General features: G+C 39.6%; 3 protein-coding genes and 1 pseudogene across 3 annotated transcripts; 2 read left to right on the plus strand and 2 right to left on the minus strand.

Moving 5' to 3' along the window:
- Window positions 1-21,530: 21,530 nt before the first annotated feature.
- LOC149148894 (tropinone reductase homolog At5g06060-like) lies at window positions 21,531-264,481 on the minus strand. The gene is made up of 5 exons (XM_089441771.1): window positions 264,089-264,481; window positions 142,080-142,287; window positions 26,089-26,305; window positions 25,815-25,921; window positions 21,531-22,153 (listed from the first exon to the last, which is right to left on the minus strand). Exons 1-5 carry the CDS (start codon window positions 264,172-264,174, stop codon window positions 21,974-21,976), a joined length of 798 nt encoding a protein of 265 aa, XP_089297897.1. The 5' UTR covers window positions 264,175-264,481; the 3' UTR covers window positions 21,531-21,973.
- Window positions 146,111-147,071, plus strand: LOC149148895 (uncharacterized). Its single transcript, XM_089445957.1, has 2 exons — window positions 146,111-146,775; window positions 146,892-147,071. The coding sequence occupies exon 1, from the start codon at window positions 146,163-146,165 to the stop codon at window positions 146,535-146,537; it is 375 nt and encodes a 124-aa protein (XP_089302083.1). The 5' UTR covers window positions 146,111-146,162; the 3' UTR covers window positions 146,538-146,775; window positions 146,892-147,071.
- LOC149148896 (putative GPI-anchored protein At1g61900 pseudogene) lies at window positions 236,030-237,199 on the plus strand (annotated as a pseudogene).
- Window positions 264,482-393,154: 128,673 nt separating the features above from the next.
- Window positions 393,155-393,751, minus strand: LOC149148897 (uncharacterized). Its single transcript, XM_089442306.1, has one exon. The coding sequence runs from the start codon at window positions 393,749-393,751 to the stop codon at window positions 393,155-393,157; it is 597 nt and encodes a 198-aa protein (XP_089298432.1).
- Window positions 393,752-544,185: the final 150,434 nt, after the last annotated feature.

Below are 544,185 nucleotides of genomic sequence, written 5' to 3' on the forward strand. Positions count from 1 at the left end.
TTCACCCCACCTCCCCCCACCCCTCTTCATATGATTGTGAATCCAACAAGATCTTTAGAATTTCCTCTCCAATGTGCATCGTGTGGTTGTGGAATTGTCCATATTTTTCTTATATTGTATTCAAGCTTCTTGATCCATTTCCTCAGTGCTTCCTTTTTTTATTCTAACTTTATAAGTATCCCTTAAGTTCTTGATTGATCAATACTTTATATGGTATTTCAATCACTTATTTATGATCTTTCTGATATTTACTTATATGGTACTTAATGTTTTCTTGATAATATTGATTTTTCTCCTCACTTTCTTATCTCTCACTTGCATGGGCCTCTACATTTGATGGTTCTCCTTTCTTGTTTACATTATTCAAAGCTCCATGTTTTTATTTTTTTTTCTATTTTGATTTCTCATTTTTATTTACTCCCTCACTATTTTCTTTAACTTCGTGAAAACCCTTCTAATCTAATTTTCTCATTGATCTTTTTTGTGGGGTAGCAACCACCCCTAGAGATAAAACCATGCTCATGGTAGGTTAAGCATCAAAATGAAAAGTGTTGATAATCAATATTTTGTATTTATTGTTAATTTTGATATTCCATGCTTGTTTCTTTAGATTTAGTGTGCAATTTTCACTTTGATATTCCATGATTATAAATTCAAGTGAAGGGTTCAATATGTTCAATATGTTCAATAATATACAAATCCTAGGATAAGGTTCATCGCTTTCAATGGTAATCTCCAAAGACTTTATAAATATTCCTAGGATATTACCTATTTCCTCAACAATTTGTTGGTTTTCGATTTCAAAAGGAAAAGATTTAAGCTAAATAAAAATTAAAGCTTTTGAGAAATCTTATTTGTCCAAGTCATTTTTTGTTAATGTCTAGTAGCATATGTTAAGTCCTACAAATTCAAAAAATATGGTTCTCCTTTAACGATATTATATTCTCAAATTTGAACAAGATCACAATAAATAGGCCATTAACATAGAGTTTGATATCCATGGAGCCCTTAACTTATCATTTTTCAATGATCACCATCAAGGGATTTTCTACGAGGGTCAACATCCTAAGAATCAATGCATGACCATGAATTCCCTTCATATACTATACTTTGACCCAACCCTGGATATATAATCCTCAATATTGGGTTCCTTTCATTGTTCTCTAGACGTCACATTAGGTGTTTCCTTCTTGTATATGGCACATTCTCTAATGTCGCACTCATGGCTCCTATTGAGGGAAAGAAGCCTACCAACACTTACTAGTATGTTGGTTATGTGGGGTATAGTCCCTACCACCTCACCTTCCCATCTGGAGGCCAGGATGCCTTAAAAACACAAACTCAAAGGAAATCCTAGTCATCACTAGAAAATGCCCCAAACCACTCTCCCACCCCACTCAAATTCTATACCAACATTTATTCTACATAATAAGTATTAGTTATAACAAAACTTTAGCATGCAACTTTCATTAGAAATTTGAATTTGATTATAAATGAAAATTTATTATAATAACAAAAAGTTTTCTTATGAAAAGAATGAATTTTAATACGATGTATATTTGTTATTGAATTTAGAAACCTCTTTCTTTCATTGTTTTCTCTATTATTATGTCCAATTGTGTCATTCAAATAAAAATATGTGAAAAATCAATTAACACAAACTTGAACCATTTATGTAGCCTAATGAGTTATGAGACAAATGCTCAATGCATAAACAACGAGCTTCAACTATAGGAAAGTCCATTTAAAACATATAAGAATCATGAGTTGTTCTCTCCACAATTAATGTGGGACACCCTATTATGTAACCCACTCAACTATGGGATTATCATTTGTTTGGCTCTATCATGTGGGACACCCTATGATGTAACCCACTCACCTCCTCTTTAAGATGGAGGCTACTCAATATCACCTCCTTTTGCACTAATATGAAAATAAACTTTTCATCCCCATCTCATTTGCTTTCTATATCCTTCGCTACTTCCACTAGAAGACTCTTACACACACTACAATTGCTTGTAGTTATTGAGATTCAACTCTTGATGCAACTTCCATCATTTTATTTTAATGTGACCATCAATGTTGCAATGGTCATAATGGTCGTTTAGGTTCTTACACACATGTATTAGTACCACCATTATTATTTCCCCCTTTCCCTTTCCTCTTCTCGCCCTTATTGGAAGCTTCGTGTTAGTCTCATTGCTTCAAATGGCTTGGTTAGCCCCTTTTCTTATTATATTCATTGTTCTTGGCTTACACATAAGCATCATCAATGGACTTGGGTGTGAATAACATCACCTTCCTTACATGACAATGAAAGAAACCCAGTAACTTGATGACCATGTTGGGGTTCTCTAGATTTATCTCTAACTAAATGGCTAGCTTTTAATTTTCTATGTGTACTCTTCTATACTCAATTCTTGTTGTTGCCAATATTTTCGTTGAATCTTAATTCCTCTTCGTACTCAATAAAGTAAAAAAGGGACTTAAGGAGGTGTTTGAATACCCCCCAACTTAGTCACTAGTGGGCTTTCCCCAAATATATGCATGAACTTCTAACTTCAATCCAACAATTTTTCTTTCTCTGATATGCAAAATTATGGACACTAATATAGAATTCAAATTGTTGTTACCAATTATTCAACTTAATTTTGTCTATCTCGCCTTCATAGGGCTTGATATCGACTTTCAATTTCTTTTGGATAACTATGAGGAAGATAGTTTATTGGAGATCTCATTTTCAAGCTTCATTTTTTCCTTCTCTACCCTCAACTTCTCATGATATTCTATTTTCTCATGAGATTCTAGCAACTTTCAAGAGAGGTCAATATTTTTCTCAAAATAAACCATAAGCGAGGTCGTGCTCTTGGAAATGTTGTCTACTTGATACTCCAACATTGTAAACCTCAACTCCCCTTCATCAATGGATCCCTCCCTGCACTCCCCCATTTCAAAGGCTTTTTGTTGCTTCCTAAACCTTCTTATGTCAATCTCGAGATCAACGCGTTGCAATGCTTCCTTAAATTTGGTCTTTCAAAGTTAGGTGAACATATATTGTTATCAAACTATACAAATTCCAAAATGAAAAAGCTTTCATATTAATATGATTAATAAATCAGCTTAAATATTCCAATAGTTGGCTCACCAAAACAAATATAAAACTAACAACAACGACAATAAGCTAATATCCAACTACACAAACTATCTTTTTGTATTATCAACATTTTCGTAAAAATAAAAATAGACCACTTAGATTCTTTCACTATTGCGACAAAAACACATAACTACAATACCAAACACAATAGAAACAATATTTCCCTAGGAAAACCAATGTGGGAAAACCCAACATAAATGAAGGATTGTGTCTTTCCTTTTATATAATGAAATTATAAGACTAATCACAAAGTGGTCAAAGCTCATTTCCGTATGAGACACTATGGCCTACCTGTAATGTTCTTGACTAGGAAATACAGTGAATATCAAACACATGCACTAGCAAACAACAATAAAATTTTGAAAACACAATCCACAATTCAGTAAACACAGTAACTAGTACCAAAATATGATCCATGGCATTAATATGAGAGATAAGAGTACATCAATGATAGGAAATGGAACATGGGCTTGCTACTACATGTTACGACCAAACCAAGGTGTCCAAACATGAAATCCAAATGTCGAAAAAATGCCCAGAAGGAACTGCGCACTGCCTGGAAAATCTGCTACTGTTTGCTGGAAAAAACCTTGTATTTTGGCCCCCAAAAATGCTCAAAAAATTCTACCAAATTAACTGAAGCCTTCCCACATAAAACCCACAAAAACCTAAAAAGGGTTCGGGTTGAATCCACAAGTCACTAATGACCCCAAATCTGCGTGTTGCTCCTCCCAGTCTACTAGTGAAGCTACAAAAATCAAACCACTGCAAAATGCCCAATTTCCCCTCAAAGAAAATCCCTCCAAATTCCTGCAAAACTTTCCTCTCAATCTCAAAGTGAGTTTCAACTCCAACGATCCCCTCAGTGCCTTGTCTCAGCAAGTGTGCAAAATTATGTCAGTAAACCCCAGCGTGGGCCCTAGAATAAACAGTTTTAGCACTCTAATTTGTAGCACTTTTGGCCCTGAAAATATCCAAAAGGAAACGTGTCCTCCTCAAGGGAAAATCTCGGCAATTTCTCTAGTCCAAACTCCACAATTTTCCGCCCCTCCTGAGCTCCACGAATTTTATTTTGTGTCCTCTGAGAACTATCACTAGCTAAAGAAAACTAGTGAATTGGCTCCTCAGATGCCCGAAAATCAGCTCTCAAATTCGCTTCTAGGGTGACACTCGAAGTTCACCGAAGAAGAGATGGAATTCTCACTGGTTGACTTGGCTAAGAAGCTCAAGCAAACTCTCTATTTCTAAAGTTGAAATGCCAAAGGATGCAAAAATGAGGCTCTCCTCTCCATTTTATACATGTTGTTTTCCTCTGTCCTTGTGGGCTCCACCAATTCGACCTCCCCTCTTCACCATTTTCCCTTTAGTTCGATTTTCCTAAGCGGGGTCGATTTCCCCTTTTTAGTGGCCTCCACAACCCATTACCACTTTTATTTATCGTTTCTCCTAAGTTTAGCCTCCTTTTCTCTCCAAAATTTAAGTGGTGCCTCCATGACCCACTTTTCCTAAGTTTTACATGCCAAATATTTATTAATCGCTAAAATTACAAAATTGAGTATTCTACTTAGCAAAATTATTTATTGGGGACAATGATAGTCCTCCCCACCCAAATTTTGCGTGTCCTTAAGAAACTGCAATGTTGGATGCTCTAGAACTTGTTCACCCTCCTCCTCTGGTAGATCCTTCCATTTAACAAGAAACTCTTTGATGGTCATGTTTCTGAGTTTCTTCTCTCTCTCCTCTAAGATAGCCTCCAAAACCAAAATCGAGTGTCCCTCATCATCCAGGGGTGGCACTTCTGCGACAATTTTCACCTGTTTTCCCAAGGCCTTCTTCAAGCAAGACACATGGAACACGTTATGTACTTTTCTACTTGGTGGAAGCTCCAACTCGTAAGCTACCTCTCCAACTCTCCTGATTACTCTGTACGGTCCATAAAAATGTGGCTTGAGTTTCTCAACCCCTTTCTGTTTCAATGTAGATTGTATGTATGGTTGGAGAAGCAGGAAAACCAAATCTCCAACCTTAAAATGCCTCCCAATCCAGTGCCTATCTACATACATTTTGTGTTGGTTTTGTATTGTCTGCAAGTTATCTTTGAGGGCCCTCAAGATTTCCTAGCTCTCCGGTATCCAATCATCGGCCCTAGGGGCTTGGTTGTCTCCAAAAATCATGTCAACAAAGCATAAAGCATCATAACCATAATAGCACGTAAAGGTGACATACCAATGGACATATGGTGAGTGGTTTGGTAGCAGTAGTCCCCAAGGTGTAGACACTTCACCCATGCACGATGTTGCGCGGTCACATAATTCAGCAAATACCCCTCTAGCCACTTATTCACGATCTATGTTTTCCCATCTGATTGGGGGTGGTAGCTAGTGCTGGGGGTGACCTAAATACCCACTAATCTAAATAAATCCTGCCAAAATCCCCCCATAAACCCGTTGTCTTGATCACTGATGATGGTCTTGGGGAGACCATGCAACTTGAAAACCTCCTTGAAGAAGAGCTTAGCTACCTATGAGGCTAAGGACCTGGATGGAATAGCGAAGAAATGAGCAAACTTGGTCAGTTTATCCACCACCACATAGATGCAATCATGCCTCTATATAGTCCGAAGTTTAGTCATGAAATCCATGGAGACACTCTCCCACTTCCTCTCTAGAATTGGAAGAGGTTGTAGTAGGCCAACCGGATGTGTCTACTCTCCCTTATTTTTTTGGCAAACATCACACTCCCGAACATGCCTCAAGACATCCTCCTTGAGGCCTATCTAAGAGAAGCTTTCTCTTATGATCTGATATGCCTTGAAGAATCCCTAATGCCTAGCTAATGGTGAATCATGAGCCGCATGTAGGATCTTCTTCCACAATTATGATCCGGGTACCAAATAGATCCTATCTTTGTAATAAATCACCTCATCCATCACTCTATACATGTCATCCCTTGCGGTACCATACAAGATCTCACATGCATGTCGATCCTTGGAGTACTCCACCAATAACCTTCCAATCTTGAGTGATGCCCATCAATGAGAGTGTCGTGGGCCTCCTCGACAAGGCATCATCCACTATATTTTTCTTGCCCTTGACATACTCTATCTCAAAATCGTAAGCCGGGATCTTACTGATGTATTTATGTTGCCTCTACTAAAGTTGCTTTTGCTCCAAAAAAATCGAAGTTTGTTGTAATCATTCTTCACCTTAAACCTATTACCCAACAAGTATTGTTGGAATTTGGCCAACGTATGCATTATGGATAGCATCTCCTTATCATAAATGGAATACAACCTCTCATGATGTTGTAATTTCCGAATCTTAAATTGAATCAGGTGAACTCCCTACATCATAATTGCCCCATTGCCCTCTCTAGATGCATCGCACTCCAACACAAATGTTTGTGAAAATTTAAGTAAGACCAAAACTGGCTAGCTGCTCATCACCCTTTTGAGTTGCTCAAAAGCCTCTTATGCCAAGTTTGTCCACTCAAATGCTCCCTTCTTCATCGGGAATGTTAGGGTGATGCCAACAGTGAGAATCCCTTCACAAACCGCCTATAGTAAGTACATATACCCAAGAAGCCTCTCAACTCTATCACATTCCTAGGTGTAGGTTAATCTAGGATGGCCCAGATCTTCTCCTAGTGGACTCTGACTCCATCCTCCCCAATCACATGTCCTAGATACAACATCTTTGTCAATCCAAACTCGCACTTGGACATCTTGGCATAGAACTGTTTCTCCTCCAAGATGCGCAAGACCTCCTCCAAGTGTTGCAAATGATCCTCCCATTCCTATTGTATATCAGGATATCATCTAAGAATACTAACACAAATATGCGCAACTGCTTACGGAATACATGGTTCATGTAGGACTGAAAGGTAGCTAGTACATTGGTTAAACCAAAGGGCATCACCAAGAACTCAAAGTGCCCATAATGGCAATGGAATGCAATCTTCGGGATGTCTTGCTCTCTCACTTGAATCTAATGGTATCACGAATGCAAATCTATCTTAGAGAAATATTTAGCTCCTCTAAGTTCTTCCATCAGCTCATCAATGTGTGGGATTGGTACTTATTCTTTAGTGTCTTCTTGTTTAGGGCCCTATAGTCAATACACACAAAGTGTCCCATCCTTCTTCACCAATACAACTGAAGAAGCAAAGGGACTAGAATTGGGCCGGATGTGTCCCAAGGCCAGCAACTCCTATATGGCTATGTCGATCTCATCTCGGTATGCCTTGGGATGCCTGTAGGGAGTGTAATGACTACATGCACACCCTCCTCCAACTCTATGGTATGCTCAAAGCCTTAATCTGGTGGATGGTATAGAGGAATGTCCACAAACACTGCCTGATGTTTTTCTTATAATGCGAATATATCTAGGTTTGGTTGTTGTTACTGCTTCCTTGCCTCTTAAATACGCAACTCGATTGCCCACGTTGTGTCTTCATGTCTCAAATTGGCCTCTAACCTACGAGTTGACACAATCTGTGGCAGGTACTACTAGCTTCCCATCTAACCCCATGAACTTCATCTCAAATTTCTTCTAATCAATAGTAACACGAACCAAAGAATATAGCCACTAGACACCCATCACCACATTGGTATTCGGCACATCAACCACAAAAAAATGATCAGTCACAGAATAGTTCCCCATAGTTAAGGTCAGACTGGGAACATATCTTGTGCAATGCATAGCCCTGTCTCCTCGTACCAGCACCGGAAATCCCTCAAAAGTCTCTGTGTGTATGCCTCTCCACTCCACTATATGAGAGTCGATAAAATTATGGGTAGCCCCACTGTCCACTAGCACTGAAACACGATGTCCCTGCACTCTGCCCCTAATCCGTAGTGTTAGATACTTTAGAATTCCCCGAAGCAAAGCAATAACCCCTCTAGTAGGCAACAGCAGGCCTCCTCCCTGAGGTGGAGGTGGTGGTGGTGGTGATGGTCCACCTTCCATGGACTGGGGTCCTTCATCTCCTACGTCAACCTCCTGCTCAATCTCATCCTCAGGCTCACTATCTGAGTACACCTTAATGTAATGGGCCTTGCCATCGGTGCATTTGTGCCTCGATGCCCATTACTCATGGCACGTGAAACACAACTTCCTCCTCCAAAGATCCCTCCTAGTCTCATCATCAATTTCTCCACACCCAATCTCCATGTGTCTTTCTAGTATCCCTGCTCCCTTGGGGAGGAGTGGGCCTAGCGGGTATAGGAGCCCTGGTCTTCGGCATTGTGACAATCATATCTCTGGTCCTATAGATGGCATCCATCAATGTCGTGGTCTTATAAGCCCTCACCCATCAACATAGGGGATCAACTATCCCCTCTATGAATAGCATAATCAACTGTACCTATGAAATGTTTGTAACCATCATGGCCAGCATCTGAAACTCTAATATATATGCCTCTGCATTATTAGTTTGTCTCAGATGTGCTAACTCTCTGAAGTGTAGCTTTGGGTCTTTCCTATCAAACCTCTTGATCAGCCACCTGGTAAACTCCATGTAAGAGGTAATGTGGATATGCCCAAATGTGATTACGCCATTGTACAACCATTCTTGCGCATCCCCCTCTAAATGTAATGTGGAAAACCAGATAGCATTTGTCTCACGCATGGGGTTCAAATGGAAATAAGTGTCCATATTTTGAACCCATGCCCTAGCTAAACTCTTGGCTTGCCCATCATAAATGGGAAGGATGAACTTCCCTACCACCTTTTGCACCTCCTACCTCGACTATCCTCCTCTATAAGATGTTTCAACGCCAGTCTTGCACCTCTCCTTAAGGTGTATAAACTCCCAAAAGGATATGACTTTCTGAATCCTTGGGTCTAGCCCCTCATACTCTGTTAGGCCCTTATACTACTAGTGTAACCCCTTATTGTTATTAGTACAACCCCCTTATTATATTGTTGTACCCATGTAGTCCCCATATTGTTAATATTGTGCCCCATAGAAGCCCACTATTGTTATTATTGTGCCCTTACATTATTATTGTTATGTCGGCTCTGATTATATTATGACTCCTTAGACTCCTATATATAGAAAGGAGGTCTTGTCATTTGTATCATCCAAGAATTGTTCATTTATGTAATGAAAAAGAGGTTTCCCCCTCGAAGAGGCTGAATTCTAAGGCATTGATCTATCTTTTCTATCTTTTTGTGAGCTGGTTTCATAACATTTGGTATCAGAGCTTTGGATTCTAGGGTTTCGCTGCTCCAAATACGTCATCATGGCATTTTCGCTATAACTTTTTTTCTGCGATGTTTCAGAGGTGAAAGAGAAAACCCATTTGAAACGAAATCGTGTTGAACCTCGGGTCCAAATTTTAGAGCTTTTCGCACTATATTTGCGGAGATATTATATAAGGAAGTTGGCCTTTTTTTAGACTCTTGAATTACATTCCAAACAGGTGACCCTGGAAAAATCGTCATAACTTTTGTTTCGAGCATCAGATTGAAATTTCGTAAGAAGTTATAAAAAGAGGACGGACTGTAGTTTCTTGTGTATATTTTTCAAATACTAAGGTGAAAACAGTGACACGTGGCACTTCATACAAGTTCACTTTTCTGAAAAGGTCTATAATCAGGTCACCGTGGGAGATTTGCCATAACTCTTCCTTGGAGAATCCAATTTGGATCAAACTGGTGGCATTGGAAAGAGGACACAGAGGGCTACTGCAGGTCGCAATTTCAAAACTGGAAGAATCGAAATTACAGAGTTATAGTCGTTTCAAGATCAAGCTCCTAAAACCAAGAAAAGGCGATATGAGAAAGTTTGACGGAAAGGATCCAGTAAATTGGATACTTCAGATGGAGCAATATTTTGATCTACATGGTGTACCACTGTTACAAAAAGTATGTATTGCATCTTCATATTTAGAACTGGATCAATTTTTATGGTATAAAGGGCTTTGTTCTCGTAAGCAACTTGTTACGTGGTCAATTTTCACAGAGGAAATGATAGCACATTATGAGGATACAAAGAGCAACACTACAACAATTGGAAAGAGTAAAAGAGCTTTGTTACATAGTGGAAAGTAAAATTATGGCAACAAGGAAGTCTACCCCTCACAACTATAATAATGGAAGTGTTGTTTCTCCTAGCCTTCCACAACCTATAAGGGTTACACCACAACAATTGGAAGAGAAAAGAGAAAAAGGGCTTTGTTACAATTGTGATAGCAAATGCACTAAAGGTCATAAGTGTGCTGAGAAGAAATTATTTTACATAGATTATGAAGAGGAGGAAGAAAAGGATCAAGAAACATCAAAAGAAGAGTATATACACCAAGAACCAACCCCAAAGAAAGAAGAAATGAATTCGACCATATCTTGTAAAGCATTGGCAAGAATTACCACTCCTCAAACTCTCAAGATAGAAGGACATATCAAAAAGAAAAAGGTTCAAGAAGTGAAAGATCACATCGAGAAAGAAGAAATGAATCCAACCATATCTTGTAATGCATTGGCCGAAATTACCACTCCTCAAATTCTCAAGATAGAAGGACATATCAAGAAGAAAAATGTTCAAGAAGTGAAAGATCACATCGAGCATCAAGAAATGAATCCAACCATATCTTGTAAAGCATTGGAAGAAATTACCACTCCTCAAACTCTCAAGATAGAAGGACATATCAAGAAGAAAAAGGTTCAAGCAGTGAAAGATCACATCGAGCATCAACAACAAGTTCTCCAACTTTTAAAGGATAACGCCACCTTGGTGCAAAATCGAATGAAACAACAGGTAGATCAACATTGTGGTGAAAAATGTTTCGATGTAGGTGATTGGGTATTTTTACTGCTACATCTCAAGCAAGCTATTTATGAGAAGGAAATGTTGGAAATACTACATGCACTTAAGAAATGGCAACCTTACCGAATGGGAAGACACTTCAAGGTAAAAATGGATCATGATAGTCTTAAATACTTTTTAGAACAAATATTATCTATAGAAGAATAGAAAAAATGGGTCACAAATATATTGGGTTATGAGTTTGACATCATCTATAGAAAAGGGAAGCAAAATTTTGTTGCAGATGCACTCTCAAGAAAGGATGAGGATGTGGAAGCATTGTTTTGTGCTATTTCTATTATCCAAGAAGATTGGATAAACGAAGCAATGGATGAATGGAAGAAGGAAGAAGAAGTGTGGCCACTCATTCAAAAGTTGCAGAAGATCCCAATTCAAACAATATTGCTAGAACTTGAAGAGGAAGGAAAAATCATATTGGAACCTAGAGCAGTCACAGAAACAAGAACCCGACAGCTACGAAATCAATCAATTTCAGAGTATCTCATCAAGTGGAAGAACTTACCTGCTGAAGATTCCACATGGGAGGACAAGAATATTCTATAGAAGAATCAAGAACTACTCAAGCGTTAAGGACAACACTTTTTGAAGGAGAGGGGCATGTTAGGCCCCTATACTACTAGTGTAACCCCTTATTGTTATTAGTATAACCCCCTTATTATATTGTTGTACCCATGTAGTCCCCATATTGTTACTATTGTGCCCCATAGAAGCCCACTATTGTTATTATTGTGCCCTTACATTATTATTGTTATGTCGGCTCTGATTATATTATGACTCCTTAGACTCCTATATATAGAAAGGAGGTCTTGTCATTTGTATCATCCAAGAATTGTTCATTTATGTAATGAAAAGGAGGTTTCCCCCTCGAAGAGGCTGAATTCTAAGGCATTGATCTATCTTTTCTATCTTTTTGTGAGCTGGTTTCATAACATACTCATCAATCCTCGTCTCCACAGAGTGCACCAAATCTGCAACAAGATTTTGTTCCCTCTCTCTTTGGCTCATCCATGGACCGTGGCATAGTAGGACGGCTAGTCTGGCCATTCACGTGAGTAAGCAGTTGTTGAAATGCATGCTCATGTGTGTGGTGGCTTCCACCTCGTGCTTTGGAACCCCCATCTCGATTGTTGTCATGCCCCTGTTGGTTATGCACTTGTAGGCCCATCATTTGTTGCATCATATTCATCATCAATTGGTCATGCCTCAACATTTGTCAGTTTATCCTCAACAAGCCATCCATAACTTGATTCTGACCCCCTTTCCTTGGCTACTCATTTCCCTCCTAGCCCTCCATGTGTTCTTTGGTGTTGTCAAGCTCTGTATCAGAGAAATGATCAGGTTCCTCATCTACCACGTCCTCTTCCTCTACCCCTACCTCTACCTCTTCGGAAGACTACGCCTTGATATCTAGGTGGCATCACCTACTATTTTTCTCCCACGTTAGCCGAGAACATGCTCTGATACCACTGTAATGTTCCTAACTACAAAATACAATGAATATCAAACACATGCACTAGCAAACAACAATAAAATTATGAAAACAGAACCCACGATTTAGTAAATAGAGTAATTGGTACCAAAAATATGAGCCATGGCATTAATCTGAGAGATAAGAGTACATCAATGATAGGAAATGGAACCTGGGCTTGCTACTGCAAGTTATGACCAAACCCAAGTGTCAAATCATGAAATCCAAATGCCAAAAGGATACCCAGAAGGAACTGCGCACTTCCTGGAAAATTTGTTATTGTTAGCTGGAAACAACATTGTATTTTGGCCCCCAAAAATGCTCAGAAAAATCTACCAAATTAACTAGAGCCTCTCCACATAAAACCCAAAAAAAACTAGAGAGGGTTGGGGCTAAATCCACAAGTCACTATTGACCCCAAATCTGTGTGTTGCTCCTCCCAATCTGCCAGTGAACCTAAAGAAATTGAACCACTGCAAAATGCCCAATTTTCCCTCAAGGAAACTCCCTCTAAATTCCTGCAACATTCTCCTCTTAAACTCCAAGTGAGTTTCAGCTCCAATGATCCTATAAACACCTCTTCTCAGCAAGTGCGCAAAATTATGTCAGTAAACCCCAGCGTAGACCCTAGAATAAACAATTTTGACCCTCTAATTTGTAGCACCTTCGGCCCTGAAATATCCAAAAGGAAACTCATCCTCTTCAAGGAAAAATCTATACAATTTCTCCATTCCAAACTCCACAATTTGTCTGCCCTCCTAAGCTCCACGAATTTTCTTTTGCGTCATCCTGGAACTCGCACTAGTTGAAGAAAACCTGTGAATTGGCTCCTCAAATACCCAGAAATCAGCTCTCAAATTCTCTTCTAGGGTGACACTCGAAGTTCACAAAAGAGGAGAAGGAATTCCCACTTAGAAATTCCTTGTGATAAGCAGCAATGGTTGACTTGGCTAAGCATCTCAAGCAAACTCTCTATTTCTTTAAATGTTGAAATGCCAAAGGATGCAAAAATGAGGTTGTCCTCTCCCTTTTATAATTGTTTTTATCCTCTCTCCTTGTGGGCTCCACCAAATCGACCTCACATCTTCATCATTTTCCCTTTAGTTCAATTTTCCCAAGGGGGTCCAATTTCCCCTTTTTACTGGCCCCCACAAACCATTACCACTTTAATTTATCTTTTCTCCTATGTTTAGCCTCCTTTTCTCTCCAAAATTTAAGTGGTGCCTCCATGACCCACTTTTCCTAAGTTTTACATGCCAAAATATTTATTAATAGCAAAAATTACAAAATTGAGAATTCTACTTAGAAAAATTACTTATTGGGGACATGACACTACCATAGGCATGTAAGCATTTATTTTCCCCTTGCTTTATTACTCTCTCTTCCAAACTCGTTGCCCATACTGTGAAACATTAATGGTAGCTTAAAAAAAAAATTCCCTCCTCTAATTAGGAATTTGATATTGAGAATCAAGATCAGGGGTGAAGGCCTCAAAACCCCTAGGAATCTCCATGATGCTTGTATAGGTCTCTAATGGATTCTCATATGTTACTACACATGGATGAATTATGACTAACTAACATGGTTGCAATTTGTACCAAGGAATAATTGAACAATTACCTTATTGGAAGCATAACTTTGGCATATCAACTTTGGCCGACAAAAACAAACCATCGTTGGAAAGTTATCAACCCATAGAATATAGTGAGAACTTTCAAGGCACATGTCGTCAAGGTCTAAGATTCGAAAATTCCACTTCTTTAACCAAAACAAGAGGATTTGTAGTTCTTGTTTGTCACTAAGGATTTTAGGATCTTACCCAACCTGACCCTTTTAGGTCTCAAATCCTATATTCCCCATTCTAAAGCAACAATGAATTCATATGGTAACCATATAGATCCATTTCAGGGCAACAAATGTAGCGTTTTGCAGTTATTGGTCTTTACCCATATGTAGCCTAGGAATGCCTTGAATACACCCCTTTGGTCGTCTTTGATGATGCCACCATAGCTAACATGCTTGGGATGATGCCTTGTGAGACTAAGCTTACAACAAGTTTAGTACTATAATGTTTTCAATAGGTTGAAGACAATATGTGGCTAGTAAGATTTCCATTAACAACATTCACTAACCCTTTTTTTAAATAGAAAAAATTCAAACCATTCAATTAATGTTATATAAATAGTAAAAGACATTATTTTCAATAAAATTAAAAAATGTGGATTATTTGACAAAATTATATGATATACATTCATTAGTTACCCAGCTAGAAGAAATACCAATAGTAAAGCAAGCATGGGTATAGAGCATAACAATTTGTTAATTGAAATATATATAATACCATGATTAATTTTTGTTTCATGCTAGATGAAAGTTCTTTCGAAAATCGTTGAATCATGGGACAAGTAACATGAATTATTAGTGAAGACGGCTTGGATTATTAGAAGAAAATGTTAATACGTCTAAAAATATAAGTTGCACAGGTACCGCTCCGAGCCCTTGGAGAGAAAGTACCCCACATTCAAGCGCTCCTGGGAGCTTGGGAGTTGGTACGAAATGCTCCAAAAAAATCGGGAGTTTCTACAGGAACTTTGGATCTTTGCAGTCTAGAATGAAGAGTTTCTGGTACTAGTTTTGCTTGGGAATGTTGCCCGGGAACTTGTGGGAGCTCCCATCCATCGAGGAGTGTCTATATGCTCCTCGATGGATGGGAGCTCCCACATGTTCCAGAGCCACGAGTACCTACTGTCAGGAAAAAAACGTGTGAATCTTTGGTGGGAAAATTCTTTGCCTTCCCTTTCCTATATAATCAATGTCCTGCTCGACTGAGTCAAGCGAGCTATTTCTGAGTTTCTTTGTGTGTTGTGGACGTTGCACTTAGGGACGTTGTCGTTATCGTGGGTGAGCCACTAGGCATTGAGGGACGTTGTCGCTATCGTGGGTGAGCATTGAGAAGAGAGGGACATTATTCAAGGCTCAAGCATTGACGATGTGGTGTGTTGTGTGTATTGACGCATTGACACTGTGTTGTTCAAGGCTCTCGCTCACACGTTGTTGTTTAGGACCGTGTGTTCAAAGGTAAATATTATAAAATCCGTGTGTTCAAACTTCAAAATTTTTGATGTTGACCCATCTTACATTTATGATTTTAGGTGTTTATGCTTCAAAGTGTTCTTTGGATACATTAGTTGGTGTGTGCACTTCTCTTTTCTGGAGCCAGCTACCTTTTCACTTGTTATAATGCGTCTGTCGATTTTTTAGTAAGAATGGTTGAGAGTGTTTTGAGTACTCAGTAGATGCTTCTTGTACTTTATATCCTCATTATTTCACTCAACTAGCTTCCTACCTTATTGTTTTCACTGTAAATAGTATTAAATGTTTTCATTAATATTTTAATGACTTGCAGTTAAATGAAATATGTGCTTTACTTTCATGAAAATTACTAGACTCAAAGTTCAATAAGGATTAATCATTGATATGGGGGCTTAACAAGCTTCTCAACTCAATGACTTTCATTCTCTTTATGCAATAGTATACATAGATAAGGAATTTTCTTTTTCTTAAGGATTTGTGAATTTAGTTCAGACTTCCTTGTAGCTCAATGTCACCTAATTGTATTTTTCATTTGTTAAATCATTGAGTTTGTTCTTCACAACTTCTCTAGCTCATCAATAGTCACATGAAGTCCTCAATGTGTCAGTAACTTCACAGCGTTTTCACACTTTAAAATGAAACATTAAAATTAAAGGTTAAACCATTCGTCTTTATCACAATTCTTATATATGACATTGGGATTAAAATTGAACTTTAAAAAGCCTCAACTCTCAATGAATAATTAAAATTGAATTAAAACAAACATCAATGAAATCTCTTGTTTTGTGGCTAAATAAAATCACAATGTGTTTGAATGACTTCAATTAATTGTTAAATTACTTGGAAGATTTTTTCAAGGAGCAATGTGAAAATTTATTTTTCCTTTTAGTTTGATGACTTTCATAATTTGTGAAGTCAAAATTGTCCCTTTTCTGTGAGATTTTTAATATACATTTTTATATGAATGGAATTTTGAATTGCTCCTATATGAACTAATATGAGCACTTACATATTTTATATGAATGGAATATTGATTAACAATAACATTAATTTAAGATTAATTGACCATAAAATATTGCTGAAAAGTTACTATAAAATTACAATTGAATTCAATCATACACAATAGGAGTGCATCACAAATACAATAATGTGACAAGAAATTGGGGTTTTGGTAACTTTTCTCAACCGTGGTCACTTTGCTAAATGTAGATGTCCTCTCTATCAGTGAATCCCATGCATCTAGGAAACTAGAAAACTCTTGTTGGTTCATCTTATTTCACCAAGAATAAAAGTGGTTGTTAAAAAATGAGGCAATTACATCTTTCAAAACAATTATGATATATTCTTTTGTGCCCCTCCGGGACCTTAGGATGCCAACAACGCCAGCTGCTTCAGACTTTGCGTATTTAACAGTCGCTTGCCTCCATGTTGGGGAATGAGCAATGGTGGAGGTGGTGCTGGTGCTGGTAGTGGTTCTGGTGGTGGTGATTGGCCTTGGAAAGGGCAGTGGCCATGGTGTTCAACGCCAGAGACAGAGCCAGATACTTCCCCCTTTATTTGGAACAGGCCCTGGACACAGATTGAGAAGATCGATACATAGATTGACCAGATACCACCTCTATCAAGATCTTGCAATATACGGGAGGAGGAGAGGGAGAGGAGAGGGAGAGGATGCGCAAGCAGTGGAGAGACAAGCGTGTGGGTCAGACTTAGTCCCTAATAATGTCTGTAGAGAAAGCGACTGGGCTGGGCGGGAACAGAGGTGAAGAAGCGCAATTCCCCAAAAAAGCTCGCACCGGAGATAGCTGTCACTCCACCTATTTCCAAATAGAAGGATAACAACGGTTAGGAGGCAAAACAAGTGAGGAAAACTTTTACCAATCACCCATCCGCCTTGTGAAAAGTGCTCTTGCTCTGTCTCTCGTTCGTCTTCTTCCTTGCTCCCAGTTGAAGGAGCACCAATTGAACGAGCATCATTTCCAAGAGCATTTCCAGAGTCATCAGTTGAAGAAGCAGAATTGAAGGAGCAGAATTCCAAGCATCACCGTTTAAGCACCAGCACCAGTTTTCTCAATATACAAAGCAGTCAATTCAGTTGGTTAAGCATAACCAGTTGATCCAGGACCAGCAGCTCTACTTTGGTTGGTGAATCCGGAATTTGCTCGAAGAGGCCGCCTGGATGGAACAAAATGGGTATGGGATTTCTCCCCCTCCAGGGAGGCTTGCGATACTTGGAAGTCGGTCTGAACTGATGACTCCCTCTCCTCTCCCTCTCCTCTCCCTTATGGTCGAGTACCTAAAGGTCCTCTCCTTAACAGTCGAGCCTGCTTGCAAGTAGCAGTGAGTTGCAGAGTGTTGCTTTATGGCATCACAGATAACTTAATAAAAGAGATATACAGATAAAATATGACTCATTTAGGTTGACTACTAACTTTTTTTTGTTCTTTATGATGAGTGGATGTCCCTTAACATTTCAAATCTTGACATGGTTTATCCAGAAATACTCAACAATATGTATAACTGTAGAAATCTTCATAATAAAATAGAAAAATTAATAACTAGTTAGAATATTCAATCTTACACTTCAAATATTTGAAATTTATTGATCTTAGTTTTATGAATTGCATAGGGAAAGCATAATTCAATGTACATTGCTTTTAAATTATAATTATATCAACTCGTTAAAGTTTCTTAGTTTTCCAATTGAAATTTAATGATGTTTTATGTTAAGGGCCAAGACGCATAATCTCGCTACACTGATCATTGACTAGTTTATTAGTTTATGAGAATATGCACATTAAATATTAGTATTCTAAGTTTTATTTTTTTGTCATTTATGTACATTGTATAATCTATTTATTTGTTCCACTTCTAATGATTTTTTTGTATTTTAATTTCAGTATTGATACCATGGATAGAAGGCTGGGCAATGAATGTGGTAACATTAACAACAGGATGAGACCCCCACTACCTCCACAAATTCAACAACAAAATGCAAAGGCAACAATAAGTACTCACAAGCAATCAAGCAACATTTGCAAGCAGCCCTTAATGAAGTTCATAAAAAAAATAACACGACACAATGCAAAAAACAATGGTGGATGTGAAGAATGGCAATGCACTTTGTGTGACCATCTTTTTAAAGGTAGTTATACAATAGTATGACATAATCTTTTGGGAATACCTGGGTTAGGAGTGAAGGGTTGCATATGTAACTTTGAACAAAGAATGAAAATGACTAAGCTTCACATGAAAACAAATGAAAATAATGAATGTGATAGTAGCATTGTATTTTCTAATAACAAGAGAAGCAGACATGAAAATTCATCCCAATGTATGAATGAACAAAGTCACATTCAAATTGAAACTAATCAAAAGAGTTTTAGCACTAAGAGGACTAGTGTAAGTGAATCCATTCAAAAGATGTACAATGTCTTGCAAATGGATGAAGCAGATGATGCTGTAGCAGATTTTTTTATGGCTAATGGAATTTCATTTAATGTCAGTCATTCACCATATTATAAAGAAATGATGAGAAAAATCATAGCTGCAAGGAAAGGCTATGCACCCCCAAAATACAACAAAATGAGGACTTCATTATTAAATAAAGGGATGACAAAAATGCATGGACTTATGAAGGACCTCAAACAATCTTGGGTTCATTCAAGTTGTTCAATTGTCATGGATGGTTGGACAGATATTCAACAAAGACCATAAGGGTCTTATTTTTTTAAAGAAATTGATTGTAGTGGAAAAGCCAAGGATGCTACTTTCATGTTTGAAATGTTGAAATATGCGATTGATGAGGCTGGTCCTTCAAATGCGGTACATGTCATCACAGATGCAACACTTGTTTGTATAGCAGTGGGATTGATGATCCAAAGTTGATATATGCATATCTTTTGGACTCCTTGTTGTGCACATGCCCTTAACAATCTCTTAAAAGACATTGGTAAAATATAGTGGATTGCAAATATCATTTCAAATGTGAGGGAGGCACAAATATTCATCTGCAACCACCATGCTTCCTTGGAAAATTATAGGATGTATTCAAAGAAACATTTTTAAAACTTGTAGAAACAAGATATGCCACATACTTTATTTTGCTTGAGCACATGGTTGAGGTCTATGCATCTTTACAAGCCATTATTGTTTCTTTAGAGTGGAATGCATGAACCGAATCTAAGTCACCTCAAGCAAAGAAGATAAGAGAAATGCTTCTTAATGAGGATTGGTGGGATGATTGTAGATATGTTGTCTCTTTTACAACTCCAATTGTGGAGTTGATCAGGTATGTTGATTCAGATTCTCCTTCTCTTGGAGAAATATATGAATGTATTAATACCATGGCGAGCAAGGTAAAGCACATCATTCGCCAAAGAAACCCTTATTTGGATCTTTTCCATGAAATCCATAAGCTGATAGAGAAAAGATGGCTTAAACTCAATACCTCCCTTCACATGGTTGCATATGCCCTTACTCCAAAGTGGTATATGAAAAGCCCAAATAGAATTCTTCGTTTTGATGATGAAGAGGTAAAACAAGGGTTTCTTGATCTTATAGCTAAGATGTATATTGTTGATGAAGCAAGTGTGATACTGGAGAAATTTATTCATTTTGGTACATTAAGCCATCTTGCGTTCGGCCAAGATGCAAAGAGGGACATCAAGCATTATGCTCAGAAGAAACCCCTTGGATGGTGGAAAATGTATGGGGGCCAAGTTCCAAAGCTCCGAAATCTTGCTTCAGGTTTGTTATCTCAGGTTGCTAGTTCCTCAGCTGCTGAAAGGAATTGGTCCACTTATAGTTTCATACACTCTATTAAGAGGAATAGACTTACCTCTAAGAGAGCAGAGAAACTTGTTTATGTGCATAGTAGTCTTCGGCTTTGTTCAAGGAAGCTACCTGAATATTTAGAAGGACCTGTTGCACGATGGGATGTGAACATTGAAGATGCTGCCCAAATTGACGATGATGATGACAATCCTTTACCAAATGTAGGATTGGTTGGCATACCTTTAGATGACATTGTTGCATCTGATGATGATGATGATGACATTGATCCAGTACCCAGTGAGGCTCAAGCTTATATGGATCTCCTTGATGCTGAAGATCATACTATATGATCATAAGCTTTGTATTTTTGTTGCTATATTTTGACTATTGGGCATTTTGAATTATGGACTACTTCAGGCTTTTGCCTTTTTAAAGTTTTTCTAATATGAACATCAATATGATTTGGGTGGCTTTTAGTTTTGGTTTTAACTTTTTATGGTTGTATCTTAAATGATGAATCATTTAAATTTTCAATTTGGTATGTACATTTAATCTTTACACTATTTAAAATAATAATAATTATATTATATTAAATTTTAATTTTTAATATATTATATTATTGTCACTCCCAACTTAATGTTTCCTTTAGATTTGGGCAAAGCTTCTAGCCGTACCAAATACTTGTTCCTAGTACCGGAAACTCATGCAACATAGCTGAAAATATAAGGAAAGTGGAAATTGTAATCAGTAATGAAAGCAATTATGTTATATAATCTTCAAAACAAAGACAAGTTTGCAGAAATGTTAAATACGCAGATTACTTGATATTTGTTTAATGATTAATCCATACATGTTGACTATATGCTGCAAATAAACAACACGTTGTATCATTCACAGAAAATTGTGATCGGATCAGGGTGCAGGAGGGGCAAGCATCAATTGGAAATTGAGAATGGGGAGAGGGGATAGCAACGGTTGGGAATTAAGCAATAGGTAAATAAATGGGAAGTTATTATCCATACAAGAAAGCCAGATTTTTCCAGCACTACAAAGAGCTCATAAAAATGTGGCTATATTATACGCAAAGAAACTAGCGGTTTACAATTAAAAGAAAATGAAATAGTCATACTACCGAAAACACATAGCATCTAAATAAACATAATTACAATAACTCTTAAACGGATAGAGGGTATGTAGACCGAACTCTGAGTGTCTTGTGAGGATATATCAGTGACAATATATAACACTTCAAATGTAAAAGGAAACATATAGTAACATCAATATTCAGATGGTACAACAGCCGGAAGTAACTGACTGCATGAGAAATTCAGCCACCAAGCATGCCATGATTCAGACCATGAAGGGTTTAAAACATCATGCAAAGTTTACCTTGCAATTTGTTTCTCAAACAAAGCATAAACCAATGCATGACCGGGAACTCTATGGAGATGCAACTATTACGTCTCTAATGTAATCAAATCAGGTTATCATAAATGGTCAGAGGGTATACAAATTAATTAAACATTTATTACAAAGTTTAGATGAAAAAGAGTGTTAATACTTAATGAAATATCAACATAGGGATACTTTAAGATCACATCAAACCTTACCTTGGTATTTTAGAGAAACACAACACTTAGCCTTACTTTCTGATCTCATATATAGAAACCGTTTACTGTCATTCCTCCATCAACAGAAATAACCTGACCAGTAATATATGAAGCTGCAGGTAGGCAAAGAAAAGCTACGAGGGATGAAACTTCATGAGGCTCAGCAAGACGCTTTAAAGGAGTACGATCAAGTATCTTTTCTACAAACTCTTTGTCTTCCAAGAGCTGCAAGAATATAAAATTATCACCACAAACAAGAAACAAATACACTAGAATTACACTGAAATTTGTTAAATATAAATATTTTGAAAATACACAAAAGGAAGATTTCTTGCAATGATATTGGGTCATCATCAATGGGACCAAAATAAAGAAATAAAGGATCAACTAAAGAATTAAAACTATGATTCAAGTACACTTTGTATTTAAATTGAAGCCACCATTGATAATTGTTGAGCTAATAATAGTTTAAATGACATGTTGGCTAATCTTACCTCACTGACATGGCCCTTCATGGTGCGCATTGTGGTCTCAAGGAGTTATGTTTATACACTCTTAGTGTCCAGCCTATAGTCACATGGGTGTTAGTAGGGGCTCTAATGGTCCCACACATAGTACTAAGGTTTATGCCTAAAGCTACTGTAATTTCTATATGTTATAGGTGTAAAACTCATTTTTATTATCAAGACACTTGGTCGTACTTGATATTATTGATCTGATGAACCATAGTAGGTGGTTCAAAACACGTCGACCTCAAAATCCCAATGTGATTTATCCAGAAGACACTTGTTTACAATCATGAATCACAGAAGCCTACATTCAGATATTATTCATCAACTTTAGGGTATTTGAGCAACCACTTACAAATCTTGTGTCATGGGTTTCTGTTTTATTATGTGATCTTGTGCTTTCAGTTTAATTATGAGTTCCACAATGGAAGCCATAAATGTAACAACCTTACGCTAAACCACAACATTTGTGGCCCTATGCACCCAATGTTTAGTGAAGCTCCAAAGGTGCCATTGCTACTTGTGAAGTTGGAGATTCTTGCAAGCACAAATTAGACACCCTTCCCCTTTGGATTTCCTACTATTTTTTTCATGTTACTTGTTGATTCCATAGATATTTTATCCATCTGCATGATTTGTTTCTAAGCATCAACCCTTTGCTCATATGGCATGATCACTATCACAAGGTGATCTATTCGACATATTCTCTAACATGATTTTGTGGGGTGACTCTTCCTTTCGATTAGCTAGGGAAACCTCTTCCATTTGCCCACCCTCTTACTTCTACATGCATTGCCATAGGTTGTATTCTTGGGCATGATAATGACACTAAAGAGGAAGCCTTCCCATAAATTCGTACCTCACCTTCATCTCTCTATGTATTTGCATATGCGAGGAAATATGTTTTAATTTTTATTATTGGCAATAGAAATAAGGTTCAAAATACTTTTGTCACCTCTATATTACAAGCATCTCCTATAGGAGACTTGGTCAAAGGTTTCGAGTGGCACAGTGAAGATCAAGGTTCAATCTTTCCCACCTAAACTTTGGGAAATAAAAGAGGAGAAAAAATTGGAGGGAAAGAGACAATGTCAAAATGTTTCCTTTAAGAAAAGTTTTTTTTCTTTAAAAAGACAAACAATTTATAAAAAGTTTTTCTTTATTTGAAAAGTCAACAATTTACAAAGAGTTTTTCTTTTGTTAAAAGGTCAACAATTTAAAATGTTAGGAGTCATTTGAAAAAGTGAAAGTTTAAAAGATCAAAGTCCTTAATAATGGTCATAGGCCCTCTTTGACGGGTGAATTTATTTCTCCCAAGGACTTTTTTGAAGGGCAATAGATTTTTTCTCAAGTTCCGTCACACTTCTTACACCCTACCCAGAGACTCATGACATGAACCCACCATATTAACAGTTCTAGAGTACCTACATATACATTTTTTGGTTTGTTTCAAAAATGACTAATCTTGATGAGAATTAAGAATCGTTCTAGAAATGTTGTGAGAAGATAATTTCCTTGCACCCTACTAATGGCAAATTTTGTAATGAAGCTGTTTCCTTGCAAGATGTTAATGATAAAATTCATAATGAAGGTTATTTCTACATAATAATAATGCTTCATCGCAGGCATCTACTTTAGGAGTAGATTGTTTCACTATAACAAACTAATGTTTGCTTCATGATGAGGTAAATTCATTGTAGGACTATATTTCCTAGCATTGTGAAAGAGGTCGTCTCAATGGAATGAAATTGTCAAACTCTTTGACAAGCATCACACCTCGAAGCATGATTATGATCCCTTCTTTCCTTGATTAGGTGGAAAGGACAAATCCATTCAGAATTTGCACGCTTTTAATCAAAGCCTTGTAAGCTAAGTGAATTAAGAGATTAATGGATTGCAATTGCAACTTACATTATTCTTTTGAAAGAAATTCTAATATTGGTGTTGATCCAAGTATAATATACACTAAAAAAGTTGATAGTTGGGCACTTCTTATTAATGAGATGGAAGAAACTTTTGGATCTCGCTTGTCAATAGTAAATACCTATGGATGAATTTGGAGAGAAAACAATTATTACTGTATAGAATTTTAGAATATGATATTTAGTGCTTCTCACAAATACTTGTCTTCTTTGATGTACTTCCTTCTATATTGTGTTAGCTTTCAAGGTTACTCCAAAAGTATTTATAACATACTTAGGGGTGCTTCATGTGATATGGAGTGATGGTGTAAAGGTGTATGGATGACCCTTGGTTGTTTCATTATGGACAAACATATGAGGTGGCTTGCTCATTGATTACAAGACTTGTAGATGCTTATGTGTCATTCTTCCTTAAAGTGTTGGAGGCCTTGATAGCATCATCACATTCATCATGACGTGTACATGGAGTGTGTGACTTGCTTGGAGGACAACTTGCCTTGGAGGAGCGTTGAGCATGCAAAAGGAGGGTGTTAAATTCTACAAGGCATGGGCAGACTTGGTTGTTTACATGGAGGCTGGTGCTTGACTTGAGGAGGCTTGGGTCGAGGAAGTGACCATGTAGGTGTGGTGGACCCAGAGGAGCACATTGTGTAGGAATGTTAGAGCTTTGGAGGTTTCTGGAGGTGGAGCATTGTACCTTCTTGCTCATTCATACCTTGGAGCCATTATGGGTGCCCCTTGTTAAGAATGATTCTCACATATTGTACTCCATTATTCATCAACACCATCAACGTGGTCCAATGCTTAATGTGCGATGGATGTCTTCCAATGATGAGAACTGTTGGATCCAAATATTCCATAGTGTGTGGTCAGTGTGGCTGCCCTACAAGCTATGATTGTTTGCTTGGCTAGTGATTTATCAGCACCCTCCTTCCAAGGCCTACCTAGCCAAGAGTGGCCTCTCAGATTGGCTTTGCCCTTCTGATCTCCAAGTGGAAACAGTAAAGCATTTATTTTAGGATTGTTATTTGGCCAAGTCAAGTTGGGGGCATGTTCAGACAGATTTAACAACTATTCTTTAGAGACTTGGGTGACTACAGATCTATGGTCCATTCTTCCCTTAGTGGTATTTGGCTGCTTGAGAATTTCTTCCTTGTTTGTTCTCTAGATGCTTCAGTGCAAAAAAGTGTTTGAGAATGAGGTTAGCTCTTTGTCTGCCTTTGCTTTTTGTGGAGGGAAGAGGTGGTATGCAGCTACTAGCAAAAGGGTTTTTGTTGATCAAGGGCAATAAGCTGTTAGACTCTAGTGCCTATTTAGATTTTATTGTTGTTTTTGTTGCTTTAAGAAAGAGGATGTAAATATACTCTTCTTTTTGTTTTCTCTTCATGTAAACATAAGTATTTTCATGACCAAAAAAAAGCACATCTCTTGTGAGTGTACATGAGAGAAAGAAACCTTTTCCACGAGTGATGTCTTGGTATACCATGGTGCCACACAGTTAACACGTATATTGTCAGTTGCCCACTCACATGAAAGATTCTTTGTGAGTTGGTTCATTGCTCCTGTATTTCATTTAACACACGAGTCAACCAGACCATCCAAGTGAAAATAACATTCTTGAAGATTCAGATTCACATTTTCTTAAGACTGTGTCATAAGTTTCAAGTTGAGACCTGAGAACTAAAATAGTATGTATAAATTCTAGGAGAGAAAAATTGGAGGCATTTACCTTTGCTGGCTGCATATATGGTACCAGAGGAAATAGATACAACACCAGCAACAGATGAAATGAAAACAATGCTTCCCTTTTCTGATGCTTTTAGTAGAGGATGTGACAGCTGACATAGATGATAAGCTGATTCAAAGTTGGTAGACATAAGAAATGAGAAATCCTCAGCTGTATAACCCACAGTGGGCTTCCTCATATTTGTACCGACATTATTAATCTGCAGTCAAAATCATAACATAGCAATTAAAGATAGGTAAAAATGAATGTTGTAACTTCCTCATTGGAAAATGTCTCAATGGAAAACAATGCAAATATACAATGTATGAATTTATTTATTTAGGATATTAACTGCTTGTTGATTTCCTTGCACATGAACAACACTATATCTACCTCAGAATACTAAAATGCATGTGCCCAATCTCTAAAATATAAGCAACACTTAGTCCAGATTTAAATAACTAATATTATTCTCAAAATATCTGATTTTCAATTGAACAACAATTCTACTTCAATTTGTCCATTTGCATAGCAATAAGACACCTATATCCTCTAACAATGAAGTTCAAAGATAATTCACAAAATTTTCATTTGACTTTAACCTATTGCACTCAAAATATCTGCTCTAAAATATAAGCAACACTTAGTCGAGATTTGATATAACTAATATTGCTCTCAAAATATCAGCTTTTCAATTGAATAATAAATTCAACTTCAATTTGTCCATTTTCATAGTAATAGGACACCTCTATCCTCTGAGAGTGAAGGTCAGAGATTATTCACAAAAATTTCATTTGATTTTTCCCTATATTATCACTAAAGTGTATCATCATACAGAGCTATATCTAGGCAGTATATTTGCCACTATAACAACTGAGCATAGAATCAATCTCTAATCAAGACATCTTGCCCATGAATAAGTCAAACACTCATAAAACATTTGGAAAGGCACCAACATATTCACGAAAGAATGTGTATTGTCAAATGGATGTGCGAACCCCTAACACCATGGACAAGCCATGGCTCATTGCTGCATTTAGGCCATTGGATGTTAGCAAATTCCCTGATACTCCGCATCCCTTACCTGAGAAGTATTGTGAATGTTTTCCTAAATTCAATGGTACTAATGCTATCACTGCAGAAAAACACATGCATGAGTTTTACAGGGCAGTGAGTGCAAAATTAATCATGGAAGAGCATGTAGTAATGATGCTCTTTCCTTGACTTTAGAAGGGAGTGATAGGAACTGGTGTCTTAGTTTACCCCAAGGTAGTATCACTGATTGGAATGCCTTTCACCATGCCTTCAACAAGAGGTGGGCATGTTACCCACCGCCTGTGGGTGACACCCATAGGAAAAATGTTTCTCCTAGATTGTCTTCAGCCAGCAGCCAGCAGCCCCTAGATGGCTCGATGTGCCACCATCTCCACCACCTGAGCCAGCCATTATGCACCCTCGCCCATCTGTCATGATCGTATATTTGAAGGTGGGCCTTCCAACCCTGAAGGTATCACTTTCATTATGTAGTTGGGTATTTTTGCTTACTTATTATGGACACTTTTGGGCAGGGATTAATGGGAGGATTCGGCAGAAAGAATGGGCTTGGTCTATACTCGTGTCCCCTTGTCCAACTTGGTGGTTAACCTTATGTCCTAGTCCCGTGGGATCTCATCTATTGGCTACTAGCTTTTGGAGTGGCACTACATGGGAAACCCCAATTTTGGTTGCATGGTCCCGCTTCTCGACACCACATACATCACTCCTCCCCACTCCTTATAACCCCTTTTCACATATTTCCCATCCGGGTCCACATTTGTCCATTGAGTCCACAAGGAGTTAGCCTCCCCCTCCCATTGTTCACACTTTGGGTCATGTGGGCCAAATGCGACAACAATTAGAGCGGGGGTTGTCACGTTCATCCCCGCATTCTCCGTTCTAGTTGTCTCCCTACAACAAGCTATGGGGGGTAGTCCCTATGAAATGTGAAGATGGGGAGACTCGTTGGCAACCAACAAGTCCGAGAGACACAACTGAATGGCCTAGCAACTTGGTTAATTTAGCAAGTTTAATGATTAGATTAGATTATCTTGAAAGACCAGTGCCTCAATGGAGTCACATACTTGTTTTACATTAATTATATACCAAGCCACTGAATGAACATTCGCTGCCTTAGGATGCTTCACTGTCTTAAATGAGATGCAACACCTAAAATCTAAGTGAAATGCAGAATCTTGATCGGTTTTAAGTTAGATGCCTAACTAGATGAATCGTTTCCCTTAGTTGTTTTGAAACTAGCCTCTAGAGTAGGTTGTGAGAGAGAAACATAGGTGAAGATAGCTGAGGCTATATTAACAATACCTCCTTTGAAGTTCTAACCATCCAATGCCTCAGGCGCTACAGAGACTGTGGCTTTGACGACTACAAGGTCACCGTGTTAACCCCTAAAGAGGGTCTAGACTTTGCAACCAAGATGAAAAAGGTTGTCCTAAGAATCTTTCAACCAAGCTTATGCTTAGAGGTAAATTAATTAAGTGCAAGGCTAATCCTAGAATGCAAATGCAGGATGAGAGATTACTTTTAGTAGGATGTTAAATGTCTTAAGCAATTAGAGACAAATTACAATGATATTAGAACCATGAAGTACTTAAATCAATATATAATGGCAATCTTCACTAAAAAAGGGGATGCTCAATGAAACAAGATAGAAGGCGCCAAAATGTGTTAAGATCAATATAACTACTCATGAAACAACCATAAACACAATGCTTCAACAATGCTAGAATGCCAATTAGATAGTGACCAATAACAATAGAGTGTTAGTGTGTTAATTAGATACAAGAAGGGAGAGAGACTAAACAAAACTAGTGATTCCTCTTATCGCGATTATGATTATCAATCGACTTGATTAGCAAGAGTGTAAACTTTAGATATGAAGCTCACTTGCAAGTACACAATATTAGCATGATTATTATCACAATAGATCCACAAGGAAAACCAGTAACAGTATAGCCACTTATCCAATTATCAAATTCTCTAGCAATGAGACAAGCAAAGATATTCCTTAGAAACAATGTCACAATGAGAGAAAAGAGTACTAATCCACAATGAGATTTCTTACAGCAATTAGCCAATTTTATTACCAATCCAATTTAACCTTTAGATCAATTAGATTTGTTAATTATATTCTTGAAACAATAAAGAGCACTTAAATGCAAAATGTTGAAGCAAAAAATGACAAGTCACAAGACATTAATGAACCCTTGATCAAACATTAAGCCCAAAATCACTTTAACGATTAACACTTTGTTGGCATTATGGCTAATATGTTGTCCTTGATGGCAACCTGCTTGATAAAAATGTCGACATTGTGATAATATGACGATTATGGAACTCATGCAGATTGGTATAGATGCTATAAAGGATATGGACAGAGAAATGAGAATTCAGTTACAGATGGATGTTTGTTGGCATTATAGCTAATGTGTTGCCCTTGATGGAAACTTGCTTGATAAAGATGTCAACATTGTGATTATATGATGGTTATCGAACTCATGCAGATTGGTATAGACGCTACGGAGGATATAGACAGAGAAATGGAAATAAAGTTATAGATGGATGACAAAAGTGAATATTGAGAAAGTATACGCAATTCCTATGAAGAAGGGTCGCGTTTGTGAGTAAAAGTCACGTAAAAAATCCAAACTATAGAAATCTGGATACCAGGGATCATTACCATGGTATTGGCCTATAGTAATTAGAGTGGCAACGTTCATTTGATCCTGTCAACAAATACTAATGACATTGCCAAAGGATTTACCAAAGGTATTAGCTAAGGCAAAAACTTTGTAAGGAGATGGAGATAAGGTGTTAAGTGTGCAAGTGAATGGGTTATTTATATGTGATATGATCTGAAACAGGTGTGCACCAGGGAGCAAAGAGAAGACTCAGAACTGAAAGATCTAAAGACATGTTGAAATATATGATTGTTTGAATTGCTTGTTGCAAATGTTTAAGTAGCTAAAAATGCAAGATCTATGGTTATAGTGATGATATGATCTGAATGTGATCTATGATTTGACAGTAAGGTATGCGCAGTATGTGTTGTGTATGTCGCGAAGGTATGCTTCAGTAGTTCAAGATCTGTACACTAGTTTGCTTTTGTGTAGTCGTGTACATATGCAAATCTATCTCTGTTGAGTCGTGTATATATTCTGGGATTTTTTTTCAGTATGTTGAGATTTGTACGTAGGTGTTGCACATTATAAGAGCGTATATACGCAGTGTTGAAAAATCTAGGGCAAACATAATTAAGGTGATTCTTCTTTACTATGATAACAATTTGTGAAGTATTTACACAATTTATCTTAGCTTGATGTTTCCTTCATTATTAGTGTGTAGGTTAGATTCATCAAACTGCTATCAAAAACAAAAGAGACAAGAACACAAATATTTGGCTTTCTGCCAGGGCCAAAACCTCTCCCTCTTGGAGAGGAAAACCTGCACAAAAATTCTTCTTATAGAGATTCCAACTGACAAATACCAAGACCATGATCCTTAACACATTCTGCCTCTCCAAGACCAAGACATCAATCCACTTCTTTGTCACTGATGAGATCATCCTTATTGTTGTTGCTATACTTACTACTGTTGTAACTTCACTGAGATCATTATCGATGTACCATCATTGTGGTCACCATTGTTGTAACAAGATCATAAGGAGATTCCTAAGAGTTATATCGAGACCAAAATCGTGATCCTATAACTATTATGATTTTGTCAATAACATATTACTAAGATCCTTTTCTTTTCACGAGTATATCAAGACTATGAGTATACCAAGTATACTACTGAGATATGCGTCATCATAAACTTCGCTTATCTGGAATGTCAACAAGAAGGGTGAATTGATATTGTTACAACTGTGATTATGAGTATGCCGAGTAGGATAACAAATGTATACTAATATGAGGTCATCGTGACCCTTTTCATTGAACTTGTAGGATTTTTGGACCATCGAGATTGTAACCCTTATCACAACTTGTAACCCTTGTCACTGCTCCACATTACGCTGAGACTGTAACAGAATACCACTTGGATTATCTCCATCATCAGAGTACCGAGATTGTTAGAGACATATGTGATTCCTATACAGTGATATCCTTTGAGACTTATGCTCGTTGTGATCACGCTGAGATTGTTAGAGCTCCTGTAGTGTTCTGGAGATCTCTTCATCACTGTGCTTCCTTTCGTTGATATGTATACCACCAAGGAGAAGGGAACTATTGTCTTTTCCTTATTGTGATTATCTCCGCACTTGATGAGAACTTTTGAGATTTGTACCCAACCAAGATCTCCCTCTTACACCTCATACCCATCCGCAATTCAGAGAAACATGCGAGTTTTATGCTTCCTTATTTGTGGAGACCTGCACCCATCTTCACACGAAATTTCAGAGAGAGATTCGAAAGTATGATCTGAGTATTGTTGACACCTTGACGGGTATTTATAATAATGTGTGCTCTTATTTGAGCCGATGTGAATCCATGAACCGACGTGACCTTTTGCTCAAGCTGACGTGACTTTAAATTATGCATTTAATTTATTTTGGAGCCGACATTAAGATCTCTTCATTGATTTTTCTTGCAGATTTCTTGGAGGATTACGCTTGGTCTTTGGAGGGCTGCTACACATCTTGTAGGCTAGAATACATTGTACATAGGCTCTTAAAGAGCTCTTCAATACATGACATGACTCTTTGATAATTAAATAAAAGCCTAAAGACATAAAGAAGAAGTCTTTGACCTAATTACACTTCTTGCTCATGAAACCCATGAGGCAAGATTTACAATAATAATTTATTACATCACTTACAAAGATCATGTCATTATGAAGACCGAACCTAGTTACATTTTCTTCAACACTCCCTCTTAACTAGGGAGGTATTCATGGTGGTACTTGGTCATTCTCAATCTGAAGAATTTCTCATAAGAAGAATCGGATTTGCAATCCATATGTTATAAAATCATTTCAACCAACATTGTTTCCATTTAGCAAGGCCTTGACTAACAGCTCCATCTCTCAATTAGATTAGAGCACAATGTTAGTGAGACCAATGACTGATAGACACACATCATCATTGTCTCTCTTAGGGTCATACCCACCCGGGTGTTCTCCGAGTATGCCCTACTAGGACAATTCTCATCTTGGGTTCCCAACCCTCAAGAATATCGTTCCTCTTGCCCACTCTTGTCTTTGATGCCCTACCACATCCTCAAAGACTGTCGAATGCTAGATGATTACACAATCCTCCATTCTTTCTTCCAAACTGAAGACAAATGTCGTGTCTAACTCTCCCTCTCAACCAAGGGCGAGTTCCAAGTTTCTCTTTACTCAAAAACTTGCTCGAGTTCCTTTTACTTATAGGAACCTCTCAGAGCTCCCTCTTACCCAAGGACTCTATCATCAGTGCTTTATAGGGTCTTCTAGTTGACTGACGATCCAAGACTTCGATGTCATCAATTTCTTCACGTGTAGGGTTTAGCCATCCATCACTTTCCTTCGTCATGTCATTCCTTCTTTCCCAGAAAGTATCCTCCTTGGCTTTACCTCTAGGGCTTCCTTCGTAAGGCCATCTATCTTCACCTTTTCTTCAACAGTTATTTATAAGGTACATAGTTGCGACATTCTTCACAACTCTCCTTACCTTGGCCCTGCACACATACCCAGAATTTTCCAAGAGGTCAGACACCAAAAAACAAATCACATATTACCTTTTGGTGATGGCCTTTTTCCAGTGACATCTTCTTGTAGGTATCAACATCCTGCATACATGTTGACTTATCTCCCAACGATATCTATTGTCAAGGGTCTTCATCTTTTCAGACTTCCATCAGAGTCTTCACATCATTCTGGGAGATTTCCTGGTCAAGTCTTCCTGATCCTCTGGATGTTGATTACCTTCATCATGGTTGCATGTTTCACGATCTCTTTCATCCTCATGTCTTTCATTCCCAAGAGCTCTCAGAGTTCTTCAATTGTAGTCAACTACCTCATACTTCATATGAGGACATATTATGTTGATTTCATCTAGTTTGACTTATGTCTTTCTGCATCCTTTCAGAGGAGGAGATCCTTTCCCTTTTGATCATGCTCGATCCATTTTACCTGCAACCATATATCATGACATTACAATATCAAATAAAAATACAAGCATACATACCTCATTTTCCCTTTAGACTACTTTCAGCAGCTTTCTTGATTAAATGGATCTTCAATCCCTTGATCTGCTTCATCATGTCATTAGTCCTCATCTCATGATTTCCATAAGTTGGAAATCCTGATGAAGCATTTTCTGCCTTCCCGGACTAGAAGATCCTCCGCTGAGATTTCTATCTTTAGGATCTAGTATATCCTCATCTGGCAAATGTTCCCTTTGACCTGGATGACTTCTTCCTTACCTTTGATATTCAATGAGATTCTCAAGAGCTATGTTCTTCTTGATTCTCATACAATCTCTTGTTTCCATGATGCCACGATGCATCTTCTTACCATGATCATATCTGCAAAGACTTCTGATAGGATCCTTTTGAGAGGGACACCATCTCACTCATAATGGAGATCTACTATTCCCTCTTTCCCTGATCCCTTTCTTCAGCTTCTTCCACCCTTCCGGTGATATGAGCTCTTCTTCCATAGTACTATTATGTCTTGTCAACTTTCCTTTACTTATCTGCACTTATTTGAGTCCTATCAACTTGTCTTTCTCTATCTGACATAGAGACCACAAACTGTTGATCAAGGTAACCTCCTTGTCCATGGACATTTGTTACCTTACTTAATCTTAATATCAATGATGATTATTCTTTCATCACCTTTCCCAGACCTCGTAATTGAGATCTCATGAAGAGTGCCTCTTCTATCACTTCATGTATTTCTTTTCTGTCTCCTTTCTTGCTTCATAGAGATGAGAAAAACTTTTGAGAGTTCCTTCTCATAAATTCAGAGGAGACTTGTTCACTGACTTCTCTTCTTCATAAGGATTCTGTCAATCCTTCGTGTTCTCTGCAAGGACTTTTAGATAACCCATCTATCCTAAAGATCTCCTTGCAACCATGAAGTCAATGAACCAAACTTGATTATAGAATGAAAAGATACTTACTTGATATGTGAAGATGAGATCTTCACCCTGACTATGATGGTTGTTGATGAGGCAGTTTTGATGCTTCCACCGGATGAGGTCCTTGATAGAAAGATTGCCTTTCTTTTCTTTGAGCTATCTTGATATGCAGGTTGTTGACATAGTTATATTTTTGGAACCTTGTAGTCTGCAACATTTTATGATTTGAGATGACAGATCTTGAATGAGTCATTGACTGAAACTGTGAGAGTCATCAGAACTGTTGCCACAGATCAGTGATCTGAATGCTTCATCTTGTTGATCTCCAAAACCTTTGCTGATGATAATTGTTGATGTAGACTGCTTCTTGGACTTCGATCCTTTTCGAGATGAAGTATTCTTGGTGGCTTGTGTAGGTACAAGATCTTGTTGTTGTAACTTATCTTTTTGATTGCATAGACAGCAACCCTTGTTATTGAATACTGATGTTTGAAGATTGATCCTTTGATCTAGGGTTTGATTCTGCCATGTAGATCTTTCAGCTGCTTTGATGTCTTGTAGGAACTTGATTCTTGAATGTCTCTTTTTCTGCCCTTACTTTGACTAATGAAACCAACGCTCTGATAACATGTTGAAAAATCTAGGGCAAACATAATTAAGGTGATTCTTCTTTACAATGATAACAATTTGTGAGGTATTTACACAATTTATCTTAGCTTGATGTTTCCTTCATTATTAGTGTGTGTAGATTAGATTCATCAAACTGCTATCAAAAACAAAAGAGACAAGAACACAAATATTTGGCTTTCTGCCAGGGCCAAAACCTCTCCCTCTTGGAGAGGAAAACCCGCACAAAAATTCTTCTTATAGAGATTCCAACTGATGAATACCAAGACCATGACCCTTGACACATTCTGCCTCTCCAAGACCAAGACAACAATCCACTTCTCTGTCAATGCTGAGATCATCCTTATTGTTGCTGCTATACTTACTACTGCTGCAACCTCAATGAGATCATCCTTGCTGCTCCTTCACTGAGATCATTATCGATGTACCATCATTGTGGTCACCATTGTTGTAACAAGATCATAATGAGATTCCTGAGAGTTATATCGAGATCAAAATCATGATCCTATAACTATTATGATTTTGTCTATAACGTATTACTGAGATCCTTTTCTTTTCACAAGTATATCAAGACTGTGATTATACCAAGTATACTACTGAGATATGCGTCATCATAAACTTCGCTTATCTGGAATGTCAACAAGAAGGGTGAACTGATATTGTTACAACTGTGATTATGAGTATGCCAAGTAGGATAACAAATATATACTACTGTGAGGTCATCATGACCCTTTTCATTGAACCCGTAGGATTTTTGGACCATCGAGATTGTAACCCTTATCACAGCTTGTAACCCTTGTCATTGCTTCGCATTACACTGAGACTGTAACAGAATACCACTTGGATTACCTTCATCATCAGAATATCGAGATTGCTAGAGACAGATGCGATTCCTATACAATGATATCCTTTGAGACTTCTGCTTGTTGTGATCACGCCAAAATTGTTAGAGCTCCTGTAGTGTTCCGGAGATCTCTTCATCACTGTGCTTCCTTTCGTTTAGATGTATACCACTGAGGAGGAGGGAACTATTGTCTTTTCCTTACTGTGATTATCTCTACACTTGATGAGAACTTTTGAGATCTATACCGAACCGAGATCTCCCTCCTACACCTCATACCCATCCGCAGTTCAGAGAAACATGCGAGTTTTGTGCTTCCTTATTTGCGGAGACCTGCACCCATCTTCACATGAAATTTCAAAGAGAGATCCAAAACTGTGATCTGTGTTTTGTTGACACCTTGACGGGGTATTTATAATAATGTGTGCTCTTATTTGAGCCGACATGAATCTATGAACCGACAAGACCTTTTGCTCAAGCCGACGTAACTTTAAATTATGCATTTAATTTATTTTGGAGCCGACATTAAGATCTCTTCATTGATTTCGCTTGCAGATTTCTTGGAGGATTACGCTTGGTCTTTGGAGGGCTGCTACACATCTTGTAGGCTAGAATACATTGTACATAGGCTCTTAAAGAGCTCTTCAATACATGACATGACTCTTTGATAATTAAATAAAAAACTAAAGACATCAAGAAGAAGTCTTTGACCTAATTACACTTCTTGCTCATGAAACCCATGAGGCAAGATTTACAATAATAATTGATTACATCACTTACAAAAATCACGTCATTATGAAGACCGAACCTAGTTACATTTTCTTCAACACGCAGGTCTGCTAAATAACAATCGCATAAATATTCTGAGATATATCTAGTCAAGGTTTGCAGTGCTGACTGTTGATGAGTTATGTTATATTTGTTGTTGTTTGTCAATGATGTCTTGATTTGGATGATTTATATCTGCTATGGTTTGGTTGTGCATTGATCTGATCTAGTTATAGTGATTGATTCAGTATTCAGTGGGATGATGTTACAGTGATTCAGTTGGTTTAGTGATTGTATTTCAGATTCAGTATTCAGCATAATGTTGGGTATGGGTCCAGTGTGAAAATATGATGAAAGGTGGCCTACAAGTTGTTTGATGGTTGACAGGTGGATCCAGTATGAAAAATTATGAAACATGGTCCACGAAGGATGCTGAGGATTGGAGCCCTTTAGTGAGGGAGTCGAAGCTTCCTTCCAGTGGTAGATGGTAAATTTGTTCAGGAGGTAGGTGCTCCCTTCCGGTAGGAGCTGGTAAATGAGATTAGGGGGTTGTAGCTCCCTTCATGTGAGTGCTAGAGAACGAGTGGAGGTTGTAGCCAACTATAGGTGGATGCTTGCGTGTTGGTAAGAGTCTGTGTCAGTACAAGATGTATTGAAGTTTTCTTTATAATAAAAGAAGAAGATAGAGACGACGGTAGTGGCGGTTTGCTCCCACATTGGGTTTCCACCTAAAATCCTGGTGTTCTATGTGTGTTGCTTATGTGCTGTGATTTATCTGTTATTTACTGCATATTGGATGGTCAATGAATCAATAACGCAATGGTTAAGTTAACTCACTGATGAAAGAAATGACAAATTAAGTGAACTGGATATACGTTGTTTGCATTCACTGAAGTCGCGTACACACACGGGTTGCATGAAGAACAGTAGCGTACAGAATTCTGAATATGTAATTGAAAGTTTAAAGTGAATTAAAAATACTCATTCACCCCCGCACCCCCCTCAATATCTTTCCCAAACATGCTTATGAATTAGATGAGTTCCTTAGTTATTTTTAGAGCCTTTAAATACTGCAACCTTGTGTTCAGAGGTCTGCAAATTTATATCAGGCCTTGCAATTATTATCTCAACACTTAGAAAACAATGCAAGATGTCAAGAATGAGCTAGAAAATTGAAACAAGAGACCTTCCAATGACTGCCAATTAGTTTTATAGGTTATAGATCAGACATTTAATATTCAGTTCAGACCTTTAAATAGAATATATCAGACCTATATCAACTCATAAAATCAGCGAATCAGTCTCTCAAAAAATCCAACAAGGTGGCAAATAACCAATGCCAAATAGTCCAATGATTTGTTGATGAAGTTAAGTGATTGTTAATTTGATCTTTGGTCACTTTTAATGTTTTTTATTTAGAGTTATATGACTGAATAGATGGTTGTAGCAAAACAAAGAAGTAGGCAAGGGATAGAGAAGCAAACCAAGAGGCCTAAGGGCCTAGTTGAAGGCTAGAAGGCTTGGAGTTGACTTCCACTTCCTGCAACCACAATGTTAGTAACAAAATCACTGCAAACACAAGATGTTAGAGATTAAACTCACAGATCTGCAATCACAAGTAAATGTCAAATTTTGATGCCAAAACCCCACAACCAAGCCAAAAATGCCCAACGATGGAAGGGAAAATGGCCTCTAAGCCCTGTTGCAGCTAAATGGTAAAGGCCCTTAGGTCCTACGGCCAAGCCCCAAAAGGGCTGCCTCTAAGGGAGAAAGCTCTTAGAGGGTTGCGGCAAGGAGAAACAGTGGGGGAAAGGGTTCAAGGAGGCCCTCTAAGGGCACGACCAGCACTAAAAGGGCTACGGCCTATGATTAGGGCCCTAAAAGGGCTACGGCTCACCCAAAGGAGTTGTTAGGGCTCATGGCTAGCCCTAAAAGGCTAGCAGCTAAGCTGAAAAGGGAAAGGAGGATGGCAACGCTAAAGGGGTGGATGGATAGGCCTTGGAGACCTCAAACAAATTCCGGCAACCTGCAATCACAAAATTTCCCCAAAAATTTGCTCAAAAAATCACTTCAAAATGTTGGACGGCTTCCCTTCTTCAATTGGACGTTGAGTTGTTGTGAGCTGGGGAGGCTAGACCTTACCCTCAAGTGCCTAGATCAGCCTTCCTTGCTTGGATGAATATCCTAAAAATATTTTGCTACTTCAAGCCCTTGAGCTATCACCTGCACAAATGAATAAAAGAATTCCAAACCCCAAATATATATACAAAATAAATAAAACCCCCAAACACCCAAACGCTGCAAAATAACAAGGGTTAGAAAAAATAAAAATATTTACAAATATACAATATTTACAAAATAAAAATTGCAAGCTCTCATAAGCATAATTATTCTGTTTAACCCAAGATCAAATAATGGTTTTGAATTTTTTTATTTTTTTTTGTTAATCTTGGCAAGACCACCTTTCTCTATTTATAAAACACAACTTTACACCACATATATGAGATAGGTGGCCTCAACTTGCCTAGTGGGAAACCACGTCTATTGGCCACCTATCCTCGTTATAAGCCATCCAAAAACAATATAGTATCATTCGATCTAACCAAGCTATATACGTATCAGTATCATGATAAGAGTCTATGTGTCTATCTATCATAAGCATGCAACAGTAAAAGTAAATGCTACCCGCAAGAAACAAAAAACATCCAAGAAATTGACTAATCCTGTTGTTCTTCTAAGGCAGACTCCACCGGAGCCGAGTCTTTGGCTGAGTCGCCAGGCATATCAACAAGCTCAATAATGCAAGGGATGTGCCTTTGGATTCAGTCAAGGCGAATGTCCTACTTACACAGCTGAAATTGGATTGTCTGCAAGTCTTTTTTGTAATTGGGCATGTCCTGGAGGGTCATAGCCATCCCCACTGACATTTGCTCCATTGCCTTCCCCATAAGGCTCTTCATGAGCCAGTATAGATAGAGCGTCTATTTAAACTGGGTGAGTCTACCCCTGGTATTCTTGGGATTCGGGATTACAGCCCGCCAATTCTCCATCTCCTCTTCGAACTCATCCTCCTGTTTTATCTTCTCCTCCCATTCGTCCAAAATCTTACGGATGCCTGCAGGCACCCGTTCCTTCCCTGTATGATGTCGTCGCTTCGCTAATGAGGCGTTCTACAGGCTTCCTCCCACACCTAGGTTCCGAAGTGCTCGGGTTTGCGGCTCGAGTAGACTCCCTCCCCCTTCTGCTGCGTCCTCTTCCACGTGCAGGTTGGGCCATCTCTTCTTTGTTTTGTGCCTATTCACACACAAAATGAATTAGCTCTTGGGACGTGGTCTCATGCCTCTCTGGATTGATGCAGGTTCCTCTCCCCTCATGCTTCCCATCGCAATTGCCCCTGCCCAGGTACCCCTCTGCCCCAAGATGCATTGCCTCTCCTCTGCCTAGAGTAACTGCGCCACTCTTCTGCCACTCACTTTGCTTTCTTGCCTGCGTTGCGATAGCCTCACCACCCCCATGGTTTTGCCAATGCTCTCGCCTACTCACAGGGGTGGTGTCACGGTGCCAGACCCAGTTTAAGCTCACGGCTCTCACAGCCAGCCCATCAAGCCTGGATACCGCCACTCCCAATCGCATTGCCTTCCCTCACCCCTCAGCCCAGTGCTGCTGCCTCACACCTCTGCCCAAAAGAGTTGCCTCACTTCTTTGCTCCTCCCGTGGCCATCGCACATGCTTAGCCTCAGTCTCCCCACCCTCATTGGTATACCAACTATCTTGCTCGCTCACAAGAGGGTTCTCTAGATCCCAGCCCCGGTTTTCTCTCATGGCTCTCGCCTCCAGCCCAAACGCGATCACCATCCCCCCCAGCTTACGCTGGTCTCCCCGGCCATCCCCCCAATTTCCCTCCCCTATCATCTCCCGCACCCCCCACATAGTTACCATAGTAATGGGCTTGAAAGGCCAGGATACATACCTGGAAATGCTTCGCTGAGACCGTTGTTGGTAGCTTCGCAGACTTGCGCCCTCGCTCCTCCGTCCTCCCGTAATCTCAACTATACTCCTCTCTCTTTCCTGAATTCTTTCATAATCCCATTCAACCTTGCTCTGTCGCATCACCCGTCCTGCCTTAGTCGCCTCACCTCCTTCTCCGTCCTAGCCATGACTGCGACTTCTCCCATCTCTTTTGTCAGGTAGCATGCGGGAGGTCACCGCACCCATCGCCATGAGCGTGTGGGGGGCAGTGGGTGGTTCCCTTTCCTTAAACGTCAAAACTACCATGTCTGACCAGTGTCCTCTCCTGCCTCGAGTATGCACCTCGATCGGGGGTATTGTTGTTTGGATTCTCAGTTTCCTGGTCGTTTTGGGAATCTTGCCGAAGGATGTCCTCCAGGGATTTAAGTCTATCATCCCTGGGCTGAATTGGCCATAATTTTTCCATTGGGCCATGTTGTTGATTGCAGCCCCAGTTGGCCAAGAAATCTGTTGCTTTGTTCCCTTCCCTTCTTACATGTCTAATTATTAGATAATTGAACTTGTGTATGAGCTCCCCTATCTCCTGGATAAGGCGAGTTGTCCTCCAACTTTGGCTCAGTTTGTCCCATGACGTGCCATTGTTAAGTTTCCTCACGGTGTTTATGACCAAGCTGGAGTCTCCTTCCACCTCCACATTTTTGTATCCCATTCTTACAGCTATTTGAAGCCCCTGTCCAGCTGCTGCGAATTCTGCTTCATTGTTACTTGTGATTCCACATGAGTCTGCATATATGAGCCGCGTGTTTGCTTGGTTATCTCTGAATATGCCACCTAATCCTGCTACTCCCGGGTTCCCTTTTGAGGCCCCGTCAAAATTCATCTTGATGAATCCTTCTCCTGGTAAAGTGAAATGCATCGGGGAATCGATATTCATCCTTCTTGCTTTCCAGGCATTAGGGGCTATCATTTCCATGGTTAAGTTAAGACGGCGAAGTATTCTTGCTTCATGAGGAGGAACTTGCCAATCTTCTGGACTCCATTGTTCTGCTAGAATCGTTTCCCTGATGTTTTTTACTAATCCTTCCCACACCTGATCTTGTGTTGAGGTTTTGTTTTTTAAAATTCTGCAATTTCGTTCTTTCTAGATGGCCCGGAGGTTTCCCAGGGCCAGTCCCCACACTTGATTCAGGACAGGGCTTGAGAAGATGTTGTTGCGCCATATCAGGATTGTTTATTTTATGATTTGATAGTTCCTATCCATCCTTCTGAAGACTCCGAAGACTCCTTGTATTTGGCCCCACTTCTGGTTCGCAAACGAACATGAGTTCATCATGTGCTCAATGTCCTCTCTGTCTTGTCGGCACATCCAGCAAAAGGACGGGCCTTACATTTCTTTCTTCTGTAACTGTTCCCATGTAAGGATTCTCCCTTTACAGACTAGCGAGATGAAATGTGCTACCTTAGGCCACCATCCTCCCTTCCAGATTTTTTTCCAGAGCAATGCTTGGCCATCTTGTTCTTGTTCTACTTTTAGCTCGTAAGCTTCTTTGATGGTGAAGGTTCCTTTTGTTGAGTGTCCCCATCTCAGGATATTCGAGCCCGTTCTAATCATTATTTGTCTTGTTCTCATTTCTTCGTCGAACTCTGTCCCTTGCTCTGTCTCTATACCCTGACCCCATTCTTCTATCTTTTTCCATTTTCTCCAGTTTCCTGTCCCTTGCCCTTCAGTCCAGAATTGTTCTACATATTGAATGTTTCTGTCATTGGTGAATCAATAAATATCTCGTAGGTCTTGCCTGTCTATCAGTCTTTCTCTTTGCTGCCATGAATCCTGCCAGAATCTAGTTGTTCTGCCATTTCGAATTTCCCAGAAAGCATGTTGGGCAATGAGATCACAGTTTTGTCTTGCTAAGTTCCATATGGCTGAGCCCTTGGGTGGATCTCTGTACCGAAGGATTTCCTCCGTTCTCTCCGGCATATTATACTTTCTTGTCCAAATTTGTTTCCATAGATCCCCTCCTCCCCCTAGCCATCTCCACCAAAGTTTTGCTCCCATTACTTGATTTAAGGTATAGGGGTCTCGTAGGCCGAGCCCTCCTTCCATCTTTTTCTTTGTCAATCCCTGCCAGGACATAAGAGCCCATTTTTTCTTTTGTTGTGCCCCTCCCCATAGAAATTTTTTAAAGATATCCACCATTTTGGTACAGGCCCCCTTGGGGGCAGCCATACCTGACAGCTGGTAGATAGGGATTGACTGCAGTACTGCTTTTAGGAGGACTGTTCTGCCTACTAGATTTAGGGATCGGAAGGCCCAATTTCCCAACCTTACCTGAATCTTTTGGATAGTTTGTTGCTATCCTACCAATTTTAGGAGGTTTTCTGATAGGGGCATTCCCAGGTACTTCATGGGGAGGTTACCTGTGTTGAGTCCCATAATCCTGGCCAAATAGGATTTTACGTTCCCTTGGGTATTCAAGAAGAAAGTACAAGATTTTTCGTTGTTGATTTGGGTTCTAGATGCTTGCATAAAGGTGTTCAGGATTTCTTTCATTCTTCGGGCTTCTCTGAGATAAACTTGGCAGAAGAGCATGATATCATCCACGAATTGTTGGTGTGTTATTGCAAGGTCATTCCCCCAGATCCTTAAGCCTTTGATTCTGGACTCCTGAGCTTCCTTCTTGATGTATCTGCCCAATCCCTCAGCAGCAATAATAAACAGGAAAGGAGACAAGGGATCCCCTTGTCTCAAACCCCGAGTGGGGTTGAATGTTCTGATAGGGGTCTCGTTTAGAAGGATAGAAAAACAAGGGTGGAGCTTATCCAGTTAATCCATCTAGGATTAAAACAATGTTCCACCAAGGTTCCGGGACGAGGGGGCAAGGGAGCGAGGGGGCGCGGGAGCGGCCTATGCAAAAGCTCCCTACCATTTTTTAGGAAACGTGGGGGAGCGTCAGGGTCTTAAAAATTTATAAATATAAAATATAATTTATTAATTGAGTCCACTATGAAAATTTGCCAATTTGGTTTGAATTGAAAAGTTGCAAAGCATAGCGTAGGCCTGTTCATGGTGAGATATGCATTAAACTGTTCATGGTTGTTCATGGTGAGATATGCATTAAACTGTTCATGGTTGTTCATGGTGAGATATGCATTAAACTGTTCATGGTTGTTCATGGTGAGATATGTATTAGACGCTATTCATGAGGCTGTTCATGGTGAGATATATATTAGACGTTATTCATATATTAAACGATGTTCATGAGGCTGTTCATGGTGTGATATGTATACAAACGATGTTCATATATTAGACGCTATTCACATGTCAAATGTTGTTCATGTCATATGAATATGGAACCACGTTAATGCAATATGGAGTCCATACATGGCATATACGCTGGAAATATATACATTGAATATATATGCTAGGCATTCATATAATACACGACGCAGTCATACACAGTCATGAGGATATCCACGCTGCTGATGAGGATGAGCCATGCAATAGATCCATTGACATGATACAGCCACAGGCATAGATGGCAGCCACGCAGATCCGTTGTCATATAGCCGCAGTAAGGAAAGAAATTTAAAACACAGTCATGAAGGGAAATTACATGCAGATCAGGGAAACTTCTACGCAGTCTAAGAGACATGTAACTTACAACCAAAAGAAGAACTGTTCACGCTAAAAAATGACAGGTGTGGCAGCCACAGTCAAAGTTATAAACTCAGGTACAAGGTCCCACATTAATGGCACGTAGCTGTAGATGACAACGTGGTAAATCCAAGGCTGTCTATAACAGTCTTGACATCTGATCTCGGTGGTTCTTCTGTAGCAATTTAAGCATGTTGGACAGCATAATATAATAGTGATTAGAAGATGAAAATCTCGGACGAAGGGACTGTGTTATACACAGCAGTCCTGAGATATCTCGGTAAAATCTCAGTGCCAATACAAACATCTCGTACAACAAGGAAATGCCCCCTCAGGGAAGGGAAACACCCCCCTGGCACGTCCCCCTGAGTTTCCTCATTTTTGGGAGCGTGGGGAAACGTCCCCTTCTAGTCCCCAAGTCCCCGGAGCGCGGGGGAGCAAGGAAACTAGACCCCTAGGGGGGGGGGCGAGTCCCCGTGGAACACTGGATTAAAACCATAGGCCCTCAGGATGCTCCTTAGGTACTCCCAGCTCAACCGATCATAAGCCTTTGAGAGATCCAACTTCACTAACATGCATGCGGCCTTCTTAACCTTAAGGGAATGGACCACTTCATGGGAGGTGACCAGTTCGTCTAGGATTTGCCTCCCTTCAACAAAGCCTGTTTGTTCTGGGGAGATAATGTTAGGGGGAAGAGGCTTTAGTCGTTTGACGATCAAAGTGGCTATAATTTTATAAATGACATTGCACAAGGCAATGGGTCTGAATCCCTGCGGGTTTTCCGAATTTGAGGTTTTAGGAATGAGAGTAATAAAAGTGGAGTTAAGTCCAAGGCATACCTTTTGATTTCATCTTGATTCCTCCATAACCTCCAAGATGTCTTTTCCCATTAATGGCCAAGTGGCTTGGAAAAATTCAACTATGAACCCGTCCGGGCCTGGGGCCTTATTCTTTTTCATTCCTTTAACAATTTCTTCCACTTCCTCGAGCATTGTTGCTCTCATCAAGGCTAGATTCTGCTCTTGAGTGACCTTTTGGGAATGTGCTGGGAGATTCTTTGTGTTGCTTCTGTTCTATCTTCTTGAGGTTTTGTTAGGAAATCTCTGAAGTCGTTTACGAGGATTCCCTCCATCTCCTCATGTTGCGTACTACGATTCCCCTCATCATCTTTGACTGAGAATATTTTGTTGCTCTGAGGATGTTGGATCATGGCCTTGTGGAAGAACTGGGTGTTCCTCTCCCCTTCTCTTAACCAATTCACTCTCGACTTCTGTTTCCACAGAATCTCCTCTTGCTTGCGCCTTTCCTCCAACTGGCTGATGATTCGTCCCTCTTCTGCTATTGTCTCATCCAATCTCCCTTCCCATATTATTTTTTGTTGCACTTCCATCATCTTTTGATTTAATTGTTGTTGATCCTTCATAATGTGTCCAAAGTCTTCTTTGTTCCATTTCCTTATTTTCTTTTATTTCTTTGAGTTTTAGTTGGAACGTATGCATACAGTTCCTCCCCTGTTGTTCGCTCTGCGTCCACCATAGCTCGATTTTTTTGATGAGGCCAGGGTCTCTGAGCCAAAAGGCTTCAAACCTGAAGGGACAGTTTTTCGGGCTAGCTTTCAGGTCCACTTCCAGCTGGATCAGCCAGTGGTCTAAGCCCATTCCAAGAAGAATCGATGCTTCGACAAATATATCTCTGCTCATTACTTGTTCCGAGATCAGGAATCTATCTAATCTGGATGCAATTTGGTTATTCCCTCCTCTTCTATTGTTCCAGGTGTGCACCCCGTTTATAGTTTGGATGTCGACTAGTCTTTGCTCTGCTATAGTGTCCCCAAAGAGTTCCATATCCATGTCCGTTCTCCTCATGCCACCTCTTTTTTCTGCCAGTGAGGTGATCATGTTAAAATCCCCTCCCACCACCCATAAGTCCTCCGGGTACAGGCTTCTTATTTTTACTAGGTTTTGTAGAAAAGCCCTCCTTTCTCCTGGTATATGGGGACCGTATACTCCTGTGAGTAACACCCAGTCGTTGGATCCAATGACCCTAAATCTCCCAGAGAGGATTCGTGGAATGCTAACCCAGTCTTCGAACCATATTTCTCATGGGTTCCAAATAATGGCCAATCCTCCCGCCCTACCATTTGCGTCCTGTCCAATGACTTGGTACTAGGGTTTATGGTTTTCCATAATCTCTTTTAGCTTTTTTTCGCTAATTTTCGTTTCCCGTAGGATCATAATACTAGGTCGATCCTTTTTCTATCTTTCTTTGAGGTATCTCTGTTTGCCTCTGCTATTGAGGCCTCTTATATTCTAGGTTGTAATAATCATTTCAACAATTTTGGGGGTTGTTGGAATACCTCTGATAATGGCACCACTCTCCCCAAGTTTACTAATAGTTCCCCCACCATCTATATGGACTCATTCATAGGTCTTCTTCCCCTTTTCTTTCCCCCCTTTCCCAGTCCTCCTGGATCTTGCCCTTGTCCGCCTTGGGATCCTAAGTGTTTTGGTTGGACTATTATAGCTGATCCCTATTTTATCTTGTATTGCTGAAAGGTTTCTTTATAGAGTTGCTTTTGGTCCTCTGGGATGAAGTGTTCGTCCAAGTGTCTCCATTCCTGTAGCAGTCGTTTCATCACTTGCTCCTCCATACTAAAGTCTTCTTTCTAGGAGTCAATTTCCATTGGATTTTGCTCCACCATTTGCATGTTATTCGACTCTCTTTCTTTTTCATTTACTTCTTGTCTCTTTGCTTTACTGCCCTCATTTTCTTTTTACTGAGTTTTTGCCGTCTCCTTAGTGGCTTCCCCGCTCATCTCCCCCATCTCATTCGTTTGAAGGGTAGAAAATCTATTGAGGTTTCCTTGCTCTACCTCGTTTTGGTGGGGCTTTTGTATCCCTGTTCATTTCTGATTTCTTCTCCTTCTGTGCAGTTCGTGGGAAAGCCGTCTCCATCCTCTTTTCCCGTAACCTCTCCTGTCTTCTTTCCTTGTGTCTGGTTGTCTGGGTTGTTTAGAGGGCAAGCTCGGTACAAGTGCCCGTATTCATGACATCTCCTACATCTAAAGGGGATATGCTCGTAATCCAGGGTTTGCTGCCATACCTCATCATGATATTCATGTTCTATGCAATCTGGTAACGGCTCCGTGATATTCATGTAAACACAAATTCTTGCATAGGAAGTATACCTACCTTTTCTCGTCGTGTTTGCCACTTTGACAAATGTGTCAGTCGAGTTTCCTATTCCTTCTAATATTTCTAGGTCCCAAAAGTCCATTGGGAGGTTGGGAGGCCGAAGAGTCGAACCCAGAAGGGTGCTGCCAGCATCTTCTCCTGATCCGAGTTATAGCACTCCTCCCAGTGTCGCATGAACAGCCCTACATTGTTGAAGAAATATGGTCCATCTTCAAAGATCCTCTCCTTGTCTTATAGGTTAGAAAAAATAACCGAGAAGAACCCTTTCGCTCTCGATATGCCCCTTTGGCTGCCATCGTTGTTGAATCCATTTTATTAGTTACTTCTCAGTTGGCCATGCCCCTATAAACTTGCTAATTAGGGCGTGGTCCTTCATATATCCTTTGTACTCCTCCAGCTTGTTATAAGGTATTACAAATCTGGGTTTTTAGGATACTCTGGGCAAGCATTTTCCTCCTAGCCCAGCGTGCCATTTCGCTCCCAGTACAAGTAGACCCTTGCCACGATTCCTGTTTCCACCGGCTAATCCCTGTAGGCTCGTCTCACCTGCAACGACACTTCGGTAGGAGAGGATCTCTCCCCCCCTGCCATCCCACTCATTCCTCTGTCAGTCTGTTCCTTTGTCGTTTGCCTCTTCCCTTTTGCTGTCTGTGGAGGTACAGAACTGTTAGGCGATACTCGCGAGCCCGAGCCCCAACTGTTCCTGCTTTCAGTGTTTGCTGGTCTGTCAGGTGCTGCCCGTGAGTGCAAACCCTAGCTGCTCTCCATCCTCATGCTCTCCGCCTATTCCCAAATTTAATATTATATTCACTTTTGAAAATATTTTTAAATAAATACAATGGATGAATAATTTCGAAAGATAGATTGGCCAATACCCTTCTAAAAAATTAATTACCACAACGAAATCTTAGAGCCCAAACAAAGTCGGCTCTTCCCCATAGTCTATGAACTTGGAGCCCAAGGGTTAGCGTACCTGTAAATCTCTATAATTTTCCGAAGATAAAATTGTTAGATCATATCGTGAATCAGATCACCTAAGATAGCTTGTACCAATAGAATGTTTTTATCACTGACAAATGAAATAACAATTTGTAAAAAACACGTAGCTAACACATACCATAGATCAATAGAAGAAGAACACTATGAACTAAACCCCTAAGTCTTTCTATTATGATAAAGAATGTTCCCAGCAGAGCAACAACTCAATATCAGTGTTACAAAAAAATTTTCATCCAGAGATCATCATTACAATAGAAGTTGAATGGCTTATTTATATAGAGAAACCCCTCCAAGTGGAAAATAACAGCTAGTTGGCTTGATCCTCGTCAAAATAATCTTGAACATTGAAAATGACTTTATCATCTTTTAATCTCCACCGTCAATTTTTTATTTTGAGGAAAAATTCGAATTCTTCTTAAAAACCACTTTTAATTAATCCAAAAATTAATATTTTGGATTCATTTCCTAAAAAAATTGACTGACTTAACCACCAAGGTCTAAGGGCTCAAATTTTCTTAAAATATCCATTTTTCCCTTGGTGGAGGACCTCCAAAAATTGAATTCTTTTTGACCCACGAATTTTTTATTATTTTCCACTTGGAGAAAAAAATATTCTCTATAAATATTTTTCGACTCAAAATTAATTAATTTTTTGGCTTAGGATTTTTATTTAATTTAGCCAGAAAAATGAATTATTTGACTCTAGAGGGGATTAATAATTTTTTCCACCCTCAAATATTTTAGCCATGGTATCTGACTGCGAAGGACCATGCACTAAAATATTTTTACATGAAAAAATTACAAATTCAACCCTTAGAAGGGGAAATACACATTTAGACTAGTCCTTCAATAGTTTACCCTATTTTGCGACATAATATGATCTAGTATGAAACCAAGTGTGCTTGTAATAAAATAATTTAGCCATGGTGTCTGACTGCGAGGGACCATGCACTAGAATTATTCACAAACACACTTTTACAATAAACTCTATATAACACTAAGACTCACATAAGACCTTGTCAACGAATTGCACCCTACCTTTGGGGTTTAAGCTGGAAGAAAAACTTTTCCGATTGGGCGTGTTTACAAACACACATAATTCGAGGAGGTTAAAAAACTTCCTAGGATGAAATACTTTGCCAGAATCAAAAGTTTACCTAGGTGTTGTTACATAACTAAATGGTCATACTAGAACCATTTGCAATAAAACTTGCAGAAATTGGGTTTACAATAATATAATCATGTTGGTTGATGACTTTGATCTTTGAAAATTTCTCTTTACTTCCTCGTTCATTGCTTTCTCGAAATGTTGACCAGATTGTGGATAATAGGTCGGGATTGGAACTATGCCCCGTAGGTTGATGCAGCTAAAAAAAAAGTAAAAAGCAGTGTTGAAAATATCGATATCAGCAAAATATCAGCAAGGGTCCAAAAAACATCGTATTGGCAATATTGGTGAAAATATCGGCAAACATAAAAGATACATAATATATTTAGATTTTTAAACATATAAAGCAATAACAATATGAAATAAACACATTGGCACATAAATATGAAGAAAGCACTAATATATATGATGTAAAATAAAAATGATACATCAAAGGCGATAGCAAATCTTGTTGATTCCTGATAATTGTCCAATCAAGCACTCAAATGTGGAGAACCAATACAAAATAACATCACATAAATAAAAGTATCTCATCATCATGAGTTATATGTAGCAAAACAAATAAAACTAGCAGTTGTCTATCTGAAATCAAGGCCCTCTCCCCCTTTTACGGGAAAACATGATGGGTTGTTTGCCAGGCCTGCTGCTAGTAGTAGAAGGCCCTGCCCATGCACCTAATGTCAAATAATGAGTGTTGGGTATGGAGTTGTGCTCTCTTATATCTATAGCAGATGGTGCTGACGTTGATGCTCCCACAGTCTCCTCCTCCTCCTTCTCCTCCTCCTCGTGCTGCTCCTCCCTCGAGTCCTCCTCCTCTTATTGCCCCTGTTCTAATGGATCCTCTGGCTCTAACCATGAAGGTGACTCCTCCAAGATGAGCACCTCAGACTCCACCCTCCACTGAGACAATACATCAATATTGTCTAAGGAAATGGCATCTGGATCCATTAGTGCTTCTATTTGCTTCACTCTAAGTCAGATATTGTAATGCACATACACTAAATCATTGAGGCGTGAGAACTCCAACCTGTAAGAGTATCAAAAAAACTAATGAATCTTGACTCTTGACTCTTGACACTTGAGGGTCATAGATTAAAAAGTAAAAATTACAATAAAGGTAATTGCTCAACTAAGTGTTGAAGCTCAAAGTTATACCTATTGCGTTTTTTTGAGTGTATTTTCTCAAATACACTCCAATTGTGCTCGCACCCTGAAGAGCTACATGTTTGACTCGGGATTTTTATGGCCAATTTCTGCAAATTTGGTGCCCTTGCACCATAGCTTCGCCACCAAATATCTACAACAAAATAAAGAAATAAAAAAAGTCAAAAACTTAAAACATAATTAAACTTTCAAATAAAAGTTACATAATTGAATTTTAAAGATCTAGATTAAAATAAGTAAATTGAAAATTGAAAATTCTAATGAGTGATGACTTGTCACTTATGTTGCATGTAGAGCGTCCTTTTCCTGATAGCATTATCAAAGCCAAATAAGCCAACACAATCCCGATAAAACTGTATCTCACGATTGATTTTGCTACAAAGCTCAGGATCAAGTACCATCCTCTGAATACAGGAATGGAACCCTTCCATCACCTCACCACCAAAATCAAAGGCACATTTATATGAAAATGCGGAGTTAAGGAAGAGTGTTGTTGCATGAATGAGTTGATGAAGCATCCCTACCCACTGACTATCAATCACATCCCATAACATCATATGTCTATCAAGCCCAGCAGAACCCATGTCTGCATAATAAGAATGAATGGCCTCCTTGGCCCTATCCATGGCCTCATACAAATAAGCCATTGTAGGCTTGTCCCCATCTACCAATCTCAAAACCTTTACTGTAGGTTCACTAACTAAGCACACTTCTTCTACTCCCTGCCAAAATGTGTCAGTGTACACCATTTTTGCAATGGGTCTTCTGTCCTATCCCATGTTATATCTACAATCACGCCAGTCATCGAAAACAAACATTTGCTTCAACTCAAACTGGCATCGAAGCAAAGACTAAAGAGTAATAAAGTTGGTGGCAAAACGTGTGATTGCAAGACATCGCAACTCCTTGTTTCTAGTGTATCTCCTCATGAGGCTAAGAACAAAAGCATGGTTATATATAAACTTGGGGACGCTCCTAGCCATATCAATCACCTCCTTGATGAAGGAGAGTTTCCCCATATCCTCAAGCAACAAATCAATACAATGTGTTGCACATGGAGTCCAGAACAATGTGCGATGCCTCTCCATAAGCATCATGCTGGCAGACACATAATTAGTTGCATTATCTATTATGACTTGCACCACATTTTGCACACCAATCTCCCAGATGAACCCATCTAACAACTCGCATATCATTGTTGCATCTTTTATAAGTGCTAATGTATCCACTGATTTAAAAAACACGGTACCTTTAGAACAATGTACCAAGAAATTTAGAAGGGTCCCACTCTTCCTATCTGTCCAACCATCAGACGTCACTATGCATCCAAACACTTCCCATGTTTGTTTCAACTCCGCCAATCTAGAGTTGATGTCCTGCTTTTTTTCTTGAAGGATTGGCCCTCACAACTCCTCATATGTAGCACTTTTGTACCCTGGACCCACAACAGCAATAGCATCACACATTGGCTGCCAAAATGGATTGGTTTTAGTGATGTTGAGAGGTAAGTCACTCCAGAAAAGACACCTCCGAATAACTTTATCTACTTCTTGCTTCTCCCTTTTTTTAACAATTGATTTTATGGAAGGTTGTGCTCCATGTCCTGTTCATGGAACAAAAATTGATGACCTCCCACTCCTAGTAACATTAGCACTGGCAATAGCAAGTGACGCTGTGGAGCCCCTCCCACTACCCTCAGCGTCAAAATCAGAATAAGATATCTCGAAAGATCTACCTGCACGTTCAACCTTGTCTCTTTCTAGCTCTTCTTTCTATCTTTTTCATCAATTGCTTCAAGAGCTTTTTGAATAAATTCCGCAATAGAAACCATACAAAGCCCAACATCATGTCTAGGGAGTCTAGCCAGATGGTATTTCAATCGCATAACCCCTCCTGTCATCCTGGTCCCACACAATTTGCATGATATATATGCCTGATTTGTCCCACCATCAGGCTCCCCATACTCCCAAAATGGGTCCAAGGCTTTTGGCATATTTGTAGTGAATTAATTCAAACGTAGGGCATGTACTATACTTAGGGGGGATAATATGGGGTACAAAGGGAGGTACCCAAGGGAATAAGGTAATGTAAGGATGATAAATACATGGGCCATAATTAATAAATAAAGTGGTTAACCCACATTATGTATGGGACCACAAGTAGTTAGGGAATAAAGTGATAAGCCCATTGTATTGGACGTATGGGAATTGGAGACCCATGGTAATTACCCATGGTATTGTATGTATGAAGCCTATATAAAGGCTAGAGACTATCCATAGAGGGATGTAAAATATTGTTTTGTATTGACAAGCATATGGCTTGTGGAGCGATCTCCTTCCTTAAGGAGTAGTTGTATGGTGTTACCCTACCTCAAGGGTTTTGATATTAATAAAGATCTGAAGTTTTATCATCTTTTGTCTTATTTATTGGGCATATTTTGCATTTTTATATTTTTGTAGTCCAGATCTACTACAGGGCACTAAAAAAACAAAAAATTGGCATTAAACAACCATACACAAAAAATAATAAGTAATAACCACCTCATTTTAAAAAATAAATTTTTACTACATCATTTGCAATGTGAATTCAATGAAAATGGCAATAAGAGGGTGCATAAGAAAGTTAAAAAAAGAAATGAAGCTTGTTGTTCAAATATGGAGAAAATCCTTGAATTGGCTCATGGGCATGAAAATCATAGCAAATGGAAATAAAAAAAAAGAAGCAAAATGTTGGTAGGCAAAGAGGCAAGCAAGCATAACCCTAAATCTATGATAAAAATCATTAACATAGAGGTTTTTAAGAACATACCTGTTAATGAAAGTAATGATGTTTGTCTCACTATTCTTGTTAAAATTGGCAACTAGGGCCGAACTCCATGTGGGTCATCTTATTTATGGCAACTGATATTTTTCTTGGATCCCTCTCATCGAAAGGTGTAGGATTGATCTAAAGATCATCCCATTCCAATAAGTACTCATGGAGTTATGAATTTATTTGTGTTATAGGACAATTCGTCAAGGTTGGCCAGCAACCAAATAACCCCCACATGTGCTCAACGTTTTAATATAAAAGGAGGTGACTTGATAGTCATTTCTACACACACTTCACTCTTGATTTCTCTCCACTTGTTTTGGGTTTTAGTGGAAGAGAAATCTAAGAAAGGAAGCCCTAAACGCAGAAAGTAAGGAGCCCTAGTATGAGACCTAAGAGCCGGTCAAGAAGGAGGGCTACACGCTGCCCTATACGCTGGTCTCTACAAGCCCTAGACGCAATCAAGGAGGGCAACACGTTGCCCTATACATTGGTCTCTACAAGCCCTAGTCGCAGTCAAGGAGGGTTACTATGATGCCCTAACCGCAGGTCCATGACGCCCTAGCCGCAGGCCACTTCAAGTGACCAAATTGATGGATGGAGGGCCAAGGATCTAGGGCCGAGAGGGTAGGCTACTATGCCAAGTAAAGGGGAAACTAAACGCTGGAATTTGAATGGTTGTTTGGGCACGTTGAGGAGGCTGAAAGCTACAGCAAGCTAGGCCGCAGCCCATAGCAAGTTGTTGGAGTTATTCCATGGTTGCGTTGAAAGGATAATGTGGCATGGGAGGAGCCTCTTCAAGGCTAGTCGCTAGAGGGCTAGCCTTGCTGTGTGTTGGGTGTAGTCACAGCAGCAACAATGGGACAATAGCACAATGGGACAGCAGCAACAATGGGACAACAGCACAATGGGACAGCAGCAACAATGGGAAAGCAGCATGATGGGACAGCGGCAATGTGCACTAACAAACAGGGTTGGAGTAGCATGCCAAAGTGTGAAGACTGTTGATGATAAAGGCTGCCCAGAATACATGGAATAGTATGATAGCAGTATGGCAAACATGGAATAGCAATGTCACTAACAGTGAGACAGCAGTGCTAGTAGTATGACAGCATGGTAAATAAGACAGCAAGGCTATGATGCTTGTTGGATTGCTGTAGGTTACAATGGGACAGCAGCAATGGTGCAGCAAGCACATGATGGCACAACGGGACAATAGCAACAATAAAGTGCAGCAAATGCAATCATGGTGGAGCATGGTAGATGGGACAGCATGGACATGGTGCTTGTTGGATCATGGTACTTGGGACAGCAAGCTATGACATGGTACAGCAATGCTACAATGGGACAGCAGCAAGCACGGTGCTGCAAACACAATGGAGCAGCATGATAAGCAAGGTGCAGCAAGCACATGGCAACAAGCATGGTGCAGCTACCACATGGGACAGCGGTATGGCAACATGGTGTAGCAATGGTACATGATGCACTACAGTGATGGGTACAGTCATGATTGGCAAAGCATAATGAGATGCAGCATGGTGCAGCACAGTGAGGTGCAGCATGGTGCAGCACAGTGAGGTGCAGCATGATGATGAGGAGCGGCACAATGATAGGTGTCGCAAGGTGATGGAGTCACCTGGGAGAATCAGTTGAAGCAACATGTCTTCAACTGAGTTTAGCTACCTCATGTATCATCTTCTTAGAGATCATCTATGCTCTTATTTAGATAAGTCAAAGTGTTGACTTCTGTTGTCTTCGACTGAGTTCAGCTACCTCATGTATCATCTTCTTAGAGATCATCTATGCTCTTATTTAGATAAGTCAAAGTGTTGACTTCTGTTGTATATGTACTATCTCTCTCTCTCTCTCTGTTGAATTATTGAAAAAACATATAGGAAGAATTGATCAAGGGTTTCCCCACATTGGGGCTTGTCCCTAGCTAAGGCCACATCTTGTGTCCTCGTCTTGGCTTGTCTTCTGCGATTTATGTTTATGTTCTATCTGCAATTTACTATAATGTTGATGTGATTGCTAATCTGGAAAAGATATCGAGCTAACTGTGAAAATTGAAATAAATTGCTCTAAGAATAGAACATACCTAAAATTAACATGGTATCAGAGGTGAGGTGAAGACAAAGCCCAAGCAAGAGTGAAAGAGCAATCACTGAAGAAAGTTGGGAAAGGACAAAAGGCTCAATGGGTTCTTCATCCCTCTTCAAATTCACCAAGGGTGAAGTCGAAGCAGAGAATATTATCCGAGTGGTGCAGCGGAAGCATCTGATGGCCTACCTAAAGATCACTCCAATGGGAAGTCTGGATCTAAGGGTGGAAGGAAAGATAGATGCCTTGTTTGTAATAAGTTCGGCCATTATGTTGAGGAGTGTCCGAATGGTAGGGACACATCACTTGATGATGAGAACAATCATTCCAGGGACATCTTCAATGATCGGAGGAATGACAAGTACTACAAGTCATCAAGGAAACGGCCAACTCTTCAAAGAAAGCAAGGAACTCCAGGTATGAAGAATCAAATGTTGTCTTTGGTAAGATAAAGCAACATTATCTTATATTGGCCCTCTCCTCCAAACTCTTTGGGAATCTGGCTTATTGATTGTAGTGCTTCAAGACACTTCATCGGATAGAAGGGTGCTCTCTCTAATTTGGTAGAGATGGAAACAATCGTGGGATTATACTTGGAGTCAATGCCACCTATCCCGGAAAGCATCTAGGGAATATTATCCCTCAATGTGATGAGGGTAATGTAAAAATTCTATCACTGCAGCAACTAATTTATTTTTCCTACTTATTCCACAATAAGTTATTTATGAAATTACTTCAATAAACATTATAATAAATATTGCTGCATATAGCACATCGTTATACATAAATTAACATATGCATGAGCATTAACACATTGACACAGATATTTTGGACAACGGTCCCCGGAAAAAACCAATGTGGGAAAACCGGTGCAACAAGGGAGGATTTTATTATTCAACAATTCTTCACTACAACAGGGTGCCAAACTGGTTTAACCACAGAGAGAAATAATTCTCCAGCACTTCTCCCAATCCTAGCATCAACTCGGCTGACCTCTACGTGGCTCTCAAACCCTCTGCGTCAGCCCCTACTTGACTGCATCAGCCCTGGGCCTCTCTATGTCACCCACGCAGGCCTAGCTAATGACTGTGCAGTCTTATGTTGCCTCTGCATCTGCCTGAAAAGCCCTGCATCTGCCTCTCCTGCCTTACCGCTAATCTCCAGTGGCTAATCCCGCCTCTCTGCTCCGTACTTGCTACCTCTTGACTGTTCACCAGACCACTAGTTCAATTTCTCAACTAACCCCACTCCAGAAATTGAACTGACTGGTCTCCCTCAGTGTATTCTCCAAGTGACCCTCAAGCCTCCTATTATACTTTTCTCGTTGACAAATCAATGGCCGAGATTAAGTCCCTAATCAACGGCTAAGATAAGATCTGGCTTGATCCATGACTTTTGGACCATTCTAACACAGTTTTATATTAATTCACATTAATATTTTATTTTCCCTAAGTTAAAATATTAATTATTTTAATATCTCCCAAACTGTTTAGAATCTGCCCAAACACTTTCTAGGTATTGGAGATCTCATGTGCCTTAGCCTCTCCACCAATTTTCGTGGCTAGAGCACATCCGATCCGATGTTACCCCAAATCAACAGGTAACTCAATTCATTTAAAAGAATCTCTTTATGTACCTGATCGCAAGAAGAACTTAGAAGTCAAAGGTTTCAGGGTGGCATTCATCGATGGAAAGGCATGTGTTTGAAAATGGAATTTTCAAAGATGCTTTTAGGTTCAGGGTTGGCAATTTGTATCAAGTTGCACGATGGTCCATTGGGGACCATGTCAGTTGACACATCTCAACTATAGCACCAGATGTCTACTTATGGGGCCCTACCCGATGTGAGTCAGATGGTGACAGGGATGCCTGAATTCAAGAAGAGCATGAAGGTACATGTCTGAGATGTATCGAAGGAAAATCTTACAAGGGGACCATTCCCCTCATGTAGCAGGTCCACTTGTTTGGAACAACCCGAGGGGTTTGAGATTCATGATCGGGAATCTCATGTATATAGGAAGAAGAAAGCCCTCTATGGTTGAGGCAAAACACCCTGGGCTTAGTATGAGAGGGTTGATAGTTGTCTGACGAAGCTTAGATTCACTAGGAGTGAAGCCGATCCAAACCATTGCTTGAAGTTCGTGGATGATAGACATCTCATACCAGCACCTTCTGAGGATGACCTCTTTTTGACAATTGCAGACCCTCTCATTTGCAAAATTAAGAGGGAGTTGGATTCTGGATTTGGAAAGGTAAACCACAAGCCTGTGACTACCTCGATGGAGCTTAACTTTCAGAAGTTATGTGGTAGTGATGCCGGACCAAATGTGGGAAATGCCTCTGAGTTTCATAAACTCATTCGCAATGATGTTCTTGGTGAACTTCCGTCTGGATGTATGTTTTGCAGTTAGCATGTTGGGCTCATATTTGGTTGAGCCTCACTAGATTGGTGCCAAGAATCTTCTGAGATATCTTCGGGGCACAATCTCTCATGGATTGAGATACACTGCCGGAAATGTGAAGCTGCATGATTATTCGAACGTTGACTGGACAGGCAGTGTGGAGGATCGCAAGAAGCACTTCTGAGTGCTGGTTCTTTTTGGGTTCTACTTCAATATCCTGGATGAGTAGGAAGCAGAAGTCAATAGCTATAAGCACCGCTAAGACCGAATACATAGCTACGAGTATGATCTCGTGTGAAGCTGCCTGGTTGTGGAAGCTCTTCAGTGAGCTGTTTGTACACATGATGGATACCACCGTGATCTTCTGTGTCAACTAGGGGGGGGATTTGATTGTTGAGGAATCCCGTATTCTATGATTGCTCCAGCATATAAACATCAGATACTACCTTATCTGGGATATGGTACATCGATGAGCAAGAAGGCTCCATTGCATTGAGACTGATGTACAGGTCGTAGACATTCTGTCAAAGCCCCGGGGAAAAGTCAAATTTGTGATTTTCCCAAACGACTTGGATTCGTTGAGAGACCCTCTTATGAGAGTCTTGTATGATGAATGCATTGAGCTTTGGGAGCTCCGGGGGGCTTGGGGTACTTCTTGGAGCAACAAGCGACCATAGGGCGACTCACCCTCCCCTAATGGTGTGTTGTGTACAAGGTGAATGGTTCAACCTTCCCCTGTGATACCTCGTGGCGACTTATGGACATGATGAGTGCTTATCCTATCAAGGCATCCTACCCATGCAGTCTGGGACTCATAAGAAGTACCTCTCATATAGCCAATGAGTAGGGAAATGGGGTTAGGGACCATAGTAGTACTATCGATGGACGCATCGTTGTATCTACCATACTCCCTATGCTAGGATGACCTCCATTGATCTGGGATCAATGAAACTGATGCGGGATCAGTATCAGTGGTTTGAGACACTCTCTTTTGATATTGATCTGGGATCAATTGGAACTAAATTTAGATCAGTAAGAGTGATATGACTCACTCTCTTGGAACTGATCTGGGATCAGTGAGAGTGGTATGACACTCTCTTCATATAGAACTAACTTCGGGTCAGTAGAGAATGGTATGAGACATTCTCGATCAATTCTTCTTCTTCATGGTTCAGCAGAGCAGTGCGGGGCACTGATCGCAGAGATAGTACAGTCTGGCAGATGGATCAACGAATGGAGTTCTCCCTAGTTGAGAGGGAGTGTTAAAATTGGCAACTAGGGCCAAACTCCATGTGGGTCATCTTATTTATGGCTGCTGATATTTTTCTTGGATCCCTCTCATGGAGAGGTGTAGGACTGATCTAAAAATCATCCGATTCCGATAAGTACTCATGGAGTTATGAATTTATTTGTGTTATAAGACAATTCGTCAAGGTTGGCCAGCAACCAAATAACCCCCACATGTGCTCAACGTTTTAATATAAAAGGAGGTGACTTGATAGTCATTTCTACACACACTTCACTCTTTATTTCTCTCCACTTGTTCTGGGTTTTAGTGGAAGAGAAATCTAAGATAGGAAGCCCTAAACGCAGAAAGTAAGGAGCCCTAGTATGAGACCTAAGACGCAGTCAAGAAGGAGGGCTACAAGCCTACACGCTGCCCTATACGCTGGTCTCTACAAGCCCTAGACACAATCAAGAAGGAGGGCTACATGCTGCCCTACACGCTGGTCTCTACAAGCCCTAGCCGCAGTCAAGGAGGGTTACTATGATTCCCTAACCGCAGGTCCATGATGCCCTAGCTGCAGGCCACTTCAAGTGACCAAATTGATGGATGGAGGGCCAAGGATCTAGGGTCGAGAGGATACGCTACTAGGCCGAGTAGAGGGAAGTTAAACGCTGGAATTTGAGTGGTTGTTTGGACACGTTGAGGAAGTTGAAAGCTACAAAAAGCTAGGCCTTGGGCCATAGCAACCTGTTGGAGTTATTCCATGGCGACATTAAAAGGATAGCGTGGCATAGGAGGAGCCTCTTCAAGGCTGGACACTAACGGGCTAGTCTTGCTGTGTGTTCGGTGCAGTCACAGCAACAACAATGGGACAGCAGCACAATGGGACAACAGCAATGTGCACTAACAAACAGGGTTGGAGCAACATGCCAAAGTGTGAAGATTGTTGATGATAAAGGTTGCCCAGAATACATGGAATAGTATGACAGCAGTATGGCAAACATGGAATAGCAATGTCACTAACAATGGGACAGCAGTGCTAGTATTATGACAGCATGGTAAATAGGACAGCAAGGCTATGATGCTTGTTGGATTGTTGTAGTTTACAATGGGACAGCAACAATGGTGCAGCAAGCACATGATGGCACAACGGGACAGCAACAACAGTAAGGTGCAGTAAATGCAATCATGGTGGAGCATGGTAGATGGGACAGCATGGACATGGTGCTTGTTTGGGCATGGTACTTGGGACAGCAAGCTATGACATGGTACAAGAATGCTACAATGGGACAGCAACAAGCACGGCGCTGCAAACACAATGGAGCAGCATGATAAGCAAGGTGCAGCAAGCACATGGTGACAAGCATGGTGCAGCTACCACATGGGACAACAGTATGGAAAAATGGTGCAAAAATGGTACATGATGCAGTACAGTGATGGGTACAGTCATGATTGGTAAAGCATGATGAGATGCAGCATAGTAATGGTGGGTGCAGCATGGTGCAGCACAGTGAGGTGCAGCATGATGATGAGGAGCAACACAATGATAGGTGTCGCAAGGTGATGGAGTCACCTAGGAGAATCGGTTGAAGTAGCATATCTTCAACTGAGTTCAACTACCTTACGTATCATCTTCTTAGAGATGATCTATGCTCTTATTTAGATAAGTCAAAGAGTTGACTTCTATTGTATATGTACTATCTCTCTCTCTCTCTGCTGAAGTATTGAAGCAACATATAAGAAGAATTGATCAAGGGTTTCCCCACATTGGGGTTTGTCCCTGGCTCGCGCCACATCTTGTGTCCTCTTGTCTTGGCTTGTCTTCTGTGATTTATGTTTATGTTCTATCTGCAATTACTATAATGCTGATGTGATTTCTAATCTGGAAAATATATTGAGCTAACTGTGAAAATCGAAATAAATTGTTCTAAGCATAGAACATAATACCTAAAATTAACAGTTCGTCAATCTTTGATCCACAAAAAATTCTTAGTTGGTGGTGATAATGGTTGTTTGATCCTCAATCCCTCCTTAACAACTACCACAAAGCTCTTCCCCTTCCTTCTCCAAGACTCAGAAACCGAAATGAGCAAATTCCCTTTTCTAGCTGCAGCCCAGCCTGCCTAGCGATTTTTCCTATCATCACGCGATATTTTGCCCAGATATCGACGACATTTCGGAAATATCGCGATATTTTGCCGAGATATCGACGACATTTTGGAAATATTGCGATATTTTCGGGAGAGGAAATATGGCGATATTTTCGCGGCGATATTTCGGCTCACCGAAAATATCACAATATTTCCAAAAATCTTCGATATCTCGGCGATATTATCAACACTGTTGAAAAGCATAATTTGGCCACTCTCAATAGGAAATGTACCATAAAATGTAAAAGATGGTCGGGACATACAAATTTGGCACGTCGGCAAAAGCCAACAGGAACTCCACCCCTATCATCATGGCCATCACCCTAGTTCCTAAGGCCCCTCATATTGGCCCCCCGCATCATTAAGGAACCCATGATTGTCCCAACCCTCAGTGGGCGATGAACTGCCCAACCTTAAGGGGTAATCACTGCCATATCTTACACACCATGCCCTCACTCCCTAAAGCCCCAAGCAACTATAAAAGAAAAATCAGTAAAAGGCAAAAGGCATATGAAAAAGGGTGGAAGAACAAAGGCTGAAGTAACTCATGTACCACAATTGCTCCCTCCTACATCTATACACCCAAGTGTGGGCCTCCCTCATCATAGCTACCCTTGTACCATGGCATGTAGCTTGCAGCCTTCCCCTGACGCCCCACTTCGTTCCATCATTATATCACATGAGACCTGCCATATGACGAATGTACCATGGACCTGTCACTCCCTAAGAGGTTGAAACCACTTAATGTGAAAAATTCTAAACTGAAATTCTATTATTGCAACAACTGATTTATTTCACCTACTTATTATTCTCAATAAGTTATTTACGAAATTCCTTCAGCAAATATTAATATAAATTCTACTACAGTGATCACACAATTACCCAGAGAAAAAAATACATGCACAAGAATCAATCACATCAACACAGTTGTTTTTGGACAACTGTCCCCGGAAAAACCCAATGCGGGATAACCGATGCAGCAGATGAGGGCTTTATTAATCTTCAGCAGCAATTACTTTTACAAGGAATGATTTTACAGAGAATCTGAAAGAAAACACCTGAGACTTTCCCTCTGAGATAATTTGACACTTTGGAGACCCTGCTCCCACTTCTGCATTACCCCTGCGTCACTCTGATTGACCCAGCGTGGCTCTGAGTGGCTCTGCGTCCCTCTGTGTCTCTCCTCTAGACTGCGTCTCTCTTTTTGTGTTGTCTTCCACTGCCCCTGCATCACCTCCTCCTCGACGACTACATGCTGCTGAAACCCTCCTCGACGACCACGCTACAACTCCCTCGGAAAATCAATCTCCTCTTCCTTGAGAATTGAATTTCCTTGAAATACTAAGTATCTGTCGGTGTGTCTTCAAATGACCCTCAAGTCTTCTCTTATACTTTTCCTGTTGATGAGCCAACGGCCAAGATTAAGTCCCTAATCAACAGCTAAGATTAAAACAGACTTGATCCTTGTCTCTTAGAAGCTTCTCATCCTTATCTTTATTAATACCCATTAATATTTTTATTTTCCTAAGTTTAGACTTAGGAACCCATTAAAAATATTAATTATTTTAATAACTCCTCATCCGGATGGAATTTCCCAAAACGACTTCTGGATATTGGAGATCTCATGTGCCTTAGCCTCTCCCTCCAATTTTCAAGGCTAGAGCACATCCGATGCTACCAAAAATCAACACTTAATAGGGTCCTTGATTAACCTCCTTCTTGAACTTGGGGACACATGTACACTCTAAAGCCCATTATGGAAGGGCATGCCACTATGAAATGCCCAATTGGTTCCATGACTTGCAAGCTCATTTACTCAATTACGCTCATTTGCTCAATTACACTAATGATTTGTTGTACTGGAAGGTAAGGAGATGCATTGGATATCATGCGGGATTGCAGGTGGGTTTTCATCTTGGGGTTTGGTCTCCCTATATGGGGTCCAAGCCCTCCAAAGTGTCATATTGGCATTTATAGGGTGTGCGTTGAGAGCCATGGGCCTCCACTATAGCAGAGAGAAGATAGCCATGCCATGGGATCCTTTAGCACCATTCATTGCTCACTCGTGTCCTATTTATTTAATGATGATGATGCACCTAGACCACCTTGCCCAACTGGCTATACTCTTGCACCACAAACCTGGCAGTTAATCCAGGGCCCAAATGGGGTTGTGTCTCACCATGGGAGACAAAGGGAGGGCTTGCATCATTGTTCCAGCCCTTACAAATGGGATACATGCTTGTTCGATTTAGTTGGAGACCCATAAGGATGATTTTGTGTCACCCATAACCACTTCGGAGCACTACAGGTCATTTGCTTGGAGATCAAGGGGCTATCCCCTTCATCACTATTTTTGGAGCCCTTCCAACGGCCCTCATGGCTATTGTATTATCATTTCGAACCCCTTGAGAATATTATTTTTCATATTATGGAGCTATTTGGTGGGCTTGTCACCAAAACGTTGTTATTTGTACATTATTTTATTATTAGGGGCATCATTAGACCTAACTAGGCAATTCGAATCCCTTAAAGGATCATATAAATTGACGACAGGTTCATTTCATTCCTCATCATCACTTGGATTTGGAACTTATCTCTAAAAGGGAACTCAGATCTGCAATTTGGATGAATTTGGAGCTTGTAAATGAATTTTGCTGTATGGATTAACTTCGCACTTCTTCTTGGAGCTTCTTTTTGCATGTGGGATGGATAAATATACTCTCTCTTTGCTTTGTAAGTGATTTATGATGTTTATTTTTACTATAATAAATGTATAATTCATGCAATTTTCTCTTGTTGTAATTGGATATGCCAAATTAATGCGAAGTGCTTGGAGCATTAAAAATTGTTGAGATTTTTGCATGTGTTACTCATTTGGCAAAAGATAGAATGAATGTTCCTAGGGGAACAATTGTATGATTAAGTCCTTTAAACTCCATCTTAACATTGTGTTGGAGTACAAAATTCATGAGGGTTTTTCGTTTGTCATCTTCTATTTGATAGCAAGGTCCCTTAAGGTCTCCTTGAAACATCGAAGTTGCTTTACTCAAGATCATTTGACTCCATTTCTCCCAAAAGGCTAGGCACTGGTCCACAATCCACTGTTGATCACCCCAAAACTCCCCTTTTTTTACTTTTCCTTTGCATTCTACCTTAACCATAGTGGATCTCCTAGGGCATCAAGCGAATTGCTTTGTATCCATCCAATTTTGGAGAGAGTTGGCATCCATCTGCGTAGGTGTGTCCTCCAAAGGACCTCCAAGTTTGAGGTCATTCCCACGGTTGGATTGGGAGATACACCAAACCCTAGGTTAAGATAGATTTTAAGGGTCTCATTATTAGAAAAACTCAAAGGAAGTTCATCATTCCCGAGGCCCTTCTCATTCTCCTTGTTTGGCCTTGCATGACCATTGAAAGGAAGATAAAAATTTTAAAACCTACATCAAACTTGGACCTTCCCAAGGTTCCTTTGTGGTCCCATATTGTTGTCACTCTTTATCCCATAAGGCCACTTGGAAACCTTGATTCCAAAAGGAATCTTAGGCCTAGGGAATCCCTCATTAATGAATACCCCTAATCCCTAGGTCTGAGCCTTTCTTAGAGAGCCCTTCTTCTTGCTTCTAAAGCAAACAAGCCCTATTATTTGATTCTCTCTTGTGAATGGGCCCTAGAAATCACTACCTACCTTATCATTGATTCATCATTCCTAGTAATTTTCTTTTACCGGGACTCCTCCCATCAGTGAAAGTCTATAAAGAGCAGGGGCCATCGACTAAGGTGGCAGTGGGTCCTTGTCTCATGGTTGCGACTTGGTCTAATAGTTGCCCCTTTGGAACCCCTCGTTGATTTGGGGTAGCATCAATGTGCTCTAGGCCTCAAATTTTGCAAGGAGGCTTGGGCACATGTATTCCAAAGAACCCAAAAAGCGTTTTGGGAAATTCCACCCAGAAACAATTTTATTAAAATAATTAATATTTTTAATGGGTCCCTAAGTCTAAACTTAGAAAATTAAAAATATTAATGGGTATTAATCTAATTGTGGGTGTAACTATTGAAAATAATACTGAGAGGGGAGGGTGAATCAGTAATATCTACACTTTTTCATTTTCATACTTAGATTCATATACGCTACTTCAGTTCATGATATCCGCGTATATACGCGACTGTGTTAAATGCAACTAGCGTACATACAGTAATCTTATGATTCAGTTAGTTTATCTTCAGTGAATGCATCAGAACATTATTAACAGTAAACAGGAGCAGTATAACATCACACATAAGCCACACACATGAACACCATGATATAAGGTGGAAACCCAATGTGGGTGAAAACCACCTGCTGCAATTTGTTTCTATCTTCCTTTAATAAGAAACTTCTTTTACAATGTACTGGTGCAGTCCTTTACCAGCACGCAGCTGCAACCTGCAGAGGGCTACAACCCTCTCTCGTTTTCCAGCTTCTTCTGGAAGGGAGCTACAACCCCCTTAGCTCTTGCACTAGCCAAGATACTAGTACGTAGGTGCTGACCTACAGAAGGCTACAACCTTCTTTTCTTCCAGGGACCACGTTTCATACATTTTCACACTGGATCCATAAGTACAAAACAATCACTGTTGCAACACAATCATCAACTTATACTTGCATCATAAATCTCTAAATCACCCAATACTGAATCACTGAAACCCTGTCATCAAAAACACAGAACACAAACCAGAGCCCAGAACTCTGCAATAACCACTAGACTCAACAGCAACCTGAAACACCAAATCTCATAATGCATACGCTACTTGACTATATCAAAACCGCGTGTATACGCGCTTCCACCAGAGACAACCCGCGTATAGATCTAAAGATAATTACTTATACCTTCGCTGTCATATCCAACCCGAGCCAAGCATCACAAACCCATAACCAGCAATACTAGATCTTCCCACTTCGTCAGACATCCATTCCTTACACCCCTTTGCCTAATGATCTTCTCCTTATATAGGTTAGGCTTCTCTCAATACCATGGTCCAAAACCATGTAGAAATAATACCATGGACCCAATACTTGGGATCAACACTTCTGACGAGATACCATGGTCCACAACCATAGGTTCAAATACCGAGGGCTAAATACCACGGACCAAAACATAAATTCTCCCACATGTACACGCTTTTCCTTGCGTGAAAGTGGGTGTATACGCATACGCGTCTTCGGAACGTCTAACCCGCGTGTATACGCGGCTCTGTCACAATGAACCTGCGTATATCTCTCTCTTGACCTGTTGTACTAAGATCTGTCCTCTGATTAAGTTGCCATTACCTGTATCAACCTCTGAGTGAGTTGCCATCAAAGACAACATTTGTATCATAATGCCAACAATCTCCCCCTTTGGACTTGATGGCAACCACTACACCAAGTCACTCTCCCCCTTTGACATCAAGGGCAAAGGGCAGACCAAGAAGTTCTTTCCCTCTGCTGTTCATACTCCCCCTGAGTACTTGTTGAAATCTCTGATTGGGCTCCCCTTTGTATATGCCAAGTTGTATCAATCCATCCATGCTCCCCCTGAGCAAATGCAAGTTCTAAGACCAGCAATCCATTCAAGACCATGATAGTCATTAGCCACCTATCATACATCATATATGATCTGCACCATAAGCATCAGCATCCAAACCTGCAATACCATTCCTTTGATCAAACAGCAAGATGTATCATTAAACTTCATCAACAACTTCTAACCATAATGCCAACAATGCATTATTTGAAGTATATGCTCCCCCTGAGCCTGTGCCAACCATTACATATCATGACCGAACCATTTCCTGAGTCTGTTCTGCTGCCTTTTCTTCTGATCTCCATATACGTGACTATGCAGCCTGTAACTCGCGTATATACGCGACTTATCTTCATTATATCAGCGTATGCAAGATGGAATACTGAATTTCTTCACTTTCAGTTTCCCCTGTGTCTGTTATGTCAGCTAACTGAGTTATGTCACACCTTTCTGTCTCTAATTCTGTCTTCTTCAATTCCTAGAACTGTGATGATGTATGGTCCTCTTGTTTTGAATTTTGAAATTTGCTCCTGCATTCCCTTGCTTTATGTCCAAGTTTGTTGCATGTATAACATCTTACATATTTCATGTTCCTTCTATTGCAATCAATTGCTTTGTGTCCAAACGCATTGCAGGCAAAACAATATCCTCTGAAATACCTGGAATGTGATGATCTTTTGTGATGGTCTTGAACCATTCTACTTCTACATCTGGCTGCAACATGTCCAAGATTATGACATACATAACATTCAACATTATTCAGTGGAGGAAATAATCGTCTATCACTTCCATAGTTAGGAGCAAAGGATTTTCTTTGAGGAATTTCTTTCCTTGGCTGTTCCTTGAGCATTTTAGATTTCTCATTAGAGTTTCTTGCCTCACCTTGTGAGCTAGATTCACCTTCAACAGATTCATAAAAGCCAAGACCAGTTTTGATAATAGGGGATCTTTGACTACCAAGAATGTCATCCAAAATCTTAGTACTATCTTGAAATCGCAACAATTTATCCTTTTCTTCTAATTTACCTTTTAAGATATTTACCTCAACCTGATGTTGTTCTTCCTTTTCCAGATACTGTTTCCTTAGGACTTCTTCAACTTTTCTTCCTTCTTCCACTTGCTGCTTTAATTTGATCACTTCATGTTCAAGAGCTTCTCTGTTCTGCTTCTTTGATTTTTCAAGATCTTCTTTTAGAGAGAGGATCTTTGATTCAAGTCCCTGAATTGTTATGCTCTGATCTTTCACTATATCCTGCAATTTCTCCCTTACCCTGGTTACTGACTCCAATTGTTCGTTTAATTTGGTAACTTCTTCAGTTTCTGCATTCTTCTTTTCATATGCCATGAGACTTCTAATGTCTTCACTACCATTGAATGAGTCATTACTTTTAACATGGGTATAATAGCTTCTATTACCTTCTTCAGATATCTTTCCTTTGTTATGAGGGCATCTAGTAGCGTAGTGACCAACTCTACCACATGAAAAGCATTTGAAAGGTAGCTTACCTTCGAATCGTCCAGTTCCCCGTTCAAGATTCTTGACAAAATTTACCTCATCTTCTTCTCCTGACATGTATCCTGATGCTTCAAATGCGGCTTCTGATGGTCCTTCTTTTCTCATCTCAAAAGCAGTTAAGATTCCGTGAAGCTATGACATGGTGATTTTCTGCAGATTCTCCTTTTCTTCTATGGCAGACACTTTGGAATCAAATTTAGCAGACAGGGATCTCAAAACCTTTTCAACTAAGACAACTTCTTTAAATTCTTCACCCAAATTCCTCATACAATTTACAATCTCATCTATACGCAGGAAGTAATTAGCTATGCTTTCATTACTATGCATCTTAAGATTTTCATATCGGATTCTGAGAGTTTGAAGCTTTGCTCTTTTTACCTGTTCATCTCCTTCGTAGCTTAGAATAATTTTGTCCCATATTTCCTTAGCTGATTTGAAATGCATGACCTTCATAAATTCTGATTGTGTCAAACTTCCCAATAAGACAGTAACAGCTTTGGCATTGAGCTCATATTGCTTTTTCTCTGTTGTATCTGTAGGAATTGTTGATGGGTAATTGTATCCTCCTTCCACGATTCCCAAAACTTCTGCTCCAAGCGATTGTAGATATGTCGTGGTTCTTATCTTCCAGTGGGTAAAGTTGTTCTCGTCAAAGATTGGCGGCCTGATGTGTGCCTCTCTTTCTGGATTAGCCACTCTGATGGATCGTTCCTTCAAGCGATCAAGCTTCTTCTAAAGGACCTGCTCTGATACCAATTGTTGGAAATAATACTGAGAGGGGGGGTTGAATCAGTATTATCAACTCAAACACTTTTTCATTTTCATACTCAAATTCATATACGCTACTTCAGTTCATGATATCCGCGTATATACGCGACTGTGTTAAATGCAACTAGCGTACATACAGTAATCTTATGATTCAGTTAGTTTATCTTCAGTGAATGCATCAGAACATTATTAACTGTAAACATGAGTAGTATAACATCACACATAAGCCACACACATGAACACCATGATATAAGGTGGAAACCCAATGTGGGTGAAAACCACCTTCTGCAATTTGTTTCTATCTTCCTTTAATAAGAAACTTCTTTTACAATGTACTGGTGCAGTCCTTTACCAGCACGCAGGCTGCAACCTGCAGAGGGCTACAACCCTCTCTCGTTTTCCAGCTTCTTCTGGAAGGGAGCTACAACCCCCTTAGCTCTTGCACTAGCCAAGATACTAGTATGTAGGTGCTGACCTACAGAAGGCTACAACCTTCTTTTCTTCCAGGGACCACGTTTCATACATTTTCACACTAGATCCATAAGTACAAAACAATCACTGCTGCAATACAATCATCAACTTATACTTGCATCATAAATCTCTAAATCACCCAATACTGAATCACTGAAACCCTGTCATCAAAAACACAGAACACAAACCAGAGCCCAGAACTCTGCAATAACCACTAGACTCAACAGCAACCTGAAACACCAAATCTCATAATGCATACGCTACTTGACTATATCAAAACCGCGTGTATACGCGCTTTCACCAGAGACAACCCGCGTACAGATCTAAAGATAATTACTTATACCTTCGCTGTCATATCCAACCCGAGCCAAGCATCACAAACCCATAACCAGCAATACTAGATCTTCCCACTTCGTCAGACATCCATTCCTTACACCCCTTTGCCTAATGATCTTCTCCTTATATAGGTTAGGCTTCTCTCAATACCATGGTCCAAAACCATGTAGAAACAATACCATGGACCCAATACTTGGGATCAACACTTCTGACGAGATACCATGGTCCACAACCATAGGTTCAAATACCGAGGGCTAAATACCACGGACCAAAACATAAGTTCTCCCACATGTATGCGCTTTTCCTTGCATGAAAGTGGGTGTATACGCATACGCATCTTCGGAACGTCTAACCCGCGTGTATACGCGGCTCTGTCACAATGAACCTGCGTATATCTCTCTCTTGACCTGCTGTACTAAGATCTGTCCTCTGATTAAGTTGCCATTACCTGTATCAACCTCTGAGTGAGTTGCCATCAAGGACAACATTTGTATCATAATGCCAACAGTAACTTCTAGAAGAAGACGAGGATCAAGCTAAAATGATCTTAGCCATTGATGAGCTTTTAATCTGGGTCGTTGAATGTCAACGAGAAGATTATTTAAGGAAGCTCGAGGGTCATTTGGAAAAAACAATGAGAGATCAAGAGATCGAATTTCTGAAGTGAGAAGTTCTTAGGAGGAAATTCTGATCGAGTAGATTTCTTGGAGTGAGGGGCAGTGAGTATCCGGAAGAAGGAAGCTTTCCTGGGCCAAAGAGTACGAGGCAGAGAGAGGGCAGAACGATGTCCAGAGAGAAGCAGATGTTGGCCCACACAGAGCTGACGCAGCGGCAGCGCAGACCTTAGAGGGAAATCAAATTCCTGCTAAGGAAATCGAGTTTCAGTAGCCAGGAGTCGGGTTGTGAGACAAGGAGGCAGAGATTCGGATTTTCCAGCCAGTAGAGGGTCCAGAGAAGGAGCAACGTGATACCCAGCAAGGGTAACGCAGGTACTGCGTGGGAGTGACGCAGTTATGTGCAGAGGCTACGCAGAGGTTTCAGTTTAGCGTGATCAGACTTAGATTCTCCCAGACAAGGTGAGAGCACTTCACCATTCATTTTGTCCAGTTTCTCTCTGTTTCGGATTACTAGTTGAGCATGCAAGAATTGTACTCAGATTTACTACTGCATAATAATAAAACCCTCAGATCTGCTGCACCGGTTTTCCCGCATTGGGATTTTCCGGGGACATTTGTCCAAAAACAACAGTGTCATTTGTGTTGTATTTTCTTTCTTGCTCAGTTTCTTGTTTCCACATAATATTTAACTAAGTGAAGGCTGCAATGTATATGTTTCAATATTTGCCGTAGGAAACTGCAAATAATTTGGTTGATTAATTTAACAAATAGAAGAAACATTATCAGTTAGTGCAATAGGGATTCCGATGGAGGTATTTTCACATGGTATCAGAGTTGCAGGTTAAGCAAGAAGAGCAGTGCCAGAGAACCCAACGTTGAGCAAAAGAGGGAGATCGAAAAGCTGCAGGAGGCAGCAATTCGAAACCCTAGAGGATTTGTGTAGGTCTAGCCAGAGAGCTGAAATTTCGAGGCAGTCTCTCGCCGAGTGAGTCAACGAAGAGGAATCCCAGTTCGAATTTTTGTCGGGGCAGAGGGAGCAGCGTTGAAGCCTCAACGTGAGGAGAAGTTGGTGGGACGCAGATTTTTCTGCGCGCAGTTAGCTAGGCAGAAAATCGTCAGAAGAGAGGAGAAGCACGATTGAGGGAATTTCTTCGTCAGAGAATTCCTAGCCAAGGAATTCGAATTCTCTATAAATGAGCAGCAACAAGGGGCAGCAGTTTTACTAGCTCCACAAGGAGTGCATAGGCTAGCCCAGCAGCAACACAAAGGAGAGAGGAGATTTTCGACATTTGTGGCAGAAATGGCAACTAGTGGCTTGAGGGATTAGGACAGGTTGGACGAAGCATCCAACTATGTCATCTGGAAGGCTAGAATGTCATTCCTTCTAGATGAGCATGCCCCCAAGACATATGTTGACAGCGTGGTGGTTGTGCCTGCAAAACCAGATCCGTTGAAGAAGTAATGAACAGAAATGGCAAAGGCCAAGAGGATGATACTAGATGGAGTAAAGGATCACATGGTTTGTCACGTCGCTAACAGAGGGACTACTAAGGAAATGTGGAATGCCTTGGCTACGTTATATCAAGGATCTTTCAAGCAGTGGCAGATGTACTTGGAGTAGAAGCTGAGATCTGCTCAGATGCAGAAGGGGAAGCGTGTGGATCCATTCCTCACGAAGCTCAAGGAGACCCGTGATGAATTGTCTGATGCAAAGCATACACCTCAAGATTCAAAGTTGGTTAGACTGGCCCTCAATTATGTCTCAGATGAGTGGCAAGTCTTTGTCCAACGTATCCTAGGCAGAGCAACATTGTTGAATTGGGATGAGATATGGGTAGCACTGAAACAAGAGGAGTTGAGGAGAGACATAGACAAGGTTAAACTTGACGGAAGCAACCGTAGTGGGTTGAAGCCCAAGGAGGAGGAGGATAATGCAACCCTTGCATCGAAGGGATAGCAAGAGCAGCATAGACGTAAGAAGGACATCTCGAAGATCAAGTGTTTAAGGTGTGGTGAGATGAGTCACTACGCTACACAGTGTCCTCTCAGGAAGAAAGACAAGGATGAGAAACACGATCCAAATGTTGCGCCCGCGAAGATCGAGGAAGAGTAGTTTGCCATGACAGCCGAGATACCTCTAGGAGGGAAGTAGGTTGATTTGGAGTTGTAGTTCGAAAGAGTTACAGATGGGCAGGATCCTTGAGGAGTCCACCTCTAGGATCATTTCCTTGCTACGGGAGCCCAGATCAAAAGTAGTAGGATCAACTAGTGTCGGATAGTGCCGAGGAGTGTCGAGGAGACAGTTGCAGTGGCTAGGAGCGCCAAAGACTGAGCAGCATAGCACAGAGTTGGCAGTAGTGCAGATGACACAGAGCAAAGGTCAGCAGCAATGCAATAGATTCAGAGGGTCAATGCAGAGACTAGCAGCAGTCAGACTTCAACATTCACGTGGTATCATACTGAACACAGTTAGTTCAGTAATTTGGATGTTTTTCCGTTGTTGATAGAGTAGCAACAACAGTTTGCAGTGCAGTGCCAGTTGGTAGTGGCAGCGCTAGCAGCAACACAGATGTAGCACTTAATAGGGAGTTGTAGTACGGATGCAATGTTGACAGTGGCAGTGTCAGCAGCAGTGCAGTAGTTGGTGGACAACATGTCAAACATCAACAACACAGAGGAATCAAGCTAAAATGATCTTAGCAATTGATTAGCTTTTAATCTGGGCGTTCAAAGTCAACGAGAAGATTATTTAAGGAAGCTTGAGGGTCATTTGGAAAACACACCGAGAGATTAAGAGATCGAATTTCTGAAGTGAGAAGTTCTCAGAAGAGAAATTTTGATCAAGTAGATTTCTTGGAGTGAGGGGCAGTGAGTATCCGGAAGAAGGAAGTTTTCCTGCGCTGGAGAGTACGAGGCAGAGAGAGGGCAGAACGACGTCCAGAGAGAGGCAGACGCTGGCCCACGCAGAGCTGATGCAGTGCAGGCCTTAGAGGGAAGTCGAATTCCTGCTGCGAAAATCGAGTTTCAGTAGCCGGGAGCCGGGGTGTGAGATTGAGAGGCAGAGATTCGGATTTTCCAACCAACAGAGGGTCCAGAGAAGGAGCAATGTGATACCCAGCAGGGGTGATGTAGGAACTGCGTGGGAGTGACGCAGTTCTGCACAGAGGGTATGCACAGGCTCCAATTCAGCATGATCAGACTTAGATTCTCCCAGTGACAGGGTGAGAGCACTTCACCATTTGTTTTGTCCAGTTTCTCTTTGTATCGGATTGCTAATTGAGCATCCAAGAATTGTACTCAGATTTACTACTACGTAGTAATAAAACCCTCAGATCTGCTGCACTGTTTTCCCACATTGGGTTTTTTCGGGGACATTTGTCCAAAAACAACGGTGTCATTTGTCTTGTATTTTATTTCTTGCTCGGTATCTTGTTTCCGCATAATATTTAGTTAAGTAAAGGCTGCAGTGTATATGTTTCGATATTTGTCGTAGGAAACAAGAAATAATTTGGTTGATTAATTTAACAAATAGAAGAAACAGTAGAAGTTGCTGCAGTAGGGATTCCAGTGGAGGAATTTTCACAACCTTCATAGGACCCTTGCTAGATTAAGCAGTAACATGGCCACAGCCAAGGAAGGAGTCATCCCTCTTGAGAAATTCTTTGAAGCAAAGAAAACTGAGAATGAAATTGATAAGGAATTTACTTAGAGATTTGAAAATCTACTCAAGGAGATGCCTAATCGATATATGCCAACCAATGACACCAATCCTGATATATATGCGTGATCTTTCCACGGGCATTTGACGTATGCCCTTAGAGACAAAATGCCTCAATCCTTGGTTGAAGCCAAAGTCTTAGCCGCCAAAGTTGAGCAAAACTTGAATGTTGCAAGGATTGATTTGTTCACCTATCCTAGGGCTCGAATTAAACCTAAAGCTAAGCCTAGCACCAAAGGATATCTTGCTGAAATTTCCCTCCTAAACCATAATTTAATAAAGAGAGACCTCTCAAGAAGGAGGTTCCTGAAGGAGACCGTGCTACCCAACAGAATGCTCCAAATACTCTTGCCCCAACCAATTTGGTGGGACATGAAGAGTCTCCTTGGTGTCGGCTTGTGATGAATATCATTCCCATGAAGATTGCCCATATAATCAACTAGAGGAGGAAGCCCCTGAGCACCTCAATGTCATCAATGTTATGCTCTTGACCTGCGAGAAGATCCCAGAATACCAAATATGCGAAGAAATATACCCAGAACACAAAACAATGAGAAATAACAGCATGTATTTTATTATTCAGAAAGGAAAGCAATGTTCACTTGCCTCTTCGAGGGGGCAACCTCCAATAGAGTTGGGCTCGATTACAAAATAAGACACAACGCTCCTCAAGCGGAGTCTCTATCCTTTATATAGGATTCATACATGCAATACCATGGGTTAGTACCATGGTTCTTATTAATACCATCTATCTAATACCATGGCCCATTTGCAACTAACTGTGGTCCCTTCTTTAAATGCGGGTCAACCACTTACAATTATTAATATGGGCTTTATTGACTCTTTAACTAACTATAACTATGACTCGACCCTATTACAGAAATAAGGGGGTTAGGGTTGGATCCTAACAATCAATGATGGTGCTCCATTCAATACCCTGCTTGGTGACTCTTATTTTTATCTAGAGCCTGATCAAGTCCATACTGATGATACTAATGATCAAGCTAAGCCAATCAAAGTTGTAGAAAATAGTGGAAGGTTTAAGAGTATGCCATATTCTAGAAGAAATGTTGACCAAGGTCAAGCAAGTTCAAGCTCTAGTACTACCTCACAAAAGAAGGATAAATCTCAAGTACAGTCTGAAAATAGGCCTAAGCCAAAACCTCAAGATTCTAATGATGACTTGAATGTTGATATGACAAATGTTTTGCCTAAAGTAAATGTATAGGTTCCTCTTTTGGAGATAGCAAAGCTTGGGCCTCAAAGGAGGCAAATTAGGAAGGCTTTAACCTTTGAAGAAGAGCCAGAGGATCCTCCAATCATTTTGCAAAACACGTATATTGATAAGAAGAATGGAGAACATGAACCATTTATGTTGTCCTTAGTGATCAACAATCTCATTTAACATAATTACATGCTTGATTCTGTCCCCTCACCAAATGTAATGTGTTTGAGAGTCATACATCAATTAAAGATGGATATCACTAGGTCTTACAAAAATATATGTGGGTTTGATTCAAAATCTATAACTATATATGGCCTTATCAAATATGTCAAGGTGTCTCTGGCAACTAATAAAGATATATCTTTGTTGATGGATATTTTATTTATTGATATGCCAGATGCCTGGGGTATATTATTATCAAGAAAATGGTGTTCCGAAATTGGAAGGCAATTCCAAATGGACTTGTCATATGCAACCATACCGACCTTTGATGGAACACCATTTGTCATATATAGGGAACCACAGATGCCCGATCATGTAGAAGATATGGAACCGTTCCCTTTCCCCAAGCTCATTGAAAAGGTCAAGAATCAAAAGGGTACGAGTCAAGATCATCCCAAAGGGCCCCCATCATTGAGTAAGCCTTCCCAATGTTAGATAATGTAACTAGGTTCGGTCTACATAATTGAGACAATTTGTATTTCTTGTAAAAGAAAAAGAAAAAGAATATTTTGAAAAGAAAATAAATTATTATTTTTATTAAAGCATGCATTTCATGCTTCTAGGATTTTTCAAGTCAAAAGAAAATTGTCATGAGTCAAAGTCCCATTTGGACCTCCTAAAAGGAAAAGGGAAAAAAATGTCAAAAAGAGTAAAATTATCCCCAAGGCTAGGTTGGCCCTCTAGATGATCAAGTCGTCTTGCCTAAAGAACGCTTCTTTTTGGACACATGAACTACTATATGTTGATTTGGGGTAGCATCGGATGTGCTCTAGCTACGAAAATTGGTGGAGAAGCTAAGGCGCATGAGATCTCCAATACCCAGAAATGGTTTGGGCAGATTCTAAACAATTTGGGAGATATTAAAATAATTAATATTTTTAATGGAATCCCTAAGTCTAAACTTAGGGAAAATAAAATATTAATGTGTATTAATATAAAACTGTGTTAGAAGGGTCCAAAAGTCAAGGATCAAGCCAGAGTTAATCTTAGCCGTGATTAGGGACTTAATCTCGGCCATTGATTTGTCAACGAGAAAAGTATATAAGGAGGCTTGAGGGTCACTTGGAGAATACACCAGAGTGATCAGTGATTCTATTCTCTAGAGCGGGGTTTCCTAAGAGAGATAGAATCAGTGATCAACAGCAAGGGGCAGTGAATAGAGAAGTAGAAAGGCAAAGAGAAAGTACAGGGAGGATCAACGCAGAAGCCAGGAGAGAGGGACGCAGAGCCAACTAGGGCCCACGCAGAGGCAGCCAGGCGCTGCGCAGTGCCTCAGAGAACCATTATGGGTGACGCAGAGGCTCTAGAGGCTAATGCAGTGCCTCCAGAGGTTGACGCAGGGGTTATCGGGCTGACGCAGTCCCTAGAGGCAAACGTTACGATTTTCGTGGGGAAGATTGGAGCTGGGAGCTATCGGAGTGTTCATCCGAGGTTTCAGCCAGAATATCTACTTTCGAGTAGAGAGGTACTACTGGCGAGATTATTCTCTGTTGTGTGAGCCAGTTTTGGCACCCAGATTGCATTCAAAAACTGCATAATAATAAAACCCTCAAATAGTTGCACTGGTTTTCCCACATTGGGTTTTTTCGGGGACATTGGTCCAAAAACAACGGTGTCACATGTGTGCTTGTTTTGTTTCCTTCAATTGATGATCTGTAATGTGTTGAGAATGTACTTGTATTTATTCCAATATTTACATGGTAAATAACTTGTTAATTAACAGAACAAGTAGGTAGGAATAAATCAGTAAAGTACATGAATGGTTTCTAACAGTTAGACTTAGAAATTCCAACATGGTATTGGAGCGTGGTTGCAGATCACAAGAGAACTGAGGACATCATCCGAGCAAAGCAACAGCGGCAGAAAACAGTTGTCCTGAGTGACAAAAGTTGTTCCTAGCAGATTAGCAGCAAGGAATGGGTGACGTAGTGCCTGCGTCATCAAGATTGAGCTAGGAAGAGACCAGCGCAGAGACTGAGGAGGGCAGAAAAAGCTCACGCAAAGCCACGCAGAGACTAAGAGGGTTGACGCAGTTGGCTAGGGGAGCATTTCAGCCAGTACCTGATTGCGCAGAGCCTAGGAGCTCTAACCTTCAGTTTGTTGGGGTTTAGGAGGTTGTGGGTAAGTTGCAGAGTGGAGTTGGTGGGGTACTGTAGTCAGAACAGTACCTAACAGGGCAAGGCCAAGGAGGAGGGAGTTGCTACCGAGGATTTCTAGCCGAGAAATCCGGATCAGTGGTGCAGCTGCACTAACGATCGGAGTGGGGGCATCTTGACATTGGCAGAAGGGTTTCCAGGAGGGAAATCGAGGCTCAGAGGGAGTCATACCAAGAACTTCCAAGAGGGAAGTAGAGGAGCAGCGAGATGGCAGTGAACGGGGTAAGAGACCAGGACAGGCTGGACGGAGCCTCAAACTTCGTAGTCTGGAAGGCCAGAATCTTATCCGTTCTAGATAGGAATCGTGTCAAGCACTTCGCCTTGAGAACGATAGCGATCCCAGTTGACCCAGCTGATAACGACAAGTACGAGGAGGCAATGGCAAGGGTCAAGAGCATCATCCTTGACGGGGTCAAGGACCATGTAGTACCACATATTGCCGAAAAGGACACGGCAAATGAGATGTGGGAGGCCCTAAAGAAGGATGTTACTAGAAAATCAGTTGTGGTTATACCAAATGCAGAAGGGAGAAAAGATTGACACCTTCCTCGGACGATTCAAGGAGATCCAAGATTAGCTGACTTCCATAGGGGCCACGCTGGATCAAGAATTGATGGTGAGAACAGCCCTGAACGCAGTCTTTGAAAACTAGGAGGTGTTTGTCCAGAGCATACTAGGCAGGGCGACCCTTCCAGATTGGGAGGAAATGTGGGCGGCTCTTCGTCAAGAAGAGATCAGAACGCTGAGCAAGACGGGAAGCAGCGGCAAGGAGATCAAAATCAAGGAGGAGGAGGTGGATGCTGCCCTAGCATCTGAGGGAAAGCAGGAGAAACGGAAGAAGGACCTCTCCAAGGTCAAATGCTTCTACTGTGGGAACTGGGTCATTATGCAACGCAGTGTCCAAGGAAGAAGAGCAAGGGAGAGACCTCCGAGACCAAGACTGCACCAGCAAGGGCAGAGAAGGAAGTGGAGACAAATGATGACTGTGCCATGAGTGCACACACACCACTTGAGCGGAAGTGGGGAGACATCGAGTTGTAGTTAGACGGACTACAGGCGATGAGGAGCAGGATCCTTGAGGTACCCAGCATCTTGGATTAGAACTTGCTACGGAAGCCTCGAAGAGTAGCAGTACTGGCGGATGTCAGTAAAGACAGATGCGGATGGAGCGACAGAGAGAGCTACAGTGTAGGATTCCCAAGACAGCATGAGGCAGTAGTGCGAGAAGCACGGGAGTGTTGCACCAGTGCAAGATGGCACAGAGAGGTGTGCAACGGTGCGAGATGTATGGAATAGTTGTAGCAGCGCAAAGGTCAAAGAGGAAGCACTTGTTAGTGACAGAGGGAGCTTCAGCATCGGGAGTGTTTCTAGCTTGACGGAGATGTCAGAGTTGGGAGATCAATTACTTACTTCTCAGTAACTGAGTTGCAGTGCAGCAGTTAGCAGTGGCAATGCTATGGGCAGCGCGATGCAACATGATGAGAGGGGCTCTAGTGCAAATGCAGCAATGGCAGTGGTAGGGCCATGGGCAGCAACACGGATGTAGAGGGAGTTGTCCGTACAGATGCAGCAGTGGCAGTGGCAGGGCCATGGGTAGCAGTACAGGATGCAGTAGTGCAGAGGATGTTGGGTAGCAGGCCTAGCATCGGCACAGGGACCGATGCCGGATGATTAGGGTGATACTCAGTGAGGAGTATTACTAGAGCACAATCCTCGCTAAGAGGGAGTGTTGATTTGGGGTAACATCGAATGTGCTCTAGCCGCGAAAATTGGTGGAGAGGCTAAGGCACATGAGATCTCCAATACCCAGAAATGGTTTGGGCAGATTCTAAACAGTTTGGAGATATTAAAATAATTAATATTTTTAATGGAGTCCCTAAGTCTAAACTTAGGGAAAATAAAATATTAATGTGTATTAATATAAAACTGTGTTAGAAGGGTCCAAAATTCATGGCTCAAGCCAGAGTTAATCTTAGCCGTTGATTAGGGACTTAATCTCGGTCGTTGATTTGTCAACGAGAAAAGTATATAAGGAGGCTTGAGGGTCACTTGGAGAATACACCAGAGTGATCAGTCATTCTATTCTCTAGAGCGAGGTTTGCTAAGAGAGATAGAATCAGTGATCAGCAACGAGGGGCAGTGAATACAGAAGCAGAAAGGGAAAGAGACAATACCGGGAGGATCAGCGTAGAAGCCGAGAGAGAGGGACACAAAGCCAGCTAGAGGCCATGCAGAGCCAACTAGGGCCCACGCAGAGGCAGCCAGGAGCTGCGCAGTGCCTTAGAGAGCCAGCGTGGGTGACGCAGAGGCTCTAGAGGCTGACGCAGTGCCGGTTGACGCAGGGGTTATTGGGCTGACGCAGTCCCTAGAGGCAGACATTGGGGTTTTCGTTGGATAGATTGGAGTTGGGCGCTGTCGGAGTGTTTATTTGAGGTTTCATCCAAAATATCTGCTTCTGAGTAGAGAGGTACTATTGCCGCGATTATTCTTTGTTGGGTGAGCCGGTTTTGGCACCCAGATTGTATTCAGAAACTGCATAATAATAAAACCCTCAAATAGCTGCACTGGTTTTCTCGCAATGGGTTTTTCCAGGGACATTGGTCCAAAAACAACGGTGTCACTTGTGTGCTTGTTTTGTTTCCTTCAGTTGATGATCTGTAATGTGTTGAGCATGTACTTGTATTTATTTCCAGTATTTACATGGTAAATAACTTGTTAATTAACAAAACAAGTAGGTAGGAATAAATCAGTGAAGTACAGGAAGGTTTTCTAACAGTTAGACTTAGAAATTCCAACACTATATATTGGCAGCGTACTCCATTTTGGCACAAGATTTTCTGCGGTTCTATGAAAAAGAATATGCAAAGTTGGAGAGAGAAAAAGGCAAGTTTTCTATGAAAGAGAAGTGAGCTCCTCCTATGGCATAATGCAAGTTTCTTAAAGTTTGATGAAGAAATGAAGAACTTGTTTTTTGAGCTTCTCTTGTGGACAGAATTATGGCATCTAATGAACAGAATGAAGGGCTGACCTAGTGCTTGTGGGACATTGGTTTTTGGTCTTTTGTTGAGAAATCAATGCATGTAAGTTTTAGGGTTTTATTCCTCTTTCTTAATAATTACTTGTGACTTATGTTGGCTTCTTTTACTTCTTTATTATGTTGTCTTTGATCAAGCAATTACCAAATTAAATGTATATGAAGATCACAAGCACAAGAGACACAAGATGTAGGCACTCAGCAAGGGCAAAACCCCTGTCTAGGGGAAAACCCAGTGAAACTCTTCCACTAGTAGATTCAAATCAAGATGAGACAATTCAAGACCCTTTAGACCTAGACAAAGACTTCCTCCAATCACCATGTCATCCCTTCCTTCATGTAGATGATCAGCTTCCTCAAATGCAACTTCAATCTAGAATTTCGACCCCCAACTTCAGAGTTTCGGCCCCCAACTTCAATCCAGAAACCCTAGCAACTTCGCTCGTGTGAGAGAGATGCTCAAAATCTTCGATTTTTCTTCTTTCTTGGATGACGTCTTCTTCTCTTGCACTTCGCTCTCTTTTTCATCCTCTTTCTCTTTATAGATCGAACTTGTGTGAGTGTGCTTCCAAGTGAGTCAAGCTACCTCTATTTATACTGCTTCCATAAGGTCGAATTGCCTCCAATTGGGCCGACTTCTCCTGGATAGGGCTGACTTGGTGAGGAGGGACAAAATGATTATTTTGGCTCTAAAATAAATTTCTTTACATGACACAAAAGCCCAAGAACGGTCTAATAAATATGACAATGACTCTATTGACTCTTGACAAAACCTAGAAACCTTCAATGGAGGCAATGACCTAGAAAATAAATGAAAGAGCATGAAACCCATGCTTCAAAAATATTTTTCATTTACAATAAATTTTTATTTTGACAAATACAATTATGAAGACCAACACTAGTTACATTCTTCAACACTTGGGTCTTGAATATCTCACTTTGATATGATTCTATAAGAAGAGAATGTTTTCTGGGTTTTCCCCTTAGAAGGGGTTCTGCCCTGGCTTGGAGCCTATATCATTTGTCCTTTTGCTTCTATGATCTTCATGATGTATGGTATTGATAATTGTTTCATGAATAAGATTAGTAAACAATAATAAAAGAAGCTAACAAAGATCACAAGCAATTATCAAGTTCAAGAGAAATCACCCTAATACTAAGCCTCTAGATTTCTCAACATGGTATCAGAGCTAAGGTTTGATTACAGAGGCTTGAATATCACTTCCTGTTAGCATACCTGAAGAAATTTCAAAATCAGTCACCATGTGGTACTCTATATATCACATTGGACTAGCATTGTGGAATCTATGTATCTATGGATTACTCTCTAAAAGGCTTGCATACCTGCTAATAATCGCTATGGCATGATTTCGCACTTGTTCCTGTGGTATTTCGCACCATATTTTTGTGGACTCGCACACTGTTGCTCGCGCCTCTGTATGCTTGTCTTATTGTGGAATATATTTGCTCTGTGGATGATCTCGCACTCTGGAAAGTTCGCTCTTTGGATGCTCACTCTATGAAAGATTTGCATTGCTCTATAAAATTTCACTTTGTGGTTAATCTCACATACTCAATGGACTATGGCTCTATGGCATTCAACAACTTTGGACCGCATATGTTCAATCACTGTGGCTCGTTCTATCTGACTCTTTGTATCATGCTTGCTACCTTTTGGAGTTGAGCTTTGTATATATATATATATATGACTGGTTTTTCTCATTGTGGCTACGTATCTGTGGATCTCACACTATCTTGTGGTGACTATGGTAGCTCGACATCCATGAATATGACTATAAGACATGGAGGCTCCAATCCACAGCTCTGTAGAAACTCTAGTTCATCCTTATGAAGACTCATGTGAAGGCCCTTAACTATATACAGCGTGAAGGCTCATTCTTTTATTACAGTGGCTCATGGATCAACTCACTCACTTATGGTCATTTATATGACTTTTATGTGGTTCTTTCTTGGAAACTGGAGGATACACTATGAATCTCGCTCCTATACAAAACTCGTGACTTGTGGCTCGCTCTATGGAAACTCCTATACTATGTGATTTGCATACATTGTGGTTCTATTACTGTAACAGTGCTCAACTTTTGTTTTATGGTATGACCATATCTTGATCGATCTTGTTAAGACTTGAATTAATATACAATACGTCCCAAGAGCTCGCTCATGGTGATTCGATAGTTCAAAAACTTGTTTGAATGGCTCGCACTGAATACATGGATCAACCACAACAGTAACTCTCATCTTTGTCATATGGCTTGTATACCTTGTACATTGGCTACAACTTGCCCTTCAATACAGTAACCTTAATCTTGTTGAAGTAATGGACATGCTCTAATTAAGATATCACATGGCTCACATACTTTACATGTTCAATGGCTCGTGGATCACATGTCTATAGTGACTTAGAGGCTTGACAGTAGTCCTAATGTATATTTGATAATAAGACTACAGTATTCAAACATGACGTACTACTAAGGATTTTATAATTTATGATATCTTGCTTTGGTATTAGATGAAGCTTGATACACTTGATATCAAAGGAGTGAAGCATATGCCAGAGGCATTGAAATATGATCAGTATACACATAATGATTTGAAGCATATAAGTAATCTCATACAACAAAGAATTTATACAGTGCACACGATCTATGGAAACAATGACCGAAATTTTGTTAAATAATGGTTTGACGTGGTATAGTGCGCACTCTAGATTTAAGCTTGAAGGAAAACGATTCATCCCAGACCTCGACAACAATGGATGAGGTAAAGGCAATAAGAGGTGTCCCTGATCTATGATCATTTGCAGTCTATGATAAGGAGTGATAATGATGCATAATCTTTAAAAATGAGGTATGTCAATAATATAGTTAGGGTTTTACAGTTAGCAGTATGATTGGAGGGTTTTGCAAATTTTTTTGACAATGAAATTGCTAGGTTTTGAAGATGACATTTTGCATACCTTAAGAATCTAGGGTTTATGTAATTTACAAAAGCTATTTAGTCTTGAAGACTCTTGGTATCTAAGGTTTCTGAACAGTAAATTGAATTTGGCCTAGAAACAAAACAAAAAAAACCTAACCCTAACTATATGTTCCCTCTAAGGAAACCCTAGTTCTTGGGAAATGTCATCTATGATTTTTAGGGCTAAAAACCCTAATTTGTAAGAATAATCTAGGGTATGTGTTGAAACCCTAGCAAGAATTTAGTTAAGGTAAAACCTAGGGCTTGAAAGTCAAAACCCTAGGGTTGGATGTTTCTGTTGAAAGTAAGAAAACCCTAATAAGGGTTAGGTCAAAATATATCTAGGATTCATAACCAAAGCCCTAGAAGTACACTTTTGAGTAAAAATGGAAACCCTAGATTGACAGATTTGACATCATGCTCTTCTCTTTCTATATTTTGCTTGGTTGCACTTGTTGGTGAGAATTGCAAGCACATAATGAAGGTTGTAAAATTGTGCAAGCAAGATGAGAAGAATGGAAGAACAAAGCAAAGCAATGCACATGCTTGATGATGACTTTTGATAATGATAAGCATGATGGAAAGAGGGAACTATAAGAACCCTAATGGACATGTTGAAGCTTCTAGCTAATGAGTTTGGGAACACATTAATGACTCAAAAGATGAAGCAGAACCTTGTTACAATATGAAGATATAATGGGCAAAGGAATGATGACTTCAGAGGGAGCAAGTAGCAGAATTTACGTAACACTCTAACTACAAGATATTATATTTGGCAACTTTGATATTGATGATATGCTCCCTGGTTGAACACACTGCAAAAGCATGCGAAGAAGCCGAAAGGAGAGCTTGCTTGATGATGTTGTAACAACAGTTGCCTGATTTGATTTGAAAGCACATCGAAGCAGAACTCTTGATGATTTGGAAAAGCTTGAAATTAGAATTGACAGTTGGAGAGCTAATACGACCTATTGATGAATATGAAGCAAAACTATGTTATATAAGGGAGTTGGTTTGTGCTAGCAGCTGTGAGAAAGCTATGGCTCCTTCAATATGTTAGATGAATCAATTGACGACAATGTTGGATGAAGATTGTTGAGATCTAGCAAGCTCGAAGCTTGATACGATGTAATGTTGTTAGGAGCCAAGAAAACCCTGTCAAGGAATGTAAAAGAATGTTTGACATTCAGGAAGATCGAAGGTCAGAGAATTTTTCCTAGGTTTTCCCCTTGGAAGGGGTTTTGCCCTAGCTTGGAGCCTATATATTGTGTCCTTTTTCTTCTATGATCTTCATGATGTATGGTATTGATAATTGTTTGATGAATCAAATTAAACAGTACTAAAAGAACCTAACAAAGATCATAAGCAATTATCAAGTTCAAGAGAAATCACCCTAATACTAAGCCTCCAGATTTCTCAACACCCAATCCTAGGATGTCTATCATATCCAAACCTCTAACAAGAGGTAGACGACTACCAAGAAGCAATAGGTCCAAAAACCAAAAAGAGAATACCAAGTAGGTGATCTCGTTTTGATTGATAAGGACCCCATTCCTATTAGGATCCATGGCAAAGTAGGTGTTGGTTACTTTTATATCGTTAGGCTTCATGTTGAACTCTTACCTTCACTAGTAAGGGGGATTTGCCTTATTTTGTTTGATGGAAACTAATTTAATTATGCATAGTAGTTAGTTGCATTGCATATTGTGTGAGCATTCTAACATCCTACATTTCCATATTGTTATGTTTCATCTGCATCAAGAAAAAATTTATTTTCTTTATGGATTTTTATCATCATATAAAACGAGGGTGATAACCTACACCCAATGCACATGCACCCATACAAGTTGACTTGGATGTGCAAGTTACAAGTTTGCGAGCCAAGGGATTATTGGAGTTTTGATGAACTCCCCATTCAAGCATATGGATCATGTGCTCTACGACGAGCTCATGTCCCCGAGTTGGAGCCAAATGTTACCCTCTAAAATGGGTAACCCCATAGGAGAAAACTTTTCTCCCACATTGGATAGCTAGCCAGCAACCCTTGATAGCCATTATTTGACAATGATATGCCATGTTCCTTTGCCATTTGCATTAGCGATGTGCCTCTCACAATCTAGCATTAACACTTGCATGAAAGTGGGTTGCTATTCAAAAGGTACTTTGATCATTTTGCAATCAAGTGTTTATACTTGTTTGTTTTGGGAATTTAGTATGGATAAAGGGGTGATTTAGAAGATTGACTAATCTCGACTTTAAATTTGTTCTCTCACCTTACAAGGGGGTTAATCTTTAGCCCTAGTCTAGTGGTACCTCCCTTGAGTCCTTAGTGTTATAGGAGGGCCACTACCTGGAAAACCCAGATTGAGATAGTGTGTTCATTATCCCTTATGCCATACTTGACACCTTCCATGTCACATTACAAACCCCATAACTCACTTTTGTTCTTTGGGACTAACATGTCAATGGTTCTTTGGGATTTGGCACCCACATGTTTGCACTCCTTGAGTAGGGCCAGAAAACTATTGCCTTGGAGGTTGATGTAGCTAAAAGAATGAAAAAGCATATCATGGCCACAACGAAAGAAAATAAATCAAAATGCAAAAGATGGTCGAGACATAAGTTAGCACATGGGAAAAAGCCTAGCATGAGCACTACCCTCCTCATTTGGCCATCATCTGGTCCCTAAGCACACCATGCTCAATTATATCAAAAGGAACCCTTGCATGTCCCAACCCTAATGAGTGGTGAACTGTCTCATCTAAAGGGGTAATAAAAAATGCTACACCATAAAGAGCAAGCTCTAACCCTTCAGCGATATGCGGTAATACAAAACATTATCAAGAAGAAGTAAAGACACAAAAGAAGGGTGGAAAAAGCAGGCCAAGCAAGGTAGCTCATGCCTCCACAAGTGCTCCCTTGTTTACATTCATACACTCAGGATATGGACTCCCCATCAGCTGGTCCCCTTAACCATGACACTTGGCCATGAAGCTTTTTCCCCTCCATTACCACTTATCTACACTAACACCTATTGATTGAGGGGTTGACCTTGGAATTATCACTTCCTCTTGAGGGTTGGAAGCACCTAATAGGGTTGACCATTAGCCAACTCTATCAAGGTAGGGAACACCTTTATGGGACACGGTCTAGTTAGATATCAAGAGGTAATCCTTGTTTGAAGTACTAATATGCCCTTAACATTCAAGTTTGATCCAATTAAATGCATATATGATCTTAGTCTCTGATGCATGGTTGCTTTCACTTGAGTTCATGTTGTTTTTGTCAGGTGGTCCACAGCAGCCCAGGTTGTGAGGGCACCCACTCCACATGTACCCAGGCCTTTTCAAAGAGATATATGGCTTAGCAGTGTTGATTTGGGGTAGAATAGGATGTGCTCTAGCCACGAAAATTGGTGGAGAGGCTAAAGCACATGAGATCTCTAAGACCCAGAAATAGTTTGGGCAGAATCTAACCAGTTTGGAAGATATTAAAATAATTAATATTTTTAATGGAGTCCCTAAGTCTAAACTTGGGGAAAATAAAATATTAATGTGAATTAATATAAAACTGAGTTAGAATGTTCCAAAAGTCATGGATCAAGCTAGATATAATCTTAGTCGTTGATTAGGGACTTAATCTCAGCCGTTCATGGACCAACTAGAAAAGTATAAGAAGAGGCTTGAGGGTCAGTTGGAGAACACGCTGAGGGAGACCAGTTAGTTCGATTTCTGGAGCGGGGTTAGCTGAGAAATTCAAACTAGTGGTCTGGAGAGCAGTAGGAGGCAGCAAGTACGGAGCAGAGAGTCAGGATCAGCAACAGAAGACTAGCGCAGAGGCAAGAGAGGCAGACGCAGGGCCTTTCAAGCAGACGCTGAGGCAGCAAGAAACTGCGCAGTCACTAGAGGGCCTCCGTAGGTGACGCATAGAGGCCCAGGGCCGACGCAGACAAGCAAGGGCTAACACAGAGTGTCTGGGAGCTACGCAGAGGTCAGCCAAGCTGACGCTGGGACTGGGAGAAGTGCTAGAGAATTTCTCTCTGTTGGGTAAGCCAGTTTGGCATCCGCTTGTACTGAAGAATTGCTGAATAATAAAATCCTCCCTTGTTGCACCGGTTTTCCCACATTGGGTTTTTCCGGGGATTGTTGTCCAAAATATCTGTGTCGATGTGTTGATTCTTGTGCATGTGTTTGTTTCTGTATTATGGTGTGATATTTGCAGTAGAATTTATTTTAATGTTTATTGAAGGAATTTCATCAATAACTTGTTGAAAATAAGTAGGCAAAGTAAATCAAATGTTGCAGTGATAGAATTTTCACAAGCAAATGCAGCGTTGAGAGAGTTGAGCCTCTTGATAGCATGAGCAGATGTTACATGTCCTAGAGCACCCTCAAGACCCAGGACATTGATCTACTTTGACTAGCATAGAGGATTCCTCATGATGACACCATTTGACCTAACATACCCCCAAGATGGCCTTGACACAACTTGATGGGCGAGACTTGATTCAGAGCCTAGATGAGGATGGTCTCCCATTGAGAGACTTGGGAGGGCTTGTTGCACTTGGAGAATCCCTAATGCTATAAAGAAGAGACCTCATTTTGACAATTGGAAACCCACGAAGACCACATGATGGCACCCCAGTTGGACTTGGGACCCTAGAAGAGGATTTGAGGTGGATTTGAGGGCATTTCCTCAAATTTTGGATGATCGAAGTCCTATAACATTTTTTACACCTCATCACACCTAAGCATGGCATTTGGAGCCCTAAAAAGGCGTGATGTCAACATTAGTTGAGGCTATGGCTCACACATGTAGGCATTTATTGCTTATTTTGTCACTTAGCTAGTGGGTTGGCTTGTAACCCAAGGTTTTCTAATGTCAACCTTGATTTAGGAGCTTCATTAATCATAAATTGTTAGAGGTAGACCTCACATAAATACAGGTCACCCCATTTGTATTCTCATCATCACTTGAGGATCAATTCGGCCTCCTTGAGGGATTTTGGCTTAGTTAAAATAGACCTGTTTCTTGTGGAGATGCGATCTTTTGTGGAGTATTTGCTTATGGAGACATTCTCTTGCTTTGGAGACATCATTTTGGAATAATAAAGGATTGGTTCATGCAGTTTCTTGTAAGTATTATATGTGTTTTGAAAATCTTTATGGCTATTGCATGGAATGGATATTGTTAGGGTTTCTATGTGCTAGTTTTTATTGAATATTTTTCTATGAAATCCTGGCAATACTATTGTATGCACTACCCTTTAATATTTTGGGTGACAATCCCTTGAGGTGATCAATCACGTTAGGTTCTCCTCAATGACTTTATTCCCTCATAAAATGATAGTTAGGGTATGAAAACTAGGTTTTTTCATCATCCCTTACATATTAGGATTTGATTTTTCATAAGTAGATCTCCCTCTAGACTCCATCACCCAAGATCAAGCACTGACTTTTCCACATAGGGGACAACACCATAAATTTTCCCAAAAACATAAATTTCTCTCTGTATTTTCGGCTCTTTAAGGCAAGTCGCTAGGCTAGAGTTAGGGCCAAAACTCAACTAGGGTTGGTGTGCCAACTTCTGGAGGGATTTTATATGTGGTTGATAACTTATTACATCAAAATAAGTAGGATTCTCCAAGCAAGGCGTTAAAAGGAGCACTAACACTAACAATGTTAAGATGCTCTAGGGCTTCCTCCTCTTCCACTTGATTGTAAGGACACTCCTTTTAGGTATTGTTGTCGCTCATATTATACAGGCACGGTGCGACAACGACTCAGGGCGAGGACTGTCACTTTGATCCCCGCCCTCTTTGTTCTAGTTGTCTCCCAACAGCAGGCTATGGGGGGGTAGTCCCTATTGAATATGAAAATGCAAGACTTGTTGGCAATCAACAAGTCCGGGAGACACAACTGAATGGCCTAACCGATTGGTTGATTTAGAAAGTTTGATTATTATGTGAGACCGGTGCCGTATGGAATCAATTACTTGCTTTATGTCAATTATATACATAATGACCGAATGAATAGTTGCTCTTTGGAAATGCTTGACTATCCTAAATGAGATGCAAGCTCTACTAACTAGGCGAAATACAAAATCTTCGTTTATTTTAGTTAAATGCCTACTCTAAATGCATCCTTCGTCTTAAATATTTTGAAGTTGGTCTCTACAGTAGGCTGTGAGAGAGAAGCCAAGGGGAAGCAAGCTAGGGCCTAGTTAATGATACATCCCCTTAAGTTCCAACCACCCATTGCCTCCGGCGCTACAGAGACTATGGCTCTAACGACTGCAAGGTCATCGTGTTAACCACTAAAGAGTTTCTAGACTCCTCAAGCTAGATGAGAAAGGTGGTCCTATTCTCTATTGACCAAGCTTATGCTTGGAAGTGAATTAATTAGTGCAAGATACTAATCCTAGTATGCAAGTGCAAGAGATGATGAGTGCTCTTAAGGTGAGATCATTTAATCACTTAAGTATTCAATTACAATGATCTTTCAATTATGAAATACTTAAACAACAAACAACCTCAACCACAAGAGAAAGTGTTCAATACTCAATGGTGCCAGAAAATGCGACAAGTAATATCAAGAGACAATTGCGTAAAAGACAAGATCAATGCTACTTTGACACGATTAGCAACTTCAACATTATAGTCAATGAATAACCAATATGCCAATTAGATACACAATCAAATCTTCTTATCACACTTATGATTAAACTTGATTATGAGATCCACAAGAGATATTCATTTCACCAATGAACAATGTATCTACTTATCCAACAATAACAATAGCAATGAGAGCACAATGTTACTTGGAGCAATTAGCCACACTTGTTAAACACTTGTCAACTTGATTAGAGCACTTATGTGTGAGGATTAGATGCCAATGACTAGAATTGAGCCTAAATCACATCAACCATTACTGATTATGAATTATGAAAGCTTATTAGCCAATTTTAGAGACTTATAAGTGTTTTATCACTGCTGCAACCTTGTTTTCAGAGGTCTGCAATTTTCTATCAGCAGTCGAGACAATGTTCAATACCCAAAATAAGCTAGAAAATCCATGCATTCAACTTTCCAATGGTTATCAATGATTATTAGACTACTCAGCTACAGATCAGATTTGTTATGCTCAAATCAGACCTCAGAATGATATATATCAGACTTAGAATAATTCAGAAAATCAGTGATTCAATCATCAATAAACCCACAAGATGCAAAATTCTTAATGCCACAATAGCTCCAATGATTAGCTAATTAGATTGAGTGATTATGGTGTGATTTTCAGTCAATTTAATGATTTAATTTGAGTTAAATGGCTGCATTAAATGGCTAAAACAAGAGGGAAGGAGGTTAACCCTTAGGCCTAATGGCCTACTTTGGTGACTAGTTGCCCTCCAAATGGCTTGAGACTTGGGCCAATGACCTGCAACACAAATTGTCAGCTGAAAAGAAATATATCAGCCCTCTTGTGTCCGCAACTATGGCACCAATGGCTGGCTGAGGCCTTGCTTGGCAACTTTGGCCCTTGAAACCCTATCCCAAGAGGCTAGTTAAGCTGCAAAACCAAGTGTTAGTCAAATGACCTCAAAATTCTTGATGCAAATGACCACAAATCAATGCCAAATAATTTTCAAAGATGCCCCAAATCTGCAATCACAAAAATTAGCTAATGAATAGCTGCAAAACCCCACCACCTGGCTGAAATGACTGCAAAAATCCCAAAAAAGGAAGGAAAAGCCTCAAAGAGACTAGCGGCTAGGGCTACAAGGCCTCTAAGACTTGTGGCTAGGGCAGGAAAGGCCTCTTTAGGACCTGTGGCCAAGGCTTAAAAGCCCTAGAAAGGCAGCCACAAGCCTAAATAGGCTTGCGGCTAAGGGGAAAAGCCCCTAAGGGGCTGCAGCCTAGCCCTAAAGGGTTTCTACTATGGGTTTGAGGCCTCTAAAGGGCTGGACGACTCCTTAAAAGGGAGGTCAGCCCCTACTAAAGGCTACGGCTAGGGTAAATGAGGGGGCCAAGGCCTCCAAGAAGCTAGACGACTCCCTTGGAGGGAGGTCAAGGCTTCTAGGAGGGTCAAAAGGGTGACGGCTAGGACTTAGAAGGTTCGACGGCTATGCTAGGGCCCTCCAAAAAATTCCCAAAACCTACAAACTTTTTTTTTCTCCACGAAACTGCTGCAAAAAAAATGTTAAATGATGAGCTTCCAAATTCAATAGAGACTAGATCTTACCCTCAAGGGCCTAGATCTAGCTCAAAACCCCAACAAAAGTCTTATTGATCACCTTAAAGCTCACCTGCACAAATGAATCAAAGAACTCCCAAAACCGCAATATATACAAAATTTGAAAACCCAAAAATAAAACCCCAAGAGCTGCAAAACAAAATATATTAGATATAATTTACAAAGTTTTATTTTACATTATTTACAGAATATTTACAAATATACAATGTTTTGCAAATTAATTTTTTTTGGAGAAATATTTTGAATAATAACAGTGGATAAATGTATTTTCCGAAAAAATAGAATATTGTCCACAAACCCTTCTACAAAATTAAAATACCATATAGAAATCCTAAAGCCCAAACACAGTCAGCTCTTCCCCACAGTCTGTGAACTTGGAGCCCAAGGGCTAGCATACCTACAAATCTCTATAATTTTTCTCAAGTAGAGTCGTTAGATCATATAATGAATAAAATCACCTAAGATAAAATAAAATTTTACCAATAGAATGCTCTTACCATCGACAAATGAAATAACAATTCATTAAAATTATTAGCACAATATAGGAAAGCACATACCACAAATCAAAGGAAGATGAACACTATGAACTGAACCCCAAAGTCTTTCTATTATGATACAAAAATGTTCCTAGCAAAGCAATGGCTCAATACCAACTTTACAAAATTTACATTATCCAAAGATATTACATAGAAGCAAAATGGCTTCTATTTATAGAGAAATCTCTCCAAGAGGAAAATAACTGCTAGTTGGCTTGATCCCTATCAAAATAATCTCGATTGTTGAATTTAGCTTGATGAACTTCTAATCTTCACTGTTGAATTTTTTATTTTGTGGAAAAATTCGAAATTTTCTTAAAACCCACTTTTAATTAATCCAAAAATTAATATTTTGGAATAATTTCCTCAAAATTTTGACTTTGACTTAACCACCATGTTCCAAAGGCTTAATTTTTCTTAAAATATCCATTTTTTTCCTTGGTGGGGGACCTCCAAAATTTGACTTTTCTTTGATCCATGAATTTTCCACTTGGAGAGAAATTAATTTCTCTATAATTATTTTATACTCAAAATTAATTGAGTTTTGGCTTAGGATTTAATTTTATTTTTGCCAGAAAAATCAATTACTTACACTAGAGGGGCTTAATATTTTTTTCACCCTCATAGTTAAATAATAGTTATTTTAACGATGAGGGTTTCTTGGAGCTCTGCAACCCTAATGGTCACGCAGCCATGAGGTAGGCGACGCGGAAAACCTCGAAAACTGTTATGTAAAAATTAGTTAGGGTTATGTAAAATTAGATTAGCTGTAGTTATTTAGGCAAAAGGGCATGACCAAAGATCATGCCCTTTCACCAAGAGGCACCTAAGGTTGTATATAACCGGGCCTCTCTCTAAAAATGTAATCATTCAATTCAGTATTCATTTATTAATAAGATATATATATATATATATAGATATATATATATATATAGATATATATATTTCTGTTTACCATTGAAGCTTGTTACTTCATCTGGTATCAGAGCCACGTTCATCACCCTCCAACTCTACCGCTAGTCGATACTCAACGTAGTCCCCACATAATCATCTCTCCCTTCTCCCCATAACAGTCCATTCATCTCCGCACTGTTCATCACGGTTCTGTCTCCATTCACCCCCACGTTCTATGCTGCCACTGTGCAGTGGCCTCACCATGCTATCACATTTTACGTTATTCCTTGACCGACCGTCTCCTTCGTTGAGGTATTCGTCCCACAACCCACGCATACCTCCGTACACCCTGACTCCACCTCCCTGTCCACGCACTTTCCGCCATACAAATCCGTCATCTTCTTTTGCGTGGGCTCTGCGAATATGCTGAAACCCTCAGAAGTACGTCGTTTCACACTGAACCATCGGTCACTCCCGTCGTTTGTATCTGCAGTGACCTGGTGGTATCCGTGGTCTCTTTTCCTTTACGGTGGCTACGGTGATATCCGGTCGAACGGTCAACCAGCACGTGACCATTCCAGGTGGACGTGACTGTTCATTAGTGTAATTAAATAAATTATTACACACGCCTACGGATATAACATTACATATATTTAATTAAAATTAAATAGAATTAAAACTATACAAATAAAAAAATTACATATATGTAAGTAACATTAATTAATTAAAATAATATTTTTTTAATTAATTAAAAATTAAAAATTAAAAAAAATAATAATTTTAAGCTGGCAGATAAATATACACCCCCACAAACTCGCTCAATGTCAACAATGTCAATGGCCGATTTCAATAAAAGATTGATTGAAGTGGAGAATAAGGTTACTAGCCACACCGATGAGGTCAATAAAAAATTAGCTAATTTCCAAAACAAGTTTAATGAGCAGGCTGACGATATCAAGAGGCTTCAGGATACGACAAATCGAATAGAAATACAGATGGAGCATCACCATGTCCAATCAGATGTGAATCAAAAAGAGACCTTAACATTGCTGAACCTCGTGTGTAAAATGATGAATATTATACCCACACAACTACTACAAGAAGATGAAGAAAATCAAGAGCACAACGCATCAGACTCAACAAAATCAACAGACTCTCAAGAAAACGCTGAATCCCCAAAAAAATCAGCAACGCCCCACCAAGAAAATAGTAAAGCGACTTTTTCAAATAAGCAACTCTGGGATACATTTACCAATCAACATCCTTTTTTCGCTCAACCATTAGCAACATATCAAAAAAGGGCAAAAGTCGAGATGCCTAAATTCGATGGAAACAAAAAATACAGTGTTGCATGGATAAATAAAGCAGAAGAATACTTCGAGATTTATGACATCAACGATGATGACGAAAGGCTTAGGCACGCATCCATGAAAATGCGTGCCTAAGAAGACGACAATCGCCATCAGTTGGAGGAAAATTAAAGATGCATTCTTTAAAAGATTCCAAGGTGTAAGGGAAGAAGCGTTTTTTCATCACTCATCAAATTACGACAAAAAGGAAGTGTGGATGAGTATACTCAAGAATGGGAAACCTTAGTGACACGAGTACCTGGGTTATCAGAGTCTCGTCTAGTCTAATCCTACATCTCCGGACTTAAAACTCATTTACAAGTAGAACTTGACCTTCATGACATTAAGTCAGTAGCAGTAGAAAGACGAAAAGCAAAAACAGCTGAAAAGAAATTTGAACAAATATTTTGGTCAAAATCGGAAAAAGCATATTCAAGACGAAGAGTACCCCAGTCTGTAGACTCAAACAATACAAGATATGTTCCACCACATCGTCGTGAAGATGAAAAATCTAATGTGGAAATACAAAGGATAAAAGAAGACAACTACAAACGTTGTGGTGAGAAGTGGGATCCCAAACATAGGTGTGCTAAAGGAAAAGAACCAAAGAACCTATATAATTGTGAAGCAACTAATGATTCAAGCAGTGAAGATTCTAACATAGAAGAAACAGAAGATGCCCCAAAATTCTCACCAGAATTAGATGACGGAAGTATTCCGCAAGTGTCGCTATCAGCTATGACAGGTATATCACAACCTCAGACCTTAAAGTTAAAAGGACACATAAAGAAGAACAACGTAGTGGTTCTTATCGACTCTGGTAGCACCCACAATTTTTTAGATGGAACTGTGGCAAAGAGACTCAATATTTTTTCATTTCCCTTACCAAACATGAAGGTGATGGTAGCTGACGGTAAGAAGATTGAAAAAGTAGGGAAATGCCATAAGGTCAAATTGCAGATTCAAGACTTTAATTTAGAGTCTCCATTCTTCACGGTACCATTAGGAGGAGTAGATGTAGTCTTAGGTATCCAATGGCTACGAACTTTAGGTACTTATGTCGCCAACCATCAAGTACAATTCATAAAATTCAAATGATGAGGTCAGAAGTACAAATTACACGGATTCCAAGCACCAGAGAATCAAATTGTATCATCATCTCAAATGATGAAGATGATTCGAAAAGGAGCACCCGCTTATGTAGTACAATGTCACCAATTAGAAATGTTATCTGCAAATATGATCAGTGAAGAATCACCAGACATAGAAGATCTAATTCAGAAGCATGAAAAAGTATTTCAAAACCTACCTATGAAGATGCCTCCTAATAGGGAAATTGAGCATACAATAGAAGTCAAAGCACGGTCAGACCACGTCAACATCAAGCCATACCGATATCCACATCACCAAAAAACGGAAATTGAGAGATTAATCCAAGACCTTTTAAAGTGTGGGAGCATCTCGAAAAGTAAAAGTCCTTACGCTACTCCAGTGGTATTGGTAAGGAAGAAGGATGGTTCATTCAGACTATGCATTGATTATAGAGAATTGAACAAAATAACAATCAAAAACAAGTTCCCAATTCCCTTTATCGACGAAATGTTGGATGAGCTACATGGCGCAAAGTACTTCTCAAAATTGGACTTAAGGTCAAGCTACTATCAAATCAGAATCAGATTGGAAGACATACCAAAAACAGCATTCCGAACACACGAAGGTCACTATGAATTTAAAGTAATGCCATTTGGGTTAACCAATGCACCAGCAACGTTTCAAGCAACTATGAACGAATTATTTCATCCACATCTTAGGAAGTTTGTATTAGTATTCTTTGACGATATTTTAATTTACAGTAAAACTTGGAAAGAGCACTTACAACATCTGGATAAAGTTCTTACACTATTAAAAGAGCATCGGTTTTATGCAAAAAAATCCAAATGCACCTTCGGAAAGGAAGAAGTAGAATACCTCAGACACATTATATCCCATGAAGGCGTGAAGGTGGATCCTAATAAAATCAAAGCTATAAAAGAATGGACCAAACCTATCAATATATCCAAGCTAAGAGGGTTCTTAGGTTTGACTGAATATTACCGAAGGTTTATTAAAAACTATGCACATATAACTGCACCTCTAACAAATCTTTTAAAGAAGAATTCGTTTCTATGGGATGAGGAAGCAGGAAGGTGTTTTGAAAAATTAAAGGAAATTATGTCTAATGCTCCCGTATTAGCAACACCAGATTTTTCTAAACCATTTATCATTGAGTGTGATGCTTCCGGATTCGGTATAGGTGCAGTATTAATGCAACAAGGGCATCCAATAGCTTTTGAAAGTAGGAAACTCAACAAAAGAGAATGCCTCAAATCCACATACAACAAAGAGATGCTCGCTATTATGCACGCACTAGCTAAGTGGAGGCAATATCTTTTGGGAAGTAAGTTTTCCATTCGAACAGACCATAACAGTCTCCAGCACCTCCTTCAACAAAAAACACTTTCCGAAGAACAACAAAAATGGATTGAAAAATTTGCCAGCTTTGATTTGGAAATACTACATAAAAGAGGAAAAGACAATGTAGTAGCAGATGCCTTATCCAGGAAAGACGAAGAATCAACACTACTTGCAATCTCGGTTGTTGTTCCTGAATGGCTTAACGAAATTCGAAGTGAATATGCCAAGGATCCAGAAATGACGGCAATAATCAATAACCTTCCCAACAACCCAAAATTTGAGTGGAAGAATGATATTCTATGGTACAAGGGAAGAATCTATCTAAATGCAACTTCCAAGTTTAAATTTAAGATACTCAAGGAGTCACATGACTCACCATCAGCTGGACATGTAGGATTATTTAAGACTTACTACAATGCACGTCAATCCTTCTTTTGGAAAGGAATGAGTCGTGATATTCAGAAGTATGTAGCAGAGTGTGACACATGTCAAAGGAATAAAAGTGAAAATATTATGACACCGGGATTACTTCACCCTTTAAACATTCCAAATCAGAAATGGGAAGAAATTTCGATGGACTTTATCGAAGGATTACCAATATCTGAAGGCAAGGACAAGATTTTCGTAGTAGTCGACAGACTCACCAAATATGCTCACTTTATGGCAATAAAGAAATCATACTCAGCGAAAGAAATCGCTGAAATATTTTGCAAAAACATATATAAGTTACACGGTTTTCCGAAAGTCATTGTGAGTGATAGAGATGCCAAATTCAAAGGTAATTTCTGGAAGGAGTTGTTCAACCACATAGGAACCTACCTAAATATGAGTTCCGCTTATCATCCTCAAACAGAGGGACAAATAGAGGTTGTCAATAAATATTTGGAGGCCTACCTACGTTGCTACGCTACAGAAAAACAAAATAAGTGGGCTCAATGGTTACATCTCGCTGAGTGGTGGTATAATTCTACTTATCATACGTCAGCAAAAATGACGCCATTCCAAGCTTTGTATGGATATGAACCCCCAAAATGGAAGGATCTAGCTATTGTCCAGACAAATCTACCTGCTGTTAAAAATCAACTAGAAGAAACCCAAAAAATCGTCCAAATACTGAAAGAAAACTTGAATAATGCAAGGAATCGTATGAAGCAACAAGCAGACCGAAACAGAACCGAAAGAGAGTTTGAAGTCGAAGAATGGGTGTTTGTCAAGCTCCAACCATACAAACAACTGTGCTTAAAACATAAAGGAAAAAACAAATTGGCACCCAAGTATCTTATCAAATCAACAAAAAGATCAGTCAAGTTGCGTATGGTTTAAGCCTTTCAGAAAAAAGTCGTGTTCACAATGTCTTCCATGTCTCCCGCCTTAAAAGGGCACTAGGCAACAATCAATCAACGCAAACAACGCTTCCATCCCTGGATGATGAGGGAAGAGTCATTCTAGAATCAAAAGGTATTTTGTCTACTAGAGAAAGAAAGCTTCGACATCGTACTATCAAGGAATATCTAATCAAGTGGAAGGACTGACCCAAAGAAAAAGCTTCTTGGGAGAATGAATCATTTTGTCAACAACATCCATCGTTACGTATGCTTTGAGGACAAAGCATTCTTTCGAGAGGAAGGCAATGTTATGTAAAAATTAGTTAGAGTTATGTAAAATTAGATTAGCTGTAGTTATTTAGGCAAAAGGGCATGACCAAAGATCATGCCCTTTCACCAAGAGGCACCTAAGGTTGTATATAACCAGGGCTTTCTCTAAAAATGTAATCATTCAATTCAGTATTCATTTATTAATAAGATATATATATATATATATATATATATATATACCATTGAAGCTTGTTAGCGGCACTGAAACCAAGACAGCACAGAAATGACAGAGAAAATCAGGAGGGGGGAGATCCCCTCCTATAGAGATGCAGCGGCAAGAGAGAGAACAAGCAACAGCAAACTGGAGGAGGAGATAAGGACACCAGGACCTGTCCTCGGAGCAAGATGGCAGGCAGGAAGCAAAAGGAAATGCTTACCATGTGCAACAGAAAAACCGAGATTTGTTATTCCCATGAACAAACTCGAGCGTTATAGAAGTTATATGAAGGACCACGCACTAATATGCAAGTTCATCAGTGTCTGGCCGTCAGAAAAAGACCTAATAAGATGGATACAGCAGAAATGGCAACCCCGAGGCCACATAGAGTTGAAGCTAGGCGCACGAGGCTTCTTTACGGTAATCTTCTCAAACCTGCAAGATAAAGAAAGAGTGTTTGAAAATGGTCCATATTTTCATAATAATGCAGGTTTATTCATGAGGTACTGGGAGGAATGTTATAACCCTGATGCAGAAAAATTCCTAGCAACCCTAGTGTGGGTAAGACTGTTTGGATTACCAATGGATTTTTGGGACCTAGAGATTGTGGAGGGAATAGGAAATACCATAGGTAGCTTTGTCAAAATAGCTGAATCAACAAAGAAAGGAATATATACCTCTTATACAAGAATCTGCGTCTATATGAACATAGTGAACCCTATCCCAGGGGCAGTAGAGATAGAATACCACGAGGAGGTGTGGCAGTAGGCACTAGACTACGAACACATCCCGTTCAGATGCAGAAAATGCCATGAATATGGGCACCTCTACAAGGAATGCCCCCTTAATGTAGAAGAGGAAGAACGGAAGAGCAAGCAATAGAGGAAAGGTCAAGAAGATAATGATGGGTTTCAAGAGATAAAAAACAGGAAAAATCCTACAAAGGAAACCCCTAAGGATGGAAGAAAAGAACAACTAGCCAAAACAAATAAGGCAAATAGGTTTGAAATCCTACAGGTAGAAGAAGAAGATTCAGAGATCCGAGTAATGGATTATTAGGAGGAAAAAGAACAGGAAGGCAAACCAAGTCAAGACACAAATAGCACTAAACAAAAACCCAAAGAGAAACAGGGGAAAAGGTAGGAAAAGAAAAGGAGGATAACTGGGAAAATGAAGTAATGGAAATAGATACAAGCAAAGGGGAAGATCCAATGATAGAAGAAGAAATTCTGAGGAAACTTCTGGACAAATGGAGACACTTGGACGAAAGGTTTATCCCAGAAGAGGATAAAAAATTATACAAGGAAACATTCCAAAAATATAAAGAAAAACAAGATCAAGGAAACACAGGAATGAATGAGAAACCGCGTATACAACCTGAAAATAACCAAGAACAACAAAGTAAAGTGAAAGGAGGGAAAAAAAGAGGTAGAAAAAATCTTCAGGAGTCAATACAAGTCATGGGCAAAATGCTAGTTAATACAGGAAGAGTTGTACCGCTCTCAGCGGTCTTCCACCAAACAACCCCACCCACCCAATGATAATTACATCCTGGAACATTCGGGGTCTTAATAGCAAAGGTAAGCAGAGATACCTAGCAGAAAGGATTAAAAGAGAAAAACCCCAAATTATGTTGCTACAAGAAACAAAAATAACAGGGGGGGAAATGGAGGAGATTCTAAAAAAAATCAAACCTACATATGAATCTATGACAATTGATGCAAAAGGAAGTGCGGGGGGAATTGCAATCCTGTGGAACTCAGCAGAAGTCACTGTAGACTACTGGATAGGAATGAAAATGATCCTTTCAGGGAGATTCAGACTGATAGGCCACAAAGATTGGTTCTTAGTTTCGGCAGTTTATGGACCCCATATATCAGTGGAAAGAGGGAACTTCCTCACCCAACTGCAACAGTTAGAAAACATGCACACAGAAAAATTATGGCTGATAGCAGGCAATTTTAATATGATCACATCAAAAGAGGAAAAGAAGGGGGGACTGCAATGGGAGGAACCAGACATGGCAAGATTTAGAGAAACACAGTCAACTGTAAAAATGATTGATATACACACCATTAATGGAAAATATACTTGGAATAACCGAAGAGGAGGAAGCAGGTAGATAGCTTCCAGGTTGGATAGGTTTCTAGCAACAGAACACTTTATTGGGAAAGACATATTCTATGAAGCGACAATCCTTCCATGCCAAGGATCAGACCACTGGCCCATAAAACTAGAAATCGCCATGAACAATCAAAATCAGAACAGACCTTTCAGGTTTGAAGCTTTTTAGTTATGAGAATCAACCTTCATAGAAAAAATGGAGCAATGGTGGCAGAACAGTGAGACTGAAATAAAAGGAAGGAATATGATGTACACACTCCAATTAAGACTAAAGGAGCTAAAAGGCAAAATAAATAAATGGAATAAAGAAGAATTTGGCAATATCCAAAAAGACCAAGAAAAGCTGCAGACAAATATGAAAAGGATATAACAGAAAATAATAGAAGAGGGGAGAACAGAGGAACTAGCTCAAGAAGAAGGAGGGGTTTTAAATAGGCTGAGGAAAAAAGAAAACAAGAGGAAATTTTATGGAAACAAAAGTCAAGAGTACAATCGCTGAAAGAGGGGAAAAGAAATACAAAATTCTTCCACAGAGCCATGCAGCAGCATAGGCAGCAGAATAGAATATTTTCTCTAAGAGATAACCAAGGCAACAGGTTAACTCAGAGAGAGGAAATGGAGAGACTACTGATACAGCACTTCAAAGGCATCTTGACTGAGACGCAAAGCAATAGAGAAGAGGAGATAGTAAAAATAAGTCAATATATACCCAAAAGGGTGAATCGAGAGCAAAACATGGCACTCCTAAGAGTAATCATTGAAAAAGAGGTAGAGGAGACAGTGAAGACAATGGCTAAGAACAAAGCCCCAAGACCGAATGGATATATAGCAGAATTCTTCCAAGCAACCTGGAGTTTTATGAAGCAAGGCATAGTAAACGCTGTGGAAGAATCAAGGTGCACGAAAAGAATGCACCCAGCATGGAACGCAACCTTCCTAGCATTGATTCCGAAGCTAGAAAAAGCAGATGAACCTCAAGGTTTTAGACCTATAGCTTTATGTAATGTAATTTACAAAATCTTAGCCACCATAATGGTGAACAGATTAAAATCTATCCTTCCAGAATTGATCTCCTAGGAACAAACAGGGTTGGTGAAAGGGAGACAGATAGTGGATGGAATCATAGTTGCACAAGAGGCAATTCATTCACTGAAGAATTCGCGACACAAAGGTATGATGATCAAACTTGACTTAGCTAAAGCTTATGACAAGCTAAGCTGGGAATACCTCCAGAGAATCCTAAAAGCTTATGGGTTCGATGATAGATGGATAGAATGGATAATGTCTATGATCACCACTCCAAGTATGTCCATAATGCTAAATGGAACCCCTACAGAAACTTTTAAACCGTCCCGAGGGCTTAGACAGGGGGACCCTCTTTCACCTTTCCTGTTCATAATAGCAGCTGATGGTCTGGGTAGATTAATAAAAGCAAGAGTGAACAGTGGAAAGCTAAAAGGCCTTAGATTGTGGGGAGAAGAACTAGCCATTACACATCAACAATTCGTAGATGATGTAATGATGTATGGCCAAGCCAATCTTAAGGAAGCGAAGAAATTACTGGAAATCCTTGAAGATTTTACAAAAGCATCAGGTATAGAGATAAATAAAGATAAAACAGAAATCTTCTTTTTCAATACCCCAATGATTTCACAATCATTCCTAGCCAGAACAATGGGGTTCCGAATAGGGAAGTTCCCTACCAAATATCTGGGTGTACAGCTGAGCGACAAGCAAAATAGAACAGCTAACTGGGGAGGCCTGATAGGGAGAATTCAAAAAAGAATGGACAACTGGACGTTCAGAACACTGAACATACCGAGTCGCCTCATTCTCCTTAAGTCGGTCCTCCAATCAATGCCAATATACCAAATGGCCAGTCAAGCTATTCCAAAAACTATATGCCAAAAAATGGTGGAAATTTTCAAAAAAATTCTATGGCAAGGAACAAACAAAACTAAAAAGTGGGCGCTGCTCTCATGGAAATGGCTGAGCAAATCTTTAACAAAAGGAGGATTAGGGTTGCGTGATCCATATATATTAAACCAAGTAATGGGTGCAAAACTATGGTGGAGGTGGATTCAAGGAGGAGAAGATCTATGGAAAACATTATGGGAAAAGAAATATGAGATGGCAAGGTCCCCTGAAGGAAAATTACGAAGCCAATCAAAAAAGAAAGGCTCAGCAATTTGGAACTTAGCAAGGTCAAATAAGGACCTGATAAGAGAACATAGTTTCTGGGAAATTAAGGAGGGTGACAAAGCAAACTTCTAGAAGGAGGCATAGCAACAGAGAGAAACCCTCAACCAACAACCTCAACTCCACGATATTCAACAGTTCACCACCCAAATGGAGGAAGACGCAGCCCGAAACCACTGGCTGCCTGAAAGGGATGGTTATTGGAGAAAATGGAAAACGAAAAACAACTGGCAAAAAGCACCAGAAACAGAACAATGGGTAAATTACAAAAAGGAGATGGAGACAAGGAAAATTGCAGTCAAAGAAGGAACGGACATTATAAGGTGGGGAAAACGCATCAAAGGAATGTTTACGACAACAAAAGGATATTACATAAAGGTCGGTAGTACCAGCAACCCAGACATCAAAAAATGGGATAGAATCTGGAAAATGAAAACCTGGCCAAAGGTTGCGTTATTTACCTGGATACTGTCCCATGGGCGAGCCTTAACCTGGGACCAGTTGAGAAGGAAGGGGACGCACGGACCATCGCGCTGTGTCCTTTGCCAGGAACAAGAAGAAACAATGGAGCACTTGACAAACTCCTGTAGCATCAGCAATACCCTGTGGCAAAACCACCAACAGCTCTTCGAGATTAGCGACAGAGATACAAGCAGCATAACTACAACTGTAGAGAAATGGAGGAGTAAACCGTACCGTAATATAATCTTGAACCGAGCCTGGAATCTATCCATAGGGTTCTTCCTGTGGAACATATGGAAGGCAAGAAACCGGTTGATATTCAAGGAAGAAGAAAAAGCTAAGAAGGAAATATGGAGCCATAAGAGAAACCATCATCCTCGAGAAGTGGAATGACGAAGACTAGAAGACAAACCCAACGGAGACACGTATTCTGAATCGCTTGCAAATCAAAATAAGCACCATAGGCATGGCTAGAAAAGAACATAAGGCAGGTAAAGCTGGGGAAGAAGACCACTACAGGAACCCGCCACAGGGATTCACAAAACTAAACTTCAACGGAGCGGCAAAAGGGAATCCAGGGGAGGCAGGCATAGGAGAGATATTCAGAGATGATGGAGCTAGAACCCGCTAGGTTTATGCGATGGACTGTGGAAAGGCATCAAATAATGAGGCAGAATTCACTGAGCTGAACAGGGGGATAGAAATAGCCATCAGAGAAGGGTATCAAAAACTCCAAATAGAAGGAGATTCGATGCTCGTGATAGAAACACTCAAACAACTACAGCAAGGAGTACCAGCAGAGAAGCTGAGTCAAAGCTGGCGGACGGCATGGATAATAACAAAAATAAGCCACCAATTGAGGAAGATAGCCTACATCATACCGTCCCATGTAAAACACAAAGGAAATGCTCCTGCAAATTACCTTGCGAATTGAGGATGTCGGAAAGGAGAGCAACAATTGGATGCAAGTGCGGAAGAGCTCCACCAAAAAGAGGATATGGAGCAATTGTTACAAATGATAGAACAAGACAGGATCCAAAGTGAGCATCTAGAGAACTCGCCCGGACATGACAGGAGCGAAGAGGGAAAAGGACAGTCGCAAGAGGAACAATACAGGACAGAGGTGGAGCAGGATAGGATAAGATTGGATTTTGGTAGGATGACGGAGGGGGGCAGAGGAAGGACAATACCCGAGAGTACGGAAGCAGAGATGGAAAGGAATGGAAGAGGAGAGGGCAGGATAGCAAATCCGAGGACAGGCAGCGAATTAATACCAAGTAGCAGGACAGAGTCAGCGAACCGACGGCAAGAGCAGCCGGGAGAGGAAAGAAGTTAATGAAGGACGGTGGACAAGACAGGAGGGTAGCATCCCAAAGCAGGAGGAAAGGGAGGTGTGCCAAGGCGAAAACAGAACAGCTAGCGGTAAAGACCAGAGGAGGGAATGAAAAAGGAATAAAGTCTAAGGAAAAGGGGAAAGAGGTATTATGCATGCAAACGAAAAAGAAGAAAGGTAGCGAGAACAGAAGAGTTGTTAAAATTGGCAACTAGGGCCAAACTCCATGTGGGTCAGCTTATTTATGGCAGCTGATATTTTTATTGGATCCCTATCGTCGAGAGGTGTAGGATTGATCTAATCATCCGATTCCGATAAGTATCTATGGAGATATGAATTTATTTTGATTATGGAATTATTATCAAGCTGACCAGCAACTTATGTAGGCGCAAGCCCAAACGTCATGTCTATTCAATCTATACGTTTTTGGTATAAATAGAAGAGGATTTGATGTCATTTGCAACATGTATTCTTGAGGTGATCTCCTCTCCACGTCTTGGGTTTTTGGAGAAGGAGAGAACAAAAGAATACACTGACCTAGCAAGAGCCCTAGCTGCAAAATGATGCCCTAATCCCACGCAGGTCAAGAAGACATCTATCCGCTGGCAAATGATAAATCTCTATATGTTGTTCAAGGAAACCAGATACGTTGTTCATCTCTATAAGCTATTCAGGAACTCTGATACATGGGAAATCCTATACACTATACGTTGTTCATGATTATATATATATATATATATATATACGCTGGTAATGATACACACAGATGCCGAGCAATATATGTATGCACAGGAGTGGAAGCCTAATACGCTGGACGAAGACATCCATGCAGTGTCATGAAGACAATATACGCTCAGGCATGGAAACCCTATACGCAGAGCAGGCAATGAAGAAATCCATGATAGATCCGTTGTCATAACACGCAGATCATTCAACGTGATGCCTGGAATAGCCGCAGTCATAAATATCATTCAACGTGATGCCTGGAACAGCCGCAGTCATAAAGTCATTCAACGTGATGTCCTAATTTGGATCCGTTGTCATATGGAATCATTACACACAGTTCATGGACAATCAACGTGATGCCTGGAACAGCCGCAGTCTTAAAGTCATAACACGCAGTTAATAAAGGGTCCATACGCAGTCATGAAGATACCCTTACATGCAGTTCATATATATACGTTGTTCATGTTATATATTTACACGATGTTCATATGTCATATATATACGCTATTCATGTTATGCACAGAGATATTCATACGCAGTCATAACTGCAGTCAAGGCATGAGCCGTTGTAAATTCCTGTAGCCGCAATCATGCACTCACGATGACAAGGATCATGAGCAATGATGGTTACAATCTCAACATAATGAGAATGATAAGGTTGATTAGTCTCAGATCATGATGGGCATGGGCAAAAAAATGATGATAAGAGCAGATGACAGCAGCTTAGTCATAGGGCTGCATGATGATGGAAGATGCAGCATAAAAGGCAACAAGATGATGAATAAGATCATGGACATGGGACGCATGATGATAATCATGATTAGTGCAGCATGGTGCAGTATGTAGTGGTGCAACAAAAGAACCAGATGCAGCATGATGATAGGTGAAGGAGTCACCTTGGAGAATGAGTTGAAGTAGAATGTCTTCAACTGATCTCATCATTATATGAAATGATCTATGCTAGATCTAGATAAGTCAAAGTGTTGACTTCTATTGTAAATGTACTCTCTCTCTCTCACTCTTTCTCTGTTGAACTTTGAAGAACATAAAAGAAGAATTGATCAAGGGTTTCCACACATTGTGGGGTTTGTCCCTGGCTAGCGCCACATCTTGTGTCCTCTTGTCTTGGCTTGTCTTCTACGATTTATATTTATGTTCTATCTACAGTTTATCTTAACGCTAATGTGATTGCTAACTGTAAAAATTTAAATAAATTGCTCTAGCATAGAACATACCTAAAATCAACATGGTATCGGAGCTAAGGTGAAGACAATGCCCAAGCAAGAGTGAAAGAAGCAATCACCGAAGACAGTTGGGACAGGTAGAAGGATCAATGGGTTCCACATCTCTCTTCTAAGTTCACCTAGGGTGAAATCGAAGTAGAGCATTTTATTAGAATGGCGTAGCGGAAGTTTCTGATGGTCCACCTGAAGATCACTTCATTGGAAAGTTCGGATCTAAGGGTGGAAGGAAAGGCAGATGCCTTGGTTGCAATAAGTTCGGCCATCATGCAAAGGAGTGTCCGAAGGACTAGGACACATCTCTTGATGAAGATAATAATCATTCCAGGGACATCTTCAATGATCAGAGGAATGATAAGTAATGCAGCTCATCAAGGAAATGGTCGACTCTTCAAAGAAAGCAAGGAACCCCAAAATCTCTTTTAAGTCCCTGATCGCAAGAATAACCTGGTGTCCATCTTGGAAATGGAAGTCAAAGGCTTCAGGGTGGCACTCATCGATGGAAAGGTATGTGTTTGAAAATATATTTTTCAAAGATGTTTTTGAGTTCAGGGTTGTATCAAGTCCACTGGGGACCATGTCCATTGACTCAGCACCAGAGGTCTGTGAGTCAGATGGTGACCGGGATGCCTGAATTCAAAAAGAGCATGAAAGTACATGTCTGAGATGTACCGAAGGAAAATCTTACAAAGGGACCATTTCTCTCATGTAGCAGGTCCACAGGTTTGGAACAACCCGTGGAGTTTGAGATTCATGAACGAGAATCTCATGTATACAGGTGGAAGAAAGCCCTCTATGGCTTGAAGCAAAACACCCGGGCGTAGTATGAGAGGATTGATAGCCCAAGGTTGTGGATGACAGACCTCTCATACCGGCACCTTATGCGGACGAACTATTTCTGACAAGCGCAAACCCTCTCATTTGCAGAAGTAAGAGGGAGTTGGATTTCGGACATATGTTTTGCAGTTAGCATGGTGAGCTCATATTTGGTTGAGCCTCACTAGATTGGTGCCAAGAATCTTCTGAGATATCTTCAGGGCACAATCTCTCATGGATTGAGATACACTGCTAGAAATATGAAAACTGCATGATTATTCGAATGCTGACTGGGCAGGCAATGTGAAGAATCACTAGAGCACTTTTCAATGTTGGTTCTCTTTGAATTCTGCTTCGATATCATGGATGAGCAGGAAGCAGAAGTCGGTAGTTATAAGTACCGCCAAGACCAGATACATGACTACGAGTATGACCTCATATGAAGTTGCCTAGTTGTGGAAACTCTTCAGTGAGTACACATGATGAATACCACTGTGATTCTCTGTGACAACCAGAGGTGGGATTAGATTATTGAGGAATCCCATATTCAATGATTGATAGACATCAGATACTGCCTTATTTGGGATATGGTAAGTCGATGAGCAAGGAGGCTCCATCGCACTGAGATGATGTACAGGGCGCTACACTTTGTCAGAGCCCCGAGGAAAGATCAAATTTGTGATTTTCCCGAACGACTTGGAGTCGTCGAGAGACCCTTGTAAAAGGGTCCTGCATGTTGCATACATTGAGCTCTGGGAGCTCTGGGAGCTTGTGGTTCTTACTGGAGCAACATACGACCACACGGTGACTCACCTTCCGCTGGTGGTGTGCACTGGGACAAGATGATTCGCTCTCTTGTGAGACAAGATGATTCGCTCTCTTATGCAACAGGATGATTCGCTCTCCTGTGGACAGGATGATTCGCTCTCCTGTGAACAAGATGATTCGCTCTCTTGTGGAACAAGATAATTCATTCTCTTGTGGGACAAAATGATTCGCTCTCCTATGTCGCAGAATGATTGGTTCTCCTGTGAGGTCTGGATGATGTGTTCTCCATGACGATTATGTAGCAAGATGATTAGCTCTCTTGTGAGGCCTGGATGATGTGTTCTCCATGGCGATTATGTAGCAGGATGATTAGTTCTCTTGTGAGGACAGGATTGATTAAGTTCTCCTGTCGAGGCATCCTACCCATGCAGTCTGGGACTCATGGGAAGTACCTCTCATCTAATCAATCAGTAGGGAAATTAGGATAGGGACCATAGTAGTACTAATGGACGCATCGTTGTATCTACTGTACTCCCTATGCTAAGATGACCTTCATTGATCTGGGATCAACGATACTGGTCTGGGACCAGTGGTAGGAGTTCTACCTACTATGACGCTGACTTCGGGTCGGTTGAGACTGCTCTGGGACCAGTGGTACATAATCTATGACTGACTTAGGGTCAGTGGAGGACTGGTCTAAGACCAGTGGTAGGAGTTGTACCTACTATGACGCTGACTTCGGGTTGATTAAGACTGGTCTGGGACCAATGGTACATACTCTGAGATTCACTGAGGGTCAGTGGAGGACTGGTCTAGGACTAGTGAGAGTGGTACATACTATGACACTGACTTCGGGTCGGTTGAGACTGATCTAGGACCAGTGGTACACTCTCTGAGACTAATGATACTGGTCTGGGACCAGTAGAAGGAGTGGTACCCACTATGACGCGGACTTTGGGTCGGTTGAGACTGGTCTGGTACCAGTGGTACACACTCTGAGACTGACTTCGGGTCAGTGGAGAATGGCATGAGACATTCTCGATCAATTCTTCTTCTTCTTGGTTGAGCAGAGCAGAGCCAGCAAAGTTGAGCAGAGCAAAGCCAGCAAAGCTGAGCAGAGCCAGCAGAGCTGAGCAGAGCTAGCAGAACTAAGCAGAGCTGAGCTAGAGCTGAGCAGAGCAGTGCAGGGCACTGATGGCAGAGACAGTACAGTCAGAGATATGGATCAGCAAATGGAGTTCTCCCTAGTTGAGAGGGAGTGTTAAAATTGGCAACTAGGGCCAAACTCCATGTGGGTCATCTTATTTATGGTAGCTGATATTTTTATTGGATACCTCTCGTCAAGAAGTGTAGGATTGATCTAAAGATCATCCAATTCCGATAAGTATTTATGGAGATATGAATTTATTTTGATTATAGAATTATTATCAAGCCGACCAACAACTTATGTAGGCTCAAGAAGCCCAAACATCATGTCTATTCAATCTATACGTTTTTGGTATAAATAGAAGAGGATTTGATGTCATTTGCAACATGTATTCTTGAGGTGATCTCCTCTCCACGTATTGGGTTTTTGGAGAAGGAGAGAACAAAAGAATACGCTGGCCTAACAAGAGCCCTAGCTGCAAAATGATGCCCTAATCCAACGTAGGTCAAGAAGACATCTATCCGCTGGCAAATGATGAATCTCTATATGTTGTTCAAGGAAACCAGATACGTTGTTCATCTCTATAAGCTGTTCAGGAAATCTGATACATGGGAAACCCTATACACTATACGTTGTTCATGATTATATATATATATATATATATATATATATATATATATATATACGCTGGTAATGACACACACAGATGCCCAGCAATATATGTATGCACAGGAGTGGAAGCCTAATACACTAGATGAAGACATCCACGCAGTGTCATGAAGACAATATACGCTCAGGCATGGAAACCCTATACACTGAGCAGGCAATGAAGAAATCCACGATGGATCCGTTGTCATAACACGCAGATCATTCAACGTGATGCCTGGAACAGCGACAGTCATAAATATCATTCAATGTGATTCCTGGAACAGCCACAATCATAAAGTCATTCAACGTGATGTCCTAATTTGGATCCGTTGTCATATGGAATCATTACACGCAGTTCATGGGCAGTCAACGTGATGCCTGGAACAGCCGCAGTCATAAAGTCATAACACACAATTAATAAAGGGTCCATACGCAGTCATGAAGATACCCTTACACACAGTTCATATATATACATTGTTCATGTTATATATTTACACACTGTTCATATGTCATATATATACGCTATTCATGTTATGCACAGAGATATTCATACGCAGTCATAACTGCAGTCAAGGTATGGAGCCGTTGTAAATTCTTGTAGCCGCAGTCATGCACTCACAATGACAAGGATCATGAGCAATGATGGTTACAGTCTCAACATAATGAGAATGATAAGGATGATCAGTCTCAGATCATGATGGGCATGGGCAGCGAAATGATGATAAGAGCAGATGAGAGCAGCTTAGTCATAGGGCTGCATGATGATGGAAGATGCAGCATAAAAGGCAACGAGATGACAGAGTTGACAGCAGTGCAAATGGCACAGTGCAGAGTCAGCAACAGCATAGAGGCTTCAGTGTCAACGCAGAGGCTAGCAGCGGTCAGAACTTGGACGACGGATGCATCATACTAACCACAGTTGGTTCAGTGTTTTGGATTCTTTTCCATTGCAGTTGTTGCAGTTGCAACAATAGCAGTTGGAAAGGGTTGCAGCGTTGCCAACAACAGCACAGATCCAACAATCAGAGTTGCGCAGTGGTTGGTGGGCAGCAATAGCCAGACATCAGCAGCGCTCCTCGCTAAGAGGAAGTGTTGATTTCTATAGCATCGGATGTGCTCTAGCCTTGAGATTTTGCAGAGAGGCTAAGACACATGCATTCTCCAATACCCAAAAATTGTTTGAGAAAATTCCACCTATAGATGATTTAATTAAAATAATTAACTTTTTTAAATGGTTCCCTAAGTCTAAACTTACGAAATATGGTTAATTAAAGCGTATTAATTAAATCTGATGTGAAACTTCTAGAAGAAGACGAGGATCAACTCCCAGTTAGTCTTAGCCTTTGATTATGTTTTAATCTTGGTTGTTTATGCTCCAATGAGAGATTATAAGAAGGAGCTTGATGGGTGGTGAGCTCTAGTATTGCAGCAATGATGTTGCAACTCCTAGAACTCCCTACTTTACTTTTATCAACCCAGTAGTTCGTAACAAACTTGGAAGCGACGGTGCTATATGCACAAGTACTAGCTCTTACTGTAGGCTGTCACTTGATGAGCTAGCACAAGTTCACTAGGAGCTCAAGCCAACTTCTATGAGTTCTTAGAAGAAGCTTTTAACTGTGATGGACAAAAGCTAACTCAAAAGAGGCTAGTCTACTTGCAAAAAGAAGACGAACGCTGAAAGGAAACGCAAACCCTAGTTTTACCAACTAACCCTACTTGTGCAAGAAAAGAGATGTAAACTACTGAACTGGATGTCATTGACTCTTGAAAAGGTAAAATGCATGTGTTTAAGCTACTTCTGAAGGAAAATATGGAAAAATCATCTTTCTGTATTTTTCGAGCAATTTTAAGCAGAATTATTATGCATGTGTTTTAGCTATTTGTGACTGTGCAGAGGTTTATTGGCAAAAGGAAATGGAGTGGGCATTTGCAGGAAGTTGGGAAGGTGTGGAGAGGACCTAAGGAGTCCCTAGCACCCTTTTGGAGATTTCCACCGTGATTGGACTTCGAAAAATCGCTCGCATGAACTTCTACAAGAGGCTGCAAGGGATCTACGGGAAATTCTACATGAAGTTCTACAGGAACAGGCCGAAAGTGATTTTTAGAGCGTTGAAGGTGAAAAACCAGTGGGAAAGTGGAAATGAAGGATGGATAAGGATGTTAAAGGGTCTAGGACCTGGTAAATGAAGCTCAGGAGTAATGAAGATGGTTGGATTTGTTCAAAGGTGAAGGAAGCAATGTTGTACAAAAATGTAGAAATTAAGGCAAGTTGGGAAAGTATGGCGAATGAGTGAAGGAAATCTTGAGAGAGAGACTAGAGCAGGTTGTATGATGGAGGAAGGATAGGCTGGAATGTATTACAGGTGTTCTGTACACTTCTTTCCAAAACTGACCCAAGCAAAGACTAAGAAAACAGAGATTTATCTATTTTTGACCTAATCTGACCTAGAAACCAAAAAAACAATGAACAGAACTTTATGGACAGGAAGTCATGCAAAAAAGCTATGGAAACTGAGGAAGAACAGATCTAAGCATGAAAACACAACTGATATCAACTTTTCCAACTCAAACTCTAACACTAGCAATTGCATTGGAAGGCAAAAACAGTGTTTTTGTGGCAGCAAGTGTGCCTTGGTCTCAATTCATAGTCCCAAGGAGGGGAAAGGAAATCGAGGCCTGCTTGGTAGCCTTTTTGTGGATCTTTTCTGTTATCAAACTATCAAATCAACCTGAAGCAAGAACAACTATCTTAATCATCAAAAACAAACTAAGCAACCAAGCAAGATTTAACCTAAATAGCAGAAATTATTATATGAATGTAGTAAAAACACATAAAAGTACACAAAGGAGGTATTGGGCACTTGGGTTGGGCCCAACCCCAAGAGCTACAGCCCCCTAGGAAAGATCAGAACTGATTCAAAGCTGGATTCATCTTCATTGATCAAAAAAATAATAGTTACATCACAAAAACTGTCTGCAAAAAGAAGCTCGAAAATGAGCTGATTACAAGACTGCACTAAAGTGCGAAAATATACTATCAAATGGCTAAACTACTAAGGCTTGAAGCCTTCCTATTTATGCAAATGATGACTCCCAACAGTGCTCCTAAACTTTAGGAGCTTGGCTGCCCAAAACTACAGATCACAGCCACTTCACTAGACCTGCTCGGTTGCCCCTTGAAATCATCTTTGGTGGGCTGTTGAACTCGGAGCTGTTGGTGGAGAACTCGAGGAAGGGGTCATTTAATGCAGGAGACACCCCTCCTATAAATCCTCAGCCTTGTTTTTTCAAATTTGGCTGCCAATCTACTCATAAATGCCTAGTCTTGGTCCAAAAATGTCCAAAAATCTGCAATAAACACGTATTAGACTTTGTGGTAAATTGACTATTCCCATTCACTCAATTAACGTAAATATATTCAAAAGCATGCATAAAACTATGGAGAATGGTGGATTAAATGAGAATAATAGGCAAAATAAGCCCATATAGTTACCCATTTCCGAAGCTCATCATCACCCCCTTGCTGAATGTGTTGCTCATCCTCTAAGCAACTAATCCAGTTCATCATCTTTGATTGCTTTGACTACCTCTCTGACATCCCAAGCTTCTGAGGTGATGTCCTCTTCTCTGTCATGAAAACCTTCCTTTCTGTCCACTTCCTCCCATTGCTTTTGTTCCTCTTCTTCCTTGACCCCTTCTAATAGCCCTAGCAGTAGTGGAGGGCTGAACTTAAGGCCAATCCAGTTGGCTTTCAAGTTCTACATTGATTGTTTGTATAGGGGTACTCTTCTCATAGCCTCCCTCATTCTGGTTGGGGAGTGATACTCTCTTATTTTCAGACTATGGGACAATGTATTCCATCTTCTTGTGCAAGCATGAAGGCAGTTATCACCAAACAGTCTTTCCATATCTTCAAAGTGAGCAATGGCCTGTGCTTGCCTTTCAACATAGTCAGGTGCAATGTGAGGGTTGTCTACAAGGTGCCGATGGGCATATATGAGACTTGAGGGATCTTCTGGTTCTGCCCTTATCATGAGTGGCTCACTTAGCTCCCTGGTCATAATCTTCTGAATCTCTACTGCCCTCTTTTCCTCATGGCTTAACCAAGAAGCCATGGCCATGAGTTGTAGGTCTCCTAATGCAGTGTTTGGGTCCCATATATTCATGTTAGGAAGTGCCAAGTTGTGTAAATAGAATTCTGCTAACTTGGCCTTATCTTCAGCTGAGCTACTGTCACACAAATGCATAAACTGATTGTAATTCTGGAATGGGATGGTGCCCCTTTGGGCCAATGTTTTAATTTGAAATTGCAGCCATTGGTCTTTAAGATATAATGCATAGGATTTAGCAGGTTGCCTACATTGCAAGGCTTCTATTGCCCAGCTGGCCATGCAGGCCATTTGGGCTTCTTTTTCTTGTAACTGTTGTTTTAAAACCTACACTTCTTCTGCTACCTGAGACTCCTTTTCTTGCAACAGTTTCGTTAGCATCTCAACATCAGCTTGTGGCTCTCCCTCTTTCTACTGTTTCTCGGTTGTTTCCTTGTCTGTTGGAGGACCTTCTTGCTGCTGCTGCCCTCCCAAAATGGACAGCCTATCTCCCTTATGAACTTCCTGTAGCTGTAACTGCTTTTTCAGCAGTTCATTCTCTTCCTGTAGCTGGGCTCTTTTACTGCTTTCTATGTGCCTTACCATGGCCAACTCCCCTCTTAATTCTCTTAGCTTGTCCTCCATGTGGCCTATGTCCTCAACTCCTTTAGATTTAGCGATTTGCATCCATGTGTGGGTTCTAACCCTCTCTTTTTCCAATTCGAAGAATAAAGGTACAGCAAATTTCTGTGGGATGATTTTCCCACCCTCTAGCAAATTGTAATAAGAGCCTAAATTAGGCTGAGGGGTTGGTTCAGGTATTTCTTTGGCCTTGCTCTCCCCCTGTGACTGTTTGGCTGCCTTCTCCTCCAATTTCTCAGTTTCTTTTAACTTGGCTAGAGTTTCCTGTAGAGATGTTTCAGCTTCCTGTAGAACTGCCTTTGAGTCCATCAACTTAATTCTCTCTTTCCATGTGGAGGTTTTTGGGCTTCCTCTTTCATAGGTGATAGATATCTTGGAAGGAGACTCTTCCTTCTTTTTAGTGGGTGTGTCCTCAATGACAATTGGTTCCTTTGATGGTGGCTGGGGTTTGCCCACTTTGATCCTTGTGCTTTTTCTGGCTTTAAAATACATGGAGGTTTGCCTTTTTCTTTTTCCTTTTTGTTTTGTAGGTGTGCTTAATGCAACAAGCACAGCTGCTGCTTCCCTTGCCAACATTTCAGGGGATGTTTCTTTCTGTTGTTCTTTTCCTTCACTTCCTGTAGCCTTGTCTATGTCCATTGTTTCTACTTGTGTCACTGATATCTCAGGGTGTGTCTTTTCTTTTTCTTGCTGGGTCCCTGCCTTGGCTGTGGCAGTCTTCTTTTGGGCTTTCTTGGCCTTTTTCTTCCCAACCTTTGTCCTTTTTCCCTTCTCTATTTTTGATGTTGTCTCCTTTTCTGCCTTAGGCTCAACAGTCTTGTCAAATTCCTCTTTTCCCCCTGTTTTTCCTCTGTTTTGCCCTTTGCTTGAATGTCTTGTGCTCCCTCATCATTGTTCTTCTCCATTTCTTCAGTTTGCTCCTCCTCATCACTGCTGGATGGGCTAATGTCCTCAGTCAAAGTTCTAATGTCATCATCCCTGGACATATTTCTGAAGATTTCCCAAGCTATGGGGATAGTATAGATGTGTAAAGCATCTTCCACCAACAGTTTGATGAGCCCATGGTGGGCCAACTGATCTGGGACCCCTGCATTTAGCTTTGTACCACATTCAATTAAAGACTAAAGGAGGAAATATGGGATGCATAGTTTTCTAGCTGGAGGCAAGTCCATCCCATACCTCAATTCATGTAACAACCTGAAATGATAACCATAAATGATACTAAACCTCCCTTCACATGTGATATACTTCATTATTTGGTAACTGACTTCACTCCAGAGAGGAGGCAAGCTTGTCCTTCTGACCCCGTTTTTATCTTCTACAGGATGCTCCTCAGGCAAAAAAAATGTCTTCTTAGCAACTTGTCCCAATGATTTCTCCTCTTTGCTCCAAGGGAGCCCCAGTGGGAGACCGGTAATTCTACTGATGAAATCAAGTGTAAGTTCTAAGGTCAAACCCCTAAAACTAACTGTGGCATGTGTCTTCGAATGTGGTCTTAGGAACATCAAAAATTCTTCAGTCACCTCCTCATCATATCCCTGGATTTTGTCAAAGAAGGAGATCCAGTTTGCCCTGGTGAAGAGGGCCACCACCTCAAGGTGCTCATGTAATTTGCTAGAGTTTAAAGGTTCTTTTCTCATGAATCCTCCTGGCATGGTGTTGAGTGCTTCTTCTTCTTTTGTGTGTGTTTTAACCAAAGAAAAAATATGCTCAGCTGAGAAAAACAGTCAACACTGAAACAGAGGATAGCTAAATTCTGTCTTTTTTCTAAGATCAAAGAAGGAATTTCCCGTGTGCTTCTCCTTATAAAATCAAGTTGCAATAATTCCCTTGTTTTTAAACTGCTGTTATCCTGAATTTGGCTTTCTGTTTTTGAAAAGAAATTTTTTTTTACAGAACAGAGGATAAGGACACAGGTTCTTTTTTAGCAAGTAGATAGATATGCAAATTTGTTTTTTTCACACACACAAGTTGGCCTCTACTATTGCATGCATCTTCCTTACAGTAGAATTTGAAAAAGGATGAGGAGATTTCGGATGCAAAGAAGAAAACAAAAACTGTGTAGACTCAGGGAAATATGCAGGCAAACTTTCACTCTCTTTTTTCAATATGCAGGCAGACTCACTCTCTTTTTTCTCTAATCTAATGTCGTGTTTAATTCACCACCTTACTCAAACAAGTCATATGCAAAGAGGTTTTCTCGAGCCTACCTCGTTTTGAGCTTGAATTTCGACGAAAATCTCGGGTTTTCTTTCTACAGAGCTGTTCTCTGCCTTTCCTGTAGAACCCTTCCTATAGAAATCTCCCGGCCCCTATAGAATGAAACTGTGCTCTTGTAGAGCCTGATAGGCGAGAGGTTTTAAAAAACTGGTAGAGGACGACTGGTTAGCTGCTCTGGAAGTGGTAGGTGCGTACTGCAGTCGAGGACGTCGTGAATGACAAATGAACAAAGGGTGGGGAAGGCTTCAACTGAGCTGTCTTTTAACCGCTTGCATGATCCGTGGTGAGAAGATGAGGTGGCCAGATGGGTACGTTATCCCCATCCGGACCGTTGGTCCTACATCACGGTCATAATGTTTCTGCATGCCGTCTGACCGCCATCACCTCCCTTACTCCTGTTTCCGCCGCCACCACTATCAGTCCTGAATGTTTTCTCCTGAATGGACATACCACACATGCTGGCTGCGTATATGATCGGCAGTTTTGAATTTGACAGGGCTCGTTTGAATTCCACGAGAATGTGTAACTGAACGAGGGTGGCCAGTTAACTGGCCACCGATTCCATTCAATCGTAACCATTCCCATAGTCATGCAGCCTTGAAATATGATTCATGCAACCAACGAATAGGTTTAGGCACTTACCTGCTCAGTCGCGGCCGTGTTATGCATATTTCGAATTTTGGAACCCATTTCTTCACTGTTGTCGCTGTTTGCACTCTGCATGCTCAGCCTCAGGGTTTCGTCGATGATCTCACATTCAAACAGAGCTCCTTGCATGTTTCATACGCCCTACTTTGCTGACCCTGTCTCTGGAGTATGTTTTTCAAACGGATCAACTGCTACAGGAATCCTGTAGGATTTCCTGTAGCTGCTTCTCTTTCCGAAATTCAAGCTAATATCTGAGTAGGGCTACAACTGTTGAAGAAGGTCTCGACTGACAAGGAATCATAGATGGAAGGTATCAGGTTGGGGTGAGTGAAGAGGTTGCTGCTTTATTTGTCATTAAAAAAAATTTGTTTACAGCATGAAGGAAACAGAATTTCTGTGTGTGATTGTGCAGGGGCATAAAAACGAGTGCAATGAAGGTGTACAGAGATGGAAAGGCGATATAGGGTGATGGATGGTGGCAGGGAGGTTCACAGGCCTCATAGACAGATTTCCAACCCTCGGGTCCTCCTCTGAAATTGATTTTGACTTTTCTGTAGTTTCTACAGGATCCTCCTGTAGAAGATACAAAGTTTCCTGTAGGATGTGAAATTTCAGACCAAACGAGACCAAATCTTGGGAAAGGATAACGGTGATGGAGGAATGGACTGTGAGGGATGCCTGCAACCTGGTCATGTCCTTTGTTTTTTTCTTGTGCGATCCTCCTACCACCTGCAATGACCTTCTTGCAACCTGCAATTTATTCAAAAGAAATTAGGTTTATTTCTTCTTTTTTCTTTTTTTTCTTTTTTTCTTTTTTAGTCTAAGACAGCTGGGGCGCCTCCAGGAGGTTTTCACCTTCACTGTCTGCCCTGGGCACTTCCAAGAGGTTTTCACCCAGGGATCTTTTATTCCTTTTTTTCTTTTTTTCTGTGTTTTTTTTCTGTTTTTTTCCTTTTTTCTTTTTCTCTTTTTTTTTTTTTTTGCTCATGGTGTAGGCGGAGTGGAGACAAGTACCTGCTCCACTACCAATACTGATTTACCAAGAGTCTCAATGAACTCCTGCTTGGAAAGGGGCTTCCTGTAGATCTTCAATCTATGCCCATTAACGAGCATGGGGATGGCTTCTTCATCAATGGTCTGAATAAGGACTGAACCATTTTCATTGCATGTTTCCACTGTATATGGTCTCAGCCATCTTCTCCTCAGCTTGCCTTTGAAATCCTTGTATCTTGAATCATACAGCAGCGCCCAATCTCCTGGCTGAAATTGCTTTTCTTTGAGGTGTCAGTCATGCCATATCTTTCTTTGAAGTTGGACTACCTCTGAGTGGAGAAGGGCCTGCATTCTCTGTTCATCTAATCCATTCAGCTGAAGCAATCTTTCCTGTTGTGCATGGCTGAGATCTAGGTCCAGCTGAGCTGCCATCCTCAATGTGTTATATTCAAATTCTATGGACAGCAAAGCCTTCTTCCCGTAGACCAGCTCATAGGGTGTGAAACCTGTTGTAGTTTTCCAAGTAGTGTTATAGGCCCAGGTGGCCTCAACCAAGCGATCTGCCCAATCTTTTCTGCTGTTGCTCACTACCTTAGTCAAAATCCCTTCCAAAGCTCTGTTAGTAACTTCCACCTGTCCATTTGCTTGTGGATGATAAGGGGTGGAAGTTCTATGCTTAATCTTGTGATGAGTGAGCAGGTCTTCAATCAGGTTAGAGGTAAACTGACTTCCTTGATCCGTGACTAATTCTCTTGGGTAGCCAAACTTGTAAAAGATATTCTCTCTCAAAAACTCAGCTACTTTTTCTTCTGTTGCTGTTTTGATTGCCTTTGTTTCCGCCCACTTTGACAGGTAATCCATGCACACAATGATGTAGGACTTTTGTTTTGAAGGAGGGTTGATAGGACCGACAAAGTCCATGCCCCACTTCTCAAATGGCTCGAAAGTCACTTGAGGCTGCAAGGGCATCTCATCCTTTGGAGTAAGTTTCCCCATCCTTTGACATCTGTCACATTGGCTGATGTATCCCCTGACATCTTGATGAAGAGTGGGCCAATAGTACCCTGCCTGCAGAATTTTGAAGGCGGTTCTCTTTGCTGCAAAGTGGCCCCCACATGGCTCATCATAACAGATTAGGAGGATGTCAAAAACTTCCTCCTTCCGGACACATCGCCTCAAAATCTGATCTGGGCCAAGTTTAAAAAAATTGCCCCCAATCCAAGTGAATGGGGCACTTTTCCTCACGATCTTGCTCATCATAACAGATTAGGAGGATGTCAAAAACTTCCTCCTTCCGGACACATCGCCTCAAAATCTGATCTGGGCCAAGTTTAAAAAAATTGCCCCCAATCCAAGTGAATGGGGCACTTTTCCTCACGATCTTGCTCCTCTTTTGAGGACAGGTATGGCGGAAACTGTGCTGAAACCAAATAATTGGCTATATCAGCAAACCATGGAGAGAGTACTGAAATAGCAAATAGGTGTTCATCTCGCATTCGATCATCCACCATCCCTTCTTCACCTGCAGGTAGATCTAGTCTAGACAGAAAATCAGCAACAACATTTTCCTTACCTGGCTTATCAACAATGGTCAAATCAAATTGCTGCAATAAAAGTAACCATCTAATGATACGAGTGTTTACATCAGGTTTATTCATCAAATACCTAATTGCAGCATGATCAGTATGCACGAATGTTTGATAACCAGTGATGTAGTGTCTGAACTTGTTTAGGGAATGGACTACAGCCAGAAGCTCTTTTTCGGTTACAGTGTAGTTTAACTCTGCCTTGGACAGGTTTTTACTGACAAAATATATGGCATACGATAGCTTCTCTTCAACTTGTCCTAAGGCTGCTCCTATAGCTTAGTTCGAGGCATCTGTGTGAATGTGGAAAGGTAGGGCCCAGTGTGGACCTCTCAAGATTGGGGCAGTTATCAGCTTACCTTTCAAAGCATCCAGAGCCTTGACAGTTGTCAGTCCATATGAACTCAGCATCTTTTCCCAAAAGACCAAACAATGGAGAGGCTAGCTTACTGAAATCTTTAATGAATCTTTATAATATCCTGCTAAGCTTAGAAAACTCTGAACATCTCTCACCTTTTGAAGAGGCGGGACCCTTTGGATGATAGCAATCTTGTTGGGATCCACCTATAAACCTTGCTGAGAAATTGTATGACCTAGCACGGTCCCTTCAGTCATTAGGAATTCACATTTATCAGGACTGAGGGACAGGTTCATTTCAATACACTTGGCTAAAACTTTCCTCAAGTTAGTCAGAGCTTCTTGGAAGTTAGAACCATAAGGGGTAAAGTCATCCATATAGATTTCCACTGAATCATGAACCAGCTCAGCGAATATACTCAGTACTGCTCTCTGGAAAGTGGCAGGAGCATTGCACAACCCAAAGGGAAGGACCCGGTAGGCAAAGGTACCCCATGGACAAGTGAAAGTGGTCTTATCTTGGTCTTCTGGGCTGATTTGGATCTGATTGTACCCGCTAAACCCATCTAGGAAGGAAAAGAACTTCTTCCCTGCCAGGCCATCCAACACTTGATCTATGAAAGGCAAAGGGAAATGGTCCTTCTTGGTGGCTTTGTTAAGTTCACGGTAATCTACACAAATTCTCCACTTCCCGTTTTTCTTGGGCACAAGCACCAAAGGAGAAACCCATTCACTGTCAGAGATGGGGTAGATGAATCCTGCATCCAGCAATTTTTGCAGTTCTTCTTTGACAATGTCCTTAAGGGCTAGATTCATCCTCCTTTGAGGCTGCCTGACTAGTTTACAATCCTCTTTAATGTAAATGTGATGAGTACAGACTGAAGGGTGGACTCCTTTCATCTCCTTATAGCTCCAAGCAAAAGCATCCAAATGGTTGTTCAATAAGCTACACAGCTCTTTCTCTTGAGAGGTGGATAGGGATGAGTTGATCTTCAAGGTTCTTTCAAGGCCAAATTCCACATTCTTAACTCAGAGAGAGGTCGGATCAGCCACACAGAAATCAACTAAAGCATTGGCTTGGGTTTCTTCCACCAACTCTTCTAATGGCAACACAATGGGGGGTGGATTTTGAATCAAATTCTCAATAAGATCATCCTCGATTTGAGGACCTCCCCTAGTGGCTTCCACTATGCACAATGGTGTGGAGTAGACTTCATCCTCATCTTCCTCCTCCAACCAGAGAGGTAAGTCATGTTCTAGCAGAGGTTGGGTAGGAGTATATAGGACTAGCTATTTGAACATATGCCCATTCTTGATGGTCATGCTCCCAGCTTGACAACTGATGTAAACATCTGCAGTAGCTAACCAAGGCCTCCCCAAGATGAGGGGATACCCAGTGAGTTTTGCCTTTGGCTGAAGAACCAAGAAGTCAGCAGGGTACTCCCAGGAATTAATGGAGACCATGACATCTTCCACAATCCCCTCAGAAGTCACAGTGGAGCGGTCTGCCAGTTGCAGTACTGTTGAGGTCTTTCTTAGGGGACTCTGAAGGTTGAGTTTGAGCATAGTGTCCCTGGTCATTACGTTAATGGCAGCCCCTAGATCAATCAAGGTGTGGGGGATTATGGTGCCATTGATGTGGACATCGACTACAAGACTCCCAAGGTCTAGATATTTTGGACAGATTACCTGTCCCAACATCAGGTTAGACAGTTGTCCTGTGACATTGATAGTTGGGGCATCTCTCTTGCGTCTGCCTGAGTGCCTGAAACACTTCTCTTTGATCAACTTGTTGTAGATTGGTACATCTTTTATGGCCTAGAGAAGTGGTATTTTCACACATCACTGTTTAAGTTCTCCCAGAAGTTCAATTTCTTTTGAGGTTGGTTGCGTGGTTCCAGTTAGTCTCTCAGGAAAGGGTGGAATGGCTTTGGGTTCAATTTCTTGTTTCTCTTCCTCATCCTCCTTAGGAGGAGGTTGGATATCTAGGAGGACCTTCCCAGATCGTAGGTTGATCTCCTGAATCTCCACAGCATAGGTAGCGCATGTTGTTTCTCCAGTATATACCTGTTGAGCCTGTCTGTTCTTGGGGTTCGAGTTCGGTTGAGCAGGTATCTAGGGTTGTCTTGGAGGAGCAGGAGGTAATGGTTGTGGTCGAGCAGGTGGTGGAGGCAAAAGAGTGGGAGGAGAGTTGTATTGGGGCCTCCACCCCTGATGAGGTGCATTCCACTGAGGTTGTGGCTGAGCATGTGGATGAAACGAGTGAGCAGCTGGTTGAGTATGGTATTGAAGAGGATACGACCAAGGAGGGGGTGTGGACCAGGAATGATGAGCAGGGGGACCCCAAAAAGGCATGGAAGTGGCTTGATTGGGGTTGTAATAAGTCTGGGATGACCCCTGCATTCCCTGTTGGTAAGGTCTGGGCCCATGTGGCCTCCTTTGGTTCATGAAGTAGAGTGGTTCAGTGGTTCCTTTAGCCCCTCGGTACATAGCTTTAAATCCGAGCAAGGAGGGGCACTGATTTGTAGGATGGTCTTCTTCACAAACAAAACACACTTCTACAGAGTGCAATGGACATTCGTTCCTAGGATGCTTTCTGGTGCACCTGGGACAAAAGATGGCCAAAGCCCTTTCGGCTTCCTCTTGCTTCTTTTGGATTCGCAAGGTATCCATTTGCATGGCAATAGTTTGTCTCATCTCGCTTTTGAAATCTTCCATCTGATTTGCAAACTTGTTTTTACTGGCTAAGAGTTGACTTCCCCTACCTCTCTTTCTGGCTGCCCTAGAATGGTTTCTAAACACAGTCTCTATGTCATCATAAGGTAGCTGGTAGATGTCTCCCCCAGCCAGCAAATGGAGGGTATCTAGAAGGTCTTTAGGGACTCCTTCGAGCAGAACCAACTTCAGAGTTTCAGGGTCGAGTGTGCACCTGGCCCTTTTATAACTGAGTTGAAACCTCTCTTCATAGTCTTCTAAAGATTCATCACTTCCCATGGTCATTCGAAAGATTTCCTCTTGTATCCTTTGACCTACAGTAGTCCCGGTATTTGTTGTTAAAGGCTTGCTGCATCTGAGCCCAAGTTGTGATACTGTTTCTAGGTAGCCCCATGAACCAGCGTAGTGCTGCATCCTTGAGGGTAGAGGGAAAGAGTTTCAACTTTTGCTCGTCTTCTGCATAGTCATAAATTCGACAAAGGACAGCAAACTCAAACAAGAAGGTATCAGGGTCTTCAGTAGTCAATCCATGGAAGTGAGGTAAGGCTGAGGGACTTATGTTTTTCATTTTTGTGTCCCCATTGGTCTCTCAGATGGGAAAGGCACCTTCTATTCTCTCCCCATTTCTGTTATAGGATCTTCGTATATCTCTGGAGGTTCACCTATAGGTTCTTCTAGATCACTGCCACCAAAGAAGAGAGAAGGGTGACTCAGTGATGTGGTGGGGGTGTTGGGTAGGAATTTTCCTGAATTGTCTCTGTTCCTACGAGGCATGAAAGGAAATCTCTTTTTTGGGTGATTTTTGTTTCTTTTCTCTGCTTGTACCTGCAAAAACTGAAATAGATTGAACTACAACTAACTAAAATCTATCTTGCTGAAATGAAAATGCAGAATTGAAATGAAAGCAGGAAATGACTAATCTATTTTTGCTTAAATGAAACTACAGAATTGAAATGAAAGCAGGAAATACTAATCTATGCTTGCTGAAATGAAATTGCGGAATTGAAATGAAAGCAGGAAATGCTAATCTACGCTTGCTGAAATGAAATTGCGGAATTGAAATAAAAGCAGGAAATGCTAATCTACGCTTGCTGAAATGAAATTGCGAAATTGAAATTGCAGAATTGAAATGAAACAACTACTCTACTCTTGCTGAAATAAACTACTTTAGCAGAAGGTTGTAGTAGAAAATAGAAAAAAAGCAGTGATCACGCTTCCCCAGCAACGGCACCAAAAAGATGGTGAGCTCCAATATTGCAGCAATGATGCTGCAACTCCTGGGACTCCCTACTTTACTTTTATCAACCTGGTAGATCGTAACAAACTTGGAAGCGACGGTGCTATATGCACACGTACTAGCTCTTACTGCAGGCTGTCACTTGATCAGCTAGCACAAGTTCACTAGGAGCTCAAGCCAACTTCTATGAGTTCTTATAAGAAGCTTTTAACAGTGATGGACGAAAGCTAACTCAAAAGAGGCTAGTCTACTTGCAGAAAGAAGATGAAAGCTGAAAAGAAACGTAAACCCTAGCAAACCCTAGTTTTACCGACTAACCCTACTTGTGCAGGAAAAAAGATGTAAACTACTGAACTGGATACCATTGACTCTTGAAAAGGTAAAATGCATATGTTTAAGCTACTTCTAAAGAAAAATATGGAAAATTCATCTTTTTGTATTTTTTGAGCAATTTTATGCAGAATTATTATGCATGTGTTTTAGCTATTTGTGACTGTGCAGAAGTTTATTGGCGAAAGGAAATGGAGTCGGCGTTTGCAGGAGGTTGGGAAGGTGTGGAGAGGACCTAAGGAGTCCCTAGCACCCTTCTGGAGATTTCTATCGCAATCGGACTTCGAAAAATCGCTCGCAAGAACTTCTACAGGAGGCTGCAGAGGATCTACAGGAAATTCTACAGGAAGTTCTACAGGAACGGGCCGAAAGTGGTTTTTAGAGGGTTGAAGGTGAAAAACCGGTGGGAAAGTGGAAATGAAGGATGGATAAGGATGTTAAGGGGTCTATGGCCTGGTAAATGAAGCTCAGGAGTAATGAAGATGGTTGGATTTGTTCAAAGGTGAAGGAAGCAATGTTGCACAAAAATGTAGAAATTAGGGCAAGTTGGAAAAGTATGGCGAATGAGTGAAGGAAATCTTGAGAGAAAGACTAGAGTAGGTTGTATGATGGAGGAAGGATACGCTGGAATGTTTTACAGGTGTTCTGCACACTTCTTTCCAAAACTGACCCAAGCAAAGACTAAGAAAACAGAGATTTATCTATTTTTGACCTAATCTGACCTAGAAACCAAAAAAAAAATGAACAGATCTTTATGGACAAGAAGTCATGCAAAAAAGCTATGGAAACTGAGGAAGAACAGATCTAAGCATGAAAACACAACTGATATCAACTTTTCCAACTCAAACTCTAACACTAGCAATTGCATTGGAAGGCAAAAACAGTGTTTTTGTGGCAGCAAGTGTGCCTTGGTCTCAATTCATGGTCCTAAGGAGGGAGAAAGGAGATCGAGGCCTGCTTGGTAGCCTTTTTGTGGATCTTTTCTGTTATCAAACTATCAAATCAACCTGAAGCAAGAACAACTATCTTAATCATCAAAAACAACCTAAGTAACAAAGCAAGATTTAACCTAAATAGCAGAAATTATTCTATGAATGCAGTAAAAACACATAAAAGTACACAAAGGAGGTACTGAACACTTGGGTTGGGCCCAACCCCAAGAGCTACAGCCCCCTAGGAAAGATCAGAACTGGTTCAAAGCTGGATTCATCTTCATTGATCAAAAAAATAATAGTTACATCACAAAAACTATCTGCAAAAAGAAGCTCGAAAATGAGCTGATTACAAGACTGCACTAAAGTGCGAAAATATACTATCAAATGGCTAAACTACTAAGGCTTGAAGCCTTCCTATTTATGCAAGTGAGGACTCCCAACAGTCCTCCTAAACTTTAGGAGCTTGGCTGCCCAAAACTACAGATAACAGCCACTTCACTAGACCTGCGCGACTGCCCTTTGAAATCATCTTTGGTGGGCTGTTGAACTCCGAGCTGTTGGTGGAGAACTCGAGGAAGGGGTCATTTAGTGCAAGAGACACCCCTCCTATAAATCCTCAGCCTTGTTTCTTCGAATTTGGCTGCTAATCTGCTCATAAATGCCTGGTCTTAGTCCAAAAACGTCCAAAAATCTGCAATAAACACGTATTAGACTTTGTGGTAAAGTGTATTCCCATTCACTCAATTAACATAAATATATTCAAAAGCATGCATAAAACTATGGAGAATGGTGGATTAAATGAGAATAATAGGCAAAATGAGCCCATATAGTTACCCATTTCCGGGGCTCATCAATGGGCACTTGGAGAACATATCGAATGAGAGAGATCAAGAGATTGAATTTCTCAAGAGTAGCAACATTGAGTTGCCTAGTAAGATCAAGTGATCTTCTTGCAATGAGGTGCAGGGATATTAGTCCAGAGGAGAGTTTTCCAGATTCGAAGAGTACGAGGCAGAGGAGGCATAGAGAGATTCAGAGAGGTAGCGCAGTGCCATGCAGAGGCAGCACAAAGCTTCAGAGGGAGTTCGAAATTCAGCTGGGAGATTCGAGATCTAGTGTCAGAAGTCGGGGTGTGAGATCACAGAGCCAGAGGGTCGAATTTCCAGACAGCAGGAGATCAAAGGAGGAGGTGACGCAAAACCCAAAGATTGTGATGTAGATCTGCGTAGGATGATGCAAACGTTGCGCAGAGGCAGCGTGGGGCTAACCTTCCATAGCCTGATCAGTGTTGGATCTCTAGAAATAGTGTGAGATTTTTCTCACTAACTCTTTGCCAGTTTATTCTCTGTATCAGATTGCCAGTTTGGGCATCTAACGATTTGTACTCAGAAACTACTGCATAATAATAAAACCCTCAGCTGCTGCACTAGTTTTCCCAAGTTGGGTTTTTTCGGGGACATTGTCCAAAAACAACTGTGTAAATGTGTGTGTTTATTTCTCTCCAGTGCAGTATTTATTTTGTGTAGGCTGCAGTGTATGTATTTTGATATTTGCTGTAGAAAAATTCAAGTAATTTGTTTAAAGAAATTTAACAAATAGGAGAAATATCATCAGTTTGTTGTAGTAGGAATCGGGTCACTGATTTTTCACATGGAGGAGGTAGCTGCCACAAAGGAGACAAAAGTAGAGAGGAGGAGGAGGCGCAGGAATAGGAGGTGGAGGAGGAGGAGCAGGAACAGGAGGTGGAGCAGGAGCAGGAGGAGAAGACACCATCTAGCATGGGCAGCAGCAAAGGACAAAGTCGATCTCCTATTTTTGCTTCTAGAGGACACCAAAGTCCATTTCTAGCCCCAAGGGCAAGGCCTTCTTCCTCTAGAGGAAAATCCATTCCCTATTCCCATAAAAGGGGCAGAGGATGTTGGAAATACTGAGAGGGGGGGTGAATCAGTATTCCTTAGCAATTAGCACTTTTAAATATTTTCAGAGCATTAGTTAATCTTCAATTATTATTAATGTTTATGCAGTAATAACAATAAATAAAATAACACAGTAGACACAAAATTTTAGGTGGAAAACCCCCTCCGGGTCAAAAACCACCGAACGTTTTTCTAATAAATTCTTTAATCTTCAGCCCCAACTGAAATGAAAGCAACAACTTCCTAGAATTCTAGAAAAGCATTCTTCTCCAGCTCCCACTAGAAGGATGCCCCAACGCCCTGGTTTCTTCAGTAGTCAACTGAATGGATGCCCCAACATCTTAGACCAACCTACCACCCTGAAGTGTTCACAGGCTCCAACCTGTAGGTGACTTCATGCACTAGCCTAGCACCTCCCTGCCACCCTATAATGACTGAAATGAGACAAGAGTGTGGATTCCCGTACCAGGGACAACGATCCACGATACAATATGATTTACAATGATTTTGACCGAACACCCAATCACACTATGACCTGCAACCCAACCATGACATCATCCCAACAGAGACTCCTATACCTCCCAATAATGCCTTTTCAACTCTAGGCAAATTGACTCTTTTACAATAATGACTCTTCCAATGACAACACTTGGCCTTAACACTTCTTCACAATATACGGATGGCTATCATGTCTTCAAAGGATGTCCTGCTGCAATGCTTCCTTTGATTTGATACTTCTGCTCTTGAATTCTTGCTTGAAGTTGTGTACTTGAATCTTATTCTACCTGCATGCAAAATTTGCCCAGTGAAACTAATCCCAAAACAAAACAAAATACACTGCAACTTACCTTTGCCTGCAAAACACATGTAAGTGCATAATAATGAATAAATACAAATTAAAATTACAATGTGTACCTGAAGTGTGCTTGTCACTTTTGTTGTTGACTTGTTGCAGCAGTAGACAAAGACTTCCACTCTTGATATAGGCCTGGACTCTATGCAAGACTATATCCAAAACTGACCTAAAGATATATACAATAAAAACTAATGACAGACCCTAGACTTGTGATGGACCAAGTTCCAAGTACAACAAGAGAGACCATTCTATCAACTATGACATCTTGTGTCCTCTTGTCTTGGCTTGTTTTCTGCGATTTATGTTTATGTTCTCTCTGCATTTTACTATTTTGTTAAATGTGATTGCTAATCTGGAATTGATATTGAGCTAATATGGAAAATTGAAGTAAATTTGCTCTAAACATAGAACATACCTAAACTTAAAATGGTATCAGAGCTGAGGTGAAGACAAAACCAAAGCAAGAGTGAAAGAGCAATCACCGAAGACAGTTGGAAAGGACAAAAAGGCTCAATGGGTTCCTCATCCCTCTTCAAATTCACTAAGGGTGAAGTCGAATCAAAGAAGATTATCAAAGTGGCGCAGCGGAAGCATCCGATGGCCTACCTAAAGATCACTTCAATGGGAAGTCCGAATCTAAGGGTGGAAGGAAAGGCAAATGCCTTGCTTGCAATAAGATTGACCATTATGCGAGGGAGTGTCTGAATAGAAGGGACACATCACTTGATGATGATAACAATCATTCCAGGGACATCTTCAATGAGCGGAGGAATGACAGGTAATGCAGGACATCAAGGAAATGGCCGACTCTTCAAAGAAAGCAAGGAACTCCAGGTATGAAGAATCAAATGTTGTTTCTGATAAGTTCAAGGAGTACTATCTTATATTGGCCCTCTCCACTACTTCTCCTCCAGACTCTTTGGGAATCTTGCTTATTGATTATAGTGCTTCAAAGCACTTCATCAGGTAGAAGGAAGCTCTCTCTAATTTGTTAGAGATGGAAACAATCGTGGGAATTATACTTCGAGTCAATGCCACCTATCTCGGAAAGGGTGTAGGGAATGTTACCCCTCAATTGAATGAGGGTAACACAATTCATTGACAAGAAGTTCTTTATGTTCCTGATCTCAAGAAGAACCTGGTGTCCATTTCAGCAATGAAAGTCAAAGATTTCAAGGTGGCATTCATCGATGGAAAGGTACGTGTTTGAAAATGGAAATTTCAAAGATGCTTTTATTCTTGGGTTCAGGGTTGGCGATTTGTATCAAGTTGCAGGAAGTCCATTGGGGACCATGTCAGTTGACACATCTCATCTATAGCATCAGAGGTCTACTTATTATGAGGCCCTATCCAATGTGAGTCAGATGGTGATAGGGTACATGTCTGAGATGTACCGAAAGAAAATCTCACAAGAGGGCCATTCCCCTCATGTAGCAAGTCCACAGATTTGGAACAACCCGAGGGGTTTAAGATTCATGATCGAGAATCTCATGTATGCAGGTGGAAGAAAGCCCTCTATGGCTTGAAGCAAGCACTTCGAGCTTAGTATGATAGGATTGACAACTATCTGATGAAGCTGAGATTCACTAGAAGTGATGCCAATCCAAACCATTGCTTGAAGGTTGTGGATGATAGACCTCTCATACTAGCACCTTATGAGGACGACCTCTTTCTGACAGGTGCAGACCCTCTCATTTGCAAAAGTAAGAGGGAGTTGGATTCTGGATTTGGAATGGTAAACTGCAAGCCCATGACTACCTCGATGGAGCTTAACTTTCAGAAGTTATGCGGTAGTGATGTCGGACCTGATTTGGGAAATGCCTCTGAGTTTCATAAACTCATTCTAGCATTGATGTTCTTGGTGAACTCCCGTCCGGATATATGTTTTGCAGTTAGCATGTTGAGCTCATATATGGTTGAGCCTCACTAGATTGGTGCCAAGAATCTTCTGAGATATCTTTGGGGCACAATCTCTCACGGATTGAGATACACTGCCGAAAATGTGAAGCTGCATGATTATTTGAATGCTGACTAGGCAGGCAGTGTGGAGGATCACAAGAGCACTTTTGGGTGCTGGTTCTCTTTGAGTTCTGCTACTATATCCTAGATGAGCATGAAGCAAAAGTCGGTTGCTTTGAGCACCGTTGAGACCGAATACATAGCTACGAGTATGTCCTCGTGTGAAACTGCCTGGTTGAGAAAGCTCTTCAGTTGGATGTTTGGACACATGCTGGATACCACCGTGATCTTCTGTGACAACCGGAGGGGGATTCAATTGTTGAGGAATCCCATATTCTATGATCGCTCCAAGCATATAGGCATCATGTACCACTTTATCTGGGATATGGTACATCAAGGAGCAAGAAGGCTCCATCACATTGGGACTGATGTGCAGGTCACCGACATTTTGTCGAAGCCCCTGGGAAAGGTCAAATTTGTGACTTTCTGAGAACGACTAGGAGTCATGGAGAGACTCTCTCCTAAGGGTCCTGTATGATATGGACATTGAGCTTTGGGAGCTCCGGGGGCTTGGGCGTACATCTTGGAGCGATGAGCAACCATAGGGTGAGTGGTTTAGCCTTCCCCTAGTGGTTTGTTGTGTAGGCAGGATGAGTGGTTCATCCTTCTCCTGTTGAGACACAGTCATAGGGTGAGTGGTTCAACCTTCCCCTAGTGATTTGTTGTGTACAGGGTGAGTGGTTTAACCTTCCCCTGGGATACCCTTGGCGACATGTCGGCAGGATGAGTGGTTCATCCTTCTCCTGCCAAGACATCCTACCCATGCAGTCTGGGACTCATGGGAAGTACCTCTCATCTGGCCAATGAGCAGGTAAATGAGGATAAGGACCATAGTAGTATCGATGGACGCATCATGTTACTACCGTACTCCCTATGCTAGGATGATATTGATCTGGGATCAATTGGAATTGACTTCGGATCAGTAAGATGCTAAGTCACCTGACACGGGGATTCGGGACACGTAGGATTCGGGATTCGTGGTGTCGGATTCGGGACACGCTGACCCCCGGAACAGGACACGTTAGGACACGTTATATATTATTTTATTAAAAATATATATATATATAATATATATTTAAAAATATATATATATATATATATATTAAAAATTAGATATTAGCATATTTCTTACACAAATTTTAATTAATGATACAAATTTATTGATTTCAAACATAGATCTTGATTCTTCATCTATAGCTATTACTATTAGCATGCATAGTACATACAAAATTCAAATAAATGTCAGTGGTACTAGTCACATAAACATAAATGATAAACACACTGACAACTGTAGTTTTCTCATTAAGTCATCAAATCAAAATCTATTACATAGGTAGTGTTGGTGCAATGCCAATGGCAAATAGAAATAGAAAATATAAAACAACTATAGGTATACAAGCCTCAAGGCATCAATCAGCATCACTGTCCCCATCATCATGGTCCCCACTGCTCTCCTCTGCATCCTCCTCCTCCCCTGTATCCATAGTCGCCTCTACATCTGCTGGTATGGAGGTTGACCCCTCTAAGTCATCAAATCTAACAGGCTCAAGTACTGGATCACTGAGATCCATGTTGGCCAATGCCAACTCAACAGTGGTGTCCAGACCCATATCATCAGGAAAGACATCCCACATCTTTGTCTTTCCCCTCAACCACTCTTCCCTCTGCCTGTAAATAAGACGAAGGTTGGTGTGCACATACACCATTGTCTCTGCCCTGGACTGCTCAAGCCTGCTCTTCTTCACAGTATGCAAATTCCCATATGTGCTCCAATTCCTCTCGCAACAAGAGGATGAAGTCACCTGAGAGAGGAGCCTCATGGCTAACTGCTGAAGAGGAGGGCTTGTTGCCCCATGATTTGCCCACCAAGAATAGGGCTTCTTCAGCCCCCTGTCTCTAATCACATCATAACCTCCAAATCGACCAGTGCCAGTGGAAAACTCTGCAAAGGCATCCTCCACCTCAGCAAGCAATGCACTATCCTGATAAATCCGCCTCAATGCCTCTTTCCTCCCCTGTGAGATTTCACTATCCATGTGAGGAGGGAATATGCGGGAAGGTCCACCATTCAGCCACTCATGGCTGTAGTATTTGGGGTTCAATGAGTGAGCCAAACAATGTAAAGGTGTACAATTCTTGTCCCATCTGCGGACAAGAATATCATGTATGGTATCGCAGAAGGCCTCTGGTGATGTCTCATACTGGGGGCACTCACTCTGTAGAATAATGCTCCTCACAGACTCAATCATGGAATCCCATCCCTCATAAACCTCTCCTAGGATGGGTTTGTCTGTATCTGCAACTCGAAGCAAAGAGATGATAGGTTCCATGATCCGAATAATTAGATCTACCCTCTCCCACCAAGCATCATCTAGTACCGTGTCCTTCACTCTTTTAGAGGCTGCCTGATCTGTCTTTCTCCAAAAAGACCAAAACTCATAAATAACCATGGACCCAAGAGCAGTCTTGACCTCCCTCAACCTCTTCAACATCATGAATGAAGATGCAAACCGTGTGTCAGCAATCTTCAACAATGATAGATTGCTGTACTCCTTGTAGATAGTGAGGGCATTTGTATGATTTTGCACAAAGTTACGGATATGTCTTGCATCCTCAATAATGCTTCCAATCCAAAGCACATCAGAAGCAATGGATTTCAGTGCTAAGTTCAATGAATGGACAATGCAAGGTGTCCAAAACACTTGTGGATATTTAGCTTCCACAATCATGCCAGCCGCCTTGCAAACAAGTGCATTATCTGTAATGATTTGCACACAAGATTCAACACCTACCTCTTCAACAACTCTAATAAATAACTCACCCATAAATTGTGCATCCTTGTATTCGCCAAGTGTATCCACTGCTTTCAGGAAAACTGGACCATTCAAGGAAGACACCATGAAGTTGATGATTAGGTGTCGTGCTGTATCTGTCCATCCATCAGAAACAATGCTAACCCCAGATGTTGGCCATGATGCCATAATAGGCTCAAGCATTTTTTTCACCTCTTTTTTTGCCTTTGTCAACAATGTGGTTCTCAGCTTCTCTGACCCAGGAGGCACATACCCTGCTGGAGCCCCTTGAGTTAGAGCTCGGCACATCTCAACAAATAAAGGTGAACGTGCAACATTAAATGATATGAAGTTTTGATAGAAGAAGAAGGCAATGGTGAGATCAAGCTCTTCCCGTCTCTCTTTTTGGAAAATCCTGTCCATTGGACCAAGTGATCTTCTTTTTAATGCTTGTCCCCCAGTAGAAGTAGAACTCTCAAATGGAAATTTGGTGGTGGCTTTCCTCAAAAATGGAAGGGGGTCTTCATTCTTGCCCTTGGGTGCTTTTGATTTTGAAGCCAGTGCCACATGTTCCATACCAACATTGGCCTCCTTTTCCAATTCTTTTCTCTTTTGTGAAGTAATAGTTTTACAAGATCCAATCCCACAACCAGGTATAGCCAACAAATGTGATTTCACATGGTAATATGTGCTTTTGAAAGAAATGTTACAAAAGTTGCATTTCCATTGCACATTGCCTCCTCCTTTTCCCTTGTTGTTTGGCCCATCCTCTCTTGTGACATATTTCCACAATGGATATTTATCATTGTCTTTAAGTCCTCTTCCCTCAACATTACTTGCAGCAGACTCTGATGATATTGGGGGAGGAAGGGCATCTCTACCCATGACATTCTTGCCCTTCCTTGCTGCCTTTGATTGAGCCATGTTACCTCAACCTGTAAAAAAAAATGAACAAACTGTTGTAAAAATTTAAAAATGCAAAAGAAATGAACAAGAATCAACACTAATTTGAATTGTAATTTGTTACCATTACCAATTTATTGCATAGATGATGTGCAACTGAGGAAAGAGCACCTACAGGCTACAGCAGTGTGTTTATAAGTTATTTTAATAGATTTTATAATTTTCAAGTAGGTGAACTTATGGCTTGTACAAACATCTGTCATTCAATAAAATTGCAATCTCATTGGAATTTTGTAGTTGGTGCTGTTCCTTCTAGCTAGCAGGCTGCTCAGCATTTTTATTTTTGTGCAATGTGCAATTATCAGTATCACTATAATGATACAGGCCCCAAGTAAACTCATAAACTTGCGATTTTGCTTCTCTAAGTAAACTCAGAGATGACCACGGCACTAATATATATATCACTTATTAAGTTATTAAGTTATTTATTACACACACACATGTATATATACCGAGAGTCCGAGACCTGTTGTAACTTGTGATATCAGTGATACACTGACAGTGATATACATATTAAATTATTAATATAGCAAGGAGGTAGATCCATATACTGTGACAGTGTGAGATAAGCTCTATACACAGACAATGCTGAGATTGATATCACGGAAATAATGACTATGTCAAGAATCAATTTAACCCAGAATTCATATTAATACAGAAGTTATTATTAATGAGTGATAGCAAGTACGACAGATGTTTTTAGTAAAATTCTGGAGAATTAAATAGAGAGGGTTCTAAAGCTACATTACTGACAAGAGCCAACTATTTTTGCCATGCCAAAGCGTTTACGGTTTAGCATTTGTGAGGGGTTTGAGATATTTTTTTAACAGTAATGAGAATCTCTATTTCAGATTTCTCTATACTTGGCATAAGTTTCCTTTCACTTCTGGTACTCGGTCTCATAACGATGCCTGTGCTAAACAAGTTGTGGTATGCTTTTACTTCCACATATTCAATGACAATAACCTTTTGCTTCTCGGATGGACTTCATATGCTTTACGCTGGAGGAACTTCATATTTGGATTAACCGATTAAGATGAATCCCTTTATAAAACTTGGACTTTGGATTGTTAATTTGTTATCATAACCTTAGATCATAACCGGCACCGCTGATACAAAGAAATGCGTTATCTGGTGGACCGTGGACTACTTACCTCAGAACTTGAAGTTAAAACTGGTGGACTGTGGACATTGGGTGGACTGTGGACGTTGGGCGGTCCTCTCCTCGCTGCAACAGAGCAATCCTTTGCCAACTGACTTGCAGAATGAGCCGTCAACTAAGCAGACACGCCCCCTTTAACCTATCAGCAGTTCTGAGCCCTGGAAACGAATCCGCAAACCAGGACACGTCATAAAAATCGCGACACGCTTGGAAATTCATGACACGTTACCAGACACGACGTGTCATAAAAGGACATGACGTGTCATGAAATCTGGACACGAATCCGCAGAGAATCGTGTCGGATTCGAGCGATTCGCGATTCGTCAAGGGTTTTGGACGAATCCGGTATCATAGGTAAGATGATATAACTCTCTCTTTTGGAACTGATTTCGGATCAGTGAGAGTGGTATGATACACTCTCTTTATTTGGAACTGATTTTGGATCAGTAAGAGTGGTATGACACACTCTCTTCGTTGGGACTAACTTCGGGTCAATAAGAGTGGTATGAGACACTCTCTGTTATATGGGACTGACTTCAGGTCAATAGAGGATGGTATGATACATTCTCGATCACTTCTTCTTCTTCTTCTTCTTCTTCTTCTTCTTCTTAGTTCAGCAGAACAGAGCAGAGCAGTGCAGGGCACTGATGGCAGAGATAGTACAATTCTGGCAGATGGATTAGTTGAGAGGGAGTGTTAAAATTGGCAACTAGGGCCAAACTCCATGTGGGTCATCTTATTTATGGCAGCTGATATTTTTGTTGGATTCCTCTCGTCAAGAGGTGTAGGATTGATCTAAAGATCATCCGATTCCGACATGTATTCATAGAGATATGAATTTATTTGTGTTATGGGACAATTTGTCAAGGTTGGCCAGCAACCAAATTGCCCCCACTTGTGCTCAACGTTTTACTATAAAAAGAGGTGGCTTGCAAGTCATTTAGTCACTCATCTCATGTGATCTCTTCCTCTCCACTCGTTTGGGTTTTGGTGGAAGGAAGAAGATCCTAAGAGAATGCATTGTTCTAAGAAGCCCTAGATCTAGATGTTGTCATGAGAAAGAAGGCTCTACGCTGCCTAAACATGAAGAAGCTTAACGTTGTCCTAAAGAAGTTCTACGCTGCCCTAATGTGGAGAAGCCTAACACTATCATGGAGAAGCTCTACGCTGCCTAAACATGAAGAAGCTTAACGTTGTCCTAAAGAGACCTACGTTGCCCTAAATTACAGTCCATGAAGCTAGCCTTAACGCTGGTATGGAGAAGCCCTAACCACTTCTAAATGATTGCATAATACATTGTATATGCAGCAAGAAGAGGCACTTAACATAGTCATGATGGAGGCTTCCATTCACTGTCAAAGGGAGCCTCTATACGCAGCTAAAGGAAGATCCATAAAAGCCCTAACCGCAGTCCTCAAAGGGAGATCTAATCCGCAGTAAAGGGAGATCCTTTCACGCTATATTAGGAAACACACAACAGCTAGAGGAGGCTCCTAACCGCAGCACTTAGGGTGCACTAGGACGCTATCAATAAGTGTTTTATATGCAGCTAACGGAGGCTCCAAACAACAACATTTTTGTTTGGGTATGTTATGTTGGGCAGAAGTATCCAATAGGGCTGCTGCGTAAACTCTGATTGGGTCACTGTGTGAGATATTTAAGGACCCATATCATTAGCATTATGTATGGAGTTGTTGTGTGTAATACTGTTGAGATCTCAGACTATTAGAGGGTTGTATGGTGTTGTTCCAATTGATGATGAACAGTGATGATGGGTGCAGCATGGTGCAGCACATTGATGATGCACAGTGATGATGGGTGCAGCATGGTGCAGCACATTGATGATGAACAGTGATGATGGGTGCAACATGGTGTAGCACATTGATGATGAACAGTGATGATGGGTGCAGCATGGTGCAACACATTGATGATGCACAATGATGATGGGTGCAGCATGGTGAAACACATTGATGATGCACAATGATGATGGGAGCAGCATGGTGCAGCACAGTGATAGGTACAACATGGTGATGGAATCACCTGAGTTCAGATCTGCTACCTCATGTGTCATCTTCTTAGAGAAGATCTCTGCTCTTATTTTGTCAAGTCAAAATGTTGACTTCTGATGTATATGTACTATCTCTCTCTGCTGAACTATTGAAGAACATAAGAAGAATTGATAAAGGGGTTCCCCACATTGGGGTTTGTCCCTCGCTAGCGCCACATTTTATCTCCTCTTGTCTTGGCTTGTTTTCTGCGATTTATGTTTATGTTCTATTTGCATTTTACTATCTTGCTAAATGTGATTGCTAATCTGGAATTGATATTGAGCTAATATGGAAAATTGAAGTAAATTTGCTCTAAGCATAGAACATACCTAAACTTAACATCAACTTAATGGATGCCCCAACATCCTAGACCAACCTACCACCCTGAAGTGTTCACAGGCTCCAACATGTAGGCGACTTCATGCACTAGCCTCGCACCTCCCTGCCACCTTATAATGACTGAAAGGAGACAAGAGTGTGGATTCTCGTACCAGGGACAGCGATCCACGATACAATATGATTTACAATGATTTTGACCGAACACCCAATCACACTATGACCTGCAACCCAACCATGACATCATCCCAACAGAGACTCCTATACCTCCCAATAATACCTTTTCAACTCTAGGTAGATTGACTCTTTTACAATAATGACTCTTCCAATGATGACTCTTGGCCTTGATACTTCTTCACAATATACGGATGGATGTCATGTCTTCAAAGGATGTCCCACTGCAATGCTTCCTTTGATTTGATATTTCTGCTCTTGAATTCTTGCTTGAAGTTGTGCTTGAATCTTATTCTACCTGCATGCAAAATTTGCCCAGCGAAACCAATCCCAAAAGAAAACAAAATACCCTTCAACTTACCTCTGTCTACAAAACACATGTAAGTGCATAATAATGAATAAATACAAATTAAAATTACAATGCGTACCTGAAGTGTGCTTGTCACTTTTGTTGTTGACTTCTTGCAGCAGTAGACAAAGACTCCCACTCTTGATATAGGCCTGGACACTATGTGAGACTATATCCAAAACTGACCTAATGTGAATACAATAAAAACTAATGACAGACCCAAGACTTGTGATGGACCAAGTTCTAAGTACAACAACAGAGACCATTCTATCAACTATGATAATACAAGTAACATGAACTTACAACATCATATAGATTTAGCAAACTTGGTGTAGCATCAAGAATATGTAGCATCAAATGTGTAGTATCAAGAATAGGACATCCAAAATGTGGTATCAAAACTAACTGTGACATATAGAGACATAGAGATATAACCGAGACCCTGTATGTACTTACGTTGTCCTGCAAAAACATATGTCAGAGATGATACTCATATTTCAAATGTAAACACTAATCATACATACCTTGCTGTAGGAGACTTACCCTTGACTGCTGATGTGCAGTCCTTACTGCAATGATCCTTGAATGCATGCTTTTTCTTGCCTTCTAGGAGCTCGATATTGAATCTGTTGTATCTATGTAATTTCGGATCTCCAAGGTCTGAAATTTCGTCTTGTGGTAGCCCTCTGAGTCCTCTTTCCAACCCCATAGGTCTAATCAAGATTGGATTCTTCAAGAAAGAATTATGCTCAATCTCCCACGATGACCTGATTATAGACTGATTCAGTAGAGCGAACTTGTACGAAGTGCCACGTGTCACTGTTGCAACCTTCGGCCCTAAAAATGCTACTCAACAAACTACAATTCGTCCTCTTTCTGTGACTATTTATGAAATTTGAATCCAATGCTCAAAGAGAAAGTTATGACGATTTTCCCAACGTCACATGTTTGACATGGAATTTGGGAGCCTGCAAAAACCCTAACTTCCTCAAATCATATCTACGAAAATATAGCGAACCAAGATCTAAAATTTGGTCACGAGGTTCATCAAGATTTCAGCTCAAATGGGTTTTAATTTCAGCTTCTGAAGCTTTGCAAAAAAAAAAGTTATAGTGAAAATGCCACGATGACCTGTTTGAAGCCACAAAATCCCTACTAAAGGAGGATATGAGGGTCATTATTTATATGAATGTCTTGAGTTGAGAGAGTCCTCAACAAGTGAACGTTGGAGGGATTTTAGGAGCAAAAAATTTTTATTGATTATTGACTATTCAATGACGACAACCAATTATGAGTGCCATGCCACAACCCCATAGGGTTTTAGCCCACTAACTGGGGTTACTAACTTCAAACATGAATATCTCTCAAACCGTGAAGAATTACTTGGCATGCCATATATCAACAGAAAAATCTTGATGAGTAGAATCCATCTAGAAGATCCTTGACTCGAAATAGAGTAAGTTGTCAAGTCAAAATGCCCATGCAAGATCGGGGTAGCCCCTGGTGCTGCTTGGGTTGACATCAATGACAACCACTGATCAATAGAGGAACTCAGTGACTCACTAGTTTATGACATTTAGATGACTCATCATGATGAAATACATTTATTATATTTTTTTTTGATATTTTGACTCTTGAGGTTGAGTCAGGACTCAAGATTAAGGACTTGATTCATTGTTGATATGTGATGTAGCACTAGACTTCTTATACATCTTATATATTAGTTTTCTTTTCATATTTATGTGGCAATGCTGTTGTGGAACTTTAGATGCTAAAAAATGGGAAAAAAAAATGAATATTTTTGCACTTTCTTAATTTTGCCAAATTTTTGCAAACTTTTTCGATTTTTCCCCGACTTTTACGATTTTTTCAATTTTAGGACCCTTGCCAATTTATTCCATAGTCCAATTTTGCAACACTGCTTCTAACATGCATTAAGCACGTCAAACTCAAAAAGTGAAGCTGATTTCCCCTTTTCATTTGTTTGGCTGGACTATAGTGTGTACAGGGGTTTTGGATTAACGTGACAAGTCCTTGGGGTGACACCACTTTATTCTAGAATGACTATAATGGTAAGGTAATAGAGACAAGCATCATAATTAGAACTAGACATATCAATCAGGACTTAAGAGTATAATAAAGTCTTAATAATAAAGTGATGTAATAATGATTTATTTAATGTAGTAGTTAATATATTATAGACTTCTTATACATCTCATATATTAGTTTTCTTTTCATATTTATGTGGCAATGCTGTTGTGGAACTTTAGATGCTAAAAAAATGGGAAAAAAATGAATATTTTTGCACTTTCTTAATTTTGCCAAGTTTTTGCAAACTTTTCGATTTTCCCCCGACTTTTACGATTTTTTCAATTTCAGGACCCTTGCCGATTTATTCCAAAGTCCAACTTTTGCAACACTGCTTCTAACACATGCATTAAGCATGTCAAGCTCAAAAAGTGAAGCTGATTTCCCCTTTTCATTTGTTTGGCTGGACTATAGTGCGTACAGGGGTTTTGGATTAAAGTGTCAAGTCCTTGGGGTGACACCACTTTATTCTAGAATGACTATAATGGTAAGGTAATAGAGACAAGCATCATAATTAGAACTAGACATATCAATCAGGACTTGGGAGTATAATAAAGTCTTAATAATAAAGTGATGTAATAATGATTTATTTAATGTAGTAGTTAATATATTAGTTAAATGATTAGGTATTTTGGAGTTATTCAACATACTCCTCTTCTGCACTATGTAACGAGACATTCCATCACCAAATAATAAACGTACAAACCACTCTTTCTCAATCCTATGTGTATTGCTGTCCACGTTTGTGAGTAAAACTGTCATTCATGGTTTTCTTTATGTATGTCAGTTTTGTTTGTTAATTAGAGTGATGTTGTAGATGTTTCATTGCTTGCATTGCAAACAGGATGCAAACCACCAAATACCAATTAGCCTGAGCAAAACCAAAAAGATCGCAAGTAATCTTGGAGTTAATAGCTAGAAAGAAAGAAGTAAGAAAAGCATGGAACTTGGAGATAGAACTTCTTAAAGCGAACTGTGAACAACTATTCACATACATACCAACATATTGAGTTTCCCATTGCAAAACGAAGAACATTTTTCAATCAGCTCCTCTCGTGCTGAACGAGATGATAAATCACAGACTGTACCATCAACCTGCAGCCTGGATTCCTTCCACTGAGTCAAACATTCATTAAGATCCTTCTCTGTACGTGCACATGTATAAACAGCAGCTCCTAAACTAGTTAATTCCTCCACAACAGCACGTCTGCATGAACAGCCATACATGGTACCATTAATTAAATCCAATTTAAAACCTAATAATTGACTAGGGAGATACAAGAATTGATACGAACTCTCATGGCCAAAAAAAAACAAGGGAGCAAACAATCAGTTGTGATCCATGCAAAAACATAACTATTTTTCTCAGTGCCAATTCACAGAACAGAAATATAGGGAACACACTTGATCAAAATTAAATGGGTGTAGGTTCTTCAATACAGAAGACAAGTTCTTTCTAAAATTACCTACTTCAAATATGATTAATTTCATAATGCTCACACTCAAGAAAGGCATTACCATTATGCTAGGTTATTGAAATTGTTTACCTACTTAATATGGCAAAGCATACGAATACATTAATCAGTGACATATGATACCTTGAGGGCAATAAACCAATGCATTAATCAATGAACTTTGACACATATCTGGCCTGCCATCGATTAAAAATGTGCAACATGTGTGTTTCCAAGACTTTGATAGAAGCCAATTTGTAGAGTAGGGGTTTTCGCATTTGCTCATCTTATCATATTTTTTGGAGGTTTAATCAGACGATTCAAACTCACCCATCCTCAGGGAAATTGCAGAAAGACAGAGTACAACGCTGCTGAAGATAAAGGAAACAAGACTATATAGGAGAGAACAGGAATTAGAAAAAATGATAAATAAAAATAAAAAGAAAAAGAAAAAAGTAAATAATAAGAATAATGGAAAGAAAAGGAAAATACAAAACAAAAAGAAAATAAGAGGAGAAAAGGAATAAGAAGAAACCAATTACCATCTGAACAAACAAGGAGATATTTAAGAGAATAAATGAAATATGAAGGAAAATCAAATATAAGATGAAATGAAACTTATAATTTAGGGTAAACATGTTGATTTCTGGTAGCATTGGATGTGCTCCAAGTTTCAAATTTTGCAGGGAGGCTTGGGCACAGGTATTCCAAAGAACTCAGAAAGCGTTTTAGGAAATTTCACCCATAAACAGTTTTATTAAAACAATTAATTATTTTTAAAGGGACCCTAAGTCTAAACTTATGAAAATAAAATAATTAACGGATATTGATATAAACTGTGGTTGTAACTTCTAGAAGAAGATATTTAAGAGAATAAACGAAATAAGAGGAGAAAAGGAATAAGAAGAAACCAATTACCATCTCAACAAACAAGGAGATATTTAAGAGAATAAACGAAATATGGAGGAAAATCAAATATAAGATGAAATGAAACTTATAATTTAGGGTAAACATGTTGATTTCTGGTAGCATCGGATGTGCTTTCAGTTTCAAATTTTGCAGGGAGGCTTGGGCTCATGTATTCCAAAGAACTCAGAAAGCGTTTTGGGAAATTTCACCCATAAACAGTTTTATTAAAACAATTAATTATTTTTAAAGGGATCCTAAGTCTAAACTTATGAAAATAAAATAATTAACGGGTATTAATATAAACTGTGGGTGTAACTTCTAGAAGAAGATATTTAAGAGAATGAACGAAATAAGAGGAGAAAAGGAATAAGAAAAAACCAATTACCATCTGAACAAACAAGGAGAAATTTAAGAGAATAAACGAAATATGAAGGAAAATCAAATATAAGATGAAATGAAACTTATAATTTAGGGTAAACATGTTGATTTATGGTAGCATCGGATGTGCTCTAAGTTTCAAATTTTGTAAGGAGACTTGGGCACTTGTATTCCAAAGAACTCAGAAACCGTTTTGGGAAATTTCACCCATAAACAGTTTTATTAAAACAATTAATTATTTTTAAAGGGACCCTAAGTCTAAACTTATGAAAATAAAATAATTAACGGGTATTAATCAGTGTTGTTAAAATCCCGATAAAATCGCGATTTTTTCAAAAAATCGCGATTTTTTCAAAAAATCGCGATTTTAACCATAACCCGATCAAATCGCGATTTTTATCCATAAAAATCGCCAATTTTTTTTATACCCGATTTTTTCGAAAAAATCGGGATTTTTTGTGAAAAAATCCCTACTGGCGCGGGCAGCGGGCTTTTATATGCAAAAATCGATTTTTTTTTTTATTCATTTGGCTGTCCGCGCGGAGGAGGAGGAGAAGAGGTGAGGGAGAGCAGCTGAAGGGTTTCCGTCGGATTTGGGAGCGAATCCAAGCGTTTTTAGGAGGAATCCAAGCCAAGATCACCAATTTGTCCGTAAAAAAGGTATGTAGATTAATTTTTTTTTGTTTTGCTTCTATAAAAACTTTGTTTTTCATTGTTTTTAAAGAATTTTTTGAAATTTTTCATTGATTTGGGATGGGTTATTTGTTATGACTATGAGAACCAATTTTTTATTTTTATTTTCTCATTTTTTTTAAACATTGTTTATTTTTTTTGAATTTTCATTGTTTTTTGGCATTTGCCATTGGCATTTGGTTGGGTAACTTGGGTTTGGAAATTGGGATTTTGGAAATAATTAACTTGTAATTTTGTAAATGCTAAATTGTAATTTGTATTATGTAATCCTAAATTCCTATTTCCTAATCCTTATTTTTCCATAGGTTTGCAAATTCAAAATTCAAAAACAAACATGCCAAGGAAATTGGATCCTTTCTGGGAATATGGTGAACCTAAAACTCCGAATGATAGACAAAACTTGTATTGCAAGTTGTGTGGAAAGGAGATATTCGGGGGGGTGTACAGGTTGAAGTTCCACCTTGCACAAATCCCTGGACGTAATGTGGAGCCCTGTAAAAATACAAATGCTGAAATTATCCGGAAAGCCATGAAATCATTGGGAGAATTAGAGCACACTAAAGAGGCCAAAGAAGAACTTTTGAGGCAACTAAAAAGGTCAGCTGAAGGAAGTGGGCCAAGTGGCACTGGTTCTACTGCAGCGTCAGTCAATCCGGTAGCTGCATCATCATTTTTTGTTCCTCGAACCACACCTGGTGCACAACCAACTATCGGTTCAATGCTAAAAAGAAATGAAAAACAACAAGCTGACAAGTTGATGACAAAATTTCTCCTCTGGAGTGATATTCCTTTCAGCATTGTAAGGAATAATCCATTTTTCCAACCTACTGTTGATGCTATTGCCAGTGTTGGCCCGGGGTACAAAATCCCTTCTCTTCATGATTTCAGAGGCCGGCTTCTTCAAGATGAAAAGCGTGACTGCACCCAAAGATTGGAGGATTTTAGGGCATCATGGGCACAAACAGGATGCACTGTTATGTCAGATGGTTGGACTGACCAAAAGGGGAGAACCCTTATAAACTTCTTGGTTAGTTGTCCCAAGGGGACTATGTTTATCAAATCTGTTGATGCAACTGATCAAATCAAAGATGCAAGAACTTTATGTGATTTGCTGGATGTGTTTATTTTGGAGGTGGGTGCAGAAAATGTTGTCCAAGTCATAACGGACAATGCTGCAAATTATGTTGCTGCTGGTAGAATGCTTATGGACAGGCATCCTACTTTATTTTGGACACCTTGCGCTGCCCATTGTATTGATTTGATATTAGAGGACATAGGGAAAATTCCCTTTGTCAAAGAGACTGTTGACTCATCAAAAAGCATCACAAAATTTATTTACAATCACACATCTGTGCTTAGCTTGATGAGACAATGCACCAACAACAAAGAGTTGGTGCGCCCCGCCATTACACGGTTTGCGACGAGTTTCATATCTCTTCAATCCCTCTTGAAATCTATGTGGGATTTGAAGAGAATGTTTCTTTCAGAGGAGTGGCGTTCTTCGCCAATGAGCCGCAAACCAGAAGGAGAGGCCGTGTGCAGACTTGTTTCATACCAAGAAGACTTCTGGGCGGGAGTGCAAGAGGTGTGCGCTGTCACTGAACCTTTGGTAAAGGTTCTTCGGTTGGTAGATGGTGAGAAGCCCGCAATGGGCTATTTGTATGAAGCCATGGACAGGGCCAAAGAAGCCATTCGGTCCTACTATGATGACAAGGGAGATGATGGGTTCCAGAGACAACTCCTTCTATGGAACGTCATTGATGAGCGATGGAACAACACACTCCATCGTCCCATTCATGCTGCTGGGCTTTTCCTGAACCCTGCATTTTCTTATGCATGTGGGTTTGATTTTGATACTGAGGTCGTGGAAGGATTATTAACCTGTGTCCAGAAGATGGTGAGATCTCCAGAACAACGTATAGAGATCTCTAGACAAATTGAGACATATAAGATGTCAGGTGGCACATTTGGCTTTGAGATGGCTGTCATTGATAGGACGATTAAAATGCCAGGTATTTTTTAGTTTGTACTTTGTAACTTTGTTTCAAATTTCATTGTCTCTTCAAATTCCATTTTTTTCTTATGTTTATTTAAAATTTTATTTGTAATTTTGTTGTAGACGCATGGTGGAAGATGTATGGTGTCAGAGTACCCCTTTTGCAAAAGCTTGCCGTACGCATCCTCAGCCAAACATGCAGCTCCTCGGGATGTGAGCGCAATTGGAGTGTATTTGAAAAAATACACAACAAGAAGCGCAATAGGTTAACACTTAAACATTTAAAATATTGCAAATTTCCAAATAAATTTTTGAATTCATTAAACAATATTTTTTTTTATAATATTAATTATTAATTATTATTTCATGAACTTTGTACAGGTTGGAGTCCCGTAGACTTAATGACATGGTCTATGTCTACTACAATCTTCGATTGTGGGTGAGGCAACTAGAGAAGACACCTGATATGGATGCCATCTCATTGGATGGGATTGACACCACTGCTGAATGGAGGGTTGAGACCGAGAGGCCTCTCATGGATCCCACTGAGGATTGGTTAGTGCAGGATGAGGGGGAGGAGGAGGGGGAGGAGGAGGAGGAGCAGGAGCAGGAGCAGGAGCAGGAGCAGGAGGAGGAGGAGTTGGAGGAGCAGGAAAAGGAGGTGACACCGCCTACCCGGGCTACCACTACCACCAGTAGAGGACGTGGTCTCCGTCTACCTACAGTAGCTGCTACTTCTACAGCTACTCCTTCAGCTTCTAGAGCACGTCAGACTCCACTGCCATTTCCACCACCACAGGCACCAGCATCTTCATCTAGGGGGAAAGAGAAAGCAGTGACATTTTCTCGCAAGAGGGGCAGAGGAAATCAATAGGATTAGAGTCTTAGACTTTCATTTTATTGTATATGACATTATGACATGATGAGATACATTATCATATTTTTTGTTGATATTTTGAGGCTGAGTTGGGACTCAGGACTTACTATTCAGGACATGATTCAATGTTATGTGTGATTTTAGCGCTAGAAATGATATTAAACATCTTATATATTAGTTTTTTTTATCATATTTATGTGTCAATGTATTTATTTTATGTTGTAGATGGTTTAGATATTAAAAAAATTGAAAAAAAATGAAAAAAAATGAATATTTTTGTGCCAAAAGATTTTTTCCCGATTTTTTCCGCTTTTTTCCCGATTTTTACGATTTTTTCCGCTTTTTTCCCCGGCGCGAATAAATCCCGATCACGATTTTAACAACATTGGTATTAATATAAACTGTGGGTATAACTTCTAGAAGAAGATGAGGATTAAGCAGAAATGATCTTAGCCGGTGATTAGCTTCTAATCTGTGCCGTTGAATGTCAACGAGAAGATTATTTAAGGAGGGTTGAGGGTCACTTGGAAGACACACACAGAGTTCAAAAGTTCGATTTTCTGACACAAAGCAACTACCGAGATAATTTTGATAGTGAGTTGTTGCAGAGAGGGGCAGAGAGAGTTTTGGCTGGAGGATCTTCTCCGGAGCCAAGAATACTCAGCAAAGAGGTAGAAAGACACACAGAGGAGGCAGCACAGAGGACAAAGAGGGTGACACAGAGCCAGGAAGGGCTCATGCAGGGCCCACATAGAGCAGTGCAGTAACTTCCAACGCATAGGTCCAAATTTGCTGAAGGAGCTGATGTTTCTGAGCCAGGAGGGCTGGAAAAGGCTCATGAAGGCAGATCGATTCTCAGTTGGGTTGACACAGTGACTTAGAGGCTGACGCAAGGGCCACACAGGTGTTATCACTCAGGTTGTTCCCCAAAAGCAGTGGAAAAGGGAATACGGCCGAGGTAACCACTAACCAGTCTTTTAGCTGCAGATTCTAGCCAATCTGCAACCAGAGAGGGCTCTCTCTTTATGATTTAGCTTTGTTTTGCTATATGTTAGGCTAGTTATGAGGCACAAGTATTTGTTTGATGTTTGGAAGGTGACATTCAATAAAACAGAGCTGCAAAGTATGAGAAGTTCAGACCATTGGGTTAATGGAGTTAGTGAGAATGAATTTCTAGGTATGGTTTCATAGGCAAAAGGAGGAACTACAGAGCAAGATAATTAAACATAGAACAATTTTCAAGCTGTAATAAGATGAAATGAAGTCAGGGAATGAAAGGCAATTAAGAATCTTTCATTATGCTAACAGAGGGAAAATGAATAAATATTACCAAGGAGCAGTTAAGAATTCCTTAATTATATTTAGAGTGTAAGAACCAGGGAGACAGGAGCAGTCAAGAATTCCTACCTATGCTAGTCTCGTAGAAAACATGAAAAATGACAGAAATTGAACACACAGTACAGCAAAGTAAATTCTAGGCTATTCTTTTTTCCTGTAATTTATAACATGATATATAGATGGTATAAAACACAGGTACAGTAAAACATGAGTTAAGAAGACTTATTGATCCATGAGGTAATACGAGAATTCTGTAACATATTCTTCTGCTATTAATTCCACAACTAGCAAGTTCATCAGCAAAGCATTCCAGCAATCTTTATTCAGAAGAGTTCTCAAAATTTACAGCGCAGGTCCAGAATGATATTCACCAACCAACCCCCAATACATCTCTAGGGGAGGTATTTATACAAAAAGAGTTACAAAATATCTCATAGGGAAAATATCAAGCAATAAATTTATCCATCTACTTCTTCAAAAGCAATAAATGACATTGAAAATAGAGCGTAATCAATGTAGGAGTAACTTCCACTGTACCGGCTGCCTTAGGTAGTCTGCTATACTTGACTTTTTGACTCAACAAATCGACTGGTAGCTGTCTCTTTAATTTGCGTCCGTGCGTTGCTGTCACGGCCCTGTCATCTGTGCCTAATTCCGCTTTAATGCGTTCTGGCGTGCCTTCCTTTTCTGTTGTTTTCATTCTCATAATGTGTGGCATGTACATTGAATTTGATTAAATGCAGGTGATCAAAAGAAAGAGAACCAAAATTAACTAGGTAAAACGTCTAACATGCCCTGCCACCATTGGTCTGTTGGTAGCTGGTGCCTTTGTAGTTTTATTAATGTTTCATCAACTTCAGTATACCTGTAGTAATTGGGCTGGACTTCAAAAACATGTGTTATTTCATGCTCAATGTAGAACAGATTTTCCAATTTGTCATATAAGCTCTGTCCAGAGGGAGGTACTATGTCTTCTGAAGTGCTTGATGACGCTGTACTCTGATTGGTAACATATGTATTTACCCTGTGAGCATATTGTTCATGTGTCAACAGCCTCTGATTGCTGGTTAATAAGCTGGGTAAACCTTTGCTCTGCAAGACTATGAACTTTTCTGTAAAGGCATTTATTTCTGTCTACATTTCTTGGCACTTTCTTTCCAGGTTTTGTACAAAATTCCTCATGGTCAGCACCTTTTTCACTGTCAAAATGGTGCATGTTCTGTCCTTGATATCCAGAGCTGCTAGTTGTTCTCTGGTATGAGTATTCAAAACATGAATTAGTCTATTGGCCTGTTCGGGCTTGTTTGCTAATAATGCTCTGGCCTTTTGAATCTCAACTTGAGTTATTTCTATCAATTCAATTTGCTCATGGATTGTTTGAATTGATCTCCATTGATCAGTGATGGACTGACCAATTTTAGTCCACAAAATTGTTTTGATTTCTGCCAAAGTTTTATGAAGAGTAAGGTTTTTCTCCAAGGATTTTACCTTATTTTCCAAGGCTTTTACCTCTCTTGTTTTTTCAGCCACAGTTATTTTTGATTTATCATAATTCACCTCTTACTTGGCTAGTTTCTCTTTGGCCTCCTTTAGCTCTGCCATTTGGAGTTCTAATTCTTTTATTTCTTTCATCAACTTTTCCATGCTCATGCAGGTATCTGGCACTGTTGTTGGTGCTGTTGTAGTTGTTGCTGAAGCCGAGGTATCTGCTGTTGATGCTGGGACAGCGGGAGGGACTGCTACTGTAGTTATAGGAGGAGCTGTTGTACTTATTGGAGCTGTTTCTAGTGGCTGGGAGGTTGACTCTCCCTGCTTTCCTTGTAGTGTTTCCTCCAATGCCTTCTCTGTTTGTGTTAATCTCTCATTCATCCTCATCAGTAAATCCATCACGTCCTCCTCTTCTTTCTGTTGTGCAACCTCTGTGGTTTGTGGGTGCATTGTAATCAGCAGCTTCAATTGCTTTTTGAGGGCTGCAATATCTTCTTCTTTCTTTTTTATTAATGCCTGAATATCTTTGGGATCCTTGGAATCATGTCCCAGCTCTATGATAATTTCCTCCAAAGATTTGATCCTATTATCCTTGGCTAATGAGGAGGCCTTTTCCAATTCCAATTGGGCAGTAGTATTATGCAATGAATTTTGCAATTTGTGAGCTAATAATGCTTTGTCTGCCAAGGTGGAATACACCATTTCTCCAGTTTGTTTGTGTAATTCAATCTGGTCCATTGGGTGGATATCTTTAGAGAGAACTTCCAGATTGGTCCTGATTTAATCAGCAGCTGACTGTGGCTGCTGCATTGTGGGCCTGAAGTGACTAAGGGTCATTTTCCCTTCTTGAATATCATAGGCTGCCATTAGCGTTTGTTGATTTGTGAGGGCCATTCTCAGTAATTGATTATAAAGTTGGAACCTTACTGGCTCATTTCTAGCCTTTATTTCAGTAAATGCTTTCTTGATATCCGAGCCTTGCTTGCTCTGTTGCCTGGTGGATGTAACCTCCACACCATGCTGCCTCTCTAGCTCTTGCTGATATGAGCTAGTTGATGTTTCCAAAATTGGAGGAGTCTGTTGTTCAGTTCTCCCTTCACCGCTTAGGTTGCCTGTTGTCTCTCCCAAGAGTTCCTCTTCAGAGTGAGGATTTAACCTTTGCCTCTTTTCCCCTTGTTGTTCTGCTGATCCACTTCTAGGTGTGTCTTCCTGCCTGTCTCTTTTCTTGGCTCTTTCCTCATTGAGAGGAGTTTGTAACACAGGGATTTCAGGTACCTTTGTTTGTGTTGAAGGACCTTGCCCTTGGCTTTGTTCCTTTGATGTATCTGGCTGGTCTGCCATTGTTTCCTGCTGCTCTGAATGCAGCACTTCTTTGCCTTTGGATGTCCCTGCAGGTGGAGTACTTTCCTGGGCAGGTTGTTGTGAAGTTGTAGCAGATGATGTGCCCGCTCCAATGTGTTGAGGCAATTTGAAAGGGACCTGTCCAAAAGAGTCCAGGTCAAGCATTTTTTCAAGCCCTTTCATTGCTTTTTCTAATTTCTCCTCTTCAGTAATCTCTTCAACTAATGTGCCTTCTACCCATTCTTGTTGATTAGCATATTGTTGAATTTCAAGGATTTTGTGGTGAACATATCCTGTAAGCTTGTTTTTGACTCTTCTAAAACTTATGAAATGTTCAGGGTCATATGGTGCCCAATGAAAACTTTGTTTCAACATAAGTTGATCCTTTATTCTTCCTAGGCTTCTTCCCTTTTATTGAAGATAAAAGGGCCCAATTGATTTCTTATCTTGAGCTGTGCCTTTTTCCTAGCACCATAGAAATGAGTCAAATCTGAACTACTAAATTGCCGGAAGTATTCCAGGGCAAAGAGTCTCATAGGGACATACTTTGGCAGCTTGTAGGGGGATAATTCACAGCCATAAATCCTGATCACTGTGTGATTTTGGTAAAAATACCAGTCACCAATACTGTAGTCCTTTGAGAGATGTAGAATTTTCTGCATTTCAGCAGAGAGCCTGGCAGGAGGAGTTGTCATCAACAAAGAAGTGGCTGGATATATGAACAGGTCAATAAACTCACAATATGTATAAGGGGAGTTGTGGACTTCATGGAATACTGAGGTCCAGAAAATTACAGACCTCCTTTCTCCTTTGAGGTTCAATCTTCTAAGAGGAATTTGGAAACTATCAGGTTGATAGTACAGCAGCAAATGATATATGTAGGATGTGTATTTGAACACTCTTTCTCTGTCCAAGTTCATGAATTGCTCATGGATTTTATTTGCTATGAAGGTGGCATAATCATACTTGACAGCAGGGGGCTGTCCTGGAGTGAATATGGACATCAATACTAAAACAGTTTCATCAATATGCTCACTGGTTTTGAAGCCCAAGATGTAAGAAATCATATCAGTAATGAGTATACCAGCCTCATTGAACCAGACTTGATTAAAAGGGGGTGGATGCCTGGGCTGGCTTTCTGGTCTCATGAATAATTGAGCTATTCTAGTAATCTCTGAACTGGGCAGTTTGGCAGCTTGGTCAAGCAAGAATTTCATAGTGAGAGGAGCCAAAGGCTGAGTTGGCTTAAAGTTCAGCATCTCATTTATGGATTGAGGAGTAATATAGAAGAGGACAGTGCCAGATGGAGCCATAACTGCTCTTTGTGTGGGTTCATAATTTGCACAGCATAAATGGATGAAATCAGGGAGCACATTCACTGAAGGGAGGTAATAGATAGGCATGTTGGATTCCCAAATTCCCAAGACATCAGTGTTGCTTCTGTAGCTATTTCTAATTTCACAAAAGGCTTGCAGGTGAGGCTTGTCACCCATCATATCCTTAATTTGGAAATCCCTGTCAGCAAGGGGTATCCATTCCAATTCCTTATGTGGTGCATTCAAGGGGGCAACATTCAAGGCCACTGGAGCCTCCATTTTCAAATTGTTTTATGAGTTTTGAACTTGTAATTAGGGCTTTTGCAGCAACAGTGTGGTAAGATGACAGTCTGTGGGCTTTTCTGCGGCAATTGCAGGCGGAAATAAGCTTAATTTCAGCTCGATGGGCGAATTTGCAGAGGGAAACACAGTTTACAGGTTTTCTTTGAAAAAATGGGTGAAACAGTGATGTTAATGCAGAGGTGTAGAGGCAGCACTGTGATTTTGAGTTGAATTTTGGTTCTGCGGGCGATTTTCACAGAAAAACTTGGAAAAAACAGGGTTTATGAGCAAATTTCGGGTAAATACCTGTTTTATGGGCGCCTGGTGCAAAATGTAGGCAGAAGATTGAGCTGAGGGGCCGAGCTGAGGAGTGAATTCCCCTAGGTGGCGGACTGTGCAGCGAAAATGGTGTTTTGGACGTCGAGAACCATGCAAAGCTCGCACAAAACGAACAAATAGAAATGGACAAAAACAACGTTAAAATGACTTTTTAACAAAATTTTGATTTTGGCAGGTTTTGGGCGCGCTTCGGTCCGGTGACGTCAGCGTGACGTCATCTTTGTCGGGTAGCGAGGGGTACGGACGGTGACTTGGCGCTAACATGGCGGACACGACAAACGAAACAGTGACGAGGTGGCAGCTGACGTGGGTGCCGACATGGGCGTTGGCGCGAGTGCTGACGTGGGTGACAACGTCAGCAGCGGGAAACGGGAGGCGATTTATGGTTTTATCGCACCGCCTCATGTACCATGGTGGTTTTGGGCCAAACAGACGCGATAAACTGTGGGGGCGACACGCGTCCCGTAGTACGGCGGGAATACCGCTTTTCATCGGGCGCTATCTTCCGGACATCGGAGGGGTTCCGATATGAATGAGAGCCGTCCGATCTGCGGGATCAGATCCGACGGTTGACGGGATGAGGAGTTAGCAGGAAGGTACGATGCGGGTCCCGCGCATATATTTTCAACGTTTTGCAATGTTTTTGCGGGGTTTGCAATATATTTAGACTTTGGGTTTGGGCGCTGGTTATTTATTTAACCGGATGTCAAATAAAACCCATAGTTTATATGCGCTCGGGGAGGGTTGTCCATTGCTTTGGATAAGCCTTGGACCCCCAAAGCATTTAACAAATAATATTAACATATGGCTTTAATAAGCCTGGGGCGGGGCATTTATAATATTTTTTGGGATTTTTTATGTATTTTACATAAGATAGGGGTGGGGAAACATTATAAAGGAGCTATACAAATAAAATTAATGTTAATATGGTTTTATGAATGTAGGACGCTAAGTTTGTGAGGTAAAAAACTTAGGTTTTTAGGGAAATGAAAGGGTTTTTAAGCATCAAAGTTGGATAACTTAGGCTTAAGAGAAGATAAATGTTTTACACAAGAAATGTGGCTTTATTCTTTAAGCAAAATCTCATTTTACTTAAATCTTTATACGAAGATGGAGGGTACTTGAGAGTATTGAGCAGATCTCAATCTCTTTAGGGGAGGTTAGTGAGTAATTGATGTGAGAGGAATGAGGGGAAGTTAGACATGCAACATCTGATTTGTCACCATATTTTGCCAAGGTAGATATGATACCTTTGAGATGAATCATCTTTAAAAGGCAATGTTATTCATGAACCTGCTTCTGCAACACCAAAATTACCTACCCATTCTGCTACACCTATCATTTTTTCTTCATCTTGTTTGGGTGCATTTCAACTAGCAAACCCTGATTCACTTCTTTTCTTTTAGCTGCCCTCCTATCTAAGTCTGCCCTTATTTCTTCCAAGGGCTCAGATTTAGCTGTTGAGACCCTTTGTTTCTCTACCTAGCTGTTGATCTGCCAAGCTTAAACTGTTGGAACAGATCTTATTCTCTAATGCTAAAACAAGAAATTTAAACATGGACTGGCCAAGATTGAGCTGTTGGGCCATCCATCAAGTGTGACAGAAGTCAGTGATTGTACATTCTGAACTTGTTTGCAAGAAATAGGATAGTAGTGGCATTTTGGCTAGCCACTTTCCTGGTCTTTCTTTGGGGTTCATTTTCTTTTTTTTCTTGACCAATTCATTCTTTTGGCCCTTTGATTTTTCTTTTAGGGCATACCCTCTTTACATTTTTTAAATTCTTGACTTTTTGAAAATATGGAATCTTTCCAGCATGGAAAAGATGATCATATTTGGCATTTCCACAGTCAATCATGAAATATGACACCTATTGGTATAGGAACCTAACAGTGGCTCCACTTGGGGATGGTTTTTCCAAGTGAAAAGCCAAGAACAGCATGTCAGATGGCCTAATTTTCAACTCTTGTTGCAATCTGAAATTTCCTTCTGCTGTAAACCAACAAATTGTATCTCTGTAACCCATATGCCTTTCTCATAAGCTGTTTTGAACAATTACAGCTCTGTATCTGGCAGTTTGTCTGGGTATTAGTCATCATTTTTATAGCTCCCAAATCTTATTCCTTAAGTCTTCCAATAGACTCAATATATCATACAAAAAGTAGCTCAATTCTTTGCTTCTCCTCAAAATTTGTTGTATCTTATTCCCTATCTTGTTGCTGTAAAAAACTGCAGAAAATAGACACTATTATGTACAAAATACAGTCCTAACACCTTAACCAAGTGGATCAAAATAATGCTTGAGCATCCGACCATTGACTGGCCCTTCCTCTGCTTCTGTACCATCCAAACTTCTCAAAAAGTAAGTGTTGTTTCCTTGTACAACCTGAATGATAAAAGGTCCTTTCCATAGGAAATCAAATTTGCCATGTTTTCCTTTGTCCTCCCTCCTGGAATCCCATTTCAGCACTTTGTCTCCTATGAAAAAATCCTCTGCCTTTGTCCTTTTGTCAAAAATCTTCTTGAGTTTGTCTTGTAGAATCTGAGTTCTCTGATACACTTCTTCTCTAGTCTGCTGTAAGTGAATTGTTTGATTGATTCTTCTCTGAATATCATTGGGTTCTGCCTGTATTTCTTGCAGCAATTTTATCACAGGGATTCCCAAGGATGAAGGGAATACAGCCTCCATGCCATAAACCAACTCATAGGGGCTTGTTCCAATAGATCTCTTTGTGGTTAACCTGTCTGCCCAAAGTGCATTAACAAGCTTTTTGTGCCAGTTTTTCTTGTTTTCTTCCAATACTTTCTTTATGATGTTGATCAAGCTCTTATTGGATGATTCAGCTAGACCATTACCTTGAGGGTAATAGGCTGTGGAATGGCCCAAGGTAATATGGTATTTATGACAAAAATTGATCATTCTTTTGGATTTAAAGGCAGCAGCATTGTCAGTTATTATCTTTTCCGGACAGCCAAATCTAGATAGGATATTGGTTTCTAAGAATTGCATGATGATTGAGTCGTTGTCTTGCCTACAAGGGATGGCTTCTATCCATTTGGTGAAGTAATCTGTGGCAGTTAAAATCCACTTATGCTGGCCAGAAGAGGAAGGGTGAATTTCTCCAATGAAATCTAAACCCCATTGTTGAAATGGTCTTTCCGTGGAAATGGGTTTTAGAGGTAAGGGTAAAAGCTTTCTCTTGCCTTCGAAGATTTGACATTTATGGCAAGAAACTACAAATTTCTTTACATCAGCAAACAGGGAGGGCCAATAAAAACCGGCTCTTAGAATTTTATCAGCTGTTGATTTCTAATATAAATGTCCACCATAGTCCCCTGCATGAAATTCCTTCAGCACTTTGTCAGTTTCATCCTGTGTTAGGCAATTCAGCAAAATACCTTCATGATTTTTCCAAAATAAAACATTGTCTATAATACAAAACTTTGAAGCTTTCATTTTCAAGAATCTCTTTTTAGTTCTGGATAACCCTGGAGGAGCTTGCAGGTTTAACAATACATAAATTATATCAGCATACCAAGGTGATTGTAAGAAGGCTTGATTGATCTGTGGAGTCGCCATCTCCTGTTCGTTATCCAGTTCATTGATGTCAAGGGCTTGAAAATTGGTTTCAGTCATCAATTTGGCTAATCCTTGTCCTTTTATCAGTTTTGTTGGCTTAATTTCAAGGTCATATTCCAAAATGTTAGCTATCCATTTGCCTCTTTTTCCTTCAATTCCTTCTTGAGTCAGAATGTCTTTGACCACGGCATTTGGGACATAAGCTATCACATGAGAGTACAAGATATAAACTCTGAAATCCTTGATGGCCTTTACAAGGGCATAAGCCTGTTTTTCCATGATTTGATATTTTAAAGGAGCATCTCTAAGTGCTTTGCTGAAGAAAGCAATGGGCTTCTCACATCCTTGGTCATCTTTTTGTAATAGGACAGCAACAATAGTATGCTCAGATGCAAAGGAAAAGATTATGAAGTCTCTATCAAACTTTGGGCTTGTGAGGACCGGTGTTTTGGTTAAGGCTATTTTGATTTCCTCAAAGGCCTGCTTAGCTTCTATTGTCCATTTGACTTTGGAATCTTTCTTCAGCATGTTATTCAACAGTCTTATTAGTTCAGCCAAGTTGGGTATGAATCTTCTTAGGAAATTGATCTTTCCTAGAAAAGCTTGCAATTCTTTGATGTTTCTTGGGTGAGGCACTTGGAGAATAGCTTGTATTCTGTCCGGGTCAATTCTTATGCCATCTTTTGAAATTATGTGACCTAGGAGTTTGCCTTCTTCTAGGCCAAACAATGATTTCTTTGGGTTCAATGATATGCCATATTTTCTGCAAATTAGGAACACTTGTCTTAAATGTTCTAAATGTTCTTGATCTGATTTGGAAAAAGCAGTGAGATCATCAAGATATATGACTAGGAAATCATGAATCTCTTTTGCAAAGGCTATGTCCATTGCTCGTTGAAATGTGGCCCCTGCATTCTTAAGTCCAAAAGGCATTTTGACATATTTGAAAGTTCCCCAAGGTGTTGTAAAGGCAGTTTTGTCTTGATCATCCAGGTGAACTAAGATCTGATTAAATCCTGAGAATCCATCTAACAGTGAGATCCTAGAAGCTCCTACTACCCTTTGTAAAATGTGATCCATCTTTGGTAAGGGGTAGTGGTCTTTGAGAGAGACTTTATTCAGATTTCTTAAGTCAACACACAATCTTATCTCTCCCGTTTTCTTCCTAGTGGGCACTAGATTTGAAATCCATTCTGAAAATCTAATAGGAGCAATTATTCCAGCTTGGTACATTCTTTTGACCTCTTTCTCAATGAGAGGAAGGAGAACTGGATTAACCCTTCTAAGTTTTTGTTTAAAAGGTTTTTATTCTCTTTTAAAGGTATTGTGTGTTGGATGACAGAAGTATCATAGGACTTGAGGTCTTCATAGCTCCATGCAAAGACATCTTGAAACTCTTTAAACAGCTCAATATATTTCAGTTTTTGGTTGGGAGGCAAGGCTTTGGACAATTTTATCATCTTAGGATTTTGTGCAGTCCCTATATTACAGTCCTCAATTTCTGCATTTAAAGGTTGCATCTTTGGCTTTCTTGGTATATCATTTGAATCAAAAATATCCTCCAAAGGAGTCAAGCCTGTGGGCAAAAAATTATCCTTCAACTCAATTACTTCAGATTCTCCCTCAGCAATTTCATCAAGGTCCATTTGTTTCAGCTCTTGTAAATTTTTGCTGGTAAAGATTGTTGGATGCAAAATGTGATTTGTTGTTTCAGCTGATATATTTTTCTCAATTTTGTCTATTTGATGTTGATCATAAATGGTGCTTGTGTCGCTTGTGTCTATGTTTGTGCTTGAGAATTCCTCTTTCAAAGTCAAAAAATTATTAATTTGTGTGTCATTTTCAAACACTTGCCAATTTTTGACGTTATCTGGAACAGCGGGTCTGTGTTTAATTTCAGCAGTGAAGTGGTGATTAGGCTCAAATGGCAGCTTGCAAGTGCTGGCAAAAGTTGCCAAACTATGTGCGTGTAAATTATGGTTTCTCGGAATTTTGGTGAGCTGAGACTCTAGAAAGCTATTGAGTATTTCCATTGCTACCCCTCTGTAAGCTCTTAGCCTAAGATCATTTGTAACAAAGTTTCCCTTTATCTGTTGGATAATCAAATCTGAGTCCCCTAGAATTGAAATCTTAGTTGCTCCTAGACTTTTAATCAGTTTGAGTCCCAGCAAAAGGGCTTCATATTCGGCCATATTGTTTGTACATCTAAAATTCAACCTATATGCATGTCCTTCACCATGGTCAGTTTGTATGTTCTGTATCCAAATGTCTGCCCTTGCTCCTAATTTATTCACTGACCCATCAAACTCTAAGTACCATAAGATTTCTTGATTACCACTAGAATGAGGAGTTTTAGAAACTGTCTTAGTGGGCAGATTTGGATTTTGTGAGTCATATGGTTTGGCTGGTTTGTTTGCTGCATCAATTATTTCAATAATTTTTTGGTCTTGAGCAGTAGATTCTTCATTTATGTCTCTTGCTTGTGCTAATTCTAGAAGTTTGTCATCAGTTTTGGGGCACATTTCAGCATTGTATAAGATAAATGAATCCATATCTGAATGCATGGAGTAAATGGGGAAGTTTTGGGGTTTTTCTTGACTGCTGACCACGTACTTCATCAATGTTTCCCGGTACAATCTCTTTGGCTGGCCAAAGATTGAAATGGTGGCATAGGACATATCTAGCTGCAAAGATCCTTGGAGTTTTGCACCCCAAGATCTGGACAAGAGTATTCCGTACTTTGGTGGGATATCAGCTACCACTACATCCATTAGAATAGTCTTGGCAGGGTATTGCACTAGAGATACACACATATCTTTGATAAGGCCTAGACACCTGACCTGGCTAGAATCAAATGAAAACAAATCTTTGTATGGCCTTGTGATATTTAGGTCCAATCTTTCCATCACAGACTTAGGCATTAGGTTATGGGAAGCTCCCGAATCAAACATTACATTATGCAGCACTTTGTCATGAATGTTTAAGCTTACATAGAATGGAGGGACTCCTCCATCTACCGTTTTATCATTTACCTCAGGCCCAAAAATTAGTTCTGGTTGGTCATCTAAAACATTGACTGCATCTCTATTCTCTGATATTTGAAGTGACCTGTTGATTTGTTCCCTATAAACCTCATGTTTAGCCAATTCGGACAGTGGAATGGCTATTTTTAATTTGCCTATTTCTGTTTCCAGGTTGAAAGGTTTTTCCACTTGAATTTTTATATTCCGGGCAGCAAGGTTTTCCCTTTCTGCTGTGTTTTCAGTGGTTTTTTCTTCATCAGGAGTGCTGGTATGAACTAAATCTACTTTGGAATTATTTTTAGGAGAGTTGTTTGCACTCTTTTTTGGAGGAAAGGAGGTGGATGGCTGATCACTTGATGGTTGCAAGTCTGATATGTCCTCAACCGTAGGTTCTTTTGGGTTGAGGTCTGTTTTAGCAGGGAGTTCTGTCAGGGCAATTTTATCCTTTGTTTTTTTAGGCTGTTTGGCATCTTTCAGCTTGTTGGGTTCAGGCACATCTACCGTTCTGCTTCTTAATTTGTATTGTTTATGGACTTCATAAACAGCTGCATCATACCCCTCTCTGAAATCAAATGATTCTCCGGATTTGGTTTGAAATTGGTTGAAATTATGAGCTTCTTGGTCATCTTGGGTTAAAAAGATTTGTTGTTCACTGTTCAAACCCATTAGGTTGATTTGGGTATCCTTTGTTGGCTCACTAGAGGTTGAAGCCTTAGCATAGTTCTCTTGAAATGGGGGTCTGATATTCTGATTAGGGCCAGCCTTCCCGGTGTTAGGATTTTGATTTTTTCTAAAGTTTGGATTTCTAGTGGTGTTACTTGGTTGACCTTCCCAAGAAGATTTCATTTCAATGGTTTCCACTCTATCACCCAGTGTATCCATTCCTTTGATGATTGCATCTAGTTTTTGCTCAAATGCTGAAGGCTCTTCTTTAAAGGGAGTCCTTCTTTCAGCCCTAGCTCGGGCTCTTTTAGAGATCAGATTGGCCTCTACACTAACAGCTATGCTCTGCATGTCTTCTAAACTTGGAGGGGCTCTTTCCCTTAGTTGATATGCCATGTCAGAATCAAATCCGTCAGGGAATTTGATTAAGGCTAAGTCAGGTGGAGGTCTAAGATTCTGAGGGATAGAATTGTACACATTGTTGAATCTGGTGCAGTAATCTTGAACACTTTCTTGTGGACCCCTTTTCAAATTTTCATATTCTGTTAGGATGTGTAATGGGTCCTTCTTCTTTTCCCATCTGTTCAAAAAGGTTTGGTATAGGGCATCCAGATCAGCAATTGTGTTTGCAGCAATTGCCCTAAACAGGTCCTTACATCACTGGTTAAGCTTTGAACAAAAATTTTCATTCTGACATCGTTATCATCAATTTCATAATTCTCAAAATAGTCCATCATTTTCTTAGTATGTTGTTGGGCTGTATAGGAGCCAGTACCATCAAAGTATGTGATTTTGCTTTGATAGTCTTGAGGCATAGCCCCTGGATTTGCAGGCAACTGTAGAGGAGCATATCGGTTTGCCATATTTACAGGTATAAATGGGACAGCTGGAAGCACAGGGATAACAGCTGAGATAAGCGGAGTGGATGGAGGAGTGGAAGAGGTACTTTGAAGTGATGATGGTAAACTAGAAGAAGCTGCAGCAACAGTAGAAAGGACTGTTGCTTTTCCAGGAGGTGATTGGGTAAGGTTTTGCTGAAGTGTATCAAGATTTAAATCAGCAGAATTTTCTAGACTTTCTTGTCTTTTAAGGGTCTTGGAGATCAAGTTAGGATTTTCAAAAATAGCTGGAGGATTGGGATCTGGATTTGATCTAGTATATCGAGTTTTCTTCTTTGGAGCCAGCTTCTAAATTTGTTTTTTATGTTTTCTGGAAATATTTGAAGAACGATGCTTTTGACAATATTTCTCTAGGGAAGTATGAATTGTAGAAGTCTTGAATTTTCCTAAAGATCTTTTGAAAATCAAAGGAAACTAATCAAATTTTGAGACAGCTGTATAAAGCCTAAAGCTATACTGAAGATTGACTGAAGCAGCTTTTATTTACTCCTGGAATTGCACAGCAAAGACAGTTTCAAAGGCTACCTAGCTAACTTCAGGCTCCATCTGTAGCTTTAGAAAATAGACAGCAGTAACAAACACAGTCATTCATTCCCCAGCGGAGTTGCCAATGATGTTATCACTCAGGTTGTTCCCCAAAAGCAGTGGAAAAGGGAATACGGCCGAGGTAACCACTAACCAGTCTTTTAGCTGCAGATTCTAGCCAATCTGCAACCAGAGAGGGCTCTCTCTTTATGATTTAGCTTTGTTTTGCTATATGTTAGGCTAGTTATGAGGCACAAGTATTTGTTTAATGTTTGGAAGGTGACATTCAGTAAAACAGAGCTGCAAAGTATGAGAAGTTCAGACCATTGGGTTAATGGAGTCAGTGAGGATAAATTTATGGGTATGGTTTCATAGGCAAAAGGAGGAACTACAGAGCAAGATAATTAAACATAGAACAATTTTCAAGCTGTAATAAGATGAGATGAAGTCAGGGAATGAAGGGCAATTAAGAATCTTTCATTATGCTAACAGAGGGAAAATGAATAAATATTACCAAGGAGCAGTTAAGAATTCCTTAATTATATTTAGAGTATAAGAACCAGGGAGACAGGAGCAGTCAAGAATTCCTGCCTATGCTAGTCTTGTAGAAAACATGAAAAATGACAAGAATTGAACACAGAGTACAGCAAAGTAAATTCTGGGCTATTCTTTTTTCCTGTAATTTAGAACATGATATATAGATGGTATAAAACACAGGTACAGTAAAACATGAGTTAAGAAGACTTATTGATCCATGAGGTAATACGAGAATTCTGTAACATATTCTTCTGCCATTAATTCCACAACCAGCAAGTTCATCAGCAAAGCATTCCAGCAATCTTTATTCAGAAGAGTTCTCAAAATTTACAGCGCAGGTCCAGAATGATATTCACCAACCAACCCCCAATACATCTCTAGGGGAGGTATTTATACAAAAAGAGTTACAAAATATCTCATAGGGAAAATATCAAGCAATAAATTTATCCATCTACTTCTTCAAAGGCAATAAATGACATTGAAAACAGAGCGTAATCAATGTAGGAGTAACTTCCGCTGTACTGGCTGCCTTAGGTGGTCTGCTATACTTGACTTTTTGACTCAACAAGTCGGCTGGTAGCTGTCTCTTTAATTTGCGTCCCTGCGTTGCTGTCACGGCCCTGTCATCTGTGCCTAATTCCGCTTTAATGCGTTCTGGCGTGCCTTCCTTTTCTGTTGTTTTCATTCTCATGATGTGTGGCACGTACATTGAATTTGATTAAATGCAGATGATCAAAAGAAAGAGAACCAAAATTACCTTGGTAAAACCTCTAACATGCCCTGCCACCATTGGTCTGTTGGCAGCTGGTGCCTTTGTAGTTTTATTAATGTTTCCTCAGCTTCAGTATATCTGTAGTAATTGGGCTGAACTTCAAAAAGATGTGTTATTTCATGCTCAATGTAGAACAGATTTTCCAATTTGTCATATAAGCTCTGTCCAGAGGGAGGTACTATGTCTTCTGAAGTGCTTGATGATGCTGTAATCTGATTGGTAACATATGTATTTACCCTATGAGCATATTGTTCATGTGTCAACAGCCTCTGATTGCTGGTTAATAAGCTAGGTAAACCTTTGCTCTGCAAGACTGTGAACTTCTCTGTAAAGGCATTTATTTCTGTCTACATTTCTTGGCACTTTCTTTCCAGGTTTTGTACAAAATTCCTCATGGTCAGCACCTTTTTCACTGTCAAAATGGTGCCTGTTCTGTCCTTGATATCCAGAGCTGCTAGTTGTTCTCTGGTATGAGTATTCAAAAAATGAATTAGTCTATTGGCCTGTTCGGGCTTGTTTGCTAATAATGCTCTGGCCTTTTGAATCTCAACTTGAGCTATTTCTATCAATTCAATTTGCTCATGGATTGTTTGAATTGATCTCCATTGATCAGTGATGGACTGGCCAATTTTAGTCCACAAAATTGTTTTGATTTCTGCCAGAGTTTTATGAAGAGTAAGGTCTTTCTCCAAGGATTTTACCTTATTTTCCAAGGCCTTTACCTCTCTTGTTTTTTCAGCCACAGTTATCTTTGATTTATCATAATTCACCTCTAACTTGGCTAGTTTCTCTTTGGCCTCCTTTAGCTCTGCCATTTGGAATTCTAATTCTTTTATTTCTTTCATCAACTTTTCCATGCTCATGCTGGTATCTGGCACTGTTGTTGGTGCTGCTGTAGTTGTTGCTAAAGCCGAGGTATCTGCTGTTGATGCTGGGACTGCGGGAGGGACTGCTGCTGTAGTTATAGGAGGAGCTGTTGTACTTATTGGAGCTGTTTCTAGTGGCTGGGAGGTTGACTCTCCCTGCTTTCCTTGTAGTGTTTCCTCCAATGCCTTCTCTGTTTGTGTTAATCTCTCATTCATCCTCATCAGTAAATCCATCACGTCCTCCTCTTCTTTCTGTTGTGCAACCTCTGTGGTTTGTGGGTGCATTGTAATCAGCAGCTTCAATTGCTTTTTGAGGGCTGCAATATCTTCTTCTTTCTTTTTTATTAATGCCTGAATATCTTTGGGATCCTTGGAATCATGTCCCAGCTCTATGATAATTTCCTCCAAAGATTTGATCCTGTTATCCTTGGCTAATGAGGAGGCCTTTTCCAATTCCAATTGGGCAGTAGTATTATGCAATGAATTTTGCAATTTGTGAGCTAATAATGCTTTGTCTGCCAAGGTGGAATACACCATTTCTCCAGTTTGTTTGTGTAATTCAATCTGGTCCATTGGGTGGATATCTTTAGAGAGAACTTCCAGATTGGTCCTGATTTAATCAGCAGCTGACTGTGGCTGCTGCATTGTGGGCCTGAAGTGACTAAGGGTCATTTTCCCTTCTTGAATATCATAGGCTGCCACCTTTGTTGATTTGTGGGGGCCATTCTCAGCAATTGATTATAAAATTGGAACCTTACTGGCTCATTTCTAGCCTTTATTTCAGTAAATGCTTTCTTGATATCCGAGCCTTGCTTGCTCTGTTGCCTGGTGGATGTAACCTCCACACCATGCTGCCTCTCTAGCTCTTGCTGATATGAGCTAGTAGATCTTTCCAAAATTGGAGGAGTCTGCTGTTCAGTTCTCCCTTCGCCGCTTAGGTTGCCTATTGTCTCTCCCAAGAGTTCCTCTTCAGAGTGAGGATTTAACCTTTGCCTCTTTTCCCCTTGTTATTCTGCTGATCCACTTCTAGGTGTGTCTTCCTGCCTATCTCTTTTCTTGGCTCGTTCCTCATTGAGGGGAGTTTGTAACACAGGGATTTCAGGTACCTTTGTTTGTGTTGAAGGACCTTTGCCCTTGGCTTTGTTCCTTTGATGTATCTGGCTGGTCTGCCATTGTTTCCTGTTGCTCTGAATGTAGTACTTCTTTGCCTTTGGATGTCCCTGCAGGTGGAGTACTTTCCTGGGCAGGTTGTTGTGAAGTTGTAGCAGATAATGTGCCCGCTCCAATGTGTTGAGGCAATTTGAAAGGGACCTGTCAAAAAGAGTCCAGGTCAAGCATTTTTTCAAGCCCTTTCATTGCTTTTTCTAATTTCTCCTCTTCAGTAATCTCTTCAACTAATGTGCCTTCTACCCATTCTTGTTGATTAGCATATTGTTGAATTTCAGGGATTTTGTGGTGAACATATCCTGTAAGCTTGTTTTTTACTCTTCTAAAACTTATGAAATGTTCAGGGTCATATGGTGCCCAATGAAAACTTTGTTTCAACATAAGTTGATCCTTTAAAATCTTATCTGCTTCTTCCCAGGCTTCTTCCCTTTTATTGAAGATAAAAGGGCCCAATTGATTTCTTATCTTGAGCTGTGCCTTTTTCCTAGCACCATAGAAATGAGTCAAATCTGAACTACTAAATTGTCGGAAGTATTCCAGGGCAAAGAGTCTCATAGGGACATACTTTGGCGGCTTGTAGGGGGATAATTCACAGCCATAAATCCTGATCACTGTGTGATTTTGGTAAAAATACCAGTCACCAATACTGTAGTCCTTTGAGAGATGTAGAATTTTCTGCATTTCAGCAGAGAGCTTGGCAGGAGGAGTTGTCATCAACAAAGAAGTGGCTGGATATATGAACAGGTCAATAAACTCACAATATGTATAAGGGGAGTTGTGGACTTCATGGAATACTGAGGTCCAGAAAATTACAGACCTCCTTTCTCCTTTGAGGTTCAATCTTCTAAGAGGAATTTGGAAACTATCAGGTTGATAGTACAGCAGCAAATGATATATGTAAGATGTGTATTTGAACACTCTTTCTCTGTCCAAGTTCATGAATTGTTCATGGATTTTATTAGCGATGAAGGTGGCATAATCATACTTGACAGCAGGGGGTTGTCCTGGAGTGAATATGGACATCAATACTAAAACAGTTTCATCAATATGCTCACTGATTTTGAAGCCCAACATGTAAGAAATCATATCAGTAATGAGTATACCAGCCTCATTGAACCATACTTGATTAAAAGGGGGTGGATGCCTGGGCTGGCTTTCTGGTCTCATGAATAATTGAGCTATTCTGGTAATCTCTGAACTGGGCAGTTTGGCAGCTTGGTCAAGCAAGAATTTCATGGTGAGAGGAGCCAGAGGCTGAGTTGGCTTAAAGTTCAGCATCTCATTTATGGATTGAGGAGTAATATAGAAGAGGACAGTGCCAAATGGAGCCATAACTGCTCTTTGTGTGGGTTCATAATTTGCACAACATAAATGGATGAAATCAGGGAGCACATTCACTGAAGGGAGGTAATAGATAGGCATGTTGGATTCCCAAATTCCCAAGACATCAGTGTTGCTTCTGTAGCTATTTCTAATTTCACAAAAGGCTTGCAGGTGAGGCTTGTCACCCATCATATCCTTAATTTGGAAATCCCTGTCAGCAAGGGGTATCCATTCCAATTCCTTATGTGGTGCATTCAAGGGGGCAACATTCAAGGCCACTGGAGCCTCCATTTTCAAATTGTTTTATGAGTTTTTGAACTTGTAATTAGGGCTTTTGCAGCAACAGTGTGGTAAGATGACAGTCTGTGGGCTTTTCTGCGGCAATTGCAGGCAGAAATAAGCTTAATTTCAACTCGATGGGTGAATTTGCAGAGGGAAACACAGTTTACAGGTTTTCTTTGAAAAAATGGGTGAAACAGTGATGTTAATGCAGAGGTGTAGAGGCAGCACTGTGATTTTGAGTCGAATTTTGGTTCTGCGGGCGATTTTCACAGAAAAACTTGGAAAAAACAGGGTTTATGAGCGAATTTCGGGTAAATACCTGTTTTATGGGCGCCTGGTGCGAAATGTAGGTAGAAGACTGAGCTGAGGGGCCGAGCTGCGGAGTGAATTCCCCTGGGTGGCGGACTGTGCAGCGAAAATGGCGTTTTGGACGTCGAGAACCATGCAAAGCTCGCACAAAACGAACAAATAGAAATGGACAAAAACAACGTTAAAACGACTTTTTAACAAAATTTTGATTTTGGCGGGTTTTTAGCGCGCTTCAGTCCGGTGACGTCAGCGTGATGTCATCTTTGTCGGGTAGCGGGGGGGTACGGACGGTGACTTGGCACTGACGTGGCGGACACGGCAGACGAAACAGTGACGAGGTGGCAGCTGATGTGGGTGCCGACATGGGCGCTGACGTGGGTGACAACGTCAGCAGCGGGAAACGGGAGGCGGTTTATGGTTTTATCGCACCGCCTCATGTACCATGGTGGTTTTGGGCCAAACAGACGCGATAAATTGTGGGGGCAACACATGTCCTGTAGTACGGCGGGAATACTGCTTTTCATCAGGCGCTATCTTCCGGACATCGGAGGGGTTCCGATATGAATGAGAACCGTCCGATCTGCGGGATCGGATCCGACGGTTGACGGGATGAGGAGTTAGCAAGGAGGTACGATGCAGGTCCCACCCATATATTTTCAACGTTTTGCAATGTTTTTGCGGGGTTTGCAATATATTTAGACTTTGGGTTTGGGCGCTGGTTATTTATTTAACCGGATGTCAAATAAAACCCATAGTTTATATGCGCTCGGGGAGGGTTGTCCATTGCTTCGGATAAGCCTTGGACCCCCAAAACATTTAACAAATAATATTAACATATGGCTTTAATAAGCCTGGGGCGGGGCATTTATAATATTTTTTGGGATTTTTTATGTCTTTTACATAAGATAGGGGCGGGGAAACATTATAAAGGAGCTATACAAATAAAATTAATGTTAATATGGTTTTATGAATGTAGGACGCTAAGTTTGTGAGGTAAAAAACTTAGGTTTTTAAGGAAATGAAAGGGTTTTTAAGCATCAAAGTTGGATAACTTAGGCTTAAGAGAAGATAAATGTTTTACACAAGAAATGTGGCTTTATTCTTTAAGCAAAATCTCTTTTTTTTTATTTTTTTTTTTTTATTTTTTTTTTAAATCTAGGATAATCGGTAACTGGTGAGAGTTATCCTGAACAGACCCAGGATCAAATCTAACTGGCTGCCACTATAAACCTAGGCTACGTGCAACCGCCTGCAAGCCGCACAATAGCAAGAAACTTATGCCTCACAAAAGCCGAGACGTCCGCTATGGGGTCGCCTACTCTTCTAGCCAAGACACAACAGGTCATATATATACTCAATGAGATTTGAACCCTCATCTCGTGGGTTTCACCCAGCGAAACTTACCGTTAAACTCCATATCACTGTATTAAGCAAAATCTCATTTTACTTAAATCTTTACATGAAGATGGAGGGTACTTGAGAGTATTGAGCACATCTCAATCTCTTTAGGGGAGGTTAATGAGTAATTGCTGTGAGAGGAATGAGGGGAAGTTAGACATGCAACATCTGATTTGTCACCATATTTTGCCAAGGTAGATATGATACCTTTGAGATGAATCATCTTTAAAAGGCAATGTTATTCATGAACCTGCTTCTGCAACACCAAAATTACCTACCCATTCTGCTACACCTATCATTTTTTCTTCATCTTGTTTGTGTGCATTTCAACTAGCAAACCCTGATTCACTTCTTTTCTTTTAGCTGCCCTCCTATCTAAGTCTGCCCTTATTTCTTCCAAGGGCTCAGATTTAGCTGTTGAGACCCTTTGCTTCTCTACCTAGCTGTTGATCTGCCAAGCTTAAACTGTTGGAACAGATCTTATTCTCTAATGCTAAAACAAGAAATTTAAACATGGACTGGCCAAGATTGAGCTGTTGGGCCATCCATCAAGTGTGACAGAAGTCAGTGATTGTACATTCTGAACTTGTTTGCAAGAAATAGGATAGTAGTGGCATTTTGACTAGCCACTTTCCTGGTCTTTCTTTGGGGTTCATTTTCTTTGTTTTCTTGACCAATTCATTCTTTTGGCCCTTTGATTTTTCTTTTAGGGCATACCCTCTTTACATTTTTTAAATTCTTGATTTTTTGAAAATATGGAATCTTTCCAGCATGGAAAGGATGATCATATTTGGCATTTCCACAGTCAATCATGAAATATGACACCTATTGGTATAGGAACCTAACAACAAGGACAGCACAGAAGTAGCCGGGGAACTCGCAATTCAGCGACTGAATTAGCCGAGATCAGCAGTGTTGAGTGAGGTAATCTCACCAATCTTTCTTGCCAAGTGATTTTCTTTGTAACTGGATTGCAGGGAGGAGGGCATCCAGAGTTGTATTCAAAATACTTCTGCATAATAATAAAAACCCTCAGATCTGCTTCACCAGTTTTCCCGCATTGAGTTTTTCCGGGGACATTTGTCGAAAAAATACTGTCACTTGTGTGTATCTTTCTCTATTAATATGTTCTTGTTTTGGGCAAATTAATTAATTAAGTAAAGGTTGCAGTTGTATTAGCTTCGATATTTGTTATAGAAGCAATAAATAATTTGTTTCAGTAATTAACAAATAAGAGAAGTTTAATCAATTGCTGCAGTAGTAGATTTGGGTGGGATTCTCGAATTTTCACATGGTATCAGAGCTAGTGAAGCATGAAGAACAGTGCCAGAGAACCCAGTGCTGAGCAGAAGAGGGAGGTCGAAATAGCTATAGGAGGCAGCAGTTCGAAACCCCAGAGGGTTTGCGCAGTCCAAGCCGAAGGGCAGAATTTCGAGGCAGTCTCTCTCTGAGTCAGTCGACAGAGAGAAGGACTTCCAAATCGAAATCTTGTTGTGGCAGAGGGAGCAGCGCTGAAGCCTCAGCGTGAGGAGGAGTTGGTGGGACTTCTGCAAGCCATTTTGCTGAGTAGAAAGACGTCTAAAGAGAAGAGAAGCACAATGAGGGAACTTTTCCTCAGTAGACTTCCCGCGGAGAAGTCTGTTCTCTTATTGGCTGAGCAGCAGCAGTAAGAAGCAGAGAGGAGCAGTTCGACTGATTTCCGTGGCAGAGATGGCAACTAGTGGCTTGAGGGATCAGGATAGATTAGACAGAGCATCCAACTATGTCATCGAGAAGGCAAGAATGTCATTCCTTCTAGATGAACATGCCCTCAAGACATATGTCGACAGGATGGTGGCTGTGCCTGCAGATGCAAATCTGCTGAAGAAGTACAAGGTAGAAATGGTGAAGGCAAAGAGAATGATCCTCGACGGAGTGAAGGATCATGTAGTCTATCACATCACTAGCAGAGGGACTGCTAAGGAGATGTGGCATGCATTGTCTAAGTTGTATCAGGGATCTTCCGAGGTGGGTTGATTTGGAGTTGTAGTTGGAAATAGCTACAGATGGGCATGACCCTTGAGGAGCCCACCTCTTGGATCAATTCCTTGCTATGGGAGCCCAAGTCAGAAGTAACAGGATGGACTAGTGTCGGATGGTGTCAAGTGTCGGAGAGACAGTTGCAGTGGCTAGGAGCAACAGAGACTGAGTAGCACAAAGAAGAGTTGGTAGAAGTGCAGATGGCACAGTGCAGTAGTTAGCAGCAACGCAGAAGATTCAGAGGGTCAGCGCAGAGACTAGCAGCAGTTAGGCTCCAACATTCACATGGTATCATACTGAACACAGTTAGTTCAGTAATTTGGGATGTTTTTTCGTTGTTGATGCAGTAGCAGCAGCAGTTTACAATGCAATGGCAGTGCCAGCAGCAACACGGATGCAGAATTTCAGAGGGAACTACAGTACGGATGCAGTGTTGTCAGTGGCAGGGTCAGCTATAGTGGGGATGTAGCATTTGCGCAGTGGTTGGTGGACAACATGCCAGACATCAGCAACACAGAGGGAGATGTTACAGAACAGAGTGATGCTTCAGCAAGTTGCATTACTAGATTACATTCCTCGCTAAGAGGCTTGGCCACATGTATTCCAAAGAACCCAGAAAGCGTTTTAGGAAATTTCACCCAGAAACAGTTTTATTAAAATAATTAATTATTTTTGAAGGGACCCTAAGTCTCAACATAGGAAAATAAAATAATTAAAGGGTATTAATATAAATTGTGGGTGTAACTTCTAGAAGAAGACAAGGATCAAGCAGAAATGATCTTAGCCATTGATTAGCTTTTAATCTGGGTCGTTGAATGTCAACGAGAAGATTATTTAAGGAGGCTTGAGGGTCACTTGAAAGACACACACAAAGTTCAGAAGTTCGATTTTCTAAAGCAGAGCAACTACCGAAATAATTTCGATAGTGAGTTGTTGCAGAGAGGGGCAGAGAGAGTTTTGGCTAGAGGATCTTCTCCGGAGCCAAGAATACTCAGCAAAGAGGCAAAAAGACACACAAAGGAGGCAGCGCAGAGGGCAGAGAGGGTGACGCAAAGCCAGGAAGGGCTCACGCAGGCCCCACGTAGAACAACGCAGCAGCTTCCAGCGCAGAGGTCCAAATTTGCTGAAGGAGCTGACGTTTTCGAGCTAGGAGGGCTGGAAAAGGCTCCTAAAGGTAGATCGATTCTCAGTTGGGCTGACGCAATGACTTAGAGGCTGACGCAGGGGCCACACAGGGACAACGCAGATGTAACCGGGGAACTCGTAGTTCAGCTACCAGATTAGCCGAGATCAGCAGTGTTGAGTGAGGTAATCTCACCAATCTTTCTTGCCAAGTGATTTTCTCTGTAATTGGATTGCAGGGAGGGCATCCAGAGTTGTATTCAAAATACTTCTGCATAATAATAAAAATCCTCAGATCCGCTGCACTCGTTTTCCCGCATTGGGTTTTTCTAGGGACATTTGTCCAAAAAATACTGTCACTTGTGTGTATCTTTCTCTATTAATATGTTCTTGTTTTGGGCAAATTAATTAATAAAGTGAAGGCTGCAATGGTATTAGCTTCAATATTTGTTGTAGGACGCAGTGAATAATTTGTTTCAGTAATTAACAAATAGGAGAAGTTTAATCAGTTGCTGTAGTAGTAGATTCGGGTGGGATTCTCGAATTTTCACAAAAAAGGTATAGAGATAAAATGAACTAGGAAGGGAAGTGAAAGGTTCAAACGGGGAAGCAATGAATGGGGTAAAAGAAATAAAGCAAGTGAAACAAATAGGAAATAAAATGCAAGAAAATAAATAAGGGAAAAAGAGAGATATATAAGAACAAAAAAACGGGGAACAAAGAGGAAGAGAAAATAAAAAAGAAATGGGATGAAAAAGTAAATGGAAAAAGTAACAGAGAGAAACAAGAAAATTTAAAAGGAAATGCAAAGAAGATGGAAATAAAGACAACTAAAAGAGTAGGTGAGGGGAGGAGGGTAACAAAAAAGGAGTGAAAAGGAGAAACAAAGAGAATGGGATGAAGCACAAAATGACATTAAAAAAAAAAGAGAAAGAGCAAGGAGGAGAGATAAAGGAGAGGAGAATCAAAGACAAGGAAAAAGAAAACAACCAAAGAGCTGCCAACATAAAGGAATAAGAAATAAAGTGGGGGGCGGGGGGTAGTTAACAGAGAGAGGACTTGATAAAGTGGGCACATATTTGGTATAAAGGTGATTGATGATAAGGTTCCAGGATTGGCTTAGTTTAAAACCATCTTCACAATTCATGTTATTGCTTTCTGCCAATGTAGTTATTCACTCTGGCTAAAATTTCCCTTTGATTAAAACAATTGGAATGTTCAGCGGTTGCAGATTTGGTGGTACAGTTCAGATTTGCAGATTTGGAATGTTCAGCGATTGCAGAATTGTAGAAGCCAATTTATTTGTCAGTCATTTGAACTTTTGAGAAGAGTGGTCTTTAAAGTATCAAAACTAAGGGGTACATATCCCTTGTGACACTCAAGGGGGGTTCCAAACACTCAGAAATTCTTAGACTAGCCATTCACTGCTCCAGGTAACTTTTGTACAACGTGCAAGTGAGCGATTTGTTATCTTTTACACTTTGTCCAACATTAGAAAATCTAGTGAAAATTGCTAATTTCCAAAACATAAAGATCTGGAAAATTTTCCATCAAACAAAGTTGCCCTAATTTCTAATGAGATCAAATGTTGACTAGGAAAAAAGTATTTCAAACATGCTGTCTTGGGTCACTTTTTCTTAATATACAATTTCCAAAACTACCAAAAAATGTCCCAGAATAAGGTATTTGACCGTGTTGCTCCTAAGGGAAACTACTTTCAAAATTGCCCTCTCATGGGAGGTGGTGTTGCTGCTTGCATGAACTCTCTTGCTCATATCCTCCAACTCAAACTTGTTCTTCCAATTCTCCTTCAAATATATGATGATTTCACTCCACATCAATCCTGAGTTCTTTCAAATGCTTCGACCATGGTATATCAACTTCTTTTTCTTATACCTCAAATGATACATGCACTTGCAAATGGTACATCATGCTTTCATGCTCATAGTCATGGTACTTTGATTTAGTTTGTTGTACTTTATATGGTGTGTTATGTTCTCATGTATGGGTTTGATAATTAGAAAGGGCATTGTAGCTTCTTATTTTTTCGTGAACGTGGTAAACACTAGGCATGAACTAATAACACTTAATAACAATATAAATTTTATTATTTTTCCTCGTTATACGATGGGGTACATAATTTTCCTTTAAATAAGTGTTGTCACATTTTGGGTCAAGCCATACCGCTCAATGTTATCAGAACCAGACTATTTGTCGAACTAGTAAAGCCAAAAAATGTGAACCGAACCAGAAATGAAAAAAAAAACGGGGAAAATTTTCGAACCAAAAAACCCATCAAACAAAAAATACATATATATACAAAATTGTAGAAAACTACATATATATTCATGTACATCCATATGAATCCAAACCATTATATACATGCAAATTTTCTCTCATATATAGCAAGGGTGCATATAACCAAAATTACACCAAGTGCAATCAATCTTTAAACCAAAAATACATCAACAATGAGGCTGTAGATAACCTCTAGAATCCAAAAAAAACATGCTACAATAAATACCTACATATCATCAAAATCATTGCTTATATTGGGATCCTCATCATCACCCTCTAAGCATTAAAATAATATACAAAAAGCTTAACATGTCAAATAAAGACTTTGTTTGAGTGATGGTACATTTTTACAAGGGTCATGACTCATGATAGAGGAGTTCAATAATCAGTGCCACTAACATTGAGGTACATACAGGGCTTGGTGTTCTTTATTAAATGTTGGTTCCATATGCTCATGCATGACAAATTCCAATGGAAACATTGAAATCCCCCCAATCCTGAAATCCTGAAAACTATTAAGTCTGTAGGATTTTGAGTAGGATCTAAAATTATACTTTCTCCATATGAAATCCAATGAGGTTAGAATCACTGAAACATCCCAAACAATTAATAGTAATCTTAAAAAATTAAGTAAAAGTGACATCCTTTTACTTCAAGAATTTAACATTACTATTAATTACATAGCATTAGTAGGACCCTATGATTGAATATTAGGCCGCCCCACTGATAAATTATTGTTTTTTAAAAAGAAATTGCATTCCAAGGGTCTTGTTGCCCCTCTGTTAGTGGGGTACATCGATTTTTTTAGTGCATCATTCACCACCATTGTAAGCCCGAGGTCACAAGTTAAAGCTCAATAAAAACCATGTGAGGCCATATATTAGGTCTCCTAGATCTTTGTCTTCTCAATTTGAGTCTATATCCATTTTGTTCTGGTCGGACCATGTCACATTCCTTGAAAGCTTCACCTAGGCAATTTTGTCCCTAATTGGATTGGAGAACCTTAGTGGATTTCTCATGAGGATTCATGGTTTTATGGGAACTTGCATTTGCAAGGGTGATCATTGGCGTATGGGCCAATCCAACCCACTTCAAAGTGCACCTATGTCATTCCATGATTAGTGTCTATAGAGTCTGTAGGTGACCTTGGCCTTGGCGTAGTGTTACTCATGATAGCTCTCACAGCATAGCAATCTCTTGTGACAACTTTCACATTTCTCGAGGTAGTTCATGATTCCCAATGCAAAATGGTCCAAGTGGTGAAAAATTCAACCCACTCTCATATTATAGAGAATGATGAAAAGATTCCATGACACGTGGAATTTTTCGATCTGAGCATCTGGTGGCTAGTTACAGCTTGGTCAAACTTGGTCAATAGTACAGGAAAATGTTGATTTTTAATGTACCTTGGACAAGTGGTTTCCCATGGGTTAGTCTCTACCTAGGGAAAAGTGTCCAAAATAATTATTTTCCTAAGTATGACTTTATAAAGTGAAAGTGACTTTATAAGTGGTAAAGTCAATGTTAAATTATAAAGTGAAAAGTGACTTTAGACATAAAGTACAATGTGGATACTTTATTTAATGGGTGAGTTAAAAAATAGAAAATGAAAATTAAATGCACATTTATTCTCATCCCTTGATCTAAATGAATCTAAGCCATTAGATCTTAAGGTTGCCCAAAATCATTTAAGGAAACAAAAGAGGGAAAAGAAAACAGAGACTACATTCATTCTTCATGAGTAGATTGGAGAAAGGAGGCTAAGAGCTAGAGAAAAGTTTTGAAGGAGAAATTTGTCGTAGCAAGTTGGAGTGATTTTTGGGCAAAGTTGGGCATGGAAATCAAGGTTTAGAAAACAACAAAAGGTAAAGTACGAACAACATTGAATGTTGTGAGCTGCATGCCGTTCGAGAGAAATTTTTGAAAAAAAAATGAAAAAAAAAGTCCGTATAGCGGTATGGAAATCCATACGGGACAGTCCGTACAGTCGTATTTGTATAGTACATATTTTCAGCTTCAAGTGGGCACAGAAATCGAGGCAAAGTGGGCACAGTTTTCAAGGAGTTTTGGGCTGAAGAGATAAGTTGTATTTTGTTGTTTTGTTTTGTCTGCAAATGTATTTTTCCTGAACTTGAAAGATAAATAAATTTGAAGAGCTCTCTAACAAGTTTTCCCCGGAGAAGATTGAAGGGGTTTTGCCTGGGTCTAAGTTGACCAAAAATCTGTGTGTATTTTTATGTGTGTTGTTGGTCTGGTTATGTCCATATTTATTTTCAGCATGTGTTGACAGTCCCATGTGTTTTAATCTGAAAATTTCATTTCCAGAATTCTATATGTTGAATGTATGTTTATGGGAAAGGGCATTTAACTGAATGGGAGTGATAAGGTGAAATTAAAATCGGGTTGGGATTGTTGGAAACTTTTTTTAGTCATCAAATTTCAACATGGTATCAAAGCTACAGGCTGAAAATTGCAGTTTGAACAGCAGACAGTAGTTTGAGACAGCAAACAATGGTTTGGACAACAAACTGAATTTTTGGACAGCGAACTGATATTTTGGGACAGCAAGGTGAAATTTCACACAGACTGAACTTTTGGGACAGCAAAGTGTGTTGGAAAGTTCTTTTATTCATTTTCTTGGTTTTGTAAATTTTGGACAGCAATCATGGCCATGTTCTTAAGGATAGAGGACAAACTGGATGGGATATCCAACTATGTCGTTTGGAAGGACAGAATTCAGACAATGTTTGAGGAGGCAGCAGTTTGGGACATAGTGCGGCAAGTGGTTGTAACTCCTACTGTTGCAGATGAATTGCTGAATTCACAAAAAATAATGCAAAGGCAAAAAGGATTTTGATGGACTGTCTGAAGGATCATGTGGTTCCTCAGGTGAGAGGAAACACATATGCATATCAGAGGTGGACAGCTCTAACCACTCTCTATTAGAGTACCGATGAGAGCAAGAAGATGGTACTCAAAGAACAATTGAAAAACATCAGGATGACAAAGGTTGAAAGTGTAGTTCATTATCTTGGGAGGATCAAACAGGTACGTGATGATTTGGCTGCTATTGGTGAGACAGTTGCACCCACAGAGTTAGTCAAGATAGTTGTAGCAGGACTTCTTAAGTCTTGGGACGTCTTTGGAGATGTTGTTACCTCTAGGGAGAATCTTCCCAATTGGGACAAATTCTGGGATGATTGTGTGCAGCATGAGATACGGAAGACTAGCAGTGGTGGGGTGAAGATAGTAGATGAGGAGGATGTAGCCTTGACAGCCAGGGGGAAGAACAAAGGGAAGGCCAAGAAAGGGGCCTCATCAGATGGGGCTAAGGGAAAGGAGAAGAAGAAGAAGAAAGATACGAATATGTCCAAAGTCAAATGTTGGGCATGTCAAAAGATGGGACACTATGCTGCTACGTGTCCTGAGAGGAAGAACAAGGGGAAGAAGGGTACTGTAGCTTCAGCAGAGGTGGAGCAATTTGCTTCACAGTTTGACCAGGACTTTGCATTTATTACTTCTACATCTAGTAGGAGTACATCATCCGATGTGTGGTACATAGACAGCGGGGCTTCCCGCCATATGACAAGTGCACAGGAGTTCTTTTCAGAGCTTGCAAAGAGGGCACTTGATATTGAGATTGTACTAGGAGATGACCGCACTGTGAGAGTTGTTGGTGTGGGGACTGTGACCTTTGAGAGGAAGTCTTTGCCTCCTTTGAAGGTCATGGATGTTTTGTATGTTCTAGGGATGAAAAAGAACTTGATTTCAGTGTCTGCCATGGAGGAGAAGGGGTTTGACGTCACTTTCTCAGGAGGGCAGGCATTGATGCTTCCCAAGGGAGCTTCCATCCCTTCGGCCAAAGTGATTGGAGTCCGCTCCGAAAAACGATACAAGTTCAGTTTTCAGTCGGCAGGAGCATTGGTGAGTAGCACATCTAGTAGCACTCGCACTAGTACCACCAGCAGTAGAGACTTGTGCGAGTTATGGCGCCGGAGGATGGCCCATATGCATCATGGAGCTTTAAGAGTACTGGGGGAGATCACTATTGGAGTTCCTTATTTCAGTGTCGAGCAATATGAGGTCTACAGAGGGTGTGCTTTGGGCATGTACACCAAGTTACCATTCCCAGTGAGCGACAGCAGATCTACAGGTATACTAGACTTGATTCATACTGATGTTAGTGGTTGTATGTCTCATGTGTCTTTGGGTGGTTATGAGTATTATGTTATATTCATTGATGACTACTCTAGGAGGACTTGGATATATTTCCTGAAGACCAAGCGTGAGGCCTTCAGTCGCTTTAAAGAGTTCAAAGCTCTTGTGGAAAAGCAGACAGGTAGGAAGATTCAGGTCTTGAGGTCAGACAATGGTGGTGAGTACACCAATGGTGGGTTTTCTAACTTCTGTGCACAGGCGGGCATTAGCAGAGAGTTCACGGTTCCTTACAACCCCCAGTAAAATGGCGTGTCTAAAAGGAAGAACAGAGCTATTTTTGGGGCTGCTAGAGCGATGATTCATGATAAGGGTTGCCTTTGTTTTTGTGGGTTGAGCCCTACAATACTGCTATTTATCTTCAGAACAAGAGTCCTCACAGAGTATTAGGGAATATGACTTTGGAGGAGGCTTTCACTGGAGAGAAGCTTCATGTGGCACATCTTTGTATCTTTGGATGTCTGAAATATTCTTATATCCCCAAGGAGCAGAGGACGAAGCTAGAACCCATGGAAGAGAAGGGTATCTTTATGGTTACAGCGAGACTTCGAAGGCCTATCGGATCTTCATTCCTTCTAAAGGGAGAGTGGTGATTAGGAGGGATGTGAAGTTCGATGAGGAGAGGGCTTATCGGAGATCACGGGAGTATGATGAGAGAGAGTCACAGACTTCTCCTTAGCAGGGAGGTCAGGTACAGGGAGCAGGACCTCAGGGTTCTAGATTGACTGGTACAGAAGGTACTTCAGTGTCAATGACATCTGGGGAACTAGTGGCAAGTTCACTAAGCACTTCTTTAGGGAGTCCACTGGTACAGAGTTCACATGGCACTTCAGCTGACACAGGCATAGGTGCCAGTACAGGTTCTTCAAGGACAAGTGCTGGTACAAGCACACCAGGGTCAGTTGGCAAACCTTCAGGTTCACCAGACTGGGGGACAGAGGATGAGGTTCCCTATGGGGAAGCTTCTTCAAGGAAGAGGAGGCCCAAGTGGCTTCAAGACACCTTGAAGGAAGCGGAGTCTATTAGTCCTCCGAAGAGGGTGAAAAGGGAGAGTGTGCCACCTAAGCGGTTTTGCAATTATGTAGCCAAGGCTACTAGCATTGTTGACTCTGAGCCTACTAGCTATGAGGAGGCTGCCAGCCAGGAGGTATGGAGAGAGGTTATGGTGGAGGAGTATGCCTCTATCATTAAGAACAATATCTGGGAAGTGGTGCCTAGGCCTGAGGGCAAGTCAGTTGTGACTTCCAGGTGGCTCTACAAGATCAAGCATGTTGTGGATGGCAGCATTGAGAAGTTCAAGGCGAGGTTTGTGGCTAGAGGGTTCTCACAGATAGAGGGAGTTGACTATGATGAGACCTTCACTCCTATAGCTCGGTACACTTCTATTCGGTCTCTTATTTCTATTGCTGCAGAAATGGGTTGGCAGATCCATCAGATGGATGTGAAGACCGCATTTCTGAACGGAGTTATAGAGGAGGTGTATGTTGAGCAACCACAGGGCTTTGAGGTACTTGGGCAGGAAACCCATGTATATCAGTTGAGGCGAGCACTCTACGAACTTAAGCAAGCTCCGAGAGCTTGGTATTTGAGGATTGATACTTACTTGCAGCAGATGGGTTTCACGAAGAGTGATGCAGATCTAAACCTATACTACATTGTTGTAGGGGATGATCCGCTCATTCTTGTGTTGTATGTTGATGACTTGTTCATTACTGGGGCAAAGAGACTGATTAGTGGTTGCAAGGAGGATCTTGCTATGGAGTTCGAGATGAAGGACATTAGGTTGATGCATTACTTTTGGGGGCTTGAGGTGTGGCAAGAGGAGGGGCATGTCTTTCTAGGGAAGGGGCAATATGTTGTGGATGTGTTGAGCAGATTTCACATGGCAGACTGTAGACCCATGTCTACACCTATGATCACCAACTGGAAGAAGCTTCATGCTTCAGATTCTAGTTTGGTTGATCCCACATTGTATAGCCAGCTTATTGGGTCCTTGATGTATTCTGGTCAACACTAGGCCAGATATATGCTTTGCAGTGAAAACACTTAGCCAATTCATGGTTGAGCCCAGGAAGGTGCACTGGGTAGCTGCAAAGCACATTCTTCGCTACGTGTAGGGCACCATTGATTATGGTCTGGACTATAGGCGAGGAGATGGAGTGAGGCTGGCAGGCTACACAGATTTAGATTGGGCAGGTTGTGCTTCTGACAGGAAAAGCACTTCAGGGCGTTGCTTCAAATTGGGTTCGGCAGTTGTGTCGTGGTTCAGTCGAAAGCAAAAGTCAGTTGATTTGAGCTCTTCTGAGGCTAAGTATATGGCTACTAGCAAGGCTAGTTGTCAGGCCATTTGGCTTCGCAAGTTGTTGTACGACCTATTTGATCAGGACTTCAGACCAACGGTTATTCACTGTGATAATCAGAGTTGCATTAAACTCACGGAGAATCCAGTGTTTCATGACAGGTCAAAACACATTGACATCAGGGACTATGTTCAGAAGGGGGCAGTAAAGCTGGAGTATATATCAACAGATGAGCACATAGCCGATGTTCTCACAAAGTCCTTGCTAAGAGGCAAGCATGTCCATTTCAGGGACAAAATGGGTGTGGTGAGAAACACTTTCTTCGATAAGAGGGAGTGTTGATTTTTAATGTACCTAGGACAAGTGGTTTCCCATGGGTTAGTCTCTACCTAGGGAAAAGTGTCCAAAATAATTATTTTCCTAAGTGTGCCTTTATAAAGTGAAAGTGACTTTATAAGTGGTAAAATCAATGTTAAATTATAAAGTGAAAAGTGACTTTAGACACAAAGTACAATGTGGGTACTTTATTTAATGGGTGAGTTAAAAAATAGATAGTGAGAATTAAATGCACATTTATTCTCATCCCTTGATCTAAATGAATCTGAGCCATTAGATCTTAGCGTTTCCCAAAAGTCATTTAGGGAAACAAAAGGGGGAAAGAAAAGAGAGACTACATTCATTCTTCATGAGCAAATTGGAGAAAGGACACTGAGAGCTGGAGAAAATTTCTGAACGAGAAATTTGTTCAGCAAGTTGAAGGAGTGATTTTTGGGCAAAGCTGGGCATGGAAATCAAGGTTTAGAAGACAACAAAAGGTACAATATGAACATCATTGAATGTTGTGAGTTGCACACCATTCAAGAGAAGTTTTTGAAAAAAAAATCCATACAGTCTGTATAGCGATACGGAAATCCGTATAGGACAGTCTGTACAGTACATATTTTCAGCTTCAAGTGGGCACGGAAATCAAGGCAAATTGGGCATGGTTTTCAAGGAGTTTTGGGCTGAAGAGATAAGTTGTATTTTGCTATTTTGTTTTGTCTGCAAATGTATTTTTCCTGAACTTGGAAGATAAATAAATTTGAAGAGCTCTCTAACAGGTTTTCCCCGGAGAAGACTAAAGGGGTTTTGCCTAGGTCTAAGTTGACCAAAAATCTGTGTATTTTTATGTGTGTTGTTGGTCTGGTTATGTCCATATTTATTTTCAACATGTGTTGACAGTCCCATGTGTTTTAATCTGAAAATTTCATTTCCAGAATTCTATATCTTGAATGTATGTTTATGGGAAAGGGCATTTAACTGAATGGGAGTGATAAGGTGAAATTAAAACCGGGTTGGGATTGTTGGAAACTTTTTTTAGTCATCAAATTTCAACGGAAAAGCTTCTAGGTGAATTTTCAAGTAGAGCATTGGGTTGTTTGTGGTATGCATGACGTCAAAAGTGGTCTACAAAATGAGAGGAACAAAATTCACGTTTCAGATTTCACAAATCCTGAAGAGAATAGAGATCATATGTGAAATTTTTAAAAGTATTGCAATTATCATTCAAATAACTTTAGAACATACAAGGGCTCCCTTCCTAAGAGAACAGCCCACTAAGGAAAATACAAATACAACAATACACCTAGAGTTATCCCAACTAACCAAACCCCTCTGCAAAGCAGTCCTTCGATCTTGTTGGTTGATCTCGATCTGTCTCCCCTGTTGTCCCTTGCACCATTCCTCGAACCTTGCACACTTGAATGGAAGTACTTCTCCACCCAATCACTGAGATCTCACTCTCACTGTATCTTATGCTTAAAATGTGTCTTCTCCCTTAGCCTAGCTTCTTTTTTCTAAGTTTGAGTTATTGACTGAATCCACAACCCTAATCTCCAAAGTGATTGATGGTTGAGATTAGATCTCAACACTTGATATCAACGGTTGAGATTCATCTAAATAATTAATGCAAATAATATTTGCATTTCACTAGATTAACTCACTTTATCTTATAAAAGCCAATTAGTTTAATAATTAAAGTAATTGCGAAGGTTAAGAGTCCATCAGGTGACCTCTACACACCTAAATACTTAAACCTGTGCAAAAGTACATGTCTGAGCAACAAACATCAACATCCTTGCAATTGACAATGGAATTCTATCATTGACCCTTGATCAATTGAATTTGTGAGTATTCGACATTAGCTCACCTATTCACACTTCTTCAACATTAGGTGTTTTGGGGTCCATTTTCATCATTGGTGGCTCCACTCGCGTCTATTAACGATATACCTCGAAGATCAATAATCAAACAGTTTCTACCATGCTCGACATCAAATCACATACTCGCATGATGTAGATTCACACCATTGAGTGTGGGATGAAGACCTTGGGCTTCGGGGCATCTCACTCATTCATGTTATCCCTTCCGAGCTTTAATGGAGTATTTAAGGCACTCTTGTTTGTGTCTAATGTCTTCCTAATGTATACTATGACATAGATCAACATTGTATTTGCTCGTGGCTATGATCTCTTTATTGATAGCATGGATCCACAACGTATACCTTTGTGGCCAAGTATTTGCATTTCATGCCATGGATCTGCAGTGTATTGTGTTGGCAGTTATGCTTTGTTATTCAAGCATGGGTATGCCTACCTCATGGATGTTTTATATGATTGGTTCATGGGTGTTGCTAGGTCCTAGTTGTTTCCTCGATCTTTGGACCCTTCCTTGTGTCACCATGAGAGTTACAGTGTTGTAATGTGTTTCGGCCATCAGTTTCTCTTTTGAACTCACACTTTAGGGGGCACATGTTACAACCTTATTTGTCACACTTGAGTTTAGTTGAGAAACCTACCTTTGTTGTTTGGCTGAAACACCGAATATCCACCTTAGGAAACCCATATTCTAGGCTTCATCACTCTTGCTACACTAGCAATGAGCGTTGCATCGCTTTTTGCTCCCTTGCAAAGAGCGATGATTGCCCTATGTCCCTCAACAAAGGGCAATGACACTGTCAAGATTCCAAATTTTCTCATTAACGAGGAGATCAATTCAAGAAGGATTGAGATGTCTCGTCTAGGAATTTGTTTTAGACTCTAAATTCATAAGGCCCTAGGGGTCTAGATTTATCCTTTCTTCTCCTCACCAAATCTATATAATGAAGCCATTCCTAAAGGAAAACAAATAGAGAGAAATGAATGTAACTAAATGTTGCTAAAATTCTCAAAATAATCTTCTTGCCATCATATGGTACCCTTACTTGTGAACATCAGCCAAGGAGGAGCCAGAGCCAAGGACCCACGAAAGGTCTTCATACATTCAAGGTACATTTATATGTTGATACTTCTTATATCAATATAGATTTCATGGTTTCCCCCTATTTCTATTGTTCAATGTATGAATATGATTGGATACGGATTAGCTTGAATGATCTGGAATAGATCTAGTGTATATCTCTGACAAATCTTTGTTAGGAGAGTAGATTGGCTTTCTCTTCTTGTCTTCTGTGCAAGATACGGGTGCTTGATGTGGAGGTGACATCTCTAGGAGTTGGAGCAAGATCTTCTACAACAACATCAAGCACGGTCATCACTAGACTTCAAACCTAAGGTATGTTATTATCATTGTTTGTTCTTTCCTTGTGTGTCAAATAATCTTAGAGGCAAGATCTAGGAGAAACTATGAACAATCTATCATTTTTAAGTGCAGATCTTGGGCAAATATGTGGAATCAATCACCTAGCAATAGGAAGAAATACCTCACGACAATGTTTCACAAGTTGGATAAGCTTCATGTTTCCAAACGACAAAAATTACAACTTATCATAAAGGTTTACATCCAAAGTTGTAGAGCATTTTGGTGTTGGGAAAATAATGACTAACCTATAAAGATATGTGTATTGGCCTTGTTACCTCTCAAACCCTTAATTTTTGAGATAAAGTCCTAAAGCTCAAGTGAGACCTTGGAGGAACTAAGAGGGATTACCAACACCACCTTACCAACCATCTTCACATTTTAGGCAGACTCTCCTCCAACACAAGGGGGATTTCCCTAGAATAGGATTGCCAGAATTTTAGGCAATTAATTACAAGGTGAAAAGAAGAGTTAATTCCAACAACACAGTTTTACATGTTAAGGAAATTGAATGGATGAATGGACCAGAGACTAGTGTCTCCTCATTGGGCAAATGGGTCACATCAACGCTTAATGGGAGATTATTTTAATGACAAGAAAATACTATTAAAGTTGAAAAGTACAAGCTACAACAATCCATCTCCTTGGTGTTCCAAATTGTGGAAAGATAACGAAGGATATTACTAGAGTAGATAAAATCCAATACTTGTTGAGATTATGACTCTCCAAAATAATATGTGTATGCATCCAAGAGTAGAGAAACATGTCTTCATAAATAATATTTCATTGATAGCATAATAGAAAAAGGAAAGGAATTACCTAAGTCATTACACAACAAGCATATGTCACAATAACTTCAACAAGCAAAGATGACATTAATTTTTAGAAGATATTCTCATTCACTAAAGCACTACATTGATCCTACAGTGACATCCAACAAGTGTTTACTTCCAAGGGGTTTAGCGGCTAGCCCCAAATCCAACATGAAAAAGAGGAAGAAAACAAATCGTTATATAGGCTTGAGCTCCACTCCTTTTACAATAAAATAGTGTTTTCCTTTTTATATCCATTTTATTCTCTAGGGAAAATATTAGAAAATAGTACAATAATGCATAATTGGGCTCTCCAAAACCAAAATGCCCATACAAAATACTAAAAAAAAGATGTTGAATAAATGTGATGCCACATGTTATCTTTCTCAATCTCTAAGCTCCTGCAAGGTGCATGCAAAGTGCCACTTGTCCTCTTCATGTGCACAGTGCTCCTTAAGAAATATAAACCATAACCACCTCAAGATAAACTCATGCAAGGTCCATGCAAAGGGCCACTTGTCCTCTTCATGTGAAAAGTGCTCCTTGAGAAATCTAAACCATAGCCACCTCAACATAATGTAATATAAATGCCAAGTCCATGAGGGAGGGCACTCTCCAAAATAAGTAAATGAATGCCAAGTGTACAAGTCTCATGATGAGGGTGTTCTCCAAAGTAACCCCTTTGACCATATAATAATACAAAATAAGCTCATGAAGAGGTGCACCCTAAGAAGGAGTGCCTCAACAACCTCTTTGTCTAAGTAAAACAATAAAATACTCCAACAGGAAGGTGCGTCCTAAGAGAATGTACTAAGGTAGTTATCTTTCTTGGATATAAGACACCCACAAATAAAATAATCTTTAAAATAGATGTGCACCCTCCAAGTAGGCCAAAAATAGAATGAATACCAAGTAAATGCATGCATAAGTAGCACATGTGTGGCCCACCAAGATCCAATGTAGTCCTCTAAGGAATCTTCCATAACAACCTCCATACAAATGCCCAATCAAAGAGATGAGGGATCTCTCCAACATTGTTAAAATAGTGCCTCTTGCAATTTAAATATCCATGCAATAATGATGAGAGAGCGCCCAGAATAGGTGCACCCAAGAAAATTGTGCACCATATCTCCTCAACAAATGTGCAAGTAGACCTCCAAGAAGTGGACGAATTAGTTACTAGTCATTTCAATTTCACAAATTGTGAACAAGCTCATTCAAAGATGCAAGTGGACCCCCTAGAAGAGCACACCACCTAATTCACTAGAAAATTGTGCTAAGGAATGAATAAATGAGTGTGAATGGAAGGATGGATGAGTGGATGATGTTAAAATTTGGCAGCTCGGGGATGAATTTCTCCTAGAAGAAATCATATCTTTCAGTTCAATTTGAACCACCTAAAATAAAATAAAATTTCTAACAATTCTAATATGACTTTCCGGAAATAGTAAGTCACGTCTCAATTTGGAAGTGACTTTCCAAAAAAGAAAGTCATGTCTAAATGATCAAGGATGATCTCGACAAATGGAATCCGCTTTAAAATCAAATCAATCATGATTATACATACAAGTCAAGAATTAATATTTTACCCTTGCTAGTATTATTATTATGATACTATTTTTATAAAATAGTCTAAAGTCATTCACCTTTAATGGATTAATAAAAAAAACGAATTCTCAATAGTTTCATGGAATAACTCAATTAAATTGAGAATCTCTTACTTGGTAAATCGAACCTCTCTTGGAATAAAACAGCAATCCCACACTTAACAGAATGTAACTCTCCCTCACTAATTCAATGTATGGCAAAAGTGTAACTCCTCATTAAATGCACTTGTAACTCCCTCACTCAATTCGATTTGTAACTCTCACCAAATATTCTCTCATGTCTAAGTGTAACTCTCTCTCCCTAATTCAAATTGTAACTCCTCAAGACAAGTGTACCTCTCTCTCTATTCTTGGGATGAGTTAAACTTCTCCTCAAGTAACTCCTCCCTCATGGAATTTGATTCTCCTATTGTTGGCTCAAGGCATGAATTCATTTTGTAACTCCTCTCCTTTCTTATCTATTTAAGCAAAAGCAAGTGAGAGTTGAGTGTAGTATGTTCATTGTGAAGAAAGAGAGCAAGAGTTGAGTGTGTGCAAGAGAAGTGTGAGAGCAAGTTAAGAGCTAAAGCAAGTGTGAAGGACAAAGATTTGATCAAGAGAAGGAGGAGATTTTCAAACAAAGAGCAAGATTACTGCAACTGCAAGTTGATCATACATTGGTGACTTTATTCATTCTCATTCTCTCTCTCTATCTATACTCTACAGAACAATTGAAGAAATCTAATGGAAGAAGAATCATTTGGGTTTTCCCCCTTGAGGGGTTTTTCCCTGGTCATTGGACCCGAATCTCAGTGTCTCATATTTGTGTTTGGTTGTCTTCATATGATCCTTAAGTTTATGTTATATCTACCATTGTTGATCTGAAAAGTTTTGAAAAGAAATCTACATTCTAAGTAATTGTAACAACATAGAACATTTAGTTTTCTGCTAAGTACTTTCAAGTCCTAGCATAGAACAATCCGTTTTCTGCAAAGTGCATTCAGCTTTCTGCAAAGTACATTCAGTTTTCTACAAAGTATATTCAGCTTTCGACAAAGTACATTCAGTGTTATGCGTAGCAATGTTTTAAAACTCCGACTCCGACTCCAACTCGGCCAAGGGTCGACTCCGACTCCAACTTCGACTCGGCCGGCTCGATTTCATTGACTCGGTCGTTGTAAAAAATACATTAAATATTTATTTTTTATAAGAACACATAATTTTAAAGATTTTCATTCATGTTTCCAAACACACAACATTAGAATATAGATAGAAGACAACATATGATCAAAGTAGGCTCATGAATATATCCATTATATCAAAATGGCACCCAGTGCACTGTCCAATACATACATGATGATGATATAGAGATCAAAACAAAAACACATAACCAAGGAGGCTATAAATGGCCTCTACAACAAAAGTCTGTGACTAGTACTACTGGCCACTGCTAGAGTTGCCAACATCATCTGGCTCAATGTTACTTGAGAGCGGGAGCGAAAGTGGGGAGCGAGAGCAAAAACGGGAGCAGGAGCGACATTTTCAGAAGCTCTTGGTTTGGGAGCGAATCCTAGAGGAGTTCGATAACCAATGTCACTAACATCAAGGTACATAGAGGGATTGGTGCTCTTGATTATATACGAGTTCCATACCCTAATACATGACAAAATTCAATGGAAACATTGCAATCCTCCAATCCTGAAATCCTGAAAAACTGATAAGTCTGCTGGATTTTGAATGAAATCTAAAATTCTACTTTCTCCATATGAAATCCAATGAGGCCGGAACCACTCTCAAACATCCTGAGTCATTTCATGGTAATGTTAAAAAATTAAATAAAAGGATGAATCTTCTTAATCTTCATTTTCATCCTTTTACTTTAAGAATTTCACATTACCATGAAATTTGAATAGCATATCAATACTAAGAGAGGGGAATGGACCCCAAATAGCATTTAACTAATTTAGAAAACACCTTGGAGTCCCCAACACTCAGCTAACAGTTAAAAAAATTTTAAAATATATGAAAAATCACATTTTTTGGGGGTTACAGGCCGCATTCATTGACTCGGCCGAGTTATTGCAGAATCGGCCAGGTTGACCGAGTCATGACTGACTCTGCCGGGTCACAAAAATTCCCAACGACTCGAATCAACTCGGCCGTTTCGGATTCGATTCGGTCGTTTTTTAAAACATTGATGCGTAGAACTTTCAAGTTTCTACAAAGAATTTTTAAGTTTCTACATAGAAATTTTCAGATTTTAACAGATGATTGAAGGGGATAATGCATGAAGTGACGTGGTTAAAAAGCTTGAGTCACATACATAACTAACCCCTTAGTCAACCTGCAAGACTTAACAACCTCCTCAATATGTGTGTTAAAGGATAAAGATGTGACATGGTCAAAAAGTAGGTTGGCACATGTGAACAAAGCTAATATTATGCCCAACAAATTTGCAAAAAAAAAACAGACATAAAGATGCATTCCCTAGTGATGAATTAAAACAAAACTTAGGGAATGAGGCCCCAAAATAATATTATAGCATATGAGCTTTAATAGGCCAAAATGTATCTCTCATCCTAAGGTTAAGGCTTAATTAATTAGCAAATGAGATATCCCGATTCCCAAATCAATGTCATGTGTTCACACAGTAAAGTGGAATATGACAAAGGAAAGGTTTGTTAAAGTTCTAAGATCTAGATAGTTCTCTGTTGTAGACAATTGCATTTTTAAAACATTTTCAAATTTTTCACGATACATTCACCCCATATCATCATAAGAAATTATATGAGAGAACGTTAACATTAACAATGCAGCGAAATAGAAAGGAACATTAGAAGAAAAGCATGCATAATAGAAACACCAAGATTTTGGTTAGAGACCAGGGAAAAACCCCTGAAGGGGAAACCCAATTAAATTTTCTTTTTATGGAGAGATCTTTCAAAGTTCAACGTGAGATATATAGTACAATAATAATGAGACACAAGTCTTTCAACATCAAATGCATTAGGCCTCCTAGGGCCAACCATGGATCATACAAGATCCTCATAAGATGGCATCATACAAGCCTATCAAGGAGGCATTAACAAGCCCTCCACAAGACCTCTGATAGGTCTCCTAATGATCAACAGATGAAACCACATGGGCTGCATCCATATCAGTGTCACAAATAGCATATATCTCTGTCTCAAGTAGCATATATGTTACTGCCTTAGGAGCACGTGTCATTGTTATGTATCACGGTCATATCACTTTCAAGTATTACTATCATAGGTATCACTACCATACATTACAATCATAGGAACAAGTATCATAGCCATACATCACGATCATAAGTATCACTACCATACAACATTGTCATAAGAACAAGTATCAGTGTCATACATCATTGTCCAATCACAGAAGATTAGGGCACATAAACCCTCATCATAGAGTTGCTCAAGCAAGCCACAATGATCTCCTAACAGACCTTATAAAGGCTGCATAAGAACAAGCCTTGAAGGCCATGTTACCCACCACTTTATGGGTGAAATCACTAGGAGAAAAAGAAAATCCGAAGATGGTCCTCAACCAGAGACTCCTTGCAGCGACTAGACAACTCAATGTGTCATTTTGTCCACCACCTGAGCCAGCATTGTGGTCCCTCGCCCATCTGTTTTGATCGCATGTTTGAAAGAGGGCCTCCCGACCCCAAAGGTATGACCTTTCATTGGTTTGGTTTTGTTTACTTATCATGGACACTTGTGGGCATGGATTGCTGGGGGGATTCGGTGGAAAGAGTGGGTTAGGTTTGTACTCTTGTCTCCTTTGCCCAATTCAGTAGTCAGTGTTGTATCCTAGTCCCATGGGATCTCCTTTACTGGCCATTAGCTTTAGGGTTGGCACTACATGAAAAATATCAGTTTTGGTTGCATGGTCCCGCTTCCTGACACCATATACATTACTCCCCTCCGCTCATTTTAACCACACTCATCACTTTTCCCATCCGGGTCCTCATAGGGTTAGCCTCCCCCTCCCCTTGTCCACACTTTGGGTCAGACCTGGAATGATACCCAGAGGTTGATGCAACTAAAAAGAAAGGAAAAAGCATAATTTGGCCACTTACAACAAGAAATGTACCACAAAATGCAAAAGATGGTCAAGACATACAAATTTAGCACGTGGGCAAAAGCCAAACATGAGCTCTACCCCTCATTCATGGCCATCACCCTAGTTCCTATGGGCCCTAGATGAGCCCCCTCCACATTAAGGAACCCATGATTGTCCCAACCCCTAGTGGGCAATGAGTTGCCCCACCTTAAAAGGGGGTATCTACTACTATATTCTACACATCATGCTCTCATCCCCTGGAACCCCGAGCAGTTATGAAGAAAAACCAATCAAAAGCAAAAGGCATATGAAGAAGGGTGGAAAAACAAAGATCATGGTAACTCATGTACCATGATTCGCTCCCTCCTACACTCATATACCCAAGTGTGGATTTCCCTTATCATAGCTATCCTTGTACCATGACATGTGGCTTGGAGCCTTCCCCTGATCCCCACTTTGTCTCATCACTATATCACATGCCACCTACCCATCGATAGTTGTACCATGGACATGTCACCCCCATTAAAGGCTCAAACCACATAATAGGGTCCTTGGTTAACCCCCCTTATTGAGCTTGGAGACACCTGTACATGCCACCATGAATTGCCCACTTGATTCCATGATTTATAAGCTTTTTTACTTGATTACTCTAATGATTTGTTGTATTGGAGGGAATGGGGACGCATTGGATCTTATGCAAGATTGCAGGTGGGTCTCCATTTTGGGGTTTGTTCTCCCTATACGGGGTCCAAGCCCTATAAAGGGCCACATTGGCACTTGTAGGGTGAGCGTTGAGAGCCATGGGCCTCCACCATAGCAGAGAGTAATTCATGGATCCCCAGCACCATTCAGAGATTTCTCATGTTCCACCTTTTGGATGAGGATGATATACTTGAACCACCATGCCCATCCAGTTCCACACTTGTACCACACACTTGGGAGAGGTTCCAGGTTCCAGATGAGGGTGTATCTCACTGCAGAAGACAAAGTGAGGGCTTATGTCATCATCCTAGCCCTTACAAATGGTTTACAGGCATTATCGATCCACTTGGAGACCCATGAGGATGTCATTGTGCCCCCACACCCACTTGGGAGCACCACATATGACTTGCTTAGAAAAAGGAGCCAACCCATTGTCTACTATGTTTGGCCCTTTTCACTCAACTTGGCACATTTAAACTCCATTAGGCCTCATCAATGGCCCAACGACTCATCGTATTCATTATTTTTCCCTCTTGAGAGGATAAAATCTTTGTATCATTGAGCTATCTTGGTGGGCTTGTCACCAAGTCATGTCATTGTTATGTATTATTTTATTATATGGGGCTAAGTTAGGCCAATTAGGAAAATTGAATCCCCTTTAGAGCTATATAAATATGAGAGAGGTTCATTCTAACCTCTCATCATCACTTGGATTGAATTAGTATCTCTCGAGAGATTTTCGCACTTTTGTTGGGGTAAACTTTTTAGAGTTTCTGGATGAACTATGATGTTTAAATTTTCGCTATTGTCTTTGGAGCTTCTTTCTAATGCAAAGTTGATGAATGGATATACTCTTTCTCTCATGTAAGTAAACTTTTAATGCTATTCTTGTTATCTTACTTGTTAAATGCATGTATATTGTTATCATTATTCTTGTATGGGTCAATGTAATGTGAAATTCTTCTGGGACCTTTGAATAAGTGATTTAATGCATGTGTTGCTCTTGAGGGATTGGGTGAATGTTCCTAGAGGCACCTCTTAGGTTGAAAGATCTCGAAGCTTCATCTCTTTGACAAATTTGAAGTATAAATCTTTAATTACCTAGTTGTTGCCCTTGAGTAGGCCAACGAAGGTTAAATAGGGCTCCTTAGCTAACGAAATTCCTTGATCTAGGTGTATCTTGACTCCATTAAGCCCCCTAAGCAAGGAACTAATCGTCGAATCCTCTTGGTGGTCAAATTTACCTCTCTTTCTTCACTTTTCCAAATTTTAGGCCTAACCCTAGAGCATCACCTAGGGCATCAAAGTAAAATCTTTTGTAGCCATCCAAACACCTTCAAAATTGGTCCACCACTGCATTAGGGTGTTCTCAAGGGGTCCTCCAAATTTCAAGTAAATCCAACAGTGGAATCCCAAGATATAGCAAGCCCTAGTCATAAGACCAATTTTTTCCCTAGGTTGATGTGGGTTAGTGTCCTGACTTGGATCATTGCATTCAAATCTCAAAAGAAAACTTGTCCTTTAAAGTTTAAACCTATTCTTTCCCCTAATTAGCTCAAATCCCTCCTTGGTTGATCAATTTGATACCCTTGACCTAGTCATGGTCCACTCGGGTCCTTTGTGGTCCCACAACTCTACAACTCAAATTCCACAAGGATTACATAGAATCCATTTCTTCACAAGGATCCTTAAGCCTAGGAAGCCCCTTGGCAAGGCATATCCTCCAACCCTAGGACTAGGTATTCTCATAACCCTTCTTAGAGAGCCAATCACCTTGCTTTCAAAGCAAGCAAGCCAATTACTTGAGCTTTTCTTGTGAATAGTCTTTAGGAATCACTCTTCATCCCATCATTGACCTATTCATCCTTGTGATCCCTCTTATATCGGGTATCCTCCCATCAATGAAAGTTCGTAAAGAGCAAGGAGCCATAGCTGAGGCGACAATGGGTTATTGCTCCATTGTTGCCCCTTGACCTAGTAGTTGCTCTATAGGATCCCTCTTAGGACCCCTGCTAGTTTGAGCGGTAACATTTTGGCGTCGTTGTTGGGGACACGAGACATGTGCCTTTTTTTCCCTTACAACATCATTGATATATTATTATTGGCAACTCCATTGGAGAACGAAGCCCTAGTTCTTCATTGAACTTTAAGGTCAATGCTTGTAGGGTGAAGCAAGCATTTCTCTAGGCATCTTTAAATTCACCCTAGTGACTCCTACATAATTTACATGTATATCTCGATAGGATGTCTTTCTTTGATGATTTTCCTGCTTTGGACATCACTAGCATCCCTGGGCACCCTAATCATGTTACAGGAAGAATGGTACGTGGGGTGCCCATGTTTGATGGTGATCCGCTCTCCGCAATTGATCATGTGGAAAGATTTATTACACATGCTTCAAAGGAGAAAGTGGTCCACCAAGATGTCCTTATACTATTGTTCATGAGCTCTCTCCATGGTCATAACTCATGGTTGCATAATCACGAACCTAGGAGCATCTCATCTATTGAGGAGTTCTTTGAAGGCTTTCTTAAACATTTCCAAGTATGCCCCACATTAAACATTCAAGAGGAAGCCTTCATTGAGCATCATCATGACCTTGGGAATCTAGATGAGGGGCAGGAAAGAGGGTCCTCCCTAGGCCCAGATGACGAAAATAGGCATGATGATAATTTTGAAAGCACATGTGATAGGGAGGATAAGTCTGTAGAGAGTGAAGTTAAGGTTGATCCTACCTTTTCCAAGGATATTATCTCTGATGATCCACCCTTTGAAGACTTTGGAGAAGGTAATCCCACAGCCCCCTCAAACATTGATATCAATAATTACTTACATATTAAAGAAGGAAAATGGGAGGTCTGTGGAAATCATTTCGACAATAACCCTATATATGACACTGATGACGATCATATCAATAGGACCCTTGTCTTTCCTCACAATTATAGCGTTGTAGTTGAGTCCCGTGTGGACCCTTTCCTCAACCCTTCTTACATTATCACTAATAATGAGGAATCCTCCGTCCCTCCTAAGTGTGATCATCATGGGCAACCTACTTGTTGTGTTTCTCCATCTCATCAATCTCCCTTTCCTACTAATTATGATCTTATGGTGGCCATAAAACATGATATAAACAATAATGACCATAATGAAATTAATATGCCTGAGGTTGCCATCCATCAAAAGTTTATGAGCCTGATTATTGACATCTCTATCTTATGGTTAAAGGAGAGGATCTTGTGGAGTAGATTGCATACCTTTGATCCCTCTTCTCCCATGATCCTCCATGCATGGGCATTCTATTTTCCCACCTCTCGCCCTGGTGACCCTCCATATGATTGTCCCTATCCTTGCTCTTGGATTCGCTACATAAGTAATCATTGGGAAAAATGTTTTTATATTGATCTAGTGATGTCCTGGTTGCATTGGCTCTATGATTACACTTAGTACTTGTACAATGTAATATGCATGTTAGGTAGGATGCATTGCATGCTAATTTTCTCATTAGAACTAACATCATATGATATTATCATGCTAGATTAGCTACATTTAGATTAAGATTGCATTTGAAAATTTATTTGAATTTTATTAGCTAGTTGATTTTTAGTGGCCTAATATAAGCATGTGCAATCATGAGACGCTACAAAAGCATGTTGCCCCGTGTGTTTCATTTGTGATATGTGCAGGTGACAAGTCTGCGGACCCAAGATATTGTTGGAGTTCTCATGACCTCCCCGTTCGAGTACATTTGTGCACTCTCCAGAGAGATCATGTCCCAATTGGAGCCAAATGTTACCCACCACTTTGTGGGTGACATCACTAGGAGAAAAATATTTCTCCAAGATGGTCTTCAGTAGGAAGCCAGCAGGTCCTTGCAACCACCAGACAGCTCGATGTGCCATTTTGTCTAACACCTGAGCCAGCCTTGTGGTCCCTCGCCCATCTGTTTTGATCGCATGTTCAAAGGTGGGCCTCCTGACACCAAAGGTGTGACTTTTCATTGGTTTAGTTGAGTAATTTTGTTTACTTATCATGGACACTTTTGGGCATGGATTGGTGGGGGGATTCAACGGAAAGAGTGGGCTAGGTTTGTACTCTTGTCTCCTCTGCCTAATTCGATAGTTAGCCATGTATCCTAGTCTCGTGGGATCTCATTTATTGGCCATTAGCTTTAGCGCTGGCACTACATGGGAAATCCTCATTTTGGTTGCGTGGTCCCGCTTCCCAACACCATATACATCACTCCCCTTCGCTCATTTTAACCCCATTCATCACTTTTCCCATCCGGGTCCACAAAGGGTTAGCCTCCCCCTTCCCTTGTCCACACTTTGGGTCAGGCTTGGAACGATACCCAGAGGTTGACGAAACTAAAAAGAAAGGAAAAAGCATAATTTGGCCACTTACAACAAGAAATGTACCACAAAATGCAAAAAATGGTTAGGACATACAAATTTAGCATGTGGGCAAAAGCCAAACATGAGCTCTATCCTTCATTCATTGCCATCACGCTAGTTCCTATGGGCCCTAGATGAGCCCCGTCCACACTAAGGAGCCCATGATTGTCCCAACCCCTGGTGGGCAGTGAGTTGCCCCACCTTAAAAGGGGTATATTCTATACATCATGCTCTCATCCCCTAGAGCCCCAAGCAGTTATGAAGAAAAATCAATCAAAGGCAAAAAGCATATGAAGAAGGGTGGAAAAACAAAGGTCGGAGTAACTCATGTACCATGATTTGCTCCCTCCTACACTCATATACCCAAGTGTGGGCTTCCCTCATCATAGCTACCCTTGTACCATGACATGTGGCTTGGAGCCTTCCCCTAATCCCCACTTTGTCTCATCACTATATCACATGCCACCTACCCATTGATGGATGTACCATGGACATGTCACTCCCATTAAAGGCTGAAACCACCTAATAGGGTCCTTGGTAAACACCCTTATTGGGCTTGGAGACACCTACACATGCCAAAGCCCACTATGGAAGGGCATGCTACCATGAATTGCCCACTTGATTCCATGATTTGTAAGCTCTTTTACTTGATTACTCTAATGATTTATTGTATTGGAGGGCAAGGGGATGCATTGGATCTTATGTAAGATTGCAGGTGGGTCTCCATTTTGGGGTTTGGTCTCCCTATACAAGGTCCAAGTCTTACAAAGGGCCACATTGGCACTTGTAGGGTGAGCGTTGAGAGCCATGGGCCTCCACCATAGCAGAGAGTACTTCATGGATCCTCAGCACCATTCAAAGATTGCTCATGTTCCACCTTTTGGATGAGAATGATGTACCTAGACCACCATGCCCAGTCGATTCCACACTTGTACCAAACACTTGGAAGAGCTTCCATGTTCCAGATGAGGATGTGTCTCATTACAAGAGACAAGGGAGGGCTTATGTCATCATCCTAGCCCTTACAGATGGTTTACAGGCATTGTCAATCCACTTGGAGACCCATGAGGATGTCAATATGCTAGCACACCCACTTGGGAGCACCACATATGAATTGCTTGGAAAAAGGAGCCAACCCATTGTCCACTATGTTTGGAGCCTTTTCACTCAACTTGGCACATTTGGACTCCATTGGGCCTCCTCAATTGCCCAACGACTCATCATATTAATTATTTTGCCCTCTTGAGAGGTTATTCTTCGTATTATTGAGCTATCTTGTTGGGTTTGTCATCAAGTCATGTCATTATTATGTTATTATTTTATTATTTGTGGCTAAGTTAGGCCAGTTAGGCAAATCGAATCCCCTTTAGAGTTGTATAAACATGAGAAAGGTTCATTCTAACCTCTCATCATCACTGGGATTGGATTAGTATCTCTTGAGATATTTTCGGACTTTTGTTGGGGTAAACTTTTTGGAGTTTCTGGATGCACTATGATGTTTGCATTTTCGTTATTGTCTTTGGAGCTTCTTTCTAATGCAAAGTTGATGAATGGATATACTCTCTCTCATGTAAGTAAACTTTTAATACTATTCTTTTTATGTTACTTGTCAAATGCATGTATATTGTTATCATTATTCTTGTATGGGTTAATGTAATTCGAAATTCTTCTGGGACCTTTGAATAAGTGATTTAATGCATGCGTTGCTCTAGGTGAATGTTCCTAGAGGCACCTCTTAGGTTGAAAGACCTCGAAACTTCATCTCTTTGGCAAATTTGAAGTATAAATCTCTAATTACCTAGTTGTTGCCCTTGAGTAGGCTAGTGAAGGTTAATTAGGGCTCCTTAGCTCACGAAATTCCTTGATCTAGGTGTATCTTGACTCCATTAAGCCCCCTGAGCAAGGCACTGATCCTCACATCCTCTTGGTGGTCAAGTTTACCTCTCTTTCTTCACTTTTCGAAATTCTAGGCCTAACCCTAGAGGATCACCTAAAGCATTGTTACCACTCAAACTAGCAGGGGTCATAGGAGGGGATCTTATAGAGCAACTACTGGGTCAAGGGGCAACAATGGAGCGATGGCCCACTGTCACCTTAGTTAAGGCTCCCTGCTCTTTACGAACTTTCACTGATGGGACGAGACCTGGTAGAAGAAGAAACACAATGATAAATAGATCAATTATTGGATAAGGAGTGATTCTTAAAGCCTATTCACAAGAGAGACTCAATTAAATAGCTTACTTGCTTGAGAAGCAAGGTGATAGACTCTCAAGGAAGGGCTAAGAGGACACTTGAGCCTAGGTTTAAAGGATATGCCTTGACAAGGGGCTTCCTAGACTTAAGGATCCTTATGGAAAAATGGATTCTATATAATCCTTGTGGAATTTGAGTTATAAAGTTGCAGGACCACAGAGAACCCAAGTGGACCCAAACTAGGTCAAGGGTATGGAGTTGATAGACCAAAGAGGGGCTTGAACTAATTACGAAAGAGAATAGGATTAAAGGACTAATTTTCTTTTGAAATTTGAACGCAATGATCCAAATGAGGACACTAACCCAAATTAGCCTAGGAAGAGAAATGATCCTTGAGCTAGGGCTTGCAATATCTCAAGATTCCAACGTCGTATTGTGCTCAAACTTGGAGGACCCCCTGAGAAGACCTCAGCACAGTTGTGGACCAATTTTCAAGGTGTTTGGATGGCTACAAAAGATTTCGCTTGATGCCCTAAGTGACCCTCTAGGGTTAGGCCTAGAATTTGGAAAAGTGAAGAAAAGAGAGGTAATTTGACCACGAAAGGGATACGAGGATCAATGTCTTATTACTTGGGCTTAATGGAGTCAAGATACACATAGATCGAGAATTTTTGTGAGCTAAGGAGCCCTAATTGATCTTTGATATCCTCTCCAAGGGTAGCAACTAGGTCAATAGGGATTTATACTTCAAATTTGTCAAAGAGATGAAGTTTCGAGGTCTTTCAACCTAAGAAGTGCCTCTAGGAACATTCACCCAATCCCTCAAAGAGAAATGCATGCATTAAATCTCTTATTCTAGGTCCCAGAAGAATTTTGCATTACATTAACCCATACAAGAATAATGATAACAATATACATGCATTTGTATAGGATCAAAAATTCGACTTACATGAGAGAGAGAGTATATCCATTCATCCACTTTGCATTAGAAAGAAGCTCCAAATACAATAGCGAAAATCCAAACATCATAGTGCATCAAGAAACTCCAAAAAGTTTATCCCAGCAAAAAGTGTGAAAATCTCTCAAGAGATACCAATCCAATCCAAGTGACGATGAGAGGTTAGAATGAGCCTCTCTTATATTTATACAACTCTAAAGGGGATTGGATTTGCCTAATTGGCCAAATTTAGCCCCAAATAATAAAATAATACATAACAATGACATGACTTGGTGACAAGCCCACCAAGATAGCTCAATAATACAAAGAATGGCCTCTCAAGAGGGAAAAATAATGAATATAATGAGTTGTTGGGCCATTGAGAAGGCCTAATGGAGTCCAAATGTGCCAAGTTGAGTGAAAAAGCTGCAAATATAGTGGAAAAGGGGTTGACCCCTTGTTTTCCAATCCAGTCACATGTGGTGCTACCAAGTGGGTGTGGGGGCACAATGACATCCTCATGGGTCTCCAGGTGGATCAATAATGCCTATAAACCATCTATAAGGGCTAGGATGATGACATAAGCCATCCCCTTGTCTCCTACAGTGAGACACATCCTCATCTGGACCCTGGAACATCTGCCAAATATGTGGTACATGTGTGGAGTCGGTGATCCAAGTGCATCATCCTCATCCAAAAGGTGGAACATGAGCAATCCTTGAATGGTGTTAGGGATCCGTGAAGTACTCTCTACTATGGTGGAGGCCCATGGCTCTCAACACTCACCCTAAAGTGCCAATGTGGCCCTCTAAAGGGTTTGGACCTCGTATAAGGAGACCAAACCCCAAAATGGAGACCCACCCGCAATCATGCATAAGATCCAATGTGCCCCCTTGCCCTCCAATACAAAAAATCATTAGAGTAATCAAGTAAAAGAGCTTACAAGTCATGGAATCAAGTGGGAAATTCATGGTGGCATGCCCTTCCATAGTGGGCTTGAGCATGTAAAGGTGTCTCCAAGCTCAATAAGGGGGTTAACCAATGACCCTATTAGGTGGTCTCAGCCTTTAAAAGAGGTGACATGTCCATGGTACATCCATCAACGAGTGGGTGGCATGTGATATAGTAATGGGACGAAGTGGGGATCAAGGGAAGGCAACAAGCCACATGTCATGGTACAAGGGTAGCTATGATGAGAGGAAGCCCACACTTTGGTATATGACTGTAGGAGAGAGCAAATCGTGGCACATGAGTTATCCCGTGTGAAATTTTATGTATTGCAATTACTGCAAAATTCTTTTAACTCAAAAATTAATTATGCACTTTATCCGCTACAGCAAATAACGAATAAAATCACAACTGCAATTTTCACCATAAAAATAATGAGGAAAATAAAATACTGAAAATGGAGAAATTCTAGCACACAATAATTTCGACACAGTTATTTTTGGACAATTTTCCCTGGAAAAACCCAACTTGGGAAAACCGATGCAGCAGATGAGGGTTTTATTATTAATGTTCAGCAGCAATTTTGAGTACAATAATCTAGATGCCCAGCTGGCAATCTAATCTGAGGAAAATACTGACAAAAATATCGTGAGAATTTTCTCTCACCCCACAGTGATTTTCTGCCTCCGAAATCTCTTCCCCAGCTTCTGCGTTGAGCTCCCTGTGTCACCTTCTGCACACAGCTTACGTTGGTCCTCTGAAGATTTCGATCTTCCTTCCCTTGCCTCTTCCGAGCACTGGAAATCTTCCTCCTGAAATGCTACAGCCCTCCTCTTCCACCTGCTACTCACCCTCTGGCTCTATCTTCTCTGTTGAGTTGCTTCTAAGTTCTAACAAAATCAAACTGCCTGCGCAACTAAGTATTTGCACTTGATGATCTCTCCATCACCACATCGACTTCCTCTTATAATCCACTATTGGAGCACCAAAGGCTAAGATTAAAACTTAATCAATGGCTAGGATCATCTCTAGATCGATCCATGTGAGTTTCTTGATGATTCACACCTTATCTCAATTAATATTGATTAATTAACCATATTCCCTAAGTTTAGGCTTAGGAAATATTTAAAAATTGGTTAAAAATCTAATTGAGAGACTTCTAGGCGGAATTTCCAAAAACGATTTCTGGGTTTTGGAGATCTCATGTATTCTAGCCTCTCCACCAAATTTTGTGGCTAGAACACATCCAATGCTACAAAAACTAACACCCCAGCCTTTGTTTTTCCACCTTTCTTCATATGCCTTTGATTGATTTCTCTTCATAACTGCTCGAGGCTCCAGCGGATACCCCCTTTTAAGATGAGGCAGTTCATTTCCCACCAGGGGTTGGGACAATCATGGGTTCCTTAATGTGGAGGGGGTTCATCTAGGGCCCATAGGAACCAGGGTGATGGCCATGAATGAGGGGTAGAGCTCATGTTTGGCTTTTTCCCACGTGCTAAATTTGCATGTCCCAACCATCTTTTGCATTTTGTGGTACATTTCCTGTTTCAAGTGGCCAAATTATGCATTTTCCTATCTTTTTAGTTGCATCAACCTCTAGACATCGTTCTAGGCCCAACCCAAAGTGTGGACAAAGGGAGGGGGACGTTAACCCTATGCGGACCCAGTGGACACATGTGGACCCGAATGGGAAAAGTGATGAATGGGGTTAAAATGAGAGGAGGGGAGTGATGTATATGGTGTCGGGAAGTAGGACCACGCAACCAAAATCGGGATTTCCCATGTAGTGCCAGCCCTAAAACTAATTTCCAGTAAAAGAGGTCCCATAGGACTAGGATACAAGGCTAACTACTGAATTGGGTAAAGAAGACAAAAGTACAAACCTAGCCCACTCTTTCCGCCAAATCCCCCCACCAATCTATGCCCAAAAGTGTCCATGATAAGTAAACAAAATTACTCAACTTAACTAATGAAAAGTCATACCTTTGAGGTCGGGAGGCCCACCTTCAAACATGCGATCAAAACAAATGGGCGAGGGACCACAAGGCTAGCTCGTGTGGCGAAAAAAATGGCGCATCAAGCTATTTGGTGGCTGCTAGGGGCTGTTGATTGTCGGCTGAGGACCATCTTGGAGAAAAAAATTCTCCTAGGGATATCACCCACAAAGTGGTGGGTAACAAGCATCAACTAAAATCTTTTGTAGCCATCCAAACACATTCAAAATTGGTCCACTACTGCGCTGGGGTGTTCTGAAGAGGTCCTCCAAATTTTAAGCAAATCTGATGGTGGAATCCCGAGATATAGCAAGCCCTAGTCATAAGACCAATTTTTGCCCTAGGTTGATGTGGGTTGGTGTCCTCACTTGGATCATTGCATTCAAATCTCAAAAGAAAACTTGTGCTTTGATCCTATTTTTTCCCCTAATTAGGTCAATTCCTTCCTTGGTTGATCAACTCCATACCCTTGACCTTAGTCAGGGTCGACTCGAGTTCTTTGTGTGAAAATTCAAGAATCACTACTGCAGCAAACTAATATTACTTCTCCTACTTGTTAATCCATGCAAGTTATTTACTGTGTTCTATTGTAAATATCTAAGTAAATACAACTACGGCCTTCACAACTTTAAATAATATGTGGAAACAAGAATCTGAGCAAGAAAGAAATAACACACACAAGTGACACTGTTGTTTTTGGACCAATGTCCCCGGAAAAACCCAATGTGGGAAAACTGGTGCAGCAGCTGAGGGTTTGTATTATTATGCAGTAGTTTCTGAATACAATCTTTGGATGCCTTACTGGCTATCCAATACAGAGAATCTGACTGACAAAGAGATGAGTGAGATATACCTCACACTATCACTGGCAATCCAATACTGATCCAACCACTGAATGGCTAGCCCCTAGCTGCCTCTGCGCAATCACTGCGCTGCTCTACGTCACAGCTTCTGGGAACTACGTCACTCCTTCAGGCTGATCGATTTGCCTTTGGAACTTCGACTTTCTGCCCTTTCGTTTTCACACCTCGGCTTTTGGCTCTGGAACTCAATTCTCCAGCAAATTTCGGATCTCCTCTCAAGCTCTGCGCTACCTCAACGTGGCCCTACGCTGCCCAACGTGGCTCTGCGCTGCCTCTTCTAGATCTCTCTCTGCCTCCTCTGCAATGTATCCTTGGATCAAGGAATCTTCCTTTGGAAACTATCCTTGCACCTCACTGCAAGAAATCACCTCGATCACTTCTTTCACAACTGCTGCGTTGCTCTCTTCAGAAATCGATCTCTTGATCTCTCACTCGATGTGTTTTCCAAATGCTCATCAAGCCTCTTCTTATAATCTTCTCATTGAATAATCAACGACCCAAATTAGATTCTAATCAATGGCTCAGATCATTTTGGCTCGATGCTTGTCTTCTTCTAGAAGTTTCACCCCTAGTTTTATTAATATCCTTTAATTATTTTAATTTCCTAAGTTTAGACTTAGCCCTCCATTAAAAATAATTAATTATTTTAATAAAACTTTCTCCAAGTGGAATTTCCCAAAATGATTCCTAGGTATTATGGAATACATGTGTCCTAGCCTCCCTGCAAATTTTGAGGCTTAGAGCACATCCGATGCCACCAGAAATCAACACTTTGGGGTCCCGCAACTCAAATTCAACAAGGATTAGATAGAATCCATCTCTTCACAAGAATCCTTAAGCCTAGGAAGCCCCTTGTCAAGGCATATCCTCCAACCCTAGGTCTAGGTATCCTCATAGCCCTTCTTAGAGAGCCAATCACCTTGCTTTCAAAGCAAGCAAGCCAATTACTTGAGCCTCTCTTGTGAATAGGCTTTAGGAATCACTCCTCGTCCCACCATTGACCTATTCATCCTTGTGATTATTTTATATTGGGTCTCCTCCCATCGATGAAATTGCGTAAAGAGCAAGGAGCCATAGTTGAGGTGACAGTGGGCTATTGCTCCATTGTTAGCCCTTAACCTAGTAGTTGCTCTATAGGATCCCCTGCCTAAGACATCTGCTAGTTTGAGCGGTAAGATGCCACATAAATAACACCCTATCTGCAAAGGGTTAGAGCCATTAGGGTCGCACCATGATATGCTACATATGCAGCCCTAAACTAGTGCACATTAGTACAGTCACTTAACAGTCCTCCTAGGGTACTATTCTTAGACTTGTACTAGCCCCACACCCTTAGCACCTTGCCTCCATAAGTCTCAACCCAAAATGCAACCCTTAAACCCTATAAAACAAACTTCATTTTCTGCCCAAACCTCAATCACACTATAGGTCTGAATCTGGTTTGTAGCAGCCCTATTTCACGGTAAACGAAGCCCTTTGACCGTCCTTCTTACCTCGTTGTCCACAGCTCTGAACTCGGCCCTAAAAGCCGCATATATTTCAAGCGACCAAGCCTTGAAACAACCCTATTACATCCCTCATCCCTACACCCAGAATAACCCTAGACTGCGACCCTGTATACCTCACAAAACAAAGGTAAATGCAGCCCAATCTCAACCCTGTAAAACCCTCGCTTGCTTGCCCCAAACACAGAAAGAACAACAATAAAATCTGTTGTCGGAACTTAGACGAATCCTCCTTGAGCTTGGCCAAGACAATGGAAAAACAATAAGAATTTTCTTCACTCCTGTAACTCCTTGAGAACTTGTCACATTAGGCTAGAATGCTCCTTGAGTAGATGTGTTTGGTGTGTGTTGTTTGTGCTTCAAAATGAGCCACAAAGTGGTCATCTAATTGGGTTAAAGAGTGCCACTAAAAGTGGAGTCGACCTGAACTTATGCCATAATAATAATATTATTTTCTACAATAATATGCAGCCGAGTTGAGTAAATTATTTTCCCATCTATTTATTTGCCACATAATTACCTGAGCCGACTTGAGGATTTGCCCAATAATAACAATAGGGTGACAAGCTGACTTGCACAGGACGATATAATAATTTCCATTTAATTTTTTTCTTGGGGAAAAGTGGTTTCCCCTTGGAGAAACTGGATTTCCCTTGGGAAAATTCATCCCGAAGCTGCCCAAATTTCAACAAGGTTATTATGAAATAAAATTTCGGGAATTCACCCTCTAGGAAAGAGAAAGTGATGAAATGTAAGTGTAATGCAGATTCTACCTAGGTAAAAAGTTGTTGGTAAACACACAAAAATAGACAAGAAATAGATAAGATTGTAATGCCAATGTATTCATATGATACACATAAATACACAAATTCACAACCCTTGGTTTCATGTTCCAAGAGGTGTACTAGACTTCTATGAATGTTGGCATTCACTTGAGGCTTTTTGCCTTCCTCTCAAGTGAATAAGCCAAATTCACATAACCCCAAAGGATTATGTTTCTAACATTCCCCCCCCTTCATTCGAAGGGGTGACTATGAGTCCAAGAAGAGAACTGAAATACAAAGGTGTATAGTAGCCAATGGTTGGATGTGTTCTTTGAATTTGATGGTTTAAAGAAGACCACAAACCAAATGAGATAGCAAAAACCGAAGTCTTATACTAGTGGTGGTTTAAGGCTAGCCACCAACCAAATCATGCTCATGGAACATGAGTTTGTCTCTAACTACAACTCTGACTCTAGCTTTGGCTTACTCTAGCTCTAGGCTCTAACTGTTGGTTCCGATTTAGGTTGTGGCTCAGGCTCACTTAATATATCTTCGAAACTAGTAGCTAACTATCAATTCCCATCCTGTCAAATACAAGGTGAGAACATGATCTATCTACAGTGGCTCAAGCTCACTTAATGTATCTTCAAAACTAGTAGCTAACTCTTAATCCCCACCCTATCAGATACAAGGTGAGAAGATGAAGATTTATCTATTGCAAGACATGTCAATATTCAAGAATGAACTCTGCGGTATGACCGATATATCTTCTTGGTTATTGAAGACCATTGCCAAGAAGCAATCCATTCAAGGTGAATTTTGTGTCTGGAACATCTGTTTGAATGATGAATATGTTTTCCACAATGCTCACAAGGGTGAAAATCAAAACACTGATCCTTCATGTGGCTGACTCTATCACAATGTTGGCATCTGATAATTTGAAGTGGATCAGGTGAAGATGAACCATCCTAAAGAAACCCAACACTATGAAACCGAATTGGTTTATAGTAATTTGGAACGTGAAACGTCACATCCTTTTCATATCCAAGACCAATTCTATGCTTGTCGTTGATGACTTCCTCCCAAGGTTTGATGATGGACTTAGGACGTGCAAGCAAAATTTCTTCATCTTCTTTTGAACGTGCTCCAAAAGTGGAACCATCAAATTGATTGTGTGCTAACTTCTCATGGGAATCAATCTCAAACAAAGAATTGTTCTAAACAAAAACCCATTCAGAATGTTGATTCCTTTGTTGTAGTTCATCTTGTTGAAGTTGTTATTTGAGCTAAAGAAACTCAATCTTGTCTTATGCAGCTTGTAAACAAATTTGAATATCGATGAGAGTGGCTTTATTGATTTTGACAATACCGTCAATAGTTGAGAGTATCACAGTATTCAATAAATCTAATAATTCATCAATTCGTGTCATTTCATCAATAAAAATGAAGGGTGTTTGCTTCAACCAATTGCAAGTGTGGGATGCACTTTTGTGTCTTTGTTACTTTGATAGTTACAGCTAGTTCCAATCCTGTGCTGAAAATTGGGGCAACTATGGGATGAATTTCCCATAGGAACCCAACTGCCCCAAAGAAGAATTTAATTGGAAGAAAAAGAAAATTTGAAATTGGGATTATTATTAATTAATGTGGCAAATCAAGCTTTCATTAAGGCATATGGAACAATAGATTTAAATTGAGCAAATTTAAATTTGTATCTTTCCCTCCAAAAAGATTACAAGTCATCCTGCTCAAAGGTGGTGACCCTTCGCTCAAGGGATCAACTATAAATAAGCATTAATCTTCCTCCATTCATATAGATCAATTCAGTGAAGGCTCTTTGTGATCTGTATAGGTTTCCTGTGGCTTGGTTCTATTAGGGTTTGAATTCTTTGTGAAAGCTTGTATTATATATCTGTTAAAATTGGCAACTAGGGCCAAACTCCATGTGGGTCATCTTATTTATGGCAGATGATATTTTTCTTGGATCCCTCTCATCGAGAGATGTAGGATTGATCTAAAGATCATCCGATTCCGATAAGTATTCATGGAGTTATGAATTTATTTGTGTTATAAGACAATTCGTCAAGGTCGGCCAGCAACCAAATAAACCCCTCATGTGCTCAACGTTTTAGTATAAAAGGAAATGACTTGAGAGTCATTTTACACACAACTTCTCTCTTGATTTCTCCCCACTTGTCTTGGGTTTTAGTGTGAAAGAAATCTAGGAGGAAGAAGCCCTAACGCTGCCCTATGGAGAAGAGCTATTGCTGCCCAATGGAGAAGCCCTAACGTTGCCCTATGGAGAAGCCCTAACGCTGCCCTATGGAGAAGCCCTAAACATTGATCTATCCTGCCCTAGCCGCAGGTCCATGATGCCCTAGCCGCAGGCCACTTCAAGTGACCGAATTGTTGGATGGAGGGCCAAGGATTTAGGGTCAAGAGGGCAGGCTACAAGGCCGAGTAGATGAGGAACTAAACACTGGAAATTAAGTGACTGTTTGGGCACGTTCAGGAGACCAAAAGCTACAGCAAGCATGGTGCTGCAAAATTGGGACAGCAGCATGGTACAGCAATGCAAATTGGGACAGCAAGCATGGTGCTGCAATAACAATTGGGACAACAGCAAGTACATAGTGCTGCAATGTTTCATGGTGAACACATAGGACAGCAAATACATAGTGCTGCAATGTTTCATGGTGGACACATAGGACAGCAAGAACATAGTGCTGCAATGTTTCATGGTGGACACATAGGACAGCAAGTACATAGTGCTGCAATGTTTCATGGTGGATACATTAGGACAGCAAGTACATTGTGCATCAGTGGCACAATGGGACAGCAAGTACATTGTGTAGCAGTAGCACAATGTAACAGCCAGTACATTGTGCAGCAGTGGCACAATGGGACAGCCATGACATTGTGTAGCAGTGGCACAACAGGACAGCCATGACATTGTGCAGCACTGGCCCAATGGGACAGCCATGACATAGTGCAGCAGTGGCACAATGGGACAGCAAGCATGTGCAGCATGGTGTTGCACGATGAGGTGCAACATGATGACCGGATGCAGCACAATGATAGGTGAAGGAGTCACCTTGGAGAATCAGTTGAAGTAGCATGTCTTCAACTGATCTCATGTATCATCTTGTTAGAGATAATCTATGCTCTTATTAGATAAGTCAAAGTGTTGACTTCTGTTGTAAATGTATTATCTCTCTCTCTCCCTCTGCTGAACTATTGAAGAACATATAGGAAATGTTACCCCTGAATTGAACGAGGGTAACCCGATTCATTTACAGAATCTATTTTATGTACCTGATCACAAGAAGAACCTGGTGTCCATTTCGACAATGGAAGTCAAAGGTTTCAAGGTGGCATTCATCGATGGAAAGGTACGTGTTTGAAAATAGAATTTTCAAAGATGCGCAATTTGTACCAAGTTGCAGGATGGTCCATTGGGGACCATGTCAGTTGACACATCTCATCTATAGAACCAGAGGTCTATTATGGGGCCCTACCCGATGTGAGTCAAATGGTAATAGGGATGCCTGAATTCAAGAAGAGCATGAAGGTACATGTCTGAGATGTACCGAAGGAAAATCTTACAAGGGGACCATTCCCCTCATGTAGCAGGTCCACAGGTTTGGAACAACATGAGGGGTTTGAGATTCATGATTGGGAATCTCATGTGTGCAGGTGGAAGAAAGCCCTCTATGGCTTGAAGCAAAACACCCCGGGCTTAGTACGAGAGGATCGATAGATGTCAGATGAAGCTGAGATTCACTAAGAGTGAAGCCGATCCAAACCATTGTTTGAAGGTTGCGGATAATAGACCTCTCATACCGGCACCTTCTGAGAATGACCTCTCTTTGATAGGTGCACACCCTCTCACTTGCAGAAATAAGAGGGAGTTGGATTCCGGATGTGGAATGGTAAACTGCAACCACGTGACCACCTCAAGGATCTTAACTTTTAGAAGTTATATGGTGATGATGCCAGACCAGATTTGGGAAATGCCTCTGAGTTTCATAAACTCATCTGCATTGATGTTCTTGGTGAACTTTCGTCCGTATATATGCTTTGCAGTTAGCATGGTGAGCTCATATTTGGTTGAGCCTCACTAGATTGGTGCCAGGAATCTTTTGAGATATCTTCAGGGCACAATCTCTCATGGATTGAGATACACTGCCGGAAATATGAAGCTGTGTGATTATTCAAATGTTGACTAGGCAGGCAGTGTGGAGGATCGCTAGAGCACTTCTCAGTGTTGGTTCTCTTTGGATTCTACTTCAATATCATGGATGAGCAAGAAGCAGAAGTCGATTGCTATAAGCATCGCAGAGACCGAATACATAGCTACGAGTATGATCTCATGTGAAGTTCACTGGTTGTAGAAGCTCATCAATGAGCTGTTTGTACACATGATGAATACCACTGTGATTCTTTGTGACAACCAGAGGGGATTTGATTATTCAGGAATCTCGTATTCGATGATTGCTCCAGCAGATGGACATCAGATACTACCTTATCTGGGATATGGTAAGTCGATGAGCGAGGAGTCTCCATCGCACTGAGACTGATGTACAAGTCGCAGACACTTTGTCAAAGCCCCGGGGAAAGATCAAATCTGTGATTTTCCCAAACAACTTGGAGTCATTGAGAGACCTTTGTAAAAGGGTCCTACATGTTGCATGCATTGAGCTCTAGGAGCTCTGGGGGGCTTGTGGTACTTACTGGAGCGACATACGACCACAGGGCGACTCACCCTCCCCTGGTGGTGCGCTATGTACAGAGTGACATCTTCAACCTTTCCCTATGATACCTTGTGGCGACTATGGAACAGGATGATTAGTTCTCCTGTGGGCCGGGATGACTAGTTCTCCCGTGGCAACTATGGAACAGGATGATTAGTTCCCTTGTGGGCCAAGATGATTAGTTCTACCGTGGCCACTGTGGGACAGGATAATTCGTTCTCCTGTGGATAGGATGATTAGTTCTCCTGTTGAGGCATCCTACCCATGCAGTCTGGGACTCATGGGAAGTACCTCTCATCTGATCAATGAGCAGGGAAATGGAGTTAGGGACCATAGTAGTACTATCGATGGACGCATCGTTGTATCTATTGTACTCCCTATGCTAGGATGACCTCCAACTGATCTGGGATCAGTATGAGTGGTTTGTGACACTCTCTTGTGATATTGATCTGGGATCAATAAGACTGACTTCAGGTCAATAAGAGTGGTATGACACACTCTCTTCATATGAAACTAACTTCGGGTTAGTAGAGAATGGTATGAGACATTCTTGATCAATTCTTCTTCTTCATGGTTCAACAGAGCAAAACTAAGCAGAGCAGAGCAGTGTCGGGCACTGATGGCAGAGATAGTACAGTCGGACATATGGATCGGCGGATGGAGTTCTCCCTAGTTGAGAGGGAGTGTTAAAATTGGCAACTAGGGCCAAACTCCATGTGGGTCATCTTATTTACGGCAGCTGATATTTTTCTTGGATCCCTCTCATCGAGAGGTTTTGGATTGATCTAAAGATCATCCGATTCCGATAAGTATTCATGGAGTTATGAATTTATTTGTGTTATAAGACAATTCGTCAAGGTCGGACAGCAACCAAATAAACCCCTCATGTGCTCAACGTTTTAGTATAAAAGGAGATGACTTGAGAGTCATTTTACACACAACTTCTCTCTTGATTTCTCTCCACTTGTCTTGGGTTTTAGTGTGAGAGAAATCTAGGAGGAAGAAGCCCTAACGCTGCCCTATGGAGAAGCCCTAACGTTGCCCTATGGAGAAGCCCTAACGCTGCCCTATGGAGAAGCCCTAATGCTGCCCTATGGAAAAGCCCTAACGCTGCCCTATGGAGAAGCCCTAAACGTTGGTCTATCCTACCCTAGCCGCATGTCCATGATGCCCTAGCTGCAAGCCACTTCAAGTGACCGAATTGTTGGATGGAGGGCCAAGGATTTAGGGCCGAGAGGGCAGGCTGCAAGGTCGAGTAGATGAGGAACTCAACACTGGAAATTAAGTGATTGTTTGGGCACGCTTAGGAGACCGAAAGCTACAGCAAGCATGGTGATGCAAAATTGGGATAGCAGCATGGTACAGCAATGCAAACTAGGACAGCAAGCATGGTGCTGCAATAACAATTGGGACAAAAGCAAGTACATAGTGCTGCAATGTTTCATGGTGGACACATAGGAAAGTACATAATGCTGCAATGTTTCATGGTGGATACATAGGACAGCAAGAACATAGTGCTGCAATGTTTCATGGTGGACACATAGGACAGCAAGTACATAGTGCTGCAATGTTTCATGGTGGATACATAGGACAGCAAGTACATTGTGCAGTAGTGGCACAATGGGACAGCCAATACATTGTGCAGCAGTGGCACAATGGGACAGCCATGACATTGTGCAACAGTGGCACAACAGGACAGCCATGACATTGTGCAGCAGTGGCACAATGGGACAGCCATGACATTGTGCAGCAGTGGCACAATGGGACAGCAGGCATGTGCAGCATGGTGTTGCGCGATGAGGTGCAGCATGATGACAGGATGCAACACAATGATAGGTGAAGGAGTCACCTTGGAGAATCAGTTGAAGCAGCATGTCTTCGACTGATCTCATGTATCATCTTATTAGAGATGATCTATGCTCTTATCTAGATAAGTCAAAGTGTTGACTTCTGTTGTAAATGTACTACCTCTCTCTCTCCCTCTATTGAACTATTGAAGAACATATAAGAAGAATTGATCAAGGGTTTCCCCACATTGGGGTTTGTCCCTGGATAGCACCACATCTTGTGTCCTCTTGTCTTGGCTTGTCTTCTGCGATTTATGTTTATGTTCTATCTGCAGTTTATTTTAATGCTGATGTGATTGCTAATCTAGAAAAGATATTGAGCTAACTGTGAAATTTGAAATAAATTGCTCTAAGCATAGAACATACCTAAAATTAACATGGTATCAGAGCTGAGTTAAAGACAGAGCCCAAGCAAGAGTGAAAGAGCAATCACCAAAGACAGTTAGGAAAGGACAAGAGGATCAATGGGTTCCTCATCCCTCTTCAAATTCACCGAGGGTGAAATCGAAGCAGAAAATATTATCAGTATGGCACAGCAGAATATGGCCTACCTAAAGATCACTTCATTGAGAAGACCAGATCTCAAGGTGGAAGGAAAGGGAGATAACTAGTTCGGCCATTATGCGAAGGAGTGTCTGAATGGCAAGGACACATCACTTGATGATGATAACAATAATTCCAGGGACATCTTCAATGGTCAGAGGAATGACAGGTAATGCAGGTCATCAAGGAAACGGCTGACTCTTCAGAGAAAGCAAGGAACCCCAAGTATGAAGAAACAAATGTTGTTTCTGATAAGATAAAGAAGCATTATCTTGTATTGGCCCTCTCCTTCAGATTCTTTGGGAAAGTAGCTTATTAATTGTAGTGCCCCAAAGCACTTCAACAGATAGAAGGGTGCTCTCACCAATTTGGTAGAGAAGGAAACAATCGTGGGATTATACTTGGAGTCGATGCCACCTATCCCGGAAAGGGTGTAGGAAATGTTACCCCTGAATTGAACGAGGGTAACCCGATTCATTTACATAATCTCTTTTATGCACCTGATCGCAAGAAGAACCTGGTGTCCATTTCGGCAATGGAAGTCAAAGGTTTCAAGGTGGCATTCATTAATGGAAAGGTACGTGTTTGAAAATAGAATTTTCAAAGATGCTTTTACTCGTCGTGGGTTCAGGATTGGCAATTTGTACCAAGTTGCGAGATGGTCCATTGGGGACCATCTCTGTTGACACATCTCATCTATGGCACCAGAGGTCTATTATGGGGCCCTACCCGATGTGAGTCAGATGGTAACAGAGATGCCTGAATTCAAGAAGAGCATGAAGGTACATGTCTGAGATGTACCGAAGGAAAATCTTACAAGGGGACCATTCCCCTCATGTAGCAGGTCCACGGGTTTGGAACAACACGAGGGGTTTGAGATTCATGATTGGGAATCTCATGTGTGTAGGTGGAAGAAAGCTCTCTATGGCTTGAAGCAAAACACCCCGAGCTTAGTATGAGAGGATTGATAGTTGTCAGATGAAACTGAGATTCACTAAGAGTGAAGCCGATCCAAACCATTGTTTGAAGGTTGTGGATAATAGACCTCTCATATCGGCACCTTCTAAGAACGACCTATCGCTGATAGGTGCAGACCCTCTCACTTGCAAAAATAAGAGGGAGTTGGATTCCGGATGTGGAATGGTAAACTGTAACCACATGACCACCTCGAGGATCTTAACTTTCAGAAGTTATATGGTGATGATGCCGGACCAGATTTGGGAAATGCCTCTGAGTTTCACAAACTCATCTACATTGATGTTCTTGGTGAACTTCCGTCTGTATATATGCTTTGCATTTAGCATGGTGAGCTCATATTTGGTTGAGCCTCACTAGATTGGTGCCAAGAATATTTTGAGATATCTTCAGGGCACAATCTCTCATGGATTGAGATACACTGCTGGAAATATGACGCTGCGTGATTATTCGAATGTTTACTGGGCAAGCAGTGTGGAGGATCGCTAGAGCACTTCTCAGTGTTGGTTCTCTTTGGATTCTACTTCGATATCATGGATGAGCAGGAAGCAGAAGTCGATTGCTATGATCTCGTGTGAAGTTGCCTGGTTGTGGAAGCTCATCAGTGAGTTGTTTGTACGCATGATGAATACCACTGTGATTCTTTGTGACAACTAGGGGGGATTCGATTATTGAGGAATCTTGTATTCGATGATTGCTCTAGCAGATGGACATCTAATACTACCTTATCTGGGATATGGTAAGTCGATGAGCGAGGAGGCTCCATCGCATTGAGACTGATGTACAAGTCGCAGACACTTTGTCAAAGCCCCGGGGAAAGATCAAATCTGTGATTTTCCCGAACAACTTGGAGTCGTTGAGAGACCTTTGTAAAAGGGTCCTGCATGTTGCATGCATTGAGCTCTAGGAGCTCTGGGGGGCTTGGGGTACTTACTGGAGCGACATACGACCACAGGGTGACTCACCCTCCCCTGGTGGTGCGCTATGTACAGGGTGACAGGTTCAACCTTTCCCTGTGATACCTCGTGGCGACTATGGAACAGGATGATTAGTTCTCCTGTGGGCCAGGATGATTAGTTCTCCTGTGGCAACTATGGAACAAGATGATTAGTTCTCCTGTGGTTCGGGATGATTAGTTCTCCCGTGGCGACTATGGGACAGGATGATTCGTTCTCCTGTGGAGAGGATGATTACTTCTCATGTTGAGGCATCCTACCCATGCAGAGAAATGGGGTTAGGGACCATAGTAGTACTATCGATGGACGCATCGTTGTATCTACTGTACTCCCTATGCTAGGATGACCTCCAATTGATCTGGGATCAGTATGAGTGGTTTGAGACACTCTCTTGTGATATTGATCTGGGATCAATAAAACTAACTTCGGGTCAGTAAGAGTGGTATGACACACTCTCTTCATATGAAACTGACTTCGGGTCAGTAGAGAATGGTATGAGACATTCTCGATCAATTCTTCTTCTTCATGGTTCAACAGAGCAAAACTGAGCAGAGTAGAGCTCAGCAAAGCAGAACTGAGCAGAGCTCAGCAGAGCAGAGCCCAACAGAGCAGTGTCGAGCACTAATGGCAGAGAAAATACAGTGGGACATATGGATCAGCAGATGGAGTTCTCCCTAGTTGAGAGGTAGTGTTAAAAATGGCAACTAGGGCCAAACTCCATGTGGGTCATCTTATTTATGGCAACTGATATTTCTCTTAGATCCCTCTCATCAAGAGGTGTAGGATTGATCTAAAGATCATCCGATTCTGATAAGTATTCATGGAGTTATGAATTTATTTGTGTTATAAGACAATTCGTGAAAGTCGGCCAGTAACCAAATAAACCCCTCATGTGCTCAACGTTTTAGTATAAAAGGAGATGACTTGAGAGTCATTTTACACGCAACTTCTCTCTTGATTTCTCTCCACTTGTCTTGGGTTTTAGTGTGAGAGAAATCTAAGAGGAAGAAGCCCTAACGTTGCCCTATGGAGAAGCCCTAACATTGCCCTATGGAGAAGAGCTAGCGCTGCCCCATGGAGAAGCCCTAACGCTGCCCTATGGAGAAGAGCTAACGCTACCCTATGGAGAAGCCCTAACCCTGCCCTATGGAGAAGAGCTAACGCTGCCCTATGGAGAAGCCCTAACCCTGCCCTATGGAGAAGAGCTAACACTACCCTATGGAGAAGCCCTAACGCTGCCCTATGGGGAAGAGCTAACGCTGCCGTATGAAGCCGCCCTAATGCTGCCCTATGGAGAAGCCCTAAACGTTGGTCTATCCTGCCGTAGCCGCAAGTCCATGATGCCCTAGCCGCAAGCCACTTCAAGCGACCGAATTGTTGGATGGAGGGCCAAGGATTTAGGGCCGAGAGGGCATGTTGCAAGGTCGAGTAGATGAGGAACTAAACACTGGAAATTAAGTGACTGTTTGGGCACGTTCAGGAGACTGAAAGCTACAGCAAGCATGGTGCTGCAAAATTGGGACAGCAGCATGGTACAACAATGCAAATTGGGACAGCAAGCATGGTGTTGCAAATTGGGACAGCGAGCATGGTGCTGCAATAACAATTGGGACAGCAGCGAGTACATAGTGCTGCAATGTTTCATGGTGGACACATAGGACAGCAAGTACATAGTGCTGCAATGTTTCATGTTGGACACATAGGACAACAAGTACATAGTGCTGCAATGTTTCATGGTGGATACATAGGACAGCAAGTACATTGTGCGACAGTGGCACAATGGGACAGCCAGGACATTGTGCAACAGTGGCACAATGGGACAGCCATGACATTGAGCAGCAGTGGTACAACGGGACAGCCATGACATTGTGCAGCAGTGGCACAATGGGACAGCCATGACATAGTGCAGCAGTGGCACAATGGGACAGCAAGCATGTGCAGTATGGTGTTGCATGATGAGGTGCAGCACGATGACGGGATGCAGCACAATGATAGGGGGGAGTCACCTTGGAGAATCAGTTGAAGCAGCATGTCTTCAACCGATCTCATGTATCATCTTGTTAGAGACGATCTATGCTCTTATCTAGATAAGTCAAAGTGTTGACTTCTGTTGTGAATGTACAATATCTCTCTCTCCCTCTGCTGAACTATTGAAGAACATATAAGAAGAATTGATCAAGGGTTTCCCCACATTGGGGTTTGTCCCTAGCTAGCACCACATCTTGTGTCCTCTTGTCTTGGCTTGTCTTCTGCGATTTATGTTTATGTTCTATTTGTAGTTTATTTTAATGCTGATGTGATTGCTAATCTGGAAAAGATATTGAGCTAACTGTGATATTTAAAATAAATTGCTCTAAGCATAGAACATACCTAAAATTAACAATATCTCTAATGGTTTGTTGACATATCCCAGTGGTTCATTTCCTATGGCTCACATCTACATTACAATGGCTTGTTTCTTATGGTACACATTGCTCTGTGGCTCTCATTCCTTGGCACAATGGCTCATGCATATCTATAGTGGCTTGCTATTATATGAAGTGGCTTGCACTTACGCTCTCTAGCTCACTCACCCTTATGTTTTGTGGCTCGCTATAATCAACAGTGGCTTGCTATAATCTATAGTGGCTCGTATACTTTGAACAGAGGCTCGATATACATGTTTTGTGTCTCATTATTATACTCTGTGGACTCGCTTTACAGTGGCATGTACATACATTGGCCCGTATATGTTATCTCTATACAGTGGATCGCTCCATACAATAGCTCGCTCTTACATACAATGGATCGCTCTTACATATCGTGGCTCAGATCTCTTTCTAGTGGCAAGGCTCGCGTATATCTTTGTGGTTTGAACATTTGTCAAAGAAGCTCGCACTCTTCCCTGTGGTTCGCATTCTAATCTTTGTAGCTTGAATCACCTATGGCAAGCATCTCTATAACTCGCATTCTTCAGTAGTGATCCCTATAGCTCGCATTCTATGTGTGTGGCTCATAATGTTTATCTCCGAGATTGCAAACTATATATATCCCTGAGGTCTCAGACTTCAAATGCCTTTGTAGATCATATTTGGAATCACCTCTGTGGATTGTATTTGACATTACCTCTATGGTTCGCATGACAGTGACTTCGTTTTTGTTTTATGGCTCATTCTCTGTAGCATTGCTTATGTTATGGACTCGAACCATTGTGACTCGGTTTCTCTGAGCTCGTTTTGTATCTATGGATTTCACTATACCTACGAGTCATACCATTGTCCCTATAACATTGTCATGGCAGCAAACTTAACAAGAAATAACCTTGATCAATATGGCTATGACCTTGATACATATGTAAATGGAAGCATCCTTCGACATAACCTTGACATGGCAGTAACCCTAATATGGTAGTAAACTCATGGTAGTGACCTATTGATATATGATAAAGATATTTGCACCTATGACAGTGATGACTGGGGCCACGATAGAAGTGCATATTACAGTAATGATGACACTTGACAGTGATGATATTGATGACACTTACTGCAGTGACAAGGATGATGCTACTTGAGACAGTGATATGATAACAGCTCTCTTGGACTTGTTTGATTATCGAAAATCAAATCGTTTAGTTCACAAACGAAGTTGTGAACTAACTTGGGTTGGCCCTAGGTGGCCTAATGTGATTGATGTATCTCATTCTTATTGTACTTTGTACTTTCGCTGAACATTTGATGAACATCTAATAGAAAAAGAATTTGGCTGGGTTTTCCCCCTTGTGGGGTTTTCCCTTGATCTTTGACCTAAATCCTGGTGTCTCTATTGTGTATGCTTTTCTTCTGTTGTTTCTTTTTGTTCTCATGCATTGGTGATGTTATTGTTCTCTTACATAATTGCTAATAATAATGATATGATGTTATGGGGTGAATGTAATGAAAATGTTGAAAGTTTGAAAATGCAATTATCTACAGCATAGAACAATCTGGCCCTAAAAATTAACTTCATGGAAACACTGAGTTAAATGAAATCTCCTTAATAAATTAATTTTAATCCTTCTATTATCACTATACTGCAAACAAATGTTCCAGTGCCAATGGAAATCCAAAATAGGTAAGCTACAAAATAGTGCAATGGTCTTGAATTGGAGCCAAGGTGCCAACTCTTTTGTAGCCTCCTATTGAAGAGTAGTGAAGGCCAAACAAGCAACCTCCTAGACTCTTATTGCTATCTAAAATCTATTTATCAAATCGAGCATGCCCTTCTAGATGTCATACACTAAGACACAAGCACGCTATATCAAGAGTCAAACTCTCTCAAGATGGGAAATTACTAGGGAGTGCCTCTGCCAACAAAACTATGAGAATATGATATGCAACCGACGGAATTCTAAAGAAAGAGTTCAGAGGCCATCTAGAAGGCATTTCCAAATTGGCATTGTCGTTGGATTCCCGCTACATTTGCTCTACCTTTAATGACAAAACCCTATGCATCTTAATCTCTGACAATCAAGCAGTAACACTCTAATTGGGGGGATTTGCAATTGGACTCACTTGCACTAACATTCATTCATACATCTTCCTGCATTGCTTAGAGTAGCAGAAGCATTGTTCAAACATATGCAAAGAGAAGCACTTGCATGTGATGGACCTCAAGCTTGCTCACAACCTGCATACATGTGGGAAAGTGGAAGTTTGGGTCATGGCTGTAATTCTCCTCAAAACTGACACAGACAAAGAACTGACCACGGGAGAAGACACTAAATGTTTAATGAGCACACACACACAGAATCTTAGCAAAGGGAAGAAAAATTGCTTATGGGGTTAACCTAGTTTTCATCCCACGATAAGAGAACAGAGGTGTTCATGATTTCATATACTTCATAGCCTCGGATTCCTATGTTGGCTTGAGTTCCTTGGTAGATTCTCTCAAAGTTACAAAGTGACGAATTGTTTCATGGAAGATTACAAGAGCTTGCACGAGAATACTAGTCATCAAACATTCCTTCAACTTAGTTTCCACTCCCAAATTGGTGCAACTACGATTCAAAGGCCCACTCAAATCGACATAAGAGGCATTAGCAATCAACACAATTGTTCAATAATTCCTCATGAAGAACCAAACTCAAATCCAATTCCCAAAATATTTTGAGAAGGAAGAGGAAGTAGACCATTCAGAATGGAGTGTAAGAGCAGAACCCAACATTGCACAAAGTTGTTGAGCTTGTGGGTTCACCTCCCACTATGGTCGCCAATTACAAATGTACAAGATCACTACAATATCCCATTAAGAAGCATCCACTAGATTCCATGCATCATCTGGATGTAGGAGATCATCGAGAATAGGTGGCATATGGTTTCCAATTGCAATTTTGCAAATTGATGAACTAGATTTTTAACACGCACACTTTACTTGATGTGATGTAGCGATCACTGGTATTATGGCTCCATCATTGATGGAGGATCAAGCAACAATATTACTGTGTGATTACTAACAATGCCAATGTAACATTTTCAATTTTTAGGCTTTCAGAGGACAAGACTAAATGTGAGAAGAAACTGCTTATTGGTACGACAAAGCCACTTTGTGTTGTGTTTTGATAAAAATTGCAACTACTAAAGGAATCCCTAAGCACTCATAGGTGCAACACTAAATAAAAAAGCAAAGAAAACCAAATGCCCCTGTTGATCAAACCACAAACCCGTGGTTGAGAAAAGGCCACACACCTGTGGCTCACAAACCAGTTCGATTTCTCAAGAAACCCTGTGCTCTAATACCAATGTTGGAACACAAACAAAAATAGACAAGAAATAGATAAGATTGTGATGCCAATATTATCCATATGATACACATAAATACACAAATTCACGACCCTTGGTTTCATAGTCCAAGAGGCCTCTTGGACTTCTATGACTGTTGGTGTTCACTTGAGGCTTTTTTTAATTTTTCCTTCCTCTCAAGTGAATAAGCCAAATTTACATAACACCAAAGGATTATGTTTCCAACAAAAGTGAAGTTGTAATGAAATAGAAATATACAAATTACCTAGGAACAATAATAGAAATGTAACATAATATAAATTTCACTAGGAAAATACAGCACCATGCTAGAGGACACTTAACTAACATATGAACTAACCATGCAACAACGAAGTGCAAGTAGTGACTAGAACAAGACCGGGTGATCTCCCAAACACTAATCCACGAAGAATGCCTCCATCAAACTGAAAAGAACATGATGAATAGCCAAAGCAACTTCCACCATAACACCGTATTCAAATCCCTTGGGGGCCTAGAACCATCACACATGAACAAACATAGCACTCCCAAGTGAACCAAGGGATGCTCCACAACCATCAAATACGCAATAAGAGAATAGTCAAAAGGCATGCAAACGTAAGATGATCACAACCATCAAATATGCAATAAGAGAGTAGTCAAAAGGCATGCAAATGTAAGATAATCCTCAAACCACCAAGCATGATCATCCCAAAAAGGAGAAATGAATCTCCTCCATTCCAAAGTACTCAAGAAAACCAATGTAAGCGCCATCCTCAAAGGTTGCCATCCTATAAATCTTTGAATCATGGGAAAACCTACCTTCTTTGTTGTAGTATTTTATTGATTTATTGATTGAGCTTGAGCAATTGAATCTTTTACAAGCAATTTGTCACACTAAGAACAACCTTGTTCTCTCATTGAACTAGCTTGGACTCACCCTGGAAATCTCGTGATCCCTACTCCTAATCCTTTGCGCACTAGCAGCCCTATTTCCTAGTGCACTAGGGCCTATTTCCTTGCGCACAAAATCTCCTATTTTGTAGCGCAAATAGCTCCTATTTCTGTGTGCACTTGGTCTCCTATTATTTAGGATGCAACTCCTAAATCCTAACGCAAGTCTGCTCACTAAACCCGTGCGTTCTTGCTCCTCAAGACTATGCACACCACAAGCAAAGAGCTCTCACACAAACTCATGCACTCAACATTGAATAATATTTGTGCCTTCGTCCTTCTTTTATAGATTTGATCCATGCTATAATAGGCAAGTTACAAATTAAAACCTAGAGTTGTGATTAGCTAGTTAACTAAGTCGGATTGGTTCTCTCTCCAATCATCACTGGAGTTATAACTTGTTCTTCCTTCAATCAAAGACTAAAGTTCCCAACTCATCCTTTCTAAACTCGAACTGCCACTCGATCTTGTAGTCAAACTGAAGAAGGGACCACGTAACTGGTCCTCCAACACTATACATGAATTCATGAATTTATTCCCGCAAACTGGAAATAAGCTCACCATCTCCATGAACTCGCTCCATGGCAAAAGAAAGACAACTCGTGGTCTTTCTGGCTAAGGCACGAGCCAAAGAAGACCTTCCACTTGCTACAATTTACAACACAATGTGGGGTAACATGCCCAAAATGAAAGAGGATGTAGATCAATATATCCAAGGATGCATACTTTGTTGCACCAGCAAGCCCAGTAATAGAAAGCAAGGTCTATAACGTCCCTTACATTTACTTGCTAGACTATGGGAAAGCATCTACAAGGGATTTCATGAGTGATTTTCCAAAATCTAGAGGAAACATGACTATTATTTGTGGTAGTTAACAAGTTTAGTATGATGTGATTTCTTATGCCTTGTAAAAAGACTATCAAGGGACAAGATGCAACAAACATGTTATTTGAAAAGGTCTAGTTCCCTTTGGGATGCCAAAGAGCATCATCTCAGTTAGAGGTACCAAATTTCTCAATGCCTTTTGGACTACGTGTGAAAATTTCTAAACAGAAATTCTATTACTGCAGCAACTGATTTATTTTACCTACTTATTTCTCAATAAGTTATTTATGAAATTCCTTCAGTAAATATTAAAATAAATTCTACTGCAGATATCACACCATTATACAGAAACAAATATATGCACAAGAATCAAACACATCAACACAGTTATTTTTGGACAATTGTCCCTAGAAAAACCCAATGTGGGAAAACCGGTGCAGCAGAGGAGGGTTTTATTAATCTTCAACAACAATCGCTTTTACAGAAAAATTTGCATAGACACTGGGAGAAAACACCTGAGACTTTTCTCCGAGACTTTTTGACACCCTGGAGGACTTCCTTTCCCTACTGCGTCAGCCCTGCGTCATTCTGCATGGCTTTGCGTTGCTCTGTCCTTCTCTGCGTCATCCACTGAGTCTCTGTGAACTGCGTCTCCCTCTGCGCTATCTCTCAGAGTCCCTGTGTCACCTCTTCTGAGCTCCCTGACTGCTGCTAATCACCCCCTCTTCCTCCACCCTGCAACTCTCCCTCTGAAATCGATTTCACCCTCTCTGAAAATCGATTTTCCTTGGGATACTGAGTATCTGCTAGTGTATCTCCAAATGACCCTCAAGTCTTCTCTTATACTTTTCCTATTGACGAATCAAAGGCCGAGATTAAGTCTCTAATCAACGGCTAAGATTAAAACAGACTTGATCCTCGTCTCTTAGAAGCTTCTCATCCTTATCTTTATTAATACCCATTAATATTTTTATTTTCCTAAGTTTAGACTTAGGAACCCATTAAAAATATTAATTATTTTAATAACTCCTCATCTGGATGGAATTTCTCAAAACGATTTCTGGGTCTTGGAGATCTTATGTGCTTTAGCCTCTCCACCAATTTTCATGGCTAAAGCACATCCGATGCTACCACAAATCAACACTACGTATTGGGAGATTTGAGGAGATCTACATCTTTCCATCCATGGATATATGGGGAAACAAAAGTAGTGAACAAATCAATGGTTTAGCTTTTCAGGAGTTACAATCATAAGCATCCAAGGACCTAGGACCTAGGGCTATATTTTAATTTATTTTCAACAGTCCTATAAGAAAGTAATCCACACTTCCGCCAATAAGTCCTCTTTTCAATCTTGCTTTTAATCCATCATCATTAATGTTGTATATGAACAGCAAAGAGTGAGGGAAGACACCACAAGACAAGCATTCAAGGCTGACAATCATTGATAAGATTAGGTAGATCCATTTGCGAGTACAAGAGACATTGAAGAAGTCACAAGGAAAGTATAAGGCCTAGCATGAGCTACACAGAGTTAGGAAGACATTCAAGGTGGGATACAATGTTCGATTGCATCTTAATAAAGAAAGGCTACACAGTCCTCATAAGAAGATCAAGAATTTACCATATATTCCTTTTGAAGCCTTGGAGAAGGTAGGTGATAATGCCTACAAACTCAATCTACCTCCATATATGCACATTTGCTTAATAATGAATGTGGAAGATCTAAAACTCTCTGAACCTTCTATGTTAGACCAAAAAAATAACATGCAAATCTTACCTAACATAGAGGAATTAGCAAAAAAAGCTCAAGCAAAGTTAGCAAAGGATGTGGAATTGCAAAAGAAAACCAAGACAACTAGATGAGGACAACATGAACACTAGAAAATTGGTTTAAAGGAAAACTTCCAAGCAAGGTTAAATGGTACTTGTTGTAGCGGCTACAACCACGCTCCAAAATTTTACCTTAGCTTCGTTTTGGAGCCTCCCTACCAACCATCCTTAGCAGCTTGTCTTGCACTGTCAAGCACACAAGCTTCAGCTAAGTTTCAATGGCCTGCCGGCCTGTGCATGTCAGTTTGCTTGTCTCCCTCCCGCAGGCTGGCATTCCGGACTTAGACTATTTGCTGGCTAAGACGCTCCCCCAATAAATTGCGCAATTCTAGAGGGGAACCAGCCTTCCCTCTAGAAATTGTGCAAATCAGCTGGGCAGCCTGTTGGGCTCTAGAATTGCGCAGAACAGTCAGGCAGTCCTCCTTCAGAAAACTGCGCAATCTGACCCAGCACTAGGCCTCAGCCCATAAATTGCGCAATTCTAGGATGCACTAACCTGCTCAGCCCAGAAATTGCGCAATGCCTCACAAACAACCAGCTCTACTTAGCCCAGGCACTACGCAAATTTTCATCCCAGACTCGCAAACCGATGCATGTGCCTTCAGGGCTGACCGGTTCCCTCTGGGACCAAGCAATATTGATTTGCAGACATGGGTTGCTTTTCCCAAAATAGCAAAAGGCAGCATGCAAAGGCATCCCTAGATCTGAGGGATCTATTTTTAGCAGTTGGAGGTTACATGCATAGATCAGTTTAGAAACCTCTCGCCAAGTGTCGTTTTTTTCCTAGATTTGTGGCATATGCGTCATAACCTCGATCTTATCAAAACTTATGAACCGAACGTTGCAGAGCTCATTCCTCAGATCGATCTTACAGCTCTGACATCCCACATGGCACCCAGGAGTCTTTGGCACTTTCAGCTTTGCTGTTTCAGGGTGAGTTGGCTTCTCATGTCTTGCGCTGCGTTTCTATCGCTTTTTGTGTTTCGCTGCATGTAAGTGTTGTCTGCTTGATTTCAACGAGCGCTTGCTATCGTTTTGATGTATGTTAGCTTGTAGAAGCACCATATCAGTTTTTGTTTGCATCTCACTGTAGTCGCAAGCACGACAATGTTTTCGCACCAACGATCACTGTTGCAGCGACCCGCTTCACACACATGCATGTTTTCTTGCTTTCTAAATCCTGCACTTACTGTTTGCATGCATGATCATTCACCTTTGTTTCACTCAGTTTCACCATGCATTCAGACTTATCATGTTTTCAATTGCTCGTCGACGAGCCTGGGCTGCCTTAACCCAGACCTTACCCTGCACGGCCAACGTTGCGCATTTCTGGAAGTGAAGGCTCTGCCTTCCCTCCAGAAATTGGGCAAGTCTAGCCCAGCACTGACCTCCAAGCTTGCATTGCACAATTCTGGGAGGCAATGCATTGCTGGCCCCAGAAACTGTGCAATGCAGTTTTGTTAATTTTAGATATGTTCTATGCTTAGAGCAATTTATTTCAATTTTCACAGTTAGCTCAATATCTTTTCCAGATTAGCAATCACATCAGCATTAAAGTAAATTGCAGATAGAACATAAACATAGATCGTAGAAGACAAGCCAAGACAAGAGGACACAAGATGTGGTGCTAGCCAGGGACAAACCCCAATGTGGGGAAACACTTGATCAATTCTTCTTATATGTTCTTCAATAGTTCAGTAGAGAGAGAGAGATAGTACATATACAACAGAAGTCAACACGTTGACTTATCTAAATAAGAGCATAGATCATCTCTAAGTAGATGATACATGAGGTAGTTGAACTCAGTTGAAGACATGTTGCTTCAACTGATTCTCCAAGGTGACTCCATCACCAATCATTGTGTTGCACCTCGTCATCACGCTCCACCTCACTGTGTTGCACCATGTTGCACCCATCATCACTATGTTGGACCTCATTACCATCCTACACACATCATACTGCTGCACCTTAAGCTACGCCTTCCTATACTGCAACATCTTGATGTACCTTATCATCTTGCTGCACTCACCAGTGCTACCTCATACTCTACCTCACTATACTGCATCATGTACCATTGTTGTCCTATGTGCCATTGCAACATCATGCTTGTCACCATGTGCTTTCTGCACCTTGCCCAATGTGCTTGCAGCACCATGTGCTTGTTGTACCTTGCTTGCCGTATTGTTGTCCCAATTGGCTATTGCTGCACCATGTCATGCAGCGTTCCCATTTGTTATTGTTGTCCCATTGTTAGCATGCCATTGTTGCTATCCCAATTGTTGTTGTTGTCCCAATTGTTAGCAGTTGTCCCATTTGTTACCGCTATCCCATTGTTAGCATGCCATTGTTGTTGTCCCATCATTGCTGTTGTCCCAATTGTTACTGTTGTCCCAATTGTTAGAAACTGTCCCATTTGTTACTGTTGTCCCAATTGTTAGCATTGTCGTGACTACATTTCTGGTTAGGGTATGTGCCACTGCCCTTAACCCAACATATAGCAAGACTAGCCCTCTAGTGCTGCAGCCAGCCTTGAAGAGGCTCCTCCCATGCCACGTTATCCTCTCAACACAGCCATGAAATAACTCCAACAGCTTGCTATGGCATGCGGCCTAGCTTGTTGTAGCTTTCAGCCTCCTCAACATGCCCAAACAGCCACTCAAATTCCAACGATTAGCTTCTCTCTACTTGGCCTAGCAGCCTGCCTTCTCGGCCCTAGATCCTTGGCCCTCCATCCATCAATTCAGTCACTTGAAGTGACCTGCGGCTAGGGCATCATGGACCTGCGGATAGGGCATCATAGTAACCCTCCTTGACTACGGTTAGGACTTGTAGAGACCAGCATATAGGGTAGCGTGTAGGCTTCCTTCTTGACTGCGTCTAGGGCCTGTAGAGACCAGCGTATAGGGCAACGTGTAGGCTTCCTTCTTGACTGCGTCTAGGGCTTGTAGAGACCACCGTATAGGGCAGCGTGTAGGCTTCCTTCTTCACTGCGTCTAGGGCTTCCTCTCTTAGATTTCTCTTCCACTAAAACCTAGAACAAGTGGAGAGAAATCAAGAGTGAAGTGTGTAGAAATGACTATCAAGTCACCTCTTTTTATACTAAAACGTTGAACACATGTGTGGGTTATTTGGTTGCTGGCCGACCTTGACGAATTGTCTTATAGAATAAATAAATTCATAACTCCATGAATACTTATCGGAATCAAAAGATCTTTAGATCAATCCTACCGGAGATCTACATCTTTCCATCCATGGATATATGGGGAAACAAAAGTAGTGAACAAATCAATGGTTTAGCTTTTCAGGAGTTACAATCATAAGCATCCAAGGACCTAGGACCTAGGGCTATATTTTAATTTATTTTCAACAATCCTATAAGAAAGTAATCCACACTTCCGCCAATAAGTCCTCTTTTCAATCTTGCTTTTAATCCATCATCATTAACATTGTATATGAACAGCAAAGAGTGAGGGAAGACACCACAAGACGAGCATTCAAGGCTGACAATCATTGATAAGATCAGGTAGATCCATTTGCGAGTACAAGAGACATTGAAGAAGTCACAAGGAATGTATAAGGCCTAGCATGAGCTACACAGAGTTAGGAAGACATTTAAGGTGGGATACAATGTTCGATTGCATCTTAATAAAGAAAGGCTACACAGTCCTCATAAGAAGATCAAGAATTTACCATATATTCCTTTTGAAGCCTTGGAGAAGGTAGGTGATAATGCCTACAAACTCAATCTACCTCCATATATGCACATTTGCTTAATAATGAATGTGGAAGATCTAAAACTCTCTGAACCTTCTAACATGCAAATCTTACCCAACATAGAGGAATTAGCAAAAAAAAGCTCAAGCAAAGTTAGCAAAGGATGTGGAATTGCAAAAGAAAACTAAGACAACTAGATGAGGGCAACATGAACACTAGAAAATTGGTTTAAAGGAAAACTTCCAGGCAAGGTTAAATGGTACTTGTTGTAGCAGCTACAACCACGCTCCAAAATTTTACCTTAGCTTCGTTTTGGAGCCTCCCTACCAACCATCCTTAGCAGCTTGTCTTGCACTGTCAAGCACACAAGCTTCAGCTGAGTTTCAATGGCCTGCCGGCTTGTGCATGTCAGTTTGCTTGTCTCCCTCCCACAAGCTGGCATTCCGAACTTAGACTATTTGCTGGCTAAGACACTCCCCCAGAAAATTGCGCAATTCTGGAGGGGAACCAGCCTTCCCTCCAGAAATTGCGCAAATCAGTTGGGTAGCCTGTTGGGCTCTAGAATTGTGCAGAACAACCAGGCAGTCCTCCTTCAAAAAACTACGCAATCTGACCCAGCACTAGGCCTCAGCCCAGAAATTGCGCAATGCCTGACAAACAACCAACTCTGCTCAGCCCAAGAACTGCGCAAATTCTCATCCCAGACTCACAAACCGATGCATGTGCCTTCAGGGTTGATCGGTTCCCTCCGGGACCACGCAAAACTGATTTGCAGACATGGGGTGCTTTTCCCAAAATAGCAAAAGGCAGCATGCAAAGGCATCCCTAGATCTGAGGGATCTATGTTTAGCAGTTGGAGGTTACATGCATAGATCGGTTTAGAAACCTCTCGCCAAGTGTCGTTTTTTCCTAGATTTGTGGCATGCGCGTCATAACCTCGATCTTATCAAAACTTATGAACCGAACGTTGCAGAGCTCATTCCTCAGATCGATCTTACAACTCTGACATCCCACATGGCACCCAGGAGTCTTTGGCACTTTCAGCTTCGTTGTTTCAGGGTGAGTCGGCTTCTCATGTCTTGCACTGCGTTTCTATCGCTTTTTGTGTTTCGCTTCGTGTAAGTGTTGTCTGCTTGATTTCAACGAGCGCTTGCTATCGTTTTGATGTATGTTAGCTTGTAGAAGCATCGTTTCAGTTTTTGTTTGCATCTCACTGTAGTCGCATGCACGACAATGTTTTCGCACCGATGATCACTGTTGCAGTGACCCGCTTCACACACATGCATGTTTTCTCGTTTTCTAAATCCTGCACTTACCGTTTGCATGCATGATCATTCACTTTTGTTCACACTCAGTTTCACCATGCATTCAAACTTATCATGTTTTCAGTCGCTCGTCGGCGAGCCTGGGCTGCCTTAACTCGGACCTTACCCTGCACGGCCAGCGTTGCGCATTTCTGGAAGTGAAGGCTCTGCCTTCCCTCCAGAAATTGGGCAAGTCTAGCCTAGCACTGACCTCCAAGCTTGCATTGCACAATTCTGGGAGGCAATGCATTGCTGGCCCCAGAAACTGCGCAATGCAGTTTTGTTAATTTTAGATATGTTCTATGCTTAGAGCAATTTATTTCAATTTTCACAGTTAGCTCAATATCTTTTCCAGATTAGCAATCACATCAGCATTAAAGTAAATCGTTGATAGAACATAAACATAGATCGCAGAAGACAAGCCAAGACAAGAGGACACGAGATGTGGCGCTAGCCAGGGACAAACCCCAATGTGGGGAAACCCTTGATCAATTCTTCTTATATGTTCTTCAATAGTTCAGTAGAGAGAGAGAGAGATAGTACATATACAACAAAAGTCAACACGTTGACTTATCTAAATAAGAGCATAGATCATCTCTAAGTAGATGATACATGAGGTAGCTGAACTCAATTCAAGACATGTTGCTTCAACTGATTCTCCAAGGTGATTCCATCACCAATCATTGTGTTGCACCTCGTCATCACGCTCCACCTCACTGTGTTGCACCATGTTGCACCCATCATCACTATGTTGGACCTCATTACCATCCTGCACACATCATACTGCTGCACCTTATGCTATGCCTTCCTATACTGCAACATCTTGATGTACCTTATCATCTTGTTGCACTCACCAGTGTTGCCTCATACTCTACCTCACTATACTGCATCATGTACCATTGCTGTCCTATGTGCCATTGCAACATCATGCTTGTCACCATGTGCTTTCTGCACCTTGCCCAATGTGCTTACAGCACCATGCTTGCCACCATGTGCTTGTTGTACCTTGCTTACCGTATTGTTGTCCCAATTGGCTATCGCTGCACCATGTCATGCAGCGTTCCCATTTGTTATTGTTGTCCCATTGTTGCTATCCCAATTGTTGTTGTTGTCCCAATTGTTAGCAGTTGTCCCATTTGTTACCGTTGTCCCATTGTTAGCATGCCATTGTTGTTGTCCCATCATTGTTACTGTTGTCCCAATTGTTAGAAACTGTCCCATTTGTTACTGTTGTCCCAATTGTTAGCATTGTTGTGACTGCATTTCTGGTTAGGGTATGTGCCACTGCCCTTAACCCAACACATAGCAAGACTAGCCCTCTAGTGCTGCAGCCAACGTTGAAGAGGCTCCTCCCATGCCACGTTATCCTCTCAACGCAACCATGAAATAACTCCAACAGCTTGCTATGGCATGCGGCCTAGCTTGTTGTAGCTTTCAGCCTCCTCAACATGCCCAAACAGCCACTCAAATTCCAACGTTTAGCTTCTCTCTACTTCGCCTAGCAGCCTGCCTTCTCGGCCCTAGATCCTTGGCCCTCCATCCATCAATTCAATCACTTGAAGTGACCTGTGGCTAGGGCATCATAGTAACCCTCCTTGACTACGGTTAGGGCTTGTAGAGACCAGCGTATAGGGTAGCGTGTAGGCTTCCTTCTTGACTGCGTCTAGGGCTTGTACAGACCAGCGTATAGGGCAACGTGTAGGCTTCCTTCTTGACTGCGCCTAGGGCTTGTAGAGACCACCGTATAGGGCAGCGTGTAGGCTTCCTTCTTGACTGCGTCTAGGGCTTCCTCTCTTAGATTTCTCTTCCACTAAAACCTAGAACAAGTGGAGAGAAATCAAGAGTGAAGTGTGTAGAAATGACTATCAAGTCACCTCTTTTTATACTAAAACGTTGAGCACATGTGTGGGTTATTTGGTTGCTGGCCGACCTTGACGAATTGTCTTATAACATAAATAAATTCATAACTCCATGAATACTTATCGGAATCAGATGATCTTTAGATCAATCCTACACCTCTCAATGAGAGGAGTCCAAGAAAAATATCAGCTCCCATAAATAAGATAACCCACATGGAGTTTGGCACTAGCTGCCAATTTTAACACTCCCTCTCAACTAGGGAGAACTCTATCCGCTCATCCATCTGTCAAACTGTACTATCTCTACCATCAGTGTCCTGCACTACTCTGCTTTGCTTTTCTCTGCACTGCTCTGCTTTGCTGAACCATGAAGAAGAAGAATTGATCGAGAATGTCTCATACCATTCTCTACTGACCCGAAGTCAGTTCCATATGAAGAGAGTGTGTCATACCACTCTTACTGATCCCAGATCATTTTCAAGAGAGTGAGTCATATCACTCTTATAGACTCTTTCTGTATATGTATGTATGAATCTTACTAAGATGTGTTGTTGGTTTAACCATCACTTTGGATTGTTGGTTCACCTTCCTTCCAGCTTGTGATGCATCTTTGCTCGCATGTTCCCTTCCAAGCTACGTGTTTCCACAGGTTTCCAAAGGGTGCACTCATTCCACCTTCCGTGTGTTAGAACCATTCATGCACCTTCCTTGGCTTGCTGCGCACGTCACACCCTTGCTACCAACAAGGACATCTTACTTACCTCTACGCGCAACCACAGTCAAGGTGATACCGTACGACCCACTGCTAGGACTCCTACACCAAACAGTCTGAGGTCTAGTTGGGACTTCTTACCGAGGAGATCCCCTGACATGTTGGCAGGTCCAGCACCGTCAACAGTACCCTAGGGAGAAGGTAGAGGAAAAGATTCCTTAACTCCTTAGTTTTTGGGGACCAAAAGCCTCCCAAAATGGGGAAGTATGATAAAAAGTGAATCAATATATAATCTGTAAATATTTTGGTAACTTTTGAGTGGAAAATTTGTAGATAAAGGCTTATAGGGCCCATTTTAGGCGCAGGTCCAGTTTTGGCAATTTGCATTATTGAGACCATTAAGGCATTAAATGGTCATTTTTGGTGCCAAAGCTTTGGGAACAAAGTTCACAGCCTCTCAATGTTGTTCTACGCAAGCTCTAAAGGCATAAAGATCACCTTAATAGGAGTTCGTATGAGGAAGTTGACTCTTGCAAGTTAACCTATGTCGTTGACCACCATGGTCCCATTGTCCCAAGTGGATGCCTCGTTAGCTCCCATTGCTCACATAAGGACCTAGTCATATGTTGACTTTTAAGAAGATCCTAGAGGGTCCAAAACCCTAGGCCTAATCGAAATTGAGACATGCAAAAAGGCTAGCCCTAACCCTAGATGGCAATCAAAACATGCAGAACACTAGGCCACTAGGAAAGGATGAGGCTATAATCTTGTTGTATTGATTTACTATTCCCTTGTTGGGCAGAATAATGGAGCGGGATATTGGAGTAAAAGAGAGAAAGTCGAAGACCCTATAGCAGCCTTATAGGCCACAATATCCATGGTAAAGTTCAACTCTCTTTGTATTTGCAATTCATAACTAAGAATAAAAGAGAGCAAGGTATAGTCATTACCTTTTGGCTGGGTTTTTCCCGTATTGGGTTTCATAGGGTACATCTTGTCTTGATTGTTGTGGATTGTATGGTATTTGTTCTAACTCCTTTTATTTTAGTCTCAATTTATTTCAGTATTTTGTGCATGTTACCCACCATTTTGTGGGTGACATCCTTAAGAGAAAAAGAAATTCTCCAAGATGGTCCTCAGTCGGCAACCAGTAGCCCCTTGCAGCCACCAACTAGCTCATTGTGCCATTTCTCCACCACCTGAGCCAGCCATGTGGTCCCTCGCCCATTTGCCATGATCGTATGTTTGAAGGTGGGCCTCCCAAACCTAAAGGTATGCCTTGTCATTTGATAATTGAGTATTGTAGTTTGCTTATCATTGTAACAACCCATCTCAAATCACGAGCAACATAGCAATATTAGCATGCATGTGAGGCATGCATATGATAGCTACATATGCATGCATCATATACATTGCACTAGTATATATATATATATATATACATCGACTATATATCGACTATTCATGGAGAATGTCTAAATATAAGATAAATGAATTAATTATCAAAGGTGTAAATTAAATACCTAATTCTCGTTAATAGAAGAAATATACACTCAGTAAGAAATATAGTTGAGTTTATTCATATGTTTACATATATAACCCAAAATGTGTACTAATAAAACTAAACCCATAAACCTTATGATTAAACTTGACATTTTATAAAACATAAAATAATTTGTAATATTTAAAATCATCATGGTCTTATACTATTTAATAAATTAAAATACCAACTGTCATAATTAATATGACACCATTCGATATGGTGAGGATCTGATTCAATTAAAGGCAGATATCATGACAAAGCAGCCACCGCCTAACAAAATCTTATCCTTCCATAAAGGCGGTGAACAGATGCGTAGAGAGGGAGGAACCTCTGCTATTTAAAGGGAGGAAGGAGGATTCCAAAGGGGGGGTTCGATGCCTGTGGATGGGGAAGGTGGTATTTACTGTGAGTGGAAAAACTGAACCGGGTGCTGTTGAAGGAGGAAGGAGAGGAAATTTATCCATACTACTTATAATTCGGAACTACGGAACTATTGAGCTTTACTTGTTTTGAAGTCTCTGGGCACGGGGGAACGGTATGCATCGGTTGAGAAGCATACCGGATTGAGTATCTAGGTATACTCGGTTTGGCTGGGTGGTTTTGGTCATTCGGTAACGAGAGAAGTTCTGCAGCATCCTCATCGCAACAGCCGTAGCAGATCAGGTAAGTACTCCATCAAATCAATTAATACAGTTTCACAGTTTCAGCAATCTTTACAGTTTCACAGTTCAGTAATGGCCCTTAACTTAGTACGGCCATTACATATGGTATCGGAGCTGGTTCAACTTTCGGACCTGTTAAGTTTATTAAAAGATTTAAATTTATCAAAATAAGGTGGTGGTAAAGCCATTTAAATCATGCATTCAATAATAAATCTGACTGAAACTGTCTGTTAGCACTCTGCAAAACGTTAGGTAACCAGAAACTGTTGAGGCCTTTACAGATGAACAGAAAAGTACTCCATCTTCTGTTTTGAAAGAATATTTTGAAGAAACAGATGCAACTCAATCCACTGATATAACACCAGAAGTTGTTGAAAACTTTGTTGCTGAGCAGCAAAAACTTTCATCGTCAGTTATACAAGAACGTGAAGAGACAGATACAACTGAAGACACCAACACAGCACCAGAAGCTGTCGAGACCTCTGCTGATAAACAGCAGAGTATTTCATCATCAGTGTTGAATGAAAATAGTGAAGAAACAGATATAGCTGAAGCCACTGTTACAGCACTAGAAGCTGTTGAGAACTTTGACATAAATGACAATGAACTGGTCACAAAAGAAACAATGGAAGTGATAGAGCCATATAAAGAAATCAATATGACTCTTATCACCATTGTAACAACAGGGGCAGGTGTTGAAAACCGAAAAAAAAAACAATGAAAATGTATATGCTGATCAACAAAGTGTTTCATCTCCAGTTTTGGAAGAAAACAGTGAAGAAACAATCACAACTCAAGCCACTGATACAGCCTCAGAAGCTCTTGAAACCTTTGGTGATGAACAGCGCAAATTTTCATCTTTTGCTCTAAAGGAATGTGAAGAGACAGACACAGCAGAAGCGACTGATACAGAACCAGAAGCTGCTGATACTTCTAATAATGAACAGAAAAGTATTTCATCTTCAATTTTGAAAGAAAATTATGAAGAGACGGACATAGCTCAAGCTAGTGATACAGCAGCAGAAGTTATTGAGAACTTTTATAGAAATGAAAATGCATTGGTAGAAAAAGAAACAATGTTGATGAAGGAGCCACATAAAGAATTCAACATGACTGCTATCACAAATGCAACAACAGACACAGTTGTTGAAAATGAAAGAAACCATGAAAATACAGATGCTTATAAACAGCAAGGTGTTTCATCCCCAGATTATTGATCTATTAGCCAATATGTGGACGACTTTTCATGCCAAATTTGCTTATATCAGATTTCAATATGCAATCTAAATAGGACTCGGCCCTTTGAGATCAGCTACAGAATATTATTGCAACTCTGGAATTTCAATAAAAATATGCCCTTAAATATTAAATCGTCCTCCTAAAGTGACTGATACAACTTGGTCCTCCTTCTAAGATATTTTAGGCCCTCTAATGGAGATGAAATCGGCTCATTCAATTGCACAGTGATAACCCATCTCGGCTTCTATGATGTATTCGACCTACCAAGGAGATTCAGCGTCCTAATAGCCCCAAACTCCCGAAGCACAATTCGACCTCCAGCAGCTAAAGACAGGCTCAAATTATTCTTACAGACCAGTGTACTCGGCCTCAGAAAAATACCCAAATTGGCCCTCAGGAAAATCACAAAATAAACTCCTATTCGATCATCTGGAAGATGTTATATCTCGGCCTATGTGGAAGGAATCCTTTGTTTGACGGTGGAGAGAACATCAGCTTGCAGGACAGTAAACAGACAGCGACAACCTGAGGGGATAATAGACGGTTTTGGGGACAGCGTAAATAACATGTCTGCCGGAGAGCAATTATACATTAAAGGTTCGCAAAAGCCAGTAGCCACGTTGCTCACACATCGTTTCTAAACATCTGACGCGTCGAAACTCATTTCTTAGGGGGCGTCGGTGTCAAACGATGATATTAATTGCTTAAACCTTTGACGTATGTTAACCACCGGCGGATAAAGGAGTATGCGGTGGTGTAACGGTGGAACGCTCTCGGGCCTTCACCGCCTGGAGCTCGAAAGGTTACAGACAGACGGACGTTCATCGAGAGACGGGTGGCAGTAGACGCGCGCTGACCTGAGAACCATCGTAGGCATTTTAGTATGTAATAACTTGTATTAGTTATAATATTATAAGCATATCATCTTTTGTCGGTCACCATGGCTGCAGATCTGATTGCCTGCAAACTGTTCAACACTTCCACAGCGTGGGATTACGATAGAAATCGGGCGTTATATAAACAGCTGTAAATTGGGATTCGAGTACAAGTTACAGAGATATATATACAGAGTATGTTCGCAATGATATAAGAGAGAAGGGAGGGATCCGCGTGAAACATTCGTTCGTTCTGTAACTGCTAGTCGTGACGGTGGTCACGGCCTGGAATGCGTATATTATTATCACATGCTTTATAAACTCTGACCCATGTGAATTTTAAAAGGATTGCCTGGATACGAAACCTCCAGCTCCTTTTCTCTTAAAAGTGCTGTTTTGTATACGGGACGATCATAAGCTGAGAATTCTATGAATTAAAGCGAAATAGGGGCTTTGGAGTCTGCGTAACCAGGGAAAGGGAAGGGAATGAGATGTGTGGGAGATGTCCGGTGAATATCTCGGCAATTAACAATACTGTGGAGAAGACAGCAGTAGATTGCTCTGCACCTCTTGCTACATTATTGGGGAATGTCATATGCTGCCCACAGTTTGATAGTATGCTTCGAATTTTTCAGGGAGAATACAGCTCAGCAACTGGTTCTTTAGTGCTAAACAAAACGGTGGCAAAAGATTGCTTTAAAGATCTTACCAGTGTCTTGATCAGCAGTGGTGCAAATGGTTCAATCTCATCCCTTTGCTCGATAAAATCATCTAATCTTACAGGGGGTTCTTGTCCCATAAAAACTCTGGTGGACCTTGAGCAAACAGTGAATACAAGCAAATTGCTGGATGCATGCACGACTGTTGATCCTCTGAGAGAATGTTGCAGGCCAGTTTGTCAGCCTGTTATTGCTGAAGCTGCTATTCGTTTGGCATCAAGAGATTCGAGCTCACTTTCAAAGAATGCCGCCTTAGAATCACCTACAGAACAAGTCATCGTGGATGATTGCATAGGTGTAGTCTTTGCGTGGCTTACAAAGCAACTTGACTTTGATGAGGCCAATAGTGCATTTCGAATTTTGTTCAGTTGCAAGATTAACAAAGTCTGTACTCTGTCATTTGAAGATATGTCATCAGTGGTTGAAGCTTGTAGTGGCTCGGCTCCTAAAAATACGTCATGTTGTAGCTCTCTGAATGACTACATTCTAACATTGCAAAAGCAGATGCTAATAACAAATAAACAGGCCTTGAACTGTGCAACATTGTTTGGATCTATGTTAGGAAAGAAGGGCGTTGTTACAGATCTTTATAAATTATGTGAAGTTGATTTAAAAGACTTCAGCCTACAAGGTTGTTTACTGCGAAGTCTACTGACAGATGTTGTATTTGATTATCCTACTGGTGTTAGCTTTACCTGTGACTTGAGTGATAATATTGATGCTCCGTGGTCTTCGTCATCTTCTCTGTCACCCTTGTCTACTTGTGCTTCAGCAGCTTCACTGCCAGCATTACCCACTTCTGAAACCTCAGGTTATTTAGAAAGCAAGAACAAATTTGATTGGGAAACTATATCGAAGAATGCAAATGTAGAAGATTGTAGATTAAAAGAGAAGGGATTTCTGATAAAAAAAAAAAAAAAAAAAATGATGAAAAGAGCATGAATAGTCAAGAAGATCAGAATAAGCAAAGTTCCGATGCTAAAATTGATGAAGACAAGAAATCCATTAGAAATCAGAACCAAGATCAGGACCATTCACCACCTCAAGAGGGATCTCCTGAGAGTGATAAAGGAAATGGATTAGGAAAGCAGGAACAAGTTCCAACTGTTTCTTCAAATTTGTTTGTTAGTGCTGTTAACACACCGAAATTTATTGATGTTGCTGAGAAATCAGATGACACCGAAAAAAACAAGCATTCTTTCAGCTTAAATCAAGTGCAGCAACAAATAGATGGAACTCAAGTTTCTCACAAGGCAAATTATAATCCATCTAAGATGAGAGATGGTGTTATACACGGTATGGAAAACCAAATTGCTAATGTTGTAAGACAAGATAGTAAGGACTCACAGATGATTTCAGTAAGTCCTAACACAATCAAGCACAGGGACAATTTTCCATGGCAAGCAAATGTCAATGACTTGGAGACATTCTTATGCCCCTCTGTAAAATACCCTCCTCTGACGAATTCTAAACTTGACTATACAAATGATGAATCTACAAATGATCTTTTTCTTGAATATGTTCCAGAGGAAGACCAGTGGAAGCTTTTGGATCAAACTGGAAGTATTCCAGATTCTACAAGTGTTGCATCACAACATGATTCAACGAAAGTAAATGGTCTAAAGCAGCATAGACATTCTCGAAAGGATATGGAAATGGATATAATTGAGCCCTCATATATTATCTTAGATACACAAATTGCTTCTGATGAATTGATAAAAGAAAGTAGTTTGCAGAAGAGTCTTCTTCAGGAAGCTGAACAAGAGACAGAACAAGCAGAGGATTTATCAAATTTGATCAAAGAACTGATTGTCAATGCACTTAGGCTAGAAGTCAGTAGAAAATTGGGGATATCCCATATCAAGGCATTGCAGCTTGATCTGGAGGAAGACTTGTCAAAAGTGGCTGATGCAGTTGCATTAGCAGTAAAGCAAGATATTCAGAGGTCTGGTAAAGCAAGGCCACATGAAACAGAAAATCTCAAAGACCTGAAAAATTGTGCAGAGAATGAAAGAACCTTGCAGCCAGTTTTCTTTATGGTCACTGGGGAGAAGGATTTGTTTGATGCTGGAAATGATGTGGACCAGTCAGTGCCTCGTTCTGAATATAAAACAGGCAAAGCAAAAGGAATTTTGAGTAGAAAAGAGATTGGATATAAGTTTGATGATCCGAGAGAGACTTACAAACAACAGGAACCAATGCATGATGAAAAGCACCAAAATAAACATGCCAGAAGTATTGAGAAAAACAAGGAATTGATGGTCGAGCCATGGTGGGAGCAATGACAGCTGCGTTTGGTGCAACAGCAGCACTTGCAAGCCACAAGATGAAGCAAAATGGCTTGTTTAAAGGGACTGAGCATGTTGAAGCTTCTATTGACTCTGGCCTTGACTGCAGAAATGGAGGCCAACTAGAGGACACTAATAGGAGTGTTGACAATACTATTGACACTGATGCAAACTGGCCTTTCCTGCCGATAATGATATGGACTCCTTGATGCTGTGAATTCCTTGATGATATGGACTTCCTGATGATAATAATATGGACGAGATTAACTCCTTGAAGAGTTGAACAAAAAGGAGTTGACGTATTCTCTAGAGATAAGTACTTTCTTAAATATTTTGATATTATGCTTTTAATTATTATTAGTCTCTTGTAATTGTAAATTTTGCTTGGATGGATTCGTTTTATTATTATTTATGCTCCAATAACAAACAAGTGGTAATGATGTTTATATTCTTACAAACTTCTAGATATTCATTTTTGTTTAGTCATCCTCCTTTATAATTACTAGGGGGACTCACTCCTCGACCTGTCTTCTCCTATCTTGCATAGAAACCACAAGTTGTTGAATGGTTAGAATCTGCTCTTGCCTTTTATAATCAATGGTGCTCTGTAATGATATATTCTTCACTGTTGGATTGATGCAATTTAGGAACATCTTTAACAATTGTTTGAAGGCTAGTTCTGTTGTTACATGCCTACCTCATACATGAACAGAACCATCACATAAACCTTAAACCTCACACATTCTACTGCTGGTGCATTTGATTACAGTTAATACAGTCTTTTGTTATTGGCTCCTGTAGTTAATGTTCGGGACATTTCAATCTCTAAGATATTTTGCTGAGATGTGATGATAATTCTACTCTACTACAACCACGTAGATATTCCTCCTTGATAATTGAGTTTGTATAAAGTTCTTCTATGAGACCTTTCTTCAAGTTCGTATGAAAACTTCTGTAGGTGTTTTCTTAATAGTTTTTACTTCAGAAAATATATATATATACTGTGGACAAATAACATTCAATGAGGCCTCTAAAGAGTCACATATAATATCTTCCTTACTCAAAATTACCCCAGTTGTTATACATAATTTAGCCATATTATTATCACAATACCACAGTAAAAGATGTAGGATTTCCTCCTGTATATTCTCTTAGTTTCTAATAAATTTCTGAGTTTTGTGTGAAGGTTACAGTGATCCTTTTTTTGCACATCAGTTGTTATCTGTTAGCTGTAGGTAAACAGTTTTCCACTATACTTCCAGTTAAATGATAACAGAACCAGCCAATTGACCTCAAGCGGTTGTATATACCATTCACATTTATTCAACAAGGAATACACTGCTATTAAACACCATGTGATGAGGAACTAACTCAGAATTGCAAGCAGTCATTAACTCATTTATATAGAGGCATATAAATAACTGGTATAATGCATAGAACTTAAGTTCGGACCCTGGAATATGCTCTGGCAAAAGATCTGGAAACAATAGTTCATTTGGCATGGATAGCAACTCCTTGATAGTGAATCAGCCAATAGGAACGGATGCATACGCAACATTCAGACCTAATTTAGCAACTCTTATAAGTGATGAATACAACCTGAGCAAAGGTTCCATGAGCATAAATTCAACCTAAAGGGCCAAGGTATTGAAAGAGTACTACCATTTAAACATAGAGCAATGTTCGGTGTATTATTGTTAAGGGAAATGTTGAGTTCAAAATATGTTCCCCAAATATGTTGCATACCATACTTGAGCTAGATATTTCAATCAATTTATATATAAAAAAGAACACAACAAATAACAGTATTGTTAAAAGAAGGAATTGAGATTTGTCTTTGCTAATGACTGTCCATATGATGCATTTTGTTACCAAGTAAGACAATAACCCAGTTAGTTGTTATTGGAGCAAACACATACAGATCAATGAAAGTTTGGAACATAACGATATGTGCTCGTAAGATCAAATATCAAGTGTCAGTTAGCAATTTAAAGTCATGAGTTTTATGCACAAACAATACACGAAAGAATGATTATATTGTAAATATGAAAGCTAATGACATGAATAGATTATGGCAAGGTATGTTATACTTTAGATGACATGTATGAAATATACATAAGCTATGTGTTTTTGAAAATATTAATGCACATGTTATAAATGCATGGACAAGTGTTTATGATTGCAGATAAAATCCGTTACCAAAATTACCACGTGATGACAGAAACTTCAGAACAATTAAGGCCCAAAGAGATTCCATGATAGGGTATTAACCCTGATTCTACTGGGAGGGGTGGAGGTGTTGCCCACCGTTTATCCTCTAAAACCTGGGGTCATGGGAGGATTGTGCGAGTCACGCTCCCCTAGACGTGTGATGATGATTGCCAGATGCCTACTGGGAAATCGGGTCGATATAGTCGACGCTGCCATCCTTAGAGTTTATGCATGGTTAGGTCAGTATAGCTGACGCCATGGCATACTCCAGTAGAGGACGGATAGGATGGGAGTGGAAGAGATTAGGGAGGATAGGATGATTTTAGAATAGCTTGGGAACCTGGTTTGGGCAAGGCATGACCATTAAAATTAGAAATCTATCAGCGGTCAAAATCACAAATTTTAAAGTGTCCTCGCGATCATAAATGAAAATTCAATCACATAATACAATCCTTACATACCCTAAAGGAATTATCAATATACTTTATAAACCCTTAACTTCGGGACGAAGTTCTTTTGAAGGAGGGGTGTATGTAACAACCCATCTCAAATCACGAGCAACATAGCAATATTAGCATGCATGTGAGGCATGCATATGATAGCTACATATGCATGCATCATATACATTGCACTAGTATATATATATATATATATATATACATCGACTATATATCGACTATTCATGGAGAATGTCTCAATATAAGATAAATGAATTAATTATCAAAGGTGTAAATTAAATACCTAATTCTCGTTAATAGAAGAAATATACACTCAGTAAGAAATATAGTTGAGTTTATTCATATGTTTACATATATAACCCAAAATGTGTACTAATAAAACTAAACCCATAAACCTTATGATTAAACTTGACATTTTATAAAACATAAAATAATTTGTAATATTTAAAATCATCATGGTCTTATACTATTTAATAAATTAAAATACCAACTGTCATAATTAATATGACACCATTCGATATGGTGAGGATCTGATTCAATTAAAGGCAGATATCATGACAAAGCAGCCACCGCCTAACAAAATCTTATGCTTCCATAAAGGCGGTGAACAGATACGTAGAGAGGGAGGAACCTCTGCTATTTAAAGGGAGGAAGGAGGATTCCAAAGGGGGGGTTCGATGCCTGTGGATGGGGAAGGTGGTATTTACTGTGAGTGGAAAAACTGAACCGGGTGCTGTTGAAGGAGGAAGGAGAGGAAATTTATCCATACTACTTATAATTCGGAACTACGGAACTATTGAGCCTTACTTGTTTTGAAGTCTCTGGGCACGGGGGAACGGTATGCATCGGTTGAGAAGCATACTGGATTGAGTATCTAGGTATACTCGGTTTGGCTGGGTGGTTTTGGTCATTCGGTAACGAGAGAAGTTCTGCAGCATCCTCATCGCAACAGCCGTAGCAGATCAGGTAAGTACTCCATCAAATCAATTAAATACAGTTTCACAGTTTCAGCAATCTTTACAGTTTCAAATCAATTAAATACAGTTTCATAGTTTCAGCAATCTTTACAGTTTCACAGTTCAGTAATGGCCCTTAACTTAGTACGGCCATTACAATCATGGACACTTCTGGCCATGGATTAGTGGGGGGAATTCGGCAGAAAGAATGGGTTAGGTCTGTGCCCTAGACCCCTTTTGGATATTAACTTTGCATTCTAGTCCCGTGGGATCTCTTTTACTGACCATTTGGCTTTAGGGATAGTATCTCATAGGAAACCCCGATTTTGGTTGTGTGCTCCCACTCCCTTATCCGCTTATATTACCCTTTTTCCACTCATTACTAACCCATTCATCATTTCTCCCACCTGGGTCCACATTCCTCCACTGGGTCCACATAGGGTTAGCTTACCCCTTCCCCTTGCCCACACCTTGGGTCAGGCCTAGAATGATACCCGGAGGTTGATGTAGCTAAAAAGAAAGATAAAAGCATATTTGGCCACATTCAATAGGAAAATCTACCACAAAATGCAAAAGATGGTCAGGACAAACACATTTAGCACATGGGCAAAAGCCAATACATGAGCTCTACCCCATCATCATGGCCATCACCCTGGTTCCTACAAGTTCTATGAGCCTCTTTCATCACATAGGAATCCATGATTGTCCCAACCCTTAGTGGGAAATGAACCGCCCTACCTTTAAAGGCGGGGTATTCACTGCTATATCTTCTGCATCATGATCTTACCCCTTGAGCCCCGAGCAGTTAATCAAAGAAAATCATAAAAAGGCAAAAGACATATAAAGAAGGGTGGAAAAATCAAGATCGAGGCACCTCATGTACCATGATTGCTCCCTCCTATACATTATAAACCCAAATGTGGGCTTCCCTATTATTAGTTACCCTTGTACCCCAGCATGTGACCCAGGGTTGCCCCTTCTCATCCCTTACTTCATTCACCTATCTGTCACATGCCACCACCTTTTGAAGGATGTACCTTGAACATATTATCCCCTTTAGAAGTAGAAACCATCTAACAGGATACCTGGTTAACCCCATTTGGAGTTTAGAAGACATTGGCACATCCCAAAACCCATTATGGGACGGCAGGCCATTATGAAGTCCCCACCTGTGGTCCATGGTTGGTAAGCTCATTTACTCGATTTTCTTAATGACTTGTTGTACTGGAAGGCTAGGGGACACATTGAACCTTATGCAGGATTGCAAATGGTCTCCATCTTGGATTTGGTCTCCCTATACGGGGTCCTAATCCTCCAAAGGCCTACATTGGCACATGTAGGGTCTCTGTTGAGAGCCATGGGCCTCCACAGCAATAGACAACATTCCATGGATACTCGAGGATGATCAGAGATGCTCGAGATACTCCCATTGGACGAGGATGATGCACCTGGTTCACCTTTGCCCAGTCGGCCCCAAAGATGTACCATGCACTTGGCAGCTCACCCAGGGCTTGTAGGATGATGTTGCATCCCCTACACCATCATCATAGCCCTTGCAGACGATCTATAGGCATCCTCGACTCATTTGGAGACCCATGAGGTTATTATTGTGCCCCCACATCCAGACATTCTGGGTTCGATCCCCAGTGGAGTCGCCACTATGTTAGCACCTAAATCTGCCTTAGGCTGAAGGAAGGCAAAAATTAGGGTAACCACAAACCACGCTCAGTCAGGTAGCTAGCCCTACCAGACCAGGAGAAGGCTCTCTCCGAGTCACGTTCAGTGGATAGATAATCGAAAACAGTCTGAGATGACTTACAATGAAATATTTACCTTAGGCTAGCAAGTGAATAAGGATTCTGGAAACAATTTTCATGAATGACCGAGCTTATGGGATGTTATGGGACCGGCGCTCAGCAAAGAACAAAGAATTTAATACAAAGGCACAGGTTATTCCGTGAGGCAAGGTAGGCAGAAAATGTAACAATTTAGTTTGAGGTACCGCGGCATGAATAGATTGCTGAATAAAGTGAAAAGGGCATAGTGACATGAATCCTTTTCAACAGAAGAATAACACTGAACATGAAATTTTCCCACAGGCAGAGCAATAAAATTGAATTCTACCTAATCTCACTCAGAAAATTTCACTGGAAATGAACATGAATTGAATTATGAAACATAACGAAATACATATGAAAACATAAGAGACACATTTGCTACACTCACAACCACAAGAATCTCATGAAACAGAGCTGCTGCCTTTCATTAATTCTCTGTCAAAAATACATAGTGAATAAACAAAGTTTCTTTCCCACAGTCTCCCAGAAGTTACAAGCCAACCAACCCTTTGCAAATAGCTTGCATACAATATATAGAATGTGTAAGGAAGAGATAGAACGCCAAAGGGTTGGGGAGTTACTCGAATCATTGTAAAATGGAGATGGAGAGCCAACCATCAGCTACAGGTGCAGTGCTACAAACATAACATTTGGCTTGGGTGACCGTTTGCCTTCTTTCGCCACTTGGATAGAAGCCAATCTGGAGAAAAAACACTTTAAATGCCGCCTTTGGTGCCAAAAAACCGAAGTGTAGATGAGCGGGCCCACTTGGAGAAGTCGCGAACTGAACTTTCGCGAAACGAAAGCAAATTGGCAATTTTTCCTCTGTGCGTCGCGCTACTTTGGGGCCTGTTTTGGGGCACTTGCAGGCGTCCAAAATGTGCCCAAGTGGGCTTGTTGGAAAACCTGTCCTATCTACTTTCTAACCCCACTGGAATTTTTGAATTTGGTGCTCATTTGCCCCTCCAAATCTTAATTCTCCCAAGACTGCTTCCTGTGTGTCAAAAAAGTGGCAGAGAGGCCATTTTTGGGTGTTTTTTGACCTTTTGGAGACTCATACCTTGCCAAAATTTCCTGCCCGGACACCAATAGTCGTGATTTTCCATGCTGAATCCAAAAATGCAAGCCATTCCTCATTTGGAGCTCTAGAATTTTAGCGTCGCGCCAGTGGCGCGGCGCACAGAGAGAAAATCCCTGTTTTTGGCCCAAAAAATTACCATGTGACCAAAATTTCCCCAAATTTCTTGAAATTTGGGCTGGAGGTTCCCTATGGGATGCTATGTTGAGCCAAGGAAGCCTCAGCCAAGATTCGAAGCCGATCTTGCTCTTTTTCCCTTTTTGCCTTTCTTGTTGCTTTGCTCAATTTCGCCTTCAAACTCTTTATTCGGGCCTTTGCACTCATGTTTCGTGCCCTATAATGGAAGGCCATGTGTCTCAGTAAGGCATGGTCCTTGTCGGCCTTGTCCAGCAGTCTCTCTAGGTGGATGTTGATCCGCTCTAGCCAGGACTCACGGTCATTGTTGATTTCTTGCTCCAAGGTAGTGAGCTCGATCCTCCTTTGTTGGGCAGCTTGTCGATTCTCACGGATGTTTTGCAGCTCCATGATCTCATGCTAGTCCTCAAGCTGCTTGTTTCTCTGTTCCAAATACTTGATGATCCATTTGGCTCTCTCCACATTGAGTGACAAGTCTTGGATCTCCGTGTTCTGCTCCTGAATAGTCATCCTAAGTCGGGCGCTCTCCACATCTGCATCATCATCCTGAATGAGGATGAAATCGGCCTCCTGTTCACCTGATGGCCCCTCGTCATGCATGGGCTTCTTGCCCTTGTCCTCCTAGGAGCCTGTTCTTCCGGGGATGTATCACTTTGAGTCTCCACCTCATACTCTGATGAACCCTCAGATGCCATGACTGATGTTTATGTACTGTGTTAAGGTTGCCCTTTGATGATGGTGAAGCTGGGTGTTGTTTTGATATCTGCCACCAAGGGGAACAATGAAAACGGAAGTATTAGGAGGGGAGTAATGTGATAGGAATAGGGGTTATGGGGAGAAGTTTGTTTAGGGATATGTAGGGGGTTTGGGTATTTGATACGGTAGGGTTTTGGGTTGTTATGTTGTCAAATAGGAGGAGGGGAAAGGGAATAGGGTTTGGTAATATTTTAGGGTAGTGAGGATAGGAAAGAATGGCATAAGGGGGATAAGAAGAAAAAAGGTAAGAGAGGGAGAATGGAACCTTGGCAATCAACACCACACTTACACAACCCTAGCAATCATGACTTTTTGGTGTTTTCTTGTGGTTGGTTTCATGAGTTTTTGTTGCATTCAATCCTAGCCATAAACCACCATATCCTTTATGAACTTTGATGAACAAGTGATGTTATAGAGCCTACCTTGCAATTTGATGGCCTTCACAGGCAATTTGGCACAATTTCATGCCTTTTAGCCATGTGCGCCGCGCCTCCCATGTGCGCCGCGCCAGTGTAAATTTACACTGGAAAATTTCTCCCAGTGCGTCGCGCTCTCTGTGTGCGTCGCGCTCTTTTCCAGGTAACTTTTGGAGGCCTTCCCGGTGTCCAAATTGGGCGCATGATAGCTCGTTGGAAAGGTCTTTGAGTCTACTTTCCAACTCAACCGGAATTTTTCAATTTGGAATTCATTTGCCCTATCAAAAATCAAATCTCCCAAGACTGGTCAAAATGTGCCAAATGGGGCTGCCTAAAGGCAGGGTGCTGTTGCAGTCAACTTTTGAATGCCTTCCTCAACTCCAAATTGAGCTCATGATAGCTCATTGGAAAGCTCTTTGTGTCTAATTATCATTTGGCTCATCAAGCAAGTCATTTGGCCAACTGAGCTAGGAGAAAACTTGATTTTCCCAAGGTCACTTCAAAGGTGCATCAATTCTCTCGAGGCGATTGTATTTTTGACATTTCTCCAAAACCATGACACCTGTGTAAAAAGTGAAGGAGGTTTTTCTTCCTTGGCATGTTTTGGACAAAAACCTCTCTCAGTGTTCAAAATTTCATATTTTATTGCTCAGAAACATCATTTGAGTGAAACCTATCCCGATGTGTGGAACAAGGGATTTGTCGAAATGAAGCGAAATGAAGGGGATAAGTGGCTTCTAAATTCTTGGGAAAATTCTTGGAAGTAGGGAGGGATGTTAAGAAGCAGGGGAAAGTGGAATTTCAAATATTAAGTGAGGGGAAGGGGTCCAAAAAGGCAAAACACAGGTCCAACCTATAAAATTGCCAGGTTGTAGCAAGAAACTAGGGTTTGCGCGAAAATGAGGAATTTAGGGGATTTTAGTGATGGGAAGTGTTGAATAAGGTACATTATGGATAGGGGAAGGTGTATGAACATCAGGATACAAGTTTTTCCGATGATTTGACCATCCAAGAGAAATTAGCTTCAAAACCCTAGGAGAGGGAAATGAACCTTGCCTAGGCGCAACTGAAGCATGAACAAGGTGTAAAATGACCCAGTGAAACTTGACGATGACAACCTTTTGAATGATGGTACACTCAGTTGAATGGTGACATGGAACATCATTTGGACAACTTTGACAAGGGTAAAATCAAACCCTAGACCTAATGCCTAGTGACCAAATTTTGCTTGAAGACTCACTGAAATGACAAAATTCGACCTTGACACCTTAAAATCACTTTGTAAGAGCATGTTTGATCACTGGAGAAAGGCTGCAAAGACGGACACTAACATTGGCTCCAATAGGGATGGCAGCGCCTTAGAGGTGCCAAGAACTGCAGATCTTTGGGTGAGCAGACAGTGCCTTCGTCCATTGGGCTATGGAGTCCATTATTCCGACAAACCAACATGACTCAATTTATTGACTGAAACTTGACTCAAACTGACTCAATGCGAACTGAAATGACTGAAAAACTTGACTCTATGCAAAAGGAAATGACTCACGACTGACTTAACTAAAACAAGAACTGACAAAACTTATTCAATGGCAGCAGTCCATCAAGATTCGAGGGTTTCAAATCATGATGACAGCCACCTGCGTACTAATGTAATATGTACAATCATGTGTAATGTCTCTTCCAATGTAACCAATCAAGTAGATGCCTCCTTGATTGATTCTCCGGATCAGATCTTCTGGTCAACAACAGATACTGGTAACTGGGCCTCCATAAACATAATTGACCATGATCTCCTTCATCACTGAATACTGCAATAATGACCTTCACTGCTGTCTGCAACAGATTTGCCATTGGATCTTGAAAAACATGAAGATTGACCTCCTGCTGAAAGAGCAAGGTGTCTTTCTCCTTTGATATTGATCTTTCTTCACACTATACTTCAATAAGACTATGTCCCTGGTCCTCAAAAAATTCTGAACAAATAGGTGAGCAGATTTCCTCTTCAAAGAACATTTCAAAACATGAGACATATGAGCAAGAGTCTGAAAGGGAATCCTGAATGGTCTGGTCTGCTGAAGTCTGAACATATTGTAGGTCATATTCATATGATATGACAGCCAGATTGTCTTTGCATTCATCAATCATGAGAAAAGAAACCTCAAATGATTCTTGCAACCCAACACAATCATTTACATCATCTACCAACGATTCATCCAAGGAACCTTTTTCACTTACTTGAACAAAATTCTCATCTTGCTGTTCATGAGCTGACTGGATTACCTCTTCATGAAGACTGTGTTCTGATGACATGAGAACATTTGGATCCAAAACTCTGTCTTCTTCTATGGATAGATCCGAAATGACACTTTTTCTTTCATCACTTTCAGCCATATGGAATTCTCCAACCTGCTGATCTATAAAGCTGTTCACCGGATTGTCATCCTTTTCAAAAGAGGAAGAAGTTTCACCAACACTTTCTTGACCATGTGTGCACTGCAAATTCGTTTTAGCTTGAGCTGGAACATAACCGTGCAAGAGTTGATCTATCTCGTCTTCAGACAAAGGAGATAAGACCTTTTGTTTCCTTTTGCTCAAACAGTGATTATCTTCATTAATTTCAAGTGAAGGTGTATATTAATATTCCTCATACTGCTGATCCATTTCATGTAATTCCTGTTGACTGTCAAGATGCAAAATCCTTTCATCTTCCACCGTACTACAATCTTGATCATGCTGCAAATTTTCATGATCGCCTTTACGCTGTTGAAAGGGATTTTCCTCCAGGGCTTCCATGATCTCATCATCCTCATAGTATTTTTCAAGGCTTTCAATAAAAGTAGAAGCATGTTTGCAACAGTCATGAACTAGATTTAATGATGGATAAGAGTCTTTATATCTTTCAATGAATAGGGCATGAAAATCCTTTAGACAGTAAATACAAGTAGGCGGCAAACTTTCATACCAAGACTGGGCTTCATCTTCTAGAGTGGCCATGAATATCTTCATTAAGCAATCTTCAGGAAAATCAACCTTCAACTTGCAAATATGCATGTGAAATCAAACTAGATGTAAAGCAGCATCCTTCTTACCATCATCTTTAAACACAGGCAGATTCCTAGACCAATCTACCTTCGGGATTTTATTTGGAAAACCTAGGATGTGATCTCGGCTCATGGGAGCGTATCTTCTTGCAATCCACTCCATTTTAAGAAATATCAAAGCTACTGATCCTTCTGCAGTGGAGTCACCATGAAGCACCGGTCGCTGGATTCTTCAATGAATGGAGTCGCCAGGTGAATGCTTTCAGCCTTTCCAGTGTCTGATCGTCATCCACCATCAACAATCAGATCAGAACTTGAGATATGAACTAGGGCAAGACAATCTACAAGTAAACTTCTTCCCCAATGGAGTCGCCACTATGTTAGCACCTAAATCTGCCTTAGGCTGAAGGAAGGCAAAAATTAGGGTAACCACAAACCACGCTCAGTCTGGTAGCTAGCCCTACCAGAGCAGGAGAGGGCTCTCTCCGAGTCACGCTCAGTGGATAGATAATCGAAAACGGTCTGAGATGACTTACAATGAAATATTTACCTTAGGCTAGTAAGTGAATAGGGATTCTGGAAACAATTTTCATGAATGACCGAGCTTCTGGGATGTTATGGGACCGGCGCTCAGCAAAGAACAAAGAATTTAATACAAAGGCACAGATTATTCCGTGAGGCAAGGTAGGCGGAAAATGTAACAATTTAGTTTGAGGTACCGCGGCATGAATAGATTGCTGAAGAAAGTGAAAAGGGCATAGTGACATGAATCCTTTTCAACAGAAGAATAACACTAAACATGAAATTTTCCCACAGGCAGAGCAATAAAATTGAATTCTACCTAATCTCACTCAGAAAATTTCACTGGAAATGAACATGAATTGAATTATGAAACATAACGAAATACATATGAAAACATAAGAGACACATTTGCTACACTCACAACCACAAGAATCTCATGAAACAGAGCCGCTGCCTTTCATTAATTCTCTGTCAAAAATACATAGTGAAGAAACAAAGTTTCTTTCCCACAGTCTCCCAGAAGTTACAAGCCAACCAACCCTTTGCAAATAGCTTGCATACAATATATAGAATGTGTAAGGAAGAGATAGAACGCCCAAGGGTTGGGGAGTTACTCGAATCATTGTAAAATGAAGATGGAGAGCCAACCATCAGCTACAGGTGCAGCGCTACAAACATGACATTTGGCTTGGGTGACCGTTTGCCTTCCTTCGCCACTTGGATAGAAGCCAATCTGGAGAAAAAACACTTTAAATGCCGCCTTTGGTGCCAAAAAACCGAAGTGTAGATGAGCGGGCCCACTTGGAGAAGTCGCGAACCAAAATTTCGCGAAACAGAAGCAAATTGGCAATTTTTCCTCTGTGCGTCACGCCATTTTCTCTGTGCGTCGCGCTACTTTGGGGCTTGTTTTGGGGCACTTGCAGGTGTCCAAAATGTGTCCAAGTGGGCTTGTTGGAAAACCTGTCCTGTCTACTTTCTAACCCCACTGGAATTTTTGATTTTTGAATTTGGTGCTCATTTGCCCCTCCAAATCTTCATTCTCCCAAGACTGCTTCCTGTGTGTCAAAAAAGTGGCAGAGAGACCATTTTTGGGTGTTTTTTGACCTTTTGGAGACTCATACCTTGCCAAAATTTCTTGCCTGGACACCAGTAGTCGTGATTTTCCATGCTGAATCCAAAAATGCAAGCCATTCCTCATTTGGAGCTCTAGAATTTTAGCGTCGCGCGCCATTCCTCATTTGGAGCTCTAGAATTTTAGCGCCGCGCCACTAAAATTACCATGTGACCAAAATTTCCCCAAATTTCTTGAAATTTGGGCTGGAGGTTCCCTATGGGGTGCTATGCTGAGCCAAGGAAGCCTCAGCCAAGATTCGAAGCCGATCTTGCTCTTTTTCCCTTTTTGCCTTTCTTGTTGCTATGCTCAATTTCGCCTTCAAACTCTTTATTCGGGCCTTTGCACTCATGTTTCCTGCCCTGTAATGGAAGGCCATGTGTCTCAGTAAGGCATGGTCCTTGTCGGCCTTGTCCAGCAGTCTCTCTAGGTGGATGTTGATCCGCTCTAGCCAGGACTCACGGTCATTGTTGATTTCTTGCTCCAAGGTAGTGAGCTCGATCCTCCTTTGTTGGGCAGCTTGTCGATTCTCACGGATGTTTTGCAGCTCCATGATCTCATGCTGGTCCTCAAGCTGCTTGTTTCTCTGCTCCAAATACTTGATGATCCATTTGGCCCTCTCCACATTGAGTGACAAGTCTTGGATCTCCGTGTTCTGCTCCTGAATAGTCATCCTAAGTCGGGCGCTCTCCACATCTGCATCATCATCCTGAATGAGGATGAAATCGGCCTCCTGTTCACCTGATGGCCCCTCATCATGCATGGGCTTCTTGTCCTTGTCCTCCTGGGAGCCTGTTCTTCCGGGGATGTATCACTTTGAGTCTCCACCTCATACTCTGATGAACCCTCAGATGCCATGACTGTTGTTTATGTACTGTGTTAAGGTTGCCCTTTGATGATGGTGAAGCTGGGTGTTGTTTTGATATCTGCCACCAAGGGGAACAATTAAAAAGGGAGTATTAGGAGGGGAGTAATGTGATGGGAATAGGGGTTATGGGGAGAAGTCTGTTTAGGGATATGTAGGGGGTTTGGGTATTTGATAGGGTAGGGTTTTGGGTTGTTATGTTGTCAAATAAGAGGAGGGGAAAGGGAATAGGGTTTGGTAATATTTTAGGGTAGTGAGGATAGGAAAGAATGGCATAGGGGGGATAAGAAGAAAAAAGGTAAGAGAGGGAGAATGGAACCTTGGCAATCAACACCACACTTACACAACCCTAGCAATCATGACTTTTTGGTGTTTTCTTGTGGTTGGTTTCATGAGTTTTTGTTGCATTCAATCCTAGCCATAAACCACCATATCCTTTATGAACTTTGATGAACAAGTGATGTTATAGAGCCTACCTTGCAATTTGATGGGTTTCACAGGCAACTTGAGGCAATTTGGCACAATTTCAGGCCTTTTAGCCCTGTGCGCCGCGCCTCCCATGTGCGCTGCGCCAGTGTAAATTTACACTGGAAAATTTCTCCCAGTGCGCCGCGCTCTCTGTGTGCGTCGCGCTCTTTTCCAAGTGACTTTTGGAGGCCTTCCCGGTGTCCAAATTAGGCGCAGGATAGCTCGTTGGAAAGGTCCTTGAGTCTACTTTCCAACCCAATTGGAATTTTTCAATTTGGAGTTCATTTGCCCTATCAAAAATCAAATCTCCCAAGACTGGTCAAAATGTGCCAAATGGGGATGCCTAAAGGCATGGTGCTGTTGCAATCAACTTTTGAATGCCTTCCTCAACTCCAAATTCAGCTCATGATAGCTCATTGGAAAACTCTTTGTGTCTAGTTATCATTTGGCTCATCAAGCAAGTCATTTGGCCAACTGAGCTAGGAGAAAACTTGATTTTCCCAAGGTCACTTCAGAGGTGCATCAATTCTCCCGAGGCGATTGTATTTTTGACATTTCTCCAAAACCATGACACCTGTGTAAAAAGTGAAGGAGGTTTTTCTTCCTTGGCATGTTTTGGACAAAAACCTCTCTCAGTTTTCAAAAATTCATCTTTTATTGCTCAGAAACATCATTTGAGTGAAACCTATCCCGATGTGTGGAACAAGGGATTTGTCGAAATGAAGCAAAATGAAGGGGATAAGCGGCTTCTAAATTCTTGGAAGTAGGGAGGGATGTTAAGAAGCAGGGGAAAGTGGAATTTCAAATATTGAGTGAGGGGAAGGGGTCCAAAAAGGCAAAAGACAGGTCCAACCTAGAAAATTGCCAGGTTGTAACAAGAAACTAGGGTTTGCGCAAAAATGAGGAATTTGGGGGATTTTAGTGATGGGAAGTGTTGAATAAGGTACATTATGGATAGGGGAAGGTGTATGAACATCAGGATACAAATTTTTCCGATGATTTGACCATCCAAGAGAAATTAGCTTCAAAACCCTAGGAGAGAGAAATGAACCTTGCCTAGGCGCAACTGAAGCATGAACAAGGTGTAAAATGACCCAGTGGAACTTGACATGATGATGACAACCTTTTGAATGATGGTACACTCAGTTGAATGGTGACATGGAACGTCATTTGGACAACTTTGACAAGAGTAAAATCAAACCCTAGACCTAATGCCTAGTGACCAAATTTTGCTTGAAGACTCACTGAAATGACAAAATTCGACCTTGACACCTTAAAATCACTTTGTAAGAGCATGTTTGATCACTGGAGGAAGGCTGCAAAGACTGACACTAACATTGGCTCCAATAGGGATGGCAACTCCTTGGAGGTGCCAAGAACTGCAGATCTTTGGGTGAACAGACAGTGCCTTCGTCCATTGGGCTATGGAGTCCATTATTCCGACAAACCAACATGACTCAATTTATTGACTGAAACTTGATTCAAACTGACTCAATGCGAACTGAAATGACTGAAAAACTTGACTCTATGCAAAAGGAAATGACTCATGACTGACTTAACTAAAACAAGAACTGACAAAACTTATTCAATGGCAGCAGTCCATCAAGATTCAAGGGTTTCAAATCATGATGATAGCCACCTGCGTACTAATGCAATATGTACAATCATGTGTAATGTGTCTTCCAATGTAACCAATCAAGTAGATGCCTCCTTGATTGATTCTCCGAATCAGATCTTCTAGTCAACAACAGATACTGGTAACTGGGGCTCCATAAACATAATTGACCATGATCTCCTTCATCACCGAATACTGCAATAATGACCTTCACTGCTGTCTGCAACAGATTTGCCATTGGATCTTGAAAAACATGAAGATTGACCTCCTGCTGAAAGAGCAAGGTGTCTTTCTCCTTTGATACTGATCTTTCTTCACACTGTACTTCAATAAGAGTATGTCCCTGGTCCTCAAAAAATTCTGAACAAATAGGTGAGCAGATTTCCTCTTCAAAGAACATTTCAAAACATGAGACATATGAGGAAGAGTCTGAAAGGGAATCCTGAATGATCTGGTCCGCTGAAGTCTGAACATATTGTAGGTCATATTCATATGATATGACAGCCAAATTGTCTTTGCATTCATCAATCATGAGAAAAGAAACCTCAAATGATTCTTGCAACCCAACACAATCATTTACATCATCTACCAACGATTCATCCAAGGAACCTTTTTCACTTACTTGAACAAAATTCTCATCTTGCTGTTCATGAGCTGACTGGATTACCTCTTCATGAAGACTGTGTTCTGATGACATGAGAACATTTGGATCCAAAACTCTGTCTTCTTCTATGGACAGATCCGGAATGACACTTTTTCTTTCATCACTTTCAGCCATATGGAATTCTCCAACCTGCTGATCTATAAAGCTGTTCACCGGATTGTCATCCTTTTCAAAAGAGGAAGAAGTTTCACCAACACTTTCTTGACCATGTGTGCACTGCAAATCCGTTTTAGCTTGAGCTGAAACATAACCGTGCAAGAGTTGATCTATCTCGTCTTCAGACAAAGGAGATAAGACCTTTGGTTTCCTTTTGCTCAAACAGTGATTGTCTTCATTAATTTCAAGTGAAGGTGTATATTAATATTCCTCATATTGCTTATCCATTTCATGTAATTCCTGTTGACTGTCAAGATGCAAAATCCTTTCATCTTCCACCGTACTACAATCTTGATCATTCTGCAAATTTTCATGATCGCCTTTACACTGCTGAAAGGGATTTTCCTCCAGGGCTTCCATGATCTCATCATCCATAAAATTATCATCCTCATAGTATTTTTCAAGGCTTTCAATAAAAGTAGAAGCATGTTTGCAACAGTCATGAACTAGATTTAATGATGGATAAGAGTCTTTATATCTTTCAATGAATAGGGCATGAAAATCCTTTAGACAGTAAATACAAGCAGGCGGCAAACTTTCATACCAAGATTGGGCTTCATCTTCTAGAGTGGCCATGAATATCTTCATTAAGCAATCTTCAGGAAAATCAACCTTCAACTTGCGAATATGCATGTGAAATCGAACTAGATGTAAAGCAGCGTCCTTCTTACCATCATCTTTAAACATAGGCAGATTCCTTGACCAATCTACCTTCGGGATTTTATTTGGAAAACCTGGGATGTGATCTCGGCTCATGAGAGCGTATCTTCTTGAAATCCGCTCCATTTTAAGAAATCTCAAAGCTACTGATCCTTCTGCAGTGGAGTCACCATGAAGCACCGGTCGCTGGATTCTTCAGTGAATGGAGTCGCCAGGTGAATGCTTTCAGCCTTTCCAGTGTCTGATCGTCATCCACCATCAACAATCAGATCGGAACTTGAGATATGAACTGGGGCAAGACAATCTACAAGTAAACTTCTTCCCCAGTGGAGTCGCCACTATGTTAGCACCTAAATCTGCCTTAGGCTGAAGGAAAACAAAAATTAGGGTAACCACAAACCACGCTCAGTCTGGTAGCTAGCCCTACCAGAGCAGGAGAGGGCTCTCTCCGAGTCACGTTCAGTGGATAGATAATCGAAAACGGTCTGAGATGACTTACAATGAAATATTTACCTTAGGCTAGTAAGTGAATAGGGATTCTGGAAACAATTTTCATGAATGACCGAGCTTATGGGATGTTATGGGACCGGCGCTCAGCAAAAAACAAAGAATTTAATACAAAGGCACAGATTATTCCGTGAGGCAAGGTAGGCGGAAAATGTAACAATTTAGTATGAGGTACCGCGGCATGAATAGATTGCTGAAGAAAGTGAAAAGGGCATAGTGACATGAATCCTTTTCAACAGAAGAATAACATTGAACATGAAATTTTCCCATAGGCAGAGCAATAAAATTGAATTCTACCTAATCTCACTCAGAAAATTGCACTGGAAATTAACATGAATTGAATTATGAAACATAACGAAATACATATAAAAACATGAGAGACACATTTGCTACACTCACAACCACAAGAATCTCATGAAACAGAGCCGCTGTCTTTCATTAATTCTCTGTCAAAAATACACAGTGAATAAACAAAGTTTCTTTCCCACAGTCTCCCAGAGGTTACAAGCCAACCAACCCTTTGCAAATAGCTTGCATACAATATATAGAATGTGTAAGGAAGAGATAGAACGCCCAAGGGTTGGGGAGTTACTCGAATCATTGTAAAATGGAGATGGAGAGCCAACTATCAGCTACAGGTGCAGCGCTACAAACATGACATTTGGCTTGCGTGACCGTTTGCCTTCCTTCGCCACTTGGATAGAAGCCAATCTGGAGAAAAAACACTTTAAATGCCGCCTTTGGTGCCAAAAAACCGAAGTGTAGATGAGCGGGCCCACTTGGAGAAGTCGCAAACCAAACTTTCGCGAAACAGAAGCAAATTGGCAATTTTTCCTCTGTGCGTCGCGCCATTTTCTCTGTGCATCGCGCTACTTTGGGGCCTGTTTTGGGGCACTTACAGGCGTCCAAAATGTGCCCAAGTGGGCTTGTTGGAAATCCTGTCCTGTCTACTTTCTAACCCCACTGGAATTTTTGAATTTGGTGCTCATTTGCCCCTCCAAATCTTCATTCTCCCAAGACTGCTTCCTGTGTGTCAAAAAAGTGGCAGAGAGGCCATTTTTGGGTGTTTTTTGACCTTTTGGAAACTCATACCTTGCCAAAATTTCTTGCCCGGACATCAGTAGTCGTGATTTTCCATGCTGAATCCAAAAATGCAAGCCATTCCTCATTTGGAGCTCTAGAATTTTAGCGTCGCGCCAGTGGCACGGCGCACAGGGAGAAAATCCCTATTCTTGGCCCAAAAAATTACCATGTGACCTAAATTTCCCCAAATTTCTTGAAATTTGGGCTGGAGGTTCCCTATGGGGTGCTATGCTGAGCCAAGGAAGCCTCAGCCAAGATTCGAAGTCGATCTTGCTCTTTTTCCCTTTTTGCCTTTCTTGTTGCTTTGCTCAATTTCGCCTTCAAACTCTTTATTCGGGCCTTTGCACTCATGTTTCGTGCCCTGTAATGGAAGGCCATGTGTCTCAGTAAGGCATGGTCCTTGTCGGCCTTGTCCAGCAGTCTCTCTTGGTGGATGTTGATCCGCTCTAGCCAGGACTCACGGTCATTGTTGATTTCTTGCTCCAAGGTAGTGAGCTCGATCCTCCTTTGTTGGGCAGCTTGTCGATTCTCACGGATGTTTTGCAACTCCATGATCTCATGCTGGTCCTCAAGCTGCTTGTTTCTCTGCTCCAAATACTTGATGATCCATTTGGCCCTCTCCACATTGAGTGACAAATCTTGGATCTCCGTGTTCTGCTCCTGAATAGTCATCCTAAGTCGGGCGCTCTCCACATCTGCATCATCATCCTGAATGAGGATGAAATCGGCCTCCTGTTCACCTGATGGCCCCTCGTCATGCATGGGCTTCTTGTCCTTGTCCTCCTGGGAGCCTGTTCTTCCGGGGATGTATCACTTTGAGTCTCCACCTCATACTCTGATGAACCCTCAGATGCCATGACTGCTGTTTATGTACTATGTTAAGGCTGCCCTTTGATGATGGTGAAGCTGGGTGTTGTTTTGATATCTGCCACCAAGGGGAACAATGAAAAAGGGAGTATTAGGAGGGGAGTAATGTGATGGGAATAGGGGTTATGGGGAGAAGTTTGTTTAGGGATATGTAGGGGGTTTGGGTATTTGATAGGGTAGGGTTTTGGGTTGTTATGTTGTCAAATAGGAGGAGGGGAAAGGGAATAGGGTTTGGTAATATTTTAGGGTAGTGAGGATAGGAAAGAATGGCATAGGGGGGATAAGAAGAAAAAAGGTAAGAGAGGGAGAATGGAACCTTGGCAATCAACACCACACTTACACAACCCTAGCAATCATGACTTTTTGGTGTTTTCTTGTGGTTGGTTTCATGAGTTTTTGTTGCATTCAATCCTAGCCATAAACCACCATATCCTTTATGAACTTTGATGAACAAGTGATGTTATAGAGCCTACCTTGCAATTTGATGGGCTTCACAGGCAACTTGAGGCAATTTGGCACAATTTCAGGCCTTTTAGCCCTATGCACCGCGCCTTCCATGTGCGCCGCGCCAGTGTAAATTTACACTGGAAAATTTCTCCCAGTGCGCCGCGCTCTCTATGTGCGTCGCGCTCTTTTCCAGGTGACTTTTGGAGGCCTTCCCGGTGTCCAAATTGGGCACAGGATAGCTCGTTGGAAAGGTCTTTGAGTCTACTTTCCAACCCAACTGGAATTTTTCAATTTGGAGTTCATTTGCCCTGTCAAAAATCAAATCTCCCAAGACTGGTCAAAATGTGCCAAATGAGGCTGCCTAAAGGCAGGGTGCTGTTGCAGTCAACTTTTGAATGCCTTCCTCAACTCCAAATTGAGCTCATGATAGCTCATTGGAAAGCTCTTTGTGTCTAGTTATCATTTGGCTCATCAAGCAAGTCATTTGGCCAACTGAGCTAGGAGAAAACTTGATTTTCCCAAGGTCACTTCAGAGGTGCATCAATTCTCCCGAGGCGATTGTATTTTTGACATTTCTCCAAAACCATGACACCTGTGTAAAAAGTGAAGGAGGTTTTTCTTCCTTGGCATGTTTTGGACAAAAACCTCTCTCAGTTTTCAAAAATTCATCTTTTATTGCTCAGAAAAATCATTTGAGTGAAACTTATCCCGATGTGTGGAACAAGGGATTTGTCGAAATGAAGCGAAATGAAGGGGATAAGCGGCTTCTAAATTCTTGGGAAAATTCTTGGAAGTAGGGAGGGATGTTAAGAAGCAGGGGAAAGTGGAATTTCAAATATTGAGTGAGGGGAAGGGGTCCAAAAAGGCAAAACACAAGTCCAACCTAGAAAATTGCCAGGTTGTAGCAAGAAACTAGAGTTTGCGCGAAAATGAGGAATTTGGGGGATTTTAGTGATGGGAAGTGTTGAATAAGGTACATTATGGATAGGGGAAGGTGTATGAACATCAGGATACAAGTTTTTCCGATGATTTGACCATCCAAGAGAAATTAGCTTCAAAACCCTAGAAGAGGGAAATGAACCTTGCCTAGGCGCAACTGAAGCATGAACAAGGTGTAAAATGACCCAGTGGAACTTGACATGACGATGACAACCTTTTGAATGATGGTACACTCAGTTGAATGGTGACATGGAACATCATTTGGACAACTTTGACAAGGGTAAAATCAAACCCTAGACCTAATGCCTAGTGACCAAATTTTGCTTGAAGACTCACTGAAATGACAAAATTTGACCTTGACACCTTAAAATCACTTTGTAAGAGCATGTTTGATCACTGGAGGAAGGCTGCAAAGACTGACACTAACATTGGCTCCAATAGGGATGGCAGCTCCTTGGAGGTGCCAAGAACTGCAGATCTTTGGGTGAGCAGACAGTGCCTTCGTCCATTGGGCTATGGAGTCCATTATTCCGACAAACCAACATGACTCAATTTATTGACTGAAACTTGACTCAAACTGACTCAATGCGAACTGAAATGACTGAAAAACTTGACTCTATGCAAAAGGAAATGACTCATGACTGACTTAACTAAAACAAGAACTGACAAAACTTATTCAATGGCAGCAGTCCATCAAGATTTGAGGGTTTCAAATCATGATGACAGCCACCTGCGTACTGATGCAATATGTACAATCATGTGTAATGTCTCTTCCAATGTAACCAATCAAGTAGATGCCTCCTTGATTGATTCTCCGCATCAGATCTTTTGGTCAACAACAGATACTGGTAACTGGGCCTCCATAAACATAATTGACCATGATCTCCTTCATCACCGAATACTGCAATAACGACCTTCACTGCTGTCTGCAACAGATTTGCCATTGGATCTTGAAAAACATGAAGATTGACCTCCTGCTGAAAGAGCAAGGTGTCTTTCTCCTTTGATACTGATCTTTCTTCACACTATACTTCAATAAGACTATGTCCCTGGTCCTCAAAAAAATTTGAACAAATAGGTGAGCAGATTTCCTCTTCAAAGAACATTTCAAAACATGAGACATATGAGGAAGAGTCTGAAAGGGAATCCTGAATGGTCTGGTCTGCTGAAGTCTGAACATATTGTAGGTCATATTCATATGATATGACAGCCAGATTGTCTTTGCATTCATCAATCATGAGAAAAGAAACCTCAAATGATTCTTGAAACCCAACACAATCATTTACATCATCTACCAACGATTCATCCAAGGAACCTTTTTCACTTACTTGAACAAAATTCTCATCTTGCTGTTCATGAGCTGACTGGATTACCTCTTCATGAAGACTGTGTTCTGATGACATGAGAACATTTGGATCCAAAACTCTGTCTTCTTCTATGGATAGATCCGAAATGACACTTTTTCTTTCATCACTTTCAGCCATATGGAATTCTCCAACCTGCTGATCTATAAAGCTGTTCACCGGATTGTCATCCTTTTCAAAAGAGGAAGAAGTTTCACCAACACTTTCTTGACCATGTGTGCACTGCAAATCCGTTTTAGCTTGAGCTGGAACATAAGGTACATTATGGATAGGGGAAGGTGTATGAACATCAGGATACAAGTTTTTCCGATGATTTGACCATCCAAGAGAAATTAGCTTCAAAACCCTAGAAGAGGGAAATGAACCTTGCCTAAGCGCAACTGAAGCATGAACAAGGTGTAAAATGACCCAGTGGAACTTGACATGACGATGACAACCTTTTGAATGATGGTACACTCAGTTGAATGGTGACATGGAACATCATTTGGACAACTTTGACAAGGGTAAAATCAAACCCTAGACCTAATGCCTAGTGACCAAATTTTGCTTGAAGACTCACTGAAATGACAAAATTCGACCTTGACACCTTAAAATCACTTTGTAAGAGCATGTTTGATAACTGGAGGAAGGCTGCAAAGACTGACACTAACATTGGCTCCAATAGGGATGGCAGCTCCTTGGAGGTGCCAAGACTCACTGAAATGACAAAATTCGACCTTGACACCTTAAAATCACTTTGTAAGAGCATGTTTGATTACTGGAAGAAGGCTGCAAACACTGACACTAACACTCGACTCATTTGGAGACCCATGAGGTTATTATTGTGCCCCCACACCCTTTGGGAGCACCATAGGCTTATTGTTTGGAGAACAAGGGGCCAACCCCTTTTCCATCACATTTGAGGGTCCTACTCTTCATTATGGCACGCATGTGTTGGACATTGGATAAACCAACGTTCCCCGTGTGTTTCGTGATATGGACTAACCGCCTCTTGTGGATCCTTATCTCTGGCAATGAGATCGTTGACTAACACCTGCAAGTTTTGGTCTAACGGCAATCATGATTCTCAACAGCATGGACCTCATTAGGCCTCTTAGAGGGCCCTACGACATGCATAGATTATTATTTGACCTCTTGAGAGGCTTAGTTTTTCATTTGTGAGCTAGTTTGGTGGGCTTGTCACCAAAAGTTAGATTATTAAAACAATATTTTATTTTTGGGGCCTATGTAGGCCGAAGCTAATTCGAACTTCTCATTAGTGTATAAATACAAGTGAGATGAGTTCATTTGCTTATCATCACTTTGGATTGGATCTCTTCTCTCTCTTAAGAATTTTGCACTTTTTCTTGGAGCATGAATTGGAGCTCTACAGATGAATTTTGATGTGTGGATTTGGTTTATCTTGTCTTGGAGCTTCTCTATTGTCAAATTGTGGATGGTTGGATGGATATGCTCTATTACATGTAAGTACATGTTTTTGATGTTATTCTTGTTTTACTTTGACATATACATTGCACTGGGATTTTCGCTAATGTTAGGGCCAATTGTTGCATGCATTTACTGCTTAAATTGTGGAATTTTGTCTCTATATAGCACCTCTCAATGTATGGGCCATGTAATTTGAAAGAAATCTCGTACGGGTAATTCTATGAATGAATTCATCTTGATAAGCCATCACCTTTTGCACATCGAAGTATAAAAGCTGCAAGATTGCTTCTATTTGACCTAAAAGGCTAGTGAAGCAGTCTTGAGGCCTCCTTGACCAAGAACCAAAGGTGCTCACTCATATTCATCAAACTCCATTCTCCCAAGACTAAGGCACTGATCTACCAAGAGGTGGTCACCTAAAATCAAACCTTTTTCACCTTTTCCTAGGTCTAGCCAAGTTGGGTCACCTAGGGCATCATTTTCCCGACAAGATAGCCCTCCGAAAAAGTTTGATCTCCGAGCCTCTCATGTTCTACTGTTTCCTCAAGACCTCCTCCAAATTTGAGGCCATTCTGACGATGGAGTTGTGAAAAAGCTAAGCCCTAGCTCCAAGATCAAACTTTGCCCTAACATCCCCAGCGCTAGTACCTTAAATGATCAATTCAACACCTTTTAAGTGAATATTCTTTCTTTGATCCTTTCTCTTACCTTGTCTCAGCTGAGAACATCATTGGTTGCTAAAATATTTTCTCCTAACCTAGACTGGGTCCACCTAGCCCCGTGTGGTCCTGTTCCTTTGAAAGAGAAATTCTTCAAGAACCACCCGTAATACCAATTTCAACAAGGATTTTAGGGATTGGGAAACTCCTTCACAAGTCATATCCCATAGACCTAATCCTCAAATCCTCCACCCCTTCTCCTAGAAGACATAGTACCTTGCTTAGTAAGCAAGCAAACTCTATCCCTCAACCTCTTCTGGAAAGGAATCATTTGGGTCACTGCACATTCATTCCATTGACTTATCCTTCATTGGTGACTCCATAATATACCGGGTCTCCTCCCATCGGTGAAAGTCCATAAATAGTAGGGAGCCTTAGCTGAGGTGACAGTGGGCAAAGTCTCCATTTGTTGCCCTTGGTTTAGCATTTACCCTTTAGGGATCCCCTTTGGGTTCCCTGCTACTTTGAGCGGTAATAGTGCAATAAGCTAATGTTATTAACTCTTGATCTTTAGTAAAACACTGCATAACAAAAAGTTTGCAAAAACTTGTAAGATCTATTGTGAAGCATTGCTCCAATGGAATATCCACAGCAATTTACAGATCATAAACAAGAAAAGAAATGGACGGGGAAATATTTTATTTCAGTGGACTCTCTTAGACTTATATGCCAGCTCATGCCACTGCATAGGTACACCACAGCAAGAATATAACCTTGGTGGTGGATCCTTTGGCACTTTATTAACATCACTAGTGAGGAAATTACCTTTTGATTTTATTTTAAATTGGGTTCTTTTAATTACCCTATGGATTCTGTAAGGTTCCCATTCCCAATCTTTGTAAACGTTTTGAATGTTGGCCTGAATGTTATACATGACTTAGATACAACTAAGCCCTAATACCCAGCTGAATATCACACGTATATAAATGCCTGCGCTCTCAATTTATTGGACAGACACATAAATGACAACCAGAAAATGTCTCTTTCTTCAGCATTGAAAGTTAACCACACAGCCATTCCTTGTTCCCTTGAGGTCGCTTCCTTGCAGAACTATGTCAAATCCTAATTAACCCATTTAAAATTTTGTCTACAATCACTTCAAATTATGTTCAGAAAATGAACCAAAACGCACCATTTATTTCAAAGATGGAGACAGCAACATTTTCAATAAATTATTCGAGAAAACTATAGAATGACTGTGGAATCAAATAAAAGCGTTTCTGGATTGGAAGTTTAATGTACCCAATTCCTTTTGTACCGCCAGTGACTAGGGCTGTCATGCCTTGCAGCGACCACCTCTGTTGTCTGCTACTTGAACTCTCCCCCATCCTACTCTATGTGCATGAAAAAATACAACCCAACTTTGCAAAACACTTGATGAAATGAGTTCTCGGGATCCTATATATTATCTCCTGGGCGCGCAGCAACAGACAAATTCAAGAACAGCGGAAAAAATCTAAACTTAACTGAAAGAGTGGTATTGCAAGACAAACAGATACTGAAGCCTCCAATCGATGATGATTCATCAGCAGAATAATTGAAGCTTCGTGATCTATACAAAATATACACTATGGTTTTACAGAAGTGGATAAATAAATGTTTGCGTGGAGAACAAGGGTTTCGTGTTAGTCTCCTACTTTTTCTATTCCTCTATTATTTTATATTGTTAGTTTGTACTCTTGTTCCTACTCTTTGTTCGTTTAGTGTGTTATAAGTTTGAACTCTTATGAAATTTGGAGTGTCCTTTTTGCGGAAGTTTGAACTCTTATGAAATTTGGAGTGTCTTTTTTTTTTTCCCTTGTGAAATTTGGAGTGTCTTTTTTTTTCTTTTGTTTTTTTGGATAGTTATAATATATGAGGTTATTGTTTTTTAGAGAGTTAAAATTTGTATTGTTGAGTTAAGGATTAAGTCTCATTAATTTCGTTGTTAAACAAGGAGTTGGAAAAGGCCAAAAGAAGTTTGGAGAAAAAAGTATGTATTTTTTGTTCTTTCTGAAAATTGGAAACAGAAAAGCATTTCATTTTAGAATGTGAAGTCTTCAAAGACAACAGGGAAAGTTATGCAGATATTCTGGCATCGAGCTCTTGGGATAATGTATTTAGCAAGGGGTTTGTTGAGAAACTATGTGTGTTTATTGTGAGGCTTCACAGGAAAAGGGTCGAATACATCAACCAAGTGAAGAAGCAATCTATCCCATAGGCTATCTTTAGCCTCGTGGACGTTAAAATAATTTTCTTTATTTCTTTCTTATGATATTAAAACATGTCAACTATTTAATTTTATGGGATAGTTAGTTGGTTTGTTTTTTCGTTTTTGGTTCTTTTTTTTAATTGTACAATATTAAGTGAGATAATAGCTTTTTAAGAAGAGGTATATGGATGAATGATATTTTAACTTCAACAAGACTAAAAATAGTCTATGAGACCTCAGCCTCCCTATTTTTCGCCTTTTGCAATTCAGTCATTTTCTTATTCAAACTGATGATGAGTTGGCCCAACCTTCTAATAGTCCCCTCTCTGAAAAGACAATGCCAAGGGACCAATGCTAACATATTGGCATAATTGTCCCTGATGTCTTTGAAAGCATCACATTCTAAAATGAAATGTTTTTCCGATTTTACTGCCCCATAAGTGCAAAAAGTACACACTCGTTCTTCCCCAGCTTCTTTAGGTCTTTTCCACCGTCTCATTTCACACCAAATTTTATGCGAGTTAGCTCTTAATTAAGCAATAAGAATCTCTTATCCCCACGAAATGCTAGTTCCAATGTACTCATTTTGTTACAGGTCACAAATGGGGTTGAATTCCTCAACATAGTACTTCTTATGTCTGCCCAACTCTATTCCCCATATATGCTTACGAAACTTCTCCATAACAAAAATCTTTAACTCATTGCTATTTGAGGGACAAGCATTGGGGTAGATATCACATTTTTGCATCCATTTGTTGTTTTGTCTCATCCATGTTCTTTTCTTTCACTCATGCCTTCATCGAAGATAACTTTAGGCCATCTACCTACTCCCAGTTGCTCAATTCTTTTTAGATATCTTATAAGACACACAATAGCAATTGCTTCGATGAGAGTTGCTCCTGTTTCACTCAACATTATCTCATAAGGAACCGAAATTTTTATTTTGAACTTGCTCGTGATCAAGTGTTTTTAGATTTTCTCAATTTTTTTCCATTTTGAGACAGAGGTACTGCTAGCCCATAACTCACACCCATATAGTATCACTAGACAAAGCAGGAGTCCAAAAAGTACTTTAGTCATTTTCCAATTCCATAACTTTGTCTCTCTACATCTGTTTTGAAGAGCATATAATGCTTTCCACCCTCCTAAAATTGTCTTCTTTCTGTAGTCCTCCCAATTAAACTTGTTGTTGAAATCAATCCTGGGGTAGTTGTATTCATTTACTTCTTTAAGAATGTTACCCTCAAAGAAGAATGTGTGTTGACTCTGCTTTCTTTTATTATAGAAAATCATTATTTTGGTCTTGTTGGTATTGACTTGCATCCCCACTACTCTGCAAAAGTGCTTAAGGGGCATATAGGTGCATCTACAATCCATGGGCCGATTTTGCAATCAATACAGGGTCATTAGCATACAAAAAAAGCTTTATCACAAACTCCTCCAAATGATTTGGATCTTTTTAAGCAGTCTTCATGATTTTTGTCATCTCTTTTTTTATGCTTGTTTTCAACCCTCGCTAGTCAGTCTTTGTTTCCCTGTTGATGTTGAATCACACACTCTTCAAAACTATTGACGATGACAGCCCATGAACCACCTCACATTAATGTCATGCATTAATAGTTAGAACCACCTCGTGCGGCCTCCATGCCCTCCCCTATGTCCATGCCTCGATTTGCCTCATCCCCTACGTCATTTGAATTACACCACCATATGGGAGCTTTTGTAACTAGAAATGTTTTGTCCTCAATCACCCTCCTCCACAGCAGCGTGAACAATTTTCACTTCGATTATGGACTTTATAATATAATCTCATCTCATGTATGCAGGCACCAGAGTGCAAGGGATTTGTTTGTCACTCTTTGTTGAATGGTAGGTGTGGTTCTTTTACATTGACAATATATTATGAATGGAGGGAGTTTTCTTAATTAGCTTTTCATGGTTCTAATTTTTGAAAATCTTGTTGAAAATAACCTATGGAAAAAGATATCACAATTTTTTCCCTCGGATTGCCAACGAAGTTGAACACTTCAACCTAATTTCCATGTGGTTTACTAAGAGTTATCTCGTTGGGGTCTAGTAAGTCTCTAGTTGAAATTTTCAATTATATATTTGCAGGGTGGTTCTGTAGGTTCAATCAAAGAGCAAAGGTACTTCCCAAATTCTATGTTATTTCATTCCTTGATATTAACTTAACAAATAGCTAAAATGGCGATCCAATGATAAGGTTATACTTTGGTTGCATAATTAGTTGTTTTGCATAGATGCATAATCAAATTGTAGAGAAACAATCTAGTTTTTAGAATTGAAACATTGTTATTTAGAAGCATATTGGTATTAGTACCGTGGAAAAAAAATGGCCAATATGAGAGTTCAAATGAATCGGTAATAAAGATGGCCAAGGTATAAATTCAAATGAATTGGAAAAGAGAAACAAGAAGTGCAAGAAACACAAAAATTATTTAACACTAGTGTTGAGAGGTTAAAAGTAACAAAAGCCCCATTGTAACACGGTGAATGTAGGGAAAAATAAAACATAAGAACTCAAGTTGTCATTGTAAACCCTCTCGAGGAACTAACTCGAGAACATCCAAATAGGCAACTAAAGTGCGAGGAGTTTCAACAAGAGTGTGAAAAGTTTCATAATTTGAAGGAGATTTGAACCTAGATTGGTCCATAGTAAAAAACAAAATCCCATGAGTGAGGCAGTGTCTTTAAGTGTTTGAAACATTCAATGTATAAATGGCAAGAAATTTTCTACTGCTAATGAATTTTAACTGACAAAAAAAGGGGGCACAAATTTCTTCTACAATTATGTGGAAAGGAAAACACACAATAGAAACACATGTAATAACATGCAACCACCAAAACACAAGGAACACACTGATTTTATAGGGGAACCCAATTGGGAAAAACCCCTCTGCTGCTTTGCATTAATTCAGATGAATATGGATCAATTATAACGATTGCTTCACACGCATGAAGCACGCCCTGCACTCCAATTTTGATCTCCTGCTTTGACCAACACTTAGCCAAAATAGGCCTCAACCTTCCTCATATTTCCTTGCGCAATCCTTGAGGAAATTAGCCCCTAAAAAACAAGAGAATTCGCCATTTCCTTGCGCAAATCCTGAAGGAATTGATCCCCTACTCAATGCAAAGCCTGTACACTCAACTAGTATACAATTAATAATTACAATGTACCTTTTCCTCCACTCCAACTAGGCAATTCGAATTCCATGCATGATTGGGACTAATTTTAGTAAATTGACCAGTTAACTGAGAGACCAGTGAGTTAATAATTGTTATAACTACTCAACTAAACTCCTATTGACTCTACTAATGACTAGAGCTAAGATAATTGAGTTTAATTAACAATTACTCCACTAGATTGCTAGATTTTAGCAATCAACCCATGCACAACTCTACTTCTAGCCTACAAACCTAAATTTACTGATTTAACTAGGAGACAAAGCCATGTTACTCCAACTAACTGCAATCCAAGCCATTCTACTGATGTGGAAAATCAAATTTCTCCATTTTACTAAGGCACTTGCCAAATGAAGCTTTTTCTTTCTACAATTCTAACACTCCCTCTTAGCAAGAAAAGGGTTCTACATCACCACTATCTTGCTCTTGTGGAACTCAAATTTGCCTCTTAACAATGCCTTTGTCAAAATATATACATCTCGCTCCTATGTAGGAATGTACTGCAACATCATAATTTTCCTCTGCACACAATCTCTCAAGTGATGGTACCTGATATCATGTACTTGGAACTATCATGAAATACTAAATTTTTAGATAGTTTGATACAACTATGATTATCACAGTAAATCACAATAGGATCCATATCCTCACTAAAGAGACCAACAATATTTTTCCTCATCCAAATGGCCTTGCATGTTTCTTGACTAGCAGTCATATACTTGGTCTCTGCTGAGCTAAGTGTTATAGATCTTTGTTCCCTGCTATACCAAGAAATAGTTGCTAACCCAACACTGAAGATAGCTCCTAAAGTGATATTCCTATCTAATGGACTCCTTGCCTAATCTGCATCAGTGAAGCCTGGTAGACTTCACCATAGATTGACTAAGTTGATTAATTGCAAAACATATGTTGGGCCTTATATTCACCAGAAACATCAAGGACCCCACTAGTTATCTGTAGATGGTGGCATCTACTACCTCTCCTATAGAGGCATCTTCCTTCCTCCAATTGGTAGCTAGAGGAGTGTCCATAGGCTTGCAATCCTACTTATGGAATCTATGAAGTATTTCAGAGGTATACTTCCCCTTACCCAAAAACAACTCTCCATCTCCCTACCACACCTCCAAACCAAGGAAGTAGTGCATCAATCCCATGTCATTCATCTCGAACTCTCTTGCAAGTTACTCCTTGCAAGACTAGATCAACTTCTCATCCCCTGTCAGTATCAAGTCATCTACATATGGGACAAAGATAAGAAATTTTCCATCTACCGCAATGTAGTAGATGTTGGCATCTTCTTTACTCTTAGGGAAGCTAATTCGATTGAGATAGGACTCTACTTGAGTGTACCGAGAACGGGGTGCTTGCTTGAGACCATAAAAGGCTCTCCTGAGTCTACACACATGTGTCTCCCTGTCAAATGTCTCAAACCCCTCGGGTTACTCTATGTAAATCTCTTCCTCAACCACTCCATTGAGGAAGGCAATCTTCACATCCATTTGGTGGATCTTCCACCCCAACTGTGCAGTTAATACTAGAATGGTTCTGATGGAGAAGTATCTTGCCATAGGGGAAAATGTCTCCTCATAATCAACTCCCTCTACCTGTGAGAAACCTTTGGCCACAAATTTGGCCTTATACTTCTCAATATTGTCATCAACTGCATATTTCACTTTATATATCCATCTAGAACAACCACTGACTTGTTCTCTGGCCTTGGAACCACCTCTCATACATTTTTCTTCATGATGGAGTCATACTACTCCACCATGGCATCTACCCGCACTGGTTTGGAAATTACCTCCTCAAATGAAGAAGGCTCAAAATTAATGAGCTGTGTCATGAATGCCATATAACCAATATATATGTATGGTGATCCCCTTTATATGTCCAAGGATGTAGGAGCTCCCACATGCTCCTATGCATCATGTACCAACCTGTAAGCCTCTCTGGTTCTCTTCTTCCCCTCTCTGGAAGATTTTGGTTAAGTGGGTGCCTTCACTGGGCCTGTTCTTTGCTCCTCCACATGTGGATGCTCCACAACATCCCAAGGCTGTGACTAAGGCTCCTCCTTTGGAGCTAGAATCTCCTCCTCTAGTAGAATAGTTAGATATCTCTCTAGAGAGATTCTCATAGCATTCTCCTCATCAAATTTGACATCTCTCCTCATCACTATCATCCTGAGTGAGGGAAAATACACCCGATAGTTATGAGGTGTCTTTGTGTATCCTACAAAGATCCCCGTCTCAGTTGTAGCCTATTTTTTCTTGTTATCTTTGGAGACATGATAATAGACTGTAGCTCCAAAAATTCGAAAATGGGATACATCTACCTTTCTCCTAGAGAAAGCCTCTTCAGGAGTGTCCATGCCAAGTATTTTGTGAGGGCTCTAATTCTTCAAATAATTTGTTGTATTACAAGCTGATTCTCACAAGGATAATGGAAATCATTGGTCATGCAACATTGCTCTTGTAGCCCCTACATTGCTTTTATTTTTCCTCTCTGCCACCCCATTTTGTTGTGGGATGTGGGGTGCAATAAATTATCTTCTAATACCTTCCTTGGAACAAAATTCTTTGATGGAATTAGACACAAACTCTCTTCCATTATCACTTCTCAGGGATTTAATTTTTCGTACAGTCTCATTTTCAACTAATGCTTTGAATAACAATGTAAACTTTGAAATGGGAATTATAAACTCAAATCAAGAACTCTGCCCAAAAAACCCCGAAAAAACATGAAAAATAGTGCTAAAAACAAAAAGTGTGTATACTAGAACGATGGTTTTTTTTAAGAGTCAATTTTGAATATGTTTTAAAAATGGCAGTGAGAATGAATTTTTTGTGCAAAAATTATGCAAAAACCAGCTTGAAAATGAAAAGTGCTAATAATGGAACGATGGTTTTTTTTTAGGGTTAATTTTCAACATTTAAAAAAAATGCCAATAAAACCAAATTTTTATGTGCAAAAATCGTGCAAAAAACACCCTCAAAACGAAAAGTGTTGATGCTCAAATAACACTTTTCTTTCTTTCTTTTTGGGGGGGTAAATTTTCAACATTTTGAAATAATGGTGTAAAATATTTTGTTATGACTCTGAAAAACATTAAAATTTCAAAAAAATAATGAAAACATAAAATTAAAAATAAAAACAATGAAAAAAACACAAATAAAAGTTAAAAAAAAAAATACCAAAACGTAAAAAAAAAAAAAGAAAAAAAAAAATAATAATAATAATAATAATAATCAATCATAAAAATGTAAAAAAAAACAAAATTAACCTATAAAATATAAGAATTAAAAAAAAATAATAATAAGAAAAACATATTTTCAAAAATATAACATTTTTTTTAATGTGATACACCAAAAAAAATGTGGAAAAAAAAAAAAAAAATTAAATAAAATAAACTATAAAATTAAGTAAAAATAAGAAATTTTAAAAAAACATTAAGAAAAACTAAAAAAATTAAATTAAATTAAAAACAAACTAGATTAGAAAAAAAATAGAAAAATAACAAAAAAAAAGTTAAAAAAAAAACTACAAAAATTAAGATTAAAAACATTTTCAAAAAACCCTAAAAAACAAAAATATGCTGAAATTAAAAATAAAATAAAAAACTGAAAAACAATTAAAATTTTTAAAAAATACATATTTTCAAATTAAACATCATTTTCAAAAAAACATTAAAAAAATAAAAATAAAAATAAAAATAAATAAATAAATATATTTTTGATATTTTTTAAAATAACATTTAAAATATTTAAATATATATATTTTACAAATATATATAAAATTAAAAAAAAAAAACCATTTAAAAAAAAATAAAAAAAAAAAAAATAAAATATATATATATATATATATATATATATATATATATATATATATATATATATATATCTACAATAAACATATTTAACAAATTTATTTTTTATTTAAAAAAACAATTTTATCGGCCACCGCCCCCATGGGCGACCGGGCGGTGGCTATTCGATTCCGAGAATCGAATAGCCACTTCCTGGCCACCCCCACGGGCGGTTGGGCGGTGGCTATCCGATTCTCAGAATTGGGTAGCCATCACTCAGCCGCCTGTGGAGGTGTCCGAGTGGTAGTTATCTGATTCTCAGAATCAGATAGCTACTGCTCGGCCGCCCATGGGGGCGGCCGAGCGGTGGCTATCCGATTCTGAGAATCGGATATCCACCTCAAGGGCGGTCAGGGGGTGGATATCCGATTCCGAAAATCAGATAGCCACCGCCTGACCGCCGGTGGAGGTGGTTATCTGATTCTCGGTATCGAATAGCCATCGCTCGACCGCCCGTGGGGGTGGCTATCTAATTCTTGGAATCGAATAGCCATCGCCCGGATCCCTGTGGGGGTGGCTATCCAATTCTTGGAATCGAATAGCCATCGCTCGGTTGCCCATGGGGGTGGCTATCCGATTCTCGGAATCGGATAGCCACCAACCAGTGACCCGTGGGGGTGGCCGGGTGGCGGGTGGCTGGCCGTTCGACCGCCCGTGGGGGTGGTCGGGCAGTGGCTATCCGATTTCGAGAATCAGATAGCTACCCCAATGGGCAGTCGAGTGGTGGTTATTCGATTCTGATTACGGGAACTGACACTGTTATGCGTTCAATATTTGTAATATGTGATTTTCGCATTAATTTTTAAGTTAATCATTATTGTTTGAAAACAAAAATGATTATTATTATTTTTTTGACATGAAATTCATTAAAAAAACTATTATTTAACCATTTTTAGTTAAAATTTTCGTATAAAAACTATGATTTTAACATGTCAATTCTAGCAAAAAAATAATCAAAACGTGTAGTTTTTTAGTTATATTTAAGTTAAAAACGGTTATTTTTATGTCTATTGTTAAAAAATATTGTTTTTTAGAAACAAATATTTCATGTGGATTGAAAAATTAATTAAAGACGTATAAATATGTATAATATCGAGAATTCAAAATATCGATCTTCTAATTTAAAAATGCAAAACAATAAAAACCTCACTACAAAAAAATTAAAATTAAAATAAAAACAAGAAAATATGAAGAAAACGACCACTTAAAAAATTATTAAATTTACAAAATAATTATTTACATTTCATACATTAGAAAATTTAAAGTAAAAAAAAAGGTCTTTTAAAAAAAGGGTCTGATGCAGAATTAACACTTTTTAAAATCAGCATGAAAATCACTACCATTCTAAAACGCAATGTACATAAAAAAAATTAAAGTGCCAAAAACTATGCTCTAAAAAAAACATGTGTGTTCTGCATCACCCCTTTTCAAAATCAGGTCACTTTTTTGCTATCTCTACGAAACGGGTCTCAGTATCAGTTCCCGTTTCAAAGTTTACATTGTTGAATTCAAAAAAAATTTGCAAACACTTAATATTTTTTTCTTCATAAAATAGATCTAGCACTTGTGGAAAAAGTGATCTATGAAAATTACATAATACCCGTGCTTTACAACTGAGACTGTAGAAAATGGTCCACACACATCTGAGTGGACTGACTCCAAGATGACTCCAACTCTTCTATCTTGGCCCTAGAAAGAGGATTTCACATTGTTGAATTGAGGCTTCTGTGATCCATATTAAGTTTATGAGAGATTTTTCGGCGTAAATCACAAGATATCTCATTTGTCGACGCATTTCAAACCAATTAGTGCGCTTCATCGTCAGGACAAGTTGAAAGAACAGATCATGCTTTGCATGTTAAATAGATAGAGCATAACCTCCAACGGCTATATTCCTTGACCAGGTAACGGCTAGATTTGACTGGTTAGTTAGGACAGGATTAGGGGTATATTAATTAAATAAGTTACCCTGGTTAGTTAAATTCTTATTAAAGTAAATGGACCCTGCAGGGATTCAATAATAGAGTTCAGGCTTCTGTGATCCATATCAATTTAGAGAGAGATTCTTCGGCAAAAATCACATGGAAAATCATTTATCGACGCGTTTCGAACCAACAAGTGTGGTTCATCATCAGGACAAGTTGAAGAAACAGATCCAGCTAAGCAAGTTAAATAGGCAGAGCAGAGACTCCTGACCAACGGCTAGTTTGACTCAAGGATTCCTCAGCCATTAAGTTCACTAAGGAGCAAGAAGTTGATGGATGCCTTCCTTTCCTTGATATTCTTATTTCTAAGAATAGTGATGGTTCCCTCACCCATCGAGTTTTTCGTAAGAAAACTCATACGGAGCAGTATCTTCATGCCAATTCCCACCATTTCCCGGCTCAAAAGATGGGTGTCCTCAATACCCTTGCTACTCGGGCCCTTAGAATCTCCGACAAAAAGAGCTTTGAGGATGAAAAATCCCATCTGCTTGGTGTCTTTGTTGAGAATGGCTATAGTAGATACTTGGGTCAGAGGGCTTTCCTTAAGGCTTCCAAGAATTCTTTGAATAAAAGGGAACCGAAGGAACGAATCCCAGGTGTCCTTCTTCCGTATGTTCAGGGGACTACTGATAGGATTGGGAGGATTCTCCGGAAGCATAGTATCCCTGTGACCTTCAGGCCCCTGAACACCATTCGTGGGTCCCTAAGATCTGTAAAGGATCCTATCGACCCTAAGGATATGAAAGGGGTTTATTTGATCCCTTGTTCCTGTGGGACCCCCTATATTGGAGAGACTGGTCGCTCTATTAATCAAAGGATTAGTGAGCACGCTGCGGACCTTAAGCATAGGAGAGCCAAGTCCTCCGCTTTAGCTGAACATGCTGAGAAAACCAATCATCGTGTTTGCATTGAGGAGGCTAGTGTTATTGCTAGGGTTTCGCATTTCCATCATCGTAAATTTAGGGAAGCGCTTGAAATTAAAAAAAGACCTTGCAATCTTAATAGAGACGATGGCTGGAAAGTCAGTAGATGTTGGGTCCCTGCTCTCTCTTCCTAGTTGGTTTCCACCCTTTTCTTTAGGGTTTATTTCTTTTTATCTATTTACTTTTTATTATTATTTTTATTATTTATCTAGTATTAACCTTTTTATTTTTACTGATTTATGTTTTATGGATTTACTTTTATTGATTCATTCTATTATCACCTTTATTTTTTGAGTCCTTTTAACTAATTTTTATTATTTTTATTCTTATTTTATTTGTTCGGTTATTACTTTTTTAACTAACCTACCCTCTTATATTTTGTTTATTTGTTTTGTCTTTATTTTATTTATTTATTCCGACTTTTTTACTAATTTTTCTAACTAGCCTATTTATTTTATTCTTTTTATTTTCATTTATTCATTACATTGTTACCATTTTTAACTTATTTTTTCTAACCTCTGTGGTTTTCTTCCATTAATTTTTCGATAATTTTTAATAATATTTATAGGCTTTTACTTTTGATTTGATTATTTTATTTTTATTTTTATCTTTATTATTTTATTTACTATTATTATTATTATTTTAACTGATTTTTGTTTTATGGATTTACTTTTATTAATTCATTCTATTTTTACCTTTATTTTTTGAGTCCTTTTAACTAATTTTATTATTTTTACTCTGAATTTATTTATTTATTTAACTAACCTACCCTCTTATATTTTATTTGTTTTGTCTTTATTTTATTTATTTATTCAGACTTTTTAACTAATTTTTCTAACTAACCTATTTATTTTATTCTTATTTATTCGTTACATTATTACCATTTTTGACTTATTTTTCTAACCTCTGTGGTTTTCTTCCATTAATTTTTCCATAATTTTTAATAATATTTATAGGCTTTTAATTTTGATTTGATTATTTTATTTTTATTTTTTATCTTTATTATTTTATTTACTATTATTATTTTTATGTTTTTTAACTAATTTATTTATTTATTTACTTTTTCATTTCTAATTTAATTTTCATTTATCCATTTATTTATTTTATTATTTTTTCCTAACTAACCTATCCTCGTTTTGACGCTTCTTAGTATTTTATAATTTATAATTTATAATTTATTTTTATTTATCTATTTACTTGTTTTATTTTGAATATTTTTAACTAACCTTCCCCTTTTGACCTTTGTTAGATCTTTTATTATTTTATAATTTTAATATTTTAAATAATATTATTTTATATATATTGCTTTTAGGGTCCATTATTTAACTAATTTCTAATTTTTATTAAAATTTGTAAACTAAATTACCCTTCAATTTATATTTTGGTCCTAATTCTTACTAACTAAGCTAATAAAATATTTTTGACCCCGATCCTTGAGTCAAACTAGCCGTTGGTCAGGAGTCTCTGCTCTGCCTATTTAACTTGCTTAGCTGGATCTGTTTCTTCAACTTGTCCTGATGATGAACCACACTTGTTGGTTCGAAACGCGTCGACAAATGATTTTCCATGTGATTTTCGCCGAAGAATCTCTCTCTAAATGGACCCTTTTTATCCGCTTACAATTATAAATATATATTAAAAAATAAATTATAACCTAAAATTAATAGTTAGTTATCAAAGTTATTATATCTAAGTATTAAAGTAATTAATAGTTAGTTATAAAATTAATAAAAATATAAAATATTAGAGTAATATATAAATAGCTAGATATATTTTTATTAAAATAAAAGTCAAAGGGATTGTTTCATACACTAATAAAATTAATTAGAAACTAAATTAATTTTAAATTAATAGTTATTTATAAAAGTTAAATATATAAATATTCGAGTAATTTAAGGGTATGATAATAGAGTAATTTAAATTATAATTATGATATTATAAATATATATCTAAATAAATTAATAGTAAGTTATCAAGATATTATAAGTAATTCTTCAAATAATTTGTTGTATTACAAGCTGATTCTCACAAGGATAATGGAAATCATTAGTCATGCAACATTGCTCTTGTAGCCCCTACATTGCTTTTATTTTTCCTCTCTGCCACCCCATTTTGTTGTGGGATGTGGGGTGCAATAAATTATCTTCTAATACCTTCCTTGGAACAAAATTCTTTGTTGGAATTAGACACAAACTCTCTTCCATTATCACTTCTCAGGGATTTAATTTTTCGTATACTCTCATTTTCAACTAATGCTTTGAATTCAAAAAAATTTGCAAACACTTCATCTTTTTTCTTCATAAAATAGATCCAGCACTTGTGGAAAAAGTGATCTATGAAAATTACATAATACCCGTGCTTTACACACTGTAGAAAATGGTCCACACACGAGTGGACTCACTCCAAGATGACTCCAACTCTTCTATCTTGGCCCTAGAAAGAGGATTTCACATTATTGAACTGAGACTTCTGTGATCCATATTAAGTTTATGAGAGATTTTTCGGCGTAAATCACAAGATATTTTATTTGTCGACGCGTTTCGAACCAACCAGTGTGGTTCATCGTCAGGACAAGTTGAAAGAACAGATCATGCTTTGCATGTTAAATAGATAGAGCAGAACCTCCAATTGCTATATTCCTTGACCAAGTAATGGCTATATTGACAACGGCTAGATTTGACTGGTTAGTTAGGACAGGAATAGGGGTATATTAATTAAATAAGTTACCCTGGTTAGTTAAATTCTTATTAAAGTAAATGGACCCTTTTTATCCACTTACAATTATAAATATATATTAAAAAATAAATTATAACCTAAAATTAATAGTTAGTTATCAAAGTTATTATATCTAAGTATTAGAGTAATTAATAGTTAGTTATAAAATTATTAAAAATATAAAATATTAGAGTAATATATAAATAGCTAGGTATATTTTTATTAAAATAAAAGTCAAAGGGACTTCATACACTAATAAAATTAATTATAAACTAAATTAATTTTAAATTAATAGTTATTTATAAAAGTTAAATATATAAATATTAGAGTGACCTAAGGGTATGATAATAGAGTAATTTAAATTATAATTATGATATTATATATATAAATTAAAAATAAATTAATAGTAAGTTATCAAGATATTATTATAGTTAGTTATCAGAGTTATTATATCTAAGTATTAGAGTAATTAATAGTTAGTTATAAAATTATTAAAAATATAAAATATTAGAGTAATATATAAATAGTTAGATATATTTTTATTAAAATAAAAGTCAAAGGCACTGTTTCATACACTAATAAAATTAATTATAAACTAAATTAATTTTAAATTAATAGTTATTTATAAAAGTTAAATATATAAATATGAGAGTGATTTAAGGGTATGATAATAGAGTAATTTAAATTATAATTATGATATTATAAATATATATCTAAATAAATTAATATAAATTAATAGTAAGTTATCAAGATATTATAAGTAATTCTTCAAATAATTTGTTGTATTACAAGCTGATTCTCACAAGGATAATGGAAATCATTGGTCATGCAACATTGCTCTTGTAGCCCCTACATTGCTTTTATTTTTCCTCTTTGCCACCCCATTTTGTTGTGGGATGTGGGGTGCAATAATTTATCTTCTAATACCTTCCTTGGAACAAAATTCTTTGATGGAATTAGACACAAACTCTCTTCCATTATCACTTCTCGGGGATTTAATTTTTCGTACAATCTCATTTTCAACTAATGCTTTGAATTCAAAAAAATTTGCAAACACTTCGTCTTTTTTCTTCATAAAATAAATCGAGCACTTGTGGAAAAAGTGATCTATGAAAATTACATAATACCCGTGCTTTACAACTGAGACTGTAGAAAATGGTCCACACACATCTGAGCGGACTCACTCCAAGATGACTCCAACTCTTCTATCTTGGCCCTAGAAAGAGGATTTCACATTGTTGAATTGAGGCTTCTGTGATCCATATTAAGTTTATGAGAGATTTTTCGGCGTAAATCACAAGACATTTCATTTGTCGACGCGTTTCGAACCAACCAGTGTGGTTCATCGTCAGGACAAGTTGAAAGAACAGATCATGCTTTGCATGTTAAATAGATAGAGCAGAACCTCCAACGGCTATATTCCTTGACCAGGTAACGGCTATATTGACAACAGCTAGATTTGACTGGTTAATTAGGACACGATTAGGGGTATATTAATTAAATAAGTTACCTTGGTTAGTTAAATTCTTATTAAAGTAAATGGACGCTTTTTATCCACTTACAATTATAAATATATATTAAAAAATAAATTGTAACCTAAAATTAATAAAATTAATAGTTAGTTATCAAAGTAATTATATCTAAGCATTAGAGTAATTAATAGTTAGTTATAAAATTATTAAAAATATAAAATATTAGAGTAATATATAAATAGCTAGATATATTTTTATTAAAATAAAAGTCCAAGGCATTGTTTCATACACTAATAAAATTAATTATAAACTAAATTAATAGTTATTTATAAAAGTTAAATATATAAATATTAGAGTGATTTAAGGGTATGATAATAGAGTAATTTAAATTATAATTATGATATTATAAATATATATATAATTTAAATTACTCTATTATCATACCCTTAAATCACTCTAATATTTATATATTTAACTTTTATAAATAACTATTAATTTAAAATTAATTTAGTTTATAATTATTTTTATTAGTGTATGAAACAGTGTCTTTGACTTTTATTTTAATAAAAATATATCTAGCTATTTATATATTACTCTAATATTTTATATTTTTAATAATTTTATAACTAACTATTAATTACTCTAATGCTTAGATATAATACCTTTGATAACTAACTATAATAATATCTTGATAACTTACTATTAATTTATTTTTAATTTATTTAGATATATATTTATAATATCATAATTATAATTTAAATTACTCTATTATCATACCCTTAAATCACTCTAATATTTATATATTTAACTTTTATAAATAACTATTAATTTAAAATTAATTTAGTTTATAGTTAATTTTATTAGTGTATGAAAAAGTCCCTTTGACTTTTATTTTAATAAAAATATATCTAGCTATTTATATGTTACTCTAGTATTTTATATTTTTAATAATTTTATAACTAACTATTAATTACTCTAATAGTTTTACGGCCTGGAGTATGTCGTAAAACTGCTTCTGCTTGGCTAAGAGCTCGTCTTCCTCGGACGTAAGGAAACAGGTTAACGGCCCAAGACCCAGAGGCATCTGGCAGGAGTGAAAGCCTGCTCCCTTACGGACCACCAGCGGGTTATTACAGGTGGCGTGGTTTTCCTTGATAACAGTGATGAGTCAAACCGACATTCGCGGATAGTAGCCAGAGATGGCTGTCCTCACTGTTGGTTTGACACCTGAGTTTGATAGGTTTTGCCACCTTCGAAAAAAAAAAAAAAAAAAAAAAAAAAAAAAAACAAACAAAACTTTGATAACTAACTATTAATTTTAGGTTATAATTTTTTTTTTAATATATATTTATAATTGTAAGTGGATAAAAAGGGTCCATTTACTTTAATAAGAATTTAACTAACCAGGGTAACTTATTTAATTAATATACCCCTAATCCTGTCCTAACTAACTAGTCAAATCTAGCCGTTGTCAATATAGTCGTTACTTGGTCAAGGAATATCGCTGTTGGAGGTTCTGCTCTATCTATTTAACATGCAAAGCATGATCTGTTTTTTCAACTTGTCCTGATGATGAACCACACTGGTTGGTTCGAAATGCGTCGACAAATGAAATATCTTAGGATTTCACATATTTTCCAAAGGTGCATCCCTTGCAAACATCATGTTGGTCAAGAGTGCATTTTGGAAGTCCTATGGTGATCTGTTGCATTATTTTCAAAGCTCCATGGTGTAGGTGACCCATGCACCTATGCCAAATTTATCCAACATCTTGACTCTGAACATGTTTTGCCTTGCTACTCAATGCAGCACAAGCATCCACCTCTAGCTTGTAGAATTTTTCACTCTAACACCACTTTTCTTTACTTGTCCAATAACAACATGCTTAAGGAAATCTTTCCCCTTACTTGACACCACATCATATCCACGGTCTTCAAGTACAACTACATAAACTAATTTTTTCTTCAACCCAAGCACATACATTACATTTTTCAGGTGAAGATTGGAGCATGACTCCCTCTTAAAGGTGGCAGTGCCAATCCCTTTGGTACTATACGTTCCATCATCTCCAAGCTCTATGTTTAATTGTAGGTCCTTCTCCTCTAAGATGATGAAGAACTCCTTACTTCCTATCACATGAAATGAAGCATCAGAATATGTATCATACCTACCTCGTATAGTAATTTTCATGCATGCAATGAGGGTGAAATCCAACTTGAATTGTGATGTGAGAGCATTACCTCATGCAAAATTCTTCCCAAATTTCTTGTGTGGACACTTGGTTGCATAGTGTCCATACTCATGGAAGCGATAACATTTAATTTTGTTGAGATCCTTCTTCTTGCCCTGGTTATGGTTGGATTTTGCCTTGCCTTGGGCCTTCTTGCCCTTGGCCTTTTTTCGTTTGCTTTCCAAGGCAAAGTTTTCTTCCTCCTCAACTCTAGATGTGACACCATCTCTAGTGTTTCTTCTAATCTCCTCCTGCACCAAAAGAAGCCAAAGTCTCTCCCAGTCTAGTAGCTTATCTCTTTCATTAACTGAATCCTGATAGTTGTGCCAATATTTCATAAGGCCAGGGAGTGTTAATCTCACAAGTTCATATGATGGCACATTTTATCCTACTCCTCCAAGTTCATCTTAAACCTAAGTGAATCTAAATAGGTATTGAGGAAAGGTTTCATTTTTCTGCATTTGAATGCTCCTAAGTTTATCTCTCAATGCCAATTCCCTGGCATCATTACTACTCTAGAATAGATCTGTGAGAGATTTCCACATTGCAAAAGGAGTCTCCTTTCCATGCAAGTTCGAAACCACATGATCTTTGACACCCTCCAAAATAATCCTCTTGGTCTTTATTGTGTCTTTCTTCCACTTAGTAAGTGCTTATGCATTTGATGTTGTTCGTTTTGGAATATCAGTTTGTGTGTATTCGCATACTCCATTGTCTTCTAGGACAACTTCCATCCAGTCTTTTCAAGCACAAAAATTCAAGGTGCCCTCCAATGCATACTTAAGCCTCAATCCATTGAAAGACTTTTTTCCTGCACTGGAGAGAATCTACACCAAAAACTATGCAAATAAAAATTTCTCTAAGAGAAGATTTGAAACAAGGTTTCTATGTAGTCTTCCGTAGTTCTGATACCATGTAGAAATGGTAAGAAATTTGCTACTGCTAATGAATTCTAACTGAAAACAAGAGACACAAATTTCTTCAACAATTCTATGGAAAGGAAAACACACTATAGAAACACATGCAACCATCAAAACACAAAGAACACAATGATTTTATAGGGGAACCCAACTGGGAAAAACCCTTCCACTACTTTGCATTTATTGAGATGAGAACATGGATTAATTACAATGATTGCTTCACACATGAAGCACACCTTGCAATGCAATTATGATCTCCTACTCACTGACCTGCTCTGTCCAACACTTAGCCAAAATATGCCTCAACCTTCCTTCTATTCCCTGAGGAAATTAGCCCCTTAAAAATAATAGAATTCCCTATTTCCTTGCGCAATTCCTGAAGAAATTGATCACCTGCTCAATGCAAAACTTGTACACTCAACTAGTATACAGTTGACAATTACAATGTGCCTTTTCCTCCACTCCAAGTAGGAAATTCGAATTCCATGCATGACTGGGACTATTTTAGTAACTTGATTAGTTAACTGAGAGATCAATGAGTTAACAAATGTTATAACTACTCAATTGAACTCATACTAACTCTACTAATGACTAGAGCTCAGATTTTTGAGTTTAACTAACAACAGCTCCACTAGATTTCTAGATTTTAGCAATCAACCCATGCACAACTCTACTTCTAGCCTACAAACTCGAATTTACTGATTTAACTAGGAGACAAAGCCATGTCACTCTAGTTAAGTACAATCCAAGTCATCCTACTAATGTGGAAAATTGGATTTTTCCATTTGACTAAGGCACAAGTCAAATGAAGCATTTTCTTACTACAATTCAAGCATTTAAGAGCTAAGTTCTCGCCCTTACACTACTAAAAACAACTTAGAACATCTTAAATTACCTAGTTGTCATTTTATTGAGGGTGGATTTCAACAATGTTTTAGCAAGCCAATTTTCACTCCCTTGTTATAATTCATTAAGAAGCCTACATATAGTCAATATTTGAATGATAACGAAAGTTATTTTTATTTAGGGTTGGATAAAACAAGTTGATTTCAAATGTATTTAGCTAAATTAGTACTATTAGAATAAGGTCTCGTTCGGATATGCAAATATATCAATTGAAAGGTTAAATTAGATTAAACATAGTTTCATTAGATTAAATAAAGCACTGAATTAAATCTATAAAATGCTAAGTTTTAACATGCACAATATAATTATTAGTATTAAGAGGATGAACTACTGAATTACCTATGGATGTTAACTATTGTCCCCTTTTTTATTCACAAACACCTTTACCTTGCAAATGAGTTAGATCAAATTGCCCCATAGATTTGTATAATGTAGAAACATTAGTTTCACATTAAAGTCTATGAAATTCCACACCTTGCACATCTCTTATATAAGGACAATAATTAGACTTATGATCATTCCTTAAGTTCAAATCTAAAATTCCATCTTTGCGGTCATGATGTTGGCTTTTCTCATATAGGAATGTATAAATCTTTTGGTCTTGCATCAATATATTTTTTGGTAGCTTCCACTTTCTGGTCATACTGGCATCTTCTCCATTTCCAATAGACTAAAGGGTATCATTTTCATTAGCCATGTTGAAGAAATCAAAGTGTTGTACCTCATCTCTTTATCCATAATTTTTTGGACATGCTAAATCAAGAACATCACCGTGACCTCCCACATCATACTCACTATTGTCACTAGATGTTGAAATTTATTGCATTTCCATATCCTTTGGCACTTGTGAGAATGCAAGTATTTTGATTTTGTTACCAAGACAATGCATCCTCTTGGTTGACAATTGATAGCCATGTTTCCCTCCCCTCTATTTTTCACTATAGTGGATAAAATGTTTCATACAAGATTTACTTTACACCTTAGCTACCTTTGGTACAACCCCTGACTTAGTTATGTCTATCTTCTAAAAGTAATCAAGGAATTACAATTAGCATCATCCACATAAAACAAGGTTGTGTTAGCATGGGGAGCAAGCTCTGTAGGTTTTTAGGTTAATTCATAATCATTGTAAGAGCTCCAACTTGCTAATAGACCATAGCATATGATACAAGAGCACATCTTGTTGGTGAAAATAAGTCAGATGTAGTAAATAAGTTACAAGAGCACACCTAGAAAACTATGATTAAAGTGGTTAAAACACGATAATATTATATATTTATTATTGGCTTTAGATGAAAGGGTGTAGAGGATAAAAATTGGGTCCTCAACAATCCTTCAAGAATAAAATTTGTAGATGTCAATGTAACATCCTCCTCCCACATTCACCCAAGTAACCACGCCAACTGGGGTAAACATGAGACGAGAGGCTACTATGATCATATTCGACCTCCCAGGTAACCTTAAGGAAGTGGAATCGACGGAACACCACACGCAGGCATCCAACATCATCAACAAAACGCTCAAGAGACAAGTCAGCTGCTCAAGCAACTTGTCCCTTATTCCCATTTTCGTTCTGGAACTCTTAGGCCATAGTCACTCTCATTCTATGGGAAAGAGGGTGACCAAAGACCTAAAGTCGCTCTCATAGGCCTTCCTGCCAGCGGATGTGGACTAAACTTGCCAGTTCTGTGTCAGCGACCCCGGGATTTAAGCCAACTTTTTCAGGCCCAGAGCCTAGGCCACTGCCTAGAATGGAATGAAAGCTAGGAATCAAGTAAAGTACAGGGAAACAATGATGCAAAAGTAAATAGTTGATCAAGACCTTAACCAGACCCCTATTAGCCATGACATGCATTTCATCAAACATATTGTCAACATGTAACCTACAGGTGTAAACAACAGAATTAAGTGGAGGGATCTCATACTTATCTGACAATCGCCATGAACCATTTTTCCTCATGTCTTTTGTTGCCTTATCACTTATCAGGTCATATATACAATATACATTCAAATATAAGTAAAAACATGCTAAGAGTCAAATATAGTTATTGCCATAAAATGTACATATAACCACCATAATAGGAACAAAAATACAATAAAAATATCAGCCATATATATATATATATATATATATATATATATATATATATATATATATATATATATCAGTACATTTACACATGAAAATCAATGGAATGAATTTCTCATTAATCAATGCAATGAACCAACAGGTGTTGGGACTACCACGTTCCACCCGATCATAGATTAGCTGAGCCAAGTCTCTCTTCAGCCAATTACCCCCCGTTCCATATTCCAAGCATGAATGTTGGACTCGTAGAACACATAAAAAACACCAACCAATGTGGATGCCATCAGAGTTCTCCGCCTACACCGTGAGTAATTTGAGTGCCTCCTAGTCTCTCAGGCTTTACCATGCATCTGCAGTCTGATCCAGGAATCACTAGGCCCTACACCGAGACATACTCTCCAGACTTTACGATGCATTCCATCCCGGAATCACTAGGCCCAACAGAGAGAAAATCCACCTCTTGGCTTTACTGTATATCCCGCCATTCAGCGGCAAGGATTCTAAGGCCCACTGAGGCACACAATCTGGCTTTACCACAACCCAGAGTTCAGTTCAAGGGTTACTAGGCCAATGGCTTCGTGCATCCTCAGTCTGGTTCAAGGACCACTACCACCATGTGTTTGTTAATTTGGAGATCCACCCCACTCAGCTTCGAATCCAATCCGACCATCCCACATAAACCGAATGAGAGAACCCATCTCATCAAAGATATTAGGAAATGGCAAGTCTAGGTTGAAAATACTGTCACACCTGGCAAAACCCATGTCATGGTAGAAAAGAAACACATGCAATCCCATGCATGCCAAATATAACAAGGAAAATACTCATGCAAGTCGATACCTGCAATGAAACCTGTTGTAGCTACTCGATCCTGCCTTTCCCTGCTTGATCCTTGCTTCCTCTTGCCTTCTTTGCCTGTCTTGTTGCAATGCCAAAGTGCTCCAAGAAAGCTCTAAGTGTCCAAGAGTATGAGAGAGAGAGAGAGAGTAATGAAAGAGATCCAAAGCTAAACTGACAAAAGGTTACCAACTGATCCTAATAAGCCTTTTTATGAATGAGGCCTCTATTTTCTTCATTTTCCTCCTCACATGCCATCTATGACTTTTCACCTCCTTTTCTCCTAATTTCCATTATTTTCATAAATAATTGTGCCAAAAATTCCATTTTGCCTTTCCAAAGCCTTATCCATTTCCTTTGCCAATTTCCTTAGCCATGAACAACCAAATGAACATCCACTGGGATCTCTTGCCCAACATTAGCTTGGAATAAGTGTCCCATTCATTTGTGGTTATTGTTTTTAACTTTTATTACGTGGAATTTTCACCAGGGCTGTTACAAAACCCTCCCCCTTGGGGGACATCGTCCTCGGTGTTCAATCACACATATACCTCAGCAACTTGTTGAAAAATACCTATTGCTTATGGAGCTTTATAACACAACTCGATGCAGTATTTACAATGAAAGATATGCTCAAGAGAAGAACATCATGACAACATACCGCATAGTGGAGCTTTATATCACAACTCATTACGATATTTACAATGATCATCCTGCTGAGTTCCAATCCACATGACATCATAACATCATGATAACATAACCACATGATAACATAACCATAATGACATGACACCCATACCGCATAGTGGAGCTTTATAACACAGTTCGTTACATTATTTACATCCATACACGGGTGTACATATAACAACATCCCCATAAATATAGATACCAAAACATATGCCAAATCATATATCAAACACATACTAACATCATATCTAAGCATATATCAAAACATCATATAGCATATATCAACCATCATAAAGCATATATCGATCACCATAAAGCATATACTAAACCAACATAAAGAAAATACTAAACCACCATGAAGCATATACCAAACCATCATAAGAAAATACTAAACCACCATAAAGCAACTACCAAACCACCATAAGCAATCACCAAACCACCATACCAAAGCTTATTTGCCTCAACCTACAAACAGGGAAGGATACATGGCCCACATCTGATCCGCCATCTCCCATGTAGCTTCGTCAAGCCCAAAGTGCTTCCATTGCACTTTAAATTGCTTGATTTCTTGATTCCAGATCATGAGCACCTTTTTTTGCAATATTCACTGAGGCTCCAACCGAAATTCTCCATCTGGTTCCACATGTAATACAGACCAGTTAATCACATGATCAACATCTTTAACATACTTCTTAAGCAAAGATACATGGAAAACATCATGGACTTTCATTGTCAGAGGCAGTGCAAGTTGATAGGCTACTGACCCAATCCTCTCAATGATACTAAAGGGTCCACAAAACCATGGTGCTAGCTTGGCACATGAGCCACTCCGCAAGGATCTCTTCTTCAATTTGATGTGCAGGTACACTTGTTCCCCAACATGGAACTCCTTGAACAACCTGTTCTTGTCTGCATAACTCTTCTGCCTATCCTGTGCTACTTTGAGATTCTTCTTGATCACATGTATCCCTTGTTCCATGTCTGCCAACATATCTTTTCCAATCAATACTCTACTAACCAGATCACTCCAACTAATGGGAGTGTTACAACTCCGCCCATACAATTCCTCAAAAGGACTCATTCTCAATGACTCTTGATAACCATTGTTGTATGCGAACTCTACCAAAGGGAGATACTCTTCCTACTTCCTCTATTGATGCATCACACACATCCTCAACATATCCTCTAATATCTTGTTGACCCTCTCTATGTGTCCATCCTTCTGTGGATGATAAGATGTTCTGAAGGCCAACTCTGTGCTTGTTACACAGTATTTTGTCACACCTCCTGCACTTCCCTATGACATACCCCGAAGTGCCCGAAATATGACCATAATGTAGTTTATTCATTCATATATGCAGTTCAGAGCCTTCCTAAGACATTGATTGGAAAATTCCTTGAGCTTCCCTTGAAGGAAATAGCTCTTTTATCCTAATTTGAGCATCATTTCTCTTATGAAGCTCAAAACCACGATGGTCACCTGTTGCACCATGTTTAACCCGCGATGGCATCGCTCTATTCCCTATCATACTCACGATGATCCCAAAAAGGTAATTTTCCCAAGGAGGATGAGAAGCTTCGTGGTATAGAAGCTTCCAGAGCGGCGAGATGGAGGTGGCTTTGCATAGATGAGGTCAAATCCTCCTAACTTGACCTCTTTGCCTTATCCATATGAGCTACCTCCTTGAGATGTGGGCCTAATCCCATCTTTGGAGAAGTCCTAACTCCCGTTCCAAGCCTATAAATTCATCCTCTCCCATTCCCAAATGGTTGGTCAGGTTAGAGGCTGGGTTGGTCTATGTCCATTTGCACCCCTATGTTGAGCTTGTGCTTAGAGGCTATTCATTAGACTTGGAGAAGGAGTGTTTGGAGAGTTTCTTGGCTTGGACTTGGATTACCACTTAAGGAGAGCCTTTCAAAATCAAGGCTATGGTTGTAAGCTTCCCTTTATTCTTTAAATAATATACAACTACTAGTTCATCTTCCCAAAATATATATGTTCATGTATGTATTAGCTTGGCATTCCTTGATCAGCTAAGTAGGTTATTATTGGATTTGCTATTGGTTTTGGCATGCTTTGTTGTCTCTTGATCACTTGTGCAGGTACATAAGCGTTGAAAGAAGCAGGAACAAGTCTGTGACACAAGCGGTTCGAGGATCTCAACAAAGGAAATCGAAATACGATCAGAGTGAGGTAGGTCATCTCTCTCGTTCTATTTTTGAATTATAATCTAAGAAGATGTCTAGTTGATTGTCACTTCAGTTGCTAGATGCACTCATTGGGCTAGAGGGATCGTCTCTATCCGTAGAGAGGATTAACCTTGTCAACATAATGGTGACTCCGTTGGGGAGCCTATGATCCTTTCCATCCAATCTTTCACCCTGATCTTTTGACCAGTTTGACCAACCATCGATTTTTTGTCTTGTCTGCATCAGTATGGGTTTATACCATCACTGGTTGCTGCTTTAGAGTGCTAAGCCTAGATTGTTTCTTGGAATCTTTTTATTTTTTTTCCCACATTCCTCGCCCATTGCAGGTTTAGCCTTTATAGTCGCGATGCCATCGCGGTTTTTACCTTTACAGTCGCGATGAAAAAAAAATCTTCATTTTTTGGTCGTGCTGAAATCATCACTACTTTTGCTATACAAAGTAGTGATGCCATCACGGGTTTGCCTATGCAAAGTAGCGATAATCGCGGTTTGGGTATGTAAAGTAGCGATGATCCTTGAATGTGAGAATTTTTTTAGGTTTCTTCCTAAGAATCCAGTGTGTCTTGGCCCCTAAGGTCTTTTCCTATCCGGTATGCTTGGATTTGTCAATGTTTTGATTGATTGCCTTGATTAATTTGCAAAATTTTTCTCGTATGCTTCGAAGTGAAATCTGACTGAATTCTAGGGTTTCTAGTCATTGGCCATCACTTGCTTCTTGTTGATGTCATTGAGATGTTTGTTTTGTTGATTGATTGAGTGTTGTTTTTTGTAGAAATCATTGAAAACATTGTTTTGCATCTGTTTTAGCTTGTATTTCGAAATTTCATTTTCGTGAAAATGCATTAGATTAGTTGCATCGAAAAGGAATTTTTTGAGATTCATCATTGAAAATAGATCACATTTTTTAGTGATTAAAAACTAAAGATTGTACTAGGCGCATGAAATCGTTCAAAACGAAAAGAAAAGCATAATTTATATAAGTGCACCTTTGTAAAGTCAAAATCATTTTGCTTTTGAAAAGTTGCATTTAGAATAGTGAAAAGTGAAAATATTTTTTACTTTTGGCATTGCGTTTGGAAGACGAAAGTGAAAGTTTGTGGAAGGCATTTTTCATGATGCATTTTGTTTGATGCATTATTGATTGAAATTTCTTCCCTTGGTTAGTCTAGCTTTCATAGAAACAAAAGTTTTCCTTTTCTCATATAGTTGCATCATAAGTGTTCAGGTGACATCGTTTTGAGCCTTAAAACTGAAACATAATTTCAAGATTCATTATAAAATCTATCAATTAATCTAAGGATCATTTGAAACATTAATGCTTCATACTTAGTGGTCTAGGCTATAGACGTGTTCCGACGTCTTTAAAACTTAGCAGTTGTCGTTCGCTCTTGCATTAGACAGCTAGCATGGACTTGTGCTCCCCGTACCATCGAGTATATAAAAAAAATAACCTCCTAGGTTGCAAACCTTTATCCATAGGAAGTCGAGTTTGCCGCCCTGTAAACGTGATACATCGAACACAACATTCAAGGATATTGCCTACACGTACGTCAAGCCCTTAGTAAATTTCTTTGTCGAGGTGTATATTGCAGTTCACGGTTACTTGGTAATCCTTTTTGCCTAGAGTATCTTGAGTAGTCATTTTGATCTTTTCTGACTTCTTAAATTTGAAAAGATCTTTGAGCACTTGTCCTTTCAAGCTCGCTAAACTATTGAAAGTGACTAAAGTCACCTTTTCGTCCTTTTCTCGACTCTTAAAACATGAAAAGCCAAAGTTTTTGTTTCAAATTCTAAAATTAATTGACCACAGAATGACATCATTCCTGTGGAAATACTCCTTAGTAGATCTTAGGTTGATACCAATGGCAACATTTCCTGAGTCTACTAGTCAAGGAAACCCCTCTGATGGGAATCCTAGTCCTTTTCCTTCTTTTGGAAATGTTGGTTCTCCTTATATGGAAACGTTGTCCCTTCCTGGATTGACCATTGGTCTGCTAGCTTGGTTATTTTCGACCTTGGTGATTCCGAGTGTCCAAACTGCTTTTCAACCCAATTCTCCTCCACTTGAACAACATCAACCTCATGTTGATCCTAAAGTTGCCCCCTTGCCTTCTTCACCTATTTCTTCACCCTGTTCTTTCTCTTCGCTTGGTGAAATCCTAGATTCTAGTAATTAGGAAGCTAAGAAGAAGAAGAAGAGGCTGAAGAAGAAGAAGCAAAATAAGCAAGGGAGCAACCAAGCAGCTATTTCTACGGATGCAACCTATGAATAAAAATCTTCCAACGAGCCCCAGAAAGTAAAATTCCCTTGCATGTTATGTAAGGGTGACCACCTTCTTTGGAATTGCCCTGATATTCCCAAGGTCTTAGAAGTGTGGTACACATGTTCACATTAACCTTTTTCATCGACCTCTAGTGATCATGCTAGTGATAAACCTTCAACTAGTGACAATAAATCCCATGGGAAAAAGGGAAAAGTCAAATTTTCCTGTAAGTTGTGTGAAGGAAATCATCCCATCCACCTTTGTCCTTTAATAGGTGAAGCTTCCAAAGAGTTAGAAAACTTTATAGCTTCTCAACCTCGTCTTCCGACTGGGTATCGAAAGCTTTCCCCTGATCCTTCAGTAGTTGATCCAGTGATTGATCAAAAGTCACCTTTGGTCAACCTCACTCTCTCTGAAAGTGAGTCTCATGGGTCCATTCTCAACCAACCATTGGTTGAGGAAATGGTAGAATTGGCTCCACCTTCAGTTAACTGTACCTTTCCGGTAGAGAGTGAACCTCATACTGCTCAAGTTCTACTGGTTTTTTCAGTTTCGAATGAACTAGAGGTAAATCCTCCTGTTCCTGAGGCGCATTAGAGCATTTCTCCTTTTCCCATCGAGAAAGAGGGTAGCTCTCATGTTTCTACCACACCCCCTCTGAGTAGTTTAGTCACTTCTTTGATTGGAGTCGACTGGCAGGATATAGCCTTCCGACTTATGTGCCTTTCCAGATTACAGTACAGGCTTACCATATGGTCATACCTAGCACAATTATAGACGAGGGCGCATTTGTTAGTATTCTATCCTCAACTGCTTGGTAAGATTTAGGTTCTCCTCAACTTGTCCCCGTCACCCAGAATCTGTTATCTTTTAACAGAGGAACCAGTCAATCGTTAGGGATCCTTCCTAAGTTACCTATTACTTTGGGAGGAAAGATTGTCTATATAGACGTGATGGTTGTCCAAGGCCCATTGGATTTTAATCTACTCCTTGGCCGTGACTCTGTTTATGTCATGGGAGCCCTTGTTTCTTCCCTCTTTCGAGTGATGTGTTTCCCACATGAAGGAAACATTCTGATCATTGATCAACTTACATTCATTGGTCATGAATTAGCTCCCACTCAACCATCATCCCAGAATGGTTCTTATGTGCAAGCAATATCACCCCTTCCACAGGTTAATTACATGGCCACCTATTCCATGCACACATCTACTAATGATCTAGTAGGTAATGTAGTACACCATGTACTGGGGGCATTGGATTTTTCATTTGGATCCTTAGACATGTATAACTTCCAGAGTGTTTTTCTCCCTTATGATGAGAACCTCTTGGAAGCCATGGTCTCCTTTGGTCTATGATCAAGGACTATGGAGCAGAGTTCCTTGTCTTGTTTCAAGCTCCTTAAAAAATGAAACAAGGGAGAGGAGTAGAGTTCCTTGTATTGTGTCAAGCTCCTTAAAAAATGAAACAAGGGAATGGAGCAAAGTTCCTTGTCTTGTGTCAAGCTCGTTAAAAAATGAAACAAGGACTGTGAGGTTAGTTCTTTTACTATGTCAACCTTATTAAAAAATGAAATAGGTTCCATGAGGATAGTTCTTTTCGATGTCAACCTCTTTAAAAAATGAAATAACTGTCATGAGCATGGTTCTTTTCCTGTGTCAAGCTCATTAAAAAATGAAACAAACTCCCTTCCAATTCGAGTCTTTGATTAGATCTCGTAAAATCCCAGTCGAGTCTTTCACTTAATCTCGTAAGTGAACCTATTTTCCATCCACTTAGCTGAGTGAAATGAAGCCCTAGTGGCATGTACCTTGTATTGAGTCATTATGCTGGGGGCATGCAAACTTATCTCAAGCATAGTTTATCTTTGTTTCAAGCTTTTGTAAAAATGAAACCAAATTCAAGAACAATTTATTTCCCTTTCAATCTTGTGTAAAAATGAAACCAAATCCAAGCATAGTTTGTCTCCATTTCAAGCTTGTGTAAAATTGAAACCATTCCTACTTTACATCTCATGATTTTTGTTTTTATCAACCGCTTTTTGTTAGATGAGCCTTGGTTCTTTCATTCCATTGTCACCATCTCTTTGGCCGATCGTACACTTTCACTTGGTTGTTTTACCCTTGCCTGAGGAACATCTACGATGAGTGGTCTTATTAGCTAGCCTCTTGACCATTACATGTTTTGAGCAGTTCCATCATGACTGGAACCAGTTGCTATCCTTTCATACCACTCGTTCCTCCAGGTGGAGTCCTCTTTCAGCTCTTTTCAGACTCCAAAAATATGAAAAGATTGTCGAGTACTTGTCATTTTAAACTCGTTAAAGTAAATGAATTGACGTCTACTCAGTATAAGTTTAACCCTTTTCCAGACTGAGATAGACTATTGTACAAAAAAGGAACACCTTAGTCGAACATGGCTAGGAGGTTCTCTCGAATATTGTTTTCTACCTTTTCGGATTCGAGGGACAAATTACGAAAAGGGACATGATGGAGTTTTCTTTTTCCTCTCTTTTTCAAATTCTCTAAACATGAAAAACATACCAAGTTACTCTTCCGTCGGACTCGTAAAAGTTAAAACGACGAAAGACACTTCACCATGACGAGCCTGAGTTTCTCCTTCCTAAGACTCGTAAAACTTACTAGGATGGATTCATCTGAAGGATGAACTTATATGACAAGAATATGGTATCCTCTTCAAGCTTGTGTAAAAATAAAGAGGTACTCACTACAAATAGTGGGAAAAGTGAAGATGAAACATCCTTTGTATTGGCAGCATGTCACTCTTGAACATGACACTCTTCTGCTCTCGTGTCGGGTTTGGAATATCCTCACTTAGTGACTTTTCCTTTTGGGTTTGGGTGATCCATTTTGCCTCTCATTTGACTTTTCCACCTTGTCATTATGACCCTTGGTCTTGTGTTGAGTCTAATGCTGCCACACTCTGGAGTCGTGTTGCCAATATGTTAAAGAGAAGTCCAATCTACAGTTATTTACCTATACACCATTTGAGTCATTGTTACAGTCTTGAAACTTATTCCACTTTGTTCCTCATTTCATGTCGATGATGGGGGAATCATTATGACCCTCCTTTGACGAGTCACTTCTTGTCGACTTCAACTCATTATCCAGGAAGACGATTTAGAAACTCCCTTTCAGTACCTTAGAGCTTGCATGCCTTAATGGCAAGTTCTTCGCATTGGACGACAAGTTTTCGTCATTGGCCTTCTATTGGATGATTCCACGAGTGTTCGAATTTAGCTTCGTTATCACATTCACGAATTGTACTGTCGTACCTTGAGAGCCTTTGTCATTATGGGTGGTTCTTCTCGTGCTTGTTAACGGTCCACATCAATGGCTAGTAATCAAGTGGTTTTCTAGCATGTTGGACTGCAACACGTTCATTCACATGTTAGAATTAGTACGTTGATCGGGTCAGGATGGAGCGCAAGACCTGGAGTTTTGTCTGATATAACTCAGGCTGCGTGGAGTTATATGTTATTCATGATTGTATACATGTTTCTGCTATAAGGATGGTTGTGACCATACTGTAGGGACTTTACATTTATGATGATCCTTCTGTATTGGATGGTTGTGCCCATGCCATGGATCTTTTCATATAGTCTTCATCATCCGGATCACTGCGTCCATGCTATAGATTTATGTCTTGATCTCAGATATGTATATGTGTATCTGTCCTTGATTTGCAGGTCTCCTGACAGTGCGTGTCCTCGTCCTTGCAAGAGCTCGTAAAGCATCTTAGTCATCATTCCTCGTTCTGGCTTCATGCTTTAGGGGGCATTTGTTACAAAGTATTTTGTCACACCTCCTATAATTCCCTGTGACATATCCCAAAGTGCCCGAAATATGACCATAATGCAGTGTACTCATTCATATATCCAGTTCATAGCCTTCCTAAGACATTGATTTCCTTGAGATTCCCCTGTCATCGCTCTTATGAAGCTCAAAACCGCGATGGTCGGCTGTTGAACCGTGTTTGACCCGTGATGGCATCGCTCTGTTCCCTGTCATACTCGCGATGATCCCAAAAAGGTAATTTTCCCAAAGAGGATGAGAAGCTTTGTGATCTAGAAGCTTCTAGAGCGGCGATCTGTAGGTGGTTTCACATAGATGAGGCCGAATCCTCCTAAATTGATCTCTTTGTCTTATCCCTATGAGTTACCTCCTCGAGATGTGGGCCTAATCCTATATTTGGAGAAGTTCTAACTCCATTTCCAAGCGTATAAATTCATCCTCTCCCATTCCCAAATGGTTGGTGAGGTTAGAGGCTGGGTTGGTCTATGTCCATTTGCACCCCTATGTTGAGCTTGTGCTTAGAGGCTATTCATTAGACTTCGGGAAGGAGTGTTTGGAGAGTTTCTTGACTTGGACTTGGATTATCACTCAAGGAGAGCCTTTCAACATCAAGGCTATGGTTGTAAGCTTCCCTTTATTCTTTAAATAATATACAACTACTGGTTCATCTTCCCAAAATATATATGTTCATGTATGTATTAGCTTGGCATTCCTTGATCAACTAAGTAGGTTATTATTGGATTTTCTATTGGTTTTGGCATGCTTTGTTGTCTCTTGATCACTTGTGCAGGTACATAAGCGCTGAAAGAAGCAGGAACAAGTCTGTGACACAAGCGGTTCAAGGATCTCAACAAAGGAAATCAGAATAGCATCAGAGTGAGGTAGGTCATCTCTCTCGTTCTATTTTTCAATTATAATCTAGGAAGATGTCTAGTTGATTGTCACTTCAGTTGCTAGACCCACTCATTGGGCTAGAGGGATTGTCTCTATTCGCAGAGAGGATTAACCTTGTCAACAGTGCCTAAACCTTCAAATAACTCCTTCCAAGCTTGGAAGTGAACTCTGCATCCCTGTCTGACACAATCTTCTTCGGGACACCTTGCATCCTAACCAAATCTCTGATGAATACCTGTGCCACATCACTAGCTAAGAATGTAGACTTCACTAGAATGAAATGTGCAACCTTTGTCGACCTATCCACAATGGCCATGAAGGAATCACGTTGCTTCACTATCTTCGACAACCTTGTAATGAAATCCATGGAAACGACCTCCCATTTCCATTTTGGAATCGCAATTTGCTATAGAAATTCACCTGGATGTTTACACTCTGCCTTCATTCGTTGACAATCAAAACATCTAGCCACAAACTCTGCTACATCCCTCTTCAGATTCGGCCAATAGTAATATCTCTTCACTGCAATCAATGTCTTTTGGTAACTTGGGTGACCTGAATATGGGTTCGCATGAAATTCCCTCAAGATCACCTTCTTGAGATCATTGTCATCCGACACATATATCCTGTCTTGGAACCTGACCAATCCATCTGTTATAAGACGATAGTCCATGCCCTGTGAACCTGCACATATACCTATACCTGTACCTATGCTTGTACCTGTACTGCCACATATGCCTATACCACTACATGTACTTATACATGTACTTGTACTATCATCCTAATGCAACCTGTGCACAATCTCCATATACCTGACATCCTGTTGTCCTGCCTACAAGATCTTTTCCTGTAAGTCCGTCCCATATGAGCTCACAGTTGCCAAGTGATGTACCTGTACCCGTCTACTAAGAGCATCTGCCACCATATTCTCTTTACCTTTGATGTACCTGATCTCAAAATCAAACTCACTGATCGTGGCCAACCATCTAGCCTGCCTGGCATTTAGATTCGGCTAGTTAAACAAATACCTCAACCCAATGTGATCACTCATAAGCACAAACCATCTGCCAAGAAGATAATGCCTCCACATCTTTAGTGCATGTATCATCACTTCTAACTCAAGATCATGTGTCGAGTAGTTCTGCTCATGCTCATTTAGTTTATGGAACTCATAACATACCACCTGTCCATCCTGCATAAGGACTCCACCAAGCCCTCTCTTGCAAGCATTTGTGCATACCACAAATTCTTTGTCCCGATCTATAATTTGTAGCACTGGTGCATGCGTCGACAACTGCTTAAGCTGCTCAAAGCTAGCCTCACACTCTTCTGTCCATTCAAAATTCTTACCTTTCCTTTGCAATGATGTAATAGGATAAGAAATCTGTGAGAAGTTCATGATGAACCTCCTGTAATAGCCTGCCAAACCCATGAAAGATCTCACCTCATCCACATTCTTAGGAGCTACTTACTCCATGATGGCCCTTATCTTCTCTAGATCTTCTGCAATGCCTTCCTTGGAGACAACATGTCCCAAGTAGTATACCTCAGTCCGAAAGAAACTGCATTTGCTGAGCTTAGCATACAACTGATGCTCTCTTAACAACCTCAATACTGTTGCTAAGTGCTTAGCGTGCTCTTCCTCATTTTTAGAATATACCTGTATATCATCAATGCACACAATAACAAACTTATCCAAATATGGATGCAACACACTATTCACCAAACACATGAATGTAGCTGGAGCATTAGTTAAGTCAAATGGAACTACAACAAACTCATAATGCCCATACCTAGTCCTGAACACAGTCTTGTAAATGTCCTCCTCTTTGATGCATACCTGATGGTATCCAAATATCAAGTAAATCTTCGAGAACACTATTGCTTTGTTTAACTGATCGAACAAGTCATTAATCCTCGGAAAAGGGTACCTGTTCTTGATAGTCACTTTGTCCAACTGCATATAATTAATGCATAATATGAGAGTACCATCTTTCTTCTTCAAAAACAAGATTGGTGCGCCCCAAGGTGATACACTTGGCCTAATGTATCTCTTTTCCAACATTTCTTTCAACTGTAACTTTAACTCAACCAACTCAGGTGTGCTCATCCTATAAGCTGCTTTAGATACTGGAGTTGCCCCTGGCACTAACTCAGTAGAAAAGTATACCTCCCTGTGAGGTGGTAACTCTGTAATGTCCTAAGGAAATACATCATGAAATTTCTGCAACACTGGATATCTGTTCAACACATCTGCATCCTCAACCTCCTTACCCTTATCATTAGAAGTGTGTACTGCAAATAGCTTGCACCCTTCCCTGTGGTTACACTTTGCTTGCATAGTTGTCACAATCCTAACTGATGTGGCTTTCTTCTTACCTTGCAAGACTCTTGGTTCTCCATTGTCATCAACACACTCAATAGCCTTGTCATAGCAGTCAACCTTGGTTTTATGTAGATACAACTAATCCATGCCCAACAACATATTGTATGAACCCAACGGTAATACATTCAAATGTGTTGCTGTAGGCATATCATTTAAATCAAATGTGCAAGCTCTTACACAGTGATGAACTTGCTTCTTCGTACCTGTAACCAACTGCACTAACCGAGATTCTGAATGCAACTCCTTATTCAAACCACACTTATCCACCAAGTCAAGACTAACATAGCTATAATTAGATCTAGGGTCAATCAAAATAGAAATAACTTGATCACAAAGATTACCGTCCATCTCAATGATAGATCCCTGGTGTTAGTGTCGGTATCTTCATCCCTCCGTCAGAGATCAAATTCTCTTGTTGCATTGCATATTAGGTGTCTCGCTCAGTCAGCTGCATTCCATTAGGAGCATGGATCATCTGATGATAGTGGCTTGTTGTACATTTTCCCTCATGTCCTTTACCTGCTGGCTGATTTCCATTCATCAAGATCATCTGTAGTCACTTTTTGTCTTTAAATTTGCAAGAGTCATTTCTAGGGTTTCATCAAAAAGGTCTTCAAAATGTCCAATAATAGTCAGCAGGCGCATGAGGAGGTTGAATAAAGTTTCAGTACCAATAAAATTCATAATCTCATGCTCAGAAATGTATTTTTCCTCAAAACCCTGTTTTGAGGAAAAACAAAGTATTTTAGGTTTTTGTTGTATAAATTCATGTAATTTCTATTCTCATATATGTAAAAACTTCAGTGGCAACCCTGGTCACCTTGCCAAGCTTCAGCTGCTCCATCCCCTGCAAGACAAACAAAAAATCAAGTCATTCAGTTCATCAAAGGCACAAATAAAGTAAACTGCCCAAAAAACAGAGTTGAAAAAGTAAGTTACAATGCAAACATTATAAAAGTGGGTTTCATGAATGAAAAATCAAATCCCTCGTATATAAATCATTTTCACAATTCAAAAAGCTCATTGACATTCAAAGAAGAAAGATTGAGCAAAGGAAGCAATCTTGGAGTAAAACTGTGCAAGTTTGTGGGTGCGACGCATTGAGTGAGATGCGCGGCACATACAAGTGGTGCAGCGCATTGGGTTGGCCTCCACAGTGTAAAAATACATTGTCGCAACGCATATAAAGGGCGTGGCGCATAGAGCCGCAAGCCTGATTCCACCTATAAACTCTCTCAAACTTCCAAATTCGCTCAATCTTATGGTGTGCAAGTAAATCAAGCCTTTTTCCTTGCTAGTGAAAGAGTTTTTCTTAAAATTTATGGTGGCTTAGTGTGAAAAAACTCAAACCCTACCTCTTTGAAATTTTTGCTCAAAACATAATTGCTTAGGGTTTGCATTTGTGATTTTGCTGCCAAGTTCACTCCACCACCTTACTCTTTGACTCCATTTATTTTCTAGTGTCATCCACTCATTCCCTAATTCCTATATTCCTAAAAGTCATTCACCCCTATCCCCAATTCTTATTTTCCCAAATCCCCAACTACAAAATCCCCAAACCCTAATTGCAGTCCTTAAGCTTACACACTATTCCCAAAACCCCTCATACCCTCTCCCTCCATAGTCCCTCATACATTCTTACCCTTGGTGGCAGAAAACTAAAATCACCATAAATCTCTTCATACTCATCAAGAAAACTCACACATTAGCAAGCATGGAATCTGATCCTTCATATGACTGAGATGAAGAGACACACAGTGACTCTCCTACAGAATGCATGCACCAAGGAGACCTCACAAGGGTGGCAAACATGTACGAGAGGAGCCTACTTCACTTGCCGAGCTGCAGGCCTGCCCTTGTTGGTACCATTCCATGACCTTCTTTTTCCTCTTGAAACACATCATTTGTCTACCTTTTTCCTCCATGGATCCCTTATATTCCTTGAAATTGATTAGTTAATAGTATTATAGTTGTTAGTTTGCATTAAAGTTAATTTATGAGTTTTTATGTTAGAAATTAGGAATTTTTAATAAAAAGGTTACAGGAAGTTACAACATCCTGTAAATGGTTCATCATCTGACACGTGGCATGACAGGCAAGCTAAAGCAAGGGATAGGAACGAAAACTAGAATGTACAAGCATGGAGAAACATCGATCCTACAGCAAATCAAACACTCCTGGTTATGCGGTCAACGCTGGTCAAAGTCCCAGCCTTTTGGTGACAAAGGCAGCAACAGCCATAGGTTTCCAAACCGGTTTCGTTTTGTTTCTTTTTGGAAATCGGTTTAGAATGGAAATGACCCAAAAATCATTCCATAGTAAAAGCGGAAACAGCTGCATAGTGAATGTACATTCAATCCAAATGTAAACCGTGTATTATTTGTTTTTAAAAACACGGATGTAGATACAGTTACATGGTTGGTGATCTCTGTATATCGTTTTGAGAATAGAGCTTTTGTATGATCTTCAGAACTTAATACCAGAACTCGATTACAGTCACGGTTTTATTATAACATTGTTCATGTGTTAATACCTTAGTTGCTTGAGCGTATTCCAGTGTACCATTGAAACGCGGACGGGCCCTGCGTGGACGGGTATACTGTCATTTTCATTTCATTAGCAGCTTTTGAATATTGAATAGCATGCATTGTGATTAGAGTTATGCTTATGATTTCGTTGATTCAATTAGCAATCCTTATGAATGGTGTTTATGGTGATAGCTTAAAGGATTTATCGTTAAGATCATTGAATCGTATCTTGTAAGAGATCTGATCCATCGTTATATTTTTAAAGCATCCTCATAGACTCTGTTTACATGTATTTAAATTTGTAGTATGCTTTTGATCTTTCATGAATGTTGAGTGTTAAATGTTGAGTGTTAACTAGACAGAGCTTTTACGCACAGCATCCTTGTAAGGGGATTAAAATCTCGGTCTAGCAATACACAGTGTCTTTAGGACAGTTAGATGAGTTGAGTGACCTGATTGTCAAAGTGATAGGGAACATATTTTAACCTTCCGTAAAGAAGTACTGTAACCTACCACAATGAACACTTAGTTAGGAATCCTTTATGTCTATAGATTTTAGACGCATGCCTTGAAGTTTACTTACCCTGGTCGATAATAAATTTAGCCTAATCTAGCACCCTAGGTTGGTCACTACATTTTGGCGCCGTTGCCAGGGAGGCGTAGTTAGAGGGTTTCGAAAAAAAAAAAAAAATTAAAAAAAAAAAAATTTAATAAACAAAAACAAGCAAAAACATAGATTTAGAAGTCATGTTTACTTATGCCTAGATCTAGAGATAATAAAGGTAGATTCATAAAAAACCCCCATCCAAAAACTAACCTACCATCAGGAGCAGACCCTTTAGGAAACATTGAACACACAACACCAGCTGAGGAAGTCACCATACAAGAATTAGAGGATAAACAAAAATCAGGGCAAAGACTCACACTCATCGAGAGGCAAATTCTATTAGCACACAAATCACAGAAGAAACACTTCCCTGGATCCTCTATACAAGGAGAAAGTAGCACAGTGACTCAACAATCTTTCTTTAATCTTCTCTTTGAAAGAAGTGACACTGAATAAGAAACAGAGGAACCTATCAAAATGGCTGAGGAAGGAGATGGATCAGTACCAAATCAAGGTCGAAGAGACGAGGAAGAGTCAACCTTTAAATTTCCTATTCAAGAACCACAAGAAGATGATGAAATAAAAATGAAAAACATACCTCCATCTGTGCTACCAAACTTTTATGGCATGGCTTCAGAAGACCCAGATTCATTCTTGTTTGAGTTTGACATTGTATGTCGAACATATGGTTACACAGATGATGCCCATAGGCTTAGACTCTTCCCAGCAACATTAAAAGCATCAGCATTAAGATGGTTCATGGGGCTTGGTGAACATGCGATAACTGATTGGGATGGCATGAGAAGAATATTCCTAAAGAAATACCAACCTTATTGTAGATCGAAAGATTCCAAAGATGATATCTTTAGGATGAACCAACAAGAGGATGAAAATTTAGAGGAATACTTAGAACGGTTTGTTTACAATTTACAAAAATCCAAACACCGAACCATGCCTCTTGATTTGATTCGAACAATATTCTTGAAAGGCATTCGAGAGGAATACTTAGATGATCTTAACTTGATGGGCAAAGGTGATATTTCTACTTTACCTTTTGAAGAAATTGCTGAGTTATGTGAAAAGTATTCAAGGAGCAAAGCCAAAATTGGAAAAAGAACCATATCATCCAAAGCCACAAAATCTGCTTCAGCAAGTGTCACAAGGGCTGAAATAGGGAACCTGTTAGAAGAATTCAAAACAGATCTGTTAAGTACCTTAGGAACCCAAATTGACACTCTAAAAGCTAAGAAGAGACAAGAAGAGGAAGATCAGATGATGGCTATCTTTTGCCCAAAATGCCGGAAGAAACATGCCTTAAAAGACTGCCCATTAGAAAACATTCAAGTTTGTGCCTTTTGTACTGAAAATCATGATATATTTCATTGCTCTAAAGTCAAGGTTTTGCAGAATTGTAATGTGGCAGCTAATGCAGATATGGAAAATGTGTATTACATGGGCGCAAAGAGACCATGGCAGCCAAAACCAGCACCTCAAGGTATGTTCCCAAATCAGAATTTGCAATTTCCTATACATGATCAGATGTATGCTCAGAATTCATGGAATGTACCCATGCCATGGCAGCACCAAAATTACCCACAACAATAATGGAGACCATCTCAACAATACTCTCAACAATATCATTCATATCCTCAATCATACCAACCATATTCGCAGCCATATCAACAATATCATCAGCCATACTCGCCATATCCTCAATCATATCAGCAATATCCTCAGCAGCAAGTTGTTTACCCACATCAACCTCAACCCACTCAACAAGCATTGCCTGCTCCTCCACCAATAAATCCACCACAATTACAACTTCCATCTAACTCACAACCTCCCAGACCTACTCAAATCCCTGCTCAACCTGTACCAAATCCAAATAACAGAGCAGAGAGGCCAGCCTACAATGTAGATGAGGGAACCTCATATCCCACATTACCCTTGCAAAATATCAATTTGAGGTCTGGTAAGGTACTTCACAAAGAATCTCCAACAGCTGATAAACAAGAAGAAAACGAAGAAAATGAAAATGAAACTGCAAATCAAAGAAAACAAAACGATGACACCAAAAATAAACAAATGCAACCATTGCATCCACCACCTTTTCTAGACCGATTGGTCCAAACAAAACTTCCAATGTCTATACCACAATTTGATGTTTTAGATGAGCTCAAGAATGTCTATATAAAAATTCCACTACTACAAGCCATAAAAGACATTCCCATATATACTAAAGCAATCAAAGAACTGTGCCTTAAGAAGCCCACTAGGAAAAGGGTTGATCCACAAACCATTCATGTTATTGGACATTTAGCTGGCCTTATGACAAACACCATCTCAATGGAAAAGTATGTTGATCCTGGTATTCCCAGAGTCACTACAATCATTAACAACATACATATTCCAAACACCTTAATAGATCTTGGGGCCGCAATAAATGTCATGACTCTTGAAACCATGAAAACACTCCAGCTCACAAATTTGCAACACACAACAATTGTTCTAGAACTCGCTGATAGGTCTAAAGTGATTCCTGAAGGGATTTTAGAGGACATAATTGTTTCACTGGACTCTTGGGAGTATCCAGTGGACTTTTTAGTTCTTCAACCCAAATCCAATTTAGGAGGGCACCCTATCATCCTTGGTAGACCATGGTTAGCAACTGCTGATGCATTCATAGGATGTCGATCGGGTAATATGATCATTTCACGAGGAACTGAAAGAAAACAACTCACTCTTTACCCATCAGCACAATCACCAGCAATAGCACACAATTTATGGCTTGACGATAAATACAATGACAAAGAAGAAGTACAATCTGTTTTTAGCATCAACCAAATCTATGATTTTCAAGAACATAATAATGATGATTTGGTAGAATTGTTCCTTTCTCAACCTGATATTTCCGAAAATTTGAGAAATGACCAATATCATGCTGCAGATGAACTTTTAGCCCAAAATTTTCAGGAAACATGCACCATTCAATCTTTACAAACAACATTCCACGATATTTTTCCCATTCAATCCATCACAAACACACAGAGTAAGACCATAGAGATTAGTCCAGGAAAAACTCTGAATATTGGCACTCACCTAGACTCATCTCAGCAAGAGAAATTGATTCAATTATTGAGAAAATACCAGAAAGCATTTGCTTGGGACTACACCGATATGCACAGGATTCACCCTGAAACATGCACTCACCATATTTATACCGATACTACTATCAAACCAGTGAGGCAACCGCAGAGACGAATGAACCCCATGCTCCAGGATATTGTTAGAGAGGAATTACAAAAACTGTTGAAAGTTAATTTTATCTATCCTATCTCTGACAGTCAGTGGGTATCCCCATTGGTAGTAGTGCCCAAGAAAAATGGTAAGTGGCGGATTTGTGTCGATTACAGACAATTGAACAAAGCAACGCTCAAAGATTATTTCCCACTACCATTTATTGACCAAGTGCTAGACACATTAGCTGGGAAATCATCATTCTCTTTTCTTGATGGTTTCAGTGGCTACAACCAGATCATGATAGCCTTAGAGGACCAGGACAAAATCACTTTTACTTGTCCCTTGGGCACTTATGCTTATAATGTTTTGCCATTTGGACTTTGTAATGCTCCAGCTACATTTCAGAGAGCTGTATTAGCTATTTTTGCTGATTTAGTTCATGATTGCGTTGAAGTTTACATGGATGATTTTTCAGTGTATGGTGATTCATTTGAGCATGCATTAACAAATCTTGAAAAAGTTTTGAAGAGATGTATTGAAGCTAATCTGTCCCTGAGCAATGAAAAGTGCTTTATGATGTTAAACGAGGGGATAGTATTAGGCCACTATATTTCTTTTCAAGGCATTAAAGTTGATCCATCGAAAATCCAGATCATTGTCAATTTGCCAATTCCGAAGACTCAAAAAGAGGTAAGAAGTTTCCTTGGGTATGCAAGCCATTACAGAAGGTTTATTGAACATTTTAGTAAAATAGCTTCACCTTTGTTCAAGCTTCTAGCCAAAGATGTACTTTTCAATTGGAATGAGAATTGCCAGCAAGCATTTGAAACACTCAAAAAGAAGTTGTCAACCACACCAGTCTTAAAAGGACCTAACTGGAACCTACCATTTCACATCTTTACAGATGCATCTGATACTGCAGTAGGTGCCTCATTGGGCCAAAAAGAGGAATCTTGTCATTACGCCATCTATTTCATTAGCAAAAATCTAACACCTGCAGAATTAAACTACACAGTCACAGAAAAAGAAATGCTTGCCATCATATATGCTGTGAACAAATTCCGACATTATATAACTAGTTATGAAGTTTTTGTACATACTGACCATTCTGCCATTAGGCATTTAATGAATAAACCAGTAACTAGTGGCAGAGTTACCAGATGGTTATTATTTTTACAGGAATTTAACATCACAGTGCTAGATAGACCAGGTAAGGAGAATCAGGTGGCAAATTTTCTTTCTAGACTGCAAAATCAAGGTGAGGTTGTTCCGGTTGAAGATTCTTTTCCAGATGAAAATCTATTTGCAATTTCAATAGTGAATCCTTGGTATGCTGACTTGGCCAATTATTTGTCTACAGGGAGAACACCTCCATACTTTACTCCGAAGGAAAAGAAGAGGCTAGTCAAACAAAGTGCTCGATACTCATGGATTAATGGCGATTTATTTTACACTGGTTATGATATGATTATTAGACGATGTGTAAGAAATGATGAGATAATTGATATTTTAAAATCTTGCCATGATGAATCGTGTGGTGGGCATTTTGCAGCTAAGCGAACAACATTCAAGATTCTTAGTCTTGGATACTACTGGCCATCCATTTTTAAGGATTCCAAGACGTACGTGAAGAGTTGTGATAGCTGCCAAAGAATGGGCAGGCCAGCAGCTACAGATGAGATGCCACTTCAGCCCCAAGTGCACCTAGAGCCATTTGAAAAATGGGCTCTAGATTTCATAAGACCCATTAATCCAACCTCCAATGGTAAGAAGTACATCTTAGTATGTACTAATTACGTAACAAAATGGGCTGAAGCAAAAGCACTAGTTAGAGCAATTGAACAAACAGTGGTAAACTTCCTTTTTGAAGAGATTTTTGTAAGGTATGGAGTACCAAGGGAGATAGTGACTGATCAAGGTACTCAGTTTACTTTAAAGTTAGTTAAGGACATCACAGAAAAATATCAAATCAAGCATAGAAGAAGTACACCTTACCATCCACAGGCCAATGGCTAGGTGGAATCCACAAATAAAACTTTGGAAGGAATTATCACTAAAACTGTGGCAATGAACAGAAAGAATTGGGAAGAGAAGCTCAAAGATGCACTCTGGGCTTATAGAATCACGTGGAAGAATACTACAGGATTTACACCATATCAGTTGGTGTATGGCAAAGAGGTAATGCTTCCTATTGAGTTTCAAATACATACTTTTAAGATGGCTGCAGATTTGGAAATTGATCTGAATGAAGCACAACAAGAAAGAATTCAGCAGTTGAACCAGCTGGATGAAATGAGGCAGCAAGCAGAGGAAACAACAATCCTCATGCAAAAACAAAGGAAGCAGTGGCATGATGCACATATCAAGAAGAAGCAGTTCAAGGAAGGAGATCAGGCTTTACTCTTTGATTCTAAATTCAGAGATCATAAAGCCAAGTTTACCACACATTGGATGGGCCCATACGAAATCATTCAAGTTTATGACAATGGATCAGTCAAGCTCATTACTATTGATGGAGAAGGCCACTCCTTTACTGTCAATGGTCATCGCTTGAAACTTTACAATAAGCCCATCAGCAAGCAAAATTTTCTTCAAACTGTATCTCAACAGAGAGAGGTTGAGATATTGCAGCCTTCAGCTGTAGTATCTTTGCCTTAGTTCATTTCATTTCAATTCAGAAATTAAAAAAAAAAAAAAAAAAAAAAAATAATAATAATAATAATAAAAATGGGTTAGATGTGAAAACCAGACTCTGGCACACTCTAACCCAGAATTCTTACTTGAAAACCAATTCTTTGGCTGGTAAGAATTCCTTTTCTTTTTGTTTCCTGTTTGATTCATCAATTGAATAATGACTTGAGGACAAGTCAAAGCTTTAGTGGGGGAGAAGCATCAGCATTTTGTTTTTCTTATCTCATCTCCTCATTGTAAATTCTCAAAGATTTCTTATCTCATCTCCTCACTGTAAATTTCCAAAGAGTTTGTTTCAGCACTCCAGATTTCAATAAAGAAGTTGTTTTTGTCTTTGTTCTAATCAGAGGGACCTGTTTAAAAACACTATGCAGTGGGACCTGTTCTGTTCAGAAGACCATGTTACCAGCACCAACAGTAGTGGGACCTGTTCAACATACATAAAAGGGACCTGTTAAGAGACTGTTATCTCAAGTTACTTCAACAAAGCTTCAACAAGTTTCAACAGAGATTCAAAGGTTGCTTGTCACCGAGGCTTCATCAAACACCAAAGATCAAGGAACCTGCACACATATAGTTCTTTTCCAGACTTCAAAGAAGCTGCACAAACATTTTCCAGATCTCAGAGGGACCTGTTGCATTCAAATTTATCTCAGAGGGACCTGTCATGAACAACAAAGATTAGTCAAGAAAGACTAGTCCTACCTAGCATGCCAATTCAACGCTTGATCAACCAATAAAAGTGTAATGTATTCTTTATTTTTAACATTTAAATTCTTAGATTAATTTTTAATGTTAAATGTGATGACTATGACTGCTACGATCAATTTCAAAAACACCTACATACCTATCACCCCTTATCATCTCCCAACACTCTAGCCTATCCCATATTTATACGATTTTTAAAATCCCCATACTCTCCATACGATTTCTCAATCCCCTCTTATATCACCCTTCCAGCCTTTGTTATTAACTCTTTATCGGCCAATCAAACCCTACTGCCGGTCCAACATCTCCCTATTCGGCCGGGTACCAATGGACGAGGGACATGTGGTGAACTGTTTGAAAGCCAAATGTTATACGGTTTTGTTCATTATGTTTGAATCGGCCAAATTATAACATAACCACCCGATGAAGTCGAATGATGCAAACAACTATCTGATATCATACTCCAGTACTCCATACATGCCTCCAGCGTTCTCATGATGGTATTCATACGACCCAGTACAGCTACTCCTCTGTCATAAAATATGAATATGCTATGAATTGGGTCGAGTCGGTTATTAAAAAAATAAAATTTCATTTCATTCTCAGTTGTTCTATATTAGCAATTCGACTTCTGTGATTTCAACAACAAAGACTGAGAGTAGCAAGTGCTACGAAAGGAAAACACAGTCATTTGGGTTTACAAGTTTCGACCTCCACCATAATTACAAGACAGTCATCTGGCCATCGCTTAAGTCACTGAAGGAGCTAGTTTCAAAGAACAGAGGGCGCCACCAGGTCAGCAGTGTGGAGCGAAAGACAAAGGTAACAGGCCAAAATACCTTTGTTAAATTCGTAAGAACAAACGAAGAGGGTTAGAGAAAAATTTCTCTGTCAAAATGACTAATAGGGTAGAGCCAAGCACATTTGACAGTTCTCAGTACCACGATGACTGCATTACAATTCTAAAAGAAAAACAATGGCTACCCTTCTTGGAGAAGCTTAATGGAAGCAATGAGGAAGTCACTAAACAATTTGCCTTTACATTCAATGGGGAGAAAGCCTTGATAGGTAATTTTTCATTCAGGTTCTCAGAAGACACCATAGCACAGTCCTTAGGGATCAGCCTAGAAGGGGAGAAATACTTCAAGACAAAACAATTCAAAGAAAAGTCATGGACCCAATTCATGTCCAGATCGAGGGTTTCATCCGTTAACTGGAAGAAAGGTGTCCCTAGGAGCTGGCTGATGCATCCATGGGACGAAATGGTGTATGTCATCCAAAAATTTGTCACTTGTGAGGGCCGCTACAGCATCGTTTATTTATACCACATCAAACTACTATTACATTTGAAAGGGCAGTGCACTATTAGCTTACCATATTTCCTCTTGCAGAGCCTAACCAAAATGTCGAAAACCATCCAAAAGCAAAAAGGTAACGAGGACAAGAGCTTATATCATTGTTTAGATAATCTTCGGCAAAATCACATAACCAATCTTTTGTCGACGCGTTTCGAACCAACCAGTGTGGTTCATCGTCAGGACAAGTTGAAGAACCAATCCGGCTTAGCTTGATTAAATAGAGTGTGCAGAGACTCCAACGGCTATAATGCCAACGGCTAATTTTGACCTAATGATCCTAGTCAAACCACTAATTTTATTATTAATATTCTTAGAAATAGCTAAAACATATAATTCATTATTATTAGCTTATATACTAAGAGAATTCATTTGTTAATTTGAGTATATCTAAAAATGAATAATATAATATTTATATAATCCATTTTTTATTATTTAAATATAATGGTCATGTATAATCGTTCATATTTATTAAATAATCTATATATATTATTATTCCAATATTATTTAAATAATTAGTATTAAATTATTATTATTCTAAGAATTTTGTTACATTAGGTAAATTGTGTATTAATTTAATAATAATTATTTAAAGCTAATGGTCCAAAGGTAAACTCTAAAATATTATTTTTATTAATTATCTAATCATAATGGCCCATTCGAAAATAAAAATAATAAGTTATATACAATAATTTATGTTTATTAAATAATCTATATAATTTATAATTCCAATATTATTAAAATAGTATTCTTGTTAAATCATTATTATTTAGTTATATTAGGTAAATACCATAATTAAAGTACATGATTATTAATAATAGAATATCCAAAAAATATAACTAACTCAAACTAACTCAATATTATTGGTATATCATATATTTATATCAAATTATAAAATAATAATTTCTTATTTATCATTTAACATAAAGGTCATTTTGTAAACTATATCTCCTCTTATAATTTTAATCATTTATATTCATAAATAATCAATATTTATTCACTAAAAAGTTATTAAAATTAACTATGTCATTAGGTAAATAGATTATTACTAATAAGGTTTAAAAAGGGGTTTTTTAGTTAAATATATAAGAAATTAGTTAAAGGGAAATTCTAAAGGAATGGTAGAAATAAATATAAAAATAAAGGCATAAATAATGGAGACAAAAAATCTAATCTAATTGAAATATACCCCCTAGAATTATAAACGGGATAAGGTTAATACTTAGCCCGAAATTACTTAATAACGCTTTCGGGCTAATTAAAATTCTTATTGAATATGAATTACAGAGAAGGGGAAAAACGTGGAAGGAATTCTTGGCTGCCAACCAAATCAAAGATGAAGAGGATGAGCAAGAACAACAATAGCACTTAGGATTTATGCATGACATTGATGAAGAGATTCCTGTGCACAAATCAAGCAATGTACCTCCACCCATTAGTAGTGTGAGGACGAGGAAAATGAGAAAAGAGGATGCCCAAAAAGCGGAACAAGATAAGATTTTTACTACCTATACAAGAAGATCCAGGAGAGCACAAGCGACCCAGCCACAAGAAGACCAACCAGAATCGAATGCACCTACACCGATGGACATTGAGAGTAGTGCTCACTCACAACCTGGACCAGAAGCTGAGATGGAGGTTGAGAGCAACAATAGGCAAGAAAAAGAGTCACCACCCGCCATTAAGAAACAAAGGAAGCTGGAAAAGCAAATTGAAAAGTTAAAAGAAGAACTGATGGAGGCCAACATGCTGGAAAAAGTCATCAAGAAAGAGAATGAAATGCTAAGAGCACAGAGTAAAGAGACTCAACAGAAAAATGAGAAGTTGAGGGAGCAGATCAAGGAACTCGAGGCTGAACAAACTGACATTTGCAAGTGGGCAACCAAATGGTATAACCAAAAGAAAGCCCTCAAGGAGAAGTACAAGAGTTTAAATCATGAGCTCCACAGTCAGAAAGATGCCCAAGCTAAGAAGAACATGGATGCATTGTTGAAAGAAGCAGAGGTGCAGGCAAGGACAAAGTTTAGAGGCAACACATCAGGATTAGCATGAGGACATGCTAATTCATTAAGCTTGGGGGAGATGTTGGTACCATTCCATGACCTTCTTTTTCCTCTTGAAACACATCATTTGTCTACCTTTTTCCTCCATGGATCCCTTATATTCCTTGAAATTGATTAGTTAACAGTATTATAGTTGTTAGTTTGCATTAAAGTTAATTTATGAGTTTTTATGTTAGAAATTAGGAATTTTTAATAAAAAGGTTACAGGAAGTTACAACATCCTATAAATGGTTCATCATCTGACACGTGGCATGACAGGCAAGCTAAAGCAAGGGATAGGAACGAAAACTAGAATGTACAAGCATGGAGAAACATCGATCCTACAGCAAATCAAACACTCCTGGTTATGCAGTCAACGCTGGTCAAAGCCCCAGCCTTTTGGTGACAAAGGCAGCAACAACCATATGTTTCCCAAACCGGTTTCATTTTGTTTCTTTTTGGAAATCGGTTTAGAATGGAAATGACCCAAAAATCATTCCATAGTAAAAGCAGAAACAGCTGCATAGTGAATGTACATTCAATCCAAATGTAAACCGTGTATTATTTGTTTTTAAAAACACGGATGTAGATACAGTTACATGGTTGGTGATCTCTGTATATCGTTTTGAGAATAGAGCTTTTGTATGATCTTTAGAACTTAATACCAGAACTCGATTACAGTCACGGTTTTATTATAACATTGTTCATGCATTAATACCTTAGTTGCTTGAGTGTATTCCAGTGTACCATTGAAACGCGGACGGGCCCTGCGTGGACGGGTATACTGTCATTTTCATTTCATTAGCAGCTTTTGAATATTGAATAGCATGCATAGTGATTAGAGTTATGCTTATGATTTCATTGATTCAATTAGCAATCCTTATGAATGGTGTTTATGGTGATAGCTTAAAGGATTTATCGTTAAGATCATTGAATCGTATCTTGTAAGAGATCTGATCCATCGTTATATTTTTAAAGCATCCTCATAGACTCTGTTTACATGTATTTAAATTTGTAGTATGCTTTTGATCTTTCATGAATGTTGAGTGTTAAATGCTGAGTGTTAACTAGACAGAGCTTTTATGTATAGCATCCTTGTAAGGGGATTAAAATCTCGGTCTAGCAATACACAGTGTCTTTAGGACAGTTAGATGAGTTGAGTGACCTGAGTGTCAAAGTGATAGGGAACATATTTTAACCTTCCGTAAAGAAGTACTGTAACCTACCACAATGAACACTTAGTTAGGAATCCTTTATGTCTATAGATTTTAGACGCATGCCTCGAAGTTTACTTACCCTGGTCGATAATAAATTTAGCCTAATCTAGCACCCTAGGTTGGTCACTACAGCCCTCTTGCTATCACATGCTTCCAACACCAATCCTGTTATCAGTTCTGTGAGATGGTTGCTAGAGTCCAGTACCATCATGAGTTGGCCAGGTTGTTTGTGCTTCATCTACATAATGTCCAAGCCACTCTAGTTGGTGTGGCATTCGCCTTGACACCAGAGTCTATTTCTCTAGTAACCAGCATTCCTAATGTCAGAGAGCAGTGGAATAAAAGGCAGTAGATTGACAGGGAACATTATGAACCATACATCAAGCTCGGTTATTTGAGACAACTCAGCAGAGTTTTTCCCTTTCGGTACCTGAAAGACTCATATGCTCCCTTGATGAAACTCATAATGAAGTATTTTAGTTGTGAGGGCCGATTTTCTCGCCTATATGCTTATCATATAAAATTGTTGATGCACTTTACCAGGGTGAGCATGATGAATCTCCCTTACTTCATGTGTCGAAATATTGAGAAGATGACCACCCTAGTACAACAGAAGACTCCTCAGCAGCAGTTTAACAGTGTATATCATTTTGCACTCATCAAAATCGTGGTCATGCATCAGCTTGATTTGCATGGCATCTCATGGGAGGATTTCATTTCTCGTGAGTTCTTCACAGCTCCTCAGGTACCTCTAGAAGTTTTTCATGAGACAGGTGGACCTTCACATTAGTAGGAGGGTCATGAGACACAGATCGCTAGTGTGCTGGTGTTTGTCACCTATCAAAAGGGCACTAGAAGGTTGTTTGCAGCAGCAAAGCGAGTATTATCTCCACCCGGGGTGGAAGGGGTCTCACTTCCTTCTTCAGCACAACAGGTTCCGGATAAGGGCAAGAGGCCATTACTTGATGAGGGGCCTTCAGGAGAGCAGGAGACGGATTTCATTCTCATTCAGGATGATGACACAGATTTGGGCCCACAAAGCTCAAAGCTTAAGGAGATCATTCAGGAGCAACAGGCGGAAATCAATGCTTTGTCCCTCAACTTAGAAAGAGCCAAGTGGATAATAAAGTACCTGGAGCAAAGAAACAAGCAGCTAGAGGATCAGCAAACCATTATGGAGTTGTAGAACATACGAGAAAACCGCCAAGCTGCCAAGAAGAGGAAAGTGAAACTCACATCACTTGAACAAGAAATCAATGTTGATCGTGAGTCTTGGCTTGAGAGAGCTAATATCCACTTGGAAAAGTTGTTAGAGAAGGCCAACAGGGAGAAAACAATGTTGAGGCATATGGCCTATCATTACATGGCGAGAAATAAAAGTTACAAGGCAAGAATCAGGAACTTGAAGGCTAAGTTGAAAAAGGCATCGATGAGGCAAAAGGAGCAAGATAGACTTCAGATATTGGCTAAGGCTTCCTTGGCCCAACACAACACTTGATGGATAGCACTCAACCCAAATTTCAAAAAATTTGGGACACTTTTTGCATTTTTGGAATTTTTGGGCTAAAACACAGAATTTTCTGCCCAATGCGCCGCGCCACCTGGCGCTCGCTTTTGATGGAGGCCTCCAAATGATGAAAAATCAACATTTTTGGATTTGTATTGGAAAAATATGCATGCCTAAGAATGGCCAAGAAATTTTGACAGTTTTTGAGCCCCCAAAAAGGTCAAAAACACCCAAAAAATGACCTTACTGCCCCTATTTTGACACACAGGAAGCAGTGTTGGGAGAACTCAGTTTTGGAGGGGAAAATGGAGGCCAAATTCAAAAATTCCACTTGTTCTGGAAATTAGACAGGCAGACCTTTCCAACAAGCACACTTGGAGAAAATTTGGACACTAGGAAGGCCTCCAAAAGTGGCTGCAAACAGGCACTACGCATAGAGAAATCAGCGCGACGCATTGGGGAAATTTTGCTCAGTTTGACCAAGAATACTCTGTTTTTCGCCTAGTTTCTTGACAGTTTGACTTTTCTCCTTCTTAATGTCAAACTTATGATGTAATTTAATGTAAATTGATGGATCTTGATGTAATTATGTCAAATTTTCACTCATGGAGGTAGATTCATCTATCAAAAAGTAGTTTGCAACTGAATGAATCAGTTCCCTAGTTTCTAGAGGCAAGTTGTTCCACTGCCTAATTTGTAGTTCTCAGTTTAGAATTAGTTGGAACAACTCCTAAGCTCATGATCTCGACCCTTAGAGGCTAGGATGAGTTATTGTTTGTCTATATCTTGTGATTTTTCAGTCATTAGCATGGTTGGACTTTTGAGAAAGCTTGGAGCTTCATTGTATACTCATCTCAGCAGTTTTGGCTAAGGAATAGACCAGGGTTTGCAACACTTTATGGGATTCATGTGGCATCTTGCTTTGGTATTGTGTTTCCTTCTGTAAATTGTAAGTTTATATGTGTTTATGTATGCCATTATCTCTCTTGCTTCTTCTTAACTAAAACAAACAAGGATAAAGGTAGAATCCATTGAAATTGCAGTGCTCTACCTAAGGTTTTGTTAGTTATTGATGTTTTCAACTGTTTGAAGAGGATCCACGAGGTTTTCTTGCCATCTTCAACTCCGCACATATCTAAATCTCTCCGTTGCATTCAATTTGAAGTGCCAAATCAGTTGCCTACCTTGCCCCATAGAGATCTCTGCAAAACTGAGCCTCATTCCCCAGACCCAAATTTGCCTTTCCATTTGAGCCAAAAAAACATCATTATATTCAATCAAGCTTTTTTGCACACATACCTAGCCTAAAATTAGTCTTCACATCAGTCATCTCAAGCCTCATTTCTCATATTCTGCTGAGATTGACAAGGAGAGAGCCCTCTCCCGACCTGGTAGGGCTAGCTACCAGGTTAAGCGTGGTTTGATGTTATCCTGGATCTTACCTTTCTCAGCCTGAGGTAGATTTAGGCCCTAACATAGTGGCGACTGCACTGGGGAAGAAATTGTTTGTTTGTTAGTGTTCTTCATTTTATAAACTACAGACGGAGTTTGAAGATTAGCCAGGTAGCCTTCGAAATGCTTTTTCTTTGCATTAGCACAAGTAGATAAAAGCTACTTCAGTTAATCTCTGGTCTAGTCTTATAAATGGAATATCTAACTTGCAAATTGCCCCAGTACATCTGATAATTCTAAGCTTTTGGATGATAAGTTTAGAATTTGATAGGCTGAACAAGTTGATAATGTCCATTTGATTTCTTGGAAATAATAACACACTGGCTTCCAGAAGATATACCAGAGCAAATCCGGATCCTGATCCACCTCCTGTGTACGAAAATCCCAATCTTATTCTGAGAATCCTTCACCAAGAAAGTTCTGTGATTCCCGTGTTCAAATCTCGTTCATGTCCTGTGGTTTTTGAGTATCTTGAAGATCTTGAGTTTGACGAACAGTTTGATCTGTCGCTGTTTGAGACTAAATCTGAAAGTGCTGTTGGTTCTACTGTCCTAAATCCAGAGTTTGTCAAAGATCTTGAAACTGAAAAGGCCAATAAATCAATTGATGATTATATCTTGAAACAACTCCAAACTTCAATTGTGGCTTCAAACATCGTTGATTTCTTAGAGTCTGCATCTGCAACCCTTGGGTCCTCTGCAATTGCATCTAGCTCTGGAATTCCTACCAAAACTCCCTTCATTCCCACCATTCCCGTGCAACCTTCTACCTCTGATAAAAAATCTGCAGTGGTGTCACCTCTGTCCACTCCTTCTACCCCTCAAACATCCAAAATTTCTTCACCACCATCCCCACCTCATACACCCCATACATCAGCTGCACCCACTCCCCCAACATCCCCAAGACCGATTGCAAATCCACCAAGAGCAATGGCTACTCGATTTGCACCCCTTGTGCTGCCTCAAAATTTGGATGATATGCCTGCCGATTATCAAAGAAAAATTCCATTGTTTGATGGCACTCCTCACGGTGTTACAGCTCAGCAACATGTGGATAGGATGACAGATTTCTTCGACCTTCATGAGATTGATGCAGAAAATGTGACAATGAGACTGTTTGTACAAACCTTTGGTGGTGAAGTGAGGAAGTGGTTCAGAGCTTTGCCGACTGCAAGTATCACTACATTGACTAATCTTCAGAGACAATTCTTGGATCACTGGGAAGTGAAGAAAAATCCTCTTCAGATCCTTTCCAAATATGAGAACATTAAGCAGAATGTTGGTGAGTCTGTTCAAGATTATTGTATTAGATTCAATTCTGTTTACAATGCAATTCCTGATCATATAAAGCCACCTATGGGACTGGCTTTGATTAAATTTCCGGATGGTTTCGACCTTGATATGGCCTATCAATTAAGAGAAAGAGATCCGGCCACTTTGGAAGATATGCAGAAAATTGCAATCAGCGTTGAAGCTAATCTGCTTGCCAAGAGAGCTAGAACAAAGGCTGAAAAGAAGGTAACAATAAAGGAAGAGGTTTCCACTTCAGATCAAGTGCTCCGGAAGATGGAGAAGATGTTTGACAGATTGACAATTGACAAGCCTGAACCATAAGTCAGAAATCCCAACTTCTGTGGTCAGCAGCAACCACAATTTAGAATCAAGCAAAGAGAGCAGCGAGCACAAGACCAAGTAGCGCAGCAGTAGGTGAAGACACCCTTACAGCAGAATTTTGTACATGGTCTGGAATTAGACAATGAGGAGAACGTAATTGGAGAAGAGAATCATTTCTTTACACTTGATGATATGCCAATTTTTATTACTGAAGATGAGGAGTATTCCGAGAATTCGGCGATACAAAGGGACGAAAATTTCATCTTGGCAAATGAAACAGTTCTTGAGGAAGAGTCTGATGAATATCAAAGAGGATACATGAATGCTCTGTCAGCCCAACAATGACAATATTCACTCAGAAGTAGAGGTGTGCCCATAAATCCAATTTAGAAAAGGAAGGAGACAACAGCGCCAAAGAATGATTCTCTCATTGTGCAGAAGAAGGGAAAAGAGACAGCTGAACCTACCACCAAAACGCCATCAGCAAATGAAAGATCTAATCAGCCAAGTGTATCAAAGGAGAAAACTAAAAAGAAGGATGTTTCAGCGAAAGAGGTAGAAAAGATTTTAGTTTTTAACTTAGAAAATGAAATTGCTAAGTTAAAAGTATCTATTCCTTTGACTGAGTTGATGAAGAAAAACAGCTACAAAGGTCAGGTGTCTAAGATTTTGAATTTGGATCCATCATCTGATATGGTGAATGTGGAGGATGATAGACCTGAGTTGATTTTTGGTCCAGCATTGGAAGGTCAGTCTCAAGATAGTGATGTAGCTCCTTTTTACATCAGTCTCAGGGTGCATGACTATGTATTACACAATGCTATGTTTGATTCCGGAGCCTCACATAACCTCATGCCTAAGGCCATCATGGAGAAATTGGGATTGGATATCACTAGAAAGTATCATGACCTCTATTCCTTTGATTCTGGTAGAGTAAGATGCATTGGTCTAATCAAAGATTTGGTGGTCAGTTTGGATCAGATTCCGGCTAAAAATGTTTTGATGGATGTGGTTGTGGCGGATATACCTCCTAGATTTGGCATGCTTCTTTCCAGATCTTGGGGAGCAAAGATTAAAGGGACAATGCAGCTTGATTTCTCTTATGCTACTATTCCTGTGTTCGGTCAAATGAGAAAATTATACCGGGAGCAAAAAATGAAGTACATGATCACCAGCAAGGAGAAACCAGTAAATCATCCAATCAACTATGTACATACTAATTTAGAATCATTTGTTTTGTATTCAGATAGCTTTAATGATGTAAATAGCCAAGTAGTTGAAGTAGAAGACATTCCAGAGATCACTGAAAATTTCAGAGAGGTCTTAAAGCAAGAAAGACAAAGACTTGATAGTACCACTGAGCAATCAGCCTTCCGATAGCAGCAACATATTGATGGACAACAAACAGAGTTTCAGCATTTGGAAGAGGACGAAACAGGCCTGTGGAGCATGGATTTTGATGGCACAGTAGGAAGGGAAGGTGCTGGAATTGGCATTTGGATACGCAGCCCTGTTTTCGCCCCAAACAAAGTGCCAAGCAATGTAAGGGTATGTTCTTATAAACTAGCTTTTGACTGTTCAAATAATGAGGCTGAATATGAGGCTTTAATTGCTGGTTTGAAAATTCTTAGAAAGTTGAATGCTAAAAGGATTTCAGTGTATGGCGACTCCGAGTTAGTTATCAAGCAAGTGAAAGGGGAATACCAAGCTAAGCATCCTCGAATGTGGGCCTACCGCAATGCGGTATTAGATATCTTGAGAGTATTTTGAGATTACACTTTGACATGTGTCCCTCGTATTCATAATGTCATTGTAGATTCACTTGCAACAGCAACAAGTAATTTAAAAATTCCGATGAATTGAAACGACAAGTTTTAGATTCATGTGAAACATCGCCCAGCTGTCCCCGACAATCAAAGGTATTGGCAAGTGTTTCAAGATGATGAAGAGATTGATGAATTTCTGCAAAATGAAGGTAAATTCAAAGACACTTCTATTGATGTGGAGTATGATGATGGTGAGGCGGATATAGAAGTCAATCAGATGGAAGTGTTGCAACTGAAGGACAACGTCATTCCTAAAGGTCTAATACCTTTAGAGGAGCTGTTCGATCAGGATGATGTGGCCCGGAAACCGAGCTTGCTGCCAACCGAGAAAGGAGTTGAGGATGTGAACATTGGATCAGCTGAAAATCCTAAAATGGTGAAGTTATCAAAGGCATTGCCTCCACAGGTAAAAGCAAAGTATATCAGTTTACTATCTTCTTTTACTGATGTATTTTCTTGGGATTATTTAGATTTGAAGGCATGTGACACAAGCATAATTCAGCATATCATTCCGATCAAGCCAAATCAAAAGCCTTTTCGTCAGAAGCTAAGAAGAATAAATCCAAAGCTACTGCCCAAAATTGAGAAGGAATTGAATTAGTTGTACAAAGCTGGTATCATTGTTCCCATAAGATTTTCTGATTGGATTTCTAATTTGGTGCCCGTGCGCAAGAAAACATGTGAGATTCGGTTATGTATTGATTTTAGAAATCTGAATAAAGTATCTTTGAAAGATAACTATCCATTGCCCAAGATGGATCACATACTTCAGAGGGTAGTTGGGGCTTCCCGCATGTCGCTACTTGATGGGTATTCTGGGTATAACCAAATTCTGGTCCATGAGGATGATAGAGACAAAACAGCGTTCACCACTCCGTGGGGAACTTTTCACTATGAAAAGATGCCTTTCAGACTAAAAAATGCTGGTGCAACGTTTTAGCGGGTGATGGATATCGCATTTGCTAATGAAAAAGATGTTTTTCTAGTTGTTTATCTTGATGACTTGACAGTTTTCTCTAACTCAGATGAAGAGCACCTCTATCATCTGAAGATTGTATTTCAGTGGTGTAGAAAGTATGGTATTTCTCTCAATCCAAAGAAGAGTCTGTTTGCCATGGATGAAGGCAAGCTTCTCGGTCATATCATATCAAAGGAGGGCATCCACATTGATCCAGCTCGGGTGGAAGCCATTCAAAAGATTGATTTTCCACGAAGTAAGAAGGAAATCCAATCATTCAATGGTAAGATGAATTTTTTGCGTCGCTTTGTGCTCAATATTGCAGAACATTTAAGGGAAATCACAAACATGCTCAAAAAAGATAGTGTAGTGAAGTGGACCGAGGAAGCAATTAAGTCTTTCAATTTGGTGAAATTGGCCCTTTCTTCAACTCCGGTTTTGATCAGCCCAGACTATACTCAGGATTTCATTTTGTTTTCATTTGCCTCAGATCATACTATGGCAGTGGTCTTGATGCAGAAAGGAGACCACCTTGAGAAACCAATTGCATTTTTCAGCAGAACCATAAGGGATGCGGCATTAAAGTACAATATTATCGAAAAGCAAGCTCTTGCTTTGGTAAAGGCATTGAAATATTTTCGGGTTTATATTTTGCATTCTCACATCTTTGCTTATGTCCCTAACACTGTTGTTAAAGATGTCTTAGTGCAAACAGATCTAGAAGGGAGAAGAGGCAAATGGATTGCTGCCTTGTTGGAATATGACGTGGAGATCAAACTGACAAAGCTCATCAAAGGACAGGGGCTGGCTAAACTAATGGCTGAGTCAAATTTGCATGCCTTGGATATTAATCTCATTGCTGCTATGTCTGAGGAAGATGAAGAGAGTCTGCCCGCTCAGGTATCAAAATTTTTTCTTCTTTCTCCTTGGTATTCGGACATTGTTTATGTACTCCAAAATCTGTCATCACCACCTGGAATGGCTAAGAACAAAAGTAGGACCCTGAAATTGAAGGCTGCCAAGTTTTGTATCATGAATAATGCACTCTATTGGAAAGATCCCGGTGGTGTCTTGCTCAATTGTTTGGTTGAAGAAGAGGCAAAACAGGTTATGGAAGACTTTCACAAGGGAGATTGCGGAGGCCATCTTTTCTGGAAGACAACAACCAATAAAATTTTGAGAGCGGGATATTATTGGCCAACTCTTTTTGCTGATGTGTATAAAATGGTGACAAGCTGCCACGAATGTAATATTTTTCAAAGTACGAGGAAATTGCAGCCTTTACCACTCAAGCCCATTGAGGTAAGTGCTCCATTTCAGCAGTGGGGTTTGGATTTTATTGGCAAGATCCATCCTTCTTCTTCAGCGCAGCACAAATGGATCCTCACAACGACGGATTATTTCACCAAATGGATTGAGGCAATTCCCACAAGACAGGCCACTGATTCGGTAATCATTTCATTTCTTGAAAACAACATTTTGTCTCGTTTTGGCTGTCCAAATAAGCTGATCACTGACAATGCAGCAGCCTTTAAATATAAAAGAATGATTGACTTTTGTCATAAATATCAAATCACTGTGGGGCACTTGACTGGCTATTACCCACAAGGCAATGGATTGGCGGAATCCTCAAATAAATCTTTGGTCAACATGATCAAAAAGCTGTTGGAAACGAACAAGAAAAGTTGGCACAAAAAGCTGGTCAATGCACTTTGGGCAGACAGAGTAAGTCAAAATAAATCTATAGGCATGTCTCCTTTCGAGCTCGTGTATGGTGTGGACATAGTCTTCCCGACCTCTCTTGCAGTCCCAGTGGTTAAACTCCTACAAGAAGCGGGCAGCGAAGATGATCATTTGCAGCGGAGAATCAATCAAATGATTCATTTACAGCAAACTAGAGAGGAGGTATTTCAGAACACTTTCAAGCTGCAAGAGAGAATCAAGAAGATATATGACCGAAAGGCAAAGGCAGACAAGTTTCAAATAGAAGACATAGTGCTGAAATGGGATGCAAGAAACGAAGAGAGAGGTAAGCATGGCAAGTTTGAAAATATTTGGAAAGGACCTTACAAGATTGCTACATATCGGGGCCAAAATGCTTTCCTTTTGCAAGAAATGAATGGCGAAGACTATCCTGGTGGGCCGGTCAATGATTGGCTACTCAAACGGTACTATTTTTGAAGTGTTTTCTGCTGTCATATGTATCATTGTACATACCGGTTTGTTTAAATTCCATCACAAGTTGTAATGTTTTCATTCTTTCAGTTTGGGGCCTGAGGTGAAGGCTATAAAACTGAGGTTTGATTTTAGTTTTGGTTTGATTTGTTTGAGTTAGGTCTTTCGGTCAATTTCAGTCTTGAAATTGAGTCAGTTTTGAGTCACATTTCAGTCCTGAAATTGAGTCAAGAGTTTGGTTTTGGTTTGTCGAAGTTATTGACTCCATAGCCCAATGGATGAAGGCACTGCCTGCTTTCCCAGAGATCTATAGTTCTTGGCACCTCCAAGGAGCTACCATCCCCATTGGAGCCAATGTTAGTGTCGGTATCTTCATCCCTCCGTTAGAGATCAAATTCTCTTATTGCATTGCATATTAGGTGTCTCACTCAGTCAGCTGCATTCCATTATTAGCATGGATCATCTGACGATAGTGGCTTGTTGTACATTTTCCCTCATGTCCTTTACCTGTTGGCTCATTTCCATTCATTAAGATCATCTGCAGTCACTTTTTGTCTTTAAATTTGCAAGAGTCATTTCTAGGGTTTCAGTTTCATTAGGTCTAGGGTTTCATCAAAAAGGTCTTCAAAATGTCCAATAACAGTCAGCAGGTGCATGAGGAGGTTGAATAAAGTTTCAGTACCAATAAAATTCATAATCTCATGCTCAGAAATGTATTTTTCGTCAAAACCTTGTTTTGAGGAAAAATAGAGTATTTTAGGTTTTTGTTGTATAAATTCATGTAATTTCTGTTCTCATATATGTAAAAACTTCAGTGGCAACCTTGGTCACCTTGCCAAGCTTCAGTTGCTCCATCCCCTGCAAGACAAACAAAAAATCAATTCATTTAGTTCATCAAAGGCACAAATAAAGTAAACTGCCCAAAAAACAGAGTTGAAAAAGTAAGTTATAATGCAAACATTATAAAAGTGGGTTTCATGAATGAAAAATCAAAATCTCTTGTATATAAATCATTTTCACAATTCAAAAAGCTCATTGACATTCAAAGAAGAAAGATTGAGCAAGAGAAGGCCGTGTTGAGCAAAGGAAGCAAGCTTGGAGTAAAACTGTGCAAGTTTGTGGGCGCGATGCATTGGGTGAGAGGCGTGGCGCATACAAGTGGCGCGACGCATTGGGTTGGCCTCCACAGTGTAAAAATACACTGGCGCGATGCATATAAAGGGCGCGGTGCATTGGGTTTGTGGCGCGGTGCATAGAGCCGCAAGCCCGATTCCACCTATAAACTCTCTCAAACTTCCAAATTCGCTCAATCTTATGGTGTGCAAGTAAGTCAAGCCTTTTTCCTTGCTAGTGAAAGAGTTTTTCTTAAAATTTATGGTGGCTTAGTGTGAAAAAACTCAAACCCTACCTCTTTGCAATTTTTGCTCAAAACACAATTGCTTAGGGTTTGCATTTGTGATTTTGCTGCCAAGTTCACTCCACCACCTTACTCTTTGACTCCTCCATTTATTTTCTAGTTTCATCCACTCATTCCCTAATTCCTATATTCCTAAAAGTCATTCACCCCTATCCCCAATTCTTATTTTCCCAAATCCCCAACTACAAAATCCCCAAACCCTAATTGTTGTCCTTAAGCTTACACACTATTCCCAAAACCCCTCATACCCTCTCCCTCCACAGTCCCTCATACATTTTTACCCTTGGTGGCAGAAAACTAAAATCAACATAAATCTCTTCATACTCATCAAGAAAACTCACACATTAGCAAGCATGGAATTTGATCCTTCATATGACCGAGATGAAGAGACACACAGTGACTCTCCTACAGAAATGCATGCACCAAGGAGACCTCACAAGGGTGGCAAACATATATGAGAGGAACCTACTTCACTTGCTGAGCTGCAGGCCTGCCCTCTTGCTATCACATGCTTCCAACACCAATCTTGTTATCAGTTCTGTGAGATGGTTGCTAGAGTCCAGTACCATCATGAGTTGGCCAGGTTGTTTGTGCTTCATCTACATAATGGCCAAGCCACTCTAGCTGGTGTGGCATTCACCTTGACACCGGAGTCTATTTCTCTAGCAACCGGCATTCCTAATGTCAGAGAGCAGTGGAATAAAAGGCAGTAGATTGACAGGGAACATTATGAACCATACATCAAGCCTGGTTATTTGAGACAACTTAGTAGAGTTTTTCCCTTTCGGTACCTGAAAGACTCATATGCTCCCTTGATGAAACTCATAATGAAGTATTTCAGTTGTGAGGGCCGGTTTTCTCGCCTATATGCTTATCATATCAGATTGTTGATGCACTTTACCAAGGTGAGAATGATGAATCTCCCCTACTTCATGTGTCGAAATATTAAGAAGATGACCACCCTAGTACAACAGAAGACTCCTCGGCAGCAGTTTAACAGTATATATCATTTTGCACTCATCAAAATTGTGGTCATGCATCAGCTTGTTTTGCAGGGCATCTCATGGGAGGATTTCATTTCTCGTGAGTTCTTCACAGCTCCTCAGGTACCTCCAGAAGTTTTTCATGAGATAGGTGGACCTTCACATTAGCAGGAGGGTCATGAGACATAGATCGCTAGTGTGTCGGTGTTTGTCACCTATCAAAAGGGCACTAGAAGGTTGTTTGCAGCAACAAAGCGAGTATTATCTCCACCCAGGGTGGAAGGGGTCTCGCTTCCTTCTTCAGCACAACAGGTTTCGAATAAGGGCAAGAGGCCATTACTTACTGAGGGGCCTTTATGAGAGCAGGAGACGAATTTCATTCTCATTCAGGATGATGACATAGATTTGGGCCCACAAAGCTCAAAGCTTAAGGAGATCATTCAGGAGCAACAGGTGGAAATCAATGCTTTGTCCCTCAACTTAGAAAGAGCCAAGTGGATAATAAAGTACCTGGAGCAAAGAAACAAGCAGCTAGAGGATCAGCAAACCATTATGGAGTTGCAGAACATATGAGAAAACCGCCAAGCTGCCAAGAAGAGGAAAGTGAAACTCACATCACTTGAACAAGAAATCAATACTGATCGTGAGTCTTGGCTTGAGAGAGCTAATATCCACTTGGAAAAATTGTTAGAGAAGGCCAACAGGGAGAAAACAATGTTGAGGCATATGGCCTATCATTACATGGTGAGAAATAAAAGTTACAAGGCAAGAATCAGGAACTTGAAGGCTAAGTTGAAAAAGGCATCGAGGAGGCGAAAGGAGAAAGATAGACTTCAGATATTGGCTGAGGCTTCCTTGGCCCAACACAACACTTGATGGATAGCACTCAACCCAAATTTCAAAAAATTTGGGACACTTTTTTCATTTTTGGAAATTTTGGGCTAAAACACAGAATTTTCTGCCCAATGCGTCGCGCCACCTGGCACTCGCTTTTGATGGAGGCCTCCAAATGATGAAAACTCAGCATTTTTGGATTTGTCTTGGAAAAATATGCATGCCTACCAATGGCCAAGAAATTTTGACAGTTTTTGAGCCCCCAAAAAGGTCAAAAACACCCAAAAAATGACCTTACTGCCCCTATTTTGACACATAGGAAGCAGTGTTGGGAGAACTCAGTTTTGGAGGGACAAATGGAGGCCAAATTCAAAAATTCCACTTGTTCTAAAAAGTAGATAGGCAGTCCTTTCCAAAAGCACACTTGGAGAAAATTTGGACATCGGTAAGGCCTCCAAAAGTGGCTGTAAACAGGCACTACGCATAGAGAAATCAGCGCGGCGCATTGGGGAAATTTTGCTCAGTTTGACCAAGAATACTCTGTTTTTCGCCTAGTTTCTTGACAGTTTGACTTTTCTCCTTCTTAATGTCAAACTTATGATGTAATTTAATGTAAATTGATGGATCTTGATGTAATTATGTCAAATTTTCACTCATGGAGGTAGATTCATCTATCAAAAAGTAGTTTGCAACTGAATGAATCAGTTCCCTAGTTTTTAGAGGCAAGCTATTCCACTGCCTAATTTGTAGTTCTCAGTTTAGAATTAGTTGGAACAGCTCCTAAACTCATGAGCTCGACCCCTAGAGGCTAGGATGAGTTATTGTTTGTCTATATCTTGTGATTTTTCAGTCATTAGCATGGTTGGACTTTTGAGAAAGCTTGGAGCTTCATTGTATACTCATCTCAGCAGTTTTGGCTAAGGAATAGACCGGGGTTTGCAGCACTTTATGGGATTCATGTGGTATCTTGCTTTGGTATTGTGTTTCCTTCTGTAAATTGTAAGTTTATATGTGTTTATGTATGCCATTATCTCTCTTGCTTCTTCTTAACTAAAACAAACAAGGATAAAGGTAGAATCCATTGAAATTGCAGTGCTCTACCTAGGGTTTGCTTAGTTATTGATGTTTTCAACTGTTTGAAGAGGATACCTGACGTTTTCTTGCCCTATTCAACTCCTCACCTATCTAAATCTCTCCATTGCATTCAATTTGAAGTGCCAAATCAGTTGCCTACCTTGCCCCATAGAGATCTCTGCAAAACTGAGCCTCATTCCCCAGACCCAAATTTGCCTTTCCATTTGAGCCAATAAAACATCATTATATTCAATCAAGCTTTTTTGCACACATACCTAGCCTAAAATCAGTCTTCACATCAGTCATCTCAAGCCTCATTGATCATATTCTGTTGAGATTGACAAGGAGAGAGCCCTCTCCCGACCTGGTAGGGCTAGTTACCAGGTTAAGCGTGGTTTGATGTTATCCTGGATCTTACCTTTCTCATCCTAAGGTAGATTTAGGCCCTAACACCTGGTGTTCTTCTTGCCTGTTGTCCACTGCTCCATAGATACGTGGAATACTCTAACCAACATCCCCAACAGTCTGTGCCTCCTTTGCACTATATATCTTAGGCCTTCCACCCTGATGTTGAGGATAATCTCTCCTAAGGTGTTCTTCACCACATGTACAACACTCCAACCAACCAGTTCCCTCACCTTTATGCTATTGTGGCCCATGTCCCTATTTAGATGCATTAAATCTCTTTTGCGGAGCCACATTTTCTTTCCCATCTGCATGTTGAGGCCTTGTCCTCTTAGGCTTCCATTTACCTCTACCTTTGTATTTTCTCTTCCATCCATGTTGAGATTCATTCTTACTTTTTGATTGCTCATAGAAATGCTTCAATTTCCCAATAAATTCCTCAAGTGACTGAGGCTCATCATACTCAATCCGATCTCTAAATGCTAATGGCAAACCACTGAAAAATCTCTGAACTTTAGCCTTCTCATCAGTAAGATATGGTACATACCTCAATAGTTCCAGAAACTTGGTTGTGTACTCTTCGTCTATCATTGATTCCATCTTTAGCTCATAGAATTCTCTAGCCTTATTATCGTAGTACCTTTATGACAAGTACTTCTTCCTGAAAAGCCTCTTGAATTCCTGCCAACTCAAGTCATCTGTCCTGGTGTCTCTAACCCACTTAACATATTCCCATCAGATGTCTGCTTTACCTTTCAAGCTGAAGATAGCTAGTATAGCCTTCATGTTATCTGTGTACTCATGCAACTCAAATAATTTGTTCATACCAAGTATCCAAGCCTCTGAATCTTTCGGCTTCTTCACATATCCATCAAAAGTAGGTGGTTTTTCTTTCTTGAATTCATCTAGAAAGTACCCCCTATCATTCATCCTATAAGGATGATAACGACGACGATCATGATGTCTATCAGAACCAGAACTAGAATAATACCTGTACTCATCGCCCCTCCTTTCTGGAGTGTCCAAAAACCTGCCATCTCTCACTGTGTCAGATCTATCCGACCTATGTCTACCAGGAGATCTATTGCCATATGCTCCATTAGTCCCATCCTCATGTGCATGGCTGATCTGAAGTGGCCCTTGTCACTGCAATTCTGACAAACTCTGAAGAAGTATAGCATTGACCTCTGCTTGCTTCTCTTGTTCTTGTATGATCTGGTCATTATCTGCCCTACAACTCCTTATCTCTTCCTTCAAGCTTCTCAATGTATCGACCAAATCAGAAGTATGCCCCACACCACGTAGCTCATCTAACACATAGGGAGATTCTATATAGTCTACCACCTTACTAGCCATTTGATCTCTTTCTTCCTATAATTCATAATATGTTAGATAACCAAATCACAATAAACCAACGTACCTTAGTATATCTCGGGGAGGATACCTTGTCTGCAAGATCACCAAATAAGTGTGATACAAGTATAACATAATCATAAAAACGTATAGACATACACAAATAAATGTCTCGACACATAAACATCACTCTAACTAGGATCTAGTCATCAATGCAAGGTCATATCAACAATGCATGCTATGACCTCATGCATGATAACAACCATTACTCAATTGTACACATTGCTACATGCAACCGACAACATGCATAAGCAATGCCATATCAACTACACCTACGCGTAAAATCATGTAGTCAAACATAAGCGATCAAATCTTGTAATCAACCTACAATACTGATACATGTAATCAAAATATTCAAAATGTAACCTAACATACAAGGATGTAAGTAGGTGACATAAAATCAACATGTAAGCAACAACTAACCATATACAGTCAGTCACATACTCATGACAAATACATTTCACGAAATCAACATCAAATCCTCCATAATAACCATACTACAACCCTAATCCATCATTAATCAAATGCAACAAGTATATAAGTATAAGAGACACACATGCAACTGACATGCATGCATGATTAACACATTCAACCCATCCAGTCCGAGAGTTGAACCATGCTCTGATACCACTTTGTAACATCCTCCTCCCACATTCACCCAAGTAACCACGCCAACCGGGGTAAACATGAGACACGAGGTTACTATGATCAGATTCAGCCTCCTAGGTAACCTTAAGGAAGTGGAATCAACAGAGCATCACACACAGTCATCCAACATCATCAACAAAACCCTCAGGTAGCCTGTCCCTGGGTCCCACTGTTGTTCTGGATCTCTTAGGCCGTAGTCGCTCTCATGCTATGGGCAAGAAGGTGACCAGAGACATAAAGCTGCTCTCATAGTCCTGGCTGCCAGCGACTATGGACCAAACTTGAAAGTTTTGTGCCAATGACCTGAGGATTTAAGCCACTTTTTTAGGTCTAGAGCCCAGGCCACTGCCCAGGATGGAATGAAAGCTCAGAATCAAATAAAGTACAATGAAACAATGATGCAAAAGTAAATAGTTGATCAAGACCTTAATTAGACCCCTATTATCCATGACAAGCATTTCATCAAACATATTGTCAACATGTAACCTACAGATGTAAACAACAAAATTAAGTGTAGGGATCTCATACTTATCTGAGTATCACCATGAACCATTATTTCCTCATGTCTTTTGCTGCCTTCTAACTTATTAGGTCATATATACAATATCCATTCAAATACAAGTAAAAACATGTTGAGAGACAAATATAGCTCCTGCCATAAAATGTACATAAATCAAGCATAATAGGAACAAAAATATAATAAACATATCAGCCATCAAAATCCACACACACACACACACACACACACACACACACACACACATATATATATATATATATATATATATCTATATCTATATCTATATATATATATATATATATCTATATATATATATATATATATATATATCTATATCTATATATATATATATATATATATATCTATATATATATATATATATATCTATATATATATATATATATATCTATATCTATATATATATATATCTCTATATCTATATATATATATATATATATATATATATATATATATATATCTATATATATATATATATATATATATATATATATATATATATATATATATATATATATATATATATATATATATATATATATATATCACATGAAAATAAATGGAATGAATTTCTCATTAACCAATGCAATGAACCAATTGGTGATGGGATTACCACGTTCCACCTGACCATAGATTGGCTGAGCCAAGTCTCTCTTCAGACAATCACCCCCCGTGCCATATTCCAAGCATGAATGTGGGACTCATAGAACACATCAAAAACACCAATCAATGTGGATTCCACCTAATTTCACGACCTACACCATGAGAAATTTGAGTGCCTCCTAGTCTCTCAGGATTTATTGTGCATTCGCAGTCCGATCTAAGGATCACTAGGCCCTACACTGAGACATACTCTCCAGGCTTTACCGTGCATTCCATCCCAGAATCACTAGGCCCAATGGAGAGAAAATCCACCTCTTGGCTTTACCGTATATCCCGCCATTCATTGGCAAGGATTCCTAGGCCTAGTGAGGCATACAATATGGCTTTACCACAACCCATAGTCTGGTTCAGAGGTTACTAGGACATTGGATTCGTGCATCCTCAGTCTGGTTCAGGGATCACTACCACCATGTGTTTATCAATTCAGAGATCTAGCCCACTCAGCTTCGAATCTAATCCGGCCATCCCACATAAACCGAATGAGAGAACCCATCTCATTAAAGCTATTAGGAAATGGCAAGGCTAGGCTGAAAATATTGTCACACCTGGCAAAACCCATGCCATGGTAGAAAATAAACACATGCAATCCCATGCATTCCAAATATAACAAGGAAAATACACATGCAAGTCGATACCTGTAATGAAGCCTGTTGTAGCCGCTTGATCCTGCCTTTCCCTGCTTGATCTTTGCTTCCTCTTGCCTTGTTTTCCTTTCTTGCTCCAATGCCAAAGTGCTCCAAGAAATCTCCAAGTGTCCAAGAGTATGAGAGAGAGAGAGAATAATGAAAGAGCTCCAAATTTAAACTGACAAAAGGTTACCAAATGATCCTCAAAGGCCTCTATTTTCTTCATTTTCCATTATTGTCCTCCTCACATGCAACCTGTGACCTTTCACCTCCTTTTCTCCTAATTTCCATTATTTTCATAAATAATTGTGCCAAAAATGCCATTTTTCCTTTCCAAAGCCTTTGTCATTGCCTTTGCCAATTTCCTTAGCCATAAACAACCAAATGAACTCTCCCTAGGATGTCTTGCCCAACATTTAGCTTGGAATAAGTGTCCCATTCATCCGTGGTTATTGTTTTTAACTTTTATTACATGGAATTTTCACCACGGCTAATATAGTCAAAAGAAAATTTGTATTCGACTACATGACAATATGTTGAATGAGGAGTGAAGATGATGATAATTGGGAAGAACTTCTTGGAAATAATCATGGGAATAAGATATTTCCTTAATCTAGTTGTTAGATTTAATGCAATGAGGAGAAATAAGATAAGAGTAATATATATATATATATGTGTGTGTGTGTGTGTGTGTGTGTCCTTGAACGGGGACATTCAAATTCATTTAATAATGAGAGAAAGATGGGGGAGCACACGTAGTAGTGAAAATTAGTTTCATATGCACACACCTTTAAAATTTGTATGAGCACACTTAAAAAATTATGGATAAGCATTTGCATAAAGATATGATAAGATTAGATAACTATTTTTATAATTGTAGTGAACATATATTGATGAGAGTAATAACTCACTACAATCAAATAAGTTAGAACTAGATGTTGCAATATAAAACAACTAAAGTATAGAATTAGAAAATTGAAGCTAGAGAAAATGTTGCTAGCAACTATAAGTAGTTCATTTCTCGTTAGAATCAATTAGGAGGAAACTTAGAGGTTTGGATGGGTTGGGCTTGTTGGTTATAAGAAAAACCGCCTCTACTTTTAATCTATTTATTATGAAGTTAGGTTTAATTTGAATCATTGTTTCCTCCTATAGTATAATTGTTGATAACATGATGTATGTTGTGGGAAGGTGATGACTTATGGGCCTATCGTGTTTCTAGACATTATAGTATTTTTGAGTAAAAAATCCAAAACCAAAGAGTCAATGCTCAAATAAAATTTGTAGATGTTCAAGGAAATGGGTGTGTTGTGATGGTGAAGTAAGACTAGGAAGTTGTTACTATTTAAGAGATGGTGATCCAAGAAAATTTGCACCTAAAAAATGGTGTAACACATGAAGGAGGGATGGTTGTAAGGATGTGGTCCATTAGATTGGAATTGAAGAGGAAATTTGCTACTAAGAAAAGGTTGATGCACTTGAAAAGGAGTGCAAAATGGTCAAGAAGACGCATGCATGAAGAATATGAGGATACAATAGCTTGCAAACCCCGTAAAGTTGCAAGAGAAGAGAACAATGATGAAGTACACCAAAACAACAAAAACTCATTATGGATTGGTGGAATTATTATAGACATAATTCATATGTAGTAAAATTAGGTTGTTGTAATACAATTCAAGTTTATGGAGGGTTTGTTGCAGCCAAAAGAAGAAGGAAACTTTGATGAAGTGTCCCTGCCAAAGAGAGGAATTAAGGGAAAATACCACAAGCATGTGGAATAATCAAGGGGAGATTATTCTCTAGTTTCTTACATAAATAAACACTATTGGGAACCAAATCTTATAAATTGCCAGGGGGGTGGGGGTATAATCCAAAATGAATCATTCTATTTTTTTAATCATTTGAGGTGCTTCCTTCAAGGGTTGATACCAATTTGGTGTACTTAAATCTAGTATATTGTGCCTTCCTAGCATTGTGTTGTGCCCATAGAGCTATTTGACCTGGAGAATTAGATATGTGCATTTCTAAATCAAGAACTCTATATCAATATCTCTTTATCACATTTACGATAGCAAATGATGTTTTTCTTTTGGTGGTAAATGTTATTCAATTATGTTGACATTGTTATCCCTATTGAACGTTCAACATACAACTTGTAATATTGTTGATGCAAGATATTGTTTGTTCAGAACATAGAAAACCCTTTGTGTCAACCTCATTGATTCAATATATCCTATTTATAAATCTTTCGTTAGTTGCATCTTGTGTTCTCCTACTTTTTGGGACCCTAAAACTTTCAAATCTTGTTTTGGGCATTATGAAAATGGTTGGGGTTAAAGCTTTGCAATTGTAGTCCACTACTCTTCAATGTTATTCTACTTCCCAATTCTTTTCAATGATACAAAGGAATTGGAATTTGTTTGAGGGAGATATGCTTTTGACAAGTTGAACTATTAATTGACCATTTTAGTATTAAGGGTTACTAATAGGTGGAAACATAATTGAACTTTGATGGTGTTTCCTAATTTTCCATTCATTATTTTGGCAATTAACTATCTTGTGTTAAAATTGTTTGATATCTCATTGTACATTTTTATAAATGATATGCCACATTGTGTTTAGGTATCTATACAAAATGGGTAGGAAAAGCAAATAGTAAATTACAATGGGCCTTAAGTTTCAAATTTTGGATACGTTGACTTTTTGTAGCAAAGATTTAACTTGGAGTGAGGTATATAAATTAGAGAATCCTTTATTTCATCATGTTGCACGGATTCCTTCATGTAGAGTTCTTGGTTTCATTAGAGGGGAGGAAACCATATTCTCCTTGAATTTTTACTTACAACAAAGAAACAATAAGGACAAATAGATAACCTCACATGCGATATGAGCTATTCACAATCACATAGAACTTACTAATTTTTTATTTATTTTTAGTTAGTGTGTGCATCTTATGACTTGGCATATATATGATCACATATGGTATTCATGAGTAGATATATGTAATTTTGTTCTAAGGTGTTGTAATTTGTAATGGAATTACTCATATTCATATGGTCTAGAAGATAAAAGAGGAGAGCATCCAAACAAAGGCATAGGTTCATTTGTGAAGCAGAGGGGATTCCAATGCCACATTATTGTGAATGTTTTGAATAAGAATCTCGTGATAGCAATATTGACATACAACACATATGAACACAAATAAGGATGGATGGCTTTTCCATGGATAATATAATGCATATAATGATGCTAGGTACTTACATAAACATGTGACTTTTGAGAGAAATTGTCTCTTTTATAGAATGTTGTTTTTTCATGGAAGTGTCAATTGATGTTATATTTAAAAAACAAATTCAACAACATCTTAACATGGATGTGGGAGAGCTATGATAGAGATTTCCTTTGGAGAGGAAAGATCTTGTAAATATTTATAACCACTTGATTAGGGAAAAATTTAAGAATGGAATTTTATCTAAAAGTTTAGAGACCTTGGCAAATCTTACTAGTCCATAATATGCAAATTATAAAATGTTTGGTGGTACTTTTGTAAAAATATTCAAAACTGTAATGATTTTATATAGTCTCTATTAAAAATGTAAAATATTTTTATTATATAAAATTTGGGCATATCATTTTTCAAAAAAACTAAAATGGGCAAATCTTTTTTCTCAAAAAAACATGGAATATTATCCCACCTGTGAATGTTAGCCCCTAAAATTTTCCTTGCACTTGATGAAAAAAATATCAACTTCACGAGAAAGATGGAATAAGTCTCACCTCTTGTAGCTTAAAAAATTGTATATTTTTTCTTTTCTTTTTTTCAAAAACCTAATAGTCCAAATGTCCCTTTTATGATTGAAATTAAATCAAAATGGATGTTAGAGACCATGGTTAAGCTATTTCACGATAATTTAAAAGGAATGGATTCAACTTTTAGCACCAATAAATGTGGGGAAAGTTGCATTTGAATGATTCATTAAAAATGATTTTTTGAGTTGTGATTCACTAGGATTTATAGCTTAAACTTTGAGTTTGAGTGTTATTGAATTTCGTGAATCAATTATACACATTTGTGGCCCTATTGTGGCCAATGAAGTGGGGTGTCAGCTGCATGGATTGCGACATTTTCAAAATAGTCATCTAATATTATGACATGGTGGTGTTGGAAATACTGAGATGGGGGGTGAATCAGTATTCCTTTTCAATTGTTATTTTTTACCAGTTAAATCATTTATATTTAGAACACAAAATGAAAAATAGGAATAAATGCTTTTATTTATATAATCTTTACAATAAATCAGGTACAATATATATAAGGCTCCAACCTGTTTCCAAGCACCAACTTGGTCTTTTTTGAGGCTCCAACCTCTAGGGCACCAACTCTATCTTCTCAAGGCACCAACCTTGTGTTTAGGAGCACCAACTCCAAGGACACCAATCCTTCCAATTCTGAGGCACCAACCCCATGGGCTCCGACCCTATCTTATCAAGGCACCAACCTTGGATTTAGAAGCACCAACTCCAAGGACACCAGTCCTTCCAATTCTGAGGCACCAACCCCAAGGGCTCCGACCCTATCTTGTCAATATATGTTTGGTAGTAATTTTCTGCTCCCAAAATCTTCTTCACTGAGTTCTGTCAATCCATAGGTTCACTGTAGTCTCCATGCTACATCATTAATGACAACATGTCTTCACAACTCTTCATATTTCCCACACAAAGTCTGCAAAGTTACCTCTTACTGTCACGATATCTTACTTCCAAGAAACAAACTCACAAACACTTTAATGCTGGTGCTGTCTACTACTCCCTTCAAATGATGATAGATTAAAATTTATTTCCTTTCACAGAACTGTTCTTCAAATTGCATTCTGTACTTATTCCATAGATTAATTTATCACAGATCTGAGCCTTTCAAAGATTAACCCAATCAACATAATTGCTTCGTCCTTCGGCTTCCTCCTGTCCTGCTGGACCTTCGGCTTCCTTTTGTCCTGCTGGACCTTCAACTTCCTTCTATCCTGCTAGACCTTTGGCTTCCTTCTATCCTGCTGGACCTTCGGCTTCCTTCTATTCTGCTGGACATATGGCTTACTTTTTCTTCCGCTGGACCTTTCGGCTTCCTTCTTCGCTCGCTCAACCTTTTGTTTTCTTTCTACTGTTCCTTCAAATTCCTCCATCTCTTCAAGTTCACGAGTTGTGAAATTCTTTATGCTATATTTTTATGCTCGAGATAGATACTCAGAACTGAAGCGTTTTAACTCGTTTTTATACGAGTTTCACTAATGACCAAAGGACACGTCCATTTGGAAGGAGAGGCCAACTTATGGTTATTCATCCAATTACTCATAAACTTGTTTTATTTACGGAGTATTTCATAGGAGATACTGTACTCAAGGAGGTCCCACATCCACGTCATCAATCGCAATCGCAACTTTCGGTGGTCTGCAATCGCAACTCTTAACATCATTGATATTCAATCTGCCGATGAAACGGACACGATAAAATATTAAACCATCGTCAATAGATCCATCGGTTCCACAATTAATATCGCAATCGGCGGTTGGGTTCACAAGACTTATCGCAATCGGCAGTCCAGCGGTGTCAACCCTTATGATTTGCATAACTTCCCCGATACCTGGATGCGATATTACATAAAGGTATATTCTATGGAGCTATCGGGTCCACACCTTATATCACAATCACAGTTTTTATTGTGACATTCCTTTGAAACTTGCGATGTGAAGGTTCCGATACATGCGGATGCGATATTACAATAGGGCTGTTACCATACACTGATCGGGTCCGCATATTATATCGCAATCTATGGTTTGCAGGACTTTGACTGGCACACGGATTAAGATGGCCTTAACCCCCATTGTTGACTGTGATCTAAGAGTTGAATATGAGATCGACGACTAGGATTGAGTGCAGGACTTCATCCACGATCAAGGAAATCCATACTTTCCTACCCCCGCAGTCACTAATCACCATCGATCTAACAGATCTGTCGATCTGACGATCTAGATCTATTCCTTTGCCATTCTTCTTCTGTAAGCACTTGGGTTTGATCTCCGCCGTTCATTTCTTGACTCCATTGTTTAATACTCCCTCCGCTTATTTCTTCGATATTACTGTTAACTCCTCCGTTAACACTGTTTATGCACCTTCGTCGATGTGTTCCTCTTTGCTTCTCATGGCTTCCAATGACCTCTTCCTCTTACGCTTTGGCTTCATGATGGCTTCTGATAAACTGCTTCCGATGAACTCTTCCGATAGCTCTTCTTTGACTGCTCCTGTTCTTGACTTCCAATGGCTTCCAATGTCTTTCCAATGGCTTCCCTGATGGCTTTGCTCCTTGGCTTCTTGCTCCTATTTCTTCACGGATCTGCTCTGCTTCTCCTTGGCTTCATATCATCATTTAGTATCCTAGAATATTGCCATATTGACATCAATGACAATCTAGATCAATAGGTGGGAGTTCCTAATGAGTAAATGTTATCAATTTCACCTTGATTGGAAAGTCAAGGCATTCATGGCCTATGACGCATTGTTAGAAATTGATGCTTTGAGGTAACTTTCATTTGATTTTTTGCGACTTTTTTTAATAAGAATATCTCACATAAATCCTATAGGAGAGTTACATAGTTGTTTATCTCTTTTTATATTATGGATGAGTCAACCTCCTAGGGAATTGTTAAGATTCCCTCTACATTTTTATAGAGATGGCACTCCTCTTTCACACTCTAATTTTAAATATATTTTGTTCATATAAATAAATATAACATTCAAGACTCTATACCTATGAGTGGACCAAGTGGTTTAAAGGGAAAACAATAAACAAAAATACAATTGAAAAGATGATAAACTAATAAACACAAATAACTAACTCATTCCATCACATTCATCCATTCATACCATGAGAGAAACATATTTGAAGAAATATACATAAACATAAAAATAAAAATGATGGCCCAAATATTTTAAAGATATTTAAATTATTTCATTCATTTAAAACCATAAGATGCATAAAAGAACATTCACAAGATATCATGCTTTGTAAAGATCTTTGAAATGACAAATATCATGAATTCATGAAATAACTCTCAACGAAAGTAAAAAATATTGAAAATTAATGTTCAAGTTTGAATAAAGTGTGTGTCTATCACACTACACAATATTTCTGATACTTAAAAGAAATGCATTTGTTCTAAGTGGATTGGGATGGGGTTCATGTGGACGAAATAAAATAGTATAGTAACCTAGAAGAAAAGAGAAATGAAATCAAGGATCGATTTAACAAATGAACAACATACTTGATAAAAAAGAATGATAAAAAACTAGGAAGAAATAAGGGAAATTACTTCAAAATAGTAATACTCTCACAAAATTTGCAGAGAATGGTGGAGGAATGATGTCTCTCTTCAACATCCAAGTGTTGGTGTATATATTCCTGGCTTTTGAATCTTCTTATTATAACTACCTTTGGCAATTATTTAGGATTAATTTTTTTTATTAATGATCTTTCAAGCCAATCTTTTATATACTCCTTCATAGGTGGAATTATAATGTCAAGATTTACCCTTACTGCAAATATCTATTCATTGATTTCGTTAAAATATGAGTACAATTGTCAATTTTCTTAGAGATCATCATTATCATTAATAAAATTAACTAACCACCTTTTAATCTCCTCATCTAAAAAGTCGGTGAGATTATCAAGTTCATTTGTCCATGATGTTTTTATTACACTCAATTCATTTTTGAATTGATTTTTAGGTATTAGCATGGAATCTCTTATTAATTGTGGCCCTTCAAGGTCTTCAATTATTCTTACCACTTTAAAGAAAGTGTTTCTTTTATTATCATTGACATTCACACAATTAACAATAGAGTCCTATAGTGCTAGTATTCTAGCAGACCATCATGCTTTCAATTGCTTTATCCTCTAACTTAATGATAATCTTGTTTAATTCTTTGGAAACCATTTAGACTTGAAACCTTATAATAAATATATTTAAGATATTTAAAAAAATGTCAGTTATTTCTAAATATTTATGCAAATATTGATCCGGATTTAAACAGGAATGCAACAAATTATAGAGATAACCATAAACACATAGATGCAGCGGAAATAATACTTCATTTCATTAAAGTAAAATACTGAAATATGCTTACAAACAAAAATGGAAATAAACCAGCTAGGGCGATGGTAACTTATCTCTGAGAAGAGATGTGGCGGCTACATGCCTCTGAACTGTGTTACAATGAGGCTCGAAGGCCTATTTATTGTTGGGAAACAATGGAAAACCCTAAACATCCAAAAACCTAACCCTAGAAGATGAAACACCAAACTGTGGGCCCCGTTTGGGTAAATTGGTACATCAACTTCTCGGGGTCGTAACTTTGGCATACGATCTCCGTTTGACGCGCATAGTATCTCGTTAGAAAGATCTATCCGAGAACTACAACTTTGAGAAGAGCAACATTCGTCCATGGACAATGTTGCTCCCAGTTTTCCAAAAAAATATCATTTAGGGCCTCAAAACGGCTCCAGAAGTTCAGGACCCAAAAAACTGCTAAAAATAGTAAATTGTGCTACAATTAAAGAAACTGAAAAGCTGAAAGAAACAATGGTGGGGGTCCAAGTGGACTTGGTACGTGGCCACCAATATCCACCTAGATCATTCCTCCCCCCTTAGGAAGCAATGGTCCCCATTGCATTGAGTTCCTCTATGAGATGAAGAAACTTCTGCTGAACTTGGTCCCTGGTGAGCTACTTGCCCTGGTGAAGGGGTTGGCCTGCTTTGACAACTCGATACAATTGGATATTTTGCTGGTGAGTGTGCTTGAACTGTGTGTCCATGATACGATCAGTGCAACTTGTTCCATGTAATCTGGATTTAACTTAGTGGGTGTGAGCTGTTCTGCAATGTCGGATGTGTCTAGTAATGGTGGAAAGTATGGCCGAAGGCTGTCCACATTGAACACTGGGTGAGGGCAAAGGAATGGGGGAATGCTGAGCTCAAATGCATTGTCTCCCATAGTCTTGGTAATGGTTTAAGAACCATATCGGAGTGGTTTGAGTTTCCGATAGGCTCCATTAAGGCGTTCCTTTTGCAAATGCAACCAGACTTTGTCGCCCACCTGAAACTTGTGTGGCACCCAATGTTGATCACGTCGCTGCTTGTACTTGGCATTTGATTTCTCTAGAATGTCATGGACCTGCTGGCGAATATGTTGGATGTACTCAATGAAGCTGTTTGCCTTATCTGTTTCAGATTGGACATGAGCCGAATCTGCGTGAGTAGCTGCAAATGGCATGACCACATCAATGGCACATAGTGGCTGGAATCCCAAGCCCACCTCAAAAGGGCTGTGGCCAGTCGAGCTGTGGAGAGCCCGGTTGCAGCTGTGTTGAACATAGGGGAGGCTCTCGTCCCATGTGCGTGGATGCTTCGAGTTGTACATGCGCAGAATGTGTACGATCATCCTGTTGACAACCTCTGTTTGGCCATCAGTTTGACGATGGAAGGCTGTGGACTTAGTGAGTTTGGTGTCGAGCATCAACCAAAGACTGGAAGAAAATGTACTGAGGAACACTATCCTGATCGGAGATAATAGACTGTGGGATCCCAAAGTGTACCCACACTCATTCAAAGAAGAGTTTAGCAGTGGTTTCCGCTGTGATATTCTTCTTACAGGCAGCCATAATGGCCATCTTCGAGAACCTGTCGACGACCACAAAAACATAGTCGTTTCCATGCTTAGTGTAAGGGAGGCCTGACATGTAATCCATGGAGATGGATTCCCAAGGTTGACTAGGGGTAGGCAGTGGGTTATAGAGGCCTTGCTTCTTGATGGTCGATTTGGAAATGGGGCAGGCAGTGCATGATCTGATGTACTTCCCGACATCTTGTCGAAGATTCGGCCAATATAAATACTTTTGCAGTACTGCCACCATTTTCTCGACCCCGAAATGTCCAGCAGCCCGGCTGTAGTGTGCTTCCCAAATCATCTTGGCACGCTCGCTTGAAGGAACACAAAGGTGACCCAAGTGGCATAATAAGGCATCCTGGAGGTCAAAATCTGGAACATGCTGGCTCTCCAAGAGTGTATGGTATGTGTGGCCGAATTCTGGGTTGCTTTTGTAGAGAAGTGGCCAATTAGAAGTCTCGTGCCCACAAGAGTTGAGCACGGTGGTTAATGCCATGATCGGTGGTCAACTAAGGCAATCAGCAACATTATTGGTGCTACATTTATTATACTTGATATTCAAATGGAACTGTTGTAGGTATGTGGACCACTTCTGATGGCGATCATTCTGCAATTTCCCTTGGGTTTGTATGAACTATAGGGGTCGATGGTCTATGTGGATGACTGTTTCCTTCCCCAAAATGTAATGCTTCCATTGTCGGCAGGCTTGCACAATGGAATACATCTCTTTGTCATAAGTGGGATACTTCCGGATTGTGTCTGAAAGTGTCTCACTGTGATATGCCACTGGATGCCCGTGTTGAGTAAGGACTACCCCAATAGCATAGTCAGAGGCATCTGTCTTGACCTCAAATGGTTGTTCCAAGTCTGGTGATGTGAGAACTGGTGCCGTGCAGAGGCGATTTTTCAACTCCGTGAATGCCTTCTGTTGAGATTCAGACCGAAAGAATTTTGCTTTCGCTCCTCCCTTGGTGACTTGACTCAAGGGCCAAGTGATATGAGAAAATCCCAACACGAACCTGCGGTAGAAGTTGGAAAGACCTAGAAAGCTGCGGAGCTCTGTCAGAGTGGTTGGAGATCGCCAATCTCGAATGACAATGCAGAGGAACCCTTGCGGGGGAGGTGAAGATGTCCTCGTACTCCTCCAAAACCTTGTCCATTTGCAGTTTTCGTGCAGAGGGGCCCTGTCTGGAGGTCGTGGCCACTGTCTTCTTCTTTCCTTGAGGGCGTATCATTAGTAAAACAAATTTCCCGGTTTTGGAAACGAGCTTACTACATTGTTTTGCAGTAATCAAAGAGATGGTGGTAGGAGGTGCTACCTCCGGTATCCTATACAACTTATTTCCCAAAGTAACAATAACATCACAGGGCCTTGATTCATACACAGCATGTTGTTTCCACAAGTATGGTTGTCCTAATAATACATCACAAACTTCAAGGGGAGTAATGTCACACAATACCTCATCCGTGAAGGGCTTAATGTTGTATGGAAGGCGACACTGCTGGCTCACACGAAGATTCCGTCCTTGGTGAAGCCACCCGATGGTGTACGGTTGTGGATTTGCTGTGGTCAGTAAGCCCAGTCACTTCACGACCTCTGCCGAAATGAGGTTCTTTTGACTCCCACTGTCGACAATGAACTGTAGCGGGGAGGCCTTTACCCACATCTGGGAGTGGAAGAAACTCTCCTTCTCCTCTGGATCTTCGAGTTCCTCCTTCTAGATCTTCGTGGTGGCAACGGTGGCGTTGGTCTTTGCATCGATAATCTGCTTCCCTTTGTCATTCCCCTTGTCGGGTTTTGACTCAGAGTCGGAACATGCATCTGATTTTGAAACCTTTAGCTCGGCCACCAGTGACTGCTTGGCCCGACACTCACTTGTGTTGTGAGTGGAGCTCTTATGGAACTCACACCACTTTCCAGTGTCCTTTTTCGGCTTCACGGCACTGTTCTTTGCTTGCAGCTTTGGCGGGTTGTCTTGGGCTGCCCCGCCTTGGCTTTGTCCTTTGTTCTGCGGTTTGGGGGCACCTTTCCCTTGCTTCGGATTCATAGATCCAAAGTCTCGCTTCCTTTGTTTAAACTTTTGCTCGACCTTGACGGCATGTCGGTATGCCGTGACGAGCGAGGGGATGTTCAGGAATTCTATTTCTTCTTGGATGTACTTGTGCAGGCAACTGCAATATTTGAGTACCAAATGCTGCTCTGAATCCATGATACCCAACTTTGTGCGAAGGGTATGGAAAATATTGGTGAACTCCGACATATCTTGGTCCCTTCCCTGCTGCAACGTGGTCCACTTTATGTATTGATCCTCATAGCTTTCGACAAGGTAGTACTGCTCTTTGATGGCATCTAGGAATGAATCCCAAGTGGGTGCGGCTAAAAATAGTGAGCATGTACTTTCATCCTTATGCTCGTAGTAGTTTTCCCACCAGTCCTTGACGTGGGGGGCTGCTTTGAGAAGAGCGCAAACAATCTTTTCCCGACTCGAAAATTCATGAATAGAAAAATACCCATCTAGCAGATTTAACCATGTATCTATGGCATCTACGTCTATTTGACCCTCGAAGATGGGGATTTCAAAATTAACTTGTACCTTAAAGGGCGTGGCGTTTCCAGAGTAGCTACTGGAAGCCGATGCGTCGCCTCTGGGTAGCCACTGAAGGATCTGTGCAAAGCTGTCCATCATCGCGTTCCTTTGTCGCTCGAGGGCTTCTTCAAGCAAGATTTTGATAGGATCTCCTGCCCCCTCATCTTTCTTTTCATCCACCATGGGAGGCCATCGGGATTTGCGAGGCTGGTCTTGCAAAGGTTCGACCAGTTCAAGCCCTAACTCCTTATATCCTGACCTCGTTGGGGACATGCAAAGAAAAACATAGAAAAAGCAAACCGCTCTGATACCACTTATCTGGATTTAAACAAGAATGCAACAAATTATAGAGATAACCATAAACACATAGATGCAGCGGAAATAATAGTTCATTTCATTAAAGTAAAATACTGAAATATGCTTACAAACAGAAATGGAAATAAACCAGCAAGGGCGATGGTAGCTTATCTCTGAGAAGAGATGTGGCAGATACATGCCTCTGAACTGTGTTACAATGAGGCTCGAAGGCCTATTTATTGTTGAGAAAAAATGGAAAACCATAAAAATCCAAAAACCTAACCCTAGAAGATGAAACGCCAAACTGTGGGCCCCGTTTGGGTAAATTGGTACATCAACTTCCCGGGGTCGTAACTTTGGCATACGATCTCTGTTTGACGCACACAATATCTCGTTAAAAAGATATATCCGAGAACTACAACTTTGGGAAGAGAAACATCACGTCAACAACCCATGTTGCTCCCAGTTTTCTCGAAAAACGTCGTTTAGGGCCTCAAAACAGCTCCAGAAGTTCAAGACCTGAAAAACTGCAAAAAATAGTAAATTGTGCTACAATTAAGGAAACTGAAAAGCTGAAAGAAACAATGGTGGGGGTCCAAGTGGACTTGGTAGGTGGCCACCAATATCCACCTGGATCATTCCTGCCCCCTTAGGAAGCAATGGTCCCCATTGCGTTGAGTTCCTCCATGAGATGAGGAAACTTCTATTGAACTTGGTCCTCGGTGAGCCACTTGCCCTGGTGAAGGAGTTGGCATGCTTTGCCAACTCGATACAATTGGGTATTCTACTGGCGAGTGTGCTTGATCTTTGTGTCCATGATCCGATCAGCTGCAACTTGTTCCATGTAATCTGGATTTAACTCAGTGGGTGTGAGCTGTTCTGCAATGTCGGATGTGTCTAGTAATTGTGGAAAGTATGGCCGAAGGCAGTCCACATTGAACATTGGGTGCAGGGCAAGGAATGGGGGAATGCTGAGCTCAAATGCATTGTCTCCCACAACCTTGGTAATGGTGTAAGGACCATATCAGAGTGGTCTCAGTTTCCTATAGGCTCAGGTAAGGCGTTCCTTTTGCAAATGCAACCACACTTTATCGCCCACTTGAAACTTGTGTGGCACCTGATGTTGATCATGTCGCTACTTGTACTTGGCATTTGATTTCTCTAGAATGTCATGGACCTGCTGGTGAATATGTTGGATGTGCTTAATGAAGCTTTTTGCCTTATCTGTTTTGGACTGGACATGAGCCGAATCTGCGTGAGTAGCTGCAAATGGCATGGCCACATCAATGGGACATATTGGCTGGAATCCTAAGCCCACCTGAAAAGGGCTGTGGGCAGTCAAGCTGTGGAGAGCCCGGTTGTAGTTGTGCTGAACATAGGGGAGGCTCTTGTCCCATGTGCGTGGATGCTTCGAGTTGTACATGCGCAGAATGTGTATGAACATCCTGTTGACAACCTCTGTCTGGGCATCAGTTTGAGGATGGAAGGCTATGGACTTAGTGAGTTTGGTGTCGAGCATCGACCAGAGACTAGACCAAAATGTACTGAGGAACCTCCTGATCGGAGATGATAGAATGTGGGATCCCAAAGTGTACCCACACTCGTTCAAAGAAGAGTTTAGCAATGGCTTTTGCTATGTTATTCTTCTTACAGGCAGCCATAATGGCCATCTTCGACAACCTTTTGACGACCACAAAAACACAGGCGTTTACATGCTTAGTGGAAGGGTGGCCTGACATGTAATCCATGGAGATGGATTCCCAAGGTCGACTAGGGGTAGGCAGCGGGGTATAGAGGCCTTGCTTCTTGATGGTCAGTTTGGCAATGGCGCAGGCAGTGCATGATCTGATGTACTTCTCGACATCCTGTCAAAGATTCGGCCAATCAAAATACTTTTGCATTACTGCCACCATTTTCTCGACCCCGAACTGTCTCGCAGCCCAACTATAGTGTGCTTCCCAAATCATCTTGGTAAGCTCGCTTGAAGGAACACAAAGGTGACCCAGGTGGCATAACAGGGCATCCTGGAGGTGAAAGTCTGGAACATGTTGGCCCTCCAAGAGTGTCTGGTATGTGTGGCCGAATTCTGGGTCACTTTTGTAGAGAAGTGGCCAATTAGAAGTCTCATGCGCACAAGAGTTGAGCACAGTGGTTAACGCCATGATCGGTGGTCGATTGAGTCAATCTGCAACATTATTGGTGCTACCTTTCTTATACTTGATATTCAAATGGAACTGTTGCAGGTATGTGGACCACTTTTGATGGCGATCATTCTGCAATTTCCCTTGGGTCTGTATGAACTGTAGGGGTCGGTGGTCTGTGTGGATGACTGTTTCCTTCCCCAAAATGTAATGCCTCCATTGTCGGCAGGCCTGCGTTATGGAATACATCTCTTTGCCATAAGTGGGATACTTCCGGACTGTGTCTAAAAGTGTCTAACTGTGATATGCCATTGGATGCCCGTGTTGAGTAAGGACTGCCCTAATAGCATAGTCGGAGGCATCTGTCACGACCTGAAATGTTTGTTGCAAGTCTGGTAATGCGAGAACTGGTGCCATGCAGAGGTGATCTTTCAACTCCATGAATGCCTTCTGTTGAGATTCAGACCAAAAGAATTTTACTTTCGCTCCTCCCTTGGTGACTTGACTCAAGGGCCAAGTGATATGAGAAAATTCCAACACGAACCTGCGGTAGAAGTTGGCAAGACCTAGAAAGCTGTGGAGCTCTGTCAGAGTGGTTGGAGATGGCCAATCTAGAATGACTTGGATCTTGGATGGATCCACATGCACCCCCTGTTCATCAATAATGTATCCCAGATACTGAACCTGGGTCATGCCAAAAGTACATTTCTCCACATTGGCACATAAATTGTGTTACTGCAGTGTTTGGAGAACCTGTCATCCATTAGCCTCATGAAGGTTGCAGGAGCATTCGTCAATCCGAAAGGCATAACCAACCATTCAAAAAGGCCCTCCTTGGCTTTGAAGGTAGTCTTCCACACATCGGAGGGTTCGATTGGCACCTAGTGATATCCTAACTTCAAATCGATCTTGCTGAAATATTTTGCCCACTTCAGTCGGTCCAAGAGGTCATCAATCCATGGGATCGGGTACCTATTACGGACAGTGATCTTGTTCAGCGCCCGATAGTCAATACACAGTCTCCAAGTCCCATCCTTCTTTTGTACCAACACGATCGGGCTCCCACAGGGCGATGAACTTGGACGGATGTGACCTTTCTACAGTAACTCCTGAATCTGCCTCTTAATTTCATCATTCTCTAGAACGAAGCGCCGATAGATTGGTCCATTGGGCATTGGAGAGCCTGGGGTCAGATCGATGGAGTGTTTGATCTGACAGTGCAGAGGAAGCCCTGCGGGGGAGGTGAAGATGTCCTCGTACTCCTCCACGACCTTGTCCATCTGTAGTTGTCGTGCGGAGGGGCCCTGTTTGGAGGTCGTGGCCACTGTCGTCTTCTTTCCTTGAGGGCACATCATCAGGAAAATAAATTTCTCGGTTTCGGAAATGAGCTTACTACATTGTTTTGCAGTAATCAAAGAGATGGTGGTAGGAGGTGCTACCTCCGGCATCCTGTACAACTTATTTCCCAAAGTAACAATAACAACACAGGGCCTTGATTCATACACAACACATCATTTCCACAAGTATGGTTGTCCTAATAATACATCACAAACTTCAAGGGGAGTAATGTCACACAGCACCTCATTTGTGAAGGGCTTGATGTTGTATGGAAGGCGACACTGCTGGCTCACGCGAAGATCCCATCCTTGGTGAAGCCACCCGATGGTGTACGGTTGTGGATGCGCTGTGGTCGGTAAGCCCAGCCGCTTCACGACCTCTACCGAAATGAGGTTCTTTTGGCTCCCACTGTCGACAATGAACTGTAGAGGGGAGCCCTTTACCCACATCTGGGAGTGGAATAGACACTCCTCCTCCTCTAGATCTTTGGGTTCCTCCTTCTGGATCTTCGTAGTGGCAATGGTGGTGTTGGGCTCTGCATCGATAATTTGCTTCCCTTTATCATTCCCCTTGTCGGGTTCTGACTCAGAGTCGGAACATGCATATGATTCTGAAACCTTTAGCTTGGCCACCAGTGACTGCTTGGCCCGACACTCATTTGTGTTGTGAGTGGAGCTCTTATGGAACTCACACCACTTTCTAGTGTCCTTTTTTGGCTTCACGGCACTGTTGTTTGCTTGCAGCTTTGGTGGGTTGTCTTGGGCCGCCCCGCCTTGGCTTTGTCCTTTGTTTTGTAGTTTGGGGGCACCTTTCCCTTGCTTCGGATTCACAGATCCAAAGTCTCGCTTCTTCTGTTTAAACTTTGGCTCGACCTTGACGACATATCAGTATGCCGTGCTGAGCGAGGGGATGTTCAGGAATTCTATTTCTTCCTGGATGTACTTGTGTAGGCAGTCGTGATATTTGAGTACCAAATGCTACTTTGAATCCATGATACCCATCTTTGTGCGAAGGGTATGGAAAATATTGGTAAACTCTGGCACATCTTGGTCCCTTCCCTGCCACAACGTGGTCCACTTTATGTATTGATCCTCATAGCTTCCGACAGGGTAGTACTGCTCTTTGATGGCATCTCGGAATGAATCCCAAGTGGGTGTGGCTGAAAATGGTGAGCCTGTACTTTCATCCTTATGTTCGTAGTAGGTTTCCCACCAGTCCTTGACGTGGAGGGCTGCTTTGAGAAGAGCAAAAACAATCTTTTCCCGACTCAAAAATTCATGAACAAAAAAATACCCATCTAGCAGATTTAACCATTTATCTACGGCATCTGTGTCTATTTGACCCTCGAAGATGGGGATTTCAAAATTAACTTGTACCTTAAAGCGCGTGGTGTTTCCAGAGTAGCTGCTGGAAGCCGATGCATTGCCTCTGGGTAGCTGCTGAAGGATCTTCGCAAAGCTGTCCATCGTCGTGTTCCTTTGTCACTCGAGGGCTTCTTCGAGCAAGATTTTTATAGTATCTCCTGCCCCCTCATCTTTATTTTCATCCGCCATGGGAGGCCGTCGAGATTTGTGAGGCTGGTCTTGCAAAGGTTCGACCAGTTCAAGCCCTAACTCCTTATATCCCGACCTCGTTGGGGACATGCAAAGAAAAATAGAGAAAAAGCAGACCGCTCTGATACCACTGATCCAGATTTAAATAGGAATGCAAAAAATTATAGAGATAACCATAAACACATAGATGCAGCGGAAATAATACTTTATTTCATTAAGGTAAAATATTGAAATATGCTTACAAACAGAAATGGAAATAAACCAACTAGGGCGATGGTAGCTTATCTCTGAGAAGAGATGTGGCGGCTACATGCCTCTGAACTGTGTTACTATGAGGCTCGAAGGCCTATTTATTGTTGAGAAACAATGGAAAACCCTAAACATCCAAAAACCTAACCATAGAAGATGAAACGCCAAACTGTGGGCCCTGTTATGGTAAATTGGTACATCAACTTCCCGGGGTCATAACTTTGGCATACGATCTCCATTTGACACACACAATATCTCGTTAGAAAGATATATCCAAGAACTACAACTTTGGGATGAGAAACATCAATCCATAGATCCATGTTGCTACCAGTTTTCCAAAAAACGTCGTTTAGGGCCTCAAAACGGCTGCGGAAGTTCAGGACCTGAAAAACTACTAAAAATAGTAAATTGTGCTACAATTAAGGAAATTGAAAAGCTGAAAGAAACAATGGTGGGGGTCCAAGTGGACTTGGTAGGTGGCCACCAATATCCACCTGGATCATTCCTCCCCCCCTAGGAAGTAATGGTCCCCATTGCGTTGAGTTCCTCCATGAGATGAGGAAACTTCTGCTGAACTTGGTCCCTGGTGAGCCACTTGCCCTAGTGAAGGAGTTGGCTTGCTTTGACAACTCGATACAATTGGATATTTTGCTGGCGAGTGTGCTTGATCTGTGTGTCCATGATTCGATTAGTTGCAGCTTGTTCCATGCAATCTGGATTTAACTCAGTGGGTGTGAGCTGTTATGCAATGTCGGACGTGTCTAGTAATGGTGGAAAGTATGGCCGAAGGCGGTCCACATTGAACACTGGGTGCAGGGCAAGCAATGGGGGAATGCTGAGCTCAAATGCAATGTCTCCCACAACCTTGGTAATGGTGTAAGGACAATATGAGAGTGGTCTAAGTTTCCGATAGGCTCCGGTTGGCGTTCATTTTGCAAATGCAACCAGAGTTGGTTGCCCACCTGAAACTTGTGTGGCACCTGATGTTGATCATGTCGCTGCTTGTACGTGGCATTTGATTTCTCTAGAATGTTTTGGACCTATTGGCGAATATGTTGGATGTGCTCAATGAAGCTATTTTCCTTATCTATTTCTGATTGGACATGAGCCGAATCTGCGTGAGTAGCTGCAAATGGCTTGGCCACATCAATGGGACATAGTGGATGGAATCCCAAGCCCACCTCAAAACGGTTGTGGCCAGTCGAGCTGTGGAGAGCCCGGTTGTAGCTCTGCTGAAAATATGGGAGGCTCTCGTCCCATGTGCGTGGATGCTTCATGTTGTACATGCGTAGAATGTGTACGATCATCATGTTGACAACCTCTGTCTGGCCATCAGTTTGAGGGTGGAAGGTTGTGGACTTAGTGAGTTTGGGTCGAGCATCGACCAGAGACTGGACCAAAATGTACTGAGGAGCCTGCTATCTCGATTGGAGATGATAGACTGTGGGATCCCAAAGTGTACCCACACTCGTTCAAAGAAGAGTTTAGTAGTGGTTTCTGCTGTGATATTCTTCTTACAGGCAACCATAATAGCCATCTTCGAGAACCTGTCGACGACCACAAAAACACAGTCATTCCCATGCTTAGTGGAAGGGAGGCCTGACATGTAATCCATGGAGATGGATTCCCAAGGTCGAATGGGGGTAGGTAGTGGGGTATAGAGGCCTTGCTTGTTGATGGTTAGTCTGGCAATGGCATAGGCAGTGCATGATCTGATGTACTTCCCGACATCCTGTCGAAGATTCGACCAATAGAAATACTTTTGCAGTACTACCATGGTTTTCTCGACCCCGAAATGTCCAGCAGCCCGACTGTAGTGTGCTTCCCAAATCATCTTGGCACGCTCGCTTGAAGGAACACAAAGGTGACCCAGGTGGCATAACAGGGCATCCTGGAGGTGAAAATATAGAACATGCTGGCCGTCCAAGAGTGTCTGGTATGTGTGGCCGAATTCTGGGTTGCTTTTATAGAGAAGTGGCCAATCAGAAGTCTCGTGCCCACAAGAGTTGAGCACAGTGGTTAACGCCATGGTCGATGGTCGATTAAGGCAATCTGCAACATTATTGGTGCTACATTTCTTATACTTGATATTTAAATAGAATTGTTGCAGGTATGTGGATCACTTCTGATGGCGATCATTTTTCAATTTCCCTTGGGTCTGTATGAACTGCAGGGGTCGGTGGTCTGTGTGGATGACCGTTTCCTTCCCCAAAATGTAATGCTTCCATTGTCAGCAGGCCTGCATGGAATACATCTCTTTTTCATAAGTGGGATGCTTCCGGACTGTGTCTGAAAGTGTCTCATTGTGATATGCCACTGGATGCCCGTGTTGAGTAAGGACTGCCCCAATAGCATAGTCAGAGGCATCTGTCTTGACCTCAAATGGTTGTTGCAAGTCTGGTAATGCGAGAACTAGTGCCGTGCAGAGGTGATCTTTCAACTCCGTGAATGCCTTCTGTTGAGATTCAGACCAAAAGAATTTTGCTTTCGCTCCTCCCTTGGTGACTTGACTCAAGGGCCAAGTGATATGAGAAAATCGCAACACGAACCTGCGGTAGAAGTTGGGAAGACCTAGAAAGCTACAGAGCTCTGTCAGAGTGGTTGGAGATGGCCAATCTCGAATGACTTGGATCTTGGATGGATCCACATGCACCCCTTGTTCATCAATAATGTATCCTAGATACTAAACATGGATCATGCCAAAAGTGCATTTCGCCAAATTGGCACATAACTTGTGTTGCCGCAGTGTTTGGAGAACCTGTCGGATGTGGTGGAGGTGCTCTTCCCAACTCTGGTTGAAGATCAGGATGTCATCCAAGTATACCACTACAAATGAGTTGGTGAATGGCCGCAATATGTCATCCATTAGCCTTGTGAAGGTTGCAGGCGCATTCGTCTATCCGAAAGGCATAACCAACGATTGGCAGCTGGTGATATCCTGACTTCAAATCGATCTTGCTGAAATATTTTTCCCCCTTCAGTTGGTCCAAGAGGTCATCAATCCATGGGATCGGGTACCTACTACAGACAGTGATCTTGTTCAGTGCCCGAGAGTCAATACAGAGTCTCCAGTCCCATCCTTCTTTTGTACCAACACGATTGGGCTCCCACAGGGTGATGAACTTGGATGGATGTGACCTTTCTGCAGCAACTCCTGAATTTGCCTCTTGATTTCATCATTCTCCAGAACGGAGCACCGATAGATTGGTCCATTGGGCAGTGCAGAGGAACCCCTGCGGGGGAGGTGAAGATGTCGTCGTACTCCTCCACGACCTTGTCCATCTGTAGTTGTCGTGCGGAGGGGCCTTGTCTGGAGGTCGTGGCCATTGTCTTCTTCTTTCCTTGAGGGCATATCATCAGGAAAACAAATTTCCTGATTTTGGAAACGAGCTTACTACATTGTTTTGCAGTAATCAAAGAGATGGTGGTAGGAGGTGCTACCTCCGGTATCCTGTACAACTTATTTCCCAAAGTAACAATAACAGCACGGGGCCTTGATTCATACACAGCATGTCGTTTCCACAAGTATGGTTGTCCTAATAATACATAACAAACTTCAAGGGGAGTAATGTCACACAATACCTCATCTGTGAAGGACTTGATGTTGCATGGAAGGCGACACTACTGGTTCACACGAAGATCCCATCCTTGGTGAAGCCACTCGAAGGTGTACGGTTGTGGATGTGCTGTGGTCGGTAAGCCCAGCCGCTTCACAAACTCTGCCAAAATGAGGTTCTTTTGGCTCCCACTATCGACAATGAACTGTAGTGGGGAGCCCTTTACCCACATCTGGGAGTGGAAGATACGCTTCTCCTCCTCTGGATCTTCGGGTTCCTCCTTCTGGATCTTCATGGTGGCAACGGTGGCATTGGGCTCCGCATCGATAATCTGCTTCCCTTTGTCATTCCCCTTGTCGGGTTCTGACTCAGAGTCAGAACATGCATCTGATTCTGAAACCTTTAGCTCGGCCTCCAGTGACTGCTTGGCCCGACACTCATTTGTGTTGTGAGTGGAGCTATTATGGAACTCACACCACTTTCCAGTGTCCTTTTTCGGCTTCACGGCACTGTTCTTTACTTGCAGCTTTGGCGGGTTGTATTGGGCCACCCTCCCTTGGCTTTGTCCTTTATTCTTTGGTTTGGGGGCACCTTTCCCTTGCTTCGGATTCACAGATCCAAAGTCTCGCTTCTTCTGTTTAAACTTTTGCTCGACCTTGACGGCATATCGGTATGCTGTTCCGAGCGAGGGGATGTTCAGGAATTCTATTTCTTCCTGGATGTATTTGTGTAGGCAGCCATGATATTTGAGTACCAAATGCTGCTCTGAATCCATGATACCCAACTTTGTGCGAAGGGTATGGAAAATATTGGTAAACTCCGGCACATCTTGGTCCCTTCCTTGCTGCAACGTGGTCCACTTTATGTATTGATCCTCATAGCTTCCGACAGGGTAGTACTGCTCTTTGATGGCATCTTAAAATGAATCCCAAGTTGGTGCGGCTGAAAATAGTGAGCCTGTACTTTCATCCTTATGCTCGCAGTAGGTTTCCCACCAGTCCTTGACGTGGGGGGCTACTTTGAGAAGAGCGAAAACAATCTTTTACCGACTCGAAAATTCATGAACAGAAAAATACCCATCTAGTAGATTTAACCATTTAATTATGACATCTACATCTATTTGACCCTCGAAGATGGGGATTTCAAAATTAACTTGTACCTTAAAGGGCATGGAATTTCCAGAGTAGTTGCTGGAAGCCGATGCGTCGCCTCTAGGTAGCCGCTGAAGGATCTGTGCAAAGCTGTCCATCATTGTGTTCCTTTGTCACTCGAGGGCTTCTTCGAGCAAGATTTTGATAGGATCTCTTGCCCCCTTGTCTTTCTTTTCATCTGCCATGGGAGGCCGTCGGGATTTGCGAGGCTGGTCTTGCAAAGGTTTGACCAGTTCAAGCCCTAACTCCTTATATCCCGACCTCGTTGGGGACATGCAAAGAAAAACAGAGAAAAAGCAGACCGCTCTGATACCACTGATTCAGATTTAAACAGGAATGCAACAAATTATAGAGATAACCATAAACACATAGATGCAGCGGAAATAATAGTTCATTTCATTAAAGTAAAATACTGAAATATGCTTACAAACAGAAATGGAAATAAACCAGCGAGGGCGATGGTAGCTTATCTCTGAGAAGAGATGTGGTGGCTACATGCCTCTGAACTATGTTACAATGAGGCTCAAAGGCCTTTTTATTGTTGAGAAACAATGGAAAACAATAAACATCCAAAAACCTAACCCTAGAAGATGAAACGCCAAACTGTGGGTGCCGTTTGGGTAAATTGGTACATCAACTTCCCGGGGTCGTAACTTTGGCATACGATCTCCGTTTGACGCGCACAGTATCTCGTTAGAAAGATCTATCTGAGAACTACAACTTTGGGAAGAGCAACATCAATCCATGGATCCATGTTGCTCCCAGTTTTCCAAAAAAACACCGTTTAGCGCCTCAAAACGGCTCCAGAAGTTCAGGACCCAAAAAACTGCTAAAAATAGTAAATTGTGTACAATTAAGGAAACCGAAAAGCTGAAAGAAACAATGGTGGGGGTCCAAGTGGACTTGGTAGGTGGCCACCAATATACACCTTGATCATTCGTCCCTCCTTAGGAAGCAATGGTCCCCATTGTGTTGAGTTCCTCCATGAGATGAAGAAACTTCTCCTGAACTTGGTCCCTGGTGAGCCACTTGCGCTGGTGAAGGAGTTGGACTGCTTTGACAACTCGATACAATTGGATATTCTGTTGGCGAGTGTGCTTGATCTCTGTGTCCATGATCCGATCAGTTGCAGCTTGTTCCATGCAATCTGGATTTAACTCAGTGGGTGTGAGCTGTTCTACAATGTCGGATGTGTCTAGTAATGGTGGAAAGTATGGCCGAAGGCAGTCCACGTTGAACACTAGGTGCAGGCCAAGGAATGGGGGAATGCTGAGCTCAAATGCATTGTCTCCCACAGCCTTGGTAATGGTGTAAGGACCATATCAGAGTGGTCTGAGTTTTCGATAGGCTTCGGTAAGGCGTTCCTTTTGCAAAAGCAACCAGACTTTGTCGCCCACCTGAAACTTGTGTGGCACCCGATGTTGATCATGTCGCTGCTTATACTTGGCATTTGATTTCTCTAGAATGTCATGGACCTGCAAGTGAATATGTTGGATGTACTGAATGAAGCTGTTTTCCTTATCTGTTTCGGACTGGACATGTGCCGAATCTGCGTGAGTAGCTGCAAATGGCATGGCCACATCAATGGGACATAGTGGCTGTTATCCCAAGCCCACCTAAAAAGGGCTGTGGATAGTCGAGCTGTGGAGAGCTTGGTTGTAGCTGTGCTGAACATAGGGGAGGCTCTCATCCCATGTGTGTGGATGCTTCGAGTTGTACATGCGCAGAATGTGTACGATCATCCTGTTGACAACCTCTGTCTGGCCATCAGTTTGAGGATGGAAGGCTATGGAATTAGTGAGTTTGATGTCGAGTATCGACCAGAGACTGGACCAAAATGTACTGAGGAACCTGCTATCCTGATTGGAGATGATAGACTGTGGGATCCCAAAGTGTACCCGCATTCGTTCAAAGAAGAGTTTGGCAGTGGCTTCTACTGTGATATTCTTCTTACAGGCAGCCATAATGGCCATCCTCGAGAACCTGTCGACGACCACAAAAACACAGTCGTTTCCATGCTTAGTGGAATGGAGGCCTGACATGTAATCCATGGAGATGGATTCCCAAGGTCGACTAGGGGTAGGCAGCGGGGTATAGAGGCCTTGCTTCTTGATGGTCGGTTTTGCAATGGCGCAGGCAGTGCATGATTTGATGTACTTCGTGACATCCTGTCGAAGATTTGGCCAATAGAAATACTTTTGCAATACTGCCACGGTTTTCTCAACCCCGAAATGTCCAACAGCCCGACTGTAGTGTGCTTCCCAAATCATCTTGGCACGCTCGCTTGAAGGAACACAAAGGTGACCTAGGTGGCATAACAAGGCATCCTGGAGGTGAAAATCTGGAACATGCTGGCCCTCCAAGAGTGTCCGATATGTGTGGCCGAATTCTGGGTTGCTTTTGTATAGAAGTGGCCAATCAGAAGTCTCGTGCCAACAAGAGATGAGCACAGTGGTTAACTCCATGATTGGTGGTCGACTGAGGCAATCTACAAAAGGGTTGTGGCCAGTCGAGCTGTGGAGAGCCTAGTTGTAGCTGTGCAGAACATAGGGCAGGCTCTTGTCCCATGTGTGTGGATGCTTCGAGTTGTACATGCGTAGAATGTGTATGATCATCCTGTTGATAACCTTTGTTTGGCCATCAGTTTGAGGATGGAAGGCTGTGGACTTAGTGAGTTTGGTGTCGAGCATCGACCAGAGACTGGACCAAAATGTACTGAGGAACCTGCTATCTCGATCGGAGATGATAGACCGTGGGATCCCAAAGTGTACCCACACTCGTTCAAAGAAGAGTTTAGCAGTGGCTTCTGCTGTGATATTCTTCTTACAGGCAGCCATAATGGCCATCTTCGAGAACCTTTTGACGACCACAAAAACACAGTCGTTTCCATGCTTAGTGGAAGGGAGGCCTGACATGTAATCCATGGAGATGGATTCCCAAGGTCGACTAGGGGTAGGTAGTGGTGTATAGAGGCCTTGCTTATTGATGGTCAGTTTGGCAATGGCACAGGTAGTGCATGATCTGATGTAATTCCCGACATCCTGTCAAAGATTTGCCCAATAGAAATACTTCTGCAGTATTGCCACTGTTTTCTTGACCCCGAAATGTCCAGCAGCCCAACTGTAGTGTGCTTCCCAAATCATCTTGGCATGCTCGCTTGAAGGAACACAAAGGTGACCCAAGTGGCATAACATGGCATCCTAGAGGTGAAGATCTGGAACATGCTGGCCCTCCAAGAGTGTCCAGTATGTGTGGCCAAATTCTGGGTCACTTTTGTATAGAAGTGGCCAATCAGAAGTCTCGTGCCCACAAGAGTTGAGCACAGTGGTTAACTCCATTATTGGTGGTCGACTGAGGCAATCTACAACATTATTGGTGCTACCTTTCTTATACTTGATATTCAAATTGAACTGTTGCAGGTATGTGGAGCACTTCTGATGGCGATCATTTTGCAATTTCCCTTGGGTCTGTATGAACTGTAGGGGTCAGTGGTCTGGTGGATGATCGTTCCTTCCCCAAAATGTAATGCTTCCATGGTCGGCAGGCCTGCACAATGGAATACATCTCTTTGTCATAAGTGGGATACTTCCGGACTGTGTCTGAAAGTGTCTCACTGTGATATGCCACTGGATGCCTGTGTTGAGTAAGGACTGCTCCAATAGCATAGTCAAAGGCATCTGTCTCGACCTCAAATGGTTGTTGCAAGTCTGGTAATGCGAGAACTGGTGCCATGCAGAGGTGATCTTTCAACTCCGTGAATGCCTTCTGTTGAGATTCAGACCAAAATAATTTAGCTTTCACTCCTCCCTTGGCGACTTGACTCAAGGGCCAAGTGATATGAGAAAATCCCAACACGAACTTGCAGTAGAAGTTGGCAAGACCTAGAAAGCTACGGATCTCTGTCAAAATGGTTGGAGATGGCCAATCTCGAATGACTTGGATCTTGGATGGATCCACATGCACCCCCTGTTCATCAATAATGTATCCCAGATATTGAACCCGGGTCATGCCAAAAGTGCATTTCTCCAAATTGGCACATAACTTGTGTTGCCGTAGTGTTTGGAGAACCTGTCGGATGTGGTGGAGGTGCTCTTCCCAACTCTGGCTGAAGATCAGGATGTCATCCAAGTATACCACTACAAATGAGTTGGTGAATGGCCGCAATATGTCATCCATTAGCCTCATGAAGGTTGCAGGCACATTCGTCAATCCAAAAGGCATAAACAACCATTCAAAAAGGCCCTCCTTGGCTTTGAAGGCAATCTTACACACATTGGAAGGTTTGATTGGCACCAGGTGATATCCTGACTTCAAATCGATCTTGTTGAAATATTTTGCCCACTTCAGTTGGTCCAGGAGGTCATCAATATGTGGGATCGGGTACCTATTATGAACATTGATCTTGTTCAGTGCCCGATAGTCAATACAGAGTCTCCAAGTCCCATCCTTCTTTTGTACCAACACGATCGGGCTCCCACAGGGCGATGAACTTGGACGGATGTGACCTTTCTGCAGCAACTCCTGAATCTACCTCTTGATTTCCTCATTCTCCATAATGGAGCACTGATAGATTGGTCCATTGGGCAGTGACACACCTGGGGTCAGATCGACGGAGTGTTTGACCTGACAGTGCAGAGGAACCCCTGCAGGGGAGGTGAAGATGTCGTTGTACTCCTCCATGACCTTGTCCATCTAGAGTTGTTGTGTGGAGGGGCCCTATCTAGAGGTCATGGCCACTATCTTCTTCTTTCCTTGAGTGCGTATCATCAGGAAAACAAATTTCCCAGTTTTGGAAACAAGCTGACGACATTGTTTTACAGTAATCAAAGAGATGGTGGTAGCAGGTGCCACCTCCAGTATCCTGTACAACTTATTTCCCAAAGTAACAATAACAACACGGGGCCTTGATTCATACACAGCATGTTGTTTCCACAAGTATGGTTGTCCTAATAATACATCACAAACTTCAAGGGGAGTAATGTCACACAATACCTCATCCGTGAAGGGCTTGATGTTGTATGGAAGGCGACACTGCTGGCTCACGCGAAGATCCCGTCCTTCGTGAATCCACTCGATGGTGTACGGCTATGGATGTGCTGTGGTCGGTAAGCCTAGCCGCTTCATGACCTTTGCCGAAATGAGGTTCTTTTGGCTCCCGCTGTCAACAATGAACTGTAGCGGAGAGCCCTTTACCCACATCTAGGAGTGGAAGAGAGGCTCCTCCTTCTCTGGATCTTCGAGTTCCTCCTTTTGGATCTTCGTGGTGGCAACGGTGGCATTGGGCTCCACATCGATAATCTTCTTCCCTTTGTCCTTCCCCTTGTCAGGTTCTGACTCAGAATCGAAACATGCATCAGATTCTGAAACCTTTAGCTGAGGCACTAGTGACTGCTTGGCCCAACACTCATGTGTGTTGTGAGTGGAGCTCTTATGGAACTCACACCACTTTCCAGTGTCCTTTTTCGGCTTCACAGTGTTGTTATTTGCTTACAGCTTTGGCAGGTTGTCTTGGGCCACCTCAGCTTGGCTTTGTCCTTTGTTCTGCAGTTTGGGGGCACCTTTCCCTTGCTTTGGATTCACAGATCGAAAGTCTCACTTCTTCTATTTAAACTTTTGCTCGACCTTGACGGCATATCAGTATGTCGTGCCGAGCGAGGGGATGTTTAGGAATTATATTTCTTCCTGGATGTACTTGTGCAGGTAGCCGCGATATTTGAATACCAAATGCTGCTCTAAATCCATGATACCCAACTTTGTGCGAACGGTATGGAAAATATTGGTAAACTCTGACATATCTTGGTCCCTTCCCTGCCGCAACGTGGTCCACTTTATGTATTGATCCTCATAGCTTCCGACAGGGTAGTACTGCTCTTTGATGGCATCTCGGAATGAATCCCAAGTGGGTGCGGCTGAAAATAGTGAGCCTGTACTTTCATCCTTATGCTCGCAGTAGTTTTCCCACCAGTCCTTGACGTGGGGGTGTTGAGGAGATAAATCCCCTTTGCGGACAGAGGCGATCTCTACTAGCCCAGACCAGGTCTAGCAACAATCATACAACGCTACAACGCAAGTTCCTAATTGCAAATTAATAGACTAGTGATGAAGGCCTACCTGGATTCCAACGCTAGTGCTTGTAGAAGAGGTGGTGCTCCCGTTCCTTTGCTCCGGCAGATCACAATCCCCATGATCTCCGCGAATGGACACCTGCACATACAAGAAACGATGCAAACACAAACATAAAATCCAGCATATGCAACTATATATCAGTCAGAAAGGATATAACTCATCATTATCACAAATAACAATAAGAGTGGAACCATAACCAATAGTCGTTCATTAACAATTCATCAAAGAAGAATACAACCAAAGTTCTGATGCTAGATTCTCCTTTGGCTGGGTAGTGAGCAGCACGTCTTGCAAAGCTTGTTGGGAATAGGGACAAGCCTCTCTCTCTTTGGTTATTGGACAAAAATCTCCTTGCTTGGATTTGGCCTTGTGGGAATTAAGAAGGCTCTTGCAGCATGAAGCTCTTGGAAACTTGACAATTCTCAATCTCTGGAACTATGGAACTCTCCAAAAAAAAACTAGCTTGCAAAGGAAATGGGCAAGCTTTTATAGATGGAGGAAGGGGAGTTGGGATCATCCACAATAATCATGGGATTGGCCATATCATCAAGGAAGCTTCCATGAGAGGTGGCAAACCACTTCCTCTCTATGGAAATCCGTAGCCAACCCACCCAACTCAAGATAGATTCAGTCCAGGAATTTGTTAGGATGAAACTTCCGCCGTTGGTTTGTTAAAAAACACCACTGATTATGGTTGGCGCGGGTGCGACTCTGTGATAGAGTGCCAACTGGCGCGCCCTCTTTGGAGGATTTCCCCCATTGGCGCGAGGTCTGCACTATGGAACCGCACCAATGGAAAAAGGGCTATTTTTAGGGTTTTTTAGCAGGAGATGTCTTCAGGGCAAACAAAGCTCATGTTCAAAGGAATGCAATGCAAGTGTTTGTAGGCCATGTCACTTCTCATAGGTCCCGGAATGAGTCCTCCAAGATACGGGACAGGGGTAGCAGGGACGGTGACAAATTGCTGTGTAACAGATGCCCCCTAAAGCATGAGGCCCGAGAGAGAGAGAGGGGTGAAATGCTTTACGAGAACATGTCCAACCGAAAACACTGCCGCCGGAAAACCTGCGTGGAGAAGTACAACTGATATCTCAAATACATGATATATGTGGTATGGGCGCAGCCATCCATAGTAGAGTACACAATAATCTAGATCCAAGGTATGGGCGCAGCCATCCAGTGAGGATCGATAAATAGACTCAGGCATGGTCGCAGCCATCCAGTGAATGAGTCATGTAATAATCATAATAATCCACAAAATCGCAGCCTGGACCCCAACAGACAAAATCCAGGGTCTTGCGCTCCATCTCGATCCGAACAAAGTACAAGTTCAAGCATGCGAATATAGGAGTCGAAGTCGAACATGCAGGAACATCGTCTGATTACCAGCCAATGGTGAAAGCTGTTAACAGACGCGAGAGGTACCACCAATAATGACAATGGCCCTCAAGGTACTATAGGTACAATCTACGGCGTGCGAATCAGTGAGCCGGCATCGAACACCCGTAGAATCATTCGATCGGAGGCCAATGATGAAAACCTCGCGTCGAACGCGAAGAACCTGCCATTGAGGCATGCAGGCTCCAAGGCACCAGAAGGGAGTCTCTAGATCAACTTCCTGGATAATGAGCTGAAGTCGACAGGAAGTGACCTTGATCGAAGGTGGGCCATAGTGTTTCCCACATCATCGACACGAGACAGAGGAAGATAAGGTTGTTGTGAATCAGGATTATGTGAGTTATCAGAGGGAGGTTGTTATTTTGCAGAGGTCAACTTCTCTTGAACATATCGGCGACACGACAGTGGACTTGGCAGTATTTGACATCAATCGATCAGAGGTCATGGTGACAAGGCAAAGAGCAGATGAGAGGTCAAACAGGATCACCCAAACCCATGGAGGCAAGTGAAAAACGAGATGAGATGTCCCCACCCAGACACGAATGCAGACAAGTGCCATGTTCAAGAGTGACATACTGCCGACACGACAATGATTGTGGTTCTATTTTCCCCACCATTTCTGGTGAGTACCCCAGTTATTTTTATCAACAAGCTTGACGGGGATAGCATATGCTTGTAAAGCGTCATTTCGACGGAATCATCAAGTTTTAACAAGTCTGACAGAGGAAGAACTCGGTGTCTTTTCATGTTTAGAGAGTTTGAAAAGACAGTAGAAAAGTAAACCCCAGGGGTGTCCTTTTTCGTAAAGTTGTGTCTTTCGAGCCCGAAAAAGTATAAAACAATGCTCGAAAGAACTGCCCAACCATTACGATCGAGGAGTAATTTTCATGATTAGTGACTTCGACCTGAAAAAGTAAAAAAGCAACCGAAATCACGTCGTTTCGTAACCGTTAACGAGCCTAAAACGACAAGGGCCCGATGATCTTTTTGTCTTTACACGGTTGGAAAAGAGTTTAAAGATGATCGCCTCTTATTTACGTTTAACGAGTCAAGAGGAATAACTCGGCAATCTTTTCATATTTAGACGGTTAGAAAAGAGCTAAAAGAAGACCTCCATTTTTATTCTCTTTAACGAGTCAAAAAGGGAAAAAAATACTTGGCAATCTTTTCATATTTTACGAGTCCGAAAAGAGCTTAAAGGTGACTCGTCCTGGAGGAACGAGTGGTATAAAGGGCAGCAACTGGTTCCGGCAATGGTGGAACTGCTCAAAACATGTAATGGTCAAGAGGCTGGCTAATAAAACCACTCATTGCTGCGGTTCCTCAGGAAAGGAAAACGACCAAGTGAAAGCATATGATCGGCCAAAGAGATGGTGGCAATGGAATGAAACAACCAAGGCTCATCTAGCAGAATTTAGTGGATAGGTGGCAATCACAAGATGTGAATTAGGTATGGGTTCATTTTTACACAAGCTTGAACCATGGAGAACTCTGCTTGGATTCGGTTTCATGTTTACACAAGCTTGAAACAAAAAACTATGCTTGTTATGAGTTCGCATGCCCCCAGCATAATGATGCAAAATGAGGTACATGCCCCCCAAGCTTCATTGCATTCAACAAAGTGGATGGAATGAAGGTTCACTCTCGAGATCTATGAAAGACTCGACTTGTATTTTACGAGATCTTAATCAAAAGACTCGATTTGGAAAGGGAGTTGTTTCATTTTTTAATGAGGTTGACACAGTAAAAGAACTATCCTCATAACCCTTGTTTCATTTTTTAACGAGCTTGACACAAGATCAGGAACTATGCTCGACCAAACCCAGTTTCATTTTTTAAGGAGCTTGACATAGGAAAGTGAACTATGCTCCGACCAGACCCAGTTTCATTTTTTAAGGAGCTTGACATAGGAAGGGAACCATGCTCCGACCAGACCTAGTTTCATTTTTTAAGGAGCTTGACGTAGGAAAGCGAACTATGCTCCGAACGGACCCAATTTCATTTTTTAAGGAGCTTGACATAGGAAAGCGAACTATGCTCCGAACGGACCCAGTTTCATTTTTTAAGGAGCTTGACATAGGAGCACGAACTATGGTCCGAACAAACTTCATCATAATGAACAGGAAGTCGTTGCTTCCAAGAGTGGCACTCCCAGTGGAAGGACAACATCTTGGAAGTCAGGACCCAATGCCCCCAGGACACTATGCACAACGGCATCATCATGGGATACAGGCACGGGATAAGTAGCCACGTAGTTGACCTGTGGTGGGGCAGATACAACCGGTGGATAAAAACCAGGAGGGGATGACAACTGCGCAGGAGGCACCGGGGGACTAAAGAACGATAATTGATCTATAGTCATGATTCTTCCGTCGTGTGGAAAGCAAACCACACGGAAAAGTGAAGAGACAAGGGCCCCCATGGCATAAACATAGTCACGGCCAAGGAGAAGACTGAAATCTAAAGCACCTTGGGTAACCAGTACGTCTATATAGACGGTTTTGCCTCCCAAAGTAATAGGGAACTTCGGAAGGATCCCTAATGGTTGACTGGTTCCTCCGTCAAACGCTAACAGATTCTGTGCGACTGGCACAAGTTGTGGGGAGCCCAAAGCTTGCCAAGTAGTAGAAGGCATAAGACTGACAGATGCACCCTCATCCAAGACAGTGCCAGGTACTGCCTTATCATAGGCATGTACTGTAATCTGGAAAGGCACATGGGATGGAAGGCGGAAGGCGGTCAAATGACTCCAGTCGAAGGAAACGACTGAACTACTCGGTGGGGGAATCGTATGATTGCCCCCCTACTCCGAAGAAGGACTCGCGGGATCAGCTGGGATGGGAGAGTCGTTTTCGGACTCAGGAGAATCTGATGAGACGAGAAGAACATGAGCATGACGCTCTTCCGAAACAGAGTGATCAACAGGCGGTGAACCCGAGTCGACACTCTTTCCGACCAATGGTTGGTCTGGAACAGGCTTAGCACAGCCAGGTTCAGAAAGAGGAGGATGGACAAGAGAAGAATCTAAGTCAATCTCGTTGTCGACAGGGAGAGGGTCTGAAGAGAGCCTCTGATAACCGACAGGGAGTTGGGGTGAAGAAGCTGTAAGACTTTCCAAAACGGCGGAAGCTTTATCCATGAGCAGACAAAGGTGAAGGAGATGGTTGCCTTCACATAGCCTACAGGGGAATCGAATCTTCCCGTTCTTCTTACCATTGCCAGCTGATAGGGTAGCATTGCCATGAGCTTCAGAGGACGATGAGGGGCAAGCCGGATCGTGAGACCATACTTCTAAGACCCTAGGAATGCCAGGACAATCACGAAGAAGATGGTCATCCTTGCACAATTTACAAGGAAACTTAACCTTCCGTGGAGGAGCAGAAGCAGTTCCGACCGGAGCTGTACTCGGGGCAGTAGCTGCACTTTTAGCCTCTCGCTTATGAGACTTCTTCTTCTTCGTCTTCTTCTTCTTCTTCTTAGCCACCTGGTTACTTGAATCCAGACTTTCACCAGGCGAAGTAGAAGATGAGGACGTAGAAACAGGCGAAGAAGGGGAGAGGTCCACCTTGGAATCAACATGATGTTGTTCGGGCGGAGGAACTGATTGACCAGGAGTTGAGACATTAGAGACCACAGAGGTTGAGAACAACCAAACAGGCAACCCAATAGTTAACCCAGGAAGGGACAACGTTGCCATGTAAGGAGCACCAATATTCCCAAAAGGAGGAAAATGACCAGGATTCCCATCAGAGGGGATTCCTGGGTTGGTGAACTCTGGAAAAGTTGCCATCAAAAACTGAAAATCGCACACGGGGCTGAAAAAGAGTCAAGACACACAATCAAACGGCCAACAAGCAGAATCTAACAGGGCATGTGATCGCGGGTGATTTAATTTTTACCACATTGAAATTAAGAAACTTCACTGTTTCATGTTTTAAGAGTCAAGAAACGGATAAAAGGTGACTCTATCACTTTCAGATTTGAAACAAGCGTGAAAGGACAAGCGCTTGGTGATCCTTTCAAATTTAGGGAGTCAGAAAAGATCAAATGACTGCTCAGGGATACTAGGCAAAGAGGGTGTACCAAATAACCGTGAACTGCAATATACACCTTGGTTTTAGAAATGAAAGAGAAATCAACCAAGGACTTTCCGTACGTGCAGGCAATCTCCCCGAATGCTGTGTTCGGTGTATCACGGGTATAGGGCGGCAGACTCGGCTTCCTATGGATAAAGGATGATAACCTAGTGGGGTCTCCCCATATACTCGACGGTACGTGGGAGCACAATTCCGTACTAGACCACTATTGAGTCACAAAAGGAGGAATCACCCAACCTTGAGTGGAAACAAAAGTGACTAGGTTTAACGACACTGGAGCACGTATCTAGCCTAGACCTCTAAATATGTTCCGTTAAATTTGAATGCGTTGTTAGATTCATTCAGTTCATTTTAAAGTTGATCTTGTATTATGTTTTAATTTTCAGGCCTTACCGTATGTAATGTCTCAAAATTTCCTAAATGCAAACTATATGCCACAATATATCATTTCATTCGATGAATGCTAATTAAAGTAAGGAGAGAGTTTCCATTCACTTCCAACAATGCAAAAAATTGATCACTAAGAGAAAATATAACAAATTCTCTAATGCACTAATTTCAACAAGAAAAACTAATGCAAATCAATTCCAAAACAGTGTTTATTTTTATTTTTGTGTGTTTAAAACAAGCATAAAAATATGTAAATTCAAATCAAAGAAAACTGATCTAAATCTACGATTGATTTTTCAGAATGTAAACTATGCAATTGTAATCTATGCACAATTCACTTGAAAAGTATGCAAATGTAATCTATGCACATTTTTCATTCATATTTTGAAAATGAGAATTCTAATTATGCAAGTGTGATCTATGCAAGAGAATTCTCAAACACAAGATGATTCTAATGTAATCTAAGAACCAATCAAGTGCAAATAAAGAAGACTCCAAGACTCCAGTCAAACAAAGACCAAGCTCAGAAGGCTTAAAACCAAGCAAACTTTAACAGTTCCCAGGCCTGGCGCGACTGTCAAGCTGAAACTAGCACCTTTTAAGGATTGGCGCGGGTTGTATATTAGCAACTAGCGCCAATTGGCGCGACTGTTACGCTAAAGAAGCACGCCAGTCAAGTTTGCTATGCAAAAATAAAAAAGAAGCAATCCAAGACCAGGCCAATGATACCCAGGTAAACCAAGAAGCAAGAAACAGCAAAAGGACTCAACCCAGAAGGCTAACCAAGCAGGTAAAAACCAAGAAACAACCAAAAAGGCAAGACAAGCTCCCCAGCGGAGTCGCCAAATTGTTGAGGAGGTAAATCCCCTCTGCGGACAGAGGCGATCCCTACTAGCCCAGACCGGGTCTAGCAACAATCATACAACGCTACAGCGCAAGTTCCTAATTGCAAATTAATAGACCAATGATGAAGGCCTACCTGGATTCCAACGCTAGTGCTTGTAGAAGAGGTGGTGCTCCCGTTCCTTTGCTCCGGCAGATCACAATCCCCACGATCTCCGCGAATGGACACCTGCACATACAAGAAACGACGCAAACACAAACATAAAATCCAGCATATGCAACTATATATCAGTCAGAAAGGATATAACTCATCATCATCACAAATAACAATAAGAGTGGAACCATAACCAATAGTCGTTCATTAACAATTCATCAAAGAAGAATACAACCAAAGTTCTGACGCTAGATTCTCCTTTGGCTGGGTAGTCAGCAGCACATGTCTTGCAAAGCTTGTTGGGAATAGGGACAAGCCTCTCTCTCTTTGGTTATTGGACAAGAATCTCCTTGCTTGGATTTGGCCTTGTGGGAATTAAGAAGGCTCTTGCAGCATGAAGCTCTTGGAAACTTGACAATTCTCAATCTCTGGAACTATGGAACTCTCCAAAAAAAAACTAGCTTGCAAAGGAAATGGGCAAGCTTTTATAGATGGAGGAAGGGGAGTTGGGATCATCCACAATAATCATGGGATTGGCCATATCATCAAGGAAGCTTCCATGAGAGGTGGAAAACCACTTCCTCTCTATGGAAATCCGTAGCCAACCCACCCAACTCGAGATAGATTCAGTCCAGGAATTTGTTAGGATGAAACTTCCGCCGTTGGTTTGTTAAAAAACACCACTGATTATGGTTGGCGCGGGTGCGACTCTGTGATAGAGCGCCAACTAGCGCGCCCTCTTTGGAGGATTTCCCCCATTGGCGCGAGGTCTGCACTATGAAACCGCGCCAATGGAAAAAGGGCTATTTTCAGGGTTTTTTAGCAGTAGATGTCTTCAGGGCAAACAAAGCTCATGTTCAGAGGAATGCAATGCAAGTGTTTGTAGGTCATGTCACTTCTCATAGGTCCCAAAAAGAGTCCTCCAAGATACGGGACAAGGGTAGCAGGGACGGTGACAAATTGCTGTGTAACATGGGGGGCTGCTTTGAGAAGAGCGAAAACAATCTTTTCCCAACTCGAAAATTCATGAACAGAAAAATTCCCATCTAGGAGATTTAACCATTTATCTACGACATCTGCGTCTATTTGACCCTTGAAGATGGGGATTTCAAAATTAACTTGTACCTTAAAGGGCGTGGCGTTTCCAGAGTAGTTGCTAGAAGTCGATGCGTCACCTCTGGGTAGCCGCTGAAGGATCTGCGCAAAGCTGTCCATCATCGCGTTCCTTTGTCGCTCGAGGGCTTCTTCGAGGAACATTTTGATAGGATCTCCTACCCCCTCGTATTTATTTTCATCTGCCATGGGAGGTCATCGGGATTTGCGAGGCTGGTCTTGCAAAGGTTCGACCAGTTCAAGCCCTAACTCCTTATATCCCGACCTCGTTGGGTACATGCAAAGAAAAACAGAGAAAAAGCAGACCGCTCTGATACCACTGATCTAGATTTAAACAAGAATGCAACAAATTATAGAGATAACCATAAACACACAGATGCAACGGAAATAATACTTCATTTCATTAAAGTAAAATACTGAAATATGATTACAAACAGAAATGGAAATAAACCAGCTAGGGCGATGGTAGCTTATCTCTGAGAAGAGATGTGGCGGCTACATGCCTCTGAACTGTGTTACAATGAGGCTCGAAGGCCTATTTATTGTTGAGAAACAATGGAAAACCCTAAACATCCAAAAACCTAACCGTAGAAGATGAAACGCCAAACTGTGGGCCCCATTTGGGTAAATTGGTACATCAACTTCCTGGGGTTGTAACTTTGGCATACAATTTCCATTTGACGCGCACAATATCATGCTAGAAAGATCTATTCGAGAACTACAACTTTGGGTGGAGCAACATCGGTCCATGGACCCATGTTGCTACCAATTTTCCAAAAAAGCATCCTTTAGGGCCTCAAAACGGCTTCGGAAGTTCAAGACCCGAAAAACTGCTAAAAATAGTAAATTGTGCTACAATTAAGGAAACTGAAAAGCTGAAAGAAACAGTGGTGGGGGTCCAGGTGGACTTCGTAGGTGGCCACCAATATCCACCTGGATCATTCCTCCCCCCTTAGGAAGCAATGGTCCCCATTGCGTTGAGTTCCTCCATGAGATGAGGAAACTTTTGCTGAACTTGGTCCCTGGTGAGCCACTTGCCCTGGTGAAGGAGTTGTCCTGCTTTGACAACTCGATACAATTGGATATTCTGTTGGCGAGTGTGCTTGATCTCTGTGTCCATGATCCAATCAGTTGCAGCTTGTTCCATGCAATTTGAATTTAAATCAGTGGGTGTGAGCTGTTCTGCAATGTCGGATGTTTCTAGTAATGGTGGAAAGTATGGCCGAAGGCGGTCCACATTGAACATTGGGTGCAGGCCAAGGAATGGGGGAATGCTGAGCTCAAATGCATTATCTCCCACAGCCTTGGTATTGGTGTAAGGACCATATCAGAGTGGTTTGAGTTTCCGATAGGCTCCGGTAAGGCGTTCCTTTTGCAAATGCAACCATACTTTGTTGCCCACCTGAAACTTGTGTGGCACCCGATGTTGATCATGTCACTACTTGTACTTGGCATTTGATTTCTATAGAATGTCATGGATCTGCTGGTGAATATTTTGGATGTGCTTAAGGAAGCTGTTTGCCTTATCTTTTTTGGACTGGACATGAGCCGAATCTGCATGAGTAGCTGCAAATGGCATGGCCACATCAATGGGACATAGTGGTTGGAATCCCAAGCCCACCTAAAAAGGGCTGTGGCCAATCAAGCAGTGGAGAGCGTGGTTGTAGCTATGCTGAACATAGGGGAGGCTCTCATCCCATGTGCGTGGATGCTTTGAGTTGTACATGCACAGAATGTGTATGATCATCCTGTTGACAACCTCTGTCTGGCCATCAGTTTGAGGATGGAAGGTTGTGGACTTAGTGAGTTTGGTGTCGAGCATCGACCAGAGAGTTGACCAAAATGTACTGAGGAACCTACTATCCTGATCTTAGATGATAGACTGTGGGATCCCAAAGTGTACCCACACTCGTTCAAAGAAGAGTTTGACAGTGGCTTCTGCTGTGATATTCTTCTTACAGGCAGCCATAATGGTCATCTTCGAGAACCTGTCGACGACCACAAAAAGACAATCATTTCCATGCTTAGTGGAAGGGAGGTCTGACATGTAATCCATGGAGATGGATTCCGAAGGTCGACTAGGGGTAGGCAGCGGGGAATAGAGGCCTTGCTTCTTGATGGTCGGTTTGGCAATGGCGCAGGCAGTGCATGATTTGATGTACTTCCCGACATCCTGTCAAAGATTTGGCCAATAGAAATAATTCTACAGTACTGCCACCATTTTCTTGACCCCGAAATGACCAGCAGCCCCACTGTAGTGTGCTTACCAAATCATCTTAGCACACTCGCTTGAAGGAACAGAAAGGTGACCCAGGTGGCATAACAGGGCATCCTGTAGGTGAAAATATGGAACATGTTGGCCCTCCAAGAGTGTCTGGTATGTGTGGCTGAATTCTGGGTTGCTTTTGTAGAGAAGTGGCCAATCAGAAGTCTCGTGCCCACAAGAGTTGAGCACAGTGGTTAACGCCATGATCGGTGGTCGAATATGGCAATCTGCAACATTATTGGTGCTACCTTTGTTATACTTGATATTCAAATGGAATTGTTGCAGTTATGTGGACCACTTCTGATGGCGATGATTCTACAATTTCCCTTGGGTCTGTATGAACTGTAGGGGTCGGTGGTCTATGTGGATGACCGTTTCCTTCCCCAAAATGTAATGCTTCCATTGTCGGCAGGCCTCCATAATGGAATACATCTCTTTGTCATAAGTGGGATACTTTTGGACTATGTCTGAAAGTGTCTCATTGTGATATGCCACCGGATGCCCGTGTTGAGTAAGCACTGCCCCAATAGCATAGTCAGAGGCATCTGTCTCGACCTCAAATGGTTGTTGCAAGTCTGGTAATGCGAGAACTGGTGCCGTGCAGAGGCGATCTTTCAACTCCGTGAATGCCTTCTGTTGAGATTCAGACCAAAAGAATTTTGCTTTCGCTCCTCCCTTGGTGACTTGACTCAAGGGCCAAGTGATATGAGAAAATCCCAACACGAACCTGCGGTAGAAGTTGGCAAGACCTAGAAAGCTGCAGAGCTCTGTTAGAGTGGTTGGAGATGGCCAATCTCGAATGACTTGGATCTTGGATGGATCCACATGCACCCCTTGTTCATTAATAATGTATCCCAGATACTGAACTTGGGTCATGCCAAAAGTGCATTTCTCCAAATTGGCACATAAATTGTGTTGTCGCAGTGTTTGGAGAACCTGTCAGATGTGGTGGAGGTGCTCTTCCCAACTCTGGCTGAAGATCAGGATGTCATCCAAGTATACCACTATAGATGAGTTGTTGGATGGCTGAAATATGTCATCCATTAGCCTCATGAAGGTTGTAGGTGCATTCGTCAATCCGAAAGGCATAACCAACCATTCAAAAAGGCCCTCCTTGGCTTTGAAGGAAGTCTTCCACACATTGGAGGGTTCGATTGGCAGCTGGTGATATCCTGACTTCAAATCGATCTTGCTGAAACATTTTTCCCCCTTTTGTTGGTCCAAGAGGTCATATCTGTGGGATCGGGTACGTGTTATGGACAATGATCTTGTTCAGTGCTCGATAGTCAATACAAAGTCTCCATGTCCCATCCTTCTTTTGTACCAACACGATAGAGCTCCCATAGGGTGATGAACTTGGACGGATGTGACCTTTCTGCAGCAACTCCTGAATCTGCCTCTTGATTTCATCATTCTCCAGAATGGAGCTCCGATAGATTGGTCCATTGGGCAGCGGTGCTCCTGGGGTTAGATCGATGGAGTGTTTGACCTGACAGTGTAGAGGAACCCCTGCGGGGGAGGTGAAGATGCCCTCGTACTCCTCCATGACCTTGTCCATTTGTAGTTGTCGTGTGGAGGGGCCCTGTCTAGAGGTCGTGGTCACTGTCTTCTTCTTTCCTTGAGGGCGTATCTTCAGGAAAACAAATTTCCCGATTTTGGAAATGAGCTTACTGCATTGTTTTGCAGTAATCAAAGAGATGGTGGTTGGAGGTGCTACCTTCGGTATCCTGTACAATTTATTTCCCAAAGTAACAATAACAGCACGGGGCCTTGATTCATACACAACATGTCGTTTCCACAAGTATGGTTGTCCTAATAATACATCACAAACTTCAAGGGGAGTAATGTCACACAATACCTCATCCGTGAAGGGCTTGATGTTGTATGGAAGGCGACACTGCTGGCTCACGCGAAGATCCCGTCCTTGGTGAAGCCACCCGATGGTGTACGATTGTGGATGTGCTGTGGTCGGTAAGCCCAGTCGCTTCATGACCTCTGCCGAAATGAGGTTCTTTTGGCTCCCGCTGTCGACAATGAACTGTAGCGGGGAGCCCTTTACCCACATCTGGGAGTGGAAGAGACGCTCCTCCTCCTCTGGATCTTCAGGTTCCTCCTTCTAGATCTTCATGGTGGCAACGGTGGCATTGGGCTCCGCATTGATAATATGCTTCCCTTTGTCATTCCCCTTGTTTGGTTTTGACTCAGAGTCAGAACATGCATCTGATTCTGAAACCTTTAGCTCGGCCACCAATGACTGCTTGGCCTGACACTCATTTGTGTTGTGAGTGGAGCTCTTATGGAACTCACACCACTTTCCAGTGTCCTTTTTCAGCTTCGCGACGCTATTCTTTGCTTGCAGCTTTGGCGGGTTGTCTTGGGCCACCCCGCCTTGGTTTTGTCCTTTGTTCTGCGGTTTGGGGGCACCTTTCGCTTGCTTCGGATTCACAGATCCAAAGTCTTGCTTCTTCTGTTTAAACTTTTGCTCGACCTTGACGGCATATCGGTATGCTGTGACGAGCGAGGGGATGTTTAGGAATTCTATTTCTTCCTAGATGTACTTGTGCAGGTAGCCGTGATATTTGAGTACCAAATGCTGCTCTGAATCCATGATACCCAACTTTGTGCGAAGGGTATGGAAAATACTGGTAAACTCCGACACATCTTGGTCCCTTCCCTGCCCCAACGTGGTCCACTTTATGTATTGATCCTCATAGCTTTCGACAGGGTAGTAATACTCTTTGATGGCATCTCAGAATGAATCCCAAGTGGGTGCGGCTAAAAATAGTGAGCCTGTACTTTCATTCTTATGCTCGCAATAGGTTTCCCACTAGTCTTTTACGTGGGGGGCTGCTTTGAGAAGAGCGAAAACAATCTTTTCCCCACTCGAAAATTCATGAACAGAAAAATACCATCTAGCAGATTTAACCATTTATCTACGACATCTGTGTTTATTTGACCTTCGAAGATGTGGATATAAAAATTATCTTGTACCTTAAAGGGCGTGGCGTTTCCAGAGTAGCTGCTGGAAGCCGATGCGTCACCTCTGGGTAGCCGCTGAAGGATCTGCGCAAAGCCGTCCATCATCATGTTCCTTTGTTGCTCGAGGGCTTCTTCGAGCAAGATTTTGATAGGATCTCCTACCTCATCTTCCATTTCATCCACCATGGGAGGCCGTCGGGATTTGCGAGGCTGGTCATGCAAAGGTTCGACTAGTTCAAGCCCTAACTACTTATATCCCGATCTCGTTGGGGACATGCAAAGAAAAACAGAGAAAAAACAGACCGCTCTGATACCACTGATCCAGATTTAAACAGGAACGCAACAAATTATAGAGATAACCATAAACACATAGATGCAACGGAAATAATACTTCATTTCATTAAAGTAAAATACTGAAATATGCTTACAAACAGAAATGGAAATAAACCAGCTAGGGCGATGGTAGCTTATCTTTGAGAAGAGATGTGGCGGCTACATGCCTCTGAAATGTGTTACAATGAGGCTCGAAGGCCTATTTATTGTTGAGAAACAATGGAAAACCCTAAACATCCAAAAACCTAACCCTAGAAGATGAAATGCCAAACTGTGGGCCCCGTTTGGTTGAATTGGTACATCAACTTCTCGGAGTCGTAACTTTGGCATACGATCTCCGTTTGACGTGCGCAGTATCTCGTTAGAAAGATCTATTTGAGAACTACAACTTTGGGAAGAGAAACATCGGTCCATGGACCCATGTTTCTCCTAGTTTTCCCAAAAATTGTCGTTTAGGGCTTCAAAACAGCTCTGAAAGTTCAACACCCGAAAAACATCTAAAAATAGTAAATTGGGCTACAATTAATGAAACTGAAAAGCTGAAAGAAACAATGGTGGGGGTCCAAGTGGATTTGGTAGGTGGCCACCAATATCCACCTGGGTCATTCCTCCCCCCTTAGGAAGCAATGGTCCCCATTGCATTGAGTTCCTCCATGAGATGAGGAAACTTCTGCTGAAATTGGTCCCTGGTGAGCCACTTGCCCTTGTTCCATGCAATTTGGATTTAACTCAGTGGGTGTGAGTTGTTCTGCAATGTTGGATGTTTCTAGTAATGGTGGAAAGTATGGCCGAAGGCGGTCCACATTGAACATTGGGTGCAGGCCAAGGAATGGGGGAATGCTGAGCTCAAATGCATTATCTCCCACAGCCTTGGTAATGGTGTAAGGACCATATCGGAGTGGTTTGAGTTTCCAATAGGCTCCGGTAAGGCGTTCCTTTTGCAAATGCAACCAAACTTTGTCGCCCACCTGAAACTTGTGTGGCACCCGATGTTGATCATGTCACTGCTTGTACTTGGCATTTGATTTCTCTAGAATGTCACGGACCTGCTGGCAAATATGTTGGATGTGCTCAATGAAGTTGTTTGCCTTATCTGTTTCGGACTGGACATGAGCCGAATCTGCGTGAGTCGCTGCAAATGGCATGGCCACATCAATTTGACATAGTGGCTAGAATCCCAAGCCCACCTCAAAAGGGCTGTGGTCAGTCGAGTTGTGGAGAGCCCAGTTGTAGCTGTGCTGAACATAGGGCAGGCTCTCGTCCCATGTGTGTGGATGCTTCGAGTTGTACATGCGCAAAATGTGTATGATCATCCTGTTGATAACCTCTGTCTGGCCATTAGTTTGAGGATGGAAGGCTGTGGACTTAGTGAGTTTGGTGTCGAGCATCGACCAGAGACTGGACCAAAATGTACTGAAGAACCTGCTATCCTGATCAGAGATGATAGACTGTGGGATCCCAAAGTGTACCCACACTTGTTCAAAGAAGAGTTTAGCAGTGGCTTCTGCTGTGATATTCTTCTTACAGGCAGCCATAATGGCCATCTTCGAGAACCTGTCGACGACCACAAAAACACAGTCGTTTCCATACTTAGTGGAAGGGAGGCCTGACATGTAATCCATGGAGATGGATTCCCAAGGTCGACTAGGGGTAGGCAGCGGGGTATAGAGGCCTTGCTTCTTGATGGTCGGTTTAGCAATGGCATAGGTAGTGCATGATCTGATGTACTTCCCGACATCCCGTCAAATATTTGCCCAATAGAAATACTTCTGCAGTATTGCCACTGTTTTCTCGACCCCGAAATGTCCATCAACCCGACTGTAGTGTGCTTCCCAAATCATCTTGGCATGCTCGCTTGAAGGAACACAAAGGTGACCCAGGTGGCATACCAGGGCATCCTAGAGGTGAAAATCTAGAACATGCTGGCCCTCCAAGAGTGTCTGGTATGTATGGCCGAATTCTGTGTCGCTTTTTTAGAGAAGTGGCCAATCAGAAGTCTCGTTCCCACAAGAGTTGAGCACAGTGGTTAACGCCATGATCGGTGGTCGACTGAGGCAATCTGCAACATTATTGGTGCTACCTTTCTTATACTTGATATTGAAATGGAACTGTTGCAGGTATGTGGACCACTTCTGATGGCGATCATTCTTCAATTTACCTTGGGTCTGTATGAACTGCAGGGGTCGGTGGTCTGTGTGGATGATCGTTTCCTTCCCCAAAATGTAATGCTTCCATTTTCGGCAGGCCTGCACAATGGAATACATCTCTTTGTCATAATTGGGATACTTTCGGACTGTGTTTGAAAGTGTCTCATTGTGATATGCTACTGGATGCCCGTGTTGAGTAAGCACTGCCCCAATAGCATAGTCAGAGGCATCTGTCTCGACCTCAAATGTTTGTTGCAAGTCTAGTAATGCGAGAACTAGTGTCATGTAGAGGCGATCTTTCAACTCCGTGAATGCCTTTTGTTGAGACTCAGACCAAAAGAATTTTGCTTTCGCTCCTCCCTTGGTGACTTGACTCAAGGTCCAAGTGATATGAGAAAATCCCAACACGAACCCGCGGTGAAATTTGGCAAGACCTAGAAAGCTGCGGAGCTCTGTCAGAGTGGTTGGATATGGCCAATCTCGAATGACTTGGATCTTGGATGGATCCACATGCACCCCCTGTTCATCAATAATGTATCCCAGATATTGAACTTGGGTCATGCCAAAAGTGCATTTCTCCAAATTGGCACATAACTTGTGTTGCCGCAGTGTTTGGAGAACTTGTCGGATGTGGACATGCAACTAAAACAGAGAAAACGCAGACTGCTCTGATACCACTGATCTGGATTTAAACAGGAACACAACAAATTATAGAGATAACCATAAACACATGGATGCGGCAGAAATAATACTTCATTTCATTAAAGTAAAATACTAAAATATGCTTACAAACAGAAATGGAAATAAACCAGCTAGGGCGATGGTAGCTTATCTCTGAGAAGAGATGTGGTGGATACATGCCTCTGAGCTGTGTTACAATGAGGCTCGAAGGCCTATTTATTGTTGAGAAACAATGGAAAACCCTAAACATCCAAAAACCTAACCCTAGAAGATGAAACACCAAACTGTGGGCCCTGTTTGGGTAAATTGGTACATCAACTTCCCGGGGTCGTAACTTTGGCATACGATCTCCGTTTGACGTGCACAATATCTCGTTAGAAAGATCTATCTGAGAACTACAACTTTGGGAAGAGCAACATCAATCCATGGACCTATGTTGCTCCCAGTTTTCCCAAAAAACATCGTTTAGGGCCTCAAAACGGCTCCAGAAGTTCAGGACCCGAAAAAAATGCTAAAAGTAGTAAATTGTGCTACAAGTAAGGAAACTGAAAATCTGAAAGAAACAATGGTGGGGGTCCAAGTGGACTTGGTAGGTGGCCATGAATATCTACCTAGATCAAATATTTAGTAAAAGAAGAAATTATTTATGAAATATTTAAATATGTTGGGTCTCTTAGTGATGTTTTTTGCTACAGAGTTTCTTACTCCATTGAGTAACTTTGCTTTTTGTTTTGTTTTTGTTTTTACTAGATGTATGAGATGCAGTTTGGGGTGTGTTGATTAAGAGTGGCAATGGCTAAAGGAGTTGTGAATAGAGGTGTAGGGCATAAAGTGTCCTATAGCTCATTTAATTTTCTCTTTAATGTTGGGTATGTGTTATATTATTTCCACGATTGGCCTCTAAATAGAAATTTTGGGGCCTGGCGTAGAACCCCAGAAAAAAAATTCTGGGCAATTTTGCACATGGTTTTGGGCATGATGGTTTTCTACCCATGGTATTTTGTGGATCTGTTCAAAGGAACTACGATTATGTTCTAATCCAAGGTTAATGGATTGGGGTTTATGAATGCTTCAACATGTATACATATGCTTTGTAACATTGAAAGGAATATGATGAAAAACCAATCTGGTAGTCTTGGTTTTGGGATCTAGGGGAAAATCTTTGTATATATTTGTTTTATGTTCTTGACATTATATATTTTTCTGTTTTAAGAATTTGTTTGCAGGTAATTTTTGTACAGGCTTAAAACCTACATTTGGTATCATAGTAGTTTCGACTTCAAGGGGACGCCTTTGTTACTGATGGGTTTTTCTCGGGCGTGTGGTAGTCCCTGTTCAGCAGGAAATCTACGAGATCGATTCTTACAATGAAAGAAGATAGAGAACAGTGAAAATATGGAGATTGAGTAATTTAATGGTCGGAGTTTTGAGTTGTGGAAGCTCAAGATTGAGGATTTGTTGGTGGACCGAGATCAATGGATTGTTACAGATCCAGGCATGACACCAACAAGAATGTCGGCATAAGATTGGGTGAAGTTAGATCAAAAGACGAAGAGCACAATATGATTGTGTCTCTCAGATTCAATATTGTTGAATATATTAGGGGAAGCTATGGTGAAGGCTTTGTAGGACAAGTTAGGGACTTTGTACCTATCAACATCTCTGGTGAACAAAATGTTCTTGTGGAAAAAGTGGTATAACCTGAGGATGAAGGATGGACAATCGACGACAGAGCATTTAAATGCCTTTGATATTGTGGTAAGATAGTTGTTGTGTTGATATAAAAATTTCAGACAAAGATAAGTGCATCAGTTTGTTGTGTTCTCTACCAGATTCATGGGATAGTCTGGCTATTGCTATAGGTAGCAATACAACTACGCTGGAGTTTGATGAAATAGTCTCATCCTTGTTGTTGGAAGAGTTGAGATGAAAAATATGGAGATCTAGAATGGAGATGCCTTGTTTGCAAGAGGACGGTCCCATACCTGAAATAGAAATAGGTCCTCAAGTGAGAGATCTAAATCTAGAGGGAGATATAAATCTCCAAGAAAACCTGTAAAGGTATGTTGGAAATGTGGAAAATAAGGGTACTAAAAAAAATTGTAAATATAAAACTCCCGATAAAGGAAAGGGATTTGACGATTCTCCTTCGATAGAGGCAAAAACCACCTCAAATGATGTTGGCATGTTTGTGTTGCCATTGATGTCACATGTTGAAGTCATGTACTCATGAGTTTATATGTCAAGCCTTGAGTCTGTTATATACTTGTTGAAGGTTGTCATGCTAATGTAAATGTTGTCATAAGTCTCAAAAGGTTTGTAGGAGAGGTGTCATGAGGTAACAAGGCCTCATATGAAGTTGAGCTACATTTGTCCTAGAGGTCTAGTTGATGATGTATGTGATGTCTTGTTGAAGTTATGTAGTTGGGTTCCTGATGTCAAGATGAGTTTGGAAGGATGGTTTATAGGTCATTTCACTCCCCTGAAGCTATTTTGCAAGTTTGAGGGATGGATCTCTTGTTTCAACCCACGCTTTTCCCCAGTCACATGGATGGAGGCTCATCAGAGTGTCTAAAAAGGTTCAGTCACTTGGAGGAAAGGCCCATGCGAGTGGCCAAATTTCCCAGTCAATTTTGTCCAGGACTATGCATGTGACCAAGAGGATTTACCAGTTTTTCTCTGGATTTTTCTTGCTCCTCTGGAATTTTTTTTTTTTTTGGTGGAGTCTATTGTCAGAATTTCGAGAAAAAGGTTGAAATAAGTCGTGGGGCCTCTAGAAACCGGTTATAGTTGAAATTATCAAAGGGCTAGTGGAATGAGTGGCTTGATTTGGTCAAGATGTCAATCTCAATCATATCTGAAGCATGTGAAAATGTTTTGTGTGAGCTCCATCATCTGAAAAATTAATTGACTTAACCATCTCCAGATTCTACAAATATGTGAAGGAAGGAAGTTCATTTGGTTGGTTCTTTAGCAGTGTGAGTGAGTGAGTGTGCATATGTTACTATTGCACAACTAGTGAGTTCTGCAATGAGTCCACAGATTCAGAATTGCAGTGTGCTTCAAAGATTATTCTTCAGTAGTGTTTCATAGTTGTGTGCATAGATTGAAGATCAATTTTGATAGTGATTGTGGAGATATTTGTTAGCTCAATTGGAGTGTGAAATTGTGGTTGCATAAGTGTGCTTATTTGTTTCATGTTTTGTTTATGCATCAATATTTTCAGTTTTTATTCATATTTTCTCGAAGCAGAATTGTTTGTACTTGGAGTGGGGGCTTCAAGCTAAGTGCATGTTAATTGTCTATTGTAGGAGTGGGTGCTCCAAGTTGGTTGTGGCCAACATTTCTCATTTCAGTCAAGGGGTGGGTGCTAGCTGATGTAATGTAAATGAGAATATTTTGAAGTAATAGATAATAAGAAGAAGCAACAAACAATTCAATGGTTTTTTGCCGTGTAGGGGGATTTTTCTACCTAAAATCCAAGTGTCTACATGTGACAATTGTTTGTGTTTTTCACGTGAATGATATTGATATATCTTTCTGAAGTTAATTTCTGAATAAGTTTTATTTGCAGAAATAATTTTTATATTTTCGTAATACTAATTCACCCCCGTCTCCCCCCCCCCACCCTCTTAGTATTACTTTTGTTTCACAATCATTATTAGAGCCAGCTCCTTTATTGCAGCTTGACCGTTGAAAGGAGAATTCAAGAAGGGACAATGTCTGGCCATGATGTGAAAGTTCCAATTTTTTATGGTGAAAACTACAACTATGGAAGATGAGAATGGAGGGGCACCTCATGAGTTTAGGTGTTGATGTCTTCTCTATTGTGGTGTCTGGATATGTTGTTCCTAATGTTATTCCTTCAGACCCTAATGAAAAGAAGAGGTATCAAAACAATGCCAAAGCCATAAATGCCATCATTGTAGCACTTAGTGAGAATGAGTTGATAAAAGTCATGCATTGCAAATCAGCTAAAGAAGTTTGGGACAAACTTGAGAATAACTATGAAGGTGATCAAAAAGTGAAGAAAGAAAAGCTCCAAACCTATAGGATGAGGTTTGAGAGCTTGAAAATGAAGGAAGATGAAACTATTGCAGAATATTTTAGAAGAGTTGAAATAGTGACCAATCTTATCAAGAGCATAGATTTAAAATTTGAAGATGAAGTCATTATTCATAAAATCTTGAGGTCTTTACTGCTATTGAAGAAATGTATTATTTGATCACTCTCACTATGGAGAAATTTCTTGTAGTTCTTACAACTTATGAGATGCGTGTTATTGAAGAGAAACCTGAATCTAGTGAAGTTGCATTAAAGGCCTCCAAGAAGGTCAAGGCTGTTACCAAAAATATAAAAAATCTTCCAAAGAAAATGAAGGAAGAAGAAGAATAATCTAGTAGTGAATCTAATGAAGAATTTGCTCAATTTTCCAATAAATTAAAGAGAGGTACTAGAAAGTATAAAGGCATGCTTCCTTTCAAGTGTTTCAAATGTGGAAAAGTTGGAAATTTTGCTGCAAAATGTCCACTCAAAAGAAGTAAAAAGGAGAAAAAGGAAAAGTATATGAAGAGAAAGGATAAAACCCAGAAATTTTGAAAAGCTAAAGCTCAAAAGAGATGGAATTACTACTCCAAAGAAGAAAGTGATATTTTAGATGAAAGCAGCGAGAAATGTTCATAGGAAGAATAAGAGCACAATGAATGTTTTCTTATGGCCCTTGATTCCAAAGATGAATCAAATCCAGAGGATGGAGAAATTGATTATGAAGGTGCGCTTATTACTACACCTGATGAGCTAAGCAAATCTAGAATTAAAAACAAACTGCTAAAGGAGGAAATATGGAAACTAAAGGGGAATAAACCCGCTTTGGTTGATTCCCTGATCGGGACACGAGACAGTTCATCGTCCCTCTCGGGACTCTCAACAACGATGATATGACGGGTGATAGAGCGGAAGGGCGGCTCATACCAGGACCTTGCATGCATGATCAACATGGTGGGGTGGCAGATAGCATGGGTGAGTTTAATGTGGTAGAGATACGATGCGGGGCTCATAATCTCCATGTGGCGAGGGAGCGTAGCCCAATTCATGCATTTTCTTTGTTCTGGAGACTGGTTTCAGGCAGTAAGCGATGGCGCCTAAGTCTTTATTCTTTGGTGACAAGCTCGGTAGGGAGGTTCTATTCGAGGGACATCACTGGCCTTGGGTTCATGGAAATGGTAGTCAGGTATGTAATGTTTCTTTTCTCCCCTCCTCAGCCACGACAAACTCTATTTTCGACTGTTGCATGCAAGGTAGTCGAACCCTCCTACAAATTGCTTACTGAGTGAGTTGGAATTTCTTGCTCGGCAAGTGAGCATGTTTATGTGGTTAAATTTATACTGCGTTTGATGTTTTTATGTCGACATCTGTCTTATATGGTATTCTATTGCTTCGAATGGGAATGTATGGAATAATTTGGGTCATTTGTCTTTTGTGGAAGGACTGTTCGCTCGATGGAAATGGTTTTCTTTGTGATTTGATGGATTGGAACGTGAAAGTTTCCTCTATTTCGTCATCTCTGGCTTTTCTATAGTTATGGTGTGTTTCTCTATGGGTTGGCTCAAGGAGCCAATCTGTAGCACCTCCTTTCTGAGGAGATAGTTTATCCCTAGTTTCTATATGTCAAGTGATCTATATGAGCACAAGGTGCTGATAATTTGCAACGAGTGGCGTTGGTGGTTGGACCCCTCGACCTATTATGTTTTTTCATGGCTCAGGTCTAATGTAATTCGTTTCTTTCTCTTTTCCTCTATATATGTGTTAGGTCTTATTAATTGGGGGTTACGCTAAGCTTGCACGTCGCTAGTGTATTCCCGAACTATGGCTTAGTTGGTTTGGGTGGAAGGGCATACCGTGTTGGATTGATGGTTGATAGATATTATTTGACCTTCTCCAGGTGTTGTTCTGTTGGGAATTGGGGGTCGGGGTTGCAGTCAATAGGCTGGGAATAGAGGTGGATGGGGTTCCTCCTCTTCATAGCCACCGAGACGGAGTGGTAGAAAGTCTGATGCCCAACGTATTAATGTTGCGACCCAAGCTTATAACACATGTACTACTACTAAGGTAAAGTAGTTGTTTTTGTCATGGGAGGGGGATCTCAACCAATGGGCTGAGAATGAAGTGCAACTTGAGGATTAGCGTTTACTGGTTCCTGATCCCGACCATACCTGAGGTAGGCTAACTCAATATAAACAGACGGTGCACCTTTACTGGATGATGAATGATATTGTGGCCTGAGCTATTATGAATGCTAAAGGTTATGTTAAGTCTGACCCCTATTTCCAGGAAATTCAGAAAGAATTTCAACTTGTCCAATTTCAAATACAACAACAAAATGTTCATCTTGGTCGTATTGAGAAGCACATTTCATGCCTTCCTCAATAAAAATTACCAGGTTCTAGCGCTAAGGACCCAACTCCAGTGGATTCCTCTGATGAGTAGTAGTGAGCAGCTTCTTTTTTCTTTATTTTGATGATGAATATGTCAGTTAGTAGTAGTTATTTTAGTATGTTACAAGGAAAATTTTATGGATGAAATTTTTTCTAATAGTTTAGAAACATTGGCAAATATTACCCGTCCCCAATATGATATCTGTCAAATGTTTGGTAATAATTAAAAAAAAAATCGAATTTATAATGATTTTATATAGTCTCTAAAAAAATTGGCAATTTTCAAGGCAAGATAATTTTATCCTATAAAATTTTGACGAAAAATTATTATAGATAATGAAAATTGGCGAATCTTCTTTTTTTTGGAAAAGCATGGATAATTAGCCCATCTGCGAATATTAGCCCCTAAAATTTTCCCTAGTATGTTAGGGGTAAACTAGTTTATAAATATTTAGTCCTATAAGGATTTTTTTGACAAACTTAAGATTCTTAGATTTTGGATGGCATACAATGTGGTCTGATGGGCAACATACCTAGTTTCCCAATGAGCAGATTGAGGCCACACAACGTATTTCATGGATGTAACCTGTTTTTTTGCAAATGAATGAATGAAAGGTCCTACCAAGATTACAAAAAAAAAAAAAAACCTTCTTTGGTTGATAATTCTTTGAAGATCCACTTGGATGAGCTTGAGAAATTTAAAGAAAATTTGCTGCAGCAAATTTTGGTTCAATAAAATAATCTGGCCGAGTTGGAGAAAGAAAATGAATATTTGAAGCAGAATATTGGAGGAGTTCCCATTGCATGCACTCATGAACAATACATCATCCACTTAAAGAGAGAATTGGAAGAAGCAAAAATGAAGGAGAATGTGCTCACCAATCAGTTACAAGAATATAAAGATAATTGTCACAAACTTTAGGTAGAAATTGTTGCATTAAGGGCCAATCTATCAAAAGTAGAAACTAAAGCATGCCTAAATCATAAATTTGTCAAGGGATCTGAAACCTTGCAAAATATCCTCAACATGCAAAGGTCATTAGAGGACAAAACTGGTTTGGGGTTTAAGCCTCCTCATCAAAATGACAAATATCAACCAAATACCAGTTATGCAGATGCTTTGAAAGGAAAATAAAATCAAACAAATTTTGCTGCAACTAGCAAGAGTGAGCAAAAGAATGAAGCTAATATCAAATCAGAAAATCAGCAAGTGAAATAAGCAAGATCCTAAAATTTCACTTCTCCATCATGGCAATAAAAAGTCAGGTATCCTACACTATTTTATGGTTATTGTTTTGCATGTAACAATTTTTGACGGGAAGCCATAAATTGTATGTTAAAGATGTTTACTAGAAGAAATTTTGATAGATCAAGAGTTGCTCAAGGTCCAAATATTTTCATGCAAATGGAAATAATTCTTTTGCTTCACTAATGAATGATATCAAGTGTTTCAGATGCAATTTGGTCACAAAGCTAGTGAATGCAGATCTAACCTTCCAAATTCCTTCATGCAACCCACTCAAGAGAAATCTAATACAAAAAAGGTTGAGAAAAGATGGAAGAAAAAGGAAGAAATTTGTGAGCTTGCTTTGATAGCTCATGATCAACATGAGCAATGGTTGATTGATAGTGGTTGCTCCAAGCACATGACCGGTGATAAGAGCAAATTTTTGCAACTAAAAGAATACAAAAAGGGCAATGTCAGTTTTGGAAATGATGCAACAATTCCCATCAGAGGCAAAGGAACAATTAGATTGGACAAGAAGACCAAAGCTCAAAATGTGCTTTATGTTGATGGTTTGAAGCACAATCTCCTTAGTGTGAGTCAGATGTGTGATAATGGGCATGAGGTGATTTTCAGATCTAAAGAGTGTGAGATCAAAAATGCTAAATTAGGAAAGATAGTGGCAAAGGCCATTAGAAGTGACAATAACATGTATATTTTTTATGACACTAGATACAATTGCTACATGAGAAAAATAGAAGAATCTTGGTTATGGCATAGAAGATTGGGTCATGTTAATTTTGATAATTTAGTCAAAATTAGCAAGAATGGAGCAGTTAGAGGATTACCAAGGTTGGCTAAACCGGATAGCACAACATGCAAGTCATGCCAATTTGGGAAACAAACAAGAGTGCATTTTAAATCCAAGGAGTTCACTACAAGCAGACCATTGGAGCTAGTGCATGCAGATGTATGTGGCCCTACAAGGAAGAAAATTCCAAGAGGTGAGAGATATTTCATATTGTTTGTTGATGACTTCACTAGAGCCACATGGATTATGCTCATGAAAGAAAAATCAGAAGCTTTCAGCAAGTTTAAGTATTTTAAGGCACTTGTTGAAAATGAGATTGATTTGAAGATAAAGTGTCTTAGATATGATAGAGGAGGTGAGTTCATGTCCAAAGAATTTGATGATTTTTTTGAGGAGCATGGGATCAAGAGGCAATACTCCATAGCTAGAACACCACAACAAAATGGTGTAGTGGAGAGGAAAAATAGGTTGGTCCAAGATATGGCACGAGCTATGTTGGATGAAGCTGGTGTATCATATACTTTTTAGGGAGAAGCAACTCAAACAATAATATATTTGGAAAATAGAGTTCTTCTTAGGCCTAACAGTGACAAAAATCCATATGAGTTGTGGAAAGGAAGACCAACAAAAGTTGACCACTTCAAAATATTTGGGAGCAAATGCTACATCAAGAGGACGAAAGACAAACTTGGCAAGTTTGAACCAAGAGCTGATGAAGGTATATTCCTTAGCTATTCCTTCAAGAGAAAGGGATACAAATGCTACAACAAGAGAACCAATAAGGTAATCAAAGGTATTGATATTGTTGTTGATGAAGATTTTCCTAAATCTAATGATTCCAAAGATGTTGCAGCTGATCATGATTTCATAGAATATGAGGACCAAGAAAGTTATGAAGAAGAGGAAGAAGAGAGAAATACCTCCACTACAAAGAAGGCTCCACCAAGTCACATCCAAAAGAAGCACCCGGAAAGTCAAATTCTTGGAAACAAAGAGCTTGGAGTGCAAACAAGGAGGAAGTTATTGGATAGCTTCAATCAAGCACATTTTGCACTTTTGTCTCAAATAGAGCCCAAAAGCTTCAATGAGGCCAAAGAAGATCAACATTGGGTCAAAGAAATGAATGAAGAATTATATCAAATTGAGAAGAACAATACATAGGATCTTGTGCTAAGTCCAAAGGAAAAAACATCATTAGAACTAAGTGGGTGTTCAAGAACAAGTTAGATTAAGAAGGAAAAGTGGCAAGGAACAAAGCAAGACTTGTATGTAAAGGGTATACTCAGGTAGAAGGTATTGATTTTGGTAAAACTTTTGTACCTATAACTAGATTAGATGCTATAAAAATGTTTTTGGCCTTTGCACGCTACAAGAAGATTTATGCTTATCAAATGGATGTAGAATCAACTTTCTTGAATGGTGATCTAGAGGAGGAAGTTTAAATAGAGCAACCTCCAGGTTTCTTATTGGGTGATGATGAGAATCTAATGTGCAGGTTGAAAAAGGCTCTTTATGGCTTGAAACAAGCTCCAAGAGCATGGTATGCAAAGCTAGACAAACATCTACAACAACAAGGCTTCAAAAAGGGATCCATGAACAATAATTTATATATCAAATTTGAAGATGATCATTTTCTAATAATTGTTGTGTATGTAGATGATATTATTTTTGGGAGCAATTTGGAAAATATGGGCCAAAATTTTGCACAAGAAATGAAAAAACAATTTGAGATGTCAATGTTGGGTGAGCTTACTTTATTTCTTGGTTTGCAAGTTATTCAAGATGAAAAAGGCATTTTTATTTCTCAATCAAAGTATCTTAGAGAGAAATTAAAACAATTTGGCATGGAATATTGCAAACCAGTGTGCACTCCTATGGTTATCGGTTGTAAGTTGAGTAAAGATGATGAATCACTAGAAGTAAATCAGTCCATGTATCGTTCCATGATTGGAAACTTATTGTATCTAACTACTTCTATACCTGATACTATTCAAGCTATAGGATTGGTCTCAAGATTTCAAGCTATTCCCAAGGAGACTCAACTTAATGTTATAAAGAGGATCTTCAAGTACCTTCAAGGCACTCTTGAATATGGATTATGGTATCCCAAAGGTAAAAATTTCAATTTTATTACTTTTACTGACACTGATTGTGCTGGTGGTATTGATGATAGGAAAAGCACTTCAGGAGAAACTCACTTTTTGGGACACTATTTGGTTTCTTGGGCAAGCAAGAAACAAAGCTCCATCTCTTTGTCCACAACTGAAGCTGAATATATAATAGCAGCCACTTGTTGTAGACATATATTATGGATGAAGCAAACTCTTCAATACATGCATGTTGAATAAGCATGGTAGACAACACGTGTAATAAGCATCTCCAAGAATCCAATTCTTCATTCTAAGACCAAGCATATGCCGATCAAATATCATTTTCTAAGAGAATAAGTGGTCAACAAAGTTGTGAAGTTGGAATACATTGCTTCAAATGAACAAATTTAAGATATCTTGAGTAAGCCACTTCCAAGAGAGCAATTTGAATATCTTAGAGAAAAAATGGGTGTTGTGCCTTTTCAAAGGCATTGAGGAGTTTTTCATGGAGTTTGTTGTTGTCATATGGCTGCCACCAAGAGCACTTTCAACTACAAATTTGGAGAATGGGTGGTGATTGGTTGTTTGCATGCTTTTCAAGGCATTATGAACTGTTTTCTTGCTTATTCTTGCTTCATTTCAAGATGGGTTGCTTCTTCATGTATATTGCTTCTTCAAGATGGTGTGGTCTCATATATATTCAGGGGGAGAATGTTCAATAACTTAGGGGGAGTATTTGTTGCACCTCTTCAGGGGGAGTACTTCATTTTTGGCCATGTATCACATTGTTGTTATGTAATTTTTCTTGCCATGTAAAACCCCTTGCCATTGATGTCAAAGGGGGAGAGAGAGTGATTTGTGTATGTACTCAGCTTTAGATTGTTGTATGTAAATGTAATATTTCTTTTCAGAAGCTATAGGTTGACATCATTGGCAAAGGGGGATTTTGTTGGCATGTTTGTGTTGCCATTGATGTCACCTGTTGAAGTCATGTACTCATGAGTCTATATGTCAAGTCTAGAGTTTGTTGTATACTTATTGAATGCTATCATGCTAATGTAAATGTTGTCATAAGTCTCAAAAGGTTTGTAGGAGAGGTCTCATGAGGTAACAAGGCCTCATATGAAGCTGAGCTACATTTGTCATAGAGGTCTAGTTGATGATGTATGTGATGTCTTGTTGAAGTTATGAAGCTAGGTTCCTGATGTCAAGATGAGTTTGGAAGGATGGTTTATAAATCATTTCACTCCCTTGAAGATATGTTGCAAGTTTGAGGGCTATATCTCTTGTTTCAGCCCATGCTCTGCCCCAGTCGCATGGATGGAGGCTCATTAGAGTGACTGAAACAATCCAGTTGCTTGGAGGACAGGCCCATGTGAGCAACTGGATCTTCCAGTTGATTTATTTTAGGCATGTTCATGCGACCGAGAGGTTTTATGAGTTTTTCTCCAGATTTCTTGCACTCCTCTGGAATTAATTTGCTTTTGGCGGAGTCTATTGATAGAATTTCCAGGAAAAGGTCGAAATAAGTTGTGGGGCCTCTAGAAGGTAGTTAAAGTTGAAATTATCAAAGGGATAGTGGAATGAGTGGCTTGATTTGGTCAAGATGCTAGTATCATTCATATCTGAAGCATGTGAAAAGGTTTTGTGTGAGCTCCATCATCTAAAAATTTATTTGACTTAACCATTTCCAGATTCTACAAATATGTGAAGGCACTAAGTTCATTTGGTTGGTTCTTTATCAGTGTGAGTGAGTGAGTGTGCATATGTTACTAGTGCACAACTAGTGACTTCAGAGCTTCAAAATTGTAGTGTGCTTCACAAATTATTCTTCAACATTGTTTTAGAGTTGTGTGCATAAATTGAAGATCAATTTGGAGAGTGATTGTGGAGAGATTTGTTCTCTCAATTGTAGTGTGAAATTGTGGCTGCATGAGTGTGCTTATTTATTGCATGCTTTGTTTATGCAATAATATTTTTAGTTTTGAATCATATTTTTCTGTAGCAGAATTGTTTGTACTTGGAGAGGGGGCTTCAATCTAAGTGCATGTTAATTGTCTATTGTAGGAGTGGGTGCTCCAAGTTGGTTGTGGCCAACATTCCTCATTCCAGTCAAGGGATGGGTACTCCTACCAGTGGGTGCTAGTTGATGTAATGTAAATGAGAATACTTTGAAGCAATAGATAATAATAAGAAGCAACAAAAAATTCGGAGGTTTTTTACCCTGAAGGGGGGTTTTTCCACCTAAAATCCAAGTGTCTATGTATGATGATTGCTTGTGTTTTTCATGTGCATGATATATATATATATATATATATATATATATATATATATATATATACAAAGGCTGCTGTTTATATTCAAAAAAGATAGGGGAGACTAAGCTCCATTGTTACAGGGCAACGTAGATGAGAAGCAGAGCAGGGGAGGACAGCATTGAGAACAAAGTCCCTTTTTCTTCCGTCATTCTTAACTGTATGAAAAACTGAGCTAGTATAGACTCGAACAAACTGAAATAACAAAAGACAGTATTTGCAATTCATGCTTAATCAATGCTTATGTGATGGATTTGATGTGCTGTGGATTCTTCAGGGTTGCCTTCAGCATCTCTATTTCTTGCATTTGCTGAGCTAGTACTTGGAGCATTATTTTTTTTCAGAATATACTTCAGAATATCCACGGACTCTTTGACATGGTTGCACCTATTTGAGAGGTCATTGAACTATCCCTAGAGTGAAGACACTCTGTGATGGAAGAGATTGAGGTCGGCCTCATGTTTCTCCTTATTAATTTGAGCCTGAGTGTCAATTTTGGTATCCAAGATCTTCTGCTGTGCGCGGATTTTCTCCAGCTCTGCCTGGAGATCAGCATAGTGGAAGCAATCTTCACTTCTTGCCATGCTTTGAGAGCAATTTGTTGAACCTGAGTGTAGCACAAGCCTATAAGAGTGCAGCTCCAATGGGCATAGATCTGGGATAGAGAGGTAGTAGGGGGCTTTGAAAAGCAAAGGGACGAAAGATCAGGATGAAGAATGATGAGGGAGATGCAAACGCATAGAAGGGGAATGCAAGAGTGGAAGAGGGAAGAGGGAGGAGTGATTCAAATCGAGGGGGACCATGATTAAATACAAGTGCTTGGCCAGAGAATCGAGGAGGTATGGAAATGCATTCACATGAAAATTGAGAGATAGTTCACAGGAATGGTATGAAGACAACAGGGGTGCTTGTGAGAAAAGATGGAGGCTGAGTATTTGGGTTGAATTCAGAGATTTTATGACATTGATATCCTCTGCAATAGATTCAGAGGAGATTTTAGGTGACCCGTGAGCTAAATCAATCATGAGAATAATACAAATGTCAGCGAGGAGGGATCCGATGGAATTGGACACCTCTGAAGATAATTTGTGAGGTGATTTATTTCTGATTATGGTAGAAAACATTGTGACTCAGAGGCATTACAACGAAGAATGCCAATAGGATGGAAGCAGGCTCTGTTTGCACGCGTATCTGCCTCCTTGTTGAGAGTGCGGAGTACATGATAGAATCGAGCTTCTTTCATCTGATGGGCAAGTTCTTGGCATCTACTGATTGATTGCTGTAGGATCACATTGGAGGTGCTTCGGTTGTGTACCATCAGGCTAATGACAATAGCCAAGTCTCCAATGATCGTTGCTGTGTGTATGCCAAGTTTTTGAAGCTGGAGGAGACCTTGGTAGAGGGCAAGAACTTCGGCCCTGTTATTGGATAGATTGCCTAGTCCCCATTCATAGGCATTTATGATGTCTCCATTGGCATTACAGATGATTCCTCCAGCCCCAGCCATTCTTGGGTTAGATTTAGAGGCACCATCAAAGAAAAGATAATGGGTGTTGCAGTTTCTGAGCCATAAAGAAAACTCCTCATCTTTCATTCTAATTTTCCAACTGTAGCTAGAGTTGTTGCTGCTGTTGGTGTTACTCCTGCTATGGGTGTTGTTGTTTTTGTCCAGCAAGTACCCTATGAAGTTCCTTTCTTCCACATAGAGATCGGCTGTGTCAAGTTTCCCTTGACTTTTAGCAAACATTGCTTCCAATGTGAGACTCCATGCCTTATTGTATAACTTCCTGATGCTGGTTTCTTTGTCCTTGAAGACCATGCGATTTCGAGCTAGCCATATGTTCCACAAGAGAGAGCATGGTAAAGAATTCCATACTCTATGTGCAACGTTGTTTTTTTTATGCTGCCAAGGGTAGTTTCTTTTCCATAGTTGTAGGGCTTCAACAACAGAGCTGTTGGTACCCCAAGGTAGGTTGATGTTCCAGAAAGCTTCTCTCCAACAGGCTATGGCAAAGGGGCAATCTATGAACAAATGCTGAATGGTTTCTTCAGCTGCTTGACAATTTGGACAGTGGGATGGGCCAATTACCCCACGTTTTTTTAGATTCTCAGAGGTGAGGACTTTCCCTTTTAGGAGGACCCAAATAAAGAATTTTATTTTTGGGAGGGTCTCTGTTTTCCAAGCTATTTTCCACTATGTCCAAATGGGCATGGGGTGTTCATTACTGCAAATCTATTGGTAAGTGGCTTTGACTGTGTAGTTGGAGCCTGAGGGGTCCCAACGAAAGCCATCATCACTGTTGCGTTTGGTGGGGGCAATGCCATGAAGATGGGTTTGAAGATTGGTGAGGCTTGCTTCCATTTCAATGGGTATATTTGGGAAGGTCCATCCTTTCCAAATCTGAGACTGGGCATCCCACTGAGATATCTGATCCAAATTATGAATCCCCATGCTGTTAAGAAAGGATAAGATCTGCTAAGTACTGGGTCTGTTGCTAATGGGTTTCTGGCCCATTATCTTGTCTGCTCAAATTCTAATATTACTGCCACCCTTGGGAACCTTGGAAATGTTTTGTGAAAGGAGGGGGATTGCTTTCTTACACAGCCCCCAGATTTTAGAACAAGATCTGTTAGGGATCTCATGATCCAAGAGTTGCCGTCTTGGGGTATTGAGATATTTGGTTTCTAACACTTTCTTCCACCAAGCAGGCTTGCCATTAATGAGCCTCCACCCAATCTTGCCACCAAAGGCCAGATTTAGGAGTTTTGGTGATCTAATTCCAAGCCCCCCTTGCTCCTGAGATTGAATAACCTATTTCCAGTTTATAAGGTTATATTTCTTTCATTCATTCCCCCCCCCCCCAACCTTGCCAAAGAAAGTGATAGAGGATGGCCTCCACTTTGTGGTGAAAACTAGATGGGGCTTGCAGGAGCGAGAATTGATATAAGGGTAAGGAGGAGAGACCTGATTTGAGAAGAATTAGGCGCCCTACTGGGTTAAGCCAAGAGGTGCCCCATTGCTACACTTTCCTTTTCATTTTGTCAATAATAGTGTCCTAGACTGTAGCTTTCATATTGCCAACACTCACTGGCATGCCCAGGTAGGAAAAGTGCCCCCAATCCAACTTGGAAGGGACTCCAAAAGTGTTGGAAATGCTATGCAGAGTTTGAGCAGAAGTGTTCCAGCCATAGATGCAGCTCTTGAGGTAGTTGACAAAACCTCCGGAGTAGCTCATATATTTATCTAGGACGGATTTGAATCGGCGAGCTATGATGTTGGAGGCTCCTCCCATTAACAATGTATCGTCAGCAAATTGGGAATGGTTGATGTTCTTGACTCCATTTCCAAATTTGATTCCAGTAATAAGTCCCATGCAACATTGTAGTCCAAGGCCCTACTGAAGGATTCAACCATCAAGATGAAAAGGTAAGGAGAGAGGGGGCAACCTTGTCTTAGACGACGGGAAGATTGGAAGGAAGGCCCTGGTCTACCATTAATGAGAGGGGAGATCCAGGGGCCAGTAATGCATGCTTTGACAAGGTCAATGAAGGGCGTGGCAAATCCCAATTTGTCCAAAACAACAAATAAAAAGGAGTGCCTAACTCGATCGAAGGCATTGGCTAAGTCAAGTTTTAGGATGAATCCTTTTTCATTTCTAGTTTGGCTGGAATGAATGGCCTCTTGGACTAGAAGGATGGAGTCGCATATTTGTCTGTTGGCCAAGAAACCTCCTTGGTTTTCAGAAATGAGAGAGGGAAGGAGAGGTTTGAGGCGTGAAGCAAGGATTTTGGTCAAGATTTTATAAGAAGAGTTGCACAAAGAAATGGGCCGGAAATGAGAGAAGGATGAGGGTCTATTCTCTTTGGGAATAAGGGCAAGATGAGTGGCATTAGTGTATCCTCCGATTTTGCACTTGCGCTGAGCCCATCTTATCATTTTGACAAGGTCTTTTTTGATAGTTCCCCAATAATTTCTGTAAAAACAAACGGGGAAACCATTTGGCCCAAGGGCTTTGTCTGGATGGAGCATCCAGATGGCATTTTGAATTTCATCATCTTCAATTTCTTTGATTAAGCTTGCATTGATTTCCTCACTGATTCCCGTGGGCAAGTGCTGAAGAAGATCTAAGTAGTATTTTGTTGCTTTTGTCTCAGTTAGGAGGATGCTGTAATAGTCTGAGGCGGTCTTCTTAATAGAATCTTAACCATTTTGGAGATGACCTTCCTCGTCAGTGATGGAGGTGACATTATTCCTAATTTTCTTGACTGTGGCCTGCTTGTGGAAGAAGGTAGAATTTTTATCCCCTCCTTGCAACCAAAGCTGTCTCGATTTTATTCTCCATTTTTGTTCTTCATCTCTATTGGCACAATAAAGCTGGAAATAGAGATCGCCTTCTAATGCTCTGTATTCTTGGGAGAGTCCTTGTTCCTCAATTTTGCTGTGGACCCTTTCTAATTCACTTTTTATTTCAGCTTTGGCCTTCTCCGGTTCTTTGTAATAATTCTTTGCCCAATCCTTGAAGGCACATTCGGTCCTCTTCAACTTGCTTTCCCAAATGAATCCTGGCAATCCTTCTATGTGTTGACTCCATGTGAGTTTGACAATCTGATCCACGGTGGGAATGCTGCTCCAAAGTGAGCTGAATTTAAATGGAATGGGCCCCAAGGGGCAGTGGGCCTCAAGGACTAGGACTGTAGGATAATGATCAGATGCCGAATAGGGAAGGACAACAACGTAAGTAGTGGAGTAAGCGGAAAGAAGAGAGACATTTATCATAATCCTGTCTAGCCACTCCATAATGTTATCTTTGCCCAATCTGCGGTTGTTCCAAGTGAATCTGCGGTTTTTTGGAACAACGTCAACTAAATCGTGTTCCTACATGATAATTTCCAGCTTTGTTTTGTGGGGATCATGGGTAAAAATACCTCCTCTCTTCTCATTGGAGTGGAGTATGAGATTGAGATCTCTACCAAGAATAATATTACTATTATCTTCATCATCTATGTCTATTTTGAGACATTGCTCTTTATCTTTGAAGTGATTTGGTGCATAGATATTGTAGATGTCTATCTGTTTGTTATCTGATTGATTCTCTAGAGTGACTTTAATCCAATACTGACTGATTGTATTGGATATGCATGTCCAAGTACTTTGGTTCCAGATGGTGGTGATTCTGCCGGAGGAGCCCCTTGATTCAAAAATGTAACCTTCATACTGCTTGAGTTGATAAATGATTCATTTCATTTCTTGATGTCCTTGTTTTGTTTCTTGAAGCATTAAGATTCCTGGTTTCTCATGAGCTATCAAGTCTTTTAGGGCAGTGATTTTAGAGGGGTGCCCTAGTCCCCTGTTGTTCCAGGAAAGGACCTTCATCATTAAGTATGGGGTATACGGAGAGTTGCTCGCCCTCCTTGCTCCTTGTGTGCTACTTCTTTGCTATTTTGCCCCAGAATGTAGGTTTCTATGGGGTTTTGTGTACCCATGGCTATGTCTTTTTGGGCATTTTCATCCCTCTGCTGCTTTATGGATTTTCTACCTGGTCCTTGTTTTTTATGCGTTTCCAGATTTACACCGTGCTCTTTGGAGGAGCTCCTGGTTGTGCGGGTAAGGGGAGGGTCATGAGATGAAGAGGGAGAAGTTTGCGAAAGGGGGATGGGGATGGGGGGGTCATTTTCAGGGAGGGAAAGGGCATCAAAGGGGTTAGATGATTCCAAAGGAGTCTCAAAGTGAGGAGCAGTGGCAGAAATGTTAAGGAGAGGATCCAGGGAGGAGGTGGAGGGGGGAGCTAAGTGATTAATCTTGGGAGGAGCAGCTTCAGGGTTTGCCTTAGGAACATAGGCAATCTTCTTTTTTTTACAGTTTCCCATTGCTCATCTTGTGTAGCGTTTTCAACATCAACTAACTTAGAGCAGCGGTTGGCAAAATGGCCATATTCGTGACATACCTTGCATTTAAACGGGATCTCTTCGTAGTCCAACTGCTGGATGTGAGTCCAGTCATCCACTTTGAGCTTGATAGCTTCTGGAAGACCCTTGCTGAGATCAAATTCAACACAGATGCATGCACAAGCTTGCATATTGTCCTTTGGCTCACTGCGATCAATAAACTTCCCAACGGAATTACCGATGGCTCGAAACGATTCATCTCCCCAACAATGGAGAGGGAGATGAGGAAGCTGGACCCAGATCGGGACTGAACTAGGGACATCAAGTTTGGGATTGAAGTCCAGAGTCCATTTGTTTAGATATATTCCTATAGAATCCATGAAATACAGTTCGTTCTGGAAGATTAGATCGTTGTCTTCTCTTGATTCAAAGTGGAAGGTGAAGTATCCTTTCCCACAGAAGCGAATAGAGATTTTTCCGCTTATTTTGTCAGCCCAGTTCCGCTCGATCCACCTTTGTATTGTCTTCGGGGAGGGCCACAGGCCAGTGAATTGCCCGATGAGGCCTCGTTCTGCTAGAGAAAGAGCCACCATACGAGGAAGGGCAGGAGGAAGAACTACTTCTTGCAATCCATCCAACTTCTTTACAAATTTTGAAATTGCAGGACGAGGATGCTGGGGCGGAAGGGATTTTACTAGGGCGGAGAAGGCCATTTGGGCAGCTGCTGCCTCCGGGGTTGCATCCGGAGGGGCCATGGCAAACAGGAGGGCCGAAGGCCGCGAGCGAAGGAGGATGTAGACTTAGAGCAGAGCGGCGCGACCTAGCTGTGACTTTTTTAAAAATATTGTTTTTTCATGTGCATGATATTGATATATCTTTCTGAAGTTAATTTCTGAATAAGTTTTATTTGCAGAAATAATTTTTATATTTCCGTAATACTAATTCACCCCCCCCTCTCAGTATTACTTTTGTCTAACAAATGAATGTGGGGATGTGTACTTGACTTCTTCTTCAAGTACACATGTATATCATGAGGCATGTTTGATTGACTTAGGTGCATCCTTTCACTTCACTCCGCATAGGGAGTGGTTCTACGAGTACGAGAAATATGATGGTGGTGATGTCTTTTTAGGGGATGACATGAAGGCCCAAATCATCAAACGGGGAAAAGTAGAGATGAATTTTCAAGGTGGAAGGACTAGAACACTTCTTGGTGTTCTACATATTCCTGCATTGGCCAAAAATCTGATTTTTGTAAGAAAGATGGATGATGCAGGTGTAAAAACAATGTTCGGGAAAGATACCTACAAGATGGTTCGGGGAGCATTGGTATTGATGCGGTGAGTTCAGAATGGAAATATGTACAAGCTTCTGGGGAGCACTATTATTGATGGCTGTAACAATTATGTGGTTCCTGAAAGTGAAGCATAAAATCTAGTGGTCTTTAGAGAAAAGACCATGTTATGGCATTAAAGGCTTGGACATATTGGAGAGAAGGGCCTTCCAAATTGCATGGTAATGGTATGGTATAAGGTATGTCTAATTGCTCTTTGGATTAATCTCATAGGTCGAATTCTACCACTTGTAAAAGAAACTATAGCAAGATATAATTTTTTTTCTATTAGGTGTAGATAACATCAATGATGGTGAGTATAGAACAAAATTTATATTTGTGATATGATTATTTATTTAAATTCTACAGTAATAGAAAAATATCAAGAAACATTCAATAGGATAAAATTATTTGAATAGATGAATATAAAAATTTGAGTAAATAAAAAGTTCTATATTTGTGATATGGGGTCCCTTTTCCTCCTTTGAGGATCTCAAATGTTCCCCCAAACTGGCCCAAAATAATGAATCGTACCTTGTTTTGGAAACTTTAATAAAAAAACCTTTCGAATTTGGCCAAATGTCCATCAAGTAATTTCTTGTTAGTATTCTCTACTATCCAAATTTCACCTGCAATAGGACCTATGTAACTAAACACCACCTTGTTCTTCAAAAAGAACTAATTTTCATTTTATAGAAAATTGTAGTAGTGGCCATTAACAATAATTGGAACTTTTGTAGTCTTTCTCATTATGGAATTGCTCCTAAAATTTCATCTAATTTGAAGTTAATATATTCCTATTACGGTGAAAATAATATTTTGATTTTATTGAACATTGTGTATAAGGAAAGCATAATCGGCTGATCTTCCCCTTTGGTGCTAAGAGGGCGAAAGGGATATTAGAGCTTGTGCATGGGTATGTGTTTGGACTTGTGTTAATTCCATCACTGGGTAAGTCTGTGTATTATGTCTCATTTATAGATGAATTCTTGAGGAATACATGGATATATTTCCTCAGGAATAAATTTTAAGTCTTTGACAAGTTTAAAGAATTTAAGGCTCTGGTGGAAAATCAAACAAAGAAGAAGATTAAGGTGTTGAGGACAAATAATGGTGGAGAGTTTTGAAAGAAGGAATTTGAAGATTTTTGTAAGAAGTGTGGTATAGCACGACAAAAGACTAGTCTATTCACACCTCAGCAAAATGGAGTTGCAGAAAGAATGAACATGACGTTGATGGAAAAGGCAAAAAGCATGCTCAGTGGTGTTAGGTTAGGGTTAGAATTATGGGCAAAGGCAGTGGATACTGCATGTTACCTATTTAATAGATAAACTTCATTAGTGTTGGAGGATAAGACTCCACATGAGGTATGGAATGGTAAGAAATCCTCTCTCTCTCACATCTCAGGGTATTCAGTTGTGATGCATATGTACATGTTCCAAAGGCGAAAAGAACCAAGTTAGATAGTAAATCAGAAAGGTGCATCTTTATTGGGTATAAGGATGATTTAAAAGGTTATAATATTTGGAACCCAGAAACAAGGAAGGTTGTGTACAACTGAGATGTGTTGTTTAGAGAGTTGAAGTATGATATTAAACATGAAGTTGTACCAAGGAAATCTAAAAAGATAGAGTTTGAATTGAAGGAGGAAGACTCAAACTCTACAACAGAAAATGAATCAAAAGAGGAAGAGCCACAAACTCCACTTTTGAGAAGATCAGTTTGAGAGAGAAGGCCACCAAAGAGGTATATTCCATCTACTTTCTGTTCAAATTTTGCTTTTTCTATTACTGATGATGATCCTAGAAATTTCAGGGAGGAAATGGATTCAAAGGATGACAAACTTTGGAAAGAGGCCATGGTTGAAGAAATGGCATATTTGGATTAAAATGAGGCTCGGGATCTGTTGGAGTTTCCAATCGGAAAGAAATCCATTGGCAGCAAATGGATGTTTAAGAAGAATATGAATGCAGAAGGAAGGGTGGAGTAATACAAAGCTATATTGGTAGAAAAAAGTTATTCCCAGGTGTCGAGCATTGATTTTGGTGATACATTTTCTCCTATTGCCAAGTTAGCTTCTATTAGATTACTCTTATCTGTTGTTGTTGCTTTTGATTTCGAAGTAGAATAGATGGATGTGAAGACAACATTTTTTCATGGGGATTTGGAAGAAGAGATCTACATGAAGCAACCTGAAGGATTTGTAGTGAAGGGTAAGAAATAACTGGTATGTAGGTTAAAAAAGTCTATGTATGGGTTAAGCCAATCACCGAGGATGTGGTATCAAAATTTTGATACATCTATATGGGGACTTGGCTTCACCAAGAGCAGAGTGGATCACTGTGTGTATTTTAAATTAATTGGTGTTTGTGTTATTTATTTGGTATTGTATGTGGGTGATATGTTGATGATTGGAAATGACAAAGAAACTATCTAGGATTGTAAGACTCAATTGTCCTCTAAATTTAACATGAAGGATCTTGGTGTTGCAAACTATATTTTGGGCATGGAAATTAAATGAGATCGAGAAAAGAGGAAGCTCTAGTTGAACCAGAGGAAGTATGTTGAGACAATATTGCAGAGGTTTAATATGCAGGATAGTAAACTTGTGAAGGTTCCTATTCCCGTAGGTGTAAAGTTATATGTTGAACAATGTCCCAAGACACAAGAAGAGGAAGAGGACATATCCGATGTTCCACATGTGAGTGTAGTTGGTAGCTTGATGTATGCAATGGTTTACACCATACCAGACATTGCACATGAATGGGAGTATTGAGCAGGTTTATGTCAAAACTAGGGAAGGAGCATTATACATCAATGAAGTGGGTTTTCAAGTATTTGCGTGGAACTAGTGATTATGGTTTGAGGTACCAAGGAAGACTAGGATTGGATAGAGTTTTGGACATTCATGGCTTTGTTTATGTAGACTGGGTTGGAGATCTGGATCGAAGAAGATCTACAAGTGGGTATATGTTTAACCTATTTGGAGGAGTAGTTAGTTGGATGAGTAAGAGACAGTTTGTAGTGGCACTTTCAACTACAAAGGTTGAATACATGACAACCACTCATGCAAGCAAGGAAGCAGTTTGGTTGCAGAGATTGTGTTCAAGTATGGGATTGGTACAACGATCTATAAGGATAGACTATGATAGTCAAAGTGCAATTTTCTTAGAAAAGAACCTTGCTTATCATTAAAAGACAAAGCACATTGATGTTTAGTATCACTTTGTGATGGATATGGTTGAAGACAAAAATGTGTTGCTGGTAAAGGTGGACACTTTGAAGAATGTTGTAGATGCATTGAGGAAGTCTGTGAGCATTGAGAATTTTCTTGGTGTAGAGAAACAATGGGCATTGCAGCCTTGCATCAATGACTATGGACTCTTGCGAACCCCTGTGTGGAAAGAAACAACAAGTGGGAGAATGTTGGGTACGTGTTATATTCTTTCCACGATTGGCCCCAAAATAATTTTTTGGGGTTCGGGGCAGCGCCCTAGAATTTTTTTTCTAGGTGGTTTTGCACATGGTTTTCGCACATGGTTTTGGGCATGATGGTTTTCTGCTCATGGTATTTTGTAGATCCGGTCAAAGGAACTACGATTATGTTCTAATCGAGGGTGAATGGATTGGGGTTTATGAATGCTTCGGCATGTATGCATATGTATTCTAACATTGAAAGGAATATACTTAAAATTCAATCTGGTAGTGTCGGTTTTGGGATCCAGGGGAAAATCCACGTGTATATTTGTTTTATGTTCTTGCCATTATATATTTTTCTATTTTAAGAATTCGTTTGTAGGTAATTTCTGTACAGGGTTAAAACCTACATTTAATATTTTACTATCCAACTCTTGCTCCAAGACAAAGTAGACAAGAGCGTCTCTTCTAGTCATGTGTAGTTTAGGAGTCTTGTAGGTCACACCCCTAAAACATCCACCTCTAATCTCCATTTCTTTGTCACATTTTTATTTTTAACACGAACCTTCTCAATTTGCAATTTTCTTCCTTCCTTATTGTATTTGGCATTGTGTATGGTTAAACATTGTTCTTTAAATATTGTTGGCTCTTGATAAGCCAATTCCTCTACTATTTTGTAACTCTTAACTATCCATAATGCCACCCAATCAAGTATTCTAGCTTTATCCACTTCCAAATCAATAGCGCCTTCAAGTTGTTCTCAATCCTTTTTATTCATTTATTTTATTTTATTTTATTTTGCTATTGTAACACGTCATGAGCTTTCTCAAGATCAATGTAAGGCAGCTCCTGACCATCATCTCCTTCAAAATTTCTATCATTACTCTCTCTTATAGATATGTGTGTTTCTTATATCTTATGTGCAAAAGAGAAACTCTCTCATCCTTGAGGGGCATCGGTAGCCAAGTCCTCATTCCTTATCACTTTTTTTTTTGGCGTGTCAAGGTCATTATCTCCTATTCTCTCTAAAATTCTAGTGAATAGATAATTATACCTCATAGATGTTAAATGTTATGAGAATAACATATTAGGGTCAAAACCTTTGTTGGGTTTACCTACCTTTAATTTGAATGCCATGAGAGTTTTAAATACATCATGTAAGTGAGAATAATTATTTATGATAACAACAAATATATTAAAGTGTAATGAAATAAATTGTTTCTTCTTATTTTTGTTAAAAAGGATAGATCATGAAAAAATATTGTTTATAGAATTCAACAATAAAATATTTGTCACAAATAAACAAGGAAGTAGTAAAGGACTTCCTTCATACCCATATAGTTTGATATATGTATAACCCTCCTCATGTACAAAAACTCATTTTTCTTTGAGGATTTTTGGTGCTTCCTCAGTTATTCTTTGAGATTTGGATCTGATAAATCATATATCTAAATTTTCTAATGAAAACATCTTGAGTGAGAAAAAAATGGAAGTGATCCTTGTGTTTCTAGAGAATAGGATACCAAAATTAAACTGGTTCAACTTCAACATTCAAATTATTTCTTAATGGTAGACCTTCAAAAACATTACAGAAAACTACCATCAAAACTAGATAAGTTGCCACAAGGAATCTCTTTGTTTTTAGATAATTGGCCAATTGAAAAGAATTTTCATTTGAAATAGCTTCAACTTAGTCAAACATGGTTTCTTTATTAAAAGATAATCACATAATATACAAAACTAAATTGGAGATGTGTGACATTAAGTCTCATCCCATTAACCATGAAAATAACCAAGAGTAATCGTGATCAGGCTTTTTTAACAAAGAGATGTCAATTTTTATGAAATTAGTAGGTATTTGATAAGACTAAATCATAAAATCCTTTAGTAAGTTTAAACCACTACCTTGGGAGTTGAGGAAAGAATCTACCTAAAGTAGCTTGAGGATATTTTTGGGTTAGGCAATTGAAACTTCTTCTAAAAACCTTTGGTGTGAGAAGAACCATGTTATTCCTTAAACAACAACCTAAAATTTTCTGCTCTTTGCGGTGAAGTGTCGAGCACACTAGGGGACTAGTTCTATGAAATCAAATACTTCAAGGACATGTGCAACATTTGCTAAACTAGTAGTCTAGATTTTGTTCTTGAGTTTATATTCCAGAATTAAATTTAAAAACCATTGATACAAAGTTGAATAATGGATGTTCTTGTCTTAGTAAAAGAGAATTATTAGTAACCCCACAAAATGCCTTGTTAGAAAGTGTAGCAAGAATGGCTCAATTTTACGTTAGCCTTAGTCAAATTGAGTAAATCAAATTTCCACATCAGTAGGGCAACTTGGAGGCAGTTAACTAGTGTGGCATGGCTGTTGTCACTCAATTAGCTGAGTAAATTCGAGTTAGGGGTTTGGAGTTCAGTTATGCATGTGTGATTACTAAATTTTAGTAATCAAGTTCAGTTATTTTTAGTTGTATTCAATTAACTGGCCTCTAACTATTGATAGAGTCAGTTGAAGGCCAATTATGTAGTGGGACAACAGTATAACACAAAGATTTGTTAGTTAACTGATTAATCAAATCAAAATAGCTTGTTCATGCAAGGAATTCAAGTTCCTCGGCTGAAGCAGAGATGATAAGGCAATGTAACAAGAGTTGTATACTTGTTTTGAGTGTAAAAGTGTTGCACGCAGTCAGTGATCAATCCTTGGGAATTGAACAATCAATTTAGAGGAAATTCCTATCTTTTAGGGGCCAATTTCCTCAGGAATTGGGCAAGGAAATAAGAGGCTTGGTGAGAAAATAATTGGCTAAGTGTTGGCCAAAGTTTGTCATTCAATAGAGAGAAAAATTATTCTTTTGAAGGTTGTGCTCAGAGTTGGAGCAAGCAATTGTAATAGTTTCTCTATTCATATGATTAATGCAAAGAGGCTTGAGGGGTTTTTCGCAGTTACATTCCCCTAGAAATCATTGTGTATTTGTGGTTTTTCTTATTGCATGTTGTTCTAAATTGTGATTTCCATTCCCCGGATCAATAGAGTAGAATTGTGTCTCTTGTTTTTTAGTTTTTAATCTTGAGTAGTTGCAATTTCCATCAAATTACTACATGGTATCAGAGCCCTGAAATCACATTAGAAAAATTATTTTGAACTTGTCTCTCAGGAATTTCAATTTTGCAGTTTCAGTGTAGTAGTTTTTCTACAGGATAGGTAGAATGTCTTTCAACAGACTGAGATTGGAGTATGCCATGGAGGGTAGCTCGAAATTCATAGTTTGGAAGGATTGAATGGAAGTAGTGCTTGATGACAATATGGTGTTAGAATATGTGAAAACTGATATTGTAAAACCCCCACAGTCGGATGCACAACAGTTAGCCCAATGGAAGAAGGATGTTGCAAAGACGAGAAGAATTATTCTGGAAGGTGTGAGAGACCACGTGGTCTCAAATATTCATGGAAAAGAGACACCATTTTCTATGTGGAAGACACTGAATGAGCTATTCGAATAACAACGACCATAGAAAATTGGCCCTTAAAGACAAACTTCGAAACATTAGCATGCAGAGGAATGATACTATTCCACAATATCTCTTTAGGTTTACACAAGTTCAAGATGAGATTCGAGGGGTTGGGGCGAATGTTGCAAGAGATGACTAGGTGAGCCTAGCTCTTTTAGGCCTTCCAAAACCCTAGCAAAACTACTAGGACTCCGTGAAAGGAAGGGAAAATTTACTGAATCGGGAGTGGTTATGGTCCAATTTTGTTCAAGAAGAGTTTAGGAGAAATAACAGAGTTGGAAAATCATCCAAAGCCAAGGATGAAAAGAATTTTGCCTTGGTTGGAAAAGGAAAGAAGGGAAAAGGGAAGAAGACCTATAACAAACCTGAATCCAGCCAAAATACTGGCGAGAATTTTTTTTTGAGCAAGATAAAATGCTTCCACTGCCATGAATTTGGGCACTATGCAACAAAATGTTTGCACAAGAAGTCTACCAAGAAGCCTTCAAGAGGAGTAGGAGGTGAAGAAATGGATTCACAATTCGAATTAGACTTCACCCTAATAGCATGCATGGCTAGGACTGTTATGGGGAGTGTGTGGTACCTTGATTCTGGTGCCTCATTCCTTATGACAAGGTGGAAGGAGTTTTTTAGTAGACTAGAGGAGAAGGATCTCCAAATTCATATCTAAATGGGGGATGATGGGAGGTACATAGCTACAGGAATTGGTATTGTCACCTTTGAGAGGGATAAAGCCTCTCCTCTTCACCTCAAAGATATTATGTTTGTACCTAGGCTGAAGAAGAACCTGATGTCTATAGCAGTATTTGAGGATCATGGCTATGATTTTATTTTAAGTAAAGGGAAAGCCTTTCTGAGATACATAGCTACCAGGCAAGTGAATTAGATTGGGGTTCAAGTGAAGAACCTATAGAAACTTGAGATGGGAGATTGCATTGCATTGAGAAGTAAGGTTGAAAAAGTGTAGAGTCAATATGTGGGAGAACTCTGGCACAATATATTGGGTCATCTACACCATGGTGCCTTAAAAATCATGCAACAAATTACCACCGGTCTCCCTAAATGCTCCCTTGAACAACAAGATGTCTACAAGGGTTACACATTAGGGAAACATGTCAAATCCACATTCCATGAATGAGATAGAAGAGCAGATGCAATCTTGGAGTGAGTGCACTCTGTTTTTAATGGAACCTTTTCTACAGCCTCCATAGCAAAACATAAGTACTATGTTATTTTTATTGATGATTTCTCTAGAAAATTTTGGATATTCTTCATGCGGAATAAGGATGAAGTTTTCTCAAAATTTGTTGAATTCAAATCATTGGTTGAGAAGGAGATTGGGAAGAAGGTGAAGGCTCTTAGGAGCGACAATGGAGGTGAAATTGTTTCGCATGCCTTCAAGGATTTATGTGCCAAAGAAGGTATTGAAAGAGAAATGATAGCACCCCATAACCCACAACAAAATGGGGTTGCTGAAAGGAAGAACAAGAACATAGTGGGAGCAGCAAGGACCATTTTGCATGATCAGGGGCTGTCATTACATATATGGGAAAAATCATGCAACACAATAGTCTACTTGCAGAATGAGAGTCCTCAAAGAATACTTGGTATGATCACATTGGAGGAAGCTTTCTCTAGGAGAAAGCCTGATGTTTCTCATTTCAAAATTTTTGGAGCTTCAATTTATTTTCATGGATCCAAGGATTCAAGAAATAAATTTGAGCCTACAACATAGTTGGGAGCTTTTGTAGGATACACCGAAACTCCACACAATTACTGGGTGTATTTTCCTTCACTGAGGATGACACTTGTGAGGGGAGATGTTAATTTCGATGAGGAAAAGGCTATGAGACGCTCTCTAGAATGAGAGGTGAGTATCCCACAGGAGCTGAAGATTCTAGCTCCAAAGGAGGAGCCTCAGGATGAGCTTTAAGAGGTTGTGGAGCAGCCATATGCAGTGGAGCAGATAGGAGGTAGAGTGGAGGCATCCACTCAACTAGAATATTCCAGAGAGGGGAGAAAGAGAACCATAGAAGCTGATAGATTGGTGTAGGATGCTAGGGAGAATGTGGGAGCCCTGCATCACAGTGTAAGTAGAGGAGGTCACCTAGTAGGTACAATGGTTAGATGATTCTCATGATAAAGCTCATTGACATAGAGCCCTCTTAATTTGATGAAGCAATTTCTTAACTTGTTGGGGTTGATGCCATGGTGGAAGAATATGAATCCATCATGAAGAACCATGTATGGGAGTGGTGCCAAAACCAGAAGGGAAATCAGTTGTTGGTTCGAGATGGATCGACAAAGTGAAGCATGCAACTGACGGGAACATACATAAGTACAAGGCTACATTTGTGGCCTAAGGATTCTCTCAGATAGAGGGAGTGGACAGTGAGGAAATTTTTGCACCAATTGCAAGATATTCCTCAATCATATCCATTCTAGCATTGGCTACATAGATGGGGTGGAAAACCCACCAGATGGGTTGTTGAGGATGAAATTTACATAGAGCATCCAAAAGGATTTAAGACTTATGATCAATAGTGACACGTGTGCACACTCAAGAGAGCATTGTATGGTCTCAAAGAAGTGCCCTGGGAATGGTACACTCAAATCGACAATTATATCAATGGATTGGGATTCACCAAAAGTGAAGCAGATGCAAACCTCTATCACATTATTGTAGATGGTAAGTTGCTTATTCGTGTTTTATATGTTGATGATTTAATATTGACAGGAGATGAACAACTGATTCACTCTTGCAAAGAGGATATTGTGAGGCTATTTGTGATGAAAGACATGGGCGTCATGCATTACTTCCTCAAGTTGGAAGTTATTATGTATTAAAAGGAAAGGTAAATAAAACATTAATCACAAACAAAAATAGAAGCAATCACAGACACAAGAAAGCCAAGAATTACCCTAGGAAAACCCCAACTTCGAGGAAAAACCCAACCTAATGGAATTCTATTAGAATTTGGCCAAAGCCTTGACTAAGCCTATCGGGGAGCCCTGCTCAACCCTTCGTGCCATACACTAACCAGGGAGACCCTGCTCAACCCTTGGCCACTCATGCTGGCTAGGGAGACCATGCTCAACCCTTGGAACCTTGTTCTTGGACCACATACAATGGAGACAAATAATCCTATTTATAGGCTTCATTCCAACCAAATACAACTCACATAAAACTATGGGTCAAAAAACCATGTGCCCAAAACCATTAGCTATATATTGACATTCCCGAGTCAAGGTTAATCCTAGTAATCTCCCCCTTAAGCTTGACTAGGGAATTACTATGGATTTAAACCCCCCCAAAACTCTGAGAACTCGACAATTCCACATGCCTAATTATATCCTCTCCATTATAAGTAATATAATTTTTGGTTCATTGCTTCTTGCATTCTCTTTCCTTGCCTTTCTCCATGTGCTGCTCTAATATGACTGCTATGTATTAAAAGGCAAGGTAAATCAAACATTAATCATGAACATAAATAGAAGCAATCACATACATAAGGACACCAAGAATTACCTTGGGAAAACCCCAACTCTAGGGAAAAACCCAGCCTAATAGAATTCTATTAAATTTTGGCCAAAGCCTTGACCAAGTCCGACAGGGAGCCTTACTCAACCCTTGGCACCTTATGCTTGGCCCACATACAATGGAGACAAATAATCCTATTTATAGGCTTCATCCCAACCAAATACAACTCACATAAAACCACAGGTCACAAAACCATGTGCTCGAAACCATTAGCTATACATTGACATTCCTGAGTCAAGGTTAAGCCTAATTGAAGTATGGAAAGGTGATGGTGAATTGTTTGTGTCTCAGAGGAAGTATGCCTCTGAAATAATTTATAGATTTCAAATGGATAATTGTAAGCCCATGGACACACCTCTAACTACAAACTGGAGGAAGGAGAATGCCACTTCAAGTGAAGAGGTTGATAGGTAGCTTGTGGGGTCTTTGATGTATCTTGTGAACACAAGACTCAACATGTGCTATGCAGTAAACCAACTTAGTCAAGCTATCTGTATTGGAAGGTAGCAAAACATGTGTTACAGTACCTCAGAGGCACTATCAAGTATGGATTATGGTACATGAGGACAGATGGAGTGAAGCTTTAAGGCTTCAATGATGTAGATTGGGTAGGGAGTCCATCATACAGGAAAAATACTTTAGGTGCTATCTTTAGTGTTGGGTCCGCAACTATTTCCTCGTACAGTAGGAAGCAGAGGTCAGTGGCACTCAACTTAGCAGAGGCTAAATACATGGCTACAATTCAAGTAGAATGTGAGGCCATATGGATGAGGAAAATACTTTAGGACTTTTCAGTTAGGATATGGATTCGACAGTGATATATTGTGATAATCATAGTTTCATTAAGCTCTTTGATAATCTGATATTTCATGACAGGTCCAAGCACATTGATATCCAATATCATCATTTTGCAGCACTGTGTGGAGAGGAGAATTATGTTGCTATAGTACATTCCAATGTTAGATTTTTTTTTTTATTGTAGATTCAAACTGAAAATTGTGATATGCTAAAAAAATTGACTTGAATATACTCTACTCATCAACGGAAACAAAAATTGATCGATGAAATCACGAAGTAGAAAAGGAAGAGTTTCAATCACACATAACACAATAATTTATTTGGGGAAAACCTCAGCTAAAACCCCGCTATTTGTATATTGCATTAACCAGAATATTTGAGAATAAAATACAATGCTTGTTCAACCTGAGAAATCTCTGCACAAGTATAATCTCACTCATTGCTTCACAAATCCGCTCAAGCCAATACTTAGCCAAATATACTATCTGCCAAGCCCCTACTTCCTTGAGTTGTTCCCTTGGGAATTAGCTCATATTTAATTGGGAAATTCCTCACTAGTAACTGCACAATCCATACATAGGCCTTCCTCTAATTGCATGCATCATTGGTTTAATTTAGATGATTTTACAACTGATAGTACACTGCCTGTGAACTATATTCTCAACTGGGTCTTCCTATGAATTGACATGCATGAATTATTAGTTATCTGATTGATCACTGCATGCGAATTAAATCCAATTTAATTCACTTGACTACTCACTAGTTCCTCCAACAGTTAGAACTAGTTTAACTGAATTAAATAATTACAACTCAATAAGAACTCAGCCTGGCCCCCTAAAATTTAGGGATCACTCTACATGACTCTAGATAGACTTCCAACTCAAATTTACTGAGCCAACTAAGTCAACTTAACTTAGTTAATTGCTACAAGTTGCTATCAGAATAGAATTACAATTTAATTCCTAATTTAATTCAAGGAAAAATTAAATTAGGATTTTATTGTTGTTAATTTTAACATTTCCTCTCAACAAGGAAGGGATTATCTGCTTCCCCGATCCTACCTATGTGAAACTTGAATTTTCATTTTGACAATGCCTTTGTTAAAATATCTGCATCCCACTCCTATATAGGAATGTACTCGAGCAACATGACTCTCCTTTGCACACAATCTCATAGATGGTGATACTAGATGTCAATATGCTTGGACTGATCATGAAAAACTGGATTCTCAAATAGTCTGATACAACTTTGGTTGTCGCAAAAAATCACTGTTGGATCCATTTGCTGACCAAACAACCCAACACAGATCTTCCTCATCCAGACAACCTCACAAGATGCTTGACTAGTAGCCATGTACTCTGCTTCTGCTAAACTGAGTGCAACTGATCTCTGCTTCTTGCTGTACCAAGAAACTGTTGTTGACCCAATATTGTAGATTCCCCATGATGTGCTCTTCTTGTCGGATGGACACCCTGCCCAATATGCATTTGTGAAGCCTTGAAGCTTCACTCCCTTTGTCTCTCTGTACCAAAGACCAAATTGAGTGGTGCCTCTGAGGTATCTCAACAAATGTTTAGCTGCCTTGCAATACAGTTTGGTTGGCTTAACCATGGCTTGACTAAGCTAGTTAGCTGCATAATACATGTCCAATTGTGTGTTCACCAAATACATAAGTGAACCCACAAGCTGTCTATAAATAGTAGCCTCCACTACTTCACCTGAAGTAGCATCCTCCTTCCTCCAGTTACTAGCTAGAGGAGTCTCCATGGGTTTGTTGCTCTCCATGTGGAACTTCTTCAGTATCTCATTGGCATACTTTCCCTGAGAGACAAACAGTTCCTCATCTCCTTGCCATACTTCCATACCAAGAAATTAATGCATGAGCCCTAGGTCCTTCATCTCAAACTCTCTTGCAAGATCCTCTTTTCAAGACTTAATCAACTTCTCATCACCTGTCAGAATCAAATCATCGACATATAATACAATAATCAACAATTTACCTTCAACCAAAATATGGTAAAGGTTCACATCTGCTTTACTTTTGGTGAAGCCCAACCCAGTGAAATAGCTGTCAATCCTGGTGTACCAAGCATAGGGTGCTTGTTTCAGTCCATACAACACTCACTTGAGCCTACACACATGCGACTCTCTGTTGAAGGTCTCAAATCCTTCCAACTGCTCAATATACACATCTTCCTCAATCATGTCGTTGAGTAATGTTGTCTTTACATCCATTTGATGTATCTTCCATCCCATCTGCGCTGATAGTGCTAGAATAGATCTAATTGATGAGTACCTTGCTACAAGAGCAAAAGTCTCATCGTAATCAATTCCCTCCACCTGAGAGAACCCTCTGGCCACAAATCTGGCCTTGTGTTTCTCCACACTCCCATATGCTGCTTGCTTTACCTTGTAAATCCATCTAGAACTCACCACTAACTTGTCTGCTGGTCTTGGGACCACCTCCCAAACACTGTTTCTGATAATGGAGTCATACTCCTCAACTATGGCATCAACCCACACTCGTTTCTATACTTCTTCCACGAATGAGGATGGCTCAATCTCTAGACTCTTGCTCATCCGAGCCATGTAGTCAGTGTACCGCTCTGGTGACCTCCTCTACCTACGCTATAATGTGGGTGCTCCCACATTATCTCTAGCATCATGCAGTAACTTTTCAACCTCTTTGGTGCACTTTCTCCCATCTTTGGAAGTCTCTGCATGAGTGGGTGATTCCACTCTCTGCTCCTTTGCATGTGGTTGCTCCACATCGTCCTGAGGTTCCTCCTTTGGAGCTAAAAGCTCCTCAACTGCATGAAGCTGAAGCTCCCTCTCAAGGGAACATCTCATGGCATTCTATTCATCGAAATTTACATCTCTACGAACCACTGTTATCCTGTTGGATGGTAGGTACACCCGATATTTGTGAGGTGTATTAGTGTACCCCATAAAGATGCCCAGTTCAGTTGTAGGCTCTAGCTTTTTCCATGCATCCTTGGTAACATGACAATAGACTGATCAACCAAAGATCCTAAAGTGTGCCACATTTGGTTTCTTCCCTGAAAATATTCTTTTGGTGTACTCATCTCAAGAATATGATGAGGGCTTATGTTCTGTAAGTAAACAACTGTGTTGCATGCTTCGGCCTATAAGTGCAACGGTAGGCCCTGATCATGTAACATCGCCCATGCCGCTCCCACAATACTTTTTTTCTTCCTTTCAGCCACCCCATTATGCTGTGGGTTATAAGGTGCTATCAACTCCCATCGATTGTCTTCTGAAGCACATAAATTTTTGAATTCATTCAACAAATATTCTCCACCGTTATTGCTTATGAGAGATTTAACTTTCCTGCCAATATCTTTCTCGACAAGTGCTTTAAATTCACAAAATTTAGTGAATGTATGATCTTTCTTCTACATGAAGAAAATCCAACACTTGCGAGAAAAATTGTCAACAAATATTATATAATACTTGTGCTTGGATGTGGATGCTGTCGAGAGCGGTCCACACACATCTGAGTGAACTTAATCAAGGATCGCTTGCGCTCAAATATCTTTATCATGAAATGAAGCTTTGGTGTACTTCCCCAATGTACACCCTTTACATGTGTCTCTCTACTCTAGTGTACCCTTGGGAAATCCTGTAGAAATTTGCTGCATGATCTTCAAAGCTCCATGGTGCAAGTGACCATATATTTTATGCCACAACTCACCGATGTCTCGGCTCTGCACCTTCTTTGCTTTAGTGCTCAAATTAGTGCAACCTTCTACCTCTAATTTGTAGAGGTTCTTCACTCGAACCCCCACCCACTTCACCTATCCTGTGGCTATGTGACAAAGGAAAGCCTTTCCCTTACTAAATATCACATCATAGCCTCGATCCTCCAACATGGCAACATAAACCAAGTTCTTCTTGAAACCCGGAAAATACATGACATCTCTCAATGTGAGGGGAGAACCAGACCCCATCTGAAAGGTAACATTACCGATGTCGGTTGTGCTATACCTCCCATCATCTCCCATCTCGATGTGCATTTGGAGGTCCTTCTCCTCCAAGTTACTGAAGAGATATTTGTTTCTAGTCATATGGAATGAGGCCCCACTATCTAGGTACCACCAACTACCCATGATCGATGCAACCATGCAAGCGATGAGGGTGGAATATAGTTCGAATTGTGAAGAAAGAGCTTCACATGCCACTCCTCCTAATGGCTTGTTATCGACCTTCTTGTGCAGACAATTTGTAGCATAGTGTCCCAGCTCGTGACAGTGGAAATATTTAATTTTTGACATGTCCTTCTCCTTGCTGCCCTAACCAGAATCTGATTTGGAATGGGATGACTTCCCCTTCCCTTTTTTCACCTTTCTAATTAAGGCACAATTCTCCTCATCATCATGCTTTGATGAGGATCCATCTCTGGTGTTCTGTCGAATCTCTTCCAGTACCAAGTCATACCATAATCGCTCCCACTCTGGTAGCTTCTCCCTCCCATTAACCGAGTCATGATAGTTGTGCTAGCTCTTGGGAAGTCCTATAAGTGTTAGCTTTACCAAATCATTTTCTGTAACAGTAACGCCAACACTTCCAAGCTCATCCTGACAGTGGGTGAACTTGGTCAAGTACTTCGGAATTGAGTTTCCCTTCTCCAACTTGATCTTTCTGAGCTTGTCCTTCAGTGCCAGCTTCCTGTGGTCAGTGCTTCTTTGAAATAGGTCAGTCAATGCCTTCCATATTGCAAATGGAGTTTCCTTACTGTGGAGATTTGGATTTTCCTTACCGTGGAGATTTGAGACAATATGATCATGAACTCCTTCTAGGATAATCCTTCTCGCCTTTTCCGCACACTTTCTCCATTCTTCTAGACCTTTAGCATCAGATGTTGGAGGCTTCAGGATATCATGATCTATGAATTCCTTCAACCTGTTGTCTTCCAACACTGCCTCCATCCTTTCCTTCCAATCTATGTAATTCGAGCTGCCATCAAGGGCATAATCAAGTCTCAAACCGTAGAACAACAACTTGCTGGCTTTGAAGTATGAAACTGCAAATTTGATTTCACCTGCACAACAAACTCGTATTCTCCTCTTCTATAGTGATTTCACCTTCGATACCATGTATATTTTTTATTAAAGATTCAAACTGTAGATTGTGACATGCTAAAACAATTGACTTGAATCTACTCTACTCATCAACGAAAACAAAAATTGATTGATGAAATCATGAAGAAAAAAAGGAAGAATTTCAATCACACATAACATAATAATTTATCTGTGTTGGGAAAAATACTGGGGGGGGGGGTGTGAATCAATATTTTCAATTCAATAACTTTTTACATTTCATATTCATATTTCTATACATGACTTTACTGAAAGGAACCCGTGTGTGTACGCGACTGTTCTTAAGACAACTAGCGTACATCGAGTGAATTTATGATTCAGTTAATTCATCATATGTTGGTCTTCAGCCAGTGCATTAATACTTTATTAAACATTAAATAAACAATAACCATGTGATGCAAGAACAAAATAAACCATCACACATAAGCAACAAACATGAACATCAGGATTTGAGGCGGGAACCCAATGCGGGAAAAAACCACCTACTGCTGTCGTCTCTGTCTTCTTTTTAATATAAAGAAAAAGATTTTTACAATCTTATACTGGTGTAGACTCATACCAATACATAGAAACCCACCTACATAAGGCTACAACCTTTGTTCATTCTCCAACTCCTACTGGAAGGGAGCTCCAATCCCTTGGTTCTTGTACTGGCATAAACTTGTACCAATACACAGGAACCAACCTGCAAAAGAATACAATCTTCACTCGTTATCCAAATGCTAATAGAAGGGAGTTCCAATCCCCTAGTATGATTACCAACCACTATTGGTAGGAAGCTTTGACTTCCTCACTGAAGGCTCCAACCCTCAACATCCTCCATGGACCACGTTTCATGAATTTTCACACTGGATCCACCTGCTACAACACATCATAACTTGTAGGCCACTTTTCATCAAATTTTCAGACTGGACCCACTACCAACACTTAAGTTCAAATATTAATAATCAAACTGTAACTCATCACTCTAACACAATCATCAATCTCTGACACAAATGAATCAACCAATCACTGAAACCAAACCATTAATCTCTGACACAACTGGATCAAACATTCACTAAAAACCCAATCAACTAACACTTAATCAAAACTCAACCAATCAACTAAACAGTTAGATCACTATAACCAGTACAAAGAACTGAACCCAGAATACTGCATCAACACACAGAATCAACTGCAGTATTGATCATTCAATTGCCAAAATGTATACGCTACTTCACTTAAGGAAACCCTCATGAGTCATGCATACACGATTTTCTGTAGAGAAACCCGCATATAGATCTTAATATACTGAAAAATGAAAACTTGACCACTATAATTTTGAAAAGAACATTAAATCATACTCAGATCTACCGCAACACTCTAAACCAATCACAGAACTATATCTGATCTTCAATCGCAATCAATAAGTAATCTTAACATTCAATCAATCAATAACCCAATTCAACTTCATCATTCAATCAGTTCTACTTCAGACATTATCACTCAACCCAGATCAAGATGAGGACATCATTGACAGAAAACAGAGAAACAACAACACTGATAAGGTTGATGAGTCATTTATGAACATAAACCCTTACTTTGTATACACTACTTTGAAGAAGCGAACCCGCATGTATATGCGCTTTTCCCGAGACCAAGGAGCATATAGATTTGCAAATTTTGACCTAAAATTGTGTAGCTCTTCAGAACTTCAGAAAGACCCAGATCATAATATTCAGAGATAAAAACATGCGTTAGTACTTATATCTAGTCAATCCATGAGCAGATCATACAATGAAAAGTCGTTTTAGGGCTCATGATCTTGATCCATCATTGTATTCATTAGTGCATAATTATTTCAGAGCTATTGGATCTCATCCATCATCAAACTCTCAGGTGCATACTTAGTTTAGATCAAGCCCATAACATGCATATTTTCTTTTGATCTAACTCTTCATAATATTTCCATCACTTGCACACCTAACTTTTTGATCTTCACCTCTTTATATAGTTTAGCCCTTATCCAATACCATAGGCCGAAACTACATTAGTGTCAGTGATAATCTTTGATGGGATCAATATTTGTTGTTGCGCTCATTACTATGGGCCAATACCATGGTAAGGACCCCTGGTATTTAGAATACCATGGTGCAAAAACCATATGCTAATTTTCTTCACTAAACTCGCATGCATACGTGACTTGGCTTAATAGAACCCACATATAGTTCTTGAACTTCCAACTTTATCATTCCTTTGAACTGATTCTTCTGAACTTCCATGCATTCTGTCACATTTGTTTATACCTTTAACAAGTAGACTTTCATCAAGAGACAACTTATCAAGTAGGATTCCATTCATCCAATAGGTTATTATCAAGGACAACTCATCAGGTAGGTTGCCATCAAGGACAACACCTAATTCATAATGCCAACAATCTCCCTGTATCAAACTTATGATTCTGATATGTAAACCTTTAACCCATCATTATGGTATTTCCATCATTCTGTCACCTCTGAACTGACCTGTGGATTCATCTAGTTACCATATACTTTTTCTATTACAACTGAGTTTCCACCAAGGACAACACATGCATCATAATGCCAACAATGTCACCCTTTGGACTTGATTGCAATCACCTTGGTGTTTGGTCACCACATCGTGTAAATAACATCAAGACAAGCACCAAGCTTTTCAAAACATCAAGCTACTCTCCAAACAACAAGCTAATCTCCCCCTTTGACATCAAGGGCAAAGGGTTGTCCAATGTTAAATGAAGACTTCCATTTCTGTACTAGTGAATATGAATACTGACCATGCTCCCCCTGAGCACATGCTAAATTCTCTAATCATGCTCCCACTGAGCACATGCCAAAATATCTGACGGATGTACAATGAAGTACATGACTCTATGACTGATAGAACTTTTCCTATCCCCAAAAAATTACATCGATCACCCAACCAAGTGGGGATACATATTTGACATCATTGTGACATCAACTTCCCAAACAGAGTGAGGTTTCAAAATTCATCTTAAGTCCAAAATGGTTGAATTTTACAATAAGTACACCATAGGTATTTACATGACCTTTACATAAAATGATAGAAATGACATTTATAATGAAGACCAAAGACCTAAACAGTATCATGATAGTTATCAACAACTATTATACACCATATATGATATGCACCATAAGCATCTGTCAACAGCATTAAGAACAACAACTTGTATATGTCCATCATCAATTAACAAGATAAGATAATGTAACTTTAATATCATCAACCTATGACTAAGTATGCCACATATAGATATCAACTCATTCTCTTGACCTTATCAAGAGCAACTTGCTCCCTTTCCTTAGTAGAAAAAGCCTTATGTTCATAAGAAACATAGCCTTCCATGAATCAACTAAGCATATGTTATATCTCCAAGTAGTGATACAAAACCATTCACATCATATCATATACATGTGAAGGGACTATAGTCATCATCGATGACCACAACATCATCATCAAATCATCGTAGCAATCAACCTTCAATTATCAATCATGTATCATCACTAGGGAGTTTTCTAACATCCCACATTTGATAAGCATAAACCATGATAAACAACACAAGTCTTTCAGCATAAAGTCAGATAGGAAGAAGTATTCATCATTCCTTATCATTATCATTACGTGACTAGGTAAGCCATGTCTTCATGAAACCTGCAATAACACCATTTTATTGGCCAATTTTATTCATACAAGAGGATCTTTTATACCAACATCATTTACCAATATGAAACTTAAGTAATCATCCATGTATTCAACATAGTGACAACAATATGTATCTAGCCTCTCATCAATGAGAAAAGCAAACCATGAGCTCACAATCATTTGTCAAACTTTCTTAATACCATCAAGTGCAACAATCCTCAAACAATATACCATGTGAGAGCCACGAACTATAGGAATCCTCATCCATAACAACACCCTATGAAATTTATGCATCTTTGAAGGCATGATGACAATAACATAAAATAAACGAGTTACACTTATCATCATCAAATAATGAAGTTGTGTACTCAAACTTTGTTCTTCTCCTTGAACTTATGAATATCACAATGTAAGCAACATAAATATATGCATCATCAAAAGAATCATCCATAAATCTGATCAGAAGCATCAAAACAACTATGCGGCTCAAGCAATATAAGTATTATATGTGATTTCATCATAGCCAATCCATGACCGCAACATAGTAAAACACTTCAGCAACATAAGCATCATCATCATTACATACCAATGACTTCAAAAGCAAACATAATGCTAACAATGCATTATTAGAAGCATATCAAATGCTCGCCCTGAACCTGTGACAACTGTTCACTATCAGATCTGATCATTTCAGATATCTGTAAGAATCAACAAGGCATCATCATCAACCAGTTATACATCAAGACATCAACAACTTATGAGGGCCAAAAACACTTCTAAATAGCATCAACAAACTGTAATCATCAACCATCAAAACAGAAAAGACAATTGATCATTGACTGAACCATATCAGACCCTTTTCCTGAGTCTGTCCCATTGTTTCTTCATCAAACCAACATATACATGACTGTGAAGTTCAAACTTGTGTATATACGCAACTTGTCTTCATAAGGTTCGTGTATGAAAAGTGGAATACTTAAATTTCATACTTTCAACCCCCCCCAAGTCTGTTCTGACTGTACCTGGTCCTAGAACTTTCGCTGAAACATCAGTGCCAAGAATACCATTACCATGATGGTTCTTCATCAAATACTCTATTTTACTCTTGTCTCCAGTCATGTGATGAGAACATCCACTATATATGTACCATTCATCTTCGTCTTCGAATGAGCAGACAACAAGACCACACCTTATCTGATCTTCCTTTTCTTGCTTATTGGTGGATCCATCTTTTTCAGATTTTCTAATATCAATGTTCTTATTTGGTTGCTTACCATATTGTCTACGACGATCCATAGACTTGTTCCTGCATTCTTTTGCTACATGCCCAAACTTGTTACAAGCATAACATCTTATATGTTTCATTGTCCTTTTATAACAATCAATGACTTTGTGACCAAACATATTGCAAGAAAAACAATATCCCTTAAAGTACCTAGAAGCTGATGATCTTTCTGTGAGATGATTATTAGCTTTAAACATTTTACTTCTACACCTAGCTGCATCATGTCCAAAATTATGACATATAGAAGATTCAACATTATTGATCATAGGAAAGAATCGATTAACACTTCTATAGTTAGGAGTAAATGATTTTCTTTGAAGACTTTCTTTCCTTGGTTGTTGATGGGGTTGACTTCTTATCTCCTTGTTGAGCATTTCAGATTTTGCATTAGAATTCCTTGCCTCAGTTTGTGAGCTAGATTCACCTTTAACAGTTTCATGAAAACCAAGACTAGATTTGATGGTAGGAGACCTTTGACTAATAAGAATATTATCCAAAATCTTAGTAGTATCTTGAAATCATAAAAGTTTATCCTTTTCTTCTAATTTACCTTTTAGGATATTTACCTCAACCTGATATTTATTTTCCTTTTCTAGATACTGCTTCTTCATGATTTCTTCAAAATTTCTTCCTTCTTCCACTTGTTGTTTTAATTTGAGAATCTCATTTTCTTGTTCTTCAAATGCTTGAAGTAGTTATTCATTCTTCTTATTTGATTTTTCAAGATCTTCTTTTAGAGAGACGACCTCAACTTCAAGACCTTCATAGTAACTGGTTCTTTCTTTAAGTTCCTTAGTTTTTGTATCCTTTTCATTCACTTTATTTCTCAATGATGTTACTTCATCCTGCAACCTTTGACATTGATCTTCCTTTTCCTTGTACTACTTCCTTATTTTGTTTCCCTCCTCCAACTGAGTTTTTAATCTGGTAACCTCTTCTTTGTAGGTACATTCCCTTTTATCAAATAGATCTTGTTGATCTCTAATTTTATCTGTGAGACTTTTAACTTCTACTTCTATTAGCTTTCTTTCACTTTCACCCATAAGAACAAATTCAGTTGTTTCACTGTCACATTCATTATCTTCAATATTGCATGAAGAGAGAAAGGTATCACCAGAGAACCAAAAATCAGTACCTGCTAATTCTTTTGCTTGTTCATCTTCATTCTGAGGTGATTTTGAATATGAATATTTGCTTCCACCTAATAAGCAATCGTCTCTAACACTGTCACTATCTCTTTGAGATGTCTTGTTATTTTGAGGTGCTTTCTTCTTTTACTTCTTTCCTATTGTCTTGATGGATCTACTTCAAGCGATCAAGCTTCTGCCAAAGGACTTGCCCTGATACCAATTGTTGGGAAAAATACGGGGGGGGGGGGGGGGGGGGGGGGGGGGGGGGGTGGTGAATTAGTATTTTCAAATCAATAACTTTTTACATTTCATATTCATATTTCTATATGCGACTTTACTGAAAGGAACCCGCGTGTGTACGCGACTGTTCTTAGGAAAACTAGCATACATCCAATGAACTTATGATTCAGTTAATTCATCCTATGTTGGTCTTCAACCAGTGCATCATTACTTTATTAAACATTAGATAAACAATAACCATGTGCTGTAAGAACAAAATAAACCATCACACATAAGAAACACACATGAACACCAGGATTTAAGGTGGAAACCCAATGTGGGAAAAAACCACCTGCTGCTCTTGTCTTTGTCTTCTTTTTAATATAAAGAAATTTTTTTTTTACAATCTTGTACTAGTGTAGAATCATACCAATACGCAGTCACCCACCTATAGAAGGCTACAACCTTTGTTCGTTCTCCAACTTCTATTGGAAGGGAGCTCCAACCCCCTGGTTCTTGTACTGGCGTAAACTTGTACCAGTACACAGGGACCAACCTGTAGAAGGCTACAACCTTCACTCGTTCTCTAGATGCTACTGGAAGGGAGTTCCAACCCCTTGATCTGATTACCAACCACTAATGGCAGGGAGCTTTGACTTCCTCACTGAAGGCGCCAACCCTCAACATCCTCCATGGACCATGTTTCATGAATTTTCACACTAGATCCACCTGCTACAACACATCATAACTTGTAGGCCACTTTTCATCAAATTTTTAGACTGGACCCACTACTAATACTTAAGCTCAAATATAAATAATCAAACTGTAACTCATCACCATAACACAATCACCAATCTCTGACACAACTTAATCAACCAATCAGTGAAACCCAATCATCAATCTCTGACACAACTGAATCAACCAATCACTGAAACCCAATCATCAATCTTTGACACAATTGAATCAACCAATCACTGAAACCCAATCATCAATCTCTGACACAACTAAATCAACCAATCACTGAAACCCAATCATCAATCTTTGACACAACTGAATCAACCATTCATTGAAAACCCAATCAACTGACACTTAATCAAAACTCAACCAATCAACTGAACAATCAGATCACTATAACCAGTATACAGAACTGAACCCATAATACTACATCAACACAAAGAATTAACTACAGTCCTGATCATTAAAATTCCAAAATGTATACGCTACTTCACTTAAGGCAACCCATGTGCATACACACTTTTCTATAGAGAAACCCACATACAGATCTTAGTATACTGAAAATTGGAAACTTGACCACTACAATTCTGAAAAGAACACTGAATCATACACAGATCTATTGCAACACTCTGAACCAATCACATAAATGTCTCTGATCTTCAATGACGATCAACAAGTAATCTTAACATTCAATCAATCAATAACCAAATTCAACTTCATCATTCAATCAGTTCTACTTTAGACATTATCACTCAACCCAGATCAACATGAGGAAATCATTGATAGACAATAGATAAACAACAACACTGATCAGGTTGATCAATCATTTATGAAAAAACCCTTACTTTGTATACACTACTTTGAAGAAGCGAACCCACATGTATACACGTTTTTCTCGAGACCAACCAGTGTATAGATCTTCAAATTTTAACCTAAAATTGTGTAGCTCCTTAGAACTTCAGAAAGACCTAGATCATAATATTCAAAGATAAAAACATGTGTCAGTACTTAGATCTAGTCAATCCATGAGTAGATCATATAATGAAAATTCATTTTAGGTCTCATGATCATGATCCATCATTGTATTCATTAGTGCATAATTATTTCAGATCTATTGGATCTCATCCATCATCAAACTCTTAGGTGCATACTTAGTTTAGATCAAGCAAAGCATAAAAAACCCATAACATGCATATTTTCTTTTGATCTAACTCTTCATAAGATTTCCATCACTTGCACACCTAGCACTTTGATCTTCACCTCTTTATATAGTTTAGCCCTTATCCAATACCATGGGTCAAAACTACATTAGTGTCGGTGGTAATCTTTGACGGGATCAATATCCATTGTCGTGCTCATTACTATGGGCCAATACCATGGTAAGGACCCCTGGTATTTAGAATACCATGGTGAAAAAACCATACACTACTTTTCTTCACTAAACTTGCGTGCATACATGACTTGGCTTAACAGAACCCACGTATAGTTCTTGAACTTCCAACTTTATCATTCCTCTGAACTGATTCCTCTGAACTGCCATGCATTATGTCACATCTGTTTATACCTTTAACAAGTAGATTTTCATCAAGAGACAACTTATCAAGTAGGATTCCATTCATCAAATAGGTTGTCATCAAGGACAACTCATCAGGTAGGTTTCCATCAAGGACAACACCTAATTCATAATGCCAACAATCTCCCTGTATCAAACTTCTGATTCTGATCTGTAAACCTTTGACCCATCATTATGGTATTTTGTTCCATCATTCTGTCACCTCTGAACTGACCTGTGGATTCATCTAGTTACCATATACTTGTTCTGTTACAAGTGAGTTTCCATCAAGGACAACACATGCATCATAATGCCAACAATATGGGGAAAGCCTCAACTAAAAACCACACTATCTGTATATTGCATTAACCAGAAGATCTGAGAAGAAAATACAATGATTGTTCAACCCGAACAATCTCTGCACAAGTACACTCTCATTCATTGTTTCACAAACCAACTCAAGCCAATACTTAGCCAAATTTGCTGCCTGCCAAGCCACTACTTCCTCGCATTGTTCCCTTGGGAATTAGCCCATATTTAATTGGGAAATTCCTCACTAGTAACTGCGCAATCCATCCATAGGCCTTCCTCTGATTGCATGCATCACTAGTTTAATTTAGATGATTTTAAAACTGATAGTACACTATCCCTAAACTCTAATCTCAACTGGGTCTTCCTATGAACTAACATGCATGAGTTATTTTTGAGTGAATTATCGGTTATCTGATTGATCACTACATGTGAATTAAATCCTATTCAATTTACTTGACCACTCACTAGTTCCTCCAACAGTTAGAACTAGTTTAATTGAATTTAACTTAGTTAAACTGAATTAAATAATTACAACTTAAAAAGAACTCAACCTGGGCCCCTAAAATTTAGGGATCACTCTACATGACTCTACATAGACTTCCAACTCGAATTTACTGAGCCAACTAAGTCAACTTATCTTAGTTAACTGCTACAAGTTTCTATGAGAATATAATTACAATTTAATTCCCACTTTAATTAAAGGATAAATTAAATTAGGATTTTCTTGTTGCTATTTTTAACACCAACTGAGGAGAAAGATGCTGAAATCTTGACAAAGGCATTGTCAAGAGGTAAATTCAAATTCCAAAGGTGCAGGATAGGGGTGGTGAAAAATCTCTTTCTTGCTAAGAGGGAGTGTTAGAAGTTGTAACAAGAAAGGTTCAATTTGACTTTAGCCTTAGTCAAATTAAGTGAATTGAATTTCCACATCAATAGGACAACTTGGAGGCACTAGTGTGACATGGTTCTTGTCACTTAGTTAGCTCAATAAATTCGAGTTAGGGATTTGGAGTTTAGTTATGCATGTGTGATTGCTAAATTTTAGTAATCCACTTCAGTTATTTTTCGTTAACTGACCTCTAACTATTGATAGAATCAATTGAAGGTCAATTGTGCAGTGGGACAATAGTCTAACTCAAAGATCTGTCAGTTAACTGATCAATCAACCCAAAATAGCTAGTGCATGCAAGGAATTCGAGTTCCTCAGCTGAAGTGGAGATGACAAGGCAGTGTAACAAGAATTGTATACTATTTTTGAGTATACAGGTGTTGCATGCAGTCAATGATCAATTCTTGGGAATGGTGAAATCAATTTGGAGGAAATTCCTATCTTTTAGGGGCAATTTCCTCAGGAATTGCGCAAGTAAATAGGAGGCCTGGTGAGAAATAATTGGCTAAGTGTTGTCCAGAGTTTTCCATTCAATAAATAAAACATTTATTCTTTTGCAGGTTGTGCTCAGAGCTAGAGCAAGCAATTGCAATAGTTTCTCTATTCAACTGATTAATGAAAAGAGGCTTTAGGGGTTTTCCCCAATTGGGTTCCCCTAGAAATCACTGTGTATTTGTGGTTTTTGTTATTGCATGTCTATGCATGTTGTTCTAAATTGTGATTTCCATTCCGCATATCAGTAGCGTAGAATTGTTTCTCTTGTTTTTCAGCTTGAAATCTTGAGTAATTGCAATTTCTATCAAATTACTACAAGCCTCTTTCTTCCTTTTAGTTTTCATTCTTCCTATTCTTCCAATGCACTTTGACATATGTGATATTTATTGTCCTATGAATCTCTTAGTTGTTTAAAGTCTTAGTTCATGAATTGAATTTACTCAAATATCTCTTCATCATGTACCATCTTCTTTGGACATGGGAAAATCATAATTAGAAGATAATTGTTAAAATAAATTCTTTTATATAAATACAAAGAGATTGATTCTCCTTACATTGAACCACCCCTTTTGATTGAACAATAATCATTCCTAAAGAACTAAACAACCATAGGGTGTGGGATTCTTTATTGTGTAGAGTGTGGAAGTTGAGGTGTGTGGAGAAAACGTTATGTGGAGAAGAGAACGAATGAGTCTTCTGCACACAAACAATAATCACCAAAATATGAAGAGTAGTGCAAACATAATTAATGTGTGGAGCACAAAAGGTTACTTCAAGATATGGATCTTTGGATAAGTCCTAAAAAATTGAATGAGCCACATATGGCTCAAAATTTCAATAAAGAAAAAACTAATGTGATGGATCCATAAGCATTTCAACACAGGTATAAAACACTTATAATTTGGTTAAGAGGAAGTGAAGCATGACCCTTTATAGATTAATGGTAAATAGAAGGGAATAAAATGAGGCTTATTGCAAAAGGAAAAATTAGATAGTATGGGTGAGACATGGAAATGAAGGCAAATACTATGTACGAAAGGTTAATTTATATCATGAAGTATTGCCCTAATGTTGAATTAGTGATTGAGCATGTGAAAAAAAATCAATGATTTTGTAAGCGAGGAGAAATTATTGGATTATTTTCACACCACATGGGTTGGGTGTAATAAGCTTTACAAGTTCACATACACTAGTTTATTTTTATCTTTTTTTGTATTTCATAAATACTCTCCTTGTACTAAGTTATTTATTTCAATTAGGAATGTGAGTTAAAGGTTGTCATGTTTTCCCTCATGCAAACTAAGAGATAAATAATTTTGTAGAGAAATACCATAGCTTATTCAAATTTAAATTTCTATGTGATCAAAAGAAGAAATATGCCCATAGAATGGATTGATTGTCATATATGCTCTTAAAATATATATAATTGTATTATCGATTTAAAGATATTTTGAAAGAAGGAAGGTATTTGAACAACCCCAAGAAAGAGAAACAATTTGAATTCTTAAAGGAGAAAGCTAGAAGTTTTCAAAATAATGATTGTTGGTTCCATGAGAGCACATCTCATACTTACTGGGTGAGGAGTCAAAGCAATTGTGACAAAAAATACCTTGTAACTTAGTATGGAAAGAATTATATGATATGTGAATGCCCATGGGCTATTTGTGATGACACCTACATGCATGCCATGAAGGTGGATTGGATGTACATCTCATATGAAGGTTTAGATCCATTATTGGATTATAATGTAGACCCTAATATATTTGATGATGTAGCAAATAATGCATTTAATGATTGTCTTGATATAATTATAGAGACAACAATGGTTGATGCAAATGTTGGCACAATTCCTATGGTCATTGGAAGTGTTTATCAATATGATAAGGCACTTTGGTTGGCTAGGGAGGTACCTAGATGTGCTTTTAAATAATCCTCTATCTAGTTTAATAGACACCCAAGAGAGGGTGGGCCTATTTAAAATGAAAATTGGTGGCGCCAATAATCAACAAATCTTGGATTTTAACTTCACACTTGAATTGAGTGATTTTGAGCCATATCTCAAGCAAAATAAGAGTCTCCTCATTCCTATAAGTAAAACAAGAAGAATCACAAAATGGAGCTTTAAAAATTGATTTAAATGTGTATTAATTTGAATATGAACCATTCAAGTTTATATCTATCAACAAACGAGGACATCCTTGCTCAAACAATGCATCTCCTTTTGTCCCTGGTATGTTTGAGTGAGAAGAATAATTTATTTAGGATTTTTTGTATAACCATCCTCATTTTTCACTTTTAGTGTTCAAATGTTTATAGATGTGCAACATTTAGCATTTGTGACTTCAACTCAAGGATGTACACAACTATAACACCATTCCACTTATCTTGTTGTGTTAGGTATATTTGATGTAACCAAAGATTGGGTACATATAATGTAATTTAGTTTTATTGTATGGTGGGATCTCATCAAAATTGCAATATTTTATTACAAATTTAGAAGCTTCTCCCATTGATCTTCCTCCTTTGGAATATGTTGGATGAATTGGAAACTCCTCGAATGTTAATGTGCAAGGTTTAACTATTGAAATGTTTTCATATCTATACAATATTGGTTTTCATATATTTTCTCTCTATTTTATTTTTATTACTATATTAGATGTTGTTAACCAAATGTAATGAAGTTGACTATTTACATTTTAGGTAATTTTAGAAGGTAAATACTTTTTGGTGTTGATTTATGAAGAAAATGCATGACAATTGTTATGTTTGACGGTAACGTTGCATATTTTGGGGAACCTATTCCCATTGAAGTTTCTACCCATCGATTCCATATTTTGAAGGTTGCTTGTGGTTGATTGTTGCTACAAATGTAAAAAACTTTCCAATGAAAATTATCAAAAACTAATCTTTAATATTATTTTATATCTTTCCTTGTTAATTTAGTTAGCTTATTGTGTTTGAGTTAATCAACTTGTTATATTGTTTGAATATTGTATGTAGAGCACATTTTTTCTGACCTCAATCAATGTTTTTTAATTATATTTATAGATATGCATTTTTGCATATGGACAAGTAAGATATCAGAAAACATGTACTATGCTTGGCCATCTTGACAAGGTCCATCATAAGAGTTTTATGTCAAGGTCACTGGAGCAAATATAAAATATGAATGGAATGGTGGGAGTATTGTCAGTGGTAAACTCATTGACTCCATGGCTACAATATTGATATTTCCCTTGAGATAGTTGAAGTCATGGTTATAAAACAATTGTGTGATAGTTTTGATATTCAATATTCTCCTTCAAATTTGGATTCTTGGATGTATGCATAAAGAAATTTGCTTGTTGATTTAGACTTTTGATTTTGGAGTAAATTCCAATTATAACTTACTTAAAAACTCATTGTAGTGTATAACATGGTTTAGAGGAGAGCTAGCATGTTACTGTAATTTATGTGACAAGTAGTGGTTAACAACTCTTGCTACAAATGATTTTGAATTAACTAGGACAACACTTCTACAATGTGCATTAACACCATTAATATAATATTATCATTTGGATTTCTCCCTCTTCCCCTCATGTGGTATCATAGCCTAGTTTTGCTTCTCTATAAATTTTTGGTTAGATATTTTTATATTTCATTTTTGCACGTTCTTTTACATAAATTCAACACAACATGGTAATATGCACATGGTCATCTTGGTAACACAACATCCACACCATAATCATAGCATGTAGCTTGGACTTAAAAAGAATCACTAATTGGGTTTTGTCCTTAGACACATTGAAAATTTTAATCTTAAACCAAGGATTATTGCTTACTTGGAAAGTAAAAATGATAACTACTTTGCTATAATTGTTTTATTACCTAAGCACAAAGATTAAGTAGATTCATATACCATTGTTTTATGTTAAGTAATTATAGGGTCACAACTCTTGTGTTTTATATTGTCACCATTAAAAATTAATGTATCATCTCAAATTTCCATTGTCACTTTATTTTCCAAAGGTTATACTTCAGACGTTATGGTATGTCCTATTTCTGACTCCCTTTTATTTAGGACTAGTCCTTTGTGCTCCCACAATGTATTGAATCTATTGTAGTAAGCAATCCCATTGACCTATTAGTGGTCATCTATTGAACACAATAAAATTATCTTATAGTATCCTCTCTTATTAGGTATTTTTTCTAAAACATCATACTATCCTTCAAGCCAGGTAATAGAATAGTACTATAGATTATGTGGAAACTTTGTATGTTGCTATGCTATGAACCTTGGTCATTGTTGATAAGTTACTATCCAATATATTATCCATTGGTCATTTACTTATGTGAATGCTTTCATAGTTTGCTTCTATTAATAGGCAAAATTTAAGCCTCTTTTTGATTCAAAGCCAATGTTTTGGATAACAAACACCTAAACAAAAGTAAATAAAACTGTGTCAATTCACACATAATGTCTCAATTCTTCACTTTATAGGCCATAGGAAAAATAAATAAATAAATTTGTAATTAGTTTCCAAAAAATGCCCATGCAAACCACAAAATTTTTATGTGCTTCATATCCAAACAAATTATACCTAATTAGGCTTCTAACCAACCACTTTGTCAACACATATGTAGGTAACTCTTAATTTCTCAAACCTCCATGCATGACACAACCCTAGTTAACATTATTTATTCTTTGACTTGAAAATAAAAAATGGATTTTCATACATTGTCTACCAGAAACAATAAAACCATTTCATCTTATCCATTTGTAATTATATGTGTTAAACATGAAATTATAGCTTTAAATTAATTCCCCAATCTATCATGACCACCCGCCTTCTATCTAAAATCATTATAACTATAATGGAAACTATCAAAGTAAACTACATACTAGTGATTACTTACATGTTTATCTATATCACTTAGTGGTGGAAGATCAATATGAACATGGGAGACATGCATTGCAAACAATGAATTGACAAGGGTTGCATTATTTTATTTACATTATAGTTTTTAAGATTCAAATTTGCATATCTATATATATTTTTGGCTACTTTTTATATGAATTTTACGTCTGGTTATAGTCTAGTTTGTAATTTTTGGGTAAACAAGTTTAGGTCCAATTCTCATTTCGTTAACTTTAGATAATAATTTGTGTTATGTAACCAAGAATAATGAATAGGATATGCAAAATTAACTTTTGATGCAAATAATATAACTCTTGGAAATGATATGTTTACGGAACTATGTGAAGGGCTTTGCATGAAATGGTGGGAATGCATATCCTAATCCTATATTGCATATCAAACACTAAAGGATAATGTCTTGACTACATAATTGGGGCTTGGATTCAACATGTATACATTAAAGTGATAGTTGCACTAGATGTATGAGATGCCTTGCAAGTAGGGATTTGGAGTTGTGTTTTAATTAGTCATTATGAGTTAAGGGATTGATTTTATTCCTGATGAGGAATGACTAACTACTTTATATTTGGTCTAATAGATCACTAAAAGTATGCCAATATATTTTCAATGTGTTGATCTTGTTACCTCTTCACATTGTCAAATTTCTTATATCATGTATTCATTGTTAGAAGTGCCATTGGATCTACAATAGGATTGGATATTTTCATACATACATGAAATGAATAACTTTTCCTAGATTAGTGAAGGTGAGTGGAAATAACTTCTCTAGCTAAACATAGATGCTTTACCATGGAGATAGAGTATTGTTGGAGACATTTTACCATACATGAAAACATACTCTTGTACATTATATGTCTGTTATGTAACAATTTTTTTTTACTATTAAGCATTTTTTGTCAGACATGGATTTTAACATTAGTAAGGTTCAAATGTGAAATGAAGGATTTTCTCCATATGTCGATTTAGCTACACTAGATATGGATATTAAGTGATATGACATCAATTATTATATTTGTTTCCAATACCTCCATATAATTTAATAGTTTTGATGATCGAAGGGGACAACTCAACTAGTTTGAATTGTTGTTGGGAATTTGGCTAGTTCCACATCGATAGGTTCCTAGTTTGAAAGTTAGATACACTACTATAAGCCTATGGGTTTATTGGGGATGTCATCCACAAATGTGGGGAAACATCCCTTGGGTTTCCCCACAAGTTTTTCCATGGAAAAAAAATTAGCAGTCTTGTATTATCCATTCCTTCACAAGAATACATGCAAAATAGTGATACTATTAATATTTTGTCCTCTCTATAATTATGTACACATTTTTTAATCCTAAAGTCCTATCAGATTAAAACAAAACAAAAATGAAAACCATTTACTTTTATGAGTAGAAATTTAATGTTGTGTTTGGTCACTTACTCTCATTAGGGTTTTTCGTCAACTACATGAATTGTTTGTATTACCTAGACTTGATGAGTGTAAGTTATATTATTTGCACAACTTCCTTCATGTGTTGTACATTCAGTTGGGCACGATAGGGGTGTTCAGGGGTAATGCCCTTGATTTTTTTTGGGCGGTTTTTTGCTTCTATTTTTCATGGTTTTAAGAACATGGTTTTCACCTTTTGTAATTTTGTGGCACATGGTGGTTTAGCCCATGGTTTTGTAGTTTTGATTAAGAAACCACTATTGTATTATATCCAAGGTAAGATTTGTGAATGTTGTGGGATATATATATTGTAGTGTAATACTATAAAAAATGAATATGTTGAAATTCACTTTGGTTTTCTCGATTTTGGGATTCCAAGGTAAAATCTCTATGTTAATGTGTGTGTTTTCCATTGCATCTTTCCGTCATATTAAGAATATGTTTGCAAAAATTAACTGTACAAGGTTAGAACCTGTAAGACTTTCATTTTAGTCACATTTATTGGTAATTACTTGCATTATACCCCTAAAGAAACTATTGTTTTTATTCCTTTATTTGTTTAAGAAGGTTAAAGTTCCCAAAGATTTGCAACCCCAAAAGAAGCCACATTACTTGAGTAGAGAACTTGAAGATATATGTGTACACAAGCTTATATGTCAACTTATGCTTTATGCAAAATGTATGACTTAACAAGTTGATTTGATGTGGCTAAGTTAGATGGTACTATTGTCTCTAGAACTTGAAATTTGACCAATTTGTGACAAGCTTAAATATTTTCTCCTTATTGTTTTTCCCAAAATATAGGAAATCTTACTCTTACTATATTTGTAGAAATATGGACCATTCCATGCTTCCAAGATGCAAATGTTGAAGAGCTTAGGGCTTTGTGGCATCAACGTTATGATCAATCTAGAATGGATATGACCAAAGCATTGAATGGAATTGTTTCTTCAAATTTAACTTTTCATGCTCATAGTGTAATCCAAAAATATAGGTAGGTATATAAATTCAAGATTTCTAATTAAAAAATGTTTATCTTCCTTTACTTTGTTGTAAATGCTTAGGCTATAAGGTTACTATTAATGGTATTGCATAGTGTTATTGGGAAAACTAATGTCCATTCAGAGCTGCTAGTCCCACTAAGACGAGTAGCTATCTTAGAAACAAATAAACCAAAGTTACTTGTGTTTTCCTTTATGAGAGATAGATGAGAGAGAAGCAGAGAGTACCAACCTCAGTCTTTCGCTAGTCTCCTTGCTTATTTCCTCTCTCCCTTGATAGAGCTTTCGCCACTCCTTTCTCACTTGTCCCGCTTTCAAAGAACACCTGTAGAGTCAAAGCAACAAAATACCATCAAAGAATAGAGATCTATAACCAAAAACAATATAGGATCAGAAGTATATTAACCATACAAATGCATATATAAATACAATATTTAGAGATATACAAGCATATGGAGGAAAACTCAAATAACTTTATTGATAGAAGTAGTAGAAGAGAGGATTACAACCAAGCTATCTGATCCAGCATCATCCTCCCAACATGGAAGCCCTCTTCACCTCATAAAAAGCAAGATCACCCAACAATACAATGTCTCAAAGAGAAACCAACAACACTTCCTTACAAATTACAAAATTCCAACCTCCGGATCTCTAGGATGAGGGATCCATATATAGATATTTGCAGGGGGGTGAGTTAGCTTCTGGGATTTTGATTAGTGTCATTTCACTGATAGTTCTTGGTTCCACTTGGAGATTTCATGATCTGTTACTCATCCCTAGGCAAATTCAGAGAGGAAAGTGTCAAATGAGCAGTTTCTAGAAGATTCTATGGGTTTCCACCTAGCAAACTTCCTCTGAAATTTGTCTACTCTCACCCATCACACCCTACAGAAGGGATTTTCAGTATGCATTGCATCCCCCGTGTGTAATAGGTGAGATGCATCGCACCCTGACCATGGAGCAGGTGAGATGGTCCAGTTTTGACCAGTTCTGAGTAGTTTTTCAGGGAGAACTTCTGGGAAATGATGTAATCAGCTGACCTTGATCCTTTAGGGTATGAAACAACACTTTTAGGGGTTTGAGAGCCCTTGGTTTATTGACATATGTGATTGGGGTTGTAGTGTCCAAATATGTCTATAACAGTTGCCCCCTAAAGCATGAGGTCGTAAATCTTTTGATGTCGGGTGAAATGATTTATCATGAGGATCTGAGGTTTTTCGAACTGGAAGGTACATGTACAGACAATCATCTGTGTGGCAGACTGATGATTTTGGTAGAGTCATCATCCCTTAGCTTGGATGATTATCTGTGCAACTATGATGTACATTTGATGTCTTTATTTTCCTGAATATATCGCAGCCCGGATGGATGAAACTAGATGCGGGGTCTTCAAACTCGTTCAATCTTCGCCCGAAGTACAAGTCGATCCATGTGAAAAGATGTTATGATGTCAAACATGGAAAGACATCACCTGATTACCAGCCAATGATGTAAGCTGTTAACAGGTGCGAGAGGAATCACCGATAATGATGATGACCCTCAGGGTACTGTAGTACAATTCACGTGGTGTGAATACAGGAGTCGATGTAGAACACCATGCAAAATCTTTCGGTCGAAGGCCATTGATGTAAACTTGTCGCCGGAAGTGAGAAACTTGCTATTGAGGCATGCAAGCTTCAAAGTACTGAAAGGGTTGTTCCTAAGTCAACTTCTTGGATAATGAGTTGATGTCGACAAGAAGTGACTCGTCGTAGGAGGGCCTTAATGAATCCCACATCTACGACATGGAACAGAGCAAATGATTTTGTGGAGGTGAAAATGATTTGATGATACAAGGTTCAGGGTGGTGGTCATGAAAGAATGGAGTGTTAAGGTATTGTAGCGGATGAGGTGTTAGCTGGGTTGGTGAATTCTCTGAGCAACTTCTCTTGAACATATCGGCGACACTGGAATGGATTGGTAGTGTTAACCCCAAAATGGATGGTACGGAGGACCAATGGTGATATGACTGGTGAACGGAATAACCCAACCCGACTCAATCATGGTGATGGAGGGAAAGTGTCATGTTCAAGAGCTACCTAGTACCAATGAAGTTATTCAAGTTTTCTTCCCTTTTTCCCCAGTCATTGCTAACCAATACCTCTTTATTTTTGTCAAGCTTGAGGAGGATAACATATGCTTGTTCTATAATTTGCCCTTCAGGTGAACCTGTTGCTATGTTTTAGCGAGCCAACGACAGTGAAACTTTCTCTTGCCTGCATGGACAAGTTTGTCGCTATTGTTTTAACAAGTTTAATGACAAAGATAACTCGGTCCTTTTCAATTTTAGAGAGTCTGAAAAGAGACGGAAAGGAAACTCCAGTAGTCCTTTTTCGTAGTATAATCCCTTAAGTCCGAAAAAGTATAAAATAATATGAAAGGGATGACTTTTCCGATCACTTTAGCGAGTCGAAAAAGACAAGTGCTCGATCTTTTTGTGTAATGATCCCTCAGGTCCAAAAAGATTAAAATATAGAGGAGGGATGGCACTTCCAATGACTTTAACGAGCTGGAGAGGCCAATTGCTCGACAATCTTTTCATATTTTATGAGTCTAAAAAGAGCTTAAAGGAGACTCGTTTTTTGAGGAACGAGTGATGTTTTTGGATAGCAACTGGTTCCAGGTAAGGTTTGGAACTTTTCAATCACGACAGTGTAAAGAAGGTGGCTAATAGAATCACTCGTCGCAGCTGTTCCTCAAAAGGGTAAACAATCAAGTGGAGGCGTATGATCGGCTAAAAAAGAGTGGAGGTGATGGTAAGAACACGACCAAGGTTCAAAATCTGATAGCTATGCAATCACAAAGGTTATTTACCAAAGGTGGGTTCATTTTTTAATGAGCTTGAACTCTGGGGGAACATATGCTCATTGCTAGGTTTATTTTTTAACGAGATTGAACTTCGCGTAAACCTGCTCGTGATAATAGTCAGAGATGTTCGATTCACCATTAAAACTATGTTCTTTTGATGATCGTACTGCCTGTTCAATTACTCCATCAAATTGATTAGAAATGTAAATATACGCTTGAAACCAACATTTTACATGAATAGTAACATAAAAGTAGTTTTTACCTCTCATTTTTACCATTTCATTCAAATTTGGGATTTTTGGAGCTCTAGAGGTGTTTTTCCCCTCGATTTTCATTAGCTGATTCCGGGAGATTCTGTGAACTATTTTCGGCGCCGTCTGGACCAAGTAGGAGCTAACCCTGAGCTCTTCAATTGCATTCTGTCCTTTTCTGATTCTGAGCATGTTTTCCTATTTTTCTGGCATCTATTCCGTTCGAAATCCAGTTATCTATCGTATGTTCCTAAGGGTCAGGATTTTGGAAAGAGAGTTTGATTCTATTCAATATCAACACATTTCCAGAAATTTAAACACATTAACTGATTCATTAGCAAATTATGTGTTAGATAGACATTTGCAGCATTTATAAAAGAAAGCATTTTAATCAACATTTGCATCAGGATCATATAACTTAACCAAAATAAAGCTTCGAAAATAAAAAATATATATAACTGTTTATAGTTTTTCAAAATGTTTTGTGTCCAGGACAAAATCGGTCATATGACCCAAAAACTCAAAAATGTAGGAAAGCACCCTAGACTAATGGTGTTGGTGATAACAAGTCACTGCCTGTGCGATCATACGTAAGAGCCTAGTCCATCGACTCGGCACGCTAGTGGTATGGCGCTGTAATCTTAGAGGTAACTCGTCGGTCCTCACATCCTGAATACCAAGGGTGAGACCCTCAATCTGATCCTGCAATACTGCAAGGGTCTCAGCTACATCCAAATCATGAAGGACAACCCTCCCTACAGCCTCTCCTGTTGGAACGGCAGCTGCTACCCTCGGGCGCACTGTTGGTCGCACTGGTCCAATATCTGCACAAACATATGGGTTTGATTAGTCTTGATAACATTTAAAAAACACAAGAACATTATAAAAGCAATAAATAGAGATATGGTCAGATCTTTTACCTATAACACCCCACTGCTCGCCAGCCAGTAGCACCAAATCTGGGTCACCCCGAAAATCCATCCCAACATACGGATACTTGGCAAAGACCATCTGCTGACGGTTGAACCACTCAAAGAAGGCATCAGAGAATGAAATCTGCGATTGACCAGCATGTCTGGCCATAAGATCGACCCATCTCTGCATCCGTGGTTCTGTCGGCACTGGCACTCCGAGTGAAATGTACTGTGGCTGCATCAGTGGGATTTTCTCCAAGGCAAAAGCAGTTAGAATAGAACCATAACCAAAGTTCTTGGATCTTCCGTTCTTCACCTTGGTAAGCTGTTCTTTTATAACCAGAAGTACTGCATCACACCAGTTGAATACCTTTGGTTCAAGGCATTCCAGAGCATACTGCATATAGGACCTGTTGGCCAAATGAAGAGCCGCACTACCAGCCAATCTAGAAAAGGTGAATAAGATAGTCCTCAAGGACCGGTCAGTGACATCTCGAATACTGATCTTGCCGTCACTATTCAACTAAGAACCATCTCTACAGAACCGGCGAATGAGAGATAGATGAGAGAGAAGCAGAGAGTACCAACCTCAGTCTTTCGCTAGTCTCCTTGCTTGTTTCCTCTCTCCCTTGATAGAGCTTTCGCCACTCCTTTCTCACTTGTCCTGCTTTCAAAGAACACCCGTAGAGTCAACGCAGAAAAATACCATCAAAGCATAGAGATCTATAACCATAAACAATATAGGATCAGATGTATATTAACCATACAAATGCATATATAAATACAAGATTCAGAGATATAAAGCATATCGAGGAAAACTCAAATAGCTTTATTGATAGAAGTAATAGAAGAGAGGATTACAACCAAGCTATCTAATCCAACATCATCCTCCTAGCGTGAAAGCCCTCTTCACCTCATAAAAATCAAGATCACCCAACAATACAATGTCTCAAAGAGAAACCAACAACACTTCCTTACAAATTACAAAATTCCAGCCTCTGGATCTCTAGGATGAGGGATCCATATATAGATGTTTGTAGGAGAGTGAGTCAACTTCTGGGATTTTGATTAGTGTCATTTCACTGATAGTTCTTCATTCCACTAGGATATTTCATGATCTCTTACTCATCCCTGGGCGAATTCAGAGAGGTAAGTGTCATATGAGCAGTTTCTAGAAGATTCTTTGAGTTTCCACCTAGCAAACTGCCTCTGCCATTTGTCTGCTCTCACTCATCGCACCCTACAGAAGGGATTTTCAGTATGCATCACACCCTTTGTGTGTAGCAGGTGAGATGCATCGCACCCTCAGCATGGAGCAGTTTGTATGGTCCAGTTTTGACTAGTTCTGAGTAGTTTTTCAGGGAGAACTTCTGGGAAATGATGTAATCAGTTGACCTTGATCCTTTAGGGTATGAAACAACACTTTCAGGGGTTTGAGAGCCCTTGGTTTATTGACATATGTGATTGGGGTTGCAGTGCCCAAATATGTCTATAGCAGTTGCCCCCTAAAGCATGAGGTCGTAAATCTTCTGATGTCCGTGGAGTACTAAAGAAGGTATGTTTTTGATGATTATTTCAGTATCTTTTCACTAGAACTTACAAACCTTTTGCATCATGAACTAGGAAAATGATAAAGAATTGTAATAAAACATGTGAGATTAATATGCAAGATGAAAACACTGACAATTGTCATTTCCTTATGCAGGAAGAAGGAAAAATGAGAAGTTGCCGTTCCAAAGGAAAGGACAAGGACGGGTTAACCGCTGTCCCTTTGACGGGAGACCATATGCAAACAAGGCAAAGCAAATCAAAGCGAATCAGCCCGGGAAAGGAAGTGGAGATATCAGCTCGGCGCAGGAGAGGAAAGAAATGACTGAGGACTAACGGTTCGGCGAATCCCTCAGGATCCTTGATCCTGAGGGATCGCTGTTTTATCTATTTCTGCACTTAGATATCTCCGCCGTCACCCTTATAAAAGGGGCAGCACTATTAGCTTGGGAGAGAGTTAGATACGGTTATGATTTTATGTAATTTCTTTTAAGATCAAAACTTTGATCATCGAGTCTCGTTAAGAACTGGTTTATTGTAATTCTGCTCTATGCATTAATACAAACTTGGTTACTATTTCATCTTTGAGTCTGGAATAACTTCAAGCGATGTACCCCTGGAGGCTAAGGGCCCGGCCCTGGAGGACACTTGCTCCTGTATTATTACGTTTGGTTTATGCGTGGTTTGCTTATCGATGTTATTTGGTAATCTGATGTGTTTTATAAGTTTACATCACATGCTCTGTTATGTTTAATTTATTAAGGTTTCTACAGATAGAACTATTGTATTGACTCTGCATCATATTACTGTTCTTTTAGGAGTTGGTATAATACTGCTAGTCTTTACAGAATACTGTTACCGTTCCATTACAGAGCCTTTGTGCTGTGCACTTGTTCATTAATGTTGCAGAATTCATCTTGGAAGTTATGTTCTTTGTGACTATTGGATTTATGAACAATGCTGTTCTATTTTGAAATGCAGTCGTATTCTTTCTAACTGAGATCGATACTTGGATCAGATTACTATTTAAGTGTGCTGTGTGTGTATATGGTTTTCAAGCGCTGTTCCATAATTTATCAGTAATTAGTGCTGTTCCATTGGTGTGTGTTATTCAATCTGCCCTTAAGAGTGAAAGATTGCCATTTGATTCATGTAGATTATGATTAATGCATTTGATCTGATAGACTAAGATGTTACTACTTGTGAGACTTAGTTGCTGTTCTATTTCTTAGCTGCTGTTCCATTTCGGATTTGCTGTTCCATTTCAGATTTGCTGTTCGATTTCTTAATTGCTGTTCCATTTCTTATCTGCCGTTCCATTTCTTGGTATTGGCGTGAAGAACGATCTCAGGCTGTAGTGAGCATTGACATCTACTGTCCGGCTCCCAGATCCACGATCTGTTCTCTGATTTCCTTTTCCATCAGTTTCCAAAGGGATGGGTTATTGCTACCGAACCCTTGACTGATAAGTTGCTTAGTCTTTTGAATGTGTGATTTAATCTTTTGAAGTAGTTAAGCTGTAGACAAGCATCCATTTACTCTTGTATTTCTGAACACTGTACTACTAGCATTACTCTGGCAAATGATAGCCTCAGACTGAGACACTCTTTGAAATAACAAAACGTTCCCGGATTGACATATTAATGTGAGGTAATTAGAGGTGAAAGAGACCCTTTTTATAGCTCTACATTTTGGCGCCGTTGCCGGGGAAAGAGTGTAGCCATTTGTTCTTTTTTTCAGAGTAGTGTACGAACCTGTTAGGGAAGAATTGGGTTTTAAAAATGGAAGGTAAGAACCTACGTGTGGAGCATGTAAAAGCCCTGCTCCTCTGCCCGCTTTCCTACAGATTTGCTGCTGTTTTGTTTGAGTAGAATTTAGTAGTTAATTTGAGTGCATGACTAAGCAGAAAAAACCAGAAAAAATTCCAAACCTCTACCCAAGCCAGAAAAAGCTAAGGGGCCGGTGACCCTTGGCCGACCAACCTTCATAGACGAAATCTACAAGAAAGTAGAATCTCAGCCCTCAGTAGGACCCAGGAAAGTCATTTCTAAATAGCCTACTAGTTCCCTTTAGGCCATAGGATCACCATCTGTAGCCTTTGCTGAGGTGCATAGTCAAACTGAAGAGTAGGACTTTCAAGAAATTGAAAATTCTACTCCAAAACTATTGCAGGAAGGGAATTTCAGTAATCTTTGCGAAGGAGGAGGAGAGACAGGGGAAACTGAGGAACCGAGATCTCCTCTCGAGACAACTCAGCCATTGAACAACCCAGACAAGGGAAGTGCTGCAAAAATCATCTTTGAAGAAACTCAATCTCCTCAGACATCAGGCACTCTCATTATCCCAGATAGAGGAAGTGCTATTAAAACTATCCCTGTTAAAGCCATTCCCTCTCAACCTAGGAATACCCTCCTAGATATCCCAGAAGGTTATTGGCATATATTCGACCCAATGGCTCAAAACCAGCCAAACACTCAAACCTCTACATTACAATACCCCATAGTGGATTCTGCAGCAAATGCGCCTATGAAAGCAATCCCTCTTCAACATATCCCTACATTCCACGGTCTTACATCAGAAGACCCGGATGCATTTTTATTTGAATTTGATGTACTATGCAGGGGATATGATTACACCACCGACCCCTAGAAATTGAAAATATTTCCCTCTACACTAAAAGGGGTTGCTTTAAGATGGTTTATGGGATTAGGTGGTGGGGTTATAAATAACTGGGATCAAATGAAAGAATCTTTTCTAAAAAAATATCAGGACTATTGCAGGTCTAGAGAACTGAAGGACGAAATATTCTAGATGATAGCTAGACCAAACGAAACATTAGAGGAGTATGTGGAACGTTTCCAGTATAATCTACAAAGATCTCCTTATGCATCACTACCTTTACCTGATAATGTGTTAAAAACAACATTAATAAGGGGCATGAAGGAACAATGGATTGAAACATTAAACATTATGGGAAAAGGAGATATTTATCAAGAAAATTTTGCTGACATTATTGATTTATGTATCAGGAGCTCGAGAGGCAGCACAAGATTAAAACCGGTAGAACATGATCGGTTTGTAAGAGATAATAAAATTTCGACAGAAGGAGTAACGCGTGTAGAAATTGGAAATTTATTGGAAAATTTTAAAACTGATATACTAGGGACACTAACTACACAACTTGACATTATGCAGGCCAAACAGAAGCAAATGGAGGCAGAACAGAATTTGGAAATCTTCTGTCCCCGATGCAGGAAAAAGCATAGCCATAAGGAGTGTCCACTAGATGCAGTCCAAACATGCGCCATCTGCACAAAAGATCACCTTACAGAAAGCTGTCCCTCACTTCCCGGATTAAAAGCAGTATATAAAGAGGCAGAAGAAGAACCAGAATCGGTGTATTTGCTCAACCAGCGTCGTCAGTGGCAGCCGAGACAATCTGGTATGTTTCCAGACCCAACTTCTTCTTTTCAGTCTCCGCAGTATAATGCTCAACAATATAATATGTGGCAAAGTCAATCCCAACCCCCGTTTCCAAACTGGTCACCACAGTCGTTTCCTTCCTCAACCCCGTGGCTGAATCAGGCAAGCCAATCTGGTTGGCCGAATCTTCCTTATACTCCACCATATTGGCAAAGTAACGCATACCCACCGCAATGGACTCCCCCTACTTCACAAAGTTCAGCCTGGCAGGAAAACTGGCAGAGACCAATGCATCAGCCAGTAGGAACCATTCCGCTCCCTCAACCTACACTGCCAGCCTTACAACAAAATCCCCAGTCTAATCTGAGACCGCAACTCCTAGCCCAACCCAACCCCAATCCAAATAACAGACCGGTCCAATCTGTCCAAATCATAGAAACACCAGAAATAGGAGCCGATCTGAGGGAGTGTAATGATCTTCAGTTAAGATCTGGGCGTATTATTGAAACCGAGGGAGATAAGACAGTTTAGGTTGAAAATCAGTTACCCAGAGAACATCTGTCACAAGAAGAGGATGTGAATAAACAACAAACTCATAATCAAGCAACCACATCCTCTCCCCCGTTCCCAGAACGATTAATCATACCTCGACCTATACAATATCCTGATTTTGACATTCTGGGAGAATTACAAAATTTGTACATAAAAATTCCATTCCTCCAAGCCATTCAAGACATCCCGATATATGCAAAAACTATCAAAGAATTGTGTGTAAAGAAACCAAGGAGGAATATAACAAATAATCCAAGAGTCCAAGTAGTTGGCACTCTATCTGACTTATTATCAGGAAAAGAAACACCCATTAAATACGAAGACCCAGGAAATCCAATAGTAACTGTGCAAATTTATGGTCAGACCCTTCCCAATGCCTTAGTTGATCTAGGAGTTGCAATCAATATCTTAACAACCACTACTTGCCAAAAGCTAAGCATTACATCTGTAGAACCCACCTCTACCTTGCTAGAATTGACTGACCGATCTGTGGTTAGGCCAGATGGCACACTACATGATGTCATGGTCTCTGTTGATTCCTGGGAATATCCAACTGATTTTCTGATAATAAATCCCAAAACCCGACTTGATGGACATCCATTGATTTTAGGTAGACCTTGGCTTGCCACTGCCGATGCTTATATTGGCTTCCGACAAGGAAATATGACCATAACCAGAGGACCAATATCAAGAACTTAGTTCTATATCCTCCAGCGCAGCCAAGTGTCACAATAATCAAAACTAATAGGCACCTTGTATCATACCTTACTGATAACATTAGATCTCCATTAACTATACAAGAGGCACTTGATTTCAAAGACCAAACAGAAGATGATGCCATTAATAATTTTATTAGTCAAATTGAACTCACATCCCGCACACAATGTCATATGATAAATGCAGCATTTGATAATGAATTAGGAGAAGATCCTCTTAAAGATACACATGATCAAACAATACCTGTTACCTCTGTTGCAAATAGTAAAATTGTGGAAATTGAACCGGGAAAAACCTTAAACATTAATGCCAACCTCACATCCGAACAAGAAATGAAGCTCATCCATTTGTTAAGGAAATATAAAGAAGCATTTGCATGGGACTACCCTGATATGAAAGGAATTGACCCCCAATTATGTACACACCACATTTATATAGAAAAAGATGCAAGACCTGTTCGTCAACCTCAAAGGAGACTTAATCCTCATCTAAAAGATGTGGTAAAAGCCGAACTTCAAAAACTTTTAGACGTCAATTTCATCTATCCTATCTTTGATAGTAAATGGGTCTCTCCGCTTGTGGTGGTACCAAAAAAGAATGGGAAATGGAGAATCTGTGTGGACTACAGAGAGCTAAATAAAGCAACACAAAAAGACCACTTCCCTCTCCCATTCATTGACCAAGTATTAGACACTTTGGCAGGAAAGAAATTCTTTTCTTTCCTGGATGGCTTCAGTGGATACAATCAGATTCAGATTGCCCCTGAAGACCAAGACAAAACTACTTTTACTTGTCCTTGGGGAACATTTGCCTACCGAGTTCTACCTTTTGGCTTATGCAATGCTCCTGCCACATTCCAAAGGGCTATCCTTAGCATTTTTGCAGATTTAATAAATGAAGGACTTGAAGTATACATGGATGACTTTACACCATACGGAGATGATTTTGATCCAGCATTGGATACCCTAGAAAAAGTCCTACAACGCTGCATTGCTACCAGGCTTTGTTTAAGCCACGAAAAATGCTATATGATGATGACTGAAGGACTTATCCTAGGACATTATATTTCAGCAGCTGGCATTCAGGTAGACCCAGCCAAAATCCAAATAATTTTGCTTATTCCCACTCCTACCACTCAAACAGAGGTACGCAGTTTTCTTGGATTTTCTGGTTATTATAGGAGATTTATAGAACATTATTCACACATTGCTGCACCTCTGTATGCACTAACTGGTAACGTTGATTTTCTTTGGACAGAAAAATGTGAACATGCTTTCCAGGATCTGAAGAAGCTTGTGTCCACAGCCCCAGTCCTTCGAGGACCAAATTGGGATTTGCCATTTTAGATATCATCTGATGGCTCAGATACAGCCATTGAAGCAGTCCTTGGGCAGGAAGAGAATAAAAAACCATATGCAATTTACTACATCAGCAAAAATTTATCCCCTGTTGAATTAAACTACACTGTTACTGAAAAAGAATTTCTAGCTGTAATACATGCTGTCAATAAGTTTAGACATTACATTATTGGATATCCTGTTATCTTGTACACAGATCATTCTGCCATAAAATATTTAGCAAACAAGCCTATCACAAACGGCAGAATAACTAGATGGCTGATTTTATTGCAGGAATTTGATATTACAATCAAGGATCGACCTGGAAAAGAAAATCCTGTAGCCGATTTTCTCTCAAGAATACCAAAGCCAATCGATGCAACAGCAGTTGAAGACCAATTTCCGGACGAGCATCTGTTTGCTGTGGCTGTTCAAACACCCTGGTATGCTGATGTTGCCAATTACCTAGTAGTAGGTAAATTACCAAAGCATCTAACCCCTAATGAGCGGAAACAGATTGTTCAATGGAGTGCTCGATTTTCTTGGATTGGGGGCTATTTGTTCCACATAGGGGCAGACATGCATATCAGGAGATGCGTTCGAGAAGATGAAATCTTTGACATTTTAAAAGCCTGCCATGATGGACCATGTGGTGGACATTTCGCCGATCGCAGAACTAGACATAAAGTGCTGCAGACAGGGTATTATTGGCCCACGATTTTCAAATATGCAAAGAAATTTGTCCAAGCCTGTGATAGTTGCCAGAGAGCAGGACGCCCTGGTCAGTCTAATGAGATGCCTCTGAAACCACAGCTAGTTATCGAACCATTCGAGTGATGGGCTCTTGATTTCGTTTGACCAATTAACCCATAATCAAACCAGAAAACATATATTTTGGTGGCAACAGAATATATCACCAAGTGGGTTGAAGCAGAGGCATTGCCAAGAGCTACAGAGGACTCTGTCATATAGTTCCTGTTCCATCTATTTGTACGTTATGGCCTTCCAAGAGAAATAATTACAGACGGTGGACCACAGTTTGCTGGGAACAAAATAGTTGCAACACTCAACAACTATCATGTCCAGCATAGAATCATTACTCCATACCACCCACAGGCAAATGGGCAGGTAGAAAGCAGCAATAAAATAATAGAAGCAATCCTAACGAAAACCATTACGTCACATAGACGTGATTGGGCTGCCAAACTACCTGAAGCACTGTGGGCTTACTAAACAACATGGAGAAGCACCACTGGTTACTCACCTTATCAATTAGTGTTTGGAAAACAACCCATTTTCCCCATAGAATTCGAAATCCAAACATTACGAACAACACAGGAAGTTGGCTTAGATCTAACCGAGGCACAGATTAATCGATTACAGCAGATCAATGAGCTGGACGAAATTAGGCTCTTTGCACTGCAAAACACTGCCCTGATCCAACAGCAACGATCTAAATGGCATGATGCTCTCATTAAAAATAAAGTATTCCACAAAGGAGACTGGGCTCTTTTGTACGACTCCAGGTTTCAGGACTTCCCCGGGAAACTCCAGACTCGTTGGTTGGGACCATACAAAATCCAGAAAGTACATGACAATGGCACCCTTACTCTAATCACTATTGATGGTTCTGGATATGCCTTCAAGGCAAATGGCCACCGAGCTCGTCTCTATCGCAAACCACTCACTCGGGAGTCCTTTTGCCAGCAGCTACGCCGAGACTCTGATATGGAGATTTTGGGGGAGGAAGAGAAGTCTTCCTCACCTGTAATTCATTAAGGAATTTATTTCTTTTTACAGTTTGTACATAATTTCTTTTCTTGAATCATTTTTGTACATATTTTTGAATCAACGTTTTGCTGTTATTATTTTTGTTGTTCCTTTTTTTCAAAAGAACAACATTTTCTTCTGGCTGTTCCTTTTTCAAAAGAGCAACCCCCTTTGGATCAGCTGTCATTTTGTTGTAATTTGGTTCTTTTTCTTTATTTTTGTGTTCTGCTGTTCCTTTTCCAAAGGAACAACGTTTTTGATTTCTACCGTTCCTTTTCCAAAGGAATTGCATTTGTGTGTTTTGCTGTCCCTTTTCCAAAGAAACAACATTTTTGATGCCGTTCCTTTTCCAAAGGAATGGCATTTGTGTGTTTTTGCTGTTCCTTTTCCAAAGGAACAACATTTTTTGATTTCTGCCGTTCCTTTTCCAAAGGAATGGCATTTGTGTGTTTTTGCTGTTCCTTTTCCAAAGGAACAACATTTTTGATTTTTGCTGTTCCTTTTCCAAAGGAACAACGTTTTTGATTTCTGCTGTTCCTTTTCCAAAGGAACGACATTTCTATTTTTGATTTCTGCTGTTCCTTTTCCAAAGGAACAACGTTTTCGATTTCTGCTGTTCCTTTTCCAAAGGAACGACACCTGTGTGTTCTGCTGTTCCTTTTCCAAAGGAACGACATCTGTGTGTTCTGCTGTTCCTTTTCCAAAGGAACAACGTTTTCCATCTTTGCTGTTCCTTTTTCAAAGGAACGACATTTGCGTTTTCTGCTGTTCCTTTTCCAAAGGAACAACATTTGTGGTCTTTTGTTGTTCCTTTTTCCAAAAGGAACACCACTTGCATGCTTTTGCTCTCCCTGTGAAACAGCTTGTTCCTTTTGCTGTTCTAAATTGAGGATGCTTATTGCTCCTGTTCTTTCAAGTCTTTTAGAATACAGCTATGCACTTATGCAATGGATACAAAATCACAACATACTGAAATCAGTCAATCATAAATCGCTATCTTTATAAGAAATTGCTCTGAATTGGTAAGAGGACAGAAGGAAGGACACACTTATTTATCAGCTTTTGCTGTCATTGTTCTACTAATTCTGCTCTGATTGGTTATCTTTATCATGTTGATCCCTTTTAATCCTCTTTGATTATTATTTAGGAATAAGAGCAAAGGGTTTATATCTTCCTATTGAGATGATAAGACTTCTTCCACCATTCCTACTCTTAAGGAGTGTTGAACCACCCTTTGTGTATAAATAAGGGAAAGTACTTTATGAAAAAGAAAGGAAAAAAAAAGCAAACATGACTTATAAGCTGTCAAATGCAGGATAGGGGGTCTCATCAAGAGCCAGCCTACCATGATCATGAGGACGAAAGCGAAGTGGCATTCCCACTATGGCCACCACACCAGGGATATGGTCCAAAAGGTATATCAAATAAACAACCCTTGGAACAGGAGGTCTCATCACGAGCCGACCTGCCCACTTTTCGCTCCTCCCTCGTGAATGGCATTATGGATAACTGGTCACCAAGCCAGCATAATGGCCTACATGTTGACATCACACAACATTTCCTAAGCATGCACAAAGGATCATGGTTCCATGGGTGAAATAAAAAACTCTGCCAAGGTTATGGACACCTGTTGGCAGCAGAGCACTGTTAATGGTATTGAAGTCACATTATTTACACCAATAGGTAGCTATTAGCACCCTTCTGTTTCTTATACCTTAGTAATCAATCATATATTATTTCCCGAACCATATAATGCATGGACATCTATTATTACCAATCATGACAGAACAGTTGACAATGACCGCATGAGATTCCGTTTCCACGGCAGATGTCCTATCCCCCAGCCTCGCATCATATCATAGCAGTTTCTTACGTATTAAGCGATCCAACTCTACGCCTCGATTTCGGTAATTCGCTGCTTTTGTAAACATGGCATATTGCCATACGCTGTTCCTTTATGACTCTGCTTCAGAGCGGGCACTGCTCCTTTATTTGACGGCTGGGACAGCCTATCACATTGCGGGGGGGGGAGGTTAACCTCATCATTCCCTGGATTACGTGTCAGCTCACTATTCAGGAAGTTGTGTACTGGGGTATAGCATGGCTCAACGGTATACTATTTTTTTTTATTTTTTTCTGCATGACTTGCTGTTCATAAGCCATTTCTATTGTATACTCTGCAACATTAGATTTTGAACAAGTCTTGCGTCTGTCAGCCTCTCTGTGTTTCAACAGCACAAACAACTGCCGTTCCATTGAGAGTTTACAGCGAAACCATGGGAGGAAGATCGATTCGGAGAGAACCGCAGGTGTTAACAGTCTCTACTGCTGCCCGGGAAATCCTGGCAAGAGCAGGGTGGCTGACTTATCTCAACCGCTTGTAGGAGTCTAACGAGATTGTGGCAATTGAATTCTTGCAGAACTTGCAAGAAGATCACTCCACAGTGGGGGGGAGATGCATAGCAGTCACCGATGACATAATCGCAGAAGTCTCGGGACTGCCAGCCACTAGACCTGTATGGACGTTAAAAAAGGAGAGATTGCAGAAGATTATAGAAATCTTCCAGGACGAAGGCCAGAGCCTGGCAATTAGAGGAAAGGGGGTTCTGCCAGCAGCATTAGGAGAGCCGTGGGCAGAATTGGCAAAGACCATTCAAAGCTACATCACCTGTGAAGGCAGAAAAGACGTGGTAAGACCATGACATCTCAAACTCTTAGCTGTACTAAAGCAAAAATGCTCTGTAAATTTACCTACATTTTTGAATTCGTTACTTCATGACGTTGCACGGAGCATAAAAAAGGCACAGCATGTAGAGTCAGTTGTTAGTCATCATGGGTTGATTCGGTTAATAGTCAGCCATAGCCTCAACTAGCAGCAGAGCAGTTGGGAAGAGCTAATTGCCATGATAAATGGGGGATTGACCGCACCATCCCCAAAACGTAAACATGCCACCAGTACACCTGAGCGTCCAGAAAAACGTAAACATGCCACCAGTACACCGAGCGTCCAGAAAAACGCAGGAGCGTCCAGATCAGTAAAGCGTAAACATGCCACCGGTACACCTGAGTGGCCAGAAAAATGCAGGAAATCGGTCCGGCTAGCACGGCTATGAGGGAGGCTGGAGAAGCCCCAAGAAAACACCAGCTAGCCTGTAGAAATAGAAGATGAGCAACCCCCATGGCCAGAAGGGGAGGACGATGAGAAAGGAGTGCAAGAAGAAGAAGAAAAAGAAGAAGAGGCTGAGCAATCTGAAGAAGAAGGAGAAAAAGAAACTGAAATCGAAGAAGATAAAGAAGAAGAAGCCGAGCAATCCGAGCAGGAGGAGGAAACGGAACAGCAGGAAGGTAGCCTGTTGCAGGACCTAGTGGGAGAAGATGAATTGGCCGAAGTTTTGGCCAATATGGGCGAATATGGCCAACCTTCCAGTCCATCAGACCTCCACGCCGAAAAGAAACCCCAGGAGGAAAATGCACCTGAAGAATCACATGCAAAGGAGGCAGAAGAAGAGAATATGCCTGTTCATGATGAAAAGATGACAGGAGATGCTGAACAGGAACAATCCGTTCCTAACCAGAAGACACCAGAAGAAATTCCAGAGGAAATAGGGGCAGAAAGAGAGGTCGCCCAAGAAATAACAGAACCAGTTAGGGTTCTTGCCCCGAAACAGCCAGAGCAGAACAGTGAAGAAACACCCCAGAGAGAAAATCTAGGAATTAGTCACAGTCCAGGCCACAGTGAACAACTTGCTGTTCCTTCTAAGGAAATTCTGGAAATTAAAGAATTGTGAAAGGAACAGCAAAGATTACTGAATATAATAGTCCAGCTCCACCAGCAGATTAGGATTCTAAAAGCAAGGAAAAGGGTAAAAAGGACTTCGGGAAGGAAAAATGTGACCACTCCAGCAAAACCCCTCAAGGCAAAGGGGCGGAGGACCAGAATCCATCCTGCTATTCAAAACCCTGTCGAAAACCAGGCTGCTATTCCAAATGATGTTGAGAAACAGACTGCTGTTCCAATTGAAAAGGAACAACAATGGATTGATATCCACGTTAAGATAGAAATGGATGAGATGTTGACTCGTGATAAGGAAATTCAGACGGAGGCACCACTTTCGGGAGTGATAAGGGTTATGAACTCAAAGCAATGCAATAGGAAAGTTCAGGTAAAACTCCCGGCCTCCACTGCCGCATGGAGAAGAGATCCAAAAACGGTAACCCTACGAAAGGGTTTGAAGCAAGCTCAGCAAGAAGCAGAAAAGCTTAGAGAGCAAACGGTCCCTCGAGAAAAGTATGAAGAGCTACAGTAGCAGCTTAGGAACGTCAATCTATCCGAAAGCCAGGCCTTTGAAGGGTGGCGAAGGGAACAAGAGAAAGTCGCGAAGGTAACTCGTAGGTTAGATATAGTTATCAAGCAGATGGATACCTTGTGTTCTTTATACAATGACGTCCTAGCATGTAGAGCCCCTGCTAAGAATTATGCCTTGTTTTTACTGGAACGGTATTTGCAATTAAAAATAAAGGCTGTTAAAGCAGGTGCTCCCATACAAATTAACACCGTCAATGATTTTATAGACTGCTATAAGCACTACGGGGTAAAAGTCCAGAGACTACTGTGTGAGTTCTATTTACATAACCTTGTATTAGACCAGGAGACCGAGCTGAACCCTGGCCCTTTTGTTGGGGATATCCAATTGCAGGCATTTATTTCATTTGGGGTTAATCAAATTAAATGGCTTAAAGCCTATAATACTTTCCAAAGGCAAGAAAACGGATTAGATTTGTGGGTAAGGGCTGAGCCTAGGGACCCAGTACAGTTGTGGAGAGCACATAGAAACCTCATGAAGACTCCAGGTGTAATTGAAGCATTAGGACCCATGCATGAGGCACTCATTCGACAGGGATTAGAATACTTTTTCTCTATCAAAGACCCTGCCATTGATGCAGCTAAATTTCGGTATCAAATCTCTAATCCGAATATCCAGCTCAGGGAACCATTTAAGTATGAGAATTTTAAATTAGCTGCCAACCGCTTGCACCTCTATGGCGAAATCGTTTTGAGGGCAGGGCCATCCTGGTTAGGATATAGGTTCCGGAGTCCAATTATTTGGCACCCTGCACCCGGATACCAAGCCCTGTATGAGATGCCTGAGGGTCAGACATGCCATTTCTTTGAATACCTAGTTACACATCATGGCTGTAGGCCTCCACATGAGATTCCATCTCTAGCCTATTCTCTCACTGCCTTACATGTCAACTACAATGTTTTCATGAGGGCATGAAACAGGGTAAGCAGGGGGGTGTGTGGAGTACTAAAGAAGGTATGTTTTTGATGATTATTTCAATATCTTTTCACTAGAACTTACAAACCTTTTCCATCATGAACTAGGAAAATGATAAAGAATTGTAATAAAACATGTGAGATTAATATGCAAGACGAAAACGCTAACAATTTTCATTTCCTTATGTAGGAAGAAGGAAAAACGAGAAGTTGTCGTTTCAAAGGAAAGGACAAGGACGGGTTAACCGCTGTCCCTTTGACGGGAGACCGTATGCAAACAAGGCAAAGCAAATCAAAGCGAATCAGCCCGGAAAGGAAGTGGAGATATCAGCTCGGCGCAGGAGAGGAAAGAAATGACTGAGGACTAACGGTTCGGCGAATCCCTCAGGATCCTTGATCCTGAGGGTTCGCTGTTTTATCTATTTCTACACTTAGATATCTCCGCCGTCACCCTTATAAAAGGGGTAGCACTATTAGCTCGGGAGAGAGTTAGATACGGTTATGCTTTTATGTAATTTCTTTTAAGATCAAAACTTTGATCATCGAGTCTCGTTAAGAACTGGTTTATTGTAATTATTCTCTATGCATTAATATAAACTTGGTTACTATTTCATCTTTGAGTCTGGAATAACTTCAAGCGGTGTACCCCTGGAGGCTAAGGGCCCGGCCCTGGAGGACACTTGCTCCTGTATTATTACGTTTGGTTTATGCGTGGTTTGCTTATCGACGTTATTTGGTAATCTAATGTGTTTTATAAGTTTACATCACATGCTCTGTTATGTTTAATTTATTAAGGTTTCTACAGACAGAACTATTGTATTGACTCTGCATCATATTACTGTTCTTTTAGGAGTTGGTATAATACTGCTAGTCTTTACATAATACTATTACCGTTCCATTACAGAGCCTTTGTGCTGTGCACTTGTTCATTAACGTTACGGAATTCATCTTGGAAATTATGTTCTTTTTGACTGTTGGATTTATGAACAATGCTGTTCTATTTTGAAATGCAGTCATATTCTTTCTAACTGAGATCGATACTTGGATCAGATTACTATTTAAGTGTGTTGTGTGCGTATATGGTTTTCAAGCGCTGTTCCATTGGTGTGTGTTATTCAATCTGCCCTTAAGAGTGAAAGATTTCCATTTGATTCATGTAGATTATGATTAATGCATTTGATCTGATAGACTAAGATGTTACTGCTTGTGAGACTTAGTTGCTGTTCTATTCCTTAGCTGCTGTTCCATTTCAGATTTTCTGTTCGATTTCTTAATTGCTGTTCCATTTCTTGGTATTGGCGTGAAGAACGATCTCAGGTTGTAGTGAGCATTGACATCCACTGTCCGGCTCCCAGATCCACGATCTGTTCTCTGATTTCCTTCTCCATCAGTTTCCAAAGGGATGGGTTATTGCTACCGAACCCTTGACTGATAAGTTGCTTAGTCTTTTGAATGTGTGATTTAATCTTTTGAAGTAGTTAAGCTGTAGACAAGCATCCATTTACTCTTGTATTTCTGAACACTGTACTACTAGCATTACTCTGGAAAATGATAGCCTCAGACTGAGACACTATTTGAAATAACAAAACATTCCTGGATTTACATATTAATGTGAGGTAATTAGAGGTGAAAGAGACCCTTTTTATAGCTCTACAATGTCGGGTGAAATGCTTTATCATGAGGATCCGAGGTTTTTCGAACTGGAAGGTGATCTGTAATAAGGTAAAATACAATACATTATCTTCATAATATTTTCATGATCTAGCTTAGGCGTGTATTCCCATGCTCAGCGTTATAAATTCATTTTCATGTACATACGACAGACAATCGTCTATGTGGTAGACTGATGATTCTAGTAAAGTCATCATCCCTTAGCTTGGATGATTATCTGTGCAGCTATGATGTACATTTGATGTCTTTATTTTCCTGAATATATCGCAGCCCGGATGGATGAAACTAGATCCGGGGTCTTCAAACTCGTTCAATCTTCGCTTGAAGTACAAGTCAATCCATGTGAAAAGATGTTCTGATGTCGAACATGGAAAGACATCACCTGATTACCAGCCAATGATGTAAGCTGTTAACAGGCACGAGAGGAATCACCGATAATGATGATGACCCTCAAGGTACTGCAGTACAATTCACGTGGTGTGAATACATGAGTCGATGTCAAACACCACGCAAAATCTTTCGGTCGAAGGCCATTGATGTAAACCTGTCGCCGGAAGTGAGAAACTTGCCATTGAGGCATGCAAGCTTCAAAGTACTGAAAGGGTTGTTCCTAAGTCAACTTCTTGGATAATGAGCTGATGTCGACAAGAAGTGACCCGTCGTAGGAGGGCCTTAATGAATCCCACATCTATGACACGGAATGGAGCAAATGATTTTGTGGAGGTGAAAACGATCTGATGATACAAGGTTCAGGGTGGCGATCATGAAAGAATGGAGCGTTAAGGTATTGCAGCGGATGAGACATTAGCTGGGTTGGTGAATTCTCTGAGCGACTTCTCTTGAACATATCGGTGACACTGGAATGGATTGGTAGTGTTAACCCCAAAATGGATGGTACGGAGGACCAATGGTAATATGACCAATGAACGGAATAACCCAACCCGACTCAATCATGGTGATGGAGTGAAAGTGTCATGTTCAAGAGCGACCTACTACCAATGAGGTTATTCAAGTTTTCTTCCCTTTTTCCCCAATCATTGCTAACCAGTACCTCTTTATTTTTGTGAAGCTTGAGGAGGATAACATATGCTTGTTCTATAATTTGCCCTTCGAGCAAACCTGTCGCTATGTTTTAACGAGCCTAGCGACAATGAAACTCGCTCTTGCCTGCATGGACAAGTTTGTTGCTATTATTTTAACGAGTTTAACGACAAAGATAACTTGGTCCTTTTCAATTTTAGAGAGTTTGAAAAGAGACGGAAAGGAAACTCCAGTAGTCCTTTCCAATGAATTTAACGAGCTAGAGAGGCCAATTGCTCGACAATCTTTTCATATTTTATGAGTCTAAAAAGAGCTTAAAGGAGACTTGTTTTTTGAGCAACGAGTGATGTTTTTGGATAGCAACTGGTTCTAGGTAAGGTTTGGAACTTTTCAATCACAATAGTGTAAAGAAGGTGGCTAATAGAATCACTCATCGCAGCTGTTCCTCAAAAGGGTAAAAAATCAAGTGGAGGCATATGATCAGCTAAAAAAGAGTGGAGGTGATGGTAAGAACACGACCAAGGTTCAAGAGTTGATAGCTATGCAATCACAAAGGTTATTTACCGAAGGTGGGTTCATTTTTTGATGAGCTTGAACTCTGGGGGAACATATGCTCATTGCTAGGTTTATTTTTTAACGAGCTTGAACTTCGCGTAAACCTGCTCGTGCCAGTCATATAATAAGGATGTCTCTCATTACTAGGTTAATTTTTTAGGGAGCTTGTTCCATGTGCAACTTTGCTCCAGAGCCTTTTGTATGCAAGCTAGGAACGACCAACTACTGTCCTAAGCGTTAAAGAACTACTAAGGTTAGGTAGGATAGTCTCTCGGTGGGAAATAATCTCCTTTACTTTGCTGTTTTCGTTGGTCTTGGCAAAGGTGAATGGTTGATCAGACCAATCACCTAACTTAAGCAGTTGAAGTTAGTAAAACTACGGGGTTAGAGTTACGCTGGTCACTTTTCACTTGTGTAAAAAAGGTTTGCACGCCCCCAGGTATAAAGAAGAGTAAAGTTGCTAGGTTACCATACGGAAGTTCTTGCATTAGCAAGATTGTTCCATCTGCGTAGCAGACAAAACACTTCCTTGGCTTTGTCCATCGAAATGGACAAAGGTGAATGGTGTTAGTTCTAATCACATAACCTTCGACGAGGAAATGATATTTCCAGACTGATCCCATTTTCCTAAACAGATGGGTGTGTCATATTGGTCATATATCCTATGAGGAAACACATCTTATATCTGGGGTTTTTCCTGCCAAAGCAGGCCAGGGCGCATGCCCCCTGGGTTTAGTCACATTACCCGAATAACTCGCGCTCATTAGGTGGACGGACTGGAGGTTGATGAGACAATCCTTATGCAAAAAGGCCATTTAGGGATGGCATTTGACTAGTAGCTGTGTTTGAACCGGGGAATGAAAGCTAGTCTACGAGCTTGACCATTCTGCCTTCATATAGAAAACACATCACTCAAAAGAGTGAGGAAACAATGGCTCCCATGCTGTAAATGTAGTCACGCCCAAGGAGTAGATTGTAATCTAGAGGCCCTTGGACTACCATCACATTTATATGAACGGTTTTCCTTCTCAAAGTTATCGGAAAATTTGGAAGGATCCCTAAAGGTCGACTGGTTCCTTTATTAAAGCCTAATTGATTTCGAATCTCAGGCAGAAGTGATGGCAAACCAAGCACTTTCCAAGCAGTTGAGGAAAGGATACTCACAGAAGCCCCTTCATCTATGATAGTACCAGCCATGATCATTCTGTAAGTTTGTACTATGATTCGAAATGGTACATTAGATGGTAGGCGGGGTCTCCCTAGTAGATTCCAATCAAAGGAAACGACTAGATTGCTTGGAGGAGGGACCGAATAAATCTCTGACGAACTTCCTTCATGTGGTAAAGGAACGGGTAGATTGCCCCCATGTTCATCGAATTCTATGTTAATAAAAATAATTTGAACGGTGTCGTTCTCATTCTCTTTGGAGACTGTACCATCCGAAGATAGACCTTCTGAAGACAAGATTGGGTCGACTGCCATCTCGACCTGTTGACTTTGGTCCGGTGTGGACTCAGAGGGTTTATCTTCAATGATAGGTGTTTCGACTGACAACAAAGGTGTGTCAGTCGGATTTTCAACTAGCGATGGACTTGGCAAGAGTTTCTTGTATCCAGGAGGAAGTCGCTGTGGTGAAGCAGGATGGTTATCCAAGACTCTTTTAGCTTTGTCTAGGAAAGGACAACGGTGGAGGGCATGATCGCCTTCACACAGTCTACAAGGAAATTTAGATCTTCCTTTCTTTCCATTGACTTCATTTTCACTAGTTGACGGTGTGCTCTCAACATGATCGTCAGAGGTTGAAGACACCAGATTGTGCAAGCGGGGAGACCAGTCCCTCAGGATCCATGGGATGCAGGGACAATCTCGATGATAGTGGTCTCCCTTGCAAATGACACATGGAGATTTAGGTTTGGAAGGTGCAGTGTGTGGATTTTTGCCAGATGATGCATGGTTTCCCCCTTTCACCGTTGGCTTCTTCTTCTTCTTCTCCTTCCCTTTCTTCTTCTTCTCAGTTACTTGGTTTTTAGTGTTACTAGTTTCACCAAGCGAAGAGGAAGAAGGAGAGGGAGAAACAAATGAAGTAGAAGGTGGGGGAGCAACTTCAATATCATCTGGTTGCTGATTTGATTGCTGAGGATTTACGGTGTTTTGAATGACAGAGGTCGAGAAAAGCCATACTGGCAGGCCAATTGTGAGTCCTGGAAGGGACAATGTAGCCATGTGTGGAGCACCAACATCTCCCCAAGAAGAGAAAGGACTAGGATTCCCCCCAAGGGGAAATCCTTGATTGGTGGACTCCATTTTCTCAACCTAAGACCAACGAGGGAACAATGATGTTATTCCGATTAAAATAAATTTTATGACGCTTTGACACAACTTGCTTTTTCAATTTTTAAGAGTCAAGAAAAAGCTAAAGATGACTATATTCGCCTTCGATTTTTAATGAGCCTGAAGTGACAAGTGCTCAGATGGACCTTTTCTTTTGAGGAGTCTGAAAGGGAATGAAAGTGACTACTCTGGAAATCTAGACATAGGGATTACCAAACCAATTGCAAAACTGTAGAATACTTTTTACATACGGTAGTCAATCTTCCCGAATGCTGTGTTCAGTGCATTGCGATCGATAGGGCGGCAGACACGGCTTCCTAGGGATAAAAGATTATAGCCTATTATGGTCTCCCAATATATACTCGACGGTATGTGGGAGCACAAGTTCGTGCTGGCACTTTTCGTATCAAAGAGGAGGAATCACCCAACCTACGATGAAAACGATAGTTACCAGGCTTTACGACGTCGGAATACATCTCTAGCCTAGACTTCTAGATGTTGTGCATTAGGTTCCAAAGCATTTTTATGTTCATTGAGGTTTATTTTACGGTTGATCTTTCTTAAGAAGTTTTCCTTTAAGGTTCACCGCGTGATTTAGATATACAAATCCTAAATATGCAATCTAAGATGATAAACAATCGTTTACTTTCTTTTAGCAATGAAAATCCTAGCTACTAAGGAAAGAGAAATAAAATTCTTTCAACATAGAGCAAAGAGCACACACTAGATGCACTTTTCCTAAATCAATTTCCGCATGCAGTCTAAATGCAAATGCACATGCATGTATTTGTTTTTCAGTTTCCTTAATGTGAGAATGACAAAAAGAAAACTAAGTACAGATTTGAACTATTTTCTTTCAAAGCAACAATACTAACAATTTTCTCTTTTCGAAATGAAAGGAAGACTAAGACGACACTTTGTGATTTCGAATTTAAAACTGCTTTTGACACTTGAAATACTAATAATTTCAAAATCAAGTACAATGGAAAAAGTGTAATCGACTATCTAAAAGAGGAAGACTTTACGACACTCTTTTTCTTGACTGAAAACGACAGTTGCGACACTTTCAAATCAAAAGACGACAGTTCGATTAAGCTACTATTTGCAAAGGAGAACTGTAAATGATGAAAAATACATAAAAAACATTCACAATTCCTTATCAATGGAGGCTGAATAATGCAAAGGAAGAAGGTTTCAACAGTGATATACTAATCATAGACAACAAAACTACTGAATAAAGCTGAAGACAATGAAGAAAAAACCAAAATCTAGAGGCAAAAACAGTCTCACTCAATCATCACACCTGTAACACAGGGAAACAGGGATGCATCTCACCTGCAACACACGAGAGGTGCGATGCATCTAGGTTGCCAATGAGAGACAGTGCGATGGTCCAAGGACGAGACTGAGCTTGGTTTTCACTCACAGTTTGCAGCTAAGTTCAGGGGTTTAGGCTGAGCTTTTGATAGGTAGTAAACACAAAGTATAGGGGCTGATCTAATGAGGTTATTTGAGCTACCACTAGGGCAATTAGGATGTTTTCAAGTCAGATGTTCAGTTCATAAACTACCAGGAGATTGACTGAAGCAACGTTGATCTACTTTGTAGTTGCATAGCAAAATCAGTTCGAAGGCTAGCTGGCTTAACTTCAGGCTCCATCTGTAGTTTATAAAGTAAACAACAGTAACAAAACAAACAAAATATTCGCTCCCCAATGGAGTCACCATTTTGTTATCAGGAAAACTAGTGTCCATTTAGAGCTGCTAGTCCCACTAAGACGGGTAGCTATCTTAAAAACAAACAAACCAAAGTTACTTGTGTTTTCCTTCATGAGAGATAGATGAGAGAAAAGCAGAGAGTACCAACCTCAGTCTTTCACTAGTCTCCTTGCTTGTTTCCTCTCTCCCTTGATAGAGCTTTCGCCACTCCTTTCTCACTTGTCCTGCTTCAAAGAACACCTGTAGAGTCAAAGCAGCAAAATACCATCAAAGCATAGAGATCTATAACCATAAACAATATAGGATTAGATGTATATTAACCATACAAATGCGTATATAAATACAAGATTCAGAGATATACAAGCATATGGAGGAAAACTCAAATAGCTTTATTGATAGAAGTAGTAGAAGAGAGGATTACAACCAAGCTGTGTAATCCAGCATCATCCTCCTAGCATGAAAGCCCTCTTCACCTCATAAAAAGCAAGATCACCCAATAATACAATGTCTCAAAGAGAAACCAACATCACTTCCTTACAAATTACAAAATTCCAGCCTCTGGATCTCTAGGATGAGGGATCCATATATAGATGTTTGCAGGAGAGTGAGTTAGCTTCTGGGATTTTGATTAGTGTCATTTCACTGATAGTTCTTGATTCCACTTGGAGATTTCATGATCTCTTACTCATCCCTGGGCAAATTCAGGGAGGCAAGTGTCAAATGAGCAGTTTCTAGAAGATTCTCTGGGTTTCCACCTAGCAAACTACCTCTGCCATTTGTCTACTCTCGCCCATCACACCCTACAGAAGGGCTTTTCAGTATGCATCGCACCCTTTGTGTGTAGCAGGTGAGATGCATCCAACCTCAGCATGGAGCAATTTGTATGGTCCAGTTTTGACCAGTTCTGAGTAGTTTTTCAGGGAGAACTTCTGGGAAATGATGTAATCAGCTAGCCTTGATCCTTTAGGGTATGAAACAACTCTTTTAGGGGTTTGAGAGCCCTTGGTTTATTGACATATGTGATTGGGGTTGCAGTGTCCAAATATGTATATAACACATAGTACATATATATGATTAGAATTCATGTTTCTAAGTTAACTTCTTTTCTTGCACACCATATTCTATATAGAGCATCCATATTAGATGAGAACAAAAAGCAAAGACTACGAATCCATCACAAAGCTTGTGCAATTTATCAATTTTTCTATGAATATGCAATTTTTTTTTTTTTTTTTTTTTTTAACACAGTCAGTTACTTTTTATATATTGCAAAAAAAAAGGGGAAAGGAAGCTAGTTCCTTGTACAATCAGAGGAGGGCTGGATCAAAGTAGTGCGCAAAAGGGAGCACAATCCCCACATCTACTTTAACAACCCTATTTCTTATAAACTTCAAAAACTAAAGTGCTGATGTCGAGGTTCTGAGCTATGGGATAACTTTCCAAAATTTGACTTGAACTCCTTAAGCCTCGCGAAGTAACCAAACCCGCACTTAACTTTGAAAAAAGCAGACTTAACCATAAACCCGCACTTAACTTTGGAAAAGGCGGACATAAACACAAACACACGGGAACTCAATTTCCACTTTTCCAAAGCCTTGGCACGATTTTCAAAGCTTACCTTTATTAGGCTCAATCTCCACCGTAGATTTCCTCCGTCAGATCTGACGGACACCACCGAACGCCGATCCTTCAACCTGCACGTCACTCCACTACCGTCGATCCGCACGCGATAGATCCAATGGCAAACAGGGGTTTCGGGTGGGCAAATCGTGTGGAGAATACCCACTCGATAAAGTGATATGCTCACCCCACCTACTTTGTACGTGTCCAACGGTGAGTGGAATCAGGGGGTTCCCTCCTGAAACCACTTTCCGCTTAATCACCTCCCGAAATACCATTCCTTCTTATTCCCGCCTTTTCTCTTTGACTAAATCTCGAGAAAGTTAGCACCTGATGACCCTTGATATGCCACCATCGAGTTCCTCTCCCGATACAACTGATGTCATTCCTCATCCGTTGATCTTCGGATCCAATGGTTCCTGTGCAATGATTCTTCATCTGTCTCCTCACTCTTTCTTTGCGGCAATTCTTCAATGTTTTGTGGTTTCTGTTCCTAATGTATTGGTCTCTATTGAGGAGAGACTTGCTGCTTTTGATTGCCATATTGTCTCGGGTCGCCTGGGAGCTTGCACAGGTGAACGTGGAGACCTGACTGTTACTTGCAATATCGTTACGGTCCAGGCATTCGTGGTTGACAAGACTAATGTCGTCTTCACCCAAGAGAGGAGGACAATTGAAATCTTGTTTCAACATATAGTGTAGCTTTTTGGGATTATGAGAGTCATGTTCTCTAAGCAAGGCTGATTACAGTTGAGAACCTCTGCTGACATATATTCTCTGTTTTCCTCATGCAATCTCCATCTTGAGTTGATGTTTTGATTCTTCTTTTTTATTTCCTCCCCCCTGTAAAATTTCTTGTGATATTCTTTGGATCTATATCTTCTTTCTCGATCCTCATACTGGGTGAGGGGGTCATGGTATACTTTCTTCATAAACTTCATTATTCTCTTTGACAACCCCAACTGGTCTGTCAATTGCTTTGTTGGCATGGCTATTAGCGTCCTTATTTTGGTTTCTCAGGACATGCTTTATGGTTATTTTTCCCAAACTTTCAAAACTTGTTCTGATCCTTTGATAGATTTTGTTGATGGCTATGCTTTTGAAGTCCCTTTTGGCATCCAATGCAGCTATTATGATAGCCAAGTCCCCTATTATTATAGGGTCCTTGATTGCATTTTTGTTTAAAAGCCTTGTGCCTAGGAGAAGGCTGTATGCTTCAGCCCTGTTGTTTGTCATTTCTCCAAGGCTCCATTCATAGGTTATTATTTTTTTTCCATTTGGATCTAGTATAACTCCTCCTGCCCCTGCTTTACCTAGGTTATTTTTTGCAGCTCTGTCAAAAAAGAGAATGTGTCTCTTCTATTCATTTATCCATTCTGCAAATTCCTTATCCTCTAATCTTAATTTCCAATTCTTGTTTGTGTGAAATACTTTATTTTTTGCTATAGCTACTGCTTTTGCTTTGTTTTCTAACATTGCTTTGCTGTACCAGTCTTTCTCTTCTTGTTGTAAATTGTTCTGGTCCATTTTTGAGATTCCATTTGTACTTATTATCTCTGCAACTTCACTCCAAGTTTTTGCTAGGATCTTGCCTAGATTTGGCTTTTGTTCTTTGAAAATGCATTTGTTTCGGGCTAACCAAATTTGCCAACACAGGATTGAAGGGAGATATTTCCATATCCTATTTATTGTTGCCTTTTTTTCTTTGTATATGGGTAGCTTTTGTCCCAGTTTTTATGAAGAGTTGTCAACTGAATTGTTGGATTTATGTTTATTTCCAAAGGACTTGTTGCATGTTTCCAACACTCTCTGGCCACCATATAGTTAATGAAGAGGTGTTGGATTGATTCTTCCTCCTTTTGACACATGACACATTTTGAGGGCCCTTGTATTCCTTTTTTTTTTTTTTTTAATTTTTAGAGGTAAGAATTTTACCTTTGAGAAGGGTCCAGGTGAAGACTTTAATTTTGGGCAAACTCTCTGAATTCCAAGCTGCCTTCCAAAGACTTCAGTCATTTTGATTGTGAAGTTTTTGGAGGAGGTTGTACCTCGATTTCACTGTGTAATCCCCTCCATTTGGGTCCCAAACAAAGTCATCTTGCTCTTCTATGTTGATGGGTGCGGCCCCTGCCAGATGGACTTTTAAAATTTCCCAATTACTTTTTAGTCTTGGTGGTGTAGCCAGCTTTTTCCATCTTACCCAGTTATTCTGATCCCAATCCGAAATAGAATAAAGAGTGTTAAAACTTTGCTCTTCCATCCATCTCTGAAGTCCCCTTAAATTTTGTTACTGATTTAAGGGGTTTTTCCCCATTATTATATCCTCCCAGATAGAAATTGTTTTTCCATTCCCTAGATTTTTGGATATTTGATCTCTAATAAGAGGAATTATCCTTTTAACCAATTTCCAGATTTGGGTGCATGGCCTGTCTGGAATAGTATTAGTGAGTAGCTTTGTTCTATGACAATTTAAGTATTTCATTGTTAGTACTTTTTCCCACCAGTGACTGTTCCCATTTATCATGCTCCAGATAATTTTTGTCCCTAGAACAATGTTCATTAGTTCTGGCAGGCGTATTGCTATACCTCCTTTTTCATAGGGAAGAGTAACTTGCTCCCATTTAACAAGGCTGAATTTTTATTATCTTGTTTCCCTCCTTGCCAGAGGAAGCTTCTAATTATCAATTCCATTTGCTTGTGGGCGCTTACCGGAGCCATAATGATTGCATACTAATATATAGGCAACACTAAGAGAAGTGCTTTAATCAGTGTCACTCTTCTTGCCAGGTTGAGCCACATCAGTCCCCAATTCTGAATTTTTCCCCTCATTCTCTCCACTTGCTTGTTATAGACATATGATTTTACCACTTCCTTTGCTAAGGGCAGCTCAAGATAAGTGAAGTGGCTCCAATTTATTTGTAAAGGTATTTCCAGTATTTGTGAGATACGTTGCATTGTTTTTGTTGGGGTATTCCCATGATATATTCTGCATTTGGAGTTGTTTAAAATTCCTCCTGAAGCTAGGAGAAATTCATCCAAGACTTTTTTGAATCGTTTTGCTATAATGCAGGATGCCCCACCTATGAGAAGGGTATCATCTGCAAAGAGAGAGTGGTTTATATCTTTGACTCCTTTGGATATTTGGATCCCTGTTATTTTTTTTCTCTTTTCTCTGATTTTCCAGCATAGCACTCAACGATTCAGCCATGATGATGTAGAAGAATGGAGAAAGCGGATAACCTTGCCTCAGCCCTCGTGTGCTTTGGAAAAATTTACTAGGCCGACCATTGATTAATGGAGCTATCTAAGGATTTGATATACATGCCTGGATAATCTCTATGAATTTTGTTGAAAAGCCAAACCTTTTGAGAGCTGCTGCAAGAAAGTTATGGTTAAATCTATCAAAAGCATTAGCCATATCTAACTTAACAATCATTCCTCTCTCCTTTCTTTGGATACTGCTGTGGATAGCCTCTTGTACAATTATCACATTGTCTATGATTTGCCTCTTGGGGACAAATCCTCCTTGGTTTTCTGAAATTATTTCCGGAAGTAACTTTTTCATTCTGTTTGTTAGAATTCTGGTAAGTATCTTATAAGATGAGTTGCAAAGGGAGATTGGCCTATATCTGTTAAAAGTTGTAGGATTGGGTTCTTTGGGAATGAGGGCTAGGAAGGAGGATTTTGTATTTCCTCCAATCTTTTTTTTTTGGAAAGCATTTTTGAGTATTCTCATTAGGTCTTTTTTGATAATTTCTCAATGTTGTCTGTAAAAGGCCATTGTAAACCCATCTAGACCTGGTGCCTTATCAGGGTGGAGGTTCCACACAGCTTCTCTGACTTCTTCCTCAGTAATTTTTTTGTCTAATTCCCTGTTTTGCTGGTCGCTTATTTTTTTTATATGTTGCAAAATTTCTTCATTATTTGCCTGCTGGTCATTTGTTGAGAGTTCTTTAAAGTGTTTATGGGCTACATTTTTTACTGCTTCAACTCCTTTTATTTCTTGAACATTTACTTGAATCTGTTCAATCTGATTTTTTGACCTCCTTATTTTCATTGTATTATGAAAGAATACTGTATTTTTGTCTTCGGATTTTAACCAGAGGCATCTTGATTTCAGTATGCTTTCCTCTCCTTCTTGCCTATTTTGCTTATATATTTCCAGATATATTTCCTTTTCTTGTATTTGATCTTGCTTACTTTCTTCCTTGTTCTCTTTTTCCTTGCAAAGGTTATCCATTTTTTTTTGCAATTCGATTTTCCTAGCTTTGTCCCATAGATCATTTTCTCTTGCCCAATTTATTAAGTGCATCCTTAGGTTCTTTAGCTTAGTTTCCCAAACATACTAGGGAGATCCTGTGACACTTTTTTTCCAGTTATCCTTTATTTGTTTGCCAAAATCTTCCTTGCTGTCCTAAATTGAATTATATTTGAAGGGAAGGGGTCCTTGATTTTCCAGCTTTCCCAAGGTTAGCACCACCAGGAGTGTAAGCAGCTGCTATGCTTTCATGAATAAGAATTCTATCCAACCTTTATTTTATTTTGTTTTTTCCAATTCTTTTGTTGTTCCAAGTGTATTTTCCATTGCTTGGCAGAATGTCTATTAATCTGTGTTCTTCTATTATTCCTTCAAGATCTTCTCTTGACGGATCGTTGTGGAAGATTCCGCCAAATTTTTCTTCTGTATTCCTTATCAGATTTAAGTCTCCTCCCAGGATTAAGTGCCCACTTTGTCTCTTTGCTATTTCTTCTTTAACTGATTTCCAACATTGTTCTTTATCTCTATAGTGATTTGGAGAATACACATTTATAATGTTATACTGTTCTTTTGTATTGAGATTCCTCAACTCTGTTCGAATCCAATGTCTGCTGATTTTTTGGGTCATTAATTCCCATTTTATTTTATCCCAAATGGTGTTGATTCCTCCTGATGCTCCTGTGGCTTCTAATGCTACTTCTTCATAATTTTTTAGTTTTTGAGTCATTTTTTGATTTTCTTTCTTGTTTAGTTTGGTCTCTTGGATCATATATATGTCTAGTTGTTCCTTGGCTAAAATGTCTCTAGCTGCATTGACTTTAAAGGAGGTGCCAAGGCCGCGACAATTCCAAGAGACCACTATCATTATTTACTGTTGTGTTGGTGTGGTCCTCCCTTTCCTCTTTGCTGAGTTTTTTCATGACTTCTTGTTTGTTTCCCAAGGAATGAATCCATTGGCTGTTGCATTCCTAGGGCCATTTCTTTAGTTGCTGCCTCATCTCTGATTTCTTTATTAGATTTCCTTCCCACTTTTTTTTGCTGATCCCAGGCTTGGGGGATTTCTTTGGCTTTGTTTCTAGTTAGAATGTGGTCCACTGAGGGAGGAGGTGGGGAGGATATAGGGTTGGGGGTGGATATGAGAGCTAAAGAGATAGGGTTTGAGGGTGGGGATCTGGGAGAGGGTAGATCAAAGGAGTCTTCTAATGGCTCAAAAGGATTCGGAGTTGTGTGATCAGGAGGAGTAACCTTCACTGGAGGCTGAGAGGTTGTTTCATTTTCTTCTTGGGACTGATAGATATTTGATGCAGTCTACTTATTGGTAGGTTTTTTCCTTTTCACTTGTTCCCATGTAGGTTCTTTCTCTTCTACATTTTCATGCTCTATTTTTTTAAGACACCTATTTGCAAAATGACCATACTCGTGACATACCTTGCATTTAAATGGTATTTGCTCGTAGTCCAGCTGTTGAATGTGTGTCCACTAGTCGACCTTGATCTTTATTGCCTCTGGGAGGCCTTTTCCGAGATCTACTTCCACACATATTCTTGCGCACATGTGCATGTTGTCTTTTGGCTCACATCTGTCAATATATTTGCCCACTGCGTTGATTCATCTCCCCAGCAGTGAAGAGGAAGATGTGAAAGCCTGACCCACACAGGCATTACATTTGGGACATCCATCTCTAGATCAAAGTCTGGCGTCCACCTGTTCAGGTATAAACCTCTGGAGTCCATGAAGTAAGGTCCGTTTCTGGATATTAGGTCTCTGTCCTCCTTTTTTTCAAAGAGAAAGGTGTAGTATCCCCTTCCACAGAATCGTATTGCTATCTTCCCCTGTGTGGTTGCATTCCAGTTTCTTTCCACCCATTTTTGCACTGATTTGGGTGAAGGTCATAACCCTGTGAACTGTCCAACAAGTCCACGTTTTTCCAAAAATATGGCTGCTCTTCTTGGAAGTGCTAGAGGGAGAGAAATCTCCGGGATACTTTCAAGTTTCTTTGCAAATTTATTGACTGATGGCCTGTTCCTTGGAGCTCCATTCTCTGCGATCAGAGATGCGAAGGCTTCTGCGTTTTCTTCATTCCTTGATTGCATGGAAGAGTGAGGATCTCCCTCCTCAGAGGGCTGCATGGTCTAGTTGGCCTTAGCAGCAGGAGGTTGCTGAGAGATGGATCTGCAGGGGTAGCAGTGGCTAGGTTAGCGCAGGCTCAGGCTGGGCTGTTGCGCATGCGAAAAAAGAAGCTATGAATATGCAATATTGAACAAAGATACATACAAATGTTATTTTACTTGGCATGTGGCAGGAGAGGCTCTTTATGAGATAGATTTTGTAATTGTAAAAAGCAACCTATTCCTATTTAAACTACATCATTATATGATATTCTTCCTTGATTTTTCCTTGAGATGGGGAAAAACACTCTCAAGTGGATGACAACCTTGTCATAGAGAGAAATCCACATATATTGTCACAATCAAAATTGGCTTACATGTAAGATAGGGAGATAACCTTACTCTAATGAACATCAAATACAAAGAATCTCCCTTGTATGTTGTTACTTATAATGGTAAAGCAGGTTTGATCCACAATAAATATTGTTTTGAGTGTGCCTCAAAAATGTATTTTAAAAATTGATGTACATTCAATCTTTGTGTCTGTGTGTCTCGTCCCATTTCATTCTTTGAGATAAATAATGTTATGAGCCTTAAATGTTTGTGATGTAAGTGGTTAAGACTTAATTGTGAATATGTTGTTATATTAAGAAACAAAATTGATGTTGGAAATGAGCAAGCATCTAAATAAATGATGTGTGATAAGGTCTAGATATTTTAGGATAACAATTGTTGGTAAAGCTTGTTACAAAGGTCATGGTACATTAAATAAACAAAGTATTTGTTGATATTAACTAGTAATATTTATGGAAATTGTTAGAAGTTATGCATTTTTATTGGAATTGCTACAACATTGTTCATATAAATTAACTTTTATGGCTTGAAGGATTATGTATGCCAGTGGAGTGGTGCTGTTAGAGAGACAATAATTGATCCAGATTTAAACATGAATGCAACAAATTATAGAGATAACCATAAATACAGATATACAATAGAAATAATACTTCATTTCATTAATGCAAAATACCGAAATATGCTTACAAACAACAACGTAAATAAACTAGCTCGGGTGATGGTAGATTATCTCTGAGGAGAGATGTGGCGGGTACATGCCTCTGAATTGTCTTACAATGAGGATTGAAGGAATATTTATTTTTGAGAAACAATGGAACACCCTAAACATAAAAAACCCTAACCCTAGGAGATGAAGCACCAAACTATGGGCCTCGTTTTGGGTAAATTGGTACATCAACTTCCCAGGGTCGTAACTTTGGCATACGATCTCCATTTGACGCGCACAATACCTCATTAGAAAGATCTATCCGAGATCCATGGATCCATGTTGCTCCCAATTTTCCTAAAGAACGTCGTTTAGGGCCTCAAAACGGCTTCGGAAGTTCAGGACCCAAAAAATTGCCAAAAATAGTAAATTGTGCTACAAATAAAGAAACTGAAAAACTGAAAGAAACAATGATGGGGGTCCATGTGGAATTGGTAGGTGGCCACCAATATCCACCTAGATCATTCCTGCCCCCTTAGGAAGCAATGATCCCCATTGTGTTGAGTTCCTCCATGAGATGAGGAAACTTCTGCTGAACTTGGTCCCTGGTGAGCCACTTGCCCTGGTAAAGGAGTTGGCCTGCTTTGACAACTCGATATAGTTGGATCTTTTCCTGGTGAGTATGTTTGATCTACATGTCCATGATCCGATTAGTTTCAGCTTGTTCCATGCAATATGGATTTAACTCTATTGGTGTGAGTTGTTCTGCAATGTCGGATGTGTCTAGTAATGGTGGAAAGTATGGCTGAAGGCGGTCCACATCGAACACTGGGTGCAGGCCAAGGAATGGGGGAATGATGAGCTCAAATGTATTGTCTCCCACAACCTTAGTAATGGTGTAAGGACCATATCAGAGTGGTCTGAGTTTTCGATAGGCTCCGGTAAGGCGCTCCTTTTGCAAATGCAACCAGACTTTGTCGCCCACCTGAAACTTGTGTGGCACCCAATGTTTATCATGTCGCTGCTTGTACTTGGAATTTTATTTCTCCAGAATGTCGTGGACCTGCTGGGGGATATGTTGGATGTGCTCAATGAATTTTTTTTCCTTATCTGTTTCGGACTGGACATGAGCCGAATCTGCCTGAGTAGCTACAAATGGCATGGCCACATCAATGGGACATAGTGGTTGGAATCCCAAGTCCCCCTGAAAAGGGTTGTGGCCAGTTGAGCTGTGGAGAGCCTGGTTACAGCTGTGATGAACATTGGGGAGGCTCTCATCCTATGTGCGTGGATGCTTTGAGTTGTACATGTGCAGAATGTGTACAATCATCCTATTGACAACCTCTGTCTCGCCATCAATTTAGGGATGGAAGGTTGTGGACTTAGTGAGTTTGGTGTCCAGCATCGACCAGAGACTGGACCAAAATGTACTAAGGAACCTGCTGTCCCGATCTGAGATGATAGACTGTGGGATCCCAAAGTGTACCCACACTCATTCAAAGAAGAGTTTAACAGTGGCTTCTGTTGTGATATTCTTCTTGCATGTCGCCATAATGGCCATCTTTGAGAACTTGTCGATGACCACAAAAACACAGTTGTTTCCATGCTTAGTAGAAGGAAGGCCTGACATGTAACTCACGGAGATGGATTTCCAAGGTCGACTAGGGGTAGGTAGCGGAGTATAGAGGCCTTGCTTCTTGATGGTCAGTTTGGCAATGGCACAAGTAGTGCAGGATCTGATGTACTTCCCGACATCCTGTCAAAGATTTGGCCAATAGAAATACTGTTGGGTGTGGAGCCTGATTAGCTTATGTATTAAAAGGTATAGCCAGATTGGACCCCAGTTCGTAATGGGGTGGAAACGCCGCCCGTAAAATATTCACTATAGGGGGGGCGGCTGCAACCTTTGGGAGCCCCCCTTGGCGGGGGGATTGGGGGCAGTGCCTCTAAAGCTAAGAATAGATGTAAAATTGCCTTGTAAAATGTTGTAATTTCATAGTCAATCTGGGCCGTTCATTAGGCGGAGATCTGACGGTAGAAGTTATGTTTAATTTAGAGTTTTTTGCCCTAGAAGGTAACCCCTCGCTATATATGAGGGAATTGTATTGCGTCTATGTAGATCTGTATTCTGAGTGAGGAAGAGAGAGCAGATTGAGAGTGAAGAGGGAATTACATCAGATCTCCTGTAGGTTGTATCTCTTCATGTAACAGTCCAAAAATAAATATCTAATTAACTTTTCTAATTAACATTAAATTTAAATTAGAGTTCAATTACCTAGCCAAAACATGTAATTAAATTCAACCATGAATAGTGCTTACCTGTGGTAAAAGTAGGCTTACCGCAACAAGGTTTTGGGGACGACTCTCCACCCAACCATATGCTCAATTACGCAAGGATTTGCTACAACTGGCCACCCCTAAGCCCTCAATCAACGTACTACTGCCAGTGATTCCTAAGTCTTAGTACACCATTCTCCCAAGAGAATGAAAGATAGAATCTCGGAATGATGGAATGCAAGCATGTCTCTCATCTTCCTCACCATCTATTAAATAGAACAAACATTGGAAGGGGAACCACATGCACACACTCCATGTGTCTACATGCAACTTTCTTTTGATTTTTAGCTTTCTTGTTTTATTTCTTTACTTTTCTTTTGATTTTTTAGCTTTCTTGTTTTATTTTCTTCTTTTTGATAGTTTTCTTGTTTTATTTCTATTTATTATTATTTAGAGCTTTAGTATGGTAATTACTATTTTTTATTTTTATTATTTTTATTTATTTTCTTGTATATATTTTTAATATCATTTATTATTTAACATTTATGATTTATTATTTTTATTATTTATTAATTTATTATTTCTATTATTATTTTTGTATTATTTATTATTTATTATTTATTATTATATTATTTATTATTTATTATTAAGGGGAGGGATATTACATACTCTCCCACTTTAAGGAACTTTGTCTCGAAGTTATGTTGAATTATGTATTATTTTTATTATTTTATTTACTTCATGTTGCCAACACCCTCTGCTAAACTAGTATAACCAGCAGGCATCGAAAGTCCCCAACACCCCGGGAAATCTCAAGGAATCTCTGTCCTTTTTCCCACTTTCGGCACCAGGCTAAGCCTGACCCAGTTTGTATCCTAGTCCAAGGCTGGCCCCAAGGCTCTTGCCTGACTCAGACCTCATTTGCCCCAAGGAAGGCATCCGGTCCGGTACTCAATGACCCCGGGCATCTCGCAAGGCTGGCCCACTCCCTCCACAACTACTACGGCGCACAGCCCCAGGCATCGAAGTCCTTTACATCCCTTCCAGACTTTGGCATCCCAATCCAATAACAGGCACCTAGCCTAGAACATCAGGCACTTGGCCTCCTCAAGATGGTCCCATAGCTCTTCAAGAGCTATCCATCAAGAGCTATACACAAGACAAAGGAACCACTGGCATATGTAGTGTTGATTGAGTTTTGTCCCCAGCCCAAATGGTGTTACTTATTCTCCCTCATGCGTATGGGCTCGCATGAGATCATCAAATAAACCGGCCCACTCGGCCCATTTGTGGAGTCCTGTGAATCATCACATCTCAACATGCATCCAATGCATCAACCATACCATCATAGTATCATAGGAAATAATCCACATGCCAACTCTTGCATGTCATCATGAGAACGTTCATCTTTGTTAATCGCAACATTATGAATAATAAGGAAAAAATATGCTCATGCATGTCATAGATTTGTACGGAACTATCACATGCTTCAGTTGTACTATCAACATAATTATATTAAAGACATATCATGACTTCTCATAAATGAACCACATGTCAATAATCCTCATATTATAACATCATAATTCCTATGCGACATTATGCATATTATATCCATCATGAGTATTGAACATTAAATACCTATCATCATGTAGTAAATGAAAATGTCAATATACCTTGACATAACGTCATAATACCTATGCATATCGCTATTGTCATATGGATACATTATCACTATAATAACCATATGTACATCATTATCTTCCTACCATGATATCATGAAACATCGTCAATATGTTTTCATCAAGTTGTCAATCACTTTTCAATAATCATTTCGACTTCTTTCTACTGGGTAGTTGATCAGTTACGCCAATGGTATAATCATCTAATTACATCGTTAAATTTCATATGAGCCTCATCATCTTGAGTCTTAATCCCTCGTCATATATTCTTCCTTCCCAAAGGAAATTTTGGTGAAATTCATTACTAGTGATACCATCATTATTTAAATCATCTATCTCAAAATTAAAATCCCTTGATTTTACATCCATGTACCCTTTGGCTTACTGATTCCAATACCACTCTATGCAATCGCATATAAATACTATTTTCATCATGATTTAACTTTATATCATGCTTAATTTTCTTGCATGAGAATTTGTTGATCGACGTTGACTTATTTAACAATTAGCACTTCATCCAAAGAAATATTTTCTTATCTCGTCGAGTTCATCTCTTTTAATGTTATGGAAAGTCCTGGTCAATACAACCTCTATTAATTGACTTTTACTTCTTTGTCACTATGTACACAATCCTTCTCACGGTATCCTTATTTCTAGCAACATTCCTTCCTATATCTTCCAAGTTTATCATTACTTGGTCATCATGCAACTTCATACCTTACTCTTTCCCAACTTGGGTAATACCCGAAAACCAAATTCATTAAGATAGATACCAAATGTAATCCGCTTATCAACATAATAAAATTACCTGATCATACGTCTTGTTATCCATAAATAGTTAGTCACCTATGGAAAACTTTACAATGTGGCTCTCCCATTAGAGGGAAAATTGTTATAGATGTTGTCATGCACACAACTTATCCTTTCCAATCATTTTATCATACCGTCCAAGTTTTGTAAAATTATTACCATAATTATTCAACTTCATTGGTTGATTGCCAATATTTTCTTCTTTATGTGCATCATCCTTAGATAGACCTTATAGTGATACCTTTAGAGTACCAAGTTATGTTTATACCAAATTCTTCCATTATGTTCCAAAATACCACAATACTCTTCTTTTATGTTCCAAAATAGGTTGTCTCTTCTTACTGATTTATTATCTTTGTTGTGATACTTCTTCTCTACCACCTTAATTATCTGATCCAAGTTGGGCATAATCACATGAACTATCCTTAGTTATCATCCTTAAAAAAAATTTGCAAGTTTCTCCTTTCCATTTCTCTTTAGACAACTTTAACCATTATATGCAATTAACCTTGAATCACGAACCTCATGTAACATTATACTCAACATCTGAACTTTAATCCAAATCTGTACGATTTGCCACTGAGACTAAAATATACCATCCTGTAGCTTGATGATGTTTAATATACAAATGATATGAGTAGTAAATGAGCAGATACATGTAATCTGAATGGCAATTGCAATGCAACCGGTGGTGAGTAGTTACACCAGCATTAAAGATTTGTTACAAAAAGCATGCCAGTATACCATTTCAATAGTGCAATCTTTCAGAGAATTATACATCGTCAATTATGGGTAGATTATCACCATCCAAGATTACAAGATTATATACTTTTCCAATGAATCAATGAGTCATAATAAAACTATATCTCAATTATGTGACTCATTTAGAATTTCGCTTTGTTAATTGTAAAAAGAAAAGAAGGTTGATATAGAGACTTTGTATGGGAAATAAAACTGTAACTCAATATCAAGATTCATCACATGAAGAAGCATAAAATAAGAACCAATATACTTAATAATAATAAGGTTAATAAGTTATCCTTATTATCAGAGTTTATGAGTTTTAATAAGATATATTTTATCATAAATTATCAACAATCACAATACTAAAACCATAAATTATCAAGAATCACAAATTTTGTAGTATAAAACCATTGAAAACATGAGTTAGGAGGCAATAATGATGGCAGAATAAAACTTAGAGAATTGTCTCAACCCATATTCGAATGACGAAAGCTTAAGAATATTTGTGGCATTACTGTGTTAAAAAGTACTTGAATTTTGAAAGAAAATTTATTCATCATTATATCTCACACCAATATTAATTCTACAGATTCATGACTTTTAAGGATAAAGATAAATTGAAATTTGTGCTGTAGAGTGAAATATTTAAGTATCTCAATCATAACTTATGTTAGAAAAATTAAATGGACTGCTTCTAACAAAATAAATCATTAAACAAAGTTATTGAATGCATCTTGAGATTCTTATGGCTATAAAATGATTACTCTAAGGAAATTTAAGAAATCAAACCCCAAAGAAATATTCCACACCATAAACAATAAGAGACACCGCCACTCGACCTAGAACCGGATCAAATGACTGGGAAGGTTATCCCTCCCCAACACAAAATAAAATCATTTTATTAATTGTATGGTCTACTTGCAAGTGCACCCGCGAAGGCAACACCATCCCTTAAATTACAATACATTTTAGCCATAATAATTTCCCGGATAAGACACAAAATTGCTTGCATAAGACATAAGACATAATATTGTAAGCTCTTGGCCATGGCTATGCATGTTCCTGCAATTCCATTGTTCCTTTCGACAACAATGTCGAGAAATATGCACACACTATAAGATCAATAGTACCATTTACACAATCAATAGTACCATTTCCTCATCCAAAGTAGGTAATTGTTCCTTCAACAAATTATATAGAACTGGTATTTGTTTATACTTGTTTATGCTAATGATAGTAATCTCATATGTATTCTTGATGGAGATGAGGACAATATTTGTAGCCAAGCAAAGAATAGAAAGAGGAAATGCATGATGAAGAATTGTATATGAATCGTAACTCAACTACCTAGAACAAATCAATCACCGAAAATAAATGAAACCATGCTGATGATATTTACAGCAATCAAATCACTGTTGAATGGGATAGAGAAGATGATTTCTTCATCGATTTTCTTCAGGATATATCTTTAGAAATTAAAGATGCTGATGTATGTAACAACCTCCAAACAGCTCCAGATAATTCTCATAATGTCTTGGACAGTCAAGAAGAAGTCTGCCATGTTTTCTTTAAAAAAATTCTGAATGTAAAGAACAATCATTTTATGAAGAGAATGATGAAACATTAGGAAAAGAAGGTCTCAAAGTGTTGTTGGCAGCCATACAAAGAGAGCACTTACTGGCTCTTCTTGAAAATGAAAAGGTTGTTTTTGAGAATGAAAACATCACAGACTTGCAGTCGGAACAGGCATACAATCAGCAACAAAATGATGAAATTCTTATCAAAGTAGGCATGCCAGATTATACCTGTGAAGTGATATCAGCAGTCTTTTCTTAAATCTCCTCAAGAAAATAAGATAGCTGAACAAGATATTATTAATCATGTTATTGAAGAAAATAGTGCTCCAAATTTCAAAATGAATATAAGAATTTCTATAAATTATGATCATAGGACTATTTCTCTAAAAGAAGACATAGAACTGGCTTTTTTAAAAAAAAAATTGAAGCTACCGTTGAAAACCATTTTCAGGAAAGCCAAACATGAAAAATGGACATATAAGCATGACATGTTTCTTCGATGATGACATTGCTGGCCGCCTCATGGAAGGAGATATTTGCCAAAAAAATTATGAGCAGAATATTTGTATGATATACACCAGCAAAATGATACACGATTAATGGAAGATTTCAGAGCTATTCAAATAAACAATTTGCAGCCAAACACTGAAGTTCTGAGCGATTTGATTTGCTTTGCGGGTAGGAAGGACTTCTTTGATTTTTGGATGCAAGGGAGTTCTTTTTGTAACTTCTTTTAGCAGGTGACAGATTTCCTTGGGGCATATGTGCTACTTGTTGTCCAGAATTTTTTTTTAAAGTCTTCGACCCTCATCAATGGCGCACTCTTTATGATCTGTTTACCGAAGGGTTTATAGCTTGGAAGATAGCCATAAATTTTTAGGAGTCCAAGCTTTGAACAGTTAAGAAAACTGCTCATAAGAATCTGTAAAATTAAATTTTAATTTTAAGCCAAATCTCTTGGGCTGGCCGAGAGCTGTCTAAAATCGATTTTCTCTGAAGTCTAGAGCTGGAAGAGGCTCCTTTTAGCCTTTGGTCAAAGGGTTTTTCAAAGAATATTTTCTTCAATTATTATCGCAGACATTTTGATCCCCTGTTTTTTTAACCGAGAGCCCTAAGGGCTGCTCTCTTTTACCTGGCGCGAGGGGTCTCTTTCGGCTTAAAGAATCTGCAATCAACGCAATTTTTTTTAAGGGTTTGAAATTTTAAAATCTGAAGAAATAAATTCTGAGTTTTTTTTTTCTTACTTAACTGAAAGATTTTCCAAGTAGATTCTCCTTACCTGCAAGCAAAATTTCATGAAGTCGTCGAAAGTCAACCCTTAAAAATTAATCATAAAAAGCTTCGATGATTATTTATTTTGGAATTCCACGTTTATTTCCACACCACTTTGAAATTTTAAAATTTTAAATTTAAACAAATAGAAAGTGTTAAATGCTGGGCGAGCATACTCTGCAACTTTGAGATCCAATTCAACGTAGAAAGTCAAATTTGGAACTTGCTGCCAGGAGACCTATTCATTCAAAATACGGGTAACATTTGTATTCTTCTCAATCTTCTTGAACATATCATGGAACATACTCAAATTGCCCATAGCGTGAGCAACGTTGTTTGTGCTACTTTTAGTCTGCGACATTCCTTGAATAATGCCTCTCTAAATATTCCGGTTACCAAATATTCGAAGAACGATGTTGAAAAATGAGATACCAGTGAAATCCACAATCACGACGATAGTATTGAAGTTTATCTCCATGATTCTGCGTAGAAACAAATCACTGCATAGCTCTTAGGAACAAAATGTAAAAAGCGCAACCCAATAATATTTTCCTTCGAAAATCTATAAGGTTCTCTACCCAGTGAACACCAATGTCAACATTGAAGAGATTTCCCGTGCCATGGCTGTTCTTTTCTTTCATCTCACTATTTATCCCTCTACAGTGGCCCTCCATCGTAACAGTGTATGTTACCAAATACGTTAAGAAATAAATTGACCATACTAGATCCAGATTACACGAAAGTCAATAGGGCCAAATCTGGTTACTGCGATCTGAAAGTATAAGAAAATGAAGATTTATCCAGTACACATAAATTAACGAATTTACTACATCTATTTTTCTTTTCCAATGGAACACGCTACCTGTTGACGAATTCGAAAGGAAAGTACCTGAAGACCCCCAATATGGTCTAGCACCGAAGAAGACAAAAGTCGATGCCAATAAATTCAGATAGAATAAATTAATGGTATGGGTAGTATTGATATCGAAGAAGCTACCACTTAATCAAGTGGCTAAACTAACCTCTGTTTCCGGTATCTTCACAAAGAATGGTGCAAAGTGGTTTTGCGCATAGTTTCAGGTTTCAAGAGAATTCGAATGGTTTCCACTAAATCCATTAACTCTACAACTTCATTAACTCGACAAGCCAGCAGATCTGAGAGAAAGTCAGCGGATCTGAGAGAATTCAGTGGTTTCCACCAACTCCATTACCTCAACAAACCATCAGATAGCCATCACATATACGATATCAAATGTGACATGGGATCGCCACAAAATTGACCTTTGATTGACCGGGCAGAGGAATTGATGTGGCAGGAATGGGGAAGCTTTCCAGCCAGCAGACAATCCGATACTTTCCCGGCCAGCAGACAATCCGATCCAGTCAATTCCTCCACCAATCTGAATCTCTCTAATACTAATCTCTCTGATTTGAATCTCCCTAATACTAAACTAAATCTCTCTGAATATTGATCTTTAATTGACTTCAAAGGGGCTGTGGTGAGAATCAGAAAGTTTTCTGACCAACAAAAATCCAGACAATTCCTTACCAATTGACTAAGACAATTCCTTAGCAGACTATCCAGACAATTCCTTAGCCGCCACCTAAGTAGACTATTCCGTACCCCACCTAAGTAGACTATTACTTACCAATTGACTGAGAAATAGATTAGATAAACATGCATGTGTAATTAACATAAGCATATTACGACGGAATCAGAATAAATACTCCTCACGTGTAGCATGGGAGGTCACAGCTCTAGAATTGAATATTTTTATAAAAGAGATTTTGGAATAACAAGTAGAAGGCACATGATTTAAGAACGCTTGACCAAGATATATTTTACTTCATCATACAAAGCATTCAAATAATGGATCCTACATGTTTTTTTTTTCCACAAACTAAGGAACTTAAAAAAATGTGGGCTTTTAGGGGCCTAAAGCCTCGGTTTGTGCCGATCATTGGTAGTTGTTAAAAGAAGGTGCTTGGTTGGTAAAGCGGGTTATCGGGAGAGATTTAATAAATTGGTAGAACAAAATGTCACAACCACCATGATGTTCAAATCTTGTTACCTCATTTATTTTATTCAAACACACGTGGTTGATATCAGTTGCAAACTTTTTCTGTCTGGTAAAAGAGACACCTTAACTGGAACATATCTTCGAAATATCCATATTGGAATTGTAAAAACAATACACACTAGGGGTGTTAAAATGATTCCAACACGTTGTCTGAACTTCTGTACATGAGCATGTTACATGCACGAACCAGTCATATAAAAATATAAATCGTAACAAAAAGACAATAGCACATCACAATCATTTGACAAAACATATCTTGAACAGAAATAAACCCTAACAGTAAAGACACCTAAAAAAAAATTGCCCAAAAATGGAGATGTTGTGGTAGAGCCTGCAAACAAAAAATGGTTAACAAATTAATGAAAACAAATAAAAAATTGCAGAAATCTAGAATCCCGATTCCAAAGTTTAGTTTCCGTGGAAATTAATCGTAGGAAAGTAAGCATCCTGTAACTTCCAAAAACAAGTCAAGTTAAATATCCTAAGAAATTTAGATGCCCATAGGCCCTATTCCTTAAAATGACCTTCATTATTACCATGATTTTTCAACTTCCCTGGTTGATTGCCAATATTTTCTTCCTTGGATAGACCTTATAGTGATACCTTTAGAGTACGAAGTGATGATTATACCAAACTCTTTCATTATGTTCTAAAATAGGTTGTCTCTTCTCACTGATTTCTTACTCTTGTTGTGATACTTCTTCGCTACCACCTTAATTATCCGATCCAAGTTAGCCATAATGATTATTTTTTTTGGAATGGATTTCATTTAGAAGAAAATCGATTTCCTTTGGAGAAGGTTTATCATTATAAAAATTTTGTAAAATCCTTGTATTTTCTCTCATTAATATTTTCAGGAGGCGTATTTAAACGTTCATTTGAAAATTCTCTTTTACTATTTAAGGGATTATTCCTTTGTAATCTCATAATAAAAATACATATTTTTTTCTTGAGTGAGTTTGGGATTTATTTGTATTGTATCCCATCTCCTTATTTAAAAGGGAGGATTTCTTGCGGAAGTGACTAACTCTTTAGTTTAATTTTCATTTCATTGTATTTATATCTAATTTATTGGATTGCTTCACTTGGTCATTAATAAATCTAAACTTCATTGCTAATTGTTTGATCTCATTGGCTATTGGGTCTAAATTACATTGAGTAATTCGTCTTTATCTCACTTGTGTTTTAGATTGAAGTAGTATATCTTTAATTTCCTAATTAGTAATCTCATCTACGATCATTTACTTGTTCTTTCATTTGCATAATTCTCACTTGCTACATTTGTCATAACATATTATAAGTGAAGATTTTTAAGAGCATTTTCTATTAAGGCATTTGAGTTATTGTTCTAACATTTTCATCTAATTGTCATTTCCTTTACTTGCTTTATTGATTAATCCTTACATGCTTCATTGAATCATTGTTGTAAGCAAATAATCTTGTCATAAATCTTGATTATAAGTGAATTGGTATTTCTTTTTTTGAAGCATCTTGTTTTGAGAGATGAGGGTTTGACATTGAGAGAACCAGGTGACAGTTGAGAGACAACTCTGTGTGAGCTAACACAAGCCAGATTATCTTCCACCCCTTTATTGGCAAGGAGGTCCACTAATCTATTTGCATTCCTTCTGATATGAACGAAAATAATTGCTCTCCCTTTTGCAATGATTACTGCTAGTTGTTAAACACCGTGGTCCAAGCGCCAACAACTTTTGGATTTGTGAGCTGGAGAGCCACCAAGTATGCAGTTGGCTATTTGAGTGGGTGGAGATTATGTGATCGGGCTATGATTATTCCTTGCATGAGAAAATGGTACTATTGATTGTGTAAATGGGACTATTGACCTTATAGTGTGTGCAAATTTCTCGACATTGTTGTCGAAAAGAACAATGGAATTTGTAGGAACATGCATAGCCATGGCCGCAAGCTTACAATCTTATGTCTTATGTCTTATGCAAGCAATTTTATGTCTTATCCAGGAAATTATTATGGCTAAAATGTATTGTAATTTGAGGGATGGTGTTGACTTCGCGAGTACGCTTGCAAGTAGGCCATATAATTAATAAAATGATTTATTTTGTGTTGGGGAGTGATAACCTTCCCAGTGATCTGATCCGGTTCTGGGTCGGGTGGTGGTGTCTCTTCTTTATGGTGTGGAATATTTCTTTGGTTGTTTGATTTCTTAAATTTCCTTAGAGTAATCATTTAATAGCCATAAGAATCTCAAGATACATTCAATAACTTTGTTTCAACGATTTATTTTGTTAAAAGCAGTCCATTTAATTCTTCTAACATAAGTTATGATTGCTTAAACAGATACTCAAAATATTTCACTTTACAGCACATAATTTCAATTTATCCTAGCACATAAGGTCATGAATCTGTAGACTTAATATTGGTGTGACATATAATTTCAAAAGTCATGGTGAATTTTCTTTCAGAATTCAAGTACCTTCTTAAAACAATATTGCCACTAATATTCTTAAGCCTTACTCATTGGAATTTTGATTTTATGTTGAGACAATTCTCTAAGTTTTAATACTAGAAAATTAGGGATTGTTGATAATTTGCATGATCAATCACACAGTTTCAAATTTGGCAATGGTCTGATTGCATGCCGTGCAATAGGGGAAAAATATACAAAACAGTAGATTGAAATGAATCAAGAATCTTCAAAACTTTGTTGAATAAATTTGGCATGGTTAATACATATCTGGTTAAAAATTCACTGCATAATTATCACAACAATAATCTAAGTATTTTGGCTCTTATTTTATGCTTCTTCAGTGATAAATCTTGATATTGAGTGACTGATTACAGTGTTTGGCTATCATTGCATGCATATGCGGGTGACTTGAATTCACTGTTAGAAATCTGATATTTTTAGAGGTTGGATATAGGTCTGATCTTGACATTACCGTGATATATTACCTTTGCATTTGGCACTAAGCTTGAATCTAGATCATTAGTACTCCTTATCTTGCATTCAGTGATCATTTGAAAAGTGAATTAGTGGATTGATTGGATCATCTAGTGACTCACATCACATTGCAGTTTTGCTTTAATTAGCTATCTAATTTGGTATCTAAGGACTGATATATTCTTGGCAATAAGCTACAACAATCGGATTCTTGGTAGCAGAATAACGTTGGTATAACTGAAAGTTTGGTGCATTCATTAGTTCCTCATTGGTTTTCTCATGCAGCAGATTCTTTGGTTCTCTGTTTGCATTAGAATCTCATTACATGGTAAAACCACTATCTCATTTTCTTGAGTTGATTGTGCTTGCATCCTCTTATCATTTTCTAAACATAAAAAGTGCTATAATCATCTACAATGGTTCTCTCCATTACAACCATATAACAAAGTGAAATTCTAAATGACTCACCTAATTAAAAGTATATAGTTTTGTTATGACTCATTGATTCATTGGAAAAATATATAATCTTGTAATCTTGGATGGTGATAATCTACCCATAATTGACGATGTATAATTCTCTGAAAGATTGTACTATTGATATGGTATACTGGCATGTTTTTTGTAACAAATCTTTAATGCTGGTGTAACTACTCACCACTAGTTCATTTTACAACATAGTTTTTGAAGTATTTGGATAATTGAAGTTGAAATTTGTCACCAATTAAAGTGCTCTAAAATAATGAAATCTGTTCCAATTTACAATGGATAAACTCTGATATCTTAGTATCTTTAGATGATCATGGTTCACTAGCAATCTGTTCATTATTTTACTGTTCAATTTGATCTAAAAACATAGAGATAACATTCCTTGAATGTTGATCATACTATTCACTAATTGGGTTGGATTGCTGTTCTCATTTCCTTTAGCGATAACAGTTGCTTGGCATTTCTCTGGTCTATTATTGCAAGAACACGACTCTCTCAATATGATCTTCTCATAAATTTAATTTTGCATTGCAATTGCCATTCAGATTACATGTATCTGCAAGACTTGGCAGGTGGATTATTTCCTATGATACTATGATGGTATGGTTAATGCATTGGTTGCATGTTGGGTGTGATGATTCACAGAACTCCACAAATGGGCCGAGAGGGCCGGTTTATTTGATAATCTCGTGCGAGCCCATACGCACGAGGGAGAATAAGTAACACCATATGGGCTGGGGACAAAACTCAATCAACACTACATATGCCAGTGGTTCCTTTGTCTTATGTATAGCTCTTGAAGAGCTATGGGACCATCTTGAGGAGGCCAAGTGCCTGATGTTCTAGGCTAGGTGCCTGTTATTGGATTGGGATGCCGAAGTCTGGAAGGGATGTAAAGGACTTTGATGCCTGGGGCTGTGCGCCTTAGTAGTTGTGGTCGGAGTGGGCCAGCCTTGCGAGATGCCCGGGGTCATTGAGTACCAGACTGGATGCCTACCTTGGGGCAGATGAGGTCTGAGTCAGGCGCGAGCCTTGGGGCCAGCCTTGGGCTAGGATACAGACCAGGTCAGGCTTATGTCTGGTGCCGAAAGTGGGAAAAAGGACAGAGATTCCTTGAGATTTCCCGGGGTGTTGGGGACTTTCGATGCCTGCTGGTTATACTAGTTCAGCAGAGGGTGTTGGCAACATGAAGTAAATAAAATAATAAATAATAAATAATACATAATTCAACATAACTTCGGGACGAAGTTCCTTAAAGTGGGAGAGTATGTAATATCCCTCCCCTTAATAATAAATAATAAATAATAAAATAATAAATAATAATATAATAATAAATAATAAATAATACAAAATAAATAATAATAATATAAATAATAAATAATAACTCACTTAATAATAAATAATAAATAATAAATAATAAATGATATTTAAAAATATACAAGAAAATAAATAAAAATAAAAATAGTAATAACTATACTAAAGCTCTAAATAAGAATAAATAGAAATAAAACAAAGAAAACAATAAAAAAAACAGTAAAGCTGTCAAAAAAAAAAAAAAAACAAGAAAGCTAAAAAAAAAAAAAAAAAGTAAAGAAATAAAACAAGAAAGCTAAAAATCAAAGTCGCATGTAGACACATGGAGTGGGTGCATGTGGTTCCCATCCAATGTTGTTCTATTTAATAGATGGTGAGGAAGATGAGAGGCATTTTTGCATTCCATCATTCCGAGATTCTATCTTTCATTCTCTTGGGAGAATGGTGTACTAAGACTTAAGAGTCACTGGCAGTAGTACGTTGATTGAGGGCTCAGGGGTAGCCAGTTGTAGCAAATCCTTGCGCAATTGAGCCTACGGTTGGGTGGAGAGTCATCCCCAAAACCTTGTTGCGGTAAGCCTACTTCTACCATAGGTAAGCTCAGGTAAGTACTATTCATAGTTTGATCTAAATTTCTTGTTGCTGTAGATATGCTTGCATTCCATCATTTCGAGATTCTATTAAATATAACAAACATTGGAAGGGGAACCACATGCACACACTCCATGTGTCTACATGCAACTTTCTTTTGATTTTTAGCTTTCTTGTTTTATTTCTTTACTTTTCTTTTGATTTTTTAGCTTTCTTGTTTTATTTTCTTCTTTTTGATAGTTTTCTTGTTTTATTTCTATTTATTATTATTTAGAGCTTTAGTATGGTTATTACTATTTTTTATTTTTATTATTTTTATTTATTTTCTTGTATATATTTTTAATATCATTTATTATTTAACATTTATGATTTATTATTTTTATTATTTATTAATTTATTATTTCTATTATTATTTTTGTATTTTTGTATTATTTATTATTTATTATTATATTATTTATTATTTATTATTAAGGGGAGGGATATTACATACTCTCCCACTTTAAGGAACTTCGTCCCGAAGTTATGTTGAATTTTGTATTATTTATTATTTATTATTATATTATTTATTATTTATTATTAAGGGGAGGGATATTACACTTCAGTTTGCTGGATAATATAAAAAGAAGGACTGGCTATTTCTCCGTGGACGTAGCCCAAACTGGGTGAACCACGTATATCTGTGTCTCTCTTGTTTTATGCGTTTTTTGTGTTTATATTTCTGCAATATTTTATGTGTTCCATTGCTCTGTAATATATAATTTTCTAACAAATACTTCTGTAGTACTACCACCGTTTTCTCGACCCCGAAATTCCTAGCAGCCCGACTGTAGTGTGCTTCCAAAATCATCTTGGCACACTCACTTGAAGGAACACAAAGGTGACCCAGGTGGCATAACAGGGCATCCTGGAGGTGAAAATCTGGAACATGCCGACCCTCCAAGAGTGTCTGGTATGTGTGGCCAAATTCTGGGTTGCTTTTGTGGAGAAGTGGCCAATCAGAAGTCTCGTGCCCACAAGAGTTGAGCACGGTGGTTAACGCCATGATTGATGGTCGACTGAGGCAATCTACAACATTATTGGTGCTTCCCTTCTTATACTTGATATTCAAATGGAACTGTTGCAGGTATGTGGAACACTTCTGATGGCGATCATTCTGTAACTTCCCTTGTGTCTATATGAACTGCAGGGGTCGGTGGTCTATGTGGATGACCGTTTCCTTCCCCAAAATGTAATGCTTCCATTGTCGGTAGGCCTGCACAATGGAATACATCCTTTTTAGAAGTGGGATACTTCCCGACTGTGTCTGAAAGTGTCTCATTGTGATATGCCACTGGATGCTCGTGTTGAGTAAGGACTGCCCCAATAGCATAGTCAAAGGCATCTGTCTCGATTTCAAATGGTTGTTGCAAGTCTGGTAATGCGAGGACTGGTGCCGAGCAGAGGCCATGTTTCAACTCTGTGAATTCCTTTTATTGAGATTCAAACCAAAAGAATTTTTCTTTTTCTCCTCCCTTGGTGACTTGACTCAAGGGCCAAGTGATATGAGAAAATCCCAACACGAACTTGCGGTAGAAGTTGGCAAGACGCAGAAAGTTGCAGAGCTCTGTTAGAGTGGTTGGAGATGGCCAATCCTAAATGACTTAGATCTTGGATGGATCCACATGCACCCCTGTTCATCAATAATGTATCCCAGATACTGGACTTGGGTCATACCAAAAGTGCATTTATCCAAATTGGCACATAACTTGTGTTGCCGCAGTGTTTGGAGAACCTATCGGATGTGGTGGAGGTGCTCTTCCCAACTCTGGCTGAAGATCAGGATGTCATCTAAGTATACCACTACAAATGAGTTGGTGAATGGCCGCAAGATGTCATCCATTAGCCTCATGAAGGTTGCAGGAGCATTCGTCAACCCGAAAGGCATAACCAACCATTTGAAAAGGCCCTCCTTGGCTTTGAAGGTAGTCTTCCACACATTGGAGGGTTCAATTGGTACTTAGTGATATCCTGACTTCAACTTGATCTTGTTGAAATATTTTCCCCCCTTCAGTTGGTCCAGAAGGTCATAAATCTGTAGGATCAGGTACCTTGTTATGAAACCAGCTCAAGAAAAGATAGAAAAGATAGATCAACGCCTTAGAATTCAGCCTCTTCGAGGGGGAAACCTCCTTTACATTACATAAATGAACAATTCTTGGATGATTCAAATGAAAAAACCTCCTTTCTATATATAGGAGTCTAAGGAGTCACAATACAATCTAGCCGACCTAACAATAATAATATAAAGCCACAAAAATAACAATAGAGGGATTCTATGGGGCACAATAATAACAATATGGGGGCAATAGGGGCACAACAATATTAATAAGGGGTATAACTACAATAGTAATGGGGTAATCACTAGTATTATAGGGACCCAACATGCCCCTCTCCTTCAAAAAAGTGTTGTCCTCAACGCTTGAGTAGTTCTAGATACTTCTGCATAAAATTCTCATCCTCCCATGTGGAATCTTCAGTGGATAAGTTCTTCCACTTGATAAGATACTCTGAAATTGAACGATTTCGTAGCTGTCGAGTTCTTGTTTCTGTGACTGCTTCCGGTTCCAATATAATTTTTCCTTCCTCGTTAAGTTCTGGCAATATTGTTTGAACTGGGAGCTTGTCGCCTATAACCTTCTTTAAACATGAAACATGGAAAACTGGGTGCAATCGAGAAGCTGCAGGAAGCTCCAATTTGTATGCCATAGTACCAATCTTTTGCAACACCTTGTACGGACCATAATACTTTGGTGATAATTTATTATCCTTCTTAGCTTGCTTGAGGGACATTTGCTTATATGGTTGTAGCTGTAGGAATACCCAATCACCTACATCAAAACTTCTTTCACTGCGATGTTGATCTGCCTGTTGTTTCATTCTATTATGTGCCAACACGAGGTTATCCTTTAAGAGTTGGAGGACTTGTTGTTGATGTTCGATGTGATGTTCCACTGCCTGAACCTTAGAATTTTCTCTTAAATATGATGTGATGGATGGTGGTTGATACCCATAAAGTGCCATAAACGGGGTCATTTTTGTTGCTGTATGGAAGGAAGTGTTATACCACCATTCAGCCAGAGGCAACCATTTGACCCATTGTGTTTGTTTATCAGATACAAAGCAACGAAGATATCCTTCCAAACATTTGTTTACTATCTCAATTTGCCCATCAGATTGAGGATGATAAGATGAGCTATGAGCTAACTGAGTACCAAGACAAGAAAATAATTCTGTCCAAAAATTTCCAGTGAAAATGGGATCTCTGTCACTTACAATAATCTTTGGGTTTCCATGTAGCTTTTGAATTGTTTCCATAAATGCAGTAGAAACTGTACTGGCTTTAAATGGATGTGATAATGCACAAAAGTGTGCATACTTGGTAAGTCTGTCAACTACCACCATGATGACACTCTTTCCCTCAGACTTGGGTAAACCTGTGATAAAATCCATTGAAACCTCCTCCCAACTTTGGCTTGGAATGGATAAAGGTTGTAATAGACCCGGTGTCTTAATTGTTTCAACTTTATTTTGTTGGCAAACCAAACATTCCGCCACAAACTTTTGAATATCTGATTTAAGGCCATCCCAAAAAAATTCCTTGTTAACCCTGTGGTAAGTTTTTAAAAATGCTGAGTGCCCTCCTAAGGGAGAAGTGTGCAATTCCATAAGAATCTTTTGTTTTAGCTGGCAATTCTTACAGAGGTATAAGCGATCTTTGTACCATAACGAATCATTTTGCCAGCTAAATGTATCAGACGTACTGGAATCTTGTTGTAACTTTCGAATAAGTTCCCACACTTCTTCGTCATTCTTCCATTCCTCCCTTGCTTCGTTTATCCAATCGGGTTGGATAATAGAAATGGCGCACAACAATGCTTCCACATCCTCATCCTTTCTTGAGAGTGCATCTGCCACCACATTTTGCTTCCCTTTTTTGTAGATGATTTCAAAGTCATAACCCAACATCTTTGTGACCCACTTTTGTTGCTCTTTAGAGGATAATCTTTGTTGTAAAAAGTATTTAAGGCTATCATGATCCGTTTTTACCTTGAAGTGTCTACCCATTAGGTAGGGTCTCCATTTCTTAAGTGCATGGAGTATTGCCAACATTTCCTTCTCATAAATAGCTTTGCTTAAAAACTTTCCCTTGATTGGACGACTTTCAAAAGCAATGGGTCTTTCATCTTGCATTAGAACAGCACCAATTCCATTTCCTGAAGCATCACATTCCACAATAAAGGTTTTTGTGAAGTCCGGTGTAGCTAAGACTGGTGCTTGGCACATTGCCTCTTTAAGATGTTCAAAGGCCTTTGTTTCTTCCGGAGTCCATGAAAATGCATCTTTCTTCAATAATGTTGTTAGAGGTGTTGCTATTCTCCCATAATTCTTAACAAACTTGCGATAATACCCTGTCAACCCGAGAAATCCTCGTAGATGCTTTATGGATGTGGGGATTTTCCATTCCTTAATGGCTTTAATTTTGCTAGGGTCTACCTTAACTCCTTCATGAGATACAATATGACCCAAATATTCCACCTCCTGGACTCCAAAGAAACATTTGGATCTTTTTGCATATAATTGTTTCTCCTTCAATAGTTGTAGCACTCTGTCAACATGTTCAACATGATCCTTCCAAGACTTGCTGTAGATTAGTATATCATCAAAAAATACTAACACAAATTTTCTAAGGAATGGTTTGAAAATTGAATTCATCAAACCTTGAAATGTTGAAGGTGCATTGGTAAGGCCAAAAGGCATGACCAAAAATTCATAATGACCCTCATGAGTTCTAAATGTTGTTTTCGGAATGTCTTCAGTCTTCATTTTGATTTGATGATATCCTGAACGAAGATCCAACTTGGTGAAGTAAATTGATCCATGCAATTCATCCAGTAATTCATCAATGACAGGAATGGGGAACTTATCTTTAATAGTGAGCTTGTTGAGCTCCCTATAATTCGGACACATGCGCCATGATCCATCCTTCTTGTGCACCAATACTACTGGAGCAGAGAAAGAACTTTGACTCGGTTGAATTATACCAGCCTCTAGCATTTCTGCAACCATACGTTCAATTTCACTCTTTTGGACATAGGGATATCTGTACGGCTTGATGTTTGGAGGAACACTTCCTAGAATCAGATGAATAGCATGATCATGATCATGCATAGGTGGGAGACCTTTGGGAGTCTCAAATACCTTGGAATGATTGTCCAGGACTTTTTGGAGATCTGGAGAAATAGATGATTTCGATGTGGAAACATCTAGCGAGCATAATTGTGCAATTACACCTCTTTGCTCCTTTTTTAGAAGCTTTGTCATACTATTAGAGCTGATTATCTTTCCTGGTTTCCCTGCAATACCCCTTAATTCAACTTCCTTTCCTTCCGTAGAAAATTTGATGAAAAGTTCTTGAAAATTAAAAGCTATTGTACCCAGGGATTGTAGCCATTGGACTCCTAGTACAACATCAGCACCTCCCATTGGAATGGAAAGCATTGGGCTAGTCAATACATATTCTCCCATGGATAGCTTGATATTATGGCACTTTCCAGAGCAATTTATTATTCCTCCATTTGCAATCATCACTTGACACTCTGGTGCTGGATATAGGAAGCAATTCAATTCTTTTTCTACCTTACAATGAATAAAATTGTGGGTGCTTCCTGAATCAATCAACACTATTACCTTTTTCTTCTTGATTTGTCCTTCTATCTTGATGGTTTGAGGAGTGGTAATTCCTGCCAATGCATTACAAGATATGGTCAGATTTATTTGTTCTTCATCTAGGCTTTGTTCCTGGAGTATATCCTCTTCTTTAGACCTTTCTTGCTCCTTTTCTTCTTCCTCTTCACAATCTATGTAGAATAATTTCTTCTCAGCACACTTATGACCTTTAGTGTATTTGTTATCACAACTGTAACAAAGCCCTTTTGCTCTTTTTTCTTCCAATTGTTGTGGTGTCAACCTTATAGGTTGTGGAAGACTAGGGGCAACAACACTTCCGTCTTTATAGTTGTGAGTGGTATGCTTCCTGGTTGCCATAATTTTGCTTTCCATTTTTCTTGCTAACCTGAATGCCTTTTCTAATGAATCAGGTTCCCAAAGGCGAACATCATGTTGGATATTATCCTTTAAAGACCCTATGAACACATCAATCCTATGCTCCTCTGGAATATCTTTTACCCTTATGTTCAATTTTTGGAACTCCTCAATGTGCTCCATTATTGAACCCTTTTGTTTGAGACTTATCAATTAGCTAAAAAAAGTGTTGCTTTTTGTATCCTCATAATGTGCTATCAATTCTTCCGTAAAAATTGCCTAAGTGATAAATGGTTTACGAGAGCAAAGCCATTGATACCATACAAACTGATTTGGTTCCAAATATAAAGTTGCCATACGTACCTTTTGTGTGTTTTGCACATTATTGAGATCGAATAATTGCTCCATCTGTAATATCCATGTGGCAGGATCCTTGCCATCAAACTTCCTCATATCGATTTTTGGAATATGGTGAGTATTCGATCCAACATTAGCGTCTATGGAATCATGATTAACATTTCTTTTGTTCTCATCATGAGTTTTCTTTAGTACCCTTTCACCCTTAGGGACCATTTCTTGTAGCAACTTATTCATATTTATCTTCAATTCGTCCATGTCTGTCTTCAAATCTATCTTCAAATCATCCATCTTAGCTTCAACGTCAATCATCTTAGCTTCTACGCCTTTCTTTAAACAGTCCATCTTAGCTTCTACACCTTTCTTTAAACCATCCATCTTAGCTTCTACATCTTTCTTTAAACCATCCATCTTAGATTCTGTTCCTTTTTGTGCAAGGGACAGTTGTTGCACTTGGTCTTGTAATTTTGATATATCATGTTGCATTTCTTCCTCTTCTTCATGAGTCATGCTAGAGCTTTCAGGTTCCTTACTAGGTGTTTGCATTTTCTTTCCTCGGGGCATCAATTACCGATAATAATGCTCTACTATTCCCTTTGAATTCCTTCAAAATAAATTTTCAAACCAAGCTTAAGCAAAAATTTAAGAAAATCTACACACCTTTTTTCACTTTGTAGGAGCTCGATATTGCCTCTGATGTATCTCTGTAATTTCCAATCATCTAGTTCTAAATTTGTGACCTCTAGTAGCCCTCTGTGTCCTCTTTCCAATGCCATAAGTCTGACCCAAATTGGATTCTCCAAGGAAGAGTTATGTGAAATCTCCCACAGTGACTTGCTTATAGACTAGTTCAGTAGAGCGAACTTGTATGACGTGCCACGAGTCATGGTTTCGACCTTTGGATTTGAAACATGCATACAAGAAACTACAGTCCGTCCTCTTTCTGTACCTTCTTACGAAATTTCAATCCGATCCCAAGAGAGAAAGTTATAACGATTTTCCCCAGGTCACCTGTTTTGAATGTAATTCAGGAGTCTGCAAAAAGACCAACTTCCTCAGATCATATCTCCGCAAATATCGCGCGAAAAGCTCTGAAATTCGGATCCAAGGTTCAGCGTGATTTCTTATCAAATGGGTTTTTTTTTAGACTTCTGAAACGTCACAGAAAAAAAGTTATAGCGAAAATGCCACGATGACCTGTTTGGAGCAGCGAAACCCTAGAATCCAAAGCTCTGGTACCAAATGTTATGAAACCAGCTCAAGAAAAGATAGAAAAGATAGATCAACGCCTTAGAATTCAGCCTCTTCGAGGGGGCAAACTCCTTTACATTACATAAATGAACAATTCTTGGATGATTCAAATGACAAAACCTCCTTTCTATATATAGGAGTCTAAGGAGTCACAATACAATCCAGCCGACCTAACAATAATAATATAAAGCCACAAAAATAACAATAGAGGGATTCTATGGGGCACAATAATAACAATATGGGGGCAATAGGGGCACAACAATATTAATAAGGGGTATAAATACAATAGTAATGGGGTAATCACTAGTATTATAGGGACCCAACATACCTATTTTGGATAGTGATCTTGTTCAATGCCCGATAGTCTATATAGAGTCTCCAAGTCCCATCCTTCTTCTGTACCAACACGATTAGGCTCCCACACGTCAATGAACTCGGTCGAATGTGACATTTCTGCAGCAACTCCTGAATCTGCCTCTTGATTTCATCGTTCTCCAGAACGGAGCACCGATAGATTGGTCCATTGGGAAGCGACGCACCTGGGGTCATATCGATAGAGTGCTTGACCTGACAGTGCAAAGGAACCCCTGCAGGGGAGGTGAAGATGTCGTCGTACTCCTCCACAACCTTATCCATCTGTAGTTTTCGTGCAGAGGGGCCCTGTCTGGAGGTCGTGGCCACCGTCTTCTTCTTTCCTTGAGGGCGTATCATCAGGAAAACAAATTTCTTAGTTTTGGAAATGAGCTTACTACATTGTTTTGCAGTAACCAAAGAGATGGCGGTAGGTGGTGCTACCTCTGGTATCCTGTACAACTTATTTCCCAAAGTAACAATAACAACACAAGGACTTGACTCATATACATCATGTCGCTTCCACAAGTATGGTTGGCCTAATAATACATCACAAACATCAAGGGGAGCAACGTCACACAATACCTCATTCGTGAAGGGCTTGATGTTGTATGGAAGGCGACACTGTTGGCTCACGCGAAGATCCCATCTTTGGTGAAGCCACTTGATGGTGTATGGTTGTGGATGTGCTGTGGTCGGTAAGCCTAGTTGCTTCATGACCTCTGTTGAAATGAGGTTCTTTTGGCTTCCGCTATCGACAATGAACTGTAGCGGGGAGCCCTTTACCCACATCTGGGAGTGGAAGAGGTGCTCCTCCTCCTCTGGATCTTCGGGTTCCTCCTTCTAGATCTTCATGGTGGCAACGGTGGCATTGGGCTCTGCATCAATAATCTGCTTCCCTTTGTCATTCCCCTTATCGGGTTCTGACTCAAAGTCTGAACATGCATTTGATTCTAAAGACTTTAGCTCGGCCACCAATGACTGCTTGGCCTGACACTCACTTGTGTTGTGAGTGGAGCTCTTATGGAACTCACAACACTTTCCCATGTCCTTCTTCGGCTTCACGGTGTTATTCTTTACTTGCGACTTTGGCGGGTTTTCCTGGGCCACCCCACCTTGGCTTTGTCCTTTGTTTAGCAATTTGGGGGTGCCTTTCCCTTGCTTCAGATTTGCAAATCCAAAGTCTTGCTTCTTTTATTTAAACTTTTGCTCGATCTTGACAACGTATCAGTACACCGTGCCGAGCGAGGAGATGTCCAGGAAATCCATCTCATCCTGGATGTACTTGTGTAGGCAGCTGCGGTATTTGAGTAACAAATTAAACTCAAAATCCTTGATACCCAACTTTGTGCGAAGGGTGTGAAAAATATTGGTAAACTCTGGCACGTCTTGGTCCCTTCCTTGCCACAGCGTGGTCCACTTTATGTATTTATCATCATAGCTTCTGACAGGGTAGTATTGCTCCTTGATGGCATTCTAGAATGAATTCCAAGTGGGTGCGAATGAAAACAATTAGGCTGTACTTTCATCCTTCTGCTCACAGTAGGTTTCCCATCAGTCCTTGACGTGGGAGGCGGCTTTGAGAAAAACGAGAGTAATCTTTTTCGGGTCGGAAAAATCATGAACAAAAAAATACCCTTCCAACAGATTTAACCATTTATCTACAACGTCTGCATCTATCTAACCCTCAAATATGGGAATGTCAAAGTTAACTTGTACCTTAAATGGTGTGGCGCTTCCAGAGTAGCTGCTGGAAGTAGATGTGTCGCCCCTGGGTAGTTGCTGAAGGATCTGGGCAAAGTTATCCATCATCGCGTTCCTTTGTCACTCGAGGGCCTCTTCAAGCAAGATTTTGATAGGATCTCCTGTCCCCTTGTCTTTCTTTTCATCTTCCATGGGATGCCATCGAGATTTGCGAGGCTGGTCTTGCAAAGGTTCGACCAGTTCAAGCCCTAACTCCTTATATCTCGACCTTATTGGGGACATGCTAAAGAAAAACAAAGAAAAACTAGACCCCTTTGATACCACTGATCGGGATTTAAACAGGAATGTAACAAATTACAAAGATAACCATAAATACAAAGATACAACAAAAATAATACTTCATTTCATTAATGCAAAATACTGAAATATGCTTACAAACAACAATGGAAATAAACTAGCTTGGGTGATGGTAGCTTATCTCTGAGGAGAGATGTGGCGACTAAATGCCTCTGAACTGTCTTACAATGAGGTTCAAAAGCCTATTTATTTTTGAGAAACAATGGAAAACCCTAAACATCCAAAACCTTAACCCTAGGAGATGAAGCGCCAAACTATGGGCCTCGTTTTGGGTAAATTGGTACATCAACTTCCCGGGGCCGTAACTTTGGCATACGATCTTTGTTTGATGCGCACAATACCTCGTTAGAAAGATCTATCTGAGGATTACAACTTTGGGATGAGCAACATGGTCCATGGAACCATGTTGCTCCCAATTTTCCCCAAAAACATCGTTTAGGGCCTCAAAACGGTTCCGAAAGTTTAGGACCCAGCAAATTGCCAAAAATAGTAAATTGTGCTACAAATAAGGAAACTGAAAAATTGAAAGAAACAATGGTGGGGGTCCAAGTGGAATTGGCGGGTGGCCACCAATATCCACCTGAATCAATAATTTTAGGTGGAGTTGGTTTCCATTCATCACCAAGGGACTTAACACACATTTGATATACCGAAATTGACAGAAAAATAGTAATGAATTTAACATGGATTTCTACTTGTAGCTGAGCATTTTTCTAGAACAATAACATTGAAAAAACTTAACAACGGATAATATTGTGGGAGAAAAAAAGAAAAGCAAAAGGGCCTAATGATCCAGGTTGTACAAGGAATGAAATGAAAGGTAGGAAAAGAAATGAAACACACACAAATAAATATAACAGAAAGAATAATGCTATGGTGAAACCCAACTTGAGAGAGAGAGAGAGAGTGAGAGATTATTATTATAAATGAAATAACAAAGTATTATAAAACAAAAAAATAGCTAGAATGGTGGTTGCGAGAGAGAGAGATTATTATCATAAATGAAATAGCAGATTATTATAAAACACAAAATAACTAGAATGGTGGTTTCTAGAGAGAGAGAGAGAGATTATTATTATAAATGAAATACAAGATTATTATAAAACACAAACTAGCTAGAATGGTGGTTGCTAGAGAGAGAGAGAGAGAGAGAGAGATTATTATTATAAATGAAATAGCAGATTATTATAAAACACAAAATAGCTAAAATGGTGGTTGCTAGAGAGAGAGAGAGAGAGATTATTATTATAAATGAAATAACATATTATTATAAAACACAAACCAGAGAGAGAGAGAGAGAGAGAGAGAGAGAGATTATTATTATAAATGAAATAACATATTATTATAAAACACAAACCAGAGAGAGAGAGAGAGAGATTATTATTATAAAACACAAACTAGCTAGAATGGTGGTTGCTAGAGAGAGAGAGAGAGAGAGATTATTATTATAAAACACAAACTAGCTAGAATGGTGGTTGCTAGAGAGAGAGAGAGATTATTATTATAAAACACAAACTAGCTAGAATGGTGGTTGCTAGAGAGAGAGAGAGAGAGATTATTATTATAAATGAAATAGCAGATTATTATAAAACACAAACTAGCTATAATGGTGGTTGCTAGAGAGAGAGAGAGAGTGAGTAAGAGAGATTATTATTATAAATGAAATAGCAGATTACTATAAAACACAAACTGGCTAGAATGGTGGTTGCTAGCTAGAGAGAGAGAGAGAGAGATTATTATAATAAATGAAATAGCATATTTTTATAAAACACAAACTAGCTAGAATGGTGGTTGCTAGAGAGAGATTATTATTATAAATGAAATAACATATTATTATAAAACACAAACTAGCTAGAATGGTGGTTGCAAGAGAGAGAGGGAGAGAGAGATTCTTATTATAAATGAAATAAAGATTATTATAAAACACAAACTAGCTAGAATGGTGGTTGCTAGAGAGAGAGAGAGAGAGATTATTATAAAACACAAACTAGCTAGAATGGTGGTTGCTATCGAGAGAGAGAGAGAGAGAGAGATGGTGATTACATGCATTCACAAAAGCTATTATATGAGGATGAAATAATGGCCTTTTAAAATAAAGAAGGAAACCTAGAGGTCCAAAACTACAATCCTAGAAAATGAAATACTAAAAGGTTTGCGAGCCCTCGGGTGGTTAATTGGTACATCAACTTCCCAGGGTTGCAACATTTGCATTTAATATCTATTTGGAGCACACATTAGCTTGTTGGAAAGAACTATTTGAGGAATAAAATTTTTAACTGGGGCCAGGGAATGCCATGGAAATCCCTGCCCCCCCACCCAAATTACATAAAAATATTGTTTAGGGCCTCAAAACAAACCCATAAGTTTGGGAACTAAAAACCATAGAAAATTACCAAGAAGATAGAAAACCATTGAGACAATGGAAGAGGGGGTGGCCATTTAGATCCACTTGGATCATCCATTTTAGTAAAAGCACTAAAGCACTTTTAGTCCAATTTTTTTGGAAAATTAGTATTCAAAAGAGCACAAGGTCCATGGTCAAGATCACCATAAAATGTATAACATTATCTTACATTCTAACAAAAAAGGTTTCTTATATTTTGCATGGTGTGGGTCTAAAGTATTCTATGGGTTAATATTCTATGTAGCAATTCAATTTTGTAGCCTTTTAACAACAACAATTTTATGTTGCAGTGTTTCATTTGTATGTCTGATATGTGTTCCTTGTACCCAAAAATAATTGTCATGTTGTTAAAATCTTAGTTATGATTTTGTGTGTAATTAGTTTTGAATCCCAACCAAGATAATTCATTCCATACAATCTCATTTGTAGACCCGATGTGCATTTTAACTTCTAATTTTTACATGCCTAGAAATCTTATTTGTAGGTCTTTTCCCATGATTTTTTCGTAGTTATATTCATATAGAAACTTGCTTACATTTTTTCAAGCAAGCAATTGGTTTTATAGGACTTATTCTTGGCTAGCAATTTAATTTACAGGTCTAAGGTTTGATTTATGCCTAGCAAATATTTCTAACGTCTATTTTTATTCTTAACAAATGTTTTAACGATATTATTTTATGTCCAACAATTATAATAAGGGTTTGATTACACCTAGTAATAATTACAAGAATCTTATTTTGTGGCCAATGGCTTGTGCATGTCTTTTATAAATCATATTTTATATAGAAAAGCATAGAAATATAACAAACTTGTCTACCTTATTGTTGATAAGACTATAATGAGATTAGAGTAAGACCCAACAAAGATATTTTTAGCACTAGTCAAGCTACATCTTAGTGGTTTGGATAACATGCTACCATGAAAATGGCGCAATTGTTGATTTTTGTAGCATCGGAGAGGTGTTCAAGTCTCGACTTTGGTCAGAGAGGATTAGAAACATAAGACCTCTAGAACCCAAAAAAAGTTTCAGTAGGCAACACCTAGAGATAGCTTAATTAAGTTAATTAATCATTAATTAAAATTTTCCTAAGTCTAACTTAGGGAAAATGATTAATTAACATGAATTAATTGAGAAAGGTGAGATTTCTCTAGAAACTCGCATGGATTGACTTAGAGATGATCTTAGCCATTGATGAGGATTTAATCATGGCCGTTGGTGAGCCAACGAGAGATTATAAGAGGAGATCGATGGGGTTGGAGCAAAACATACTTGAGGTCGAGTTCCTTGGCAGAGATCAAGCTTCTCAGTTGCAGTGATTGAACAAAGGAGAGTTCAAGCCAGAGAGGGGTAGTAGAGATAGTGAGGGCCAAAGACATTGAGTTCGAAGGAAGTTTTCCAGTTCCAAAGAGGCAGTGAGAGAAGGCCAAGTTTATTCTCCAAGAGGTTGCACAGGGGCTTGCATAGAGCCTCATAGAGGTAGTTTGATTTGGCTGAGCAAGAGGTGGATTCAATTTCTGAGATACAAGATAATTTTCTAGAGGGCTGGAGGATCATTTCTAGAGCAACATCAATCAATTAGAGGTAGATTCAAGGCTGATATGGGAAGAGTGTGTGAATGATTGTGCAAGGCTTGCACATAAGATGCACAAAGGGGTCTGAGTTAGCTAGTTCAAGTGGCTAGAATGAGCCATAATTTCTTGTGGGGGAGGGAAAAATTACCTTAATAATTTTGCTAGTATTTCTCTCAGACAAGATCGCCAATTTGGCATCCATTTTATTGTACCTAGATTTTCACTGTTGCATAATAATAAAACCTTCAGTTACTGCATTGGTTTTCCCACATTAGGTTTTTCCAGGGACGATTGTCCAAAAATAATGGTGTCATATATATATATATATATATATATATATTATTTATGTGTGGGCTCTATATTTCTCATTTTCCAACATTTTATTTTTGGCAACATTTTTATGGTTAAAATGGCAGTTGTGATTTTATTCGTTATTTGTCATAGCAAATAAATTGCACTTAATTTTTAATCAGTTAGAAGAATAATATCCAGTTGTTGTAATAAATTAAAATTTCACATGGTATTAGAGCAAGTTTGACAGATCAGAGGCTCAAAGACGAAGAAGGAGAAATTTGTAGCTCATAAGGGAGCAACAACACAATTTCTTCAGGGTCTGCATAGAGGCTAGCTAGGTAGTGTGAATTGTTGGACAAGGGTTTGATTTTCTAGTTGCAGGTGGTAGGGAGAGATTGATTTATTCAGTAGCAATTCTAGCAGGAAGTAGTGAAGCTAGGAAGCAGTTCTGGTGAAGCAGATCAGTAAATTCGCAGGGCATATCTCGACACAATTATTTTTGCAACAAATTTGCAATTGTAGAATCAACTCTGGTTGGAAGAGGAATTGTACACACTAGGGGGATTTTTTCTCAGAGGGTTTATAGTTTTCATCTTGAAGGAAATCCAAAATTTCCAGTTGCAGAGGAAAAACTAGTAGGTAGGACTGCACATTCTACAAAGGAGTGTGAATTGTAGAGTAGGCAGCCAAGTATGAGAGGAGGAGATTCTTGTTAATTTCCCTAGTTGCGAGTTTTGCAGAAAATAGCCTCAGCATGACTTCGTGATTAGGACAGGTTAGCTGGTGCATCTAGCTATGGTATTTGGAAGGCCAAGATGACTTTTTTGCTGGATGAGTTTGATCTGAAGACGTATGCAGAATGAGCTATAGCTATACCTACAGATCCACAATAGCTAGAGAACTATAATAAGAAGATGGCTGAGGCGAAGTGGTTGATCCTTGATGGATTTTGGGATCATATAGTTTCACACTTAGTGACCAAGAATATAACCAAAGAAATGGGGTGCTCTCATAACACTATACTAGAATCCTTTCGAGAATTAGAAGTTGTTCTTGAAGGAGAAGTAGAGAACCACAAGGATGTAGAAGGGATAAGGAGTTTCTCCATACCTTACCAGGATTCAAGATACCGGAATGAGCTTTCCATAGTAGGAGAGAAGCCAAAGAAGTTGAAATGGTGCGTGTAACTATCAAAGGTTTCACCGACGAGTGGGCTACTTTCATCTAAGGTATCGCTTGATGAGATTAGCTATCAAAATGAGATCGATTGTGGGTAGATATCATGCAGGAGGAGATGCGACTTGCTCTAGTCAAGAATAATGTTAGTGGCTATAGGAGAGGATCGAAAATGTGAAGGAGGAGGAGAACGTAGCCCTTGCATCAAAGGGAAATTCAAAGAAGGGTCCTAGTCAGGGACAAGGCTCACAGGGAGGAGAAAAGAAGAAAAAGGATCTCTCGAAGATCAAGTGCTTCAGGTGTGGTGAGTTTGGGCACTATAGTACTCAGTGTCCTAAGAGGAAGAAGGACAAGAAGGACAAGCAGGAGCAGGAAAAAAATTCGGCAGAGATTGATCATTTGTCCTCCAGGTTGGAGGAAGACTTCACTTTGTATGCAACTATACCTCTAGGAGAGAAGTGGGGTGATATTGAACTTTAGTCACCAGAGTTGCATAGTTTCCAGGCAGGATCCATTGAGGTGAGAATCAAATAGGTGTTTCCTCATGGATCATTACCCTTGCTACAGGGCCTCACAATGTTCAGTAGCAGATGGATCAATATCAGATGGCATAGTTAGTTCTTGAGGGATAGTTGTAGTACTAGTTGCAGTCAGGTGTTGAGGAGTGTTGAGTGGTTGTAGCACAGGCATTCTCAATGGACAGTGCAGAGACTGGTAGCAGACATGTCCTTAGGAGACAATTGTAGTCCATAGATACAATTGATTTAGAGATTTGTTCTCAATTGCAGTAGTTGCATCAACAACGACAACATGAGATCAGTTGCAGCGTAGTGCAGAGTTGGCAGGCGTACAGGGTGTACAATGTAGTGTCAGTAGCAATGTAGATATAGGACAGTTCAACTCAGAGTAGAATATGAATCAAAGTTGCACAATAGTTGGTGGGAAGTGGAAGATTGTCACAATTGTTTGACATAAGCAATTTGTATGGGAGAATGATGTTACAAGATAGAGATAACACCTTCCTCGCTAAGAGGGAGTGTTGATTTTTGTAGCATCAAATAGGTGTTCTAGTCTCGACTTTGGTCATAGAGGCTTAAAAACACAAGAGCTCCAGAACCCATAAAATGTTTCAGGAGAAAACAACTACAGAAGGCTTAATTAAGTTAATTAATCAGTAATTAAATTTTTCCTAAGTCTGACTTAGGGAAAATGACTAATTAATAGAAATTAATTAAGAAAGGTGAGATTTCTCTAGAAACTCACATGGATCGACATAGAGTTGATATTAGTTGTTGATGAGGATTTAATCATGGTCGTTGGTGAGCCAATAAGAGATTATAAGAGGAGGTCTATTGGGTTGGAGCAAAACACACTTGAGGTCGAGTTCCTTGGTAGAGATCAAGCTTCCCAGTTCCAGTGATTCAACAGAGGAGAGTTTGAGCCAGAGAGGGGACCTAGAGACAGTGAGTCTGAAGGAAGTTTTCTAGTTTTGGAGAGGCAGTGAGCGGAGGTTGAGTTTATTCTCTAAGAGGCTATGCAAGGCTTGCACAAAGCCTCATATAGGCAATTCAATTTCGCTAAGAGGGGGTGGATTCAGTTGTCGGGAACTAGTATAATTTTCCAGATGATTGGAGGATCATTTCCATAACAGCAAAAACCAATTAGAGGCAGATTCGAGGTTGATCTAGGAAGAGTGTGATTGCACAAGGCTTGCACAAACAATGCACCTAAGGGTTTTAGTTAGTTGGTTTGAGTGGACATACTTAGTCGGGCTTTCCTGTGGAGGAGGGAAAAATTCCCTCAATAATTTTGCCAGTATTTCTCTCAGACAAGATCGCCAGTTTGGCATCCATTTTATTGTACTCGGAATTTCACTGTTGCATAATAATAAAACCCTCAGTTGTTGCAATGATTTTCCCGCATTGGGTTTTTCCAAGTATGATTATCAAAAAATAACGGTGTCACATTTTTTGTGTGTGCACTCTATGTTTCCCAGTTTATGCAACGTTTTTATGGTGAAAATTGTAGTTGTGATTTTATTCATTATTTGATGTAGCAAATAAACTACACATAATTTTTAAATTAGCTAGAATAATAATTTCCAGTTGTTGCAATAGATTAAAAGTTCACACCAATATCAAACCGTAATGGGTGTAGATCCTTTGTGTGTGTGTGTGTGTGGGTGTGTATGTCACTGAAGATGATTGATTCTTAGAGTTAGTCTCCCTCCATCATTAAAGGGACTTAAAAGTCCAACAAGCCAAATTGTCCTTGAATGCACATTGTAACAATGATTTAGCTGTTTATTTGTGTTTGCTAATGAGATATTGCTTGAAATAAATGGATATGTGTGTGTGTTTGTGCATGTGTGTGCACATGCATTTTCAATGGATAGAGGCATCTTGTTCAAGTGCTATGTATACAAATTCAAATTGTAGAATGTGTTATCTATTTGGATTATAGAAGTATAGATTGTGTTATACAATTGGTAAAATAGTTAGGGAGTTAGATTTTAACATATAGAGATCATAACAATTCTTATTGTTGGAAACTAAAATATAATACTTTTGAATCTGTTGTTGGGCATTTGCCTTGGAACCTCAATCAAATAAACAAAGTATTTCTATCAAGTTTGAATGGAAACTAAGAAGCATGACCTTAACTTGGTGAATTAGAAAGACAAGACACTTTTCATTTCACAATGAGGTAAACTTGACTAAGGGAAAGAGTCAAAGTTGACCGGGTTATTAGTGGTGGTTTTGGGCACATGGTTTAGCGTACACATGGTTTTCTGCACATGAATTAAATGTAATGGAACCTTTAAAAGTCTGGGAGGGAATATACTGTAATGGGCCAAGGGATGTAAGCAATGAAGACTCTCTTGGTTAGCTTGGCCAGGGATTTGGCCGAGGGATCCAATGGAAATCCATTCGCTAAGTTTTTCCTTAGAATTGGGGGTTTCCCAGGGTAAACATAGTGTTAAATTTATTATGGTTATTTTTTCTAACATTTTGTTGATTTAATTTTTATTTCAATAAATATTTAATATATTATGGTTAATTTTTCTAACGTTTGGTATCAAATCCAGGTTGGATATATCGTAGCCGAATGTTGGATTTTGGGGGACACCTCTATTGTTGAGGGTTATTTGGCCTAGTAGATGGAGATATCGACACAATCTATTACAAATATGGAAGCAAAGCCACACAAATGTAGTTGTCATCTATAATTTATGGAGATGATAGAGATAGTGTGACCTAGAGGTATGGTATTGTAGGTGTGACACAAACCTAAGAAGAAGTATGGGGATTAACTTACTTCAACGCGACAGATGTTGCTGTAGTGTTGGGTCAAAGGCATTGATGTATTAATTTAATTAAGCATTGAAGATGCTGCTGAGGTGTTGGGTCAAAGGCATTGATGTATTAATTTAATTAAGCATTAAAGATGCTACTGAGGTGTTGGGTCAAAGGCATCAATGCATTTACGAGATCATAGATGGAAATTGCAAATAAACAAGTGAAGTGGTGTAATCTACAACAATTTGTCAAGAGAGCTAGGATGTTGAGCATTAGAGGATGCAATGTGGCTCAGAGGTGAGTTGTTCTTGAGCTAGGTTTGGCTTCAAAGGCATTGGGAAAAAGTAAATCCGAGGAGAGATAGTTGCAACCCATGGCATGTGAGTGTCGAGAGGGCCATCAACAAACTACATAGTAATGGAGTTGGCTAGGCACTGTACCCCTTGGGAGCCCTTCCAAAGCCCTGACGTGGGCGACACAGTCAATGTGATCCCCCCTCTATCAAGCAATGAAAGCTGGTCAACATGGATGCCAAGGAATACTATGACATTGACCTTGATGTGTCTCTATCCTAGTCTCTAAAGTGATGGCATGCCTTTAAAGGAGGAGGAAAATCATCCCTCATAGATGAGGACCACTGAATCAAGAGTGCATGGAAAGTCAAGTCAAAGATCAGTGTAGCAGGATATCTTCAGAGATGAGAAGATGGCCTTCAATGGACTAAGGCTAGTGTATGACTTGGAAGGCACCTCAAATTTTGTTGCATGGAAGGAACACATGGAGGCAGTATTGAATGAAAATGGATTGCTTGAATATGTCAAAATAGATATTCCAATACCACCAACAACTGATGTCCAAGACCTTGCACATTGGAAGAAAGATGTATCCAACATGAGGAGAATAATCTTGGAGGGAATATGGGATCACATTGTCTTGAATCTCCACGGGGAAAATAAACTTTTTTCACGATGTCGAAAGCACTGACATAATTTTTGAAGAATTGTAGTGACCACAAGAAGCTGGCACTCCAGGATAAACTTCGAAGTATCAAGATGCAGAAGAATGACACTATACTCCAGTATTTGAGAAATTTCACACAATGTCGTGATGAACTGGGCAGGGTTGGTGTTACTGTCCCTGAAGATGACTTGGTAAGCCTAGCCCTTCTGGGCCTTCCCAAGAGCTGGCATAACTATCAAGATTCAGTGAACGAGAGGGAGAAAATACCAAATTGGGAGCGCTTATGGTCCGAATTGGTACAAGAGGAAATAAGGTGAAATACTAGAGGTGGGACTTGATCCAAGGGCGAGGATGAAGAAAAAATTGCATTGGCTAGAAAGGCAAAGAAGGGAAAAGGGAAGAAATCCCAATCCAAACCAGAATCTAGTCAAGGGGGCAAGAAGAAAGATTTGCTAAAAATTAAATGTTTCCATTGTCATGAATTTAGGCACTATGCTATGAAGTGTCCACACAAGAATACAACCAAGAATACATCAGGAGGAGTAGTAGGTGAAGCTTTGGATTCATAGTTCAAGCTTGAATTTACCCTCATTTCATGCATGGCCAACATAGTGATGGTGAGTGTGTGGTACTTGGACTCAGGTGCATCGTTCCACATGACAAGGTGTAGATACTTTTTCAGTGACCTGGAGGAGAAATATTTGTAGATGCACATCGATATGGGGGATGACAGAAGGTACAACACAATCGGGATTGGTACAATCACCTTTCAAAGGGAGTCGGGCTCCCCCCTCAAGCTCAAGGATTTCATGTTTGTTTAGGGCCTAAAGAAAAATCTCATCTCTGTTGTAGTTTTGGAAGACGATGGTTATGATGTGATCTTCAATAGAGGAAATAAATTCTTGAGACACATAGCCATGGGACAGATGAAGCAGATCAGGGTTCGTGTGAAGAACCCATACAAGATAGATGTGGAGGATTGCGCTGCATTGAACACAAAGGTAGAGAAGATGCAAAGCCGTGATTTTGGTGAACTTTGGCATAGAAGACTTGTCCATTTGCATCATGGTGCTTTGAATATCATGCAAGAGTTAACCACAGGCCTCCCCAAAGGAGCACTTGAGCAACATGATGTATGCAAAGGATGTACTTTGGGGAAGTACACAGAATCCACATTCCATGATCGAGACAACAAAGCACATGTAGTCCTGGAAAGGATCCACTCTAATGTCTGTGGACCTTTCTCGATAACCTCCACTGTTAGGCACACATATTTTGTCATTTTTATTGATGACTTGTCACAAAAGTGCTAGATCTTCTTCATGTGGAAGAAAGATGATACATTCTCCAAGTTCGTAGAATTCAAGGCATTGGTTGAGAATGAAACAGGTAAGAAGGTGAAGGCTCTTAGGGGAAATAATGGATGTGAGTATGTGTCAAATGAATTTAAATATTTCTATGCAAAAGAAGGCATTCGACGAGAGTTGATAGCACCCCACAACCCACAATGGAATGGGGTGGCTGAGAGAAAGAACTGTAGCATTGTGGGAGTAGAGAGGGCGATGTTTCATGACCAAGGCCTACCTTTGCATTTGTAGGCTGAGGCATGCAACACAACGGTCTATTTGCAGAACCGAAGTCCTCATAGGATTCTAGGCATGATTACACTGGAGGAGGCTTTCTCCAGGAGAAAGCCGGATGTGTTGGACTTTAGGATTTTTTGAGCCCCTGTTTACTGCCATGTCTCCAAATAATCAAGGAAAAATCTAAAGCCAATAACAAAATTGGGGGTATTGTGGGTTACATAGAAACTCCCCACAATCACCATGTGTACTTTCCATCCCTCAGAATGATAGTTGTGTGAAGGAATGTAAAATTTGATGAAGATAAAGTGATGAGGTGCTCTATTAAGGAGCTTTAGATCCAACCAGAAGAGGAGCTCTTAGCTCCAAAGGAGATGCCTCAAGAAGTTGTGGATCAACCACAAATTGAGGAGAAGAGAGTGGAGACAACCACTCAAGTAGAACCATCCAAAGAAGGCAGGAAAAGGACCAGGGAATTTGAGAGACTTGTGCAGGATGCGAGGGAGAATGTGGGTGCTCCTTCAAATCAATGTAGGTAGAGAAGGTCACCATATTGGTACACTAGCTACATGGCTCTAATGAATGAGATTGTAGAGATTGAGCCACCCCCTTCAAGGAAGGAGTAGTGCAACCTGTATGGGTTGATGCAATGGTGGAGGAATATGAATCCATTGTAAAGAAAAATATTTGGGAAGTGGTCCCAATACCAACAGATAAACCAATTGTGGGTTTGAGATGGATCTTCAAGGTGGAGTAGGTAGTAGATGGAAGCATAGAAAAGTACAAGGCCAGATTTGTGGCCAAGGGGTACTCTCAAGTTTAGGGGATTGATTATGAGGATACCTTTGCTCCTGTAGCAAGGTACTCATCCATTAGATCAATTCTTTCTCTGGTTGCACAAATGGGGTGGAAGATCCACCAGATGGATGCGAAAACAACATTCTTCAATGAATTTATTAAGGAGGAGGTGTATATCGAGCAAGAAGAAGGCTTCAAGAATTTTGATCAGGAATCTAATGTGTGTAGACTCAAGTGAGCGTTGTACAGTCTCAAGCAAGCACCCCATGCTTGGTATACCAGGAGCGATAGCTATCTCACCAGTTTGAGCTTCACTGAAAGTGAAGTGGATGCAAACCTCTATCATATCTTGGTAGAAGGTAAATTGGTCATTATTGTCTTATATGTTGATGATTTGATTTTAACTAGTGATGAGCAGCTGATCAGGTCTTGCAAGGAGGACCTTGCAAGTGAGTTTGAAATGAAGGACACAGGTCTCATGCATTAATTCCTTGGATTGGAAGTATGGCAAGGTGATGGGGAACTGTTTGTCTCTCAGGGAAAGTATGCCAATGAGATACTTTAGATATTTCGCATAGAAAATTGCAAACACATGGAGACACCTCTAGCGACCAACTGAAGGAAAGAGGATGCCACTTTAGGTGAGGAAGTGGATGCTACTGTTTACCGGTAGTTGGTGGGTTCACTAATGTATATTGTGAACACAAGACTATATATGTGTTATGCAGTCAACCAACTGAGCCAAGGTATGGTTAGGCCAACCAAATTATTTTGGAGGGAAGCTAAGCATGTTCTACAGTACCTTAAAGTCACTACCCAGTTGGGACTATGGTACAAGTGGACAGAGGGAGTGAAGCTATGTTGCTTCACAGATGCAAATTGGGCGGGAAGTCCATCATACTGAAAAATTACATTAGGTGGAATTTTCAACATTGGGTCCGTAGCGGTTTCTTGGTACAACACGAAGTAAATATCTATGGCACTAAGCTCGGAAGAAGCATAATACATGGCTACTAGTCAAGAAACATGTGAGGTTATCTCTATGAGAAAGATACTTGTTGGATTGTTGGTCAGATGATGGATCTAACTATGATCTACTGTGATAATCAAAGTTGCATCAAGCTCTCTGAAAATCTTGTTTTTCATGATCGATCCAAGCATATAGATATCCAGTATCACCATTTGCAGGATTGTGTGCATAGATGGATAATGTTGTTGCAGTACATTTCGACAGAGGAACAAGATGCTGACATTTTGACAAAGGCCTTATCAAGAGGGATGTTAGAATTCCATAGGTGTAGGATAGGGGTGGTTGATAATCCCTTTCTTGCTAAGAGGGAGTGTTGAAAAAATGCAACAAGAAATTATCAATTTGATTTTTCCTTGATTAAATTGAAAAAATTCATTTTTTCACATCAACAGACAACTTGGATGATGTTAACTTGTATTACATGGCTTATGTCACCTAGTTTACTCAGTAAATTCGAGTTGGAGGAGTTAGAGTTCAGTTCTGCATGTGTGATTGCTAATTTGTAGCAATCAAGGTCAATTATCTCAAGTTGTTTTCAGTTAAACTAGTTCCAACTATTGGAGGAACTAGTGGAGGGTCAAGTTGTGCAATGGGACTTCAGTCAAACTCAGTGATCATCCAGTTAACTGATAAATCAACCCAAAATAGCTAGTGCATGCAAAGAATTCGAGTTCCCCAGGCTTGGTGGAGATTCCAAGGCAGTGTAACATCAATTGTAGACTAGTCTTGAGTGTATATGTGTTGCATGCAGTCAGATGATCATCCTAAGGAATTGTGCAATTCAATTTGAGGAATTTCCTAAATAATAGCGGTATAATTACTCAAGGAAAAATGCAAGGAAATAGGAGCTTAAGTAGAGGAAAATTTTGACCAAGTTTGGGTTAGAGGCCTTCAGTGAGTAGAGAGATAGGTTATGCACTTGTAGGGTGTGCTTAGTTGAGAAAATAAATTGTAATACATCTCTATTCATTTGATTAATGCAAGCAAATATTAGGGTTTTTAGCAGATTGCTTTCCTAGATAAAAATACTTTCTGCATGTGTGTTATTTCTTCTTGCATGTCTAATATTTTTGTTCTAAATTGTGAATTAATGTCTGCATAATAGTAGAGTAGGTTTGTGTCTTGTGATTTTGATTAAAACTTCATGAGCAATTGCAAATCTACAACTTAATTTCTACAGAATTTGGCCCTAGTTTCCAATTTTAACACTCCCTCTCAACTTGGGAGAATTCTACATGCATCATGTCATGTGTATCCTATCATCAAATAATATCCAATATCAAGTATCTCATCATTACTTATCATCATTGTTCATCTCAATTCATCTCTTTCTTATTCTTGCTTATATCTTGATTGTCCTTGCTCATACGCTGAACATTCTCAATCTAAAAGAAGAAGAATTTGATGTTGGAGGGGAGCTCAATCTACCACCCTCTATCCATCAGGGAGCCATTACTACCACCCAGAATCTTTGCCAGTGGGGAGCCCAATGGTACCACCCGAGAAACATCAACAGGGAGCCAAATCTACGACCCACATCAACATCAGAGAGTTTAGTTGAATCTAGAATAACATCAAGGAGCTTAATCTCAACCCGAAATCTCATGGAGGAGCTAAACATCTACAACCCCATATCGAGCAATAGGTGATATAGGGGAGCACATCTTAACCCATCCTATTGCCTACCGATCTTCCCAACAATGACCCTCAAGTGTCATGTGGTAGAACACCTACATCATAATCATCTTGGGTTGTACACCCTAAATTACACTCTCAACCCATTGGTCAGACGAGTAATGGTATTCCAAACAAGCCCTAATTGTGCGTATGATGCCAACTGGGGTATGCTCTACAATGACCAAGATAGGGGAGAAACATCTCCAACCCTATGTGTAACAAATAGGGGAGCAACATCTATGACCCTATTGTCCAGAGATCCTTGGGAGATCAAACAGGGGGGAAGAGCTAGCTCAGTGTCTTCGATCAACGATGCTCATTGTAGATAAACAACATATCATTGTGCTCATATATGGTAATCATCATGTCTCAATAGCAGTTGTCTCTTGTTCATACATGACATCAAATCAAATGACATATTAGAACTATATATATATATATATATATATATATATATATATATATATCACAAAAGGATACCATATTCATCCTCCTTCTCATAGAGGCAGAAACCACAAGCCTAAGCTTGTCTTATAGAGCATCATTGTCTCAATATATGAAGGCATTTCAGTCCCAACTATATACGAGATTCTTTTCCAATCGGTTCCCACTCTTTGTCATCGCAATGTATCCATGTCATATCCAAAACTTGCTCAAACATCTCTCCAAAGAGCTTCTTCATCTTGCCTCACAACTATCCATGCTAGCAACATCGTACTCAACCTTGGTCATGCTTAAAGCTATAAACTTCTCATCCAAAACATCATGGAAGATCTCATTCTAAGTCAACACCCAAATGTGCTTATCTCATCAACAAAGATCACAAACAACATCAATACATCCATGCAGTCACATATCATAGGAAGAATGTCTCAGACCAAAAATATACCATCCCATGTAAATATATTGAAGTGAGCTTAGCGATAACTCAATGTATATGAAGTGGCTCAATCATGCAATGAATCAAAATATACAAACAAGTGCTCACATGGAACATCAATGGTTCAATCAACTATCGGTTGCTAAGATAGGTTCAACAATATATTTTCACAACTTCTTGAAATTTGATGAGAGTGTCCAAGGATTTGCATTTCCACTTTCTTTAATAGCTTCACTATATAGATTTTCTTTTCCCAACTTCAGGATGTAATACATCATGCCATGATTCTTCATTTTGAACTTCATAGGCCATGATTCTTCATTTCGAACTTTGATCATCAGATACTCATTTCCTGTCAATAATAGACCATTAGTGTATAAAACCAAAATCAAAGCCATACCTTAGACCACTTTTGAAGTAGAGGTTCGGATTGACACATCATCCTGGCTTCACCAGATAACTGCCAATGCAAACATATCAGGATCATGGAGCTTGCTTCATATAATGTTTACTGTAAACATAACACTTGACCAAAGCAATATGTTTAGCCTTATACAAATCAATACTGTGTAATCAAATAACCAAGTCAACTTATCAAAGTTTAGATGCTAGATCAAAACTAATATCAAACTCATCAATATCACTTTAACAAATTCCTTGGACCACGTGATCGTAGAGCTCATATCCAAATGTCAAGTTACAACACTTTCAATCAAACTTTATCAAGCCATGCTCATGATCATAACATGACTAATTTTTGCTACTAAATATGAATGGATACATCAAGAACAAGTCATATAAGTTTCATTCATACAAGTTTCACCCATTCATAGTGAGATTGTTGCATACTGAATCACAATTGTTTATAATTCAATCAATATGTCAAAGCTAATCATGTCAACACATAATATCTATTGAATACCAATATAAGTCACTGAAAGTCACTATGCCCATATAACATTGTTATCGAGGAAAATCATCAGTCATCAAATCAAATCATTAGTCATCAGGTCAAACCCAAATTTTTCATCACAATGAGATCTATAACCCAAAACATATCTCAACATCAAGTCAAAGTTCTAAATCATTATCAAGCATCACGTAAAAACTCCAAACACTGCTCATCTATATCAATAAGCCAAATCTAGTCAAACCCTTGCAACTGTTATCAAACACTGTTGTACACAAGCCTCAATGGTTAAATCATAATGAAATATTGATACGCATATTTTGGTCTCTTGCAAACATAGGCCTAGTCAAATTTCACATTATATATAGTAAGTCAAATATTCAAACTTCCTTGCTCATAGAACTTTCAATTATTATCTCCATGTCTGTAGCACTATCATCCTTCAAGTGAACTTCCGATTTCATGCACAAAGCTTCACTTTTGTGTCCTACAGGCACAACCACACCCATAGGCCTTCTTCCGTGCAGTTTAGAGGCTACAGTCGCACACTTAGGATTCCTTTCGTGCAGTTGAGGCTTACAGTAAGGAAAACTCTTCTTTCTTAGACCAAAACTTTGTTGCAAACCAACAATATCAGATATTTGTCTATTCATGTCCATAAATCTAACTTCAACAATAAATAATCTTAATAGATATATAATGAAAATGATAATAGGTGTAGGGATCTTATGGAGAGATTCTCCCTCTGAATGATCATCCCCTTCGGCCATTATTACCCATGTAATCAATCTGTCCATCACAATATTATCATGCATCAACAAAACTATTAGATCATGGAATTGGAATATATCAGGTTCTAAAACATATATCCATCATGGTCATAACATGTCAGCATCAACTACTTCATCATCATATATGAACATGGCATCAAAATTTCATCAAAAGTTAGAGTCTTATGATTAGGGTAGCAGACAGGTGTAATATCATACTTCAAGGATCATGAATTCAATTTTACCATATGTCATAATTACTAAGCTCATCAAAACTTAACCACGGTCAACAAGAATATCATGAATATAAATTTTATTCTCACTTCTATCATCATGGTTACTATGCTTATCACATTCATTAATAGCCGAATCAAACTACCATATGACAAAAATAGTGAGCTAGCCTTATTAATAAATTCATCATGTCTAAGATGTGAGGTGCTTTGCCAAATGCCATGTATACCAATATATCAAAAATCAATGTTTCTAAGTAGCTTTATCATGACTTGATAGAATGCAAGATACTTGTCCAATACCAAGTGCACCATCTCATTGTAAGTACCATGCATCAAACTTACTTTCATATGCATACATGATCCATTTGTGAAGTTGATATACTCATCATATCTTAGGGCTTACCTTGCCATCCAATATTGCAATTGAGACTTAACATTGAAACAATACACCATACATAACTTATAGTATTCAGATACCTGTGCACCTTCTTATTTGACAATGACAGCAGGAGCACTTTATCAACTTCCTTGTCATGAACAATTGTAGCTCTTCTCTTCCTGCACTAGATATCTGTTCCTGGAACTTAGATGATCCTCAAGAAGAATCCACTTATCACATCTCATCAAGAAGTTAAAGGTATACAAATACTCATATATACATGCAGGAAGTATAAGTAATAATCAAAACAATAATCATATCAATAAGTATAACAAAAGTAAAGACATAAAGGAGCACCATAAATCGAAAAATACTTTTCCATGAGAGGTGATCATCTCCTTCTTGAACCAGCCTTCAAGAGCCATCACTGTCCATTGTCCTTCAATGTTTTTACCAACTTTATCAACAACCAGGCCTAATAGAGACTATCCCATCTAGGGCTTCATCAAATCTATCTTCACATTGACCATGCTAGGGCTTCTAGATTTCATATCTCAAATATTTTCCATAATTCAGGGTTTCTCTCAAGTCCTAACCTCATAATATCCATCAAACCCCAATACACAAATTGCTTAAGGTTTCCTTCAAACCCTAGAATACTTTTAGGTCTATTCCATCTTCTCATGCTTCCATCAAAGGTGTCTTCATAGGTGCGATCTTCAATGACTTTTCTTCACCCAACTTTGATATCATGTTAATTTTTCTTAGGGCTATATTGTTGTTTGCTTTGATAATTGCACTTCTTCATTTACACATTAAATTCACCCCATAACATCATAATATTATTCAGATTTTCATCATTATTCAACAACATATGAAACTATGTTGAAAGAACAATATCATCATCATCTATGCAGTGGAACATAAAGGAACAATAGAAGAAAATAATTCACACATAGAGACACCAGGATTGGTCGGAGACCAAGACAAAGCCCACTGTGGGGAAAACTCTTTCAAATTCTTCTTCTTATTAGATTGTCATTGAATGATTCAGCAAAAGAGAGTACAATGATCCATATCTTCATCCATACAACTATCCAACAAAAATCAACTAAACAATATCCATGAGATGAACCCAACCATGCTCATACTCAAAAACCCTAATTCAGAAGTTTGTAATGAACTGTCACTGTCTGCGGTCAACTGCCAAATACTGTGGTCAACAAGTGAAAACTTCGATCAACAAAAAAATGCAACTTTAGGTCCTAGTTGCAAGGAGGAAGTGGGCATGCAAGTGACTGGGAGCTTTCAATCACTCCCTTAATCCTGGAAGCCAGTGACCAATCAAATCTATCCTTTGGTAAGCCTGTCACTAAGAAACAAAAACCTTAGAAAAATACATGCGAGCTTCGAACCCTGCAATTTCACCTTCGAGCGAACCCATTTCTCCGCGAACCTGCCTCACTGCCAAAATCAAGAAAAAGAATATAAGAATGAACCATGATGATGTCCAAATGAGGTAGATGTCACTTGTATTTATAGCCTTCTAAGGCTGTCCAATTTACTTTGGGGCCGACTTGATCAAATATGCATATGTGGAATCATAATTCAAAAATATACTTTCCCTTGTTCAAATTTGATGATTTTTTGGCCGATTTTAGTCATTTCGAAAAGAGGAATTCAATGCAATAGTCATCTCCATAAATGAACTGTCCAAAGTGGAATTTGGTTGTAGTTTCCAATTTTAACATTCCCTGGATTTGACAAATTGTTTCAAAGTTTATTACACCATTCTTAGTGTTACCCCCATCAAAACACTTACAAAGGAGTTAGGAAATAACTTTAGATCATTGTGGGTTGAAAAGGGGGAGAGAAATATCAAAAACATTAAGTTTGGGAGGTGGAATGGCCTAACAATCATATTCACACCAATTTCTTGGCCAAGAAATGTCATTTTCCTGCTACCTCGAATTCAAACATGTGGCACCCAGGTACATTGGGCTAGTGAAGGCATAAGCTAGGAAGAGAAAGACATAGAACAATCCCCCAAAACTCATGAATGACTATTAAAATTGTTGAACATAGAAAACTAATAGACCTAAATTAGAATAAGTCATGTGATGCATACTACTCACAAAATATACATATAAATACATTTTGTGTGACCATTAGATTCAACTTCGAAGGTCTCTCAGACTTCTCATGATTGTTGGCCTACACTTGAGGCTTTTCACCTTCCACTCAAGTGAAAGTGCCAAATTCACACAACCCCAAAGGATTATGTTTCCAACATTCCCCCATCTCCCCTCCCCCCTTAATCTGAAGGGTTGTATATAAGTCCAAGAAAAGAGCTAAAATACAAAGGCTTGTAGTAGCCAATTGTTGGATGTGCTCTCTAAAATGGTTATTTAAAGAATACTACAAATAAAATGAGGTTGTAAAAGCCAAAGTATTCTATAGTGGTGGTTTAAGGCTGACCACCAACTCTAAAACTTGGCATGAAGCAATTTATGAACAATTCCAAATCTAGCTAGAAGAAGAAGTCTTTTGCGAATTGGAAGTGCTCCCTCGTGATGGTTTAAAGATGACCAAAAACTGATGACATGGTTAGAAAAAGTCAAAGTCTTCTACAGGTTGTGGTTTAAGGTAGACCACTAACCAAATCATGCTCATGAAAGCTCTATTTCAGGACGTGGTTTAGACTTAGGCTCACTTGATATAACTTTGAAACTAGTAGCTGACCATCAATTCTCCCATGTTAGCTATAAGGTGAGAAGATGAAGATATCTCCATTGCAAGACATGTCAATATTTTAGAATGAGCTCTGAGGTTTGACTAATATATTTTCTTGGTTGTTGAAGACCATTGCCAAGAAATTATCCATCCAAGGTGAATCTTTTCTCTTGTAGGAATCTTGTGTTTGGAACATTTGTTTGAAAGATCTGAGTATGTTTTCCAAAATGATCACAAGGGTGAAGATCAAAACACTTAACTTTTGTGTGGACAACTCTATCACAATGTTGGCATCTACAAATATAATGTGGATGTGGAGAAGGATGTGGAGCATGTGAGGATGATCTGTCTTGAAGGAACCTAACACTCTGAAACTAGATTAGTTTGGAATACTCTGGAATGTGAAAGGACACATTCTTTTCATTTCTCAAATTGGTTTTTGTCTTGTTGTTGATTAATTATTTCCAAGGTTTGATGATGGGCTTGGGAAGTGCAAGATGAACCTCTACATCTTCATGTAAATCTGTTCTTGAAGTGGTCTCACTGATCTGATTAAGTGTTGGCTACTAATGGGATTCAACTTCAAACTCAAAAAGGGAGTTATTCTAAACGTTCTAAATATTTATTCCTTTGTTGTAGTTCATCTCGTTGGAGTAGTGATTCAAGCTGGAGAAATTCAATTTTTTCACGTGAACCTTGTAAACAAGTTCAAATATTTGATTTCAGACTTTTGTGTTCCATATTGTTTTTGAGAATAACTTTCCGATTAATCACATCATTAGTTGTTTGGTCGAAGTTTCAAACTATCTAATGTGGTTCATTCTCAGGACAAAGATGAAAAAATCGATCTATCCTTAGGTTTAAATAGCAAAGATGCATCTTGTTCCAAAAATAAATGTTAGCAAAATAACAAAATATTTTGTAATTAATTAAAATATGAACGTTAGGTTCAAATATATGTGAGAGTAGTCTCGGGAGCAGTTCAAGAGGAGAACAGGCCGTAGACCCAGAGATTTATTAATAGTTGCATGTCAGGCGGGCTTCCTCTGGGTCACAATATATATATATATATATAAGAGAGAGAGAGAATCACTTTGTCCATTGTGATTGTCTGATAAACAATTGAAAGCAGTATTAGTAACTCTAATAGTTTATCAATTTTGACAATTTTCTCAACAACTCAAGCTCAAGAAAAGAAGAGTGTCGAATTCTACTTAAAAAATCACCTGTTTACAGTAAAATTACAACAAAACTATTTGCAATTATATAAATAACAATAGCTAAAAATATACCCTTTCACTAGATTAACAACCATGTGTGAGCTCTTACTACCATGAGAGAAGGAGGCAGACAAAGATGGTTGTTGGCCTATCATGCCGTTAGCTGTGATATTGCAGACTAGAATGACGACCTATTATGGACAATGCCACTAGATGTTGAAGCCCTCATGCAACCTCAATATTTTTCGTTCAATCTCACATTATTTGTCATTAATATATTATGGGATCTATTTTTTGCTTTCAAAGAGTTCCCAGGTCTCAACTTCCCAGATATCGAACCCACAACCTCCAGTTTAACAATCCTGGAAACTGTGCAACTTCAAAGCATTTGACATCACACTCATGTTGTGCCCAAGAAACCAGATTTATCCTTATCCCACCATAATCCTCAAGTAGCCAAACATTGCTGAGCTCAATGCTCGCACTCGGGAATTAAATGCAGAGTGTTATGCATGGCCTCAAATTATTGCATCTGATACTTTAACACCTGAAAATAGCTCAGTCATTGTTAAAATCTCGAGCGAGGTTATTTCTTTGAAGCCTCCTTTCATTTTCCCAGTACATCGACCTTACATCCTTCTGTTGTAAGTCAAACATCATCAATTAGCCCGTGAAAGAAATTGAGAACAATGATCTTATTGCTGGTGGTTCGGAGCTGCTGGAGGACCCAGTGAGCTATGGTAGTAAAATTCCTAGTGTACTCGGGAAAAATGATCGTTTTTGTTCGAAACGAAACTATAAACATTGAATTTCTAAGCGGATGAGTGAGCCTCACATGTAATCCAAAGTTAAAAGGTTTCTTTTAAAGAGATTTGATGCCTAAGCTAGTGCTAGCGCTGGCCTGGGCATTATCTAAGCACTGTAGTGCTAGCACTGGGCATTATCGACTTTATTTTTAAGTTTTGTTTTAAACTTATGTTGGGATTATCTTATTATAGGTCGTAGTTTAATTAGACTATTTTTTTTCTTTGAAAATTATCCAAATTCCGATAAGATTTTGATAAAATCAGGCATGGATTTTTGTAAATCCAAGTTACCACTGTTAAACTTCAAGGTTTTGGGTGCCTTAGAGGTTTTTGATGGTGTTGAATCCATTTTCAATATCAAAAACATGATTCAAACACTGCAAGTGCAAGATTTTTTGAAATTTTTTTGTTCAGATTCGGCCACTTTTGACCTTCTAGGCAATTCCTTTGCCTTGGTAGACACTTCTTTTCCTTAAGGGTTAGCCTCGTGTTTTAGCATTGGCTTACCCATTAAGGGGATTCTCATTATAAGTATTTTATTTCTGCCCAGGGACAATGTGTAAATGCTTTATTAATAAGGGGGTGGTGTGGCACTGGGTTGAGGGTTAGACCAACATTGTAGTGTGAAAAGGCTTTTGAAAACAAGTTTATTATTGCAAATGCTTGAATTTGTGGGACTGGAAAAGGAAATTTTAAGGAATATTTTAACAATAATCATCAACTAAAATTTGAAAATGTGATCAAGAACAAAATTGGTTTCTTTGAGTTATTTCTAAAAGTGAAGCCACTAAGAAACTCTTGGTGTTTTATGCCTCATATCAAGTGTTGTGTAAAAAGTGATTGGTCATCAATAACTCAAGGTAGAAAGCTCTGTCAGGGACTGACAAGAGTACACAAAATTGGAGTATTGTGTCTAGATCTTTAGTGTAATGGGCCTATCAGTTTCTCCTAACTAGAAGTGACTGGGAAGAATTGAGGGTGGTGTTGCAGTGACTACAACAAGTTCTTTAAGAAGTTTTAGGGCTTGGACGCAAATGTCACATTATTATTGACCTTAAACTTCAATGGGACCAAGGTTGTGGTGTGACAACTCACAAATACTATTATAGAGGAGTTTGTTAGCATGGTGACAAGTCTCTTGCAACAGGGAGAAATATGGTCTAAAAATTTCAAAATTCCAAATGAGAGTTGGGCTCAATTTCTTGAAAAGCCTTCTCCACTACCCGACCACGAATGGGGGATCCCAAGGGATGTGATGCTACCAAATTGGATAGAGGTCATCTTCTTGCAAAATTTATCACTTGTGAGGGTGTCTTTATTATGGTATATCACTACCATATTAGGATTTTGATGCACTTAAAAGAGGGTAAGTTATTGAATATTCCTTTTTATTTACTTAAGAGCTTGATGAAAATGGAACCAACCATAAAGAAGTGGAAAAACCCAAACGTAGGGATATACCATCAAGGCCTAATAAAAATGTTAATTTCAGTGGAATTAGACTAACTCAACATCCCATGGGAAGTGTTTTATAGAGGAATTAAAACCAAGCCACAAGCTACGGTTTGAACACCAAAGGTCCAATTGACTCAGAAGTAGTCATGCACTTCCATTTTAGGCTTGACTTTAGAACATCATTATAACACAAGGGCATCACAACGTTAGAATGTATCGAGGGAAAAGAGGGCCACAAACCCTAAAATGGAGGTTGCTATGGAATCAACACCACACGAGGCTAGTGATATATGGGAAGTTGAAGGTTGAGAAGAGCTCTCCTCTAAGCAGAAACAAGAATAATAAATCAAAACGAAGCATCCTTGAAGTGTGGATGAGGGTCTAGCTAAACCTGAGGGAAAATGGAGAAACAATTCCAAAAAGGGTTTGGAGGGCTTATGCTCCAGGATCCCTTATCACCATAAGGAAACTCGGTAGGGATATCCCATTCACCAAATTCGATGTCCCCTATGCCACACCTTCAATCTGAAGACCTCATGGCTGAGGGATTGTAGCATCCAAGATTTGTTCTAGGGCTAGAAAAAGCAGGGTTGAGCAAAACAAGGAAAACTAAAAATAAAAAAGGTAAGTTACTTGGTCCAAAATCATTTCGATTTTGTAGCCTTAATTATCAAGTGTTACAAGAAAAATAAAATAGCGGGTTAATGTTATAGAATAAAAAATTTAAGAGAATCATTAGAAAAACAAACCCAAGCTTAGCAATCTAAATACCTTGATAGAGGCCATTGACCAAGCAAGATGACAATAACTCAAGGCACATGATTATTTAGAAGAATGTGTGAAAGAGGCCTAATAGGCCATCAATGCCACCCTTGATGATATTATCACAAACACTTATGCTTTCATCTAGTTGAAACCTAACTTGCCACAGTGGAGGACTAAGGATGAACTATTGGACTTGGGAATTATCAACAAGGAGAGTCATTGAGAAGTTAAAACAATGAGTTTTCCATCTATCTCACTCAAGAGGAGAAATGGAAAGCTAATATTAAGAAATGTAAAGATCAGTTGGCTGGTCTCAAGCCTTGGAACAAAATGCATGTGAATTGGATTTTAAAGTGATATCATGCAGAACCCATTTTGGGGTTTATCCTATATTTCTACATGATTGGTGGACTTCATTTAGATTAAGGCAGTTGACAACAACGCAACCATATGAGGTGAAACACCCACAAGATTTTATGGTGTTTTTCTTTCTTGATTCTTAAGATCATAATTTATTCTGAATTATATCAAATTCAATTTCGTACTTCAAGATAATGCTCACTGGAATCCCAAATCCTATGTTGGGGATATCCAACTACAAGATTCACATCTTATATCCTTAATCTCATCCAATGGAAGAAGGTTGCGAATTCTATGAACAAAGTGAATTAGAAAAGTGGTTAATAATTTGAGATGAATACCCATGAATAAAAATGATAATAGATGAGTATCAAGGTTAAGAAAGGATCTGGGAGATTCCATAACCATCAAACATCACCCAAGGTTTGCAATATATGAGAATCAAGGAGTGTCAAGATCTCATTCTCTAGAATCTCTCTTGGTTTCTCATGATATATTGGAAAAGATACTAAATTATTTAAAGAGAAGGAACCCAATGGGATACCCCTTCCTTAGTTTAGCCCTTAATAGGGATGTATTTTATACCAATTCTCAGATGAGATATGGACCAAGGTCGATAGGATTACAATTTCATTGTCATATCATATGGTGCCCAACTCAATTCTACAAGGTACCTACTAAATGGGATGAACAATATGAGCATACATAGTGGATACGTATGGACAAAACTTTGGACTACTATAACCTTAGAGAATTTGGGTACCTATTCATTGACTAGGGAGAACTTCATGCAGGGGTACCAAAGGTAGGATAGTTGGGGTTACATAAGGGACATGCAATTAAGCCCACTAGGGGAAGATGGTGAACCATTGTTTGACATATTTGTTCTATGAAAATGCCCCCTCTTTTATCCCAATAAATATCCATTTTACTTCTCTTTCATTATAAATAATAACCATTCCCATATTATGATACTTTTTCTCAAGGTAAATATAGTTTCCATTTGTTGTTTTTATTTCTTTCATGGATAGAATTAGTATGTGTAAAGAGATTCTTGTTGGTAGGCTAAATTGTCCTATTTTTTAACCTCTATCCTACTCTAGACACATGACCTAAACCTCTATTTTAACCTAAGAACCTATTCATTCCTGTACCTTTCTCTAAAATCATGCACATTCCTGCACCCTCTTTGTATTTTCATATTTAAAGGCTTGTCATGGACTTAATTACTTATTTATGGATTTTATACCTTTAATTATCCTTGCAACTAATATTTGTCTTTCCTAAAGTATTTGATAAACAAATGTATTAATCATTGTGATAGAATGGTCGAGTGCAGGTAGGATTCCTGCACTAGCTGGCGGATTCCTGCACTCCCGTGACAGCTCACCAACCGACGCGTATCTTTAGTAAAGGACCAACTAACCTCGAGTTGGGCTCAGAGCGGGATATAAATCATCGGATTGAAGATCAGGACCTCGGCCAAATATATTAGATTAGTATTTTGTAAACAGTTGAAAGGCTTAGTTAAGATACTGCTATGATTTCATTACGACCGTAGGAATGAAGGCTTGTATATAATGTAAAACTATGATAGGAATTAAGGAGCGATGCTATGGTAAAATTTTGTTAAGAGATTGTAATTATTTTGGAGTATCACCTCTCTGGGCTGGATCATAGATCCAAGATGTATTTTTGCTTCTGAAACTAATATAAAGGAATGCGCCAGTACACAATTTCATTTTCCATTTGTGTTGTGATGAATCTTTAACCAACTGTGTTTCTCAATTTCTTAACAGGGAAATGAGCTGGTTGGCCAAGGCCCAACCAACCCAGCTTGTTCTCCCTTTCTTTAAAGGCGTGTTAACTTAATTTAAAGTGCAAGTGTGAATTTGTCATTTACTTTGATTTTCCTCACAAGTTACAGATTTGATTTACATTTATTGTGTTACGGATCTGTGGTGTGCAGGCTTAGAAGTATTTGATTTCAATTTACATAAGCTTTCCTTTTAATGTTTGATTTCATTTTTGCAAGATCAGTACAAGCACACTGCCTGTGCTAGTGCATTTCTGGTTCTGCAAGTTGATTTCATTGGTTCAGTTTCACAAGTTTTTTTACTCCTTTCTTTTCGCAAGAGTTCTTTATTCCTTCCTGCAAGATTGATGTTTTTTTTTATAAACTAAGGGCATTATTAATATTTGAGGTTTCACTTAAGATTTAATTCTGTTGTGATGGGTATGGAATAAATGCTGTAGCAACTTATAGGTTTGTGCTTGCACTGAACACTTTCGAAGAAAGGATTGAATTTCATGATTAATTATTAAATGAACCTTCTGAGTTAAAACATTAAAAGGCAGATCTAAATTACATGCACAACTATCTCAGGAAAAGCTTGTTTACACAACCAGATAATTTCTGTAATTATATAGAAGAGTTTTTTGTTTTAAAGAAAGATTTACTTTAACTTTTGAAAATCATTTCCTGTTTAGAATCTAAGTTTGGTTGAAGTATCTTTCTGCTTGTGAGAATTTACTTTCAAATTCTGTTGCTTTGCACTCTATTTCACTTAACACACTTTTTATTTTTTCGAAAGTAATCTATAAACCAAGTGCAGAAATACTGATTATCTAGTGTAGGAACCTCAGATCCGGTACAAGATCAGAGTGTTCTAGCCGGAGACTTAGAACTCCTGCACGAAGGTCAGAACTTCAGTACAAGTACAAAACATCCTTCCGGTATCTAAACCTCATTCCAGTGCAGGCACAACGTTCTGGTACAGGAACGTTGTTGTAGTACAAGAATAATAGTTTAGTGCAAGAAAGAATATCTTTAAAGAAGACATATACATTGAATAACTTATTTATCACACTGTCTCACTGAAGGTAAATATAAAGGGTCATTTCATTAGTTAAGATTGTTCACAATGAATTAAGAATCCATTTTAGTTTATGCGAAAGTACTTTTCATTTATTCCAACACCAGAATTTCTTTGAGTATCAATTGACGCTTGATCATCATTTTTCTTTCGATTCTGTAAATTTGTGATTTAAGAAGTAGGAATACAATTAGAGAAGGTTCATATAATTTCTTGGCATTACCTGTGTTACGCCTCGAAGTGTACGAAACTCCGGATTGACAAATTAAGTGTTGAAAGGAGCTTGCTTAACTGCAATTCCTGCACCCAAGATTTTGGCGCTGTTGTCGGGGAGGCGTTTCTAAAGATTGGTAAGAACTTTCTTGTTTTCTTTCCTTTATAGTAGGGGTAAGTCTGCTTTTATTTTTTCTGCAGTGTGCTTCTATTGTTGAAGGATTTCATAGTGCCAATTTATTTATTCATTTGCAACATTTGATTTAAGATTCTTTTTTTGTAAATTTAAAAGTTTTGTTATTTTTTGGATTTTTATTTTTAAGATGAATGCCTAAAATGGGTAGAGGACTGAAGCCCAATAAGGGCCGAGGGAACACTGATAAATCTGAAACTTTTTCTCATATTGGACCTTCTTTTGTAGGCAGAAAGTCCAAACATACACAAAATCATCACGTAGGAACTGTCAACTTGGATTCTGGAAACAACAATTCAGGTGTGACACAACCCAAGAAGGGGAAGAAGGAAACTAGTGGTGCTCTAGAGACCAATTTGAGCCATAGTCAACCTTCTCACTTTAACGAGAGTGGTTTGATCAAGGGAAAAAAAATGGCAGAGCACGAGGATCATGCTGAGGGGAATGGCAAGAATCAAGTAATTGATGAACAATCCACCTTTGGATTTCCAATAGTGGATCCCGAAACAATTACTCAAATGAAGAAAATTCCACTGTCGACTCTCCTCATTTCTATGGTAAGGTGCATGAAGATCCTGATTATTTTCTTTTTGAATTTGACATCCTATGTAGAAGCTATGATTACTCTTCAGATGCCCATAAATTAAAGTTATTCCCTGCAACTCTCAAGGACTCAGCCTTGCGCTGGTTCATGGGACTCGGAGGGAGAACTATAACTTCTTGGGACCAAATGAAGAGGGTGTTTTTGACTAAATACTAGGAATATTGTAAAACTAGAGAAATGCAGGACAAGATCTTTACCATTGTGCAAGGTGATGATGAGACCTTGGAGGATTACTTAGAGAGATTTTTATACATCCTCCAGAGGTCGAAACATAAATTTGACATAAGTACTATCAGGACCTTGTTCTTACGTGGGCTTACTAAAGATTCTAGGCATAATTTGAATTTATTAGGACAAGGGGATATTGCTCAGAAAGCTTTTGATCAAATTTGTGACTTGTGCAGGAAATTTTCAAGGAATCAATCTAGATCCAATAGAGGAAATCAAAATAAAACTAGTAAACTTGGATCTACAGATGCTATGATTATTGGTTTGGAGAACAAAATGGACAATATGAAAATTGAGATAATGAATATTGTTAGCAAGCAAATAGACTCTTTAAAAATTTAGCAAAAATTGGTAGATGAACAAGAGTCTTTGTCTATTTTTTGTCCTAAATGTAGGAAAAAGAATCTTTTAAGAGAATGTCCTACTGATTTAAAATGTGTGATTTGTGCAGAGAACCATGCCATTGAGAAATGCCCCTCCATACTAGGATTAAAAGCTGTATTTACAGGGGATCATTTTGAACCTGAACCATTACATGCTATGGGAGCACAAAGAAATTGGCCTCAGGTAGGTGCAGGTATGGATCTTGAACCTTCACAACATTTTTTGGTCATAATGCACATCCATATTCCTATTATAACACTCAACACTCTCAACCTTGGTAGCATGGGAATCATTATCAGTATGGGCAACCCCCTCAATCCTGGCAACAAGGATGGAGAGGGTCAAACCATTCACATCAGTCCTATCCTACACAGATGTCGTCATATCCTCCTACATATGCACCTCACCATATGTCACAACCATCCTTTCCTCCCCTACCTCAACAAAGTCAACTGATGCCACCATTACCTTTACCACAACCTTTTCGACCACCCCAACTGCCTGCTCAACTGGTACCAAATCCTAATAATAAGGCGATGCAATTAATTTGTTATGTTAAACCGCCCCCTTCTCCTATTCATCAAACCTTTCCGGTTGGGATACATGAGCTTCAATTGAGATCGGGAAGGGTAGTTAAACCAAAAAAACAAAAACAACCCATGGTGATCATTGAGGAGAAAAATGAGGAGGAAACTCCTGGTCATTCGAAGAACAATGACACCATTCAGCCCATTCCCGCACCATCAAAGTTACCATCTTCTTCAAACCGGCCTCCCTACCCAGAGAGGCTAGTTATGGAGAGGAGTGACCCCGAGTCCAGTCTGCCTTCTGAGATGAGGAATCTTTGTATAAGGGTACCTTTGCTTTAGGGTATTAGAGAGATCCCCATATGCACAAATATCATTAGGGAACTTTGTCTCAAAAAGCCAAGGAGGAAGAGAGTAGACCCTAAGACCATTCAATTTGTTGGCCGAGCAGCCAAGTTAATGATAGGATGTGCACAAATGGAAAAGTATATCGATCCTAGAAACCCAGTTGTGTTTGTTCAGATAGGTGGTATCCTTGTCCCGAATGTGTTAATAGACCTGGGTGTGGCTATCAATGTCATGACTAGGAAAACCATGGATTAGCTTGGGTTGGTCCATATTCGTCCTACCCCTACTATGCTTGAACTTGCAGATAGATCAAAAATCAAGCTAGAAGGTGTACTGGATGATGTGGTTGTCTCCATAGACTCTTGGGAATACCCCACAGACTTTATTGTCCTTCAACCAAAAAATCTTGTGGGTGGACATCCCTTGATTCTGGGGCGACCATGGCTTGCCACAGCTGATGCTTACATTGGATGTCGCTTTGGTGATATGTATATTTCACATGGAGACTCTAGGAAGAAAGTCACCTTATACCCGCCTGCTAGATCTATTCAGGAGCTCAAGGACACTTTGTGGTTAGATTACAATAGTAGTGATGAGGAGACTCAACCTGTTTCTTTGATCCACCATCATATAGAGTCTACCCAGGAGGGTGAATTACAAGATTTCTTGAATAATTTGGACACAATGCCTAATTTTGACATGTTTCGTCAAATATTTAGTCCAGATTTTCAAGAAAATTTTGATTCTCAACCCTCCTCATCACCAGTATTAGTAGCATCTTCCTGCACTCTTGAGCCCGAGACTACTCTTGTTGAAATTAGTCCAGGCAAATCCTTACATATCAGTTTAGACCTGGACTCATCTCAATGAGAGCAGCTTGTTGATTTGTTGCGTGATCACCTTGATGCCTTTGCATGGAGTTACGAGGACATGAAAGGCATACCTCCTAAAACTTGTACTCACCATATTTATATTCAAGAGGGAGCCCGACCTGTTCGTCAACCCCAAAGGTGCATGAACCCTGCGCTAAGAGATGTTGTGAAAGAAGAATTACAAAAAATCTTAGATGCTAACTTTATATATCCTATATCTGATAGCCAGTGGGTCTCCCTATTGGTAATAGTCCCGAAAAAGGATGAGAGATGGTGCATCTGCATTGATTATCGAGAACTTAATAAAGCCACTCTCAAGGATTACTTTCCCCTTCCTTTTATTGATCAGGTGCTAGATACCCTTGCTGGTAAAAAGTACTTTTCATTTTTAGATGGCTTCAATGGGTACAACCAAATTCAGATCACATCCACAGATCAAGATAAGACCACCTTTACATGTCCATGGGGTACATTTGCTTACTGAGTGCTTCCCTTTGGACTATGTAATGCCCCAACCACCTTTCAAAGGGTTGTGCTGGCCATTTTTGCTGATCTCGAGTGTGTTGAGATCTATATGGATGATTTTTTAGTGTTTGGTAACTCATTCCAGGAAGCCCTAAAAAAATTAGAAAAATGCTTTTACGTTGCCAAGAGGATCACCATGCTTTGAAACATAGTTACCGATGAAATGGGAACTATTACCTCAAAATGGGTACTCGAGCCAAAAACTCCAAAAAAAACATGAAAAAACAACCCAAAAATGGAAATTGTTTATTCTAGAACGATGTTTTTTTTATTAGGGTAAGTTTTCAACATTTTTTTAAATGGAAGTAAAAACTATTTTTTTTTTTTTTAAATGGATGAAAAAAACACCCTTAATTTTTTTTTTTTTGTTTATTCTGGAATAACAAAAAAAAATCGGGTTACAATTTTGACATTTTTTAGCAATGGAGTTAAAGAGAAAATATCCAGAATTTGAAAAACTATAAAATTCCAACAATTCTCGGACATGATGTTAAAGATAAAATATCACGTCTCGAATTCTGATAATTCCAACTATTTCCATCCATATTGTTAAAGATAAATTATCTTGACTTTAAAAAACCTTGAAATTGTAATTGTTTTCGACCATAGTATTAAATATAAAATATCATGACTTCGAAAAACATTAAAATTTTGACAATTTTTCAACCATGCAATTAAAACCAAAGATTATAACTACAAAAAAATTCCAAGTTTTCAAAATATTTCAAGCATGACATTATGGAAAAATTTTATGACTAAAAAAACTTTAAAAATGAACACTTGAATGAAAGAGTTATTATACCAAGAGTAATATTTTGAAATGTTAAATGTATAACGATTTTAAAATCTTAGCCTAAGACAACTTGAGACATTGCAATTTTTTTTTAAAAATCAACTACCAAATTGACACGCAGTGTAGGTGATCTCAACCCATTGTAATGAAAACTTAAAGACCAATCATGAAATTAACACATTGTGGGGCACACTCGATTCATTATAATGAAAAATTTAAAATCAACTATCAAATTGCACATAATAGGATTGGGTTGCCAGACAAGCATCGACACGGACCCTACAATATATATATATATATATATATATATATATATATATATATATGAAAGAAAACAAAAATTCAAATATTGAAAAAAAAACAATAAAAACAACATAAAATACAAAAGAATTCAAAAATTGAAAAAAAATAAAAATAAAAAATAATAACAAGTAATAAAACATAAAAAAAAAACATGACAAAAAAAACCAAATATAAAAAATATAGAATAATGACATTAAAAAAAATAATAAAATGTAAAAAAAATTAACCATACCATGTAAAATTAAAAAAGAGAAGAGTAAAATAAAATAAAAACAAATTTAAAAAATAAAAACTAAAAATTACAAAAATAAAATACAACATTAAAAAAAATAAAAAACTTAAAAAAAAAAAAAATTCCCCCGTGGCAAGGGGAGATTCATGACAAACAAAAATTAAATATCATAACATATATAAAAAAATAAAAAAATAAAAAAAACCCATAAAAATGTAAAAAAATAAATCAAAATTAACTTGAAAAAATGAAAATTTTTAATAAAAAATAAATAAGTAAAACAAAAAAAAGATTAAAAAAAAAAAAAAAAAAAAACTCGGCCTGGAGTATGCCGTAAAACTGCTTCTGCTTGGCTAAGAGCTCGTCTTCCTCGGACGTAAGGAAACAGGTTAACGGCCCAAGACCCAGAGGCATCTGGCAGGAGTGAAAGCCTGCTCCCTTACGGACCACCAGCGGGTTATTCCAGGTGGCGTGGTTTTCCTTGATAACAGTGATGAGTCAAACCGACATTCGCGGATAGCAGCCAGAGATGGCTGTCCTCACTGTTGGTTTGACACCTGAGTTTAGGTGGAGTCTACCAACAAGGTGATTGAATCCATCCTCACCAAAACAATAAATCTGCATAGGAAGGATTGGGCCAGCCGGTTACCCAAAGTCTTATGGGTTTATCGAACCACTTGGCGGAATAACACAGTACATACACCATATGAGTTGGTATACGAGAAACAAGTTATTTTTCTAATAGAGTTCTAGATCAAAACCTTCAGGACCGCGGTTCAATTGGGAATAGATCTCTCAAAGGCATAACATCATCGTCTATTACAGTTAAATGAGTTAGATGAATTTCGAAGAGATGATGTTCAACAGAATGTGTTAATACAACAACGCGAAAAGTGGCATGACAAGTCTATTAGGAAGAATCAGTTCTAACTAGGGGATTAGGTACTTCTTTATGACTCTAGGTTTAAACATTTCAAAGGAAGATTCCATACACGTTGGATGGGACCTTATGAAGTAGTCAAAATTTTTGAGAATGGGGTTGTAGAGATCAAAACTATTGATGGGAAAAATTCAGTATTCCTTATAAACGAGCATAGACTCAAGGTATATTTTCAACCCCTCACAAAGGAGGACTTCATGCAGCAAGTGCAGCAACAACCTGAGCTAGAGATGGTAGGTGGCCATGCCAACCTATTATAGATTTGATTTTCTCTTTTCAAAAAAAAAAACAATAAAAAAAATGACAAAAACTAAAAATAAAACAAAAACAAAAATCTTTTCTTGTGATTGTGAAAATCAGTTTGCTGACATGGTCATAGAAGGATTAGCCTGAAAACCAGCATGCTGGCAGGAAGATCGAAATTTTAATAAAATGGGAATGTTGCTTGATCTTTATATGTGCTAACTGTCACCAAGAAGAAGCAAGTTTTTAAGTGCAGGAACCAAGCCCTTATCCAAGTTTGGGACAATTGACACAGAAATTTTTATGCAAGCAACACTCAATTCCCACTGCATTTACTTTTGGTTCAACACTATCCAGGCATATTTTTGAGGTGAAATTCTGCCCTTCTTCTATTTCCTTTTTCATAAATTCCCTTCTATTTTTTCCTTCTTCTTCGTCCTATGAAAATGAACCTTCCCCTTCTTCCAAAGAAACTTCCCCTATCCAACTTCGTTTTTCCCTTGAAATTATTTTCCTTTTCCCTTTTTCCATATGCCCTCTTGGTGGTTTCACACTTGAATTCCTTGTTGAATTTCCTTCCCATTCTGAAAATTTACCCCCTTTCCCACTTCTTTTCTCCCTCATGGATCATATTGCAGAATTTGATTCAAGCTTATGAAGCATATCAAAAGGCATGTATTGATACAAAAAAGCTGGCGAATAAAACCTCCTTTATGATTCAGCAAATCCTTCAGAATCCAGCTTATGAATTTTATAAAAAAAAATTGGCCACAATATCCCTAGTGCAGGTATATGAGTTTAGTGCAGGAATGTTGAGTGCAGGAATGTTTGGTGCAGGACTGTTTGAGTGCAGGAATGTTGAGTGCAGGAATGTTTGGTGCAGGACTGTTCGAGTGCAGGAATCCGCACTGCTAAGCACTCCCGAATACAAAACTGCATGTCTTGGTGCAAGAACAATGGTCTTTAGTGCAAAAATTTGTAATATGGTGTAGGAATACCTGGTGCAAGAATGCGCATTTGGAAAGTTTATTCTTGTTTCATGAAAATCGTGTGTAGACAAAATGACTGCACCACTTCCAGATTGATAGCATTCAATAATTTTTTTATTATGATTAAGCTTTGTTTTATCATCTGCTAAAATAGGAAGGAAATCTTTTAAGTACAGGGATAGTTAAGTTATGAAATCTTATTTTTTTAAAAGTACCATGTACACCTTGTGTGAAATAATGAAGTGATTGCAGGATGTGTACGATTTAACCCATCATCCCATACTTACCTTTTTGAAAAAATCTCGTTACCTGTTAATGACGACCCGACCTCATACCATATCACGCATGACTGTCATATTAATCATGGCACCTTAACGATCACCTTCACTAATGATTATCTCTGCTTGTACCACAACCTATCCATATCGCATCCGTCCCAAGGTCTACATTTAATGATGGAGTGTGACTGTTAGGAGGTGGCCAATATAGTGGCGGTCGGATAGCTCAGCTATCACAAGGTTTGTTTTAGACAAAGCTCCTAAATCCTGACCATGTGATCTTTCTAAAAAGTTTTAGACAAAGTTCAGTGAATTGAGGATGGTGCCCATGAGAATTGAACCCTATTCCGTGAAAGAGTTAGAGAAAATGGCCAAATACCATAACAGTCTTCCACTATTGTAGGAATCTGGGTTCCTCCCGTTTTTGCTGAAATTTAATGGTTTTGACTCGGCTGTGGCATTAGAGTTTGCTCGGACCTTTGATGGGAGTCGAGCCAAGGTAGGATCACTGGAATTTGAAGTAACATAACAGTCTATATCACAAGCCACAAGATTACCAGAAGAAGGTGAGCAGTGGTTAAAAAAGGAGAAGATCGAGAAGAAAAAGTGGTGCCGATTTGTGGTCGACAGAAAACAAAAAGTGGATTGGAAGAAAGGACTGCCACGTAGCGCCATGCAAGGAAAATGGAAAGACCTGTTGTACATATTACAAAATTTCCTCACTTGCAAGGGTCGTTACTCATTGACCTTCTTGTATCATATTCGATTGTTGCTACATTTCAAGTCAGGTAAGCTTATCAATCTCGCCTATTTTCTGATAAGAAGCTTGAAGAAAAATGTCAAAAGGAGTTCAAAGAGGTAAGACGAGCCAAGTCACACGCAAGTTATACCATCATGGGTTGATTGAAATTTTAGTTAAGAAGGAATTAGAGGTCAAGAATATGACCTGGGAAGTATTTTTGAACGAGTTACAAAAAAGAGGTGCAGGGAAATCCTCCAACAAGAAGAGTGCAAGCAAGAAGGGGAAGCCTAAAACCCTAACCCTGCACCCTACCAAGACTAAGAACAGAGAAGAGTTAGTGCAGGCAGAGGAGCGAAATCTCGTTGTTGAAACCCCGTCTACATAAAAAAGGAGGACCTAAAGCTCAGTCAAGAGGACTGCCTCCTTGAAGGAAGCCCACATTCAATCGACTTCCCCAATCAATTTAGATGACTCCCAACCTCCTTCACTAGCCACAGACAATCTTACAGTGCTTGTGGATGTTGTGGCTCATACAATGATTAGCAAGGGGGATATTGATGAAGAAGACATCACACCCTTGTCGGTTTTTCTTGGAAAAATGAAGAAAAGGAAAATGACGCCGACACCTAGTGCAAGTGTAGGTAAAGGCCCGACAGAGGATCCAATGGATGTTGAAGTGTAGGGTACTGAAACCCTTCATGATATTGAAATGCAAGAGGTTAATGACTAGGGTGATATCGACCTCGATGATGCCGGCACTGGTTTGGAGTCAATTGTCGAGAAAACTCCTACACAAGAAGAATTCATTAAGGAAGACCCCACTCTCCACCTAAACAGTTAGATAGAAGAGCTTAAGCAACATATCTATGGGCTGGAGGTACTAAATTGACTTTGAAAGAACAAGGGATAGTGCAGAAATAGAAGAACACAAAGCTGGAAGGAGAAGTGAAGGAGCAAAAACGCCAAGTGAAGATATGGAAATTCCGAGCATCAAAGTGCTACGATCATCTCAAAAAGGTGACCAAACGGCTCAAGAAGGCTCAAGGCAAGAAGAGGAAGACAATGAAAGCATGAATTAGCATACAAATACAAGACTGAAAGAAGGTTCCCTTGTTTTGGATTTTTTTGTAGCAGGTCAAGGTTGTGTGAGGACACACAACAAAATAGGGATGGGAGGATGTTGGTAGGCTAAATTGTCCTATTTTTTAACCTCTATCCTACTCTAGACACATGACCTAAACCTTTGTTTTAACCTAAGAACCTATTCATTCTTGTACTTTTCTCTAAAATCATGCACATTCCTGCACCCTCTTTGTATTTTCATATTTAAAGGCTTGTCATGGACTTAATTACTTATTTATGGATTTTATACCTTTAATTATCCTTGCAACTAATATTTGTCTTTCCTAAAGTATTTGATAAACAAATGTATTAATCGTTGTGATAGAATGGTTGAGTGCAGGTAGGATTCCTGCACTAGCTGGCGGATTCCTGCACTCCCGTGACAACTCATTGGTAGGATTCCTGCACCAGCTGGCGGATTCCTGCACTCTTGTGACAACTCACCAACCAACGCGTATATTTAGTAAAGGATCAGTTGACCTCGAGTTGGGCTCGGAGCAGGAGAGAAATCAGCGGATTAAAGATCAGGACCTCGACCAATATCTTAGATTAGTATTTTGTAAACAGCTGAAAGGCTTAGTTAAGCTACTGTTATGATTTCGTTATGGCCATAGGCCTGAAGGCTTGTATATAATGTAAAACTATGATAGGAATTAAGGAGCAATGCTATGGTAAAATTTTGCTAAGAGATTGTAATTATTTTGGCGTATCACCTCTTTGGGCTGAATCGCAGATCCAAGATGTATTTTTGCTTCTGAAACTAATATAAAGGAATACGTCAATACACCGTTTCATTTTCCATTTGCATTGTGATGAATCTTTGACCAACTGCGTTTCTCAATTTCTTAACAGGGAAACGAGCTGGTTGGCCAGGGCTCGGCCAACCCAGCTCGTTCTCCCTTTCTTTAAAGGCATGTTAACTTAATTTAAAGTGTAGGCGTGAAATTGTCATTTACTTTGATTTTCCTCACAAGTTACATATTTGATTTCATTTACAGTTATTGTGTTACGTATCCGTGGTGCGCAGGCTTAGAAGTATTTGATTTCAATTTCCATAAGTTTTCCTTTTAGTGTTCGATTTCATTTTTGCAAGATCGGTACAAGCACGCTGCTTGTGCTAGTGAATTTCTGGTTTTGCAAGTTGATCTCATTGGTTCAGTCTCGCAAGTTGTTTTACTCCTTTCTTTTCACAAGAGTTCTTTATTCCTTCCTGAAAGAATGATATTTGTTTCTAAACTAAGGGCATTATTAATATCTGAGGTTTCACTTAAGATTTAATTGTGTTGTGATGAGTATGTAATAAACGCTGTAGTAACTTACAGGTCTGTGCTTGCACTGAACAATTTCGAAGAAAGGATTGAATTTCATGATTAATTATCAAATGAACCTTCTAAATTAAAACATTAAAAGGCAGATCTAAATTACATCCGCAACTATCTCAGGAAAAGCTTGTTTACACAACCAAATAGTTTATGTAATTATATAGAAGAATTTTCTGTTTTAACGAAATATTGACTTTAACTTTTGAAAATCATTTCCTGTCTAGAATCTAAGTTTGGTTGAAGCATCTTTCTGCTTGTGAGAATTTACTTTCAAATTCTGTTGCTTTGCACTCTATTTCACTTAACACGCTTTTTGTTTCCTTGAAAGTAATATAAAAACCAAGTGTAGAAATACTGATTTATCTGATGCATGAACCTCCGATCCGATATAGGATCAAAGTGTTCTAGCCCGAAGACTTAGAACACCTGCACGAAGGTCAGAACTTCAGTACAAGTACAAAACATATTTCCGGTATCTAAACCTCATTCCAGTGCAGGCACAACGCTCTAGTACATGAACGTTGTTGTAGTATAGGAATAACAGTTTAATGCAAGAAATAATATATTTAAAGAAGACAAATACACTGAATAACTTATTTATCACACTGTCTCACTGAAGGTAAATATAAAGGGTCATTTCATTAGTTAAGATTGTTCACAATGAATTAAGAATCCATTTTAGTTTCTGCAAAAGTACTTTTCATTTATTCCAGCACCAAACTTTCTTTGAGTATCAATTGCCGCTTGATCATCATTTTTCTTTCGATTCTGTAAATTTGTGATTTAAGAAGTAGGAATACAATTAGAGAAGGTTCATATCATTTCTTGGCATTTCTTATGCTATGCCTCAAAGTGTACGAAACCCGGGTTGAAAAATTAAGTGTTGAAAGGAGCTTTCTTAACTGCAATTTCTGCACCCAACAATCATTTGCATTGTTATAAGTTATGATGCATAAAAGGGTTTTATTGACTCAACCTATGGAGTGTAACCAATCTTTAGGTCATTTCAAGGGTTTAACCATTAGGCATATTTCTAAGTCATCGCAAGGTTTTAACCTTTAGGCATATTCTCGAACATGTTTGTGTGATTCGATTAGCATTTTGTGGGTTTTCCTCGACGCACCTCCATACAGTTCCACATGATTACTACAGGTGCCAAATAGGGGATCAACCCAAACCAATTGATAATCGTATAACTAGTCTAGATGCCTTTGAAACAAAGACTAAGAACTAAGCAACCTACACCCAACAAATTGCAACATGGATTCACCTAAATACACACTCACAAACGAAGGAGATTTAATGCCTTGGTCAGTTGGAACGAAAGAAAATGGTATGATCATTCAAATAGATAGTTGGCTCAATCTAATAAGAAGTAATATTGTTTAAATTTTTGTTTTGTTTAGAAAATGTGTATCCAAACATAAAAAGGCCTTGCTACTCCATTCTTAGAGCTTGCAAGCCCCCAATTTTCATATAGATATCTAGTCACTCTCAAAGTTGTAGGTTTTAATCCTGTACAGAAATTACCTGCATACGAATTCTAAAACACAGAAAATAAACAATACTGAGAGCATAACACATAAAACAAATATACATAGAGATTTTCCCTTGGATCCCAAAACCGGGACTACCAGATTGATTTTTCATTATGTTCCTTTCAATATTACAATACAGATATATACATGCTGAAGCATCCAATACCATGGACCGAAAACCATCGCGCCCAAAACCATGTGCAAAAACCATGGGTCTAATTTTTTTTTTTCCCAGGGCGCTGCCCCAGACCTCATAGAGGGGGGCTAATCACCACCTCAAACCTCCCGTGACCCCCCCAATGCGCATCGACGTAATGAAGGGGGGGATCCACCCCCCCTCTAACCCTCCGGTTTAACTAGGGGAGCTAGTCGTGGAAAGAATATAACACAACCCAACAAAAGTGGGGTAACGATAGTTTTTTCCTTGAAATTGTACATTTTGTGTGTGTGTGTGTGTTTATATATATATATATATATATATATATATATATATATATATATATATATATATATATATATATATATATATATATATATATATATCGAGTTCAAAGTTTATGTATGGAATTGTAATGTAGTGTTGCTCTAGTGATCCTTTAGAACCTGCATAGGCCAAACTTTCAGGGGGCCCACTCAAGGTATGGTGTTGTGCTATTCTATTCATGTATGTAATATTGTGTGGTTTCACTTCCTTTGTTGGTGAATCATTCACTATGTGTTATTGCTTATCTTAGTTTCTTGTGTGGTTTATTTTAATTTCCTATAGGTTGTATTCGGTACAAAATTAGTGTGATAGAAAATTTTAGCACATACTTAGCATACAAAGATAAATGTTAAGTTATGGGCATGGTTCCCAGTGCATCTAACGTGTGAAGTTCCATTAGCTATGTTGAGACTGAGAATATCATTGATTCATTTTGTTATCATAAATTTATGCCTTAACTTAGATTAAATTTGAATTGTATTTCTATTTACATTGTGTGAATGTTAGATTGGATCATATGGTAGTTGATTTTGATTAAGGAAAATTCCTTCTTTTGTGTATATTGCACTGAGTGTCTCATAAGTTCAAATAGACTTTAGCTTGGTAAAATAAATGATTGTGTAAATGAGTTCATCCTAATAATAGGAAAACACACGTAAACATCGATAACTTTAAAGCTACCACTAGAACTAAGTTTATTCTAGATCTATTCAAGATTCAAGATCCATATCTATGATCTTTACACCTTTAACAACATAGACATCCCCCTTTAGCAAAAAATGGCTATGATTCCAATTTTGAGTTCTAATATTTTGTAATGTTCCTAAATAGGAATTTAAGTGATAAACCAATTAAACAAATAGTGCAACAGTGGAAAATAAAAAACATTTAGCAAACACCCATGAAACACTGTAATATTGGAACTACTAAGCCATATATTATGGAATATGAGAGCATGAGTACAATATATAAATGGAGTAGTGCACCTGGGCTTGTCTCAAGGACAAGCTGGACCAAACCCAGGTGGTAGAATAGTTGGAAAGATGGATGTTCAGCTGTTGCTCTACTATGCTCTGCGCTGTCCCAGTAAACTATTGATATGTTGACTTCTGCCTACTGGAAAGTGCCCAAAAATTGCCCAGAAAATTCTTCCCTTTTAGTCTTAGACTCCTTGGACAAAACCCAGAAGGGAATTTCTTTGATTTTGAATTTGGATTTTTAGCCTCTTGGGAGCTGCTCTCCAACTACATCTACTGAATTTTGGCTTGCTGGAAAGTGCCAAAAAATTGCCTAGAAAACTCCGCCCATTTAACCTAAGACTCCTTGGACAAAACCCAGAAAAACCCAGAAGGGAATTTCTCTGATTTTGAATTTGGATTTTCGGCCTTTTGGGAGCTGCTCTCCCACTACATCTGCTGACTTTCGGCCTACTGGAAAGTGCCCAAAAAATTCTTCCCTTTAATCTTAGACTCCTTGGAAAAAACCCAAAAAAAACCAGCAAGGAATTTATCTGATTTTGACTTTGGATTTTCAGCCTTTTGGGAGCTGCTCTCCAGCTATCTTTGCTGACTTTTGACCTGCTGGAAAGTGCCCAAAAACTATCCAGAAAATGATTCCCTTTTAACTTTATAATCCTTTGACAAAACTCAGAAAAACCCAGAAGGGAATTTCTCTGATTTTGACTTTGGAATTTCGGCCTCTTGGTTGGCTAAATCAACCTCTGCGTATTTCAGGCTGCCCAAAAAATACATAGTCCCTTTCTTTGCGTCGTTGGCTGAGCTATGAATTGTTGCTAGAAATTCCTGCAATCTCTGTGGAACATGCACCCTAGGGCGGACATGGATGGTCGTCCGAAGTAGAGGTTGAATCTTCCCTACAGAAGACTCGTGGCTAAACAACTGGTAGACTCGCTAAACAACAGAGCGTACAAGAGTAAGTTTGTTTGTCAAATATTCCGAATGAAAACAAAGTGAGAGCTGATCTCTCTTTATAACTCTTTGGGCCCCCTTAGCCTCATGTGGGCCCCTCCATCCACCCATTCGATTTTCCCTCCAAGCATATCGAATGGTTAATTCGAACTCCTATGTGGGTGGCCCCCATATTCCACTAATAGCGAAATAAATTCAATTTGGCCCCTAAGTCCCTAAGTTGAAAGTGTGGGGCCCTCTTCCTTAGTAAAAAATGTGCAAAATTGTGTAGCAGCACCCTGTTACTAATGTGTTTGAGAAGGGACATGACAGTCCTCCCCTCCCAAATGTTGCTTGCCCTCAAACAACCTCAACGCTGGGTGCTACCAAAATATGTTCGCCCTCCCAGGTGGCATCCTCATCTGGCAAGTTCTTCCAATGCACCAAACATTGCTTGTCCTCAAGCAATGCTTGAACAAACACCCTCTCTGACTGTGGACCCCCACTATCACTACAAACTTCACCAAGGTCCCAAATGTACCATTGGATCGTCCCTTATCATTGTATTATCCTATAGTGAAGGAGTCCCTCGATACCAGGATCCCAAGCCAACCTGATCAACGTGAAGCCCCCCTTGCTCCACTCAGTATCCTGCCAGATATGGACATTAGAACCCCTGTGTCTATCACCAATAAGTAGAGCATCCCGACGATGTAAAACTCTGCCCAAATCCTCATGAAGCTGCTCTACCGAATAGTCCATCTCGTGAACTCCAAGAGTAAACTCCTGAAGATGAAATCCAATCTTGGTGAAATTGAACCCTCGTCTACCCGGGCCGCCCCTGATCTCCTCCTGTCAATTACCCTACCACATCGGTGAAGTTCCCCACATCATCAATGAATCACCAAAACCAAATGGAAGATCTGCATGACCCTCCCCTGTAGAAACTAACTCACCTCTACGGGTAGTTGACTTGCTCAGCCTTGTTATGCCAGAATCCCATGCCCATCGCAGAAGGAACCTATCCTACTGACATCATGACACTCTGGTCATGAATCATTACCTAGCATGCTCGTACCAGAACCTCTTCTCCCATAACTCTCAGCCATAATCTATGTGATGATCAAGGCTAGGCCAATCTTGCCAAAGTGACTCAATAGTGCCAATGCCTATCACTCCATGGCTAACCCAAATCCTGAGCAACAATTTGCTTTGTCCTATAGTGAGGACTTCGGTGATCACCCATGTGTCTGCCTGTGAACGAATCAGTCCACTTGTTATCCCGACCATGCTCACTGAGGAGTGGAGTATCCCACCAATCCATTAGATCCTAGGATCCCATAACCATAATGGAGGTCCACAAACCCCAATCCTCTTTGTCTGTTGTTGTGATATCCTGCTAGTTGTTGGGACCCCTTTGTGCCCCATCTTTGCCTCCTGTAGGTATCCAATAGGTAGGCACTGAACATCAAGAGTTCGTGCCGCAAATATCCAGTTGTTCTGTGCCTGCCAAATCACACAGCGAGATATGCTATCCCAGCTCTTGATGATGTGCTCGGGTACTACCAGAAGCCTAGGCATCATCCTGCCAACAAGGACTACTGTCCTCCACACCTCATGCTCCCCTAACACCCCAAGCTGTCCAACTGAAAAAGCACCATGTAACTCCCTCTTGGTCACCTCCCCAAGTGTGAACCTAGGGGTGGAACATATGCTACCTCGACAATCAACCATGCCATCCCTAAGTCTGTAACCGTCAACTCGTGCACCTACCAAGTGTCTCAACTAGAGAGTCTCCTCTCGGCCCATGACACGTGGTGTCTCATCCAAGTGCCTAGGGTGAGTCCCCCATGCCCTGCTACCTGAATGGAGAGTGTCAAAGTGAAACAACCAAACTCTCTGCAATTGTAAGCAACACTGGAGGATGATGGTGGGTATGTCCCAAAGAGTATGATCAAGAGTCTGTTGGAATGCTCAAGAGTAATCCTAAGGACGACCCTCTCTCCATCTCAGATCTTCTAATAACTCCCTTGAGGCCCTGCCTCCATTGAACACGGTGTCCCCAAATGCTCGACAATGTCCTCATCGATCCTAGGTGAGTTGTGTCCAATGGTACACCTACTATCCATGTCCATAAGTCTCTCTGGAGGCAAAGCTCCAAGATCCCGTTGCACCGCACATGTGTCACTGCATACGACCAAGTATCACTACACTCCATGAAATGCTACTATATGCCGCAACCTATCGCTATACACCACTAGATACCCCCGACTACGGCTATACCATCCTGTACCCTCATGTGTTTTGCCTGTGTCACTGCACCTGTCACTCCCCACACGTCCTCAATGTGATGCGAGTCACTCCTCCTACCCCATAGTGTAAACCAACATGCTATGGTATACCACCATGTATCTCCATGCTCCTCTGCAGACCACTGCTCCTCACTGCATAGCCCTGCACACCACTGGGTGTTATGGCCTAGAATTGGGTCTGTATGCATTAGGCCACATCCCTCTATATAACACTGAATGCTACGACCTGACTCTGTGTAGTCTTGTGTACCACTGCCTACTATCATACCACCTTGTAACATACAGGATCCAGGATGGGCCAAAATATTGACCTCTCTGCTAGTACACCCTCCATGATGTGGGCTACATCCCCCATCTGCTCTAAAATACCTGAGCGACTCGACTCCCCACATGCTAACTAAAATGACACTACTGCGCCTATTCTCAATAGTCCTTGTGTCCCATATGCTAGTAAGAGAGCACTCTCTCCATACAATGCCCTGTCTGATAGCCTATCGATGCCACCTCCTCCTACCAACTCTTGCCAGAGTAAGCTAGTCACCTTGTGACTCCATGCAACGTCAATATGCCAAGACAACTCATGAAATATGTCTACTCGCCTCTCAAACCATCCTGTCACTAGTGCTGACTGGGCCTCTTATGGAGATCTGAAAATGTGGGTGCGTTCAAGCATCAAACCCATCCCGTAGCTACTACCATCACCTACCAGTGCTATAATGTGATGGAAAATCCCACCTGGATCCCAAAAATAGTCCTGCCTTTGAGTCCCTCTGGTAATCCATGGCCTCTGCTGACATGTGGCCATGGATGTATCCAATCGCCTAACCTGCTCCATCGAGTACCAGCTCAGTACCTCTCGCCATCCAATCCCAAAGGAGAGATCGAATGTGTAATCCTCTGTGGAAGGAACAAGCCCTCCAAGCTGATGTGGTATCATGCTCAGCTCAGTCCTGCTAACCTGTCCACCCCCTCGGGTACATCTAGACAACTCAGCCTCCCTCAATCCAATGCATAAGGGTGGGTTGATAACGCTATAGACCCCGCTAGTGGGCCTCTGAAGTGAACTGTGCTGAAAACCCCACGCATGACCTCTATGATGCCCCTCATCAATGGCTAGCCCAAGAGATGGCTACACATCCTCCTCCATCACGGGCTTGATATGAGCCTTCGACTGCTCCTTCATAGACAACCCAATATGCATGATATGCTCACCAGTCAGCTGTAGGCAACTGTCGTCTGGCAACTCCGTCATAGATCTGGAGGCCTCTGTACCTATCGACTCCTCAACAACAGTGGAGCTATCTTCCGACACCTCACCAACCTGTGGTGCATTGTTATCACCTGAGAAATCGGTCACAACCACGAATACCTCATCAATGGGTGTATGCTTAGCTATCTCTTTGCCAACCATGGCCCCTTCAACTACTCTTTCATTTTTTTCTTAATACTTATCATCATCCTTGCAAAATCCCACTAAATCTCCATTGGTTTGTGTATACTCCTTAGTTCACAGAATTCCCAAAAAGAGAGGGATGCCTGAATGCCATGACCCAATGATTGGTATGCCCTCCATTTTACCCCCAATAACTCCACATCAGTTGCAATCATGTCCGGATTCCCAACTGAGGAATGAATCAATTTCTTCCCCACATCAATCATCATTTGTTGTATCCTCACCACCTCATTCCAGGTCACTGCCATGTTTTTTGATTCTAATCTTTTCCACAGGATGAGCCAAGATTATGGCTATGATACCATTGTAATGTTCCTAAACAAGAATTTAAGTGATAAACCAATTAAACAAACAGTGCAACAATGGAAAATTAAAAACATTCAGCAAACACCCATGAAACACTGTAATAATGGAACTGTTGAGCCATATATTATGGAATATGAGAGCATAAGTACAATATATAAATGGAGTAGTGCACCTGGGAGACAAGCTGGACCAAACCCATGTGGTAGAATCGTTGGAAAGATGGATGTTCAGTTGCTGCTCTACTATGCTCTGTGTTGTCTTAGTAAACTGTTGATTTGCTGACTTTGGCCCTTTTAGACTTAGACTCCTTGGACAAAACTCAGAAAAACCCAGAAGGGAATTTCTCTGATTTTGAATTTGGATTTTCAGCCTCTTGGGTGCTGCTCTCCAACTACATCTGCTGACTTCGGCCCACTGGAAAGTGCCCAAAAACTGCCCAGAAAATTCCTCCTTTTTAGCCTTAGACTCTTTGGAAAAAACCCAGAAAAACCCAGAAGGGAATTTCTTTGATTTTGACTTTGGATTTTCGGCCTTTTGGGCACTGCTCTCTCGCTATATCTGTTGACTTTTGGCCTACTAGAAAGTGCCAAAAAACTACCCAGAAAATTCTGCCATTTTAGGTTTAGACTCGGACAAAACCCAGAAAAACTCAGGAGGGAATTTCTCTGATTTTGACTTTGGATTTTCGGCCTTTTGGGAGTTGCTCTCCAGTTACATCTGTTGACTTTTGGCCTGATGGAAAGTGCCAAAAAACTGTCCAGAAAATTCTGCCCTTTTAGCCTTAGACTCCTTGGACAAAACTCAGAAAAACCCATAAGGGAATTTCTTCAATTTTGACTTTGGAATTTCGGCCTCTTGGTTGGCTAAATCAACCTCTGCGTATTTCTGGCTGCTCAGAAAACACGTAGTCCTTTCCTCTGTGTCGCCGACTGAGCTATGAATCGCTGTTGGAAACTCCTGCAGTCTCTGTGGAACAGCCTCCCTAAGGCGGGCACGGATGGTCCCCCGAAGTAGAGGTTGAATCTTCCTTGCGGAAAACTCGTGGCTAAACAACCAGTAGACTCGCTAAATAGCAGAGCGTACAAGAGTGAGTTTGTTTGTCAAATATTCCGAATGAAAATAAAATGAGAGCTGATATCTCTTTATAACTCCTTAGGCCTCCTTAGTCTCATATGGGCCCCTCCATCCACCCATTCAATTTTCCCTCCAAGCATATGGAATGGTTAATTCAAACTCCTATGTGGGTGGCCCCCACATTCCACTAGCAGCTAAATAAAGTCGATTTGGCTCCTAAGTTCCTAAGTCGAAAGTGTGGGGTCCTCTTCCTTAGTAAAAAAATGTGCAAAATTGTGTAGCAACTCCTAGTTACTAATGTGTTTGAGAAGGGACATGGCATATTCAATTAATTTGGCACCCATATACCAAATATTCCATTCTTAGACCAGAACTTAAGTCAATCAAACTATAAAATAGATTGTATGAATTAATTACCATAAACCTTTTTAGAAGAACAATAAATTAGAAAATAAGCAATGCAAACATATAAAGATATGCATAGTACATAGATATTATTACCTTGGAAACCCTTAAACGAGAAAACCATCCAACCTTTGGGCTTCACTACTATTCATATTCTTCATTGAATATACAACCTAATTATAATGAACATTGACTTTGTTCCACACCTAAGACCAATGCACTCATAGTGAACCACTTGATCTACTACTAATCAAGCACTTTCAACATCTTTTCTCAATCCTACATCATGCTTGATTTATAACCATATTGTTACATAAGAAGCCTTAATTTGTATTACCCAAATCAACTACCAAAGGTTGAATCTCATTGTCTAATATCCCAAGAATATTGGGATTATTATTTTTGACATAATTTGATTGAATTCGATCACCTCTCAACTACTAGTCAACCACCAATGTTTGTCAACCATGCATGTCATCGACTGTGATTTATTTTGAATCAGTTCATTGACTATCAACTTTTATTGGCTACTCATCAACCTTCAACTACAATACATGTCCCTACTTCAACGTCGATCGTCAACTCGAATTAGATCGTCTCACCAATTCTCCTCCTAGTCAATTTACCTTGACCAACGAGTTACCTAGTGGATCCACCTTAAGTAGAAAATTGAGCTTCATCCTAGTTGATCTACCTTGATCAACCAATTTACCAACTACACTCTATTCAAATGAGTTTCCTCTATAAAGAATATAACATCTCAATAGTTGGCACTTTTACATCATTAAATAGTTTATCCATAGACCCATTATCAACATATTGCAATAGGCAAGGTGAAAAAAGGGACCTCATATACCATTAACACAAAAGTTGTAGAAATTGTGGAATAATTTCATATTCAATATGATATTGTGCATGCATATGTAGATACTAACATGTTTTTATTGTGCAAGTACTAGAATAATGTTGTCAATCTCATAATAACTCAATCAAACACCATGGTACCATCATATGCTAAGAAACATTACTATTGAAATAATGCCAAGCACTTGAGCACCTATGCTTGATAAATAGAAACATGAATGAGCCACTACCATAGATGACATGATCAATATAAAGTTACATCCCTAAAACACCAGCATGATCATTATAAACCACAAAAATTAATGATACTACTTGAGGAACCACATCATTGCCCAAAGTCATCTATTAAAGCATTGCCTTCTACCATGTGTGTAGTTGGATGATGGGATTTTCAGCCTCTTGGGTGCTGCTCTCCAACTACATCTGCTGACTTCGGCCCACTGGAAAGTGCCCAAAAACTGCCCAGAAAATTCCTCCTTTTTAGCCTTAGACTCTTTGGAAAAAACCCAGAAAAACCCAGAAGGGAATTTCTTTGATTTTGACTTTGGATTTTCGGCCTTTTGGGCGCTGCTCTCTCGCTATATCTGTTGACTTTTGGCCTACTAGAAAGTGCCAAAAAACTACCCAGAAAATTCTGCCATTTTAGGTTTAGACTCAGACAAAACCCAGAAAAACTCAGGAGGGAATTTCTCTGATTTTGACTTTGGATTTTCGGCCTTTTGGGAGTTGCTCTCCAGTTACATCTGTTGACTTTTGGCCTGATGGAAAGTGCCAAAAAACTGTCCAGAAAATTCTGCCCTTTTAGCCTTAGACTCCTTGGACAAAACTCAGAAAAACCCATAAGGGAATTTCTTCAATTTTGACTTTGGAATTTCGGCCTCTTGGTTGGCTAAATCAACCTCTGCGTATTTCTGGTTGCTCAGAAAACACGTAGTCCTTTCCTCTGTGTCGCCGACTGAGCTATGAATCGCTGTTGGAAACTCCTGCAATCTCTGTGGAACAGCCTCCCTAGGGCGGGCACGGATGGTCCCCCGAAGTAGAGGTTGAATCTTCCTTGCGGAAAACTCGTGGCTAAACAACCAGTAGACTCGCTAAATAGCAGAGCGTACAAGAGTGAGTTTGTTTGTCAAATATTCCGAATGAAAATAAAATGAGAGCTGATATCTCTTTATAACTCCTTAGGCCTCCTTAGTCTCATATGGGCCCCTCCATCCACCCATTCAATTTTCCCTCCAAGCATATGGAATGGTTAATTCAAACTCCTATGTGGGTAGCCCCCACATTCCACTAGCAGCTAAATAAAGTCGATTTGGCTCCTAAGTTCCTAAGTCGAAAGTGTGGGGTCCTCTTCCTTAGTAAAAAAATGTGCAAAATTGTGTAGCAACTCCTAGTTACTAATGTGTTTGAGAAGGGACATGGCATATTCAATTAATTTGGCACCCAGATACCAAATATTCCATTCTTAGACCAGAAGTCAATCAAACTATAAAATAGATTGTATGAATTAATTACCATAAACCTTTTTAGAAGAACAATAAATTAGAAAATAAGCAATGCAAACATATAAAGATATGCATAGTACATAGATATTATTACCTTGGAAACCCTTAAACGAGAAAACCATCCAACCTTTGGGCTTCACTACTATTCATATTCTTCATTGAATATACAACCTAATTATAATGAACATTGACTTTGTTCCACACCTAAGACCAATGCACTCATAGTGAACCACTTGATCTACTACTAATCAAGCACTTTCAACATCTTTTCTCAATCCTACATCATGCTTGATTTATAACCATATTGTTACATAAGAAGCCTTAATTTGTATTACCCAAATCAACTACCAAAGGTTGAATCTCATTGTCTAATATCCCAAGAATATTGGGATTATTATTTTTGACATAATTTGATTGAATTCGATCACCTCTCAACTACTAGTCAACCACCAATGTTTGTCAACCATGCATGTCATCGACTGTGATTTATTTTGAATCAGTTCATTGACTATCAACTTTTATTGGCTACTCATCAACCTTCAACTACAATACATGTCCCTACTTCAACGTCGATCATCAACTCGAATTAGATCGTCTCACCAATTCTCCTCCTAGTCAATTTACCTTGACCAACGAGTTACCTAGTGGATCCACCTTAAGTAGAAAATTGAGCTTCATCCTAGTTGATCTACCTTGATCAACCAATTTACCAACTACACTCTATTCAAATGAGTTTCCTCTATAAAGAATATAACATCTCAATAGTTGGCACTTTTACATCATTAAATAGTTTATCCATAGACCCATTATCAACATATTGCAATAGGCAAGGTGAAAAAAGGGACCTCATATACCATTAACACAAAAGTTGTAGAAATTGTGGAATAAATTCATATTCAATATGATATTGTGCATGCATATGTAGATACTAACATGTTTTTATTGTGCAAGTACTAGAATAATGTTGTCAATCTCATAATAACTCAATCAAACACCATGGTACCATCATATGCTAAGAAACATTACTATTGAAATAATGCCAAGCACTTGAGCACCTATGCTTGATAAATAGAAACATGAATGAGCCACTACCATAGATGACATGATCAATATAAAGTTACATCCCTAAAACACCAGCATGATCATTATAAACCACAAAAATTAATGATACTACTTGAGGAACCACATCATTGCCCAAAGTCATCTATTAAAGCATTGCCTTCTACCATGTGTGTAGTTGGATGATGGGATCTATTTTCAGTAAATTCAAAAGAAAAGTGAAGATCAATGTCAATGATGAAGCATGATTCTAGATAGGTTCATATCATAGGGTTATACTCCTTTGAAGGAAGGTTATGGATTAGAAAAATAATAGGGAAAAAATCACAATGCTTTGAGATTTTAATATTGTTGATCATAAAATCGATTAACAAATCCCATCGTAGGACAACCAACCGAACAAATCTTAGTTGGAAGTTTAAAAATTACAATAAAATCCTAGCATAATGAAATACACAAAAAAAAGAACACTCAAATCCCACAAAATAATTGCATGGAACTTCATTAGCCTTTGAAAGATAAGGAATGGGGGTTTAAACTCACATAATCTTCGAAAGCTCCCAAAAAAAACTCCTCTAACAATAAATCCTTGCAAACACTCAAAAAAATGAGAGAATCTACACCTAAAAACCTCACAAACAATAACTAAGCAAGCACAAACAATCAACAATAAAATATGATAATCAAAGAAAAACCATTAAGTAGACTCCATAAACATACAAAAATGAAGGAGCCATTAACTCCATTTCTCAAAGAAATCCTATCCTCTCTCACATCTCCAACACCAAGCAAAAGCAAACATGGAAGTATGGAACCCTAAAGTTTGTTTTATGAGAAGTAAGCTAGGGTTTTTTAGTTAAGTTTTAAAACTTTTTTGGGGGTTTTAAATTGTTTTAACCATTCATTTTCATCCTTCTTTTCTTTTGTTGTTAATTTAATTTTTATCATTTTATATATGTTTAATTTATAATTTTAAGGATAAACCATGATTATTATAAACTCACATGGTCATATATAAGTTGAGTTTTTAACCTTTTTTTTGGGGTTTAAATTGTTTTAACAATTCATTTTTGTCATTTTTTTTCTTTTGTTTTTAATTTTTTTTTTATCATTTTATATATGCTTAACTTATAATTATAAATATTTTTATTTTGTTACAATTATTTTTTGACATTTATTTAATCAATTCCATATCATATTTAACACAACCATTATTATTATAAACTCACTAAGCTGTGTGT

The sequence above is a fragment of the Pinus tabuliformis genome, chromosome 9 (genome assembly GCF_031772625.1).
Source record: "Pinus tabuliformis cultivar Carrire ecotype Pingquan chromosome 9, CPIR1, whole genome shotgun sequence".
In the NCBI taxonomy this organism is placed as follows: domain Eukaryota; kingdom Viridiplantae; phylum Streptophyta; class Pinopsida; order Pinales; family Pinaceae; genus Pinus; species Pinus tabuliformis.

Excerpts from the sequence above, each read along its gene's own strand:
- LOC149148895 (XM_089445957.1), top strand. The coding sequence starts at position 146,163 with ATGGGCTATTTGTATGAAGCCATGGACAGGGCCAAAGAAGCCATTCGG.
- LOC149148894 (XM_089441771.1), bottom strand. The coding sequence starts at position 264,174 with ATGGGGGAGAGTTCAAGTAGCAGACAACAGAGGTGGTCGCTGCAAGGC. Across the intron at positions 26,306-142,079 it reads ATGGGAAACTCAATATGTTG|ATTAATAATGTCGGTACAAA; the intron begins GTATGTATGTGA and ends TTTTGACTGCAG. Across the intron at positions 25,922-26,088 it reads CATATATGCAGCCAGCAAAG|GAGCAATGAACCAACTCACA; the intron begins GTAAATGCCTCC and ends AATGAAATACAG.
- LOC149148897 (XM_089442306.1), bottom strand. The coding sequence starts at position 393,751 with ATGGAGTGGCTAGACAGGATTATGATAAATGTCTCTCTTCTTTCCGCT.